This window comes from Thunnus maccoyii, chromosome 23, assembly GCF_910596095.1.
Source record: "Thunnus maccoyii chromosome 23, fThuMac1.1, whole genome shotgun sequence".
Lineage (NCBI taxonomy): Eukaryota > Metazoa > Chordata > Actinopteri > Scombriformes > Scombridae > Thunnus > Thunnus maccoyii.
Window position 1 is genome coordinate 1 of NC_056555.1, and position 452,500 is coordinate 452,500.

General features: G+C 39.6%; 9 protein-coding genes and 3 long non-coding RNA genes across 21 annotated transcripts in view; 7 read left to right on the forward strand and 5 right to left on the reverse strand.

The window, feature by feature from the left end:
* Window positions 1-15,877: 15,877 nt before the first annotated feature.
* On the reverse strand, window positions 15,878-68,425 carry rint1 (RAD50 interactor 1). The gene is made up of 15 exons (XM_042403662.1): window positions 67,991-68,425; window positions 55,867-55,992; window positions 54,845-54,960; window positions 53,910-54,083; window positions 53,636-53,776; window positions 52,322-52,511; window positions 48,783-48,893; window positions 48,201-48,426; window positions 40,817-40,954; window positions 30,978-31,072; window positions 29,943-30,047; window positions 28,307-28,527; window positions 24,464-24,644; window positions 18,662-18,780; window positions 15,878-16,434 (listed from the first exon to the last, which is right to left on the reverse strand). The coding sequence occupies exons 1-15, from the start codon at window positions 68,213-68,215 to the stop codon at window positions 16,221-16,223; spliced, it is 2,382 nt and encodes a 793-aa protein (XP_042259596.1). The 5' UTR covers window positions 68,216-68,425; the 3' UTR covers window positions 15,878-16,220.
* A 10,830-nt stretch (window positions 68,426-79,255) lies between these two features.
* On the reverse strand, window positions 79,256-81,313 carry LOC121891075. Its single transcript, XR_006094031.1, has 3 exons — window positions 80,794-81,313; window positions 80,463-80,607; window positions 79,256-80,009 (listed from the first exon to the last, which is right to left on the reverse strand). It is a non-coding gene; the product is annotated as an uncharacterized LOC121891075 (long non-coding RNA).
* A 7,563-nt stretch (window positions 81,314-88,876) lies between these two features.
* prl2 (prolactin 2) lies at window positions 88,877-93,641 on the forward strand. The gene is made up of 5 exons (XM_042404011.1): window positions 88,877-88,898; window positions 89,214-89,401; window positions 90,184-90,291; window positions 90,682-90,861; window positions 91,897-93,641. Exons 1-5 carry the CDS (start codon window positions 88,877-88,879, stop codon window positions 92,089-92,091), a joined length of 693 nt encoding a protein of 230 aa, XP_042259945.1. The 3' UTR covers window positions 92,092-93,641.
* A 1,426-nt stretch (window positions 93,642-95,067) lies between these two features.
* Window positions 95,068-113,528, reverse strand: hspa14 (heat shock protein 14). Its single transcript, XM_042403671.1, has 15 exons — window positions 113,510-113,528; window positions 113,211-113,398; window positions 109,251-109,331; window positions 108,277-108,359; window positions 107,745-107,793; window positions 107,371-107,476; window positions 107,199-107,289; window positions 106,989-107,093; window positions 105,781-105,942; window positions 102,020-102,175; window positions 97,134-97,236; window positions 96,753-96,968; window positions 96,454-96,618; window positions 95,341-95,408; window positions 95,068-95,253 (listed from the first exon to the last, which is right to left on the reverse strand). Exons 2-15 carry the CDS (start codon window positions 113,346-113,348, stop codon window positions 95,175-95,177), a joined length of 1,602 nt encoding a protein of 533 aa, XP_042259605.1. The 5' UTR covers window positions 113,349-113,398; window positions 113,510-113,528; the 3' UTR covers window positions 95,068-95,174.
* Window positions 113,529-128,436: 14,908 nt separating this feature from the next.
* Window positions 128,437-132,180, reverse strand: b2m (beta-2-microglobulin). The gene is made up of 4 exons (XM_042403728.1): window positions 132,030-132,180; window positions 129,921-130,193; window positions 128,965-128,998; window positions 128,437-128,825 (listed from the first exon to the last, which is right to left on the reverse strand). Exons 1-3 carry the CDS (start codon window positions 132,091-132,093, stop codon window positions 128,985-128,987), a joined length of 351 nt encoding a protein of 116 aa, XP_042259662.1. The 5' UTR covers window positions 132,094-132,180; the 3' UTR covers window positions 128,437-128,825; window positions 128,965-128,984.
* Window positions 132,181-147,338: 15,158 nt separating this feature from the next.
* On the forward strand, window positions 147,339-166,138 carry tmbim4 (transmembrane BAX inhibitor motif containing 4). Its single transcript, XM_042403644.1, has 7 exons — window positions 147,339-147,527; window positions 150,513-150,621; window positions 159,303-159,408; window positions 159,704-159,737; window positions 159,824-159,941; window positions 160,049-160,094; window positions 165,043-166,138. The coding sequence occupies exons 1-7, from the start codon at window positions 147,437-147,439 to the stop codon at window positions 165,247-165,249; spliced, it is 711 nt and encodes a 236-aa protein (XP_042259578.1). The 5' UTR covers window positions 147,339-147,436; the 3' UTR covers window positions 165,250-166,138.
* A 4,508-nt stretch (window positions 166,139-170,646) lies between these two features.
* LOC121890441 lies at window positions 170,647-179,635 on the forward strand. The gene is made up of 4 exons (XR_006093790.1): window positions 170,647-170,926; window positions 171,220-171,408; window positions 171,591-171,765; window positions 179,203-179,635. It is a non-coding gene; the product is annotated as an uncharacterized LOC121890441 (long non-coding RNA).
* Window positions 179,636-185,631: 5,996 nt separating this feature from the next.
* Window positions 185,632-212,251, forward strand: lemd3 (LEM domain containing 3). The gene is made up of 13 exons (XM_042403154.1): window positions 185,632-187,067; window positions 190,100-190,140; window positions 190,976-191,045; window positions 193,618-193,691; window positions 194,160-194,239; window positions 194,314-194,459; window positions 198,030-198,131; window positions 201,811-201,913; window positions 203,206-203,384; window positions 204,281-204,362; window positions 204,469-204,574; window positions 204,673-204,751; window positions 210,226-212,251. The coding sequence occupies exons 1-13, from the start codon at window positions 185,726-185,728 to the stop codon at window positions 210,402-210,404; spliced, it is 2,583 nt and encodes an 860-aa protein (XP_042259088.1). The 5' UTR covers window positions 185,632-185,725; the 3' UTR covers window positions 210,405-212,251.
* Window positions 212,252-219,583: 7,332 nt separating this feature from the next.
* Window positions 219,584-243,789, forward strand: msrb3 (methionine sulfoxide reductase B3). 2 transcript variants are annotated; one of them, XM_042403115.1, is made up of 7 exons: window positions 219,584-219,975; window positions 232,595-232,744; window positions 235,634-235,742; window positions 236,046-236,123; window positions 236,744-236,772; window positions 240,726-240,823; window positions 242,761-243,789. In XM_042403115.1, exons 2-7 carry the CDS (start codon window positions 232,669-232,671, stop codon window positions 242,935-242,937), a joined length of 567 nt encoding a protein of 188 aa, XP_042259049.1. In that variant the 5' UTR covers window positions 219,584-219,975; window positions 232,595-232,668; the 3' UTR covers window positions 242,938-243,789. The 2 variants fall into 2 exon arrangements, with proteins under 2 accessions (XP_042259049.1, XP_042259048.1); XM_042403114.1 differs by lacking the exon at window positions 232,595-232,744 and adding an exon at window positions 226,548-226,663 and having other exon boundaries at window positions 219,586-219,975.
* Window positions 243,790-261,057: 17,268 nt separating this feature from the next.
* Window positions 261,058-284,218, reverse strand: LOC121890939. Of its 3 annotated transcripts, none has more exons than XR_006093977.1 (3): window positions 284,138-284,218; window positions 268,379-268,489; window positions 261,058-261,498 (listed from the first exon to the last, which is right to left on the reverse strand). It is a non-coding gene; the product is annotated as an uncharacterized LOC121890939 (long non-coding RNA). The 3 variants fall into 3 exon arrangements; XR_006093978.1 differs by having other exon boundaries at window positions 261,058-261,505; XR_006093979.1 differs by lacking the exon at window positions 261,058-261,498 and adding an exon at window positions 264,275-264,420.
* Window positions 283,441-389,710, forward strand: hmga2 (high mobility group AT-hook 2). 7 transcript variants are annotated; one of them, XM_042403588.1, is made up of 5 exons: window positions 283,441-284,358; window positions 285,641-285,727; window positions 326,394-326,444; window positions 375,484-375,516; window positions 387,524-389,710. In XM_042403588.1, the coding sequence occupies exons 1-5, from the start codon at window positions 284,251-284,253 to the stop codon at window positions 387,572-387,574; spliced, it is 330 nt and encodes a 109-aa protein (XP_042259522.1). In that variant the 5' UTR covers window positions 283,441-284,250; the 3' UTR covers window positions 387,575-389,710. The 7 variants fall into 7 exon arrangements, with proteins under 7 accessions (XP_042259522.1, XP_042259525.1, XP_042259526.1 ...); XM_042403591.1 differs by lacking the exons at window positions 375,484-375,516; window positions 387,524-389,710 and adding exons at window positions 318,771-318,888; window positions 345,088-345,113; XM_042403592.1 differs by lacking the exons at window positions 375,484-375,516; window positions 387,524-389,710 and adding exons at window positions 318,771-318,888; window positions 337,644-337,661.
* Window positions 389,711-445,431: 55,721 nt separating this feature from the next.
* The window catches only part of dera (deoxyribose-phosphate aldolase (putative)), a 20,563-nt gene continuing 13,494 nt past the window's right edge, over window positions 445,432-452,500 (forward strand). The window contains exons 1-3 of the mRNA XM_042403490.1: window positions 445,432-445,624; window positions 446,908-447,005; window positions 448,469-448,616. Coding sequence (XP_042259424.1) covers window positions 445,594-445,624; window positions 446,908-447,005; window positions 448,469-448,616 — 277 coding nt within the window. The 5' untranslated portion in view covers window positions 445,432-445,593. The remainder of the gene's footprint in view (window positions 445,625-446,907; window positions 447,006-448,468; window positions 448,617-452,500) is intronic.

A 452,500-nucleotide genomic window follows, 5' to 3' on the forward strand; every position in this document is an offset into this window, starting at 1 on the left:
CATATATGAGCCAGATTATCCAAAATCACTCATTCTGTATCAAAAAGAGTGTTTTGCCAGGATAACAGCAGAAAACGTACTTCCCATGTCATTGAGCAGAAATTAGTGGTTTTTCATCAGATCTGAACCTGAATCATCCAAAATCACTCATTTCATGAGCGTTTTCATCTTATGCAGACTGGTCATTCATAATCTCTCTTTTGGCTGTTTTCTACTTACTGTGCATCAAAAAAGAGTGTTTTGCACTTTTCATGAGCAGTTTCATCATGCACAGAATGGTATCTGGATCTGTCATTTCTGGCCTTTTCGCACGTACAGAATAGTAGTTCATAATCTCTCTTTTGGCTTTTTCCTACTTACTCTGCGTCAAAAAAGAGTGTTTTGCGAGGATAACAACAGAATAGGCACTTCCCATGTCATGGTACAGAAATTAGTGGTTTTTCATCATATATGAGCCAGATCATCCAAAGTCACTCATTTCATGAGCAGTGTCATCATACACAGAATGGTATCTGGATCCATCATTTTTGGCTTTTCACACGTACTTGGGCTCCAAAAGGACTGTTTTGGTGGATAACAGCAGAAAAGGCACTTCCCAGCTCATCATGCAGAAATTAGTGGTTTTTCATCATATATGAGCGATATTATCCAAAATCACTCATTCTACATCAAAGTGAGTGGTTTTTCATCAGATCTGAACCTGAATCATCCAAAATCACTAATTTCATGAGCATTTTCATCTTATGCAGAACAGTCATTCATAATCGCTCTTTTGGCTGTTTTCTACTTACTCTGCATCAAAAAAGAGTGTTTTGCAGGGATAACAACAGAAAAGGCACCTCCTATGTCATGGTGCAGAAATTAGTGTTTTTTCATCATATATGAGCCAGATTATCCAAAATCACTCATTCTGTATCAAAAAGAGTGTTTTGCCAGTATAACAGCAGAAAAGGTACTTTCCATGTCATGCTGCAGAATTTAGTGGTTTTTCATCAGATCTGAACCTGAATCATCCAAAATCACTCATTTCATGAGCACTTTCACCTTACGCAGAATAGTAGTTCATAATCTCTCTTGTGGCCGTTTTCCACTTATTCTGCATCAAAAAAGAGTGTGTTGCGAGGATAACAACAGAAAAGGCACTTCCCATGTCATTGTGCAGAAATTAGTGGTTTTCTCATCAGATCTGAACCTGAATCATCCAAAATCACTCATTTCATGAGCAGTTTCATCATACACAGAATGATATTTGGATCTGTCATTTCTGGCCTTTTCCCACGTACTGGGAATATCATATATGAGCTAGATTATCCAAAATCACTCATTCTACATCAAAGTGTGTGGTTTTTCATCAGATCTGAACCTGAATCATCCAAAATCACTAATTTCATGAGCACTTTCATCTTACGCAGAATGGTCATTCATAATCTCTCTTTTGGCTGTTTTCTACTTACTCTGCATCAAAAAAAGACTGTTTTGCCAGAATGAGAGCAGAAAAGGTACTTCCCATGTCATGGTGCAGAAATTAGTGGTTTTTCAACATATATGAGCCAGATTATCCAAAATCACTCATTCTGCATCAAAAAGAGTGTTTTGCCAGGATAACAGCAGAAAACGTACTTCCCATGTCATTGAGCAGAAATTAGTGGTTTTTCATCAGATCTGAACCTGAATCATCCAAAATCACTCATTTCATGAGCGTTTTCATCTTATGCAGACTGGTCATTCATAATCTCTCTTTTGGCTTTTTCCTACTTACTCTGCGTCAAAAAAGAGTGTTTTGCGAGGATAACAACAGAATAGGCACTTCCCATGTCATGGTACAGAAATTAGTGGTTTTTCATCATATATGAGCCAGATCATCCAAAGTCACTCATTTCATGAGCAGTGTCATCATACACAGAATGGTATCTGGATCCATCATTTTTGGCTTTTCACACGTACTTGGGCTCCAAAAGGACTGTTTTGGTGGATAACAGCAGAAAAGGCACTTCCCAGCTCATCATGCAGAAATTAGTGGTTTTTCATCATATATGAGCGAGATTATCCAAAATCACTCATTCTACATCAAAGTGAGTGGTTTTTCATCAGATCTGAACCTGAATCATCCAAAATCACTAATTTCATGAGCATTTTCATCTTATGCAGAACAGTCATTCATAATCTCTCTTTTGGCTGTTTTCTACTTACTCTGCATCAAAAAAGAGTGTTTTGCAGGGATAACAACAGAAAAGGCACCTCCTATGTCATGGTGCAGAAATTAGTGTTTTTTCATCATATATGAGCCAGATTATCCAAAATCACTCATTCTGTATCAAAAAGAGTGTTTTGCCAGTATAACAGCAGAAAAGGTACTTCCCATGTCATTGAGCAGAAATTTGTGGTTTTTCATCAGATCTGAACCTGAATCATCCAAAATCACTCATTTCATGAGCACTTTCACCTGTCGCAGAATAGTAGTTCATAATCTCTCTTGTGGCCGTTTTCCACTTATTCTGCATCAAAAAAGAGTGTGTTGCGAGGATAACAACAGAAAAGGCACTTCCCATGTCATTGTGCAGAAATTAGTGGTTTTTCATCAGATCTGAACCTGAATCATCCAAAATCACTCATTTCATGAGCACTTTCACCTTACGCAGAATAGTAGTTCATAATCTCTCTTGTGGCCGTTTTCCACTTATTCTGCATCAAAAAAGAGTGTGTTGCGAGGATAACAACAGAAAAGGCACTTCCCATGTCATTGTGCAGAAATTAGTGGTTTTCTCATCAGATCTGAACCTGAATCATCCAAAATCACTCATTTCATGAGCACTTTCATCATATACAGAATGGTATTTGGATCTTTCATTTCTGGCCTTTTCCCACGTACTGGGACTTGAAAAGGAGTGTTTTGCCAGGATAACAACAGAAAAGGCACTTCCTATGTCATCGTGCAGAAATTAGTGGTTTTTCATCAGATCTGAACCTGAATCATCCAAAATCTTTAATTTCATGAGCGTTTTCATCTTATGCAGACTGGTCATTCATAATCTCTCTTTTGGCTGTTTTCTACTTACTCTGCATCAAAAAAGAGTGTTTTGCACGGATAAGAACAGAAAAGGCACTTCCTATGTCATCGTGCAGAAATTAGTGGTTTTTCATCAGATCTGAACCTGAATCATCCAAAATCACTCATTTCATGAGCAGTTTCATCATATACAGAATGTTATTTGGATCTGTCATTTCTGGCCTTTTCCCACGTACTGGGGCTCGAAAAGGAGTGTTTTGCCAGGATAACAACAGAAAAGGCAATTACATCTGATTGACAAGAGCCGTGACACTGTTTACATATGTCATCGTGCAGAAATTAGTGGTTTTTCATCAGATCTGAACCTGAATCATCCAAAATCACTAATTTCATGAGCACTTTCATCTTACGCAGAATGGTCATTCATAATCTCTCTTTTGGCTGTTTTCTACTTACTGTGCATCAAAAAAGACTGTTTTGCCAGAATGAGAGCAGAAAAGGTACTTCCCATGTCATGGTGCAGAAATTAGTGGTTTTTCAACATATATGAGCCAGATTATCCAAAATCACTCATTCTGCATCAAAAAGAGTGTTTTGCCAGGATAACAGCAGAAAACGTACTTCCCATGTCATTGAGCAGAAATTAGTGGTTTTTCATCAGATCTGAACCTGAATCATCCAAAATCACTCATTTCATGAGTAGTTTCATGAGGCACAGAATAGTAGTTCATAATCTCTCTTTTGGCTTTTTTCTACTTACTCTGCATCAAAAAAGTGCATGTTTTGCCAGAATGAGAGCAGAAAAGGTACTTCCCATGTCATGCTGCAGAATTTAGTGGCTTTTCATCAGATCTGAACCAGAATCATCCAAAATCACTCATTTCATGAGCAGTTTCATCATACACAGAATGGTATTTGGATCTGTCATTTCTGGCCTATTCCCACGTACTGGGAATATCATATATGAGCTAGATTATCCAAAATCACTCATTCTACATCAAAGTGAGTGGATTTTCATCAGATCTGAACCTGAATCATCCAAAATCACTAATTTCATGAGCATTTTCATCTTATGCAGAACAGTCATTCATAATCTCTCTTTTGGCTGTTTTCTACTTACTCTGCATCAAAAAAGAGTGTTTTGCAGGGATAACAACAGAAAAGGCACCTCCTATGTCATGGTGCAGAAATTATCATATATGAGCCAGATTATCCAAAATCACTCATTCTGTATCAAAAAGAGTGTTTTGCCAGTATAACAGCAGAAAAGGTACTTTCCATGTCATGCAGCAGAATTTAGTGGTTTTTTCATCAGATCTGAACCTGAATCATCCAAAATCACTCATTTCATGAGCAGTTTCATCATATACAGAATGGTATTTGGATCTGTCATTTCTGGCCTTTTCCCACGTACTGGGGCTCGAAAAGGAGTGTTTTGCTAGGATAACAACAGAAAAGGCACTTCCTATGTCATCCTGCAGAAATTAGTGGTTTTTCATCAGATCTGAACCTGAATCATCCAAAATCACTCATTTCATGAGCACTTTCATCTTACGCAGAATAGTCATTCATAATCTCTCTTTTGGCTGTTTTCTACTTACTGTGCATCAAAAAAGAGTGTTTTGCAGGGATAACAACAGAAAAGGCATTTCCTATGTCATGGTGCAGAAATTAGTGGTTTTCTCATCAGATCTGAACCTGAATCATCCAAAATCACTCATTTCATGAGCACTTTCATCATATACAGAATGGTATTTGGATCTTTCATTTCTGGCCTTTTCCCACGTACTGGGACTTGAAAAGGAGTGTTTTGCCAGGATAACAACAGAAAAGGCACTTCCTATGTCATCGTGCAGAAATTAGTGGTTTTTCATCAGATCTGAACCTGAATCATCCAAAATCTTTAATTTCATGAGCGTTTTCATCTTATGCAGACTGGTCATTCATAATCTCTCTTTTGGCTGTTTTCTACTTACTCTGCATCAAAAAAGAGTGTTTTGCAGGGATAAGAACAGAAAAGGCACTTCCTATGTCATCGTGCAGAAATTAGTGGTTTTTCATCAGATCTGAACCTGAATCATCCAAAATCACTCATTTCATGAGCAGTTTCATCATATACAGAATGTTATTTGGATCTGTCATTTCTGGCCTTTTCCCACGTACTGGGGCTCGAAAAGGAGTGTTTTGCCAGGATAACAACAGAAAAAGGCAATTACATCTGATTGACAAGAGCCGTGACACTGTTTACATATGTCATCGTGCAGAAATTAGTGGTTTTTCATCAGATCTGAACCTGAATCATCCAAAATCACTAATTTCATGAGCACTTTCATCTTACGCAGAATGGTCATTCATAATCTCTCTTTTGGCTGTTTTCTACTTACTCTGCATCAAAAAAAGACTGTTTTGCCAGAATGAGAGCAGAAAAGGTACTTCCCATGTCATGGTGCAGAAATTAGTGGTTTTTCATCATATATGAGCCAGATTATCCAAAATCACTCATTCTGCATCAAAAAGAGTGTTTTGCCAGGATAACAGCAGAAAAGGTACTTCCCATGTCATTGAGCAGAAATTAGTGGTTTTTCATCACATATGAGCCAGAATCATCCAAAATCACTCATTTCATGAGTAGTTTCATGAGGCACAGAATAGTAGTTCATAATCTCTCTTTTGGCTTTTTTCTACTTACTCTGCATCAAAAAAGTGCATGTTTTGCCAGGATAACAGCAGAAAAGGTACTTCCCATGTCATGCTGCAGAATTTAGTGGCTTTTCATCAGATCTGAACCTGAATCATCCAAAATCACTCATTTCATGAGCAGTTTCATCATACACAGAATGGTATTTGGATCTGTCATTTCTGGCCTATTCCCACGTACTGGGAATATCATATATGAGCTAGATTATCCAAAATCACTCATTCTACATCAAAGTGAGTGGATTTTCATCAGATCTGAACCTGAATCATCCAAAATCACTAATTTCATGAGCATTTTCATCTTATGCAGAACAGTCATTCATAATCTCTCTTTTGGCTGTTTTCTACTTACTCTGCATCAAAAAAGAGTGTTTTGCAGGGATAACAACAGAAAAGGCACCTCCTATGTCATGGTGCAGAAATTAGTGTTTTTTCATCATATATGAGCCAGATTATCCAAAATCACTCATTCTGTATCAAAAAGAGTGTTTTGCCAGTATAACAGCAGAAAAGGTACTTTCCATGTCATGCAGCAGAATTTAGTGGTTTTTCATCAGATCTGAACCTGAATCATCCAAAATCACTCATTTCATGAGCACTTTCATCATATACAGAATGGTATTTGGATCTGTCATTTCTGGCCTTTTCCCACGTACTGGGGCTCGAAAAGGAGTGTTTTGCTAGGATAACAACAGAAAAGGCACTTCCTATGTCATCCTGCAGAAATTAGTGGTTTTTCATCAGATCTGAACCTGAATCATCCAAAATCACTCATTTCATGAGCACTTTCATCTTACGCAGAATAGTCATTCATAATCTCTCTTTTGGCTGTTTTCTACTTACTGTGCATCAAAAAAGAGTGTTTTGCAGGGATAACAACAGAAAAGGCACTTCCTATGTCATGGTGCAGAAATTAGTGTTTTTTCATCAGATCTGAACCTGAATCATCCAAAATCACTAATTTCATGAGCACTTTCATCTTACGTAGAATGGTCATTCATAATCTCTCTTTTGGCTGTTTTCTACTTACTCTGCATCAAAAAAGACTGTTTTGCCAGAATGAGAGCAGAAAAGGTACTTCTCATGTCATGGTGCAGAAATTAGTGGTTTTTCAACATATATGAGCCAGATTATCCAAAATCACTCATTCTGCATCAAAAAAGAGTGTTTTGCATGGATAACAGCAGAAAAGGTACTTCTCATGTCATTGAGCAGAAATTAGTGGTTTTACATCAGATCTGAACCTGTATCATCCAAAATCACTCATTTCATGAGTAGTTTCATCAGGCACAGAATAGTAGTTCATAATCTCTCTTTTGACTTTTTTCTACTTACTCTGCATCAAAAAGAGTGTTTTGCCAGGATAACAGCAGAAAAGGTACTTCCCATGTCATGCTGCAGAATTTAGTGGCTTTTCATCAGATCTGAACCTGAATCATCCAAAATCACTCATTTCATGAGCACTTTCATCATACACAGAATGGTATTTGGATCTGTCATTTCTGGCCTTTTCCCACGTACTGGGACTCGAAAAGGAGTGTTTTGCCAGGATAACAACAGAAAAGGCACTTCCTATGTCATCGTGTAGAAATTAGTGGTTTTTCATCAGATCTGAACCAGAATCATCCAAAATCTTTAATTTCATGAGCGTTTTCATCTTATGCAGAATAGTCATTCATAATCTCTCTTTTGGCTGTTTTCATCTTGGAGCTCTGCATCAAAAAAGAGTGTTTTGCACTTTTCATGAGCAGTTTCATCATACACAGAATGGTATCTGGATCTGTCATTTCTGGCCTTTTCGCACGTACTGGGGCTCCAAAAGGAGTGTTTTTTGAGGATAACAGCAGAAACGGTACTTCCCATGTCACTGAGTAGAAATTAGTGGTTTTTCAACAGGTCTGAACCAGAATCATCCAAAATCACTCATTTCACGAGCAGTTTCATCATACACAGAATGGTATCTGGATCTGTCATTTCTGGCCTTTTCCCACGTACTGGGGCTCCAAAAGGAGTGTTTTGTGAGGATAACAGCAGAAACAGTACTTCCCATGTCACTGGGTAGAAATTAGTGGTTTTTCAACAGGTCTGAACCAGAATCATCCAAAATCACTAATTTCACGAGCAGTTTCATCATACACAGAATGGTATCTGGCTCTGTCATTTTTGGCCTTTTCCCACGTTCTGGGGCTCGAAAAGGGGTGTTTTGCGAGGATAAAAGCAGAAAAGGCACTTCCTATGTCATGGTGCAGAAATAAATGATTTCTCATCACATATGAGCCAGAATCATCCAAAATCAGTCATTTCATGAGCACTTTCATCATACACAAAATGGTTTCTGGCTCCGTCATTTCTGGCCTTTTCCCACGTACTGGGGCTCGAAAAGGAGTGTTTTGCGAGGATAATAGTAGAGAAGGCACTTCCCATGTCATCATGCAGAAATGAGTGTTTTTTTATCATACATGAGCCAGATCATCCAAAATCACTCATTCTGCATCAAAAAGAGTGTTTTGCCAGGATAACAGCAGAAAAGGTACTTCCCATGTCATGGTGCAGAAATTAATGATTTCTCATCACATATGAGCCAGAATCATCCAAAATCACTCATTTCATGAGCACTTTCACCTTACACCAAATAGTAGTTCATAATCTCTCTTTTGGCTGCTTTCTACTTACTCTGCATCAAAAAGAGTGTTTTGCGAGGATAACAGCAGCAAAGGCACTTCCCATGTCATCGTGCAGAAATCAGTGGTTTTTCATCATATATTAGCCAGAATAATCTAAAATCACTCAGTCTGCATCAAAAAAGGGTTTTTTTTCCAGGATAACAGCAGAAAGACACTTCCCATGTCATGATGCAGAAATCAATGGTTCTTCATCAGGTCTGAACCAGAATCATCCAAAATCACTAATTTCACGAGCAGTTTCATCATACACAGAATGGTATCTGGATCCATCATTTCTGGCCTTTTCCCATGCACTGGGGCTGCAAAAGCAGTGTTTTGCAAGGATAACAGTAGAAAAGGTACTTTGATGTCATTAGTGGTTTTTCATCAGATCTGAATCCGAATCATCCAAAATCACTCATTTCATGAGAACTTTCACCTTACACAGAATAGTAGTTCATAATCTCTCTTTTGGCTGTTGTCCACTTATTCTGCATGAAAAGAGAGTGTTTTGCCAGGATAACAGCTGAAAAGGTACTTCCCATGTCACGGAGCAGAAATTAGTGGTTTTTCATGATATGTGAACCAGAATAATCTAAAATCACTCAGTCTGCATCAAAAAGGGGGTTTTGCCAGGATAACAGCAGAAAGACACCTCCCATATCATGGAGCAGAAATTAGTGGTTTTCTGTCATATTTGAGCCAGATCATCCAAAATTACTCATTCTGCATCCAAAAGAATCCAAAATCACTAATTTCATGAGCAGTTTCACCTTACACAGTTCATAATCTCCCTTTTGGCTGTTGTCCACTTTTTCTGCATCAACTTTGTCCACTTTGGACAAACCACAATAGAGTTGAGTTTAACAGCTTGCTCGGTATCTACATCCACAACAATGAAAACTTTCGAATATTATCATTTTATGAGAGATTACATCTCCAACGGTGTATTTCACCCCAGTCTTTCCAGGATAGAACGAAGTGAAATGCGCTGTGCCGCTTCCAACTTTATAATTAAAGGTTAAGCTCATTCAGCCAGGTTAAGGTTAAGTTAACAATTTCCCAGGCAAATTCATATATGGTGACCAGTGGCGTTTTTACATGTAAAAAATTGGTGGGGCACTAACTACTAGGCTATATACCAGGAAAACTACAGTACTTGCTCTTGCTACTGATGTGTTTTAGGTCCACAAAACACATTTGACAACAAAGTAGCTTCTAGCAGGTCTTGGACACATATACAGAGGAAGAGAGAGAGAGTGTGTGTGTGAGAGAGTGAGTCAGACAGAGTAAGTGAGTCAGAGAGAGAGAGAGAATGAGTGAGAGTGTGTGTGAGTGAGTCAGAATGAGTGAGTGAGTGAGAACCCAGAGCAGAGTTTTGTCTTTCGTTTATGTTTGTGAAACTGGTGACACGGCGCAGCTAGCTTAAAAATGTTTGTGAGTTATTACTTATTTATTGAGTTTATTATATTACAGCAAAGGTATGACACCTGGGAGGTAAAGTCAACTAAAGCAGTGATGAGACTTACATGGATGAATGAGTAAAAAACATATATTTTTTCTATGTGCCCATAGTGATTTAACTAATTGAAATTATTTGAGTCATGATTCTTACCTCTGTTCAGCTGCAGTTCAACTGATGGAGCACAGACTCAGAGAGAGAAGCTATTATTATTATTTTTTCTCATATCTATAATTTATTTCATGTGAATACAAAAGATGGGAGTCTTCATAGATATCTGTCCATGTGTGAGGCAGAACTCATTGCTGCAGAGAGGATGGAGTTGAAACATATCTAAGAGTAAAGAAATACAATTAATACATTAAAGAGTGGATTCTTCCCACTGAGGGTATGTCATCTCACCTGCAAAATGCAATGAAGGCCATTGTCAATTAAAACCATTTGAACAGTACATAAGTCACATCATGGTCTTCTAAACACAACACTGAAGCCTCAAAGCTAAAGCTCAAACCACACAAATAGCCGCTCCAGAGGTACATATAACTGAGTAGCAATGTTACCATTTTATTAGCCAACATGGTTGTTTCATGGTGCTGTTTGACGTGCTACCAGCAGAGATTAGTTTATGTGCTATAAGAGCACCAATGTTAACTCTGTCATTGTAAATTTATTGAAGAGAATCCGTCCACTTTCACAGCTTCTATCTTCTCTTGGTTCTTCCAAAACCTAACAAAAAACAAAGATGTCAGGCAGCCAACTGTTCTTACAGCATATCTGTGGATGCTAATACACAGTTGAGACATTCATTTTACCAACTACTGTAACATGAGTGAGACACTGTGTGAAAGGCCAACATGTTACTACTTAGGTGATGCCTGCTGTTTAATATGTGGCTGTTACGGCTGGCTCAAACACCGAACATAATAATGGAGACCACACCAGTAGTAAAGTGCTACATGTGAATTTATTACAGAAACTTAATGAAACATGAATGAATAAAGGAAGGCCAGATAAAAAAAAGTGCTGCTGCAGCAGGATGGAGAGAGAGAAAGCTGAACAAAGAGGACCGGCTTATATAGACTCAGCCCCACTAATCAGCACAGGTGCCTGTCAAACAATGATCAACCTAGAGGGAACAGGAAACACCAAAATAAAACAGGATGTAACAGTGGTTGATGTAGTTTTGCTTCCAATTCAGACACTCCACTTCACACTTTCAGGTCCTTTATCATTGTGCGAAGTGGGTTCATTACATTAATAAAAGCTGCAAGCAGTGTTGAACTGGCCTTCGCGCCCTTGCGCACGTCAGGCCGCGGCGCAATTGAAGGGCTTCTGGGACGGGCATGTAGATGTCTTCAGATCTGGGCTGTTTTCAGACAGTGCAAGGAGATAAACATCACTTCCTTTGTCCACTACCTTTGTCCACGCTGTTGGGGCTGCTTTACTGAAATTTCGTAGGGGGGCGCTATTCAGCCAGTTTGCATCACTGATGGAATATTGTCATGTACATGTGTTCAGGCCTGGAGTCTTATCAAACATGTAAAGTTTGGTGCAGACTGGAGCATTTACAAAAAAGTTATAGCAAATTCCTCTGTCATGGCGAAACATCAAATCTCAACAGTGTGAGGAAGAGAATTTTCTGCAGGGTGAGACATGGCTGCCTGCTCACACCTGTCATAAAAATCATGCAAGTTTTGTGCCCATTCACTTGAATTTCAATTAGTAAATTGAAAACCCTTGATGAGTTTGTGTGTAAAACAAATTAATTTCCTAATTTTCATCAAGTCTATTTTTAGGAATGTAAAGACTTTTAACTAGGGATGCACGACATTGGATTTTTGCCAATATCCAATATGTTAATATTTCCAACTCATTGTGGCCGATTGCCAATGCCAATATATGCACATTTTTTTACCAGCTGGCTGAGGAGGCTATTATGCACGTAAGCATAGATTATACTATGATCAAGAAAGACAATATATGAAGGAAGAACTTAGGAAGACTGAAGTTCAGTAGCTCAGCATTAAAGTTCTTCCCTCATATAGGCTATAGTCTTTCTTGAGCATTAGTACAATATATGATTGCATGTGTAATAGTCTCCTCAGCCAAGTGGGAAAAAATATGTTCATATATGAACATCAGCAATTGGCAAAAATGACAGTCAAAAAGTAATCGTGTTAAATAATTGTGATCCAATATTGAACAAGATAATCGTGATTATGATTTTTGCCATAATCGAGCACCCCTAAAAACAACATAAATTGTGATTTACACACACACAGAGTTTAAATATGTATGTGATAAATTGTAAATATGTATGTAATTAATTGTTTTCTTTAAGAAACTGTTACTTGAACATTTTTCAGTGTGCCCCTAAATTTTTATGTGGGCTCCTAATTTTTTTCATTTAGGAGCACATGTACTCCTTGAAAAAAAAGTAAGGATTTAACACTGCTGTCGGATGTGTAGAAAATTTCCTAATTTTCATCAAGTCTATTTTTAGAAAAGTAAAGACCTTTAACCCACATGAACTGGTCAAAGTTTGATTGAAATATGTACCGTCAAGTGTGTCGAGACAATAAGTAACTGCAGCTTGACACAGAAAAATACTCATATATTTGAATGGAGAGTGTGAGCAAACCGCTAGCTGCTTGTGCCCTAATAAAGGAAAAACTGCAGTACAGAGCTACAAATTTTAGTTTTGATGGTATTTTTCTACAGCACTTTATCACCAAACTGTCACCCTCACTCCATTTTTTTCCCTTCCCCTCATAGGTCATCCCCACTACTGAATTATAAATATAAGACCAGTAATTATTGTAAAATAAATGACAATAACACCAAACTTCAAATAAAGTTTGTATATAATGTACTGTATGTATATAGGCCTTTCTGCTGTATCCTACAAAAATGAGCTGCATTCAACCCCCACACCAATGGCGGCTGGTGATTCAAAAAACTGGGAAGGACAGGAGGAAAACCAACATGGAATCTTACAACAAACCACATCAAACTATATCATTGTCCCCCACCTGATGAAATCGGAGGAGTGGGGGGCAATTTTATGTGCCAATAAAACAATTTGCTTTTAAAAACAAAAACCCCTGGGTGGTGTAAAGGCTGCTTCTTTAAAGACATTTAGCATATACATATTGTTTCTAAACAAAGAAGAGCTAATTTTAGCCATGGAGTGGTTCAGATGTGTGATTTTACCAACAAAGTGAAGTTCAAATTTATAGTATTGTTCTATTGTGACAACAGATTTATGTTCTCATCAAAAATTGACAATATATCACATGATTTACATGTGTTTCCTGTGTATTTTTGTGGTATAGAGAAATATATAAAGTACCACAAAGCTTATAATCTGATACAGGTTCAGATCAGTACTGAATACTAGAACGATTGAACACTAAAAACATTCACAGATCTAAAAGTGTAGGTTCACATAAAAGTATTAATGCATGTATCAAATACATGACTTACACACTCTTATCTATATGCATGACATACAAAATATAGTCATTCAAAATATAAGCTGACATGTTAACACTTGTTATTCTAGTTACTTTAAGCTTATTACTCAATATACGGTTCAGCTTAAACACGAGCAATGAAGAAATTCTCACAAGCAAGCAGCCAGACCTCCTGCACACTCATTCACTAATCACACAACATCAACAGGTGACTGAACAACCACTCAATTAAAAACTGGATCAATTCCAAATGAATGAGTGAGTCCAAACAGTTCACTGTAACTTCAACAAGCAAACTACCTACAGCACATTATATGATCTCTGCTGCATTCTTGTTAAGGAGATGAATTCGCACAACAGCCACAGAGACATTTAACAATCAGAGATGAGATAGAGAAGCTGTATCTGACTCACGTTATCTGTTGTCTTCTTTCTTTCATGGAGATGAAGTATCCATGTCATAACACCTATTTGTGGCTGTTGGTCATCTTGTTTGTTATTTAACAGAACTTCATGGCTGCTGGTTAACCAGTCTGATATCATTAGCAACAATGACAAACAAACTAACTCTCCTGGTTGTTTCTCTGGTTGCTTCTCTCTCCACCCTCCTTGGGGGCGTCCTGCCGCTGCTGCGCCACACAGTCCAAATCCATTCTCCTGTTAGTTTTACAACAGTCCTTAACAGTCCTTCCATGGATGTATAAAGAGTCCTTCAGGCTGCTACAACAAGCTAACTGTTGCGTTGGCTAACGCAAGCAACTATCTACTGCTCTTATCTACTGCTGCTACTCTGCTTTACAGTGGAGAGAATTGAAGATGAAATCTGGAAACTATCATTGGACCAACACGATGTCAATATTGCATTCTGGTTGTTGCTTGGTTAGGGAAGACGTCCTCACTTGGAGCGTCATTTTACGTCTTGGCCAATCATAGATTAGCATGAAAAAAAATGAAGTACATTAAATTGATCCATGAGGAGATCCCGCCCTGCGCAGGACAGCAGGAGCCTGTCCTTCTCTGTCCCCCACTCCCCCCCACTATCCCCCACTGCCCCCTACCACCACCTCACACACGCTGCCCATTCTCCTCCTGCCCTGCAGGTGTCGCTGTTGAAGCATTTTAACCAGAATTTCATATGGATTTTTTCCAAAGAAGAGAGAAAAAATATTTTATAAATACTACTGGGATTTGGTAATGGTTTATTTCAACCAAATATTCTTTTTTATATTTTGATCTTCCTCTTGCCTCTCAAAAAATAGAGGAGGAGCAACCTCCACTGCAATATACCATATCAAAATATCGATGGGGTGCTTCCTGACCAATGTCAACAGGCATGAGATATGTGTCCTGGAACATACAATGTTGCTGTCTATCACACAAAAGCTCATCTTCTGCAACCACCACTTTCTACATTAGTATCACTCATATTTCCTAAAACACCAGTATCTTGTTCCCTACAAAACTCATTTAGCCACGCTTCATTAAACTCTACATTTTTATAATGTACATTTGTGCACATCTGTTTTAAATATTGCAATGCTTGCTTTATGTGCATAGTGTCAACAAACTGATATTCATAATGCCCTTTATAAGTTAGTTTAGACTTCAATTTTAGATGCAACAAAGATCCTTCTATATTAAAACGGGGAAACAAATCGTTAATCAGCACAATATTTGCTGGAACACGTCACCATTCCATGCACTCAATTTTGAAAAACTTTAGGTAATGATAACATTTTCATAAATGGTATATGTAAAGCAATCAAATTTTGTTCTAAGCTATTCAAACATGCCAATTCTGGTGGTATGGGATGAACTCTCAAATTGTTCGTTGCACATTCAGGTGGCAATTCACCTTTATTATATTATATTATTATTATATCTTATAATGATAGTGTAACAAATCATTAACATTTGGAGGATATGACTTCTGGCCAATTGGCATATCCTAGGCCCTGCAGTAAGTTATGTGAAGTGGACAGACTTGGTCGCCAAGGAGATAAACATCATATCTCTACACAATGTGTTGGGCTGAAATTTACAGCGGATGTTCCTGGAGACGCAGGGACAAACGTGTTCAAATTTCAGCCCTCAAATCATTAGCATTTGGGAGATATGGCCTCTGTCCAATTGACAAAGAGCTGCTGCCTTCCTGTCCTAAGCCACACTGAGGAAAGCAAGGGTGGCAGCAGTTCTCCATAACTTATTCAACTGCTGTCAAAGCCACCATATATATACAGAAACCACACTGAGGGAAAAATGCAGGATCTAATATTATAGGTGTCTGAGTTACCTGAATTATACACTTCTTCAATGGCAGGGAACTAACATATCAATGATCTTGGATCAACATCAGCTTCAAAGTAACACCAGGAAACAGGAACATGCCAACACAGGCAGTAAAGAAGACTGATTGCAAGTTAACATGAATGTAAACAATGCAGGCATCAAATGTTTACACAAATGTCTTTGCAAATGTTTTATGTGGAAATGCATTCAACACATTTTTTAGTTAGGGATACACAGTGCACTTTGGTGAGTGGCACTGAATGACTGAATTTTAAGAAAAATGTACATTTTCAGGGAACCTTTAATCTTTAGATTATCATACAAAGAGACGCTAAGACACACAAAACATACAAACAAATAAAACTCCTGAAGGTGGAAAAATTGCAGCTAGATTTATTACACAATCCACAAGACAATATATGGTATACATTAATCAACTGAGGTGACAATACGTAGGTCCCAAAAATTTTGTAACTCAAAATTTATATAATGTTAATTCAATATTATCAACTTAAAATGAAAGATTGATGCTAATGACAAAACTTAAGAAGAAAAAAATTGTCAAGCACTGTTTGATCTAAATCCAGTGCACTCTCCACACCTACAAATATTACCTGGAGGAAATATTACTGTCCTGGCCAGGAGGCTCTGAGGTTGAGGAGAATCAACACATCGCAGGGAGCCAAGCAGTAAACCCCCAACTCATTCAATGCATATTCTGGTGGAGGATCCCCTCCTCCTGCCCAATCTCTCATTTCTTCCTCTGACTCTTTAAGGAAATTCCTTAGAAGAATAGCAGAGCCCACATTAAGACATAAGATGATACACGCCTCCTTAACACTGTGGACAGAAAGAGAGAGCAGATGGTGAAAAAATAATCATAATTCTTGTAGAAACATAGTTATCACTTTCACTTGGGCTATTAATCTTAAATTATCTGTCCTTTACTCCTCATAAAAAAATTTCAGTTGCTAAGTGTTTTGTTAGTATTTTTCCACTTCACTATTTTTCATTATTATGATCATTCCTATCTAATCCGTCATAGCAATAGCAAAAACTGTTACACACAAGCAAAAGATGGTTCTCCAACCACAAAATGTTGTGGAAAGCACATCCATTTGTAGCAGCGGTGCCACCAACCTAGTAATAGAGGTAAGATGCAACATAATATACACAGGAAAAGCAAAACACAGTAATATCTTTTATCTCCCCACCTTATTTCCTAATTACTCTAATTCTTATTCTAATTCTTATTCTAATCACACCCCCAAAACTCTTAAAATCACTCAAAAGTGTATTTTTCTTATTGATTCTTCACTGCGATGTTTGAGCTTCACTGTGCCGACTGATATATGTCTGGAGAGGTGGAGGTGTTGAAGGTGTGGGTATGTATAGCTGCATGTCATCATTCAACTGCTGGCTGTCAAGGTGGTGTCAAGCAAATGACGTGGGCTTCATAGAGAATTGAGCGACCTTCTGGGTAAGAGCTGGTCTGATTAGGAGAGATGGCATACATGCCACTTTGGATGGAACTGCTCTCATATCCAGAAATATTTATTGGTTTATTAGTAGACAACCCATGAAAACCCAGAGTTGAGACCAGGAGGCAGAGAAGCAGTCCTACACACTTTTCTGTGCTTCCATTTTAGTGCAGTTACCCACCCAAAGCCACATAGAAACTATGTCTGGCCCCGACCACTTAAATCAATTAAACTTAAAGTAAACAAAAGCAGAGTTATTCATAAAAATTTTATAAAAAACAACTCCACATCTGCAATAGTACAACAACACAGGAGAATTAAATGTGGACTCTTAAACATTAGATCTCTGTCATTTAAAGCCGTATTAATAAATGATCTAATCTCAGATTATCGCATTGATTTATTTTGTCTTACTAAAACCTGGCTGTGTCATGAAGAATATGTTAGCCTGAAAGAATCCACTCCCCCCAGTCGTATTAAAAAAATTCTCAAAGCTCACATTCCTCGAGACATCGGCTGAGGAGGTGGAGTTGCAGCCATTTTCGACTCAAGCCTAATAATCAACCCTAGACCTAAACTAAATTATAACTCATCAGCCAGCCAGTTGTACTGCTTTCCATCAACACTGAATTCAATGCCATGTCTCAATACAGCAGAGGACTCTCATGCCAGTCTTAGCCCCTCCCAAATTGATCATCTTGTTGATAGTGCTGCGGGCTCACTGTGAATGACACTCGACTCCATCGCCCCTTTAAAAAGCCCTAGGTTCCTTTTCAGCAATTTGGCCAGGCTAACAAAGAGTCATAACTTTATTGATCTGTGTATTCCTATAGCTGTCAGTAGCAACGACTTCATGAGCTTCTTTAATGATAACATTCTAACTATTAGAGACAAAATTCATCACCTCCTGCCCTCAACAGGCACTGACCCCAAACACAGGAACCTTAGAAACAGCTGTAAAACCTTATATATATTTAGACTTTTTCTCCAATCAATCTTCCTGAACTAACTTCAACGATTTCTTCATGTAAGCCATCAACCTGTCTCTTACACCCCATCCCAACTAGGCTGCTTAAGGAAGTCTTACCCTTAGTTAGCACTAAGCACTAAAACTTACTAGATATGATCAATCTGTCTTTAGTAATAGGCTATGTACCATAGTCCTTTAAAGCAGCTGTAATTTAAACTCTTCTTGATTCAGGCATTTTAGCTGACTATAGACCTAAATCTAACCTTCCCTTTCTCTCTAAGATCCTTGAGAAAGTAGTCGTCGATCAGTTGTGCGACTTTCTACATGACAATAGTTTGAGGATTTTCAGTCAGGATTTAGAGTACATCATAGCACAGAGGCAGCACTGCTGTAAGTTACAATGACCTAACTGCATCAATGACCTTCTAACTTCAACGCATGTGCATGGCATAAAAATATAAAGACAAGCCCACAGGCATGCGTGTGCTGCATGCCGCACATGCCGTTCAAGTAGCACTACAATATGCATGTGCACATGCACATGTACTAAAAGTACACCCACGTGATATTTCAATGACTCCTTTCATCCCCCACATAAGCACACATGTATACTTACTGCTTGAAGAAATTCTCAGGTCTTTTGCAGTAGTGACCAAATAGAGGAAATAGGTTTCTCGTCATGTCAAACTGAAGCTGAGTTGCCCCACCATCACTGAAATGATTAGACAGGATCACCTGACAGAGAAACACATGAATATATTGAGCCTATCTCATTGTAACTGCATTGCTGCAAACTGATGTCTAGCGAACATAGTGCATAGGTGAACAATGTTATTTAATAGCAGTTGCAAGATATAAATACATCTCTTGCATTCATTTTAAACCTCAATGTACAATAATGCACTAATAATAAGAACCTGATGGACAAACTACCAAATTTACAGTAAGAATCCTCTAATCACTTGTAAGACACTTTTGCAGGATTCTAATTTTAAACCACCTCATCCACAAACATTCAAAAGTCTGCTAGAGACAGAGCTTCTGACCAACTCACAGAGCTTATGCTAACTAGCTGGCTTACTACAGCTGACAAATTTTGCAGTTAACAATTATCATCACTGTTGCTGCAGTTGTCACCTGCTGAAATTGAGAAGCCTGCTTTTTTCTACTTCTGTGAGAAAGGAACCAAATGTTCCAAAAATGACTATGACTTTATAGTTGCCACTATTACCATTATACGTTGCATATGTGCAGTGCTAGATTGGACAGCTTGGCAGACATAGCAACCATTACTAGGGGGTGGGGCTTAGTAAATGGTCATTTGGCTCACTCATTCAATCAATATCTGTGAATAAAATATTATTTGAAATAATCCTCGTAACACTGCATGTCCCAGATATTACCCAATTGTCAAATTTTGTTATCCTTAATTATCACCGCATGTAAACAAAAATGGATTAGCTAAAACATACACATAATTTGCAGTTAATTAATAATTTGTATCAAAATTTGTTATCAGTCCAGTTGTGTCACCTGTCTTAGTTTTTGGATTGACTGTCAATGAGTAGCATACTGCAGACTTATGAGAAGTAAATTGTTTGATCCTTTATGCTACTATTTCGCCATTCATATAGCAAGGCTACTCCCCAACACATTGCCACTCAGCCAGCATGACATCTTTTTTACATTAGCTATCCCTCACCCATACATGCAGACCCAGCTGCAGTTTCTCCAAAATCAAAATTTAGAGTCAAAATCTAGATTGAACAGTGCTGCTTGAAAGTTTGTGAAACCTTTAAAATTTTCTGTATTTCTGCATAAATATGACCTAAAATGTGATCAGATATTTACATGTCCTAAAACTAGATAAAGTGAACCAAATTAAACAAATGAGACAAAAAAAAAAAAAAAACTTTTTCATTTATTTTCAGTGACTGGTGTGACCACCTTTTGCAGCAATAACTTCAACCAAACATTTACTGTAACTTTTTATCAGCCCTGCACATCAGCTTAGAGGAATTTTAGCCCATTCCTCTTTGTAGAACATTCTCAACTCAGGGATGTTGTTGGGCTTCTTTGCATGAACTGCCTGCTTCAGGTCCTTTCACAGCATTTTTATGGCATTAAGGTCAGGACTTTGACTTGGCGTTTCCAAAACATTAACTTTGACGCTCCTACAGTGAGGTGTCATCATAACTTATTGGGATATTTTGCAATCTATTCCTCTGTCCTGTGGTACGGACGAGCCCAGGTACTAGAGCAAATCACTGATCCAGTGGTACGTTTATCTGCCACCCTGTTTCGGACAATAGCAGGTCTCCTCTTCATGCTGCTCCTGCTCTCCAGAGATGTTCAGCTAAATCATGGACCAGTGACCCCTGAAGCGCTGCAGAACATCGGTGCTGATTTGTGCCTGAGAGTGTCTGGGACTCCTCTGGTGCCGGTGATGAATGAGCATCAACTTTCTGAGCCGGGCTTTCTCCTGGACTTTCTCTGTCTGACTGAAACATGGTTGAAACAAACAACTCCTGCGAGTGTGTTCATGGTGCCCGGATACCAATGTTTCAGAAGAGACAGGCCTGATGGAAGAGGAGGAGGGGTGCTTTTTTATGTGAGATAGAACATCAAACGTGAACATGTGGTTTACAATGCGGGTAACACGTTAGAATATGTTGGGATAAAAATAATGTTATCCCAACAAATGTCTTTTAACATCATAGATATCTATAGGCCCCCTTCTGCAGATGACACTATCTTCTATGATCAACTCACAGAAGTCTTGAAAGAGTGCAATTTTAACATAGGATTATTATTTATGGGTGATTTTAATGTGAACTGGGAGGATAAAACTAAGAGGAAAAAACTAAAAATGATCACAGAGAAATTCCAATTAGAACAACTAGTGAAAGGCTCAACTAGGATTGCAAAATGTTCCAATAAAAAAAACTGATCTGATATTTACTAATAAACCAGAAAGAATAACTAAAAGTTATAATTTAATCACTGGCTTATCAGATCATAACCTAACCCTATGTGTGAGAAGACTGACTAAAAATAGATTTAGGACCACGGCAACTAAGACAATGATCCCTCAATGCATACCCAGAGCTAAGCAAGAAGAATTTGTCAGTGAAATTAACAGCTTGAACTGGGATGATGTACTTTCCTCTGATGATCTGGACTATGGCTGTGATACTTTTAACTCACAGAATCAACTCTGTGAGGGAAAGATTTAATGTGAGGATACAGATAAAATCTAAAAATAAAAACAATTTGCCGTGGTTTAATGAAAATTTGTGGAAACTAATGAAATCTAGAGATGCTGCACTAAGAGAGGTAATTAAAACTAGAAGAGACACTGACATGCTGATTTATAAAGGTTTAAGTTACAAAGTTATCCAAGAGCTAAGAGAAACTAAATCTTGTTTTTATCTCAATATACTGAATGAGGCAAAAGGCAACAGTAAATTGATCTGGAAAAACATCAATAATCTCACAAGGAGGGACCCAAAATTTTTTAGGAGATTTTAAACTCAAAGTACATGGAAAGTTAATTGAAGATCATCTTACGATTGCTTCTGTCTTTAATATTTTTTTCTTGAGTCTGTATATGAATAAGAAAAAAATGTATGAAAAGGAAACTGGATGCTACAGGCCAGGTTTTCGTGCTGGTAGATACTAATGAGTTACAAATAAACAAAATCATCAGCTCCTTACAGAGCTCCAAAAATTTTGGTCCACATTGTATGCAATTTGGCTTTAGAGCAAATCATTCCACCGAAACTGCTACCTTGCACTTAGTAGAGCAAATTAAATCAAGACTTGATAAAAGATGAGTTAGTGCTGTATTTTTAGATCTGCTTAAAGCATTCGACACAGTCAATCATGATGTTTTAACATCTAGAGCACTGGCATGGATGTCTTCATATTTATCTAATAGGATACAACGTGTAAGGTTTGTGATGCACTGTCCAGTAACGTGAAGTGCACAATAGGTGTTCCACAAGGGTCAGTGTTAGTTCCCCTATTATTTAGCCTATACATTAATACTCTCCCTCAACAGTGTCATGATGTAGAAAAAAAACAGCTGAGTTAGCTGCTGCTAAGCTAACAATTGCATTGGAAGGGATCACACATTGGCTTGATCAATCATGTCTGAGTCTACCATGGTACAACCTCCTAACACTGATATTCTCATCAAAGATGAAAGGACTGACACAGTCACTGATTTTAAATATCTTGGTGTGACACTGGATCCAAATTTTGACTTTAAAACATGTTAAATAAAATGGTTAAAACTATTAATTGTACTTATTAAGTATGACTTAGCAAATTTTAGACATTAGAAACTGTCTCTCTTTGGAGGCAGCCAAGATATTTATCTATTTATGGGCAGGCTGGAGAAACAGCCATAAAACCTTTTGAGTCCTTGTACAAACAAGCTCTAAAAACTCTGGACAAAAAGCCAATGCATTTCCATCACTGTAGGGTACTAGGGAAATACAATTTACTGAGCTCTGAGAATTTCAGATTATTCTCAAATTTGTGCCTAGTTTATAAAATTTTAAATGGTTTAGCCCCTCATCCACTTTTTGTACTTTGTGTACACTTGCTCAGTGAGTTCTATTAGATCCTCCAGAATATCCTCTACACAAGATTGTACCATACCATTTTGTCGCACTGTATTTGGGCAGTCAGCTTTCTCTGTGAAAGCCACAACTCAGTGGAATGTCCTACCTGATGATGTGAAGAGCTGCAGTTCCATCAGTACGTTCAAAACCAAATTAAAAAATCTGCTAAAAACTACTCAGCTCTGTAACCACTGAATCTCATCTCATGGTCTCCTCATAAACACAAATAATTTTGCTTTTAATTTGAGAAGCTTACATTATTAATTTCTAGTTGACATTGTGGATTTATGTGATGTGCTATTGTGTGTAACTTTGTATTTTGTGTCCTGTGTTTTTTTTGGCTTTGTACTGTTTTTATATTGTGCTGTTACATGTTTTAATTGTAAGGGAAAGCAGATGAAAATTAGCTTTAAGCTAACTCTGGTGCAGTGCATCAAATGTTATCATGTATGTTATGTAAAACTGTACATTGTTCCAATAAATACAATACAACAAGTTTCTTCTGCTCTAACCATTCTTTGGAAGAATGACTTGTGTGTTTGGGGTTGTTGTTTTACTGCATGACCCACTTTCTGTTGAGCTTTAGTTCACAGACAGATACCTTGACATTTTCCTATAGAATATGCTGGTACAACTCAGAACTCATAGCTCCTTCAATGATTGCAAACCGTCCGTTCAGAGGCAGCAAAGCAGGCCCAAACCACGATGCTACCACCACCATGTTTCACAGATAGATGGGTTAAGGTTCTTATGCTGGAATGTAGCCTTTGCTCATCAAGCCAAAAAGTTTGATTTTGGTCTCATCCATCCACAGAACACTTTTTGAGTTATCTTCTGGTTTATCCACATGGTTTGAGCGAACTGTAGACAGCAGCAATGTTCTTTTTGGAGTGAAGTGGCTTTTTTCCTTGCAACTCTGCCATGCACACATTGATGTTCAATGTTCTCCTGATGGTGGACTCATGGAATATTGACTGTAGCCATTGCACGAGAGGCCTTTAGTGTCATAGACATTACCCTTGTGGCCTCCCAGAGTATCACATGCCTGCTCTTGATGTGATTTTTTGTTGTTTGACCATCCCTGGGGAGGGTAACAATAGTGTTGGATGTCCTCCATTTGTACACAATTTGCCTGACAGTCGACTGGTGGAGTCCAAACTCTTTAGAAATGATTTTGACACCCTTCCAAGCCTGGTGAGCATCAGCAACTCTTCTTTTAAGATCCTCAGAAATATCCTTTGTTTGAGCCATGACACACTTCCACAAACCTGTGTTAAGAAGCTCAGACTTTGATAGTGAAGACCCAGATTTCTCTTCTTTGCATAAGGCAGGGTCTCCGAGACTCACACTTGCTTGTCATCCCATTGATTGAAACACTCAACTCTAATTTCCTCTTCAAGTCAACTGATAATCCTAGAGGTTCACATATTTTTGCCATGCACAAATATTAACATTGGGTCATTTTCCTCAATAAATAAATGAACAAGTGTAAGGTTTTTGTCTCATTTGCTAAACTCTTTATCTAATTTTAGGACTTGAATGGAAATCTGATCATGTTTTAGGTCATATTTATGCAGAAATAGAGCAGATTCTAAAGAGTTCACATAAACTTTCAAGCAGCAGTGTATATATGTCACTATATAACATTTTAGTTATCTAAACTGTCTCTGAACAGCTTGACTATATGATCCCTGCTATGAAGTCTGTTTTTAGTACGGTCTACCTATATTTCATATTAATATGAAACACAAACAGTGTAGTTGATTAAGCAGGTACTAATCTCTTACATCCTGGTAGAGAAAGTTGTCAAGTCTCTCCGCAAGGCCCTGCCAAGCCTGCTGGAACAGGGAAAGACTCAGGATCTGCTGAAGGTTCAACAATCTGTCCCTGACACAAAGCATCATGGGACATGCTGAACTAGACAAGGACATGGTGGACTGGTCCTGCTGGGATGGTAGAGAAAACCACCTAAAGAAAAGACAGAGATGAGAACAAGCATGAAAGAGAAGAAATCCATATAATAATAAGATTAAATAAGATAAAATAAGATAATCTTTATATTCTTTGGTTGCTCTACTCAGTGAAATTAGTAAAACAAACACTATGTAAAGAGAAAATAATCAATCTTCAAAGCAATGTAGGAGACACAGACTGTTTTATATTTTCTTAACCTGCTATTTTAGATCTCCTCTACCTCTTACTGCTCCATTATACTGATCTTTCTGCATATTAAAAGAGCAACATGTCCTCTACAAGCTTTGCTGTGGTTTTAGGCAGTCAGCATCTGAGACTATATGTAGTTTCTTAAAGAGTTATGTTTTGTGCTTCAATCAGGGTTTGTACACAATTTGAAATGAATTACTATGACTTTTCAGGGATTCATTGTATGGAATTTGCCTTAGTTTTCATTCCGTGAATACCTGAAATATATGTATGTGTTATAACCACTGTATATATACAGGGTTAAGGTTACAAAACTTTCACTGTAATATTACATACATAAACCCATAGTTAATACCAAGCTATTACTTTACTTCATCATTACCTCTTCATTATTAAAATATCACCTCACTATTACCTTGTTATACCAAAGTGTGATGTAAAGCTATTATATTACATCCTGAGTGATCCTGTTAGCATGTTAATGAAGTTACCATTTATGTGCAGTGTGCTTAGAGGTGTAGTGAGAAGCGTAATGTGCATAGAGGCATAGAGTGAGGTGTAATGTGCATAGAGGTGTAGTGTGAGGTGTACTGTGCATAGAAGCATAGTGTGAGTGAAATGTGCACAGAGGTGTAGTGTGAAGTGTAATGTGCATAGAAGCATACTGTGAGTGACATGTGCACAGAGGCCTAGTGTGAGGCATAATGTGCATTGAAGTGTGTGAGCTGCCGGTGCTCTGTCTGTACAGCTACACGGGACGTGTTCTGACCCAATGTTGAGTGTAGGTCACCCAAGTAGCAGTGTGGAAATCATCACATTCCATTGTATGTCGACTCTCTGAGCTAATCAGCTATTCCGGGGCTCCTGCTAACTAGCCACATGCTGCTAGCTCTCTCCACCTACAGCAGCCCCACATTACACTGCATAGAAACACAAATGAAGTACTAGCTGCTGTCTTGCTAGCATGCTGCTCACCCCACCACTCCTTTTTAGTCACTATGTTAAACTAATCTATACAACACAGAATGGAAAGGATGTACAATGAATACAGAAATATCAATCACTAATTTCCTTCAAGTAATAAGGTGGTTGCCATAAGTTAACAAGACACTACTATGATGGTTAGGGTCAAAATGCCAAACTCGACACTTCAAAACAGGAATCCACAAACCAATGGGTGACATCACGGTGACTATGTCATTTTTTTACAGTCTATGGTTGGACCCACCTAGAGACTAAGACCCGCACCAGCTGACGAGCCTAGAAAATGGAACTGAAAATTTCATCAACCGCTGGATCAGCTCCACACTATTTGCCACACAAGGACACACACATCTGGGGCATGTACTACGAAGCAAGTTCAACATACCCGGGATATCTTTTCGTTAGCTGGCTTCACTGAATCTAACATTGGCCCTCCAGATAACCAGTGCTATGAAGCTGGCTATCAACTAGCTCAGTCAACTCTGGGTTTCCCTATCCAGCTACAAGCGCATTCATGTGAAAGAGACGGGGTTGTTAATTACAAGTGACATCATCAGAAGAAGTACTTCGTATTTTATGAGATGAAACAGTGATACCAAGTACCTGTGGAAAACTTCTGTCTTAGGGACAGCAAAGTCATATTGAATGAAATGAAATGTACACGATAGCCTGTAATCATACACCAGAATAACAGGATGTAGAAACACTAGGAATAATTTCCATATACTAGAGCTAGACTAAGCCCTAAAATACATGTAGGAATTATTATATATGACTTAAGTATAGAGTGAATATTTTTTGCTATTTAGTTGGATGATGAAGAAACCATTCTGAATATGTAGAAAAAAACAAAAGACACAAAAAACAAACAAACCAAAAAGTAATGCCAGACTGTTTCTGCTACCAAAGCAGTGTTGAGGTCTATCTTACCGAAATGTTTCATTTATAATCATGGGAGTCAATAATCAGTGTGTGGATTATTTTTTCTGATAAAAGATAATCTTTTGTTTTTAGTTCCAATTATCATCACACAGTTGTTTCATGTTATTCTGAGCTAGTGATGGAATCAGAGTGTAAAATCATCCACACTGTTAGCTATCACTCTGGAGATAAAATAAACTTTGCACAATTAAAATGCAGCTAAAATCATCATTATGTGTTTAGTGCCGTAAACTATCTCACCGTTTGCTGGAAACTCTGCTTTAAAACCAGAGTGGAAACAGAAAGCCTGGAATAATATAATGTTTGTACTGACCTATAAAAATATGTATTGCTCTTTTTTACTTGTCACTTTATTGTAAACTCATGTTGGAATCCTGTAGCAATGATGACATCTTTTTTCCATTGGTCTCATTGATCAGTGGTCAGGGTGTTGACATGTTGTGATCCGATCCTCTGAAGTTAACAGTTCTGGAGCAGGTTAGCTGTTCAGCGTAAGTTACCGTTGCGATGTACCCCAGTATAAAGTGAACCACCGTCGTAATCCTGAAAACTCAGAGCAACACCTGAAGTAACCTTGCTAACCCCAAAACCTGCTTCATAGTACAGGCCTCTGGTAACTTGCAAGTGCAATCATAAAGTACAGCTGACATCTAGGCAGAGTTAGCTAATGGATTGTGTGTAAATTGATGCTGAATAATTATTTTAATGCTGGATGCTTGGTAGGACTTTGTTGTAAATTTATTTAGTTTTTAATCTAGTCTTTGACGAACTAGAGTTTGCTGCTCAATTTTTAAAGTTATGCTTTCTCTCACTTCCTCTACTAACATGCTGCATACATCCCCATTCCAATATTGGAATCTCAGTGTAAGTAGGGAGTTAGTATTGTAGTAACCACCAGTGGTTCAGACCAATCAGTGTTGCGAATCCAGCTGCCTTGCAAGGTAAGACAGTGATAGATAGATGGTTCATCCAATCACCTGCCAAGTATTTTTTGAAAGTGCCTGTCCTTTTCCAAACAGTTTCTATGGATGACTTCTCAAATGGTTCCGTGTAACAAACCATCTGGTGTGTCCTTGATGGAAACTTAAACTTCCCACCTGGTGCTCATAATCCTTTGAGTTGTTATCTCTCAACCAACTCCAATTACCTTCATTACATTATTATTCTGTTATATATATACACATTGCAGATCTGGTTGTTGTATAATTATAACTTAAATTCAAACACTAGTAATTTTAGTAGATTTTCCATTTATTTTGATAATTTTAATTACTGATTTAAATTCCAGCTTCTGCTGTTATTTAAGCAACAACTACTTAATATTTTAATCTGAGCAGCTCAAAGTTACCATTGGTTCACAGGCTTGTGTTGACAGTTTTTATGGTATTGATCAATGCTTTCATGTCAATTATACCACAATATACATTTTAGGCTACACTGTTCTTATCATACCCACTCCAGCTGCATATGAAAGGGCTTTCTTTGTTAAAATCACTCGGAGACCATTTAATATGGTACTCATCAATAGGCTGTTGTCTCACCTGTCTTGGTGGTATGGTTTGGCTTTTTCTGTGATTTCTCTCATAATCCCATCCAGCAGTCTTCCCATCATGTCTCCTTTCAGTCGCTCCAGTAACGCCAACAGACCTTCAAATAGAGAACCCTCCAGAGAAGCCAGACGACCCACCTCCATCACCCCCAGGCCTCCTAGTACCACTTCCTCACCGAGTGAAACTGCTGCCTGCTGCAGTTGTAGGAAAAACTGAGGAATAGAGAGAATAAAGGATGAACAGGATAAAGGGTAAAGATAGGTATGAATGAAGGGACTGGTAAACACAGGTTTTAGGTTTTAGGTGAAGCTTGTTCTCACATGAATGTTATGAGGTTATTAGTAACTCTGGCACAAAGTGTGTGGCACCAAAGCGTCAATAAAGTGCTCTGTGCACCTATTGCCCCTGGCAGCATGGCCATGTGTTCAATGAAACTTTGCACAAGGAACCTATTTGAAAACTAATTTCAATTGTGCTGAGAAATAGCACAGTTTAAAAAGCTAACTTTATAAGAATTTGTAACAATATACTCATGTGCTTTTCTCCATTTGTATAAAATTAGATGTAGTCTCAGATTTCTATAGACCTAACTGATAATTAAGTTAATAGTTTATCAATTAGTAAACGTGGTTGCTGGTAAAGTTAATCAGGATATTCAGGGTGAATATTGTGCACAGGTGAGCCAGTCTTTCCAGAACCCACAAGCCACCTGACACATCCTGGCATCATCCATGGCCTTTTAGCAGTGCTCCAAACTGAAGTAGACTGAGAGTGGACATGTATGGTACCTCTTCTCTGTACAAGGGTTTAGGAATGTTGTGATGAGCTGGGAGCTGATGGAGTCGCCAATTTCAGTTGTAGACTTCATAGTTCAATAATAAATCATAGATGTAAAGTAAGATTTAGTGTTGGAGCTATTCGTTTTTGTAATATTTAATAATTAAATATTTATTTATTTATTTTGTTGCAGTTTTGTTTTGAAGAATATGGTTGAATTAGTTTGATTATAACATTAGTATTATTATTTTAGTTAATTTGAGTACTTGTTAATGCTTTTGTTTTGAAAGCCCTGGGCAACTTGGGCACACCAGGTACATCTACATACATGGGAGGGCAAGTATAATACCAGCAGGCAGCAGGAAGGATTTATGGTTTTTTACCAGTGCAAGATAAGTGGCAGGCTCCATTGTTCTTTGTCTGTTTGCTTGCTGAAATGGTAAAATAAACCGCACAAAACATCATGCTTGCCTGGACAATGGACTTATTTTCCCTGTGTAAGACTCGCTCCTTAGGTGCCTCCGTGGCTGTTTTTGAGTATTTTGAGTTTGTTTTATTATCATTATTGTTATTATTTATTTATTTATTATTTAATTGAGGACAAATCACCACTACATTTGGGTTGTCTTGTATATCTAAAATAAAGGTACTTAAAGAATAATTGGGGCAGCATCATCTATTTCCCTTTCCCTACTTTTTTTCAAATGACATTTTAAATTTCATTTGAAAACAAGGGGCTGGTGACTTGTGCCTGAGTGACCCAAATGACAACTGTCCAGCCATGGCCACATCCAGCTGGTGCGGTGGTAAAAATGCCAAAAATATCAGATAAATAAATTTATCCACACACCACATTGTCTCCCCAGTCTCCCAGGATGGTGGAAATGTAGTTAACAGCATTAAGGATGGCACAATAACGGAGACCGAGTGGACAACGAGACTCCTCCTTCATCACCTGTAAAGAAAAAAATAACAACACCTCTGTCTCATTCATTTATGTCTTGTGCTTTTTGCCCATTGAAATTGATTTCAGTCTGTAAATAATTACGTGAATTTTGCAATTGAGACCATAAAGACTCATTGAAAAAACTGATTGACTTTGTATTTCTAGTTGTGGTTGTTGCCACTTGGCTATAATGTCTGTGTTTTACTCAAAGAGTGGAAGCTAGTTAGCCTATTTTTAATTCCTGCCTATGATCAAATTACAGTATTGTCAGTTGGAAGCAAAATTTCACAACCCCTTGATAACACTAATGTGGGGGGCACTATCACTGCATGGTTGGTGACATGACAGGGAGAAATGAGCAAAAATGCGGCATAGACTGCAGGGTATGTTTCAGATGCGGCAGTCACACACAAGAACTTGTTCTTGCCATTGTATACCCTAAAACATTACACAGATCAAATACCAGAAGCCATAAATCTGTTATTCAAATCTATTAATAAAATATTAATATAATATGTGAAACAGAGTCTATTTTTACTTTGATTTTCTATTTAAAAGAACCGAAATGCCTAAAAAGGCTCTTAATTACTGAATGATGCATACTTCTGACCCAGAAGTCAGACTTCAAACTTTCAACCAGAGAGTGCAGTGTAGTAATGCTTTTCCTCCTGTGGTTTAAATAACTGTTATTTGAATATTATTGTTCAATAAAAAGCATGAATGAAATGTCCACTGTGAAGATAATCAATTGCGACATGAATTCCACCCTATCTCTTGTGTCTCTCCTTTACTTTCATTACCTCTGTTTTCCTCATGATCACTGGCCTCTCTCTCCTTTAGAGATGCTTTGCGTCTTTAGTGACCTAAAAAAGCTCAATGTCTTCATTCATTATCTGTGTGTTTTCTTCATTAATACCAGAGCATTTTTGTCATCATTACCTGTGTGAGTCGTATACGGAAATCATCCACCAGTTCTCTCTGTAGCTCCAGAAACTTCAGTTGTGCAGAAGGACAAGGCAAGGCCCGGTAGCGCTCTGACAAAAACAGGATGATAAAACATACAGAACTTTTTCAAAATGTTTTATATTCTCTAACAGCATACAATACTACCAAGTACAGTGTTTTTTGAAAGTTTGTGAACCCTTTAGAATTTGCTCTATTTCTGCATAAATATTACCTAAAATGTGATCCAATTTTCATGCAAGTCTTAAAACTAGATAAAGATACATCAACGAAACAAAAACCTTGCACTTTTTCATTTATTTATTGAGGAAAATTTTTACATATTATCAATTCATTTGAAGGGAAAAATAGAGTCAGGTGTTTCATTCAATGGGGGGGGGGGCAATCAGTTGTGAGTCTGGGAGGCTCTGTCTTATTTAAAGAAGAGAAATCTCGGTCTTCACTATCAAAGTCTGAGCTTCACAACACAGGTTTGTGGAAATGTGTGATGGCTTGAACAAAAGAGACTTCTGAGGACCTTAGAAGAAGAGTTGTTGATGCTCACCAGGCTGGAAAGGGTTACAAAGCCATGTCTAAAGAATTTGGACTCCACCAGTCGACTGTTAGGCAGATTGTGCACAAATGGAGGACATACAACACCATTGTTACCCTCCCAGGAGTTGTCAACCAACAAAGATCACACCAAGAGCAAGTCAAGGGGGTCACAAGAGACCCTAGGGTAACGTCTAGGAAACTAAAGGCCTCTCTTGCAGTGGCTAATGTAAATGTTCATGAGTCCACCATCAGGAGAATGTTGAACATTAATAATGTGCAAGGAGAAGGCCACTACTCTCCAAAAAGAACATTTGCCTCACACAAATATGTAAGATTGGATCATTTTCCTCAATAAATAAATGAATAAGTTTAATGTTTTTGTCTCATTTAATTAATTGGGTTCCCTTTGTCTAGTTTTGACCTAGTTTAGTCTAGATGAAAATCTGATCACTTTTTAGGTTATATTTATGCAGAAATAAAGAAAATTCTAAGGGGTTCACAAACTTTCAAGCACCAGTGTATGGCTTAAAGGTACCCTGTGACGTTTTTGATTGCAAGCATGACTATGAAGCAATTTTTGAATCTCATGCATGCACACAACATACACAAGCTTGCGGGTCACATGATTCACTGCCAACAGTTTCACACTATTCCACAAGTGGTGGTGACACAACCAGAAACACAGCAATGGCAGCCTCTGCCATCAGTGTATGAATGTGTGTGTAAATGTTGGCATGTATTGTAAAGCACTTTGAGTGGTTGATAAGACTATGTAAATAAAGTCAATTTACCATTTACCATATATACTGCTGGGCCCATGATTACAAACAGCCTTTTGATAACCAGCTTTGAAGATAGGTGTCACTATAGCTGCTTTCCATACAGTTGGAAATAGCCCCTGGGAAAATAATTACCTGGCAGATAGGGGGTGCTAGTAACTCTTTAACAGTTTTAAGCATTGAAGTGTCCATACCACATACACACCTGGGACACACAGCCTGTGTGAGCAAAGTATGTGTGTGTGCATTGCTGAACTGCTGCTTCTCGCATGTGTTGGGCCTCAAACCACAAGGTCACACAGAGAGGGCCTACATGTACCAGCTGAGGCCTGATCACAAGGTGCTTTTTCCCCTGAGACAAAGGAACAGCGCCAAAATGCTGCTTACAGACAATATGAGTCCATTACAAACTCCATATCCAGTGATGCTTTGCAGATTTCACACCTTGACAGGAAACAGTCAACATACAGTCTCTCATTGGCAGAGACGCTCCTGCACAGCGGAGCGTCATGATGACACAGCCACGACATCAGTGCCCCTTTAAAATCAGAGAACACCCTGAAAAATATGCACTCCATGTTGAACTGAACTCCTGTCCCCCTGTGAGTCAGCTTGACTAATGGAGGCAACACCGTGCACGTGTTTTTCCCTCACTGAAGTCTTTCCCCTCGCTGGACGAGATGTGACTTCGCCCATGTTCACCCGAACACCATCCCTGGATCTGAGAGACACCGCTGCTGCAACCAGTGCTCTGAATTTCCCTTGCAGAAGGAAGAAACAGAGTTTCTTCAGGAAGACATGGAACTTCTCTGCCCTGCTCTTTCTACACTGGGTCAACTGCTGTTTTCATCCGCTGCGCAACCGAGGACCAGCTTGCCGTGAGATTCGCCAACAGCGTGAGGACAGCCACCGTCTGCATTTGAGCCGAGGACAGAGTTGGATATAGCCGGACAGAAAGACGGACTTCACACACACCCTGCTCACTTTCTGAAGCAACCAAGTAAGAGGTTTAAGTCTGGGCAGAGGCAGTGTTAGTTGTGTGTTCTTTTCAGCATCAGTGCTGTTGTTTAGCTTTCAGCTTTTAAGCTTTATTAGGGACCCAGCCCAAAAGGCAGGGTGAGGGCGAGGACCCTATTGTTTTTCATGTGTTTGTTTGTTTGTTTGTTTGTTTGTTTCTTTATTATTACGCCACTTAAACCCTAAATTTGACCCCCTAAACATGCTCAAAAACTCACCTCTGGTGAAAAATTTGATGAAATGTAAAAATTAACCCCCAAAGTGCCAAAATGTGCTCTCTAGTGCCCCCTATGTAACTAAACTGGCCGCCACGGCCGTAGGAATGTCATAGAGAGATCAAACCAAAACTCAATTATTCGTCTCATCAAGACCTACAAATCATACACTGACACTCCTGACCTACATCCAACAGGAAGTCCGCAATTAGCCTTTCAAAATAAGACTTTGCTCCAATTTGGGCCCCCGAACAAACGCTATCTCCTCCGAGGGCGTTAATGGTATCGGCTTCAAACTTTAATAGGTAACTTATGACACTGTTCTGAAAAAAAGTTGTTAAAAACTTTGTAATAACTCAGTTTGGATAACAGTTTGGATTTTATAAGCCCTCAAAGTTGCAGTGCCACATCACACCTTACAATGTAAAACAATGGGGAGGCAATCTATGGGCATGAACTTTGTGTCAAACAGAGGCTTCTGACATCTAAACTAAAAGTCTGACCACTTTCAAACCTGTGTCAATGGATTCACCATGAAATTTCCTACTAAAAAATATGAGTTTTAATGTAAGATTTGGCCAAAAAGTGTACTCTAAAATCCTCCTCTCCAACTCCTGGTGATATCACTCCCTCGGTGCTGTGAAACATTCTGCAATACACACTCATTATAAAATCACAGGAGGAGCAAGAAAAGACTTTAAAACTCACACTCTAATATCTCAAAAACAATAAAGGATAGAAAAAACATGTAAATTCAAGATTTGTAGGTCAAAGTCTCGTGACTCATTTAAAGTTCAAATTAAGTCTGTATCTAAAACTATGTGGAAGCAGTAAATGTTCAAAAAGGGGTGGGTTCACTCACACTCTCTATTCAAGTGTATGAGTATTTTTCTGTGTCCAGCTGCAGTTACTTATTGTCTCTACACACCTGACAGTACACATTTCTATCAAACTTTGACTGGGTCATGTGGATTAAAATTCTTTACTTTTCTAAAAATAGACTTGATGAAAATTAGGAAATTAATTTGTTTTACACACAAACTCATCAGGAGTTTTCAATTTACTAATTGAAATTCAAGCGAATGGGCCCAAAACTTGCATGATTTTGATGACACAGGTGTGAGCAAGACAGACATGTCTCACCCTGCAGAAAATTCTCATCCTGTCAATCAAACTTCAAAATAAAATCACACCACACTTGTAAGAAATATTCCTCATTTTTAAAAAGCAAAATGATCTGCCAAGGATCCCGACGGGCCAGAGTGCGAGGTCCCGACCAACGCTGCTTGCAGCTTTAATTGCTATTGTTTTTTGTGGTGTGAATTGACGGACCGCTGTGTCCATTTGCTCTGCTTTACTCTGAGGAGAATTTAAAGTCTGCTGCCTGTTTAGTTGTGTTCACCATGCTAGACTGTTTTGTGTTTGTCCCGCTCAGGACTACTGCTGTTTGTGCCACCGTGAGTGAGTAAGTAAGTTGCTTTGTTGATCAGAAACCAGACAATGTGCGTTACAGACTGCCATCCATACAGACAAAGGAACTGCCTCTCTCCCTCTCACGATCACTTTCTCTCCTTCTTCCCTCTCTTGCGACTAACATGCACACACACACACATACACACACTGACACCCTTTCACACATCTGATGGTCAGATAACGTCAGATAAAGTGCTGCTCTATTCGCTACTATCTGCCATCAGACACGATTGTTACACGGAATTTGGTGAGTGCAAGATGCCGACCACCTGGCGACGCCATCTTGCTATTGTCTAACCCAGACATCGCCATACTTCCGCCATTCAGTTCTTGTGTGACATGACTCCCTCCCATAGCCAGGTCTGCGTCGCTGACTGACGACGTCATCACATCAGGCCACGTCTTCATCTTGTCTCTCTCTCTCACACACACACACACACACACGCACGCACGCACGCACGCACGCACGCACGCACGCACATTCCCCTGCATGTGTTCAACCCTGTACATAGCTGTTTGTGTTTTGCTTTGGTAGATTAGATTTTAGAACAGTAGTTTATTGATCAATAACATATTGTTAAAAGTGGCTGATTGAAGGAGTCAGAGCTCGAATTCAACCCTTCTTTGTTCACCCTTGAATGTTGATATGTCTCAGATATTAACATTCTAGCTGAACTCCTTTTATGAGACTACCTTGTTCGGTTATTGGTCCCGGTTTCCGGGTGGTGCCCCGTATTTGTTAATTCATATTAATAATTCTATTAATTGTTATAATTAATTAATTATCATTGATAATTAATCATTATTGCAAATAATCAACTGTGCTCCCCACAGATCCAACAGTTGGTGCCCGAATTATTGATTGTTATTAATAATCTCTTGATTTAATAATTCATAATTATCTATGATAAATATGAATTATTACTAATAACCAAACGCACTCCTACCCGTCCCGACACATGCTTGCTGCGTCCACACAGACAGCATTGCTGATGCAGCACCTCTGCTGTGCTGCTACTGCCAGCCCTATCTTTCTACGTAGAGTTTGGCTTTGATAATGGCCATCAACAATAGCATGTTTCATATCATTTCATTATAAATTTCATTTATATTTAGTTCCGTCAGAAAAAGATTAAGAAGCATGTGCTCAATTGTTAAAAATAAATAAATAATACGTGAGGTGAAAGCGGCTTTCTTTCTGATGGGTATGGTGGGGTCTGGTTGGGGATACTTCTGCGTCAGCCACATACACTCCTCACAAAGGACAGGGTTTTTTTTTACTGATTATATTAATCATTCCACCAGTTAAACCCCTGCTGTCACCACTCCAAGTAAAGAAAATCACTCCAGACGACACCAAGTTCCCAAAATGAGTCAGACACACTCCGATAAACAAACCTCCAAACTGTCAGGAAGGAAACTTGACAACAAATAAGGGAAGTAACAACACCAAACCTCCAAGTGCTTTCCTTGTGGTCTTTCCCTGTTATGTTTTCAATGTTTCCTGATTAGTTTTGCATTGCCTCTTGCCTCACCAATAATATTTATGAAGAAGTTAGCCTTGGCCTTTCTCAATTCCTTAATTACCTTGTTTCTTAATTAAATGCATTTTCATTTATTATGTTCTATTTTAGATTTAAGAGCCTGTTTTAATGTATGGTCACGTTTTGTCATTAATCTCCATACATCTGAGTTCAACCAGGGCAGGCTACTCTCTTGTCTTTTCTTGATCTTGGCTTTTCTAGTAAATTCATCTATTGTGTTCTTAATTGTCGTTAGTAACATATCACTGTCTGAAGCTGCACTAAAGGAAACAGACTGGGGTAGATGCAGAGGCGAAGTTCTCCAGTTCACTGTTCAGTTCAATTCTTAACTAAAAATTAAACCATTTCTTTTGTTGCTACGTTGCCATAACTGTCAAGTTGTGATCAGATAGAACAGTTATCATATTAAAGTTCTTGATGATTCTTTGAGGTTTATTTCTGAAAATCAAATCAATCTGAGTTTTGAGGAATTACTTATTCTACTTGGACCTTTAACTAGCTGGGTTAAATCTAGGCTAGACAAGATCTGCTTTAAAATTTTCCTACTTGATTTATCATCCCAGTTGATGTTAAGATCTCCCATCAAAAGAATCTCTTTCCTTGAATCACATTCCTTGAGTATACTCTGCAATTGTTCATAACACATATTGGTAGAAAGAGGGTGGTATATTACAAAAAGGAGAAAGCACATTTGATGTTACAAGATTACATCTAGTCCAATACATTCCAGATTGTTACAAGATGACCACTGTATTCACTCTCACTGGAAAGTATTTCTAACATATATCATCACTCCACCGCCCTTTCCCTCAGGCCTATTGCTCCTAAAGATGTTAGCCAGGTATAGTTAATGCAGCAGATGGAGAGTTTTCATGCAGCTGTCAAGATTTGAATCTCTGATCAGGTAAGCTAAAACTGCAAGTAGAGATTAATATATTATCTATATTTTTGGCTGCACCAGCCACAGACCAGCCCTACAACTGTGGTTGACTGACTGACTAAGTCACTGAGTGATGAAGTTCCCCCATTGGCCATTGCTTTTTCAAAATGAATTGGGGCGAGATGATGGAAGTGGAGGACAGTGGCAAAATGCAGAGTGACAGTGTTTCCGGCTTAGAGCTCTGACACCCTCAGCTCTGGTTTTAAATGCAGTGAAGTAAACTAAACTCCTGTTTAAACAGATGCATACCAGCATCTCTGCCGTCTCCTCCTCTACTGTCTAGTGTGATTAACTCTTCAGCTAACAGCACTGTCAGCAGCTAGCAGGAGAGACGCTCTGTGCTGCACTTGCATTTTATAACTGAACTAATACCAGGACGCATTTTTTTTTATTTCTGAGACATTTTCACATCTCAAACAATGAACAAAAGCATTAAAACACGAGTCTTGCAGGTAAAACATGCAACTCATGTTGCTGTTATATCAGTTTAGTGTGGGGTGGCTGCTTTGCAGGTGTGCTTGATTTTACTGTAACTGCAGTAACTGGGTGGAGATGAACCTCCTGAATTTGCACCCAAAATGCTGTCAAAACTTTTACTGACAAATTCCACTGCACCCTCCATAATTCTGAACTGGGAAAGAAGCAGAAAAAAGGCACATAGAGGCATGAGAGAGAGCGGACAGTTAAAGCACCCCAAATAACAACAAATCTGACAAAACACTCAGTAGAGAGTGAAAAACGAGAGATATCCGCAGAGTGACATAGATGAAAGAGCCGGGGGCATTAACAGATAATTAGAATAGTTACAATTAAAATTAAAATAAGTTCTCTTTCAAATCAAACATCTTTAGATATGAGTGGTGGATATACACTCTTTGCAAAAAACCAAACAAACAAACAACACACCAGCTAGGCCCAGAGATGAAACTACCAGTGCAGAGACTGAGTCAAGTGGTCCTGGGGCCTGGGCATATTTGTCAGGATGTGAAAATGCACCTGCTGGTACCTTGATTATTAATTTTAATGTAAACGAAGACTCTCTTATACACATTACATTTCCTCTAGATTTTTTTTTTGCGAACTCCAACCTTCAAGTTCAAACTGCACCTATGTGCACATGCCCCTGGCACCGGCAGGTAAGCAGTCCACCAAAGCTGCCTTGGATCCCTACCGGCACTGCACCGCACGACCCACCTCTCTGGCCAGGGGCAAACCAGAACAGTACCCGGGAAGAAAGGGAGACTGTCTGCAGACAAGATTGAGATCAGCTGCTGGGAGTCTACATTTGGAGACAATGCTGTCTGCACTGGAGAAGCATGTGGGGCATTTGAATTGCTTGTGGTCAATTGTGGAGTGGGGCTGGGGTTTAGATGAACATCTCCTGACAGCAGCAGTAGGATACAATACAATCTTAGCAGTTTTCCAACCTGCCTGTTGCTGCTGTGTTCCCCGCCCAGATCCAGTGGCAAAAGCTTGGCCATCTTCAGCTGGAAGGAGAAAATAGCAATGTCGCTTTGTCCACAAAAGTTGATCCTTGATTTTTCAGATAGAAGGCCCATTGATCCTCAATGTAACACCAGGCATTGCAGCTGGGTTTTGTGCTCAGGCCCTCCAACGCATTGCAGATGGATTGCAGGGCGGCTGTGGCTCAGGAGGTAGAGCGGGTCATCCACTAATCGGAAGACTGGCGGTTCGATTCCCGGCTCCTCAGTCCGCATGTGTCCTTGGGCAAGATACTTAACCCCAAATTGCTCCAGATGGCTGTGCCATCAGTGTGTGAATGTGTATGAGTGATTAGATTTCCTCTGACAGGCAGGTTGGGACCTTGCATGGTAGACCCTGTACCCATTCAGTGTATAAATGTGTGTGAATGGGTGAATGCGATTTGTAGTGTAATAGCGCTTTGAGTGGTCAGAAGACTAGAAAGGCGCTATACGAGTACAGTCCATTTACCAAGGGAATCAACAATAATGGGCCACAGAGGAGGTATGTACAAACTCTGCTGTGTTTGTTTCACTGTATTGTTTTGGATCAAACAAGTTCTTGTTCATTTGATAAACATACAGATGGGTGACAAATAAAAATGAAAAACCAACATAAAGTGTTTTAGTAAGGTGTTGGGCCACCATGTGCCACCAGAATAGCTTCAGTGCACCTTGGCATTGATTCTACAGGTCTCTGAATTCTTTTGGAGGGATGAACACCATTCTTCCGAAACATATTCTCTCATTTGGTATTTTGATGACGGTGGTGGAGAGTGCTGTCTCAACACGTTGGTCCAAAATCTCCCATAGGTGTTCAACTGGGTTGAGATCTGGTGACTGTGAAGGCCATAGCCTATGATTTACATAATTTTCATACTCATCAAACCATTCAGTGTCCCCTCATGCCCTATGGATGGGGACATTGTCATCCTGAAAGAGATAACTGCTATCAGGATAGAAATGCTTGATCATAGGTTGAAGTTGATCACTCAGAACAACTTTGTATTGATTTGCAGTTCCCTTCCCTCTAAGCGGACAAGTGGACCCAAACCATGCCCAAATCATGTGGACCAAAATCACGCCCCCCAAGCATAACAGAGACACCAGATCCCCTCCCTGTAGGGGTCAGGCATTCAGGCTTGTACTAGTTTTTCCATTAATTTGTAGTTGTTGTAGATGGGAATTAAATGGTTAAAAAGGCTAAAGGTTGGAGTTGAGTGAAGCCTGCCAAACCACTCACTCAGGTAAAAAAACTTGCTAAATCATCTTTCTTGTAGTTTTTAGGTGTGAAGGAAATACAATGCTAAACTACCTTGAAAATACAACCTGGTTGACATTAAATTGACATTACAGTGCAGGTAATGTTAGTCTGTTGGACACGCTAACAAGTACAAGATGTTATATCAGTGTCTTAAACAGTCTTTATATATGAAGATAAGTTTATATTTCCTCACAAATACTTGGACATTTAATTCCTTGTGTGGCTCTCTTAGATTTTTATTTGACTCATGGTATAATTTGTCCACAGAAGTTGCAGTGCTGTTATCCTCTCAATCTGAGTGAAAATTAGTTAAATTACCGATAAAAGTAGGCCTATTTGCTTTATACTTTTGTGGCAGAAAAATTAGTGACATGCCACAGAGACACACCTCATACCAGGGGACCCTACTTTCTTTGCAATGGCTCAAAGATCTTGGAACACATGAGACTTTGGCAGTCGCCCTTCCTCAGTGTGCAAACTGGCAACAGTGTTGAAGACTGCATGAAATGTCTGTTCAATGCATGCATAAACAATTCAAACAATCAAATCTGGAAATTAGTAGTCTTACCAGTGATGACCTGCAGCAGAGTCATGAAAGTCTCGGCACAATCTGGAGCCTTCAACTCATCCATATCACTGATATCTTTGTACTGAGAGCTCCATGCTCCCTCAGCCGACAGCATGGTATCCACCTTCTCCACTGCCACTGTATATACAGAGGAATACATGATGAGCAAGCTTACTGAGAGTATGACTACTGCATGTTTAAACGTGTAACTTGTATTACACTTATAAGAGATCATATGTTGTGTGATCTCAATACAAATAAATTATTGTGCAAATGTTGACATGCCGATCTTTTATTTTTGTTACATTTTGAGTGTTGTGGATATCAACTTGCAAGCTGTTGCTATAGAAGGATTAGCTCTCACTAGCTATCAAAATTCATAATTAATGCTGTGAGTAGGTATACTTAGGTATACACTAAAAAACGTTAATGAATATGTCATACATATGTTGCACATAGTAGGCCTGTACAATAATGCCCTTCTACCTGTGGTAAATAGGACACTGGTGCTATATATATATATATATATATATATATATATATATATATATATATATATATAACTCCATTGCTATTAAAAGCTAGGCATAGTGACAGTGGAGTGTATAGCAAAAGTCATGCACAATGCGTATGTGATTTTAGCAACAATTTAGGTGTTGCTTTCACAAATGTGCATAGAGCGTCAGCCTTTTCAACACATAGTATGTCAGCATGTGCAACCATATGATGGCAAAGGTCTAAACAACTTTACAATTAAAGAAAAAAATACTAATAAAAATGTAGGAAGTTATAAATTATGCTAATTTATGATAAAAGATCATTTTGTTGTAAATTGTGGTCTGTAAGCAGTTCTTATTACAAAAAAAGAAAAAAAAGTTTCTGTGAACCTAGTGTGGTTTTATTTATATAAAATTTGCGGAAAAGTTGGGGCGATTTAAAGCAGAGATTTCATGCAACTACATAGTGTCCCAACCAGTTTATATCACATATTTTGTTCTATTACTTGAGGCTCAATTCATGTAAAAAATGCCCCAATCAGCATGCAATTGTACTGTCTCATTCTGTTTTTTTCTGATTATCACTACAGTTCAACTGTATACATGCAGCATAAACAGAAATCTAGGTAGTATAACCTGCAATCCTATAACTTTACCAAATATTGCAGTGCCCGTTCGAAACGTGCATGTGTGAAACAGACCGACTGCTTATTATTTCTCGAGAACTGCATATGTATGTATCTATTGACAAAATTAAAACAATAAGGAATTTATCAATTAAGTGGTTTTAATCCAACCTAAAATGATGAGGTCGGTCTCCCTGTTACCTCAAGTAACCTTAAGTTCATTAATATTAAACTTATCATGTGTCCTATTTGCACTAAATTCGACACTGCACATCCTTGGGTCCTCAGCAATACACCAAATCGATCGTATGAACAGTTCTCAAGATATGAGAAAGACACACATACATACAGACAGACAGAGATTCCTTGCTTTTTAGTTAGATGAACCCCAGTGTCAGACATCCTGCAGTAGTCTTGAACGTACATGCCAAGTTTCATTCACAGTACACAGTTCAATAGTGGAGCTTAAGTTTCTTAAACTTTTTCAAGTCATTATGATCACAGATGTAATCCCACCTCTGACCACAATGTGGGTTGAAATGGCAGGGTGGCGCTGTCCATATTTCTGCTTGTGGATGCCACAGACAGAAGAAGAAACAGAATCAACGTTGTTTATGGGGTATTTTTATATATTTCTCAAGAACTGCTGTCCAAACAGCTTCACACACGACTACACTTCCTTGGGTCATCAGCAGTACACCTGCCAAGTGTGAGATGGACTGCATGACCTGTTGTCGAGATATGCGAAGGACACACATACATACAGACAGACAGAGATTTCTTCCATAATAGTTAAGACTAGTGCAGTGCCCGTTCAAAACACGCCTGTTCAGAACAGGCGGATTGCTTATTATTTCTTGAGAACCGCATATGTATGTATCAATTAACAAACATATCAATTAAAATGATAAGGAATTAATAAATTAAATGGTTTAAATCCAGACAGAAACTTCACCAATGAGACTAAACTGAAGTTGAACCATAGGAGCAGTTTATGCCTTCCACTGGTTGATTCTGCTGCCAATCAAACATGTCTGTGCTCCTATTGGCAAGTCATAGCCCAGAAGCCCCACCCCGCTGTGATTTGACGGTGTTGATCAGCCCCTGCTGCACCCAAACACAGAGCTGAGCAGCTCGCTGTTTGCTTGTTTATTCAAAGTTAATTAAATGTGTCACAAGTCCAAACAACTTGACACTGCATTTCCTTGGGTCCTCAGCAGTACACTTGCTAACTGTGAAGTCAAATGAGAGCCCAGAAGCCCAGTGATGTCCAGCTCAGTGATGTGACAGTGTTTATATCAAACAGCCCCCACTGCACTCAGACATGGATCTGAGTGTCTCACTGTTCGCTTGTTTACTCAAAGTTTATTAATATATAATGTGTCACATGTCAAAACTGCTCCAAATTCAACACAGCATGTCCTTGAGTCCCCAGTAATACACCCACTGAGTGTGAACTAGATCGAATGCACAGTTCTCGAGATATGCAAAGGACACACAGACAGACAGAGATTCCTTCCTTTAAAGAGACATCTTGCAGTATGTCTTGAACATACATGCCAAGTTTCTTTCGCAGTACATAATTCAATAGTAGAGCTTAAGTCTCTTAAACTTTTTCAAGTCATTAACACCACAAAGTGGGATGCAATGGGAGAGTGGCACTGTCCGTATTAACCCTCTTTGCGCAGGAAAAGGAAGAAAATTAACACTGTTCATGAGTTTTTTTTTTTTTTCTATTTATCTTTCAAGAGCCGCTCATCCAAACAACTTCACACTCAACACTGCACTTCCTTGGGTCCTCAGCAATACACCCATCAGGTATGAAGGAGACTGGATGAACGGTTTTCAAGATATGCGAAGGAAAAAAACACATACATACATACAGACCAAGTGGGTGGCTCCCAGTCTGAGAAGTGGCGCCAATGCAAAAGTGCCTTAAACCTGCATTCTTTCTAATGGCCATCAGGGGGCGACTCCACTGGCTCCAAGAAGTCTATGAGAAAATGACCCTACTTCTCACTTGATTTATTACCTCAGTAAACACTTTCCTAATCAATTTATGGTCTCAATCGCTAGTTTCAAGTCTTCTTCTATACATGATAATGTTCATTTTGTAAATTATGGCCCCATATTAGAGTTAAAATAGACGATAGTGTATAGCACGGTATGCTTTAGGGCATGGCTACATTGTGATTGACAAGTCGCTACCACGGTGACAATGTCAATTACATAACATAACCATGGCATATAGGCGTAGCTGCTGCCATTTCACAGTGTGTTTTCAGTTCATGAAAGTTAAAGCCTCTGGAAATGTGGCTTGAAATCATAAAAATACATATGTGATGTCAAAGTTGAGTGAAAATCTGAGTGAAAATTAACATCCATAACTATTAGAGAACCTAGCTCAGAAACAGCTCATTTGGCAGCTAAAACCATTTCTCAGGACTGTGTGGGTGTGTCCAGATCACGTTTGATTGACAGCTCACTTTCAGCTCAAGTACCATTTTATTTTCTATTCATTTACTAAAAGGTTTTGCTAATATAGAATAAACTACCAAATCTATCAAATGGACCCTACTTGGTTAGAGGGCTTGATTAATCGACAAACTAGCAAAACAGGTTAAACCACCCAAATCTTTGTTTTTATTAAACTATACCTCCAAGAGTATGATTGTCTTAGCATCTTCACATACATGAAACAGTTAGCATAGCTTAAATGTTTTGCTATTAACTTCCAAATCTATCAAATGGACCCTACTTGGTTGAAAGCTTGAATAATCCACTAACTAACAAACTAGGTTAGACCACCTGAAATGTGTTTTTATTTAACTATACCCCCCGGAGTATGGCTTGAATCATTTTAGCATCTTCCATTCACTTAGATGAAATGGTTAGCATTAGCTTTTCTATTCATAACTTTTGAGCTTATTATCAACTACCCCTGAGGGGTGTACTACGAAGAAAGTTCAACATACCCAGGCTTTCGTTGTGTGAGCTGGCTCGACAAACCCTAAACTCGAGATCAGAGATAAGTGGTATCACGACGGTGGATATGAACTTTCTATGTTAATTCAGGCTTTCTGCGCGTCCCCATGAAAGGGGGCATTAGGTGTGTCATTTCACTCTTTTTCCGCACAAAATGGACCTATCGCGTGCCCCCTGCTTCAGTCAGGAGGAAGAGATCATTATAACGGAGAGCTATGAATAATATAAATACATTATCACAGCAAAAAGCAACGTTGTTGCTGCAAATAAGGTGAGAGAGGAATGCTAGCAAAAAATTGCTAATCGTGTAAATTTGTTAATTAAGAAAATAATTTATTTATTAATTACATAATTAGTTTATATACTTATTTTACCACTCATTGTGCTCTACGTGCCTCCCACATCCAGAGCTCTTACTTTAAACTTGATGCAGCAGTTGTAAACATTATACTAGGTAAAAGGATAAGTGGAAATCACTTAAGATTCTGGCCAAATCAAAGTGAAATTGATATTATAGATTGAATATTTTCTGTGATAAATACCAATAGATTAATCTTTTTTTTGTATTCCTTCATTTTAGTATTTACTCATTAGTTTTTTTATTTATTTATTTGAAATACAATTTGATAATGATAAAAGACAAATCAATTTTCTAATCGGTGCTCTAATAGCTGCAGTACCAGCAGTGTTAAACAGACTTGGCAGCAAATCAGGTGGTTAGTGAAAGGGCAGCACTTTTTATTGCCGATTTAAGCCGAAACTCGGAACATAACCTGCTCAAGGCCAGGTTAAGTTTGAAGTATAAGTTACCATGGTGATCTAGCCAGGTTAAAAGAAAGCCACCTTCGTGACATTGAAAACCCTGGCTTTATGCTCAACATACCTCGCTAACCCACTAATCTCGCTTGGTAGTACACCCCTCAGTGGTCTTGACTACTCAGCTAACTAGCAGACTAGAATAGACCACACATATCTGTTTTTATTGAACCATACCTCCCAGACTACGAAGCTAAGTGTTTTAGCATCCTTCATTCGCTTGCATGAAATCCACTCTGTGATTAATACAGATTTAGATGGTGTGCCCAAGTCTGCTAGTTAGCTTAACACAGTAACTTTCAAACCATGTCAGGCTAATTTGAATTCTCAATCTAGCTAAAAGCAAAGAAAAGTGCAATGCATTGTTTTCTCACGGGGGAGACGTAAGTGTTGTGAAGTCAGCTTGGCCGGATGGCCACGTCAATCATCTTTCTCCTAAATATGATTGGGCATGTAATTATTATGTAATAAATTCCCTTGCTTAGCCCCACCTAACTGTAACCCAGTAACAAGGGAAGGGATAGATACTTTCTAAAGAATTACATAGGCTATGTCAAAGGCTATGTTCTCATACTTTTTAGGTGTTTACTATATGCACATTAGATCCCAAATTACATAATTAATAGCCAATCATGGATTTGCCTTTACAGGGGCTTTAATGGTAACATTTTGGTCACCTAAAAAAAGTATTGTTCAGTGTTTGGTTGTAATTAAAGACTCACCAATGAGTCAGATGTTCAGTTTTTCTGAGACTATCAAATCCAAGATGGTGATGGTCAAATCGCTACACTCGAGGCTTCAAAACAGCAGTTCACAAACCAATGGGTGACGTCACAGTGACTACGTCCATATTTTTTTACAGTCAGAGATACAGACTGATAGAGATTCTTTGCTTTATACTGAGATTTTTCTTACTTTTCTATAATTAATAATTGGGTGTAACATGTTGTAGATCTCAATGGTAAGCCAGTTTCACAGTGAAAAGAATCAAAACATCCAAGGAAAACTCACACTAGTCCCACAGCATTTTGTACGTTTGATCAGTCTTTTCACTGAGACTTTAGGACACTGTTAAGATCCACTTTAACCGTGACACAAACTAAATCAGTCACTGTGCTCCATGGAGAGTGATACATTTTTGTCTGCTTGGTAAGTGCAATAATGTAATACAATTACAATTAAAGCTGCAACCAGCGATGATTGGGCCCTCGCACCTTCACATATGTTGGGGTGCGCCGCAGTTGAAGGGCTTTTATTGTGGGCATGAGGACATGTTCAGGACCGAGCTCTTATTGGACGTTGCACCAACAAGTTAAATGTCACTTCCTGTGTGCACTATGTGGTGCTAGACAACACCCACTAATTATCATTAATATGCACACATTGCTAATTTGACTGTGTGTGCCCTATGATGTGTGTGTGTGTGTGATGTGTGTGATGTATACGCTTATTAGATTTTGTTGGTTTTGTGTGGTAGGAGGAGTGCTGTCATGCACCCATATTCTGCTGAAGTGCACACAATTTGTCTGATGATCTGATTCTTTGTAAGGATTTGCATTTTGCTTAAGAAATTAGCCGTTTGTGTTGGTGATAACTCTCAGTCCCTCCGTGCTGTTACCTCGTTGCATTGGCCAGACTAAGTAAGCGTCTTGTTTTTGTTTCAGAGCTGGAATTGTCATAGGTAACTTTTACAGTACTATCGGACAGGACACAGTAAGTTAGGCTGGTAGTTTGTTTTTTTCTGACAAGGGAAGAGGGGTAAGAGGGCTTGAGAAGTTTAAGAGAAACGGTTCACTATTAAACATAATGGTTGGAAAAGGTCAGCCTTTGCTTTTTATTTTCTCCATTACTATCTACCTTTGGTGTGAATATAATAAAACATGGTTATTTATGGGATGAGGGAGGGTCATGCATTTTTCCCCAGTCACTCAGGGAGGCTCAAGGAAAAATATTTGTGGCTCTACGGAGGGTCAAGTTAAAAAAAAAAAAAAATTGAAGTCACACCCCAGCCACCCACCTCCCTCTAATAAATAATGAACACTCCCTAAATCAAATCCAATAATATGCATTTCCATGTGTTGTTTTCCAGTGGACCCAGAAGGAAAGCTAGCCACTGAAAAGAGCAAACTCTTATCTATTTGTCATCTTAAACACAGATTATCATATCTGCATTGTCATGTTTGCCACGCCACTGCCTTTCAGCTACCAGATGATAAAACTAGCCTATATGCTTATGTTCCAAAAGGTTTCATGACTGTAGGAGTAGAGAACACCTCCATTGTCAATGAGTTGGGAGAGGTGTATTAAAATTGTCAAGGGTTCATTTTAATACAAACATAAGTTGTAGTTGACCAAACAAAAATAACTAAAATACATGCCTTTGACTCAACAATACTGATGCAAAAAAGGGAAGACTGGTTAGGATATTGCAGCTAAGTACTGTTGTATGTCCTAACTTACTCTTCTTTTCCACAGTGAGCCACTTCTGAAGGGTTGTGTCCTCAAGCAAGAGGTGAAGCAGTCCAGGCAGCATTGCTGGGTATGACTGGTTACTTCGCAACTCCTTTTCAAACTGCAGTACTTCCTCCACCAAGTGACAGAAGAGTGCATCATCATACAGCAGCTTAGAAGCATCGTTGGCCACCTTTTCCTGGACAAGAGACAACAGGCCTCGACACAGCTCCACCTACAAGCACATACAAATACAATAATTAGTGTACCAAGCTGGCAAAAAACCAAAAAACCTTTGTATTGTTCATGTATTTACCAGTTTTATTTGTTGATTCTTGACATCACAAGATGTCATAAAAATATTCTAATTAAAACAGTGTCAGCACAATGTCAAGAGTGCAGGGATTTTGAGTTATTCCATGTTCTTTTCAGTATGAAAAACTTGAGCACTGTATCCTGGGTCTGAATTAAATCAGATTGAGTCAGATTGAATAAAATACCTGTTTGGACTATACTTAACCACAGGAAATCAAATCACTCAAGTAGAGCCTTTGTAGAAGAGTAGCAGTAGAGCATTATGTAACAGCATACCCTGGCACTAATGGTGACCCCAGCTCGGTCCAGGATAGGTTGGATCTTCTCCTCCATGAAGGTCGAGCTGTTCCCCATCCACATCAGAACCTGTGTGAGGTACCACTCTGGCTGAAAATGCACATATAGAGGATGAGTCTGAGGTTCTAAAGACTCAGAGTTCTTTGACAATGACTTGAATCATTGATTACAGATGGTTTGTATCTGACCAAGGTCCACAAATGGAAAGTTCTTGTTCTTGAAGACTAATTGGTAAATTTAGATTAAATTTAGCTGGGTTACAAATACAAAACATGACCAAGTCCAAGAGGGGAGTGGGGGTTGCAAGAGCAGTTGCAAAAGCATCTAAAAAGGTATGTAATTGTTCTGTGAGACAGGAAAATAATTTTATCCAGTTACAAGATCACAATAATGAAGCAATGGGACAAATAGGCTATTTTTTACATAAACTTGATTATTATTAATAATACACATTCTCTGCTTTACCACTGAGGTGCTAAGTAATGGTGCCATAGTAAGGGGAATAGTGGAACCAGACATGGGGAGGGCCCTCAAAAGATTTTATCTGCAATTTGGAAATTTCACATTGTTGGCATTATATTTAAGATATTGGCAATGGCTAATAAATAGTTTGACAGACTATTTCTTTTATCTGAAACATTATTAGAGTATCTGAGGGGCCCTCAACCCTCTGAAAGATGCACATGATTTAGTCCACCCTGCAGTAGGGTGGACTAAAAAAGTTCCAAACAGGTCTTCAGACACTGTAATAGTGCTAATGCTGAGGAGTTCAGGTGAAGCTGGAGTGGATCATGTCACTTTAACAAAGTAAAATCTGGCTATCAGAAGAGAAAAGAAAGAAAACAAATCAACAAAAACAACAAATCAGGTGCAAATTAGGTTCATTTTCTCTACTTCTATACAAACAGACTTTGGAGCCAGTGAAGTCACCCCCTGCTGGCCATTAGAGAGAATGCAGATTCCCGGCACTTCCACATTGGCCTAACTTTTCAGACCCGGAGCCACCTGCTTGGTCAGGACAGTAATTTAGTCAGCAAACAGCGCGAAAAATGGGTAACAAAATAGGTGAGACGCCAGCAAAAAAACAAAACAAAAACAAAACGAAAACAAAAACAAAAACAAAAACAAAAACAAAAACAAAAACAAAAACAAAAACAAAACAACAAAATATCTGTGTAAATATTTAAATACTTGGAAGACTATTTGCCCATTCCTGACAAAAAGTATGTTAGGAAACAACCATGTGTTTTGCAAGGTGTGTAGGGTGGACTCCATTTACAGTAAAATTGTCATGGAGGGAAAATTATGTTAACCAGCAAGCTAAGTTGGTTAAACATAAGTGCACCCAAGAAACCATAAAGAACACATCAACCATCTGTTTACTCTTCATTTTGTTGATAAACTTTCATGCAAGTTCTGAATTGATGTCCTCTTTTTCTTTTCATCTTCATAATGCAGGGGTGCTCTATCCACCAGGCCATGTTACTTTCAGTCAGGGTTTTAACCAACTGATCATCTTTACCTTCCTTTGTTGAACTAGTTAATTTAATCCTTTTTTGCTCTGAGATTACAGCAGGGCAGGTAGTAAAGGCACCTGGTGATTAGATCTCTGGAGCCGAGAGAGGAACGTTGACCAACGTTGACAGGTATGCACATAGTAAGTATATTGAGAGGGCTAGCATATGCTGAGATTTCACATTGTGCATTTTTTTATGCCGGCCTTACACCAAACGACTTTTCAAACAATTTCACTTTTGCAGACAAATTCTGAATGTCGGAATATAATCATGAGAGTTTTGCTAGAGTTGTGGCGCACTCCCATCATCACCAACCAGCATGTATTTTAATGAGAAATTTAATTCTTAAAACAGTTCGCCTCTCATTCCCACCGTCTTCTCCCACTAAAACAGTGCAGCTAACCAACGGAGGCTGGGAGGAAGTTGAGGTGAAAAAAAGTGAAAATGTAAAGTTTGTATGGAAATACAGTTCATCTTTATGGATTGTATTGATGCTGAATTGACAAGAAGGCTGTCAACATATGACACCTTTTATCTTGTGTCTCTAGAGTTATGTGCTTTTGCGGACATGTAAGGAATTTTTAATGTTATATTTCTTAAAGGTAGTTTGGTGTAATATTTTCCCCGGAGAGTGCAGGAGCTTTGGTTTAATTCAAACTGGTAATATGTATATTTTTAGTCTTACACTACAGAAACACTAGGTAACTGCTAAAGTATGATAAGTATGTCTGACGTTGACTACTGTAAGTTATCGGTTTGACAGCCTAATAATGTTTGTTTGCCATTTCTAACGGTAGTATGCAGTAAATGGTTGCCCTTTGTACGTGGTTTTTTAAACTACTTTCCTAACATGATGTGCTTGATGGTGTTATTAATGACTCCTGATGACTCCTCATTGCCCTTCAACTATGAGGCTATAGCTAACATAACATTTATTCATCCAGAAAAAACTAATATTTCTCTGTATCATTTGACCTCCTCTTTCTGTCAGCTGCTGTGTTTGCAGTGTACTTACTGGTATTTCAAACATGATTTCAGGCCAGTTGGAGGAGTTAAGCCTGTGACTTTCTGCCTTTGTATAATTATCCAGGCTGCTGCTGTTTCTACTGTATTTCATGCAATTTGCAGGGTTTCCAAACAGAAATACTTCAACATCCAGCAGCTTAAACTTGTAAAAATACAGTACAGTACAGGATGACACCTTTTAAAATGTGATTGCTGATATAAGAAACATTAACCCAAATATATTTTCATTTGTAAAAATATAACAAAAAAAGTTGTTAAATGAAAAATAGTTAATAGCAGGAACAGCATGTAGTGTTTCTCTTCACAGTTGTTCAGTTATAACTGAATTAATTAATTAATTAATTTCCATTTTCTTTTGGCTGGTTTTTCAGAACAAACTGCTGCACACACAAGGGCAGCTGTGGCCAAAAGCAGCTTCTGTTTCTACTTCATTGTTCAACAGTTTCTCTTCTCGTAAATTTTCACCAGGAGCAGGATGGGAAATAATCCCGAATGGAATGTAGTTGTAGTCTTACAAATAGTGACCTCGCAAGATCTCCAGTTTTTGCAAAATCTTAGTCTGTGACTAAAAACTCAGTGACTTATGACACATTGTCTTTCGATGTGAGAGGGTATCAAACTTTAGTCTTTTGAATGTCTTTTTAAAGTCTTCTAGTGTATGGTAGGCATTAAATGTGTTATAAACACTCACTGACTATCCTACGGGGACTACGGGGTCCAGATTTTTGCACTAAGGGCTACTGGAGTTCCCTAGCAAACAAATGACTTACTGCTATCATATGTTTGCTATGGAACTCCAGTAGTAATTATATTTTGATTATCATTACAATGTATGTATGAATTATACTGCATGTGTTTATGTATCTAACCTTGCTAGGATTACACACATACAGTAACCTGCGGTTGCTTCATTTGTTTCCAATGATGTGTGTTTGCACAAGTGCATATGTGATGTATGTTTTGTGTGTGAGAGACCTTGCTGAGGGAGTTGGTCTGTCGATTCCCATAGAAGTGGTATCTGAACCTCCTGCTGAGCGGCAGCAGCATGATCTGGATGGGCAGACAGAGTGGAGGAGCTTGGGTTGAGGGTGTGACTGAAGAAACAGGCTGGGTAGACGGTCCACCTTGACTGGAGGCCAACGCCCTCTGAGATATGAGGTCATCACTAGCAAGAGACGTTAAAGAAACCAAACGCTAGCATATCTGGGGTGTTAGGAACCCACAACGTCCTCAGTTTGAATCCTGCTGAGGACCTGTTTCATGTCATTGTCTTGTCATTCTACTGTCATCAGTCTTGATGACATACACTTGTATGTCATCAATATGTGTAAGATGATAAGATCTTAAAAGTCGTAAGATGTTACTATGTCAAATCCTCATTCAAAAACATGAGGGCAAAGTCTTTTCATTCCATCTTATTTTATTACATCTATTATCAGACAAATTGTCAAAACTGTTCTTGGAACCAGGAGAAAGCTGCAGTGTTGATTTGATTTGTGTATTTGAAGGTCTTCATGTTCTTCTGTGAGGGGAGAATGTTGTTAAACCAACAGCCGAATGAAATCCTATGAAACTACTAAATCCACACAATACAGAAGGCACTATTGTCATGAAGGCATAACTCCACCAGTTTGGCATTTTCCTGACCTTGAAATTCTCTTTACCTGCCTGTGTGGTATTTTGATGCTAGTGCACAGTGCACAGGTGGGAGCAGATACACAAACACTTGTGAGGCTCATTTAAATGTGTCAGTGCACAGCAAGTTGTTGTTTTTTTGGTGGAAAGAGTAGAAGTCTCAGAACTAGGGTTGCAAATTTCATGCATCTTCCTTTACCAATCACAGAACACATCGTCAATACTCAATTAATTATTAACATTTCAAAAAAAGCATGTTTTTTTTTTTTTTTTTTTATAGATAAACAGTTTTTGCAGCACCATACATGTTGGATCTGGACCTTTTTTCTTCTTCGCCTCGTGTACATGTGTCGTCTGTTCTCTTTCTAGGTTTTCATCTCAGGTCCTATCTGTTTTGCTCTTCCTGCAGCTTCTTCCTTAATTTCCCTGTTAAAGTTGTTTTTGGGTGAGATTGCTTACCTGAATTTGAGGACTAAGGATAAGACCTTGTAAAACCCCTTCATGCAAATTTGTGATTTTGGGCTATATAAATAAAACTGACTTGACTTGAGACAGAGTCATTGTTGTATGTTTGGAGACAATGAAGGTGATCATTGAAACAAATGATTCACGTGTACAGAACACAGATGGGAATAAGCCCAAACTGAAGGATACGAGGTCTGCAGGGCCAGCAGCTGTATGACAAGCAGTTCCAGCTGGCTGGTGATCTCATGAGAATTGACAGTGGGTGTCAGTGACTGGGTAGGAGGCGAGATGATCGGCCAATGAAGTTGAGACAACACTTTCTCAAAATCACTATGAAAGAATTGAAGAGGATTAAGCTCATTCAGTGAACATAGGAGAACAACACAGTAATAGAGTATGCACAGTATCTTTGCATTGCTGAACATAAACAAACATTGTGTACAGGGATTAGGTGGAAGTATACCTGGCCAGTCTGTCTTTGATGATCTTGTGCCAAAAATTAAGGGTTTCTCGGAGGAAGTCCTGGAGGTGAGAACATCCAGACTGGTTTAGTCCGGTGTCTAGCACAGCCATGCGCTCCACTGCCTTTATGGCATCCCAGACACTGCTGGTCATTAGACACTGCTGGACTTCAGCGCTGTAGGCACACAACACTTATATCAATGCTTCGATTACTGCTTTGTCATGTTAAATCTCAGCATATCCAAAGGAGTTGGGGTGACGTGGGTAAAATTTTCACATGTAGGTAAATGGTAACAAGAATATTGAGACCAATAATGAATCTCCATTGTTTAGATACTTAACTTTGTGAGTAAGTGTATCTAATTTGTACATGTATTCCTTATTCTTTATTTTGCTCAGCTTTAATCAAGAAACAAGCTTATTTGTAGACCAACTTCAAGAACTAACTTGGCACCAGTCCAAGTAAAAGCTCACTAGAAAGCAATTCAGAGAGTATCTTCAATTCCTTTTGATTGCTGCAGTGCTGTACACATTGAGTGCATAATGCACATTCACATTTTCTCTCAATGCCAGGATTCTACTAAAAGAACCACCTACTATGTACTGTACCATAACTTGCCTCAGGATGCCTTCTTAAATACCTTCTGTTTTTTCTAAAAATAAGTAGTAGTAATAGTCAGCACATATCTATTCTGATTTCAACATTTATTGTAATTCTAGATTGGACACCTCAGCCCAGCCAAATTTGGAACCAATGGTTTTATCATTGGTACAGTTAATGCCTCGGATCATTAATATTTCAGCTTGTGCTAGTATGTTATCTGTTTACATCTATGTTACCTCTTTCTCTGGTCACATATTTCTGAAATGTCACTCTCCATCTGTCTTTGATTACTAATCAGTGACTTCATCCATCCTTAACCTTGTTTACAGTACCTGAGTTCCTCTATGTGTTGAAGGCACTGCAGGTATTTCATATGTCTCTCTATAGTGTTGACTTGGTTAAGCGTCTGGCCAAGATTATCCATCCAAGGCTGGGCCCCCTGTAGGTGCTAGAAGAAGGAATAATTAAAGAATAATTACATCTCCTAGAATGGCATTAGTCAGGGGACTGCCTTTGTCAGACATGTAACCTGTAATTATGCTTGCTTATCTCCTCCTTAAAGTAACAGTATGGGAAAATTCCTTTGTGACTTTTGTTATACATAGAGGAACTGTTACAGAGTTGCAATGCTTACAACTCAGGAGAGGGAGCTCTTAAGGCCTTTTTTAGTCACAGTGGTAGTAATGCTGGGGAACAGCAGTATATTGCAAAAAATAATATTAAGCATTTTGAGTTGTGTACAATACAGTATAATCGTGAATATTAAAACTAATTTTGCAGTTGAATGTGGCTTTATTGACAACTGACGCCGGTGGATGGAGGCTCACCCAGATGTCCCAATAGATGTTCACATAAACTTCATCAATTATCAGAAATTACACAGAATTCTGTAGTGTGGTTAAAAAATATTAGAAATTAAGTTGACATTTAATTCCTGTGTTTGTGAATATGCATGTATGTAACATATTAAAATCATGCTGAAAGAAGCTGTTGGGTGTAATGTGATTTTTTGTTTTCTTTTGCCCTGTACTGCAAGGGGAGAAAAACAGAAATAACACTTAAAATAAGCTAATACAACATCTCCATTTCAATGAAAAATTAATTAAAGAAATTAATCTTAATTCCCAGCATTTTATTGTTCATTAAACAGCTTTATTTGTTTTGTATTAGAAATCATAGGGGTGGGGAGGGGGGTTGGTGGGAGGGGTGAGACACGCGAGTGACAGACGTCCAAAATGCTTCTACAAACACTTTCTATGTGGATTGGTCATAACAACTATAATATTAGTGAGTAACCACACACCGCTAGATATTCAAAACAATATCTACTCTGCTGTCCTGGTGGTCTCTCTACCTGGTGCAGCACGTTGGAGATAAGTTGCTCTCTCTGCAGCAGGTCCTCCAAAGAACATCTAGACTCCTCAGCAGCAGACAGAGCTGCAGACACTTTAGGAGGCACAGAACTGGATTCAGTCAGAACCTGAATGACACAAATGAAAGAGTCACTGCTCATGTTTAATACAGTAATGGAAATAAACTGCATATGTCTTGTGGTCAGTTGATAGCTAGAACAGTAAATATTCTTCACTTTCCTAGTATCAGACAACAAAACCTGCAGAGGCTGGTAAATCTAATGAACTTCTCTGCAGCAGATGTAACTCTTGGTCTTCCTTTCCCAGGGTGGTCCTCATGAGAACCAGTTTCATCATAGTGTTTGATGGTTTTTGCAACTGTGCTTGAACAAACTTTCAAAGTTCTTGAAATTTTCAAGATTGATTCACCTTCATGTCTTAAAGTAATGATGGACTGTCATTTCTCTTTACTTAGTTGAGTGGTTCTTGCCATAATATAGATTATTACAGTAGTCGAATGTGGCTATACACTTCATATAACACTTCCTTGGCACAACACAACTGATAGTCTCATACGCATTAAGAAGGCAAGAAATTCCATCAATTAACTTTTGACAAAGCACACCTGTTCATTGAAAACCACTCCAGGTGACTACCTCATGAAGCAGGTTAAGATATTGCCAATAGTGTGCAAAGCTGTCATCGAGGCAAACAGTAGCTACTTTGAGGAATCTAAAATATAAAACATATTTGCGCAAAATGTATCTATTTCCAGTTGTTGGGTAATTAGTATGTATTATTATTATTATTATCATTATTATTATAATTATTATTTATTCTTGTCTTTGAACTAGCCAAAAGAGAAAAGCTTCAGACTGAAGGCAATGACTGAAGAGCATCTACTGAAACTTCCTGGGAGGCTAAACTTAAATGAACAGTCTCTGCACCTGGTTGTGACTAGTTCTTTCGAGAGCGCTGTTTGTATTGATGTATCAATGCATATTCATCACCTCACCACTTCATCTTTGCAAGCTCCCACTTCTCCTCTAGTGCTGCTGATACATTGTGTATGTGTATTACAGGAATTAATGGGACTCTAATGGGATATTACATTGCTACAAATGAGGTACAGTGTGTGTGAAATGTAAGACCAAATAGTGTCCCCCAATCAGATTTGTAAAGATGCATTTTCTTGCTAAGTGTGAATGGCGTCTGTGTATGGACTATTACTGTACTGATTTGCTTGCTTGAATGTAAGCCAGATGTATTTGCAATATTTGTTTTGACTTGTATGTTGTATATAGTGTATGTGTTGTGTAAATTTGTATGTGTGAAATTAATGTTTCTTTTCAACTGAAGTAAAGTTACAAGAAATGATGTGCCTGTGCTGCTCTTATAAATTAAAGTCATGTAACCAGTCTATAAAATTCTAACTTTTTATAATTAAACCATTAACAGTAATTCTGAAGATTCTGAGTAGCATACCTGGGTAATAAGCTTTGCTATAGACCATATCTAGTGTTAATTTTGTCAGCTATTTTTTATTTAGTCTTAGTCTTAGTCCTCTGTCAAATGTCCTTGTTAGTATTATTCATATTTAGTCGACCTCATCCTGATTTTGGGCATTTTAGTCTTATCTTAGTCAAATAAATCTGTAACTATTTTAGTATAGTTTTAGTCAATTAAAACATTTTTGTCTTTTTTAACCATCAGATTATATTGAACATTTCAGTCAATCTAGTCTAGCCAAAACCAATATTTTTTGTCATTTTAGTCAAACTTATTTCAAATAAGACTTTAACCTTATCATTATCTCATCGAAAAACACATGATAAAGAATGCAGCTTTTCAGAAAATGTCTGGTCTGATGGTATCAATTTAAAGAATACATCCAGACATGGAACATGTTCTGATTTGCATATGTATTTTGAACCAACATGATTAAACAACCCAATATTCTCTTTAATACATTTATAAAAAAATGAAAACTGTACAGACAATAAAACAAACCTACCTTTCTGTTATGAACAACGGAAATAAAAGTAGTTAGCCTAATAAAATTGAAAAGAATACTGTACACACACCAACTGCAATCTGCTTGCATTAAAAAATAAAATAAATAGATCTAAGATCAGTGTTAACAAGAAACTTAATAAGGTTAGTTAAGGTTAATAAGCCTAGCAAGCTAGTTCATGGCATCAATATTAAAGGTTTACCAAGGCAAGATTTGGTAGAAAAACAACAACAGCAATAAGGAAAGGTAACGTTATACACTGCTATTATAATCAATACAGCTGTCTGGGCCGTGTAATGGCTTGTGTTTCACTTGCACTATATACACTCATTGTGTATTGGGCCCTGAATGCTTCCAAAATGTGGGTGACCTACACCCAACACTAGGGATGCATGATATTGGATTTTTTGCCGATATCCAATAAGCTGATATTTCCAACTCATTGTGGCCAATTGCCGATGCCAATACTGATATATAGGCTACACATATTTTTTTCCAGTTGGCTGAGGCGAATATTATGCATACAAGCATAGATTGTACTAAGTATGATCAAGAAAGACAATATATGAAGTGTGGCAGGTGGAATCGAGTGGAAAAAGGGAAGGTGCACCAATTAGTATGTTCAAGATATAAGGCTACCTGAAGGAGGAATGGAGGTTTTTGCTACTGTTGGTCAGTTAATAAATGCTGCAGCTTGTCAAGACCATGAAAAGTCACGTCTGTTGTTTCCCCAACTGCTGGAAAAGTGAAGGGTTTAGCTCCAAAGTTAGCAACAATGGGTTAGTCTAGCCTGACGACACTAAACAGATAAATAGAAAAGATAAATAGGAAATGGAGAAATGTGTAGCTGCCAGCTAACCCCCCCCCCCCCCCCCGAACCGATCAACAACGTGCTCGCCTGGCAAAACTACTCAACCTAGGGGAAACACTGTACCACCACCACGTTTCAGAGATGGGATGGGGTTCTCATGCTGGAATGTAGTGTTTGCTCATCGCCAAATATAATGCTTGTCATTCAAGCCAAAAAGTTCGATTTTGGTCTCATCCATCCCCAGAACATTTTTCCAATAACCTTCTGGCTTATCCAAGTGGTCTTGAGCGAACTGTAGACGGCAGCAAGGTTCTTTTTGGAGAAAAGTGGCTTTTTTCCTTGTAACTCTGCCATGCACACCATTGATGTTCAATGTTCTCCTGATGGTGGACTCATGAACATTGACTGTAGCCAATGCACAAGAGTCCTTTAGTGTCCTAGATGTTACCCTGGGGTCCCTTGTGGTCACCCGGGGTATTACATGCCTGCTCTTGGTGTGATTTTTGTTGTTTGACCATTTCTGGGGAGGGTAATAATGGTGTTGAATGTCTTCAATTTGGACATGATCTGCCTGAAAATCGACTGGTGAAATCCAAACTCTTCAGAAATGTTTTTTTTTGCCCTTTCCAGCTTGGTAAGCATCAACAACTCTTCTTCTAAGGTCCTCAGAAATATCCTTTGTTTGAGCCATAAAACACTTCAACAAACATGTGTTGTGAAGACAGACTTTGATAGTGAAGACCAAGATTTCTCTTAATTAAATTACACTTGATTTTCATCCCATTGTTTGAAACACCTGACTCTAATTTCCCCTTCAAATGAACTGATAATCCTAGAGGTTAACATACTTTTGCTACACACAAATATGTAACACTGGATCATTTTCCTCAATAAATAAACAAACAAGTAAAGTTTTTGTCTCATTTATTTAACCAATGTCTCTTTATCTAGTTTTAGGACTTGAATGGAAATCTGATTACATTTTAGGTCATATTTATGCAGAAATAGAGCAAATTCTGAAAGTTTCACAAACTTTCAAGCAGCACCGTATATTCCCTCTTTGTGGAGCCCATAATGACCTACTAGAGACATCAATGAGTAACTATTATTGATCAATTGCCATTAATAATTTAATCGATTAAAAATATATTATCCGATAATGCAGAGGACTTGGGACGAGCAGTGTAACTGTGATTTGCTGTAGTACTCAGTTGTTTCCTCTTAGTGTTTAATGAGGTGGAGTTACAGGTGTGTTTGCTGACCATCCATAAGGGCCGCACAAATTGTAAAACAAACGCACCTCCCTGCCACCCAAGGAAGAAATAAGTGGCAGCATGCCTTGCTTTGCTCACTGTGGCGATCGTGTTAATGGACACTGCAGCATAAAGTTATGAAAATTCCACAGAGTAGTTGTCTGGTGGCTGTCCGGTTTAGCTAGCTATCTGAGACTTATGTTAATGCTTTACTAGCATATTTAACAGAAGCACCTGCTTGGTTAATGCAGAGAGCAGAGAGTATTGTTGTGTCTGCAGTGCTAATCAGGACAAGCAGGATTTAGATGGGCTTGCAACAAAGGTAACACCTCCTGCTTTGAGTATAATGCACTGTATTTTAGCAATGGTAGTACATGTTGAAAGATTTCCTGACAGTAATTGTGTATACCCGGGTCATCTGTTCCGGCTGAGTAGCTGTTTCCAGCAGCTGGACTAACTTTAGCTACAGTGAACAACACACATCACTCCAACCATGTAGATCAGGTATGCATAATATTTTATATAAAACTAGTAAGACTGAAGTCCAGTGTAGGGAGATTGGGGTAACCTGTTTTACATTTATTTGATAACATTATGGGTTATTTACTGTTGAAAGCTACAGCACTTATGGAAAAATGGGTCACATATGTTTTAATTCTTACATATGTCCAACACATCTAGTCTTTTGTCTAATTTATGCCCTCCAATGCAGCCTGGAAGTTGTGCAACACTTTGTCTTCTGTCTGGCCAATCGTTGAGTAGCGACAGACAGGAGCTTGGGAGCTTTGCAGTTTTAAATTAAGTCATTATTTTGTGTTATTTCATTTGTGTTTATTTCATTTTATTTATTTAACTTTTCATGACAAAGGTCTTAAGATGGCACCAACCAAATTTTAAGTTTGACAGGTTAAATCTCTAGGAGGAGTTCATTAAAATACAACGCCTGCAAATGGCAAAATCTGTGTAAAAATTGAAAATTAAATTCAAAATTGCTGACTTCTTGTTGGATTTAGGGTATGGCTCCAAGAGGTTTTTTTGTGCATCTGGACATGATAAGTGCCTACCAAATTTCATTCATCTACGTCAACTTTAAGGGTGGGTACGTTTAATTTGAAATTTTGTAAGGGGCGCCCTCGAGCCATTTTGCCACGCTCATGCTCCAGATCAATAAAATATTAAATTTTTCACCACTTCTGACACATGTCACAAGTTTTCGAGCACATTTAAGCCCTCAAAAATGTGTTTCTTTTGGAAGAAGAAGAAGAAAAAGAAGGAGAATTAAAGCTGCAATGATTGTGCCCACGCACCTTCGCGCATGTTGGGGGTGTGCCACAGTCAGAGGGCTTTTATTGCAGGTACACAGATGTTTTCAGGACCGAGCTCTCATCAGACATTGCACAAACAAGTTCAATATCACTTCCTGTGTGCTCTGTGTGGTGCTAGACAACACCCACCAATTATACATCATGTTAGTGTATATCAAGTGTAGACCACACCTTGAAAATGTCATGTGAATCAGATGATGTTTGTCACATAAGGCTGAATTTCCTGTTGCCAGTAGGTGGTGCTACTCGAGAGGGTCATTAATGCAGCAGCATATTTGTTGGAGGTAGACTGAAATGCATATGCATTTTCATGAATATCGGACATTGCGCAAAAGAGTTAAAGACGTTGCTGTATATCATGTGTAGATCACACCATGTAAATTCTGTGTAAATTGGACAATGTTTGTCATATAAGGCTAACTTACTGTTGTCAGTAGGTGGTGCTATGACTATGAGTCAGTATTGACATGTAGATGTGTTCAGGCCAGGACTCTTATCAAGCATGAGAAATTATGGTGTAGGTTAGACAATGTACATTCAAGTTACAACAACTTGTTGCTTAACGGCGAAACAATGAAGTTTGCCACATCACAACAGCAACGGAGTTCAATGCAAAGTCAGGATTTTGATAACTTTTCATCACAAAGGTTTTTAGATGACACTGACCACATCTGTAGTCAGTCGGATCAAATCTCTTGGAGGAGTTTGTTAAAATATAAGGCCTGGGTGACAACGAAAACTCACAAGCTTCACAATATGGCATCATCAAGGTCTTAAGGCTTTTCTGACGAAATGTGAGGTGGATCAGCAATACATGCTAGATAAGGTCATAAAAGTGCAGCACCTGTAACTTCCTGTTGCCAGTAGGTGGCACTATGACTATAACTCAATAATGACATGAAGATGTCGACTCTCAACACAGAGGGGGTGAAGCATTCTCAAGGGGCCCCTCTAAAAAGTCATTTTAAAATTCACAGCTGTAAAATAGCTGATATATCCTATCTATAATCACAAATTGTTATTGAGCCATGCAACCCTATGTCCAAGGAAACATACAGTGAAGCCACGGTGAGACAAGCTTGTTCTGAAGAACAAAAAAGAAAAAAGGTTGCCAGCCGCATTTAAATGTTTCAGCACTGAGGACTGCATGTGGTGCCCTACATACCTGAAGCCCACAGTTCACCACCGACCAGTTCATGTTTCTAACAGGTTCTCCCCCCTCAGTAACACACCTGCTGAGAAACCAACTCTGATTATTCAGCTCCATAGTCAGAAACGTGAAGTTAGCGACACCAGCAGCCATAGTTAAATGTATTCCTGGAGCCAGAGCGGGTGACATAGAATCAAATTTAAAACTGCTGGCTAAGGAAAGCGTAAATATGTTATGACTGTCATCCATGTCGGCGGTAACGACTCCAGATTACGCCAATCGCAGGTCACGAAAATTAATGTTGAGTCAGTGTGTACATATGCAAAAACAATGTCGGACTCTGTAGTTTTCTCTGGGCCCCTGCCAAACCTGACCAGTGATGACATGTATAGCCACATGTCACAATTCAACCGCTGGCTGTCGAGGTGGTGTCCAGCAAACAATGTGGGCTTCATAGATAATTGGCAGACTTTCTGGGAAAGGCCTGGTCTGATTAGGAGAGACGGCATACATCCCACTTTGGATGGAACTGCTCTCATATCTAGAAATATGGCTGAGTTTATTAGTAGACCAAAACCATGAAAACCCAGAGTTGAGACCAGGAAGCAGAGCTGCAGTCCTACACACTTCTCTGCGCTTCCATTAGAGCAGTTACCCACCCAAAACCACATAGAGACTGTCTGTCCCCCGACCACTTAAATCAATGAAATCCAAAGTAAACAAAAGAAGAGTCATTCATAAAAATCTAATAAAAATTAAAACCACTACTGCAATAGTACAACAAAATAAGAGAATTAAATGTGGACTCTTGAACATTAGATCTCTGTCATCTAAAGCCATATTAGTAAACAATTTAATCTCAGATCATCATATTGAACACAGGCACCTTAGAAACAGCTGTAAATCCTGACATATATTTGGACTGTTTTTCTCCAGTCGACTTTTCCGAAATAACTTCAATGATTTGTTCAGCTAAACCATCAATCTGTCTCTTATTCCCCATCCCAACTAGGTTGCGTAAGGAAGCCTTACCCTAAGTTAGCGCTTCTTTACTAGACATGATCAATCTTTAGTCTTTAGTGTCTTTAGTAACAGGCTATGTACCACAGTCCTTTAAAGTAGCTGTAATTAAACCTCTTCTTAAGAAGCCTACTCTTGATTCAGGCATGTTAGCCAATTATAGACCTAAATCTAACCCTCCATTTCTCTCTAAGATCCTTGAGAAAGCAGTCTCTAGTCAGTTATGTGACTTTCTACATAACAATAGTTTATTTGAGGATTTTCAGTCAGGATTTAGAGCGCATCATAGCACAGAGACAGCACTGATGAAAGTCACAAATGACCTCCTAACTGCATCGGACAAAGGATTTGTCTCCATACTTGTCCTTTTAGATCTTAGTGCCACATTCAACACAATTGACCATCAAATCCTTTTGCAGAGACTGGAACATTTAATTGGCATTAAAGGAACTGCATTAAGCTGGTTTCAGTCCTATTTATCAGACCAGTTTCAGTTTGTACATGTTAATGATGAATCCTCCATGAAGGCAAAAGTTAGACACGAAATTCCACAAAGTTCTGTACTTGGACCAATTCTATTCACCTTGTATATGCTTCCTTTAGGTAATATTATTAGGAAACACTCCATAAATTTTCATTGTTATGCAGATGATACCAAATTATATTTATCAATGAAGCCTCAGGCTGCCCTAACAAGTCTCTAAAGACTCTCCAGCTGGTCCAGAATGCAGCTGCATGTGTACTGACTAAAACTAGGAAAAGAGATCACATTTCTCCCATTTTAGCTTCGCTACATTGGCTTCCTGTAAAATCTAGAATAGAATTTAAAATCCTTCTCTTAACTTACAAAGCCCTTAATGGTCAGGCACCATCATATCTTGAAGAGCTAATAGTACCGTATTATCCCACTAGAACACTGCACTCCCAGAATGCAGGCTTACTGGTGGTTCTTTCAGTCTTTAGAAGTAGAATGGGAGGCAGAGCCTTCAGCTATCAGGCTCCTCTCTTGTGGAACCATCTTCCAGATTCGGTCTGGGGTGCAGACACCCTCTCTATATTTAAGAGTAGGCTTAAAGGCCTTCGCAGTCCTGTTGGCATCCTTCCCTGGCTATTGCTACTGCTATTGCTGCTGCTATTGTTATTGTTATTATTGTTGTTATTCTGTCCCCCCCCTTTCCCTCTTTCTCTCTCAACCCAACCGGTCAAAGCAGATGGCTGCCCACCAAGAGCCGGGTTCTGCTTGAGGTTTCTACCCGTTAAAGGGGAGTTTTTCCTTACCGCTGTCGCCAAGTGCTTGCTCATGGGGGAATTGTTGTTGGGGAATTGTTGCACAGTCTCAGTACCATGTCTTTCTTACATGGGAACAACATAGACATAAAATAGACACAGCAGTCTACAACACTACGAGGCCTACTCAAATACAAAGTGGACAGTTTATGACACCACAGGCAGTGACAGGTGCTGAGATGCGGTAAGCATGGAGCTAAACAACAGATACATCTAATATTCTGACTGATTTCTTCATAACCAAAATTTAAACTATACTATAATAAAGACTAATTATGGATGTTTCACCCACCAGTTGTTGTCCCTGCTTAGACTGCTGTAGTTTCATGTAACGTTAGTCCATTTGTGTTTTTCTCCATCCTCCACAGAACAAAATAATCAAAACAGTTTGACAAACTTTGTACATTTCACGGTCCCTTTTAAAAACTACATCCTCCTCTCTTTCATGGTGGCAAATCTGCCAACCATTTTGTCCTTATTAGTGTTTATGTCCCGCAACACACAGCAAAGTGAGGTTGGATAGTTTGGTCTCAGCCACGCACGAATGCAAATAGCTCTTAATGGGCCTCAGATGGCTGAAACTTTGTCTGGCAAGTTTCACTCACTATAAACATAAAAAGATGCAAATATCTCATATTTTGGTTTAAGTTTTCAACGAAGTTAGTCATAAACTTTGAATTGCTGCTTCTGCAGCCTTCACTTCCCGCAGTCAACGAGCAGAAATTCGGATAGCGCCACTCTGCCATTGCAACCCACACTGTGGTCGGAGGGGGGATTACACCCATAGTGATAAGAACTACCATAGAGGACTACCATAGAGAATGAATAGAAGAAGCTGAGAGATTTAAGTTCTCCTATTCCTGCTGCACTCGTGGGGCTGTGTGCTACGTCCCCAGAGGGGCCTCTACTGAGCGTGGGCCCTGGGGCGGCGGCCGCCCCCTCTGCCCCTGCGGTCGCTCCACTTATACCCATAAAATATTAAATCTTTCACCACTTCTGACAAAATGTGCAACGTTTCATAAGTTTTCAAGCACGTTTAGTCCCTCAAAATGCGTTTCTTTTGGAGGAAGAAAAGGAATTCCTTCAGTTTCAATGGGGCATTTGCACCACTAGGTGCTCGGGCCTAATAATAATTCCTTCAGATACAATAGGGTCTTCGCACTGCTAGGTGCTCGAGCCCTAGCAGTGCCCTAGTAAATAGACAGGGAAAATGGCCTGTTGACAGTCATATTGACATCATACTAGCAACATCACACCTTTCACTTTGGTTTCAATGTCCATATCTGTAGTATTCAAACTGGGCTTCCTGCCTGTTGTTTCACCTGCTTCCAGACAGAGATTTGGTGATGTTTTTTTCTTAATTTGTTGTCAGTTTCCCTCCTAACAGTTAGTTTGGAGGTTTGTTTGTTGGGGTGTGTTTGGCTCGTTTGGGGAACTTGGTGTCTTCAGTTGGAACAGTGTCAGCCAGGCTTTAACTGGCAGAATAATCAATATAATCAATAAAAAACCCATCCTGTGTGAGGAGAGTATGTGGCTGACACAGAAGTAGCCTCAACCAGACCCCACCATGCTCGTCAGAAAGAAAGCTGCTTTCACCTCACATATTTAGAGATGCACAATATTATCGACATGTTATCAGTATTGGACGATAAAAGCTCTAAAATGAAATATCGGCATCGTCCATTTCTGCCAATTATGAGAGGCCGATTTGTTGCCATCTCCTCTGCTGCAACAAATCTGCTGCTCCACGGAGTGTTTCACCCTGACGGCTCTGGTGTTTCCTTCCCAGGCTCCACTTCACTTAAGCTGCCCGTCAGACCCGCTGCTTCTTCCCACTTTAACTTGAATAACAAACCGTTGCTCAGTGCTCTGGTTGGATACACATGCAGAACCGGGGCTAACATTAGCCAGAAGGCTAGCAGAGGCTAGCTGGCTGTGCTTCCCTCCAGCCATGCTGTGGCTAACGCTCCACTAGCCTCTCAGCTAACGTTAGCCCCGGCTCTCCATGTGGATCCAACCAGAGCACCGAGCCCTGGTTTGTTATTCAGGTTAAAGTGGGAAGAAGCAGCGGGTCTGATGGGCAGCTTGAGTGAAGCAAAGCCTGCGGAGAAAGCACCGGGACCGTCAGGGAGAAACAGTTCATCGAGGAGCTGCTAAGTTCAGATGCACACCAGGAAACACCTCGGCTGACAGGATGTACCACTCTGTTTGGAAAAAACATCTTTTTGGTTTATAACGGCAGCTGGCAACCAACGTATTAGGTGCATTACCGTCACCTTCTGCTCCGGAGTGCGGACCAGAGATTAAAGCCTGCACATTAATCCTGTCTGTTTAATGAACTCAATGAAAACTCTACTGCTCCACCCACTTGGCAGGTTCATTCAAGTTTTAAGGCTTCCTAAATTCTTCCTTCATATATTGTCTTTCTTGATCATGCTTAGTACAATCTATGCTTGCATGTCTCCTCAGCCATCTGGAAAAAAATATGTGCATATATTGATATCGGCGCATATATCAGTATCGGCATCGGCAATTGGCCACAGTGAGTTGGAAATATTGGCATATCAGATATCAGCAAAAAATCCAATATCGTGCATCCCTACACATTTTATTTATTTATTTTGGACTAATTGAGCACATGGTTCTTAATCCTATTCTGACAAAACTAAATTTAAATGAAATTTATGATGAAATGATATGAAACATTCCATTATTGATGGCCATTATCAAAATCAAACTCTATGTGGAAAGATAGAGCTGGCAGTGGCAGTGCCGCCGCAGCAACGCTGTCTGTGTGGACACTGGAGGTCTGCGAGACGCAGGCGCTCTGCGACGCACACGCGGTGCTCACGGTGAGGTAGGCTGTGTGACCCAGGCGTAATCTGTTAACATGGGCGCCGACATGAAAACCAAGAGGTTCCGCGTAGCACACGCAAGCTGTGTGTCCCAGGCGTTATAATACATCCATGACTCCAAGGCATCAATAAACGCTAAAGAGCTGTTAACACCTAACAGCTGTTCATCTGCATAGCCTCTTCAGAAACTGACGTCGCCTCAGATGACGGTTCAGAAGAATGGTAGTCTCATTTCTCTAAATGCGCGTTTCCTCAACTTCTCTTCCCTCACATCTTTTCCTTGCATCTCTCCCTCGTTCACTCAAATTCAAAAAGCATTATTGTGTAAGAAACACAGTAATAAACAGCTGTCAGGTGTTATACTATGCGTTTTAAGCTGCACATGAAAAAATGTCGACGTTTTTAATTCACCTGTTTCTCTAGTACGTTGTTTTCCTCTCTCAGTTTTCCAAGCAGATCGCCAACAGCCTTCAATGATTTCAGGTCGCTTCCAATCTCTTTCTCCAGGAAATCCACTACATACTCCTGTAGTTCCCCCGAATCTGCCAGAACAGATTCGCTATCTCTGGTGGTTGTATAACCGGGATTTAATTCATGATCTGTCAGTTTGTTCTCTACTGCTGTGGTCGCCGCCATCTTCTCTTTCCAATGATGTCAACAAACTTCCTTGGTATGGTGTGTGGATAGTGCCCTATAATACATCCATGGTAGTGCCACGGATGGTACTATAGGGGGGCGCTCGTTTATCGTCTGCGTGTGGCTCACGAGCAGCCACACTGCTTTGGTGAATGGTGACGTGGCACTGTATGTCCAAGTTTTTATTTACTCGTCGTCCATGTGTGATGTCACATACAGAGAAGCTGATGCTTGCGTCTTGCTAATGCTAGTCCAATATACAAACAAGGCAACAGTGCCATCAAGTGATGACACTGGAAAACAAAACAGCAACTTGAAGAATAATGACTAAGAGAAGACATAAATGGGGGGGAAAAGTATTAATATATCAATTAATTATTAATTAAAAGAAAAAAAATGAATTTAGATAAGGTTGTGCAAAGTAGTACATATTTCTTTTTTTTTAAAAATATAATTGTCATTATTTAAATTCATGCTTTCCACCACGAGATTTTGGTTACAATCTCTTACTAACCAACATATATAATAATACCTTGATATATAAGATAGCATATACTGTATATATCCTGGGATGGTGTCAGGCTAACATGAAACATCAATACATTCACATACACAAGACATAAGACACAAGATACATACATTCATATATCCAAGTATTTTCACAATCGTTTATCTTACACATAACACATACCCCTCTCATCCTGACCATTTACCCTCTGCAAACATAACACATGCATGCACACGCACACACACACACTTCACATTAGTTCTCAGTCCTGTTCCCCGCCAGAGTCCCCCCTTCTCTTTCCAGCATGTCACAAGTTCTTTTTAAGTCTTATAGGGCATCAAAACTTCCATATCTCCTTGAATTGTTCAGTTTTATTATGTCCAGACAAGGTCTTTTCTATAGTCAAATCATATCTCATCAATTCTTTCCATATCTGTAAAGTAGGAGCCATTGTTTTTTTCTCATTCATTCACAGTTATGTCTAGACAGCCTAAGGCAGTTATAGCAACCGGCTCGAAACTCGACTCCCCCCACCCTCCTCCTCCCCCCTCCTTCACTGGCTTCTTCTTTATGCTTCATTCAAAACAAGATAAACCAAACACATAACCATGCAGACACTCAACCTGGTAAGGTGGAATGTACGTGGCTTTCGTACACAGACTAAAAGAATCAAAATCATCAATCAACTCATAAAATTAAAGGCTGATATATGCTTTATACAAGAAACCCACCTTACAAACTCTGAATTACAATATATTAGACTCAAACAATTTGATAAAATATTCTCATCCACACTCAACACAAAACAAAGAGGAGTTTCGATCTTAGTCAATAAAAACATCCCATTCATCCATAACTCATCCATCACTGACCCACAAGGAAGATTCATCATTGTTAATGCATCTATTAATCAGACAACATACACATTTGCAAACATTTACGGCCCTAACAATGATGACCCATCCTTTTTCCATAATTTTTTCTCCTTACTATACAATTCAGCAAACATCATAATAGCCGGAGATTTCAACACTGTTATCAATCCTACAACCGACCGCTCTAGCACACCCGGTAACACAAGAACCTGGCACTCAACTGAAGTTATTAAAAAATACATGAAGGAACTTGGACTTGGCGATAGTTGGAGAATGAAAAATCCATCATCCAGACAATATTCATATTTTTCCTCTCTCCATCAGTCTTCCTCCAGAATTGACTTCTTTCTTGTAAGTAATTCACTCTCCCAGCACATCCAAGGAAACACAATCCATCCAATCATAATCAGTGATCACGCTCCAGTTTCCTTATCAATAAAAACTCAAACACATATCAAGTCTCCCACAAGATGGCGTTTCAATACATCACTCTTGGAGGATCCAGATTTCATCACATTAATTCAGAAAGAGTGGGCATCCTTTCTGGAGATGAATGACTCTCCAGAGATCTCACCATCACTCTTATGGGAAACAGGAAAAACAGTCATCAGAGGAATAATCATTTCATATTCATCACATAAGAAACGACAGCAACAGGAACAAGAAACTAGCTTAGAGACAAAAATCAAACACCTAACACACCAACTAACCAGCAATCCCTGTGAACAAAAACAAAATGAATTAGCTCAACTTAAAACCCAATTGGAAAGCATCATATACAAGAAAACACAATTCATTATCCAACAGCTCAAATATGAAAACTTTCAGTACAGTAATAAATCAAGTAAATATTTGGCTAATCTATTACAACTCAAAAAAGAAAAAGCAATAATCCCATCCATACTCAATTCCGCAGGTACAGTCACACATAATCCACAAGAAATCAATGACATATTTCATAAATTTTATAGCAACCTTTACTCCTCAAATTACAAACCCAGTCAATCAGAAATAGACACTTTTTTAAGTAATCTGGACCTACCAACCGTACCATCAGATTTAGCCCACCTTTTAGATTCACCACTCAGCCTCGAAGAATTACATAAAGCTCTACTCAAAATGCCAAACAATAAATCACCTGGACCAGACAGTTTTCCTGCAGAATTCTACAAACATTTCTGGAATATATTATCACCACTATTCTTCAGAGTAACTACAGAAATTAAAACTACCTCCATTATACCCACCCACATGAACACCGCCGTAATGAGATTACTCTTAAAACCCAATAAGGACCCAACCCACCCCTCCAGTTATCGCCCCCTATCACTAATTAACACAGACCTCAAAATCATTACAAAAACATTGGCAACCAGAATAGAAACGGTCATTCCACTTATAATCCATCCCGACCAGACAGGCTTCATCAAGAATAGACACGCTTCAGACAATATCAATACATCACAGCAAAAACACAACAAAACCATAATTGTATCACTGGACGCAGAAAAAGCATTCGACAGAGTAAACTGGACTTTTCTATTTTCCACCCTCCACAGGTTTGGCTTCCGAGAGTCATTCATCCACTGGATTAAAACGCTATACACTTCACCTAGGGCCACAGTTACCACAAACGGGATCACTTCACCAAGCTTCACACTCCACCAGGGAACCAGACAAGGATGTCCACCCTCACCATCTCTATTTGCAGTTTTCATTGAACCACTTGCCACAGCCATACGACAAAACAATAAAATCAAAGGAATACAATATACTATTTCAGAACATAAGCTTAGCTTATATGCAGATGATTAATTACTACACCTACAAGATCCTTTCACATCATTACAAGAAACATTCAAAATAATCAACAACTTCTCCTCAATCTCACACTATAAAATAAACTGGAACAAATCCACTATTCTACCTTTGACCGCAAATGCCCGGGATTCTGCAGCCCAAGATCCCTCTCTCCCACTCCACACTGGTAATATCAAATACTTAGGCATTAATATTTCCTCCAGGCTGTCAGAGTTGTTTAACCTCAACTACACCCCTCTGCTGAAAAACATAGAAGATGATTTTAAACGCTGGACCAAGTTACCACTTACTCTTATTGGACGCATTGCAACAGTTAAAATGAAAACCCTTCCACAAATCAACTACCTATTTTCATTACTTCCCATTACCCGCACTGACAACTGGTTTCAAACTTTAAATTCTTTAACAACTCAATTCTACTGGAAAAATAAAAAACCAAGAATCTCACTTTCAACCTTACAGAGCACAAAATCACAGGGTGGCCTAGAAGCACCAAACTTCCTTTATTACTTCTTATCAAATCGACTACAATATTTATTCAAATGGATCCATAAAGATAATCACAGTACACCATGGTTACAGATAGAACAAAATCAATGTAAAACCACCTCACTTACAGACCTCCCATTCCTACCACAATCAATCAAGAAACAAGATTACTACAAGAACATCACAATCTCCTCAACTCTGACAGCCTGGTGGAAAGCCCACAAAATCACCAAATCATCACTGGCACCATGTAGGTTCACCCCGATTTGGTACAATCCGGATTTCCAACTGTACAACACTTCTGTTCACTTTCCATCATGGCACCAAAAAGGAATCACTCACCTCCACCACTTATTTGAAAATAACCAGTTCATATCATTCAATACACTTATCCAGAGGTATGGGGTTGGGAGAGACCAATTCCTGCAATATCAACAACTAAACTCCATTATTAAATCCAAAATCAACATATCCAATAACACATTACAACCTTCCAAATTAAGCGAAGAAATCCTTAAAATTACAAACCCTAAAAGAATAATTTCAAAAATTTACAAACTTCTTTCATTGACAGACACCTCCATAACACTCCCAACCTCAAAATGGGAAAAGGACCTGGCTCTATCTCCCAACCCCGATTTCTGGATACAAATCAATAAAAACATCTTCTCCATGACTACCAATACAAATTTACAACTAATACAATATAAAACCATCCACAGAATACACATCACTCAAGGAAAAATGTTTAAAATGGGATTGATCGATACAGATATCTGTTCACAATGCACCTTGGGTCACATAGATGATTATTTTCATGCCACTTGGTCTTGCCAGCCAGTTTTTTCATTTTGGATAACAGTCACAGAAAAACTCTCGAGTATCTTGGGCTGCAGAATCCCAGCATCCCCATCGCTCTGCTTGCTGGGAGACTTGACACATATCACAATCCCAACTAAACACAAAAACCCGTTATTGATTTCTCTAACTATCGCCAAGAAAATAATATTTCAAAACTGGAAATCCAAACATTCCTGCCATATCACTCACTGGACCAATCTAGTCACAGAACACATCTCAATAGAAAAAATAACAGCGTGCAAAACAAACAATAAATCAGCATTTGAGGAAACATGGACCACATTCATTAATCATCTAAAACTCCACCCAGAATCCAATCAAAATCAATTACCAAAACCAGAGCCACGTACATGACCACATATCAGACCACATACCCAACCAATAATAGACAAATTTTTTAATTATTATTATTATTATTACTATAATAATTTTTTTAAAACTTATTTTATTATTATTATTTTTAAATTTAATTCACTTTTCCTTTCCATCCTTGTTTTGTTGTTGTTGTTGTTGTTGTTTTGTTTGTTCGTTTTTGTTTTTATTTCTTTGTTTGACTTTTTCCCTCCCTCATCCCAGTTATACATATATATCACCAACATGTATAGGTATGTAATATGTATAATATTACTATTATCATTATTATTATTATTATTATTATTATTATTATTATTATTATTATTATTATTATTATGATTGCTATCACTACTATAGTCATTTATGCCACATACTATGAATTATACAATTATTATTATTATCACTACTATTGTCATTCCAGATATGATCAACTACACTATTATTATTATGGTTGTTGCTGTTGATGTTATCATTATTATCATATTCATTATTATTTTATAATCATTATTATTATTATTATTATTATTACTGCTGTTGTTCTAGCCCTTGAGTGTGGTGGCGGTGGAGGTAGAGGCAGTCGTAAGTCGGGGTAAAGTCTTATCTGCAGGGCGGTGGGGGGTGGAGCCATGCGGGGCGTGGGGCGGGGGGCGCCTGCCTCTCCCGACTCCTTCCCCTCCGGTGGTATGGCCGCGGTCCTTGGCGAGAACGGCGGGAGGTAACTGGCTGTGGTACCTCTACCCCTACCTCTCTTATAGAAAAAAAAAAAAAAAAAAAAAAAAAATCTATGGTCACCTCCCAATGGACAAACTCTCTCCCAAAGGGTCTGAGAGTGGTCCAGCTGGACTAGGTTTGGACCACCTCCAAAACAGGACGGCAAACAAACAAACAACAAAAGACAGAGAAGGGGAAAAGGGGAAAGGAGGAATACCCCTTGGCTGGTCTCAGCTGGTCTGGTCCCTGGGCTGTGGCTGTGTTGCTGGGGGGGCTGGCTGTCGTGTGGGAGGGTGATGGTGGCCTCCCCTCCTTGGGCGCTGTGTGTTTGGCTCCACCCCCCATAGCCATATTAAATTAATTTAATTGATATACGCTCAAATAGAAATAAATTGATATAAATAAATATAAATAGCTAATTATTTAACCCATTTCACTGTTATGGTGGCTGCCTCTGCCGCTACCGCCGCCACAGTACACTATCAAACAAGACTATTATCATTATTACATTATATTGCTGTATTGTTATTATTATCATTATTATTATAATAATTATTGACGCTCTCACTTTTTCTTTCTCCCCCTCCTCTCTCTCTCTTCTTTTCTCACTTTCATTCACTCACCCCCCCTTCCCCTTTCCCACAATCAACCCATATTCCTTAGTTGCTTTCTACATTTTACTATCTTTTTCATTGTAATATGATGTTGTCATTGCTGTTGTTTGTCATTATTTTTGTTTGTTTGTCTGTTTGCTTGATTTGTCTTTTATTTATTTATTTTTTCCTTCCCACTATGTCTTGTCAACAATATCACCAATAAAAAAAAAAATTTAAAAAAAAGTTGACAAGTGTGGGGACCATGTGTTCCTGCCAGTGACACTTCTGGCATGATTGAAACTGTATACTATAACCATAGTATACAACCTGTACATGTTTGCAACTTTCTGTCTGAGCTTGCTTCCTGTAGACAGGAAGCTGGCGGTTGTTGCTGGGTCACTGCTCGTTCCTCTGCATCAACCCTCTTGTTAACCATTCCTGCTGATGGAAGCCATGTACCACATTCACAAACATTAAACTGCATTAAATACTAAATTATGAATACTTCAACCGTGAAAACACGTTACATCAGTACATCTTGAACTATAAACATTACCCGAATACAAATGAATAGTGGTGCATATGCATATTAGCTTGTTGTCAAAGAGAAATAGACCATTTAGACACAACTTGTCAAACCAATAGCACTAGTGAGGCTTGAGATGCCCCGTAGCATTAGATCACCTACCCAAGAGAAATGCTTGGGGAAGGATGTAAAGCCTTTGCTCGAGATGAAAATAATTATAGGTGGTGCCAGGGCATCATGCTTGGTGAGGCTATGTCAAGCCATTTCAACAATTAATGGCTAGACTGGATATATATTTCAGATATCCACAATGACATTCTTCCTATCCACAATTGTCATTTCAGATATCCACACACAACATCATTCTTTCTAGGACAAATGTCACTTTTGCCATTCATGTGTATTGGGCTTTCAATTTCAGATATCCACAGTTGCATTTTTGACATCTAGAATGAGCATTCTGGATATCTGCAATAAAATTATTAGGAAAAACTCTCATTTCAGATATCTACAATCTAATTTCTAACTAGCTGTCAAATGTTATTGTCAAATGTTAAACTTATACCTTTTAAGAATTAGATGTTACATTTATTTTTAACTAGTACAATCAAAGTTGTAGATATTTTGAAATATATTGTCTACTAATGAGAATGTTATTGTGGATATCTTTAAGTACCATTCTGACTAGTGAGAATACAATTTTGATTGGAGAAATGCTGTTATGGATATATTAAATATAATTAATGAGTGTGGTTCGATTAAATATTAAAGCAGTTTGCCATAGGAGGCTATGTAATTCAGTAATCGAACATAATGGGCTGGTGTGCAATATGATCTCTGGCTGACGTGCTGCGGTCTCATTTCCAGTTGCGGGCTGTGTTATTGATAGCGTTGAGAGGAAGGGTGGGGCAGAGAGGGAAAGAGAGAAAAAAAGTAAATAAACGTGCTAGCTAGCTAACATAGCTAATGTTACCGCTGCATCATCATCGTCCCCTGTCAATGTTAAAGCAGCCAAGAAACTGGACAATCATTAATAAAAGTTCCCTTTCTAATTTCCCCAATAACATTGATGGCATAATTGGCAGTTAATGTTGGTCAATATTATTTGAAATATCTTCTGTCACGCTATTCAGGCTACTGTAATTTCTTGAAACTTAAAGGCAACTGTTAGTGTATATCAGTAAACTGAGTAGGGTATCGTGCTCTTGCTCTGTTCATTGAATAGGTGGAGAGAGTTGTTAACTGTATTATTTGGTACATTAAAAGATATGGTGTGCTGCGCTATTGTTTTTGTCTTTTTGAAGGTGGAGAGAGTAGCATTGGTGCCACACAGAAGCCCACTACTTCAGAGCCACCTGTCAGCCCATTCTCACTCCCGACTTGTCACATACCAAGGCTTGGTCAGGACCCCGTGGCGTCACTTTTTAATGCACTGGGTACCCCTTTAGCACCATTTTTCAACGTGCAGGGTAGTCCGATAGACTTCTGTTGAACTACCACAACGTCTGAAATAGACACCATGAGACCGATTATGTCTATAAAAAAATAGTCTCTAACACCACCTCTCGTCCATAAATGTATTCATGGAACTTTTCACACCCAAATACAGCTCCTAATGTCTCCTTCTCAAGCACCTTCTGTGCATAGTTGCGCTCTGCTGCGTTCATCGCCCTTGATGCATAAGCTACTGGGGACCATGTTCCGTCATGTTCTAATCCGTCCTTAGAAGCATCGGTGGACACTTTCACTGGAAGTGCTGGGTCGTAGAACTTTAACACTGGATCTTGAATGAGACATATCTTAAGGTATTCCCATTCCATCTCATGCTTGTGCTCCCACTGCCACATATTTTTATGTTCAGTTAGACTGTGCAGTGCCCTTGTGTTTGCTGTTAGGTTGGTTATAAATTTCCCCATAATTAATTAACCCTAGGGCACGTTTTAGTTCTTTAGTTTTGTCTTTTGGTGTTGGCATTTCTTTTATTGCTCTTATCTTTTATGGGTCTGCGTGTATCCCTGCTGCAAATAGCTTGTCTCCCAAGTAAGTTATTTCATGCACCCCAAACAGACACTTTTGTTGATTCAGCTTTAGCCCCGACTCTTTTGCCTTTCCCAACACTTTTCTTAGCCTCTCATCATGCTGAGATTTTGAATTTCCCCACACAAGAATGTCATCCAAAAACACACCTACTCCCTCCATGCCATCAAACAGCTGCTGGATTGTCCTGTGGAATCTCTCTGGAGCAGAGGTTATACCAAAGTGCATGCGGAGGACACAGTGCCTACCAAAAGGCATGTTAAATGTGCACAACTTTGCGCTTTCCTCATCTAGCTTAATCTGGTAGAAGCCTGAGGATGTATCAAGTTTAGAGAAATACTGTGCACCTGCCATTGTGCTTGTGATATCTGACTATGTTGGTACTTTAAAGTGCTCTCTCTCGATCCATTTGTTTAGATCTTCTCTGGTATTATGCTATGGGGTCTGGATACAGGACTGTCTCTTATCTCTTCGGGATAAGCACAGCAACTGTAAGCCAGGGAGTCTACCATGTCACTAGAGCACTATGGTCTGTATTTGGCCACTGTATTGAACTGCCCAAGGGACAAAGGCTTCAAGAGGTTATGACTGGTTTTGAGGAGTGTTGGAGGTTCCCTTGGTGTGTTGACGAGACACACATACCTATCATAGCCCCAGAGCACAACATGACTGCCTATTTCAACAGAAAAGGTTGCCACTCAGTTGTGCTTTAAGCTGTTGTTGACCACCAGTATAAGTGAATATTATATGTCTCTTCTATAGATAAATAGCACCCAACATAGTATATAACACAGCTATTTTTATAACCTAAACAAATCCATATAGAATGCACACACGCAACTCCTGCCACTGCCTGATCAATGCACTAGAAACGATGATCCGTGAACCTACAGATTTCAGAGAATTAAGGGAAAGTTGGGAGTCAAAGGGGTAAATATCAATATCTGCTATCTTTTCAGCACCATGCTGGTGCTGGAAAGATATTGATATTGATCCTTTTGACCACTGACTTTCCCCCTTTTCTTTACTAGAGCCCCTGCCAACATGGTTCTTAGTTAGAAGAAACATGTGTTGTTGCAATGCTTCATTGAAATTACATCATGTTTATATTATGTGAAATATTCAAAGCGAAAATGCATGGATGCAACATTACATTACATAGAAAATATTTCGGCAAGATCTTGTGCAGCATTTCCATGTAATTCAACAGGACATATTCAGTACCTTTGGAATCTCCACTAGTTTTAAGTTCTATGGGTTTGAAAAAAGCAGCATATATGTATATATGTATGTATGTATGTGGCAGGTTCACCAGCACATATGTTGGCTGGCCGGGAAGTGTGCATGATGCAAGAGTGCTGAGAAATTCCACACTTTACGATCTGGCTGAGAACAACAAGCTATTTCAACGGGTAAACCCAGTCCACAGTAATCCTGTGCTTTTAATGAAGAGTAAAACCTTCACAAAAGCAAGAGTTTAGTTGGTAACTCAAAGATATGAGATAGGTGTGTGTGTGTTTGTTGTACATCAGTCCCCGTCATGCTTCTGGGAGATGCAGCATACCCCCTTCTAAGTTGGCTCATGAAGCCTTATCCTGACAATGGCCACCTAACACACAATCAGGATTACTTGAACTACTGCCACAGCCAAGCTCGTATGGCTGTGGAGTGTGCTTTCAGTTGGCTCAAAGGACAGTGGAGATGCCTTCTGAAAAGAATGGATGTTCAGATCCACAGAGCTCCACATGTTGTAACAGCTGGCTGCATTATGCACAATCTCTGTGAAATTCATGCATAATGTTTTGATGAAACCTGGATGGAACCAGCCTGTGAACATACACCAAAAGCTTCTGATCTCCCTCAACCAAGAGAGGCTGGGCCACATACTGTAAGAGATGCACTGACAACGCTGTTTTCTCGAGGAAATAAATAAGTACAGCCTTAAAATGCAGAAGATGTGGGGCTAGATGGACTCCATGAAAAGATATGACTGCAAGTCATTTGTGCATATAATCTAATGCTTTAAATGTTAACACAGATCTAGTCACTATCAATTCGTTATTATTACTAACTTAACATTGAAACTTTGTTGGATAATTTTCAATTTTGCTATTTTGTTAAATTATATTTAAGTTTTGTACAGTCCATTTTCAGTCCAATTTTCCATTTGAAAATTGAATATAGTTACATTATTGAACGGATTAATTTTGTAATAAACTTTATTATCCATTGAAAGTGCAAATGATCAATAGTACACTTGGAAATAAACTACTGGTATACTCTTACACTCGATAGAAAAATGCTGGATAACAAACCTTTATAAATGGGAGAAAAACATTTTAACATACATGCTGAATTTTCATCTAAAGTGCAAAACTGTTTTGAACATACCATAAAAGAATATTAATATCAAAATATTGCAAATATTGAACAATCAAAATTTTATTAAAAGAGCAAGACATTTAAACCAATTTGTCCCTCTTCAAAAAGAACACCATCAAAACTCCTTGTGTTAACTTTGATCACTTGTCAACCAGACCTTGTACATTCCTTTCCTTTTCTCTTCTTTTTCCTCCTGTGGCTTTGGGTTGTGCTGAGAAGGTGGAGGCATAGGTGCTGGCACGGGGGGTTCAAACTGCCCCAGAAGCTGGAGGAAGGACCGTTCGGTGATCCATGATCTTGGGAGGGAGGTTGCTGGGAAAATGGCATCCTATTATCATATGGTGAACAAGGTTGTTGGTATGGTTGTCCATGGTGCATGTACGGATGCAGAAAAGGAAGTTGGCTTCTGATGTGTGGAGATGTCTTGCTGTGAATGCTGTGGATTTTGTAATTGTGTAGTTATACACTGCATTAACATTCCAAACAAAGCTATCTCATGTTCATGTTGTGCTGCCTGTAGTTTACGCTGATGGTCATTGTCAGTTTTTGAAATGGATGTGAAAGCCTTTGCAAATGTTTCAAGTGATGAGTCAAAATTTGGATTTTTTTCTCCGGTTGCATCCAGCACTGCCACCTATTAATTGGAGACACACACACACACACATACACACACACACAGTGATTTACATTAATGATTGGAATCCCTTTGAAAGTAGTATTTGCTGCTGATATTATTGGCATAAGGTATGATGATGATTAGTTACAAAAACTGTTTAAGTAAAAGTAAAAATAAAAAGAACACAGAATTCAAGATCATGGCTTTACTGATCTAGAGCATTTACCTGATTAGACCTTCACCGCAGCCATTATTTACTGTAACAAAATGCCTATATGGTATATTACTTAGTTCACAAGCTAACCATATAGGCTATTAAGATAAAAGACAATAACAATAAACAGCACAAACTAGTCTGAGTGAGAGGAGTGTATGAGAAGGGCTGGATAGGAGAGGGGAATAAGGAGGGATAGAGATGAAGAGGTGGCATATCCTGCCTAGAGTCCAACAGGTAAATAGATGACTATTTACCTGTTTCCTTTGCAGGGGGTCTCTTGCCTTTGCTACAGCATGGCATATCATCTGGACTGAATGTGGGCTGAGTGGAAGGGTGGTTGACAGGAGTTGTGGATGGACCATTGTCCTCTTCCTCCTGATGTTGTGTTCAGAGAATCCTCTAAGTAATGATAATAAGTGTCACATAACGTTAATCTCAAAACCTTCTTTCAAGTTCAAAGCATTTGTTAACCAGCTATTCATTTATCTTGTTAGCTAAAGCTAGATATGATGTTGTTAGCAATATGATCTTGTTATGACTATAGCACCATTACAGTTTAATGTTAGCATTAGCAGGATTACTCACCTTTATTGTTTGAAATTGAGTTTGTGTCACTGTCGGTGGCTGGCTCTGCACTGTGTAGTGTTAAAGTAGGCTGCAACGTTGGGCGGTTGTAGAGTATCTCGTCCAACTCCTCAAAAAATAGGCAAGTTGTGCTTGACTGCCCATTTTTGTTATTATTGTCTTTAGCTTTATGATAAGCCACTTTTAGATGTTTTAATTTCCGTTGGCATTGCAGCCAGGTCTGCATCCAACCTTATTCTTCCATTTGTTTTGAGATGTCTTCATAAATTGATCTATTTCTTTAGGAACTGTCCAGTTTTGCTTGGACAGTGCTGTCACCCCAAAACGCCAATAAACATCTCGTTTCCTGATGGCTCCAGGGATGTGAATCTTCCATTTCTACTTTAAATTCAATAAGTTTTCTTCTGATGTTAGGAGGGGAGTGCTCAGTTAAGTGCTAAGTGTTTTGTTAAGATTATTTTTGTTGACACTGTGGCCCCATTTTCACCTGTTATTAACATGTCAATCAATTTTTGAATAATCAAAAAACATGTTAAAGCAGTGTTTTGACAGGCAACAGCACTGCATGAAAAAGATAGCCCTTATTTATATGAATAAGGGGGTAGCACAGTGCCAACACAGAGGGCTCTGGCAAAACAAAACACACGGTCGTCCAGTAAAAGATGTGTACCTGTCTCCACTTTTACCACAACACAATGCAACGTCACCTGGAAAGGTGCTGCTTTTGGTCAGTCAAACACGTACTATGTAATATAAATGGTGTAATATTACTGTGTAAATTTAAGTTGCAATCAAAATGCTATCAGATTGGCCAGACCACATTTTGAGGTGGTCTGACTGGCATTGTGAGCAGATTTCATCCAGATGAAAATGAAATTTCTACCGTTCTCTAGAAAAAAAAAAACATTTAAAGTTGATCTAACTCTGCCTCTTTCCGCTATCTCAGCTCAAAAAGCTATGGCCAGGTCCTTTCACCTGAAAAGCAAGTACAGGGGGTACAGCCCTTACAACAGCATCACTTCCCTTCCCTTTATATGCCAGCTCTGCCTACTTAATTGCGTGAGAGCTGAAACATAGCTCTCCCACTGGAGTGCCCTTCACTCAGCAGAATGAGGTCAGCCAAACAACCTCATACGAAACAATGAAAAATATTCTGCCACCATTTCCCCTGGTGCTGGCAGGAGCACAGCAACTAAAAAGACAGGGGGGCACTTTTTTGTCTCCAACATACTGATGACAAAGCTTCTCCATTCAGCTGCCACATAGATTGATAACAGTCTTTTGCTGACTTCAGAGTGGAAGACAGTTTTAGCAACACAACAGCAGATATATTATTCCTCTACATCAAACTCAGATATGTGCTCATGTAGGAGGCCAACTGCTTGTTCTTTAATTCTGTTGACTAATCTTTAAGGAAAATAAGAGACAGACTCCCTGGATTCCTAAGTTGGTAAGAGCAGACCCTCGGCCTGCAGAACTGACTTTTGTAACCTTAAGTGGGGGTTTGATCAGTGATGCTAAACAGACTCAGAAAGACCTCCTAAGAAACCATTTCGATAAGTTGAATTATGACACAAACTAAAAGCATGAACTGACCCTAAAGGCCACTTGGACTGGAGGAAGACAACTCCCACTTTAGATGGAGCACCGACTCTTATCACAAAAGCCATAAACTAACCCACATTCCTGAGGACTATGGGAAGCCTCCCTGCAAATCTGAGGCAAACCTGAAATTCATGTAAATTAAATGTCTAATCATTATACAACTTATATCATGTTATTTGTCATGTAAGTACAAGAAGAATGGTATAACTTTCATATACGTGTGACTATCTACTAAAGAGATACAGGACTTAAATTTGATTAACCTTTTATACTACAGGTAACAATACTGCCCGCTATTGACATAGGAACTGTCCAGTTTTGCTTGGAGAGTGCTGTCACCCCAAAACGCCAATAAACATCTCGTTTCCTGATGGCTCCAGGGATGTGAATCTTCCATTTCTACATTAAATTCAATAAGTTTTCTTCTGATGTGAGGAGGGGAGTGCTCAGTGGTATTCAGAGTGCAGTCAGAGTGGGTCAGAGGTCAGGGTGGGAATGATGACGTTGCCTAGGTATGGATGCCCACACATTGTATGTATTGCGTTTACACTTACCTAAGGTCCAAACACAATGCGAGCCAGACTATCTCCAGATGTGGTCAGACAGTTTTTGATATGGTGACTAGGCAGACAGCAGAGCAGCAGACAGATGGGATTACAGCCCAGGTATTGGTTTTTATCACCGCAGAGATTGCTGCTTTCATAATTACAGTAGATTATTTTCTGATCAAGTTTGTTGTTAAAAGTTTCTAAAAGTTTCTGATGCCATGAAATGTATGCGTTTGTTGTTTTATAGCTAAGGCTTAGTTTATAGCCTACCAATGCACAGGCAGCTGTGGCTCAGGCGGTAGAGCGGGTCGTCCGTCAATCGGAAGATCGGCATTTCGATTCCTGGCTCCTCCAGTCCGCATGTTGATGTGTCCTTGGGCAAGATACTTAACCCCAAATTGCTCCTGATCATCAGTGTGTGAATGTGTGTGGATGATTAGATTTCCTCTGATGGGCAGGTTGGGACCTTGCATGGTAGCCCCTGTACCCATTCAACGTATGAATGTGTGTGAATGTGATTCGTAGTGTAAAAGCGCTTTGAGTGGTTGGACGACTAGAAAGGTGCAGTCCATTTACCATTTAATAATCAGAGGAGGTGTGTAAACATTTCATTTGAATACCTGATATTCCCATAACATTAGCTATTACTATCCCCGTCAATCATCAAAAAGCAGCCTTGGATCGCAATAAAAGGAAGAGAGAAGGAATGAAGAATACAAATTTTGTTAATAATATTTATCTATCCTAAACTCAATATTTTCAAGGGACACTTTTTTATTTGCCACGGTGAGCATTTTAATTTGACTCGCCATGAGCCCTGTAAATTATGCCTATAATCATCTTTGGATACTATTTGGAGACCTAATGAATGACTGGGCACATTTGGAAAAATCAGTATTCTCTGAGGTGTGTTCTTTCATTTGGTAGGTACTGTGATGACGACACAATGGCTTCCTCAATCAGAATGTCTTAATCAATGCACACTCTGTGGCGAACAAGGCTCCTGTAATGACTTGTTAACAAGGGAAAATTTGGCTGTCTTATTCCTGACTGAAACCCAACAACTGAATATAGAATTTATCCATGTAAATAAATTGTGACCTACACCACTTGAACGGATGAGCTGTATCAGACAGCCAACAGCTATGGTGGACGGCTACTGGCTGGATGGGGTAGGCCATGCAGGATGGCTCCATTGCCTTGTGGATATCTTTGGGAGAAGGAAAGGCTACAGAAGTAAACCCAGACAGAAAGAGATAGAAGATAGAAAATCCAGAGTGGAGCCCCTAAAGCAGTTGGATGCGATCGCTGACTTCTTGCTGGCAGCTCCTGCAGCTGAGCTGATGCCAAATGTATCACCCTGCTTTCCTTTAGACTACATCAGTGAGGCTGAGAGGGATGACGACTGGGCATCCCAGAATCTCCTTATGCTTCCCCAGGCTTGTGCCCTGGAGAGGTCACTCTAGTGCCATTGTTCCACAGCATCAGAAACAACATGGGAGACCTATAGATTGTTCATATGTTTGGACTCCATGTCAAGAAGAAAACCTAAGTTCGACACTTTTTGATTTATTGAACAGGACAGTGTGCAGTATTAAGCATAAATGATGCACTGCACCAGAGTTAGCTTGAAGCTAATTTGCATCTGTAGTCCATTACAATCAAAACATACAACAGCACAACAACAAACAGTACAAAGCAAAAAAAAAAAACCCAAAAAACCAAACCCACACCATACTAAATACAGAGCTACACACAACAGCACATCACATACACCCACAATGTCAATTGAAAATTAATAATGTAAACTAGGCTCAGTGGTCACACCGCTGATTCGTCTTTAGTTGATTTTTTAATTTGGCCTTGAATGTATTGATCGAACTACAGTTCTTCATATAATCAGGTAGGGCATTCCACTGAGTGGTGGCTTTCACACAGAAAGCTGACTGCCCAAATGCAGTGTGACAAAATGGTATGGTACAATCTTGTATCTTTCTACCCTAATTACTTTTGTGCTAGGAGTGCTCAAAAACTCACAAAACTTTGCACATTCATCAGGAGTGGGTGGCTCAAGGGTGCCCTCTAGAAAATTTCAAATCAAAAGCTCCCACCTTTAAATTTGACGTAGATGAACCAAATCTGGTAGGCACATGTATCATGTCCAGACGTACAAAAAGCCTCTTGCAGCCATACCATTGTTGGCTATTTTGAATATACTGTGCAATTTTTGTGCAGTTTTTGCTGTTTGCAGGTGTTGTATTTCAATGAACTCCTAGAGTTTTAACTTGACTAACTCAACTAACAAATTTGGTCAGTGTCATATAAAGACCTTTGTGATGATTTCATGTTTTGCCATGAATCAGGATGTTGTTATAACTTAAATGTACATTGTCCAATCTGCCCAAGATTTCTCATACTTGATAAGGGTCCTGACCTGAACACATCTATTTGTTAATATTGAGTCATAGTCATAGCGCCACTTGATGACAACAGGAAGTCAGTGGCCATTTAGGGACAAAGTTGCTTTGATTTTCATGAAATTCAGTGGGATCATTTCTTTTATCATCCTACCCAGAAATATTTATTTTGGAATTTTTTTTTGCCAGACAGGAAGTCAGCCATTTTGGATTTTGTGCATAAATGTTCATTTTACGAACACGTTTGAGGCCTTTAGGATGCATAAAAACTCATAAAAATGTGCAAGTATGTTTGTACTAGTAAGTATTTTGATTTGATTTGATATCACAAATGGGCGTGACACGTTGGCTCTATAGCGCCCCCTAATTACTTTAAGCATTTTTGAGGTGCTAGGGGTGCTTGAAAACAAAAGTTTGCACATTCATCAGAACTGGTGTGACTTGACAAATGACATGGGTCTTGGGCTGAGAGGTGGCAACATAGCTATATAGTGCCCCCTACAAAATTTCAAAGTCAAAGCCCCCATTTTTAAATATGACGCAGATTAACAAAATTTGGTGGGGACATATGTCATGTCTGTCACTTTTAAAAGAAAAACCTCTTGGAGACATACCCTTAGTTCAAAAGGAAGTTAGCCATCTTGAATTTACTTTGCAATTTTTAAAGTTTTTGCCATTTGCAGGCGTTGTATTTTTAAAAAACTCCTCCCAGAGATTTGACCTGACCAACTTCAAATTTGGTCAGTGTTGACTTCATGGAATGCCGTCAGCATGGTGTATTGGTAAATTTGCATGTTTTGCCATAACAAAGGAAGTTGTTGTAACTCCACGGGACTTTGTCCATTCTGCTCTTAAATTTCACATGCTTGATTGGAGTCCAGGCCAGAACACAGTTACATGTCAATACTGAGTCATAATCATAATGCCACCTACTGGTAACAGGAAGTCAGCTTTATGTGACAAACATCATCCAATTTACATGAAATTTACATGGTTTGATCTACACGATATACAGCAATGTGACGTATAATTAGTGGGTGTTCTCTAGCGCCACATTGTGGACACAAGAAGTGGTATTTAACTTGTTCATGCAACGTCCATTAAGAGCTCAGGCCTGAAGACATTTACATTCCCACAATAAAGGCCCTTCGACTGCAATGTACCCCGACATGCAAGGCGGTGCGAGGGCCTGATCATCGCTGCTTGCAGCTTTAATTTGTATTAATTTTCTTTTGTTGTCCTGCTCTCTTTCATTCTCTGAAGGATGTAGTTTTTGTAAATGTGTTTGACTCCTTGGGATACCTAAGGGATTTTAAATATCTAATGAGTATAAAAAAACAAAAAATTACCAGCGCTTTACACCATTGTGAGTATACATTTGATGTCTAGGAAATAAACCAGCTGCTAATGAACAAAACTATATACATTTCTGTATGGTAGCTTCAGTTGCCAGTCAGTCCTCACAGGAGTTCTTGTGCTGTAAAAATGAAGTGAAAGGCCAAAGTCTGTGAAGGTGCTGGCTTAAGGGCATGTACGTCTGTAAGAATCACCCTGTTCCTCTGCAGGTCAGTCTGAATACGCCAACATGAGACCATCTGCCCAACAACACTATTCCTTGTGTATATGTGAGTGTTTGTAAACGTGCAGTAAAATCACATGGAGCATCAGCTTCCAGTCATCACTGTAACTTTCATTGAGTGAAACATGACTGTACAACTATGGCAATGTACTGCTGCCACAGCACCATATATATATATATATATATAAATATATATATACACACACACACACACACACACACACATATATACATACATACATATACATATATATGGGCTGGAGGCTCTGAGACACATCTCAAACCCTCATCGATAAATGCCACCAACAGTAATTGGGAAAATCATTTGTTTTGGTAATGCATTAAATTACAGCCTGCCAATTATGGTATAATTATAGAGTACATATGGTATCAATAAATTACTTATTACATAGCTATACCAAGTCAAATAAGAGCAAGGAGTTGAGGAGCAAAGAGGCTGCCTGAAGGAGGTTTCAGTGAGGATACAAGATTCCTTATCCCTCACAGAGGATAGACGAGAGGATAAGATGCAAGTTAGGGTAATGATAAGAAATTTAAGACTAATGAGGAGCTCCCCTATGTCTCCCCCTCTCATAAAATTCAGCATGCATTGCATTAAAGTTAAAATTCTCCATAAATCACTTCTTTTTACACATATTTCAATCTTGCCCCCAACTTGGTACGTACCATATTTAGAGGCCCCCCCCCCCCCCCAAAAAAATGTATGCATTCGGTTTTGCATATCACTTACCATTAATCTGTTATTGGTTATGGACATTTTGAAGGTATGGCCTAATGTACGTAATAAGCCGTAACTCTTGAATGCATCATGCAATTGTAACCAAATCTAGGAAGACTGAACATACAGGGGTATTGAACAGTTTGTACAATTTAATGTAATTCCATCAATAGGGGGCACAACTGTAAAAATATAAAATGATTTCTACAATTCCGCTGTCAGAAATAAAATCAAATTTGGTACACAGGTTCCCCCAGAGCAAGTGTACAAGATGGAGCAATTGGTGTCATGCTTCAATATGTTTATTGAAGCATGCATGCAAGCATACAATCTATAATGCATGCATAATAGTCTCCTCAGCCAGCTGGAAAAAAATATGTGCATATATCGGTATCGGCATCAGCAATCGGCCACAACGAGTTGGAAATATCGGCATATCGGATATCGGTAAAAAATCCAACATCATGCATCCCTACCTCAAAGGGATTGTTTTTCTTTGCAGATTTAATAGCTGGAGTATTTTTGCACTTGCGTCTGTGGATAATAAGACATGGAATACTCAATTTCTCCTAGTAATAATGAATTCAACCTCTATCCCATGTTGTGCCAAGCTGCACCCAGTTTGTGGCAATGCCTATGGCCACAAAAATTGCACAAATTTGCTGGCCACACCCATGTCATACCTTAACACATAAAGTTATTTTGCTAAAATTTGTTATTACAATTATTAAATACTGAAAACATTCTATATAATAAATATAGTAGTTTTAAATATAATACTTTTATCAACTGCTTTGAACATCTTGCCAAAGGACTGCAGCTGAAATTTTGCTAGCTAGCAAACAACTTTTTTTTTCTCGACTTATGAACTTTGGAACATTGTCTCTCTCAATGCATAAATGCATAAAACACTGTCTCTCTCAATGCATAAATCTCCATTTTCTGATAACCCCACAAGTTAATGTCAAATGATGTAGGTCTTACTTCTGACTCACAGGAAAGTAGCTAATAGTCATAGTAAATGTTTTACCCTTCTCTGCTCCCTCTCTCCCTCCCTGTCTCTCTCTCTCTCTTTGATATTTAAGTGTAAGAGGGAAGTGGTCAGTGAGCGACTCTCACATTAAGCTGCGGTCTTTGAATACAAAAGCTCCTGCACCCTCTCCTCTGAGACAGGAGCTCTTCCACACCCTGCAGGATGCCTGAGAACATCAGATCAGGTAGCTATTTCAGAACAGAACTTTGCATGAAGGGCCTGAGAGGAAGCAATGTCTGTCTTCTTTCTTTATTTTATCTCTTTATTCCATTCAGTTATTATTCTTTTAAATTAAAAAAAAAACAAAACAAAAAACACATACATACACTTACTTTTTTGAGGACATGACCTTACCGTAGTTTTACCAGTTTCTTTAGAACACAATGTAATTCAGGTTGAGACTTGTTCTGTGTTTTGGATATATATATATTTTTTTGTCTGTGCAGCAATGTTTTGTTTTAGTTTCTCTGTTCTTCCTGTCATCTTTGGTCTCTCCTAGTGTCTGTTGTGTGGGTGGTGTTGGTCTGTCTGTTGTTCTGCAGCAGACTGACCAGCGTGGGTGCAGCACCGATCTGTACCAATGCCCAAGCTGGGTGCCATGTCCTCTCCCTGGCCAACCTGTTTGACCGGGTCATCCAACACTCAGCCAGGATGCACGGCATTTCAAATGACCTTCACTCCGAGTTTGTAAGTCTCTTTACGCAATTTGTCTGAGGATGCTTTTCTAAACAAAGTTTCAAGAAAATAAGTTTGATTTCGTAATTGGTATATTTACTTTTGGTCAAACATATTGCTAAATGTGTTACGTGGACTATGAAGGAATTGTAGCTTAAACTAGAAAGATTTTGAGATATTTAAAATCACCCAACATGTTATGTGTGCAGGAAACATACTTTCTGTCGTAAATATATTTTGTCATACACAGTTTATATATGTATATATATATATACACATACATATACAGATGTATATGTGTATGCATGTATGTACACGCACACGCATACACACACACACACACACACATATATATATATATATATATATATATATATATATATATATATATATATATATATATATATATATATATTTATACTTCTCTAGATGTGTTCCATTTTTTCTTTTATTTTTTTTGCCAAAAATTGGATTGGTTGATTGGATTGATTAGAAAAATCTTAATTAGTTATAGCTGGGTAACAAATTGTCACTGAATAATGAGTAGCTTGGGCATTTGTTGGTGCTCATTCACTGAATTTGCAGAAAATGCAGCTTCTGGTTGAGCAGTTTGTATAAAAATGTTCCTTTTCTAATGAATTTAATGTAGAACAGACATATCATGCTTAGCCATTTGAGATTACTTGAAACAGCAGGCAATTCTAGTTCATTCATCACCTCTGTACTCTATCCTCCGTTGACATTTAGATGACACCTGACCTCTGACATTCTTGCATTCATGTTTGTCATATCAGGAGCAGTACTTCCTGCCCAGTAAGAATCAAATTGGCCGGGTCAGTCGCAACTGTCACACCTCCACCATCCTTACTCCAAATGGCAAGGAGAATGCTCAGAGAATGGCGGTGAATTAACCTTTATAAAAGCTATTTCCTGTCATTGGTGCACTGTCCACATCATGTTTACAATAAAAATACAGTGTTTTCTCATTCTTTTAAATTTCCCTTAACTTGTTTTTACGATGGTTCAACTAGTTCATATCGGTACATACTGTGTACTGACAAGTGTTTCAAATTCATAGTTATATTTTTAAATCTCCAAATGTTTATGTGCATTATTTACATTACTTCATGAGTATATATCTTTTGTGTGCCTTTTTATTTTTACATTCCAAATTTCCAAAACTATCAATGGTACAAAGTTCATCACACATTTTATGGATAGGTTTCGTATTGCTTAAGTTTGAACTGACTTTTAAATGTATTGTGGGTCGAACTGTCCTATACTCACTGTAGAGAGAGGAGCTGACTGAGGTGATTCTGAAGCTCCTGGTGGCTTGGAGGGATCCTCTTTGGCATTTCCACCAGAGCATGACTCACCACCATGACTTCAACAACTTCAGCTCCAATAAAGCTCTCGAGATGAGTGACATGGTGCATGAGCTACGCAAAGGCGTAGAGAAAGTGGCTGAGAAGGTATTTTATGTCTTATATGCCAAATGCCGAAATGAAATTCGGTGGGAAGTATTTTACTTGAGCCCTGTAGCTCCACAAGACTATTAAGACCCATAGATGCAACATAATTCTGTGACACTGCGTCCTATCTCAAACATAATGGTAATCAAAATTGGGCAACATGGGAGATAGATGCTCAGAGCTGCTGTGTAATTTAGCTTCCAGGGATGCAGTTTCTTGTCAGGTTGCATATTCATAGTAAATGAGAATGAAATACAGAGGACCAAGTTCTTATGTCACAGTACAAATCCTGCATCATTCTCCCTCAGATGACCTATTGCTCAGATGCAGTGCCAACATTCAGCCTCAGTCCAGAAAGAAAGGAAGAAACCACACTTGGCACACTGCCTGTAATTGATTTCTTTCTTTCATTTTTTTTTTAGTGCAGAGCAACAGACAACACACAGAAATACAAACATGAGACAATAAGTAACAACAACACAGAACATAACATAAAACTACCTTAGCTGAAGTTGAGAAGAGAATCATGCACTAATTACAGTAAATGTTCATAACCATTTTTAACATGTCTCACCATAGATGGTATGAAATATGATGTAAACTTGATGAGTAACGTACAGTCAACTGTCACTGAGAGTATGAATGGCCTTTTGCTGCAATCTCTCTTTTTTGTAGCAAGAGGATACTTATTATATTTTTACAAATAGTTAGAGTTATATTTTATTTTTAATTTGTGTTTAAGAAAAGGGTGGGGGTAAGAATAGGGTCATGAAGTGTGCATCAGTTAGTTAGGTTATAGTGTATATGTTGTGTGAATTCTGGTTTGGAATTGCACACTAACATGGATGAAATAATACAAAAGCAAAAATAATTTCTCAAAACATTTGAGATGAGATTGCAGGTTGTGTTTGTACGTACCCATTAATCTTCAGGATTTGCATGTACTCAAATACACTGTTATGGCTTCTTTACTGTAAATGGGTATATTGTTATCGTGCAAAGCTGATATGTGTATGTCTGCCCTCTCTGCCCCAGATGCAGATGTTGGGGATAATAAGTAACTCTGTCAGCAGCCTGGCTTCTCCTGAGGCTTTATTGCCATCTGACAGTGCTGAGTGGCGCCAGATGAAAGACTATGACCTCCTCTACTGCTTTCGCCGAGACTCAAACAAGGTCCAGAACTATCTGAAGATTCTTAAGTGTCGCATTGTTCCAGAGCATGGATGCTAAAGGGAGCCTGTCTTCGAGAAATATCAACACGTTGGAATGGAAATGGTTCAGATAGAAACTACATGGATAAAGCTGTAGTTTTTGTTGTTTTCTCTATCTGCAGGGTATGGGATTTTAACTGACACACACACACATGTTCACTCCTACCATGAATGAAGTGCTACTGAAACCCAAAGACTCAGTCCACTTTCATGCCTGATATTATATAGTGTGGACAATGTATTGCCTTGAAAAACAAACATGAGTTGAGTTTGAACAGGATGGAATGAGTGTACTACATGTTATAATAGACTCCTGTTTAATGTATATCATGTTTAAATATAGTAATACCATTAAAACATAAAACATTTCAAGAAACATGGATGCAATGTTTTTTGTCATTTCTACAGATAAGATATATGATATTGTGGGAAGAGTAAACTCCATGTAAACAGTGCTGCTGCAATACATGGCACTTTTCAACTGGTCATAATCAGAGCATCATGACTGATGAAACAATCACACATGATGCTCTGTTGATGCCCTGAGGCCCAGCTATTACAGGGTAGTATAACATTTTTTCAAGTCTGTCCTAATGCAGTACTCACTTGTTCATGTGTACATTGAGGGAGTTACACTGAGAGGTGTAGTTGTAGTTCAATGTAGTTGTATTACAAAGGATCACGTCACGGCCAGTATGGACAGCAGGAACAATCAAAACCACCAATTACTCTTTCAGTATACATATGGAGTAGGGTTGGGCCAGCCATGGCTGACAGTCGTCAACATCTACCATTGTAACATTGTGATTTACAAATGTATATGTGAAGATTTTTTATTTTTTTTATTGATCACTCTCCTTTTGCACCTGCCAAGAGTTATTTTGAATTCTAGACTTACAGACGAGATCCTTGAAGTGTGCTTTAGAAAAAAATCAAGTGCTTCATGAGCAGAAATCTATTTAAATGGTACATTTTACTTCAAATACTTGTGGTGTGTGTGTCCGTATGTGCATATTGCCACTACCTAAGCTGCAGCTACATGAACACCTCAGTTGAAAATTAGCTAACCCTTTAGTGTCAAAATTCTTACTAATCAGTTTTTACAACAATCAGTCATACTCCTCCAGGTCCAATTAATAAGATGACAAATCAATGTCTATTCATTGCCAAGTGGCAACCTCTGGGGCTAAAAAATGGAGCCAATAAGTCCAGAAAGTTCCTTGAATGGCCACTTGAGGCAGGCTCCAAAAGCCAGTCAATCCCCATAGACCCTCATGTTAAAATGCCCAACTTTACAGCAGAAATAAACATGTTTACAGCCTTGTACATAAAACACTTTTGGTCTCTAGCTAATTTCCCCTTTCATGACAACAGTACGGGGGGGGCTGAAATTTTATACAACTCACCCGTTTAAATTTGTAAAGCTGTAAAGTTATGCATAATTAAGAACATGGCCACTTTGAGTGACAGGTTGCTTGCCACTAGGTTTCAGCAAACAGGCTTCATTCGGCCTGCCTCAGCTCCACCTCTGCCCATTTTGGATTAGCAGGGAGTTTAGGCACTGCCAAGATGGTGACGGCTGGAGCTGGAGCCCTTCACTTTGAGCTTCAAAACCGCTCTTCAGAAACCAATGGGCATCGTCACGGTGGCTACATCCATATTTTTTACAGTCTATGTTCATTGCAAGGGTAACGTGAAAGCTTACCATGTGTTTCTACTAAACAGCAATTTTACTGAACTTTGGTGCAAATACTAAAAACCCAGATAGTTTAATGATCAACGTGATTCAGAGCAGCATTAAAAGTTTTTGGTTAAAAGGATTATAAATTGGTATCTAAAGTGGCAATCTTGAAGATCTCCATTTCATTTTCTTTGGTGGCACCATATAGTGATAAGCGGTAATTGCAGTGTGTTGTTTTGCATGGATAACATTAATAAAATTACTCTTATTGGCTTTTTACTTGCAAAGCTTTTATTGCACTTAGAGTGACATAAGGAGTGTGGTTGACAGCAACTCCAGTACTTCATCTGGTTCACTGTCCTCTGCTCCACTGTGTGTGCTGCACACACACACACACAAGAAGCCCTTGCTGAATCACAAGAGTGGAGAAGAGAGGATACAGCCCGACCATAAATGACAGCAAAATGCAAGAGATTTTTTAATTTTTTTAAAATGGTATTTACCTAACTTATATGTGATTGTTTCATTTCAGCTCAGTGTGAGTCTACAGCATTTTGCTGCCATAATCTTGCTTTTAATTTGACAAGCCTACATTAGTCATTTCTAGTTGACATTGTGAGTGTATGTGATGTGCTATTGTGTGTAGCTTTGTATTTTGTATTATGTGTCCTGTGTGTTTTTGCTTTGTACTGTTTGTTATTGTGCTGTTATGTTTTAATTGCGTCCTGCCTAAGGGACTGCAGATGAAAATTAGCTATAAGCTAACTCTGGTACAGTAACATTTATGTTGTACATGGTCCCAATAAATATGGCCGCACTACTTTGTCTCATCTCCTCTACTCTGAGGAGCACCGAGGGGCAGGACTCAGCCCTCTGTGTGTGTACAGAACACACAGTGCAGCACAGGAGAGACAGTTACTGTACGTGCAATAAGAGCTTTGCGAGTAAAAAGCCAATAGGAGTAAGCTTTTAAAAAAATAAGCCACTTTACACACAAGTGGATGAAGAGCGACTCTGTTGCATCAGCTCCGCTGATTTGAATGCATGGTGGGAAAGACGCCACTGACACCCGATTCATAATAATCATACACTTTGATAATACTGCAAATTCAAGGACTTTCATCAGTGGGCCATAAGCCCAATCACCATTGTGTTACCTCATTCAGCGATACATATTGACATTTCTTTAAATAAAAATCTTCAGTAATCTTCAAGATTGTCACTTTAAAAGGCAGCTTTTAAAGATTATGGATTCTCCTCTAAACCTGTTTTTTTTTTAGAAATCTTGGCAGTAATAAAACTGAGCACTTATAGTTTAGATTAGATTATGTTTATTGAGTGAAGAGTAGAAAAAAGCAACCTAAAAACCATTGCACTAACAGTGTGTGCTGGTTTGTGATTTGAACTGCAGATCAGTGGTTTCATGATGCAGCTACTATGGTGATGACCTCTGACCTTCCGGTACTCTGCTCTACACAGGAAACATGGACCGTGCCATCCCTGCAACATACAGAAATAATCAGAAATAATGGTAAACAAGCTGTCACATCAAGTCAAGCCATGCACTGATCACAGAAGGGCAGATACCTTTTCATGGTCACCACAGTGTCAATGTTATGGTTCTCCTCTCTGGGCTGCAGGTCTCGCAAGATAATCTGTACATTGTAAAAACACACACACACACACACACACACACATACATACACATACACACACATGCATATAAATGGTTACATTTTTTTTCTCTTGCATTATTTCCCCAGAGACTGAGCAGTTAAAGGGGCCATATCATGCAGATTTCCAGGTCTATATTTTTATTTTGGGGCTTGGTAAACATCCCCAAGGTCTAACTATCACAGCACAGATCATACTAGTAAAATGATCTGTTTTAGGTCTAAGGGATTCAGTCACCACTGAGCTTTATAGCTGTATCAGCTACTAACACGCCATTGCATACACTAATTGCCTTCAGTGGCCATAAGAAGAAAAAGATGAAGGAAGCAAAGCTCATGACCCCCAGTGACCTTTAGCTTCAGCTGCTTCACTTGCTTATATAACCCGCCTTCTCAAAGCTTGGTAACCAATCAAAAATGACAAAGTGTGACTGTGACATCTCTGCCCATGTTTCTCAACAGCATCCCCTCCAAAAAAGTAAACATAATGTGACTATTATGTGTCCACTGTTGAAGTCAAACTGTTTCAAGACGTTTCTTTAAAGTTTACAAAGAACAGTTCAGGCAGTGAAATACACAACAAAAGTAAAACACAGTTGTCATAGGTGAAAATATGCAAAACATCTGTCAAACTGAATCAATGATTCTGTTTTGAAATCCTTGTTTTGAGGACTAATACTACGTAGGATGAATGATGTGCATTCTCGATTGGTTTTATACAGGGGAGTTTTTAACATTTGAACACAGTTATCAGGTTGGTATAATGTGCGGATCATGTCAACCACCGAATACCATGGGTTGAAATCACCTGCATATTGTACCATTGTACCTTTACAGTAAAAAAATAACATCAACATGTCTTTTAAATATACTGATAATACTTTTGTATTTATCAAAATTAAGAAAAAAGGGTTTTGGGGAAATATCAGAAATACTACTTTAATTCTCGGCCAGCTAGAGGGGAGTGTCATGTACTGTATGTTGAAGGATGTTCAACAACTGATGTAATGTTAGTACTTTTCTGTACCTTAGCTAGCTTTTCTGGCTGCTCAGTGACAAATCTCTGGTAAATTTCCAGACAGAGGGAGGTTAGTTTCCCCAATCCACTCAGAATGTGATGTCTGCGGGCAGGGAGGGGCGTCCCTGATGGAAGCACAACAGTGAACACCTCAGCTCCGGATTCATCCACCTCCTGCAACACCCACACACCATCAAGCCAGACAGAACACATTAGGGGTTATTTAACTCTTAGATCTATTAATAGAATTAAAACATTAACAATCAAGTACATGCTGAAAATGGTATACTACATACAGACCAGTATACCTTCACTAGTATGTCAGAGGCAGAAACATCCACTGTGACTGACTCTTCCTCAGGGGCTAGTCTATCTCTGCCAACCAATAAGCCTGCCTCCAAGGCTGCTCCCACAGCAATGACCTCATCAGGAGGCGCTGAGCTGAGAAGTTCCACATCAGGAAACATTTCACGGATCATTTGCTGTAAACGAGGGATTCTGGCTGAGCCACCACAAAGAACCACCTGAAACGCATCAATCACATCAAATGCTGCTGGATTTCAAGGTTCATGCTGTGTTTCTTGCTCATCCCCATCATTACAACAACTATAATTACAGTTGGATTCATTTCAAACACTGGGCCATCAATGAAAGCACATGTGGCTGTAAAAAGATCTTACATGCCATACCTTGTTAATGTCGCTGGTGGAGAGTCCTGCCTCCTCCAGCAGTAGCCTGATTGGTTGGATGTTCTTGTTGAAGAGTGAGGAGCAGAGCAGCTCAAATCGAGCTCTGAGGGAACACCACACTGAGATTGTCATGTTGGTAATAACTATTTATCCATCCTGACTTTGTCCACAAATTAGCCCCAAACATATTAATAAAAGCAGATTTATGCATATCAATTTCATTCCATGTCTCTGAACGCTTGATAATCAGCAATCTCCCATCATTGGATTAATCACTATTACTTGTACACTTAATTTATGCCCCCCTTCCTATTATGTTACTGTAGAGTTTTGTGCCATATATACATGAACTAAAGCCAATGTAATAGGGTTGGGCAGTGTCTACAGAATTGGCATATGACAATGTTTCACTGTGGACACTGGGGGGGGGGGGTGGCGTAACTCCTTTTAAGAAATTGGGCAGTACGTAACTGAGTGAGTGGTCAAGCGAGAGAGCGAGCGTCAGAAAAGTGACGGTAAATGTGAGCAGAGCAGAGGAAAAGGTTAACAGTAAGGCCATATTCAGACCAAATCAGGCGCTGCAGCGTTCAGCTGGGTTGAGTGGAGGTGTGTGCCGGTATGGGTGTGTTTATTTGTCCTCCGGAACGTAACCGCTGTGAATAAATCAAAAAATAACATTTTTTGATCTGATTCACCAGCATTCTCGCTATCAGCGCTCCCTCTCTTGATTCACTCTCTAGCTTGCTTGACCACACTGCTCTCTCTCTCTCTCTATCCCTGGTGCTTTCTACAGACTACAGTGTGTCAGTCAATAAATGCTGCAGCTTGGAGGTTAGCTCCAAAGTTAGCAACAATAGGTTAGCCTAACCTGACGACGCTAAACAGAGACATAGAGAACGGAGAAATGTGTGGCTGCTAATCATGTTTGTCATGTGCACTGTATAAAATAACTTTAAAGATAGGTTGGGTTTTTTCAAATTTGTTTTAAAACAATGCTGATGTGCCCATATGTACGTGGAAATTGGTCTAGGCTGCTGCAACAATTTCTAGTCTCCATACTGACAATGAACGCAGCTACACTGTCAGAAATGGGGGGCAAAACTTGACAGCCCGTGTTCTGTGTAAAAATGCATGTCAAAGTTGAGCTGAAGCTAATATGATGCTTATGCAGCAGTCTGAGTTGGCTAAATGGAATCAGTATCTTCTAAAGTTAAAGTTTGTTTAGTACAAACTTCCTTCTTTTTGTTTCCATGGAATAAAGTTCCACTGTAGTGGAGGGTTTCATTGTGGTAGTCACATGTTTGTTGGTGTTACCTGTGCTCAGAGAAAAGTCTGAAGTTAATTTTAAAGTATTTTTGGAGTCTGTGTTATTAGACACAAATATTTCAGTAACTGAGTATTTGGAGTGTGTGTGATGTCTCAGAGCTAATCTCCAGCTGTTCTTGTTGTCGTCCAGACCCCCTGGATTTACTCCCGCCTCTGCCCCTAATAAGACATGGAATACGGTTCATGTACGTGTTTATCTGGTGTGTTCTGAAAGAAACAAGGGTTGGTCTAATGCACTCCAGAGATTTCTAGGGATACCCCCCGAAAGCACCTAGAAGTACCAGTATCTACTTGGATCCTAAATGAGGCTGCAGTGACTGGTGAATACATCTTACAGCTCTTTAAGACCCAAGCCAAGTTCCCATGTCTTGCTTGTTTCTGCCAAAAACAAGCACCGAGACCTGCGGAGACATGAGTGCAGCTGCTTGCTGACAGTTACATGTGTTTACAGTGAATAGCAGGAGGGAGAACAGATGTTTCATTCTGCTACTCTGTGCTGAGACTCTGTTGCGGCTGTGGCTGCAGATGGTCATGGAGCACACACTTTCAGTTTATAATTGTAGCATCCCTCATCCCACTAAGTATTGTAACACACACTTAGTATTTTACAAAGTGTAGTTTTTCATTTGATGAATGTGGGCGCTGATTAGCGAAATTGAACTAAATGGGTTTTATCTTTTCTGGCAGAAAACCTAAACCTGTGAAAACCAGTATTTATTACTATTCCTCTTTAAACTCTTTTTAATGCACAAATTGAAGGAACTGGCAGGATTATATTTCACTGTGATTGTACCTTATATGATTACCTGTGACAAATAAACTTGATTGATTGAAACCTGGTTCTGAATTGGAACCAGTTATATATTATTAAGGTTGGCTGTTTTATCAGTACTTTTTACGTTTTGGTGTAACTTATGGCCGTGCTGCAGCTTCTCCTCTCTGTCCTCTCCTCTGCTCTGTGTTTGACTAAGGGTGGGGCTTCCACACACACACACACACACACACACACACACACACACACACACACACACACACACACACACACAGACACACACACACACACACACACAGCTGACAGCAGAGCAGAAAGGTCGTGGTAGAGAAAGATAACATACTTGAGTTGACAGCAACTATGCTCTTTACTCTAAGTGCAATGAAACCTTACTGAGTAAAAAGCCAACGACAGTAATTTATTGAAACACCTGTTCAACAAGCATAAACATGTAGAAAAGCGATATTTTTATCTGCTTTGTTCGCAGATTAAACCATTCACCGCTAGTATGTTTTACACACCCAAAACGTGCTGGGTAGGCTAATAGTGAATTGTTGTGAACAAGCTAAAAATGAAAGCTGTTCATATATATCTGTTTAGCTTTGTTTTCCACGAATCTTAAAATTTGGCAAATTCTTGTAAACTTAACTACTGACTGAGATGGCAGCTCCCCCTCCCAAACCAGTTCCTCCTCCAATAACCAGCGGTACCTGCAGGCAGGTCTCAATATTCTCACTCAATATTTTGATATGGAATATTATTTATGTTGTTGACATTTCAGATTAGAGACCAGTGACATTATTTAGTTTATATAGTGTCTTTGCTGTTGTAAACATTACTTTTGCTGCTCTAGAAACAATGTTTAGTTATATTTAAAATATAAATCATTAATAATCCTGTTCGAAATTTAAATTGTATAAATTCTTTAGTAATGAAAAAGAACCGATAAGAGTATCGATAAAGAACTGAACCAATAAGGATAATCGATAAGAGTAGTAGTAATGATAAAATCAGGGATGCACAATATTATTGGCAGGTTATCGGTACTGGCCGATAAAAGCTCTAAAATGAAATATCGGTATCAGCCATCTCTGCCGATTATGAGAGGCCGATTTGTTGCATTCTCCTCCGCCGCCTGACTGTGCTTCCCTCCACGGACTGCTTCACCCTGACGGTCCCGGTGCTTCCTCCACAGGCTCCACTTCACTCAAGCTGCCAGTCAGAACCGCTACTTCTTCCCACTTTAACCTGAATAACAAACCGGGGCTCAGTACTCCACATGGAGAACTGGGGCTAACGTTAGCTGGGAGGCTAGCGAAGGCTAGCTGGCTGTGCTTCCCTCCAGTCATGCTGCGGCTAACGCTCCGCTAGTCTCCCAGCTAATGTTAGCCCCGGCTCTCTATGTGGATCCAACCGGAGCACCGAGCCCCGGTTTGTTATTCAGGTTAAAGTGGGAAGAAGCAGCGGGTCTGACGGGCAGCTTGAGTGAAGTGGGGCCTGCGGAGGAAACACTGGAACCGTCGAGGTGCTGCAGTGTTCGGCTGCACAGATAGGAAATTCCTCGGCTGACAGGATATACCACTCTGTTTGAAAAAAAAAAAAAAAAACTTCTTCTTTTTGGTTTATAACGGCAGTTGGCAACCAGCGTATTGGGTGCATTATCGCCACCCTCTGCTCAGAAGAAAACTCTACTGCTCCACCCACTTGGAAGGTTCATTAAAGTTTTAATGCTGAGCTCCTGAACTCCAGTCTTCCTATGTTCTTCCTTCACATATTGTCTTTCTTGATCATACTTCGCACAATCTATGCTTGCATGCATAATAGTCTCCTCAGCCAGCTGGAAAACAATATGTGCATATATCGGTATCGGCAATCAGCCACAATGAGTTGGAAATATCAGCATATCGGATATCGGCAAAAAATCCAATATCGTGCATCCCTAGATAAAATCCTAACAATACCCATCCCTAGATATTTCCTTGGAGAAATCCTGAAAGTACTGATGCTGTCAAAATGGACATAAAGCATTTTCAAGGCTCAATAGAAGAGGGGCCGTGAGAAGCACATGGTCATCACGACTATAAACAAAGATAAGCTGATAACAGCTGACGAGGAGATAAGGTAATAAATACATAGCATGTGAGTCACTCTGTGTGAAATATGTGATTAAAAAGCATGTACCAGCAACAAATCTACATGCAATTACTAGAATGTATCCCTCCACCACAGCTTGGCAAGTAACGTTCCATGCAAACAAAAGGAGGGAATTCCAGGTTCAGTATGGCGAGTAGGAATTGTTACAGCATGAGCAGCATATATGTGGCTCTTCTATTCACATCCTGTTATCTTTTTATCATATTTGAAATCAAAATTTTATTTACATTATATTCAGTGTGTAAATTCATACCTTGAAGGCCAATCTCTTCAGGTAACAGAATGGCTCTTCCTCCTCTCCCATCAGCATGTTATTTGCAACATCTTCCTCATTTTGGAGGCTGCATTTGTGTTATCAGCTAATAAGTTATTTTCTTACTTTTTAAAAACTTGTGATCTTCCCACTCTCATCCCTGTTATCTGTGGTTTCCGAATTGCCAGTTCTCTGAGAATTTTTAACACCAATTGTAACAAATATCAGAAGTATGCTTTAATTCCATGGAGCAGCCTCTTTCTGAACACATTTAGTATTTCTAATATTCAATTCAATTTCAATAATATCTCATCATATTCTTATTTCCTGTGTTTTGGATCTACTTGTCTCTTAGTTGCAACATACTTTGTGTGAGCTTACCTTGAGACACTGCATTCAAAGTCAATGCCATCGTGCAGGGAATCAACAAAGCAGTTGGCTGACCCCAGTGAGGACAGGGAGTGTTTGGCCATGTCTGCTCCGTTCATCAGCTTCAGCATCGCCCGAGCATTACTGCTTACATCATGTTTAAAGGTGCTGCACAACAAACACAAACAATAAACATGAGGATTGCTGGTAGGACCCAAATATAAACAGTGTATGTGTCATATAAGTGAAGGTGTGTGTGTTTGTGTGTGAGAGAGAAAGAGGATCAGTCATATACAGATAACGAGGGTAATCAGCCAAAACTGTTAGCCAAACAAATGTGTGTAAGCACACTTTCCTAGTAGATCACTGTGTAACACAAACAGCGTGTTGTAAAAAAACAAAACAAAACAAAACAAAAAACTACAATTCACTGTGCAACCTTGTGGCTTATGACTATATTCAAATTGATGGATGAATTTCTGAATCCCGCCTTCCTGAGTTGAAGTTCACTTGTAGCAAAAATTGAAGTGAAAAAGGAGCCCAGCAGCAGTGTTGCATCTTGTGCTCTGCAAAAAACACAGAAACTGGGGGACTCTGTCATGAAGCAGGAAAAGTAGGGGGGTAGCCAGCTAAATATAGACCTTAATAATTTATACATACAACATTTTGGTCATACAGCCTCATGAAGCCTTTGAAACTTTGAATATCATTTTCTACACATTTGCATGATGTGCTGTATTCCGCACCAACAGCAGAAAGAGTACTGTTAGCATGTTTGATGTTATATAATCAGCTATGTCCATTTGTTGCCTTATAAAGAGATGGACTTGTAGATCAACTGGATATAAACAATTTGTCATTAATACCACATAAATGTATAGCTACAGTACTATGCAAAAGCTTTAGGCACTTCAGATGCTGAGATTCTTATCCATAATGCAGTAACATCAGGGAGGTGTCTGATCAGTCCCAAATTCTGCAGCATGACGAGCCCAAACATCCAGCTAGAGTCATGTTGGCTTACGTGCAGCAATACATTTACCAGAGGGCAACTAACATGAATATACATTTTCATGAATATTGGACATTGCATGTCGGAAATATCACTTCCTGTGTCCACTGTGTAGTACTTGAAAACATGCACTAAATGTACAATTTGTTGTTGCATATCAAATGTAGACCACACACTTTTTGCATTTCATGTAAACACAGCACAAAAATAAAGGAAATTTGTGTTTGGTAGATTGTAACAATGCTTCTTGGCAATAAATCTTATACCGTTGGAAAGCCTGTTTATTTCGCTTTTAAATGGTGCCACATTTGTAAGTTACATGCATTTGTGGGATGAACAGCAGAGCTGTTGTGGGTTAATTTGCGCCCATGAAAAATATGCCAAATCTTCTCTGCCAATGGCAAACAGCTTATTCTGCCATTGACTCTTGTTTAGTGTTTGGTGGATTGGATGATTGAAGTTTGAAGAAACAAGACATATTGGCAATTTAACAATTTATTCATTTAACAAACAGGAATGTGATGAAGAACCATACACAGCCACAACAGCCTGGCACCTCCTTCTCATGCTGGTCACCAGCCTGGTCACAGACTGCTGTGGGATGGCATCCCATTCTTCAACCAGCATTTGTCGCAAGTCAGCCAACGTGGTTGTGTTGGTCACTCTAGCATGAACAGCACGCCCAAGCTGATCCCACAAGTGTTCAATGGGGTTGAGGTCATGGCTGCTGGCAGGCCATTCCATCCTCTCCACTCCCAAATTCTGGAGGTAGTCTCTGATAAACCCCTCAAACCGACAAATGCTGGTTGAAGAATGGAATGTCATCCCACAGCTATAACTTCCTGGTGCCAGTAGGTGGCGCTATTACTATGATTCAATATGGGCCTATACATGTCTTCAGACCGGGACTCTTGAAACATGTGATATTTGGGAAAGATCTGACCATGTGGAGTCAAGTTACAACAGTTTGTTATGCAATGGCGAAACATCGAAATTTGCTGCGACATTACGGCATTGGTGTTCAATGAAAACTCACAATCTTCACCATATAACATCATTAAGGCTCAAGGCTTTTCTGACCAAATCTGAAGGTCATGTGTTCAACCTGTTAGGTAAATGTCGTAAAAGTACAGCACCTATAACTTCCTGTTGCCAGTAGGTGGCACTGTGAGTATGACTCAATATTGACAGATAGATGTATTCAGATGAAGACCCTCATCAAGCTTAAGAAATTTGGTGCAGATTGGACAATATAATTTCGTGTTACAACAACTTCCTGTTTCATGGCAAAATATCGAAAATCGACGCATTACCACGTCAAGAGCATTCAGCAAAAACTCAAGATTTTGGTAACTTCTCATCGCAAAGGTCTTTAGCTGACACTCCCAAAATTTCAAGTCGGTCGGGTTACATCTCTTGGAAGAGTTTGTTAAATTACACTGCCTGACAATGGCAAAAAATGCACAAAATTCGCAAATTTAATTAAAAATGTCTCCAAGTGTATTTTTGGGTGTCTGGACATGATACATGTGCCCACCAAATTTTGTTAATCTACATCAAATTTAAAGGTGAGGGCTTTTAATTTGAAATTTTGTAGGGGGCGGCCTTGAGCCATTTTGGAACACCCAAGCCAAAGACCGATATCAGATATGAAGTTTGGCCACTTTTGGATTAATGTGCAATGTTTCATGAGTTTTTGAGCATTCCTAGCACCTGAAAATGCCAAAAGTAATTAGGTGCTCCGGCCCTAATAACAGAGAATAATAATAATTCCCTGAGTTACAGTACAGTGGCCTTTGCACCACTTGGTGTCCGGGCCCTAATAATTCCTTCAAATGCAATAGAGCCTTGGGACCTAACAAGGAGTTCTATAACAGATATTATTAGGGTTGGGCGATGTCTACTGTATTGGCATATGACGATGTCCACAATGAAACCTTTTTTTTGGGGGGGGGGGGAGTTACTTGCAAGCTTTTATAACACTTACAGTAACGTTAAAAGTGTAGTTGTCGTCAAGTATTTCACATGGTTCATTTTCTCTCCTCTGCTATGCTCAGAGAACACAGACACACACAGAACGCATAGCCCCACCCGTGGTGAAACAGAGGAGGGGAACTTAGGGTGGCCATAAATGACATCAAATGCAGTTGACACTCTTTATTTATGTTATTTACCTTATTTATGTGTACTTGTTTCATTTTAGCTGCATTTTGCTGTCATTTATGGTTACGCTAAATTTTTCTTTTCTCTTCTGTTTCACCGCAGGCAGGGCTTTTAAATCATAATGTTATGATGGTAGAGGCCGTCAACCATTGGCAATTGACAATGGCATCTCCCATCTGCCCAACCCTAGATGGTGTGGCCCCCACAGAGCCCTGATCTCAACATCATACAGTCAACATGAAGAGACAGAAGCAACTCAGACAGCCTAAATCAACAGAAGAACTGTGGCAGCTTCTCCAAGATGCTTGGGACAACATACCTGCAAGTACCTTGAAAAACCATGTGTAGGTGCACTGAGGAGAACTGGTGTTTTAAATGCAAAGCATGCTTGCACCAAATATTGATTGATGGTTTCTTGCTTTCTGAACTTTGTATCAGGTTAATTGATGAATAAAAACTATTCATCCTCACTGTTAGTGCCTTTTGAACAGTATTGTGTAAAAGTCAAAATGAACTCCTCCCTTAACTGAAACACTTGAACATGAAGTTACTAGATGTAAGGAGAGCTTTAAGAGGCAGCAGTGAACAGAGTAGCTACCGTTTGAACTCGGCGGCGAGGTGCTGGGCCAAGGCCTGTGTGAAGCTCTCTCCTCCGATGCTGTGGTCAGTGTGGGTGTTGAGAACCCGGAACATTCCTCCATTGACCTGCAGCACTGTCACACTCAGAGATGTCCCGCCCAGTTTATACACCAGGACATGGCTGTCAACACATTGCAGATCAGTATGATAAATTTGATGTCACTATGAATCCATTAAACAAAAAGGTGTACACCAAAAGTACACCAAAAACATGAGGCCACAGCTCACACTTGAATCATATAACTAATTGTATCATGTTGGGATGGATAAAAGGTGCAGACTATCAACAACCATAGAGATGATTACAGATGTTGATGGGGGAAGATCTATTTATGTATTGTATAAAACTTGGGTATTGTATGTTTTACTTTTAGAACCAAAACGTAATCTAATACAGTTCTGCTCCCTGCAGTGTAATCTGCAGTCTTGAGTTTTTTAGGGTGATCTTGAAAGAGTACTCCACAGATTTAGTATGTGTATTTAAAACTGATGGACTCACGAATGACAGTTAAAAAAAAAGACTAAAAAAAAAATGATGCAGAACCAGAGATATTGGGCCTCATGCAAGAACATTGTCGCATTCTTATCCTAGATCTCTGACTTTTTTCTGTGAGGTTTGCTCGTAAGCGTGTTCTAAGTCGGATTCAACAAACTCTCTCAATTACCTGAACCTGTAAATCACTCATTTCAGCCTGATTGTCTTTTTTATTCCACCTTGTCAAACCTGGCACCTACATTACCCACAATGCAATGCAACTGCTGACAGTTGCAGATGAGATTGGGGTGTGTTACTGTAGTAGCAGCTAAATTAACCTGGAGCTGCCAGCCTCAAGTAGAGATGAGGAGCGGATCCAGCAACCTCACTTTTTTTTTCTTACTCCACACCCTGCGATCTTTTTCATCCTCAAACAACACTGACTCAATTTATCACTCATTTCACACGGCTCCTTCTGGGGCCATAGCTTCATACAACTTCTTTCACATATATGCAGTCGTACTCCCCAACCCCTGAAAACACATCTTGATATGTTCCCCTGTAATACAACACTCATTAGCCAGTTGGGTAAAATCCCATCTATCCCACCATTATATCAGAGCACATTACTCTTCATTTTCTTCAGCATGCAGCATCAGTGTTAAAGCTTCTAATGAAGATTGGTGCTGTACCTCTTTCCAGAAGAACAGTCCTGTCCAATGTTATAGGCTAATAGAGCAGCAGCAGGCTCATGGATCAGCCTCAGGACATGGAACCCCGCAGCTTCAGCTGCTGCCCTGCACAAAAAGGCACAGAAGTAGACATAACTAAAAGGTGCAAGTGGAATGATTTCCCTGTCTCAAAATAAAATAGTACAGTTGTTGTGGTAGGAAATGGCCTACCTCAGCACACGCTTCTGAGCATTTGCAAACTCAAAGGGGACAGTAATGACAGCGTCAGTGACATCGGAGCCCAGAGCTGACTGAGCCGTTTCTGTGAAAACAGGAATGATCACTCAACTTACTGTTTATTTATGCAATGTGCATCAGTGTGTGTGTGTTTTCCACAGACTACCTTTCATTTTGTGGAAGATGAGTTTTGCAACATCCTCTGGAGCAACATACTCTGGTTGTTCTCCTGCCGTGATCTCATAATACATCTTCTCTCCTCTGTTAACCACCTGAACACACCAATCACTGCTCAGATGTAGGATTCACTGCTTTACCGGTAGAGACGGTCACTTTGGGTTCAGTATTTTTTAAAAAGAAACTAGGAGACAAAACTAACAAGTCATCATGTTTCTGAGTACAGATAAGTGACAAACCTCTACTATATCAACAGCATGAGAAAAATGAATATAAATGAAGGAAAACAAAGGAGACACATTTTAGATGTTTAAAGAACTACAGACAACAAAGTTTTAGATTTGTTAACAAAAACAAATTCACCTGACACTTGGTCTCTGTTTTGTGAGTTTGTGTCTCTGGATCACCAAAGCTGCCCATTGAGAAAAAGAAAGAGAAAACTTATAAGTCACTCTGAACAACTCATTTAGTAGTATACTGAATGTCTGTCTGACAGGGTTGGTTGATAGGATGATTACATTTTCAATTGACTTTGACGTCCTTTTGTTGTCAAGATTTGTATGACTGCCTCCTCAACATTCAAGTCAAGAGTCAGGCAAATTATTATTCTCTAACAGCACAAATTTGTGGTAAATACAGTGCAATTTCTAAACACAGAAGTGATTAATTAGTCGTTAACTAATTTAAAAAATAATTAACTTTAAATATAAAGCAAGAAGAACAAAAGTATATTAAACTTATTACATGGGGAATTTCAGTAGCAGACTTATTGCAAAGTAGTACCTCCCCCCCCCAAATCTCTATACTGACACATTACTTAGTGGGCCAAGATAATAAGATAAAGTGTCTCCTTTGGCTTTAAGATATGCAAGCAAGACAGTATAAAATATGTCACCTTCTTCCCAGCACTTGTTTCACTTTGACAACTGTGTTGGCAGCATTGCGGACCCGTCCTTGCTTTGCTGCAATACCTACAATCTGCAGAAGATAAAAATCAGTCAATAGCAGACTGCAAATAAACAGCTATAAGCCTATTGAAAAATGTTAGCCACAGTGTAAATGACCTACAGACAAATGTACAATTGCATCACACATCTGTCAATAACCTAAAAGGGTTCAACAGAACAAATCACATCTACAAGTGTCTACATATGAAAGGCTAGAGGGACACTCAGTACACAATTAATGTACAGTAGGTAGTGATAGTAATACTTAATGGCTACAACATTACATTACATTTAGATATGTTAACACCCATCCTAAGCAGAACAACCAGTAACCATCTTGAACTTGTAGATATGTTAAAGTGGCAATCTGGAAGATCTCCCAAGATTTTTGTTTGAAGGTTCTATATGGCGGAATCAGAAATTCCTTCTCATTGTGACATCTGTTACGTGAGCTGCAGCCAATATCCTGGTACTTGCAGCGTGAGACTATTGCAGGTGATGTCTTTTTCCTCGCTTACACTTCCCATAATTACATAAAAGAATTCTAACGTTGTGTTTTGCATCACATATGTCACTCCCAGTCAGCCAGTCCCCCAGATAAAGGAAATGGCCTTCCTGGTATGATTTTTCTGTACTATAGCTACAAGGAAAAATGTTAATGAAAAGATTTATAGGAAATGTTCAATGGCTGAGCAGACCTTTTCAAGTCAGCCATCTATTTAGTCTTCTTGGTGTAAGTGAATGCTACTCCTCATATAATCCTGAAAGATTGGCTGGTTTAGTAGTGCCTGTTTGAGGTTTCTGTTTATGATTGCTTCATCTTAAAGTTTCTTAGGGAAATGACCAGTAAATTAGTGAAGCAAGCAGACTACAGACAGTCTAAGTCCACCACCAGAAGAGAAGTGAAGTGAATATGTTGCACCTGTTCAGTGTCTCTGTACGCCACCACAGCTGGAGTCACTCTGTCTCCTGCATCGTTAGCCACCACATCAGCCCGGCCATCCTGCACAAAATACACATTTAAGTTTGAGAAGATTTATGTAAACCATTTTTTGCTTTTGCATGTAGAGCTGTGAATTATTCTTGTTAGAGCTGTAGTAGATAAAATGATTAGTTGATCTACAGAAAAAAACAAAAAACCTGCAACAATTTTGATAATTGATTCACTGTTTAAGTCATTTATCAAGCAAAAATTACAAACATTCATTTGTCTCAATTTTGTTTCCTTCTTTTTCCCCATCAAGTCAACATGGACTTAGAGAGCGGTTATGATCATGTCCTATGGGATGTCTGTGGGAGTATGGGGCATTGAGGTTGTTACTGCCAGCCATTTGGTCCTTCAGTGAATTATGTCGCCAATATGTAACTTACATTGTTATCAACATAACTAAGATACATACTAGCAACATCTTTCGGCTGTATGTGAAGATGATGTGGATTGTCAAAGAACATTGTATTTGAAAGACATCAGTTCTGGGCACATACCACGGCTGACTCAAGTACCATAGATAAATTTGTGGCCAGCCTGTAGTTAGAGGGCTTCACACATACTAATAGAACTGGAGTTACATCCAGGTAACTACTATTTCTATTTCGTAAATGCTACACCCTCTTGTGGGCTCCGCTATTGGTTATCACTGAAGGCAAAGGACGTTGGAGCCAAATGGGCTTGTGCTCAGTTTAGGAAATTTAAAAAATATCTGGGGGGCAACTTTTGCCCTCATTGTCTAAAAAATTGGGGCATTTACAAAATTTTGGGGCAACTTTTAAAAAATAGTAATTAGTGCATAAAGGTTCAGTTTTTAATGTGAAGTGAGGCCAGATTAAAATGCATACAGTAAACACCACCTTGTGTACCCACAACCACCTCAGTGAACACTGTCTCACTTGTAATAATTGTCTACATTTTCTAACTACAATAATAAGCACATGAAAAGTAAAACAATGCAGGCCTATTCCATTTCAACAACTAAGATTTTATTTAGGAGGAGCCTTCAGTATAAATCACTAGATAGCAGTATAGGATAACGAACATGAGATCATGACACTATTTATTGAATTTGATCTAATTAGATAAAGCTTGTAGTTAGGATTTGGCGCTCTACAAATAAAATTAAACTTCTCAATTTTTTCACTTCAATTTATTTATATAGTGCCAAATCACAACAAAAGTCATCTCAGGGCACTTTTCACATAGAGCAAGTCTACACCGTACTCTTTAATTTACAGATTTACAGAGACCCAACAATTCCCCTATGAGCAAGCACTTAGCGACAGTGGTTTCTTCCCTTAACAGAAAGAAACCTCAAGCAGGACCCGGCTCTAGGTGGGAGCCATCTGCCTTGACCGGTTGGGTTGATATAATAACAATTGCAACAATAATTAAAGCTGCAAGCAGTGACGATCGGGCCCTTGCACCCTTGTTCACATCGGGGTGTGGCGCAGTTGAAGGGTTTTTTGAACACTGCACGAAAGAGTTAAATATCATTTCCTGTGTCCACTATGTGGTGCTAGAGAACACCCATTAAGCATACATCATGTTGCTGTTTATCATCTGTAGACCACACCTTGAAAATTTCATGTGAGTCAGATGATGTTTGTCATGGCTGCCTGTTGTCAAAGGTGGCGCTATGACTATGCCTCAATATTGACATATAGATGTGTTCAGGACAGGATTCTTATCAAGCATGAGAAATTTGGTGCAGGTTGGAGCATTTACACTGAAGTTATAGCAATTTCCTCTGTCATGGCGAAATATCAAAACTCAACGTCACGCCATGGCCACACGCTTCAATGATAGTTAAATCTTTTAATAACTTTTGATCACAAGCTAGTCTAGATGACACACACTGATTCTGAAGTCGTTATGATGAATTGTGTGGGAGGAGTTCTTTAAAATACAAGACATGCAAAATCGCCAAAATTGACCACTGAATTCAAAATGGCCGACTTCCTGTTGGGTTTAAGCTATGGGTCCAGGTGACTTTTTTGTGTGCCCTGGCATGATACATGTGTGTACTGATTTTCGTACATGTAGGTTTAATGTGGTGCAGGGGCTGCTTCGTTGAAATATTGTAGGGGGCGCTGTTGAGCCATTCTGCCACACCCATGCCCGCCACCTACACAATATTTAAGACTTTAAGATCTGTCATGTGTGTGCAAAGTTTTGTGAGTTTTCAAGCATGTCTAGCACCCTAAAAACAGCTTCGTACTTTGTGGCAAAGAATGTTGCCATGGCAACGGCGTTTGATTATGGGTCATGAGCTGCAAAATGTATGTCAATTTCAGGTGCATCAGCCAAATTTACTAGGACTAATTACACAAAGTATGATGCATGTTACTTTATGTCGACAGTGGGTGGCGCTATGACCATCACTAAATGTGGGCCTGTACATGCTACCATACATGCTACACACCATGCTACCCACAGGGTGTCAAAGTGTAAAACATGTAACTTCTTGTTACCAATAGGTGGCGCTATGACTCAGATCCAGTATTGATGCATGGATCTGTTCAGGGCAGGATTCTTAACAAGCAAAAAAGGTTTGGGTCTCATAGGATCATGTCCACCGGACTAATGGCCATTTCAATTTTCATGGCGAAGGATCAAAATTCTGCCATCAGAGTCGCAGTTTCTCATTTCTCCAGTTTGTGTGCGTACGCATGGGTCAGAGTTTCCGTGGAGGACTGCAGCTTGTCCTGTCAGGTTTGTTTTTCATAAATCCCAAAGATTGCTTAGAAAGTGGCATACGCCTTCTTTTGTGCATACACAACGTTTATAAATTAAGCCCAAGGTGACCACCTTCTGTAGCTGGTTAAGACATTGCGAAGAGTGTGCAAAGCTGTCATCAAAGCTACTTTGAGGAATCTAAAATATGAAACATATTTAAGTTTAACATTTTTTGTTCACTACATGATTCCATATGTGTTATTTCATAGTTTTGATGTCTTCAGTATTGTTCTACAATGTAGAAAATAGTAAAAATAAAGAAAACCCTCCAATGGGTAGGTGTGTCCAAACCTTTCACTGGCCCACTTGGTCTAGAGTATATCAACGTACAGTGTCACCTAGTGAAATTATGGTGCAGTGTGGCCCTTCTAAAGTGTGTCAGTCATGTAAATGAGTTGCCAGTCATAAAGTTCGCTGAGACATTCAGATGACAGCCTCTTGTCAATAATGAAAAAAGCAGCAAATCCCCAGTTTGGAGAGGCTACAAAAAGCAAATGTTTAGCATTTTTTGACATTTAACTTAAATGATTAACCATTTATTAAAATTGTTGGTGATTATGTTCTGTTTATTAAGCACTAGTGAATAATAAATAAAATCTCAATACAGCCGTTTCAATTAATAGCAAGCATCAGAAGTGTCCATCTCTGCAGTATTTTGTGCTGTTGTCCAAAACTATATATCAGCTTGGGTAATTTACTGTATAATTCATCATGCTCGTTAATGGCAGGCTGCCCAACTCCTGTCCAAGGCACAATCCACAATGACCTGTTAAACACTATGGAACAGTATGCAAAATATTACAAGGAACCATCAAAGGAAAGCTTTGCTGCAGGTATTATTATATGTTGTTTTGAAACATTGAATGTATGCCTACATCTCTTTAAGTATGTACTGCGCAGTTGTAGGGCAAACTAAAAAATACATAATTAACGTCATCAGCTAGCGCGTTGTTTGTAGTTGTGGGTATCCAAAAAGAAATCTACAACTGTATTTCGACTATGGAGCGATCATATATCAACTGACTCGACCTCTTTTCATTGTAAGAAGGTTATTAGCAGCTAACAACCAGCACCATTTCTGTTGCATTTGGGAGTTAAGATCACATTCATCACTGTACTATTAATGAGACAACTGAAGTGGGCCAAACTCACCTTAAATATCGCCACACAGGCGCATGTATAGCCGAAGTGAACTCCAATCGCGGCCATGCTGAAAGAGCACTGGGCAGTTCCTCGCACCACGCGGTTCTTGTTCCGCTCAGGTTCCGCTGGTTCCGCTCTCAAGAACATCTTCCGGTACAGTATTTTCAGAACAAAAGCATGCTTGTGGCCATGCAGTTCTTCCACCATAATAGTACGTTGTTAAATACAATGACTTGAGTCAGAATATAGATGCGAATTTATGAGATGAATGTTCATCTAAAATGACAGACATACGGAATAAAGCTTACCTAGCTGTAGACACAGGGGATGTATTTGGTCAGCATGCCTGCCACTTGGTCACCGGTAATAGTGAGGGTGTCTGTGTGGAGGTGTGTGTGGGGGTGTGTCTGTGTGTCACCCGGGTGGGGCGGTAGTAATTAAGGTCATCCTCTGCACCTGCTTGTCATTCACTTTTGTTTGTAACAGAGTGGGTGAGTATAGGGGCCGATAATTTCCGATGGCCGCTATCGTTATATTGTTGTCCACCTTGCAATATCTATGGGGAGCATACAAGTCATCAAAGTGTTTTTTTCTTAATCATCGGGTCAAATAAACACCCTTAAACGCAGCAACAGACTCATGCCTCTTGCTTGGACACAGTGCATTGGACAGATCTCCCTACATTACCCTCTCAGCGGGCAATGGTTAAGTTTTTTGATACTCGGTGGTCGCAGCTACATTGTCAACAGAAAATTGGCCATGTATCTCACATGTGTAACCAACTATCTTCTGATGCTTCGCTCGACTTCTGCACTTTAAACCATGGACCACTCAGCCACTTTGGAAGCGGACTGAGTAAAACTTGTGAATGAATGAATGAATGAATGGATGGACCGCATCGCATAGCAGCTACGGTGTGTGTAACTCAGTTTGTTCATACAGTGAGTTTCATCTTGCTTGGATTTTGGACACAGTTTGAATATAATTATATATATTCAAATATATTCAAATATATATATATATATTATATTTATTGCCATCGCTCAAGTCTGAAATTGACCTGTGGAAAAAGAGTGGATCGCTCGTTTGTGCATATTAAGTGACGAAGTTGGATGTGGATGATTTATGTGGAATTGGATTGTGACGTCTGCTCTCTGATGTTTTACTGGATGTGCACCGCTGCTGGTTGATGTCATTATGAGCGGATCAAAGGCTGGTTCAATTGTAAATGATGGAAATGTCAAACAAATGTCATTCTCGCTGAAAAGGGCTTGGCGTGTAAAATTGAGAGACTTCAGAAAGAACGCCAGTCCAGAGTGAATAAAATCTAAGGTGTCATCACTGCATTGAAAAATCTGATGGAAAATGACACCAGTGTTTCACAAGTGCGTAATCAGCTGGTAGTTTTGATGCAACTACGGGAGGATGCAATGCCACTGGACGAGTCATTGATGCCTTTAACACCTCAGGGGGAGCAGCAGAAACAAACGAGTGGGTCACAGGTGTCAACAAGTATAATCAAGGGTTTATTGTGGATGCGAAACAATGGCTATCTGAAAATGACAGACTAGTCTCAAGACAGGAGAACTTGGAGGGACTGCCTAGCAAGGATTTTGAAACTCTTCCAAGCCTGCTGCTGGATGAGCCACAAATTCATAATGAAATTCCCTCAGATGAGGAACAGGATACCGTACCTGGAATGACAAAGAATGCTTTTCTGATGCTTTTAAGTTCAAGATAACAGTTCAAGATCGACCTTTGACTCATAGAGGGATCCTGTCTATGGTCAATTCAATCTATGACCCACTTGGAGTGCTGGTGTCAGTGGTCCTAAAAGCCAAACTCATCTTGCAAGATCTGTGCAGGAAAGGCCTTGGGTGGGATCACACCATACCTGCACCCATCGCAATGGAGTGGACAAAATGGATACAGGAGCTCCACCTATTGGAACATTTTGAGGTCAGCATATGTTTTAAGCCTGTGGACGTTGGAACTGTGGTTTCTGCCCAATTATACCATTTTGCAGATGCAAGCGAAGTTGGTTATGGGACAGTCACCTACTTGCTGTTATGCAACACAAATGCACAGCCATGCAGTGTCCTTATCATGGGAAAGGCAAGGGTGGCTAAAGCCTATTACCATTCCTAGACCAGAGCTAACAGCAACAGTGGTTGCATTACGCATTGGCCAGGTTGTGGAGGAAGGAATTGCAGATGCAGCCGCTTGACTCTGCACATCAAAAATGAAACCTCAAGATTCCAAGCATTTGTGGCCAACAGAGTCTCTGTAATCCTTGAAACACCTCACGCAGCTCAGTGGAGATTTGTAGATTTGATTTATTGATTGGGACAGTGTGCAGTTTTAAACATTAAAGATGCACTGTACCTTAGTTAGCTTGCAGCTAATTTGCATCCGTAGTCCCCCACAATCAAAACATACAACAGCACAACAACAAACAATACAAAGCAAAGAAAACCCCCAAAACACACAGAACACACCGTACAAAGTATAAAATACAAAGCTACACTCAACAGCACATCACATACACCCATAATGTCAATTAGAAATTAATAATGTAAACTTGTCAAATTAAAAGCAAGACTGCCTGCGCTAATGAAAAGAGTATAGATGGAGTTTAGACTCAGTGGTCACACAGCTGATTCGTCTTTAGTAGATTTTTTAATTTAGCCTTGAATGTATTGATTGAACTACAGTTCTTCATATCATCAGGTAGGGCATTCCACTAAGTTGTGGCTTTCACAGAGAAAGCTGACTGCCCAAATGCAGTGCGACAAATTTGAGAGTAATCTAAAATTCTCAAAGCTCAGTAAATTGTATTTCTCCAGTACCCTACAGTGATGGAAATGCATTGGCTTTTTGTCCTGAGTTTTTAGTTTGTTTGTATAAGGACTCAAGAGGTTTTATGTCTGTTTCTCCAGCCTGCCCCCAACATGACATAATAACATAAGACATATGGGAAAGAATCATAGCATGCATAAATATCTTGGCTGCATCCAAAGAGAGACAGTTTCTAATATGTCTAAAATTTGCTAAGTTGTACTTTATGGTTTTAACCATTTTTAAACATGTTTCTTAAAGTTCAACTTTGGATCCAGTGTCACACCAAGATATTTAATTTATCAGTACCTATGTCCATTTTTTCACATAAAATATCAGCGTTAGGAGGTTGTACCATAATTTCAGAGAAAAACATACCTTTTGTCTTGTTTACATTTAGACTCAGACATGATTGATCAAGCCAATGTGGGATTCTTTCCAATGCAATTGTTAGCTTAGCAGCAGCTAACTCAACTGTTTTTGCATGTATGTACACTACGATGTCATCTGCATACATTTGTAGTTCTACATCATGACACTGTTGAGGGAGATCATTAATATATAGACTAAATAATATGGGACCAAACACTGACCCTTGTGGAACACCCTTTGTGCATTTCATGATACTGGACAGTGTGTCACCAACTTAAAACTTTGATATTAAAACATCATGATTGACTGTATCAAATGACTGACTACTCCTCCTTTGTCAAGTCTTGATTTAATTTGCTCTATTAAGTGCAAGGTAGCAGTTTTGGTGGAATGATTTGCTCTAAAGCCGAATTGCATACAATGTAGACCAAAATTGCTGGTATTAAGAAATGTTGTCAGTTGTTTAATGACAACTTTCTCAGCAACCTTTGAGAGTGCTGGCAGTGTACTTATTGGTCTGTAGTTACTGGCTTCAAGGCGGAAAGGAGCTGTGTTTAAAAGACAAGTTAATTAAATGAGCAATAGGGGGAGTTAAAATATCTTTGTGTGATTTTGGAGCTTTTTAAAGAGCTGATGATTTTGTATACTTGTAACTCATTGGTCTCTACCAGCTCGAAAACCTGACCTGACCTGCGAAAAGCATCTATAGGAACAATATCCAGTTTCCTTTTTGTAATATACATATACAGACTCAAGAAAAAATATTAAAGACAGAAGCAATAGTAAGATGATCTTCAATTAACTTTCCATGTACTTTGAGTTTAAAATCTAAAAATTTTGGGTCCCTCCTTGTGAGATCATCAATGTTTTTCCAATTTACTGTTGCTTTTTGCCTCATTCAAAATATTGAGATAAAAACGAGATTTAGCTTCTCTTAGCTCTTGGATAACTTTGTTCCTTAAACCTTTATAAATCAGCATGTCAGTGTCTCTTCTAGGTTTATTTGCCTTCCTTTGTGCAGCATCTCTAGATTTCATTAGTTTCCACAAATTTTCATTAAACCACGGTAAATTGTTTTTATTTTTAGATTTTATCTGTATCCTCACATTATATATTTCCCTCACAGAGTTGATTCTGCGAGTAAAAGTATCACAGCCATAGTCCAGATCATCAGAGGACAGTATATCATCCCAGTTCAAGCTGTTAATTTCATTGATAAATTCTTCTTGCTTAGCTCTGGGTATGCATCAAAGGATTATTGTCTTAGTTGCCGTGGTCCTAAATCTACTCATAGTCAGTTTTCTCACACATAGGGTTAGGTTATGATCTGATAAGCCAGTGATTAAATTATAACTTTTTGTTATTCTTTCTGGTTTTTTAGTAAATATCAGATCCATCTGTGTACCGGAGCATTTTACAATTCTATTTGGGCCCTTTATTAGTTGTTCTAGTTGGAATTTCTCTGTGATAGTCTGTCATTTTTAGTTTTTTCCTCTTAGTTTTATCCTCCCAGTTCACCTTAAAATCACTCAAAAGTAATAATTCTTTGTGGAGATTAAGCTATTTCAAGAATTCTGTGAGTTGATCATAGAAAGTGTCATCTGCAGAAGGGGGCTTATAGACACCTATGATGTTAAAAGACATTTGTTGAGATAACATTATTTTTATCCCAACATATTCTAATGTGTTATAATAATGTTATATAATTATAAACCACGTTTTCACATTTAATGTTGTCTCTCACATAAAAGAGCACCCCTCCTCCTCTTCCATCAGGTCTGTCTCTTCTGAAACATTGGTATCCGGGCACTGTGTACACACTTGCAGGAGTTGTTTGTTTCAACCATGTTTCAGTCAGACAGAGAAAGTCTAGATTTGAGTGAGACACAAGATGAGTTAGCTGATTGCTCTTTGCAGCAATGCTTCTGATGTTAAAATTTCCACCGAATAGCTTCAGGTCCCATAAGACTTTTGCATGATTGACAGTTTGGAAGGTTTTGAATAACCTCTGCCTCCTCACTGCAGGGTTTCGATACACAGTGGTGTCAGCAGCAGGTTTTGTGAGAGAGACACTGGACTTATCAAGATTTCCACAGCCCAGTAGCGAAAAGTTATTCATTGAGACATCATGCCTCGTGTTAACAACGTTTAGTCTGTTAAGGGAGAAGCCAGGCTCAGAAAGTTGATGCTCAATCATCACGGGCACCAGAGGAGTCCCAGACACGCTCAGGCACAAATCAGCACCGATGTTCTGCAACACTCCAGGGGTCACTAGTCAAGACATCTCCAGAGAGCAGGATCAGCATGAAGAGGAGACCTACTATTCTCCAAAATGGAGTGGCAGATGACCAGTCCACTGGAATGGTACCTGGGCTCATCCGTGCCGCAGGACAGAGGAATAGATTGCAAAATATCCCAGTAAGTTATGATGAAAACTCACTGTAGGAGCGTCAACTGGCCATGAGCCAGCATGTGAGCACCTTATGCAACCCTGCAGATCTTGCTTCCAGGGGACTTGGAGTGAAGTCATTCCTCAAGGATGCAAAATGGATATCTGGCCCACAATTTCTGATGCTGCCAGAGGAGCAATGGCCTACAAATCCAGATGCTTTGAAATTACTACCAGAACAAGATGATCCTGAGGTCAAAACAAGCATCTTGGCTAATGCTGTTTGTGCCAAAGAAGAGCGTGACTCAGTGTCTCAGTTGATCAATCATACCTCATCCTAGAACCATCTAAAAAGGGTGATGTGTTGGATCTTATGATTCAAGAACAGACCCCTAAGTCTCTAAAAGAAGAAGAAAGAGGTCAATTAATTTCTGACTCACCCAAGTGCAGATGAGAGAAACCAGAAGTATATTCTGAGGAAAGAGCTGCGGGGTGTCAAGGATTTATTCCATGTTTCTCTCACTGTGGAGGAGCTAAAGGAGGCTGAGCTGGAAATCATCAGAACCTGTCAAAAGAAAAGATTCCCAGAGGAGTTTTCTAGCCTGCAAAAGGGACAGAATGTGAGACGGACAAGCCACATATACAAACTAAACCCAGTGCTTGATGATGGTGTTCTGAGAGTTGGCAGATGGCTCAGTTGGGCAGCCATGCCAGAGGAGTCAAAGCATCCGGTCATATTGACCAAAGAGCTACATATCTCTGACATCATCCTAAGACAAGTGCATGAGGAAGTTGGCAGTGGCAGAACCCACATGTTGGCGAGGCTACTCCAGAAGTATTGGATTACTGGCGCCAGTGTGGCAAGAAAGACTGGCAAAATATGTTGTGTGCTGACGGGTACAAGGAGTTCCTGACAGCCAACAGATGGCAGATTTGCCACACAACAGGATATCTCCAGATATCCCACCTTTCACCTCAGGAGTGAATTGTTTTGGTCCATTTGATGTAAAACATGGAAGATGTCATGGAGTTATATTCACCTGCTTAGCTTTAAGAGCTGTGCATATCGAAGTAGCAACATCAATGGATACCGATTCCTTCATCAATGCTTTACGTCGCTTTATAGCAAGACGAGGCCAAGTCAAAGAGCTCTGCTCAGACAACGGTACCAACTTTGTTGGCACTGATCGAGAGTTGAAAAGATCTATCGAACAATGGAATCTTTCTCAGATCCATGAGGAACTCCTACAGAGAGGTATTAAATGGATATTTAATCTTCCAACTGGCTCCCATCATGGAGGAGCATAGGAGAGACTACTTCACTCCAAGGAGGAAAGTCTCCACACAGTCCTCTGTGAAGTTGAAGCTATTCTTAATAGCAGACCAATAACAAAAGCATCCACAGATCCTAACGACCTAGAGGCTCTGACTCCCAACCACCTTCTGCTCCTCAAAGGTCAGCCATCTTAGCCACGTGGTGTCTTTGAAAGGCAGGACTTGTATGTGCTGCTCAGATGGAAACAAGTACAGTATATATCCAATTTGTTTTGGCAAAGATGGACAACGGAATATCTGCTGCAGCTTCAGGAATGTCAAGTGGAACTTTTGTTTGTGACAGACTGGATGAGGTCTTATTGTGTGTGTGTGTGTGACAAAATGGCGACATGACCTGACGTGATGACGTTGTGGGTCTGGGACGTGGATGTGACTATGGGAGGAAGTCATGTCACGCGAAAACCAAATGGTGGAAGTACAGCGGTGTCTTGGATAGACAACAGCAAGATGGCGCCGCCTGGTGGCGTCTGGCACTCACCCAATTCCGTGTAAAACATGTGTATGATGGTGGATAAGGAAAGACAGAGCAACGCTTTGTCCGACCATCAGATGTGTAAGAAGATGTCTGTGTGTATATGTGTGCGTGCACACGTGTGTGTGCATGTTAGTTGCAAGAGAGGGAAGAAAGAGGAGAGAAAGCAACCGTGAGGGGGAGAGAAGCGGTTCCTTTGTTCACAGAGAGCGCATGTACGGATGGCAGTCTGTAATGCTTGTTGTCTGGTTTCTGATGGACAAAGCAACTTACTTTCTTATTCACAGTGGCTCAAACACAGCAGTAGTCCCAAGCAGGACAAACACAAAACAGTCTAGCATGGTGAACACAGCTAAACAGTCAGTGAACTTTAAATACTCCTCAAAGTAAAGCAGAACAAATGGACTCGGCGGTCCGTCAACTCACACAACAAAGAAAATGATAGCAATAAAGCTTAAAAAGCTAAAAGCTAACAACAGCACTGAAGCTGAAACTAACACACTATATCATTGCCTCTGCCCAGACTTAAGCCTCTAACTTGGTCACTTCAGAAAGTGAGCAGGGTGTGTTAAGTCTGTCTTTCAGTCCGGCTTGGTTCCTTGGCTCGGATACAGCAAGTTGGTCAGCAGAGTTGACTCAGTTGAGGAAGAGCGGGGCAGAGAAGTTCTGCGTCTTCTTGAAGAAAATCCTTTTTTTCCTTCTGCAGGGAAAATGAGAGCGCTGGTTGCAGCAGCGGTCTCTCAGTAATGGTGTTCGGTTGAACACAGGTGAAGTCTTGTCTCGTTGGGTCACACAAAGAATGCACATGTATGTGCATCACACAAAGAATGCACATGTATGTGCATTCTTTGTGTGACCCCATGGTTGAGGACCAACATAAGTTAACCAATAAAGCTCAATTTGATTTGATGGCAATAAAAACGAGTTTAACTTATTTGATAAAGAATACAGATGGTTATCTATAGTTACCTTATTCAATTAAAATTCCACAGGTTTCTAATTGACAAACAGGTGCACAGCAAAGACAACTTCCTGCCAGTCTGCCCCTCTAGCACAGGCCACATATTAGCTGTCTAAAAGTTGAGCTCTCGGGCAGTCCATAGAGGAGTGGTTTGTGTGGCTGCGGTCGACTGATATTTCCAACCAAACCAAACCAAAACAAACCAAATTGCTGAAAGAAAAGTAACAGCTGTTCCTCACCCAGTCCCTGACATGTGAACCTGTCATCTCCGCTGTCCATGATTTTACAGAATTTTTGATGACAAACAGAGAGACATCGAAGAGAAAGGTTTAGGAGTCAATCTGAACATCCACTCTCCCTCACACACACTGCTGCAACTACCACAGAGCTGTAGTTCTGTTTTGCTTAAGTACAGAACGTCCTTATACCCCTATCCCTAAATATACAATGCATTATTTTGTTTTTCCCACAAAGCACGACAGGCCCAGTACAGGGCAGAGGGAAATAACTGCCTGTAAAAAGTTCATAAAATGCTGAGGTGGACATTTTTTTCCGAATGTTTCTAAAAGACAAGGCCTTAACGCTACCAAAACAACACTCCAAGTGTATTTAGTCCAAACAATGTTTGTTTGGCAATAATTTCAATACTCTAGTTATGAAATAAAAGCCCTATGAAGGGACAGTTGAAATGAAATGTGACAGTACACATTAGGGATGTCCAGCGGGCCCAGTATTTGTATTTGTAGCTGTATTTGTTGAGGCAGCAAAATTATTTGTATTTGTATTCGAATAAAAGTGGAAAGAGGTTTAAAAATCCTGTTTTTGTTTTTGTTTTTATTACGCTTTTAATTTTAGAAAATTAAAGTGTCACAATAAGTGTTCATGAAGTGTTCCCTTAGAAACTTGTGTCAGTAGTTCAGCTTTATCTCTGGGGAACACCCCCAACTCCGGTAGTGATGTCCAAATTAGGAAATGTGCATCATATAGCGGGTGGATGTGACTCCCCTCATTGAGACCTGCTGATAGACGTAACAGTGGAGCAGAGGAGAGAGACTGAGATAGTGATGTAACCAACTTGTGCGCTGGTATTTAACATGTTTTTTTTCTTCCCGAAAACAAACAATTTTTTAGATATTTGTATGCAACAAATACTCGTAAAAAGACCCCATTATTTGTGCTTTGCCGAATAACGTATTTGTATTCAGGCTCACTCCACCTTGTCATGTTGATTTTGTGTGAAGGTAAAGAAAGTAAGTTACTCTTTCCAGTGATAACAAGCATGACATAGCCTGAGTTAACCAGCTCATGTCAGCCCCACAGCAAACACACAGCCAAACTTCACATTTTACAGTCAACGTGTCAAATTTTGTGTGTCAAGTTTCAAGATTCAAGATTTTTTTTTTGTTATTTTACAACACAATGTTGTACAAAGAAATGTAGTCTGTAGTCCCCCAATCCAATGCCACTCACAAAAACAGAAACCACACAAAAGGACCAACAAACAACAAGTCACAAAAACAAAACTATTTTTTATGCTGTAGTGCAGAAGATGGATTGAGGAGTCTCACAGCCTGAGGAAAGACGCTGTTCTGTTGTCTGGTGGTACGACAGCTGATACTTCTGTATCTCTTGCCAGATGGCAGCATGGTGAACAGGCTGTGGCTGTGGGTACTGTCTTTTAGTATCCTTTGGACTCTATGCAGGCTCCTTGCCTCACCGATATCACTGATGCTCGGTAGATGGGTACCGATGATGTTCTGGGCAGTTTTAATCACCCGTTGCAGAGCCTTCCTGTCTTGGGCCGAGCATTTCCCATGCCAATTTGTGATGTTTCCAGTCAGGATGCTTTCTATTGCTCCTCTGTAAAAGTTAACAAGAACTTGAGATGGGAATCTTGCCTTCTTAAGTTTCCTCAAGAAGTACAGTTGTTTCTGAGCTTTTTTTTACTAGAGTGGAGTTGTGTGATGTCCATGACAGGCTCACTGTGATGCTGATACCCAGGAACTTAAAACTGTTCACCTGCTCCACCTCAGCTCCATTGATGTAGACAGGGGTGTGTGTCTTTGCCTCCTTTTTTCTAAAATCAACAATCAGCTCCCTGGTTTTGTTGACATTGAGCAGTGGGTCTTTCTCTGTGCACCATTCTGCAAGATTGTTGATTTCCTCCCTCTTTGAACTCTCATTGTTTGAAATCCATCCGATGATTGTGGTGTCGTCTGCAAACTTCACAACAGATTCCTCTCCATGTCTGTGGTTGCAGTCATGAGTGTACAGCGTAGATAGGAGGGGTCTGAGCACACAACCCTTGGGGGCTCCGGTGTTGAGCACTAGAGTGGAGGAGATGTGACCACCAATCTGAACTGTCTGGGGTCTGTTTGTGAGGAAGTCCAATATCCAGTTGTAGAGTGTGGTACTTAAGCCCAGAGTGCTAAGTTTTACAATCAGTTGCATGGAGGAGATTGTATTAAAATGCTGAGCTGAAATCAACAAACAGCATTCTGATGTAGGTGTTGTTATTTTTAAGGTGTGAAAAAACTGAGTGGAGGACAGTGAAGATGGCATCCTCTGTGGATCTGTGGGTTCTGTAAGCAAACTGATGAGGGTCCAGGCTGTCTGGGATGTTGTCTTTGATGTGCTTGAGAACCAGTTTTTCAAAATACTTCATCAGAATACAAGTTGCCACAGGGCGGTAGTTATTTAGACTAGACATAGACACAGACTTTTTCGGTACAGGGATGATGGTGGCTGTCTTGAAGCAGGTGGGAACACTCTCCTGTGACAGTGATATGTAAAAAATGTCAGTTATAACATCAACTAGATGGTTGGCACATGTTTTTAGTACACAGCCAGGGATGTTATCAGGCCCAGCAGCTTTATCCATATTCACTCTCAGCCGGAGTCTTCTCACATCTGCTGTGGATACTGACAGTGGCAGGTCTTCTGGAGGCAGGGTGGACCTTACAGCTGACTTTGTTGAGGATATCAAAGTGAGCGTAGAATGTGTTAAGCTCATCTGGCAATGTGGCCTCCCACATTATGGGACTGTAGCCTGTGATGTTCTGGATTGCCTGCCACATATCTTTGGTGTTGGTGTGCTGTGGTAAGTGTATTGTGTCATTTCCAGTTGCCGGCTGTGTTTACTGATAGCGTTTTTGCTGCTCTTAACTCAGTTAATTCTGCTATATTCCTCATTACTTTGGATAAATACCTGCTGTACATTTAACCTTATGCTAGTTCTACTCAAGCACTCTTAGCTCTCCTTATAAAAGAAGGAGAGAGCTAAGAGTGTAAGGTCGGCCCTAACTATAAGCTTTATCAAAAAGGAAAGTTTTAAGCCTATGCTTAAACATAGAGAGGGTGTCTGCACCCTGGACCAAATCTGGAGGATGGTTCCACAGGAGAGGAGCCTGATAGCTGAAGGCTCTGCCTCCCATTCTACTTTTAAAGACTGTAGGAACCACCAGTAAGCCTGGGAGTGCAGTGTTCTAGTGGGATAATACGGTACTATGAGCTCTTCAAGATATGATGGTGCCTGACCATTAAGGGCTTTGTAAGTTAGGAGAAGGATTTTAAATTCTATTCTAGATTTTACAGGAAGCCAATGTAGCGAAGCTAGTATGAGAGAAATGTGATCTCTTTTTCTAGTTCTAGTCAGTACATGTGCAGCTGCATTCTGGAACAGCTGGAGAGTCTTTAGAGACTTGTTAGGGCAGCCTGATAAAAAGGAATTGCAATAATCCAGCCTAGAAGTAACAAATGCATGGACTAGTTTTTCTGCATCTTTTTGGGACAGGATGTGCCTGATTTTTGCAATATTACGTAAGTGAAAAAAGGCAGTCTTTGAAATTTGATTTATGTGGGAGTTAAAGAACATATCTTGATCAAAGAGAACTCCCAGATTCCTTATGGTGGTGCTGAAGGTTAGGGTAATGCCATCCAGTGTAGCTATATCATTAGATAATGTGTTTCTAAGGTATTTAGGACCAAGCACAATAACTTCAGTTTTATTTGAGGTTAGTGGTAGAAAATTGCAGGTCATCCAGATCTTTATGTCCTTAAGGCATGCTTGGAGTTTGTTTAACTGATTGATTTCATCAGGGTTCATTGATAAATATCCAGTCTCTGCAAAAGGATTTGATGGTCAATTGTGTCGAATGCGGCACTAAGATCTAACAGGACAAGTATGGAGACAAATCCTTTGTCCGATGCAGTTAGGAGGTCATTTGTGACTTTCACCAGTGCTGTCTCTGTGCTATGATGCGCTCTAAATCCTGACTGAAAATCCTCAAATAAACATTTGTTATGTAGAAAGTCACAAAACTGATTAGAGACTGTTTTCTAAAGGATCTTAGAGAGAAATGGAAGGTTACGCTAAAATGTCAGAATCAAGAGTAGGCTTCTTAAGAAGAGGTTTAATGACAGCGACTTTAAAGTACAATAAAAACACATTTTAAGTTTAAGATAAATAAGATAAATGTAAACTTTAAGTATAAAGTAAAAAAGTATACAAATATATAAAAAATATAAATAGCATATGCAAATTAATTAAAAACTAACTCTTTAAAAAGGTCTTTCTCTTTGGGAACAAACCCCACATCATGAGATCCGTGCTCATCAACATCTAGCCTAAACATTTTTCATACTAATGTTAGATGGTGGAAGTTGATGGACCTGCTAAGAAAAAATAGTGTGGAACATATTGTCATGATGATTTTAGAGGACATGGCATATCTCATCAATACCATTAGGATGCAATGAATTCACATTCATCAGTATCAGGACCTGATACTTCCTGTGGAGAGATAAGAAATAGTTACTCTATGATACTAAGCAGCAATAGCTGCTTACAAATTACATTCAGAGTATATTCAGTCCTTATTAATTTATATTATTATATCATCTTTTTAAAAAATGTATTCCATTTGATTTACTTAACTTTAATCAGTTTCACAGGCTGGGTGGGGGGTTTCCTAGTACTGGTTGTTGCTGCAATGGTACCGCAGTTAAGGGGGATTCACACATTTTGAGACAGTAATAGTGTGAGTCCCCTCGTGCCTCTGTCTCTCTCATGGATGTATAATAAGAGCTGGATAGGGCGCCACCGCTCAGCCTTGCAGCCAATGTTCCCCAGTGGCCACTCGTGGTGTTGCAGCGAAAAATCCCCCTGCGGCCCAAAAAGGATTTTCCCCATAGACCATCATTGTAAAACAGACGTCTGTAAAACTGTTGACAGGACACCTCGAACTGCAAACAACGTCAATTATGACTCTTTCTATTATGAACTTTTGATTCATGAAGGTTTTATATCTATAAAACTTTCCTCAAGCCGAGAAAAGCGATTTAAAAATCAGTGACGTCATCACAATGTAAAGTCTATGGGCCGAGCGGGAGCTCGCGGGCGGGGCCAGCGGGGGAAACACTACTACACAAATTCAGTGGGCCTTACAACGCGGAAGCAAACCCGGAAGCTAGAAACTTTTTTTGGCGTATGCACCAGGCGCATCGATGTCTAAAGTGAATTGGATACAGCGTCGGAGACGGGGCCCCGTTCATTCCGATGAAAGTTGCTCAGTGACGCATGAAGCAATAAAAAATCGACATGAAATTACCCGGATCCTCCGCAAGTACCCGGATCTTCCGCATTGTTCGGCCCATACAGCATGCGCACTAGTAACTTTCGCTGGCCGAGTCGGCTACTTCCGGTTTAGCCCTCCGGCTAACTTGAATGGGGGTAAAACAATTCAATCATGCGGCTCTTCTAGGCTTTTGAAGTGTGATCGGACCGAACGGATTTAATTCTGATAGTGAGAGCCAGTCATTTGACGCGGGTTCTGACGCTCAGAAAAATTTATCTGCTGATTTACAGACGTCTCTTTCACAATGTAGGTCTATGGGAAAAAGTCTTTTTGGGCCAGTGTGCGTCACATGACGTTGTAATTACACGGTTTGGCCACTATGTCAAATTTGCTTCAAAGCCTGGCGCTCTTCCTGTATCCGGTTCTCTTTATACATCCATGGCATACGCCAAAAAGTTTCTATTGGATACAGGATATTATCTATTTTTATACAGTCTATGGTATCAAGTTCCCTTAATACATCCATGGCCAGGCGAGCAATTACTCTAGGACTGAATGGGCGCTATTTTTAGTCCGATATCCAGCCCTTATAATACATTCATGGTATCTCTAGTGTCTTGGTAGAAATAAACATATCTTTTTTTAAAAAAGCCTTTAATTCATGTTAGCCCAAGTTTTATGTTTCCAGTTACACTATTTTGAATGTAATTTTATATTTTGTTTATTTTACTCTATTGCATTCTCAGTACCTGTAATTGTGGTGCTGATTTGTTGTCATTTTGTTTTTCCTATATGTAAAGCACTTTGTAACAGTTTAAAAAAGTGCTAAATACTATAAATGAAGTTAATTACTTATTAACACACCACCAATGTCAGTCACATCACCTCAATGTTCCCACGCTGATCCTCAACTCTGTAGATTATTTAGTGTTTTATTTCTAGTGCCATTTAAAATAGTGTGACATGTAGTATATATACATTTGGGACAGCTTTCATGAAGTGGAATAGTAGTTTTCATGTTCCATGTTCACTTTCATACAATCTGTGTGAAATGAACATTTCATAAGGCAGCTACGGAATCAGCATTAGACTGCCCAGTGAAGCACACCATATACTATAGTCTATATGTACAGCATATGTATAAAAAATATATCATGTCTGGGGGTTCTTTGTCTACCAATAATGGGTCCAGGGAGTGTTACCAATTTCTATTACATGAAACCATATCAATATCCCTATGATACATATTTGAAATGAAGAGAGTTGTGTTTTTAAAAAATGAAACATGTAGCAATTATTAAGAAGCCTTTATTTAGTAGAAGGCATTAAAAATACAGTCAAAATTGTAGAGTACACTTCTATCTAGTCCTGAAAGAACAACCCATTCATATATTATTTACCTGACCAGATATCAATTAGTTAGAAAATACAATTTAAGTCATTATAAGAAATTGGTGGCAAGCAATCTAGGCAACACACAGCTAAATTACAAGTGACTAAACAACCTGAAGCCCATGCATACTTTCATGAAAACAGTCAATTAAAATTTACAATCCCCTTAATATGATATTACTATTTGGTTCTGTGAAAAGAAAAGTGAGAATGTCCGGGAGAAACTGTGATCCTTTTGATTGAAGATGTGAGGAGTAAATGCTGCTGTAGCTGAGCTCATCTGACATTGCTGTGGACGGAGAAAATGACATCACAGTATCATACAGCAGACAACAACAAATCAACATCTGCTGTGACAATCAAATGTGACATTCCTGGTGGAGAGTGATGGAGTAGCTTCAGTGAAAGCAATGAAGAGGTGAACTCACCAAGCTTGGGCTCCACTGAGTTACATGTTTGGCTCTGTTAAAGAAAGAAAATAGCATACAGTAGTTTTTAGACACAAGCTGATAAAGAAACATTTGCATTTACCACTGAATCTTATCTCTCTGTGCATTAATATGCTTCATGATGCATTTGATTACGTTATCTCATGCATTTTTAGTTTATACAGGACAAACAACCTGATGCATTATGTATAATTGTCTCCCATTATATGCATTTTTGCTTCAGATGTGCATCAACATGCATATTTTAAAACATGTACATTTCTGTATGAATAAAATAATACAATTTTAAATTCTCTCAAAGTAACAGTATAGATAACTTTCCAGACTTGGCAAAGGTATGTGTTCTGATTTTGTAGTTTATCCTTATTATGTTAAATCATTTCTCTCTTAATGTCTCTTTTTATTGCCTACTTTGTTGACTGTATCACAAGTTGTTATATTATTTTTCCTGTTTTGAATCTTTCTACTGCTGTTGTTGTTGCATGGAGCTTATTCATGACAGAGGGAGTGTGATAATACATACATTACAAGACAAGGTTAAGGCAAACTGCATCAATGAAAGTAGTAAGTAACTGCAAACCACACATTTATTTAATAATTTTCCGATCCTAGTCGGATATCCTTCAACATAAAGTGGTTTCACTTCCGACCAGCCATTCCTTCTTTACCCACATTGCTTTCAGTTTATTCCTGCCTTTTGCCTGTCACCTGACTCTGTACTTGCGTCCCAGCCTTCCACTTCTGTTTGCCTGCCTCATCCTGTTCATTATCTATTGTTTAAATATATTTGCCTGCCTGTTTCAGGTCATTTGTCTTAACTGACTGCCTACTGTTGCTGAAAGGTATCCTGCCTATTAACTAGATAAACCTCCTTAATTCTTCTAAATCGTAGTTACGAGAACTTAACACACACATTTTGGCTGATCATAACTCACCCCAGGCATAGTCTTTAGTGCTTGTTCCATGAGTGACCTTGCAGCTGTACTTGTCTTCTCTCAGGGGGCTGAAGGCCACGCTCTTGGTCAGATGGAAGTGCCAGTCCTGTTTGAAGGCCAGGTCAGTCTGCTTGGCATCAGCGAGTTCCACTCCATTCTTCATCAGCTGGATGCTGATGTCAGGGGGGTGGAAGCCACTCACATGGCAGATCAGGGTGTTTTCCATCCCGAACTCTCCTGGTTTACTGCTGTACACCTGAACCTTGGGTGGAGCTAGAGGTAACATGGAGAAGGAAATTATGTAAATCTATCATGAACCACAGATTGCCATGTCACCTGATGCAAGACACATGAAAACACTGATCAGTATTTCTATGGGCAACAATCGGAGATGGGTGCTGTACATTGGAAGAATTTATTTTACTGATAAATTATCTACTTATTATTATTATTGTTGCTGTTGTTATTGTTATCATCATTATCATTATTATTGTCATAATCATTATTATTATCATAATCATTATTATTATTATTATCATTACTATTGTCATTATTATTATTATTGCCGTTGTTGTGGTTCTTGAGGGTGGTGGCCGTAGCGGTGGAGGTAATAATAAGTCCGGGTAATATTATATTTGCAAGGCGTCGGGGGTGGGGGATGGAGCAGGGCGTGGGGTTGGGGGGCGCCGGCCTCTCCCGACTCTTTGCCCTCTGGTGGTGTGGCCGTGGTGTTTGGCGAGGGCAGTGGGAAGTAGCTGGCTTAGGTACCTCCACTCCTACCTCTCATATAGTAAAAATTAATTAATTAATTAATAATTAATTAATTAATTAACAAAAATTGTCTCTTCCCACTGGACAGACTCTCTCCAAAATGGCCTGAAAGTGGTCAAACTATGGAGTAGACTAAATTTGGGCCATCTCCAAAACAAACAAACAAACAAAAACAAAAACAACAACAACAACAAAATACAGAGAGGGAGAAGGGGGAAAGAAGGAAAACAACAAACAATATAGGACGAATACCCCTTAGCTGGTCTTAGCTGGTCTGGTCTCTGGGCTGTAGCTGTGTTACTGGGGGGGCTGGCTGTCATATGAGAAAGTAATGGTGTCCACCCCTCCTTGGGCTCTGTGTGTTTGGCTCCACCCCCCATAGCCATATTAATTTATATTAATTAATATAAATTCAAATTGATATTAATTGATATAAATTCATATAAATATCTAATTATTTAACCCATTTTACTGTTATTGTGGCTGCCTCTGCCGCCGCCACAGTAATACTAACAAACAAGACTATTAACATTATTACTATATATTGTTGTATTGTTGTTATTATCATTATTATAATAATTATTAGCTCTCTCACGTATTCTTTCTCACCCCCCCTCCCTTTCTCACTTTCATTAACCCCCCCCCCCCCTCCTTCCCTTTTCCCTATCGCCGGTGATCACTCCATATTGCTTAGTTACTCTTTACATTTATTATCTTTTTCATTGTAATATGATGTTGTTGTTTGTCATTATTTTTGTTTGTTTGTTTGTTTGTTTGCTTGATTTGTCTTGTTTATTTGTTTTTTTTTCTTTTCACTATGTCTCGTTAACTGTATCACTAATAAAAAAAAAAAGAGAATTTAGAAATTCACACTCTGGAGTTTGGGCTGATTGAGTAAACCTGAAGACAGTATATGTGTACCTTACAGAGGCCACTGGAGGGAGTTATCACAGCACAGTTGATATTACAGGAAATCGAAACCAAGTCTAGATTGTTGAGGGGAATTCCACTGAGATTAAAATATGACGGACATGACTTATAATGTTCCTCTTTCATTCTTAAATTACCTCTTACGTTTGCATCTTGGGCTTTCTAACAGGTCATAAACAGTTTATTACAGATGAATTATCTTATTGCCGGCCTTGGTTTCTATATGTTATATATATTATCTATATGTTAGCTATTAAAAACAAACAACAAACGTACAATTAATCTGTGATGTGGTTTACTGGTAATCATCATTAATAAAGGACATTTTACCCGAGATGCTGCTTCTGGTTTTCTTCAGTGAAATGGCATAGTTTATATTGCAGCAGGTAGATCAAAAACATGACTTACTGTGTTTGGAATCCACTGCGCAGTAGACTGCCGCCAGAGCTGCGAGACACAAAAAAACCTTCATGTTTGATCAGTTCTTCTTTTGTAGTTTACAGGAGGTCTGAGCGTGCGTCTGTCCGCCTTGTTCAGAAAGCTAAAATGAAGTGAAAGTGTAGAGCAGGGCAGCATAATCCAGTGCTCTAAGACTGCCCACTACATTACACCAGCCAATCATTAATTTCCATCACACTGTTACTGGGTAAAATATGACCGAACAGGTTTGGTTTATTATGAACGGGAATGTTTCTGGAAACTCCCTGAAAACCCATGTTCAACACCCTCATAAGACTACTTAAATGCTTGGTCATAAGATATAACTTGGCCCCAATTCTGATCATTTACTTAAATATAAGAATGTTACAAGTTACAAGTATAAAATCTGTAATCTACTTGTATGGTAGTGCCTCACATTTATATAATGCATCATTTTTTTTCTACACAATTGTTATGTATTTTGTTGCATGTTGATTATTGCCTGTTTTGTCTGTCTGTATTCGTTATATCTATTAGAGTATGGCTTGCTGTTTTCACTTTCCTTTTTGTGTAAACTGTGAAAGTTCCATCATATTGTCACAAAATGGACTAAAACATTTGATAACAATAATCTAATAGCAATCCTAAATGCAGCATGAGTAACCTACTCTGTGGCACAAATCAACAGTGCTCCCTAAGTCACACTCATGGAACCCTCACTAACTTTAAATGGTGTGCATGATTAAGAGAAGGAGGGTGTGAGGGATCCAGAGTCTGTATGAGGAGTGGGACAACACTTTGCTCTGAGCATGTAAACTTGTTACACTTGTGTGTCTTAGTCAGAATACTTTGATGGCAGTCAGGTACAGTCACATCTTTAACTGTGTGCACACTTAAGGCTGGACACCCATTTGATGATGATATGAAGGAAACCATTGCCAATGTGGTAAGTGAAATTGTTCACTTAACAGTACATTAACTGGTGAGACAGTCTATGTGTAGACAGTGTACGTATGTGTTGGTCCAGACATGATGAATAAGTCTTATTACCTGGTTAGAAAACAGGCGAGATACAGAGAGAGAGAGAGAGTGTGTACACAATAGAGAGAGTGGGGGAGCATTAAAACAAAACTGAAACCAAAACATAGCTCAGCTCTGTATTTTATTGAGATTACTTACTAAATTAAAGAAGACAAATATAATTCTCGGCAACAGATTTCATACAACTATAAAGCAAGGACTCTCTGTCTGTCTGTTACAATCCAAAATATGTACTCTTCACTCCTAGGTCTCCACAGAGAAACTGGTTGGCTGCAGTATGACGCAGAGGTGGTTTTGCCTTTCATCTGAGAAAGGAGGGGATGCAGCTCTTGGCAGGTAATAAGAAACACCTCTGCTGAATAATGCATCCACACCGTAACTTTATTTCTGGTGAAATGAATCAACTGGTTTTACCAACACATATTTTGGGCTGATTTGGCTTGGCAGTTTGAATTTCATAAATGTGAGTCTTCCTGGCTGAAAAAACATGAGGATGCAATTCTTGGCAGGCAGGGGTGCCACTCGAGATTTATGGATAGAAGGGCTAAGCCCTTACCAAGGCGGTCTCCGGGGGGGAATTTTTTTGTTTAAATGGCCCCAAAATGTGTTTGTCATGAATTTTTAGAGTAGCAATAGGTGTAAAATCAACACAATAGATCTGTCTCTTCATAGTTTATATTAGGCACGGATCTAATATGACTTAAATGCTATCCATCCACTTACAACAGGCACAGATCAAGCAAAGGTATTGAAGTCAAGAAATGATATCTCCTCTCTCTTAGATAAGTTGCAGGTCCTGGGTATGTTATTCATACACAGATTGATGTTTGATGTGTGAACCTCTAAAACTAAAAATGCCATAAAATCATTTAGACTAGTTTATGCCTAGTAACATAAGTAATAGGCCTATGTCATATAATTCAGTATTAATTTTAACTGAAAGCTTAAACAACTCCCACTCGCTTTCTTCTTGATCACTAACCTCCATCAGACCTGCTCCTTCAGTCCTGTCAGTCTCCTCCATCTTCCTCCTCTCCCTCTCTTTGCCCGTTTTTAGTAACACGTTATTTTATTAAACTCAGATTTACAAGAACTCAAGGCTTATTGAGTCAACCAGTTTAAATTTGTTTTTGTCTGAACTGGCAAAATCTTCTCACCTGACCGGCCCTCAGTGGAGCCGCCACCTTTTTTGAAGAAATTTCCTATATCCATCTACAGGTTGAGGAATTTAGGGATATAAAATTGTGTTACGATCAACACAATGTGACCTTTTCACTGACATTAACTGATTATAAACAATAATCTATGCCTACTGATATGATTGTTTCAAAATAATTAAGGGGCATATAAAAGCAAAGTATGTAAAGAGATGTCAATAACATTATTTCTATCTCTGTTGCTGGTTCATACTTTGTCTAGCTGGCTCGTCAGCTATTTAGTACAGTGGAAAATGCTTATAGCGATCACGTGTGTCTGCGTCAAATTAATCACTATAAGAGGATGATTATTATAACCGATTTTCTTTCGTTTTCTTTATTTCTCAGGCAGATTACCATCTTATTGGCGTTTGTATATTTATTACATGAATAAAAAAGTAATGAAATGGCCAACTTTGCTATTTGCTGTAGCTATTTCAAAATACAGTACAGCTGTTTCAAACGCTTGTTTTGCTGCTGACGACTTCCTGACTCATTTTTAGATGAGAGAAAGAGAGTGTGAGCTGAGAGAGAGAGTGAGAGAAAGAAGCAGTGGTCAAGTGAGCTAGAGAGCAGATGAGGACAATGAGCAGTAGTAGCGTGAAAGCCGGTCAATGAGAGGAAGAAAACATTATTTTCTGATTGTTTCACAGCGGTTACACATAAACACACGAACACCCCGCACCTCTGCACGCTGATAATGGTGCCACAGCCGCTAATAACAATAACATGTGTATCATGGGAGTAAGGTAAAAAATAAAAAAAATAGAATTACCGTAACTTTAATTTTTCCCCCCATGTTTTCATGTATGAAAAGACCCAAAATGAACACTGTAAGCAGACTTCTTGATTACCATAAGCGAATTATTTAAACAGCATTTGTATAGAAATGATTCTGTCCTGAGCTTTTTGATCCACATAAGTGGATGATAAGCTGTTTCCACTGTATAATGTTAGTGTTATATAGCCTATCCTCTTGTCTTTTCCTGATTTAAACCTTAAGTTTGCTAAAGTTAAGCAAGTAACATACGAGTAACAACTTCATGGCTAGCTACATTGACTATCATTTGCCACAAATTCATATTGGAGCTAGATATCTTCACTCTGTAACTACTTACTATTTCACTGTATATTATGTTTATCTTGGTAAAGCTTTAGCCAACATCATGTCACAACGTCAGTGGTTTCCGAATGCCATTCATGGATGTATCATAAGAGCTGGATACCGGACTAAAAATGGCGCCCATTCAGTCCTATAGGCATTGCTCGCCTGGCGCATACGCCAAAAAGAGTTTCTAGCTTCCAGGTTCACAGGTAATAAGACACACCTCTGCCGAATAATGCATCCACACCAACTTAATTTCATAGTAATCTATGAATCAGATGGTTCGACCAACATATATTTTGAGCTGTTTTGGCTTGGCAGTTTGCATTTCATACGTTTAATAATGACCTAAGGTTAAATAATAGGGGATGCATTACTCAGCAGCAACAATCAGTTCTGCTGAATGATGGATGCACCCCTTAACACTCAGTAATGACACTTCAAATCAAAGTCTGATAGGACTCAAATGGTTTTATCAGCGCATACTTTTTTGATAGACATTGACAGAGTGAATATGATACCCCACATTTCCAATTTCAAATTTAAAAAATACATTTTAGTATAACCATCTGAATTCCTGTGCTTAAAAAGACAAGAAAAGTTCACCCTAAGAAATATTGAAAGATTAATCAAGGAAACCTTGTAAATTTCAGACCAATTGTGTCAAAGAAATGCTACTACTGAGTCCAATGAAACATTGATTACTCTAAATGTTCAAAAACTATAGACTTCATATCATTTGTCATCACTGATGAACCTGATAAAGAACATTAAATCGTTTTTAAACAGTACTTTGCCTTAAAAATCATTACACTGTCTGGTAGACTAGTTTTCCCTTTAGCTCCAGCAAGGTGCATGCAATTCTTGGCGGGCAGGCAGAACTCGGCATAACACTGGAAATAAATGCTGTACAGCAAGTCAGAGAAAAGTATTTTCACATGGTTTGCTCTAAAATGTGACAAGGAGACAGTAAAAACATGTTTGGACATGTAACACGTTTAATTTTAATAAAGTTTGAACAAACAAGCGATCTGCTCAGCTCTATGTCTGAGCGTGGAGTATGATGTCCAGCGGCCTTTTCCAAAGTAGCCCCTACTCCCTCTCCCTACTCACTTCCACTCTGTTTGCGTGTTCATGTGGAATGCTACAGTGACATTTCTAATATGATAGGAACTAAGAAGGCCTCCTACTGGGTCTGGAGCAGCAGACCAAGGGGAGGAAACCCCTTTCACATGACCATTTTATCTTGACATGCATGAGGCAATGAGGTGTAAGCCATCTGTTACTCCTCCCTGTACTCACTGCCTCATGCATGTCAAGCCCCACCATACTCCAAGGTCCCTCAGGAATTTCTCATTCCAGCCCCAGTGACACCCAAACTCCATCAGATCCTGTTTCCCTCCCAAGCGCATCCATTACAGCCTCAACATCCTCTCCTAAACATGCCCTGTCAACACCTGTTGAAGTCTACCTATATGTTTGAAAGTAGAGTCATTTTTTATATATACATAACTGGTTTGGACAGGAACTTCTGTAAGTTGTTTAATTTATTTGCAATGGAAAATGAATACATTTTAAAAATGTTTGACAGTCCCTTTGTATATCCTTCATATCTCCAGAGACGAGGATGTTCACAACCTCTGGTTGTTATATCCCAATTAGTGGCATGAGCTAACTATACTTCTGACAACAAACTTATAAAGGAAAAATTAAGCACATGAATTGTGTCAGGGGGAAAACATTCATTAATGTTTTTACACACATGTAATTACCACAGATAATTCTATAAATTCACAACAGGCTTTCAGTAGTACTTACAGTGTTACAATGCCATGGTATTGCCATTTACTGTTATAACAGTTCAATTTAGGACCCAAATGCACACACAGACAAGGAGACATAAGAATGGTTAAGGGCAGTTTATTGTAGCTTGAGTTGAAGATGGATCTGATGGCTTAGCTGATTATTCTTTGGTTTTGGACGTGGCAAAGGGGCTGGGAATGGCAGAGCGGAGCAAGCAGTGATGCAGGGCGAAGGACTAAAGCAGGCAGGCAGAGAGGCAGAGTGAGAGAAACAAACAAGTAGCTTACAAGAAGCTTGGCCGTAGTGTCTGTACCTCATTGGTGACTGAACAAGCTGGCAGAGTCTGGAGAGATGAACTGTGGCTTTATACTGCTGTGCTCAGGTTGAATGAGAGAGGGAAACCTGGAGGCCACACCCAGCATATGATCACATACAAACAAAGAGAGAGACAGACTGGAGACAAACATGAAACACTAGGAAAGGAAAACCATGAGAAAACACAGGGAAGGGGGAAGTATAGCTGACCTAATAACATTTACATGTGAAATTTAGCAAGTGACAATATAACCCATGATATTTGATGTGAAGTGAAGCTAGAAGGAAAACTCTTTTGAATTGCAGCATAACAAGTGGTCTTTAAAAATGGATCTTTTCAATGGCATGTCTGAAAAATGGCTCATCTCTACTTGTTCAAAAGGATCACTATGCAAGGAGTGTACTGTGGTCTATACCCAAAAATGTATTTTTTGATAATAAAAAGATTTAAAAAACAAAACAAAACATCTACTCCTGCCAGAAGATCTCCTTCTCTCATCTTGTAACAGCTGGTGGATGATGGCAACCATTGCCGCCCCCAACCCTTGACTGTATATAAAGATTTATTATAAGTATATAAATATTTATGTACAATCAGTGCACTCGACAGGTGCTGATTGGAAACCATGATGACGAAAAGTTATGACACTTCCTGTTTCCGCTGGAGAGAGTGGAGTTCGTCCCAAAGCTTGTTGCAGTATTTATACCCTACACCTTAATGAAGGGAACTTCATTCAGCTGTGAGTGTGACTACAAACAGAGTGCACTCTGTGAAGAAGTGGGAGTGGGGAGGGTCAGCTTTGGAAAGGCGGATTACAAACAACAGAGTGTTGTAATGGTGACCATCCTCTGCTGCTGGAGTGGAGCATTTCTCTGAATCTGGAAATGAATTTGGATTAGTGTGAGAAGATATTCTTACTTAGGATAAAATTTGATGATTTCGAAATTGCATAGGGCCTAACTGAAAATGGGTAAATGATGTGCGTGATAGTCAAATAACGAAAAAACTAGTGAAAATATTGAGTGTGAGCATTTATTAAACCCATAAGTCCCTGCATGAGTTGTTTTCACCAAAAAATATTTGTTTCTGATTTTTTGTACTCCATAATAATAAAACCACAGGCACAGCCAGCAATCAGAGCTGTACAGCGTTTCTTAGAAAAGTTTTTTCACCTGGTGTGCTCTAAAAAGAGAAAAGTAGACAGCAAAAACACAGCTTTTAATCAAGAATAGATAGACTCTTAGGCTACTTCCCACAGGCAGCTCAAAACCAGTATGTCTCATATAAGCACAAATCTTTTGAGCAAATATACCCACTGTTGGGCATTGGTTACAGGTTTAGCTATCAGCAATAATTAATGGTTATCAAAGATAATTATTAATATATATATATATATATATATATATATATATATATATATATATATATATATATATATATATGTATAATAAGAGGAATTAATAATAACGGGACACCACCCTGGGGTCAGGGAAAAAGATCCTAAGATCAATTCGGAACTCTGATTAATAATTAACTTTATAACTATAACCAAAATTACCATATCAATAGATAGTTAGGGTTGAAGGATTTTGGAGTTCTTTGCAGAGCAGATGTTGGCAAAATTCACTCTTGTGCAACATTAAACTGACAGCCTGTATATCCACAAGCATTTATTTAAAAAAAGGTAAAAGAGCAAAACACACAATATTAATCTAGCTAAATGCATCACAACAATAAAACTTAGTGGACAATGTTAAACCAAAATCAGTACATGTACATTGACAAAGTTAACAGTCTATGCTTAGGCATGCTATGCTATATTCTGCTAGGCTATGCCCAGTTGTTACCAAGTCCATGGAGAAAGAGATGCTTTGTGGTGCTCTGCTTCTTAGCTGGCCTATCCGTGGATGAGTCAGGCTGAGAAGAGTTTGGCTCCAAGGCTGAAGGATGCAGGCTTTGCTGGGTAGTCGGTGTTCCAGTGGTGCAGGTCAGAGGGCCCGGGTAACTCCTTTGTGCAGTCCTTACAGAGTTAGCGGCAAGCTAACTCTGCTTTGTGGCTCCTGTCCTTGTTAGATCAGCCAGCAGACTTGTGTAGTAGCTAGATAACTTAGTTACTGAGTCTTAGGCAGGTTCTCATGTCTTCTGTGTTCTGTGTGTGTCTGCTGTGAGCAGGGCACACGAGAGAGCATAATTAATTATTATCAGAGATAATTCAGTGAGTGGATGCATGTGTGTGTGTGTGTGTCATGGATGTATAAAGAGAACTGGATACAGTGTCGGAGGCGGGGCCCCGTTCATTCCCATGAAAGTTGCTCAGTGGCGCGTGAAGCCAAAAAAGTTTGGCGTATCTGTTGTGTGTATCTGTGTGTGAGGGCAAGAAGGTGACTGTGATCTCGTGAGTTGACATCACGCGAGATTTAAGATGGCTGATGTAATCTCGTGAGAAGACATCATCATCATCATCTTAAGAATAGCAGACGTGAAGTCATGCAAGAACCAAATAGCGGAAGAGACCGCTGTGTCTTGAGCTGTGTCTCAAATCACATACTTCTGTTAGTACACTGTGTACACTATGTACTTACTGGCATAGTGTGCAAATTTCGACAGGGTAGGCGACAGGCTGTCTGTTTGTGTGTGTGGTGGACGTGGCTTCCCCTCCCCTGACCAAGGTTCAATTCCACTCCTGTCTACAATCAGCTCATCAAGCCATAACTCAAATACTCCGGCTCTCCTTCCACTCATCGCCAGATTGTTCAGTCAACCCCGGTGGTAGCTACTCTCTCAGTCACTCAGTATTGTCAACACTAGAGTTATTTTTGTGTGCTCTCTTTTTGTGCTTCCACTAATCCAACTTCTCCTGTGCCCAGGTCTCCAGTGTCAGCCCGTCCACCTGATCATCTGTTGTTTTTCAGCTGCAAGCCCATTCTCCAGCCATGCCACACCAAGTGCACCCAGCCACCTGCCTCTCTCTGCCACACAACCCCTCTACAGCCTGCCTGCCCCTTGCCAGCACCAGCCCTCTTCCCTCCTACCCTCCATAACCAAAGGTCACTCATTAAACCATCTTTTTTCATCCATCCCTCTGTTATCTGTGTCTGCTTTTGGGTCCAAAAAAACCCTCAGTTGTAACAGAACAATCTGGCCAATATGGACCCAGCAGACACGGATTCACTTCACCATGCCCTAGCCTCCCAGGGCATTTTACTCGGTCAACAAGATAAAGTTCTTCAGGAAGTAGTGGATAGTCTGCGGACTTTAACAGCCAGCATTTCACAGCTCTCTGGCCTGTGGGAACAGATCTCCGCCCTCTCCTCTGCTGCTTCAGCTGCAGGTGTGACAGCTTTTCCCCCTGACATGCCACCGGTGTCTCCCCCAGCTCAGACCACTCCAGTCGCCCTCCCCCGGGAGCCTCATATCCCAACCCCTGAATGCTACTCTGGGGATCTGGGGGCTTGTGGGCGATTTCTTTTGCAGTGCTCCCTCGTGTTTCAGCAGCAGCTAGCCACATATATTACAGATAAGTCACGTATAGCTTTCATTGTAGGGTTTGTAATTCTTATTCTCTGTTTACTGCTGAATTAAGAAAAATGTTTGACCATCCCATTCGGGGTAAGGAAGCAGCTAACAGACTCCTCTCCCTCCATCAGGGCTCTAAATCAGTTGCAGATTATTCTATTGAGTTTAGGATTCTGGCAGCAGAGAGTGGGTGGGATGAAACTGCATTACAGAGTGTGTTTATTCATTGCTTAGTGGATAATATTATGGATGAGTTAGCAGCTAGGGATGAAACTAATAGTTTAGACTGCCTCATTTTCCTGGCTACTCGCCTAGATAACCGCCTTCGTGAACGCCGGAGGGAGAAGGCAGGTTGCCCGCATGCTCCTACCTCTCATTTTCAGCCTAGTGCAGTCCCCCAAGTCAGCTCTAATAGCCAGTCATCTTCCATGCAGTTGGGAAGAGCCCGTCTCACTCCAGCTGAGCGTCAACGCTGAATCAAAGGGCGACTCTGCCTGTATTGTGGTCAGGTTGGCCATTACCTCACCACCTGCCCCCTCCAGCCAAAAGATTAGGCTCATCAGGTAGTGGAGGGGCCCTGATGAGCCGGACCTCCATCTCTTATTCAACTTCTCCCTCTCGTATGGCGTTTAATGCTACGCTGTTCTGGCACTGTGACTCCATTCCCCTTTTGGCTCTGGTGGATTCAGGGGCTGATGATAATTTCATTGACTCTACTTTCATTACTCAAGCAGGCATCTCCCTGGAAGCCCTTCCTGCTCCGAAAAATGTCAATGCCCTGGATCGAAAGCTTCTGGCCCAGATCGTACAGTCGCCCTCGCCCTTGTCTTGTCAGGTGACCACAGAGAATCCATTCACTTGCTTGCTGAACCTCCTGACCTTTCGTCTGTTTCATCAGTCTATCACGACATGGGAGAAGTATTTAGCAAACAGTGAGCCCTTTCTCTACCCTCGCATAGACCTTATGATTGTGCTATTGACCTACTCCCTGGTGCCCCCTTACTTTCCAGTCGTTTGTACAATCTCACGCCCCGAGAGGGAAGCCATGGAGAAATACCTCCATGACTCCCTCTCTGCTGGATTAACCAGACCTTTTTCTTCCCCTGTAGGAGTGGGTTTCTTTTTTGTTGAAAAGAAGGATCTCACTTTATGTCTCAGTATAGATTTTTGTGGCCTCAATGACATCACCGTTAAAAACAAGTATCCTCTCCATCTCATTGACTCTGCTTTTGACCCTCTCCCAACTGTGTTTTCCAAACTAGACCTTTGCAATGCCTACCATCTCATCCGCATCAGAGAAGGGCATGAGCGGAAAACATTGTTTAACACTCCCCTTGGCCATTTTGAATACCTTGTTATGCCTTTTGGCCTAACCAACTCTCCGGCTGTTTTCCAGGCCCTGGTCAATGACATCCTACGAGACATGCTCAACCACTTCATCTTTGTGTATTTTGACGACATACTAATCTTCTCCTGGAACATGGACCACATTCAACACGTCAGGTTAGTGCTACGCTGGCTTCTTGAGAACAAGCTATTTGTAAAAGCTGAGAAATGTGAGTTCCGCATGACCTCTGTGAGTTTTCTTGGTTTCATCATTGAGCAGGGGCAGGTGAGGATGGATCCAGCCAAGATCCAGGGAGTGGCAGAGTGGCCCAAACCTACATCACGTAAGCACAGGGGTGAAGCAGTAATTTTAAAAGTGTGGGGGTTCTAGAGGTGGGACATGCGCACGGCAACCCCTCGCCTTCGAGCCCTGTTCCAGTCTCAACATGCCAAATCAAAATGAATGCCATGCATTTAAACAATTTTTTCTACTACTATAGTTGTAACCACTGCTTCAGCTTATCATAAAATAATTACTGAGACCATATGAGTGTAACAGCTCAGCAGAATTTATTTAGGGTCTGGTAGCAGTTTACTACTTACATCCAGTTATTTGTATGAATTGCTGCACTGGAGCATAGCTATCCTTTTTATACTTAAGATAATCAATTCCATTCAATTTTATTCATATAGCGCCAAATCAACAAAAAGTCATCTCAGGGCACTTTTCACACAGAGCAGGTCTAGACCATACTCTTTAATTTACAGAGAGAGACCCAACAATTCCCCCATGAGCAAGCACTTGGCGACAGTGGTAATGAAAAACTCCCCTTTAACAGGAAGAAACCTCAAGCAGAACCCAGCTCTCGGTGGGCAGCCATCTGCTTTGACCGGTTGGGTTGAGAGAGAGAGAAGAGGGTGGGGGGTGGGTACACAGAGAAGCAGAACAACAACAGCAACAACAACAACAACAACAATAGATACATGACTAGCAACAACAAACAGCAATAACAGCAGGAACAGCTGGAGAAGGACAGAAGAATCACAGAGTATCTTTATCCTACTTCCTTACATATCTTATAGACATGAAATTAAAGGAAACTTACACTTCTATTAAAATGAAATTGATAGTTATAGATGCATAACAAATTGAACCCTGTTAACAAATCAGTATCTTCAAATAATTGGCTTAATAACATTAACAATTACAGGTTTAACCTGAAAATGTATTATGTTGCTCTTAAAACATAAAGAGCCATTTCTGAGTCCATGGACTAGTACAATCTAAACTGTCTTCAATTAAAAAAAAGTGTATCTTTTAGTAGGAATCCAAAGGGGACCTTTAATTGTCTTTAATTGGGAAATCAAATACTTAAAGTTGTCCAGGAGGTTTTGTATCAACAGGCGTCAGTTCCTCTCCAATGGCCACAGAGAAGAAGCAGTCCCTCTTCATCCGAAGTCCACCTCAAAGCTAACAGGAGAATATCACATAAGCAGGTGATTTGAGGCTAGTGAGTGCAGAGAGTGAGCAACTAGCTCCCACAGGCTAACTGCCACACCTACAACCATCTGAACCCTTTTTAAGCTCAATAATAAATAGTAATATTACTGTGGTCTAGCTTTAATACACAATACAAACTATAGTTCATTCTAACTTATATTAAATGCAAAACAGACATGACTCCCTAACATAAGAAGTAAAACTATGACGTCTTAAGCAACATATTCCTTTGACATTTAGCTTTAAATAGCATGAACTATGTGAGTTTACATTCTGGACACAGAGGTAACTTGTACATATTCTTGCCAAAGTCTGCCCAGCATGGTGGCTAATTAGCGATGAGCTTAACTCACGATTAGTGATTAGCATGCTATTAAACATGAATTTGGTCGTTAAGATTTTACCATAAGGCAGGCAACACATTGCCATAAGACAGACAGATGTTACACATCTTAAATATGAATGCTCAACTTTGTCTATGACATTTAAAAACGACAAATGAAAATTCTACATTACAAACTGGTTAAATAGCTGTTTCATACCTCTGATCTGTTATTCTCTAATCTGTTATCACAGCTAGCAGCGAGTAACAGAAGCACCGTTGCTGAATGCACAAACATAACTTTACTGGACTTCAACTGTTTACTCTTCTGTGGCCTGGTGGGTTGGTCAAATGGCTGTGATTGGCTAAATGGCTGTTCAATTAATCTAATTTGATCAATAGGTTTTTCATGTATGGGAAACTCAGTTTCGTTTCATCAATGACTACCTCAGGAAAAAGTGGGGGGGATGGAATTATGTTTTTGTGAAAGTGCGGGTGTCACAACACCCGTAACATCCACGGCTGTGACGCGCCTGTGAAAGCAGTTACAGTGGTTCCTTGGGTTTGCTGACTTCTACTACTAGTCTACTCCGAGACTACAGCAGAGTGGCAGCCTGCCTCACACAACTAACCTCCACTGCCACTCCTTTCTCTTGGACTTCTGAGGCAGACACTGCTTTTGCCACATTAAAGCAGCTATTCACCACAGCCCCAGTTCTGACTCACCCTGACCCTTCGCTGCAGTTAATTGTGGAGGTCGATGCCTAAGACATCTCAGTGGGGCCCATTCTCTCGCAGCGGTCCCCAAAAGATTCCAAGTTGCACCCATGCGCCTTTTTCTCCCGGTGACTCTCTGCTGCTGAGCGCAACTATGATGTGGTTATTTGTGAGCTGCTGGCAGTGGTCCTCGCATCGGAGGAGTGGAGGCACTGGCTGGAGGGGGTGGAGCAACCATTTGTAGTGTGGACAGATCATAAAAAACCTTTCCTACCTTTGCTCTGCCAGAAGGCTCAACTCCCGCTAAGCCTGGTGGGCATTATTCCTGGGTAGATTCAGCTTCACCCTCACCTATCGACCTGAATCTCGTAATACTAAGCCAAATGCCCTCTCCCATCAGGTTGATCCGGAAAGACCCGACTCCAAGACCATACTTCCTCCCTCATGTGTGGTCGCAGCAGCAACAGGGGAGATTGAGATCCTTGTCTGAGAGGCACAGCATTCCCATCCAGATCCAGGTAACGGACCTCCTAACCATTTGTTTGTGCCTGATCCCATTAGGTCCCAAGTGCTATAGTGGGGGCACTCGTCCAAACTCATTGCACCCTCACCTTCATTAAGCAACACTTTTGGTGGCCCTCCATGTCCCCAAACACCAGAGCCTTCGTGTCTGCCTGCTCTACCTGTGCCCACAACAAAACATTCCACCAGTCCCCTGCTGGTCTGCCGCACCCATTGCGGGTTCCAAGCCACCCCTGGTCCCACATTGCCCTGGATTTCGTCACTGGCCTGCCCCCATCAGAAGGTAACACTACAATATTGACTATTGTTGACCGTTTTTCCAAGGCTGTCCATTTCGTCCCTCTCCCTAAATTGCCTTCAGCCACAGAGACTGCTGACCTGCTTGTCCTCCATGTGTTCAAGCTCCATGGCATACCCAAGGACATTGTATCTAACCGGGGCCCATAGTTCTCCTCCCAGGCCTGGAAAGCCTTCTGTCAGGCTTCGGTTGCCACTCCCAGCCTTTCCTCCGGGTACCGCCCTTAGTCAAATGGGCAGATGGAGCGGGCAAATCAAGATCTTGAGGCAGCTCTGCATTGCATCACTGCTTGCCACCCGTCCTCCTGGAGCAAACAGTTGCCCTAGGTAGAATATGCCCACAACACCCTCACCAGCTCTGTTACAGGTATGTCCCTTTTCATGGCTTCTCTGGACTATCAACCTCCCCTTTTTCAGTGTTCAGGAGGAAGAGGTTGCTGTCCCCTCTGTCCAAGCCAACCTCTGTCAATGCTGCCAAATTTGGAGGGTGGTACGGGCAGCTCTCTGTACTGCAGACCGTAACCGGCGTCTCGCTGACCGTCACCATACCCCTGCTACTACTTACCAACCTGGCCAGAAAGTGTGGCTTTCCTCCTGTGACTTGCACCTGCAAGTGGAGTCCTATAAGTTGGCATCCCGTTACATTGGTCCATTTGAAGTTGAATCATTAATCCCACTGCTGTCACATACTATATGCAAAACAGCTTGCAAGCTAATTAAATCTGTATCTATGGAGCTGTGTAAAAGTTAATCATGGAACTTTTCTAAGAAATGGAACAAAATCAGCTGATGAATCATGGTAGACAGCCTGGAAATAAAGCTGCTAATGTTATTTCATGGATAGGATCCCCTGATTAACTTTCACACAGCTCCATGAATACATATTTAATTAGATTTCAAGCTGTTTAAGTATTTTTCTCAGTAACATTGGCAGTAGCAGGTGCTAACAGGCTATGCTAACAGTGTGTCAGTTGTGTTGCATTAGCAGCAATCTGGACTGAGGAGCTGCCAACCAGCCTGTGAAAACTGTGGTCCCAAAAAGAACACTTACCAGTTCAATTTTACATATAAAAAATGAAGTGCAAGCCACTATCTTGCTTTACTTGACAGCATCCCATGATGAGCATGAGCATGAGCATGACATCAGCCTGGGCAGGAAGGCCCGCCCAGAGCCAGTTGATTGACAGCTTGGCCCTTGGCAAAATCAAAAGGGAAATGCTAAAGCAATAGGGAAAAGCAAAAGCAGTAGGGAAAAGAATAAGGAAAAATAAAGGGATAAAAATAAATAAATGACATTATATTAAAATAAATACATATACAATTACAAATATAAAGAAAAAATATTTATATGCAATAAATATATATATATATATTTAAAATATGTAAAGAAATATACACAGAAATAAATGAACAAATAAATGTGAAAATATATATGAAAATGCTTATAATTATTATTTTATATTTTGTTGTCTTCATATTTCCACATTTGTTCATTATTTTATATATTTCTCTTTACATTCCCACATTTTCTATTTACTTATTTATTCTTTTATTTATTCCTCTTTATATTTCCATATTTATTTTCTTATTATTTCACAGATGTATTGTTTTTTTATGGCACTCCTGTGACTCCATACAACTACAACACAGCCTTTCCCTGACCCTCCCGTATTCTTATCAATCTCCAGTGACTACATTTCTTCATCTAGCTGAGAAAACGTTGTAGTAAGACGATGAGTAGTGAAAAATACCCCAGGTCTTCAATTGAAGACGATTTTAACTATGGCACAAATGTTGCTACAGCCAGTGTCCAGATACGTATGGGTAAGTAAAGTTATTAATTTGACGTCTGGGTCGTAACGTAATGTTGACAGCTCCTAGCCACGTCAGCTAGTTAGCTTAAACGTTACGTTAATTATTCTACTCTAGAAATGTAAATGACCGCCATTGTTCTGTCTTTATTATAGCTATCGCTACGGTTTCCCAAAAGGCGAGCATAATGTTAGCTGAATATTAGCTCTGGCTCTATAGCTAAGTTACAGTTAAACCGTAACTACACAATGCTAATGGGTTAGAAGCACCACATCCTGTAGCCCTCACTGGTAGCGTTAAGTTAAGTTTAGGTTATATTGGTTCAAACTCAGCATGGCCATGACTGTAAACACATCCAGATGTTAGTATTCACACACAGTAACGTATAACGTTGACTAATGGTCCAGATTGAACTAACGTTAATGCAAGCCGATGGTATTTTCTCACACATGAACAGGTTGCATCTGGTTTAGAAATAAGCAGGGGCGGAGCTGGACTCTCAGCACAGAGGGGGCAGAGCATTCTTGAGGGGCCCTTCTGATTAAGTCATTTTAAAATTCACAACTGTAAAATAGCTGATATATCCTGTCCATAAACACAAATTATGACTAATTGAGTCAAGCAAGCCTATGTCGAAGAAAACACAGTGAAGCCACCTTGTCGGATAAGCTTGTTCTGAAAAACAAAAAAAGAAGACAGGTTGTCAGCCGCATTCAAATGTTTCAGCACTGAGGACAGCATGTGGTGCTCCTTGTGAATAGATTAACGAATGGTTCAGCACTGATAGACAGCAACAGGCCAGGTGCACTGTCTCAGTACCTTGTCTCTCGTACTGAGAAATAACATAAACATGAAATAGACACAGTAGTCTACAACACTGTAAGGCCTATTCAAACATAAATAGACACAGTGGTCTACAGCACCACAGGCAGTGACACAGACAGGTGTGTCAAGATGTAGTAAGCATGGAGTTAAACAACAGATTAACATTCTGACTGATTTCTTCATAACTAAAATTTAAGTTAATAAAGACTAATTATGGATGTTTGTATCTTTGTTGAGCCCTGAAAAGATGAGAAATATTTCCCAAGAAAAGAGCAGTGCAATCAGAGAAAAATCAATTGCCTTTTTACCTGTTTTATACATTTTATCATTTTGTGACCCCACACATTTATCAAGGTTAGCTAAATTAAGTTAAGCACTCACAATTAGGGCTGTAGTCAACCATAGAACATTTTGGTCGACTGAAATTTAACCCCCTTTACCTTTCAGCACTTGGGGAAATTACAGATGTGATTTTTCTTGGTATTGAGAAGCTGCAGCATTAGTGACACACTGTAGCCTGTTCTGTACATTTATTGCCAGACTGACATCTTACTGCTAATCTTTTCCTCCGCTCCACTCGCATTCACTGTCACTTTTTTGCCGCTCACTCTTTCCCACCCGCTACGTGCACATATTACACAATGCCCTTCTCCTTAATGGAGCTATGCTACCAATAGTTTCCCAGGCAGTGACACAGAGGTTGACTCACATATCGGAACAGCGCTGCACAGAGGCTCCCAAACACTATTGATTTCTGAATGAATGGATATTTGGTGATATTTTTGGCATTAAAAAATATTTTTTTGGACTGGCATGGGTTCTTGTTTTTATAATTACAGGAGAAACACTGATTCAGTAAACGCTCAGTATGTTCTGTAAACGCTCAGTAAACGTTGAGTACAGGTAGACCTAGCCATCCTCATTAGCTTGGGCGAGTTCAAAATTGTGAAAACAACAGGGGTGTTTTGGATACAAACCCGTTTTCAGCGGGAATTGTTAGTCTGTCCCTCCCGCCGCAGGAAATAATGGATTAATCCTGGAAGGCTACTGATGTAGCACTTTTCTCCTTATGAAAGTAACACAGCAATTATTTGACCAATGAGAATTTGGTTGGATGAGAGCATATCAACCAACTAATCAACCAGTCGATCAGGAGACTACAGCCCTACTTATAATAGCAGTGTGATCAGACAGGTCATTGTAAAGAAATAAGGTTACACAACATTATATTCAATTAGAAAAACTCTTTATGTTCTCATGAAAAAGAAACAATGCACATATCATACTGTAGATACATGACTTACACGCATTTCTTTATTCTTTAAGAGTTTTTGTTCATGTCACAAAGTATACTGCATGTATCAAATACACAACTTACTCTTGTTTTCTATATCCACGAATGAATTCTCACAAGCAACAGGTAGACAGAACTGCACAGGCTCATTCTCAAATCACACACAGTCAACAGATGACTTAACCAATTATAAATGCAAAATTGGGGAAAATCCACCTTATTCAAGGCTTCGGCTGGCAGTCCCAGTACAAGATCCAGTACATAATGTAATTTCCATGAGTTATGGAAATTATATGTTTCACTCACCAATTGTTGTCCCTGCTCAGCCTTTAGTTTAGTGTGGTCCATTATAGTGAGGTTGGATACTCTGGCCTCATCCATGCACAAACGCAAATAGCTCTTAATGAGCCTCAGATGGCTGAAACTTTGTTTTGTGAGTTTCATTCACCACAAACACAAAAACAGGAATAGCTCATATTTTGGCTAAAATTTTCAGCCAAGTTAGTCATAAACTTTGAATTGCTGCTTCTGCAGTCTCTACTTCCCACGGAGTCAATGAGCGGAAATACAGACAGCGTCACTCTGCCATTGTAACCCACATCGTGGTCAGAGGTGGGATTACACCCATAGTGATAAGAACAACTATAGAGAATGAATTGAAAAAGTTAAGAGAGTTAAACTCTACTATTCCTGCTGCACTCGAGAATTGGGTCACAAGCTGTGTCCCCAGCAGGGCCCCTACTGAGCATGGGCCCTAGGGCGGTCGTCCGCTCTTCCATCGCAGTCGCTCTGCTTATGGAAACAAGTGTAACTTGTACATTCAGCTGAGGGTTCAGCTACTGTAACACTGTGTCTCCACTGTTGTTTTTGTTGATCAGACTTCCTGAGGAAGGTATACACCCTCCTGAGCTTGCAGATCATTCTGACAACAGCAACCTCTGCCCTCTTTATGTTCTCTCAAACCATCAAGGAGTTTGTCCATGCCAGGTGAGCACCATCTTACTGTCATCTAACCAAAATGTGAATGACTAGTTGAGATATGACAGCCTTATGATCCACTTAAAGATCCCCCCCACTCATGTATTAAGACATACAAAAATACTCTGCTCTGACCAACAATGTGTGTTTTTCCAGAAAAAAAATATAATTACCACATTAATATCCCTAAAATGGCTCCTACTCTTCTCCCTCATTAAAATTCCAGAATCTATGAATATGCAAATATTTTTCATTTAACTTCTGGTTGACAGTCTGACACCCTCTCACATCTAAAGACAATGTGTCATAAGTCATTGAGTTTAGTCACAGACTATAAGATTTTGCAAAGACTGGGGATCTTGCAGGGTCACTATTTGCAAGGACTACAACTACATTCTTTTGAAATTATTTCCCATTCTACTCTTGGTGAAAATTTACAAGAAGAAAAACTGTTAAACAATGGAGCAGAAACAGACGCCACTTATGGCCACAGCTGCCCTTGTGTGTGCAGTGGTTTGTTCTGAAAAAACAGCCGAAAGAAAAAGTTAATTAAAATTATTTCAGTTATAACTGAACAACAATAACTGTGAAGAGAAACAACAAGCACATGCTGATCGTTCCTGTTGTTAACTTATTTTCATTCAACAACTTTTTTTTTTTTTTTTTTACAAATATATTTTTGGGGTCAACATTTTTTTGATTATATCATCAGCTAAGACAATCACATTTCAAAAGGTGTCATCCTTTGTATTTTTACAACTTTAAAACAGCTACACAGTTTATACAGTTGCCCACAGAAACCACCTTCAACCATAAACTATCCTAGACACGGCATTTTGATTTTGTTTGGAAACCCTGCAAACTGCATGGAATACAGTAAAAACAGCAGCAGACTGGATAATTACACAAAGGCAGAAAGTCACAGGTTTAACTCCTCCAACTGGCCCAAAATCATGTTTGAAAAACCAGTAAATACACAGCAGACACAGCAGCTGACAGAAAGAAGAAGTCATATTACACAGAGAAATATTAGATTTTTCTGGGTGAATAAATATTAATGTGACTTATAAAAAGGGAAGCTAAAGGGCAATGAGAATGCAGAGCTTTCAGGTTTCATCAGGAGTCATTAATAACACCATCAAGCACATCATGTTTAATTAGGAAAGTAATTTAAAAAAAACATGCACACAAAGGGCAGTCATTTACTGCATGTTGTCGTTAGAAACTGACACTACACTCAGCTGATAATTAGCCTGATCAGGCACCGTCAGTAATCGATGCAAACGCACAGTATTAGACTGTAAACCATTAATCACACATACTAACAGCAGTCAACATCAGACAACCTTATCATACTTTAGCAGTAACCTAATGTTTCTGTAGTGGCGACAAAGTATTTAAAACCATAGATATTAGTAGTTTGAATTAAACTGAAGATCCTTGTGTTCTCTGGGGAAAATATTAATGTTTTGCAAAACTCCCTTTAAGAAATATGACATTAACAATTCCTGATGTGTCCGCAAAATCACACAACTCTAGAATACACAAGATAAAAGGCATCATATGTCAATAGCCTTCTTGTCAATTTGGCATCATTGTAATCCATAAAGATAAATTGTATTTGCATACAAACTTACATTTGGGATTTTTTTTGCCTCAACTCATGACCAGCCTCTGCTGGTTAGCTGTGCTGTTTCAGTGGGAGAAGGCTGTGGGAATGAGAGGCGACCATTTCAAAAATTAGGATTTCTCACTAAAATATGTGCTGGTTGGCGGATCAGATGCATACCGAATTAAACACTGACTCATAACACTGTTTATTCACCATCTATCCACTGTTAATCACCAGTATGTGACTGTATATGAGAAATTTTTTCAGCCGTTACCTTTGTAACTACCTGGTTTGCTGCTTTCCGTTTGCTGGAGAGAGCCAGAAACTTCCAATAACATTAAATATGTGTGATTTGATCAGAAGGTTGAGAGGAAAAAAAGATGGACTTAAGACAGCATGGACAGAGTTTTGTGACCACCTTTCAAATGATTGATTGTGGAATGTTTTGTTTTCTTTTTGTGATTTTTTTTTTTTCCCATGGTGGCAAACATTTTGGCCCACCATGGCAAAATGTTACAACAGAAACACTGTAGAACAATACTCAAACTAGGAGTGTCGCTGATACTGATGATCACCATGATTTTTAAAAAATTAAATATTGATCTCATGTTAATGATACACATATGATAATATCATGTAAATAATCCCCTTAACCCCTTAACATTGCGACGGGCCATCACACTGTTAAGTACCCAACTATGCTATGTACACAACTCCTGTCTTTAAGTCAGTATTCATGCGACACATCTTTTAAAAGCTAAGATTTTTGTGATTCAATTGATGCAAACCATCAAGATACTCTTCAGACCACCAACAAACAATTACAAAATTCACACTACTGTGCACACCTATGAAACCTCATATTACTCCACATTGGCAAAGGTCCAGTTGATCCAATCCAGTAAAATATTTAGTCCAAAGCTCATTATTACATCAACAAATATCCACGAACAGCTGTTGCATCATTTCAAATTAGACAGCAGATGTCCTAATCTTTCAACGTACTCGCCGTCATAACTTGTGTCAGCATGTATAGATTAGCCATGTCTTGGTATCAAAATGGTGGCTGCACTCTGGCCTTTTGATTGACACCCCGCTTGACACCCAATAGGAGCTTCTATGTCCTGTCCACAGCCTACAATAGCCAATGAGAGTCCGTGTTGAAAGGTGGTGCCTGCCCCTCTTCTTTCGCATAAAGACCGAGCCAATAGGAACAGATTCTGCTGATGACTGGTCCTACAAATAGCCAATGTAAATATGAAAATGACCATATACTGCTTTATTGCTTTTTATAGAGCCACAACATGGAAATTATGTACTGTATTGGTCTGAATATAAGACAGTTTTTTTATTGGAAATTCGTCTGAAAAAGTGGGGTCGTCTTATATTTTGGGTCTAGACTTTAACACGTGAATATAAATTCACAACAACAGATGGTGCCAAAAATCTGTAAAACAAGCACTCCCCTCCTGACTGAAGCGAGCTACTGTGTGTTACTTCACAACTAGCCTACAGTGCCATGTGCCTTAAAGATGGAGAGACAGTGATTGTCTCAAAGTGGCTAAAAAGTAGGTCAAGTTACCCAACAACTGAGTAACAGTAACGTAATGAGTTTTGTTGTCAACTCAATTACTTCACTGTCTCTCCTCTGCTGTGCTGGGTTCCGTGTGTGTATGGAGGGGCAGCCCTGCCCATGGTGAAACAGAGGAGAGGAGAGAAACTCAGCATGACCATAACTGACAGCAAAATGCAGTAGAGCCTCACTGCGCTGAAATGAAATGAGTGCACATAAATTAGGTAAATATCATAAATAAACATAGTCCTATTGAGTTTTGCTGTCATTTATGGTCACGCTGAGTCTCTCTCCTCTCCTATGGGGCTGAGCACTCTGTGTGTATGTGCTCCACAGAGTGGAGCAGAGACAGTGAACCAGGTGAAGTACTCAGGTTGACAACTAACTACACTCATTACGTTACTGTAAGTGCAATAAAAGTTTTACAAGTAAAAAGCAAAGAGTAATTGAATGCAAGTTGTAAGTCTTTTTGTTGGCTCTATAGCACCCCGTAATTACTTTTGGCATTTTTTAGGTGCTAGGGGTGCTCGAAAACTCATGAAAATTTACACATGCATCAAAGGTGGTGGAACTTGATATCTGATATGGGCATCAGGTTTGGTTGTGGCAAAGTGGCTCGAGGGTGCCCCCTAGAAAATTTTTAAAATCAGAGCCCCAGTATTGATACCATGGCTGCCACTTCCTCCGACGTGCACGTGGTGTGAGGGCCCGTTCATCACTGTTTGCAGCCTTAATTATTATTTTTATTATTATTGTTATTATTATTATTATTACTATTATTATTATTATTATTATTATACACCATTGCATTTTTGAGGGACTTAGGATGCTCGAAAAACTGGCACAACTGCTGAAAATTGCGAAGTTCTGTAGTGATTGGGCTCGGGCGTGGCCAACAGGCATCCCCAAACACAGGACCATTTTGGAACAAAGTTTCTTTCATGTTCATGAAATTTGGTGGGTTCATTGCTCTCATCATTCTTGACAGAAAATGTATTTTTTTCAGATTTTTTCATCCAACAGAAAGTCAGCCATTTTGGATTTTGTGCCTCAATTTTCATTTTACGAACACATTTGAGGCCTTTAGGATGCACGAAAACTCACAAAACTTTGCACCTATGTTCAGACTAGCAAATATTTCAGTTAGTATCACAATTGGGCTAGGGCATGGTTTTTTGGCTCTATAGCGCCTCCTAATTACTTTTAGCATTTCTGAGGTACGAGGGGTGCTATATCCATTTCAGTTGTCTTCTGTTAAATGTATTGCTGCAACAATAGTTCACTTATGTAGTATTGCATTAGCCATTGTCACTAACATTGGGGCTAATTCCCTTCACTTTAATCAGCTGGCAGCAAGCAAGACATGGGAACTTGGCTTGGGTCTTGAGGAGTTGTAGCATTTATTCACTGACAAATAGCCTAAACTGTACACACATTGCACTGTTATATTCACACCTATAGTATTAACTTCATACTCTTTGCTCTAGTCACCAGCCTTACCGTCACACACATGCTCTCTCTCTCTCTCTCTCTCTCTCTCTCTCTCTATCTCTCTCTCTCTCAACCGCACACTTGTACGCATACAACAAATACGACCATGTTGAAATTGAAGTTTAACAGAGTTACACTGAGCGGAATGGGTGGAGACTACTTAGCTGGATGGGTGGTGACGGTGTACTGGTGACAGCATCCTTCAAAAAATGGCCGACTTGCTGTTGATCACATCACATTCCCATTCCCTGTATGTCACTTAATTTAGGTTTAATTTTTTCAGGCGAGAATGTAACCATGTAGATTCCCAATATGTGGTCACTTCATCCAGATAACATCTGTTTGGAAATTTGCTCCTTGACAGGACAGAGGAACTCTGTCCTGTCAAGTTCATAACTACAATTGTTAGTTTTGCTGCTTAAATGCCCCACAATATTTGCTGCGGTGACATCACTGCGTGCATGGAAACATTTACAATTAGGAAAGCAGCCTCTCTAATCTTTAAAGTAAATTGTTAAAGACAACATTCATACATCAATACAACACACAATAAAGAAATCACTTGGACAGCTTGTGCTGCTCGACATACTTTAAAAAGCAATATAGCCTACAGGGACTGGTAGAGGTGGAGTGTAATGTTAACAGAAAGCGACTGCATCACTTTCTGGCTCTTTCGGGCTCCACTATCTTTAAGCACAGGGTCTATTTTTGCCAGACCGGTTCGGACACAACAGAAAAAAATAAATTATTGCAACAACACAAATGGGTGTTGGGTGGGGGTGCTGCACCTTGAGGTGGGGGCACCCCTACTTCTGTGGCTATGGTCAGGTGGGTGTGATGAGGTCTTGGCAAGTTCAACTCAGGAATACAAACTGATGAGGACGAGAGGACGCTTAATAAAATAAAACAAAATTTAATATAGACTGATCTATTCATTTTATTACATTTATTTTTATTGAAATGCCGTGATATCTGTAGAGCCCTACAGACAGTGCTGTTGTTCTGCCCAGTAAAAACATGAAGCTTCACATTCAGACAAACTAATGTGGCAGCTACAATTATTAGATTTCTGTGAGACCAACATGTATCTTCCAAAAGGAATTATATCATAAATCAAAATACTGTGGAGACATTAGAGCCAGTGGTAAATCTCCAAAGAGCTGCAGATCAGTTGAGCGGATCATTTTCTCCCCGGGATGACAATGGACATTGACTGTTTGATCATCTCAGGAGTCGGGCTGCTGGCAGCTGAGATGACTGCATGGTCCCGGCCAGTGGCTCCTATAGGCAGCTCCTCACATCTCCAAAAACGTTGCAGCAGGTTTACAAACAGGCATTATTTGGATAAACTTACCACAAATTGGGAATCTAAATGGTTACTTTCTCACCTGAAAAAATATTAAAACTTAATAAAGTGACATATTAACAGGCCCACAGTGAAAATTACAACAACTTGTGGCCTTGCTCATCTCCTCCCTTGCGCAGTCTGAATAAACGCAATGCATTGTGGGGCAGTTGAGTATGTCCAGTTAACTCATGCCGCATATGCAGAAATTCTTGTTAATCTAGAATACATCTGGGCATTTCTCGCATACACAGAATCCACATACTATGCAGTTGGAACGCACTACATACTAAATTTGACATCATACTTTGTATGAATAGTACGTCAGTACAGTGGAAACCACTGATAGTGATCACGTTACAGTGATCAACTGCTTATATGGTTCTTGCGAACACTGCTCGCTCTCTTCATCCACCCGCTAGTTTGGTTGACCACAGCTTCTCTCTCTCTCTGCTCGTCTTTTTAAAAATTAGTTGTGAAGCTTCCAGCAAAGCCTAACTTTACTTTTAACATTATCAAACAAAGAGAAATATCCTCCCCTCTTCCTTGTAATGTTTTTGTCTTCCCTCATGGCGGGGTTGTACAGCATTATAGGTTGTGTTTCTCCAAAAGTTGATTCTGTTTCAACTCTCTCGATGTGGTGGCCCTGCGGCCCCCACCTCTGCAACCTAAATGCACAATGCACAACCTGTCTACTGTGAGCTGGGAGACTGGTGCACATTGAAATCATGACAAGAAAAAGAAAAGGAAAAAGTCATTTTCTCTCAATGAAAAACGTAGTTTCCTTGAAACTTATATCAAACTGCCAAAAACGAGCCAGCAAGATGCAGCAGTGAAACAACAAGCGTTTGAAACAGCTGCACTGCATAGTGAAACAGTCAGTAAATAGTGAAGCTGGCTGTTTCATTACTTTATATTCATGTAAGAAATATACAAAGGTCAATTAGATGATAATCTGCATGAGAAATTAACAAAAAGAAAAAAAAAAACGGTTATAATAATCATCTGCTCGCAGTCATCAATCTGATCCGGACAGACATGATCACTATAAGCGGTTTCCACTGTATGTGATTTTGAACACAGCTGTAGTCTGGGTCACATTCTTTTAGCCACATTCTTTTAGCAGTGTGCACATGAATGTGTCCTTGGCCACACTGAAGGACCGCCTGCTCAACTGACGTCCTCTGTGTAAACTGAAGTATGTACTCATTTGTGCACCAACTGCATCATATTAAAGTGCGAAACAAGAAGAAGAAGCCACAACAACAGGCAAAATGGATTCTCGTGGATGGAGTACACATGAAACGTGCTGTCTGATTTCCATTTGGGCTGAAGAGTTTTGATTTTGCCCATGCGTCAAGGTCTTTACAACTTCTTTTAATTTCCAGCGGAATAGGCATGGGAAGTGCATTGATGCCTCCTGCCGATTTAAAAACAACAATGCATTTGGTCTTGGTCTCATATGTACATGTTTATTTGCTTATAGAGCGGAGAAGTGAGATCCGATCACAAGTGGTCACTCAAGACACATGTAAAGACGCATTCTAATGCCAGGTGTGAACTGATGTACTTAGAACTGTCCACTTTTGATTGGGTCACCTAAGACGCATGTTAATGCCAGATGAGAACATGGAAATGGGAATTTCCCTGAGAGCTTTGCCAAACTGAGAAATCCCTGTTTTCATCAGAGATAGTTTTAACATAAAATTAAGCGTTCTTCAATGACCATGTAGAACAGAAAGTTTTTACTCTCCCCAATGTTTCACACTGTGTTTTGTTTTGTATTTATCACGTCAGTTTCCTTATTCACTCTGATCTCTTGCACATTCATAAAATCTGGTCAGAAATAGATTGTCTGCTGTGTGGGAATTCTATATAGTAGAAAAAAATGGCCTACGTTTTGTAACCTTCTGTACATTTTCATTTGAAATAGTAGAAAAAATGTCATAAGGTTGTTTAACCTGCTATACTTTATTTTTATTTGAAAAAATAGAAAAAAACCCATAAGGTTCTACAACCTGCTGCACTTTATTTTTGGTTTGAAAAAGTAGAAGAAATGTCATAAGGTTAAGTAAACTGGTTCACTTTATTTTGTTTTCATTTGGAGAAGTTGTTAATCTGTTTAGTATTTTATACTTTGAGTTGTTTTTTAACCTCTTAACATCCACTCCTTTTTTGGAATTTTGCCAAAATGGCATACCCAAATGGAAAATCTTATAACAGATAACTGTGTGGCCAAAATGCATGTATTGGGCTTCATTTGAAAAGTAAAATCGTCTAGTTTCTGGAGAAGCGCTTGTTTAGCATGTGGCTAGAACAGATACATTTTTTTAATTAATTAATTGATTTGTTTTTTGTAGGCTGTTAATTATATCAGACATCAAAAAGAAAAGAAAATCAATATCGCCTGGGATTGGCAGGTCAGGCTTTTAAAACAATTGGCAATTGGAATCAGCCAAGGAAAATGTAATCAGTCCATCCCTAGTAGATTTGTATAGTCCCCTGTTGAATGTTTTCAAGTACATGATACACATCCTGTGTGTTTAAGCATCTATTCTAACTTAAAAACTGATGTTGGTTGTGTACATCTTTTATGATTAATCTGAGTATTGGATACATGAAGCTTATGTTGGTCATGATGTCTGACTGTGGTCTGGTTTCCTCCTCAGTCCTGCTGTGGTTTTGGTCTCTGCCCTGGGCTCTCTGGTTCTGCTGTTGGCCCTGGCCATGTACAGACACCAACATCCAGTCAACCTCTACCTGCTGCTTGTATTTGTAAGTCTTCCTTGTTTCCAGTCTGTTAAATAGTTAATCTCACTAGCCCAACATGCATAGAGCTCAACTAAGAGTATGTCAAAGAACATAAAATTTACATAAGCTGGTTGGTGAATCTGTTAAGACGGAGCTACACTACAATAAACTGTCATGCATTTGTTTCCATATTCACCAGTTTAATTTTGTGATTCTAGATCAACTGCTCAGTGACTGTAAGCTTTACAGTAGCTGGTTATTTGATTATAGCTCTTAGCTGGATAGTGTGTAAGTGCTACTAACTGTGTGTTGTTTGCAGACTCTGCTGGAGGCAGTGTCTGTGGCCACAGCTTGTAAGTAATTTGAAAGTAGTCTGTCAGTTCCCAGTGTTTGAGCCTGTTGGTAGACTGTTCTAACTGCAGAGTTTTTCTCTCAACAGTGACCTTCTATGAGTACTCCACTGTGCTGCAAGCCTTGTTCCTGACCTGTGCTGTGTTTGCTGGACTGACAGCCTATACCTTCCAGTCAAAGAGAGACTTCAGCAAAATGGGAGCAGGGTGAGTGCGTCATGGCTGCCACTCACTGCTGATAACCTGCAAGCTGCTGTATCACTCCTCTAGAGGGAGCCACTATCAGACTTACAGTACCTGATGTGTCCTTACAGACTGTTCTCCTGGCTGTGGATCCTCATCATTGCAGGCTTCATGAAGGTGAGTGGAACTGCCTGACACTGATGTGCCTGTTTCAATTGAAAGAGAGAAACACACTGTCAGAGGGACTGAAAGAAAGAGGGAGATAAAAATAGAGAAAATTATTGTGTTCAGACCAAAAACAGCTCTCCAGGGGCTGTGTAGGTGTGGACATGTTGCTACAGGTGAAATATGAACCGGTAGGTTTGGTGTGAGTAACAGATCCATGAGTGTGAAGGCTTATCAGATACCAGAACACTGCATAGTGGTCTATGATACTATGAGATACTATGATATTATGAGACAAAATTTTACAGTTCTGGAAAGACTCTGGTCAATATGTATCCAATATGCCTCTCTTTATAAAAGTTTCCTCAACACCTCCCCTCAACAGTGGCCTAACACTCGCGGTACCCATGAAGTGTAGGCTACAAACCCCATGGCCACAAGGACATTTCAATAGGTAGACTACATGTGTGGTCCTTAATGTGATTCTGCCCCTGACTTTCATTTTTCTATCTGTGTGGGTATGTAAAAAATGGTCCCCTCTTATCATGGCATTATAGTTCACACAGTTGCAACAATGAAAAATTCCCAGGGGAAGAGAACTTTAAAAAACATTTAGAAAATGTTTAGGCCTAACATAAAGATCTGTCTTAAAAGTCTGTCCCTCAAATTATTTGATCGCTCGGTAGCGAATATGGGAATGCTGACAAACTTGGTCCACAAGGTGAGAAGGACAATTTTACAGCAGAAATAAACATGTTTACAGCCTGGAACAAAAAACGGTTTTGGTCTCTATAACTAATTTCCCCATTCATGACAACTGTATGGGGGGTGAATTTTTGTATAACTCACCCATTTAAATTTAAATAAGGCTTAAATCTATGCAAAATTAAGGGCGTTGCTGCTTTGAGTGACGGGTGGGTGCTGTCACAGGCAAGTCACTACCACGTCGATAATGCTGGTTTAGTAACTTAACCATGGTGTAACCCCAGAATCACAGAGTATAGGCGTAGCCATAGCTGTCCCTATTTCAGTGTGTTTTCAGTTCATGAAAGTTATTTGTAACATTTTGGTTGCATAAAAAAGTGCTGTTCAGCATTTGGTTGTACTAAAAGACCCTCTAAGGAGTCAGATGTTCAGTTTTTTCTGGTAAGTATGGTTTGTTTTAATGGTTTTATGCCTGTTTTTCAATTGCACAAATTAGCTTTAGCATTATCACATTTAACCATAGACTGTAAATGCACTATGCTAAACAAGCTAGCAGCTGGCATTAGGGTCAGCTCCACCCTCTCGTCCAAATATGTTTTTTTCCTTCTCGTCCATTATTTTTTACAGTCTATGCTTCATACTCATCATTCTGTCCAACATTCTCTTTACCTCCAACACACTCTTGACATACTCTTCCTTCAGGATTACCCTTTCCCAATTTCTCCCCCCATCCACACTATGGTAGAACAGTTTGAACCCACCTCCAATGCTCCTGGCCTTACTCCCCTTCCACCTGGTTTCTTGCACAGACAGTATACTTACCTTCCCTCTCTCCATCATATCAGCCAGCTCTCTCCCTTAACCAGTCATAGTGCTGACTTTCAGAGTTCCGACTCTCACCTCCACACTCCTACTCCTCCTCTCCCGCTGTCTCTGGACATGCCTTCCGCCCAACAGTAGCATAGTTTCCACCAGCACCAGTGGTGGCCGTTGGTAACCTGGGCCTCAACTGATCCTATAATATTATGACTCTCTGACCCAAGTCATATGTTCGATAAATTAATTCCATCATACAGGCTATCCACATGCAGTTCAAAGCAATGTAATTAACCAAACCTGTCCAGTGAAGACAAAACGTGAAAATGTGAACACGCTGGTACAGTAAAAAACAATGTTTTGTCAGTCATATGGGCACTTTCACTTCATTCAACATGATACAGGACAAAACAAGGCCAAACGCAAATGAAGTGGGAAATATAGTGCAGTAGCACATCTTCTTTGGGAGCGTTCAGTGTGGAGTGTGTGAGGTGAGTGTGCAGTAGAGAAAGAGACGTGGTGAGGCTGTGCTCAAGAAAGGCAGGAACGTATGCTGGACGTCAAAGCAGAGACAGGTTAGCAGTAAATGTTCAGTATGAGCTACAGTTTGTCAGAAAATATATGCTACCAGTCTTCAACAACCATGTGAAGTTAGATAGTTTTGTTTACTAGCAGCAGAGTATGTTGATGGAGTTAACATACTCTGGGCTATAACTTAGCCAGGGACTTAAAGCAGGGGAAACTGTAAAGCAGTTTGGTAAAAGAATGTCACTCCAAAAGATTCAACTATAAGATAATGACATAACAGAAGAAAAGTGTTACTCAAATCTGTTTATATTACTTATTTTGACTTTTGCAAGAGTTTAACAGAGCCATACTTTACTTTGAATTTCCTATTTTAGCAAACAAATAGGCTACCTAAAATCGTTCTTAACCACTTAATATGGTAAACAAATATAAACTAAGTATAAAATAAAAACAAAGTCATAATGCAAGGTTTTCTGTTTGTTTTTCAGTACAAATAATTAGTAAGAGCTCCACTGTGAAGACAGAGAAACTTTTGCAGAGGGGTTTTAATAAGATATTGTATGATAAATTGTTACCAAGGTAAATGTGACAGTTCACTGTGATATTGATTTTCAGTCAGTTCTCTCTATCCTGTGCTGTTATTACAGACATGTCTGAACTAAATGTGAACAATCAACTCACCCCTGATCTTGGCACATACTGCCAAGCTGCAATATTTAACCTGCATCTAGGGCTTATGGGAAATGCTGTCGTCAAAGGCCACAAAAACACATAAATACTGAATAAACAACCATGTTAGATTGATTTTAAATTGTTGACCACTTCTGCAGGAGTTTCCTCCAAGTTTGTGATGTTTTAAAATGGATGAAAGATTAGTGCAAATGGGTCCAGAACTGGTAGGGTTCAAGTTAATAACTAAACACGTGTTACTGAGCAAAAAAGAAATGAGGAGAACTCCTTTTCAGCATTGCCTGTGTAGTTAGATGTGTGTATGAGAGTGGTGTGTGTCACAAAATCAGCTCATCTGTCATGGTCATAAACTTAATATTTTGTCATGATGCAACCTAATTTTTTCACTGAGATTAAAGTTGGCAGTTCAAAAGCAGATAGTCTGTGAAAGTTCTCCTTATGTGTGAAATGCAGTTGGGCTTTTTGGAATTAATTTTTGTGAAATCTCAGCCTAAACTACGCTTTTATTTGTATTGAGTGTTTAGGTTAGGCTTTAAGTTAGTCATCAGAAGTGGTGATGTGGTAAGTGATTTAGTGTGATAGATAAATTAATGTGAATCATAAGCATTTTAGGTAGTTATACACTCTAGGAAAGGTGACATAAATGAAAGTGAAATGAGTTATTTATGTGAGAAGTTGCTGTTATGTCCAGTGGTGTAGTCAGCTGATAGCAGCATCTATCACATGGTGACCTGGATTTGGAGGAAGATTACCAGACTTGGTTTGCAAGCAAAGCTACATTATCAAATAACATTGTACAGCCCACTATAGTACTTCAGAAAAGACACTAATGATGATTTCCTAATCCTGAGTACTAGTGTCCACTGTTTTTTTTCAAGGTTATTTCATATTTAACTCATTATAACAGGAATAAAAAGTAATGCTTTGGTTAAAGCTCAGTCTTGGAATGATTTTGTTGGCCCTCAGGCTTATTTGGACTCTTAACTTTGATTGCCTGTGTTCAGTCTTAGACCGGAGTGGTTTTGACAATACCATATGTATTTATGTGCACTATGGCTGGTGAATGTTGTATCACTTATTGCTTTATGCAATACAACAAATTTCTGTCATCAAAATTAAGGATTTCAAACAAACTAATAATTCTGAACTTCAAAAAAGAGTTGGTTTTGTTGAGAGGTTTGAGGGGGTTTGTTTCATGTAATGTAAACATTGGAACACAATTCATTGCATGAAACAGTTAGATTATTATATTTTGATAATATTCAGATTAATATCATGAATTATTTAAAACATATTGTCCAGCCATAATGTGCATTCGTTGTGCTGTGGGAAGGGAATCACATTTTCTTTGTTGAGGTTTTAAAAAGCATTCAGTTTGATCTCAAAAAGTGTGCAGACAGCCTTCATATTTGCTCAAGTTGAAACATGTTTCACATTTGTCCTAATCCTAAAATGTATGACGCCTCTTCATAAACTAAAAGACAGACAGGAGAAGGCCTTAGACACATGCAGTCACACCGCACACAATCAGTATGTGTTATAGAAATTGTTCATATTGTCAGTCAGCAAACTCATCAATTGGCTGTTTGTGCCTAAAACAGAAGATATTGCAACAACAAACGCAGGACTGTGAGCAAAGTGAGTTTAAAGCTCACCTCATGTTTCTGACACAGCTGTGCTCATGGGATGAGTTATATTGGATGGGTTATATTGGAATGAGATACACTACATGGTCAAAAGTATGTGGACACCAAACATTAATCCCATATGTGATAGTTGAACATTCATTCCAAAACCACGAGCATTCATCTGCTGCAGATGTTGGAACCTGGCTGCAGCCACCAGAGCATTAATGAGGTCCAGCCTGATGATGTCTGGCTCACAGTCAGTGTTCCAGTTCATCCTAAAGGTGTTGGATGGGGTTGAGGTCAGGGCTTTGTGCAGGTCAGTCAAGTTCTTACACATTAAACTGGGAAAAGCATTTCTTTATGGAGCTGGATGGGGAGTCTTAATGGAAACACACTGCAGTCTAAAATGTCCTTGTTTGCTGTAGCATTAAGACTTCCCTTCATAGGAGCTACAGGGCCATGCCATCCATGCTCCAGGCAAAGTCCCTTCCCCTTTGGTCCCACCACACATCGTCCATATCACACATACACTAGTAAACCTGTAAAGCCTTCAGCCTGGTCCCTGCTTCCTGCTTACTCTGTTCTCTCTGCAGTTCTTTTTCAACAGTGACAGCACAGAACTGGTCTTGGCTGGAGCCGGAGCTCTAGTTTTCTGTGGCTTCATCATCTATGACACCAGCCTGCTGATGAAGCAGCTCTCCCCTGAGGAGCACATCTTGGCTTCCATAAACCTCTACTTGGACATCGTCAATCTCTTCCTGCACATCCTGCGTCTCCTCGATTCAATGAAGAAGCACTGAAAGCTGCAGCACCACTGCAAATTGCTTGGTTGTAAAAGAATCATCAATGTAAAAATACCTGTTTGTCCTTGGTGAACTATCTTCATGGACAGCTGCGCTACTTGCTTTCTTTTTCACAGCAGATATTTCACTTGTCATAGAAGGAAAGCACAGGTGTTACTAATATTGGCTCTGTTCTATTTAAATGTCCCAGTAGACACTGAATTGAGTCAACATGCACAATATGAGGACCCCAAAACCCAAGAAGCCAGATGGAGTTCGGCCATTAGTAATTTAATTTAATTATACCTGTGCTTTCCCTACTGTGACATTACAAAATGTCTTCCATGACAAAGGCCTATTTCTGTTTTTCACCTAACTAGCTTTTTAGATGATTGTGCTTTTGTAATATGTTAAGTAGATTTATATCAGTGCAGTTTTGTTCTAAAAACCAAAATGTACAGATCATATTGTGTGCCAGCTTAGTAACTTATAGATGCACTACCTAATTTTATATAGAGCGTTCAAGGGATACTGTGTATACATGTAGACGCTATCACTAGTGTGATGCAGCTAAATATCCCTGTTGTCTAGATGCAGGTGACCATGATGAAGAAATGAGTCTTTTCCAAAAACACTGTCCAGGGCTTTAATGCAGGTTCAGCAGAACATGGGCTACGAACATGGGAACATGGGATTTGGTATCTGGAAAGACACAAAAATGATTAATCAATATTATGTGATGAAGGAATATTAGAACAGTAAGGTTCTGGTGTTTCTGCATCACAATACTGTAGAATGGGTAGAGTGGTGAAATGTAGCATTAGCTGGCTTATGCTGCCAACTATTGGCTTACATTGATGCAAGATAAATGGGAGAAAACGGTAAATACTGATAGAATAATCACAAATTAGTCCAAAGACAGCATTGAACAAATAATCCCTTAGGTATGAACAATAAATACGGCATATTTACCACACCAAACGGTCCAGTACTTAGAGAAAATATTAGCAACTTATCATTACTACTTAAACTAGCACCTCAACTAATTGTAGCTCACTTTTTTGTTGTCATGGTGTGAGAAAGACTGTCCTCTACACAGCTGCCATATTTGTAAACACATTTTTTTCTCTGTTTCAGTCCTCCGTTCAGTAACAAAGATATTTCAGAATGGCCTTCAGTGTGTGTAAATCTCAGAACACTAGCTTGGTATTTCAGTGTACATGGGGGGGAACTGAGTTTTTGCAAAATGATGACATAAGCTGCCCAGTCGACTGTGTGGCAGTGAAGTAAAGAAGGATGATTTGTTGCCTCTATCTAACTTTTTTCTGCAATTGATCATTTTAAATGTTACTATAGTTGAACACTCAGCAAAGCTGTTGTCATTAATCTGTTTTTATGTTGATTTTATTAGATGACATCACTATCATAGAATTTTATCACAGCTGTACAGCAGCTTGAATGATGGTTAACAGATAGTATTCATGAGGCACAATTATATCACTATTTTATATGTGTTTCATTGTCTGACAACAGAAACAGGAAGAACAACTTAATGGTGAATTAAGCAGCATGAAACACTGACAGTGATCACAGAGAGCAGGAGGATAGGTTTAACAGGCTGACAGAGTAACCGCCTGTGTCCGTAGCTGCTCAGTCAGTTGTGTGGCACCAAAGTGAAGATGACATCTCAACTTTCACTGTGATCATGCGTTTTAAATGTTGATATAGCCGATTACACGTGATCTGTATTTGTTCATTTTGTCAGACCACGTTGTGACCATAAAATTGTGATTTGCTCTGCTAGGCTGTCTCACGCCTTACAAGGTGTTAGCTGTGATGCAGTTTTGTCATTTGCCAAATTAAAATAGAGCGAAGAAGAAGAGATTCTAGCCGATGCAATTGATTTTCATACAAAAACAATGTTTGAAAATTGTTTGGCGTAGTGTTCATGTAGTCTCAGCCAGTCAGAGAGAGTTGCATGAGAGTGCTACATCACAGTGCTAATCCTGTTAGTTTTCTCAATGGAGAGAGGTGTTTTCCCTGCCAGGCCCACTTTACATACACACAGAGTGTGCTTTTCAAAATACAGTTGAGATTTACATTACCAGAGAGCTGCGAGGACGCTGTATGATATTGGGGACTATTGGATGCTATAATAAATTTAGAGAATGTATTTTTTAAAGTATATTTTCCCATCAGTATCTCTCAGTAGTGTTTTAGACCCTTCTGTCTATCATTCCACTTATTTACTCTCAAGCTAAATTTGTCATTGAATGTTTTCAGTGTTGTCACAAATAACTTTACAAGTTAATATCAAGTGCAAGATTCAAGTGCATGCCTGGCTTTCTTAATATCTGTGATTGTACATATTTTTATTGTGTAAATGTAACAGTGAACCATTTTTGGTATTGAGAGCTGAAAGTCTGAAATATGTGAAAATGAAAGAATCAGAATGCTTTATAGAAATACTGTGTCATTATCTACTGAGGAATCTCAAGCATCTGTTTGGGGACGTGTGTACATTATATTAAACCTGCAGTGTGGAACTTTTGCATATAAATGAATGTTACATTCAAGCCCTTGCCAAACGAGTTCACACAATGCTGATTAAGCCTATCATCGCCAGATAAATCTCTCTGTATTTCACAGTATACCAGAGTTTCTAATCTGGTGTCAGGTTTGACATTCACATGCTGGCCGGATGAATGCAGACCTCTGTTGGCCAAGCTGGCTAACTTCCAATAAGCTCTCTGCTAACTTGCATGGGGATAAAATGATTTAATTGTGCGACTCTTCTTCTAGACTTTCCAAATATTATCAGACTGAATGAATGAAATTCATTGCCTCAATTTTTCTTTATGAATGATTTAATTAAAAAAACAGTTTGCAATGTATATTTTGTTTTAAAAACTATAGTTATGCATTTCTAAAATGAGATGAAATTGACAAGAGTTTAAATTCTTCATAAGGTTGTCACAGTCATGTGGAAATAAAGATTGCCATATTTTCCTAATGGAAAAAGTATGGGGGGAAAAGTATCAGTATTTTTGGATCTATCAGTTTGTCCCTCATTTTGACCTGTTTTTGTGTTTGTTTGTTGGTGTTCTGCTGGAATTTTTCTTGCTATTAGGTATACATAACAAGTTAAAAGAACAAACAAAACTAGTTTGTCTCACAATCCTGAGAAGGATTACTTCATTTGGACAGGAAGTTTATCTATACTGCCATCTGGGTATCACACACAAATTCTAAAGCTATTATTTGTTGTTGCATTTAGATCCATTGTATGAAAGACAGAGTACCTTTTATGCTAAGTTAAAAAGAACAAGGGTAATATTCTGTCTTTTGTAAGTACCTGAGAACATGTACAGACTTTTTTCCACAGATGTTGATGTACTTTAGCTTCATCATTTTTTATATTCATACAGTTGTTTGGCAACAGGAGGTGTGAAGAGGTGTCAATAACCATACCTTGTTGAGATATAAATTACAGAAAGAATTGGAGGTGACAGACAGGCTTTTTAATATTATGGGCAATGCTAAGAACCTTATTAGGCGTGTCATCAATGCCTTTTCACCCATTGATATAATGGCAAATTTGAAAAGAAAATACTCTGGCTGGAGAGCAACAAAAACTCGGACAATATCCTAACAATAGCAAAATATTTTTGTTTTGACATTTTGACCACTTACATCTTTAGAAAATCCAAAGAAGGACCACAAATTACTTTATTTTCCCTTTCCTCAAAACTGACCAAGGCTTTATTGTCATTTTAATACACTGATGCCTAAAAAATTTCTCTTTATAGTAAAGTGCCAATCGATATCTAATCTATCAATATTTTATGACATGCCTAATATGTATCTTTATCTATAAAAGTAAAAAGCACTTTTTTCTGGAATTTTCAGATATTGTCTTGAGAGAGTAATGTTTGTGTTTGAACACTCTCTTAACCCAACCGGCCAAGGTAGATGGCCGTCCACCTGCTTGAGGTTTCTTCCTGTTAAAGGCTCTGCTCTGAACGCTCAGTTTCCAACGTTTTTTTTTTACTTTCGGCCTGAGCTGACGTCAGTTTGTGACAGATTTCTTTATATGGACATCTGCTACATGCACTGCACGTGAGTTTGCTGCTCCGCTTCGGGAGTAGTTACGCCAAGCCACGACGCCATTACACAGCACAGCAAAGTAAAATAAGTCGTTAACCTGTTGGAGGTGTGCTGGTTGTCAGCAGCTCTTCATAAAACATCTCACTGTGGCTGTTTCTGCTTGTACTATTCCTCCCTGCATTATTTCTAATTGATCCACTGAACAAATAGCTCCGTATGTTGTTGTTTCGACTGGTTTTCTAGCCACTAACCGCTAATGAAGTTCCGCTAATTCAGTGAGGAACACGTTTTTACTTCCTGTAAATTCTTCACAATAAAAGTCTCCTGTTAGTTAGTCATTGAAAAGCTTTTAATTTGAAGCAGTAAAGCAGGAAATGTTTGGTTTGCATTGATGGCAAAGTTACACAACTCTGATACGTAAAGCTGACCAATCAGAATTAGAGAGACAGGAGCTAAAACGGAGTGTAAGAGAAACTGTGTGTACTGAGGGGCTGCATAAGCTAAATAAAGAGTTTTTTGAATTGTGAATCATGCCGAGCTACTCCAGTGGAGTCCCAGAATAAAAATATAGAGCTGAAATGAGCATAATAGGTCCTCTTTAAAGGTTCTATATGTAGGAATCAGAAATTCCTTCTCATTAGTGACATCTGTGGCCATTAAATGAGCTGCAGTCAACAACCTGGTGCTCGTGCTTGCATGCTCGCTCTATTGCAGGTGATGTGTTTTTCCTCGCTTACACTTCTCATTATTACATAAAAGATCTCTGATGTTGTGTTTTGCACTGTTTCAGGAAAGCATCTCTCACTCAAGCTCACACAAGCTGTGGTCAGGGAGCAACACACTGTGGTCAGGGAGCAACACGGTGCGGTTTTGTTGTGAAATGTGTGCCTATTATGACCTTTTGACTACCAAGAAAAAAAGGGGTAAGCTATGTTCTCCTGTCGCTCTGGAGCTTGTTTTCTGCTCCTTTGTTGAGGAAACAATGTTGTTTTAGCTGTGTGTGCGCTTGGGAGTGGGCAACTTGTCATTATGGGGTTGTTTAGTTGTGAAATGTGTAGTGGTTGACAGAGGCAGCTAGCTGTTTCATGAGCTGGAGAGCTAATATCTGCAGGGTGTTTCTAGGTGGATAACACCGTTTTTGTTGTGTTGTTATCCCAGTCATTTGTTGACGTTGGCGGGAGAGAGGCAAGACACACGGGAGCGCACAAAAACATCACCTCTGTTGGATTTTCATGGAAAATCCGGTCCGGGTCTTTCACACAGCAATCAGTCCACAGGCTGTTACAGACAACCAAGAAAGTCAGGGAAGGTCTAATTTTTTACATTACATTACTACCCATTCACTCATTGGCAATAAAAAACAATTAATACATTGCATATAGAACTTTTAAGGCATATGTCACAAAAATTACAACCAATGTTTTGTTTCTAAACATGATTAAAACCTAATTTGACTATGACTAATTTGACTATGTACAATGTATTTTCCCCCTTCTTTTTTCCTACTTGTAGACCCATCGGGGGGACATTTCCTACATTCACTCACATATGGCAAGAATGAATTCCTGCCAATTGGTGCCTGCTACAGGTGTTAATTAATTACTTTTTAAAAAAATTAAAAGTCAGAGAATTGAATCTCCTGAATCAAGGCAGATAATAAAAGACAAGTAATTAAGGAATTTACAAAATATACTGTATCATTTCATCTGAATGTTAATACAATCAGCTATTTTGTAAAGGGAAGTCAACTGAACTCATTTTGAAATCAGGCTGCAACAGTAAAAAGTAGAATGCATTAAGGGTTATGAAAACTTTTAAGTCAGTGAATCATACCAGTTGTTGACATAGTATTCCTTTTTTCCAACTGCTTTCACTCTCAAGACATTGCTTTTTCCAAACTGAGATTGGCTGAACTAGTGTCCAAAGTGGAAGAACTCCCTCTAGATGTCCCCAGTTTCCTAAGATGGCAGTTATCAATCGCTCCCCCATTACCTCTCCTACCTCCTCTAAAACACTTGACCTAGTTGGAAGAAGTTGAGCAGATTCTTCAGAGTGAAGATATGTGTGATGGTGATTTAAATTTTAAGTTTTTTAAGAAAAGCAAGTTTTTCATTCACCACACATATCTACAAGACATATATTGTTTTAAATACTGGAAAAGTATGCAGGAAAAATATGTTCCCATGTACATGCATCGCATTTTTTGTAACCTATTCATGCTCTATGGAAATATGTCCCTGACCCCCTTCTAGGTGGGCCATTTGCCACTGTGGGAGGAGCATCAGTTGAGGCGCGGCTTAGAGGATGCTGGCCTGTACTCCAGCTAACAAGCTGGCCTCTCAGATGAACTTGGCAGGGAAGAAACTAAAAGATGCACGTAAAGGAAAATTGCATTCAGAGACACCAGGCTCAAGATGTGCATGTTTGGTAAGTTACTGTTGGTAGAGAATGAAGAAAACTTTTAAAATGACAATTACAGTGCAATTTCAGTTTTGGCTATTTCTTAAAATATTTCCTATCCCATAAATTAGAGCAATAGAACAATTTTTGGTCTGCTGGAAAGTGGACCCTATACATCACTGTGTCAGTCTGTCAGCAGTTAGGTCCAGAGTGATATATCTAAAAATCTATTTGGTGGATTGCAATGCAATTTTGTGTAAACATTAATGTTGCCCACAGGGTGAATCCTGTCAATTTTGGTGACCCTATGACCTTCCCTCTAGTGCCCATGGAACACTGTTTGGGCCCCATATCAAGTGCCATATCTAAAGAAATGTACTAGCCAGAGACATGGAACCAAGTCCTATGGGGGATTGGGTTTTTTTAATCTGCTCACTTTGCTTTTCCTTTCAATCCTCCAGTGTGTCTGTAGGTCCTTAAAAGGAAAATACCTCTTTTAAGCTAAGTAATTAAATTGTCTTGACATAAGGGGGGGTTAACGTCAACATAAACATTTTATCAAATTTCAAGTTGCGCTTAATTTTGCGGTAAATTAATAACACATAATTGGTCACATTTCCAAATTTTTAGGACCCACCCTCTGTCAATCACAACTTGGTCATGCCAACAGACAAACCAAAACAAGACCCTTTGCCAGATTTAGACCATACTTAAATTGAAAATAAGCTACATATTACATACAGTGTATTCAGAAAGTATTCAGACCCCTTCACTTTTTTCATATTTTGTTATATTGCAGCCTTATGCTAAAATCGTTAAAAATCATTTTTCCTTCATCAATCTATATCAATCTATACTCAATACCTGATAATGACAAATCGAAAACAAAATTTTAGATTTTTTTTGCAAATAAATTAAAAGGGAAAAACTCAAGTATTCAGACCCTTTGCTATGACACTTGAAATTTACCTTAGGTGTCTTCCGTTTTTCTTGATCATCTTTGAGATGTTTCTACACCTTGATTGGAGTCCACCTGTGGTAAATTCAATTGATTGGACATGATTTGGAAAGGCAAACGCCTGTCTATATAAAGTCTCACAGATGAAAGTGTATATCAGAGCAAAAACCAAGCCATGAGGTCAAAGGAACTGCCTGCAGAGCTCAGACGGGATTGTGTCAAGGCACAGATTTGGGAAAGGCTATAAAAAAATTCTGCTTCATTGAAGGTTCCCAAGAGCACAGTGGCCTCCATAATTCTTAAATGGAAGAAGTTTGGAATAACCAGGACTCTTCCTAGAGCTGGCCGTCCGGCCAAACTGAGCAATCGGGGGAGAAGGGCCTTGGAAAGAGAGGTGACCAAGAATCCGATGGTCACTCTGGCTGAGCTCCAGAGATCCTGTGTGGAGAAGCCTCTCCTCGGTGAAAGGCACAGGAAAGCCTGCTTGGAATTTGCAAAAAAGCACCTAAAGGACTCTCAGATTGTGAGAAACAAGATTCTCTGGTCTGCCGAAACCAAGATCGAACTGTTTGGCCTCAATTCTAAGCGTCATGTCTGGAGAAAACCAGGCACCGCTCATCACCTGCCCTATACCATCCCAACAGTGAAGTATGGTGGTGGTAGCATCATGCTGTGGCAGTGTTTTTCAGCGGCAGGGACTGGGGGACTGGTCAGGGTTGAGGGAAAGCTGAACGGAGCAAAGTACATAGATATCCTTAATGAAAACCTGGTCCAGAGCGCTCAGGAATTCAGACTGGGCTGAAGGTTCACCTTCAAACAGGACAATAACCCTAAGCACACAGCCAAGACAAAACAGGAGTGGCTTAGGGACAACACTGTGAATGTCCTTGAGTGGACAGAGCCCCCAATCAAATATCTCTGGAGAGACCTGAAAATGGCTGTCCACCAACAGTCCCCAACCAACCTGACAGTGCTTGAGAGGATCTTCAGAGAAGAATGACAGAAAATCCCCAAATCCAGGTGTGCAAAGCTTGTCGCATCATACCCAAGAAGACTTGGGCTGTAACCGCTGCCAAAGATGCTTCAACTAAGTACTGAGTAAAGGATCTGAATACTTATGTCAATGTCATATTTCAATTTTTCCTTTTTAATAAATTTGCAAAAAATTCTAAAATTCTGTCTCCAAAAATTCTGGCGCTTTGAGAGATTGCAGAGATGATGGCTACAGTTTCATGGGCCTTACACTTCTTAATAATATTGGCAAAAGTGGTCACAGGAACATCAAGCTCTTTGAAGATGGTCTTGTAACCTTTACGTTGACCATGCTTGGCTATTACCATTTTTTCTAATGTCTTCAGACCACTCTCTAGTTTTACTGTAGTTTTCCATGTTCAATGTGATGCAAAACAGCAGAGTGAGTAGTTTTCTCCTTTTAAACTGGCTGCATGAGTGATTATAAGATTGAAATTGAAATACACTACCCCTGAAATCTTAAATAAAGATAATATAATATTTCAACTTGCTCCCCATATCTTTACAGTATACATGGGATGAGTAGTGGTGTAATATAAAATGATTCTGTAGTGGGAGCATTATTTAATAGAGGATATTGGTCTATCGAAATAAAAATTTTAACTAAAGATATGATAATAAAGTATCAAAAGATGCTCCCCATATTCTTACAGTATACTTACCCCTGTTTGTAATCAAAAAACATAAATAAAGATGTCATAATGGTGTGAGTTATACCTTTATGGAATATACACAATTGGAAACAGAAACACATAAGGTAGCATTTGTCGATAGGGTAGCATACATCATCAGAACACTGGTTCCACCAATTCCCCACAAGTGTGATGGCGAAGAACCATTGGATCAGATATAAAAGGTAATAATGTTACTTGTTTTTAAAAAATGTGAGTTTGTGATCCAGTTACATTCACATTGCTAACATTATGCTAATATTACATGGGTTAGTCACAGCTGCATAGGATAAGCAACTAGCTAGGTATGTTAGTAACTTGGCTTAACCATGTACCTGTGGGAAAAAAGTTGTGTTTATCTCCCAATGTGGGAGGACAGAAGTAGAAGTAAAAGTACTGCATTCAAAGTAGGTCCGTGCATGAAGTATAAGTCATTTGCAGTTGTTCACGTTGTATAATGAAAACCCCAATTTTTCAGGGTATATCCAGATTTCATTGTCTTAAGAAGTACAATACAATTCAGCACACTAATGTCTCCGCTTATTCCATTATCCAACTTATACAAAGAAAATTGAAACAGGAAGTCGGGAGCCGGAAGCAGAGACAGCTTGCCTTCATAGTAAAAGTCGCGCGTTTTGAACATGGATGTATAATAAGAGCTGGATAGGATGCTGCCGCTGAGCCTTGCAGCCAATTTTTCCCATTGGCCACTAGCAGTATTGCAGCGAAAAATCCCCCTGTGGCCCAAAAAGTATTTTCCTTATAGACCACCATTTTAAAAAAGATGTTTGTAAAACTGTTGACAGGACACCTCAAACTTATGAACTTTTGATCCATGGAGGTTTTATATTTGTAAAATTTTCCTCGAGCCAAGAAAAGCAATTTAAAAATCTGTGACATCATCACAATGTAAAGTCTATGGGCCGAGCAGGAACTTGCGGGCGGGGCTAGCGGGGGAAACATTACTGCACATATTCAGCAGGCCGCACAACGCAGCCTGCAGAAGCAAACCCGGAAGCTAGAAACTTTTTGTGGCGTGTGTGCCAGCCGAGTAATTCCTATAGGACTGAATGGGCGCCATTTTTAGTCCAGTATCCAAATTGGGGAGGACAGGAGGAAAACCAACATGGAATCTTACAACAAACCGCATCAAACTATATCATTGTCCCACCTGATGAAATCGGAGGGGTGGGGGGCAATTTTATATGCCAATAAAACAATTTGCTTGAGTGGTGAAAAGGCTGCTTCTTTAAAGACATTTAGCATATACATATTGTCTCTAAACAAAGTGCTCATTTTTGAAGCACGGAAAGGGTAAAGCAAGTCTGAACTTGGGCTCTTTTGCCACATTTCACTTCCAGTAAGTTAAATTCTGCCAGCCTTAGCCTTCTACCAGAACAACTTACTGTAATGAATCTTGAAAAATCAGGGTGAGACTGCCAGTATTAGTAGATCACTTCATAACATACCTGACATTATCAATAAACACATCATTCACCTGAATGACTAATCCTTTAAGTGCGTAGTATGCACACTTAGTGATGTTGCATTCAGGATTATGCGAAATAAAGCAGAGTTTTGGAAACATTAAGTCTTACATCCAAACAAAGGTTGCAAATTATAGTCACTGTTAAGTTCCTCAAATTTCATGAAACTATATCAGCACATTCCCTTTGTCACTATCTATAGGATGGTGAAATAACAAAATACTAAAGTAGTGACTGTAATGAGCCACTGGAGTGCTTAGCCTGTAAGCAGGAAAAAGTGGATGAAAATTTCAACAACAAAAAGATAGTATAAATTTTATTTATTTGGAAAAAGACAAAGGTCATATGACAAAAAAAGATGATGAAGAATCAATACATCTGTACATCAACTGTGCAAAGATTAACCATCTCTTATAATAATCCACTACATTAAAAGACGGGGTTTAAATTCAATTTAATTCATTTTCAGTATTTGTTGACATTGTCAGAAAGGTGATAATTCTACTTTTTACACAAGGTTGTAGTGGGTGGTGGGGGTGTGCTGGAGTGCATTATATTGAAAAGAGTTCTTAATATTTTGTCTACCGCCTAAAGGTGGACAGAATATGTATAGACTTTGTAGAATTATTATGAACTATTACTATTGCATTAGATTGCACAGGTGTTCCTAATAAAGTACTTGGTGAGTGTATGTTTCCCTGTGAAAGACAGTCTTGGTAGGTACAGTTAGGGACTCAGACCCCAGACATGAAACCCCAGCAAAAGCATTCGAGGTGAGCGACACTCCATCCACAGCTGCCTTCCCTGGTGTCTCACAAGCTCTCTACTCTGGTCCTCTGGAAACTCTGTAATAAAAGAAAATGTTTTGTTAAGTTTAAAACAGATGTCTTAAATTCAGTGTGAATCTGTTAACTTAAACTTTTACTACACATACCTCCATGCCCCTGAGTGCTGGTACGTCTTGCCAGCCTGTGACAGGTGATCAAAGTAAAGGAAGCCAGTGTGGTGGTGCGAGTGAGTAGACCTGAAAAACATTGAGGCAAAATTCCCTGAAAAACTCCCAACATATTGTTTGTCTATTCTAGTAGAGCCACATATGTAATGCTAAGTTGTGCACCAGCAAATGTTTAATAAGGGAACTGTAATACGACTGCTAAAACTGTTCAAGAAAGACTATTTTCACCATTACACATATTTATTAGTTCTGTTGTAATTTATCTGTACTTTCAGCACATTGGCTTTGAAATGAAACCATGACTATGAGGTTAATCTTTCCTCTTTATCTTGATGAGATGAATAGATAAACAGTGTAGGAATTGTAGCTTTAGTTTTTAGTTGTAACTTAAGTCCTCCAATTCTAGCAGACCAAAGATCATTTGGCCAATTAAAACAAACCATATCATGATATCTAACATTTGGTGTCAAACTGTTTTCAGTCATTGACTGTCTGAAGTCTGTGATCCCAGAGGACACTTCTATCTCCCTTGGTGATTCTATGTCCGACCTGAATTATATACTGGACTTTTGCCTTTGGTCTGATTTTCGGCGAGTGACACACCTGCTCAGCTGGACTGAGGTCAAGTGATGACAATGCCAGTGTGTTACACATCTTAAATATGAATGCTCACCTTTATGACTATTTAAAAATGACAATAGAAGTGACAAAGTGACAAATTTGCCACCGGGCTTACATTTAGGATAGCCTATTTAATTTATGTTCAGTGATGTTAGCTGAGCTGACACATCACATGACAAGACAAAGTTACAAAAGAAAATTCTACATTTCTAACTAGTTAAATAGCTCTTTCATACCTCTGATCTGTTATTCTCTAATCTCTTATCACAGCCAGCAGCGGGTAACAGAAGCACCGTTGTTGAATGCACAAACATAATTTTACTGGACTTCAACGAGACTGAAGTTGGCATCCGATTCACAGCCTCCTATTGGAATTTCCCGGTCCACCTTAAAAGTGGCATAGCTCCTGTAGATGGCGTTGTCATTTTCAAGCTAGGACATGAAGTGAATAATGTAACAAATAGTGGGGAAATTAAATGAGGATGATTAGTAGACTGAAATTGTCCTAAATTTTGATCATTTTAACTGTAGCATATTTTTCTCATTGTCCTTACTCATGGTAAACTGATTTTCAGTCTTATTGCTATTTCTGCCTATTTGCTGTGGGCTTACCTGCTCAGTATTAAAAAGCCTAAACAAACTAATACTCCAGTATGACAGGTATATCACAGGGTATCGTGATCTTGAGTTTTATTAATTTTTGCTGTGGTATTTTTGTTTCTTATTGATCTCAATCCCTTTATTATATTTGTGAAAACTAAAAAAGGGTGATTTCACTGTTTTTTTCCCATCCAGATCACATTAGACAAGGTCCATATCAAAAACCTATACTTTGATTTGTCAAATCTGGACTAGATTAACATGGAGACTCCAGGGACAGGGAAATTAAAACACAATGTCAGATTTGTGAAACCTTTATTCTATTTGTGAAAATGCAAAAAAGGGCGATTTCACTGCTTTTCTCCCATCCAGACCACGTTAACCTAGGTCCAGATCAGAAACCACTATACTTAGAACTGTCAAATCTGGACTAGATTAACATGGAGAGGCTAAAGTGTCTTAAAAACACAATTTCTGATTTGTGAAACCTTTCCTCTATTTGTGAAAATGCAAAAAAGGACGATTTCACTGCTTTTCTCCCATTCAGACCACATTAGACTAGGTCCAGATCAGAAACCACTATACTTAGACCTGTCAAATCTGGACTAGATTAACATGGAGATTCCATCTCTCCATTTCATTTCTGACTGCCTGACTCCTTATCACTTCAAAACAAAAGTAGAAAAGTTATTTTTACCTTTTTCAAAACAATAAAAACATCTTAATAGATTGGTCAATTGGTTAATTTCCTCTTCAAATTTTTACTTCAACAAAATTACCGTTGTTCTCTCACCTTTCCTCTAATTGGCCATGGTCAGCCTCACTCACTGCTTCTGCCAATGTTAGTCTCCTCACTTTTGCCAAAGCCTTTACCGTGGCCTGTGTTACAAGTACCATAATTCAGCCATTCGTGTGCTTGTTCTTCATTGATCTATATCTATCTATCTATCTATCTATCTATCTATCTATCTATCTATCTATCTATCTCTCTCTCTCTGTCTCTCTCTCTCTCTCTCTCTCTCTATATATATATATATATATATAATATGAAGACATTTTTATAAAGAGCTTTCTTTCAATACTTTGTTACAGTTATTCAACATTTGATTGACTGTCCACTAACATTTTCCATCATTTCAGACCCTGCTATTCTCCTCCTGCCCACCAGTTGTCCTTATTGTGTTCCTACTTTTTCCATTCACCTGACCTTGCACCTGCCTGCAGACTCGATCCTCATTACCCCATTATCCAAAATGTTTATACTGTAGACCTGCACAGTACCCTAGTCATTAGCCACAGTGTGTATCATGTCTTCCAATCATAACGTTGCAGCCCTTTTTTTGCATGAGTCTACGCTAGTTATTTTTTGCTTTTTCCTGCCTGCCTTATCTTGACTGCCTTAACTTTTTATTGCTTTGTGAAGCACTTTGTAACATTTGTTTTTAAAAGATCTATATAAACAAATAAATACATTATCATTATTATTATTATTATTATTATTAACGCTTTACCTGTTTAACCTGTTGGTGTCCTGTGTTGTGCCTGCTGACAAAGTAAATTCTTTTCATAATGATCCTGCTTTTTGAGTCTGTGAGTGTGCTTTTGTGTCAAAAGTATTTCTCAGTTTCCTATCCTTTTACCGTCACTATTGCTTGAAAGTACTTCTACAACTTTTGGTTGCATTCCTAATATAACTAATACTATTACTAATGTTTCAAGTACCTATGGAGCCCTTTAACTACTACTAAAACCTCCATATGTAACTCAGTCTTTATTTCTTACTGTCTGGCCCACTTACATTCTGTACATTTCTGTCTATCTTACTTACTTTTTTCCTTTTTTTCCATCCTTTTTTCTATCTCCTCTCTTCCCTATTCCTGCGTTTCTCATAGTCATATGCATAGCTTCCACCCTGTCCCTATTGTTCTTTATCTGTCATTCTACTTTTCCTTTTATATTTCCCTTTCCCTTCTAATTTCTTTTATTTTTCCCACCAATTCTCTGTGCTTTTCCTGTTTACTTGTCTTTAACTATTATTTCTCACTGCATTTCATTCACTCTTTGTCCTTCCTTCTTCTCTCTCTTTTTTCTTCTGCCCCTCCTTTCCATCTACCCCTCACAATTTTGTGATATTATATCCTTTCTGCCCCCTATAGAAAACACATGCAAGATTTAGTGGATCAGATTTGTTTACAATGTATGCCACGTACCAGGCACAACCAACCTGACCTGAAACTAAGTTTTTCTCAAATTAAATTTCCACAATTTATTCCAACTCTTGCAATTACACAACAAAAAACACTTCATACATATGGACACCATCAACTATTTCTATAGGCCAAGTCTATCTATACTGTATCTATATTTCTGTTATTCCTTGCAGGAAGATAGAATTCTATCATGCAGAGTTTATAGATCATCATAATCTCAACCTCACACCCAACCCTGACACACCTTACTCCAGTGACTGAAGTTTTGCATATTTGCACCTTGCAGCCAATCTCATGTCCTGCTACTTATGCTGCATTCAGGCAATGTCGACAGAATGGATAGAACAGGAGAAAAACTATTCCAAGGTGATTAGCCCTACTGCTAACCTCTTAGTCACACCAGATTAACAGCCTAAATTAGCTGTTTTTGTTGTGTTACGTATTTGTTGTAGTTTGTTACCAACTGAAACCAGATAAAACCAGTGTACGGCTGCTAGAAAATAATCTGAATCCATTGAATTAGTGTTATACTGAGTTTTATTTGGATGTAACTGCCAAGTGGAGGTGCATTTGCAACAATTCTGCCAATAGACTGCTGACATTGTATAGATAGTATAGGTTTTTGATATGCAGTGAAATCACTCTTTTTTAGTTTTCACAAATTTAATAAAGGGATTGAGATCAATAAGAAACAAAAATGCTACAGCAAAAATTAATAAAACTAAGGATTACGATACCCTGTGATATACCTGTCACACTGGAGTATTAGTTTGTTTAGACTTTTTAATACTGAGCAGGTAAGCTGTGCAAATAGGCAGAAATAGCAATAAGACTGAAAATCAGTTTACGAGTATCCAATCCAATCCAATCCACTTTATTTATATAGCACGATTTTAACAAACACAAGGTTTCCAAAGTGCTGCACAGCAAGATAAAAAACACAATAAATAGCACAACAGTACACAATAAAACGATGAAGGACACAATAGGATAAAAGTAATAAAATAAGATAAAATCAAATAAAAAAAGATAAAAACAAATGAGATCAAATCAAATAAGATAAAATCAAATAAAATAGGATAAAAACAAATTTTATTTTTATATTTAATTTGTTAAATAAATAAAATAAAATAAATAAAGTTCACTGCTTACTGAGTAAGGGCAATAAGAAAAATATGCTACAGTTAAAATGATCAAAATTTAGGACAATTTCAGTCTACTAATCACACACTGCTTGCGTGTCCAGATGGTAAAGTAGCAGGTGGTCTAGAGATATGAAGCTGCCCCTATACTTGGTGCCAGTAGTGGTGATCCTTCTTCAGGTGATAGGTGCCACCTTCCCCCTGATGAAGGTAGGACTTCTACTGCACTGCTTCCTCAACAGTATGGTCCCTCCACTGGAATGGGCACTTCACCTCAATGATGTCTGTCTCTCCAACCAGACCATCGGGGGAGGCACCCACAAAGTCAGCCAGCCACAAACCAGACCCTCTGACCATCATGCGCATGGCTTATTCAAATGCCTTGATCCATTCCTGCTCATTAAATATACCCCACTCTACAGCCAGTACTCCATGCAGGTCCTGATTTCCACAGAGCTTGGAAATTAGGGAAGGGGTGACACTTCGCCATCAGCACACTTCCAAAGTTGCTTGCTGTTAGCCAACCTTTCTCAGAGCATGCCAGAGGTGATTGTCTTTCTGCCCCAGTGTTACTGTCTGGATGGCCATTATCTGCTCCACTGACATCTTCATAGCCTCAAGGATGCCATCACTGCCCAGGTGTTTGTGGTTGGCTATTATGCAGTCAGTGGAGAGGTGAAGCAGAGGTTCCTGCAGGGTTCCAGGCTCAGGAGTAAGCAGCCAGGAAATCCCAGTAAACCAGCTGAAACCTGATTGAGCAGCAACTTACGGTCAGGAAGTTGAGTGGATGACTCCAGAGTCACCAGTGCATATCATTAAAGAGGAAAAGAAATACTTTTAAAAAAATCTCACTCACAGCCTGTTCAACACAATGAATAGCATTTGATGTGATTGGACTTACAAAAGAATACAATAATCAATACATTATCAATAAACAACAACACAACCAAAGTGATCTTATTTATGTATGTAGTGTGTGAACATGAATATTGGGAAGGGGCATACTGCTCTTCCTAATTACTTTTCTTATTGTTTATATTATACCATTATGATAGTATACTATAATAGTTTTCATATTTATACTTTTCTTATTGTTCTTCTTCACTCACTTTTTAAACACCTAAATTAGCTAGTGTTAGCTATCTTCTCTTACACCATTTCATCTTTTTCACCATTTACAGTTCATTTCATCTACAGCTCACTAAACATACTTACAGATCTCTAACTTTCCATAAGTCTTTGTTGTTATCAGCATTAAACTGGGAGCTAGACATGTTTTATATTGTATTTTTTTATATTCACTGCGGCATCATAATGACATGATTAGTGTGACCCATGTAGTTTCATGTAGACCAATGGTTCTCAACCTTTTTTAGGCCAGTGCCCCCCTATCCATTATCCAGGTCCCTTACCGCCCCCCCCCCCCCATCAATTAAAATGTAGGCTAAATGTTGATTATTATTTTGTGTTATATCATTAAAAAAGTATGTCATTAGATGCCAAATTACAGATTTCTTTAATTGGGACAGTTAGAATATCACTATCATTAGTTTCCCAGGGAGCAAAAAAGCCATGTGAATAGAAATTATATTTGAGTGTTAAACAAATGCAACAGTTTGAAATTTGACATTCAAATTTTAATTAGGTCTTGTTATTGATCACAAATAGCAGCCAATCAGAAAGCAGTAATTTGGTGCTGGTGCCAAACAAGAAACATTCATATGAATTGTTCCAACAGAAAGAGAGAAAAGAGCAGCCTACCAAGAACAAAGTCTATGGCTTCTGGAAAAAAACAGAAGGATATGTATCCATAGCTAAGATGTTCAATAGAATACTGGCAGCATTTTTTCTTGTTCTGTGCCATTTTGCTGATATGATCGTTGTTTTGTGATGCTATCCAGCTGATTAAATAGACATACCTGCAGAGGTCTGGCAGATATCATCAAAGAAAATAACCAGGTCAAAGGCTAGGCCCACAAGGGTTCTGATCAGGGGGTTTGGATTTTGGTTTGAAAATGTGATGTTATTCGTCTAAAAACTATGTATTTTCACATTGGACTGTTATCATTTCAGTATTTATTTAAAAAACACACTGTGCCATAAAAAATAATAATCACAAAACATTTGTAAAACAGGCTTATAGTGCATGGATTTGAACAGCGATTTCCTCATCCTTCCATAGTCAGGCTGTAGCCACTAACTAGCTGTAGGGACAGCTATGGTTAAATTTTTATCTTTATCTTATCCGTAGGCCCACACTTATTGGTCCAGTTCTTTATCAATACTCTTATTGGTTCTTTTTAATTACTAAAGAATTGTTGTTTTTTTTAAATTATCTTTTAAAAAAAGAATACATTTAGAACAGTATTAGATTAGATTTCTATTTTTAAAAAAATGTTTCTACAGCAGCAACAGTAATGTTTCCATCAGCAAAGTCACTATAAAAATCCAATGATATCTAACTGGAAAGAAATAAAAAATGTCAGTAAAATAAATAGTATTCCTGATATTAAAATATTGAGTGAAGTTTATAAAGAATGAAGAACACAGTCACTATCAGGCATTCCTCCTGTCTCCTCACCCTGCTGCTGGTTGAGAGGAGGGGCTGGTTTGAGCCAGTAGCTAAGTCTAGGCAGTAGCTAAGTTTACAAGAATTGCCATATTTTAATATACGTTACAAACTAAGCTAAACACAAACATCGACAAATAGAGTAGAGGAGAGGACAAAGAAACTAGCGCAACCAAAGATGACAGCAAAACGCTGTGGAGACTCAGCATAGTTTCCCCGTTTCTATACAGAAAGCAGAGCACATTAAGCAGAGAAGCATCAGCGAGAGCTCCGTGTCTACGCAGGTGGTGTTCAGGTACAATACGAAAAGGGACTTGACATCGCCGTGAAAAACATATGAAAATCCTTAAGTCTAATAATGAATTGTGAAAACGTGCATTCGAATGTAGGACTAAACTGGCATGAACAACAGACGCCTCCCAAGAACACCTAAACGCCCACCTTTCAAAAATATTGCTTCCAGCGCCCCCTGAACGCCCCCTTGGGGGAGGTACCGCAAAACGCTAGACTCACGTAGACTCATGTTAGCCAATGTTAGCTACCAAATTAGCCAGCCTGCAAAGCTCACCACAACCCTGTATGTCTTTCATACTGGCCCTGACAGAACCCACAAGCTGCAACCTCACAAACACTACACTCCAATACATGGCCTGAGTTGAAGTGACCCCCCCCCCCCTCTTTGGACACTTTCGCTATCATCTATAAAAAAAAAACACAGCATGTCAGAGAGGGAAATCATACTTGTTCTGTGGTAAACGTGAGGTAAACGATCGTAAAGTAACGTGGTAGCAGTCGATATGACGTTTACGGATCTTAAACATTTCCATGGCAACAGCGAGCTCCACCAATCAGAGACGTCACTATTACACTTTAGGATTGTGGGTAGTGTAGTACTTCTCCATGACGTCGGGAATAAAACGTGTTTCTTAAAACAAGCTTGATATCGTACGGATTTGTGGCTTCTACAGGAACACATACCATTGTTTCACAATCTCATAGCTCGTGGTAAATCTACCTGGGATGGTTACAACATTATGCCTAATAATCCAAATGCCGATTCAGAATTTATTTTCCCACTTTATCCTCGATTCAGAATATGAATGGGATGTTCACTTCCGGAATCGAGCTCTATATCCCATCCTTCCAGAGCTGATGACAAGACATTGAGGACAAGGAAGGACAAAATACTTTTTTTTTTTTTTTTTTTTTACCATACATTAATAGAGCTGACCAGTAAAAGGCCCAGTATGCGTATTTTTTGATGATTGTTGAAAGACCAACATGATATCTTTGTTTTGCCTTCATTGATATAATTACTTGGCCAGTTCGTCATTTGCAACTTCTTAACTCTGATTTTCATTCATTCATTTACCCATTCCTCATTTTTTGTTGGCCAGTTTGTTTTGTTCAACTTCTTTAGAGTTAAAAAGAAAAATGTAAATGTTTAGAGTAGATAAAAAAATGTAATGTTTAGAATTAAAAAGAAAAATTTATGGTTGCTTATGAAATATATGACATATAAAAATTCATATATATATATATATATATATACACACACACACACACACACACACACACACACACACACACACACACACACACACACACGCCTGTTCTGGGCTTTTTCTTTCTTTATTTCTGGACAGCCAAGTCGCTTCTTTTGGGGTTGCTTCCATAGACCTGGTTGCTTGTTTCTCTCGCGAGATCTGACAATACTGCCTTCTCCTGGAGTTTTGTCCAAGATGGCGTCAACGCAGTTAACGGATGAGGAGCTTTTCTCCGAATTAAAGCGCTTTGGTTTCACTCCAGGCCCAGTTACCGAAAACACTCGACCGGTATATTTGAAGAAACTGAAGAAACTTCGCGAGGAGCAACAGCAGCGGGGCTTTAGACCTGGTAAAACTCGTAGCAGCGGGGCCATCAACAGCACCACTGGCGGCGGCAACACGGCGGGATCAAGGCCAGCCAGCCATGACGTCACGCACCTGAGCTCTAGCAGGAGACCGGGCCGGAAGTCCTCCGTCCTCGGCTTCAGCTCCGACGAGTCTGACGCTGAAACTCCACAGAGAAGAAAAGGCCTCAATCACAGCGGCAGGGCAGACCAAAGCCCCGGTTTTCAACAACAACCGAAGATAAGGCCCGTTACAACACCCGGTGTGGCTGTAAAGAGTCAGCGTGGCGCAGGGAGTACGCTGAATAGCAATAATTCTCCCCCGGGTCCGGACGGACAGAGAAGTGTCTCGCTGGGCTGGGGAATTCGTGCCAGATCCAGACCTGAGGCGGAAGGAAGGAATTACGACGAATCAGGGGACGAGGACGATTGTGAGGGGGAAAAAGAGACGACATCTCGGTCTTTAAATGGTAGCAGAGCGGCTCAGTTGAATACTAGCAAGCTAGCCGGGGATTACTCGGACGAGGAGGAGATTGGGGGCCTTGGTGTTGGAGACCGACAGCGGGATAGGTTGGAGCCTAGACGGAGCCATCCGAAAACGGTGTTCTCATCCCACAGAGTCGTCCGAGGGTCGCAAACGGGGGGTGCAACCGGAGTGGTTAACCCACCCGGGAGTCTAAACATGGTGGGTAGCCGGAGGGAGGAGAAGGAGGAGGACGACGAGGTACAGAGAATGGATTCGGACCGGTCGGGAGGCATGTTGAGACACAACTTTGCCAGGAAGTCCATCTACGTGTCCCTCGCCGAGAACCATGGAGGAGAGTCCGACAAAAACAACCACGTCGACGGCGAGGACGGAGCATCCAAAAGCAGCAACACTAGTAGGTTCAGCATTGGGTTGAGGCCGCGCTTCTCCAACTACAGCAGCCTGTCCCAGACCTACAGGGGCAAACACTCCAACCACACCGCTCCCAACCACTCATACAGCCAGGCAGTGCTGAAGCAGAAGCTGTCTGTCCCGGAGGATGAGCTGCTCCAGCAGTTCAAAAGGGAAGAGGTGGCCTCCTCTGGCAGCTTTAGTGCTCATTACCTGTCCATGTTCCTGCTCACTGCAGCCTGCCTCTTCTTTCTGCTGCTGGGCCTCATGTACATTAGGATGAGGGGCTCTGGATCCTCGGAGGTGGATGGAGTCAGTAAGTATTTGACAAGATATCATATATAAGTTTATCAAAGAGTGTAAAATATGTCTGCTATGAATTTAAAGCAAATGTTTAAGGTAGAATTTCCATGTCAGTGTGGCATGGCGGTGGGGTTTGTGTTTGTATGTTTACTTTTTAAAACAAATTGGCATCCCTCCTCAGTGCTTATTTGATAATAGTTGCAAGAGTGATGTGTTTCATGTAAACAGAGCCTCTGAACACACCATAACTGCTGTGCAGCTTCAACTACAACTACCCATTGTGGCAAGAAAGATTTTCTTTTCTTTTTCAGGCTCAGGGAGATAATTGTGATATTTTCACAATGCAAAAAGAAAATAACTGAATTAAAATGTCAAAAGAATGATTTGGCTGTTATCATTATACATATGTAATGCATAGTAAAAGAACAAACTATGCTATACAACTATGAGCAGTCTCTACTAGATGCTTCAACTAAGCAGAGCTTAAACATACACTTTATCAGTTTCACCACAGGCAGGACAGAAAAGAGAAATCTGTGCACCAAGGCTGCATTCTTACTGTATTGGCCCTGTGTGAATAAACACAGCCTGCATATTCATTTGAATAAGCAGGCTCACTTGTGGAGAGCTGTGGGTGGGGCAACACAGAGTCATCCAGCAAACAAGTTGAATCAGCTCAACTTTTGCGGCAATGTGACATCATCCAACAAGGCGATGCGGATGCCACTGAAATAAGTGCATGTAGATTGCTTTTTAATGTAAACACAGTATTTATACTGAAGACCTCGTGATCAGTGACAAAAATAAAGATGCTGCTGAAATTTCCCAGAGTTTCAAAATCCTGTCTGTATAATAAACTGCTGTGCAGTGTTATGATGCCTGATAAACCTTCACATTCACAGATCTGTTACTCAAACTGGACTTCTTCATGTCTTGCTGGTACCTGCAAGCAACACGCCCCCACCAACGCAGCCCCCTGCATTGTTTTAACACAGGACTGTTGTCTAAGTCATCTGCTCTCACTGTTTGTGTTTTTTGACAAGACATCAGCCTGATATTCCAGACAGATGGCTAACTAGTGCTAGCTACCCAACAGACTGAACAAAGTAGAATCCACACACTTCACAAACCAAGAACAATGCAAAGTCCTGTTTTCAGTCTATCCCTCCTGTAGGTGCAATTGCTAACTTTGCTATGTAAGAGCCAGAGCTAGTTAGCCATCTGAGAGGTACATAATCCATCCTTCTCTAAGAAATATTGGCCCGATTTAGGCTCCAAACATACTCTAGATGATGTTGTTTCTGATGTGTTTGTGATCAAGTAGATTTTTTTCAGCAGTCTCCTTCAGCACTCAGTGCTATTTGCTGGCCTAAACTTTCATCGTTCCACTTCATCCCATAAGGATGAATATAAATGTCAGGACTTCCCTGTACTTTAAGACATGTCCTCAAGTCTTAAGAATCGGCAACTATTTTAGTAATCATACAATTGTCTTAGTCAGTCTTTGAGCAAAATTGCTGAAAATTTGCTGATTTCAGCTTCTTAATTTTTATTCTTTGTCATACATGCTGATTTGGACTGCCAGTCAGACAAAACAAGACATTTGAAGATGTTACCTTTGACTGGGAAATAATTTTTCACTATTTTCTAACATTTTATAGGCAAACAATTAATCGAAAAATAATCAGCAGATTAATTGTTAATGAAAATTAAAGTGAGTTTCAGCCCTACTCAAAAAATTACCCATTATGCAAACAAATATCAACATTACAATGAAAAAATAAAGTAATAATTTTAACTAGTAATAATAGTGCTCCCATAAATGAAATAAAGGCTAAAAAATCAATTCACATAATCATAATCGCGATTCTTATCTTTTACAGTTCTGAACCAGTTCACAAATACCAAAAAAGGACGCACCTGTACATGCACACGGGTGACATGAAACACATTCCTGCCAATGGTTTCTGACTATTCCACTCTGCAGGTGGCGGTAACACACCAAGAAATGCAACAATTCACCAACAAAGGCAAGGAAGCAGACTGCTAGAAAGTAAACATGAATGTAAACAATTCAAGTTTCAAACTATTTAGAAAAAGTGGCTTTGCAAGTGTTTTATGAGGATGGGAATCCATTCAACAGATTTGTTAGACCTCAAAGGTACACACATTGTGTTTTGGTGGGTAACTAAGAATGTAAACAGAAACATTGTTTACAAGCACACGAAAAAGAAGGCAGCTTTAATTGATCAATCATTTGGTATATAGAGCCGCTGTTGAAAGAGAATAAAAATGAGAATGATGTCAAAAAATGTGTGGGAAGTGAAAATATGGGGGGTAATGAAATCATTTCAATGCCCTAAAACCTGATAAGAAGATGCTAATGTGCCAAATGAAATCTATTATTAGTGAAACTTATAAAATAACCTATTCAGCTATACTTTGTTTTGCTCAAGTTGCAAAAAGACAGATTTTCTGGCTAACTCTGAGTGGTGTCAAGCTGTGGTTTGTCCGTCTTTTAAATATAGAGGTGCAAATTATATATTATATTAAAAACACCACAATCTACAACCTCAAACATCACCATGGAAACAACACTTCAAAGACGCGGTGTCAACAATTTGAAATTGTACATTTCACAAAGGTATCTACACAACTGTTGGGTTGCCTTACATTGTACAGGGGTTTCTATTTTGCATTCATTCATTCCTTGTAAATTTTGTGTGTAAACAGTAATCATTCTTCATTTCAGTCAATAATTAATTTTATATGTTGTCTGATGGTAGTGCTCAAAGTGCTTGGCTGATGTGGTGAGGTTTGAAGTGTTGAGCTTCATGTACAGACACTGACTAATGTGTTGAGTGATGTCTGAACTACACTCACATTCCACAGTCTCCAAACATGCAGTCTTATTGCAAAAGACCATTTTTTTCTTTTTCTTTTTGCTTGTGCTTTCACATTTGTGGTGTGTTAAGTTTACTGTGTGTTTTGAATGAGCATGTTGTTGCTATTGTTTCCTGACTATCTCTTTCTCCTTTGTTGTAGTTAAGAGCCACCCTTTTGGCACCGAATTTGACTCCTCTTATGTAAGTAGATATTTTCCTCTGACCCCCTCTTTTGGTTTTGACCGCAGTTAAGATTGTAACAAGATTTTTAGGGCTGTAGTCAACCAAAGAAAATCTTGGTCGACTGAAATCGTACATAATCTTCAACTAATCAATTAGTCGCGGGGAGGTTGGATGTAATGGGACAGAGTGCACAGTGAACTCAGCAGCCACACATTTCTCCGTTCTCTATTTCTCTGTTTTGAATACTCCCCCATTTTCACAGGTGATTTGTTAGTCTGTTCCTCCCGCTGCAGGAAATAATGGATTAATCCTGGAGGGCTACTGATGTAGCACTTTTCTTCTTATGAAAGGAACACGGAGATTATTTCACCAATGAGAATTTGGTCGGATGAGAGCATATCGACCAACTAATCGACCAGTCGACTGGGAGACTACAGCCGTAAAGATTTTGGTTCAATCAATGGAGCTCATGTAGTGCAATGTGTACACTTAACCTGGGACTACATTAGAAGCATGATGGGTGGGCAGTGAGTACCAATTGTATTGCTTGATTGCGAGAGGGTGTTTGAAATATTTTGTCCACTACATTTATATCAATAAGGGTAGACTAAAGACCTGGGTTGGAAAAGCAGTTTACCTAAACTGATACTGAATACCATTAGTGACGCACATTAGCTCACGTCATTCACTAAATCTTGGGGCATATATTGTAATATTTTGCCTCTATAAAGGTTTTCAGTTGGAACTTTTTTCAACTGTCAAACTGCCATAAGAAAGGACTGCAAATAACCTGGTAAATACACAGTTATGTTGTGTATGGAGTGTGTTTATTAACTATTTATTTTTACTGCAGAACAAGACTGAGAAGGACCTAATCCTGAAGCTGCTGCTCAGTCTGCACGACCACCTGGCCCACGTCGCTGGTAGCTATCTACTCTGCACTGCACACAGCTCATTTCTGAAAGTCAAACATGAGTCTGATAGATATACACAATAAACATAATGCTGTTATCAGTGCTTTTAATGAATAATAAGCAAACAATGCACATTTGCTTATAAATTTACTGTATGCACAGATTAAAGTAAGCAGAATCCAGTAATGTGTATCATGCACAGCGGCGTCTGCCAAAAATATCTTGGTGTTAAAACAGTGCAAGGGGCTGCGTTGGTGGGGGTGTATTGTTTAAGGGTACGGGTGAGACAATGAAACACAAACCAGGAGGTCAAGTTGGAGCTTCAGGCCAATGCATTTAAACACTTATCAGATGCCAAAACACTGCACAGCAGTTTGTAATACTCACAGACAGGATTTTACAACTCTGGGAAGTTCTCACCACAGCAACTTTTTCATCATTTGTGCCAACAATCTTGAGGTAAACAGCAGACACACAGTGTTCACATTACAAAGCGATCCACCAGGAGTGTGTGCTTGCACGTATGTGATTGGCCAACACAGCGCCTTGCTAAATGATGTCACGTTGAACCAGATTCAACTTTTTTGTGTTGTCTTGACACCCCTGCTGTGCCAACACACTGGCTCCAATCAAATGAATGAGAGGGCTGCTTTTTTGATGTGGAGCTAATGTCAGTCTGAATGCTGCCTTACATAGAACCACTCTCTGCAGATTGAAAACGTGATCGTTGTTATTAGTCTTTAGAGCCGTTACTAAACTAACTAACGTACCCAAAACTCTTCGTTGCTAAGTAACATGTGACCCAGTGCAGCGGTGTAACTCATTGACATGTTTTTGGACAAGAATGGAAGTCTACGGCACAGAAGAATAAATTATATTAAGCTCTGGATACACACATAATACTTGTAAGAAGTTTCATCAATCAATTCATTGTTGGTTTGGCTCTGCATGAGACAATAAGAAAAATATAGAAAACTGCCAGCCTTGTCCTTTATAGGAGACACATCATGCACATTTCCAGGTCTCTATTTGGGCTTGAACATGAACAAGGGCATAAACAGGCCGTCTGTTTGGTTGCTAACATTTTGCCATGTGTTGTTTGTGTTGTCCACTCTCATATTTCAGATTGGATTTTGGCTTGAACATGTCTGGATGTATTTGAGAAGTTGACATTTCGAGTAAAGAACATGAAAAGTAGTGAAATCTTACAACTATAGTTTGTTGACACAGCCTCCTGAGCAGCCTGAAGTTTGCCAGGATGCTGCTCCTGGAAGCTAACCAATCAGAACAGAGTGGGCTCATTGGGAGGGGGCCCAGACAGGAGCTAAAATGGTTGAAGTGAGGGGCTGCGTAAAGACCCAGTATAAGATAATTAATGATTTTTAAACTGTAAAACATGCAAAGATATTGCAGTAGAGCTCCAGAATATAAATACAGACCTGGAAATGTGCATATGACCCCTTTTAAGGGAGCATTTCTACATACTTTCACCTCATGTTTTAGAACATTGGCCATGTGTAATATGGATATCTGACATTATAACTGTATAAATTACAAATTCTTAAATAACATGATAGGTCTCCTTTAAGGAAAGATGATACATTGTCAAATGGAGCAGTCATCAGTTAGACAGGATGATATTTGTTTTTTTTTTACATAACAAAATGATGGTCCTAAAGCACAAACAAATGTTTACAACAGCAAAGTCACTATACAAACTCAATAAAATCACTCCAGAAACAAATCTAAGATCTCAATAAATTAAATAATATTCCGGACATCAAAACACTGAGTGAAGTCTGAAAAGAGCAAAGAACGATGAAATCAGTCACTACCACTTATTCATCCTGTCCTCTTGTCACCCTCCCTCTTGCTGCTTATGTGGACTGACTGCTGGACTGTTGAAAAATTAGCTGTTCGCCGAACACCATACTGGTGGTGGAGGAGAGATTGTGGGCAAAGCAGTGGGATATTTTCCACTGCTTTGCCCACAGTCTCTCTGCAAATGTGCTTGTTAAGTAGATGTTTTGATAAATTACTCTTACTGGCTTTTTAGTCTTGAAGGTATTGTTGCACTTACAGTCCAAAGCATAATTGTTGAGTTAAATGTTGTCTTTCACTGTGTGTGTGTGTGTGTGTGTGTGTCGGAGGAGCTCAGCCCTGCCCTTGGTCAAACATAGAGCAGCAGAGAGAAGATGGAGAGGAGACTGCAGTGTGACCATAATTTCCATCAAAAACATAATTCCTGCTCTGCTAATCTTACTCTGATTTCTTAGTACAGATAAAAAAACAACTTTAACGAATCTCCTGGTTCTTTCAAATTTAGAACAGGTTCCAGTTCAGAAACGGGATTTGGCGGACATCTTACTGTCCAATATGTAAAACATACTTTAATATAAACTAGGTACTACCCAGTTCCTTTGTGCCTCTCATGCAAACATGAAAAAATGTGAGAAATTTCTGTTAATGATAACATTCTAATCAGTGGATAAACAGGATGTGAAGACACATTGTATTGATACAAGCAGTTAGCAGAAGTGTGCCCTTTCTCATCTGTGTTGGATTGATGTTGTGATTGCAGGCCAATATGATTGTGGAGACCAGCAGCATCCAAACAGGAGTCTGTCCATGGACGAGGCCTCTGTGTATTTACTGGTATGTCCACTCATTAACATCCTACCTGTTCAGTAAAGCTTGGAACAAGCTGTCAGTCACTACTGTAACTTTTCTACAAGCAGAGTTTTTACACTACATGGAAAGGTGTGTGGTTCCCAATGGACATGAAATTCTAGGAATTTGCATATTAGACAGGGTGACTTGGGATCTTGATATTTTTATGTGAAGTCTGTGAATTCTGCATAAAGGTCATTTTGAAAGAATATTTGATTTAAATGTTTTGCCTCTGAAAGCAGGATATGAGAGTGATGCTCAGTGCGAGTGGAGAGCATGAGAGGAGCTGCCAAAAGGGAAACCCAGAGTGTGTAGGATTACTGAAAAGCAATATTCATATATTCATATTCAACAGGACCCTTTGGAGTGGGAACTCCTGGAAGCTAACATAAGGGCCCCAATGGAAACTCATTTGTGCTATCCTCTGAACAGTACGATGTGTCTTTTGTTCAGGCTCAGAATCAGGAGTTTGAAGAATTCATTCATACTTCTCTGGAGTGGATCATCCGGACAGGCCAGGATGTTGGGATAAGGTAATTCACGATATATACATATATCATTGTATGTGCATGTGCCATCTGTACTAACTATGTGTGTGTGTGTGAAGGCTGACTGGGCAGGTAGCTGATGATCCTGCAACCGATGTGTCTGAGATCTCTCGGCTGGAGTCCACACATCCCAAGATGCCCTTCACATGCCGCTTCCGCCGTGCCTTCCTCACTGTCATCAGCAGAGTCTTCCTCATTGCAGCTGGTGAGATGAACCACACCACATAAAGAAGACAGGGCCTGAAACGTGTAAAGTGTAGATCACAGCTAATCAGTTTGTTTCCAAAGTGCAGTAATTGATTAGTACACCTACACCTGCTACAGTAGTATTGCCAGTGATGTAATGATGACTGACACACAGGCCCTGGGTACACCTGGCATTAACATGTGTCTTGGGTGATCTGATCACAAGTGGACAGGTCTAAGTACGTCTGTTCACACCTGGCATGAAAATGAGTCTCCAGTGATCACTTGTGATCAGATCTCACTTCCCCACTCTACATGCAAATAAACATGTACATCATTTCCATTTGCAAAGACCAAATGCGTTGTTGTTTTTAACCAGTGGGAGGAGTCCATGTATCGTCAGTCCAAAGCTGTGTTCAACTTGTTGGATAACAGGATAAACAAGTATACAATGCATTGTTTGCCCCCTCTCAAAAATCAAATGCCCGTCCTATTGAGTTGTTCTAGCACAGAGTCTGAACATGTATATACAGTATAGAGTTATATGCAGTGATCTCCCCGCAGCTGCGTCTTCCCATCGAGAGATGCTGTGTGCATTTACGTACGAGGCATAGCAGCATAACTTCAGTGATTATTTCAGTCTTCAGAAACACTGACTGGATCAGTCATGATCTAATGTTAATTAATGTTCTGTGTTGTTCAGCTGTTACACATACACACAGTCCAGGTTCATACATTTAAATTGTAGTGAAGCAGCTGTCCTCCTGATAAATCTTGAGCTCCATTATGTCAAGCAGCACAAGAAAAATAAAAACTGTAGTTATCAACTTGACAGGACAGAGGCAACTATCAAGGGGAAACAGAATTAAACGTTTTGCTTCTAAATATTGTTTATAGACAGACAAGGGAAAAACAAGTTGTTTTCTGGTTTTGGTTTAATTTCTATTCCAATTGGCAATTTCATGATGAAAACGGGTTAGGGGAATGGAAAAAACGGGAAATGGACTTAGTTTTTGTTAATTCACACAAAAAACAGAAAAACAAAATAATGCATTTGTTTATCCTGTTATCAAACACGTTGCGCACGGCTTTGGACGGAGGGTACATGGACCATGAGGCAGCACTTCCTGTGCCTAGTCTGCCAGAAAATAGAGGATGTCAGTTGAGCAGGTGGTCCTTCAATGTGGCCTAGGACACATTTGTGTTCACACTGCCAAGAGAATGTGGCCACATGCGGCCCAGACCACCTCCAAATATGGTCTGAGCGATCAGATCTCAATTCGTCCTCAATGCGTCTTGGGTGCATTCACATCTGTGCTTAGAGCTGCCCACTTGTGATCGGATCTCCCAAGACGTATGTTAATGCCAGGTGTAAACAGGGCCAAAGATATGGTTAAAAGAACACAACACAGATGAGAACAATGTCTTAACAATGTCAACCAACATTACATGTTTGTTGTGGTTTAAGTTTATTTTTTAAATTTTCGACATTAAGGGAAAAAACACCAAAGAAAATCAGGATGGAAGTAAGGGTGAAGATAAGACAAAGATTTGTCAATAAGCAGTGGGATTTTATAGGTGAAATCTGCTGCTGGTGGTACCCAATGAAAAGTCAGGGAATAAGTAGGATTCATCCTCTGTAGACCTTTTTAATATCTGTATAAAATGTCATGGCAATCCATCCAGTATTTGTCACAATATTTCAATATTAACCTGACATTGCCACCCTTTAAATCTGGTGGTAGCGTGGCTGACCATAAGTCAAACAGTAATATAAACAGAACAATAGAAGGTGCTGTGCACGTTATATTAATATAGAGACTATAAATAAAGTGTACTATAACATCAACAAAAAAATCAAAGTAAATGAACGGACCAAGAGAGTGACCACCTGTCTGTTATCTGAAGCCTGATAGATTCATCCATCTATTTTCTTTGCCATGTGTCCTGATCAGGCTCTCTGGGTAGAGTCCATGGGGGAGGAATCAGATGTAATAGCACACAGGACAGTAGGAACAGTAGAAGCAGTATTGGTAAATGGTCATAGGGGCTTAAAGGAAAAATGCACACCTGTTTAAAATCAGTTTAATATACACTGCTCAAAAAATGAAGGGAACATTGTCACAGTATAACACCAAGTCAGTTAAACTTTAGGAATATCAATCTGTCCATTTAAGAAGGACAAGTGATTGTGAATCAGTTTCACCTGCTTTTGTGCAAATGAAAGTGACATCAGGAGAGGCAAAAGCAACACATGCTACACATGCTATACAACACCCAAAAAGGGAATGGTTTTGCATGTGGTGGCTTTCTCCTTATCCTTCCCAACTGATTCTTCTCTAGTTTTGTGTTCTGCTAGTGTCCTTGTCACTACTGGTAACATGAGGCGGTACCTGCAGCCCAGTCAGGTTGCACAGGTAGTCAAGCTCCTTCAGGATGGCACATTGGTACGGTTGCAAGAAAGTTTGCTGTGTCTCTCAGCACAATCTCAAGAGCATGGAGGAGATACCAGGAGACCGTCCATTACACGAGGAGAGCTGGACAGGGCTGTAGAAGGGCATCAACCCAGCAGCAGGACTGGTATCTGCTCCTTTGTGCAAGGAGGAACAGGAGGAGCACTGCCAGAGCCCTACAAAATGACCTTCAGCAGGCTACTGGTGTGCATGTTTCCGACCAAACTGTCAGAAACAGACTCCATGAGGGTGACATGAGAACCCGATGTCCTTTAGTGGGACCTGTGCTCACAGCCCAGCACCATGCAGCTTGATTGGCATTCACCAGAGAACAACAGAATTGGCAGGTCCACCATTGGCGCCCTATTCTCTTCACAGATGAGAGCAGATTCACACTGAGCATATGTGACAGGTGTGAAATAGTCTGGAGACATCGTGGTGAACGTTATGCTGCCTGTAACACCATCCAGCTTGGTCGGTTTGGTGGTGGGTCAGTGATGTTCTGGTGAGGCATATCCTTGGAGGGTTGCACAGACCTTGTTGTCATAGCAAATGGTACCCTGACTGCTGTTAGGTACCAGGATGAAATCCTCAGAGCGATTGTCTGACTTTACACTGGTGGAGTAGGCCCTGGGTTCCTCCTAGTGCAGGACAGTGCCCGGCTTCATGTGGCCAGAGTGTGTAGGCAGTTGGGGGACATACACACTACTGAGTCACATTATGAGTTGCCGTGACAAAATTCACTCAAGTTGGATCAGCCTGTCATTTAAATCTCTAACTTTGATTTTCAGTGATTTTGAATCCAGCCCTCAATGGGCTGATGATTTTGGTTTCCATTGACCCTTGTTACATCATTTTGTTCTCAGCAAATTATACAGTGTACATTAGTAAAGATTTTCAACTTGAATAATTCGTTCATGAAGATCTGATGTGTGATTTAAGTGTTCCCTTCATTTTTTTGAGCAGTGTATATAGATAACTCAATCATTAACACATTTGTTGATTAAGGACTTGCTTAGAATTAACAGTAGTGCTAATTGTTATTATTTCAACAGAGTTTTTCTCCAAGCAGCAGTGGGAACAGATTTTCAGTAGCTGTGTTTGAACCTGTGAATTTTGTGTGTCTATGTGTGCAGTGGTTGGCTGTGTGTGGGGTGTGGTCTGCTACGTGAAGTGTCGCTGGAGGAGAGAGGAGGAGGAGACGAGGCAGATGTATGACATGGTGGAAAGGATCATTGGTAAGGAACACCACACGTTCACCCACATTCTACAGGAACTGTCAAGCAAGTGAATGTGGTTGCTTACAGGAGCAGCCCGACCTCTTGTTTATTGTTTTGCCCATAGATAAAGAAATGGTTATCACTGTCATCTGTGTGTGTCCTGTATAAGATGTTTCCCAACATGTTCCATGTTGTCTGGAAGCAGTGGCAAAATGAAGAAACAAACATTTACTTCAGTCTTCATGATAGATTAATAACATGCATTACTAATACAGAGAGACATTAAATCACGTACCCAATATACACTCAGGTGCCACTTTCTAAGGTACTCATGTCTGCTCAGGTAGGCTGTGACATTTAAAGCATGCTCAGTCGTTATTAAGAAGCCTAATGTGTGCCAAGAAAATATTCACTACACAATAACGCCACTAGCAGCAGCCCGAACTGTTGACACAAGACGGCATGGATTCATGTTGTTTATGCCAAATTCTGACCCTACCATCTGCATGTGGCAGCAGAAATGGAGATTCATCAGACCAGTTAAAGTTTTTCCATCTTCTACTGTCCAGTTTTGGTGAGCCTGTGCGGTGGTCTTCTGCTGCTGGAGCTCATCCACTTCAAGGTTGGACGTGTTGTGCAATCAGAGGTTCTCTTCTGCATAGCACTGTAATGCCTAGTTAGATTTAATTATTTAATTTATTTGATTACTAGCCCCTTTTTGACCAAAAGTTCCTGGTACTTTGGAGCCAGAGGAACTAATCTCAGGAATTAAACTTGGAATGTGAAGTCCCTGTTGTGCATTTCTGTTTTCATTTCCTGAGGAACCAGGTAGATCATGCGTGACCCATGAGAAGTTAAAAAATGAAAGTAGTGCTTGAAACGAAATACTCACACGAGTAAAAAAAAAAAAACCAACAACACAGATTTGTGCTGTTGTTCTTTGTATTTACTGCTGCATGAGTTAGATATAATGAATTAATGGAAAGGAGAAATGCAGTGGAGGAAACTGAAACTAAGAGCATCTGGCTCCTCAATCATCTGAGTGATGATTATTTATTTCTGCTTTAGAACGTAACCGCATTGAAACAATCAGAAAATAGAATTGTATTTTTCTCATTCACTGGATTTGTTCTTGTCGCCCTCTCTTCCCCTCTCTCTCACTTGACCACCGCCACTCACTATCTTGCTCGTGCTCTCAGCACACTTGTGCTCTCTCTCTCTCTTTTTCTCTCACTCTTTTTTAAAACGAGTTGGGAAGCCGATAACAAACTTGTTTTTGTTAACTTTACTAACCTTAACAAACAAAGAGAAATGTCCTCTCCTCATCCTAGTATCAAAACTGGAGTACTTCCTTATTTTATGAATGAAGCAGCCTCAGTGTAGGGCTGCCTGATCAATCAAATTTTAGTTTCAATTACGATTTTGGCTTCCAGTGATTATGAAAACAAGATAATCAAGATAAAACAATTATTGTACCACATTTTGTTTTGTAATGATGCTCTTGTTTTGTCTTGTGTTATAAATCCAGCGCATCGTGTGTCATAGCAGCCGGACAGGGCAGTAAGAGACAGACAGACAGAGTGGAGTCTTCCTCACAGAGTGAATGTGTCTGAATTTAACAGTCAAATGTTCAGTTATGGAAACCGACTTATTGAGACATCTACAGGCTACTTTGTTTTAGTTTCAGTCAGACTTTGGATGCTATTATTTTAGATAAGAGGATGTTTCGCTCCATGTAATGATCTCTCCTTTCATCCAGCTGCTCGGAGCTGCGCTTTCTCTGCCTGCAGCGGGGTTTACGTTAGCTGGCACATGCTGGCATCACATGTAGTTGTCTGGCAGATGAAAATATCAGCAGCCAAAATGTCCGATGGGAAATGTGCCGATTGCCAGATAAATAAATAAATAAATTCATTAATAGCATATTAAATAGCCTAATATTGTGTGACCTCTAAGATATGTTGCCAAGACAATTTAAATATAAACTTACATATATGCATATATGCATATAAACTTACTTAAGTGTGGCACGAGATTCAAAAGCCAGCGCATACTTCAGCAACAGTCCAGTGCATTGGCTTGACAGCAGTTCACACTACTCTGAAAAAGTCTTACCGTTTTCTCTCAGGTAACGTTACATCCAGCATTGGCACAGTGAAACAAATGAATCAGCCTTGAGCTTTACGGTTAAATAATGAGTAATTGATTAGTAGGGGGTTTAACTTTTCCCCAGCCTTGGTGAGAGGTGGGCTTAGAGAGACTGCGGCAGATGGAGGTGGTTGCAGCAGCAAGGCTCTTTATTATATTTTATTGTTGTAGCCTATATGCTCAATTCACAAAGTTTGTGAAGAGTTTATTCTGCCGACTAAAATACATTTGTTGGATCATAGCGTTTGTGTTTTTGTGCTTTATTGCTGTTTAAATGTAGGGCATTATATGGCTATTTAAACATATGTCCAGTAGTTGTTCTATACGTACATATTGGCCGTCAAAAAACGTCTAGCGTAAACTCTGGTCTGCAGTCTGTTATTGTGCACTAATCAGCTTTTTACTTACTTGTAAAAAGCTGATTAGGAATCTGGTTACGTGTATGGCAGAGAAATTGGTGTTCTCCAGGAAGCAAAATCTACCTGCGGAAGCCAGGTTTTTCTAATCCCATACTCTGATTACAGAAAGCAGGTTTCTCATTCACATGACAGTGAGGAAATCAGCTTTCTGGAGAAAACCAACTGTAACCTGGTTACTTAAGTGCATATAAACATACTGCATGATAATACAAGTCAATGATTTCTGTCAAACATCTTGCTTCTCAAAGTACCATGATTAATGATCATTTTAGTATTGATCACTCGCCACACAACTTGCATCTCAACAATCACTACAATAATATGATCTCAATTATTTTGGTCTAATTTATTTTTATTTATTATTTTTATATTATCTCTCTCTCTCTCTCTCTCTCTCTCTCTCTCTCTCTCTCTCTCTCTCTCTCTCTCTCTCTCTCTCTCTCTCTATATATATATATATATATATATATATATACATATATATATATATATAAGTTTTTTATTTATCTCTTTTTTAACATTTATTTGTTTTCACTTGATATTTATATTTAAAGTTCACAGATGTTCACATGATTTTTGCCATAAATGAGCAGCCCTACTGCAGTGTCTGTGTTTGACCAATCATTGCTTGTGCACATTACAAACCCCACCCCCAAAGTTCCAGCAGGGACGTTTTGGGGGGTAAAACAATCTCCCTGGAACTTAATTTAGACCCTTGTTCCTCCGGTGGAAATACAGGTAGAGGAACTGAATTCTTCAAGAAGGTTACAAGATTAACAAGGCACTTTCACCCACAGAATTGCCACCTACTGGATGTTTTTGATTTAAAGACCAGTCTCTGTAAACACTGCAAACTGATTTGTGTTTGTGAGTTGCTGCCCCATGATTGGCTGATTAGATTATTTGCATTAACAAGCAGGTGTACAGGTGTATCTGATAAAGTGGCCACTGAAAGTATAAATTTATGTACATGTATCCTAGTAGCCTAGTGTATCATTGATTGTACATGATGTCCAGGTGATTTGTTCCAGTCAGTCACGGGAACAAACACATGGAGGTTCTTTTGGGTGCTGTATTTTCTCCTTATGCTGTAACCCTTCTTTCTTCCTAACTGTGTTGCTGTTGTTCAGATGTGCTGAGGAGCCACAGTGAGGCTTGCCAAGAGAACCAGGACCTGCAGCCCTACCTGCCTATCCCACACGTCAGGGACTCCCTGGTTCAGCCTCAGGACCGGTCAGTGCACAGCTGATCTTTAATATTTGCCCCAGATAGAAAACCTAGCAAGTGTTAAAAACAGTATATCAGGGCATGGAATTAACAGCTGCCATGCAGCATATGCAGTTTAACATCACCAATACCACTGGCACTGATTTCTTTTCTCAAACCAACTGTTTATCTAATTAGAAAATATCTGACAAACATCCAAAGCTTACTTCTATAATGACTATACTGTACAAATGTGTATTAATTATTTTGAACAGCTAAATAGGTTTAGCTTATGAAATGAAGGTGGTGGCTTTTGAGTGAATTTTTAACCATACATCTCATACCACCATAACCATACATGTAAACTTTCCACAGCGGCTCTTTTCAAATTTAATAGGACTGTTACAGAAAGATGCAGTTCTTATGCCATGTTTGGTACCTGGTACACAAAGGGATAATGCAAAAGCCCCATTTCCTTCTTCTGTAGTAGCAGCACTGCTGGAGAACAGCAGTGATCAGGAAACTCATTATATGAAGGAAGAAGAGTGTTGTCGGTTCTCTCACAAGGCTGCATCATTGATGTATTTTTAAACTTTTTTAGCAGGTGGATGACTTGGTTTATCCACTAATCTGTTTAACCCTGCAGCTCCCCAAATAAATTCTAATTCATCTCATCAAATGAAATATGGCACATAGAATTGTGCCGCCCATTTTTTCCAGCCCAGCATAAATCTTGTACTTCAAAAGAGTTCACATCATTACTTCGCTCCAGTGGTGTATGTAAAGCATTTTACTGGATATTTAGACTGAACGCTGTTGGAATGAAAGACAGATGAAAATGTATGTGTTTTGGCTGTTTTTATGTTTTATTTCTTCTCTTGCTCTGCACCAAGAGGAGAACAATCCTCAATGAAAACACATTTAATAGGCTCATCTGACATGAGAAGAACATCTCCCCATTAACTTAAAACTGGCTCATTCACAGTATTTCATGGTTTAGTACACTGAATTAAGCTCCTTGTGCTTAAAGGGATAGTTCAGATTTTTCAAAATGGGGTTTTATGAGGTCATTATCCATAGTCATATTGCAGTGTTCGTTGAAGGAGATGGAATAAAAGATGCCTTGATGTTTGTGCTGTAGCCTTTGTGTCAATCTGGCTGCATTAATGTGATACAGAAATGTCACTTGGTCAGATTGCTGCTGTTGTGACTTCTATGGAGAAGTAAATTTAGATACATCACCAGTCTATAGGACCTTTCTGTCTATTGATCCATCTGGTGAGGAAGATGTGTCAGTAGTTCGTTCTGATGTTTTACAGGAAGAAAATGAAGAATATTTGGGAGAGGGCTGTGAGCTTCTTGTCAGCCAACGAGTCTAGAATTCGAACAGAGTCTCAGAGGATTGGTGGAGCGGACTTCCTGGTCTGGAGGTGGATCCAGCCTTCTCTCAGTTGTGACAAGACCTCCTTGATCCCCTCCAAAGTCTGGCAGGGAAAAGGTACCACAAACTAAACAATTGTCCCATGGCTCCAGAGAGCCTTTCAGTCAAACTGTATTAGGCCATATTCAGACCAAACCAGGCGGTGCGGCGTTCAGCCGCAGGGTTGAGTGGAGGTGTGTGGGGTTGGGGGCATGTTAATTTGTGCTCTACAAGGTAACCACTGTGAAACAATCAGAAAATAACGTTTTACTGATCTGATTCTTTCTCGCTACCAGCACTCCCTCTCTTCATTCACTCTTTAGCTCGCTCAACCACTGCTACTCACTCTCTCTCTCTCTCTCTCTCTCTCTCTCTCTCTCTCTCTCTCTCTCTCTCTCTCTCTCTCTCTCTCTCTCTCTCTCTCTCTCTCTCTCTCTCTCTCCCCTCCTCCTAGTAACGTCTTTGTGCTCCCTCATGGCAGAGTTTACAGCTCTGATCAGTCTGATCTTGGGCTGTGATTGGCCACCACCTAGTCTGGTGCAGCGCCGCAGCGGCCAAAACATCTGCAGCCAAAACGCACTACCCCCATTAAAATGAATGAGAGGACTGACGTTTTTGCCGCACCGCCTGATTTGGTATGAATACGGCCTTAGTCTTTAGAAACCTGAAAATGCATGGTATCATGGGTAAACAGACATTTACAGCTGATGGGCAACAGCTCACCATCACCACCACTGATTTCCTGGCAGTAAATGTTTACTAAAAAAGCTACTTTACTTCCACAGTCAACATACCTCTTTGTTTACAAGCTCTGGTTAATTAAAATGAACTTGTTCAGTGTTGTTCCGATCCAAAAAAGCAAAGTGCCACTGTGGGTGCACCTTGACCTGACAGTTCACTGGACTGCACTGACCCAGCTGTATGTTCTGACATGATGATGAGCTCATTGAGATTTTGTCTTTTGTCCTCCTCAGCTTTCCCTCTGGACCGTAGGAATTCACCTCCCAACAGCCTGACGCCATGTCTGAAGATCAGGAACATGTTTGACCCAGTCATGTGAGTACCTGTCTCTGCTGCTTGTGTGATGAGCTGCCAGGAGCTACCAAACATAATTTCTTCCCTGATTTGACTCTGCTCATAACCTGTGCATTTGTGTTCTCAGGGAGGTTGGGGAGAACTGGGACCTAGCCATCCATGAGGCCATTCTGGAGAAGTGCAGTGACAACGACGGCATTGTCCATATTGCTGTTGACAAGAACTCGCGAGAGGTATACACTGTCCTATGAGTGATGAGCACACTTTGATGTCACACCCCCATGCTGTTAGCTGTAGTAATTTCACACTGGTTCCTGCTCTCTCTCCACAGGGCTGTGTCTATGTCAAGTGTCTCTCTGCAGAGCACTCAGGGAAAGCCTTCAAGGCACTTCATGGGTCCTGGTTTGATGGTAAATGACACACCTAATAACTCTTACATTTTGAGCACATCAACAGTAACAAAAGAATACAAAAACAAGGGACTGTATTGGTACAGGTAAGAAGATGATCTAAGATCCCGGGAGTCCCCTTGAGATAATTCATCACTCTTTTTTAAGAAACCAGGTTACAGTCTGCTTTCTCCAGTAATGATGATTGATTGATGGTGATTTCTTAACTGTCATTTAAACAAAAAACTGGAGAATGCACATTTCTCTGCCATGTACACTGATTTACAGTAACCACACTACTGTGCGTCTTAATGCATTCTCTGATTAACCTGTTTACTTAAGTTCATGTAAAACTGAAGGAATTTTGAAGGCTGATCAAACAAAACACTAGACAGCTCTTTATAACACTATGAGACAGAATTTTACAAATGATGCTGTCATTTTCTTCTCCATGTTGAATTGCAAGATGCAAAGGTGTACTTGCAATGTATTTGATTGGCCAGTGAAGTGTGTTGCCAGATGTTGGCGCATTACATGGTTGAAAAATTGAGCCAGATTAAACTTTTTTGCTGTACAACCCTTTTATGTATCTTAGCTCTGTTAATGATGCAAATTATGTTGGTAAGATAGCGAGCGATTGTAATTCTGATAAATAAATGGCAACAGTTAGGATGTGTCTGGCAATAAATGCAGATACTATTAGTGGTAATTGTGACAAAAATTATCCTGGTAATGAGAGGTAGTTTGTGTAACTTTGTTTTATTTAGTGGAGGTAAAGATAACATGGTTGCTACCTGTGTTACCTAGCTTACCATTCCTTACCATACTTACCTTACTTTGCAGCAGTTACCCTGCTAACGTTAGCATTAATGTCATTGTGTCTTGAGTCGGACACTTTTTTGCTACCACTTTATTAAAAATAATAATAATGATAATAATATACTTAATTCATGTATCACTTTTCTTAACAATGTTACAAAGTGCTTTACAAAAGAAAATAAAACCAAACAAGGCAGATGAAATAGGCAGAGGAGCAGAGAGGTAACGACAGAAGCACAGAAGTAACAATAAAGCAGATATGTAACTAGGAGCAAGGCTGTTTAATGCCTTAATGATGAGTAATAAAAATTTAAAATCAATGACAAAGCTAACTCAGAGCCAGTGTAGGGAAGCACAGGTGTAATGTGCTCATACCTTTTTGTCCCAGTAATGAGACGAGCAGCAGCATTTTGGACCAACTGGAGACGGTGGAGCCCTGGCTGATGCCCGAATAAAGTGTGTTGCTGTAATCAAGCCGAGAGTAGATAAAAGCATGTATAATTTTTTGAAGATCGGCAAAAGGTAAAAATGACCTAATTTAGAGATGATCTTCAACTGGAAGAAACACAACTTGACAATATTTTTGACTTTGTTATCAAAACAGAGGTTGGCATCAAATATTACCCCCAGATTCCTAGTAGTCTGTGTAATGTTGTTTGACAAATCGCCAAGGTTTGCACCAAAAGAGCTGATAGAATTTGGGGTACAGAACAGCATGACCTCAGATTTGTCGTCATTAAATTTAAGAACATTTTGGGACATCCAGGATTTAATGTCAGTTGGCCATGGGGCAGCATGTATAAGGAGAACAGAAGGGGGCCAAGAACTGAGCCTTGAGGGACCCCATAATTCAAGTGAGCTGTCGTGGAGTAGGAGTTACTCAGAGTGACAGATAAAGTTCGATTGAGGAGGTATGTTCGTAATAAACTAAGAGCCAGGCCCTTGATGCGAACTCCAGGCAATTTAGGAGGATACTGTGGTCAACAGTGTCAAATGCGGCACTTGAATCTAAAAGGGCTAAAATCGAGCAGTCACCTCTGTCTGCAACCAGAAATATGTCATTAGTTACCTTAACAAGAGCTGTCTCAGTACTTTGGAGTGTTCTAAAACCAGACTGGAAGCAGTTAAAAACACTATTTCTATTCATAAAAGAAATCAATTGAGATGAAATTACTTTCTCCAGAACTGTGGATAAAAAAGACAGTTTGGAGATAGGTCTGTAGTTGTTTATGGACAGAAGGTCCAAATTGGGTTTTTAAGTAGAGGGTGGACAGTGGCATGCTTAAAACTATCAGGAAAAAAACAGAGCTCAGGGAATCATTGTGGCAACAGTGGGAAATATCTCCGTGAGCAGCTTGGTGGGGATGGTATCTAAGGTGCAGGAGGAAGAATTCATGTGGGAAACTGTACTTTCTAACTATGACAATGTAAACTGGGTAAAAGTGACAGGATTATCATGTTGAATGGAGAGAATGCAGGGGGCAAGCTGGATTTGGGACCTTATAATCTCCACCTTGCTAATAAAATGAGCAAGAAATTTGTCAGAGAGCTCAACATCTAGTTCAGGATAAGAGGTGGAGGTATCACCAATTTAAGAGTTTATTACTCTAAAGAGAACTTTAGGATTATGGTTGTTTCTGGAGATTATGTCTGAAAAATAAACTGATCTGGCAGCCTTTACTGCATTCTGGTAGGTTAACATTAGGTTTTTGAGGGTCTTTTTAGTGCTCAAGTGTGGTCATTGAGCCAGGGGAGGTATATAAAAATGTACTTGAACTACTGTTATAAATGATCATGTAATGTTTCCCACTGATTTAAGAGTGGAAAAGTTAAGTATAACCTCTTACCTTTTGTAACCATATTTAGTTCTAACCATTTACTTAAGATTTGTCCTTTTAACCAGAGTCAGAAAAAGGAAGCTATCGCCAGTCAGTTAGCAGTGCATTAGGCTTGTCCTCAGCCAGCCACCCTTATCTTTTTGCTGTAAACACCACGCACTGCTGATTTTTTGAGCAGGGTTGTAAGGCAATGGCTTCAAATTGATGAAAATGTTCTAACATTTCTGTCCATGTGGCCTCGCAAACAAAGTCACCAGTCACCAAAGAGCCTTAAGAACTCCACAATTCCCTATCTGTTTAACGGCAAGATACTGAACGCAACTTCAACTCCCACTCCTGGTCCTGTGTTATGATATATAAATCACTGCAGATCTGCACATCAGACAAAGTTGAGACATGGTTGTGTGGCTAGTGTAGTCAACCGTTATCTGAGAGATTGGGGTTTGAGACCCAGTGTGGGAACCTTCTGTTGCTGCAGTAGTTTACTGAAGAACATTTAACATTTTATTATCCTATAATTAAAAGTGTAATGAAGACAACAGACCGCAGAGCAAATGACTAACTCTACATAATCATAACTGAATTACTGTCATAGTAATTAATAAAAACCTGTGGCTGTGAGTTAGCAGCCAAATAAGCTGTCATATCTTTCTAATTTCAGCAGCGGATCTGAAGTAGAAGCAAATAATGTAAAGCACAACAAATGTGTACTGTCACTGTACAGTCATGTAAAGTCTGTTCATCTTAACTGGTAAAGATAAGATTGCACTTATTGATCCCTCAGGGGAAAGTAGAGAATAGCAAAATATTACAAACAAAATACAATAAGCAAAATAAAACAAGGTAATGATAGATCATATAAAAATATTTAAAAAAAACTGTACAAGAAAAAATAGAATACAAGACTTTCATAAAGTGTGAATCTGTCTGAGTGAGAGGAAAAAGCCCTGAGTTTAGTGGTGTCCCTTGATCCAGTGGTTACAGAATCAGCTGTATATCTAATGTCCAGCTTGTGCTGTTGACCCAATGAGGACTAATAGAAACACTGCAGCAGACCACTGATCCAAAGCTGTGACACCAAGTGGACCTTCACTGTGATGTTCAGGTGAAAAATCTATCTGCAGGGAGGACAAGTCAGTGCAACAGAAAAACAGTGGAGCTTGTGTTAATCTCATACACTGCACTGCTTCAACAGTCTAACCCTGTATTTAATGAGGTTTATTACATTTTTAGACTAGAGTGTATCGGGTTATGTCTGTGTCTTATACAGATACGCTGTTATGGAACAAGCACCCAAGACTTTCACTTGCCTTCATACTCATGTATGCAGTGGAGTGACCAGTAAACGTGATTTGATTTGATACATGACCATGTTTCCCTGTTTCTGTGTACTCTGGTCTAATTCAACACTTTGAGGTTATCATGATGCCGAGATTAAGTCAGTTAACTTATGTTAGTCCAATCAGCTGGTCTTTACTGTTAGCCAGCATCTCCTGGCAATACCATATGACAGTAGTAGGGCTGTAGTCTCCTGGTTGACTGGTCGATAAGTTGGTCGATATGCTTTCATTGGTCAAATAATCTCTGTGTTCTTTTCATGAGAAGAAAAGTGCTACATCAGTAGCCTTCCAGGATTAATCCATTATTTCCCGCAGTGGGAGGAACAGACTAACAAATTACCTGTGAAAACGGGGGTGTATTCAAAACACCCCTGTTGTTTTCACAACTTTGAACTCGCCCAACTTAATGGAGACTGCTAGGTCTAACTGTACTTAACATTTACTGAGCATTTACTGAATCAGTGTTTCTCCTATAATTATAACACGAGAACCCCTGCCAGGCCAAAAAAATATTTTTTAATGCCAAAAATAACGCCAAATGTCCATTCATTCGGAAATCAATAGCATTTGGTCTCTGTGCAGCGCTGCTCCAGTACCTGAGTCAACTTCTGTGTCGTTGTCTGGGACACTATTGGTAGCATAACTCCATTTAGGAATTGCGTAGTATGTTTGCATAGCGAGTAGGAAAGGGCAAGCAGCAGGAAAATGACAGTTGATGTGAGTGGAGCAGAGGAAAAGGTTAGCAGTAAAAGTTGTTGGTCTGGCAGTAAATGCACAGTACAGACTACAGTGTGTCAGTTAATAAATGCTAAAAAGTCACATCTGTCGTTTCCCCAAGTGCTGGAAAAGTGAAGGGGGTTAGCTCCAAAGTTAGCAACAATGAGTTAGCCTAAACTGAAGATGCAAAGCAGAGAAATAGAGAATGGAGAAATGTGTGGCTGCTGAGTTCACTGTGCACACGTTACATCCACAACTGCTATTTCAGTTTCCTTTTTCTTTTTAAGTTTAATTATGGCCTGATTATTCCTAGTAGTGAAGTAAAATAATAATCTTTTTTAATTTTATTTCTTTTTATTTTCTATTTGGACTTTTCATTTTTTGACTATGACGAAAAATGTCCTACATATGTAACTGACCAAAGTGACAGTCTTATTTTTATAGTATTATTAAGAGCAGAGGTGCAACAGTAACATTTAGTGAGGAGAATCGATTGTCCATCAACTGCTCTTCTTCCATCACTGTCTCCATCATTGAGCACATAACAAGAGCAATGTCTAAGAGGATTTGGAGACTGTTGAAGCTGCAGTAGAAGAGGATGCTTTGTTCGTCAGCATCCTGTGTACAGGTTGTCACTGGTTGGGATGATGGATGTTAGATGAGTATCCCTGTAGCACACCCCTCAGAGGAAACTGTAAGAGCTGATGTTATGGTTAGTTGCATGTATTGAACAGCACTATAGTGATTGATCAGTGACAGGCTCTTGCTCTTGCTTTGACAGGCAAGCTGGTGACGGTGAAGTATCTGCGTTTGGACCGGTATCACCAGCGCTTCCCACTGGCCCAGGGCTGCAGCACACCCCTGAAGGCCTCCAGTCTCCACCTCAACACCACTAGCACCACGAACACTACGCCCCGCCTGCAGCATCGTGTCTCAGCCAACTCCTCTGGCTTCTCATGAGATCAGCATTATCATTAGATTTAGCATTCTCCTCTGTGCCCTCCCAGCATGACAGTACCAGTCTGCTGCTGCTCCTTCAATGCATTTTAACGGGGAAGACTTGAGTCTTGTCATGGGAGAGCTTTTTTTGTTTTGTCTTTTTTCAAAACAGGATCTTTTCCAGAGAAGCTGTCAGTGGTGCAGTGTTTGTTTTCTACAATCTTTGTATTAAAAATGTCATAGATTTATAACAAGGAAGCAAAGTTCTTCTGGAATATTTAAGATGTGTGCAGAGACTCCAACCCTCCCTCCTTCTCTTCCACAGTCTAACTGATGCCATGATGGAGTTCATTTGAGCACTGTATGGAAATGGCTGCATGTATCAGAGTATGCCTCTATGTAAGCTTTCAATACAACACAATGTGGATGATGATTTCGTAGAGATGTTCAATGTACTCCCTGTTGTTATTATTATTCTGATTATTTTTATTTAGCCAAACGAGGAAGGCATGAACAGACTTGAAGAGGGCGTGCTGTAAATACATGTGAATGGTAGCACAAGCTTTATCAAATAATCTGTATTAAAAGCAAACCATAAACTCAAATTTTTCTTGCTCACTTATACAGCAGAGTGCATCTGTATCCAGAGGCAAACACTCCCCGAAAAGCTGCAACAGCACCGATACACACAGACGTACAATAGTTCAGCTGGTAAAACCAGGCAACAGTGAGGGTATTGACTCAGCCACTGTGTAGGTTGTTTGTTCCATGTATGGCCTTCTTTCCCTCTGTCCTTGATTTTGTTAAAGTGTCCAGCAGTGTTCCCCATTTCTCAGCTTTTGGGTGATATGACATAATCAGGGAGTGTAGTTTTTACAGTCACCTGAAGCTTTCTTCTTCAGTTATAATCCAATATATTCCCAAGCTATGTTATTACTTATGTTTATTATTTACCTCTTTCAAAGTCGGGTCATTTTCACTGTGGGTATGTCCCCTCATTGAATTGCATTTCCAAACCTGTTCTGAACAAGTGGTGTATATTGTCATCTGTCAGTGTACATGGCAGACCAGAGGAGCACACAGACATCAGGAAGTTTAATTTCCAGTTCACAATCTCTGCTCATCTCACTTTGTGAGACAGATGTTTTCTAGCATGATGAAACCTGACTCAGTTGCTAGTGCTCTTTTGATTTCCCCTCTTGTAATTCTCTTCACGCTTTGTCATAAGGAGTACTGTGAATCAGTTGACTGTTTGTAATACAAAACTCCATATATTCCAAGCTCTGCAAGGAGACTGTACTGAACTTAGGGATTCCTGATTGCTTGTGTGTTTTTTATAGCACGTGTATTCAGAAAACGCTAAAAATCCACAAGTTGCCACACATAATTCATTTTTAATGCAGTGAATTGAAAGTTGGATTCAGTATTTGCAGTGTGAAGTTGTACAAATGATGCACATTTCAAATGTTCATAACCTGGTGCAACACTTTGCAGCGGACAACCCAACTGTGCCTTAAATTTGTGCTTTTTAAAGACTGGCACTGCATTGCTGGGGAATGTACTTGGTGTAATAAATGTTGAAAAAGTGGTTTAATGGGCAAGTAAGGCCTGCCATACATGTAGTTTTGTTAGAATTTGGCATCCTCAGATTTGGTATTTTGTAGCAGTTTCCTTTGATATTAAACCAAATGCTCCTCTCTATTTATTATTTTTTTAATCAGCCATGGTGATGTACTATTTAATATCACTAGACCTGTTACATATGTGTCATAACTTTTCTTTTCATCAAGGATCAACCTTACATCCGCTTCCAGACATTTGTCAGGATGTGTAAAACAACAAAATAAAGTGAACACTTTCAGAAATCAGCCAGTTGTTTTTGCTGTATTTGAGTGCATCACTGTAATCTATTTTTGTATGTCTCCAGCAGAATGGTGCACCTGCAGCTTCTCAGCTCACACTGACTGTAATGAGGCTGAATGTAAATGTTGGTTTGATGTTACGGCACTTCTGCAGACTGCTTCACTTTTAAATGCTCCCCCATGGATGCATTCTTTTCCTCTGATGTATTTTATGTACACACTGTACATTGATATAACTGTAATATTATATGCAGCTTTATTTCCATTGCATTTTATGTTTGAATTTACCAGTATCCCTTACCTGCTAGCCAGAGGAGGGAAGTGTACAATATGGCAGACATTTAAAAAGATTCAGATGTTTTAATGTTATTAGTCAGTTGTACAAACAGCTCAAATTAAAGGTTTATTAGGGGTTTTTAAATTGTGTCTGTTGTGCTTTTTTCATCTTTTGCATACTTGTTGCAGAAACATTCTAGAAACTGCCTTCCAGGGTCTTTTCTGTGTTTTTAGCTTGTATTTGTCTATGTTGTGGCTGTTTTAGTTTTTCAATTGCAATCCATAATTTATTTTTGAATTTTTGAAGTAAAAATGAGCACGTTATGTGAACACACCCTGAAAAAAAAGAAAAAGATCTCTAACTTTTTCAGTTAAAACTGTCAAAGATAATTAAAGTTGAAATCTGCAATTAACAAAGTATACACAGTAATGCTTGGTATTCATTGTCATTAGCATTTAATTTATTAAGTGGTGTGGTTGTAGTTGATGTTATCATGAAATTGTAATTCATCCTGCTTTTCACAATAAGTGAGTTTCTTTGCAGGTCATTTTTTATGTCATTCTAGCAGATTTTATTTCAAAATGTAATATTTCCAAACTTTTGGAAATAACATTTGAGCTGAGTTTTGAAAAACTATTGGATAATTTCACATTTGTTTACATTAAAAAAAAAGTTTAAATGCATGTTGAAGTAAATGAAATGAGCACGAGTTGACCGTTTTCTTTGTAGTCCGGTTGTCATGCTGTGATGAGGTCTCTATCTAATTGCAAAATGTAAAGATATTGGTATAAGAGAAGCAAAGTGTTAAGGCCCTAAAAGTCCAGCTCATTGAACAATATTTTCCTTTGTGTAAGAGCAGCATTTCTGCTGAAGAGGAACTGGTACTGAATGATATACAACTAAACATAAATCACGTTTTCTGGATTTGGTCAACGGTGCATTTATAAGATCTAGAGCTAAATGTCTAGAGGATGGGGAAACAAAGTCTGACTGATTTTTTGCTCTTGAAAAATGAAATGGCAAGAGAAAATCACTTGCTGCTTTTAACATTAATGGAATTCAGTGTACACCCCAGATTAATGTACAACTTTGTCTCTGTCTGTTATGTTTATTTGTATATATGTCTGACTTTAATGATTGTTCCTGTGAAAGACCAGTAATCATAATCAGTAAGATAAGAAAATATATTAACTAATTAACTTACTAACTATGTTCTATGAGAGAGTGGCTGCACCAGAGATGGGCTCCTGAATACATCTTGAATTTGGACCTAAAAAGTGAGACATTTTGCAAAATAACCTTCAAATAATCTTAAGAAAAGACTCTAAAGAAGAGGTAGCAACATTAATCAGCAAGAACAGAAGTATATACACATAATTTTTGGATATATTTTTAAAATCAAAACAACTAGCTAGCTGTCACTGCTAACTGTCACTATTACCAACATTCTAAAGGAGAAACTGCACTGAGGAAGCTAACAGAAGAGTAATTTGTGAAGACAAGAAGAGAAATTAAGGGGTCCTTGTTGGTAGTATTCTCTCTCTCTCTCCATGAACTGGTGTGATGGCAGTGCGACCGATGTTTGTGGTGGCCTCACCTGGTTCCAACTTTGCAGTGCCTTTGTCCACGTCTACATCTACGTCTGTGTCATCATGTGGAGTGCAAGGGAAATATTTCTCTGATTGTCAGTTTCTGGATTGTCAGTGGTCATTCGTAGAATTTGAATTCGTAGAATGAATTTGAGAAATACTGGCTGGGAGAGCTAAATCAGCTGAGCGTGCCTTTTCTGCTACACCCAGTGGACCCAAAAGAGACCATGGCTTTGCCTGGAGCTGTGCCAGAGAGGAAACATCGAATGCGATGCAACAGGACGTGGAAGCAGGGCAAACACAGAGGTGTGTAAGCAAGGCTAACTGTTAACTCATACAAAAGGGCAGTTCCAACAATCATGTTGCCAAATGTTCTTTGGACAGCAGAATGGATTATATAACTTGTTGACATGCAAGAGACATGCATCAAACTGAGACGTGGTCATTTCTCTCTAAATACACTGTGCTGCTAACTGCTTGTTCTTTTTTTTCTAGTTTTTTCCCATTGGGATTTATATGTTTTTACCATTTTTTTTTTAAAAAAAGGGAATACAATATATCTTTATCCTTTCTGTTGTTGTTGCACTGCTGTGGGCTGGGAGGAACAGCATTTGTTTTTTTGTGTATGCAAATACACAAGATGAGAGAAATGATATTAAACTAAATCTTGAAACTTGAATATTATGTTATTGATGAGGACCTTGAAACATTGTGGTTCTGATCTGACAATTAATGAAATCAAAACCACTCTTTCTCTTTATATCCATTTTTGGAATCTTATTCAAATTCTCTTATTTTGTATGCACAGGGAATGTTGCAAACAGCATTGAATTATTATCCTTTAAAAAGTATACATGACCCATATTTGAAAGGCATCTCTGTATTTAACAGGGAAATCATTTTTCTTAAAAATAAAAATCTGTACCCGAAAGGAACATAAAACTGTCTTATACAATGATGATGATATCACTATTAGGAACAAATCCCTTTCTTATCCCAAGTGTTGGCCCTATACTCCTCTATGAGCTTTCTGTAACAAGACACGACTTTTTGATTCCCTTTAAATGCTACAATTCTTTAGTCAAAGCTATTCCTTCAGGATTAATCTTAAATTTGATAAGCTTATGCTTTTGTAGAGGAAATATCCCAGATGCACCATCTGCATTGCTTTTGAGTGGTGTTAACATATATGACAAGAAATGTAATAATAAATACATTTGTCAAATTTTTCATAGCAAAATCAAAATTACTCTGAGAGGTGAATTCTATTGGAACTTACATTTGGAAGAAATAAACTGGAAAAGATCCAGGCTTTTACCTAAAAGCTTTTGTATTCCTTATAAGGTCAAAGAAGGTCATCTCAAAATTTGACATCCAGTGAATTCTTTAATCTCCAGATATGTATATGTATATCATTCTTGTTCTTTTTGTGGACATGCTGATGATTTTTTCGATGTAAAATAACAATGAAATTTTGGTCTGATTTAAATTCTCATGTTTTCACTAATGTGACGTAAAAAGTTATAATTTGTTACTCTGCCAGTATGAGTAATAAATCTCTAGACCATGTAGTTAATTTTCTCATTCGATTGGGAAGTTGAACACACTGCTTAATTCTCTTGCTCTCACAAACAATAAATAAATTCACGGGTTCTTTAAACATTATAGAAATATATTTTATGAAATCCCTGAGGTCAAAAGAATTGCTTTTGCCTTACTATTTATTTATTTTATTCTTAACTTCAAAAAAATACTTTTTGTTTTTTATTTTATTATTTTCATATACATTATTTTATCAATATTTATACATTAGCCTATAATTTTGAATATGTTGTCAGCACTCCTGCTCCTGCATTGTATTGTATAGATATATAGATATATAAAAATTAAAGAAAAAACCAACATAAAGTGTCTTAGTAAGGTGTTGGGCCATCACGTGCTGCCAGAACAGCTTCAATGCGCCTTGATTATACAAGACTCTGGAACTCTACTGGAGGGATGACTACCATTCTTCCAAAAGATATTCCCTCATTTGGTGTTTTGATGATGGTGAGAGTGCTGTCCAACACGTCAGTCCTAAATCTCCCATAGGTGTTCAACTGGGTTGAGATCTGTTGACTGCGAAGGCCATAGCATATGATTCACATCATTTTCATACTCATCAAAGCATTCAGCATTCATCAGGATAGAAATGTTTCATCATAGGATAAAAGTGATCACTCAGAACAACTTTGTATTGATTTGTAGTGACCCTTCCCTCTGAGGGGACAAACCATGCCAGCAAAATGCCCCCCACAGCATAACAGAACCACCTGATCCCCTCAACTGTAGAGGTCAAGTATTCAGACCTGTTCCAGTTTTTCCTTTAATTTGTCAACTGTCTGTAGCTATTATGTAATATCATTTTTTGATAAAGTTTTAAAAAACCCAGAAATTACAGGGTCCTGGCGGCGTTATTTCTCCCCACCCACATTCTGCGAAGCCCTACTCTGCCTTTGACTGGCCCTGACCCTGATATTTTTTCTCTACCCCTAACCATGGGCTCTTCTCATTTCTCTATGGATGCATCCCAAGTCACTTCAGTTGCATCCACGTTTCCCTAACTTGCGTCTTTTCCTTGCGTCTAACAGCTGTAGTGACTTCTGATGGAGTTTGTGTCTGCACACATGTGCACTGTGATAATACTAATAAAGGTGCACGTTACTAGTTCTCTCTGTAGCCTGTTACCTGTTCAACTAACACCTGCACATGAATAAAAACCTACATTCTGTGTTTATACTGTGCACTGTCTCCTGCTTAAAGGCAGATGAACCATTTCTACTGGCGGAATGCGTTTATATTATTCATTAATTATTTGCATTTGTATTTATTGATATTCTGATTGTGAATTCATTGTTTAATAATCCAGAATATGATCAGAGTGTCTTTTGAACATTGGAAATTATTTATGAGGCTAAATGTTTCAGGGAAAATTGAAATTATGTAACTCATATCAAACGCTCAGGAATTTTCAGCCTCACATGTGACTGAATTGATATGACGACAAATAATGTAAAATATAGCCTAAATGTGTTTAAACTGCGTTTCTTGCTGACAGACAGGCTCTCCCTGACTATATCCATAATAACAGTTCATGGGGAAAATAACAAGATCATGAAAAGAAAAATCTCTAATTAAAGCTGCAAGCGGCGTTGAACGGGCCTTCACGCCCTTGCGCATGTCGGGCCGCGGCGCAATCGAAGGGCTCCTGTGACGGGCATGTAGATGTCTTCAGACCCGGGCTGTTTCCAGACAGTGCAAGAAGGAGATAAACATCACTTCCTTTGTCCACTATTTTGCCCACTGTTGGGGCTGCTTTACTGAAATTTCGTAGGGGGAGCTGTTCAGCCAGTTTGCATCACTGATGGAATATTGTCATGTACACGTGTTCAGGCCGGGAGTCTTATCAACCATGTAAAGTTTGGTGCAGATTGGAGCATTAACAATAAGTTATAGCAACATCTCTGTCATGGCGAAACATCAAATCTCAATTGTTTGAGGATGAGAATTTTCTGCAGGGTGAGACATGGCTGTCTTGCTCACACCTGTGTCATAAAAATCATGCCAGTTTTGCGCCCATTCACTTGAAATTCAATTAGTAAATTGAAAACCCATGATGAGTTTGTGTGTAAAACAAATTAATTTCCTAATTTTCATCAAGTCTATTTTTAGGAATGTAGACTTAAGAATTAAGAGTTTTAACTAGGGATGCACGACATTAGATTTTTGCCGATATCCGATATGCTGATATTTCCAACTCATTGTGGCCGATTGCCGATGCCGATATATGCACATATTTTTACCAGCTGGCTGAGGAGGTTATTATGCATGCAAGCATAGATTATACTATGATCAAGAAAGACAATATATGAAGGAAGAACTTAGGAAGACTGAAGTTCAGTAGCTCAGCATTTAAGTTCTTCCCTCATATAGACTATAGTCTTTCTTGATCATTAGTACAATATATGATTGCATGTGTAATAGTCTCCTCAGCCAGGTGGAAAAAATATGTGCATATATCAACATCAGCAACTGGCAAAAATGACAATCAAAAAGTGATCATGTTAAATAATCATGATCTCAATATTGAACAAAAATAATTGTGATTGTGATTTTTGCCATAACTGAGCACCCCTAAAAACAACATAAATTTTGATTTACATACACACACACACACACACACACACACACACACACACACACACACACAAAGAGTTTAAATATGTATGTGATAAATTGTAAATATGTATGTAATGAATTGTTTTCTTTAAGAAACTTTTACTTGAACATTTTTCAGTGTGCTCCTAAAGTTATATGTGTGCTCCTAATTTTTTTTCATTTAGGAGCACATGTACTCCTTGAAAAAAAAGTAAGGATTGAACACTGCTGTCGGATGTGTAGAAACACTAAGTAACTGGAGTGTGGCGCAGTCCAAGGGCTTCTGCCACAGGCATGTAGATGTTTTCAGACCTGGGCTGACAGGTCCATCCTCCCTCCCATTCTCTCTCTCCCTCTCAGCTGAAGAGAAGGATTTCAGAGTACTCTTCTTGTGAAATATCCTCATAAATCCCATGACTTTGGCCAAATCCTACATAAAAAATCACATTTTTCGTAAGAATTTTCGTCGCGAATCCATTGATACAGGTTTGAAAGTGGTCGGACTTATAGTTTAGACGTCAGACGCCCCAGTTTGGCACAAAGTCCATGCCCAGAGATTGCCTCTCCATTGGTTTACATTGTAAGGTGTGATGTCGCACTCCAACTTTCAGGGCTTACTAGATCTAAGCCGTTCGAGTTATTACAAAGTTTTTAATAACTTTTGTTCAGCACAGTGTGATAAGTCATGTATTAAAGTTTGAAGCTGATACCATTAACGCCCTAGGAGGAGAAAGCGTTTATTCAAGGTCCAAAATTGGCACAAAGTCGTACTTTGAAATTGAGATTGTAGGGCTTGATGAGACGAATAATTGAGTTTTGGTTCAATCTCTCAACGACATTCCTACGGGCCGTGGCGGCCGTTTTAGATACATAGGTGGCGCTCTCGAGCACATTTTGGCACTTTGGGGGTTATTTTTTACATTTTATCAAATTTTTCACCAGACCTGATGTGCATGCCAAATTTGGTGAGTTTTTGAGCATGTTTAGAGGGTCAAATTTAGAGTTGAAGTGGCGGATTAATAAAGAAAGAATAATAATAAGAAAGAAACAAACACACGAAAAACAATAGGGTCTTCGCCCTTCGGGCTCAGGCCCTAATAAATGAAGAAAGTTGTTTAAGTTTAACTGCAGTGACGTTGTGATGTATCAGATCAGTCCCGATCAGCTGCACCGTCCAATCAATAACTGATATCCAATAAGGGGGCGTGTCGGACGGTAAAAGACTTCCGTGATGGCACCTCTGGCTGCTCGATCCCCGCTGCTCCTATGAGCAGAGATAAGAGACTTGGGACCATGCGCTTGGGACGCCCGTCAAAATGGCGGACCAGAACAACTTCCGGTTCAGGGGAAGACCGAAGAGCGAGGAAAGATCAAATAAGAGACTAGGGAAGTACCCTCATGTATCCTCATTCCTTATGACTAAACCCTGGGTGTATAATAAGAGCTCTCATAATACATCCATGGCCTAAACCTAATCAACCTAACCAAGGAAGGCAATGAGTATTAGCCAATCAGAGGCGGAGTAGGGCGGGTCTTCGCGGAATGAGGGTGGAAAAAAGGCGTCCTGGCCATAGTTGGAAATAAGCATTCAACTGTGTGCTGTACCGCTGACGTGACGACTTGACACCGCCCGACTATCCGTCGCGTTCCTCGACTACTTTTCTCCGGTATGTCAATGTCTTTTGTATTTTGTTGACACATTTACGGTCATGAAGCGAACGACAGTTACAGTTAGCATAAACCGTGACAGGGCGAAATAGTGGGGAACTGTTTTCTCTGTGTTGAGGAACAACGACACAACACTTAGTTAACTTACATTAGTTTGGAATTAATTGGCATTCCAGAAAGGATTGGCAACCTGTCAGAAAAGGAGACAGAAGTACATCAAAATAATAATGTCATAGACCCAACGTTAAGTGATTGTCATTTATAGGCTGTCGTGTAGGGAAACACATTAGATACAGATAGGCAGCAGTGTACAACAACACAACAGCACTTGACCTATGCAAAGATGGAGCTCTCTGTGTGGAATAACTCTAGATATCCAACTCTTGCTGTGTTTTAATACAGCGTCCCAGTTTGTGCCGCCTATGTAGTAGCATACATTCAAGTCACCGTGACAGCAGAGTGGAAACCATCAGTCCTTATCTGCACATACTGTTTCTTATTGACATATGCCACTGCGTATTATGGTATGGTGATACTGTGTGTGTTTTGTAATCGGTATATCACTCCATGTCACTGGCACTCACCACTTTTCTGTGCCACTATTTTAGAGTCAAATAAACATTTAAACATTGAAAACACATTTACATGAAATGGTTTTTAGTGTAATGTGGGTGCTTTAGAACAGACGCTTCGCTTCTGAAACATTTCCAGTGGATATTGAAACAGAGCTGGACCACGATGCAGCCACATCCTATGGACAGGACTGTAATGTAAAATCTTTTTCTAACTTAGGTAACAAGTCATAGTCTTCTTATAGCTCCTGCAATGAATGTTTGAGTAGTTGGCGAAGGTTTCCTGGCCCCGAACGCTGCATCAATTTTACTTACTTGCTTACAAAGTAACTCTTTTGACTGCCATCAAACATAACTTTTCTTTGTTTACAAGAATACTCCCCAGAGCACCTTTAATTTGAGATAATGGATCACATATGTTATTAATTATCTCAAAGTAAGTAATTCATAAGTAAAACATGTCACACCAGATAGCCCTGCTCAACCCTTTTATAAAGCAATTAAAACTATTAGCAGTTTTTCTTTCTAGCTTTGGCATCAGAAATAGCCTCAGCCATAATGGAGCTTTTGTAATAATTGCTGGAATTCTCTAAACTCTCTAAATGAAACATTCAAGTGATACACCCACCTTAAAATTCAACCAACCACAGGTCTGCTGATGTACACAGCGCTGTTTTCAGTCTGAATGCAGCTGAGGAGCTCCTGTACTGAGCTGTATAACATGAAAAAGTCGAAAAAGAAAAGCGACAGCTTAATGACAACAGGAAACAGTAACTGGCTTGGTATTTCCTAACGATTCCTTTGGAATTGGAATTTTGGAACTGGTTCTAATTTTGAACTGGTTCTTGATGCCCAACCCTATTAGCAGGACAGATGTTCCGCCTATGAGTAGTTCTGACTAGACGTGGACAGAGTCTGTTGGACAATTTGGAACCGGTTGTTGACACAACCGTTCCAAATTGTCCGATTCATTGGAATTGTGTGTGTCACAACTTCCTTTTATTGATGCCGGCATGTTTTTGTGACAGTTGCGCATTGCAAAACAATGACATCAAACTCATGCATCTATGCTTGCAACGAGGAGTCATGGCAGTAGGACCGAGACAGCAAATAAAACACACCAGGAAAAACCGAGAAGACCCGGTACTGTGACCAGGCCGGGCTACAGGGAGAGCCACTGTTCTCTCAGTCTGCTGCTGGAGCTAACGGAGCTAAATAATGGACAGCGGACAGTCAGCTGTCACCAACCACGGCTAATGGGCTAGCTGACAGGCTACTGACTCACCACTGCTGCAGTGCAGTACAGTGATTGAGTGTTCATTCACTTCACTGCCTTGCTACAACTCCTCAAACAGTGGTTCTAAGGTGTTCCCTTCATAGCAGCGAAACATTCTGTTGTGGGTTGCATGGTTTAACAGTGTTACAACTCTACCATCAGCTGCAATCAGTCCATTCTAAAATCTGGTGTTCTGCTTGATCTGATGATGTAGTGGCAGTGTCCCCTCTTCTTGCCCTTTCCTGGTCTCCCTCTGCTCGCCTCAGCACCATATCATCCTTGTTCTACTCTGGCTCAAACTGATTCAGTACAACCGTCGCTCTGTAGAAAGTATAATCGCTATATTTGCCACCTGACATTTTCTTGTGAAAGCGTCACTTCTTGCCAAGTTACTTCTTTTCTAATTCCTTTTATTTACTAAATAGTATGCAGGCTTTCCAGCCCTGATCATCAAATGAAAGTGTAGGAGTATTAATACTTTATCATTGAATTACCTCGTTATTGGGGGCACCACCTCCTTTTTGGTTAGGATTTGTTAGTGCCAGGAGGGAGCACTAACCCTTATTCAGTTTAATCAATGAATCAGTCTCATAATTGTAAGTTCTTGTCCCAAACAGTGACCTCTGTTTTCTGCACTCACTTTTAGGATAAATGAAGACCTTTATTAATAGCGAAACGTCTTGCGGATACATGATGACTCAAGGCTTAACATATTGCATCAGGGAATGCTAAGGGGAAAGCTAATTCAACTTCTCTAAATAAATTCTTTAATTTTAACGTTATTCGACATCAACCCTTGATCACAAAGCCATGTTATGCCTTACTGTTGAGGTGTCTTGTCGTGGTAGAGGCGTCATCTTGGCAGGTCCAGCGTTGTTTGACGCAGCATCGCCAGCAGTGTTGCTGTGAAACAGCCCGGGTCAGCTGTGGCACATCTCCGTAGATGCAAAGGCGTTGAATGACGGTAGAGAATCAAGCCATTTCAGGCTGCTCTGGAAGAGTCTTTAGGCCGGCTTCACTTCTGGGTTGCAGTCTTGCTCTCAGAGAGCAGTTTCAAGCGTTCTTCTTTCTTCGTCTTCTTCTTCAAGAGTTTAAGTTGAAGATTCAGGCTTTTGGTTGGCTTGTAGTAACTTGAGTGGAGTGTCAAATAAAGTTTAGTCTGACTACGCTCAAGTCATCAGCGGCGTCTACTTCAAAATAAAATACTGTACATGTTTACTTCGAATTAAATTACTATACGTGGAAATATGAGACTTAATGTTACTAATAAAACAAAACAAATTAACTTTTTGCAATCAAAGATTAAATACAGATATATTTGGTTGAAAAACAAATAAAATAGAGAAATCTCTCTGAGGCTGTTTTTATAAGTTATATAAAACAGGAGGAGTTTGGGTGTGTTTCGTGTCGAATTATCGATGAACATTCAATTTCTTTGTTCTAGGGGATTTAGGTGTGGCTGGTGCTTTGCAGCCTGTGTCTCCTGAAGTAAAGGAATTTAGGGAAATCTAATTCTGAGTTTTTACATGTAAAAACTCACACTTCAAGTCACTGTTGCCTATTATTTCACATTAAAGCTGTAAACACATTTTTTTCATAATGTCCAAGCATTCATGATATATAACGGTCCTGTCAGCTTGTATCATATTTGTAAAACCATTCAAGAAACAGTTAAGCAGTTTACATGATTCATAATAAGTCAGTTCTTCTAATAACAAACATTAACCTTCATATTAACACTTCATGATGTCTAAGCATGTAACCCTCACTGATTCAACTTTCTCAAACTATTTGCACATCTTAAACCATCTATACTGAAATGAAGTTTAATACTATAGTGAAAGGAAATAAAGTTAGGCAACACTTATGTGATTAGATTACTTTCAGAAACATATTTAAATATAAGTTGAACATAACTTTTACTTCATAATGTAAAAGCATTCAATGTGACTATTATTTAACAATAAAAGAAAACTTTAAACTGAAATCCTTCAAACATTATATCTTTACATTCCTATTATTTTAGAAACTTCATTCTTTCAACACAACTGCTTGTCTAATTTAACTACTAAAATGTGATTGTCTCTGAGGTTAATAGATAAACAAATAAAAATACATGGTTATCAAACATTCATTGACTCTTTACATAAGGGAATTTCATTCTTGTCAATAGAGGGCAGTACTGTTACCTGTAGTATAAAAGGTTAATAAAATTTAAGTCCTGTATCTCTTTAGTAGATAGTCATACATATATGAAAGTTATACCATTCTTCTTGCACTTGCACAACAAATAACATGATATAAGTTGTATAATGATTAGACATTTAATTTACATGAATTTCAGGTTTGCCTCAGATTTGCAGGGAGGCTTCCCATAGTCCTCAGGAATGTGGGTTAGTTTATGGCTTTGGTGATAAGAGTCGGTGCTCCATCTAAGGTGGGAGTTGTCTTCCTCCGGTCCAAGTGGCCTTTAGGGTCAGTTCACGCGTTTAGTTTGTGTCATAATTCAACTTATCGAAATGGTTTCTTAGGAGGTCTTTCTGAGTCTGTTTAGCATCACTGATCAAACCCCCACTTAGGGTTACAAAGGTCAGTTCTGCAGGCCGAGGGTCTGCTCTTACCAACTTAGGAATCCAGGGAGTCTGTCTCTTATTTTCCTTAAAGATTAGTCAACAGAATTAAAGAACAAGCAGTTGGCCTCCTACAAGAGGGCACATCTGAGTTTGATGTAGAGGAATAATATATCTGCTGTTGTGTTGCTAAAACTGTTTTCCACTCTGAAGTCAGCAAAATCATTTTCATAGACTGTTATCAATCTATGTGGCAGCTGAATGGAGAAGCTTTGTCATCAGTATGTTGGAGACATGAAAGTTGGAGAAAAAAGTGCCCCCCTGTCTCTTTAGTTGCTGTGCTCCTGCCAGCACCAGAGGAAATGGTGGCAGGATATTTTTCATTGTTTGGTATGAGGTTGTTTGGCTGACCTCATTCTGCTGAGTGAAGGGCACTCCAGTGGGTGAGAGCTGTGTTTCAGCTCTCACGCAATTAAGTAGGCAGAGCTGGCATATAAAGGGAAGGGAAGTGATGCTGTTGTAAGGGCTGTACCCCCTGTACTTGCCTTTCAGGTGAAGAGACCTGGCTGTAGCTTTCTGAGCTAGCGGAAAGAGGCAGAGTTAGATCAACTTTAAATTAGTGGGATGTTTTTTTTTCTAGAGAACTGTAGAGATTTCATTTTCATCTGGATGAAATCTGCTCACAATGCCAGTCAGACCACCCCAAGATGTGGTCTGGCCAATCTGATAGCATTATGATTGCAACGTAAATTTACACAGTAATATTACATCATTTATATTACATAGTATGTGTTTCACTGGCCAAAAGCAGCACCTTTCCAGGTGACGTTGCATTGTGTTGTGGTAAAAGTGGAGACAGGTACACATCTTTTACTGGATGACCGTGTGTTTTATTTTGCCAGAGCCCTCTGTGTTGGCACTGTGCTACCCCCTTATTCATATAAATAAGGGCTATCTTTTTCATGCAGTGCTGTTGCCTTTAAAACACTGCTTTAACATGTTTTTTGATTATTCAAAAATTGATTGACATGTTAATACCAGGTGAAAATGGGGCCACAGTGTCGACAAAAATAATCTTAACAAAGGTAGATTCATAGCATAGATTGTTATCCCTACACTGCTGGAAACACGGCTATATAAGGCCATCTTTTCAGAGCTGTTTATCACAAAGAGCCTAACTCAAACAGAGTGAACTGTTCCTCTTGGATTTCGACTGACTTTTTCCCATAGACAACATTATGACTCACATTTGGAGCACTTCTACGGCTTGGATCAGCATGAAACTCTCTTAAATAACTCTTTCTATGGTTCTGATAAAAAGTCAAATGTGCACATTAAAATGTCAGGGGAGAAGTTAATTGTGACTCTCAAAGTGCAGTTGGGCAAGAATTTAACTGCGACTCTTAAAGTGCATTTGAGCAAGAAACATCAAATCACCAAGCTTAAAATTCTGTCATGGCGCATGGTTGAGAAAAGTGATTTTACATTCTTCAGTGTGGCTCAGTTCACTTTTAATGTCTGGGGGACTTTTGAGTGAATTCAGCAGCTAGTTTTGAATTCTCTACCACTCTGATTTACATCTCTAACTGGCTTTTCCATGGCAATGGTGGCTGAGACTCATGGGTATTGTAGTATTTTTTTAGATTTCTCAGAAACAAAGTTGAAATAATTGAAACTGGTTGACATAGCATAAACCTATAGGATTGTCACATTATCCAGGAGAGTCCTGGGTTTGTATGTTGAGTAATAATGAAGAAACTGTTTAAAGGACAACACTGAAATGAGAATACAAGATGGGGGGCGGGACATTTCTGGAATCAGCGCAGCCTCCCACTTTGCATCTCTATATTTTTTTTCTGGTGATTTGTACTGCCTCCATGCTGCCATATAGCATTGATCCAGACAGATTAAATATAGTCCAACCTTCATCTGGCTGGGGCAATGATCAGAATATCCACAGGGACTGAAAACATTCATTCATCTGGACAAATATGATATGAATATATGTAATTGGAGAGTAAGAAATATTCATTTGCAGAAACGGGCAGGTGTACCTCAGCTTGTTATAGAACCAAATAAACATCAATGTATCACACCAGTGGATATTTACAGAATAATCCAACTGCTGTGCTCTTCTTTCTCTCTCTCTTCAGTGTGACTGTCTATCTCATGGCTGTCCTCAGACGTGGGCTCTTCATGGCCCTGCATCATGCCCTTCGGCAAGGCAGCAGCTCAGTCAGCCACCCTGCACTGTCTGCTGTGCTGCTAGGTAGAGTAACTTGCTAGCTTTAGCTTTAATACATCCAACTGTGAGAAGACTATGTAGACTGCAGTCCTTGTTGCGGAACATCAGTATTTTGCATGTTTTTTGTCCATCTAATCATAATTTACCCATATCATATACTTACTGTACACCATGTGACCAAAATTATGTGGACACCCCCAATTAGTGATTACATTTACATAAATCCAAGCATACAGCCCTGACTGATTGTACATTTTCAATAGAATGAGTTGCACTGAAGAGCTCAGTGACTTTAAATTTGTCACTGTCTTTTGTCCTTTGTTGAAACATTTACTACCAAGTTCCAAACTGCCTCAGAAAGCAATTAGCAAGAACTGTTTGTCAGGAGCCTCTCGGCATATGTTTCTATGTACAAGCACTCTGATATCAGACTCTGGGGTGTTGGAAACGTGTTGTTTGGAGTGATAAATCATGCTTCACTATCTAGCAGTGTAATGGATGAGTCTGTGCTCACCAGATACCCGGAGAATGCTACTTCCCTGACACCTGTAGATTTTAGGGGAGGAGGAATACTGGACTAGGTCTATTTTTCCTGGTTTTAGTTAGGCCCAAACCCTGCCACAGCATTAAGATGTCTAGGGAAATGTTAATCCTACACAATTATATTGCTATACAATTAAATGTTAGACAATAATGTGCTTCCAAATTTGTACCGACAGTTTGGGGAAGTTCCTTTTACTGTTGGAATGTGACCATACCCTCTAGCACAAAGCCAGCTCCATAAAGAAATGCTTTTCCCAGTTTGCTGTGGAAGAGCTTGATTGGCCTGCACTGAGCTCTGACCTCAACACCTTTTGGATGAATTGGAACACCGACTTTTAGCCAGACCTTATCACCCAACATCAGTGTTGGACGTCACTAATGCTCTTGAGGTTGAATGGGATCAAATTTTGCAGCCAAGTGCCATCATCCACTGGAAAACTAGAAACCAGAAGAATGAGGCTGCTCTAGCAGCAGATTAATGACCATGGTTTTGGAATCACAGATGCAATGTTCAGGTGTCCATGTGCTTTTGGTAATGTAGTTTATATCTTATCATATACGTAAGATTAGAGCTGAGTGTTCTATGGATTTCATTTGATTAATTCTAATTTTTATTTTTGGACAATGTGTAAAATGTCTGAAACATGGAAATTGTGGCTTTGTAACAAGTGCAAATATGTCATTTTAACTGAGAGCACAGATCTTTCCCTCTCATGTGTCATCGCTGTCAGCCATCTTAATTCATGACATGACATTCAGGACAAAAAGCCTGAGCTTATACTGTGACCTTCACACTGCAGTGGAGCAGGACAAACATTTTATAAAATAAAATAGTGAGTGACATGTCCATACACTGGAGGAAAATCTAGATTATATGTTTCTGTTATATCTTATATCACCCAGCACTAATTGATATATTAGCACAAATAGTGGTTTTTTTCCGAACATTTATTTTGTACAAATATTTTAAATATTATTTGTTTTTAGAAAGAAAAAAAAACATGTCAAATACCAGCGCACAGGTGTGTTACATCGCTATCTCAGTCTCTCTCCTATGCTCTGCAGTTACATCTATCAACAGGTCTCAATGACGGGAGTCACATCCACCTGCTATATGATGCACATTTCCTTATTTGGACATCACTCCCAGAGTTGGGGGTGTTCCGCAGAGATAAAGCTGAGCTACTGACACGCACAAAGTGCTCCCAAGGGACTTTCTATAACCTGTTGTTCCCCTTCTCCTTTTCACAGTTAGGTTGTAAAAAATAGGCAGTAAATGAAAAGTTAATTCATAAACACTTATTTTAACACTTTAATATCCTAAAATTAAAAGCATAATAAAAACAAAAGCTGGATTTTTATGCCTATTTCCGCTATTATTCAAATACAAATACAAATACTGGGCTCTCTGCTGATTACATGACTTGCCCACTGCCCTCACTGTTTTTTTTAAAAAATAGAAATAAAACCCATTTAGTTCATTTTAGCATATCAGTGCCCTAAAATTCATCATCAAATAAAAAAACTACACTACAAATATAAACTGAAAGTGTCTGCTGGGTGCTTTCTGCTGCAAACACACATAGCTGTAACAGGATTTTCCCTGGATTTTTTTGAGACAAAGGTGGTAAAGGCTGGAGAATGTGCGTGGTGCGGTGTACACAGTTTGTGCTTGCAGTCATGCACTTTTAGTGGAAAAAAATCATGATTTGACCGACGAAAGTGTCCAAGATGGAACAAAAAGATGAAAGATAAAGGTGACACTTGACAGTGTCTATTTTGTAAGCCTGGGATGATGCTAACCTCCCAATTCAATACTATCACGATACCTAGGTGCCGATTTGATTAAGAATTGATTCTCAATTTAATGAATAGAAAAGGGGACACCATTTTCAGTGTCTTGCTCTAGTATACTGTGTGCCAAACCATTCACTGGTGTCCATAGTCCACTGAAATACAATATGAAACATAAATGGCAGATAAGATAAATGGTCCACAGTCTTTTTATTTTAAAAAGTTAACTGTATTAATTAATGCATTAATTAATTTGAAAGCATCATCTATGAGAATAACAAACTGAGGAGGAGGCGGAGTGCCTCACCTTCTTTTTATTAACGTCATGTCTCCAGTAGTGGAAGGCAGCCTCTCTGCTGTATGTTAGCTTGGGAAAGACATTGTTGTCCAAGACACTGAGTGGGGGCAGGGATTTGAGGTGAAACAGACTGAGCACCAAGTTATTTTCTTCACCTCAGAGTTGGTTAAAGTTGTTTAATGCTGCAGTGTGTATTAGTCATTTGGTCTCGTTTGTTACTGCACTGCTCTGCTAACATAAGTCTCTGTGTGACAGTGTAGAAAGTTCACAATATACTTCATGTTGTTCTCGTAAAACTAATTATTTTGTCAGTAAATCAAAACATGTTTTCTACCATTGCCTTTTGGGAAAATGAAATACAAGATAACTTTAGCATGTACGCTCTGTAGACTGTCCAGGTGCTGCACTGCATACAGTTGAGTTCTGCCTTTTTCATTCCGTCAACATCACATGCCTGAATTTTCAACAGAGGCGGCGGCCAGTTATAGAAAAGGCAGCCCACCTTTGAGTTAGATAGGCAGGGAAAACCCTGCTGTTAGTGAGCAGCTGCTCTTATGTGTCCCCAGGTCATGGTGCTTGTTTTCAGCAGAAATAAGATAGACAGATGAAGCTATAGCAGCTCTACAGGACTGTTTTGAGTGCACAAACTGGCACATGTTCAGAGATGCTGCCACCCAGGCGAGCCACATCAACCTTGAGGAATATACATCAACAGTAAATGTGTTGATGATGTGGTGATCAGAAAGACAATAAAATCATCTCCGCACCAGAGAGCCAGGATTAATGGAGGGGTGAGGGCTCTATCCAGAGCCAAAAAAGCTGCCTTTCAGTCAAGTGATAAGGAAACATACAACACCGCCAGAGCAAGACTGAAAGCTGACAACAAGGAGGCAAAGCGACACCAACACCACCAAAGATATGTGGCAGGTGATCCAGAACATCATAGGCTACAAAAGCAGGAGCGTCCCCATAATGTGTTAGGCCACGATGCCAGATGAGCTTAACTCATTCTATGCTCGCTTTGAGATCCTTAACAAAGAGTCAGCTGTAAAGCCCACTCCGCCTCCATAGGACCCGCAACTGTCAGTATCCACAACAGATGTGAGAAGAATCCTGCTGAGAGTGATTATGAATAAAACTGCTGGGCCTGATAACATCCCTAGCCGTGTACTGAAAACATGTGCCAACCAGCTAATTGACGTTATTACTGACATTTTTAACATCACTGTAACAGGAGAGTGTTCCCACCTGCTGCAAGACAGCTATCATCATTCCTGTACCGAAAAAGTCTGCGTCTGTGTCTAGTCTAAATGACTACTGCCCTGTGGCATTCACTGGTATTCTGATGAGGTGCTTTGAAAAACTGGTTCTCAAGCACATGAAAGACAACATCCCACACAGCCTGGACCCCCCAGTTTGCATACAGAACCAACAGATCCACATAGGATGCCATCTCCACTGTCCTCCACTCAGTTTTTGCACACCTTGAAAATAATAACATCAGAATGCTGTTTGTTGATTTCAGCTCAGCATTTAATACAATCTCCCCCATGAAACTGATTGGAAAATGTAGCACTCTGGGGACTGTTTGTGAGGAATATCGATATCCAGTTGCAGAGTGGGGTACTCAAGCCCAGACAGTTTGTATTGGTGGTCACACCTCCTCTACTCTAGTGCTCAACACCGGAGCCCCCCAGGGTTGTGTGCTCAACCCCCTCCTATTCACACTGCACACCCATGACTGCAACCCCTGACAGAGAGAGAGAGAGAACTCTATTGTGAAGTTTGTGGACGACACCGCCATCATTGGCCGGATTTCAAACAACGATGAGAGTTCATATTGGGAGGAAATCAACAGTCTTGCAGAATGGTGCACAGAGAACAACCTACTACTCAACGTCAACAAAACCATGGAGCCAAGGAACAGTTTTAAGTTCCTGGGTATCAGCATAACAGAGAACCTGTCATGGACATCACGCATCTCCACCCTAGTAAAAAAAAGATCAGAAATGACTGTACTTATTAAGACAACTTAAGAAGGCAAAATTCCTGTCCCAAGTTCTTGTTAACTTCTACAGAGGAGCAATAGAAAGCATCCTGACTGGAAACATCACAAGTTGGCATGGGATGTGCACGGCCCAAGACAGGAAGGCGCTGCAGCAGTTTATTAAAACTGCCCAGAATATCATTGGTACCCATCTACCGAGCATCAGTGATATCGGTGAGGTGAGGAGTCTGCATGGAGCCCAAAGGATACTAAAAGACAATACCCACTCCAACCACAGCCTGTTCACCCTGCTGCCATCTGGCAAGAGATACAGAAGTATCCGCTGTTGTACCACTAGACTACAGAGCAGCTTCTTTCCCTCAGGCTGTGAGACTCCTTAATTCATCTTCTGCACTCCAATATAAAAAATAATTTTATTTTTATGACTTATTATTTATTAATACATTCATATAATTTCTGTTTTTGTGAGTAGCATTAAGGGACTACAAACTACATTTCGTTATACAATCTTGTAATCTTGTAAAATGATAATAAATAAATCTTGAAACTCTCCCGCTCTCTGCCTGCTCACCCTGTTTTCGGATGGTAGGCAAGGTGGGTAATGTCAATGAAATCATATCCATCCTCAAATAACAGGAGGACTGGTGCCACCTATGAGTCAAACCTAAATCTCAACACTGTATAGAATCTGTAGAGTTGTGTGCGTGTTTCTTGGTGCTGAAGTCATTGCAATGGAATGACCAATATGAAGTTCTTATAAGGGACTCTGGTCAGAGTCCAATCTCTTACACTTTTCTTTCATAATATATTAAAGAATAGACTAATGATGTTCAAAGACACAATGGCAATGCACTTTTAGAGTGGCTTATTTGGTGACTAGAGAGAAGACGCACGTTTTGAAGATGCACGTTTTTAGTACTCAGAAAGCTGTGATGTTATTGGTTGGTTGCGTTTTTCTGTATGTTTTCTATTTAGGATTTTACTTTCTGAGCACAGATTTTCTTTCATTTATGATTCAAGAAATTAAAATGGCTAGGAATAGGTCAAAAAGTATTTTTAAAATTTGTGAAAATTTTAGTCACCACCAGCTGAATATGTGGATTAGTCACCCATGTACTAATGCTTTTTGTTTTTCTAGGTGTGTGTTCATGTTCCTCATGCCTGTTAACCAGTGTCCTTCAAACTCTGCATGAATCAGGGGGATCCCAAACAGATCCTGATGACCAGCACTTTTATTCCACATCGTGTGTCTAATGCTGTTCAGTATCTTGACCTGTGTTGTCTCTCCTTCTGTCTGCTCCTCTTCATCCAGCCCAGTCCTTGGTTGTAGCCTTGCTGAGAGGTGTTTGGTTCTAGTGGTGGGTGGAGTACCTTCCTCCAGCAGCCATGTCGGGCTTCAATCTTCTGCATCTAGTAACCAAGAGTCAGCCTGTAACTCTGAGGTCCTGCAGTCTTCCCACAGGTCCACTGACTGGGTGCTGTATGCCTGCTGTGCTCTGCCTCTCTAAAGCCTTAATACCTGGCTGGTGTGCAGCATGTCTTTACTGTCCCAATCTGCGTGTGTCAGAGTGATGAGCTGCTTTCACTTATTTTCTTATATTTGATCAGTCCTCTCAGGGAAAGCCGACCAAATTTTTGCAGTGAACAATGCTTGAGAGTTCCAAAGTTAGACCAAATCAATTGGACCACTATATCTTTTAAGCAGTGGCTTGTGTTTGTGCCAGTGACTTCAGTAAGTTCCAGGTACTGAAATTATAGTTATAGCTATAGCTTCTTTACTCATTCTTCAAATATTACTTAATTTGAATGTCTATTATATTTTAATCTTATACTTATCATATACTGTATATACAGTACTGGTCAAAAGTTTATACTCTTTGCATCATTCAAGGCCCTTGAATGAGAAAGTGTGTCCAACTTTCGACTGGTTCTTAAAGTGGTTCTAAATAGAAGGGTTATTCTAAAAGGACCTTATTAGTGATTTTGCATGTTTTCGAACATTACTATAAATGACTTACTTTACAGATACAGATTTGCAAAGAAAACCATGCTGTTGTGTTTTACTTGGATATTGATTTTACTTGGAAACTTAGATGTTTTTTCTACTGTTCCAGGAGTCCACTGAATTATATTAATATCTATATGGTATGAACAATCAATTAGTAGACTCCTAAAACCTCTTGGGGTGTATAATCCATCCCAGTGAACATCAAGTTTGCATTTTTTTTCGTCAAAGTTTGTTATTGTTGATGATGAGGTAATACAGTTTGACTTTTCTGACCCTATTTTCATGGCAGCACAACAACCAGCACAAGCAGTGCTCTTACAGTTTGTTGTTTTTCTGACCTTGAGATTTACTTTGCCTGTCTGTATGGTATTTAGGTGCCCAGTGCAGTGTGTAAGGTGCACAGGTGGGAGGTTCATTCAAATGAAGCAGCGCAAAGGAAGCTGTTGGTATTTTGGTCAAAATCGGGTCTTAGAAGTTTCACTGAGAATAGATTTTTTCAGAACCCCGTGGCTGCAGCAAAGTCACTCAGCTGACACAGCAAACTAAATACTCTCAACAAAAGCACATTAACAGAATGATGCATAAAATGCAAATACACAATTTTAATCAAACTCTCCCCAACCAGTAGATGCATTTAAACTCAAAAAATAACTTTAAATGTAGTTAAACCAGGAATGTCTGTATGTTCAATGTCTGCTGCAGCATCTGAAGGTAGCAGGACAGATATGTTGATAAATCTGGAGCCTCTGATAGAAAAGTGTTGCAGAGCACACTGTACACTATTTACCTTCATTAAATCACATCAGGCTCCTATAAAATAAGCACATACACCTGTACTCACATCAGACTGGTTTGTTATAACCTACTGTTCTGCCTGTTTATGTAGGAGAGACGGATGCATCACTGCCTCTTTCCAATCTTTTTTGTAAGCAAAAGTGTCATTTCATTTTTGATTCCTTAAATGCATTACAGTGCAAGTGCTGTTGTGTCACATTAGTTACAATATAATGTGAACATTAACGACAGCAGCAATAGCATCAGATCGATGAGATCATATAGCCCTAAATTGTTTCACTAACTTCACCCACACAGTCTGTGCACTGAAAACATACTGCTGTGAACTGGTGATTGCACTTGTGCCATTTAAAATGGGGCCCTTCAAGTCAAACTGCGTTTTCTACTGCATTATAAGATAAGATAAGCCTTTATTGATCCACAACGGGGATATTCAGGGTGTTGAAACAGCACAAGGCAGAGAAAAAGTTAAGAAATAAGAATTAAAATAAAACAATGATTTAACAATGATTCATTTCTCAAATGTGTCCTTACAGCAAGGAACAGCTGTGGCTAGATGCACTGCTGTGCTCCTGCTTGGTAACTGACCTGTGATGCTCAAACAAGCTGTGTGTTTTGCGACTGAACACGTGGCTGTGCTGGAGACCAGAGGGAAAGCCGTATTTTTCAAAGTCTCTCTGTGTTCAGCTCTTTTGTAGCCTCTAATTGAGTTTGTGTGGTTTGGAGTTTAGTTTCTCTCCTTTGTTGCTGTTTGTACTGTCTGCTGTCACACAGCTGAAATTTCAGGTGCTAACAGAATAATCAAATGATTCACTGCTTGGCTTCCTTACAGCTTGCACGCACTGAGTGCTTTTGTTTTTGCTAAACTAATTTCCTTTTAGGTCCTTTTTGTGTTGTGTTTTTTGGATGAAAACAAGATGGGGTTTTCTGTTATGCTTACCCTTGTGTGATGTTTTTTTATTTCCTAACAAAATCATCAGTGAGGGTTCTCTCATATGTGAGAAGTGTCAGAGCAGGGAGTTCAGAAGTTGATGCAGGAGCCCCGATCTGCTTCAAGATCTACTTGACTAGGAACCACATGTAAAAAAAAAAAAAAAAAAAAAAAAAAAAAAAAAAAAAGAACTAGAACCACTTACCACTATCCACTTTATTCTGAACAGCTGGCAGTAACACACACACACACACACACACAAACTTTGGGGAAACCTCTATAATAAAAAGGTTCACATCTCTCCTACAGTTCATCCATAAATACCTAGCTCTGTTCTTATAAGGCTTTTGGAGAAAATACTGAATCTGACATCTGTGTTCCAAAACCATTTTCAGAGTTGGTGTGTAAACATAGTGGAATATACATGGGATTATGCCCAATATCCTCAGAAAAAGATAACAGAGCTGGTGTGCTACTGTCTTAATTTTTTTATCACTCTTTTGAAGATTGGATCTTAATAAGAGCTAGTGTAATAGTAACACGCAGCTTTATTTTCTTGGTGCCATCAGAAGACCTGCATAGTTAGTTTTTTTTGTCCTTCCTGCCTTCCCCTTCAGGAGCACGTCGAACTAAGAAGACATGGCCAGTGAGCTTCTCTCAGGAAGAGATAAAGAAACGCCTCACACCAATGCAGTATCATGTTACCCAGGAGAGAGGAACTGAGAGGTAGAATGAAGTGCTTTGACAATTATTTTTCCTAGTTTTTGAAGTGATTACTACATTTATGTTAATGTCACACTGTCACCATGTTTTTTGTCAACAAAATGAACACTGCATTAAATCTATTTATATTTGCACATAGTGTCAAATTTACAGCACTCTGTGCAGTCCCTGATTTTTTTCCCCTTCATCAGGTTGGAGGTCAAATTTTTGTGCATGTGTTTTGCACATTTGCAAGTCAAATTACAACCTCATGCACAATATAATACAGAAATGTCTGGTCATTACTAATACAGTTTTTTTCCACAGTGCCTTCGCAGGGGAGTTCACAGATCATAAAGATGAGGGGACCTATGCTTGTGTTGTCTGTGGGGCTCCACTGTTCAGGTAAGAGCTGCACATATGCAGGCCTGACATTACAGAGAGAAATGTTGCCTGGCAGAGCCTCTTACCCATGTAAAGAATCTGCAGATGGAAGGATCAGTTAGAATGTAAACACTGTAAATTATGACTACATGACCTTTTCTTGAATGAAAAACTGTTTTTTGCCAGATGTTGGGAACAATAAAACTCCACTACAATATAAAAGAATAATATAAGGAAGATAAGATAGTATTTTTACAAACTGTATTAACATGAAATTAACATGTTACTACTCTAGATTTTGGATTCAAGAAAAGGTCAGGAAATCACACACGCTTAATTTTTTATTTCGTTAGGTTTTCTTCTTTAAAAACTTCACAGTCAAATTCACTTTACATCATTGCTATGAACTATTGTGCCCTTGCGCTTATGATAAACATTAAACTATCAAAAACATCTAAACTGTTTTACAGACTGTTTATCATCTTAACAAAACCTGCACAATTACTTGAAAACCACTGTTGTAACATTTTCTGAATCCTCTGTCACTGTGCTTTCACAAACAAGAATTCTTGTTTTATGCCATGAGTCGAGTGAAAGAGCAAAATCACTTTTCTAACTGACACTCTCTTCTTTTTTTATAGCTCTAATGCTAAATTTGACTCAGGATCAGGTGAGTTGAACCACATTATTCTGTAACCCCAACATCCAGTGGATACAGCTGGGTAGCATTCTGGCTCAGTCGCTGCTGCTGGAGATCTGCCATCCTAGCGAGCAGTGGTGGAAGAAGTATTAAGATCCTTTACTTAAGTAAAAGCTGTTAAAGAGGAATTTCACTCCTGTAAATATGATGATTTCTTAAAACAAGGTCACCTATGTAGTAGAAATGTGCAGTTATTTTCTAAGCTGCTGGCCCATGACCAGAGAAAACTGAGAAAACAGCTGTAGATTCACCTATTGCTCTAAAGGGGGAAATCCTACAACAACCAGAATGCATTGCATGTGTTCCCATTCAATGCTACTGAAAGTGTGTTTATGCAACGCAGGTGGTAAATAGTTTCCTAGTGGAGCAGCCGGTTAGCAGAGACAAAGTTAGTAGTGATCAGTATTATATCTCTTTAAAGAAGCTTATTTTCATTTACAAAATGTTTTTCCTCATCTAGTCCTGATAAATCATATCTGTGTTTTTAACTATCATAAAACAAGGACCTGAGACCTTATTGTGCTCAAGCTGGATGTAGCCGCATAGGTTGCAGGTAACACACAGTCGCTGTTGTGCTGTTCTGTATTGAGAGCTGGCTAAGTCCAATATGACATTCTGTGAGAAAACAATGTCAGGTTTACCAAAGCGTTGTAAAGTTTGTTACCGTGCAGAGTTTTCAGTTCTGTCTCCATTCTTTCTGACAATCCTCACCAGGTACCAATCAATGCTGCAAGACTCCGGCCACAGCGCCTCTTTCAGCTGCGGCTGTAATATAGCAACAGTGGTTGCTTTTCCTCCATACTCTGCTGTGTCTGATTCCCCAGCACAATATTCAGCCTCATAAGTTATAACAGCAGTGCCACATCTCTGATATGACATTATATTGTAAAGCTAGTTTTTTGTGTTAGATTCAGCTCAAAATTCTCTGGGTCGCTGTCAGTGGAATCACAGAGTTTATCCAAAAGAAAGTTTGCACCATGAAGTTTGTTGCAGTTTTCAGTTCTGTCCTATCGTGGTGCATCTGCTACAGACATCACACCAGCCATCACTGGACACTGGTCGATGCTGCTAAACCTGCACATTCTGTCTTTCGTCTGTGACTGTAACATAGCTCCGGTGCTTGCTATCTCCTCCTCCTCTGTTGTGTCTGTATCCACAGCACAATATTTGACCTCCTAACAATAGTGCCGTAGCCTATATATGACTCCCAACATTATATTGTAAAAGCAAAATACATTTTAGATCCAACTTTTCTGACCACCTGAGGCTAAAAGTTCTCTGGGTCGTTGTCAGGAGAATCACAGAGTTTATCCAAAAGAAATCTTCAGCAGCTGAAGTTTGTGTGTCAGGCCTCAGCTGTAACATAGGTCCAGTGGTGGCTTCCTCCTCCAGACTTGCTACATCTCTGATTCATGAAACTAGTTTTCTTCCAAATATACTGATATTTTAAAGTATTTAGTAGTATGATATTTTAGTGTCTGCTTTTCCCTCTCACTGGCAAGAAAACAATATGGCGGATGGAGTGTTTAAGAGACCCCCTGTTGACATTCTTTGAAGGCACCACTACAAGAAATGAGGAAACGTAGTTTGTAGTCAAAGGCAGATCACCAAAGTTCTTGCACAGCTGGTATTGTTATCAAGTAACAATAAACTTACAGAAACATTATGACAATAGTCCGACTTAGTGTTATTATTGACTTAGTATTTCCAGAGAGAAGTTGATGCTTTTTAAATGGGAATGTATTGGAGCCAGCATTTAGTGACAGTCAGTGATACTGCACTTCAAGGTGCTTCTGCATTGGCTTCAATTACTGCACATAATTACCTGCTCTACATTTAAACTTACACTAGTTCTGCTCAAGCACTCTTAGCTCTGTCCCTCTTTTAGCGACTTTCACGCTAATCCCGCAGTTGGTTACATGCTATTCAGATCTGCTAGCTGCTTTAGCTTAGCAGCTTAGCTTAGCAGTTAGCGATGACTTTTCACATAGAGCAGGTCTAGACAGTACTCTTTATTTTACAGAGACCCAACATTCCCCCATGAGCAAGCACTTGGCAACAGTGGCAAGGAAAAACTCTCCTTTAATGGAAAGAAACCTCAAGCAGAACTGGGCTCTACATGGGTGGCCAACTGCCTTGACTGGTTTGGTTGAGAGAAAGAGGAGGGAGAGGGGGGAGAGAGAGACACAGAGAAGCATAACAATAATAATAATAATAATAACAATAACAACAATAATAACAATAGAAATATGACTAAAAATAGTAATAGCAGGTTTGGTCATTAAGCTGGTACTTGGAAGCCCACTATCCGTTACTAGGGGGTCCTTGACCATGATCCATATGAACCTGTGTGTCGAAAAAGTAGAAAAGCTGCAGGAAAGAAGCCAAGTTAGTAACATGCAATTATGGTACATGAATACATACGTATGGGCAAGGGAGGAGGAGAGAGGAGCTCAGTGCATCATGAGAAGTCCCCCAGCAGTCTATGCCCATAGCAGCATAACTAGAGGCTGGTCCAAGGCAATTCTGGGGCCAACTTTAACTATAAGCTTTATCAAAAAGGAAAGAGAGGGTGTTTCCCCCCTGAACCAAATCTGGAAGACAGTTCCACAGGAGAGGAGCCTGATAGCTGAAGGCTCTGCCTCCCATTCTACTTTTGTAGACTCCAGGAACAACAAGTAAACCTGCATTGTGGGAGCGCAGTGTTCTAGTGGGGTAATGGGGTACTATGAGCTCTTTAATATGATGGTGCCTGACCAGTAAGGGCTTTGTTTATGAGGAGAAGGATTTTAAATTCTAAAGAATATGTTAGCTTAAATGAATCCACCCCCCCACAGTATATTAATACTCACACTTTGAGACACTAGCTGAAGAGGTGGAGTTGCAGCGATTTTCAACTCAAGCCTATTAATCAATCGTAGACCTAAACTTCTTTATAACTCATTCGAAAGTATTGTTCTTAGTCTTTAACACCCAACCTGGAAAAATTTACAGCCAATTCTATTTGTTATAGTATAAAACATATAAGAAGGCCCCGTGGAGTGCCAGAGCTGCCTATTACTTATCATTAATAGAGGAGAATAAAAACAGCCCTAGTTTCCTTTTAGCACTCTGTCCAGGCTGACAAAGAGTCATAACTCCATTTATGGTAAATGGACTGTACTTGTATAGCGCCTTTCTAGTCTTCTGACCACTCAAAGCGCTTTTTACACTAAGAGTCACATTCACCCATTCAGAGGCTACCATACAAGGTCCCAACCTGCCCATCAGAGGAAACCTAATCATTCACACACATTCATACATCGATGGCACAGCCGTTTGAGGCTCAGTATGTGTGTGTATGTATGTATGTATGTATGTATATGTATATATATATATATATATATATATATATATATATACCTTCCTGGCTCCTCCAGTATATTTACATATTGGTCTTGTGATTTTGGATATATTTCTAAATAAATATTAATTATATATATTATATATTTAAAATGTAGTGTACAGCCTAATATACAGTAAGACTCCAGCACTTTGTCATCTATTAAGAAAATCAGGTCTGGTAAATAATCATTAGACTATGCTGAATTAAATGGCCTTTTATTAACCTGTGGCCATGGTGAATCATAGTATCGGAGCTCCATTGATGATGGCTTTTTTCATTCACCACGCACAAGCTTAACTCAAAGTGAACATACTCAGAGCTGATTGAACTGAATCTGATCAGCTGTTCTGGAACCAAAAATTCAAGAGTTTACCATCTCAGGGTTCATCAACTCAGAGTTCAGGGTTAGGCTCAGAGTTTGTTAAACCTGCTGTCTGGATTAGACCCCAGCACTGTCTGATGAGTTATCACTGTCCTCTGCATGTCACTTCATCTGTCTGCGAACATGTTCCTAACATGATCCTCTCATGTGTTCCAGGTTGGCCATCCTTCTTTGACCTTATGAAGGAGGAGTCCATCACTCTGTCAGATGATTTCTCCTATGGGATGCACAGAGTGGAGACTACCTGCAGCCAGGTACACTATAAACCCTTGAACCGCATCTTTCTGCTGATTAGTTGTTCACTGCTTTATGTTGAGAGAATCCAATCTAATGCTCTCCTACACTATTACAAACTGTTTTACAGACAAATAAAAAATAACAAAAGACTAGAAAAAGAAAAATGACATAAAATCATATTTGAAACATAAATAGAAACAGCAATAATTAATTGTGAATAATGAGGCAAAAATGAATAAAAGTATACTCTGTACAAAGCTGTTAGATGCAATCAGATGATCAAACAGTTTAACCCTGTTACTGTATCTAAATGATACATTTTTTGGTTTTGTTTCTCCTGTCTGTCTTAGAGGCAATTTTGAGAATCATTATTCAATTAGAACGCTTACAGGGAATCATATTTTACAGCATGTTTGCTTGACTGACAGCTTATTATACTGAGCCATGGCAGGCTGCTGCTTGATGTTTTACCTAAGCTCCCCCAAGCTCTCCTACTCTTTCACCAAATGTGGATTTTCTTGATCCAGAAAAAAGTCTGCTCATTATGCCAAATACTCTATTCTACTTAAAAATAAAATGGCTTGGCTTTCTGTCAGATGACTATTATTGCCTATCACAACATTATCACAGCACATATTTGGCAAGCGACAGGGTTCACTCTGGATGGGTCACCAGTCTATCATGGGGCAGACCAACATTAGCCCTGTGGGAAAAAGCCCATTCATTTCAGTGAGACCACTGCATTGACAGAGTGGTGGTGCCACTGCAGACGGCTCAGGCAAAAACCTTAAACTGGCTCAACTTTTGCAACAACACAACATCATCCTGCAAAGACAAAACCTCATATTGATTTTACAATCTATATTTCACTGATTGATATTGTTGCATTTACTTAAAGCCAATATGTATGTGTAGTGTTGAAAATACCTCACCAGACAGACAGCAGTACCCACTTGAAAGAAACTAGTTTATACTGTGTGTTATTCGACCACATCTGAAGGCAGACGTGTTTATAGCTGTTCCAAACCACCACAATGGGAGGTGGTGTCAAAATCTCTCTGCCAAATGGGGGGTGGAGGCGCTATAATAGTTTAAATATGGGAATAACTGTGCAGTTGAAGGCACTGTGACAAAATTAAGGATATGCGCTTCAAATCCAAAAATGCTACAAATTGGAAAACACAAAAGTTAAAACATTAACTTTAAGGGAAATAAGCTTCAAAACAAAAAACAGCCGCAAATCTCAGAACACATACAAAAAGGAACAAAACACATACAGTAACAGAAGCAAATCAAAAAGACTTGGTAACAGGAAGTGTTCCCAGTCTCTAGGGGGAGTGATGAGCTCTTTGACCTTGTCTTGGAAAAGACACAGTGCGCTTAATCAAGATTAATTTCACCTCACCTGGAAAGGAAAAAAGAATAACGGTGGACATTTCATAGGAACTTCTCTTATTCAGTTTTTATTTTTTAATTTTATTAGTTGGATTTTTTACTGTGTGGTGACTTTAATTAATAAGAGAGGCAAAATAACTTCAATAGCCTATATTATAGATAGTTTTGTTAACAGAATAAATCTTTATAGTGTAAAATCCAACTAATAAAATAAAAATCTGTCTCTCTAAACAGAATATGAAGAGTTTTTATAAAACATCATATTGCTCTTATGTATGTTTATTTTTATTTATTTGCTTTTTTATTACAAGTTTTGTATGTGTTTTGTCCTTGGGGGCCACTGCATAAAGAGGCACAAACAGCTCACCAGTTGCCACACCTACATGTCCACAGGATGTCACAGCATATGATCCAAAATAAACCCTGTCACTGAAAGACTAGAGAGAGAGCCCAAAGAGAATAATTTTTGCAACAACTAGAGGATCACATGGACATGCGGATTATGTAGAACATGTTCAAGTCGTTACTAAAATGCCAAACCTTTCTCATTGTGTTTCAGTGTGGAGCTCATCTGGGACACTTGTTTGATGACGGACCAAGACCCACAGGAAAACGCTACTGCATCAACTCGGCCTCGCTGGCTTTCCAGCCCAAAGATACAGCCTCCTCCATCTCCAGCTCCACGGCTGAGGGTGAAGCTGTCAGCTCAGTGAGCGACAGGAAGACAGAGCTTTGAAAGAATGACCAAGCAAGACTGACGGCTGTGTATGTGTAGGAAGTCCAACAATTTACACACATCAAATAGTTAGATGTTCTGTGTGTTTTATTCACAAGGTACAGATACAGTATGTGGTTATATTGAGAGGAAGGAAGGTGCTCAGGTCTCAGACACAGACCAGATACTCTGGTGTGAGAAGGAGAACACTTCCAAAACAGCCATTTTGTTGGCACAGTCAAAGCTGTAAGACACACTATATCAGTGGATTGCCTTAAAGGGATCTTTCAGGATTTGTCAACCTTAGTGTTTTTCTCCATTATGATTATTTGTTAGAGGGGAGCAGGAAGAGTATCTGGTATGCTCTGTGTTCTTCCTTTCCCAATTAACGTTTTGTTGCTGGAATCTGTGTTTCTCAACTGTCTCAAACAGAGGACGTGACTAAAATTTGATCATGACTGACCATGGACATGACCCTGAACAGAAGTATAACACCCATGTTGACAAATACCATTTTCCCTGGTTTTCCTTTTACTTTCATAGGTGGATGAAGTGCTTTGTAGTACACACACACACATATATAATGTAGAGATTTTGATATTATAACTTAAAATATTTTATTAGAGTATATTTTTGAAGTGATGTTTGATACTGAGAGGTTGATTTATGCAAGTGCTCCTGTCAGCAGTGACACAGGCAACAATGGAGCATATTGTGACAGATGGTAGTGTGAGCAAATAATGTATATTTAATCCCTTTTGGTCACTTTCTGTATTTGTTCTTTCTTTAGTTCTTTGCATTATGAAATATTTTCAGTTTTTCTTCACAGCTTGCATTAACACACTTAATAGATAAATAAATATCTAGAAGGAGTATGATTGTCTTGTTCAATTATGTTGAAAAATGTTAAAAGGCATATGTGACAAAATAATCTCAACTCAAGGTCCACTTTCTAGTTTCCTTGGGGCTTTTAACTTCATAATTGAACTGGCTCAGGTTGCATCATGTGACCAAAGAGTTGGCCTTAGTGTCACTGATAGTTTTCTAATATGCTGTTGTGCAAATCAGATATTTAGTTTTAGGTTTTGCATCATAACATTATCTGTGGTCAACTAAAGCTGTAGTGTAGACTCACCCAAAACCATTTTACACAACTGCTTCAGTCTAAAAAAGTCCAACTGAAATCACATGTAATCATCAGTTTCTGCATCAAAAATATGTAACATGTTGACATATAATATTTATGTGGAAGAATTAGAATAAAGAATAAGGGGGAAATATCAGAAATGCTCCTTTTTTGTCTCTGCCTACTAGAGGGGTGTGTCAGTGCCCAACTTAACCAACAAAATGGATATCATGACATTTCTGAAGAAAATTAATGCAGAATGTGGACCCTGTCAGAAAGACCTTGTGTAAAATTTCACCTGCTCGTGTGGATGTCCCGGTGCTGACACCAGTGGAAGCACCAGCGCTGCTCTACCAGCTCTCGAACATTGGGGTGAACAGCAAAGAGGTAACCAGATGAGTCCACCGGTGGGCCCCATCTGTACTAACTTGGGTAACAAAGAATGTGCTGATCTCAGCCCACCTTGCCTGGATATCTAAAGCCAAGTTTTGATAAACAGAGACGGTCATTTTCATTGGAGTATTTCAAAATGTAAAGCTTAATGAAGCTTTGGCAAAAGTTTAAGAAGTATTCTGCCTTTATTCCTCTACAGGTGAATGTCTACTATTTCCTCCTGTTCTATTCTTCTGCTTTCCCACACTGCAAAAATACCTTCATTCACAATTCTGACATCACCATACCTGACAAATGATCTTTTTGCCTGTTTCAATCAAGCCAATAGGACCCCAAATGCTCTTCTAGGGACTGATTGGTATCGCTGCAATCCTGCCATTTTTTACTTTCAGACCTACTATCTCTGATGGCCCTCTAGCCTTTATCACAGGATAAACTCCATCCTCTTGCCTCTGGCCTCCAACCCTCTGCCCCCTTTTGCATCAGAAATCCCAATAAGTCGTTTTTCAAGCGGACAATTTGCTCTGTAGAGCTCACTATGCTTACAGTGTGTTATGTTTCATGATACACAATTTCTTATCTCCTCTCAGAGCTGAATCATCCCTGCCATGGTAAGACTGCTTTCATTTATTTTGGGAGCTCCTGTCCGGTCTCCCATCCTCATATAGGCCTACTCTATGAAAATGTTTCACATTGATGGAATCCAATTATTAAAAAATCTTTCTGTTGCTAATGACAATAAATATTGTTATACACTTACAATTGATCTCTCCTTATTGAAATAGAAGAGAGCAAAGACGCAGATGTGTTCTGTTTTCCTTGCAGACACTTAAATTGCAGTAGTGGTCATAGAGATAACACTTTTGTGAACGGTGTAGACTGGGAACAGAAACATGATGAGTGTGCATCACGTTGACAGTGCATGGAACAGCAGCGTTGTTTGAAAACCAACTCCACTGGATCAGTCGCTTCCCAGCTGAGTGACACACACAAGGCCACCGTATAATGCAACAGGGAAGATGCAATTTCAGTTGCCAAAATGCTGCTTTTCCTGGGCAAACAAGGACTCTCCCTGCGAGGGCACTATGAAAGTGAGAGTTCAAGAAATAGGGAAGCTTTCTGAAATTGTGTAAATAGTATTCCACACATGATGACGCTTTCAAATCGAATTGGAATTTCTCCTTCAATCTTATAAGCCATAAAAAGTCAGAACGAGCTGTTGGACATTGCTGCCAAAATTGTAAAACTAAACATCATTCAGACCATTGAGTATAATGGATTCTATATTCTTCTTGTGGACAAAGTGTGCAGTTTTAGGCAGGAGCAGTTGATACTATTCATGAGATACACAAACAAACTGGAATAAAAGAGAGGTTTCTTGGATTCGTGGATTTGTTCAGATATGATGGATGCTGAGGCCTGCCACATCTGGCCACATGAATGGCGTTCAGCAAAAAGTGCACCAGGATCACCCCTCCACTGTCTACATCCATTGCATGGCACACAAACTTGATTAAGTAACAGTAATATTAATATATAATACCCTTGAGGGTCATTCTTTCACAGCCAGTGTTGTTTCCGATTTTCAAAATAAAAGCCCAAGATGGTGACTTTATTGTAACAGGAAAGTAAGGATGAGCCAGGCTTTTCCAAATAAAAGCCTCCAATGGTCACTGAATGTTACCAGGAAACTAGGGATGGACCTAGTCCTTGCTCTAAAACTCCCATTTAAACTTCTTTCATTGCTTACTCAATATTTTGCATCCTTCATCCCTTTCCAACTTTTCCAACTATTTATACTGTTTCAGCTGCTTTTTCATGCATTTTCAACTCTTATCTACTGATTCATACCCCGTTCAAACTTTAAAATGTTCCACATCTTTTATACATTAGGAGTTTTATGTGTGCATCTTACATTTACAAGTGAATTTAAATCACTGTTTTCTTGGTAAAGATATTTGTTGTGATTTAATGTTCTCTTCAGATGTCAGATGTCAGGTTACCATAAATTGGGTCTTTAAAAATTACAGCTTGCATAAAAGGTGATCAAGAGAATAAAAAGGTGCCTAATAACATTGATGGGTTGTTGGTTATCATTGCTTACCAGTATGACATTCATTAATATTACTATTATTTGTCAAAGTATAAATGCTGTCAAAGCCTTTTAACAATGAGTTTTAACCAGTGCTGTATGTCAGGTGAGTGTGTTTGTTCTTGTTAAATAAATGATGGTCTGCAGGCTGGAGGAAACACAAAAAGAATCCCTGATGTGGAATGCACTCTAAGGTGATAATTGATTGACTAATATGTAAAATGTGGCCTTTATAAGTGTACAGTTAAGTGCAGCACCACAGCAATTTTTATCTGTTAACCTACATCCTGTTAAAGAGAGAGATTTTCATTCATGAGTGGAAAGTCAGTGTTTGCCTGGCAAATGTTGTCTAACTCCTGGAGAAGATAAGTGGTAGACCCCCTGTCCACTTTACTTTACACTACAGCCCCTTCTTTTATCTTCCAGACAGCATGGAGGGATGGTCATGTAATAACATCATAGTCACATTTGAAATTGCACTGTTTCAAAATGTAACGATTCCACTCATGGGCAGGTTAGTAAGAACATGAGCCCTTAACTATACACACATACACACATATGCAATATGCATCTTCTCTCAGCACATAGCACATTAGCATGTACCATGTATTGTACAGCATAATACATGCTGTATTATTCTTATATAGTGTATGTTTTGTTTTATGCATCCATTTTTTAAAATCTTTTTAGCACTGAGAACATTTATGTTCTGGATGCAGTTAGGAATATTTACAAGTGAAGTGTGTTTAGACTGCAGAGTGGTAGTATGAAACTGGGGTGGGATTGGGCTGCGGTAGTGGTGGTATAGGGTGGGCGGCAGCTGGAGCATATCAAGCTCCAACATTTTACAATGTGTCATCTCCCTTCTGAGGTCACATAAACATGGAGGGGGCATCAGTTGGAGTAAATGATCTATTTACAGATGAGATGAGTGAGGGAGGCATCCATTTGTTTATTCTGTGTCAAACTGCAGCATTGGTGTCATGGGAAATCGTCAGATGGACCACTAAATCTTTTGGTCACCCACAACTTAGCATTAAACTCAAAACTTATGAGAGAAAGACTCGAAGAATACACTTGAAGTTGGTAGCGTTCAATGTAAATAGGTTTACTGTGCATAAAGAATAATAGAAAGCAAACTGAGGCCTTTATCCTGGGATAAAGAACCCAATGTAAAATCATAAACATAATATTAAATCAATAGCTGTATACCACATTGTGCCTGGAGGAATGTTTGTTAACAAAGTTTGTGGGTCAGCACAACAGGTGTTTCTGAATCAACCACAGCATTGACAATTCTCAGATCATGCACTAGCCTGTAATCTTGAGAATGTAGTTTCTTGATTGGGAAGATTGGAGAGTTACATGGACTCCTGGTTTTGACCAGAACTCCTGCTTTAACCAAACCTTCACCTGTGGGTTTGATATCTGCCCATTGTCTGTGCTGTGAGGGGATACTGTCTTTGATTAGGTAATTTAGCACTTGGTTTTATTGAGATTTTTACTGGTTGTGCTGATTTCACTAACCTTATATCTGTTTTATGTTTTGACCAAAGACAATCTGGTCCCTGTTGCAACAGTTGCTGTTGTTCCCCATCGAGTGAAACTGATATCTGCATTATGGGTCTGTCATCTAGTATTAGACAGTTCCTTAGAATCTCCAACAAAACAGGGGAGCAAGGCATAGCTGGAAGTGTGTCAGCTTATATGTGAATGTTTGGGTTGCCAAGTGGGAACCATTGTTGCACTTGTAGTGCTCTCTTGACCATGGGACCCAAGTCATGTGACTCATATGCTTGTTCAATCAACAAAGTCACATGTGGAGTTGAGTTTCTGACTTGAAACCATTCAGTGAGGTATTGTGGAAGTGTCACTGCTGCTGAAGCTCCTTCTGGTCCAAGATAAATGTCTTCTGTAGTGTCCCCACCTCCCCCACCCTCCACCCCCTTCTCTCTCTCTCAACCCAACCAGTCAAAGCAGATGGCCGCCCACCTAGAGCTGGGTTCTGCTTGAGGTTTCTTCCCATTAAAGGGGAGTTTTTCCTTAACGCTGTTGCCAAGTGCTTGCTCATGGGGGAATTATTGGGTCTCTCTCTCTGTATATGAAATAGTATGGTCTAGACCTGCTGTATGTGAAAAGTGCCCTGAGATGACTTTTGTTGTGATTTGGCGCTATATAAATAATATTGAATTGAATTGAATTGAACAACACTTGTCTTCTATCAATCCGTTCATTCCAACATTCCTCATAGTCTTCATCCAATCCATGGGTGTCAAATTTCATGGTGCAGCGTAGATGATGCAATGATGATGTCGATGGTTGTTTGAATTGTGCTTGAGTCCATGGTTTCCACTGCTCCCACTGTTGCTTCAGCATTGAGTGCTAAGTGTTTAATGTCACCCAATAAACCACTGGCTGCAGATATCCTGACATGTCTGCACACCCACAAGCACAACGCACGTCGAACAGTGACATCATCAGTCCTTGCTCTGAGGATGTCACCCCAGCTTGGTCACCAGAGCGACCAGGACAAAATGCCCCCTACATCTATAACACCTCTGCTGATCTGGTGGTACCCAAGGTGGTCCTCTGCTAACACGTCTGCTGATCTGGTGGTACCCAAGGTGGTCCTTGGGTACCATCAGATCAGCAGAGGTGTTATGGATGTGATCAGGTGGGGCACAGGCGTAGGGATTGCCCAGTCAATCCCTGGACCGGACCTGCTGCTGATTTTCAACAATAGGGGTGCCCAAAGGAGCCAAGGGGGAGTGGGTGTAGTGCAGTGCCTCTCAGACTCTCTCAATCATGCCTCTCTGTTTCATCCAACATCCTTTGTGTTTCAGTCAGTTCTCTTCTATTTCTTTCTCTATTTTCTTGTTGTCTTTTTCTGGCTTTTTTCTTGGTTTCTATCCTCATCATACCAGATACCAATCTTTTATCAAATTCTGTGCTTGCTTCATCTGTGTCATCAATGTCATCAGTGTCATTACTGCTGCTTGTTCCACTGTTCTCACTTCCACTATTATCAAACTCCATAAGATCTTTGCTTTTCTTATTTCTCTTTTTTTCTTTCATCCCTTTTGCTCCGGGTGTGGGTGTGTGTGCAGGGTCAGGTGCATGCATTGATCCTTTACTGTATGCTCTTTCTTCTTTTTCTCTTTCCACCTGCTCCCTTAAGTCACACCACCTTTTTTCAGCTGTCAGTCCTCCCACTCTTCTGGCTTCCACCAACAATGCTGCATAAGGTTCTGAAGAACACTTTGGCCCTCCTGGTGCAGTCTGAGTATTTGCATACACTGGTTGTGGTGCTTGTTGTCTAGAGAATAATGGTTCATTCAGTGGTGGTGTTGGTGACACCTAGTGCTCACTTAATGAATATTCCTCTCTGTTGGTCACTTGTACTTTTATCTGCCCTGTCAACTCCCCTTGGATATCCAACACTCCCTCCACACTGTCTGCTCTCTCTCTCACTACATACTGACCTGCTTGATCTGGATTGAGAGTGTATATATCACCTGGATATGGCAGAGGATCAATTATCGGTACATCATCCCCTCCTGCTTTCATTACTCCCATCATCTCACCCTCCTTTGCTTTCTCCACGGTCTCAGATTTCACTGAGACCGTGAAACTCTTTTATCGACTGTTTATATGTGTTTCCCTCTTGAGCAAACCGAACAAACCATCCCAATACCTCTCTCTCTTTCTGTCGCTTTCCCACCATTGCACCACTATTATTGGCAGCTTTGTGGTGTTTAATATTAGCTTCTATCTCATCACAGCAGGCAATGTCAAATATACCCTCTACTGGCCTGTGGTTGTCCTTTTATTCTATTTTCTCATGCATCTTAAAATGAGCTTTTTCTGCTCTGGATGTCTTTTGATTATCAATTTAGCTGGTATGGTTGGCCCTTCTTCAGCATTTTTCCTTCCCATTTTGCCCACACTCACTCCCGTACGTCCTTGCCTTGCACTCCTTGGTTCTGATCTCCTAATTTGTGACTGGTCGTCTGATGCTCCTATCTTAATTAAAACAATTATTTTGCCAACAGTTATAGCAGCTTTATACTTTCTTGGTGAATCAACCTCCAGCTGCGATCGCTCTGAGCCTCCTTTAAAGCCCTGATATATAATAATAATAAATCTCTGCACTTACCTAGCTCCCATCTGACTTTCCTGGGATCTACAGAAATTGCAAATTTGGGATTAACTAGTAGTTTATTTCACCCTGTTTTGCAAAATCATCTGGCACCCTGAAAAATGGATTAAGTGGTAGAGTTGCTATTTTCTCTAGGTCACGGCAGAGTTGCCCCAATATCAGCTCTAGTGTGTCAGCTGTCCACAATCTTCGCAAAAATTGTTCCCATAAAATGTTAGAAAAATCAGTCTTAACCTGTCTCAACTTAGTCCACTTAGTAATTTATCACAATTTTAAGTGTATTTAATTTTAAATAAAGCACCTTGGTGACACTCCACTCCTCTATTGTCTATTTATATTCTTTCTTGCAAAAAGAAAAATGTGTTCTAATACTCTGTGTCTCTAAGCACTGTTATCACCCCACCTTTACACTCACACAGAGGCTGCAGCAAGTTGATGAAAAAAAATCTAGGTTCCTCCTTCTGTGTAGCTCTCCCTGCTGTTGTATTAGACCTGCATTACTCCTCTGCATCAGTTTCACAGTCACAGCATTCATTTACACAGTTACAGATTAAGCAAGTCTCACTAGACTTCTTCTCAGCTTTTTTCTCTTCTTTTCACTATCTTTCTCCCACGTCAAAGAAGACTAATGCAACCTTGCCGAACTAACTGTGCAGTGTGTTCAATCACCTCAATTATGGTAAAGGCACTTTGATCTGGAATATTTTCACCAAGCCGTTGATAATGTATACGATCAATATCACCATGAATAGGCATTTGATCACTTTTATTCTACACACAGTTGAAACAACAAACATTATTTACACTGAGCTCAACATGTTATTTACAAATCTATACAATAGTGCACTTTACTACTAACATCACAAGACACTGACAACAGATATGCTTTTGTCTAAATTCAGACAGTATTGCAGACTCTCTCTGGTCCGAATTTGGCCCTGAAAACAGCAGCATCTTAGACTATAAACTCTGGACTGCAGCCCCATAATGGTGGTATCGCAGCTGTCCCAGATTTGGCCCTATAATAGCGGTATCTCAGATTGTTCACTTATATTGCCGTCCCCTTGGGCTCCATAGCAATGGTCTCCTCTTACTTTTAGCTGTATCCAAACGGTCTGCAACTATTTCCCAAATGTTGTTGCAGTTACATACTCATAACATAATTTGGTTACTTTTTCAAACAACACAATTCAACATAAACAACACAATCTCACATTTAAGTTAGCTAACTGTGGTATTTTATATATAAATAAAAAGCGTTATGCCTTTCAAATATTGACTTAATTCACCTTTAAAAGTTGTTGCCATTACACTGTCAGTCTTGTGTAATCTCAAGAGATTAACTCACCACTTAGGTCTGTCTGTTCTGAATGAAACAGAAAAATAAAAATGGGCTTGATAATGTTATTTTTTATGTGAGATATCTATATTATATCTAAAAAATATAAGTACATAACTTTATGTATGATTATCGTCAATTATAATATATATACATTAATATAGATGATAGTAATAACTGTATTTATATAGCAGTTTTTGTGTTTCACATATAGGATAAAATACACATATACACACATACAAATATAAGTATACATAAATACATATCTACACACATACAAACATACATACATACCTACATATTGTAGGACATCATGGCTGTTTTCTTTAATTACATGGGATGAACAACCTTTCTTGATTGAGAGACATGGCGGTGAGTGCAGACACCCAAGGAAGTGCACTGACCCTCTCTGAACTGACCTCCTTGCCAAGTGGCAGTCTGACAACATGACCAAAGTTAAACACTGTTACAAAATGGAAAGTGAACAGACCTCCTGAGAGGCCATTTCTGACCAATAACTAAATTATGGCCTGAACTAAAAGTATAAATGACCTTTGGGGTCATTTGAACCAGGAGAAAGGACCTACAACTAAACACACATGGACAGCCTTTTCTTATCTCCCCAGATCAGAGTCATGAAACTCTCACATTCCTGGAGGATAGTCACTGAGTATCTCTGCAAATCTGAGCCAAATCTGAATTTGTGTGAATTAAATGTCTAATCATTATGTAAATCACAGCATGTTGTTTGTCATAAAATTTATAAAGAATGGTATACCTGTGATAGTTGTGTGATAGCATTATAGTATTAAAAAGATATTAATCTTTAATTTTATTACATTTTATTACATGTGACAATACTGTCCTCCATTGATACAGTTAGAACTTAATATTGAATTTTTAAATGTCATAAGAGTTAATGAATGTTTATATGGTCACTATGCAATAGTATTTTAAAATCACTTAAGTGTTTAACTTTTGCTCTAATAACCTTATAGACAATCATATTTTAATAGTTAAACTAGATAAGTAGTTGTATTGAAAGAATGAAGTTATTGAAGTAATAGGAATGTAAAAATATAATGTTTGAAACAATTCAGGTTGAATGTTTTTATAGTGTGAAGTAAGAGTTATGTTGAATTTACATTTAAAATTATGTTTCTGAAAGTTTAATCTAGTCCCATAATTGTTGCTTTTGACTTTAATTTCACTACTAGACATGTAGATGGTTTCAGAAGGTTGAATCAATGAAGGTTGAATGTCTAAACATCATGAGAAGTGTCAATATGAATGTTAATGTTTGGAATGTTGATAGGAAGGATTGATTTATTATGAAAAGAATGTATAAAACTGAACTGTTTTTCTGAGTGGTTTTGCAATATATTGTTTACAATGTGACATGAAGTATTCAGACATAGTGACTCTGAAGTGTGAATTTTGCATTTAAAACTCAAAACTTAGTTCCCCAGTGTAGAAACGTAATTTACCATCTCAAGTCAAAGTAACCCACACCGTAGAAGTCCCAAAATAAAGAAAATGAATATTCAACACTTTGTCGTGAAAATGTTTAACACATACCTAAAACTCTGCCTGTCTTTTACTTAAAACTTAGAAAATCAAACTTCAGAGGGATGTCCCTTTGAGCTTGTGACACAATTCTTCTAACAAGATGTCTCTTTTCTTTGTTCTTCAATCAAATATGTGCATATGTTACTTTTATTAAAATTAGTTCAGTTTGTTTTTGTTTTATTTATAACATTAAGTCTTGTGTTTCCACGAATATTATTTGCTTTTGAAGTCAAGCCAACCCTTAAACTTTATCCGCTCCTGAATAAAGATTTGAGCGTAGTTAGATTAAACTTTATTCAGCATTAAACTAAGATTACAAGAAGCCATAACTCAAACTGGCATATTGCTCTGAGGAAGACAATAACCCTTGAATCAGACACTGGCTTGCTTGCTGAGAGCAGTATGGCCAAACTAGGAGTTAAGCCAACAGGAAGACTCTTTTACGTTGCAGTCCAAAACAAAAAAAAAGTAAAGTAAGTAAGTGAAAAAAGTAGATTAATTCCTACAATACATACATACATACATACATACTTAAGCCTAATACATAGACAAGAAATAAGCACACGACCAAGATAATCAAAACTAAAGGTGAACTGAGAGTAATTATAAAAAGGCTAACCTATAGAAATGAGTTTTCAGCAGCCATTTAAAACAAACCACAGATTCAGCAGATCTGATGGAATAGGGAAGGCTGTACCAAAGATAAGATCAACAACTGTAAAAGCATGGTCACCTCTGGATTTAAAATAGGAATGGGGACAGACACAAGGCCTTGATCAGATGATTGGAGCGGCTGACAGATGGAATAGGGGCTCAACAACTCTGCTATATATACAGGGGCCAGGCCATGCAAGACCTTGTACATTATTAGTAAAATTTTAAAGTAAATTCTATGTTTTACTGAAAGCTAGTGAAGGGAAGAAGAATTGGGGTGATGTGGAACCAACGATTAGTTTTTGTTTACAGCCTTGCAGCTGCGTTTTGCACTAATTGAAGATGAGCTACAGAGGACTGAGTTATGCAAGTAAAGAGGGAGTTACTGTAGTCTAAGCAGGAAAAGATTAAGCTATGCACTAGAAGTTCCATATTTTATAATGAGCCTAGTGATATGAGGTTCAAATCATGTTCAAATATTGGCCAAAAAGGATACCAAGATTCTTAGAGGTGGTCTTGATGTTGCTAGTGAGGGGGCCAATATAGTTCCTTAGCAAAACAACTGGGGCCCATCACAAAGACCTCAAGGTTATTGAGTTCATTAGGTTTAACCAAGAAATAAAGCTGCACGTCATCAGCATAGCAATGATAAGAGATACCACTGGTAGGTCCCACCCTTGTGGGACCGCACATAAGTGAGGAGTGGAGGAAGACATGTAATTCTTAATGTGAACATTGTGTCGGTCAGACAACTATGAGGAAAACCATTTGAGTGCAGTACCAGAGATACCAACCCAGTTCAGTACTCTATCAATTAAAAAAAAAAAATAATAATAACAATAATAAAAAATATATATATATATTGTTGTTTTATATTTTTAACATAACATATTGGTCTTATGATTAAAAATATAATAACATTCTAATAAAATAATAATGGTCATAATAATAATTTAAATATTTATTTTTTGTATGTTGTTGAAGACATTATGTTGATTTAATGTACAAATTATTAATTATTTGAATTGTTAAAATTTCAACATTGATTTATAATTATTTTGTTAACCTTTTTACAACCATTTAGCATTAAATGTTCAACATTTTTTCAATGCTGAAACAACAACTGACATTATTTCAACCACATTTCAATGTTCAAGGTAGGTCGTGTGCTGGCTACATGGTTTTAGTATGTAAAGCAAGGCAGAGCAGTTTTATTAATATATATTTCATTAGAAGTAAACTCTTTACATTATTTTTTACATGAAAATGCACTTGATACATGTTTAGAGAAATGCAACAATAACACAAGAATATAAAGGACTAGTACATGTATTTATATATAGCATGTATAATATGCAAAGTTGCAGCAACTAATGATTTCATCCTTTGTATGCACATACATGGTGCGGAGAAACTTTGATATGCTATGGAAACCAGCAGATGGAGCCTTCTCCCTGCCAGCAGTGACACAGCAGAGCACTGAGGAGAAATAACTGGAGTATAACTATAAGAAATGAAGGAACACCAAGAACAAGTCCCACTCAGCACCTGTTTGAGAAGTTGTTTATAACTGATCATAAAATGAGAGGTTAAATGTCTGTACATCCCATTAGCAATTCTATATCATGGCAATACAGTTAGTAAATGAATCTCACAGCAAAAATATGAGAAAGTAAACTCTTGTTATAATCTAAATCATGTCAGAAGTCACTTTTAAATCTAGTGAGATCCCTGCAAAATGTACCTTTAAGCAGTAATCTCTTCAGTGTGCTGACAAAGAGCCCTTGGGAAAGACTTCTATGTTGCAATGTGACCTCTGACCTCGATGGGTGTGGTGGCTGGATTCCACTGCAAATCCATTGGAGTTCAACTGCACTGCTTCAGAGGTCACTCAGTTTCCTCTGTACCTCAGGAAGTGAACACACCACTTTGTGACAGAAAACACACTTTGTGTCTGCACTGCTGGGTGGAGGAGAATCACTACTGTAAGGTTCTAAACATAATCATGTCTTGCAGTTGGTATACAGTTGGTGTGTAGAAGTTTTCTGTGTGAATTCTTCTCATCTTCACCTGGGCTTGCCGTTTCAGTGGCGAGAGATTATATTGTATATAGCTTCAGTCAAAGCAATGACTTCATACACCACCCAGCATAGGTCACAATGTGAACAGCTCTGGTCAAAGGTCACAGTGAAATTAAGTAGGGTCAGCTCTGTGCCACCGGACAGCAGCCTGGTTATATGCCAAATTAGAATAACAAGGAAGCAATGAATAGATTTGAGTGCAATACAGGGCAAGTAATGAATTCTGTTTGGAGACGACATATAACAAAAATGCATGTTCAGTTTGAAGAAGGATCATTGGGTCCATGAGATTGGGATCACACAGGGTGGGTCTCCTTGAAGGCTATCAGAAGATAGACAGTCTATCAAGAAGGTCTGTTCTGATAGACCTCCATAAGAAAAATCAGAAAAAAGAAATAATCAGACGAAAAATAAATAATACTATTTAGAATAAAATACCTCATGATAATGACGAGTTCCTCAACATTTGACCTCTTGGATTGCAACTTGGACAGCTGTAGCAATGAGATGCCATGCCTCTGTTTTGCTTAAGATGAGGGCTGTAGTCAAGGCCACTTAAATTGAGCCCAAGATGGCACAGTTCTGAGACCAATTCAAAAACCAAAACAGTATCTGCTCAACATTCTTCATACTGTTCTTACTGTTGATCATAGTGAGTCAACTATTATATAACTTCAATCACAGAACTTTGAATTTACAAAAGTGACACTGTAGGAACAAGAAACAATGTAAATCTGCCCAAATGCTGTATTATTTGCTAAAATCACTAATTTATAAATGGCATTATATTAGAAACAAAATATTCTTGTACAGTGTTAGAAGGTTATTATGAAAGTATATCTTTCCACACATATGTTCATAATACACATTTGTTCATACTACATGTCTATATTAGGATGCTTGGATGTTACATCGCAAAGACACACTATAGAAAATAAGCATTATCTATGCTTGTAAAAGAGAATGTAGATCAGTTCAGGTAATATATTAATATAAAATAATAAATATAATATGTAATATATTAAAGAAGTGTTTTTTTTGTGAACGTCATCATGCAATGAGAGCAGCCACCAAAAAAAGCCTATTGGACTTGGTCAAGATCAAAGAACACTTAACCAGGACAAGTTTGAGTCACAACACCCATGAGGAGACTGTCCTCCCAGGAAAAACAACACAAGAGGTCATAACGTCAGTCGCCCAAAAATTACATATAGTTACATTTGAGTGACAGATGCCATCTAGCAGCTGGTAGTAATTATGACCTGGAGCAATGATGCTGCACCCTGGACGCAAGACGCAATGGCATATGACTGGGGGTCACTCATCAGGATAGGGAGGTCAGCTCACCCCCCTGCCGACTCTGCTACCAGGCCAGTCCACGTTTTCAAACATAAACATCAAGTAAGACCATCTGTACATCCATCTCAACATCGAAGGAAACGGTCCTGGCCACATTGATATTCTGGGGTTCCTAACCACCCGTATGGCGGCCTTTTCCCGCTGAGGTCGAGAGGAGGTTCCAGGTGCATCGGGCTGGTGCTAAGGGGCTTAAGAGGAGCTTCTGGCCACTGGGATCCTAGATGGGATTGCTACATAGGACTGTCCTGCGAGGCCATTTATCGTACTACAGAGCATGCCTGTCAAAACCTGCGTCAAGTTCAAAGCAGTGTTTCATCAGCAAAAACACCTGGGCTGTGTTTTATGGAGTGCTTTTTGGACTACTGTTGGTACTCATTGCTGTATTGCCTGTACATGTCTGTCTGGCCAGAGCAGTCAACATTGATGGAAAACAACTGGGACACCGAGTGATTGGGCTTGGGACAAATGCTGGCTCATGGCCAGTGGACGCTCCTACAGTGAGTTTTCATCATAACTTACTGGGATATTTTGCATTCTATTCCTCTGTCCTGCGGCACGGATGAGCCCAGGTACCCGAGCGAATCACTGATCCAGTGGACCGGTCATCTGCCACCCCATTTCGGAGAATAGCAGGTCTCCTCATCATGCTGATCCTGCTTTCCAGAGATGTTCAGCTAAATCCTGGACCAGTGACACCTGGAGTGCTGCAGAACTTCGATGCTGATTTGTGCCCGAGAGTGTCTGGGACTCCTCTGGTGCCAGTGACGAATGAGCAGCAACTTTCTGAGCCGGGCTTCTCCATTCACAGACTAAACTTTGTTAACACTAGGCATGATGGCTCCATGAATAACTTTTCACTACTGGGCTGTGGAAACCTTGATAGATCCAGTGTCTCTCTCACAAAACCTGCTGCTGACGCCACTGTGTGTTGAAACCCTGCAGTGAGGAGTCAGAGGTTATTCAAAACCTTCCAAACTGTCAGTCATGCTTATGGGACCTGAAGCCGAAACCAAAGGGGCTATTTGGTGGACATTTTAACATCAGAAGCATTACTGCAAAGAGCAATCAGCTAACTCATCTTGTGTCTGACTCAAATCTGGACTTTCTCTGTCTACTGAAACATGGTTGAAACAAACAACTCCTGCGAGTGTGTTCACAGTACCCAGATGCCAATGTTTCAGAAGAGACAGACCTGATGGAGGAGGAGGAGGGGTGCTTTTTTATGTGAGAGACAACATCAAGTGTGAGTGTGTGGTTTATAATGCGGGTAACATCTAGAATATGTTGGGATAAAAATAATGTTATCCCAGCAAATGTCTTTTAACATCATAGGTGTCTATAGGCCCCCTTCTGCAGATGATACTTTCTATGATCAACTCACAGAAATCTTGAAAGAGTGCAATCTCAACAAAGAATTATTACTTATGGGTGATTTTAATGTGAACTGGGAGGTTAAAACTCAGAGGAAAAAACTAAAAATGATCACAGAGAAATTCCATGGTTTAATGAAAATTTGTGGAAACTAATGAAATCTAGAGATGCTGCACTAAGGAAGGCGATTAAAACTAGAAGGGACACTGACATGCTGATTTATAAAGGTTTAAGGAACAAAGTTATCCAAGAGCTAAGAGAAGCTAAATCTTGTTTTTATCTCAATATTTGGAATGAGGCAAAAGGCAACAGTAAATTGATCTGAAAAAACATCGATAATCTCACAAGGAGGGAGATTTTAGGAGATTTTAAACTCAAAGTACAGGGAAAGTTAAATGAAGTTCATCTTACTGTTGCTTCTGTCTTTAATAATGTTTTTCTTGAGTCTGTATATGAGTTAGGAAAAAAATTCTAAAATCTATAGATGCTACAGGCCAGGTTTTCGCGCTGGTAGAAACTAATGAGTAAACAAAATCATCAGCTCCTTGAAAAGCTCCAAAAGCAGAGATGCTTTCCAATGTGACACCATGTTTGTCAAATCACACAAAGATATTTTAACTTCCCCTATTGCTCATTTAGTTAACTTGTCTTTTAAACAAAGCTCCTTTCCTGATGACTGGAAATGTGCCATTGTCACGCCTATTTTTAAATCTGGAGACCGCCTTGAAGCCAGTAACTACAGACCAATAAGTATACTGCCAGCACTCTCACAGGTTGCTGAGAAAGTTGTCATTAAACAACTGACAACATTTCTTAATACAAGCAATTTTGGTCTACATTGTATGCAATTTGGCTTTAGAGCAAATCATTCCACCGAAACGGCTACCTTGCGCTTAATAGAGCAAATTAAATCAAGACTTGACAAAGGAGGAGTATTTGGTGCTGTATTTTTAGATCTGCGTAAAGCATTCAACACAGTCAATCATGATGTTTTAATATTGAAACTCTCTAAATTTAACTTCTCATCTGGAGCACTGGCATGGTTGTCTTCATATTTATCTAATAGGAGATGTGTTTAAGTTGATGACACACTGTCCAGTAACATGAAGTGCACAATGGGTGTTCCACAAGGGTCGGTGTTAGGTCCCCTATTATTGAGCTTATATATCAATGATCTCCCTCAACAGTGTCATGATGCATATTGCAGATGGAGATATTTATGCATGCTATGATTCTTTCCCATATGTCTTATTGCCTCACATGTTGGGGGCAGGCTGGAGAAACAGCCATAAAACCTCTTGAGTCCTTATACAAACAAACTCTAAAAAATCTGGACAAAAAGCCAATGCATTTCCATCACTGTGGGGTACTGGAGAAATACAATTTACTGAGCTGAACCATTTCGTCACAATGCATTTGGGCAGTCAGCTTTCTCTGTGAAAGCCACAACTCAGCTGAATGTCCCACCTGATGATATGAAGAACTGTAGTTCTATCAATGCATTCAAGACCAGACTAAAACATGTACTAAAGACCAATCAACTGTGTGACCATTGAGTCACATAGCTGAGTTTAGTTTACATTATTTCTTTTTGACATTGTGGGTGTACGTGATGTGCTGTGTGTAGCTTTGTATTTTGTACTGTGTGCTGTTGTATGTTTTTTGTTGGGGACTGCAAATCAGATTAGTTTCAAGCTAACTCTGGTGCAGTGCATCTTTAATGTTTCGAACTGCACACTGTCCCATTCAATAAATAGATAAATCATAATTTCCAACCATGAGTCAGGACAGTTTTAAAAAAATGTGACTACGATCAACTCCTAACCTTAACACCGTGGTCATTATTGGCTTTCAACACCATCATACCAAAAGTCCTCCATACCAAACTCACCCAGCTCACTGTGCCTGTTGTAAGGGACCGAGCTGGCAGACAAAGGAGACTCAGGTGGTTTCAAAAAAGAGGGTTTTTATTTTACCCAAAAAACGCAAAAAAAAGGTACAAATAACAAAATATGTAAATAAAGTTCAGGGCCCATAAAAGAGGTCAAATAAACAGAACTCAACTAAAGTGAACTTAACCCTACTAACAGACCTTCCAAAATGAACACAAAGGGGAACATATACACTGGCTGATCAGACCATAACATAAGAGGGGTAACTAACAAATGACAACCACTACCAACTAAGCAATAAACAACAGAATTCCCCCCCAACACAGGTTAACTCAACTAAATCAACTAAACCAAAAATACCCAACTAAACATTCAATAAAGAGAAACAAACAATATGATTAAACTTGAAATAAACAGTTCCCCCCTATGAGGTGGCAGGACTTGGTATGACCCAATTGGCCATTTCCTGTATTTAACCATTCCACGTCCTGGTGCACATCCTTTGCCCAGGCCTGGCCAGATGTCCTCCAGGAGCAGCACCCCAACACTGGTAACTCAAAAAAATGAAAATTAGAACAACTTAAACTAATGACTGTACAAAAGTTAACCAAATGTGCGTGCTACAAATAGAAACTAATGTACTGCCAAACTGTAAAATAAAATGGGTATGCTGTATGAAACAAAATCCAGTGGGTTGTTATTTATTTGTATGTAATGTGAAATGTAATTAAATTAGCTAACTGAGGAAAAAATTAACTACAAATGTAAAAGAGACCAAAGTGTGAGTGCCAGCTGGGATACAAACTTCAAAACAGCTGTGTGGCTGCAAGTGCGGCCATCACACTGTGGATCACAAACTTCCTGACAGACAGGAAGCAGCAGGTGAATCTGGAGAAAATCACATCCAGCATCTGGACAGTCAGCACCGGCGACCCCCAGGGATGTGTGTTCTCCCCACTGCTCTTCTCCCTCTACACCAATGACTGTACCCCCCAAGATGCCTGTCTGTTCAACTCGACACAACAATCATCGGCCTCAACAGGGGTTGAACAGCTGGACCTGTGGTATGGTAACAACAACCTGGAGCTGAACACGCTCAAAACTGTGGAGATGTCAGTGTGAGATGAACCAGGCTTTCAGTTAACTCCAATGTAAACCCATCTGTAGCAATATTAGGTGCCCAGAGCGACTGCTTCAGCTGTCCATTAGCTCCAACCCTCCTGCGGCGCTATAAGACAGAGGACCCACTGCCTCATTTTGCTCACTGTCAATTCCCATGTTAAGATTTTCTTTTAATGATATCTTTAACATTTCTCAACACAAAAACACAAAAATGTCCTTGATAACTCAACAATATGAAAGGTGAATGTTGAATGGAGTCCCCCACCCCCTTCTCTCACACACACACACACACACACACCCACACACTTGGATGACATATTTCATTTATAAATTGAGGAAGACTCTGTTTTAAGAAACATGATTTAATATTAAATATCCTCAGCTACACATTCTTGGAAATATAAAATTAAATGAGAAACTTCCCATTTTACAATCACAGGCTATAAAATGCCTTTTGTTAACAGAGATAGTGGTGTTTGGATTCAGGTAGTTGTGATTGCGGCTGACTGGCAGTGATTTGAAATGGAATGAAGCCCACTGAATAGCAACAATCACAACAATAACATTAACAGCAGCAATAGCTGGGGAAGGACACCAACAGGGCCCAGGCATCCCAGGGTTTCCTGCGAGATGAAAAAGCACAAAAAACTCTGGGGAAGAAGCCAAGTTAGTAACATGCATTAATGGTACATGTAACTTCAACCTCCACTGTTACATAATTTATTTATGCACATCATTTAATTTTTGCTCTTGTCACCTTCATACACTTCATTTCTTTGTCAGTAGCACAGTACATATTTCCTTTGTTCAGTCAATATTTCATTTCAAGTTTTATATCCCATTTCAAAACTATAACTATTCCATTCTGTAAATAGATTTTAACATTTCAACTTAACTTAACTTTAACATTTTAACTTACTTTTGTCTATTTTTATACTTCTGTATTGTGTTTTTTGGAGTCAAACGCCAAGACACATTCTTTGTAAGCTTGCACTGGCTAATAAAACAGATTCTGATTGAACGGGCTATGTCATGCTGACATGCTGTCATAAAATCCCAAAACCAAGAATCATAAAGATAAAAAAAATCTCCAGGGTTGTGTAAATTGTAGCATATGCACTCTGTCAGGAGCCTACTGGATATGCTTATATACCCAGGCATCTTTGCAGCCCGGTTTCTTCCCTTTACGATAATTAATTTGATAACATTTTGTTGACAAGTGGCCATGGTATAGGTAAAGCGGGACAATAAAGTTCATAATGATAAATAATAAAAGTAAAGTTCATGCACAAATCATTCAGTCATATTGCTTTCTTTTGTTTATTTGCACACAATTATCACTTACACAAAGAGACAAATCATATATAAATATAATGCCCATGGATCCTCATGTTGCAGGATTACAGGTATTTTGCTTATGAAACATGATGTAAGAAGTACATTTATATCTTAATTGCAGAAGGGTAGCCCCATAACTGAAAGTCCACAGTTAAGTTGTTTGTAATTTGTAATTTGTTGTTTAAAGCCTGTGAGCTCTGTGAGGTCACCTGAGCCAGAGTGTCAAAAGGGCTTCCAAGCATGCACTATCCTGACATAACCAGAAAAGGTTTGTCTGTACATTACATACTAAACATTATTATTATCATTATTTTAATTGACTATTATTTCCATATGAAAGTGATTAATATACAATTATTTGATTAAGAATTTTGTTTAAGTCACGATTTAAGAATCAACAACAACAAAAAATCTCAAAATGAAGCCCCTTGGATGTATTACAAACAGATCTTAAAACATAGTCTTCCTCAATTAATACTGAGCCACCTCATCCAATAAAGCACTCCAAAGTTTGCGTGTGTGTGTGTGTGTGTGTGTGTGTGTGTGTGTGTGTGTGTGAAGGGGCGGACTCCATGAACCAGCTACACACCAAATCTTAATCAGTTTGGAATAAATTCAGTAATTACAGTTTTGTAACGGGTAACAAAGTGGACTGTCTTTGTCTCCATAGCAACGGTGGCTAAGAATCATGGGTAATGTAGCCTTCCACTATCCAAAACTGCCAAAAAAATTTATTTCTCTGAACTGAAGGAGAAATAATTAAAACTTATGGTTATAACATTAACATATTGTACTGTTGAGTTATCAAGGACACTTTCGTGTTTTTGTGTTGAGAAATATTACAGATATCATTAAAAGAAAATCTTAACATAAGAATTGACCGTGAAGAAGATATCTCCAGGCAGCGGGTCCTCTGGTCTGTGTGCCCACTTCCACATGATGAAAGCCTTGATGGAACGACAGAAGCCTCAACAGCAGCATTCCAATAGAAACCGTGCTCTTGTGGGTCCTGCGAAATATGACAACTATAGTAGCTTGGAAAACAGTGATATGGGACACTGAATTTCATGAATTTACTGTTTATCAAATCACAAATGAGACAAGAATTACCTAGCTAGCACACTATTTCAAAACTGTGGAATGCAGTCATTTCAAAGGCCTTTAGTAACGTTAACTTATTGGCATGATGACAACTGAAGGGAGGTAAATAAGTATCTGTCAATCACTCATGGAATATAGCTTTTCCAATGCTGTCAAAGTCATTGTTTTTGATATTTACTGGTAAGCTATGCACCCATCTTGTACCTTTTATAGGAATAGATGACTATCTCTACCACATCTGCTGTTTCCATAAAGGGTGTGCCCCTACTAAATATCTTAAATCTTGCATTGATTAACATTTAATATGATACATGCAATACATTGATTTTCACTTGTTTCCTTGTCCAAGTCCATCAAGTCCATGATTACTATTTAAGGATATGTTGCCACAAAATCCTAATGCATGATGTGGGGTTGTTATCTACTTTCAAGTCATTCCAAGTTAGTGTTATGGTCATTGACATCACCATCACAATTTTGCTATAGTTTCTCAGAGCACTTTGCATGTGTTGTATTTGTATTTTCAGGGTTCTGATTCTGCTGCACAAGAAAAGGTCTACCAAACCCTCAACATTTAAGAAATCTAGAATTCTACTAAACATCATGCTGCATGTGCTATCCCCCAGGGCTGTACTGGGTTTCTGCAACCTGACTCACTGAAAACAAGCTGGACAGAGAAGCCTGAAGAAAGATTTGCATTAAAAACTGCCATCTGTATGGCATCAGGGATGTGCAGAGAGCCCAGTATGTGTATTTGTATCTGTATTTGTTGCAAAATTATTTGTATTTGTATTTGAATAAAAGTGGAAAGAGGCTTATAAATCCTGTTATTCTTTTTACTACACTTTTAATTTTAGAAAATTAGTGTTACAATAAGTGCTCATGAATAAACTACCTTACGAAGGAAGTCCCCACACTGGGTCTCAAACTGGAGTCTCCCAGATCATAGACGACTGCGCTAACTACTGAATTAGAACTTTACTCATTGCCTCATTGCAGACAGACCCCTACTTATTTATAAAAAATAGGAAATGTGCATCATGTAGCAGGTGGATGTGACTCCGCTCATTGAGACCTGCTGATAGACGTAACAGCAGACCAGAGAACAGAGACTGAGATGGTGATGTAACCAACCTGTGCGCTGGTATGTCACATGATTTTTTTTCTTCTCAAAAACAAATAATTTTTAAAGTATTTGTATGAAACAAATATTCATAAAAAAACAAACAAACAAACCCACTATTAGTGCTTTGCTGAATAATGCATTTGTATTCTGATATATCCAGGGCACAATAGAATTTTTCTACTCTATTGTATCCTGATGTGATGGCAATAACTTGAGTTTGTTTTTGTACGTTCTTCCCTGTAAGAAACGTGAATGTAATACTATGCATTTGTGTACACAGATTTGAGGGGGAAAGAACTGTATTTTGGTTTCAACATTTGAGACAAGACACACACCTTGAGGCCTGATCTAGTATAAAGCCCACTCATCATGGCAAGGTACAGGCCACAAGTGGGATGTTAGTAAGATCGGACAAAGACTGCTATGAACAGTATCCAGCTATTAATCTTAACGTAATAGCTACCTGCTTGTACTGAGGACGTCCAGAGGGCTGTAAAAAATGTGTATGAGAAGCAAGAATTAACATTAGACTAACTTATTACATGTTGTTTGCTAGTATATTCTTCTAACTTAAAACAGTGACAAATTAACATTAACAGATCAATTACCTCAACTCTGTGTTACTGTGACCATCAGTCATCCTCAAAAAATGCTATTTTCCAAGTTACTGTAGCTGTTGTATTTTGCGCAGTTTCCTTGGGAATGCAGCCATCAAGGCTTGAAGTACAGAGATGGGCGTGGTTTCATCTAAACTGGCTTGGAAAAATGCTAGACTCCTCTGGTCTGACTGATGCTCAAAGCATCTTATAGTGCTGCAGGAGGGTTAATATTAGTGCAAATGGATGGCCGAAGCAGTTGCTCTGGGCATCTAACATTGCCATGGATGGGTTTACATTGGAGTTAGTTGAAAGCCCAGTGTGTCATATACAGATGCTAAAGGGCACCTTGTACATCAGTGTCAGACGCCGAGGAGCGTGACAAAGTGGAGGTATTTGACGACCTGGGAATGAGAATGGGTTGGTGGAGACCTACAGGTTTCTGGGATCTACAGTCTCCCAGGACCTGAAGTGGAAGTCCAACTTCAACACAATCATCAAAAAGGCCCAGCAGAGGATGTATTTCCTGCGCCAGCTCAGGAAGTTCAACCTGCCTCAGGAGCTGCTGATCCAGTTTCCACCACAGTCATTGAGGCTGTTCTCTGCACATCCATCACTGTCTGGTTTAGATTGGCCACCAAACAGGACAGGCACAGACTACAAGGGACAGTCAAGTCTGCAGAAAAGATTATTGGTGCTGACCTGCCCACCATCCAAGATCTGTACATCTCCATAGTCAGGAAACAGGCAGGGAAAATCACTGCAGATCCCTCACACCCTGGACATAACCTGTTCCAACTTCCTCCCTCTGGTAGGCGCTATATAGAACACTGTATACCAAAACTACCAGACACAGGAACAACCTCTTGCCACATGCCGTCACTCTGATGAACAGTTAATTCAGTTGCTGTGCAATAACCCTGTAACACTAAAACATCCACTGTACCTAAAAATTGTAAATATTTATATTAGTTTAAAATACAAAATGTGCAATAACACAAATACATATCATCCAACTCTGTTAAATATATATTTGAGCAGGCTGTATAATATGTAAATAACTATCTACTGTATGTACATAAAGTAACTTAACACATCCCTTTTTCACCCATACAATATTTATTTCAGCACTCCATTTAATATCCTGTTTACAATTTACAAAAAGTTTTACCTGTATATAGACATTGTATGTTATTGTCCATTTGTTGTTTCTATATGTACTGTATGTAGCTATTTTTATCTATTTGCTTGTACATAATAGTCGTATGTTTATATTTATTATCTTTGTTTGGTTTTGTTGTCCCTGTTTTGGCTGCATGTCCATATGTATCTTTCTGTGTGGAAGTATATTGAGAGCCACTAGAAACTTGAGTCTGACTCCTTGTACTTGCATGTATTAACATGCTTGGCTAATAAATTTGATTCTGATTCTGATTCTGAATCTGATTACTAAGGGGTGATAGGGGCACCAGAGTAGAAAATGATCCTATGTGTTGTTCTGAAGTACACATAGTCAAACCACCTATTTGGTCATTTAATTTGGAGGACTTGTTGCCCATGAGATAGAGATAAGTTCAATGACATAGAAAAAGACTACAAGTTTACAACCATATTTCAGATTCCGTATGTAAATTGGCATTAAAATACAATTTACATTACAACAGGGCGGTGTTCAGCAGTTACAAGGCCACTATTTATGCCAGAAACAACTTTTGAGAGCTATGGATGGACAAAATGACACATTTCCAAAAAAAGAAGCACATACTCTTTTTTTGTTTTCACCTCTGTATAAACATATCATTGTCAACTTTTAAGGCTTGTTGGGGCATATCGTCTGACCAACAGAACAGTTTCTAAATCCTTCCTCCTCAGGTGTTTTTTTAATGGTTTAACTTTCTAATGTAACACACTCAAAGCCTGGGCAGGAAGGCCTGGGCTGCACTGGCTCCTGTGCACAGTCTACATTTTATTAACCGTTATAAACTGAAACTGAAAATAAATGTTATTAACTGTTAGGAGAAAATGAATAAAACAAAGAAAATATAAACTACAACACAATCTAACATTTAATCCTACACATACTATCAAGTTATGTTCTAAGACTCTGTGCGGCTTTACCACTTGAAAGGGACTGATGCATTTACCTGGAGGTCTTAACTGGGTTCCACTCAATGACCAAACAGCTGTTCCTTTTTCCTCCTTTTATTTTTGCAGGCTCAGCAATTTAGTTTGTCATTAGGCATTAGGTGAAAAACCTGAATTTAGAAAAACAAACAGAAAAGAAAATATATAACAATATACATGCACTTGTAAACATTGCAGGAAACAATTAAGCATCAGTGCCTTATCTCACTTAACTCATAAATCTTCTCACATTAAATGTGAATCAAATTAAAGCCCAATGCTGATACAACTCTTGGCTTAACATCAGAACCTGTATGCATCTTACTGCGTTTTAACGTAAGTGTTTAACATAAAGGACCTTATACTCATATTTATTTAGAGTAATAATAAATTATGCAGTCCTTAAACCAATAGTTTTTTAAGCCAACATAAACCCATAACAAGCTGTACCTAAAATCCAAGCAACTAACTGCTATTCAAAATTTTATTCATGTCAGTGGCGGCTGGTGACTCAAAAAGTTGGGAAGGACAGGAGGAAAACCAACATGGAATCTCACAACAAACCACATCATACTATATCATCGTCCCCCACTCGATGAAATCTGAGGGGTGGGGGGCAATTTTATATGCCAATAAATAATTTGCTTTCAAAAACATATACATAGGAAGAAGAAGTGCTCATTTTAGCCGTGGAGTGGTTCAGAATGTGTCATTTTACCAACAAAGTTAAATTCAAATTTATAGTATTGTTCTATTGTGACAACAGATTTATGTTCTCATCAAAAACAGACAACATATCACATGATTTACACGTGTTTCCTATGTATTTTCTTAGTATACAGAAATATATAACATACCACAAAGTTTATAATCTGACACAGGTACAGATCAGTGCTGAACACTAGAAAGACTGAACACTAAAAACATTCACAGATCTAAAAGTGTAGGTTCACATCAGAAAGTATTAATGCATGTATCAAATACATGACTTACACACTCTTATCTATGTGCACGACATATAAAATATAGTCTACAAGGTTGACATGTTAACACTTGTTATTCTAGTTACTTCAAGCTTATTACTCAATATATGACTCAGCATAAAAACGAACTGAAGAAATTATCACAAGCAAGCAGCCAGACCTCCTGCCCATTCATTCACTAATCACATAACATCAACAGGTGACTGAACAATCACTCAATTAAAAACTGGATCAATTCCAAATAAAGGAGTGAGTGCAGACAGCTCACTGTAACTTCAACAAGCAAACTACCCACAGCACATTATATGATCTCTGCTGCATTCTTGTTAAGGAGATAAATTCACACAACAGCCACACAGAGAGACATTTAACTATCTGAGATGAAATTAGTGCCCAAAGAGACAGAGAGAGAGAAGCTGTATCTGACTCATGTTATCTGACGTCTTCTTCTTTCCTTCATGGAGATGAAGTATCCATGTCATAATGTCCATTTGTGGCTGTTGGTCATCTTGTTTGTTAGTTAACAGAACTTTATGGCTGCTGGTTAACCAGTCTGATATCATTAGCAACAATGACAAACAAGCTAATTCTCCTGGTTGTTTCTCCGGTTAGTTCTCTCTCCAGCCTCCCCGGTGGCCTCCTGCCGCTGCTGCGCTGCACAGTCTAGATCCATCCTCCCGTTAGCTTAACAACAGTCCTTAACAGTCCTTCAATGGATGTATACAGAGTCCTTCAGTCTGCTACAACAAGCTAAGCGTTGGCGAATGCAAGCAGCTATCTACTGCTCAATAAAGGAAGTGAAACGTAATTTATATTTATTATGTATATATATATATATATATATATATATATATATATATATATATATATATATATATATATATATATATATATATATATATTAGAAAATCATGTGTTGACTTGACACATACATATATATCAGTGGAGTCAGGCAAACATCTCACTCCAACGTTTTGACAGGTGTAATTTGATGATAACCATTCATCATAAACGGCAAGCTAGCGCCAACTCATCCCAGTTTAGGACACCAAGCTAGCACAAATACTGCTAACAAACTACAAACTACACACTACAGTACATAACAGTACACTAAATAGAAATCCTACATTACTGACAAACTGATATAAATGCTTATGTGACGTTTACCCACCTGAAAGAATAAATGGGAAACACAATGTGTGTTGGCTGATTCTCAGTGGTTTTTCTGGTTCATATAACTGCAAACTGAAGAATGCAGCACACAGCTTATATACCCACAGGTGATTCGGTGCTTTTTACACTCAAAATAGAAATGTATGAAATTGAATGGGGGTGTCTGTAAACATGAAAAATAAAGTGCATACATGTAAAAATAATACATTTGAGTAAGTGGGCAATTACATATTAATATCCTATGTGCCACAATAGCCGTCTGAAACAGAAATGACACACACTTTTGTGTAGTTGTTTGTCTCTCCTTTTCTGCAACTTCCACACTGGTGACCCTGACGTTTGTCTGCTGGATGTCTCCTGAGACATCTCTTCACGAACATAGCAACTAATGCTGTCTCAATCAAGCTTCCTGAGTTCTGGGAATTGTTTGCCTCGGCCTGGTTCGCCCAGATGGAAGTGCAATTCGTACTTCGGGAGATCACCACAGTTGACACAAAATATTATTACGTAGTGTCGGCCCTCAGGAGTTCAACAGCAACCAGAGTGGCGAGCTTCCTCAAACACCCTCCGGCAGAGGACAAATAATGAATCACTCAAGGCCTGTTCCTTTGAACTGTCTGATGCTGAGTGGGCTGGCCAGCTCTTCTATCTGCAAGGGCTCGGCAAAAGCAAGCCGTCTGAATTTAAGGATGCTGGAACATGGCACATCACAAACTGAACTTCCTCTTCCTCCAACTGTTTCTGTGATAGCTGCCATCTCAGGCATGACAACAACATGGCACGGCTGCACTGTTTCCAGCCCAGGCTTTCTCATCACTGGCTGGAGACATTGCCACTGCAGCAGCAGCTCCCCCATGGCAGCAAAGCATCGTTGGCCTACATTTTTACCATGCAAAGTTCGTTCCCAAAGCCAAGCAGTGCTGTGCCCCGTGCAAGTTTGTTTCGATGGGAAACACCAGGGCTGGCACTCAGCAGAGCCATGAGCATTGGCTGAGCCAGGAGGCTGCTGTTCATCCAAGACACCATCTCAAGGAGGACCAAGGAGGACCACCAGTCCTAATCCGCTGAACTGATTTATAGTCAATTGCTGCAAGTCCTGGGGGATTTCAATCCCAACACCACGGCTCCCTGGTGTGTGACCCACCAAGGGACCACACTCCTGGATAACGCCAGGGTTTTTGCACAACATGAGGGTTTTCCACTTCACAACATAGCCTCCCTCAGTCTCAAATCCCCACAAGCCTGCATCCACCATGATGCCCATCGTGGGCCCCTGCAACCTCCCAATGACAGCCTATTCCGCATCTTGGAGACCGGGGACAAGCTCTTTGTGATGGACGTCGGTGGTAAGCCGGAGTACGTTTTGGTGGACTGCCTCAAACCGGCTCACCTGGACATGGATTGCCCTCTTGGACTGGCCCAGCCCCCATGGCGGAGGTGCCCTTCAGCCCCTACACTACTCCCACACCACAGCAGGGCCCCCAAGGCTCTTCCTGCGGGAGCCCCAGCCCCTGCTCCTGTGCTGTGGAGCCATAGCGGCTGGGCCATCCACCCCCCTTCACGTTGACTTCTTTTTCTGTTATGGTGAATTCTGAGGGGACGTATGTAACGGACAGAAAACATCAATCAATCAATCAATCAATTTTTATTTATATAGCGCCATATCACAACAGAAGTCATCTCAAGGCACTTTTCACATAGAGCAGGTCAAGACCGTACTCTTTAATTTACATAGACCCAACAATTCCCCCGTGAGCAAGCACTTGGCGACCGCGGTAAGGAAAAACTCCCCTTTAACGGGTAGAAACCTCAAGCAGACCCCGGCTCTTGGTGGGTGGCCGTCTGCTTTGATCGGTTGGGTTGAGAGAGAGAAAGAGAGAGGGAAAGGGGGAGGGGGGACAGGAGAGCAACAATCACAACAACAACAACAAGCATAAGCATCAATAGACAGGGAAGGATGCCATCAAGACTGTGCAGGACCGCGAAGGCTCGGCCCGGGACCCAGGTTTTCCTGTGAGATGACATAACATAATTCACCATAATTGGTGGTGCAAAACAAACAGTTTTGCTATGTGCTGTTTCTGTGCTGTTTTCCCCTCACAGTGACATAGTGACAGTTGGACATGTCCCTCATAAGCAGTGAGTAACTATGGTAATGGGGGCTGTTGAGTTTGACTTTTTTCTGTGGTTTATGTTCAGCGTTTTTTTCGGCTAGCAGTGTTAGCTGTGTGAAAAATAAATGACCCACACCTTTGTGAAGTCAAAAAAGAAGTTGTTTGTCTCTCCTTTCCTGCAACTTCCACAATGTCATGTAACAGTAACATGTAGCCTTGCTAGTGTTTTGGGAGTTGGCATTTGTAAATTTTGTTGTGAAATTAAACATCTTTAAAAATGCAAGAACTTGACTAATGCTATCTAGCAAGCTGAAATTTAACTTGCTGGCGAATTACCTTGACATTATATGAGACTTATTAAAATCTAATGTAAGCAAAATAAATAGTTGGTTTAGTAAAGTTTGACCCTCCAGGTCCTGATACTGATGAATGTGACTTCAGTACATCCTAATGGTACTGATGGCATATGTCATGTCCTCTAAAATTCATCATGATAATATGTTGTTCCCTTTTATTTTTCCTTATCAGGTCCATCAACTTCCACCATCCCCAGCACTTTAGCAACAGCAACTCCACCACCTGCCCATGAAGAAGACACAACACTACCTACCTGTACCACCAGCAGCTCCACCACAACACAAAAAGAACCAGTCCCCCCTGCAGGCCTGATCCTTGATGTGAGTTAATTGCATCCTAATGATATTGATGAGATGTGCCATGCCTTCTAAAAATCATAATGACAATATGTTCCCTTTTATTTTTTCTAATCAGGTCCATCAACTCTGGCACTTATGCAACAGCAACAGCACCATCCATAACTTAGGAGTTTATTTATTACTGTTAAGTAGTCTTTCAGTACCCTTTCAATTCTGGATCTGAGGTGAAGGAAAGTTCCTCAGAGGAGGTCAGAAGTATAGTCTCAACTACATCATGCACAGCTCAACAGGTCTGTTGAGTATAGTAGTAGTAGGAGTCACTGTAATATAAAACCTTAGACACACACACACACACACACATACACATACATACACACACACACACACAGTCATGTTTCCATCACTTAAGAGAACATTACATTGACTTACATTCATTTCCTGGAGACTTATCCTAACCTTAACCATAACCGCCACATGCCTAACCCCAACCCCCTTCCCCCCCACACACTGCTTATTTTTATCTCCCAGCTTCTATATTTGATTTGTTCATTTCTTCTGTGGCAGTGGGGATGAGCAAAGAGACAGCTCTGCTCACTACAGTAACCTCACACAAGAACTGAGTTGTGAGCCAGCTGCAGGAGCTAAATATCCTGGAAAGAGTTATAGCACGAGGAGAAAGAAACTGTGTCTCCTCTATTTAATTGGCTTAAGGACACCACTGTAGTACAATGGCCTGCAAATCTGTTGGAAAATAATGTAATCTGAGAGTAGATAGAAAAAGAAATCCTTAAACAGTCTGAAGTGTTTGGCAGATGGCCTCTCAGCACTGTGCACCATAAATGCATCACATATGTGCTGCTGCTTTGACAGAGCCTAGGAGGAACATGTCTGGAGGGGAAATAGTTAAAACTGTTCATCTTAGCAAAGCTGCATTGGAACCTATTATTCTAAAATGAAAGGGTAAGTCTGACATTATTTTCTTATAGTCAACAACTCCATTTAACAGACCCAAACCAATTTTCATCAAAACTCAACAAATACATGACCAAACAAATAAACAAATAAGGTGCACATAGGAACTTTCACTTTCACCAAAGCACCATCCAACTACACTCCATTGTGACAGGGATAGATAAAATAGAGTGAAAGAGATACATAGCAATGAAAAGAAAATATAAAAATATAAGAAAATCATTAGAAAAATGTGCATAAATCATGACATTTGCAGATATTAAAATGCTTCTACAGATTTTCCCCCCTTTAAAAACTAAATAAAAGATCTCCACATCTTCTTAAATGGATTTGCCCTTAATCATGAACATACATTTTTTCAAGCGCAAGACAGTGCAAAAGACCATCAAGCCAGAGTTGTATGCCAGTGTTTTTTTTAGTACTTTTTAGCAAAAGTTACTTAAACAGGAGTATATAGTGCATTTTTGGGGACTATTTTTGACAATGGATTAACCCACGTTTGGTGTTCTAGTGAGTATTTCTGGCAGCAGGACACATGTCACCCAGTGCAACAGCGTGTCTCACTGATATTAACAACAATGGAGCTCTATGGAGAGAAGATAGGACATATTAGGCTTTGGATATACAAATGATACTTTTCAGCACACAGTCATCAATTAATCGTTGGTTTGGATCTGCTGCTGGATATTAGATTTGTTGACAGTAGAAAAAATGCAGCATGTTATCAGACTCAGTCTTCAGTATTCAGTCTGCCCATTTTGAAGAAACATCCACCATTAAACCATTAACACAAACAGCAAGCCTAAAAGTCATATAAGACTAAATGATGTGTGTGTGTATTTTAATCAAGTTGGATATGTACCCCTTTAACTCTGGCATCTACGATATAAATTCATGCTGTGCTGCCAAGCACTGTTCAAACACAGAAATGTATTTTGAGTGGTCTTGGAGGCCTAAAATTTGCAATATCAATCTGAATTTTGGGGAAATGTGTATAAAATGATGCTCAACACATCCAGTATATTATCATTTGATGGAATGGTGCTGCCATAAAAAACTTGGTGTCTTTGGATTGAAAGTTTTACTTTGCAAGGACATAACTAAGCATCGATGAAAAATTCGAACCTGTAACAAGCTGATATACTGCAGAACACATGTGATACGGTCATAGAGTGTGGGAAAAAAATTCATTCAAAACACATAGTATGAAATGTAGAATATTTCACTTGTGGCCACGTAGAACACCACTGTCCATTTAGGTTGTTATATGACTCTTGATACAATGTGCTACAACATGCTGTAGTAAGCATATTGTCTCAGTTCCGGTTGCTGACTGTGTTTACTGATAGCATTTTTGCTGCTCTCAACTCAGTTAATTTTGCTATATCCTTCATTACCTGGTGTACATTTAAACTTACACTAGTTCTACTAAAGGACTCTTAGCTCTCCCTTCTTTTAGTGACTTTCCTCACTAATTCCACAATTGTTAGTTACTTTAGCTTAGCAGTAAGCAATGGCTTCTCTCGTCTCACTTCTCCCTCTCGTTCTCCTGCTCTCTCTTGCTCGATGTGTCATATGTTTAGCTATTCCTCTGCCTCTTTTAGTGATAATGGTACATGTAATAAATGTAGTTTATTTGCAGTGTTGGAGGTGAGCCTCAGTCAATTGGAAGCATGGCACTGCACCATGGAAAACCAATCATTAGCTACTGTAGCCAATGTGGGCTGATCTAGTTTAGCTCCTACTCCCCTAGTAGTTCCCGAGCAGCCAGGAAGCCAGGGTGGCTGGGTGACTGTCTGAAGGAGGCATAGCCCTAAGCAGAAGCCCACGATTCACCACCAACCAGTTCAACATTTCTAACGGGTTCCAACTCAGTAACACACCCACTGAGAAACCAACTCCGATTATTGGCAGCTCCATAGGGAGAAACGTGAAGTTAGTGAGACTAGCGGCCATCGTCAGATGTATTCCTGGGGCCAGAGTGGGTGACATAGAATCAAATTTAAAACTGCTGGCCATGGATAAACGTAAATATGGTACAACTGCTATTCATGTCGACAGGAATGACTCCCGATTACACCATTTGGAGGTCACTAAAATGAATGTTGAGTTGGTGTGTACATATGCAAAGACAATGTCAGACCCTGTAGTTTTCTCTGGGCCCCTGCCTAATCTGACCAGTGATGACATGTATAGCTGCTGAGAATGCTGTGCTCTCACTCTGATGGAAACCTGGCTCTCAGACAGCACACGAGACTCTGCCATCCAAGTTCAAATACATTCTGTGTACTGCAGTGACCGCAAATTAGCCTCGGGGAAGATCAGAGGCGGCAGTGTCTGTGTCAATGTGAACAACAGGTGGTGCGCAGACGTACAAGTTGTTGGAAAACACTGTTCAGCTGACATAGAACTATTGATGATGAAGTGCAGACCCTTTTACCTACCAAGGGAGTTCAGTGCAGCGTTTATACCGACTGTTTACATCCCGCCACGAGCGGACTCTGCGACCGCGCTGAGGCTGCTGCACAACAAGATCAGCAAACAGGAGACTGCACATCTGGATGCTGTGGTCATCGTAGCCAGTGATTTCAACCACTGCAACCTTTGGAGTGTGCTCCAAAAGTACCATCAGCACGTGAGCTTTCCGCCCCGGCCGCACTTCGGACAGTCCGACCACATCTCAGTGTTCCTCTATCCAGCCTACTCTTCAAGCAAGCTCCCTCAGTAAGTAAAACTGTTAAAGTGTGGAATGAAGACACTGAACTGGTGCTTCAGGACTGCTCTGGGAGTACAGACTGGGAGGTGTTTAAAACTACTGCTATGAGGGAAGATTCTACTGTTGATTTAGAGGAATATGCTTCTGGGGTAACTGACATTAGCACATACATTGAGACCATTGTTCCCACAAAATGCTACAAGACATATCCAAACCAAAAACCCTGGATTAACTGTGTTCGGACCATGTTATGTGCTCGCTCCACTGCATTTGTCTCAGGCAACGCTGAAGACCACAAAAGGGCCAGATATGACCTGCATAGATCTATCAGAGAGGCCAAGAGACAGTATAGATTGAAGCTGGAGGGATATTACACCACCGCAGATTCCTGATACATGTGGCAAGGCCTGCAACACATCACAGATTACCAGCAGAGGAGCAGGGGGGCTGCAACCAGCCAAGCCACACTACCAGATGAGCTGAACGAGTACTACGCTCGCTTCAAGACCCTCAACACCACTGACTATTGTCCTGTTGCACTCACCCCAATTGTGATGAAGTGTTTTGAGAGGATAGTCATGACCCACATCAAGAAGACCATCCCGGACACCTTGGACCCTCTGCAGTTTGTGTATCATCAGAACTGGTCCACTGACAACACAGTCAACACTGCCATCCACACAGTCCTAACACACTTAGAGGGCAAGGACGCATATGTTAGAATGCTATTTATCGACTACAGCTCAGCATTCAACACCGTCATCCCACACAAACTCTCTGAAAAGCTCCTCACCCTCGGATTGACACCCTCTCTTTGCAACTGGGTGCTGAACTTTCTAACAGACAGACGCCAGTCAGTCAGAGTAGGCAATCACACATCAGGCACAAAAACTGTAAGCACAGGGAACCCCCAGGGCTGTATGCTAAGGCCACTGCTGTATACACTCTTCACGTATGACTGAGTGGCATAAAGAACAAAAAGACTGGCAACCAGCTTCTATCCACAGGCCATCAGGCTTGTGAATAACTCCCTTACACACTGCTCTCCTCGTATCACTCTGACTGAACATTGAACATTGAATGCTGCTGTCACTTCACTGTCATCTGCATTTTCAACACACTGTTATTTGCAATAATGTACAGTGCATCTTATGACCAGTACCCACACTATTATTTGCAATATTTGCAACAATGCATAGTGCACTTTATGACAATTTCTGCCATTTGCAATATTTGCAATAATGTAGTATGCTTTATGACCTTGGTCAAATCAGGATCACTGCTTTTTTTGCACAACACTATGCTGTGCAATACTGTGCTTTACACATTGTGTACTGTTTATTGTGCTGTGCAATACTTGAACTTATATGTAACTTATAAACTTGTGATTTTAATTTTTAAAATTTAAAATTTTAGTTTAATTTAACTCTCTTTTTCTTTCGTGAAGGGTGGACTGGCAAAGTAAGAATTTCATTGTATGGTGTAACAGCCCGTGTTTACTGTGCACATGATAATAAACTTCTTGAATCTTGAAGAATATGTTAGCTTAAATGAATCCACTCCCCCCATTCATATGAATACTCACATTCCTAGAGACACCGGCTGAGGAGGTGGAGTTGAAGCCATTGTCAACTCAAGCCTAATATTCAACCCTAGACCTAAACTTGATTATAATTCATTCAAAAGCCTGTTCTTAGTCTCTCACACCCAACCTGGAAAACTTCACAGCCAGTTCTATTTGTTATAGTATACTGTCCTCCTGGCCTGTACTCTGATTTTGTATCTGAATTCTCAGAGTTTTCATCAAACCTAGTCCTTAGCACACATAAAAGTAATTATAATAAGTGACTTTAATATTCATGTGGACCTCAGTAATGATAGCTTTAGCACTGCGTTTTGCTGAGTATAAATAAACCCACTCACTGTCTTAACCACACCCTCGACCTTGTTCTGGCATCAAAATTGAACATTTCATAGTTTTTCCACAAAATACTATTTTATCAAATCATTACTTGATAAGTTTTGAATTCCTATTGCTGGACTACATGCTATTAGATAAAATTGTCTTCACTATATGTTTATCTGATAGTGCTGCAGCTAAATTTAAGGAAGCAATTCCATCAGTGCTGATTTCAATGCCATGTCTCAATACTACAGAGGACTATTATGCTAACTTTAGTCATTCCCAAATTGATCATCTTGTTGATAGTGCTGCAAGCTCATTAATCTGAGTGACACTCGACTACATCTTCCCTTTAAAAAAAGATGAGGTTAGCTCCATGGTATAATTCCCAAACCCACAAATTAAAGCAAACATCGTGAAAATTTGAAAGGATATGGTGTTCCACCAAACTGGAAGAACTCTATCGATCCATGTATTCCTATATTTCTCAGTAGTGATGAGTTCATGAGCTTCTTTAATGATAAAATTCTAACTATTAGAGACAAATGAAATCACCTCCTGCCCTCAAACAACTTTAGAAACAGCTGGAAAAGCTGATATATTTAGACTGTTTTTCTCTTATTGACCTTCTTGAACTAATGATCTCCTCATCTAAACCATCAACCTGTCTCTTAGGCCGTATTCAGACCAAATCAGGCAGTGCAGCGAAAACATCATTCCTCCCATTCATTTGAATGGGGGTAGTGCATTTTGGCTGCAGCCATTTTGGCCAACTGTGGCCGGAAAGTTGAGCCAGAGTCAACTTTTGGAGAAACAACCCGACGTCACTGTGGCTGAAGGCTGCGGTGGCCAATCACAGCTAGAGATCAGACTGATCAGAGTTGTAAAACTCTGCCGTGAGGGAGTACAAAGACATTACTAAGTGAGGGGAGGACATTGCTCTTCATTTGATAAGTAAAGTTAGACTTTGTAGTCTGCTTCCTGACTCATATTTAAAAAGACGAGAGAAAAAGAGAGAGTTTAGAGCACCAGCGAGAGAGAGAGAGTGTGAGAGAGAGAGAGCAGCAGTGGTCGAGCGAGCTAGAGAGTGAATGAAGAGTGGGAGCGCTGGTAGCGAGAATGCTGGTGAACCAGATCAATAAAACGTTAGATTCTGATTGTTTCACAGCGGTTACGTTCTGGAGCACAAATAAACACACCCACAACCCCACACACCTCCGCTCAACCCTGTGGCTGAATGCCGCACCGCCTGATTTAGTCTGTATACAGCCTTAGACCCCATCCCAACTAGGCTGCTTAAGGAAATCTTACCCTTAGTTGGCACTTCTTTACTAGATATGATCAATCTGTCTTTAGTAACAGACTATGTACCACAGTCCTTTAAAGCAGCTGTAATTAAACCTATACTTGAGAAAGCAGTCACGAATCAGTTGTGTGACTTTCAGTCAGGATTTTCAGTCAGGATTTAGAGCGCATAACACAGAGACAGCACTGGTCAAAGTTACTATTGACCTCTTAAAGATTCTATCAGAATCAGAAATTCCTTCTCATTAGTGACATCTATGGCCGTTGCAAAAAAACTAGCCCATGCATTTGTTCCTGTTGGCTGGATTATTGCAATTCCTTATTATCAGGCTGTCCTAACAAGTCTCTAAAGACTCTCCAGCTGGTCCAGAATACAGCTGCATGCGTACTGACAAGACTAGGAAAAGAGATCATATTTCTCCCATTTTAGCCTCACTGCATTGGCTTCCTGTACAATCCAGAATGGAATTTAAAATCCTTCTCCTCACCTACAAAGCCCTTAATGGTCAGGCACCATCATATCTTAGAGAACTCATAGTACCCTATCATTCCACTGGAACACTGTGCTCCCAGAATGCAGCCTTACTTGTGGTTCCTAGAGTCTCCAAAAGTACAGTGGGAGCTCCTCTCTCCTCTCTCCCTCTCCATCTGTATGCATTCATGTACCGTTAATACATGTTACTAACTTGAAGTTTTTGTGCTTTCCCGTCTCACAGGTTCCTATGGATCATGGTTGTAGACCCCATAGTTATGGATTGCGAGCTTCTGTGGGTTGTGGTTGCGGACCCCATGCTGCCATGGTCCTGCATGATGCCCATGCCTACTATTATTATTATTATTAATCATATTTTATTATTGTTAGTATTATTGTTGTCATTGTTATTATTGTTGTTGTGCTTCTGTGTGTCTCTCCTCCTCTCCCCCTCCCTCTTTATCTCTCAACCCAACTGGTCAAGGCAGATGGCCACCAGCCACCTAGAGCCCGGTTCAGCTTGAGGTTTCTTCTTGTTAAAGTATATAAACTCTATTCAGTATATTGCTAATAAATACTAATATGGGATACTTTATATGATGATAATTGTACATATAATTAGGGATACACAATATTATTGGCACGTCATCAGTATTGGCCGATAAAAGCTCTAAAATGAAATATCAGTATCGGCAAATTCTGCCGATTATGAAAGGCCGATATGTTGCCTTCCCCTCCGCCACCTGGCTGTGCTTCCCCCAATGGACTGTGTCACCCCGACGGTCCCGGTGCTTCCTACGCAGGCCCCACTTCACTCAGCTGCCTGTCAGACCCACTGCTTCTTCCTACCTTAACCTGAATAACAAACCGGGGCTCGGTGCTCCTGTTGGATCCACATGGAGAGCCGGGGCTAACGTTAGCTGAGAGGCTAGCAGAGCATTAGCCGCAGCATGACCAGGGATTAAATCCTACACATTAATCCTGTCTGTCTAATAAACTCAAAGAAAACTCTACTGCTCCACCCACTTGGCAAGTTCATTAAAGTTTTAATACTGAGCTCCTGAACTCCATTCTTCCTAGGTTCTTCCTTCATATATTGTATTTCTTTACCATACTTAGTACAATCTATGCTTACATGCATAATAGTCTCCTCAGCCAGCTGGAAAAAAATATGTGCATATATTGGTATTGGCATAGGCAATCGGCCACAATGAGTTGGAAATATCGGCATATCGGATACCGGCGAAAAATCCAATATCGTGCATCCCTACATATAATTATAACAATATTGGTAACAACAGCTGGAGCAACGACAATAAAAGTGTTATTAATTGTAATACTAATTGTGATATATGTATTTGGCCCAGAACAACACTTCAGCCAATGAAGGTGAAAGGTCACTGGTTTAAGTTTAAGCAGTACAACCACTGTCGTCTGTGATTCCATGCTGAAAATAATATTCACTCTGCCAGACACACACACAAAGCTTTCCATTGCAGTGCAATAACACATTTATTTACTCTTTTAATTATGCTTCAGCTGTCTCAAACAGAGCTGTGTGCCCAGCAGATGCGCATGAAACCACCCTGTAGGTAATGCATCTGTGCAGCCATTGATTGTATTGGTTTGATGCTGACGCCACTCTGTCTGTAGGGGAGGGATTAGGACAGAAACCCCTTCTTTGGGGGTCTGAAGGCTGTTGTTTTTTATGAATGAATACCAGCTACGAATTACACACACACTCTCTCAGTAAATAGGTTGTCTCTGTAGAAGGAAATGATGCAGTTATGAAACTGATGTTTTGTACAACAATGTGCATTTTGACGATACTGCAGTAAGAGCGTAGAGAGCAGGCTGCAGGATCGTGGGAAAGGTCCTCCACATAGGGCACTTGTTCTTTGTGTCTGTTGTTCTTGTGTAATTGATCTCACTCCACCTCCACAGCAGAGTGCTTCACAGCCACATACTTTTTAAGGCTGCACCATTTCATCAAGTTGAAATATTCTACATATACTGTGCATAATTTTATACACATTTCTTAAAATCCAGCCTGACATATTTGGTATCTTTCGAAACTTTAGAATCTCCACTAGATTTAGTTGGTTTGAAGAATGCAAGATGAAGACTTCCGTATGGAAAATAACTCTTCTCATAGCTTACTTTATGCACAGTATGATGAGGACGTGCATACTCAGCAAAAAATTTTGTGAGCGTTACAAAAATATTAACAGACAGGAACCTGAGGGGAATATTACAGGAATGTTACATGTTTGCTGGGTAGCTACATTCATGTGGCTGAAACAATTAATGGCTCAGGTTTTACTTTCAAATCCTCATGTTTCCATTTAACCGTTGTTCTAAACAGAGAGACACCTTTCTTACTATATCCACAGATTACTAACTGTACATTTTTCATCTAGTCGTCTATGTGTTCTGAATGATTGTAAGGTTTGTGGATAAAGTGTGAAAAAAACAGGCACAACTGTATAAAAGGGCAATGACACATATGAAAAATTCAGCGTCACGTGGAACTTTTTATCTGGGGAGTGAAAATTTTCACAGGTGTAAAAGTCGTTTCAAATTTTAAGATGAAAGTCACTACTTGTGACTTTTAGTTTCATATGCAAATCATATATATATTTCATATCAAAAGGAATTTATTTTCATGTGCAATATCACTACATATGTTATTATTTTATCCAAATTTGAACTTTTCTTTATGTCCAACTTTGTATCAAGTTATAATCCAAAAAAAAAAAAACAAAGTTATTTGTCGTTACACCTACAAGCAGGCTGCGTAAAATGTATAAGGCCTTCATTTTATTAAACTATGCAAGTCAAAAGGCTGAAAAATGACTAAAAAATCAGTGACGATTAGTAGCTGCAGCTACAAGCAACTGCTTGTCTCATTCCAGTGTTGAGCCAATATCTACCCCAGCATTAAGCAAGGCTACATTGTATTTAATAGAGGTAAACTATGAATGGCTGTTCAACCGATAGCAGCAGATTCCATTTAAAACGCGTTAAAATGTGAATTTTGTTCATAAACGCAGTCTGCCATGTCTGGCCCGCAGCCAGGATTCGTCTCCTCTGTTTTTTCTGGCCCCAGTCCAGACCCACCTCCCCCGCCCGTGTTATCCACCCACGCCACGGGAGAGGTGATTTCTTTCTTTTTTTTCTCCTTTTTGTAAAACCTCATCCTCATTGAGCGGAGCCTGGTTTTTGGAGTGGGCTGCGGATGCAGTTATTATGCCCACACTTCTCCGACTATCCGTGCCGTGCTGTCACGCCTCGCTGCTGCATGGTCCTGCCCGGTACCGCGGTGTGTTGTAGCCGAGTTTGAGTCTGAGCAGCTCGGCGTCTCGGACTCCGCCGCTCCCGGTGTTCTGTCTTTCAATGCTAATTGAGCCAAACTGTCCAGCTGCTCACTGGTTAAATCTGATCAGTCCCCCTGCCTGTGTGAGACCTATAAGTGGACAACATACCTGTGAACGTGCTATTCAAGCTATCCTGATCGGCTCCATCTGTTTCTTTTTTCTTCCTTTTTGAACTGTTTTCTTTTCACCGGGAGAACGGAGGAGCTGCAGCACCGGGAACCATGAGCGGACGCGGTGAAGAGGCCGGGGAGAGCTCTGGCTCCCAGGAGCCCGCGGGAGCCACGGAGCCCCAGAAGAGGAGGCCGGGGAGACCGAGGAAGCCCCAGAAAGTCAGTCTGAGTTTGTGTTCGCTGCTGTTCACCGAGGGCGCTCTGCGGACAGGCAGACATAGCCTACCGTAGCTGCTAGTAGGAATCAGATCAGGACTGTAGCTGCACATTATGTGAAAGCTGAAATGTGTGCTTTTGTTGAATATACACAATTCGGTCTGAGGATTGAGGTAAAACTTTTGCAATGAGTACAGATCTTAAGCCAGCTGCTCTGATTCTGCCTACTTTATAAAACTGCACAGAAAGCCTATTCTTGGTCTTAAAATGCGTTGGATTCGGTTTTTGTCAGTCATTGGTCCTTGTTTAACCTGAGGCATGGTGTGTAATCCACTTTAACTTCTTCCCTTATGCATCTGTGGAGCTTAAAATCGTGTAAAGTCTACAAGTTTCTCTTTGTAACGGAGCGCAATTTACTACTGTTTATAGGCTACTTCCGTATGCAAAATGATGAGGAATGCGCCTGTTTCCAGTCTCGACTCTGGTGGATTTTATTGACAACATGAGTAAAAAGTGTGGCGATGAATGTAATTCTGAAGATCTGCCGTGAGTTGAGTCGGAGACGCCATGAAAAGAGTCTTGAAGGTGTTTATGTGATTAATTGGTGAGTCACATTCCCACCAAAATTTCACACCATTATCACATTCACTGACACCACAGGTTGTCATGTTACTGTAAGCTACAGAAACCGGACTCTGGCTGAAATGAAGAAGTTTTCTATCAGAAATAGTCTACAGTTGTTTTTTATTTAGAGGTAACATTAATAAAATATGATTTCTTGAAACATTATGTTGCGACCAGGCTGCATTTAGATTACTGTATATCAGAGATAGGTTGGACAGCAATTTCTGGGAAGAGCAGTATGAAATTTAAAAGTGCAGAATGAGATTAAATAGTAAATCATTGAGTCTCTCTCATTCATTCTTTTTATGGTGTGTGCTCATACATGGGTACAAGATCGCCATACACACACACACACACACACACACACACACACACACAAACCTTGGTCCCTCTTTTGGTCTTGACCCATGAAGCAATGACCAAATTGGAGACCACCAGAAAATGAGCATGGAGTTGAAAGGGACCCAGTCTGTTCATAGAGCGGTGGCACTGTGTTTGTGTGTGGTAAGAGGGTGGGTGTAGTGTGATGAGGTGTGTGTGTGTGTGTGTGTGTGTGTGTGTGTGTGTGTGTGTGTGTGTGTGTGTGTGTGTGTGTGTGGGGGGGGGGGTTCAAAGCTTTGTTTCCTGTCCTCAACACCCTTGTCATGCCCCCCCCCTTCAGGAGCCCAGTGGAGAGCCTGTCCCCAAGCGACCGAGGGGCCGCCCCAAAGGAAGTAAGAACAAGGGCCCCTCCAAGGCAGCGCAGAAGGTGAGTGTCAGCACCTGAATGACACACTCACATTTGCTAATGTAATTTTTGGAGACATCAATTGACTTACATGACATAAATATGTGGCTGAAGGAGTGGACATGTATGCAGTAGGAGTTCTAATCATTTTGATCAAGTTGCTGCCCATTGTTCTCACTAAGATTATTTTCAATATGTTTGATTTTTCATCTTTAATTTGGACCATCCACATCAAATGTGTAAGAGGAAGAAATGAATAAAAAGATTTAAAAAATGCTCAAAATGGTGAGCAAAAATGTCACAGTGTACCACGAGGAATAAAATATTGTGCAGTCCAGATCAGCAGGTTTCAGTGCAGACCGTTTTATCCAAAACATTGGACTTTAACATGGAGATAACTGTTCATTTTCCATCTCCAGCCCAGAATCAACATTGCTGGAACCATGGACTTGTTGATCAGTAAGAATAGTTTAAATTAAAGCTTCAAGCAGCATTGGTCGGGACTTTGTACTCTGGCCCGTCAGGATCAGATCATTTTGCTTTTTAAAAATGAGGGATATTTCTTACAAGTGTGGTGCGCTTTTATTTTGAAAGTTTGATTGACAGGATGAGAATTTTCTGCAGGGTGAGGCATGTCTGTCTTGCTCACACCTGTGTCATCAAAATTTTGCAAGTTTTGGGCCCATTCACTTGAATTTCAATTAGTAAATTGAAAACTCTTGATGAGTTTGTGTGTAAAACAAATTAATTTCCTAATTTTCATCAAGTCTATTTTTAGAAAAGTAAAGACTTTTCACCCACATGAACTGGTCAAAGTTTGATTGAAATGTGTACTGTCAGGTGTGTAGAGACAATAAGTAACTGCAACTTGACAGAAAAATACTCATATATTTGAATGGAAAGTTGAGCGAACCCACACCTGTTTGAACTTTTACTGCTCCCACATAGTTTTAGATACAGACTTCATTTGAACTTTAAATGAGTCACAAGACTTTGACCTACAAATCTTGAATTTACATGTTTTTTCTATCTTTTATTGTTCTTGAGATATTAGAATGTGAGTTTTATAGTCTTTTCTTGCTCCTCCTGCGATTTTATAATGTGTGTACTGCGGAATGTTTCACAGCACTGAGGGAGTGAGGCGAGGACTACTATTTTACAGTAGTCCTCTGCCTTTTGGGCTCGGTCCCTAATTAGAAAAATGACAGTTTTTGCATTTCACTGCATCATTTTATGTTATTTGAATGAAGCCAATAACTTTTAATGCTTTCACTTTTTGTTTGCATTATGATTGGGCTGCAGTGCAAACCTTATCTCAACTTTAAAGGAGAGCTATTATACTTTTCCTTATTTTCAGTCATATATATATAATGACACAATGTCAGATGTTCATATTAAAAGAGGCCAAAATGTCAAATAATGAGATGAATGTATCTAGAAATAATCCCTATGAGCAAAAAGCACCAGCTTCAGACTGCTCTAAACACTCAGTTTCCAATGTTTTTTTTCTACTTTCAGCCTGAGCTGATGTCAGCTCGTGATGGATTTCTTAATATGGTCATCTGCTCCATGCATAGTGTGCGAGTTCACTGCTCTGCTCTGCTAACATTATGGCATTTTTCCATTGTTTTGGGGGTAGTCACACTGAGCCATGACTTGAGTTGAGCCGGCATGCTGTGAGTGTTTTTCCATTACACAGCAGGGCAAAGTAAAATTGTAAAAAAGGTAGTTTGCCTGTTGGAGGTGTGCTGGTTGTCTGCAGCTCTTCATTGAACATCATCATCACTGTGGCTATTTCTGCTTGCACTATTCCTCCCTGCATTATTTTTAACTGATCTGCTGAACAAAGAGCTCCAAATGTCTCCATATATTGTTGTATCGACTGGTTTTTAGCACCTCTTAGGAAGCTCTGTTAATTTGGTGAGGAACATGTTTCATTTCCTGTAAATTCTTCACAATAAACATCTCCCATTATTTAGTCATTTTAAAGCTTTTAACATGAAGCAGGAAAGCAGGAAATGTTGGGTCTACATAAGTTGTAACTTAACACAACTCTGAAACAGCTGCCCCTCAGTAGGCTTCCAGTTCTGGAGTTTTGTGGCCACTGTAGGTTCTCCCTACATGTTTGGAAGGGGAGGGTGAGGGGAGGTGTATTCATTTGGTTGCAGTTTGCAACCTCACTGCTAGATGCCACTGAATCTTACACGCTGGTCCTTTAAATGTTTTGAGGTCATCGTGGTGAACTTTTCTTAGATCACACTACACTGGCAGGTGTTTCTTCTGCTCCCCTTATATTTAAATGGGGATGGAATATGTAAATACACTAGAAACTAGAGTTATGCAGTTCAACATACCCTCAAAATAACCACTATGAGTTTTACTGCAAGACTTTTGTGTCAGATTGCATTTGATTCTGTAGGTGGTCATCATTAATTGGTCGCTCAGAGTATTTCTAATATGACAGCTGTCATAGAGCGCATGACTATATAGACCCTATTTTATAGGGATGTGCAGAGGGCCCAGTATTTGTATTTGTATCTGTATTTGTTGAGGCATCAAAATTTATATTTACATTTCTATATGAATAAAGTGGAAAGAGGCTTAAAAATCCTGTTTTTGTTTTTATTATGCTTTTAATTTTAGAAAATTAAAGTGTTACATTAAGTGTTCATGAATAAACTATCTTACAAAGGAGGTCCCCATACTGGATCTCGAACTGGAGTTTCTCAGATCATAGACGACTGCGCTGACTACTGAAATAAAACTTTACTCATTGCCTCATTGCAGACAGACGTCTACCTATTTATACACCCATAACACAGACACAGCACACTGTGTAACATGTAGGGAACTTCAAAGGCGTTTGCTTTGTACTTTTCATTTATTGCCTACAACCTAACTTTGTGGAGAGGAGAAGGGGGACAACAGGTTATGGAGAGTCCCTTGTAAGCACTTTGTGTGTGTCAATAGCTCAGCTCTGGGGAACACCCCCAACTCAGGGAGTTAGGAAATGTGCGTCATGTAGTAGATGGATGTGACTCCCTTCGTTGAGACCTGCTGATAGACGTAACAGCAGAGCAGAGGAGAGAGACTGAGATAATGATGCAACTGACCTGCGTGCTGGTATTTGACGGTTTTTTCTTTCTTTCTGAAAACAAGTAATTTTCAAAATATTTGTATGAAACAAATATTCATAAAAACCCACTATTTGTGCTTTGCTGAATAACGTATTTGTATTTGGGCACACCCCTACTATTTTACCAAACCAAAATATTGAAAATGTGGAAAATGTCCAAAAAAATAGCAAAGCAAAGACTTTTCCTAAATGTTTGTGAAAGGCTTGTAGAATTCCAAAGAAAAGACAAAATATGTGAGCTGAAAATAATGGATGGCCTCAATAGTTTGTGAGTTTCTGATTATTCAACTGAATATAAAAAACTATCAGGTGCTGAAATCTGGCATTAAATGTTTGGTTAGATTTGCAGTCATGTCTACTTCTTTGATCAAACAATTTCTGATTTCAATCAAAATGTTGCCAATTTTAGTTCTTGTACTGCTGCTTGTGTTTAAACAACATGAAAGATTTGGAAAGTTGGAAAACAGGTTTATATGCCTCAAAAAAGGTATCTCAAAAGTATTGCTTTTTGTATCAGGTATAGTATTGGCACTGGTAATGAAAGAAAAATCAAACAATACTGAGTCCTACTCTTCACATACAGACTTAATGCTGGGTCACTGACTGATCAGATGGGGTATAATTCTAGAACGATAAAAATGTGTCTGGATGTTTGCAGAGAAGTGTCTTATGGGTAACAGTAAGTTGCAGAGGCTTGCAGAGAAGCCAACATGCACTCCCAAATCACTTATGTGCAGCCCACAGAAACATACCTCAAGACCTTCCAATAATTAGGCAGTAAGACACAACTGCAAACATGAACACAAATGAAAGGACAGAAATGGACAAAATTGCATTTGTGCAATCATGTTGATAGAAACATGCAGTCATAACTCAACAGCACTCTCACACTCTTGTGTACACATTTCCCCAGAATGGGGACAGTGTGTATGAGAGACAGAGTTGATGAATGAGAAAACATTAAAGTGGCAAAGAAAAACTGATTCAGAGAAAAGCTTTGGAATTTGACAGTGATATCCCCACTAACATTTGGGTTGTGATACTGTACATCAGAGTGAGGCTCGGGCAAGTCCCTGTGTCTTCATTCATTAGTTAGCTGAAGCTGTGTTAGGCTTGCGATGACAGCAGCCTTAGTGCTTTCTTGCCACCATGAACCACTGTAAACATTCCCAGCACTTCTTTGAAAAGTGAACCACTCTGCTCTCACCATAATCCAGTCTCATCTCATCTGGCATTGTTATGATAAACACCAAAGATATCAATCTTTCCAGATGAAAGGAGCACACCTTTAACATATATTCTTTAAAGTCTGCTTCCCCTCCCCATATCAATCACCTCTACAATCTCTGACAAATATCTGGCAGTTTGTAAGAAGAACCAATGGTACTGCACACCTTTGACCAGACTATTATGTACTATAGTACAAAACGGAGACAAATTGTTTTTACACCATTGTGAAAAAAGGCATTAATTATAGAAAATGTCAGTTTTAGAGTTGAGTTTAGTTTGTACACTTTTTGACAAAGAGAATATGTGAAATGGAAAGGTACTATGAAGTGTCATTTGACCTTTTCTAAAGGCCAAAGAGTCCTGAATGGCCAAACTTGAAGGCAGAAAGAAAAGCCTGCAGAGATGATTCATACAAATTGGAATGACGGGGCACACTTTTAGACAATCTCTCCTCAAAGACACTGATGGTGTTGTACTCAGTTATGTGCACAAAAAGTGACAGACGTAGTTCAATAGAAGTTCATACCCTGCCCACTTTCACCCCTCCACACACCACCACACTCTATTAAGTAGGCCTGACTTTCAGTGTTTCAGAGAGTTATATGTTGTACCCCTGAGGTTTTGCCATTGGAAAGCCTTAACCACAAAGGATGCAGATCAGAAAACTCTCATATGAATAGTTTTTGTAAATGTCATATGTGCTGTGGAAAGTACTGACAATGTTGTCCTGATGCAGGGGTGGTTCAAGGATGAGTGGAAATCAGGGGCTTAGCCCTGAAATCATTGAATGAGTCAGAGCTCATGCTTCAATCGATAAATATTCCAATATCAATATAAGTGCTATATACATATATACAGTATATATATGATAAATGTTGTTGTTGTTATTATTATTACTTCAAATACACAATTAACTGTAAAAATCAGCCTTTACCTCCCTTAACATACAGTGTATGAAACTAATTTAAAAAATTGATAATTTAAAGAATGAAACTCAGAAAGAAACTCATCCTAGCCAATAATCTGACTGATTTTATTTCACTTCATTGATTTAAGATGGCATACATAATGAAAGAATAAATTCAATAGAGTGAGTTCAGGTAAAGTTGGACAGTTTTTGGAAAACCATTCTTTAGAATGGCTGTGTCCAAAATCACTTTCTATTTACTAAATAGTGAAATTCAAGTCAACTCAAATTTATTTATAAAGCACATTTAAAAACAATCCACATTGTCCAAAGTGCTGTACAGACCAGAGCAGGTAGTTTAAAATCATAAATACAAGAAACACAGACATAAACAACAAGGCACACAGCTCATATGCACAAATAGACAACACATGGGCATAGGCACAAGCCAAAAAACAGCCACATCAGGAGGATTCAAATGCCAGTGAATAATTTTGAACCTGGACTTAAAATAGTGCACTACATTTATCCTATGCCGTTTTATTTGTCCAAATGCCCAGTGTGTATATAAAAAAGTAGTGTCCATAGCATGTACACTACTTACTGCTAACAATCCCACAATGCAATGCTCCACATTTTCTAGATGTGTAAATTACCGTCACATGACTCAACAGCAGATGGTGATGACACAAAATGACAATGATTAGTGAATGTCTGAAATCTTGATTTGCTGCTCACTATTGTGTTAACTTTTTAGTGTCACAAGGGAGTAGTGAATGGGTGAATAAGGGAGTGATTATGGACACAGCCAATATTAATGTGTTGAGTCCAACTGAAGTGATGTTTATTTCATTTAAATAGGTTCTTGACTGCATGCCTGCAGTATAGCTACATAAACTCCAAATGACACCCTCTTTTGTTGAAGTATAACTTTCAGGTTGAGTGGGACACTTCTGACACTTCTGTTGGTAAAGTGGAACAGTGTTTTATTGATAAAACTCAACATGCATGAGGACAAAAAAAAAAAATCAAAATACGTATTAATATCATCCAGTTTAATTGAAATTGCATCCAGACATCCATTCAGTTCATTTATCCTTTTAAGTAGTTGCAATGTAATAAGACATTTAAACAGTGAATACAATTAATTAAACATGAACAATAAGGATGAATTAAAACATATGACCACAAATTGATGTAAAACTAAATTCATCTCTATATAAAGCAAGGAATATGTCTGCCTGTATGTATGTTTGTCCTTCGCATATCTTGAAAACTGCTCATCCGATCTACTTCATACCTGGCGGATGTATTGCTAGTGACCTGCGGTGTTGAGTGTTAAGTTCTTTGGATGAGTGGTTCTCAAGAAATATATAAAAATACCTCATAAACAACATAGATTTGCTTCTTCTTCTGCCCGTGGACTCAACGACTGGAAATACAGACAGCACCACTCTGCCATTGCAATCCACATTGTGGTCAGAGGTGGGATTACAGCCACAGTGTAAAGGACTTGAAAAAGTTTAAGAGACTGAAGTTTTAGTGTTGAACTGTGAACAAAACTTGGCGGGATGTCTCAGACACATTTTGAGCAGGCACTGCAGTTCATCTAACTAAAAAGCAAGGAATCTCTGTCTATCTGTCTGTCTGTATGTGTGTGTCTCTCATATTTTGAGAACTGTTCATCGCTGAGGACCCAAAGACGTGCAGTGTTGAATTTGGTGCAATTTGGACATGCGGCACATTTAATATTAATGAGATTTGAATAAATAACATGTACTTTCTCTCCAAATGCACTTTAATGCACCATGCTTTTGTTTTTTATTTTTCTCTTTGGGATTTACATGTTTTCATTTAATAAACTTTGAATAAACAAGCAAACAGCGAGCTGCTCTGTTCTGTGTCTGAGTGCAGCGGGGGCTGTTTGATATAAACACAGTCACACTCCAGCGGGGTGGGGCTTCTGGGCTCTGGCCTGCTGAGCAGGACAAAGGCATGCACCTCACCCAGTTAAACTGCCCAAGAGAGAAGAACGAACATACATAGGACAACAAAAAAAACAGAGGCAGAAGCAGTAAAACTAGCCAATAGGAGTGCAGACCTGTTTGATTGGTAGCAGAATCAACCAGTGAAAGGTGGACAGACACTTCTCCCTGATGAAGTTTCTGTCTGGATTCAAACCATTCAATTTATTAATTTATTATCATTTTAATTGATATGTTTGTTGATACATACATATGCGGTTCTCAAGAAATAATAAGCAAACAGCCCGTTTCGTACAGGCACATTTTGAATGGGCACTGCACTAGTATGTCTTAATGCAAAGTCTTCATAACTAGAATTACAGAGGAGTTTTGGGGACATTCCAAGCCAAAAATCTTACAGACTCTTATTTTGTCTTTTCACCATTGGTTCAGTGTTTTTTCTTTTCTGCTGCTTCTCTGCTCCCCTTTATTTGTTATTTTTATTGTTATTTATTTAGGATAAATAATAGGGAACCTAACGCTGACCCTTGTGGAACACCCATTGTGCACTAGGGCTGGGAGATATGACCAAAATATCATATCCCGATATAGGTCATTTCATATACTGATAATGATACCTATCCCGATATAGCACATTTTAATACAATGACTAAATAGATGGTCTGTCTCCTCAGTCTTCCCCTGCCAGCATAAAGCAGCCTCCGTGTGTGCTTTTACATAGCATGCAAGTGTTCTGGATTCAGGGGCATGACGGAGATCAGACTGATCAGAGCTGTAAACTCTGCCATGAGGGAGGACAAAGACGTTACTAGGATGAGAGGAGGACGTTTCTCCTCATTTGATAACGCTAAAAGTTAAGTTAGACTTTTCTGTCGGCTTCCCGACTCACTTTAAAAAGACAAGAGAAAAAGACAGAGAGAGAGCGGCTGTGGCCAAGAGCCAAATTGCATACAATGTAGACCAAAATTGCTTGTATTAAGAAATGTTGTCAGTTGTTCAATGACAACTTTGTCAGTAAACTTTGAGAGTACTTGCAGTATACTTATTGGTCTGTAGTTACTGTCTTTCCAGTCATCAGGAAAGGAGTTGTGTTTAAAAGACAAGTTACTTGAATGAGTAATGAGGGGAGTTAAAATAAATTTATGTGATTTAACAAACATGGTGTCAAATTGGAAAGCCTTTCTACTTTTGGAGCTTTTTAAGGAGCTGATGATTTCGTTTACTTGTTAATCATTAGTCTCTACTGGCTTGGCCTGTAGCATCTATAGGAACAATATCCAGTTTCCTTTTTGTATTTTTCTTTTTCCTAACTCATATACAGACTCAAGAAAAAAATATTAAAGACAGAAGCAACGGTAAGATGATCTTCAATTAACTTTCCCTGTACTTTGAGTTTAAAATCTCCTAAAAAGTATGGGTCCCTCCATGTGAGATTATCAATGTTTTTCCAGATCAGTTTACGGTTGCCTTTTGTCTCATTCAGTATATTGACATAAAAACGAGATTTAGCTTCTCTTAGCTCTTGGATAACTTGTTCCTTAACCCTTTATAAATCAGTATGTCAGTGTCTCTTCTTGTAATTGCCTTCATTGTTTTTATTTTTAGATTTTATCAGTATCTTCACATTTAATCTCTCCCTCACAGAGTTGATTCTGTGAGCATCACAGCCATAGTCCAGATCCTCAGAGGACAGTATATCATCCCAGTTCAAGCTGTTAATTTCACTGACAAATTCTTCTTGCTTAGCTCTGGGTATGCATTGAAGGATTATTGTCTTAGCTGCTGTAGTCCTAAATCTATTTTTAGTCAGATTTCTCGCACATAAGGTTAGGTTATGATTTGATAAGCCAGTGATTAAATTATAATTTTTAGTTATTCTTTCTGGTTTGTCAGTAAATATCAGATCAATTTGTGTACTGGAGCATTTTGCAATCCTATTTGGGCCTTTTACTAGTTCTAGTGGGAATTTCTCTGTGATCGTTTTTAGTTTTTTCCTCTTAGATTTATCCTGTCAGTTCACATTAAAATCACCCAGAAGTAATAATTCTTTGTCGAGACTGCACTCTTTCAAGACTTCTGTGAGTTGATCATAGAAAGTGTCATCTGCAGAGGGAGGCCTATAGACACCTATGATGTTAAAACTTTGACATTTGTTATTTTTATCCCAACATATTCTAAAGTGTAACCCACATTGTAAACCACATGCTCACATTTGATGTTTTCTCTCACATAAATAAGCACCCCTCCTCCTCTTCCATCAGGTCTGTCTCTTCTAAAACATTGGTATCCGGGCACCATGAACACACTCGCTGGAGTTGTTTGTTTCAACCATGTTTCAGTCAGACAGAGAAAGTCCAGATTTGAGTCAGACAGAAGATGACTTAGCTGATTGCTCTTTGCAGTAATGCTTCTGATGTAAAAAATTTGCACCAAATAGCCCCCTCAGTTTCAGCTTCGGGTCCCATAAGACTTCTGCATGATTGACAGTTTGGAAAGTTTTGAATAATCTCTGCCTCCTCACTGCAGGGTTTCGACTAGGGCTGTAGTCTCTTGGTCGACTGGTCGATTAGTTGGTCGATATGCTCTCGTCCGACCAAATTCTCATTGGTTGAATAATTGCCGTGTTACATAAGGAGAAAAGTGCCGCATCAGTAGCCTTCCAGGATTAATCTGTTATTTCCTGTGGCGGGAGGGACAGACTAACAAATTACCTATGAAAACGGGAGTGTATTCAAAACACCCTCATAGTTTGCAGAACTATGAACTCGCCCAACCTAACAGAGACTGCTAGGTCTAACTGCACTCAACGTTTACTAAACATACTGAACGTTTACTGAATCAGTGTTTCTCCTATAATTATAACAACAAGAACCCTGCCAGGCCAAAAAAACTTTTTTTTAATGCCAAAAATAACGCCAAATATCCATTAATTCGGAAATCAATAGCATTTGGGAGTCTGTCTCTGTCTCTGTGCAGCGCTGTTCAGGTACGTGAGTCAACCTCTGTGTCGTTGCCTGGGAAACTATTGGTAGCGTAACTCTGTTAAGGAGGGCATTGCGCAATATGTTTGCGTAGTGAATGGGAAAGAGCGAGCAGCAGGAAAGTGATGGTGGATGCAAGCGGAGCCAAGAAAAAGGTTAGCAATAAGTTGTCAGTCTGGCAGTAAATGTACAATACAGACTCCAGTGTAACAGTTAATAAATGCTAAAAAGTCACGTCTCTTGTTTCCCCAAGTGCTGGAAGAGTGAAGGGGGTTAGCTCCAAAGTTAGCAACAATGGGTTAGCCTAACCTGAAGACGCAAAACAGAGAAATAGAGAATGGAGAAATGTGTGGCTGCTGAGTTTACTGTGCACTCTGTCCTGTTGTAGATTGCAAAATATCCCAGTAAGTTATCATGAAAACTCACTTAAGGAGCGTCAATTGGTCATGAGCCAGCATTTGTCCCAAGCCCAATCACTCGGTGTCCCAGTTGTTTTCCATCAATGTTGATTGCTCTGGCCAGACAGACACGTACAGGCAATACAACAGTGAGTACCAACAGTAGTCCAAAAAGCACTCCATGAAACACAGCCCAGGCCTTTTTGCTGATGAAAAACTACTTTGAACTTGACGCAGTTTTTGAAAGGCATGCTCTGTGGTACGATAAATGGCCACAGAGGACAGTCCTAGGCAGCAATCCATCCAGGATCCCAGTGGCCCAAGGGTAGAAGCTCCTCTTAAGCCCCTCAGCACTGGCCCAGTGCACCCGGAACCTCCTCTTGACCTCAGCGGGGAGAAAAGGCCCCCATTCGGACGATTAGGATCTACATAACATCCATATGGTCAGGATTGTTTCCTTTGATGTTGAGATGAATGGACAGATGGTCTTGCTTGTTCCTGTGGTTGGGATCGCAGCTGGTGTTTATCCTCATGTTTACATTTGAAAACCTGGACCGGCAGGGCGGTGAGCTTACCATTTCCTTATCCTGATGAGTGACTCATAGTCATATGTTATCATTGTCCAATAACGTCCAATATTATTCACAAAAAGTACACAAATTTAGTGAAGCTGACAGAGAGGTGACTGGATAGGTCCGTGCCCTCTAGAGTCCACGGTGCGTAGAGAGACTCCAGCATGCAAGGGTTACATTACCAGCAAGGATCCTTTAATTTTTCCTCTTGTTTTCATAAAATAACTCTTCTGTCAGCTTCTTTAGTGCTGTATCTCCTGTGGAATATTGGTAACAGCAGGTAGCAGTTAGCAATTGACAGCTGGCTAGTTGTATTGTATATATATATACATTGTATGTATATGTGTATATATATACAATGTAACCCCGATGAGAGGGGCTACATGCAGAGGTTGTGGGATATATGGATGCTTAGAAACCCAACATCTAAGCTTACAAAGAAACAACTATTAGCGCAGTGTTCCAACATCCGCACACAGCAACTGCTATCACAACTAGAGATTGATGAGGTACAATGAACATACTATGGCAAGGGGGAGCCAGGATGACAGGTCAGAGGGGAGATATCATCACCCCCCCACACTCCGAGATTGGGCACCAAGCCCTTACGACCTTAACACAAGGGCAACTGACCTAAGAATGACTATCATAACTAAGCTGGACACGTGGCATCCCCGAAGGCTAAGTGACAAAGTACCCCCTGAAAGTCTGCCAGAGGATGTGAATGCAGCGCTACGTACTATCCTTACTAGGACTGTAACTGAGACCAATCAGCTGATATACACCACAGCAACAGTGATCCTAGAGATGCTTGGCTACAAGATGAACACCATGAGCCACAAAGAACATTACCCTCCATGGAGAAGGAGGCTGGAGGCCAAGATCAAGGCAACATGGAGAGAAGTTAGTCAAAACTTCAGAAAGGTGTGGGGACGAAAGGGATACCCAGGAAGTACCTGAGGCACTGGAGACTGCCAAGCAAAGACTCACAGCTCTGGCTACCCACCTGAAGAGATACACAGGAGAGGCAGAAGCCAGGAGAATAAATAGGATGTTCTCCACTGAACCATCCAAAGTGTACTCTCGGTGGCAAGAACAGATCCTCCCAGGGCTGAGACTGAACAATGCTAGAAGAGCATAACACCAATGCTCAGTGGCTAGTGGATCTAAGAGCAGACCACAGCAATCTCCCAGAACAAGATCCAGTAACCATTACAATGGCAGACATCCAAGAACGAGTGTCAGGTATGAAGAGCTGGACAGCACCGGGCCCGGACATGATCCACACCTACTGGCTAAAGAAACTGACTGCACTCCATGAACGCCTGGCAGCACAAATGAACCAGCTGCTGATAGATGTGATGCACCCAGAGTGGTTAACCCAAGGGCAGACAGTTCTGACCACGAAGGACCCCCAGAAGGGCACAATTCCATCCAACTACCAGCCAATAACCTGCCTCCGTACAACATGGAAGCTCCTGTCAGGCATCATAGCGGCTAAGATGAATAGGCACATGGCCCAATGCATGAGTGGGGCTCAGAAAGGAATTGGTAGTAATACCAGCAGCTAAGCACCAGCTACTGGTTGATAGAGCAGTCACCCAAGACCGCAAGACCAGGCAGACCAACCTGTGCACCGCCTGGATTGACTACAAGGAGGCCTATGACTCAATGCCACACACATGGATACTGGAATGCTTGGAAATGTACAACATCAACAGGACACTAAGAGCCTTCATCAAGAACTCAATGGGGCGGTGGAAAACAACTCTGGAGACCAACTCAAAGCCAATTGCACAAGTGCGGCATATTCCAAGGTGATGCCCTATCCCCGCTGCTGTTCTGCATAGGCCTGAACCCCCTCAGCCAGATCATCTCAAAGAGTGGCCACGGGTACCAGTTCCGAAGTGGAGCAACCATCAGTCACCTCCTCTACATGGATGACATCAAGCTGTATGCCAGGAATGAGCGAGACATCGACTCACTGATCCTCCTCACCAGGATCTACAGCAACAACATCGGAATGTCATTCAGACTAGATAAGTGTGGTCGGATGGTATCGAAGAGAGGGAAGGTAATCAGGACCGAGGGGGTTGAGCTACCAGAAGGCAGCATTACAGATGTTCAGGACAGCTACAAATACCTCAGGATCCCGCAGGCAAATGGGAACCTTGAGGAGGCCGCAAGGAAGTCAGCCACAGCCAAATACCTACACAGAGTAAGGCAGGTCCTGAACAGTTGGCTGAATGGGAAGAACAAGATACGGGCCATCAACACGTACGCCTTGCCAGTATAATAAGCTGGCCAAAGGAGGAGATAGAGGCCACTCATATCAAGACAAGAAAGCTCCTCACAATGTATAGAGGGTTTCATCCCAAGTCCAGCACCCTGAGACTGTACACTAAGTGGAACGAGGGAGGCCGAGGACTGGTGAGCATCAGAGCCACTGTCGAGGACAAAACAACCAACACCCAGGAATACATCTGGAAGATGGCCCCCAAAGATGAACTGCTAAGTGAATACCTCAGGCAGCAGAAACCCGATGATGCGGAGGAGGAGGAACCATCATGGAGGGACAAGCCCCTACACGGCATGTACCACCGACAGATAGAAGAAGTGGCTGATATCAAGAAATCCTACCAGTGGCTGGAAAAGGCTGGACTGAAGGACAGCACATAAGCACTAATCATGGCAGCACAAGAACAGGCACTCAGTACAAGATCAATAGAGGCGGGGATCTACCACACCAGACAGGACCCCAGGTGCAGGCTGTGCAAAGATGCTCCTGAGACAGTTCAGCACATAATAGCAGGGTGTAAGATGAGGACAGGAACAGTGTACATGGAACGCCATAACCAAGTGGCTGGCGTAGTGTACAGGAACATCTGCACTGATTATGGGTTGGAGGTCCCAAGGTCACAATGGAAGACACCTCCTAAGGTGGTTGAGAATGACTACGCCAAGATCCTGTGGGACTTCCAGATCCAGACTGACAAGCTGGTGATGGCTAACCAACTGGACATCGCGTTGATCGACAAACAACATAAGAAGGCAGAGGTGATAGACGTAGCAATCCCAAGCAACAGCAACATCAAGAAGAAGGAACACGAGAAGATCAAAAAATACCAAGGGCTGAAAGAGGAGCTAGAAAGGATGTGGGGAGTAAAGGCAACAGTGGTGCCAGTGGTAACTGGAGCACTGGGGGCTGAATAATTTTATTATTCAACAAGCTTTACATGAGGTCACCTTGGTAAGGCAGATTGTAAACTAACACTCTATGCCCACAATAGTGACATTGAACCAGTCAAAACCACAATTTGTTTTTGAGCCGACATTCAGCAATAACACAATAGAAGTTGCAGTGATTGTCTAAAACTCAAAAGGGGCGGCTGTGGCTCAGGAGGTAGAGCCACTAATTGGAAGATCGGCGGTTCGATTCCCGGCTCGTCCAGTCCACATGTCGATGTGTCCTTGGGCAAGACACTTAACCCTGAATTGCTCCCAATGGCTGTGCCATCAGTGTGTGGATGTGTATGAATGATTAGATTTCCACTGATGGGCAGGTTGGGACCTTGCATGGTAGCCACTGTACCATTAAGCGTATGAATGTGTGTGAATGGGTGAATATGATTCGTAGTGTAAAAGCACTTTGAGTGGTTGGAAGACTAGAAAGGCGCTATACAAGTACAGTCCATTTACCATTTACTTACACAGTAAATGATCCAAAAGCTTAAGTGTCTCACTCAACCAGAAGTCAACATTATCAAAAAAGATACCAATGCACACCTTAGAATAAGTAATATTAGCAACTGCAAAAAGCGAATGAATGAATGAATGGTTATTATCAAGTGCCACTGAATGAACACACTTGGTAATGTTGTATTAAGGCACACCTGTGGGGTTCTGCTGTCGATTGGAATCCAGGGGAGGGCTGAGTCAGGCAATCTGCGGGTCGGGTTTAGACTGTGACTTCAACAATTCATCATCATTATCATCTTTACCAGGGACAAGGCATCAACTGTTGTGTTGCTCGGCTTTCTGAGACATTTTAATGTCCATGACTTGATTTCTAACATAGTGTTTATGTTTTATAATCTGTCTGCATGTACACACGCACAGACACAAAGTGTGCTGTGAGCTATAATTACTACAGGCGTGGCTGAAAATATTGGTACCCTTCCACCTTTAAAAAAAAAAAAAAATTCTCTGTATTAAGACGATACTGACAGAAGTATATGGTCATTCTTTATTTAACATTGAATATAACTGAAACTGTGCTTTTGAATTACAACTTAACATATTTAATACAATAAAACAGATGAAAATGGCATGGCCAAAAATATTGGTACCCTTAACTTAATATTTTGTAGCACAGCCTTTGGAGGCAATAACTGCAGTCAAACGCTTTCTGTAACTCTGAATAAGGTTTCTACACTTCTTCACAGGTAGTTCGGCCCACTCTTCTTGAGCAAACTGCTCCAGTTCTCTCAGGTTTGATGGTTGCTGTCTCCCAACTTGAAGTTTCAGCTCTTTCCACAGATGTTCAGTGGGATTCAGATCAGGACTCATAGCAGGCCACTTCAGAACAGTCCAACGTTTTCTTCTCCACTACTCTTGGGTGTTTTTGATGTATGTCTGGGGTCATTATCCTGCTGGCAGACCCTTGACCTGCGATTACGACACAGCTTTCTGACACTGGGCTTTACTTTTTGCTCCAAAATGCCTTGATAGTTTTCTGATTTCATTGTGCCCTGCACAGATTCAAGGTACCCAGTGCCTGAGGCAGCAAAGCAACCCCAAAACTTCATTGAGCCTCCTCCATGTTTCACGGTAGGCATGGTGTTCTTTTCTTTGAAGGCTTAATTTTTTCTTCTGTAAACAATGGGTTGGTGTGACTTACCAAAAAAACTCTTATTTTGTTTCATCTGTCCAAAGCACATTCTTCCAGAAGGACTGTGGCTTGTCAACATGCATTTTGGCAAAATCCAATCTGGCTTTTTTGTGTCTCCCTCTTAGAAGTGGGGTCCTCCTGGGTCTTTTACCATCCATCACTGTCATTCAGACAGTGACGGATAGTACAACTTGAAACTATTGTACCTTGAACTTGAATATCAGCTTGGATCTGTATTGACGCTTTCCTTGGTTCTTTCTCTAACATTTGAGCAATCCTTCTGTTCAATATTGGGCCAATTTTCCTCTTTCGACCATGTCCAGAGATGTTGGCTACAGTTCCATGGGCCTTAAACTTCTTCATAATATTGGCAACAGTGGGCACAGGAAAATCAAGCTCTTTGGAAATGGTCTTGTAACCTTTACATTGACCATGCTTGGCTATCACCTTTTTTCTAATGGCTTCAGACCACTCTCTAGTTTTCCTTCTGTTTTCCATGTTCAATGTGATGCACACAGTGGCACAAAACAGCAGAGCGAGTGTTGGGCCTCAAACCACGAGGTCACACAGAGAAGGCCTACATGTAACCTGTGAGGCCTGACCACGAGGTGCTTTTTCCTTTGTTTCCCCCGAGACAAAGGAATAGCGCCAAAATGCTGCTTACAGACAATGGGAGTCCATTGCAAACTTCATTTCCAGTGATGATTTGCGATTTTCACACCTCAGCAGGGAACAGTCAACATACAGTCTCTCATTGGTGGAGACGCTCCTGCACAGCGGAGCATCCTGATGACGCAGCCATGACATCACCGCCCCTTTAAAAACTGAACGTGCCCTGAAGCACATGCCTTTCCCATGTCGCTGAGCTAGGGGTAACCTTTGTTCCTCTGTGAGTCAGCTTGACTAAAGGGGGTACCCCACGTGTTTTTCCTGTCATCGAAGACTCCCCTCACCGGACGAGACGAGACTTCGCCCATGTTCATCCGAACACATTCCTGGATCCGAGAGAGACCGCTGCTGCAACCAGCATCCTCAAATCCCCTCGAGAAGGAAGAAACAAAGTTTCTTCAGGAAGACGTGGAACTTCTCTGCCCCGCTCGTCTTCACCGAGTCGACTCTGCTGTTCTCTCCGCCATGCCACTGAGAGCCAGCTGCCGTGATTTTCGCCGACCATGCGAGAACGGCCACCGTCTGCATCTGAGCCAAGGACAAAGTTGGACAGAAAGATGGACTACACACACACCCTGCTCGCTTTCTGAAGCGACCAAGTAAGAGGCATAAGTCTGGGCAGAGGCAGTGTCAGTTGTGTGTTCTTTTCAGCATCAGTTGCTGTTGTTTAGCATTTAGCTTTTTAGTTTGGGGTTTTACCCGCTTGGGACTACTGCTGTGTTTGTGCCACCGTGAGTGAGGAAGTAAGTTGCTTTGTCGATCAGAAACCAGACAACGTGTGTCACAGACTGCCATCCGTATGTGCGCTCTCTGTTGACAAAGGAATCGCTTCTCTCCCTCTCACAATCGCTTTCTCTCCTTCTCCCTCTCTTGCGACTAACACACACACGCACGTGCACAGATATACGCACCGACATCTTTTTGCACATCTGATGGTCAGATAACGTTGGACAAAGCCATGCTTTGTCTTTCCTTATCCGCCATCAGACACGTGTGTTTTTCACGGAATTGGGTGAGTGCAAGACGCCAACCACCAGGTGGCGCAATCTTGTTTTTGTCAAGCCAAGACACCGCCATACTTCTGCCATTCGGGTCTCGCGTGACTTCCTCCCACAGCCACATCCGTGTTGCAGACCGACGACGTCATCACGTCAGGTCAAGTCGCCATCTTGGCACACATACCCACTCACACACACACACACACACACACACACACACACACACACACACACACATCCATTCCCCTGCATGTGTCCAACCCTGTACATAGCTGTTGTGTTTTGTTTGGTAGAATTAGATTTTAGAATAGTTGTTTATTGAATGAAGCATTTGTTAACTGTTAATTTTGCTAAGTTTGATAAACACTGTTATATCTTTAAAGAGAAGTTCTTTTGTCATTATTGTGTGTAACATATTGTGAAAAGTGGCTGATTGAAGGACTTCTTTGTTCACCCTTGAATGTTGATATCTCTCAGATATTAACATTCTAGGTGAACTCCCATTTATGAGACTACCTTGTTTGGTTATTGGTCCCGGTTTCCGGGTGGTGCCCCGTATTTGTTAATTCATATTAAGAATTCTATTAATTGTTACAATTAGTTAATTATCTTTGATAATTGATAATTATTGCAAATAATCAACTGTGTTCCTCACAGATCCAACAGTTGGTGCCAGAATTATTGATTAGGGTTAACAATATCTTGAATTCATAATTATCTATGATAATTATGAATTATTGCTAATAACCAAATGCACTACTGCCCGTCCCAACATGAGTAATTTTCTTCTTTTAAACTGTCTGCATGAGTGATTGTATGACTGAAAACACATGTGATACTAATTAAAACACAATAGTCTGCTTAAAGTATCACTACAAATCAATTATTTCTTACAACTTCTAAAGGGTGCCAATAATTTTGTCCAGGCTATTTTAGAATGTCTTAGTAGAATAAGCATGATTTTAGTTATTTTCACAACTTTTTTGTTTTGTTCCACTGCAAACCAAATATAGACGTAAATTGATAATTATTTTATTTTATTTTAATAAAATGCAAGGGTAACCAATAATTTTGGCCATGTCTGCATGGTAAAGTTAACAATTGTGTTTGTGTTGTGTTTACTTTACTTGCTTTGTTTTAGAGGCCTGACTGTCAGAGAATGAAAGCCAGCCACAGGAAACTCTGCAGCAAAAAGCAAAAAGACTGCACTAGGGAGGGATTTTCTGGTAGCTTACGTCAACACTTTGCTCCACCCGTTGTGTTCAAAACACATTGGTTTCTATGCAGCTATGATTTGGGTTTCGTACCAAAAATGCCTTGTGTGATGGACAATAAAATATTCAGGACTTTAATGAAAACATTTTGGGGTTAAGCCCCATAAGCCCACCCCTGGCGCTGCCTATGTTGTTATGATAGGGGTGCTAGTTGAGAAAATGCTAATGAGTTATTTTGGAAGGCAATGAGGAAAACATCTTTGGTTGGGGAGCTTGGATTTTTAACATGCGTATGCCTGTATACTGAGAAACTTAACTGTAACAAAGACTGCCATAGCTAAATACTAAAGTCTTACCTTGAAACTGTCCTACCAAGACAAATGACAGCATCAATCATTTGTTCACATGCCTTGATATATGTTTTACTGACAAAGACCTCTAGTGGTGGTGTGAATTATAACCCTGATGTTGTTATACAGTACATCCTAAAAACGTTGTAGGGTGAAGGTCAGGGTGGATAGATTGGTCAACAGTCAACATGTGGTTTCTTTAACCATGGCCATGATCTTTCTCTATTCTTTACCAAATAATTCTTCTTTTAACCATCACAACACGAGCAAGTCATTTTCATGCTTAAACCTGACCAAATCTTAGCAGCAAGTGGTCATGAATCATTTTGTAATGGTTTTGGAAGGTGTCATCCTGCTGAAAGGGCCATCAGGTCAGACAGACTCATATGGGTCACTTAGGGAAGCTTACAAGCAACATTTTTTGATGTTTTCTCTTGAGGACTTCTAAGATTGTTACACAACCTTAAATTGCATGGAAAAGGAGAATGACTTGCCTGGTACAGTTTAATATCCTTTTGGCTCTTGGATTAGGGGTAGGGTTGTATCTTAAGATAAGTAATTTGTGGCAGGAACTCTCTTCAGATGCCTGGGTCTTCAGTGCTGCTGCTGACATGCTGCGGGTCTCTGCTCAGACATATAAAACACTCCGATGATTAATTGAACAGGGTGTTGTCTTTCAGACCATTAAATCTACACATTAAAAATGCAGTATCCTAAATAGAGAACTGGGATTACAATACACAGATTTGCTAGCAAGTAGTGCAATATGTCATGATAGAGATCTGCTGATGAACATCACATGAGAAAACATCATCATTGTATTGTGGCTTAATACACTTTTGCTTCCTTGAAATGTTTTTTCCCCTAACATCCTCGCAATGCATGTCCCTTACAACCTGGTCAAGACAACTGTATGCCGTGAGTGCAGAGGCAGAAAATCAGAGATGCATGGACCTTTTCAAACCGTCAGCTGAATATCTTTTTCTGTGGAATAATCTCTCACATAAAATAGTTGCTGCCCTTGTCCTGTGCTTTAATATAATGTCATATCAGTCAGCTACTGTAAATTCTGTCATCACCCATACTGTCTGGTTGGTTTCTAACAGTTGACCATCCACACTGAAAAGTCAGAAAAATGGTAACTGGAGAACAATAGAGAACACCAGTATGGAGCACGAGTGGGGTTGGATGGATAGAAAGTTCTTGCAGCAAGTCCTCATACCTAAATGAAAAAGTAGGTTGTTTGTGAGAGTGTGTTTTGATCTGATGCTTCTATTTGAAGGACAACATTGTCAGTGTCTTCTAAAACGACCCATACGGATGTTACAAAAATAAATCATGTTTTTTCTGATCTGCCACCTCAATAGTTAAAGTTTGATTAGATTTAGGCAACTAAAACTATTCATCCCAGCTTAAGAAAAGATTGTGGTCATGGTTAAAAGAGACTAACATTGAATGTTTGTTAGGAGTCAGTATTTAAACAGTGGTTTATGTAATATTCCTCTGAAATGTAGAGGAGTAAAATTACAAGTAGTTCAAATTGTACTTGAGCACCAATAAAGCTATGATCCACCTCTGATATTGTGTGATTGGCTATATATGGGCAAGTTACCTAGAAAATGTTAAGTGCTCAAATACCCATTGTAAAAGTAATTATACAACTTTACTAATTACCTTAGCAAGTATTGATCCTACAGTTTGGAGGTGTTAATGACACATCAATAAATAAGTGATAACAACTGCATGCAGAGCCCAGGAAGTCCCATCCTTACAATGGCCCTGTTTACACCTGGCATTAACATGCATCTTGGGTGATATGATCACAAATAGCTCTAAGTACATCAGTTCACGCCTGGCATTAGAATGCATCTGCACGTGTGTCCTTGTGATCAGATCTCACTTCCCTGCTATATATGCAGATAAACACATACATCATTTCTGTTTTCAAAGACCAAATGTGTAGTTCTTAACTGTCAGGAGGACCGTGTCTATGGACCCTGCACCCAAAACTGTGTTCAACTTGTTTGATAACAGGATAAACAAATATACAATGCATTGTGTGCTCCCTCATGAAAATCAAATGCCCGTCCTATTGATTTGCTCTAGTACCAGGTCTGAATATATATATATGTATATATATATATATATATATATATATATATATATATATGCCTCGAACCCATTGAGAGAGGCTGTGCGCATTTACACACGAGGTACAGCTGTGTAACTTCATTGATTATTTAAAAATCTCCTGACATGTCGACAGAATAGGTCAGGCTCTAATGGTAATTAGTCCTGAGCTCTATTATGTCAAGCAGCACAGCAAAACCAAAAACTCACAGAAGTCTTGAAAGAGTGCAGTCTCAACAAAGAATTATTACTCATGGGTGATTTTGATGTGAACTGGGAGGATAAAACTGAGAGGAAAAAAACTAAAAATGATCACAGAGAATAACAACAATCATAACAATAACACTAAGTATAGGTACCAATAGCCAGGGAAGGATGCCAACAGGACTGCGAAGGACCACGAAGGCTCAGCCTGCATCCCAGGATTTCCTGCGAGATGAGAAAGGACAAAAAACTCTGGGGAAGAAGCAAAGATAGTGACATGCATTGATGTTACATGAATGCATACAGATGGAGAGGAGGAGGAGAGGAGCTCAGTGCATCATGGGATGTCCCCCAGCAGTCTAGGCCTATAGCAGCATAACTACGGCCCTAACTATAAGCTTTATCAACAAGGAAAGTTTTAAGCCTGCTCTTGAGCATAGAGAGGGTGTCTGCCCCCCGAACCGAATCTGGAAGATGGTTCCACAAGAGAGGAGCCTGATAGCTGAAGGCTCTGCCTCTCATTCTACTTTTGGAGACTGTAGGAACCACCAGTAAGCCTGCATTCTGGGAGCGCAGTGTTCTAGTGGGATAATACGGTACTATGAGTTCTTCAAGATATGATGGTGCCTGACCATTCAGGGCCTTATAAATTAGTAGAAGGATTTTAAATTCTATTCTAGATTTTACAGGAAGCCAATGTGGCAAAGCTAAAATGGGAGAAATGTGATCTCTTTCCCTAGTTCTAGTCAGTACATGTGCAGCTGCATTCTGGACAAGCTGGAGAGTCTTTAGAGACTTGTTAGAGCAGCCTGATAATAAGGAATTGCAAGAATCCAGCCTAGAAGTAACAAATGCATGGACTAGTTTTTCTGCATCTTTTTGGGACAGGATGTGCCTGATTTTTGCGATATTACATAAGTGAAAAAAGGCAGTCTTTGAAAATTGATTTATGTGGGAGTTAAAGGACATATCCTGATCAAAGATAACTCCCAGATTCCTTACGGTGGTGCTGGAGGCCAGGGTAATGCCATCCAGAGCAGCTATATCATTAGATAATGTGTTTCTAAGGTGTTTAGGGCCAAGCACAATAACCTCAGTTTTATCTGAGTTTAGTAGTAGAAAATTGCAGGTCATTCAGGTCTTTATGTCTTAAGGCATGCTTGGAGTTTGTTTAACTGATTGGTTTCATCAGGCTTCACTGATAAATATAACTCGGTATCATCTGCATAGCAATGAAAATTTATGGAGTGTTTCCTAATAATATTACCTAAAGGAAGCATATACAAGGTGAATAGAATTGGTCCAAGTACAGAACTTTGTGGAACTCCATGTCTGACTGTTGCCTTCATGGAGGATTCATCATTAACATGTACAAACTGAAATCAGTCTGATAAGTAGGACTGAAACCAGCTTAATGCAGTTCCTTTAATGCCAATTAAATGTTCCAGTCTCTGCAAAAGGATTTGATGGTCAATTGTGTCGAATGCGGCACTAAGATCTAACAGGACAAGTATGGAGACAAATCCTTTGTCTGATGCAGTTAGGAGGTCATTTGTGACTTTCACCAGTGCTGTCTCTGTGCTATGATGCACTCTAAATCCTGACTGAAAATCCTCAAATAAACTATTGTCATGTAGAAAGTCACATAACTGATTAGAGACTGCTTTCTCAAGGATCTTAGAGAGAAATGGAAGGTTAGATATAAGTCTATAATTGGCTAAAATGCCTGAATCAAGAGTAGGCTTCTTAAGAAGAGGTTTAATTACAGCTACTTTAAAGGACTGTGGTACATAGCCTGTTACGAAAGACAGATTGATCATATCTAGTAAGGAAGCCTCTAACTAAGGGTAAGGCTTCCTTAAGCAACCTAGTTGGGATGGGGTCAAAGAGACGGGTTCATTGTTTAGCTGAACAAATCATTGAAGTTAGTTCAGAAAAGTCGAATGGAGAAAAACAGTCCAAATATGTGTCAGGATTTACAGCTGTTTCTAAGTTGCCTGTGTTTGCGGAGAAATCGGTGCCTGTTGAAGGCAGGAGATGGTTAATTTTGTCTCTAATTGTTAGAATTTTATCATTAAAGAAGCTCATAAAGTCATTACTACTGAGAGCTATAGGAATACATGGATCAATAGAGTTATGACTTTTTGTCAGCCTGGTCAAAGTGCTGAAAAGGAACCTAGGGCTGTTTTTATCCTCTTCTATTAATGCTGAGTAATAGGCAGCTCTGGCATTACAGAGGGCCTTCCTATATGTTTTAAGACTAACATTTTTATTTACTAACAAACCAGAAAGAATAAAAGTTACAATTTAATCACTGGCTTATCAGATCATAACCTAACCCTATGTACGAGAAAACTGACTAAAAGTAGATTTAAGACCACGGCAACTAAGACAATGATCCTTCAATGCATACCCAGAGCTAAGCAAGAAGAATTTATCAATGGAATTAACAGCTTGTACTGGGATGATGTACTGTCCTCTGATGATCCGGACTATGTCTGAGATACTTTTACTCACAGAATCCACTCTGTGAGGGAAAGATTTAATGTGAGGATACAGATAAAATCTAAAATTAAAAACAATTTACCGTGGTTTAATGAAAAATTGTGGAAACTAATGAAATCTAGAGATGCTGCACTAAGGAAGGCAATTAAAACTAGAAGAGACACTGACATGTTGATTTATAAAGGTTTAAGGAACAAAGTTATCGAAGAGCTAAGAGAAGCTAAATCTCGTTTTTATCTCAATATTTTGAATGAGGCAAAAAGCAACAGTAAATTGATCAGGAAAAACATTGATAATCTCACAAGGAGGGACCCAAAATTTTTAGATTTTAAACTCAAAGTACAGGGAAAGTTAATTGAAAATCATCTTACTGTTGCTTCTGTCTTTAATAATTTTTTTCTTGAGTCTGTATATGAGTTAGGAAAAAAAATATGAAAAGGAAACTGGATATTGTTCCTATAGATGCTATAGGCCAGGTTTTCTAGCTGGTAGACACTACTGAGTTACAAGTAAACAAAATCATCAGCTCCTTAAAAAGCTCCAAAAGTAGAGATGCTTTCCAATTTGACACCATTTTTGTCAAATCACACAAAGATATTTTAACTCCCCCTATTTCCCATTTAATTAACTTGTATTTTAGAGCACAGAGCTCTTTGATGACTGGAAATGTGCCATTGTCACTCCTATTTTTAAATCTAGAGATGGCCTTGAAGCCAGTAACTACAGACCAATAAGTATTCTGCCAGTACTCTCAAAGGTTGCTGAGAAAGCTGTCATTAAACAACTGACAACATTTCTTAATACAAGCAATTTTGGTCTACATTGTATGCAATTTGGCTTTAGAACAAGAGTAGTTGGTGCTGTATTTTTAGATCTGCGTAAAGCATTCGACACAGTCAATCATGATGTTTTAATATCGAAACTCTCTAAATTTAACTTCTCATCTAGAGCACTGGCATGGATGTCTCCATATTTATCTAATAGGATACAATGTGTTAAAGTTGGTGACACACTGTCCAGTAACATGAAGTGCACAATGGGTGTTCCACAAGGGTCAGTGTTAGGCTCCCTATTATTTATACAGATATTAATGATCTCCCTCAACAGTGGCATGATGTAGAACTACAAATGTATGCAGCTGGCACCATTGTGTACACACATGCAAAAACAGCTGAGTTAGCTGCTGCTAAACTAACAATGGCATTGGAAAGGATCACACATTGGCTTGATCAATCATGTCTGAGTCTAAATGTAAACAAGACAAAAGACATATTTTTCTCTACAACCTCCTAACGCTGATATTTTCATCAAAGGTGAAAAAATTGACATAGTTACTGATTGTAAATATCTTGATGTGACACTGGATCCAAATTTGAACTTTAAGAAACATGTTAAAAAAATGGTTAAAACCACCTTAGCAAAATTTAGACATATTAGAATCTGTCTCTCTTTGGATACAGCCAAGATATTTATGTATGCTATGATTCTTTCCCATATGTCTTATTGCATCACATTTTGGGGGCAGGCTGGAGAAACAGCTATAAAACCTCTTGAGTCCTTATACAAACAAACTTAAAAACTCTGGACAAAAAGCCAATGCATTTCCATCACTGTAAGGTACTGGAGAAATACAATTTACTGAGCTTTGAGAATTTTAGATTATTCTCAAATTTGTGCCTAGTTTATAAAATTTTAAATGGTTTGGCCCTTCCTCCACTATGTGACTTTGTGTACACTCGCTCAGTAAGTTTTATTAGATCCTCCAGAATATTTTCTATACAAGATTGTACCATACCATTTCGTTGCACTGCGTTTGGGCAGTCACCTTTCTCTGTGAAAGCCACATCTCAGTGGAATGCCCTACCTGATGATATGAAGAACTGTAGTTCAATCAATACACAAGGCCAAATTAAAAAAATCTACTAAAGACCAATCAGCTGTGTGACCACTGAGTCTTAACTCCATCTATGGTCTTCTTATTAGCGCAGGTAGTCTTTAATTTGACAAGTTTACATTATTAATTTCTAATTGACATTGTGGGTGTATGTGATGTGCTGTTGTGAGTAGCATTGTATTTTGTATTTGTATTTGCATTTTATATGATGTGTTCTGTGTGTTTTTTGCTTTGTACTGTTTGTTGATGTGCAGTTGTATGTTTTGATTGTGGGGGACTGAGGATGTAAATTAGTGTTGAGCTAACTCCGGTGCAGTGCATCTTTAATGTTAAAAACTGTGCGCTGTCCCAATCAATAAATAAATGCAACCTGTAAAAACTATAGTCATCAACTTGACAGGACAGGGGGAGCTATCCAGGAGAAATAGAATTAGATGTGTAGCTTCTGAAATATTTTTTTAGACAGACAAGCGAAAAACAAATTGTTTTCTGGTTTTGGTTTAATTTTTTTTGCTGATTTGAAGACGAAAACAGGTTAGGGGAATGGGAAAAATGGCAAGTGGATTTTTTTTTATTTTTTAAATTCACATGAAAAATGGAAAAACAAAATAAATCAGCTTTGGACGGAGGGTACACAGACTGGGAGGTAGCAAGGCACTTTCCATGCTTAGTCTGCAGGAAAATGGTAAATGGACTGCACTTATATAGCGACTTTCTGGTCTTCCAACCACTCAAAGCGCTTTTACACTACACGCCACATTCTTCCATTCACACACACATTCATATGGTGATGGCAGGGGCTGCCATGCAAGGTGCCAACCTGCCCATCAGTAGGAACCATTCATTCACACACACGTTCACACATTTGGGGTTCATTATCTTGCCCAAGGACACTTTGACATGCAGACTGGAGGAGCCGCGAATTGAACCGCTAATCTTCCTATTAGTGGACTAATACCTCCTGAGCTCTACTTCCTGAGCTACAGCCGCCCCCTAGAGGATGTCAGTTGAGTGGGCGGTCCTTTAATGTGGCCCAGGACACATTGTGTTCACACTGCTAAAAGAATGTGGCCACATGTGGCCCAGACCACCTCTGAATGTGTTCTGCACGATCGTCTCTCAGTGCATCCTCAATTCGTCTTGGGTGCGTTCACACCTGTACTTATAATCGGATCACCCAAGACGCATATTAATGGAAGGTATAAAAAGGGCCAATGAAACCCACACACCCTCCAACTCTGTACAAACCAAAGTGATTCTTAAAGCAGCAACAATCTATTTTTTTTATGATAAAAATGTATCAAATAACGGTGTCTAATGTGTTGTGCATGGCTCTTAGTGATGAACAGTGAATTTAGTGATCTACAGAGAATTATCAGTGACTCTGCAGCTTTAAAATGAGATTCAGCTCATTGTTTAGCTGTCCGGCTGCAACCTTACTGTTTTGGTTCATTCTCAGTGCTCTCATAGCATAATTTTCGGCCACAGCAGGCAGATGTTTCCAGAGAAAAAGCTCTAAATATCCATTGCACACTAGCTGCTCAGCACCAAATGTAATTGACAACATGTAAATATAAAAAGTTCAAACTTACCAGAAGGCATATTCTGCCTAGTTTGGTGGTAGCTTTCTGCCCCTACCATCAAGCTAACACACCCTCTACCAGTCTGTCCACTAAACACACGCACAAAATTCACACACATACATGCCATCCATGCTCACCTCCCTGTTTTGAACAGAGTATTAATGGGAATCCTAACTGTAATATGATTACTGAGTTTGAAATTGTTATTCACTACTTTACTCATTACTGATCCCTATTACAGTCATGCCTTACTGAACACATTCTATCTGATACTGGTGATCCCTCAGAGCTGGAGGCAAAGGAAAGTTGGCTTCTAAATGTTACAACTATGTGGAAGTACTCTACCCTGCCTGAGAAAGGTTAACAATTTGCATTTTTTAAAGCCCAGTTATCCTGTCCATACCACAGTGTTAGCCTGTTTTTTTCAAGATACCCACTATTGTGAGTGGATAGCCAAAACAAAGAGGAATGCTTTTGCAATCATGTGGACATGGTCTAAGTGTTTCTTGTTTCTTTTTTTGTAAGTTTTTTGACTCTGGGATCCTCACAGTGTCCAGGTGGTGTGGCTTGCACTCAGTGTCAGGCTGACAAAGGAGCTGGTGTTGTGTACAGAGCCAAATAGTTACAGAAAGCCACACACACGCCCCAACGCCACTATATCATTGATACAGGCTTTTTGCTGGTGATCGCCTGCAAAATTCAATGCAGCCCAGTGATTTGACTAAGATTTCACCTGACTCCCTGCCAGCCAGAGCCATGGAGCCTGGATACAACTTAATATCCAATCAATTATTGACACTGGTCTTGTGTCACTGGTCATTGTAGATGACCGCAGGGCTGGATCTGGTGGCTCTGTTGGACAATCTGCAGGGTCCAGTCTCTTCCACTTCCCACAAACATCAAATCATTTTGTTGTCTCAGTAATTCCCTTCCCTTGAGCCAAACAGACAGGGACATTCTAGCTGGAGGTATCCTTTTCATTAGGGGTGCAACGGATCACAAAACTCACGGTTCGGATTGTATCACGGATTTGAGTCACAGATCGGATCATTTTTCGGATCAGCAAAAAAAAAAAAAAAAAAAAAGGCAGAGACAAAACTTTGTTTTCCATATATTCTGTAAAACACTTAGAGCATGGAGCTTTTGCCCATGGTCTTAAATGAAAACAACATTCAAGATGTCCAATGTTTAAATAAAATCTTAAAATATATAAAATATTCAAAGCTCAATTGTTAAATTAAATTGCAATATGAAGCATGATACCTTCTTCATTTAAACATGGTGCTGAATGAAACAACAGCCTGTGTCCACATCTTCAAAACTTCATAACTGACAAACATGAACACACGTCTTGTCCTGCAGCTTAGTTTGTTGAACGAGCCACCAAACAAACATTAACTGGAGAAAAGTGCACCGTTAACTTCAGTTAGCAGCTACGTAGCTAATTAGCTTAAATTTTGCAATTAATCTGCGGTTCACATGCGTGCCTAACCGTGGGGGGCGATGCGTACGGATCACGGATCAACTATGATCCATTGCACCCCTACTTTTCACTGTAAGGGAATGCTCTGTAAACATACACTCTTGGCACTTTGCTAACTCAGTCCATGTCTATGCTAATGTGGACACATTTGAAAATCCTTTTTCTCTTTGATTTGGCTCTCCATTCTGTCAACAATAAGCTGTCATTTACCAGAGCAAAGACTGCTTTCAAAAACACTGAGTACATTTGAAAATGCCTTGATAATATTGACACAGAGCTTTTCCTAAACACTGATACATCAGTGTCAAACTTGATGGTCACAATGCGGAAAAATGTCATTGTTTGCATAGACCAGAAGAAAAGTAAGAGGAAGTAGAAGAAAAAAGAAACCATCCTTGTAGGTAATTTTAGCAGCATGTTTTTCTGCATGCCAGGGACCACTGTTTGCATCCTGGCTCCTATCAACAGCCAGTTGGTTTCCTTTCCACCATGTTTCACTTATCTTAACCAAGTAGTTTTATTTGCTCAAACTTAACAAAAAAAAAAAAATGGACATATGGATTGTTTTGAAAGGCAATGACAAACAAGCTATTTTGTTAGGCTATGAGGTAAAGTCCGCTCTTTAATTGTGAAATGAAAGTAAATGGGGGCAAATGACACACATAGACATACACATGCATAGTGACCCTTGTACTGTACATACAAACATACATACTTACATACATACATATACATGTGTGGCTCCCTGTACATACACATACAATAACACATATTGACACAGAAACACGCACACACAAACTGTTTTTTAGGTCTTTATGGGGACTTTTACGGATACACACAAACACACACACACACACACACACACACACACACACACACACACACACACACACACTCATTTCTGATTTTCAAATTAAAAACCCCAGACAATAACAGCATCTTAACAGGAAACTTTGGATGAGGCTGTTTTTTTCAAAATAAAAGCCCCATAGAGTAACTGTATCTAAGCTCACAATCAGGCTTATTTTTCAAAAAAAGACCCCAACAATCACTGCATGTTAACAGGAAACTATGGATGTTTTTTTAAAATAAAAGCCCTAGACAGTAACTGTATCTTAACAGGGAACTCAAAATGAGGCTGTTTTTTTACTTCCAGCTTTGAGAGTATATCATTTGATTTCAGCTGTTTCAGCAACATGTTTTAGCTCTCAGCTTCTTCAGCTAATGCACTTCAGCTTCCAGCTCCAGTGGTACCTTTCAGCTTCCAAGTTTTCAAAGCAATGCATTTCAATTGATATCAGCTGTTTTTTCAGTGGTTTTCAGGATTGCTTCAGCAATTTCTTTCAGCTTTCAACTTCCAATGTATTTCAGCTTTCATTATTCACGCAGGTTACAGCGGCAGCAGCTGGGAGATGCACAGCAACTAACAGCTTCAAGCTCTCATAAGCAGTTTCTTGTACAGATAGGGATGCTGAACAAATCTGTAGTATTTCCAGCAATGCTTTATGTATTTCAGCTTTCAGCAATCACATGCATTTTCCACAGGAAAAAAATCTAGTTTTTGTTATTATTCCACGTTCCATACATTTTTTGGACCTTTTCAACTGCTGCTGCTGCGAGAATGTGTGCTCGTATTTTTCTTTATTGTAACATGTTTCACTGATTTAAAAAAAAAATAATTATAATGAGTCTATGGGAGGAGTTGTCCAACTGTTGGAACTGTTATCACTTTGAGACTCAACTGCTCAGACATCCTTTATCCTACAGACCCCATTCCAACCTTAAAATGTTTGCAAAACTTAGAATTTTCAAAGTGTTGTGATATCTTTTGTACTTTTGGAATAATTTATGTTCAAAGTATAAGGCTATTACAGCGTTTTACAGATCTCACCATTGTGTCATGTGATCAGGTTGAGGAGCAGAGCTATTTTTAGATCAGAAAAAAAATCTAAATAGACCTCACCCCTCAAACACATATCTTACCTCAGTATGTTGCCACATGCCTCCTCCATCTTACAATGTAAAAACATTTCCCATAGGACTTATAGTATTTGAGATCTGAACCTTCATAGGTAGGGAGTCCTTGTCATGCTCTCATTGACTGCAGTACAGTCTGCAGACTGTGTGTCTCCTCTAACTCCAGTTTCTTAAACTTACAGATTCTCTTTTCCTTCAGACACTTTGTACACATATCATATATTCTCATGGTAATCTAATCCTGCTGCCACTAATGATGTACAGATCTCTGGGTTACAAGCTCTAGTTTTAGGCAAATACATTTCTTCTCAACAAAAGTGGAACTTTTTTCTCCCATTTCAGGGATTGTCTGCCAGCTCAGTGGTTTAGAACGCGGTTCTTATGGTCTGCTGTCCCCGTTAGATGAAAAGCTTTGTGCAAGTTCATTACCCGCTCTTTGGAATGCTCCTCATAATATTGCTCTTATGAGCAAAGTTGCTTTTGATATTTACCTTGTACCACCATTCAATGCAACTTGAGTGCTCTTTAATATTATTACCTAAAATGTGGATTGATATGCATGTTTAAGTCATCTCTTCCTGTGACATGAAGTATGTCTGAGTAGTCAACTCGTTTAAGATCATGCCACTTCTGTGCCCCTTTTAGATCTAAAGGTTTTGAGTTCGAACTCTGCTAAGAGCAGCACTCATTTGAGCTGATGGTGAAATAAATGCAGAAGCACACTTTTACTGACACATGCACACATGAACTGGTTTTTCTATTTTTATGGGGACTTTTACTGATACACAAATATAAACACACACACACAAACTGGTTTTTCTGTCTTAATGGGGACTTACCGACACATACGCACACAAACTGGTTTTTCTGTCTTTATGGGGACTTTTATTGACACACACACACACACATGCACAAACTGCTTTTTCTATATTTTTGGGGACTCTGGCTGACAAACACACACACTCAAACTGTTTTTTCTATTTTTAGGGGCACAATTACTGACGAACAGACACACACATGCACACGATGTGTTTCAGTTGTTATCAGGTGTTTTTGCAGCCATTTTCAGAATTGCTTCAGCAATTTCTTTAAGCTTTCAGCTTCCAATACATTTCAGCTTGCATCATTCACAGCAGCTTGCAGAGGCAGCAGTGGTAGCATCAGCTGGCAGCAGCAGTAGCTAGCAGCATCAGCAGCAGCTGACAGCTTCCACATGCATTTTCTTCAGAAAATGCAGACCTAGTTTTCCTAGATCTAGTTTACCTAGATCTAGTTTATTTATTGTTCTTCTGTATGTTTTTTGATGGCTAACTACTCCTACATACTTTCAGCTACAAAACCCCTCAATATATCTAAGCATTCAGCTTGTTCAGGACACTACCACTATCATTCAGTTTTTTCATAACTTTTATACTTTTTAAGATTTTGATAATTTTTGATAACAAACTTTTTTACAATGTTAGTGAATGGAAGCAAATGATACATACAGAAACAGACACATGCTTACTGTTGTGACTAATTGACCCAATACTGATAGCCATGGTGATTAAATTAAATTAAAATTAAATGCTACAATGTGTTCTTGAATAGCTTTAGTTAATCCTTCATTACTTGATTCTTCTTTCTTGCTGTAGGTTATTTTGTGGTAAGAACCATTCCCCTGTGGTCCAACCACAATGAGGTTACACACCTCACTGTGTCTATTTATTACCTGATTGTGTGACATGACCTATCACCATCATGTTAACTGCCCCCTTGTGGTGTGGCATACAAATACCCAAATTATAACTAGTCAAAGACAAAAGAAACAAACAAAAAAAAAAATCCCCACCCATATTGGCTCCAACACACCGGCCCCTGAATTGTTATAAACAGTTACCAACAAAACAAAAAAAAACAAAATTCTAAGGAGCCAATACTAAAGTGATTTCTTTTGTTTATTTCATTTGTGAAGCAGAGGTGCCATCTGAACCCTCTGCAGTTTCTTGCAGTAGACAGATCTCGGAAATTGGTCTGTCCAACCGTCCAGTCTTGGTCTTTAGCCTCACTGACTGCACCCAACCTCTTTTATCAGGGTAAGTATTAATTAAACTTAGCACAGAAAGAAAGGAAATTTGTGTTTGGTAGATTATTTCTTTGTTGTAACAATCCTTTTTGGCAATAAATCTTATACCCTTGGAAAGCCTGTTTATTTCCCTTTTAAATAGTGCCACATTTGTAAGGAACATGCATTTGTGGGATGAGCAGCAGAGCTGAGTATGTGGGTTGCATCCATGAAAAATATGCCAAATCTTCTCTACCAAACAGCTTATTCTGCCATTGAGCAGAATAATCTGAACTCATCGCTGAACATAACGTTCCTCCACAGCAGTGTGTGACCAGGCTGGTGACCAGCATGAGGAGGAGGTGCCACACGCTACGGAGGCTCCTGTTTGTTAAGTGAATAAATTGTTAAATTGCCAATATGTTTTGTTTCTTCAAACTTCAATCATCCAATCCACCAAACATCAAACAAGAGTGCAACCCACATACTCAGCTCTGCTGCTCATCCCACAAATGCATGTTCCTTACAAATGTGGCACCATTTAAAATGGAAATAAACAGGCTTTCCAATGGTATAAGATTTATTGCCAAGAAGCATTGTTACAACAAAGACATAATCTACCAAACACAAATTTCCTTACTTTTTGTGCTAAGTTTATCTTCCTCATCAGCCATGATCCTCTTGGTGCAGTAGGATACATAATGATCACCTAGTCTCCAATAGTGAAGCTTCTTTTTGGTTTGATCCACTTTTGTTTCTCATAATAGTGGGAGGTATTCCTTCAACCACCTTTTCCAAAATAGGTCTGCCATATATTGATCTTATCTCCATCTCTTTCTGGTGTATAGATCATCATCTTTAAAAAGTCCAGGTGGCAGTAATGGTTTCTTCTTCAAAAGCAGCAGATGATTAGGCATGAGTGCCTCCAAGTCATTTGGATCATCTGAGACCTTTGTGATAGGTTGATCATTCAAAATAGCTTCAATTTCACACATGATAGTATGAAAAACCTTACCATCCACATGTTGTTGGAGAACAGAGTAGAGCACTTTCTTAACAAGGCGAATAAGATGCTCCCATGCTCCTCCATGATGAGAACCTGCAGGTGGGTTGAAGCTCCATTTTAGTCCATCTGATAGCAAAGCTTTCTGTATCTTGCTGAAGTCCAGGCAGGCCAACACTTCTCTGAGCTCTCTTTCTGCACCAACAAAGTTTGTGCCATTGTCAGATTGTATGTGGACTACTTTGCCTTGGCGACACATGAATCTTCTCACAGCATTAACACACATGTCTGTATCGAATGAATATGCGACTTCCAGGTGTATGGCTCTACTTGCCATGCAAGTAAATATGACACCATAGTGCTTGACCAGGTTGTGACCTTTCTTAACCTCAGTGGGTCCAAAATAGTCTACTCTTGTATTCATGAAAAGTTCAATTCAATTCAGTTTAAATCAATTTTTTTTATATAGCGCCAAATCACAACAAAAGCCATCTCAGGGCGCTTTTCACATAGAGCAGGTCTAGACCATACTCTTCAATTTAGAGAGACCCAACAAATTCCCCCATGAGCAAGCACTTGGCGACAGCGGTAAGGAAAAACTCCCCTTTAATGGGAAGAAACCTCAAGCAGAACCCGGCTCTATCCCAGCCATCTGCTTTGACAGGTGGTGGTGGTGGGGGGGGGGCGGGGGGGGGGGGGGCACAGAGAAGCAGAACGACAACAACAACAACAATAACATAAGACAAGCATGACATGACAAGCAACAACAAACATCAGCAACTGCAGGAGAAGGACATCCCGGTCAGCGCAGTCCATGGGGTTTCCTGCGGATGAAAAAGCACAAAGAACTCTTGGGAAGGAGTCAGGTTAGTAACATGCAGTAACAGTAAATGAATACATACAGATGGAGAGGAGGAGAGCAGTCTAGGCCTATAGCAGCATAACTGAGGGCTTGTCCGAGGTGAGCTTGGACGGCCCTAACTATAAGCTTTATCAAAAAGGAAAGTTTTAAGCCTACTCTTGAGCATAGAGAGGGTGTCTGCCCCCTGGACCGAATCTGGAAGATGGTTCCACAAGAGAGGAGCCTGATAGCTGAAGGCTCTGCCTCCCATTCTACTTTTGGAGACTGTAGGAACCACCAGTAAGCCTACATTCTGAGAGTGCAGTGTTCTAGTGGGGTAATAGGGTACTATGAGCTCTTCAAGATATGATGGTGCCTGACCATTCAGGGCTTTGTAGGTGAAGAGAAGTATTTTAAATTCAATTCTGGATTTTACTAGAAGCCAATGCAGCGAAGCTAAAATAGGAGAAATATGATCTCTTTTTCTAGTTTTTGTCAGTACATGTGCAGCAGCATTCTCGACCAGCTGGAGATATTTAGAGACTTTTTAGGGCAGCCTGATAATAAGGAATTGCAATAATCCAGCCTAGAAGTAACAAATGCATGGACTATTTTTTCTGCATCATTTTGAGAAAGGATGTGCCTGATTTTTTGCAATATTATGTAAGTGAAAAAGGCAGTCCTTGAAATTTGATTTATGTGGTGTGACTTGAAGGACATATCCTGATCATAAACAACTCCCAGATTCCTTAAGGTGGTGCTGGAGGCCAGGGTAATGCCATCTAGAGCAGCTATATCATTAGATAATGTGTTTCTAAGGTGTGTAGGACCAAGCACAATGACTTCAGTTTTGTCTGAGTTTAGTAGCAGAAAATTGCAGGTCATCCTGGTCTTCATGTTTTTAAGGCATGCTTAGAGTTTAGTTGACTGATTGGTTTCATCTGGCTTCATTGATAAATATATTTGGGTGTCATCTGCATAGCAATGAAACTTTATGGTGTGTTTCAGAATAACATCACCTAAAGGAAGCATATACAAGGTGAATAGTATTGGTCCAGGTACAGAGCCTTGTGGAACTCCATGTCTGACTGTTGCCTTCATGGAGGATTCATCATTAACATGTACAAACTGAAATCGGTCTGATAAATAGGGCTGAAACCAGCTTAATACAGTTCCTTTAATGCCAATTAAATGTTCCAGTCTCTGTAATAGGATGTGATGACCAATTGTGTCAAATGCGGCACTAAGATCTAACAAGACAAGTACAGATACAAGTCCTTTGTCCGATGCAGTCAGGAGGTCATTTGTGACCTTCACCAGTGCTGTGTCTGTGCTATGGTGTGCTCTAAATCAAAGAAAAGTCTGCCAATTTTTTGTTCTCCAAACTTTCTTTGGTCACTTCGGCATACAAAGCAATCATATCGTTTTTCTGCATGCTGCGTTGGCATTTGTGATCCAATATATTAATTTTGGGGGTTGACAACATATGGTTTCTCCCAGCATGTCCCATGAGTTTATGAATATGTTGCACAATGAGTTTGGAAACAAGTTGATCTTTTGATAGAATCATAGTGTTTAACCTCCTCAGGCATGGTTGCTTTACTGAGTCTGCCTCCTACTTTCAACATGCCATCTAACACTAGGTCCAATTTGGAAATATCACTGTTACCTTTCACAGGTTTCCCCTTTTCCAGGTTTGAAACTTCCACTGTTGTGTTTTGCAAGCTTTAGAAGAGTATCTTTGAGCCTGAGAAACCAAGCTACTGAGATTCTTAGTCTATTCCAATCTGAAAAGTAACTCAGTAATTGTTGTGTTGCATTGTTTGAATCATTTACAGTAATGGCATTCACAGCAACATCCTTTTTGACATCTGGGTCATTGCTGGAAAGTGGGTTGTGATCCAAGATGAACTTTGGCCATTCCTCTTCTGCTTTTAAAAGAAAGTCTGGACCCTTGATCCATCCCTTGCAAGTCAGAAAGCGGTCTGAAGATAATCCTTGGGAAGCATCATCAGCAGGGTTGTTCTTTGAATTGAGATATCTCCACTGTGAGAGGTCTATCATTTCTCTCATGATAGCCACTCGATTTGCCACAAAGGTGTGAAACCTTGTGGTTTCACTCATGATGTACTTAAGTGCTGTCATGCTGTCCATCCAGAAAACGGATTTCTTCAACTGAAATTAAAGTTCCTTCCTCAGCATTTTATCAACACAAACTGCCAGCACAGCGGCAGTGAGTTCAAGTCTTGGAATGGCAGTCTGTTTCATTGGAGCAACTCTTGACTTCCCCAGCATAAATGAGACTTGTACTCCTGTTTCGAAAGTCAGTCTAAGGTAAGCTACAGTACTGTAACCATATTGACTGGCATCTGAAAAATGATGCAATTCTGCATTTTTTGGCTGTCAGCAGTCAGGTCTTGTATCATTTACACTGCCTCTTCCTCTGATGGCAGTGATTTCAAACAGTCATCCACATAAAAATTATGTTGGATGGTATTATGCATTATTGGTGGGATGAAATCCTTTTTTATCCTCAACTGTTTTCCTTAGTGCATAATTAGCACAACTGGGTGATGAGATGGACCAAAAAGATGTACTAGCATCTGATATTCTACTGGATCTTTAGTCCAGTCTCCTTTAGACCACCACAAATACCTGAGAAAATCTATCTTCTTCTCTGACACTCTGACCTGGTGGAACAGCACTATATCCGCCATTAAGGCCACATGTTCTTCTCTGAATCGTAAAAGAACTCCAAGCAGAGTGTTGGTGAGATCTGGACCTTGCAGAAGTTGGCTGTTAAGCAACACACCTTGAAAATCTGCTCCACAGTCAAAAATTACTCAAAGATTTCTTTTGGGGATGGTATACACCATGATGAAGGAGGAACCACAACTTGCTGTCATTATGCTATAACTGATGTGGTGGCACAATCTCAGTGTATCCTTTGTTGATAACTTCACTTAAAAAGGATGTATAGTCCTTTTGATATTTCAGGATTCAAAACGATTTGCGATTCAAAATCGATTCGATTTGCGATTCAAAATCAGTTCTCAATTCAATACATTCATAGATTTGATTCTAGATTGATGTTTTGAGTTACTCTTTCCATTTGCCTGCAGTAGACACTTTTATAGGTCTCAAATATAAACATTTTCTACTCAATGTCAACCTGAGTAAGATTTATGTTCCTTTAGTCCAACAATGAAATTTATGCATAATTATTTTTTGGGCAGTATAAGATTAAGGTATAGAATCTGACCTGTTAACTTATAGCATATGTAAAGTGCCCTATAACCCTTCAAAGTTTTTGTTTTCTAATAGCATATTACCTTATTTTGCTCTAGAAATATAGCATAAATACAACATCACTTCGATCAAAATTTAACAAATTCAACATTTAACATTCAAAAAGTCAGAACAGAAATGAATGAGTATGTGAGTGAGTGTGTGTCTGTCTACATGTGTGCATACGTGTGTGTGTGTCACAGGTAAGAAATGCATAGCTCGAGAGCTGGCTGTATTTGTCAGTTTAGCTACGACTGCAGCTACATAAACAAACTAATGGTTTAGGGTGCCTTGTTTGGTTTTTGCCCCACTGCACCTTTGCAGTGCTGCAGGTTTCTATGTCTGGAAGGAGTGCATGTATAAGTGTATCTGTGGGCATCTATGTAATTGGGGAGCTTTGAACTTACTTTTATCTCTGTATTTCAAAAACATATGAATCAGTATTGAAAAGACACATGAATCAGAGCAAATGAAAAACATGCCATGGGAATCACTTGCCCTCTTGTTTCACACACACACACACACACACACACACACACACACACACACACACACATATACCTTCAAAGCTCGATTGCATATACGGTACTGTAACTCATGTAGGCATCTGTATCAGGTATAATATCCTATATCTTAGAGTCAGAGGGCCTGCACGTTCATGTGCATGTGTGTGCGTGCGCGTGCATGTGTGTATGTGTGTGTTTGCGAGAGAGAGAGGGAGAAAGGAGTGATGTGACCTGCAGCCCATATAAATTTTAGCTACACACACACACACACACACAAACACACACAAGATTTCCATACACAAACATACACCACCCTTTGACATCCATATCAATACAAACAAACCATTTTTAGATGGATAAGTTTGCTACAGTGTCCTTCAGAACTTGATAATGCATGAAATGCCACCGGCATAGCCCCTATTGGAGAGAAATTCTAATGTATTTATTCTTCAGGGCAAACAGGAGATAATTGCTCAATCAGCTGGAAAATAGTAAAAACTACAGTTTTGAAGCCAGGGCTTCAGTTTGAAAGCCTAATAAAATAGAATGCATGCTTATACAATATTGTGGCCATGGGATCAAAAAATACAGTTTGTATGGGTTTAAATTGGGGACATTTTTTTTCCACAAGGATTTGAGCGAAAACCAGGAAAATAGCATGCATTTGCCCATGCACAAAGGGTTAAAAAAGAGAAAATGGCTCAACCAGTTGGAGAATAGTAAAAACTAAAATTTTGAAGCCAGGACTTTAGTTTGAAAGTCTTATAAAACAGAATGCATGAATTTATGCAGCAGCAACCACAGGATCAAAAATGTGGTGTTAATGGGTTTCAGAGGGACTTAAAAGGGCCCTAACATGCTGAAAGTTAGTATTGTTTCTAAACAGTATATTATAGATGATTAATATAGTGGTATATATATGTGGTTGGATTTCAGCATAATCACAGCCAAAATGATTGAAAAAATAAAATGTTAAAGGCTGTTTTAGGCCACTAGTGAGGCACAAGGGTTAACTAAAACATAAAACTTGAAAATTATTTTTAAAAAATTATATTTGGCCATTTTGGCCAAAACAAGACAGCCTGAAAGACAGCCTAAAAAACTTTTTGACCTGTGTGCCCACTAATCAGCTTTCATTGGAATGAATAGGGCACCATCTTGGAACACGGTATCTAGTTTTCTTAATATGTCTCCAGATGATTCAAACAGATCTAAATATGTCTGCAGATCACAGATGTCTACACATCTTAAACACCTAACATCTTGTTATTTTTGTCATTTTGCCTCATCAGGTGTTTTACATAAAACTTTCATATCATATATATCATGAGGTGTTAGTCAGGATCATTGACTGTATTTAAAGATGGACAGCGTGTCTCCACTTCCTGCTGCTATGCAAAAGTGAAGCCAAAATATCTCTTTTCCGGGAGCTGCCATCTTGCTTTTATGATGTAATTTGGAGCAAGAGTCTGTGCAGCAGAGTTGGGTGGTGGGATGATGGCCTGTGGGACAAGCTCCCTTTGCCATCCTGCTGCCTGACGGAGGTTTGTGAGCAGCTGTCAATCATGATGTCACATCCCCTTTATATATCGTCAAATAGCTTATTTAAAAAAAAAACTTATTAGAAAAATGAGCATTTGGACAAACATCAGTGTGATGACAGAAATCATCTTTTGGAAAAATTTATTTGATGTGTACTTTGATTTTTTAGTTTGGTTCATGTTCCACCCACTCACATGGAGGGAGTGGGATTTATGACCCATACAGCAGCCAGACACCAGGGGGTGATCGAGATGTTTTCGTTTCACTTTTGGGGAGCTGTCATGCGTCCATATTTATATACAGTCAATGGTCAGGATAAAGACTGATTATATTGCTCCTATTTTCTGTGTTCACAGAAAGCTGAGGCAACTGGGGAGAAAAGACCCAGGGGGCGACCAAGGAAATGGGTGAGTCAGTGGTTCTCTTAGCCTGTGTCTTCTGCTGACATGGTGGATACTGGAACGCACTTTGCACACACACAACACTAGAGGGACATGGAGGGGATTAAGAAGTTGTGCAAGTTGATGAAATCTGTGGCAGGACATAGATGGGAAAGCCTGTCAGAGAAAAAGAAACACTTCAGCAAGTGATTTTATGACTACACACTTTCCCTCAGTAGGTTTGTTGTCTGGTTTTAATTCTTACCAGGCACCTCTATTTTTGTGCACGAGCCTGAAAATAATATACCAAAAATAAAAAAGTTACTGTTCATAATCATGGTTTCTTTTGAAAGGCAACTCTTTAAATTTTACTACCAAAAAGTTAGAATGAGTATAGATGATCCTGAACAAAAGTTACAGAGGCTAAAGTGTCCCATGGGTGTGCCAGTGTCGTTTAACAGGTTAGTGCATGTTGAGATTGACTGTCTAAACATTTTGTGGTCTTCTTTCATTATTAACTTTTATTATGTGGCCTGAATACGTTCAGATTTTCCTCTATGGTTGTTTCTGGCATGTGTGTGTTCAAACATTTGAACACACATTTGAACACACAACATTTGTGTGTTCAAATGTTTGTGTTATCAATCAAAGAAAATATTTACTCTTCACTTGGACCATAGGAATACTTAAATAATTGCCAGTTGAAAGCCTCAGTGGTTATCAGCCCCAAAGTAACAGGTCTGATTGATAGTGCAGGGAAAAGCAGCTGGTGGTTAGAAATGCCACCAGAAAGGGTGAGGAGAGATGCAGGGAACATGAACTCCCTTCAGCATATATCAAGTCTGCATTTTTATGTGTCAAAGAGGGAAAAAAGAAGTGAAAGTCTTAGAGAGTTGTAACGTGTGTGTTTTATATTTACTTTCATTTTCTGGAAGAAATGGTGTGTTCCAGGAATCATATTTACTATATTCTCCACTGTCAACACTCTGCTGGTTTACTGGTGTGAGCCACATGCTGTGGCTTTAAAATCTGTGACGAATACCTACAGCAAGTAAACTAACTGTTCTGTTCACATGCGTGTACATTGCATCCTCTGCCTTTTTGGCCTCTTTCAACAACAACATGCCACAGCTACAAGAATGACACTGCAGGTTTTGTCAGTCTTACGTCCCTGGAGTAACTCACAGATATCAACGTTGCATTCAGTGGGTATGTTTGGGACTTAAAAGACCAGGCAAATCAACTAGTTTGCATTATAAATTTCTGTCCAGTTCATAAGAAGACAAACAAAAAACAAACAAAGGAACAAATCTTATTCATGTGCCACATCACAGAGAACTATGTTGGGACGGGCAGGAGTGTGTTTGGTTATTAGTAATACTTCATAATTATCATAGACAATTATGAATTATGAAATCAAGAGATTATTAATATCAATCAATAATTCGGGCACCAACTGTTGGATCTGTGAGGAGCACAGTTGATTATATGTGAATGAATGATGAATATGCAATAATGATCAATTATCAATGATAATTAACTAATTATAACAATTAATAGAATTATCAATATGAATTAACAAATACGGGGCACCACCCAGAAACTGGGACCAATAATCAAACAAGGTAGTCTCATAAAAGAGTTCACCTAGAATGTTAATATCTGAGAGATATCAACATTCAAGGGTGAACGAAGAAAGGTTGAATTTAAGCTCCGAATGGCGGAAGTATGGCGGTGTCTTGGTTAGACAATAGCAAGATGGCGCACCTGGTAGTCGGCGTCTTGCACTCACCCAATTCCGTGAAAAACAGACGTGTCTGATGGCGAATAAGGAAAGGTAGAGCAGCGCTGTATCTAACGCTATCTGACCATCAGATGTGTAAAAAGATGATGTGTGTATGTGTGTGTGCATGCGTGCGTGTATGTGTTAGTCGAAAGAGAGAGAGAGGAAGGAGAGAAAGCGATCGTGAGAGCAAAAGTAGCGGTTCCTTTGTCCACAGAGAATGCGCATATGGGCGGCAGTCTGTTATGCACGACGTCTGGTTTCTGATCGACAAAGCAACTTACTTTCTCACTCACAGTGGCATAAACACAGCAGTAGTCCTGAGCGGGACAAACACAAAACAGTCTAGCACGGTGAACACAACTAAACAGGCAGCAAACTTTAAATACTCCTCAGAGTAAAGCAGGAAAAGTGGACTCGGCGGTCCGTTAATGCACACAACAAAACAGTAGCAATGAAAATTAAAACACAATAACACTGCCTCTGCCCAGACTTATGCCTCTTACTTGGTTGCTTCAGAAAGCGAGCAGGGTGTGTGAAGTCCGTTTTTCAGTCCGGCTCGGTTCCTTGGCTCGGATGCTGACAGTGGTCGTCCTCGTGCTGTCGGCGAGTCTCATGGCGAGCTGGCTCTCGGCGGTGTGGCAGAGAAAACAGCAGAGTCGACTCAGTTGAAGGAGAGGGGGGCAGAGAAGTTCTGCATCTTCTTGAAGAAAAATCCTTTTCTTATGTCTGCAGGGGAATTGACAGTGCTGGTTGCAGCAGTGGTCTCTCTTGGATCCAGGATTGGTGTTCGGGTGAACACAGGCGAAGTCTTGTCTCGTCTGGCGAGGGGAGTCTTCAGTGAGGGGAAAAACACGTCCGTGGGGTACCCCCTTTAGTCAAGCTGACCCACAGAGGGACAGAAGTTCCCCTTAGTCCAGCAGCATGGGAACGGCGTATTTTTCAGGGCGTGCTCTGATTTAAAAGGGGCAGTGATGTCATGGCTGTGTCATCAGGACGCTCCGCTGTGCAGGAGCGTCTCCACCAATGAGAGACTGTATGTTGACTGTTTCCTGCTGAGGTGTGAAAATTGCAAAGCATCACTGGAAATAGAGTTTGCAATGGACTCCCATTGTCTGTGAGCAGCGTTTTTGGCGCTGTTCCTTTGTCTCAGAGGTAACAAAGGAAAACGCACCTTGTGGTCAGGCCTCAGCGGGTACATATAGGCCTTCTCTGTGTGACCTTGTGGTTTGAGGCCCAACAACTATATACAGATCACATGAAGAAAATATCCTGAGTCCACAAAAGCAAGCACTGGAAAGACAATTAAGTGATAGAGATGTATACATCCTTCTTCATACAGATCCCACTTCAAAGTTTGGTGCTGAAATTAAGAGTGTCTTGAAACAAGCTCTACGGGAGGGGCAAATCTGTGAGGAGGAGTACAAATATATGGTTCAAGATAATCCAATACGACAATTTATATACACTTCCTAAAATTCATAAAGACTTGTTACATCCTCCTGGTCGACAAATTGTATCTGGTATAGGATCTCTTACAAAGCCACTTTCTCAGTATGTCGATGCTCACATTAAAGACTTGGTATATGCATTGCCCTCGTATCTTAAAGATACTACAGACTTTTTGAATAAGGTGATGGACTGTAATGTGGACTCTAATGATTTTTTATGCACTATGGATGTCTCTATAGTTTGCATCCCAGTATACCTCACAAAGACGGTCTGGAGGCTCTGAGGTACTTTTTGAATCTCAGAACTAAATTGAACCCCTCTACAGAGTTTTTGTTATCTTTAACTAAGGAAGTTTTGACAAAAAAATATTTTAAGTTTCAGGACCAATATTATCTTCAAAATTGGGGCTCAGCCATGGGCTAACTGGTGGCTCCGAATTATGCAAATCTGTTTATGGGGAAATTTGAGTTAGATTTCATTTATAAGTATAATCCTTATTCTAAGTTTAGTAAATATTATCGGAGGTATATAGATGATTTATTTTTCATTTGGAGTGGTAGTGCCAATGACTTGAAAGAATTCCATGCATATATGAATTCAAGGGAGGAATCCATTAATTTTACATTGTGTTTTGATCTTGAATGTATATCTTTTTTGGATGTTTTGGTGAAAAAAGTGGGAACCTCCATACACACTGAAGTATATAAAAAGAAAACAGATAGAAACACTTTTTTACATTTCAGGAGTTTTCTCTCACCATCATTAAAAAGAAGTTTACCTTATAGTCAATTATTGAGGATCAGACACATCTGTAATTTGGAGGATTCTTTCGAGTCACATGCCAAAGTTTTGTGTAATAATTTTAAGTGTAGGGGCTATAGGAATACATTATTGGATGAGCATCTTAAGAGGGTACGCCTTATTCAGCGATCTGAGTGACTTAAACCAAGCCCTCGAGGGACCCCTTCTTGGGGCTTGGCACTAGTTTCTATGTTCAGTTCCATTTGCAAGTCACTCCAAAAAGTAGTGAGCAATCACTGGCATATTTTGGAGAGCGACCCCCATGTTGCGGGTGCATTCCAAGTTCCAAGTTCTAGGTATTTTTACAAGAGGTCTTCTAAGTTATGTGATCTCTTGGTGAAGACTGATTTATCTAGGAGTCACATGCATTTTTTGTCTCATGTTCCCAGAAGGAACTTTCCATGTTATAATTGTGTACATTGTTATGCCATGATTAAGGGTAATCATTTCACCCACCCGAAGTCTGGTGTGGAGATCAAGGTTAAAGGCAGGATTCCATGCAACACCAAATATGTTGTTTATTTGTTAAAGGGGAAGTTTTATGCTTTTCCTAATTTTCAGACATATTTATAATGTCACAATGTCGGATGTTCATGTTTAAAGTGGCCGACGTGTCAAATAACAAGGTAAATGTATGTAGCAGTAATCCCTGTGATCAAAAAGCAGCAGCTTCAGACTGCTCTGAATGCTCGGTTTACAACTGTTTTTTCTACTTTCAGCCTGAGCTGACAACAGTTTGTGACAGATTTTTTTATATCGACATCTGCTATGTGCTCAGCACGTGAGTTCGCTGCTCCGCTCAGGGAGTAGCCACAATGCCATTACACAGCTCAGCAAAGTAAAATAAATAGTTTACCTGTTGGAGGTGTCGAGGTTGTCTGCAGCTCTTCATAAAACATCTCACTGTGGCTGTTTCTGCTTGTACTATTCCTCCCTGCATTATTTCTAACTGATCCACTGAACAAATAGCTCCAAATAGCTCCATATGTTGTTGTTTCGACCGGTTTTTAGTGCCGCTAATGGAGCTCCGCTAATTCAGTGAGGAACACGTTTTTACTTCCTGTAATTTCTTCACAATAAAAGTCTCCTGTTAGCTATTCATTCAAAAGCTTTTTATTTGAAGCACTAAAGCAGGAAATGTTTGGTTTGCAATAACAGTAAAGTTACACAACTCTGATATGTAAAGCTGAACAATCAGAACAGAGTGGGCTCATCGGGAGGGGGGCCTTAAAGAGACAGGAGCTAAAACGCAGTGTAAGAGAAACTGTGTATATTGAGGGGCTGCATAAAGGGCCAGTATAAGATAAATAAGGAACTGAATGCATTGCACTATATAATTTTTAATGTACAGTATTTGTAATTTATACATTTGTTGTTCTTTTATTTTGACTTGCTGCTAAGTATGCTGCTAAGTTTTGCCACTGCCAAGTATCATGTTTCTTAAGAAATTAATGATAGATCTTTTGTGATTTGATTCTTTTGACTATTATTTTTCATCCAATGTAATAACAGAAATGTTAGTTCATTTGTTCTGTTTAACACTGATGATGACCAAAAAAAGACATGATGTTTACTGTGAGGGTTTAACTTTCTCGAGCACCCTTTAAGTCGGCTGTCATAGTGGATTTCATAGTGGACTAAAAATGAATGGAGATCAGTGGCTACCTGAAAGAATGGAATTTAATTTTATTGAATGTGAACTGGTAGAAAAAAGTATAACCATGCAAAAATACTGGTGCGTTTAGCTTTGTGAATTTCAGTACGATTGGTGGCAAAGAGAGGAAGTTTAGTGATGCAGCCTGACAGCTGTTCTGTCAGAGTCACACCAGCTGCAGGCAGCCACGGAACCCTTGGACTGAACTGATAAAACAGTTTAGGTTTACTGCTGTGCTTTCTTTGTAGTGCTGCCTACTGGTGCCTGCATGTCCCAGGTACACACTCTATGTCAACCATCGGCAGAACTACAGACATGACGCACTGCAAACGTGTCTGTTGTAAACTGTAGATAGTGTACCTTTCTGTGTGCTCCAGGGCATACACTGGCACGCACATGACAATTAAAGGTGCTGCCTTACAGCTGCTTTCTGCTATATCTGCAGTCAGTAGACAAGAAAATGTTTAACTTGCACAACGACCAGTCAACAGGATAATTAGTCTATTTAGCTGCTTTTCTTATTCTTTAGCTGAACCACATCTCACCACTAAATGATTCAGGAACAATGCAGCAGTAACATTCACTTGCATGCCTCATGCTTGTCCGTTTTCTACACAAATTAGAAATTCAATGTAAGTTTCAAAGAGCAATGCTGCTTTTAGTCACTCTTATTTCAGTTTTACATCACAAAATTACTGACATTTTTAAAAAAAATGACCATACTAGTTTTTAGCTATTATTTAGCTCATTTACTATGTCTTACAGCAGGACGTAGTTTTCAGATTTCTGAAAGGCTTTTTCTAACAGCAATAATAACCAGTAAATTAAAAAGACAGCAAAAAAGAAAACACTGCCATGGTCCTCCTTTGACACTTATGTGTCAAACTCTGTAGCCCTTATTTTAGAGTCAAAACTCCAATTTTCCCTTAAACTGTAGTTCTTGCCTCATGAACATCATATTTTACTATCACAAGTAACATCCATGGTACAGTGCAATCAGGAATTACATATAAGGGGTTGCAGAACTTCAGATTTTTTAAAGTCGACAGTTATGTGATGAAAGTCGAGCTGATCTTGACTAATCACTGATGACGTCATGAATAAAACCACAGGAGAAGGGACTGCTTTGCAACAAGTGACAATCTGTATTATCAAAACTTAATGCATATGCTAACAGACAGCTCATACACGTTATTTACACGAAACAAACAAGTAGAAGCAACAACAGATTGCAATTCAGCTGCAACAATGTATGCAACAATAACTTAAATGCGCTACAACTCCCATTTAAGTGCAAAAAAAGAAAAATTCAAATGTCGGGAAAAACACTTGAGGAAAACAAAACTCAGGCAAGATCTAGCCTATAAGCCTACTCACTGTCATAGCCCTGCTCAGTCAGTTTTTGCTTTTTGATCCAGATTTGCGTGCAAGAAGAGAAGAGCATCAACGTGGGCTGGATGAAGGCTCACCCGCTGTCGCATGATGGTATTTCCAGCCATAGAAAAAATTCTCTCGCTTGGGGTGCTGGTGGCTGGAACAGCCAAGTATCTTTTGAATAGCTTGGCCAAACAGGGAAATCTGTTCTGGTTGTGGGCCCACCACTACAGCGGGTTCTCCATGGTGCGAATGAGCAGTGTTATGAAATAATCACGGATTTCTTTGGCTGCGGGAGTAATTTCCCGCTTTCCTCTCGCTTTGATAGTGTGGCTCAAAAAGTTGCTCAAAATCGTGCTCCTGCCTGGTTTTTTTTCCCAGTAACTGGCTCACCTTCGTTATCAGCCACATCCTTGCTTTGGACACCCTCACCTAGGATGAAAATTAATGGTTTACCATATAGCCACGCATGTTATAACTAAGTTGTTTGCTTGTGTGAAGCACTTTATAAGGTGTGTGTGGAAAAGTGCTCTAGCCTATAAATAAAGTTCATTATTATTATTATTATTATTATTATTATTATTAAAGCAAAAGAATATCATTTTATATCAATTAAGCTGGCTGACTAGCAGACCCACCTGTTGCTGCGAGCGGCTCTCCCTCATCTTGTAGCAGGCTGCTAAGGTGGCTCTGGGCGGCCTCTCTTTTACTCTCTGGGATGAACTGAAGATGCTTGAACCAGGGATCTAGCATACAGACTATGATGGGGATGGATTCTGTCAGATCATCGGACACCAATTTGAACCATTTTTCCAACTGCTGTCGAACAGTGTTCTTGAAGTTGTGTACAGCTGCCAGGTCAGATGCTTCAACACAAAGAGTGGTGCTGATCATGTTGAAAATCACTGGATAGATGAAAGACAACCCCACGTGTAACTCACCACACATTCCTTCGGTAGCCTTAGCCAAAGGTTGCAGCACTGGAATCAGCTGTTCCACCAGCTCCCACTGTGATGCTCTCATAGCGAGTGACTTCTAGACACTTGGTTTGGTGACTGTTTCATCCGTGAGCATGGATTACACTGTGATCCTTTGCTCGAACAGCTGCTGGAGCATGACGACTGTGGAATTCCATCGGACCCAGGTTAAAAAAAATAGTAGGTGTCTGAAGCCTTCTCCATGTACTGCAGCTAAAGGTCGAATATCTTTGACAATGAAATTCACTGGCAAATTGGTGATTTGGGTCTTTTTTCTGATACGGCAGGGCGTTTGGTGAAGTCGCTAATTGACTGCTGTTGAGAGGATTTGAATTGTTCCTCACCAGCTAGCATTAGTGGATGCCTTTGCAAGTGACAGTAGTACAGATTTCATCTTTAGTGATGTATTGATTGATGTACCGCTACTGGTTTGCTGTGATGACCTGCCACCAGGTTCCTCACCTGTTGTCTTCTCTGAGGCGTCCATGTTGTTAATGTCATAATCATCTGATCAGCAACTAGTCGACGTCTAGCTTAAAGCGTCATCTCAGAGGAGTAAAGTCAACAACTTGACTAGTTGTCTAGTCTGTGCAACCCCTACTACATATACGCTTAAAATAGATATGTATTTACAAAACTGTTTCAAGTGTAGCCTACTGTCTCCATGGCAACTTCCTGTTTGTATCACCCAAAACATCATAGGAACCCAACTAACAAAATCTTGAAAGTTAACCCTAACCCAGAGAAAGAGAAGTAAAAAAAAGATGTCAGTATCTAGCAGACATACCTGTGCTCGTGTGTGAAAGCAGGTGTTCCTGGCCAAATTCAGACCAAGCTGATATTGAGACAGACAGCAGACATCCCATATCTGTCGGGTTGTGACTGTTAATAAGTGGAGCTTGTTGGTAATTGTCACTACTATTTGCCATGCAGTATCTATTCAATTCAATTCAATTCAATTTAACTTTAATTTACAGAGACCCAACAATTCCCCAATGAGCAAGCACTTGGCGAGAGCGGTAAGGCAAAACTCTCCTTTAACGGGAAGAAACCTCAAGCAGAACCCGGCTCTAGGTGGGTGGCCATCTGCTTTGACCAGTTGGGTTGAGAGAGAAGGGGGGGGGGGAGACACAGAGAAGCAGAACAACAACAGCAATAATAACAAAAGATACATGACTAGCAACAAACAGCAGCAACAGCAGGAGAAGGACATCCCCACGGCAGTGCGGTCCATGGGGTTTCCTGCGGATGAGGAAGCACAAAGTAGTAGTCAAGTTAGTAGCATGCAGTAATGGTAAATGAATACATACAGATGGAGAGGAAGAGAGAGGAGCTCAGTGCATCAATGGAAGTCCCCCAGCAGTCTAGGCCTATAGCAGCATAACTAAGGGCTTGTCCAAGGCGAGCTGGGTCGGCATTAACTAAAAGCTTTATCAAAAAGGAAAGTTTTAAGCCTACTCTTAAACATAGAGAGGGTGTCTGCCCCCTGGACCGCATCTGGAAGATGGTTTCACAAGAGAGGAGCCTGATAGCTGAAGGCTCTGCCTCCCATTCTACTTTTGGAGACTACTTCTACTTTTGGTTGTAGGAACCACCAGCAAGCCTACATTCTGGGAGCGCAGTGTTCTATTGGGGTAATAGGGTACTATGAGCTCTTTAAGATATGATGGTGCCTGATCATTATCTAGCAGCTGACCTAACTTGTTTACTCCATTTTTGATTTTCTCTGTTCTAGCAGCTGCAAGTTTTGGTCTTTGCTTTCTCTACTGAACCTTTTTTTAATGTTTGCTTAACATTGTGGCAAATTATATTTATTCAACACGTCTACATAGGTAACCCAAAAAATGAATTTGAAGAGAGAGTATTTCTTGTGCTAAGGCTTTTCTGTATGAATGGTGAGCATTAAGAAGACAATGTGACAAGCTTGACACAACCCAGCATCTCTGCATTAGTGTGGATGTGGATTTAGCCTTAGTTGATGGACATTTTCCTAGTTTAACCATCCTAAGTGACTTTGCCAGCTGTGTTTGATTTCTTGTCTCTCTGGTTTCTATGAACCCACAGTAACAGCTAGATAAATGTATGTGAATTATTATCAGATGGATGCGGTGGCTTGACTGGTCTTGTCTGTGGCTCATGTGAGTGCCATGCCACTATAGTCATTCTAAGAAGAAGATTCTAAAATTAGCTAAAGGTTTGGGTGGTGTGGTGGTGTAGTATAAGCTTAAGCTTTAGCTTTAGCTTTAAGAGCTAAAAATATGAATCAGTCTTTCATGTGTCCGTTAACCTTGTCAGCCAATGAATGACATTCTGATTGGTGGAGGTTTTAGACTATGATACACCTCAGAGTAGGTGCATTTTTGTGTTTGCGTGGAAACGTGGAAATGAAAAATGGCTTGCAGAAGTTTGATGCAGAAGTTAAAATATTCATCCATCCCTCTATTACCTATACACTCTTATTCTGTGCACCGCTGAGTTGATGAATTTTATTATCAAAAAGAGAAACTGATTTGCATTGTGGGCTCAGATAAAAGAACATATGCAAAAAAATCAGAAGCATAGTCCATACATAGCAGTCATCCATACTGCTGACAGCATATATGATATCATACAGGGGTGGACAGTATCCCAGAACACACTGAGTGAGAGGCATGGTAGACACTGGGCAGGTCACCCAGTATAACTACTTCTACTTTTACTGGTATAACTTCATTCATCACAAGTTTCTCCTTAAATCCACAACTTAAATGCATGTGAATAGAAGTGAATACTTAAAAATAATACACTTCATAATACTATTGGCTGTGCCACAATAAAAAAAAAATCCAGAGCCCATCAGGAAGTATGCTACAGGTGACTGAATCAAATAAAATCACAGTATATGTATACAGAATAAGCTAGTATATAAGCTAGTATATGTATGTCATTGATGGGTCGTCAGTGTGTATTGCAATATATAGTACTTTTATCGGGGAAATGTAAGGATTTGGGTCCACTATAGAAACATTTCAAATCCACAATTCTGATGAGCAACAAGTGAGTCAGCTGGTGTAGTGTGCCACCACCACACAGCTGGCAGGAACAGTGAGAGTTAGTCAGACCAAGATGATGCGGGGTCAGTCCCTCATCGGTATGTCTTCCTGCTCTTCCACTGTTTGGCTGCAACTCCTGTCTTCTGTGTGCAGGTACTGAGATGGATAGACAGGCCTCTGCCAAGAAAGGCCTTCTTGTTGCGATGGCAACGACAGGGACAATGGTAAAGTCAACAGTTGCATTTATATTGCTATATCCAATTGAAGTTATTGGTAAAGAAAAACCACAGTAATGGCTTATTGGCATATCTGAATTGAAACTGAATTGCCCTTCTGGGATAAATAAAGTTTCTGAATCTGAATATCTGGAAACCTGTGTTTTGTAATAATTGCAGAGGTCAGTTGTTTTTTAATCCCTTTACAGTAGTTAAAGGTGAAAGGTTGAAATGCACAAAGTTAACCTCTCCTCTTTCCTCTCCCAAACTTCTGCGTTCTGTCAGTGCTAGAATGAAAAAGGAAGTTTGTGTCATTGAGGTCAGTGTATATGTTCAGGTTAATTGAACTTTGGCAGCTAATCAGGAGAGCTCTCTCTATTGAAAATAATGGAGAAACTTATGTTTTGCACAATCTAGCAGTTGCATGTTTGTGTGAATGTGGTATATGAATTTCCTCCAATTATATGAATCCAGTTCAGAGTTCTTATGATTCCCCTTCTAGCTCAAACACGTTGAACAATCTTATATTAAATCTGAGCACCAGATCCATCCATCACAGATTTTTGCTGCCAACCCACCAGCAGGCTGGACAGTTTTTCTTATTGAAAAGATCCAAAAAATCATCCCAACATGTTGATGTGAGCCCTGAGTAGGGATGCAACGATGAGGAAATTTTCCCACCAACTAATAAACTTGTGACAACATCAGTGTTACCAGTAACACTGGACATTTTACAAAATAAGACATTTGTTAATGACGCTCATCCGCAGAGCGCTTACTTTGAGCTTTGACATTAGATTTTTAGTTTAGATCTTCCACTTATTTAAGAGTCAGTGATAGTGGGGTTCAGGCTGCTGCCAGGTGGTTGTCCTCCGTGTACAGCTGGGCTGCGTTGGACACAGACGGGGAAGACCCAGAGGACGACCGCCGCTTAGAACCAGAGCAGGAGCAACTTGCCTGCCGTCCGGAGAGAGACACACTGACAGCAGGCTGAGCAAACAGAGAGCAGGAGAGTTGCTGCTGAAAACAGGCACCGAGACCCGGGGAGGCATGAGAACAGGTGCTCGCTAACAGCTAACGTTACATTTGTTTACAGCAGCAACAGACGTCTCACTCTGTTTGTTTTTGCTGCGACTCTGCTGCTGCTATTGCTGCAGTCGCTCCTGGAGCAGACAGTGTCAGTTTATAATTGTAGCGTCCGTCATCCGACTAAGTATAGATAACACGCATGGTACTTTACAAATTGGAGTTTTTTTTTTTATGTGATGAAGGTGGGTGCTGAGACACGAAAATGCTTGCTTGCTTTGTTTCATCCAACTATTGTAACTCTCTTGCAGAGATAATATGTCTCCTCTGCAGGTCATGCATAATTCTGCAGCCAGACTATTAACACACTGAAGGAAATATATATCATACATATCCTTATGTATCGCTGCTGTGCTTCACTGGACTGCCTGTGAATTTCAGAATAGATTTGAAGATTTGAGCAATGGTTTTAAGCAGACTCCTGCTTACATCTCTGACTTGGAAACCCTCAATGAGCTGGAGGGCTGATTATCATCCTCTGACACAACCCTTCTAGCAGTTCCTTTTATAGCCCAACAATAATGTTAGAAAGCTTTCAAAAATGGACATATTGGCCAATATTTTTTTTATTATACATCATTCAAGGCTATATTCAATTTTTAATGAATTGTAACAAATGCACTAAGCAGAATATTTTACAATTTAGAAATAAACTTGTCAGTGTCCTCTGATGGATAACCCAAAGGTTATATAGGTATAAGGAAAGAAAAACTCCTTATTCTTAAGATCTTGGTTCAATAGGAACAGGAATTCTCCAGTTAAAGTACCCCAGTCGATCTTTTTACAGCTACATCCATGCGTGTGTGTAAACCGGAAGTGTTGAGAGGCAAACACGGCATGTAACTCCATGGAATAGATGTAAACAAACAAAAAATTCACAGAACACATAATACAAAATACAAAGCTACACACAATAGCACATCACATACACCCACAATGTCAACCAGAACTCAACAATGCAAGCATAAAAACCAAAAGCAAGATCATTTGAAAAGACCATGAGATCAAATCCAGACTCAATTGCCACAGAGCTGAGCAGCCTTCAGCAGATTTTTCAACCTTCATCTGGCAGGACATTCCACTGAGATGTGGCTTTCACAGAGAAAGCTGACTGTCCAAATGCAGTGCAACGAAATGGTATGGTACAATCATGTATAGAGGATATTCTGGAGGATATAATAGAACTTACTGAGCAAGTGTACATAAAGTCACATAGTGGAGGAAGGGCCAAACCATTAAAAATTTTATAAACTAGGCACAAATTTGAGAATAATCTAAAATTCTCAAAGCTCAGTAAACTGTATTTCTCCAGTACCCTACAGTGATGGAAATGCATTGGCTTTTTGTCCAGAGTTTTTAGAGTTTGTTTGTATAAGGACTCAAGAGGTTTTATAGCTATTTCTCCAGCCTGCCCCCAAAATGTGATGCAATAAGACATATGGGAAAGAATCATAGCATGCATAAATATCTTGGCTGCATCCAAAGAGAGACAGTTTCTAATATCTAAAATCACAAAAAAAGTCTAAAATTTCCTAAGTTGTTTTTTTAACATGTTTCTTAAAGTTCAAATTTGGATCAAGTGTCACACCAAGATATTTAAAATCAGTAACTGTCAATTTTTTCAGCTTTGATGAAAATATCAGCGTTAGGAGGTTGTACCATAGTTTTAGAGAAAAACATACCTTTTGTCTTGATAACATTTAGACTCAGACATGATTGATAAAGCCAATGTGTGATCCTTTCCAATGCAATTAGCTTAGCAGCAGCCAACTCAGCTGTTTTCACATGTGTGCACACAATGGTGTCACCTGCATACATTTGTAGTCCTACATCATGACTCTGTTGAGGGAGATCATTAATATATAGGCTAAATAATAGGGGACCTAAAACTGACCCTTGTGGAACACCCATTGTGCACTTCATGTTACTGGACAGTGTGTCACCAACTTTAACACATTTTATCCTATTAGATAAATATGACATCCATGCCAGTGCTCTAGATGAGAAGTTAAATTTGGAGAGTTTCGATAGTAAAACATTATGACTGACAGTGTGGAATGCTTTATGCAGATCTAAAAATACAGCACCAACTACTCTTCCTTTGTCAAGTCTTAATTTAATTTTCTCTATTAAGTGCAAGGTAGCAGTTTTGGTGGAATGATTTGCTCTAAAGCCAAATTGCATACAATGTAGACCAAAATTGCTTGTATTAAGAAATGGTCTGTAGTTACTGGCTTCAAGGCAGTCTCCAGATTTAAAAATAGGTGTGACAATGGCACATTTCCAGTCATCAGGAAATGAGACAAGTTAATTAAATGAGCAATAGCGGGAGTTAAAATGTCTTTGTGTGATTTAACAAATGGTGTCAAATTGGAAAGCATCTCTACTTTTGGAGCTTTTTAAGGAGCTGATGATTTTGTTTAACTCATTAGACTCTACCAGCTTGAAAAACTGGCCTGTAGCATTTATAGGAACAATATCCAGTTTCCTTTTCGTAATTTTTTTCCTAACTTATATACAGACTCAAGAAAAACAATATTAAAGACAGAAGCAACAGTAAGATGATTTTCAATTAACTTTCCCTGTACTTTGAGTTTAAAATCTTATAAAAATTTTGAGTCCCTCCTTGTGAGATGTTTTTCCAGATCAATTTACTGTTGCCTTTTGCCTCATTCAAAATATTGAGATAAAAACGAGATTTAGCTTCTCTTAGCTCTTGGATAACTTTGTTCTTTAAACCTTTATAAATCAGCATGTCAGTGTCTCTTCTAGTTTTAATTACCTTCCTTAGTGCAGATTTCATTAGTTTCCACAAATTTTCATTACGTTCCACTGCAAATTACCTACCATATTTTGCCACATTTTAGTCTTGAGTGAAGTGGCATCTCAGTATTTTGGGGTCTTTTATTTAGCAGATTGCACTGAATAAGTAGTTCAATGGAATTTTCTACTTCCTAAGCAATGGTGTTCTTATAAATAGTGCTGAGGGAATGAAGTGGAAGTCTATTTCGAAATAATCCTTGGGATTTATTTAAGAAATTTAATGAGGACCCCAAGTAATACAATACAGCACAAAGATTATTAATCTATGTACCAACATATACCAAGGAATTGTATCATAAGTATCTGTACAGAAAGGACAAGAAAGAGGAGAAAATATGATTGTTTATTTGTGCTTTGCTTCTCTCTCCACTGGTTGGCCAGTTCCTCTCTGACAGGGTTTGGAAAATAATGGACGTAGCCACTGTGATGTCACCTGTTGGTTTCTGGACTTTGAAGCTTTGAGTTTGGCATTTTGCCCGTCACCATCTTGGATTTTTGGAGCCAGAAGTGACCATATTTGGACAAGAGGGTGGAGCCAACCCAAATGCTAGCTGCTAGCTTGGTCAGCATGGCGTAGCATGGTACAGTCTATGGTTAACTGTGATAACGCTAATGCTAGCGAAAAACAGGCTTTTGAACCATTAAAGCAAAATGTACTTACTAGAAAAACTGAACATCTGACTCCTTAGAGGGTCTTTTAGTACAAGCAAACACCGGACAATCTGGGGTTACGCCATGGTTACATTACCTAACCAACATTGTCACTGTGGTAATGACCATAATTTACAAAATGAACATCATGCTGTATTGAAGAAGACTTGAAACTAGTGATTGAGACCATAACTCACTAGGAAATTGTTTACTGAGATAATAAATCAAGTGAGAAATAGGGTCATTTTCTCATAGACCTCCATACAGTTTGACTTCTTTTTGGAGCCATTGGAATCATCCCCTGTGGGCTATTAGAGAGAATGCAGGGTTTTTTAAAAAAAATTAGAGAGTAGGTCTGAGGTTCAACTGTGCCCAGTTTTTTAGTTTATATTGCAGCTAATTTTATGCTGATAAAGGTTATCTTTAGGGGAGAGGGAGAGATTATTTTGGTTTAATTCTTACCTCCATAACCATTGTCAGTGTGTTTCTTTTCATCACAATCAATTAGATTATTTAACTGTTGAAAAGGGTGTACCACAAGGATCTATTTAGGCCTTTAGACCTTTACTTTTCTCTATATTTATTAATGATCTTCCAAAAATGTGTTCTAATTGTTTTGTTCAGTTATATGCAGATGACACAGTTATATACACATCTGACTCCAATATTACTAAAATTTAAAGCTCTTTGCAATCAGAGTTTTCTTTTATTCAAAGTTGTTAAAATAACAATGCCATCCACTTATTTAAGTTGATAAATTTTAATACTTATGACTTTGGATTGATTCTGAATTGTCTTTTAGGCCTCATATTGATTTTATTAGAAATAAAATAAATGCTAGTTAGAATACTATATTGGTCAATTAATTGTTTTACTCTCCAAGTAAGAAACTGAATTATGCAACAGCTTTTATTTCCCATTATTGATTAGGTTGATATTATATACCAGAACACCTGTGAATCACATCTTCAGCCTCTAAATGTAATCTACAATAATACTTGTAGATTTGTCCTGAGGTGTCCTTACCACATGCATCATTGTTTGTTGTACGACACATTGAACTGGCTACCACTTTGATGTATGAGACATTTTCATTGGTTGCTCTTGGTAAGTGCATTTACTTAAACTTTCCTTTATACTTAAAACATCCAGATCATCATATTCACTCAGACTACTTTGTCCCATGACTTCAGGACTTCTTTGCTTGTTAACTTTAAACCTAGTTCTTGTTCTTGATTGTATGTACCCTCATTTTAGTTTATAAGTAGACTCAATACTTTGACATAATGTTATTTGATCTATTTATTTTCTTTTCTTGTTCATTCTTTGTATAGATGACTCGTGTAACAGATGTAGCAGGTGGGGTTTGGTGGGAGAGCCCTTATATTTATGTCCGTGTTCATGTTACTATGTTGATTGTTTTGTGTCATTGTATTGTTTAATTTATTATCGTTATTATTACCAATGTATTTTGTTTGTTTAAATGTTGTAACTTTTATGTTTTGTGCCTGAGGACCCTCTCAAAAATGAGATGGTGCATCTCAAATGGTTTGTCCTCTAATTCAATTTTGAAATACAGTCACTTCCGCATTGGCTTCATTTTTCAGACTAGGAGCTACCCACTTGTTTTGGAAGCTAAACTGCTCTGAGGCTCTCCGGCTTCCACACAGCTGCCTCTTTGCATTTGATTCTCTGCAGTGACATCCAAAGTAGCTCACATCCAGGACATACTCACACCCTTCTCCCCTTTCTGTCCCCATGCAAGCCCTCACTGGTGTTAAATGGAGGCTACTGTGAGAATAATCCCCTCCGCGCTTAAATGTACGGAAATAACAGTGAATGACAAAGGAAGCATAAGTGCTGTAACATGAGTATATGTTAGGGGAACTGATGTAGTGTGAGGAGGAGAGGTTGTACTCCCATTGAACACATGCTTTGTTGCTCTTGGCTTTGGGTCAGACACTGCAGGAAGGTGCCAAGCAATGGAATCAGAGTGTAGGGGAGAAGGAAGTAGGTAAGTCTGGCTGGCAGAAGTGATGAGCAGCATGATTAGCTGTTTTGAAAAAGTGGTGAGGAGGCCTGGAAAGCTCTCAGAAACTAGCAGCATGTGAAAAGGTCTTTCTTTTAAATGTGTGCATGTGTAAGGCAGGGGTAATTTTGCTATTGTGATCAGTGTTAGACATTAAAAAGCTTTTTATAGCCTTGGAATGCCTTGAAGAGAAAATATTGAACTTGGCCTCCAAGGTTTCTGGGCAACAGTTCGTTTCCAGAGTGAGTCAGTGGCTGAAACAGGGCTGTGGTTCACTGATCTCTGCTCATGTGCATGTCATTGGAACTAACCGAAAACCTTAGTCACAAACACAAGGACAAATACAAACTCAATATGTAGCAATTATAAATGTAAATTATGCAGTAATGCATGAAGCATGAAGGCTCATTCTTAATGTTTTGAAATATGAGTTTGACAAAACTATATTCACTCAAGGTTCACTTACTTATTTTCAACTGCATCTCACAAGCTTCTTTAGCAACTGGAGTTTGTTCAGTTGTTCCATATTTACATCATATGATAATGGATCCCTTGCCCAGTGTTTCTCCTGTAATTGTAAGGAGAACTCCTGCCAGGCCCTGTCAATCAAATCAATAATCATTTGCATGTGGGAGCTTCTGTGTGGCATACCCCTCCACCCACCCCTCTCTAGAAAGACACAAAATATTTTATTTATTTAAATTACCTAATTTATGTGCACTCATTTCGTTTTAGCTCATATCATTTAGGGTTGTGCTACTTTCTCTTCTCTTTTCTGCCCCTCCACACACAGAGAATGAAGCAGAGGAGAGACAAGTGAAGTCAAGATAATGTTACTCAATTTGATGACAACTACACTTGTTATGTTACTGTAAGTGCAACAAAAACTTTGCAAGTAAAAAGTCACCAATTTACTGATGCCTTATGTCTCCTTTCATTTCCTGAGATCCCTAGATGCTTCTTTTATTGTTCCAAGATCTAGACTCAAACACAAAGGTGGCAGAGCCTTTGCTGTTAGGGCTCCTAGACTCTGAATGACTTGCCTGAGGAGATCAGGGCCCACATTTAGCACATTTTTAATGGTGTATACAGACAGAATGCGAGTAACACATGAGTTTGACCGCTGGATCATTTGTATTTTTGTGCCCCAAACAGCTGAAATACATTACTGTACATTAGCTGTAAGCTAGCTATCAATGGTTGACACCAACTCTGTCTGTGGGGCTGTGTCTGTGTGCTTGTGTTCAGTTCAGCCTCTGGCTGAACTCAGAACTCACCAGGAATTCTGCTTCTCTCTGTTATTTTCCTCCAGTCTCTCTCCCTTTCCCCTCTCCTCTGTGTACATTTATGAAGTCCATTCATAAAGCCCTACAATATCTTTTGCTCAAGTTGAAACATTTTCAACTCCTGTGGATGCGTATTTGTGTCATTTCACATCCCCCAGTGCAACTTTGTATCTTCGCATTGACTTTGTATGTAATTGCGGTACGCAAAAAATTAGCTTCATGTTTGGTCTGAACACACCATAAGAATGATGCTAAAGAATGCTGTAACGAACCAAGAGTAAAAAAGTTCTTGGCTGAGTGTGAGCAATAAGGCACTTTGATCAAAAGTTAAGTTTATTCAGTGCTATGTTATTCTGTAAGAACACATGTAATTTGTTCATTACTATTTGTGTAAAATCTTTAAATCTTTAGGAATAATTAACATGTGAAACGAACAACAATTTAGTCTATAAATGTATAAATAGAGATGAAATAATAGGAAATTGTCTGAAATGGAAATTACATTGTGCTGCAAGTTCTGCTGTTGGTAGATAAGGTATGTCAGAGAAGTCATAACATAAGGAGACTTTAGCTCCACACTGACAAGTGCAGGCAATGAGGATTAAAGATGATTAAAAAGTGACTATACAAATGAATGAATGAATAAATAAATAAATAAATAAAATCATTGTCGGCTTTATTCTTTTTGTTTGTTTGCATCCCTGATTAATATAAATTAAAAAAGAAAAAGTGGTGAAACACATTATCAGATGTTTAAATCCAAATAATATGAGGATGAAACAACTCTTCTAAATAATGCTGCTTGAGTAACATATTATTGATCATGACCAATGATATTTAGTCCAATCTGACAGAGAACAGAGGCAGGTTTGGCTCTGTTTCTGTCTGGAGTAAAAGTGAAGGATATTTACTTTTATTTTTCACTTAAATCCAAAAATTTACTTATAGCAGTTTGATAAATATGAGCCCATGCAGGGCAGCAAACTCTGCGTCTTCACTTAAAAAACACACCTTTTTCAAATACATGTGAATTGATTTATTTCAAATTTGTATTGTTTTGACTTAGTTTAATCGGTTGCGTTTTTATACTATTTTGATTTATTTTTATTGTGAATCACTTTGTAAATATGTTGTAGAAAAGTGCTAAATAAATTAAGTTTTTTTATTATACTAGTATAAATGTTTTACAGGGCTGTTGACAAGATGCACAGATCTGCATTAAATCTCGCTGAGTGTGTATTTCACCTTGTGCTGCAGTGGCTTTTAGGTGTGCAGTGGCACTTAGTTCAGACTGATTGCATTCAGCCATGTTGAAAGTGTTAAAAGAAATGTTATGAGGTCCTAACTTTTAAGATTGCCATCATGACTTTTACATAAAAGTGACTCAAATGCTTTTGCAGACAAGAAGGTGATATGAAAATTGCTAATACATTTACATAATGAGGTGTGTGTCTGGCTGCATGACTTTGCGGCTTTGGCTGTTTGACGATAACTATCCAGCTCTTCTTCTGTTAATTCCAAACAAAATTGTAATGTAAAATTGTCTTTTGTGCAAGAACAGCATATATAAAAGTTTCAATAAATACCCTTATTTGTTTATTTGCTATTATGTTGTATCAATTAGCAACGAATAAAAATGAAAATGTTGCTGAGTATCATTTTGGTTGTATTATCACATGAGAAACGAGCAGCAGTCCTGCTGAACTCTGTGTAGCATTTAGTTCATGTAAACGTCTCATTCTTCCTCCTGACATTGAAAAATCCTTACACACATGACTCACATTCATTTGCACTAGTGCAGTGCCCGTCCAAAACGTGCCTGTTCGGAATGGGCTGATTTCTCAATACCTAGAGAGAACAGTGCCCATTCGCTCAAATGTAGGCTATTGGTAAACACTACAATTTTCCGATGCTCCCTAAATGCCTCACAGAATATCTGGAGACTACAGTTTTGAGTTGAGCTGAAGTTGATCGGTCGAACTGTAGTGCCAGTTCAAAATGTGCCCAAGACATCCTGCACTATGTCTTGAACATACATACAAAGTTCCCATGTGTGAGGAATGGGAATAGAGCCTAAATCTCTAAACTTTTCAATTCATTCTCTTTGGTAGTTCTTATCATTACATATGTAATCCCATCTCTGACCACAATGTGGGTTGTAATGGCAGAGTGGTGCTGTCTGTATTTCTGCTTGTTGAATCCATGTGCAGAAGAAGAAGCAGAAACAACATTGTTTATGAGGTATTTTTATATATTTCTGAACGTGCCTGAGACATCGAGCACTAAGTCTTGAACATGCATGCTAAGTTTCGTTCACAGTAACGTTACAGAGTTAGGTCTCGTAAACTTTTTCAAGTCATCAACACTACGGCTATAATCCCACCTCCAACTACAATGTGGGTTGCAATGGCAGAGTGGCTCTGTCTGTATTTCCACTCATAAACTTCACAGTCAGAAGAAGAAGCAAATCAACGTTGTAGAAACAACGTTATTTGTGAGGTATTTTTATATATATTATATATATATTTCTTGAGAACTGCTCATCCAAACAACTTCACACATTGACATTGCACTTCTGCGTTTCCCAGCAATCCACCTGCTAGGTATGAAGTAGATGGGATTAACGGTTCTTGAGATATGCAAAGGACAAACCCACATACATACATACATACATACAGACAGACAAGAGATTCCTTGCTTTATATAGAGAGATTAAGAAGCAGACAGAAGTTTCTATATTAGGGTTAATTACATTTGCAGTGACATGGTTGTGTTGTCTATGCTCTACTGGATGGGGTGCATTTTGTTATTTTTAGGTTGGTGCTGCTGTATCGCAATTGTTCCCCAGGCCATTTGTAAGAGTGAGAGAAAGAGAGACCCCAGGGATCACAGAGAGACAGTAAACAGAGTTGGGGGAAGGCAGCAACTTTGCCTCATTCCCTACATTCTCAACCCCCCACCTTCCTCCAGCCTCAGCTGCTGCTGGCCTGTAGGATGAATTCCATCCACTAGAGACCTATGTTCAGACAGGGACTCCTAACTTCTCTGGGACCTTTGTGGATTTCCACAGGTCACCTTTGCCCCTCTCCCCCACCTCCCACCCCCTTTTCCTGCTGCAGCCTCTGGAAGGGTTTAATCATTTCACTCTGAGTCCTCAGCTACAACAATATGGCAGTGAGGATGTAAGAAGCAGTGGAGGCTGCTACAAAGGTAACATTCTGTTTAACATGGGATTCAGAAGGTATTAAACTTTCAGTTTTCAAATACAATACCATACTGCAACAATTTCACATTTTAGAACATTGCTTCTACTGGCTCATTGCTTCAATAAAACAGTGATTTAACCTTTATATGAAAGCTTTCTTGAAAAAAATCATCTGGCACACAGCGATGCATCATGTTTTCACTTCATGTGGTGTAAACAGAGGAAACTCTGGGTAGTTAGCATGAGCAATGATAACCACAATGGCAAACCTGGAAAATAGTTTGAATTGCTTGGGAGGGGATCTACACAACCTCAACTCTGCAGGTTTCTTTAAAGGGAAACAATGGTGATGTTGCTACCTTCTACACAAATTGCCTCTCTTGAAAGAAAAAAATGGCTTGTTGGCTCCCTCAGGAATTCCTCTGAGAGAATTTTAGGTCATCACTATTGTCAATTTGACACTCCTTAACAATCATATAGTACACAATCACATCTGCACTGCCAATAATATTAGGAGGAACGTCAAGTTCATTCATTTTAGTCCAAAACAGGAGAATGCTAGGTTATAAGTAAGAAAACAAATTACACCCTGAACGTCTACATGCACATTGTAATGAAATGAACAATCTTGCTTTACAAAATCTAAAAATAAACATTTGTAGTGCAGTTAGAGAAAGAGAGTACTTACATAGAGCACCCCTCACTCACTGTTTGTTTTACACAGGAAGCTATACAGCTGTCCCGTGGTGTCCTGGGTGTTTGTGCAGCGATGGCTTGGATTTTTTCCTCTTCCTTTCACAATGCACTTCTTTCAAATTCCCTAGATAGATATGGACATTTATGTCATTAGGGTATTTCTGCTATCACTATCATGAGGCAGGAAGTGAGCTGTTCTAGGCATGGTTAATTCATAACATCAGCAACACTTGTTAAACACTGTTAAAACAAGGCAGAGCTGAGTGCCATGCATAGAGTCCTTCCTGTTTCAAAGTAGCCATGCATGAACACTGGGAAAGATGCATTTTCATCATATGGAGCAAAGACAGATTTGGAAAGTCTAAGCAGATACTGTATATTGCATTGCCTTTCTCTGCTTTTCTTCCTTTGAGATACTCTGGGAACAGATTTCACTTCAAACAGCAGAGGCTCCTGAATGGAGTCGGTCCAATTTGTCTGCATCTTTCTTTCCTTCCAGAGCAACCCCTTTCCCCTCCAAAAAAAAAAACAACCTCCCAACAAAAGGCTGCTTGTCAGCTAGGAACTTTCCACGTTCCTTACAACGACAGACATTTTTCTCCTCTACAAAGGGCCCTTCGGCAAATTCCCCCTAATCACAGGGTTTAGTTGGTCTCTGATAGGTGCAATTCATAACTCTGGAGGGGCATTGGCTGGGGTAGAGAAGGGTGGGAGTGTTGCACAGTGGACAGGGAAGGAGAGAGGCAACTTCCATCAAGGATCTTTAAAAGATCAACTGAAATTTTGAAAGCATTCCAGGTACATCATGCTACTCGAGCCTGCTGTAAGATCCCTGGATTATTTCTAGCAGTTCTTCCCTCCAGTTAACAGAACATATGGCCTTTATTCTCATGATCGCTGTTTAGGAGGGAGAGCTAGTGGGTGGCCCAATTCTTCTTCACAGTAGTGGTGTCCAGGTTTAATTTATGCTGGTCAGTTGAATGTTGTTTGACTTGCATTGTTTTCTTCTGTGTGCTTTTGGGGGTTATGTGGTGATTACATCAACAAATTCCCTGGAATTTCAGTGAAACCTCTACATAACCTCAAACACAATTCTATAATCTTTAGAGGAAGACCTGCATGTTTGAACGTGTTGGAGTGCCTGATCTGGAGACACCAAGACAACAACAAGCTGTAATCAGACTCTCCCACAGAAGGCATGTGAGTGTCCAAGGTGTTGCCCGATTCCGGATCTGATTTACTAGTCATTGCTCTTCTCTAGAGCCCCAAGCCATAAATCTGGTAGACTAATGTTAAAGCTGTAGTATGTAACTATTCCTCATTAAAATGTCTAAAAATGACTTGATCTATGTTATATATTTTTTTGAGTTATATACTTACATTATCCCAAAAGTTTCCTACAGAGTTTCCAATTTTCAAACGCAAAGAAATCCATAATTTAATTGCTGTAACATGCATGTCAATGGTGCCATACCCCTTCTACCAAAGAGTATACATTATACATTAGTGTTGTGGTTGCCTGCCACAATGGTGACTACCAAAGAGTATACACCTACAAGATACTATGTCGGCGTTGTGGCTGTTTGCCACAATTGCGTCTACCAAAGAGTATACATATACAAGATAATACATCAGCGTTGTGGTTGTCTACCAGAAATTGGCATAAATTGACTTCTATTCAGTTTTAAGCTACATATAGTTGATAAACTTTTTAGATCTTTGTCACTTTTAACTATACCTTTTAACCAGATGAAGGATTGTTTTGATTGTTTTGATTGTTATTCCAAGAATGGTGAGGCCACAATTGTGTACAGTTACCATGGTTACAGGTTACAGACTGACTCTCTTCAGTAAACTGTCTGTTTGGACAAAACACTCCTGCTCATGTAGCATTAGCAATAGCATTAACACAGCTACCTGTACTCTCTGCTGCAGAGCAGCTGATCATCCACTCATCTGTTAACTAAAATACTATTCACTGTCTGGGTTCAGTATGAGAGAAGCTAAGATATTGGATAACATTGTGATATTTCTTATATGAACATCTAGATTTAGATGGTTAACCACTGACTTTAATCCTGGAACTGACTCCTTTTTATGAATGTGGCTGCCTACATGTTTTCCTAGTTTGTCCTGCTGTTTTATTGCTGCTTCTTGTCAAATTCTCAGTAGATTGTAGATTAATTTAATCTGTAAATCTATTTCTTCTGAGAAATGTTGGTTCCTAAAGGTGAGCATGGCAGTGTTGACAGATTTGCATGGCAGTGAAAGCACATCTCATTATAGTAAGCCACTCATAAGATTTTGGGATAGCTTGTGTAATTGGAAATGATGGCCTGAGTGTGATACTAAATCAAAAGATTTTTCCTTTTGAAAGGATGAATTTTCTCAATGAATGCCATGGCTACCTGCCCTTTAGAATTGAGATATTATGTGGAAAAAGCTCAGTTTGTCTTTAGGTTGATGCTAGATGAGGGTTCATTAGGTCATTAGAATTGAAAGGATGCATGCTTTGAGGAGCATGAATGTGTTGGGACTTAGTAGGAGCAGTTTTGGTTATTAGAAATAATTAATAATTATCAAAGATAATTAATACCAGGGACCGATAACCAAAACCATGAAAACAGTCTCAAAAAGGGGTGTTAACTTTAAAAATGTCAATATCTGAGAGACATTAATATTTATAAGGTGAAGTGAAGGGTTGAGTCTGAGCACTGACTCTCACAACCAGCCTTTACCACAATATGTATACAAATAATACCAAAACAACTTCTCTATAAGGTGTAACAGAGTTTATTATATCAATATCAATTAACAATCAATAACATTTCAGTCAACAAACAGCTATCTGCTCACCGTGTGTGTGTGTGTGTTTGTGTGTGTGTGTATGTGTGTGTGTGCGTGTAGGAGCATGCGCAGTGCTGCTTGAAAGTTTGTGAACCCTTTAGAATTTTCTCTATTTCTGCATAAATGACCTAAAATGTGATCAGTTTTTTACACAAGTACTACAACTAGACAAAGGGAACCCAGTTAAACAAAGGATACAGAAACATTAAACTTATTCATTAATTTATTGAGGAAAATTATCCAATGTTACATATTTGTTTGAGGCAAAAGTATATGAACCCTTGCTTTCAGTAACTGGTTTGACCCCCTTCAGCAGCAGTAACTTCAACCAAATGTTTCTGGTAATTGTTTATCAGCCGTGCACATTGGTTTGGAGGACTTTTAGCCCAGTAACAGGCCAGAACAGTCTCAACTCAGGGATGTTGGTGGGCTTCTTTGCATGAACTGCCTGCTTCAGGTCCTTCCACAGCATTTCTACAGGATTCAAGTAAGGACTTTGACTTGGCCATTGCAGAACATTATCTTTCTCCTGCTCTAACCATTCTTTGGTAGAGTGACTTGTGTGTTTAGGGTCGTTGTCTTACTGCATGACCTACTTTCTGTTGAGCTTCAGTTCACAGATGGACACCTTGACATTTTCCTATAGAATATTCTGGTACAACTCAGAACTCATAGTTCCATCAACGATTGCAAGCTGTCCTGGTCCAGAGGCAGCAAAGCAGCCCAAACCATGATACTACCACCATGTTTCACAGATGGGTTAAGGTTCTTATACTGGAATGCAGTGTTTGCTCATCACCAAACACAATCCTTCTCATTCAAGCCAAAAAGTTTGATTTTGGTCTCATCCATGTAGGAATTTGTGCACTCAAATGTCTTTATGATTTTATGGGGGGAATTATGAATTATTATTGTGCACAACTCCAACATGAAATTATTTTTCCAATGACATAACTCATATTAGAGTAGGTATAATAATAGGGAAATAGTCCTCCTTGTTGGAAACACAAGAGAGGTCAATTAGAATTATGATTGTTATTATTTAATTATGATTTTGCAAGGGTATAGGTCTTTTAAGGTTAAGTGACTGAGATGCAAGCACAAGAAAACACAAACAAATTCACTTTAGTGAACACATTTATTACTAATACTACAGATACAAGTACTAAACACTACAACATTTTACAAACACAAGAGGAAACTGGTACACAAGGCTGTGGTTAGTGAAAGTTAGAAATGCATGATGCAGAGTTATGTATTGTGTAGTTGGTATGAGAAACCTGATAAACAGATGAGATGACTGTTACCTTAGAAGCAGCAAGTCAAATCAACGGTACTACAGCTTAGTTCAGAATTGCCAATTGAAATTACAAATCATGAAAGCACCAGCAAGTTGATGGAGGTTTTGTACGAATACTTACTTGCTCCCTGGGGTAGCTTCTTGTTGAGAATGGAGTCCGTTGTGCTGGGGCGAGGAGCTGGAGTCTGGATCTGGTAGTGATGAGTGAGTTGGCTGGTCCGGACTTGAAAAGTTCCCCTTCAGAGAGAGCTCCTGGTTTATGCTCACATGCTGTCCTAGGCTTGACCCTCAACTCATGACTCCAGATTCAGAAGATGCTCTGAGTCACATCTTCAGACTAGCAAACTGCAAGCCATCCACCAGCATGGCAGAAAGCAAGAAGAACCAGCAAGCAGCCTCAAGCAGCCTTAAAGAGCTGCCTAAAAACAGCTTAAAAATAGAAAAACAGCAGACAGCCCAAAAACAGCACAGAGTCTCAGATAAGACACTGTTTTAAAGTTTCAGTCTGCTCGCCCAGAAGGTGCCTCCTGGCCAATCCCAGGGTTGCAGAGGTCTGGGGGAGCAAAGTCAGTCCCCCCCTGTCCACAGACAGGCAGGTATAGGTCCTGAATACGGTTACTCCATTAATCAAAGTATTTACAATTTAACAATTGCATGAGTCCTAATTTTGCAATTTGGATAGTAGCTTTAGCGTTCTGATAGTGAAACAAGCAGAATGGTACTAAACATGAAAGGGTTATCATGGATGATGGGATTATGTTAGTGGTACGTGTATTGGCTAAGGTAGTGGAATAAAAGTCTAACCAAAGTACATAATAACACACATATGAGATACACACATCAACATACAACAATAATTGCCCTTAGACAAAATCTAAAACTAATCCATGGGTTTTACAGTCCTCTGGTCTTTGGTCTGACTGCAAATGGCAGGGGTCCATGCCATTTGAGGGTGTGTATGTGTGTTTGTGTGTGTGTCTAAAGTGTGTGTGTGAATGGGGCATGGCATATAGTGCAGCATGTCTTGTGCCTTATGCTGGTTTGCCTAGTGATCAGTTCTTGGGTCGGTCACTCAAATCCTGAAAATCAAAATCCACAGTGGGACTCCTATCTTGCTGGCTCTTGTAGCTTGAAGGATCAAAGATGGTTTGGATCAGTGGTCTGGTTTGGTGACCATGCAGGAGATGGGGGATCCTTATTTTATGGGCCAGCATTCCTTGGGTGTTGAAGAAAGAGCTGGTCTGTTGTTTGAGACTTGTGCTGTCTGCCTTCGAAACATGCAGGGACTTTATCCTACAAGAGTATCCTTTATCCTATCCTATCCTCTTGATTGTCATCCCATTGATTGATACACCTGACTCTAATTTCCCCTTCAAATGAACTCCTAAACCTAGAGGTTCACATACTTTTGCCACACACAATTATGTATCATTGGATCATTTTCCTCAATAAATAAACGAACAAGTGTAAACTTTTTGTCTCATTTGTTTAACTGATGTCTCTTTATCTAGTTTTAGGACTTGAAAGAAAATCTGATCATGTTTTAGGTCATATTTATAAAGAAATAGAGCAAATTCTAAAGGGTTCACAAACTTTCAAGCAGCACTGTATGTGCGTGGTCAGTAAGAGGAGAAAGGAGGTGGAAGCATCAAAGAACAAAAGATCTCAGCAAGTGTGAGAAGTGGCACTTGCTTTTATTTTCATAGAGACGTGATGTGTGAATGTCCTTATTTGCTGGCCGCAGTCTGATTTCAATAAATAAAATGCAATCCACGGTCTAACTCATGATGGCAGGCTAACACAGAGCAGTCTACAGAACAGTCTAGTGTGATAAACACAACCAAACAAGCAGCAACAGCAATAATACTTTTACAGTATTATCAGCAGCAACAACCGGACTCTCAGTCCGTTAACTTCACAACAAAAACAGCTGAAAGCTGAAAATAACACAATTTAATAACCTATATCTGCCCCGACTTAAACTTTGACTTAAGCCGACTTGTATTGCTTAAGGAAGCGAGTAGGGTGTGATTCAGTTGTCTTTTGGGTCTGGCTTGGTTCCTCCGGCTTGGATGCTGACAGGGCTGTCCTCTCGCTCTGTCGGTGGGTTTATGGCAGCTAATCCTTGGTGGTGGTGCGGAGAAAACAGCGGAGTCGACTAGTCAGACTCACTTAAAGGCGAGTGGAGCATAGAAATTATCCTTCGCCTTCCTCTGCAGGAGAGAGTGAGAGCACTGGGTTGCACAGCGGTCTTCTTCGGATCCGGTAATGTGCTCAGTTGAACACAAAGAAAATCTCTACTTTTCCAGCGAGGTTGAGATGGTGCAGCTTGGTTACAGTTTAACATATGTATTTGAGTTACTTCCTTTCATTAACTGGCGAGCAGCTGGGAAGCGGAGTTCAAGAAGCAGCTCTGGTGTTTATACCCTTGATGGGAATTGACATCTGTTTGGTGTCCTTTTGTTTGACTTGGCGCCTTTCTTTGTTATCAGGCTTTGTGACTGCATGCAAGCCTGCCTTTGTCTCATGCACATGGTGTATGAGGCACAATAAATGTATTCAGTAAGGCTACGTTCACGTTACATGCTGAAGTGCCCCAAATCAGATTTTTTTGCCTCCAAGTGACTCAGTTCTGACTTTTTCACAGAAGTGTGAATAAACCAAATCAGATTTTTCATCATGATCTGGACCACTTGCATATGTGGTCCTAGATCTGATTCATATCCGATCTCTGGCAATGCGACCGCTGCCAGAAAGGTCAGATCAGAATTCATGTGTTATTTTTAATGTCTTTTACTTCTCTGTGCATATCCCCTGTTGTCATAATTTAGTGTTGGCACCTCAAAGCCCAGCATGTATAAACATGAAGGAGAGCAACAACAGCGATGGGGGTCAATGGAGAGACGAGGAAGTTTCAAAGTTTTGTTCGACATTTATGGAGAAGCTTCTATTCAGCCAAACTGGAAGGAGCTTATAATAACTGAACAGTTTTTTAAAAACAATGTTGTTATTTTTGTATGCATGCAGCTCACTTTTCAGTTAAATCTGCACATGCTTGCCGGTGTAGGACCTCAACAGTGTTCACACCAGAGCAGGATACATTTCACTCACAAACATGAATGTGAACCATTAACACAAAAAGATCAGATCTGACTGAAAAATAAGTACTGAGTATTAAGGCCTGTAATGTGAACATAGCCCAAGTGCCATCTGCTTTTCAGACAGCAAGGTATGCACAATTAGAAATGTTTGCCTAAACATGGTGGAAAGGTCAGCCGGTGACTTATCCACATCCATGAATATCCACAGTTCACAAATTCATGAGAATTTGGTAATTTGCTTTTGATGTTTACTTTCAGTTCAATTCATTTCAATGGCGATGCAACTAAGCTGGTGGAATTTGATTCTGGTACAGGGTGCAACAGTACAGGTAATCCTTTCACAGACAAGGAACATATAGCCTCAATCACAACCCCCCCAAAAACAAACAAAACATGGACATTTTGAACTGTGGTGGCGCTACATCAAAACTCAGGGGAATCATCAAGATCACTGGGATTCATCCTCTGGGGATAGTGGACGTCTGTATAGGATGTGATGGCAACCAATCCAATAATTATTGAGTTATGTCATACCAAAATATTGCATTATCAAACTGAGGGTTGACAGATGGATGGCTGGTTATGTGAAGCCCCCTTCATTAACAACAGGAAAAATAATCAATACATTTAATAGTTTGTGCATTTGATTACATTTACCAATAACTAGTTCTATATAGCATTAATTTAAATGTAATTTCAATTTATCACTTTACATATGTTTCAATTAAGTAATGGATTATACTTAGCCACCCCAAAGTCTATAATTATTATAATTATATTCACACTGTAGCCTCCACACTAAATGGACTCCTATATCCCTACAGTTTCCCAGACAGACAGTTCACTTCATCAGACAGTGAATTCAACTGTGAGGTGTTGTACAAACCTGCCAGATAAGTCAAATTTTCACCTACTTAAAGTGCTCTATTAGGAAAAGTTGTTAAATTTTAACTATTTAAATGGTAAATATTCCAGAGTTCCAGCCATTCCAAGCCTCGTACTCCATGACGGACTTTTCATTTATGCAGACTTGTGTTTGCGGAGGGAAGGTTTAACTTAGTTCAAAGGAGGTCCAAAGGTTACGAGGCCCAGTAACAGTTAACCAGAGCAAACAGCAGCGGCACCTGTCTTATGGGGTAATTATCACTCAGACTGAGCAAGAACACCTGTACACACACAACACACACACACACACACACACACACACACACACACACACACACACACACACACACATTTATTAATGCTATACATGCAATTACATGTTAAAACATGGGAGAAGCACAATAACATGTATATTTGGAAAATATAATGCAAAGATGTAGTAAATTTTAAGATGTCATTTGTGGTGTTTTTATTTTGTAATGTATAGTACTGAATACATAGAAAACAGTTTTGAAGATTTGAGGCTGGCATTACTCATGTAACTTTGTCTACATCTTTTTTGTAAGCAGCTGCATTTCATCTTAGTTACATTGTCTCATCCACTGCAATTAAGTGGTCACAATACCTTCATGTAGCAGCCATCCAAAATGCATGCTGATATCATACCACATGTCTTGAAGCTGGGCACTACTATGGCCAGACAAGAACAAGAGCGGACCATAAACAGTTTTTTACATTGACTTTTTTGTTGTTGTTACTTTTTGTCTTTATTCAACAGTAAAAGGTGCAGAGAGACAGGAAACAGGGGTAGAGAGAGGGGTTTGACCAAGCTGCAACTACCACAGCTTGAGGTAGGGCTGTGATGGTATGAGTCTTTTCTTACCGCTATGACAAAGCAACATATCCCCGCGGTCGCGCAGTTTACCAAGCCCCTCTACACAATAAAACTGCATTTGTACTCTTGCAAGCCATGTGTCTGAGTCCTGCTTTTTGGGTCCAAAATCAGCTTAACCATACACAAACAACATGAGATGAACTCTGAACAAAGCTGTTAATTGCTTTATAAACTAAACTAAAGGTCATGAATGCATGCAGCTTGTAAATGAACATGGACAAGTAATAAAATAGTCTCAAATAAATAATTATTCTTCGAAGAGCAAATGATATGCTTTAGGCAAAATTACAGCTATAATAATAATTAGGCAATAGCCTAATTTGGCTTTTTTAAAGTGCAACATAAAAAAGGGAACATATACGGACTGGTGACAAATTAAAGGAAAAGCCAGTACAGACCTGAATGCTTGATCCCTACAGTGAGGGGATCTGATGGCTCTGTCATGCTTTGGGGGGCATTTTGCTGGCATGGTTTGGGTCCACTTGTCCCCTTAGAGGGAAGGGTCACTGCTAATCAATACAAAGTTGTTCTGAGTGATCACCTTTATCCTATGATGTAACATTTCTATCTTGATGGGAATGGTCAGGATGACAATACCCCAATTCATAGGGCATGAGGGGTCAGTGAATGGTTTGATGAGTATGAAAATGATGTGAATGATACGCAATAGCCTTCACAGTCACCAGATCTCAGCCCAATTGAACACCTATGGGAGATTGTAGACTGACGTGTTAGACAGTGCTCTCCACCACCATCATCAAAACACCACATGAGGGAATATGTTTTTGAAGAATGGTGGCTATAGCCTGGTTTGGCTTTTTCAAAGTGCAACATAAAAAAGGAATATACATTAAGACACTGTCGGCAAGTAGGCTAGCCTATGAGTCAGTAACAACAAGAAGTGCTTGTTGTACAACTACTCACTGGGCCGCTATAGGGAACTGCCATGTTTCGGTCTTCATTTTCTTGGTCTTTTTTTTCTTGCCAGGAAAACCAACATGTTCACTTTGTCCGGTTTAAGGGAGGATCTCAATGGACTGACAGTATTGCCAGCCAGACTGAATACACGCTCTGAGGGAGTGCTTATAGCCCATATGGTAATATATTTTCTAGCAACCTTCAACAGAAGTGGGAATCAATTCTGATTGTCCCACCAGCAGGCAAGCAGATCCAAATGTGAATCAAGGGCTTCCTCCTGCAAATACCTCACGAGTTCAGTCTCCGCACGGATTCTCTTGGGGACTGGAGTGGAGGTCAGTTCATTTCTTTTTCCAAGCAGATCTGTGAGATAAATTTTTTTGGGAGGAGGAGGAGGTGGTGGTGCACTTGCTCCTTCTCCATCTCCAGCTGTTGAGATACTGGGCTGCACAGCATCATCTCCATCCCTGTCATCATGCTGCTCTTCGGGCACTGCCAGCATCTCCTCCATCTTTGACTTTGTCTCTGGGGTTGCCATCCCTGTATCTTGGGTCAATGAATTGTGTTGCAGGTGCACTGTATTTGTCTTCCAAGACTCTGGTCATCTTTATTTTCAGGTTGCGCATCAACTCTGTGTCTTTCTCAGTTGGGGGCAGAAGATCCTCAATTAGTATTAATAATAATAAATGATATGCTATCTCCAAATAGGCTAAGTTAACAGCAGGCTGTTTGATCATTAAAATTTCGCCCAGTTATTTATGGGATGAAGCAATAGGCTATTTCATTTCATATTTGCTTTGAAATAATTATTAACATAATATTAATAATGATAGCATGAAATTTTAAATAATATTTAATTTAAACACACTTGTTGAGCATCATCTGTCTGTTAGTCATTTAAATTGGCCTAATGTATTGTTTAATTAGCCAAATAATAATAAATGATATGCTGGGTTTCACTTTTCTCTTTGCCCTGTGCCTGTCCACTCCTTTCCTTCTGCTGTCACATTGGAATACAACACAGTCCTTTTCTGTCTTCATTGCATTGGTGACAGTTAAATGCAGATTATGGCCAAAGCAACTTTGGCCAGCCAAGTTTTCGCAATGCCGCCACAATATTGGCCCCATTGTCTGTGGTAATGCAGGCCAGTTTCCTCTTGTCCAGGGTCTTGGATGGAGGACTTCTGCTTCCGCCAGGTTGTCACCTGTGTGGCTATATGGAATGAACACATTCGCCAGGCACTTTGATTTGAGTTCCCAGTTTGTGGTGGGATGATGTATGGTCAGGCTCATGTCATGGCATCATGTTCACTCTTGACCACATATCTGGTGTCAGTGAGAAATGGTCAATGTCTTTCAAGTCCTGTATTATGCCATCCTTCATTGTCAGATACTTATCACGGACCGCTGTTTGAGAAAAGTACTTTCAGTTGGGAAGTACATATTGCTTATCAAAAGCCTGTAGCATGGCTTTGAATGCTGGCTTCTCAGCGGTACGGAATTGCAACATTTCTTCAACCAAATAGCTAGTCACACTGTCAGTAAGCACTTTCCACTGATTGCTGTCATGTTTGTACTTCGCTCCTCTCACAAAGGCCTTGGATCTGTTGCTGCTGGCCTGAAGCTGTACCTCCTCCGGGGGCAGGTGTGCTACTGCCAAGTCTGGCAAACGCTGCAGGATGGTTAACTCCAAGCTGTGATCTTAGATTAGACGTATTTCCACATAAGATACTTTTTTCCTACAAATGCGACAAATTCACCAGCCGCCCCTTGCCGTCTGGCTCAAAGCCAAAATGTTCCCAAAAAGGCAACATAACATTTGGCTTAGGAAATAGATTTTCAGCCATTGTTGAATCGAATAATGTCAACTGGCTATTGGCAGCTGTTTGGGCATTACCACATAAGTGTGTTCACTATAAGCACTTTCAATTAAATTCAAACTCCTGTTTACTTTATGCTTCTGACTTTTATGTCCATGTGTAAATATTCAATTGAACATTATTTATAGATATTATAAGTACTTAAGCCTAGAAATAATTAATAATAATGGGAAACACACACAAAAGAAATCTACCATATGTTTAATAGACTTTCCCTCCCATCGTGCGTGAAGCTGAAGTGATAAGCATCTGAAAAGTTTTGTTCCTTCAGGAGCTCTTGAACATAGGATGGAAGACAGTCAGTGGTGATAACTAACTTCACCATGCATTGAACTTCTCCATGCAGTGCACTTTTTTTATTCTTCATTCAGTATATCCTAGCTTTTAGTCAAATCTTGAATTCATCCCAAAAAAACCTAACCTGACGTGTCAGATGGTTTGTTACACAGAACCATCTGAGAAGTCGTCCATGGAAACTGTTTGGAAAAGGGAAGGCACTTTCAAAAATTACTTTGCAGGTGATGGATGAATCATCTGTCTATCACCTTGCAAGGCAGCTTGATTTGCAATGCTGAACCACCACTGGTGGTTTGGACACAAGCGCATAAAGCCTGACAAGATGGCTTCTTGTGTGATCTCGCGGTGTCCTGATCTTGCAAATCCAGCTGCCTCACAAGTAGGGTTGGATATTGTTTGAATTTTATCAATTCAGATTCTGACTCTGATTCTGCTAATCAATTCTGGTTCTTATCGATTCCCAGTTTCGATTCTAACATGGTAAACATGGTGTTTCATTAAAATAAGTAAATTCAGAGTCTTTTTAACTGAAAATTCTGCTTTTGTTTTGAGTACTTTCTGTCTCATCTTTCCCTCAACAACATGGTATGCTGTCACTGTAAAGGCCAGTTCATGGACTAGTGCATGCAGTTCGTGCTTTTTTCGGAGGTCTGTGGACTGAGTCATGTCACATGTGCACACTAGTAAACAGGGTTGCAGCATCATAACTTTCCAGAGTTGTAAAATCAGTTTGTGAATATTACTAACCACTGTGCAGTGTTTTTCTGATCAGACTTTAAACGCAGTAATCTGTTACTCCCAAACGGCAACCTCCGGGGCTGAAAAATGAAGCAAATGCGGAAGTGCCAAAAAATTGCATTCTCTCTAATGGCCATCAGGGGGCGACTCCACTGGCTGCAAAAAAAAAGTGTGATTGTATGGAAGTATGAGAAATATGAGAAAATGACCCTACTTCTCTCTTGATTTATTACCTCAGTAAACACTCTATGAGTTTATGGTCTCAAAGCACATACAGCTTTTCTTTGCTCAGACTCAGATCAGTCCAAGAGTTGTAGTGGAGAATTACTTGATCACTCAATAAACACACAAAGAGAGCATTGTCACGTTATGAAATAATGTAATCAAATATTGCAATCAGAAGTACAATGCATCATATTTCAGACAGATTATACACATACCACCTAGTTACCTTTTCTCTCTCTGACAAGTTGGCACTCAGCCAGTTCTTAAGTACCCTTATATAGGATCTGAAAATATCTATAGTTAACTTTACAGTTTAGTGAACAACCCTCATATAGAAACAAAGGTCAGGAGTTCAACTAGTCTAGGAGTAGTATTTCTTTACGACCATATATGCCAGGATGACAGCACACAGGTGTGGACCAAAACAGCATCACAAAGTGACATTGCTATCATATTGAATTAAAGAACAAACAACACTATCCTCTAAAGGCTTGTCAGATCAACACATTAAAGAGACATAGAAATCTACATAACAATGATTTGTCCTACCACTGTCTCAGACAACATAAACTAACTGTCAAACAATCAACTGTCTCATTTTACACAGCAAGGAGCTAAGTTTAAAATAGACACAGCATGAAGGTATTTGGAAAAGGTGTAATAACATACTAACACTGAGCACTTAGTTTAAGAACACTGTTTTCTAACATGTATAATATATACAAGAAATACATCAAATGATAACTAGTATTTAAATCCCTCTCCCAGAGTCTTGTTATATTTTTTTGTTATTGGCTGCACATTGTAGAAGTTTATATTATAACAAATATACAACAGTCTTGACACTATCAACAAGTTTACCAACTGCCTGTTGACCACAAGCTATACAAGCTCTGATATATTCCGAAGTCCAAATAAAAAAAAACAAACAAATATGCAATTTCATGTTTGAAAGTTAATTTCAACAATTTTTAAAGTATCTGTATATACTGATGCTAAAGACTAGAGTAGCTTTACATGATTCACAGTTCAGAAAACTCCTTATTTACTTTATACGGGCCCTTTATGCAGCCCCTCAGTTCAGCCTCTGTCTCTTAACAGGCAGTCTTAGCTCCTGTCTCTTTTAAGTCCTATTTGGCATACCCAAATGGAAAACCTTATAAGAGAAGAACTGTAAAGCCACAATGCATTGTTAGGCTTCATTTGACAAGTGACATCTTCTAGTTTCTGGAAATGTGTTTGTTTAGCATGTGGCTAAAACACAACCAAAACTACATCAGTTCAGATATGGCTCAAAAAAGTGTTTTTGGTCGTTGTCTATAATATTTGAATAACAAAACACTATATATCTTCTGCATCTCGTCAACCTGTATAAAATTCCAGACTTTCAGGCCTAACCTTATGGGAGCTAGGGAGTTTCAATCATCTTCAATTGGCCAAATTGTGCCAATTGCTTTCACTCATTTTGTGATGCTGCCACTTACAACTGGCTTAAGCGGGTCGCCGGTGACCCAGGGGATGTTAAGAGGTTAAACAAATGAGACAAAAACACTTGTTTGTTTATTTATTGAGGAAAATGATCCAATGTTACATATTTGGGCGTGGCATAAGTATGTGAACCTATGTATGTGAAAGGGGAAATTAGAGTTGGGTGTTTCAGTCAGACAATCAGGTGTGAGTCTGGAAGAAGAGAAATCTGAGTTTTCGCTATCAAAGTCTGAGCTTCACAACACAGGTTTGTGGTCAACACAAACAAATAAAGGCGACCCCAAATACAGGCCGGGGAGGGAAAAAACAAGGATGGATTTAGGCCGTTTTCAGACCATATCAGGTGTTGCTGCGCACCGCTGCAGGAGTGTACGGTGGTGTGCTGGGGTGTGGGTGTGTTTATTTGTGCTCTAGAAAGCCACTGCTGTGATGGTGCCTGTTATAATGTGACTGTGGTTTGTAGTAATGTACAAGTGCCACAAGATGGCGGTAGCTATAAATGAGGTACCATATAAGACCTGTGCAAGTGTCAGTGACTAGATTTTCCATAACACTGATGCCACAACACTGTAGAGAGCGAACATGGCACCCACCAGACGGAAGTTTGACGTCAAATTCAAAGAGAGAGTTTTGCAATATGTGGAGGAAAATTAAGGAGTGAAAGCTGCAAGACATTTTGACACTGACCCGAAAAGAATCAGATACTGGAAAAAACAGAAACGTGAGCTGCTGTTAGCTGACAAGAGGAGAGCACGACTAGCTGGAGGTGGGAGGAGGAAAGTTAGCTTGGAGCTAGAGAGACAGCTGATTGATATTTGATATTTGACTGTGCTGTTAACTGGCTATTAATGTTTATATACAGCATAATGTTACCTCAGATTTGTTTAGTTTTTAACTGACACTGGCCCGTGCTTGACTGGTCATACTTCACACAAGTTATATTGAAATGTTTGTGTAATGTTTCACAATAAAAGTCAGGAAATGAAGGCTTTTATTTCATTAATAGCATAATGCAGTAACAAAAATTTAACAGAGTAAACGGAAGTAGATCAGAAAATAGGGAGACTGCGTACTAAAATTTGAGCAAATATACTTATCAAACAGAGGGAATTAGGAATAAAGGCCTCTCTCTAATATAAGCCTGCTTCCAATAAAGGCCTGGTACCCTCCGCAGTTGAGGTAAATAAAGGCCCCGGCCACTATTAGAGAAAATACGGTAATAACTGTATTTGTATAGCACCTTTCATACAAAAAAGCAGCTCAATGTGCTTTACAGCAAAAGAAATTACATGCACCAAGTGCTTCACATAAAAAAAAGACATAAACACAAAAACATGTAAATGTACATAAGATGGAAAATAAAACCCACTTGATAATATTACTAAACATAGGATAAAATAAAATTAAAATACAATACACATAATGCGTACCTCACTGGCAGTAATTTGAGAATTAATTATAATAATAATTAATTTGCCTTGTGTACACAATCTGTAAATCGGTGCTTAGGTCTCTGAAGCTATTAGCATAGCAACAGTTCTTCCCTTTTCCCAACAGACACAGACTTAACACTGGTCTTGATTAACTGAAATAAACCTCTTTCAGCCAGAACATCTTCCCACGGGTTTAACCTCACTGTGGGTCTAATCTGGGTCTTAGCTGCCCCGCAAAAAAAACACCTTTAGTGGTACTGTGGGGGTTCAAAAACACACACCACAGTTTTTTTTTCTCAAACCTACCAACCACTGACCTCAACACCTATGTAACATAAGATGGAAAATAGAACCCACTTGATAATAGTAAAAACAAGGTAAAATAAAAATGAATCTAGAATACCTAGAATGCATAACATAACATGGAAGATAAAACCTACTGACATACAAAATGGAATACATACGGAATAATAAAAGCAATAAAATAAAAATTAAGTTAAAACAAATTGTCCACCCTCTCCACCGCTGTGCTATTGATGGTGACTGAGGGGTGAGGCCCCCCTATCCTGCCCATCCCTCCTCCTGTAATCCACAATGGCCTCCTTGGTCTTAGAGACATTCAGGGAGAGGTAGTTGTCCTGACACCACTGTTCCAGGGCAGTCACTTCCTCCCTGCAGGCTCTGTCATTGCTGTGGGAGATCAACCCCACAACTGCTGTGTTGTCCACAAACTTCACAATGGTGTTTGAAGCCTGTGTCACTGTGCAGTCGTAGGTGGAGAAGGAATACAGGAGGGGGCTGAGGATACAGCCCTATGGCTCTCCTGTGTTAAGGGTCAGTGGTGAAGAGGTGCGGTTGTCCACTCTCACCACCTGGAGAGACATCTGCACATAACATCACTTAACTGTGATGAAAACAGAGAGGGGTAATGGAAATGTAAGACAGTGTGACAGCAGTACAATCAGTTTCTATTTGCTGCATCAATGCCTTCTGCACTGGTGCTTAATGTTAGCGAAGTTGGCTTAACTACTTTTGAACCAGACACTGGTACAACCTCCATTACTGTCCAGTGTGGATGACTCCTGGGCTGACAGCGCGGGGGGGAACTAATACCCCTGAACTAATACCAGGACACACACATTTTACATGATTCTTTGACTGTGTGGAAAAGTGATGTTTGTGATCACAGATAATGAACGTCATTCAAATGTGAGTCTTACAGGTAAAACATGAGACTCAATAGGCTATTATAGGAGTTTAGTTTAGTGTGTGGTAGCTGATCTGCTATTCTGATTCAGTTGTAGATTTTATTACTTTCAGACAGTTACTGAACAGTTATTGAAAGTACTTGCTTGGAAGTATCTTGCTTATTTATTTTGTAGCCTGCATTCTCTAGGCTGCAGTCTGCAGCTATCTCAATAGACATTTTTGTTTTAGTATATCACATAATGCTTCAGACAGGGATTATTCAATTTTACAAACTAGTGATGCTTTGGTGAGCATGATATTAATGATAAATGATAAAATGAGGTTTTTAGTTATGTTTATTTCAAATTAGAGGGAAGACCTCAAATTACTACAAAATTATTATTATTCATCATCATTCATCATCATTATTATTAAATAACATTAGAATTTTTAAGAATACACAGACACATTTAAATAGGGGGAAAAACAAATTAATATTTGATTTTAATTAAGCTTTTATTTTTAATCAATAGCATTCAAAAAACTCAGTTTAGAAACATGGAGGTTTCTTTACATTTCATCGTTTAAAAATATCTAACGTTTTCACAGAGAATATAAAAAACAGACATATTGTTTTTATATAGGTAAAGTAATATAAAACACTATATCTAATTAAGTAGTAAACACAACAGAATATTTGAACAGTGAGATGAGCAGAACCTCAGAGTAGAACAGAGAGCAGGACTGATGTGTGAGCTGTTGTTAGGGAGCGGTTCCACCTATGCAATCCCCCTATTGCAAAAGAGAGGAGAGTGCTTGTGGTGTTTTTCAGAAGCAGAAGAAGGGAGCAGGCAGTGTTGAGGGTCTGTATCCTTCTCTCTGCCTGCACGAGTTTACAATGTTTCCTTCACTGCTGCTTGCATTCCTCATGCAGGACCCATCCGGTGTTGACATGGACTCCATTAGTATGTTTGAGCCTGGTGGCATTCCAGCCAGAGCTGGCACAGAAAACACCAGCTGTTTGAACTGATCGTGAGTTGGTGTGGGGGGTTAGGGGCATGGTGCTCTCTTCTTTGGGCCAGCAGCTGGCCAGGCTTACAAGCACCAAGGACTCTACATTTTCTTTTTACATTCTCAGACCTATTAGAGTGCTCAGCTGTTCAGCTATGGTCCAGTGCGACTTCCTGTGCAGTTGTAAGCTCATTCAGGACCCTCTTCACCCCACAGTGTGTGTGCAGTCGAAAACAGACATAAAAAAAGATCTCAAAGTCAAATGCAAACCCAGGTTGTATCAGTGTTGTTCTGCATTGTCAGGTGACCTACAAAGTCTATAATGTAAATACATTTATCATCATATTGACATACTTTTATATCAAAAATAATAAATCACCCCACACATACTTTACATTTGAGAATTTTTAGTTAACACACTCACAAACACACAAATGTATTTTTGTCATGGCTGTAGATTCTTATTTCATGTTGTTGGGTTGAGGATTATTTTTCACCTTTCCATTTGTAATTTGATGTCTCACCACTACACCAAAGTGGGAGAAGAGGTGTAGCAGTGGGTATGTCTCGTATATTACTCTGCCTACTTGCTTAGATCAAGTCAGGAGTGCATGCCATAGCAATGTTCTGTACTATGTTTATATCAAGAGATACAAGCAAAAACTTGTCCACTTCAACAGGCCCTGTTTACACCTGGCATTAACATGCGTCTCAGGTGATCCGACAGTTCTAAGTATATCTGTTCACACCTGTTAACATGTGTCTCCACATGCATCTTGAGTGACCACTTGTGATCGGATCTAACTTCCCTACTCTATATGCAAATAAACACATACATCATTTCTGTTTACAAATATATGTACTTACATGCAGTCATGTGAAAAAGATAGGACACACCATGAAAACATTATAAATAGATATAGAGTATAGAGTTATATGCAGTGATCTCCTGGCAACTTCCAGCACCCATTGAGAGACGCTGTGCGCATTTATGCATGAGGTACAGCAGCCTAACTTCATTGATTATTTATTTATTTATTTATTTGCAATAGGTGACATATACATGTATTTACAACACCCACATTTCTCACAAAAAAACAAAAACAGTGCAATACACATAGCATGTAACATATACAGAGACTATTGACTATTAGACATACATAGATGTTATAGGAAATACACAGACTTTACAAAGACAGGAACATTTTTGACAAAGACATGGTTTCCTGTTAAAGAAACATGGAACATGTAGATGGACAGAGAAGAGGCAACCTGAGGAGAGGAGGAGGGGGCGCCAGGGCGTGTGAACCTGGACCCACAAGTCCCCCCACTGCCAACCCGGCCTGGGTTGTCAGATCCGCACACACCCTGCTAGCCCTTTGATATATGTGCCTTCTATTGTCTAAGTGCGTTAAAAGAGGTTCAGTGCAGATGGGAGACCTTATTCAGGACTCCCCTCGTGCACCCCACTCGTCCTGTGTAAGGATTGATTATGTACCTCTTCTAATGTGTGATGCAATAAAACAAGTGAGGTGCGACCACGCAGGGCCTCTTCAGGCCTTCCTCAGGCCCTCCACAGTGCACCCCACTTGACCCTATTCTAATTGATTTAGTTGTTGTTTTTTTGGATGGAAGTTGGAATGTTGGGCATCTAGCGTGTGGAGCATTAAAAAGTGAGGTGTGGCGTGCAGCGCGGACCCAGGCAGTCAAAGGGGCGGAGGAGGGCTGGAAAGGGGATGGGGGAGGACATGAGGGCCCATGACGGCACCCAGGTTGAACACCCTCCCCCCACCTGCCGGGCCACCCCCCCAGGGACCTCTGAAGGGTAGAGCAGGGCAGAGGAAAGCTGCAGAGTGTTGATAGTGAGAGGATCGACTGTTGTAGAGAGGGTCAGGACAAGGGGAGAGAGAACGGGGGTGGAGGAGGGGATTGAGCCCCACCATGAACCTTATATAGAGTGTATGTTACAGTTTTAGGCAGAGGTTTGGCATGAATGGTGATGTGTCACATGGGCAACAGTGAAGCATGAATGATAAGGTGTGTGGGGGGAAACCTTCATGGGTTGGGTCTCAGACAAAGAGGGCCAGTGAAGTCACAACTGTAGAAATTTGGAAAATGATGACCAGAGGGAGACGGAGTCTTGTGGGTAGAGACCAATCTACCTTTAACAAAGCCGGTTTGATCTGGATGGATTATGGATGGTATAACCTTTTCTAGTCTGAGTGCTAAAGCTTTGGCGATGATTTTTGTACATACATTGATTAATGAGATTGGTCGGTAACTTGATGATAAATTTGGGTCCTTATTGGGTTGTTGCTGTGTTGGAGGTTGCCGGAAGTCCGGAAACCTGTTTTGATTAATTTATCTTTCGAATGAAGAGTGGAGCTATAATTGACCGGAAGTGTTTATAGAACTCAGCAGGTAAGTCATCTGGGCCAGGTGCTTTGTTGTTTGGCATTGATTTAAGAGCAGTGTGAAATTCACATGAGGTATTGGCATTTCTAATTTATTTTTTTGTTTATTGTCAATTTTTGGTAGGTTGATGTTGTTGAGAAAAGAGTTTATCTCTTCATTGTTAGGTTCTTTTTCTGATGAATAAGGCCAGTTGTAGAAATGAAAGAACATTTGATTTATTGCAGTAGGTGAGTGAGTGAGTGAGTGATTGAGCTTCCCTGCTGAGTCCTGTAACGCTGCAATTGTTGATTTTTCCTTGTTTCTTCTGATTTGATTTGCCAAATATTTACCATATTTATTGCCATGTTGAAAATGTTCCTGTCTTAGTCTGTGTATTAAAAATTGGGTGTGTCTGTTGGTTATATCATTGAGTTCTGCTTTATATTTATTTAATTTATTCTGAGTTTCATCTGTTGGGTTGGCCATGTTAATATTTTCAAGGTGTTTGATTTTTTGTTCCAATTGAATTTCTTTTTCTTTTTCTTTCTTATTTTGTGGACTGAAAATGAAATGATAATTCCTCTGAGTACTGTTTTTCCTGTTTCCCACAGAAGAGAAGCGCCATCTGGGGATTGTTTTATGTGAGCAACTTCTAGTCCATTTAATTGTAACAGGGGCATGATCACTAATGATAATTGGGTGGATTGTTGACTGGGTGATATTAGAAATCAAGGAGTTGCTTGTGAGAAAGAAATTGAGGCGGGAGTAAGAGCGATGAAGTGGTGAAAAAAAGGAGTATTCTCTGCTACTTGGGTGCTGTAAGTGCCAGCTGTCGGCAAGACCATAATCACTCATGAACTGTTTTATAGTTAAAGTGGATTACCAGATTACTTTGTTTCTTGAGTTATCAAAACAGTCTATTGATGGGTCTAAAACTGTGTTGAAATCTCCTAGCTATTATTGTGTTGAAGCTATTATTACTGGGCAATCGATCAGATTTGTGATGGTGGAGAAGAAAGACTGAAAAAAAGTTGGTTCATCTGAGTTTGGACCATACAGATTTCCTATTGTAATTGGGTTATTTTCAATTGAGATATTAATGATAATATAGCACCCCTCAGGGTCGGCTATGGTGGTGTTATGAACAAATGAGATTTTTTATGGATCAAAATGCAGACTCCTTGTTGCTTTGTGTTAGAATTTACTGAGAATACTTGATTGTACTGAGTTGATTTGATTCTGCTGCAGTCGGATCCTGAGAGATGAGTTTCTTGGAGGAGGCAAATGTCAACCTGTAAATGATTTAAATGGTCAAACGCTTTGGCCCTCTTTGCCTGAGATCCAACACCACGGATGTTCCATGTTAGTAGAGATCAACTGGACATACTTTTGTAGAATAGATTTCTGTTTTAGGTAATTGAATGGAATGTTGTGTAGAGGAAAGCATGTGTGAATGAGAGTGTGTGAGTGAGGTGTGATTATTATATGAGCAGGGGATCATGGATTATATGTATGATGAGAGCAGTAGTCAGTATGAGGGGAAATGCAGGACGAGGGAGAGAGATGGGTAGGGGGCGAGGGGGCAGAATAGACATGATGACTAACAATAGCAACACTAATGATGACAGCATCAATAAAAACAACAAAAGCAACAACAGTGACAACATAGTGGCCTAGGGCTGTATACTAAATTACTAGTAGTTATGAGACAGAGAGAGAGGGATAGGGTGAGGGATATATTGCATATTACCAGGGATGGAATTAGAAAAGCCAGGGGGTTATGTCCTTGTTGCGGTATGACTGTTCGTTAATGTAAAGTTTATCAACAACTAGGACTGATCAACACTTCAGTAGTAATGAAAGCCTGGCGTCAAATCCAGTGAGTTGGGTGTGTATGGAGAGTAGAATTTCTTTGTTTTTGGTACAGCATTTGGGTGGTGGTGATTCAGAACTGGATCGATCGTTGTGTGCTCTTTTGGGTGTCTTGGAAACGGATCCTTGCGGCATGTTTTGTTGGTGGTAGCGTTCATTGATAAAGTCCTCAAGTTCTTCCAGTTTGCGTGAGTCCAGTATTGGGATACAGAAAAGTAGTTCCAAATGAGCATCTAGTGGGCAGCCATCTTTCGCACTTGTACAACTGCGCGTGCGCTACTTTGACATCACCTCCAACTTCATTGATTATTTAAATCTCCCGACATGCTGACAAGATCAGTCAGGATCTAATGTTAATTAATGTTCTGTGTTCTTCTACACATCCAAAAGGTCAGCTGTTACACACACAGTCCAGGTTCATACTGTTTGGAGTAAGGCAGCCATCCTCCTGATAAATCTTGAGCTCCATTATGTCGAGCAGTGCAGCAAAACTAAAAACTGTAGTTATCAACTTAACAGGACAGAGGAAACAATCCAGCAACGTTCAGCTACTGAAATATTTTTTTAGACAGACAAGCGAAAAATTATTTTCCGGTTTTGGTTAATTTTTATTCCAATTGTCAATTTGATGAGGAAAACAGGTTAGGGGAACGGGGCAAACCAAAAAAAATGGGAATGTTTTTTAAAAATTCACATTAAAAACAGAAAAACAAAATAATGCATTTCTTTATCCTGTTATCAAACAAGTTGAACACAGCTTTGGACCACGAGGCAGCAGTTCAATTCCTGTGCCTAGTCTGCTGGAAAATAGAGGATGTCAGTTGAGAAGGCAGTCCTTCAATGTAGCCCAGACCACCTCCGAATGTTGTCTGAGTGATTGGTTCTCAATGCGTCCTCAATGTGTCTTGGGTGTGTTCACACCTGTACTAGAGCTGTCCACTTGTGATCGGATCACCGAAGACGAATGTTAATGTCAGGTTGTTGTGTTGTATTTATTGGAACCGCGTACAGTGTTAAATGTAAATGTTAACATTTGATGTACTGCACCAGAGTTAGTTTATAGCTAATTTTCATCTGCAGTCCCTTACAATCAAAACATATAACAGCACAATAACAAACAGTACAAAGCAAAAAACACAAAGGACACATTACACAGAATACAAAGCTACACACAACAGCACATCACAGTGTAAACAGGGCCACAATGTGCCATGATTTTGAAGTTTTAGGGGCAGCTGCATCCTTTATATACATTATTCACCATGACTGTCTTGTAGCCAAAATTCCCATGTGGTGTGCTGCTGCTTCTGTTTCGCTGTTTGCCTTCTATCATTAAACAGTTTCATGACTCTTTTACTGACCAGGCTGAGGGCAGGATCAAATCAGCATGGGTATGGGATAGGGCTGGGCGATATGACCAAAATCTCATATCCCGATATAGGTGATTTCATATCCTGATAACAATACCTATTCTGATAAAGCACATTTTAATTCAATGAATAAATAATTGGTCCGTCTCCTCAGTCTTCCCCCGCCAGCATAAAGCTGCCTCCATGTGTGCTTTTACATAGCATGGAGATATTCTGGATTCAGAGGCGTGATGGAGATCAGACTGATCAGAGCTGTAAACTCTGCCATGAGGGAGGACTAAGACGTTACAAGGACAAGGGGAGGATATTTCTCCTCTTTTGATAGTATTAAAAGTTAAGTTAGACTCTTCTGTTGGCTTCCCGACTCACTTTAAAAAGACGAGAGAAAAAGAGAGAGAAAGAGCAGCTGTGGTCAAGTGAGCTAGAGAGTGAATGAAGAGAGGGAGCACTGGTCGAGAGAAAGCCGGTGGATCAGATCATTAAAACATTATTTTCTGATTGTTTCACAGTGGTTACGTTCTAAAGCACAAACACGCCCACACCTCCACTCAATCCTGTGGCTGTAGCAGAGACACACCGAGCTGAAATCAAAAGAGCGCACATAAATTTGGTATTTAACTCAAATGAAGGCAGTCTCTACTGCGTTTTGCTGTCATTTATAGTTGCCATCTCGCTGCTTCTCTGCTCTCTCTCACCGCTGTGGGGCTGAGCCCTCCGCGTGTGTGCAGCGCAGCACAGGAGACAGACAGTGGTGGAGAGTTGACAGCAACTAAACTCGCTATGTTACTGTAAATGCCGTAAAAGCTTTGCGAGTAAAAAGCCAAGAAGGGTAATTTATCAATGTAATCTGCACAAAAGATGGACAGTTCCAAATGACGAAAAATATTGCTGTAAAGAGTGTGATTTGCATCACAACGATGTAAACGATAGAGCATTATATGAAATTATAGACATTTTTCTCTCGTCACATGATATATATCATCATTTCGCACAGCCCTAGTATGGGATCCTAGGTATCCTTCAGTACGAATTGAACTGTGTCCATAGCACATGTAATTAATATTGAAAAATGACAAATACCAAAGGTTGGCACTTCATGCATGGTCAGGTTTGGTTGTGTATTTATTTTTTGATAATCTATTTCCTGATTAAAATTGTAATTCTATCAGTTTTACACAGCACTGTATCTCAGCAAAGTCCACGTACAGTGGTATAAGAAAACTACAAGCACAAATCTCATCTCATTGGCGTAGCCATAGAAAATATTTAGGACAATACTCAAATTCTTAGGGCACCCATGACACAGTGGTGCAGTGGTTAGAACTGTCACCTCACTGTAATTTCAAATCCAATGACCGGCTGGCTCCTTTCTGTGTTGATTTTGAATGCTCTCCCTGTATCTGCAGGGGTTTATTTCTGTGCTCTCGTTTCCTCCCACACTCCATACCCATGCAGGTTGGATGGATTGGAGACTTCACAGTCTATATGCTTGGATTGTCTAACAGAAACAGAAGTCCCCTTTCCAATGACAGAACTGGTGTGCTACTTGTGACAATTTCGATGACTTCCTGAAACAGAAAATCTGACAATCTTTCTCACTTTACACTGACACTGATACCACTTTCATACAGCAGACATGTATGACAGTATGACACAGGGGTACTGAAAGTATATGCACAAATCAAAGTGTAGCCAATGTGTTACATTAGTTTGTATATAAAATAACCTATCACTTTTTTACCCATACAATATTTATCCCAGTACACCTTGCACTCTTCACCTATGTACTATTTGTATCCTGTTTACAGTTAACAGAAACAGTTTCACCTGTATATAGACATTGTATGTTGTCCACTTGTTGTTTCTATATTCATGTATCTATTTTTTCACTCATTTGCTTGTACGTAATAGTGATATGTTTATGTTTCATTATCTTTGTTTGGCTTGTTGTCCATGTGTATCTTTCTAAAGATTATTGCTTGTAAGCACATGGTGAGTAATGAGAGAACCAATAGGCGTAAAATCCTTGTGAATCATACTGAGTTCTGTCTAGCCATCATGTGACATTTTGGTAAACAGCAGCTAAGATACTGGAACTTCTTCTTGTTAATGATATGAACTGTGGAGGAGTACACTAAACTCTCCCCTCTGCTCTTGCAGCCACAGCAAGTCATCCAGAAAAAGCCTGCTCAGGTAAGAAACTCAAAGGATCATGCATGTACACACACACACACAAATGCAACAAACACTCAAACACTTGCAGGATAACATCCTCATCACACTATACCTTATTCTGTAGATAGATAGATAGATAGATGTAATAAAGTTATGAAAAGAGAAAACTAAATCCAAGAAGAATTAAATTTAATGGATTGGAGTTAACAGATTAAAGGTATGAGCAAGCGGTGTTCAATGAGCATTACAAAAAGGAATGGGTTTAGAAAGGACCTTCATTCTAAAGTCCACCACAGTCTCCTTGGTCTTGGCCATGTTCAGCTGCGGGTGGTTTTCCCAATACCACTTCACAAAGTGGTCCACCAGGCCCCTATACTCCCCCTCCTGTCCATCCTCCACACATCCCACAATGGCAGTGTCATCTGAGAATTTCTGCAGATGACATGATTCAGAGATGCACCTGAAATCTGATATGTAGAGGGTGTACAGGAGGGGAGACAGCACACTCCCTGGTGAGCCCCGATATTGCACACCAGGCATGCAGACACACACCTCTATAGCCTCACAGACTGCAGTCTGCCTTTCAGATAGTCCTCGATCCATAAGATCATGAGGGCGTCCACCTGCATAACCTCCAGTTTTTCCTTTGGCAGCCTGGGCTCGATTGTATTAAAGTCACTTGAGAAGTCAAAGAATGTGATCCTCACCAAGCTGTTGGGTCTGTTTAGGTGGCCCTCTGCAGCAGGAATATAATTGCGTCATCAACACCCATCTGCGGCTGATACGCAAACTCCATGGGGTCTAATGAAGGACTGTTAGGACCAGTCTGACCATGACCTTCATTATGTGGGAGGTTAAGCTGTTAAACCTGTTAAAATATTGGATGGGTTTGTTTGCCTGCTCTAGATTCCCCTCAGCTCCACCACCCTTTTTCTGGAAGCCGGTGATCTCTCTCATTCCACTCCAAACATCCCTCACCCTGTTTCTCTGCTGTCCCAAAGGCCCTCTTCTTTTCATTAAGCAGGACCTTCAGGTCATTTGTCACCCAGGGCTTACTATTGGGGAAGCAGCAAACTACTTTTGTGGGGATGATATCATCAATGCAAAAACTGATATAACCAAAAACACAGTCAGTCATACCATCAATGTCCTCACCATGTGGTCTATATAGAGCATCCCAGTCAGTGACTTCTAGGGCACCCCACAGTGTCTCCATGGCATCATGAGACCATTTTCTCACTGTCCTCACAGTAACTGGTTGCTGCTGAACAATGGGCTTGTATGCTGGTGTAAGCAGAATCAGACTGTGGTCTGATCTGCCAAGAGGAGGCAGGGCTGTGGAGCTGTTTGCATCATACAACATTTGCATAGAAACAATAACAACAAACAAAAACAACACAAATCAAAAAGACACCCTGTACCAAATCATATTATTTCAGTCCACCTCTTTGTTCATTCATTCTGTATCTGTTCAATGTTATTTTTAAAGATTTGTTTAAACTTACTTAATGTTCTACATGTCTTCATTTCTTCACTACAGTTGTTCCATAGATTAACTTCCTTTGTTGCGATACAATGAAGTTTTGCATTCGTCCTCACTAATTGTTTTTTGAACATACATATTCCTCTGAAATCATATTTACTTTCCCTCATTTGAAACAACCTTTGGATACTGTTTGGTAACTGCTGATTTTTTACTCTGTACATGATTTGAATAGTTTTGAAGTCAACCGGATCCTTGAATTATAGTGCATTTAGTTTGATGAAGAGTGGGTTTGTTGGTTCTCTGTAAGTGGTTTTATTTACGATTCTTATGGCTCTTTTTGGGGGGATGAAGATTGGATCTATGTTTGTCTTGTATGTGTTCCCCCACACTTCCACTCAATAGATAATTTATGGGAGTATGAAGGAACAGTACAAAGTGTATAGTTATGGTTGATTTAAGAGATCTTTGACTTGATATAATATTGCAGTTGACTTTGATATTTCTGCTTTAATATAATTCATGTGTGGCTTCCAACATAATCTATTGTCTATTATTACTCCAAGAAATTTGATTTCAGACACTCTTTCGATGTGTACATCATTAATCATAACTTTCTTGCATGAGGTAGTTGAACGATTCCCAAATATTATAAATTTTGTTTTGTGTAAATTTATTGTTAGTTTACTTGAATAAAACCAACTCTTCAGTTTCTTCAATTCAATTCCTACTGTATCTAAAAGTTGTTCCAAGTTGATGGAGAGTAGTAGTGCATACCCAAGCCACTGTGTAAGCATCGTAGTGTTGTTTGATGTTCCCAGGCATCAACAACATATTTAGACACAGAAAGAAACGAAAAGGTACACACAGGCACACAGAGCTGCTACAACAGGCTGCCATGGCCCCATGACAGGAACAGTTTTTACAAACACTCCAAATTTGTACATTCACTGCGATATTAAATTGCTAATGCAGTAAGAGATATTGGGTTGAATAGGGGATTTATTTAGTATAAAACTCATCTGGATGTCTGGCCACTTGTGATGTTTTCCCTTTTGGAGGTTAATGGCTATCAGTGGTGCACCCTCAGATTTCACCAAACAAATTGGCGATAAAATGGTAAATAAGTCAATAAACTGCATTTTTATTGTGCTTTTATCCAAAGCACTTTACATTTTGCCTTAAATTCAACTATGCACACACTATGGTAGTGAGCTACCATGCAAGGTGCTGGCCTCACCATCTGGAGTACTTGGGTTTGAGAGTCTTGCCTTTGCCCTTGCTTCAACATGTGGACCCAGGGATCCAACTGTCAACCCTGCGATTAGTGGACAACCAGCACTACCTCCTGAGCCACAGCCACACCCAAAAGCACAAATGCCTCAAACTACTACAAATGATAGCTGAAACTATGAAAAGATACCTATGTTGTAAAACAAACATTTTATTTCCCTCATAAGGAAGATGTTATAAGGAAAGGTGTTTTGGGTTAAGGTCTGTTCTACAAATTGTGCTGAAGGAAGAACATGATTTTGTTCAGTCTGATCATGTTATCTGTATTATGAAACAAGTCCTGCAAACTGAACAGCAAAATGCATTGTTTGCTACTGCCCTTCAAAACAACACATACAAGCATTTTCTGATCTGACACTGCTATCGGGAGAATGACACTTTGTCAGTGCCTTTTAAGAACCATTATAAATGATCGATACAAAAAAAACATATGGGCAAAGCTATGGTTAAGGTTACTTAAGTTTAGACACAAAAACGACTTGTAGGGAAAGATCATTGTTGGGATTAAATTACTTGGTTGAAGTTAGAATGTTAAAGAACAACTAACAGTAGGAAACAAAACAAACAAAAAACAGTGGTCTCCTGTGTCAAAGTTGCAAAGTTGCTTTTTGACCCATCCATCCACCCCAACCTCCTCCTTGAGAGGTTGCTACATCTGACTTTGCTCCTGACAGACAAGTTATAATTCACTAGAGGTCAGTGTCAGGTAAACATAGGATCTTGCACTTCTTTTTTATTTTCAGGTCTCATACTTTTGGTCTCATACTGGTGTGTTCACATATTGGTTTTGTCATCAGTTTATGTGATGGAATGATGGTTTTCGTCAAACATCTCAGAGGCTTGGAACATCTGTATAGCTTCTGCAACAGGAAGTCTGCCTGTAGCTAAAGCTCAAACAAGTGCTTGGGCCAGATGCATAAACGATATGTACACACAAAAACCATGCATATGCCATTTCCCACACATAGACTGGTATTTATAAACACAGGGTGAGTGGTGGGAATGTGCGCACCTCACGCATTCTTTAGACCAGGTGTACACGTTTTTCCTATGCAATCTGAGGGTAATGTGATGAGGTGGAGATGAAATATGAGGTGAGAGACAGAATCTTTTCGTAAAATGTTGTTTAGGTTGATAACCACCTGCACTGATTTTATGATTTTTTTTTTTTTTTTTTTTTGGCGTTTCCACAGGTATTTGTAAAATGCCAATCAAAGGCACATTTATGAACACTGATTAACAGTTATTAATTACTTTTGTGTTTAATTTTATCATTCTTTTAATTTACATAGGAGTCGACATTTTATTTTGCTCTTATCATTCTTTTTATTTTATCCTTAGTTGTGGCACACCTTGTAAAGTTGGTATAGATATGAGAGCTACAAACTAATCATTGATTACATTTCTGAGCTATCACTGCTGACAATGGTTTACAGGTCCATGTGATGAATTAATGATATGGACGTGTAAAGAGCTGCACAACCGCGCATAATGACCGCTATACTGGCTGTTGGAGAACCTCACTGGTGTGACACAATCTGTGAAATTGCACTTCTTCTCTCTCTACAGCTGTCATTTGTTTCAATGACAGCTATAGAGATTGGTGGGGTAGGTGGCAAATTGATATGAAAACGGCTGATTCAGGGTGTGTCTTCATCCGTTTATGGTTAATTATGGGAGTGGAAATGAGGCTTGTGCACGTGAGCTCAGTTCCCCAATGACTAAGATTCATAAAACAGAACCATGCGTAAGCAAGGCTTTATAAATCTGGCGAAAAGAATGTTTATGCATATTTCTGGCTTTGTGCGTACACACAGTTTTAGTCATGAGTTTTTTGCATCTGGCGCCTGGTGTTTTTACTTATGACATGAGTAAAGACTTTGTCCTGTATTTACGGACAAAGTCTTGTCCGTAAATACAGGAGTGTTTTTTTTTTTTTTTACTAATAAAGAGGTGAGAGAGGTGAGTTATTTCCAAAGTAAAAAATAAAGGAAAACAAAAAAAAGTTCTTCCATGTCTTTTCACATGTAGCAGACAATTAGGTGTTCTGTGTGTTGTGCTGGCAAGAGCCTCTACATCAGAGGGAGAATGAAAACAGAATGGTAATAAGTGAGTGAAACATGACACAGGACCCCCACCCCCAGCATTCCCTCACACTCCAGGAATCCACCAGCCTCCCTCTGTTCGCTGGTGCGGGCCACTTTTCGGTGTGAATGCATAACTGGGCTCTGATTTGTGGCTGTGTGGGAACAGGGCTGAGGTGGTTGGGAGGTGCTGTGAGATCCTGGGAGATGCAAGCCATAAAAATGTCATTTAGCTCTCCCACTTTGATAGCCTGCTTTATCTCAGCCACACCACTACCAGCTTGTGCAAAACCTCAAACCCTGTCATTCCAGTGGGATTCCAGTTGATGCATGACCCAACCAGAAGCTACAACACATGCATATAGCACAAGATCCCAATAAAGTTTCAGCTACTGCCAGCTACCAGATCTCCAAGCCAAATTATTTCTTGTAAAAAAAAAAAGACAAAACACTTTTTAAATTTAATAGTCTGAATATCTCTCCTCATTAACACTCAGCTAAACTAAGGCTAACCAACAGTGTTGGTTGGAATAATCAGTTGAGAAGCCCAATTTGAACCTAATGTTGTCAGTCTAATCATCAGTTTTTCTTCGTAGCATTATTGTACACATAGCAACGCAGACAAACTGTGTTGCAGGCTAAACATTTTCTTTCACAGACTGGGTTATGAGATCGAATGATGGAAAAGAAGGGCAGAGCAGCACAATTCACACCCTTTTTCTTCACCCTCACTATTCTCTACTCCATTTCTTATACCACTTTCTCTAATGGCATCCAGAATGATGGACACTTTGGCTCAAATACGTGAACACTTGGGTTTTCAGGTATTTGAATGGACGACATGAATAATAGAGAATTTGTCGTAATTCTGGGTAAGGTGTTAAAGAAAAACCATCAGTAATGAGTGCAAAAATGCATATAGAAATGCATATAGTTCTTGTTTTTGATTGTATGCCTTCTTTTTTAGTTTATAAGTTGACTTCAACATAATGTTATTTGGTCTGTTTATTTATTTTATTTCTTGCTTATTTTTTGTACAGATGACACTTGTAACAGATGTAGTGGGTGTGGTTTAGGATGGTGGGAGTGCCCTTATGTGTATGTCCTTGTTGATGTTACTCTGTTGATTGTTTTGTGTTGTTGGATTGTTGAATCTATTATCATTACTATTATGTATTTATTTTTTGTTTTTTGTTTAAATGTTTAACTTTCATGTTTTGTGCCTGAGGACCCCCTTGAAAATGAGATGGCGCATCTCAAGGGATTTATCCTCTTATTAAATTTGAAATAAATAAATATTGTATGTCATCTTGACACAGCTATGGCCTTGGTTTTCAAGAAGCTCAATGATCACTCTGTCTATTACAACAGTTATTTACTGTTTCAGTGTCTTTCTGTTTTCAGATGAATGGCTAAGTATACAGTTAAGATTGTGTCAAGGGTCAATAATTCTTCCTGCTAACCAAGACTGGCCCTGTTTCTGTTCAAAGATTGTGTTTGGCCTCCTTGATCTTTTTATGACCCCTAGTTAATGACTTTGAACCATTTCCAAGGGAAGGTGGGATCTGGCCAACAGTCACAAGGAATAGCGGAATAGAATAATTTCCTGACTTAGACTAGGACAGACTCAGTCAATCATTAACAGTCAAATCAACAGAGACCACCAGAAGTACCCCAGTGGGTCTCTCTTACATCGCTATACTGTCAGAACATCTGAACAGAAAAGTCACAGAGTCAGCTGTTGGTGCTGGTAGTAGTGTGTCTGGTTATTAGCAATAATCCATAATTATTAAGTATAAAAATTAATAGAATTATTAATATGAATTAATAATTACAGGGCACCACTTGGAAATGGGGACCAATAACCAAACAAGGTAGTCTGATAAGGGAGTTCACCTTCACCTAGAATGTTAATATCTGAGGGATATCAACATTCACAGGTGAACACAGAAGGTATGAATTCGAGCTCTGACTCCCTCAATCAGCCACTATTCACAATATATAAAAACACAATAATGACAAAAGACTCCTCTTTAAAGATATAACAGTGTTTATTAAACTTAGCAGAATTAACAAAGTTAACAAGTGCTTCATTCAACTTAGAGCATAGAGCAGTGCTTTGTCCGACGTTATCTGACCATCAGATGATTAAAAGCGATGTGTATGTATATGTGCGTGTGTGCGCGCATGTGTGTGTGGGTTAGTCACAAGAGAGGGAAGAAAGAGGAGGGAAAGCAAGAGAGAAGTGGTTCCTTTGTCCACAGAGAGTGCGCGTACGGATGGCAGTCTGTAATGCACATTGTTTGGTTTCTGATCGACAAAGCAACTTACTTTTTCACTCACGGTGGCACAAACACAGCAGTAGTCCCGAACGGGACAAACACAGAACAGTCTAGTGTGGTGAACACAACTAAACAGGCAGCAAACTTTAAATACTCCTCAGAGTATAGCAGAACAAAGGGACTCGGCGGTCCATCAATTCACACAACAAACAAAGCTTAAAAGCTGAAAAGAACAACAGCACTGAGGCTCGCTTCAGAAAGCGAGCAGGGTGTGTGTGTTAAGTCCGTCTTTTGGTCCGGCTTGGTTCCTCAGCTCGGATACTGACGGGGCTGTCTTTGTATTGTCGGTGGGTCTCACGGCAGCTGATCCTCGGCAGCATGGCAGAGAAAACAGCAGAGTCGACCCAGTTGAAGAAGAGTGGGGCTGAGAAGTTTTCCATGTCTTCATGAAGAAAATCTGTTTCTTCCTTCTTCAGGCGGTGAGAGCGCTGGTTGCAGCAGCAGTCTCTCTTGTATCCAGGGGTGGAGTTTGGGTGAACACGGGCAAAGTCTTGTCTCATCCGGGGAGAGTCTTCCAGTCAGTGAGGGAAAAACACGTGCATGGGGTTACCTCCTTTAGTGAAGCTGGCTCGTGGAGGGACAGAACTTACCCCCAGCTCAGTTCAACTGGGAAAGGTGTGTTTTTCTGTGTGCGTTCATTTTTTAAAGGGGCAATTATGTCACTACTGTGTTACCATGACTTCCTCTGTGCTGGAGCATCTCTGCCACTGAGAGACTGTTGTTGAGACCGTTCGTTTCCGGTTTAGCACCTAGGTGCGAACTGAACAGTGCATGTTGGGATATGGAGTCCGAAATGGACTCTCTTTGTCTGTCCTTCCTGGTGCCCTTTCCTGTTGTCAGGCTTTGTGACTTGCATGCAGGCCTGCCTTGGTCTCATGCACTGGAGTATGAGGCCCAACACAGCCCATACCACCAACCCTAACTTTAACCATTCAACACCTTAAGATCTCTGTGCGTACATCCTACAGACGGGACAACTGCTGAGAAGAAGATTTGAAAGGTGTATGACACATGTGACAGTAATATCAGTGGAGTCATCAGGAAGGGGTCAAAGTCATCAACCAGGAATCAGTGGACAGCCAGAGAATGATTGAGGAGACTATTTACATCAAATGCCAAAGTAAAAATGTGATGAATGGGATCATCACATCTGGCCTCTCTCTATGATGGTAGGCTTTCACTCTTGTCACCTTCCATTATGGCTGTTTGGAATAGCTATAAACACATTTATCTTAAGACACATTGTACAAAGAATTATTATTGAGCATAACATGACCGTAAACATAACCAAACCTTAACAATAGAGATCTTAACAATAGATCAGAAAACACTGATATGAATCTTTTTGTAACAATGATCGGTAATTGTTTTGGAAGGAACAGACAAACAATGCAGTCCTGCTGATAGGGGTGTCAGATCAGAAAGTGATTTTACTGTATGGGTTTTTTTCTGTATAGGTGTGAAGAACAGTTTAAAAGATGGATTAAAAGTCTAAAGGAGCCTGATGACGCCATGACGGATCAGTTTTGTAGTAAATACCTTCACTAGATTGAATAGGCTTCTTCCTTTTCAAATGATGGTGTGAGCTTGGTGGTGGGGGTGGGGGGCAATATGATAAAGCTTCTTTTGTTATCCTTTTTGTTATTGTGGGAACACAAAAGAAGCTTTAATCATATTGCCCCCCCCCCCACCTTTTTTCTCTCCTGTTCTCATTTGCTCTTGTCACACATGGTAACATTTAGCTGGCCCTTCAAGGCTGAAGTCTGTGAGCACTAATGAATGGAGCTGGAGTTGCAGAATGTAGACAGGCTTCGACTGCTGAATGGGTGCACCGCCACAGCCTGGGAAAGGAAGAAGGTTATAAATTGTGTCAGTTAGCCTCCCTGTATAAAATGAAGCCATGTGGAAAATGAAATCCATTTCATCTGAGGAGGGAGGAGGACCATGTTTTTTCTTTCCCTTTGCCAGTTTTTCACAGTGATCATCAATCAAGAGTAGGTCAAAACCTAGTATATGATCAGTTGACCCACTCGACCTCTCTCTGGTTTTTTTTTGCTAATTTGTGTTTAACTGGGTAGCATTTTTGATACACTCCAGATATTACAAATATTTTCCTTCAAAACATAGAATAAGATGGTGCTCCTCACCATGGGCATTTGGTTATGTTTTAAAATGGGGGAGCAAACTTGGAAAGACATATCCTACAATTGGGTGGATCAGGACGGGAATCAGAAGAAGAATGACTATTTCATAAAAATTTTAAATTATATTTATAAAAAATTATGCAGCCTAAAATGGTAGTAGGTTTCAGGCTACTAGGTAATCTTCAAGGTCAATCTTCAAGGACAAACAATTTATATAAATTAAATGGCCTTACAATGTGTCACAATATGATTTTGGATAATTATACCTGGTTAAACAATGTTAAACCTGAGGGTTGCTATTCTCAATACTCACAAGGCCATCTTCAAAGTCTAACAATTGCAACAAATTTGGATGAATGAAATTGCTTCACAACTTACCTAAAAACCCATTATTGGGAATCGTGAGAAAGTTTCAGAGTGACAGAGACACAGAGCACCCCTGTAACCATAGTAACTTACTCTCCTGCCTGAGTGCGACCGGCACGAGGGGAAAGGGAGAGACGCTGACTGAGATTACTCTAAGCAGTATGCATGGGAATACATATAATAGATTTGAGTATATTCTTGCTTTCCCCCTGTTGGTCTGAATAACTGTCCTCTTTTTGTGCTGTGATGTTATCAGTTATGAATTTGTTTTTCACTGCGTGAGAAAATGGACGTGTGGCGTGAGATCGTGTGAAAAATGTCAATTGCATGAGTCTCAGTCAGTGTGTGAGACTTGGCAGCCGTGCTCATGCCTCCATGCACCTTTTTTTCTGCCTCTTTCCTGGTTGATGATTATGGAGGCTGCTGTGGAAATTGTACATGAAAGTTTTGACAGCATTTTGGGTGCAAATTCAGGAGGGTCATCTCCACCCGGTTACCTCAGTTACAGTCAAATCAAGTGCACCTACACTAAACTGATAGAGCAGCTATGAGTTGCATTTTTTACCTGCAAGACTAGTGTTTTAATGCTGTTGTTCATCATTAGTGATGTTAAGACATCAGAGAAATAAAAAGTTTGCGTCCTGGTATTAGTTCAGGTAAAAAATCCAAATGCACTGTGGAGCGTCTCTCCTGTCAGCTGCTGAAATTGCTGTCAGCCGGAAAGTCAATCATACTGGACAGTAGAGGAGGAGATGGTTGAGACACTGGTCAGGTCCAGTCGATACAATGTGTCGTTGAGACTTGGGACATGTAGACATCAGACATCAGCTTCATCAGCTGCATAGTCTACGGCCAAGCTACTTGGAGTGTAAAAGAATACAAATACATTAGTATTCAGTTCAGTTTTTGCATTGATATTCGCCCTCCTTCCCTCCCCCAACCTGTCACCCAATTGACACAATTTACCACAAACATTACACCCCTTCTTCTCAGAGTCACCGCTCAGAAGAAGTAGGTAGAATTAGTGGAATTTACTTCAGTTATAGAGAATCTCTGCTGTCATTCAAGGATAGATAGTCAAATCATAATAAAAAAGCATGCCTTTAAAAAATGAATAAATATAATAAAAAGGCTACTTCATATCTTGCATCTTCATAGTAGTTAGATTCACAGGACTTAATATGATGCAGATGAGAGCATTTAAACAAATAGGCTATAGGCCAATAACACGGTGGTGTGGGTGATTGCTGGTCAATATTCAGACATCTGGCAAGATTCATTCCTCAGTGCAGTGGCCTCAGAAATATTCTTAGGAGACTGAAAATGGGATCAGTGTCATTAGTTTTTGGAGCTGTTTCTAAGCAAACTACAGTGCCCTCTTTGTAATGAAGGAATAATTCACCCAGTGCAACGGTGTGGGTCATGGACATGTTTTTGCTAGTTTTTGGACATCAACAGAAGTCTACAGCACAGAGGAATAAGATATGTCAGGCTTTGAATACACACACAATACTTGTTAGTAGGATGAGTTAATTGTCGGTTTGGCTATGCACATGAGATTTGACAATAAGAAAAATATACACCAACCATATGACCAATCATCACCAACCAATGACTTTTCATCAGTTTTCACTATTTGATGCAGTACAAAGCTTGACTGATGTTCCACAGGTGTTCTAATAGCCTCATGGCACTTTGCACATCTTGACAGTGGCCTGGAAACTGATGAGCTGAAGTTAGGGACTGTCCTAGAAGCTCGTGCAATCGTCCAATCTTTTCAGATTTTTGTCAACAGCTTTCTCATTTTTTCACACTCCAAACAAACTGGACCTCCTACCATTGCATGTGCAATCTCCTTTAAAAACAAACAAACTGTTTCTGTTTAGACTTAACCTTTTTGTCAAAAACAAATCTTTTCATTTCAGAAAATGAAGCATACATGAAGCATGTGATTGTGCCATAAACCTGTAAATAAAGGGAATAGAAATCTATGCATCCTAATAAGAACCTTTTTAGGATTACATTACTGAAATGTGGGCTTGACTGACCTTGTGAATCAGGACTAAGGTAATAGGATGCTTCTGCATTAGACATGGCCCTGTCCCATCATGCACATAACCATTTCCTGTCAGCAATTAACCATTCTCTCTGGGACCATGTTGAATTTATCTGCTCAGACAGCTGCCTCATTAATCCTTTGAACAGCTCTGCTCTCTATCACTGAGACTGTGAGTCACTGTGGTATGAAATAGGGATTCTTTAACAGAGCTGAAAGAGTTTAAATGACATAGACCATCTTGTTTTTCTTTACAGGAAGAAGAAGAGGAAGAAGAAGATGCTGGAGAGTCCCCAGAGGAGGATTAAGCTTCTGCACCGTGAAACCTCTACCTCATTCAGCTGTCAGGTCTTTCAAAGGGAAAAGACTGCCTTGACCACTTATTTTTGACTTTTTCCACATCGTTTTACTTGGTTTTATTTCAGCTAGAGAATTTCCATGCTCAGTTTTTGCTTTCAGTTTGTCTTTGGGTGCGGCCACACATATCTGTCACTGAACAGTCAGAAATATTGAGTATTTGTCTGTATGCTTGATTTCCTTTGATCCATTTTTGCATAGACCATTCAGAATGCAGCAACATGGGAAAGAAATGTGTGCTGCTGTGATTTCCTACTGGAGCAGATGAAAAAAGAGTTCAGTTGAAAGTTCAGCTCCAGACATTTTGCCTGTCCTCAACAGACAGAAATCTGGCCAAGACAGACATGTCAGCCCTGTGCAACAAACTGACACTCCTCAATGAGAATCAGCTAAACACAAACAGAGACAGACAGACAGACAGACAGATTATCTAAGTGTGGCCACACCCCAAATGTAGGGATTTATGGCTCAGGATCTAGAGTGCATCATCTTCAAATGAGAGAGAGCATTAGCAGGGGGTGCATCATTCTGAGGACTACACTGAGGTGAAGTTACTCTATCTCTCTCTCGCAAATACAAACAGATACACACTCACTCTGTCACACACACTGCCATTGTTGACTGATCCTCCTGAAAAAGTCTGTTTTGTCATACAGAAATGCAGAACACATGTCTGCTGTTCCAATATATCAGTGCTGGCTATAAAACAAATCTACCCTCCCACCCCTCACCCAAGCTGGTGTGAGACCACCAAAGACAGGGAGACATACATATCTTTCTTTAGAGCAGTGGTTTATCCATCATGTTGGCTTAAAGCCATTTAGGAAAAAAAGATTGCTGAAGTTGTTAACATTGGCTCAGAATTAGCTTTAGCGTCAGACATCAGACTCCCAATACATCACCTTTTATACTTTCACAAAGGCCATCTTCCTGTATCTTCTCTCTCTGATAATAATCACCCAATGCAATGTGGTTTAGTCTCATGACATTATGTGAAATAAGTGCAAGTTTTAAATTTCTGGTGCAAATGTATGTCATGTAACCATGACCAATATCCAGCTATGCCCTTAATTAAACATTAGTTGAGGATTAGTTGCTTAAGGGGCACATTTTACATAATTCTCTTAATAGATTAATGTTAATTATAAAGGTTAAAATATTCTAAACCGGTCGGGTAAATTCTACTGATGTGCAGGGATGAAGATATGATTAATGTAAGAGCCAATGCTGGCTGAAAAATTTGATTAGCACAATACCAAAATCCCTACCACAATGTCAAATCATAGGGTAATCTTTCGAGGATTAAGAGGATTGTTCAGTTTAAATGAAAAAAGTTTAACAGAGCTCTATGTTTACATTTATTTTTTGTGGGAAAGTTATCTTTTTTAAAGAAATACCAATGCATCTTTTTTTTAACATCACACATATAGTGTGCAAAGGATGCAGGAGCAAGGACAGGAATGCATTGTGCTTCATTTATGCATCTCTTTTGCATTAAACCTGCAGTGTGGAACTTTTACATGCAAATGAATGTGCATTACATTCAATCTCTTGCTAAACAAGTTTACACAGTGCTGATTAAGCCTATCAACACCAACACTCTCTCTGTTTTTCACAGTATACAGAGTTTTTAAATCTCATGTGGGGGGTGACATTCCCGCGCTGGCTATTTGGCCGTTAATCATGCGGCTCTTCTAGGCTTTCCAAATGTTATCGGACCAAATGTATCAAATTCTGATAGTGAACCATCAAAAAATACATTTTTGGGCCGGTGACCATCAAATCATATCCATTTTTACCAGTCCCCTCTGTGTGCCTGTCATTGGGGGTGTGCATGACAGCATGCTGCATGCCTGTGTCAGACTGTATTCATATCCAATCAGATGTTGTGGAGGTGTGGGCGATTTGTGCTCTAAAACGTAACTGCTGTCAGAAAATAACGTTTTATTGATCTGATTCACCAGCTGTCTCATTACCACCACTCCATCTCTTCATTCACTCTACCTTGCTCAACCACAGCCGCTCTCTTTCTCACTCACTGGTGCTCTCAGCTCTCTCTTTTTCTCTCATCTTTTTTAAAATGAGTTGGCAAGCCAACAGAAAAGTCTAACTTTAATTCTAACGTTGTCAACCAAAGAGAAATGTCCTCCCCTCATCCTAGTAACATCTGTGTACTCAGGCAATCACAGCCAAGCACCCCCCTTTACTCTCACTGCCAGAAGGGGGAGACAAAAGTCCCGCACTCCAGCTTTAATGAATGTAGAAATTGCTATTTTTTTGAGACTTCGCTATTAGTTTGGGGTTTGATAGCATTTTATCCAGTTTCAGATCTGGTTTCAGTATTGAAATATTTCAAATTTGAATCCATTCAAATTTAGGTTTAGCATTCAACTTTTGGAGAAAATAATTCCAACTCAAAAAATTCAGCTGAAATGTGTAAGCCATGAGGACAGAAACAGTTTTAAGTGGCAGCCTAATTAATTTTCACAACGTGTAACTACAACTTGAAAATAAGATGAGATCTCAAAAGATATTTTTATGCCAAAGATGCTCAGTATGCACAGTAAAATAAATGTTCATACTAGCAGAAGTGATGAAATGTTGATGAAATGTGATCTGACACATTGAAATAACAGTAACCTGTTGACCTTGTCTCACCTTTCTCCAAATACTGGAGGTCCTGATTCAGAACTGTTAAGTGGATATCCCTAAAATATTGATATAATTTCAATCTTCTGCACATCCTTCATCAGAGAAGAATATCATTTGAAAGACAAGCATTGCTTTGAAAATTAGACCCAAATATGTTTGTCCAAGTTAAGCAAACTTTTAGAAGATGTTATGTTTACAATTCTTTTATTTTGTTCATCTTCAGAGCATAAACTAAAATTAGTAAATAGTCTTGTCCCGCAGTGCCTTATGTATGTATTTAAAGCTTTAATATTGATACACCTAAGGTCTTATGGACCCAAGAGGGTTTCAGTTATGCTATAACATCAGGATGCCACATGTGCTCTGCTTTGTCTCCCTGTTATTGGTGGAATAACATACCCCTTTTATTGGTCTAGAAAATGACACAACCTCTATACATCATATCATTACTCCACAACCAACCTGTTAAACATTGCATTAGACTACTGTATACCATCTTCTCAGATTCTCATTAACAAGCTTGTGTACATAGCTTCATTCATTTTGTTGTCTGCGCGACAAAACTTTAAAACCTTGAGTCCATTATTGATGTCACAATGCAAAGAAATCCACAGACTTGGTCTGCCTTGCAAAAAACCTCAAGAACAAAAACCACAAGAACAAACCACACACATTACCTCAAAATACACTTGATACCTGTATTTAGTAGCAGTGTGACATTGTACGACTCATCTCGCACTGTAACTCCAGGGAACCTTGCATTTAAGGAAAACTGATGGTATGCCAGCACTTTCTGGTCACTGATATGCAATATCTTCTCATGATTTCAAACTACCTCTGACTCAGCACAACCAGCTCATGAAGTGCACACTGTTGCTCAGTACACACAAACCAATGCACAGGAAGGCAGTGTGCATTCAGATATTTGATAATGTGTAACTTAATACTGTACATTAAAGCGAGGTCATGCCAGTTGTTGTTTTGTCATGGGGGAATGGCATTTTGTCTGTTTTGTTTGATTTGTTTCAGTCAGGTAAAGCCTAAGCAATCCATAAAGAAGCAGAAGTCAGATATGACAGAGCCATGTAAATCAATATTAAAGGAAAATTCAGCTTTTTTACTACAGTGGCCTTATTATTTTCAGTTGTGGCCATCTTTCCTGTGGATTATGACCAGCCAAACAAGCTGTTTTACTCTGATTAAAGCTGAATTTGTAGCATTCCAAATATTTTTTTTCTCTGTGGGAATGAGGAGTAAATGAAACAATTTTCAAATTGTAACAATGATGGCAGAGCATTTAGACATGTGCATCTGATGTTCTCACACATTGTTAATTATATGTGTGTTATATCCTCAACCAACAACTTACTTTAGCCCTCCACATAATGTTCAAGGCCTAAATACAATATGACTTTGTTACTTCTGTTTAGTAATCTCACATGATATTATGGATTGTCAGATAAAGTGTGATTAGCTGTGGTTAGCACATTGTTACTAGAAAATAAGGGCTATTATTTGAATGGATAGCTGCATATTCTACATTGCATGCTTTCTGTCCAAAACAAATATAATAGATGCACAGATATGAAGTTTGAACATCAAACAAAACTTGTTGTGGATTTCAGGTTAACCACATTATCTGAACAACATTTAATAAGAATTCCACATTGTGCTATTATAGTGATATTGAAGAATGGACATTAGTTCACCCCATAGATATAAAATTTGTTTGTGTTTTCTACATCCAATGGTTAAACTGAGGAGTTGTTTACAACTTGATCACTTGTCTCATGACCCCAGACTCTGTTGTAAAGGTGAAAACTATGAAAAGACACAGGTTGTTAAAAAGACCCCCTGAATTTTCCTTAAATTGGAGACAAACTCTGAAGCATGTTCAATGGCTGCAATTTCCATCCATATGTCCATATTTTGTAAGACCATGCTTCAAATGTTATGATGACATCAACAGCCAGTTTCAGCGTGTTGTTCCCATACAAAAAATGTGTAAACTACTTTTCTGATGTGAATGCTCTAACTTCAATAGAACACTTGCAAATAACTTTGATGCTACTCTTGTTGAGCAGGGGTGTATCCTGAAATATGTTTTTTATATATATTAAAAATATAATATTTGAATATAAGTAAAATCAAAACTTTCTCAAATGAAATTATTGTTATGATGCAGTCTTTACTGTTTGTCTCCATTTACATTTGTGCACTTGGTACTGACATACCTGAAAATTGCTTCTTTAGAGATTCCTGGAAAAGCCTAGATTCAGTGGTCTGTTTTTTTATACTTAAAACACAAAAGCAGCTGATGTATTAAGTACTGTTTTTCTAATTTACCTTAATGTTAGTTTGTATCTAAACTTTGTAATGAAACATATTTTTCATTATTTACAAACTCAGACTTCTATTTGACAAACTGTTGAATTTATTTTGTACTGATTTACACGATGATTTAATAAGTATCAAGTCTTTGTATGACACTACATGATATAACTACAAAAATGTTTTTTTGGCTTTGAATATTTAGAGTTGATTTTCCTGAGTTATGTACTACCTATACATGTACAGTACCTCAAACAGACTGATAAAAATGGACTAATCATTTGACAAATACCTACCTCCAGTCTTGAAAAGGAATGATTTTGCCAGTGGACTTTAAGTATGAGTTACATTGACATATGATGTAATCTACATCAGGACTGCAGAAGCTCCTTGCTTTTTTTTTTTTTTTAACTCCTTACTTAAAGTATTGTGTCTGATCATTCAAGCTTCTAATCTCAGTACATTTGGATTTACACCTTCAAAGTGACTTTCAGGTTTTGAAACAGATATGTTTGGATTTTGTATATTATAATCATGAATATGTTTTCTTGTTTTTGATTAGTAGATAATGATATACTTGATTTGTTGTTTTGTGTACTTACACAAATGTGATTTTCTTTTCTTGTTATATGGTTAAACCAGATATATATGGAATAGCTTTTTACTTAGTGATAGATTATACTATTTTTCACCTGTCACCATGGCAGCCTTTGAAAAGTTTACATGGTATTTTGAACTGGGCCAGAGGTAGAGCCTCAGAGGAGCTACATTGATTCTGTCAACCTGCTTTCATCAGAAGCACCAGTTTAACAGAGGTGCTGGTAAACTCTTATTAAGTAGCCATCTGCACAGTGATTTGGGCCATAACAGTACTTTCACAGTGACATTTGAATGCAAAGCAAATTTTACCTTGCTTTATTCAAATGTGACCCCTGTACTGTTTGTTTATTCATCCCAAACAGACGTTAAAACTGTACAGATGTAAGCTTTAGATGCTAACTAGCTAGCAGCATACACAGGAACTGTTTTTCCAGCCTCTGACCAAACTCTGAACTTCTTGTAAGTTATCTCTGTAATTTCATGAGCAATTGTTAGAGATAATGTTTTTTCTGGGCACAGGTACTGAGGCCGAGCGGCTCATGACCAGTATCTGGAATTTGAAAACACACTGCATGTGATAATAGCCTAAGATGCCACCTGCATGCTGGAGTATACAGGAAACAATGGATGCATGTGTTTTGATGCAAATAAACACTGCTGTTGTGTGTTGACCTTAATCCTGCAGTTTTTGCAGGATTAAGTTAAACCAATTTCAACTTGTGCAGGGGTCTTTTTGCTTCAAATCACACAGCCCAGGGCAAATTTGGGTTTGTTCATGCAGTTGCCAGCTTTTAATATTTGCTGCAAATTCAAACTGAAAACACCTTTGTAGTACAATTGTCTTACTGCTCCTACAACAATAGGCCTTTACTATGGAAGACATTTTCACATGTCATGGTAGGAAAAGCTCAGGTGTAAATAATAGCGTTGCAAAGTGGGAGGGTCTACTGGTTCTGGAAGTGTTTTTCTCCATTCTGTATTCCTACTTCAATTTTTTCTTTAAACGATGTTCTCAATGTTACTGAAGATAGAAACTCAGAACTTTCCTGGATAATGCAATGATCCTACAGGTTTATATTATGACCACCAGTTTAAATCACTCAACTTTGTTTCTGGGAATTCATGTTTTGTCCATGTTTTTGGCAGACTGCTAAGAATACTACAATACCCATGTGTGTGGGTCGCCGTTGCTATGGAGAAGAAAGCCATGGGCGCGAAAGAGAGTGTAATGAATTGAAAATCCTCATCGCTGAAGTTGTATACAATGTTGCACATGTCGCCATTTTGGCTCATGTACTATATGTACTATATACTATGTATATGCTATATACTGTATATGTAACATATACTTATGAGTCACATAATGTTGTCTATGGGAAAAATGAAAGGGATTTTTACTTCCAGATCCATGGCAGCTGAAATAGCTCCTTCCACTTCGCAATTTATCCACTCACAAAGTAAGACTCACCTCTGCTTCTAGTCCAGTGCTAGGCTAAAGCTAAGCTAAACACACCTCAGACCTATCTCTTTACTGGACAGAGATGAAACATATCTTGTCTTGCAAACATCAGATATATCTCTAAATTTCTAATGTTAGAGAAGCTGGTAGCCCACTTTCAACAATTACAGCTTGCAATGGCATTTTTTGTTGTCATCAAGGTCTAAAATATGGTTTGAAAAACAGAGAAAATAATCTGGAAGTGCTACATCTCCACCAGTAATGACAAATTAATAAAAGATATCCAGACACTGGATATCTTTATATAATAATCCAACCAATCCAAACAGAGAGAGTCACAGGCTGCTGTACTATGTAAACTGTGTGCATTTGATGAGACAGTCTGACCAGTAGCTTTGAACAAATGGCTTTGAAACAGACAGGCTTCATCATTTGAAGAATCATTGAACACCACACCATTCACCAGCCAGTCAAACCTCATGTAGACGTGATATCAACATGTGATCTGTATCTAGAGATCTTCTCTGGATAAGGAAGAATGCTTATTAATGCACACAGAATGCACTGAAAACAGAATGCAACTGGATTCAGATAATGTATCCCGATACAGACCAGATGATAATAAATAGGGTCTATAGGTTTGTCTACAAAGGAAATGTTTCAGCTGCATTTTACAGTCGTCCATCTCATGCTCATGCTTTCACAACACTTCTTGTGTAGACACTGTGTAACTCACACAGCTGAGCTCAACAAGCTCAACAAGACTTGAGTTCAGTAGAGTATAAATACCAGCTCATGTTCTCTGGAGGTGACGTACCTCACTGTCTGAATAATTGTAGAAGCTGCTGTTGATGAGCTTTCAGCTCTGGGAGTCTTAATGAAGTTGATCTTTTCTCTTCATGATATCATGTTATAGTACAATCTAATACACATTACTACCTCCACAAAGGCCTACTTTTACCTCGTTTTCAAACTTATATACTGTTTAAAATTCAGGTGTCTGAGAGCATTGGGAGAACGTCTTAAAATTTTATATATATACAGTTTATTTTTGTGAGGGATACATTTTATAAAACTTTTTCTCTGCCTCAGTATTAGGTAAGACTGGACATGTAACCTTTGAAAAGAAATTTTCTTACCTTATGCAATGTCATGTGTTACCACCTGGCTAGAAGGCCTGTCACATATGTAGTTAGCTGTGAGGGAGGTGAGGGATTTCCCAGCTCTCCCTCTGCCTTGCTCCTTCCGTATCATTTCAAAGGTCTTCTATAGTATCTAACTTTTGTTGCTTTGTCTATCCGCATAGTATTACTGTTTTGGATTACACTATAAAAATTTGCTTGCTTGCTAAACAAAGTCTTTATAGATATTCACTGTGTTTTATTCAGCACAATAAAAAGTATGGCATACATAACATCCGTGTGTGGGATTTTTATTTCTGTGCTTTTTACAGTTTAGATGAATACTGGCAACTGTCAACTGTCAACAAAACACAGTAATCATCTAAACCGATGAATGCTGTGTTTTGCGGAAAACACAGAATTGACTATAACTTTTTGGGGCTGTTGCTCGGTCATTAGTTTAGCTGCCGTTTAAGGTTTAAGATGGCTGTAAATGTTTGTTGTCTGGAACAAAATCACATGCTCTCTTAAATCCCACTGCTGAGTCCTCAGAAGCTGCAGTTTAGACTGCACTTGTGGTTTAGTCTAATGGTGAATTCACACAGTAGTAGGAAGTCTCTGGCCTCTCATGAATCTATAGTTCTTTGTGTGTTGCATTGAGCACATAATTTACATACTCTGCTCCAACCGGACAATTGCTCTGATGTAGCTTGCCGTACAAAAAAAACAATAATGTAAATTATTTGCTTCCACACCTTCTTTGTTAAATCTCTGTCTCTCATTAAAGACAAGAACCCAGTTGGCTTTGTTTAAAGTTCTGTCATGTAATGTAGAGTAGTGCATTAGTAAACAACTCTATGTTTCCATTTCCATAGGAATCAAAATGAGCAAGATTGGCTCTTGCCTGGTTGTTGCTCGCATTGCATCAGAGGACATTTGCATAATGTTGAGGATTTCTTAATTTTCCACCCGGTGTAGCTGGCTTTTTGAATCTCTGTAGCTCTGCGAGGGCTGCAAAGCCAGATCTTATTCACAATGAACAGCAGCCTATCACTGTCCTAGCTGCTGTGTTCTGCTGTGTAGAAATCACCTCAGTTTAGGGACAGATTGCTACAGCTTTCATTATTTTTGTTAATTTATGAAAGCTTAAATCTTTCACCATGTATGAACTTATGAAGACAGCATCATAAGTGTCAACAAATGTAATATAATAAAATGCATAGAGGTCAACTCCAGTTCTGCCAATCAATGAAGTTTTTATAACTAAGTTCGGGAACAAAGACCACACCTCATACCCAGCCCATTTCCGTACTTCCCTTGCCTCAGTTTTCACATGAACTGGGAGACTACGCTTTATCAGTCAGCTTATACATGCTTTATCAATCAGCTGAAACATACCTTAAACATGGGTCAGGAGATCCTTCTCAATGCCACGGATGACAATCTGTTCGACGTTGACCAGCAAGCTCCTGAAGTCTTCCGACATCCAAACTTTTCAGTAACCACGGTTGCACTCAGCCATTCACATTCCCCAGAGCTCTCAGCCCTTATCCTCTGACAAAGCCAGCGTTGTCAGCCCTTCGCCTTCTAGCAGCTCCAAGGGAAGACCCAGTTCTCATCCCTGACACCTGTCTCCGACACGCTCAAGATCCAGGAGCCCAAATGGCAGATGAAGCCGCCGCAACCCGCTTCCACTCCACCACCAACTCACCGACCGTCCCTCAGTGTCAAACATATCCGACTGGACAGTCGTCCGCCTGAAGCAAGCGCTTACACAGCTGAACATCCCTTTTCACTGCTCCGACAATAAAGCAAGACTTTTCCAACTTTACATGGACTCACAGCAAAACACCACTCTCTCCCTCTGACCTTCACATGCATTTCCGGGTTCCAGGCATTGCGTCCATGATGACACTGATGATGTCACGGCATGTTGTAGGGCCGAACACAGCCATCCACATCAGCCCTCTCAGAGGGCCAGGTTGTATCACACTCGGTGTCAGAGCTGCCTCTTTCCTGTAACTTTGCTCTAGCTTCACAAACCACCCGAAAACATACATCCCTCCATCCCAGCATCCTTTTCTCTTCTCTTGTTCCTGCCATCACTGTGCCATCTTTTTTGGCCACCTCTGCTGCTCTCTCCCCTATGCTAGCTGTCACAGCTGCTCAGATCGCACCTACGACAGCGACCCACGGCGGTGCCATTGGCCAATATCCTTCATTTCCTCCTCTTTCTTCTTTTCCCCCTCCCTAGCCCCACCCCTATCCCCCCTTTCCCCATAACCCACATGTTGCCAGCATTTCTCACCCTGCCATTGATGCATCTCTTTCCTCCACAGCTCTGCCCGCAGCTGGTCACAGCACTTTTCCCATTCATGTTCCTCCACCTAACAGCTTCACCCTAGCCACTGCTTTGCCTCCAATGCACCCTGTTGCATCTGCCCGACCTTTCCCTGTGTCCCCTTCACTCAGGCAACAGATTCTCGCCGGTAAATATGTCGACCTCACCCAACTTATCCATCCGTCCACAAGTAATCCACATATCTCCAGGGAACTGCAAACATCACTCAGCCCTGTCCAACTTAAACAACCACTTTCTACCCACTCGAAGGAACTCACGGCAGCAGAATTCACCTTCTCATTCTCCCTATACCATGACATTATCTGTCCCGCTTTCCCCAACCGAATATCTGAATTGGATGACTACTTGTCATTGATCTTTGATCTGGCCTTGCGGTTTGGTGGCACATTAGATCCTGAGCTGTACTGCCATGTTTCTGCAGCTCGCTCCTCCCTGACTTGTGAACTGTGCAGTGTGTGATGGGCCTTCTTACTCTGCCTGGTTGTTTGCCTTACTCTACTCCCTTTTTGCAGATACTGGGAGTCAGCTAGCAGGTGGAGCTGGGAGGTTTTCCTTCTTGTACCTGCCCATCTGGGTCTGAGTCTCTCTCTCTCAGCCGGGCCCACTACAGGGGCCTCAGCCATCTTCCTTTGTTTGGTTTGTTGCACCATCCAACACTCTTTCCACCACATTTTCACTCATCCATACATTACTGACACAACTGATGTTTCTCCTACTTACACTCCCCACCGGTTAGTTGATATATTATTTCTTTGAGTTCAATAAATTACTTTTTGACTGATATGTCTGTGTGTGGCCTCCCAGCCTTGAGCCAGGTGGTAACAGGTGCACCGTCCCATCCCGCCACAGAATGCACCCTCAATTCTTCTCTGCCTCATACCCCATCCGTGACCAGACGAAGCCCGTTTTCCACAGCCTGCCCACTGCAGCCCCTGCTCCAGCCCTTGCTCCATTCAATCTGTTCCATCCCTCCCCAACCGCGTCACATTTGATGATGCATGCAAGATAGAACTTAAACTGTGGCACTAGTTCCTCTCCTCATGGAACGGTATCTCCTTCTTTTACAATGACTTTGTCTCCAAGCCAGAAGACATTAAACTGTTCACCGATGCAGCCCCTTCTGTCAGCTTTGACAGATACTACAGGGGCAGGTGGTTCTCAGCTGAATGGCCACCCAAATTCTCATCCCTCACCCCTTCCTTTACCATCTGCGAAATGTACCTGATATGTACCTGGCTCAAGAAGAACATTGCGATCTGCTCTGACAACAGTGCCGTTGTAGATATTATCAATAGAGGTTGGTCGCACTGCTTGGACATTATGCAGTTTTTGCAAAGGCTCACCCTAGTTTCAGCTCAGCAACAATTTACGATCTGAGCATACCACATCCCAGGCTACAAAAACATGTTGTTGACTCTCTGTCTCATTTCTCGTTCCAGAAATTCAGACAATTGGCACCAGCTGCCGACCCTATTCTGATCCCAGTCCCACCAATTTTAGCCACCATCTTCAACTGACCCCACAGCTAGAACACTTAGTTATTGCTTCAGGAGATGCAATCCTCAACAGCCTTGCTCCCTGAATGCGCTCATCATATTTGACTAGATGGAACTGCTTCAAAGCTTTCCATGCCTCCCACAGCCTCCCGTTCCCATCACTTAACATCCTCACCCTCTGCAGCTTCATCACATTCGCCCATTCTATCCTCAAGATTAAATCTTCCACTATACAGGTCTACCTCAGTGGAATCAACCTCTTCATAAAACTGTCCTCAGGAGCATCTTGTCCAGCCTTGTCCCACTCACACATCAGCATGTTGATCAAAGGTCTCAGTAAGGCTAAACCACATCCCTCGCCAAAACGTTCGCCCCTCACTTCACTCCTCCTTGCCCTCTGCATCAGAACTCTCTGCACAGGTTTTCTATCCACTTACATTGATAAAGTCCTGGAAACCATGTTCCTACTGGTGTTCTTCGGCTTCCTGCACTGCTCTGAGTTCACTGCTTCTTCCCTCAACCATGATTCATCTCGACACACTACAATGTCTGACATCTCCATTCATTCATCTGACACTCTTATCTACTACTTCAAACAAAGCAAGACAAACCAATCTGGTCTACCCCAACCCATCTACTCATTTCGATTAGATTCATACATGAGTCCTTCCGAACCCATACTCGAATACATAAACTTAAGACAAGCCAGCCAAACTTCCCCCCAAGATCCTCTGTTCATCACAGAGACAGGCAACATGGCCACACTCTTCTGGTTCCACCGCCACATGTGCCAAATACTGTCCAGATCAGGAATACCTCCTGAGCTGTACTCCGGACATTCATTTTGTATTGGAGCCGCCTCCACAGCTTCAAGGCAAGGAATCCCCAACCACACCATTAATATCCTCGGCTGCTGGGGTCCTCTCCTGCATATCTCACCTATATCTGACATGATACAAACAACATCAGAAATGCCCACATCCACCTTTCCACTTGAAGATTTTTTGGGGGCTCCATCCAAGCAGACGGCTTGAAGAGATGGCTCCCCTACTCTGAGTCTCCACTCCTCTTGGTTCCCTCCTGTCTTCCCACCACCAGCACTGGTGCATTGCCCTACTACTCCATTTACCTAACCTCTAACCTCCCTTCCCCCGGACCCTTAATCCATCACTCTTACATCATTCCAGCTCCCTTCTAATTCTATACAGTAAATCATTTCAGACTCATATCTTTGTTGGTGTGGTCTTTGTTAGTGAAAGGCTCTTTGAAGGACAGTCAGTAGTAGTAACAATCAAACTTACAGTAACTTCAAATTTCAGTTTTGTAAAGCTGTGGATCTGATCACACTTCTTGTTCTGTTTGCAAGAATGTATTCTTGTAATATATTTTTTAAATACGTTTGTAAGACAAATAAGATTTATTGCAGCTTTTTGAGTAATTACCACAAAAAGTATTCATATATTTTCATGAATTGTTATTCTATATATTTCTTATTATCAACAAATGTCATCAAAAGACCAAAACCAACAATGCGTTCCTATTTGAGAGGCTTGGTAATTTCCTAAAACAGCTGAACTGGCAGATTAATCCAATTATGGTGCTCTAGTGAGTATTTTTGGCAGCAGGATGGTGTGTGTGTGGGATTGAGTCAAAATAAACTAGTGTGTGTGTTCATGGTAATGAAGGAACATTAGTGTGTAAAATGAGCAGATGATTCTTAAGTTCTTTTCAGAGTTCGATACATACCGGGTCTGTACTGGTATGTACTGCATCCAGGAAGTAGCCACATACTTGCACTCTAAAGTCAGACACTAACAAAAACCCTTGCCCTCTCCCACTTACTCAGCTTCATATGTTAGCAGACTAGCTGCCAGTGATAAAAATGCAAGAATTACAACCTCAAACTGTATTAAAAACTTACTTGAGTACTGTCTGACAATGTTTGGCTGCTTTTAGCAGTGCAGATAGTGACTGACATGTTTTCCCCTTAGTGCTTACTGTAGCTGTATGTGCTCGCTGCTGAGATTGTTCACTACTACAAACCTGTATACTAGACTCAATCTGACTCGACTCAACTGCTGCACACTTACATATATCACAGACTGCTGCAAGTCCTTTCAGTTCTGATCTCAGAGGTGCAAGTGTGTTGCTCCACTCCTCAATCAAAACTGCGCTCCTGAGTTTTTTGGGGGGGAAACACGGGTGGACTCAAGGGGAGAGTGCCCTCTAAAGTTGCCCACACAAAGGAGAAAACATACAGAAGTTGTAATGACTGTCTACTTATGGGTAAATCAGGTTGAAATGTCCTAAAGAGTGCCTCTATATGTGACAATCTCAAATGAATTGTCCTCACGGTGCCTTTTCAGTAGAAGAAAATGTGATAGTGCCCTATGAAGAACCTGCAAAAACAAGAAAATATGATGTGACCTTTAAATGAAAAGGATGTAATGTGGTGTCCTATGATGCTGTTGTAATGGAGTAAGCTGGAGGTTCTGTATGGGTGCCCTTCTAGTGAAAAAAAAGGTAAAAGTGCAATTTAAGGTTCCCTTAAGAGCATTGGGTGCCCTTTCAATGAAAAAAGTGCCCTATAGGGTGCACTGTATGGCAGAAACATTGTGAAGTGGGGGAAGATGTTGCTTGAACTGCAGGTGTATTCAAATATACAGTACATACCAGTGGTGGCTGGTGACTCAAAAAATCAATCAATTTATTAATCAATTTTTATTTATGTAGCGCCAAACCACAACAAAAGTCATCTCGGGTACTTTTCACATAGACCAGGTCTAGACCGTACTCTTTAATTTACAGAGACCCAACAATTCCCCCATGAGCAAGCACTTAACGACAGCGGTAAAGAAAAACTCTCCTTTAATGGATAGAAATCTCAAGCAGAACTTGGCTCTTGGTAGGCGGTCATCTGCTTTGACCGGTTGGGTTGACATTAACCCAACCGGTTGGGTTGAAATTAATCCAACTGTATTTTAGATCTACGTGAAGCATTCAATGATGTTTTAATATCAAAACTCTCTAAATTTAACTTCTCATCTAGAGCACTGGCATGGATGTCATATTTATCTAATAGGATACAATGTGTTAAAGTTGGTGACACACTGTCAATAGTGTTCAGCTTCCAGTTATGCAGTCTAAATCCACTTTCAGCAATCACATGCAATTTCTACAGAAATTGCATTTTCTAGTTTAGCCTATATGTTAATGATCTCCCTCAACAGTGTCATGATGTAGAACTACAAATGTATGCAGATGACACTGTTGTGTACACACATGCAAAAACAGCTGAGTTAGTTGCTGCTAAGCTAACAATTACATTGGAAAGGATCACACATTAGTTTGGTCAATCATGTCTGGGTCTAAATGTAAACAAGACAAAAGGTATGTTTTTCTCTAAAACTATGGTACAACCTCCTAATGCTGATATTTTCATCAAAGGTGAAAAAACTGACAGTTACTGATTTAAAATATCTTGGTGTGACACTGGATCCAAATTTGAACTTTAACATGTTTAAAAAATGGGTTAAAAACATAAAGTACAACTTAGCAAATTTTAGACATATTAGAAACTGTCTCTCTTTGGATGCAGCCAAGATATTTATGCATGCTATGATTCTTTCCCATATGTCTTATTGCATCACATGTTGGTGGGCAGGCTGGAGAAACAGCCATAAAACCTCTTGAGTCCTTATACAAACAAACTTTAAAAACTCTGGTCAAAAAGCCAATGCATTTCATCACTGTAGGGTACTGGAGAAATACAATTTACTGAGCTTTGAGAATTTTAGATTATTCTCAAATTTGTGCCTAGTTTATAACTGACAAGGTTGTCTGGTACACCAGGGCTAGACCCTAATGCACGACTCAAACAGTAGTTCCAAAAAACAAGTCTTTAATAGCAGGTTCGGTACACGGGCAGGCAGTCAGAGAAGGCAACAGGACCAAAAAGGCAGATCCGGGGTCAAAAACACTAGAGACTATAACAAAGAGGATAGTGCTGGAACGCTTGCGACTAAGGGCTAAGACGAACTGGCACAGAAAGCAGGGGTCACACAGACTAAATACACAAGGGGAGTCAGGGTAATGAGACACAGGTGGAGGACATTAGGGGATGATGACGAGGACAGGAGCAGGAAACACACAAGGGCAGGAAGTGGATCTGAAATGAGAGGAGAGTTAGAAACCAAAATAAAACAGGAAATGCAGGACTAAATGAGAGAAAAAACAAAACATAACCTAAAGGCAGGATGATTCATGACAATAACATTTTAAATGGTTTGGCCCCTCCTCCACTATGTGACTTTGCGTACACTCACTCAGTTAGTTCTATTAGATCCTCCAGAATATCCTCTATACAAGATTGTGCCATACCATTTTGTTGTACTGCATTTGGGCAGTCAGCTTTCTCTGTGAAAGCCACAACTCAGTGGAATGCCCTACCTGATGATATGAATAACTGTAGTTCAATCAATACATTCAAGGCCAAATTAATCAATCAGCTGTGTGACCACTGAGTCTAAACTCCATCTATGGTCTTCTCATTGGCGCAGGTAAGTCTTGCTTTTAATTTGACAAGTTTACATTATTAATTTCTAATTGACATTTGATGTGCTGTCGTGTGTAGCTTTGTATTTTGTATGGTGTGTTCTGTGTGTTTTTTTTTTTGCTTTGTACTGTTTGTTGTTGTGCAGTACATTAGTACATTAAATTGATGTAAGAGATCCCACGCCCCCACTCCCCGCCTCCCCATTTTTTTCATTATTTGCTGCTATTTTACAACACAGTAATCCAGTAAAGACCTAATTTACTGATGTGATGTTTCAATATCTATCTAACGTTAGTTTACTACAATGTGCTACGATGCCAAGTGGCTCATGCCAGCTTTCCCATAGCTGATGCAACCCAGTGAAGAAATCTGTGTTTTTATGGATATAGTCTTAGCCATTATCACTGATATTGGTCAGTGAAATTTCAGCACAATGCCTTACGTTGTAGGAAGGAGCAGTTATCCAGATAGTTAGCTATTGGCTTGTCATTCAGTCTCATATCCTTCAATCTGTAAGGTTATCTGAGTCTAGCAGCTATATAGCATCATTATCTAGCATTAGCTTTATTGATACTTAGCTAACTAGCTGGTACAAAAGAAACATCTACACACTAAACGGCATTTTATTACTAATATAAGATGACATACCTCTATATTGGGCTTTCTTTTCCTCTTATTTTATCTAGCCCTTGGCAACCACCTATATGGCCTATGCCTTTAGCTGGCCCTGTGTTGTTGGCAGTAGGTGGTGTTATACAAGAGGGTCATTAATGCAGCAACATACTTAGTGGAGGTCAACTGAAATGCATATGCATTTCGGACGTTGCACGAAGGACTTAAATATCACTTCCTGTGTCCACTAAGTGGTAATAGAGAACACCCCCACCTACCCCATATGTCATCTTGCTGTATATCATGTGTAGACCGAACTATGTCAATTCCATGTAAACCAGATGATGTTTGTCATTTAAGGCTGACTTCCTGTTGTCAGTAGGTGGCGCTATGACTATGACTCGATACTGATATGTAGATGTGTTCAGGCTGAGACTCTTATCAAACATGAGAAATTTGGTGCAGGCTGGACAATATGCATTCAAGTTACAACAACTTCCTGTTTCATGGTGAAACATTGAAGTTCACCACATTGCCACAGCAACAACATTCAATGAATACTCAAGATTTTGATTGACTTTTCATCATAAAGGTCTTTAGATGACACTGACCAAATTTGAAGTCAGTTGAGTGAAATTTCTAGGAGGAGTTCATTAAAATACAATGCATGTAAATTGCAAAAAATGCGCTAAAATTGCAAAGTAAATTCAAAATGGCTGACTTCCTGTTGGACTTAGGGTATGGCTCTGAGAGATTTTTTTGTGCATCTGGACATGATACATGTGCCTACCAAATTTCATTCATCTAAATCAAAATTAAAAGTAGGGGCTTTGACTTCTTCTAGGGGGGCGCCCTTGAGCCATTTTGCCACACTAATGCCTAACACCCATATGCATTTCTGATGCATGTGCAAAGTTTCGTGAGTTTTCAAGGACCCCTACCACTTCAAAAATGCTAAAAGTAATTAGGGGGTGCTTTCTCTCCCTCCCTCTCGCTCTCCTGCTCTCTCTTGCTCGTTGTGTCATATATTTAGCTATTCCTCTGCCTCCTTTAGTGATAATGATATGTATAATAAAGGTAGTTTATTTGCAGTGTTGGAGGAGAGGCTCACTGAATTGGAAGTGTGGCTCTGCACCATGGAAAGCCAACCATCAGCTAATACAGTAACGACTCCCTATTACGCCAATCGGAGGTAACTAAAATTAATGTTGAGTCGATGTGTACATTTGCAAAGACAATGTCGGACTCCGTAGTTTTCTCTGGGCCTCTGCCTAATCTGACAAGTGATGACATGTATAGCCGCATGTCATCATTCAACCGCTGGCTGTTGAGGTGGTGTCCAAAAAACGATGTGGGCTTCATAGACAGACTTTCTGGGGAAGACCTGGTCTGATTAGGAGAGACGGCATACATCCCACTTTGGGTGGAGCTGCTCTCATATCTAGAAATATGGCTGAGTTTATTAGGAGATCAAAACCATGACAACCCAGAGTTGAGACCAAGAGGCAGAGTTGCAGTCTTACACGCTTCTCTGTGCTTCCATTAGAGCAGTTACCAACCCAAAACCACGTAGAGACTATGTCTGTCCCCCGACCACTTAAATCAATGAAATCTAGAATAAATAAAGGCTAAGTCATTCATAAAAATCTAAAACAAATTAATACCACATCTGCAATTATACAACAAAATAGGAGAATTAAATGTGGACTCTTAAACATTAGATCACTATCATCTAAAGCCGTCCTAGTAAACGATCTAATTTCAGATATTCATATTGATTTATTTTGCCTTAGTGAAACCTGGCTGTGTCATGAAGAATATGTCAGCCTAAATGAGTCCACTACCCCCAGTCATATCAATAACTCACATTCCTCGAGACACAGGCTGAGGAGGTGGAGTCACAGCCATCGTCAACTCAAGCCTAATTATCAACCCTAGACCTAAATTTAATTATAACTCATTTGAAAGCCTTGTTCTTAATGTCTCTCACCCAACCTGGAACACCTTACAGTCAATTCTATTTGTTATAGTGTGCCGTCCTCCTGGTCCGTACTCTGAATTTTTATCTGAATTCTCAGAGTTTTTATAAACTTAGTCCTCAGTACAGATAAAGTAATTATAGTAGGTGATTTCAATATTCATGTGGACGTCAATAATGATAGTCTTAGCACTGCGTTTATCTCATTATTAGACTCAATTGGCTTCTTTCAGTGTGTAAATAAACCCACTCACTGTCATAACCATACCCTTGATCTTGTACTGATTTACAGCATTGAAATTGAACATTTGATAGTTTGTCCACAAGATCCTATTTTATCACACCACTACTTGATAACTTTTGAATTCCTATTACTGGATTACATGCCATTAGACAAAAATGTCTTCAATAGATGTCTATCTGATGGTGCTGTAGCCAAATCAAATTTAAGGAAGCTATTCCATCAGTATTGAACTCAGTGCCATGTCTCAATACTACAGAGGACTCCTATGTTAATTTTAGTCCCTCCAAAATTGATAATCTTGTTGATAGTGCCGCAGGCTCATTACAAACAACACTTGACTTCATCGCCCCTTTAAAAAGAAAAATAATAAAACAGAAGAGGTTAGCTCCATGGTTTAACTCCCAAACCTGCAAATTAAAACAAATATCGCAAAAATTAGAAAGGATTTGGTAGTCCACCAAAGTAGAAGAATCTCGCTTAGTCTGGCAGGATAGTCTTAAATCATATAGGAAGGCCCTCTGTAATGCCAGAGCTGCCTATTACTCATCATTAATAGAGGAGAATAGAATAGTTTGGCTAGGCTGACAGTTTGGCTAGGCCCAGTGGCTCTCAGTAGTAATGCCTTCATGAGCTTCTTTGATGATAAAATTCTAACTATTAGAGACAAAATTCATCACCCTCTGCCCTCAACAGGCTCCGATTTTATCCACAAACACAGGAACCTTAGAAGCAGCTGTGAAACCTGACATATATTTGGACTGTTTTTCTCCAATTGACCTTTCTGAATTAACTTCAATGATTTCTTCATCAAAATCATCAACCTGTCTCTTAGACCCCACCCCAAATAGGCTGCTTAAGGAAGTCTTACCCTTAATTAGCACTTCTTTATTAGATATGATCAATCTGTCTTTAGTAACAGGCTATGTAACATAGTCCTTTAAAGTAGCTGTAATTAAACATTTTCTTAAGAAGCATACTCTTGATCCAGGTGTCTTAGCCAACTATAGACTTATATCTAACCTTCCATTTCTTTCTAAGATCCTCGAGAAAGCAGTCACCAATCAGTTATGTGGCTTTCTACATAACAATAGTTTGAGGATTTTCAGTCAGGATTTAGAGCACATCATAGCACAGAGACAGCACTGGTGAAAGTTACAAATGATCTCCTAACTGCATCGGACAGGGGACTTCTCTCTGTGCTGGTCTTATTAGATCTTAGTGCATTCAACACAATTGACCATCAAATCCTATTATAGAGACTGGTAAATTTAATTGGCATCAAAGGAACTGCATTAAGCTGATTTAAGTCCTATTTATCAGATCGATTTCAGTTTGTACATGTTAACGATGAATCCTCCATGACGGCAAAAATTAGACATGGAGTTCCACAAGGTTCTATACTTGGACCAATACTATTCGGATTGTATATGCTTCCTTTAGGTAATATTATTCAGAAACACGCCATCAATTTTCATTGTTATGCAGATGATACCCAAATATATTTATCAATGGAGCCAGATGAGACCTATCAGTTAACTAAACTCCAAGCATGCCTTAAGGACACAGAGACCTGAATGACCTGCAATTTTCTGCAACTAAACTCAGACAAAACTGAAATAATTGTGCTTGGTCCTAAACACCTTAGAAACACATTATCTAATGATATAGCTACTCTAGATGGCATTACCCTGGCCTCCAGCACCACTGTAAGGAATCTGGGAGTTATTTTCGATCAGGATATGTCCTTTAATTCCCACATAAAACAAATTTCAAGGACTGCCTTTTTTCACTTACGTAATATTGCAAAAATCAGGCACATGCTTTCTCAAAAAGATGCAGAAAAAATAGTCCACGCATTTATTACTTCTAGGCTGGATTATTGCAATTCATTATTATCAGGCTGCCCTAAAAAGTCTTGAAAGACTCTCCAGCTGGTCCAGAATGCAGCTGCATATTGTACTGACAAAAACTAGAACAAGAGATCATATGGGGATGGGACTGGGGATGTCCTTCTCCAGCCGTCACTGCTGTTTGTTGTTGCTTTTGCTTGTCATGTGTCTATTGTTGTTGTTCTGCTTCTCTGTCCCCCCCCTTTCTTTCTCTCTCAACCCAACCAGTTAAAGCAGATGGCCGCCCACCCAGTGCTGGGTTTTGCTTGAGGTTTCTTCCCATTAAAAGTGAGTTTTTCTGTACCGCTGTCGCCAAGTGCTTGCTCACGGGGGAATTGTTGGGTCTCTGTAAATTAAAGAGTACGGTCTAGACCTGCTCTATGTGGAAAGTGCCCTAAGATGACTTTTGTTGTGCTATATAAATAAACTTGAATTGAATTGAACTGAAATTGAATTACAGAGCCGATGTGCCACACCCAAACCCAATTGTGATATCAAATCAAAATATTTACTAGTTTGAACATGGGTGTGAAGTTTTGTGAGTTTTTGCTTATCCTAAAGGCCTGTGTTCATATACCAAAAATTGACACACAAAATCCAAAATGGCTGACTTCCTGTTGGGCAAAAAAAAAAAAAAAGATGAAAAAATATGTTTTTTTTTACCCTAACCTAGAGCAGGAGATGAGCAGCTGGAGATCTGACTTGGCGTCGGTGAACATGGCTGACTGATGATCTGGGAGGTCTGACTATGGGTTCGCAGAGATGGCCAACTGGAGGTCCAGAAAGTCTGGAAGGTCTGGAAGGTCTGGCTGTGGGTTGGTGGAGACTGCTGACTGGGGATGCTGCAGACTCAGGAGGCGGAACCACTGAGGATGCTGCAGACTCTGGAGGTGGAGCCACAAGGGATGCTGCAGACTCAGGAGGCCTCTGGGGATCCAGGAAGTGGAGAATTGGCCGCCTTGGGAAAGCTGGAATCAGGCAAACTTGGCAGTTAAACATGAACCCAAGGATCAGGGACTCCATGACTGTGGGCAGACAGGGACAGGACAGTTGCAGCTCAGGAACAGGAGACAGTTGCAGCTCAGGAACAGGCGATTGCCCATCAGGATTTGCTGCAGCAGCAAAGCAAGAAGAGGGGATTGCTGTGATGGCCCAGCAGCAACAGGAGGTTGCTGCATGCCAGCAGGGACAGGAGGTTGCTGTGCACCAGCAGGAACAGGGAGTTGCTGCACATCAGCCGAGACAGTGAGTTGCTGCACGTCAGCCGGGACAGGGAGTTGCTGCAGCTCTGCAGGGACAAGGGGTTGCTTCAGCTCAGCAGGGACAACAGATTGCTTGGGCTTGTGCATGAGCTGAAAGCTGGGAACCAGGGGCTGAGTCTTTATGATGCTGGGGAGCGGAGATTCTTTGATTCTGGGGAGCAAAGGAGTAGCCCTGGATCTAACAGGCAAGGTGGCAAGGCAATCCGAGGAGCAGTTATGTGATCTGCCACGAAGACCAGAATTCTGGTTGACATTACAAGGTCCTTCCAGAGCCAGGCAGGTGCCCAGGTAGGGGTTTTGAGCTGAAGCTGGCTCAGGACTGGCAGGCTGCAGGCTCACAACCCCAAGCCTTAGACACTGCAGAGCAGGCTGGTGGTGAGCAGTTCAGGGTAGAGGCTGAAGACTGGCAGGCTGAGAGGCAGGCTGGTGGCTAGCTAGCATGCAGCTAGCTGAGTTCTTGCTAGCAGTCTTAGATGCTTGATAGCAGAAAAACTCAAACAGAGTCATCTGAGCTGGAACAACAGGCATGGAAGAAACAGAATGGTGGTGCTGGTGGCTGGAAAGCTTGAGGCCCAGTAATGGACCCAGCAGAGACAAATCCTGTCCAAGGAACCCATCTGGCACTGAGGGGACCTCGATCAGCCAGATGGATTCCTTGGAAAGGATTTGTCTCTGCTGGGTCCATTACTGATCGAGTCATACTGTCACGAATTGTGGAGCAAGTGGACCCCAGTGCAGAGATCAGAGAAGCAGGGCTGAAGAAAATCATCTTTATTGCTGAGATGAACAGAACAGACTCCCGGAACGGAGCAAACACGACAGAACAGAGCAGAGCTAACTGAGCGGAACAAACGACTCAACAAAGACTGAACTGATAACTGAATTTAAATAGGGCTCGGGCCCTAACAATAATAATAATGATGATAATAATAATAATAATAATAATAATAATAATAATAATAATAATAATAATAATAATAATTCCTTCAATTACAAGAGGGCCTGTGCATCTAGAGGTGCTTGGGCCCTAATAATGATCCCGTCAGATACAATAGGGCCTTCACACCGTTCAGTGCTCGGGTCCTAATAAGGCCCTCATACCTTCAGACACGTCGGGGTACACCGCAGTTGAAGTTCTGTTTTTGTGAAGCAATATGATGCAGCAATACATTTACCAGAGGGCTACAGACAGGGATATACATTTCCATGTTTTTTTTTTTCCAAAACATGAGGTTGTTGCCTTACTCTCAAAAAATGTGAGTTACTTCCTTTAAAAATTGTATGGTAGCATCCTTTGCAGACATACCTGCTAAACATAAAATCACGTATTTAGGAATCATATTATCCAAATATCAACAGGACAGGAGTTCCTCTTCTAAATTTCAACCCAATGATTGAAAAATCTAAAACCAAATTCAATTTTTGGCTTAAAAGAGATCTATCACTGAAGGGTCGTGCACTACTGTCCAAAGCTGAACTGCCTTGCCCACAGTATTTCGCTTCTTCAGTTCATTTAGAAAAAAAAACTGCTGAAACTGCTAGCTGTTATTTAAATTTCTGTGGAAAAATTGGACACATCAAATTAGAAAATCTGTAGTGTTAAATTCATGCAAAAATGGCATGCTGGATTTCTGAGATTTTTATGCACTTAACACTAATTGGATAAAACCATTTTTGATAAACGATTCATCAGTATGGAATTTCAAGTCTAAGTTTGTTTTTGATTAACTTGGTGTCTTCCCCTTTTTACTTATGTGTAATTATAAGATGGACAAAATTTCAATTAAACTATTGGAATATCACAAAAAAGCTTTATTGTCATGTTTTTATTATTTGTAACATGATCTACAAACACATGGTGACATTTTAAACAAAAACATATACCTTTTTAAAGAAAGGAACATTGTTTTGTTTGGTCAGCTGCTCAACTTGCAGAGTCTTCGAATGATTTACAGTGAATCTATTCTCCATTTTAACTTTCCAATATTGACTGAAGAATATGTGCTTAATGATTCTGTGGCTCTATACAAAAGTGTTCATTGTCTTATTGATATCTCATTACAGCACCCTAGTGACAATTCTTGCAGTGAAATCTGTTTTGTACCATCTAAAAATAATAAAAGAGCTGTATGTTCCTCATTTCAGCAAAAAGGTATTTCTATTCTTTATGTTAACACCTACTGGAATAATTTTGTAAGTGAAATTCCATGGCAGAAGGTTTGGCTGTTTACTCATAACTATCTCCTCACCAATAAGATAAAGAAGGTGTCATTTAAGCTTATATGCAAATTCTACCCTGTAAAACATTAAACATTAAAATATTTAAGAATTTTATTAATGTTTCATGTTAATTTTGCTCTGCACATCCTGAAACTGTGCTCATTTATTTTGTAATTGTTACTACACTAAAAAACTGTGGCAAGAGATTTCTAAGTTTATTAATAAACAATTGATGGCTTACTTTACTTTATTGAATAAACATGTTCTGTTTGTTTTTTAAGTTACAACAGAAAAAATGAGAAACAAGCGTACATCATTATTTTTATTATTTTAGCTAAGTTTCATATTCATAAATCTAAGTTTGCCAACAAAAAACTCTCTTCTCAATGTGTGTTAAAGAATGTGAAATTAATTATAGACTATTAAAGTCACCATTAATAAGAAGGATGAAAAACTGTTGTTGAGTGTATTTTTTTAATGTTTTTATATAACTAGTCTGTTGTGTTATTGATTTGTGTACTTGTTTTTGTATTCATTCTTTAATTTTTTTTTCTTAATTATTATTTCTTTAATTTGCTGTGTGGTATGTGAATCCCCCTGGCATTTGTTTTCAATAATATACCCTTGGGTGTATCATAAGTATAAATTGAACATACATGTATGTATTTTAACATGTTCAGGTACATGACTGCAGTTTACTCATTGAAATGACAAAACTGTATTGGCTGGCTATTTTGCCTACCCTCTACAGGTGTGTTAATGGAATGTTTCGTATGGTGATGGATGATAAGGAAGGAATGCAGAAAACAATGTCAGGTCATTTTGTCGTGTAGAGTAGCAGGAATAGACCCAAATGCAGAGACCGACATGGAGAGATTGCAGGGTTGACGAAAATCTTCTTTAATGTTGAAATGTTCAAGGACAGAACAGGGCTAAACAGAACAAACTGAACACAACAGAACAAATGATCCAACAAAGACTGAACAGAAAACCAGGACTTAAAAAGTAACTGAACTAACAAGGAGATGAGGTGCAGGTGGGGAGATGGGTGGAGAACTCAGGAGAGGGGAGTGAACAGACAGGGAGCTGACAGGCTGGGGAAACAGGGAGCAGGGCAGGGCTGACGAGGCTGACACAGGGCAGGTGTGGGGAAAACAGGGCAGGGCAGGGCTAATGAGTCCAAATGCAGGGCAGGTGTGGAGGAGTACATGAACACATAAAACACAGAGCAACAGAAAATCAAAACCCAGAAAATACAAACTCTCAACGCAACCTACGCGTCCCATCCGAGAATACCCACAAACACAAACACAAACACAAACCCAAACCCAAGTACACAACACAGCAAGCAAAACATATGACCAGAGGGGTGTACTACGAAGAGAGATTAGTGGGTTAGCGAGGTATGTTGAGCATAAAGCCAGGGTTTTCAATGTCATGAAGGTGGCTCTCTTTTAACCTGGCTACATCGTTTCGAGTTTCGGCTTAAATCAGCAATAAAGAGCGCTGCCCTTTCATTAACTATCTGATTTGCTGCAAAGTCCATTTAACACTGCTGGTACTGCAGCTGTTAGTACACCAATTAGAAAACTGATTTGTCTTTTATCATATTAACCATTGATTTGATATGTCATATTGTAAATTTGTAATGGTGCAAGAGGTTAGGGTTACTTGTGGGATGGGATTTTGTTACAATATATCAAATTGTATTTCAAATAAAAAAAAAACTAATGAAGAAATACTTTGAACAAAACAAAAAAAAAAGATTTGGTAGATTGGTATTCATCACAGATAATATTCAAACTATAATATTAATTTCACTTTGATTTGGCCAGAATCTAAAGTGATTTCCACTTATCCTTCATTATGGGACAGAGTCAGACCTGAATGAGTATAATGTTTAAATCATAGACTGTATAAAAATATGGATGTAGTTACCGTGACGTCACCCGTTGGTTTCTGGAGAGCGGTTTTGAAGCTCAAAGGGAGCCGCTCCAGCCATCGCCATCTTGGCAGTGCGTGATGCTGCCTAACTCCCAGCCAATCAAAAATGGGCAAAGAGGCGGGCCGAAGGGCTGAAACAAGCCACCTAGCAGCTGGCGGACCTGTCACTCAAAGCAGCCATGTTCTTCATTATGCATAACTTTATGGCTTAATAAAACTTAAACGGGTGAGTTATAAAAAAAATTCACCCCCCCGTACAGTTGTCATGAAAGGGGAAATTAGCTATAGAGACCAAAAGCGTTTTTTGTACCAGGCTGTAAACATATTTATTTCTGCAGTAAAGTTGGGCATTTTAACATGGAGGTCTATGGGGATTGACTTGCTTTTGGAGCCAGCCTCAAGTGGCCATTCAAGAAACTGCAGTTTTTGGCACTTCCGCATTGGCTTCATTTTACAGCCCCAGAGGTTGCCGCTTGGTTTAAATCTGCTGCATCATGTTTAAAGTTTAAGAGATAAGAGGTTAAGAGATTATCAAAGATAATTATGAAAACAAAAAAAATTAGTCATAAAATTCATAATAACAGGGCACCACCCTGGAGTCAGGGAAAAAGATAGCCAATTCAGTCTCAAAGTGTACTAATCTATCAATTTGGAACTTTGATTAATAATTAACTTAATAACTATAAGCAAAATTACCATATCAATAGCTAGTTAAGGTTGAAGGATTTTGGAATTCTTTGCAGAGCAGAAGTTGGCAAAACTCATTCTTATGCAACATTAAAACAGACAACAGGTATATCCAAAAGCATTTACTTAACAAAAGGTAAAAGAACAAAACACACAATTTTAATCTAGCTAGGTGTACTTATATACAAGTGTATGTGTGTGTGAGTGTGTGTGGGAAAGACAATGGCAAGATAGCTGCAGTCACCTGGTGACTGAGCACATGGCATGCAGACAATAGGGCTGACAAAGAGAACCAGAGGGACAAAAGGCCAGACCATATGGTGTCTTGAACTACATGTGCTGCCTGAACCAAAGTTTGCAAAACTAGGTTTTAAACCTCTTAACTGTGTGGTTCTCTGTTTAAGGCCAATTGATGTAGGATCAAGGTGCCAGGTTAGGAAGAGGTTAGCTGCATGCAAGGCCTAGTTACTGGGTGTAACATGTGTTAGCATGCTAACATTAACCTAGCGGTATGGCTATGCAGTAACTTGACTGTGAACAACAAGGACATCACAACAATAGTTCAATGAATAACCTTAGCCAAATCAATACATGTACAGTACACTGATTAAGTTAAACATTCTTGCTTAGCCGTGTTATGCTTCACTATATATTGCTAGGCTATGCCCAGTTATTACTAGTCCATGAAGAAAGAGATGCTTTGTGGTGTTCTGCTTCTTAGCTGGTGAATCCATGGAAGAGACAAGCTGAGAAGGGTTTGGCTCCAAAGCTGAAAGGATGCAGGATTTGCTGTGTAGGTCTGGTGCTCCAGTCGTGCAGGTCATAGGGCCCAGGTCCAGTCCTTTGTGTAGAGTTAGTGGCAAGCTAACTCTGTTTCGTGGCTTTTTAAACCAGCCAGCAGACTTGTGTAGTAGCTGCTGGCACTAGAAACTTAGTTTCTGAGTCTTAGGCAGGCTCTCGCATCTTCTGCTGTAAAGAAAAATAGTTCTGTGTGTGTCTGCTGTGAGCAGGCCACACAAGAGAGCAGAGAGCTGCTCCGGCAAAGAGCTGTGAGGAGAAAGAGGAGCTGAGAGCTGCTCCTTCAGCAGCTGCAGGTGAAAAAGAGCAAGGAGCTGCTCCAGCCACAGCCGTAGGAGAAAGAGAGAGAGGAGGGGGCTCTCTGGTTTTGTTAACCTGGATCCATGGGTGGAGCTTCACACCTTCGGCATGAACAACCAAGGTCTCTTGAAGTCTTGAAACATGTGGTCCCCTAGTGAGTCCCAACACTAATTACGCAATTAATAAATTAATGAATTAATTTTTTAATTAATGAATTTACATCAGCAATTTTCTGCCAGCATTCCTCTCTCGCCTTATTTGCAGCAACAGCGTTGCTTTTTGCTTTCATAATGTATTTATATTATTCTTTTATGGGGACATGCACAGAACTTGAAGCAGAAAGCCTGGGTTAACAAAGAAAGTTAACATCCACCATGATACCACTTATCTCTGATCGCGAGTTTAGGGTTTGTCGAGCCAGCTCATACAAAGAAAGCCTGGGTATATTGAACTTACTTCGTAGTACACCCCTTAGAAGGACTCAACGGAAGTGCAACACAGGAAATCCCAAAGAACACAATAACACAATGAGTCCAAAAAACACACAAGGGCCAGGCAGGATGTGACACTTTTTAGGATGATGGTCTATAGAGGTGTGTTGATGGACACTTATGATGATGGCTAATTAGGCAAGCTGTTGCTCTTGAGAAACATGTTTGAAATATGTGTCACCTCTTCAGTTCACTGTAGACCAGCTGTTATTTAACTTTCTATGGAAAAATCGGACACAATATATTAGAAAGTCTGTAGTGTCAAATTCATGCAAGAGAGGTGGTTTGTGTTTCTACACTGAATTACACATTCAAAATTAATTGGATAAAACAATTTTTGATAAACAATTGGTATGGAATTTAATTTCTAAAATTTATTTTTAATAAGTTGGTGGCCTCCTCTTCCTAGAAAGGTGTAATTATAAGATAGACAAAATTCCAATTAAATTATCAAAATATCTAGAAGCTTTATTGTCATGGAAACAAAAAACTCAATTTTTGTTAAAGTATGTGAACATTACTTACAGACTAATAAAGTCACCACAGAAGGCTGTAAAAACTATTATTGAGTGTATTTTTCTTTTTTATTTATTTAACTAGTCTGTTGTTTTATTTACTTGTGTACTTGTTTTTGCCTTCATTCTTTAAATTCTTATTTTAATTCTTATTTTTTAAATTTTGTCTATTTCTTATTTCTTATTATGTTATTTGTGAATCCCCTAGCATTTTGTTCACAAAAATGTAACCATGGGTGTATTATAAGTGTCCATGGCTGAATGTCAGGATAATAACCAATCCCCACCATCCCTATCGTGGAGAAGGCGCACTCTGTTTGTCCAGCCCGCCATGAACAGCTCTCCACTCTCCTCTCTTTGCTCTCCTCTGTCTGGCTTCCTGCTACAGCATATGTCATTTTGCCTGTGCAGGGATGCGTTTCACAACCAGCCCATCATGCATCTCTATCCCAACCTTGCAAACTGTTGACTAGTTGTTTTTTTTTTACAATGCACAGAGCTGACCGTAAAAAGACAAGAGACTGTTTTTCACAAACTGCGGTTAAAAACCCCAATTGAGATGCATATTCTGAATGCCCTATACATGTCCAAAGAATGCACCTAAAACCCGAATAATATCGACATATCCCACATCTCTTCATTGGAAAATGCAACATTTGGAATAAGGTCTAATTCGGAATATTGACACAGAATATGCTGTTTACATGACTAAATGATCAAAGTTGGAATATTGTCATATTCAGAATAATAGTGGAATATTAGTGTGCATGTTAATGTAGTCACTGTAAGAGGACATAACTGCTTCCTCCTTCATTTCCTGTCATCAGTCACAGACTACCCTTCTATGGACTCTAACTTCCTGGAGGAAGTTCGAATGGTGGAAAAAAGGATGTCTGAAAGGAAAATGGGATATAGTGTTTCCAGTGAGTTACCAAAGGCCTGGAGGATGGGTGTGTGTTTTTTTTAAAATTGGGTGTCCCTCAAAACTGTGAAAAAAAGTAACAAGGAACATTACATTTGTGCAAATCAAATCGTATACATCTACATTATTGAAAGATGTGTAACATATTTCAAAACTTAATTTTTTAATTAATTGAGAGTGCTTGTTTAATGATGGTAGAATGCCACATTTCTGTTTTATGAAAAGATTTGATTTGCTGTATTGAAATAAGGACTCCAGCTACATAAGTTGATGATGGAGTGGTATTTATCGAAATACTGCAAAAGTAGAGGGCACAATCATGAAATCAGAGAATTTAAAATATTAATTTCTCCCTTTTGGTTTCTGCTTTTTCCTCAAAGGAAAACACAGGACGCCATTTACAGAGCAGATATGTATGCTGCAGAAGATTAGTTTCAGTTTGACTTTAAAGATTACAATGAATTCATGCATATCTGAGAATTATTCAATCATTCTCTCTTTGTATTTTTTTAAAAATGCACAACATTTTTCAGATATTTATCGAGTTAAAGAAAGAGACAGGCATAGGTTTTCCTCAAAACTACCCAAAGACAATGGAGGTAAATGAAATTGAGTTTGTGCTACACAAAGAGAATGATATTTGAACATTTGTCATCCATGTTGTTCAAAAAACAGTCCCAGTTCCTCACAGGTTATCAGAGCTTTCACCTGCCTCACTGTCAGCTGTTTATTTGAACTACTTTATACTGAAGAAACTGTTTGGAGAAAACTGTAGTGAAGTCTGAGCATTAATTCAGAAAACAGAGAGTTCAAAGTGATATGGACTTTAACAACAATATAACAAATGTTTACTTGGTAGAGCATAAAAGTATTTGCAAATGAATAAGATATGGTGTCTTCTTCCAGCATACCATTGTCCACTGTGGTAACTGGATTCAGTGCGATTGCTTGAAGTAGTTGTCTGGTATGAGTCAGACAGGTGACATGCAAGATTCTTCTGCCTGTTTCCCTCCTTCATATCGTAAAATTGAGGATGTTTTTGTTTCTGGTTTCCACAGTCAGAGCTAACCATAGCAACCTGTCCCTGCTCATTGTCGGCAGCTGCAAGGTGAGTGTGTGTTTGTGAGTGTGTGAAAGCACTGAGGCTACACTGGTGGGAGGATTTGTGGTGTCTGAAGTATGTGCTGGTTTGAGTTCAAAATGTCTTTCCAAGAGGTCTTAGTGTGAGAGTGAGTAGATAACCAGAGAGAAATGTAGCAGTGAAAAAACTTATGAGGCAGCCTTGTGTTTTAGTTTGGTCCAGTTTTTTCAGGCTCAAAAAATCAGCAGCATTCTAGAAATACTGTTGCTGTTACATCCACAGATCCCTTCTTACAGGGACTTGATCATAAAGGTTTGTTCTTCAGAAATTTAACAAAAAAATATATACATATCACAACGTTCATTTATTTGTTTTTTTTGTCAGAGTTCTCAGCCAACACCACCTTTCAGTGGTGCAGGGCTGGCCCTGACTATGTTGGTGCCCAGGCAAGATTTTAGATTGAAGCCCCCCAAAAAATGCAACAATAGCACCTCCAGTACACAAACTTCAAATATGAATTCACACTAAAATGAAATGCAACAATGGTACCTCTAGCCCAGACAAAGTCCTCTCAGTCCTCCAGACAAAAAGGCAAGAGGGGGATCAAGGCGCCATTCACTGAGTGTTTGGTGGCATGATCTGAGGTAGCACATGAAGTTTAGTGGCTGTTGGGCAAAAATTGACCAGTAAGGCTTTGAAAAACAAACCAGATCAAAACCCATGCAAATCAATGGGAAAAAAGAGAGGGAAATGCTAAGAAGGGAGAACATATTTCCACAAGTTGTTAACAAGCACACAAAAAAAGTCCCACTCATTTGGTGCCTGCCTATGTGGCCTTTGCCCCTGCATTGGTAGATGAAGTTTGCTCAGTTGGGGAATGGACAAAAGCAAAGGTGCACATGTCTGAGGGGCACTCAGGGCCAATGAATCCAAAGAGTGGATAATGAAAATCCCAATTCAATTTAAGAGCAGGTCAGACACTGCCAACTCAACAGGGACCAGCAGAAGCATTTCAGTGAGACTCCCTCACATGGACTATCAGAACATCTAACCAGAGTCAACATCAAGTCACAATGAGTCATCACTTACCACAAACCATTCACACCTTAATGTTGTATGACATCGTCATTACATCACATGTGACAGTGGTAAGGAGCGCTACATCAGTGAATCAGCAAGGACCCTGGACAAGAGATGGAATGAACAGCAGAAACAGACATCATACCAAAACCACTCACAGCATGCACTGGGAAGAGCTCAAAGATCAGTAGTTAGGAGGGGGGCAGGAGAAAAATCATCAGACAGGTTACAATTTCTCCCCATATACGACCATCTATTATAACATGAAATTGTTAAAGCTCAGTCAATTGATCTTGACATTCCTTTGAAGTTTATGATTCCATTTCAGATAGGTGTTTAAAAATCCAATTTGTAAACTCACAAAAGATGGACAGTGCAGGAATCAAACCTGTGCCCTGTGTGGGTGTGAGTCCTCAGTGGCCACCATCAAGATAGTGTGGTACCTTTAGCTCTGTTGAAGTTGACACATGGAGTGACAAGGTCCTGGCTGAATAACTGTTTATTACAGTAGTAGGATGGCTGTCTTCAGTCTTGGAGAAGTGAGTGGACTCTGGGCATGACACATGGATGGCAAGCAACTCAGTTACAGGAGCCCACTGACTCACGCACAATCAGTTCCTTTCCTCAGTGACTCAATGCCCCATAACCTCCACCAGAGCCAGTCATCGAGGAACTATTCCCCATTATCTTCCTCTCCTCTTTCTCCATCTGTGATTCATTTGGGCTCCAGTTTGCCCCCTGCTTCACTTTTTACAGTGGCCTCTCCGCTCCTCCTCCTTCTACTTGGCTTTGAACATGACCTCAGTTTAATGAAGCAAGGAGCCTCCCTTTCCACTTGCCACTCAAAACCACTCCTAAGTGGCGTAACTGTGAACCATTCACATTTCTGCGAGAATCAAAGACATACATGCCTATACAGAGATGCATCTGCAAATTTATTGGCAGCTGAACAGTAAGATGAGTCAACAGGACTTGAAAAGAGAGAATACACATTCTCTGTGGATTCATGAAAAATGAGACTGTTATGCACCTAGAAGACCAAGATGTTTATAGATGGCAGAGAAAGATATTCGTTGGTAAAAAGCTACACAGTTTGGGGGGAATTCCACCTCATGTGTCCCATGACAAAATACATGGAACACCAGAGTTTGAGAATGCAGCTCACTCAGGAGCTAGGCATACTGAGAAGAGTATGCCTAGCTCCTGCACAGGGTGATCACTCTATCTGCGCTGCAAAACAAAAGTCATAAGTACCTTTGAAACTTATTTTTGATAAAATAACAAGGAATTCTGATCATTGTATAATTTTTCAATACCCTGAAACTCATCAGAATAAACCATGTGTACCAAGAGTAGGACAGTTTGAAATTGTTGAACAAGGTGATTTGTATTCAAAACACACAAAGTCACTTATTTTAACTGCTTACACTCTGCATCACAATTTACAGTGACAATATGAGACAGTATCACAAACAACTGAAGCACACACTGAGTGAAATTTTGAAACCCATGGTTTTTATGGCTGGAAATATTCTCATGCAAACACATTTCCCCAAAATTCAGCTTGGCATAGTTGATATCTTTGGAAATGTTTAGATTTCCATACACATTTTAAACATGGTTTTGAGGATGTGAACAAAGATTGGCTGCATGACATGTATGTGTAAAGACAAAAATGTGATTTTTCTGTCTCCTTTCCAGCACTGGACTGACATCTAGTGGAACCTCAGTAACATCATTCATTCATCCACAGCCTCTTGTTTATGTCATTGCAAAAGAAGGAGAGCCATTGTTAAGACACCATCATTGGGTACAACAATAACCAATGCAAATAGAGCAACTACATCAACATCTATCACCTTGTGTCAAGGCCGCTTTATAAAAGAGATGTCTACTTCTTAAGTTGGCTCACTTGTAAGAAAAAAAGATATTGTAATTTTATCTGTTACTGAGTCCTGAAATGTGTTTTCAATATAGTGGGGTGATATTTTACCTGTTCAAAAGATTATTATCTAGGATGAAGAGACTTTTTTGATACCAGTCATACATAAATAGTTACATTTTATTTAATATTTTTGCAGTGTCCTGGCTTGTTAAAGTTCTGGGGTTGGACCACACACCAACATGCTGCGTCTGAGTGTCACACCTCTTCTATGCAGCACACAGTCACCAGGCAAAGCTGAAAATGAATATTGTGGCCTTACTACTGCATATTCTTTTTCCCAGAGACTACATACAAGGCCTCACTAGTACACGTCTCCATAATATTATGCAGCAGCTCCATGGTAACTGGGCAGGGTTTGGCTCAGGCCTAGGCTCTCCCAGCCACAGATCCTATATGTGCCTCTGCATAAGTCTGGTATGCAACAGTTACTCAAGCATGTGAAACTGTGTTGGGGTCAGGTCTTGCAGACTTGCTAATTGCCTGCAGAGGGAGAGCCTGTCTGCACATAGTGGCTCTTTAACTTGAATGTGAGGCCACTCCTCTCCCTATTGGTCCTTGGAAATAATAAGACTGATGATCAAGCAACAAATTAATAGAATTCTTGATGAAACTAAAAAAGCTTCCTTGACATTGATGACAGGGGCTACTGCTGTCACTTAGAAAAAGAGCATAGCATTTTATATAATATAATAAAGTCAAAGCAGGGCCAATGACAATTTTGAAGGTTACAACCCGTAACCCTGGCTCCTAGAAATTACTTTTACATACTCCTAATATGCAAAAGCAAATAAGTTTTGACAGAAAACATATTAAATAAATGCATCTGCCAAGACGAAAACTGTTCATTTGAAAAACAGTCAATGTATTTCATTTGTTTTCCAGAAAATATTCTCTCTTGCAATACAATCTCCGCGCATAGCAATTAGAGCATGATTCATGTTTTTATGTATGTTTTATATTTTCATATAATTAACACTGACTTAAAGATGGTATGTGTTTACTTTATTAACATTTAACGAAAATCACAGTCTTTCTCTAAACGTACTCAAAGTGCCTTTTGTTACCGCACAGGGGATTTAAGATACAAAACATTGTCTCTTGTGTCAAAGTCCTGTACATTGTACCTACACTCCACCCTGAACACCTCCCTAGAACTACCATGCAGTACATAACATGATGATACATGATCATTACTTACCACTTTCACATATTTTCTGGATTTCTACTACATTCTGGGCCATAAGGTATACCCCCATAGCCCCCATGAGGCAGGAGAGGCCCCGCAGTCCCACAGGACCCCGCCTTTGAAGAATGCATAGTAATACAAGTAACCTTGGGTAACTTACATTAAAATTAAATAGGGCACATTTATGAGTGTGTACGGCACATTTATGAAGAGGCTATAGCAACTCGAAAGGAAAATACGTATTGTTTAAAATCTCTGCTAAATTAATTAAATTTAATTATTTAACTTCATTTAATTTATGTAGGGGCTGTGTGTGACTGTCCTGTTTTCCAATACAGGGGGCAGGACCTCTTCCAGTAGGGGCAGGGCCTGAGGCCTGTACAACTAAGCAAGTTCAACTTAGTGTGGCTTTCTTATCTGGCTTCACTGAGCCTAAAATTGGCCGTCCTGGATAACTGGTATCTTGAAGCTGGTTATCAACTAGATCATGTGAAAGAGGTGGAGTTGTTCGTTACAAGCAACATCATCATCAGAACCATGAATAAAGTACTTAATATGATATGAGATGAAATGGTGATAGCAGATACCTTTGGGAAAATTCAGTTATAGTGACAGAAAAAGTCATATTCAATGTAAACAATATACATATATATAAGTTGACTAAGCTAGTTGATAACTAGTTTCATGAAACTGTTAATCCAGGATCACCAATGTAAGGCTCAGTGAAGCCAGGTAACCCAAAGAGAGCCAGACTAAGTTGAACTTCCTTTGTGGTACAGGCCGCTGGTCTCTAGAATCTCAACCAAAAGTCTCAACCCCAATATACAGCTGGTTTTTAAAATACTAGACCAAGACCAGCAATTGCTAAAGCAGTAGGGATTTTAGTTTAATACCATGTGTTACAACTTTTGTTAAGATTTTGCGATATTTAGTTATATCTTTGGGGTGACATAGTTGGTTTTGGTAGAGGTAGGTATTTAATGTATAACATAGTCTATCATATCTATCATATTTTATATAGTCGGTATGGATTTTTTAAATCAAAATCTGCAAAGTATTTAAAATTAAAGACCAAGAAATGAAGGTAAAATGAAATCCAGTAAAAACCAAAAGATTGGGGTGGGGCAATCTTCGAACAGGAAATACTTGCAATGAAATCCAGTCAAAGGCCAGTGACAAAGGATTTAGAGTAATTTAATGTTAAGGATATTAACATTATATAAATGAAGCAGTGCTGCCAATTGTTATCAGATTGTGTTTATGATATATTCATGCATCAAAATCTGCTATAATATGGTGAAAAGATGCTTCAAATTTTTTTTATTTAAGTCAAATTTTCATTGTCCCACTTTAGAAAATGTGATTTGAAATGTGGGACAGCATGGTTTTACTAATGTGGGACGGTCATATACGTTCTTAAATTTGTGAAATATGCATTAAATGTACAAAACAAAACAAGTTATTCAGCAGTCTTACTCTTGTAATGCTAATGCTAACCCTAACCCACAATAGGAAAGGCACATAATCTGGGACAATTTGGCACAAACACTTTTTATATTCTCTTTTCTGATATGAGTAGAATGGGGGTTTCAGAATGTGCAGATGTTTTAGCTTAATATTGAAATATATTGCTGAAGTGCCAATTGCAAAAATTGTAAAAAAAAATAACAATGGAGTCACCAGCACTCACAGATAAGTTTACATCACCAAAAAATGGAATGGCATCTTCACCATAGCAACAATCGCTGAGGATCATGGGTAGGCTAATGTAGTCGCTTCCGCTATTGCACAAAACTGACAAAAATACTTGATTTCTAAACCAAAATTGCAAGGCCTTTTGAATTTGGTTTTCTGGATTTTCGTTTGGAAACAAAAAGGAATAGATCACGTGATTTCGTTTTTCGTTTTTGGTTTAAAATGAAAAAAGGAAAAACCCCTGTGACTTCCGTTTTTGTTTCCAACGCAAAAACGAATTGGCTTGATGTCCACAGACCTGCTCGATATTCAATCCAAAAAGCGAATAACGATAACATGAATCGGCAAAACCAAAAACGGGCCGGGTTTGATTGGTTTTTCGTTATTTGATTCTGACACCAAAAACGATTTTTTGTTTTTTGTTTTGAAACAAATAACAGATTAAATTAAACAGAGAGCCGGGGCTAGCTGAGAGCCGAGCGGAGGCTAACTGGTTATGCTTCCTTTCGGTCATGCTGCAGCTAACGCTCCGTTAGCCTTATTAGTGTCGCCACTTTCTGTATCCGCCGTTTCAACTTTAAATCCCTCTAGCATCTCATATAGTCTTATGGTTGTAATTTGCAGTCGCACAGTGTGCAAGTAAATTATTTTTCCACTTCGCACATATCTATTTTTAGGTACAAATGTGAGTGAAATACTCGCACTGTAGAGCCCTGTGACAGGTCATGTGGGTTAAAAGTGTTAAAAGTGCACAATTTTGATGACACAGCTGTGAGCAAGCCAGCCTTATATGACAAACATCATCTGATTCACATGAAATTTTCAAGGTGTGCTCTAAAGTTGATATACAGCAACATGATGTTTATTTAATGCGTGTTTTCTAGCACCATATAGTGGACACAGGAAATGATATTTAACTCCATGCAATGTTAGATAACAGACAACTAAAGTTACACGTCTCGTGGCACCGTACATTTAAACGTACAACAGACATGAAGTGCAATCAGGCAGATTCCCAGAGCCATGGAGACAAGCTTTGTGATTCATCAGCTTCCAGAGAGTCCCAGAAAATGCCATTTTATTGACGTGATACCGGTGGCTTGATTACTGGGCGTTGTGATGCAAGCTTACAAAAACAGCCTGCTTGAGCTTGGCTCTTCCTACTTGGTCACACCGACATCAAAGTAAGACGTATTTTCATCTCTGTTATCGTTGAGATTTGATGTTTCACCATGACAGAGGAAGTAGCTATAACTTTATTGTACATGCTCCAGTCTGCACCAAACTTTACATCTTTGATAAGAGTCCCGGCCTGAAAATGTCTACATGACAATATTCCATCAGTGATGCAAACTGGCTGAATAGCACCCTCTACAAAACTGTAGCAAAGTAGCCCCAGCAGGAGGCAAAATAGTGGACAAAGGAAGTGATCTTTATCTCCTTCTTGCACTGTCTGAGAACAGCCTGGGTCTGAAGACATCTACATGCCTGTGACAGAAGCCCTTCGATTGCGCTGCAGCCCAACGTGTGCGTAGGCGCGAGGGCCCGTTCAATGCTGCTTGCAGCTTTAATTAGGGCCTGAGCCCCAAAGGGGTGAAGACCCTCTTGTATCTGTTCTGTTTCTTTCTTTCTTTCTTTCTTTATTATCTCGCCACTTCAGACCTAAATTTGACCCCCTAAACATGCTCAAAAACTCACCAAATTTGGCACGCACATCAGGTCTGGTGAAATATTTGATAAAATGTAAAAATTAACCCCCAAAGTGCCAAAATGTGCTCGAGAGCACCACCTATGTATCTAATATGGCCACCATGGCCCGTAGGAATGTCGTAGAGAGATCGAACCAAAACTCAATTATTCATCTCATCAAGACCTACAAATCATAGGCTGACACCCTTGACCTAAATCCAACAGGAAGTCCGCAATATGCCCATCAAAGTACGACTTTGCGCCAATTTTGGACCCCCAAGAAACGCTATCTCCTCCTAGGGCGTTAATGGTATCAGTTTCAAACTTTTATACATGACTTCATGACTTCATGATCACACTGTGCTGAACAAAACTTCTTGAAAACTTTGTAATAACTCGAACGATTTAGATATTATAAGCCCTGAAAGTTGTAGTGCCACATCACACCTTACAATGTAAAGCAATGGGGAGGCAATCTCTAGGCATGGCCTTTGTGTCAAACACATGGTTCTGGTGTCTCAACTATACGTCTGACCACTTTGAAACCTGTATCAATGGATTCGTGACAAAATTTCTGAAGAAAAATGTGATATGTAATATAAGATTTGGCCAAAGTCATGGGATTTATAAGGATATTTCACAAGAAGAGTACTCCAAATCCTGCTCTCCAACTGAGAGGGAGAAGGAGGGAAGAAAGGGGGCGGGGGTAAAGTCAGACCTGTCAGTCCAGGTCTGACAACATCTACATGCTTGTGACAGAAGCCCTTGGACTGTGCCATGCCCCGAACAGTAAAGGATAGAAAACACATGTAAATTCAAGATTTGTAGGTCAAAGTCTCGTGACTCATTTAAAGTTCAAATGAAGTTTGTATCTAAAACTATGTGGGAGCAGTAAATGTTCAAAAAAGTGTAACTTTATTGGACATGCTCCGGTCACACCAAACTTTACATGTTTGTAAAGTCAGACCTGTCAACCCAGGTCTGGAGACATCTACATGCCTGTGACAGAAGTCCTTGGACTGCGCCGCACCCAACACGCACAAGGGTGCGAAGGCCCGTTCAACGCTGCTTGCAGCTTTAATTAGTTGTTGTGACTGATTTATGACTCACTGACTTTTCAACTTTATTGTCAAACACAAACACTAGATTGGTTGTTACTAGAAAGTTTCCAGTGAGTTCTCTTACATTTGTTTAATCACTCAGTCGGCTTGAGCTCATAAAGGTTCAGTGAACCACTCAGTCACTTGCAATTAGACTTCAAAATTTGTGAGTATATAGCCTACATTGGGAGACCCCAAAGAAAGGAGCTTTAATGTCAACATATCACATGATTTATACGTTTCCTATGCATTTTCTTGGTATACGGAAATATATAAAGCACCACAAAGCTTATAGTCTGATAGAGGTACAGATCAGTGCTGAATACTAGAAAGATTGAACACTAAAAACATTCACAGATCTAAAGTTGTAGGTTCACATCAGAAAGTATGAATGCATGTATCAAATACATGACTTACACATGCTTATCTATATGTACGACATACAAAATAAAGTCTACAAAGTTGACATGTTAACACTTATTATTCTAGTTACTTTAAGCTTATTACTCAATATCGACTCAGCTTAAAAATGAACTGAAGAAATTCTTACAAGCCAGCAGCCAGACCCCCTGCACACTCATTCACTAATCGCACAACACACATGAATGAGTGAGTCCAGACAGCTCACTGTAACTTCAACAAGCAAACTATCCACAGCACATTATATGATCTCTGCTGCATTCTTGTTAAGGAGATAAATTCACACAACAGCCACAGAGACATTTAACCATCAGAGATGAAATTAGCAACCAAAGAGACAGAGAGAGAGAAGCTGTATCTGACTCACGTTATCTGATGTTTTCTTCTTTCTATCATGGAGATGAAGTATCCATGTCATAGCGTCCATTTGTAGCTGTTGGTCATCTTGTTTGTTAGTTAACAGAACTTTGTGGCTGTTGCTTAACCAGTCTGATATCATTAGCAACAATGACAAACAAGCTAACTCTCCTGGTTGTTTCACTGGTTGCTTCCCTCTTCAGCCTCCCTGGTGGCGTCCTGCCACTGCTGCGCTGCACAGTCCAGGTCCATTCTCACCGTTAGCTTAACATCAGTCCTTCCATGGATGTATAAAGAGTCCTTCAGGCTTCTACAACAAGCCATCTGTTGTGTTAGCTATGCAAGGAGCTATCTACTGCTCATTATCTACTGCTGCTACTCTGCCTTACAGTGGAGAGAATTGAAGATGAAATCTGGAAACTATCATTGGACCAACGCAATGTCAATATTGTATTCTAGTTGTTGATTGGTTAGGGAGGACGTCCTCCCTTGGAGCGTCATTTTACATGTCTTGGCCAATCGTACATTAGCATGACAAAAAATACATTACATTAAATAAATTAAATTGATGTAAGAGATCCCGCCCTGTGGAGGATAGCCGGCACCTGTCCTCTGTCCCCCACTCACCCTCACTCTCCCCCACTGCCCCCCACCACCACTTCACACACACTGCTCTTTCTCCGTCTGCCCTGCAGGTGTCACTGTTGAAACATTTTAACCAGAATTTCAATACTGCATTTTTTCCAAAGAAGAGAGAAAAATATTTTATAAATAATACTGAGATTTGGTAATGGTTTATTTCAACCAAATATTATTTTTTATATTTTGCCTCTATGGACCAGCCTCCACTGGTGTGGGTACATACCAGGACCAAATGAAGTATGTTAGCAACAGTAGTATATGTATTAACTTTGTATTTTTATATCATGTCAGAACCACACACACTTATATGGAGGAATGAGCATGTTGATCGTGTGGCAAAAAATAATAAGCAACTGAGAGATAAAGAGCCATTTTGACATTTTGTTTGTTCTTATCGGACACCTTTCAGTGGACCTGGCTTTAGTAACCACCTAGTCATATTATCACCTGTGCTCCCCATTTCTACAATGTGTATACAGAGTCAGATTTTAAATTTAAGATAGGTGGAAACCTCACAGCTATGGCATACATTTGCTAACATGGTTGTTCCTCCCCATTCAAACACAGATGATTTTTATTTCTGTATTTTTAAAATCTGTTTGTGATGTTTATTTGTTTAGGATAAATGCAATGTTTATTACCTAGTTCTCCTCCTCTTCCTCCTCTGAAGATCATTGAAGGAGCTCTTGTTGAGAGCGATAATCTTCCTTGTGTTTTGTTTCCAAAACACAATGCCTACAGAAAAGATAATGGAAGAAAAATTGATTGAAATTTGTTTTCCAAGGGACAGCTTAAGCCCAGTGCTGGTGCCCATAGAGAATCTGTGCTTGTTTGCTTTACCGTATAACAACCTTATTACGTCTCTCCACATATCATATCCCAAAATATAATACTGTCCTTTTTTCTAATTAAAACATTTGCTTTAAGTTTTTAATTGTTATATGAATGTTTTGGGCTGTCAGTCCTTGTACTCAGAACTCAGCCTGTTAACTTGAGAGTTTTTACCTTAACCCCACCACACATCCACATCTATGGGGCTAGAACAGTGACATTTACATTTTGGCATTGAAAATAAACTTGGCATTCAAAACAAAACCTGAACTGAAAAAGAAAACATTGGCATTGAACCACTTGTATTGGAAAACGTTGTATTGGCACTGAAATAAGTATTGGCACTGAAAAAAGTTCCACTGAAAAATAAAACACGGACATTAAAATCTTACAATTTTATTATCTTATTTTATTTTTATTTTATTTCTATTTTTTTGCATGATGATGTGTTTTTCAATGTCAGTCTTCAGGTTTTTTCTTCATATCTGTCTTTATTCAGTGACAGATTTTTTTTATGCTATCAGTATTTTTTCAGTGTCACCGGTTTTCAGTTTCAACTTTCTGTCACCGTTTTGGCATAGGGAGGAGGGCCCTTGCTGGGCCTACATTACCCAGTGTGCCTTATGATATGACGCAGATTGGATATCCCAGAGTGAGGTGTCATGGCGGAGATTTTGAGCCAGACTGTTGTGATTTTCACACTATGACTGTTAATATCTCACTTTATTAAGATTAAATATTTTTCCAGGTGAGAGAGTAACCATGTAGATTCTAAATACGTGGTCAGTTTATCCAAATAACAGCTGTACGTAAATCTGCTGCGACGTTTTTGGACATGTGAGGAGCAGCTAGCTGGGTGAAAGCAGCCAGTCATCTCAGCTGCTAGTAGAGTCCTGCGTCCTGTGTCTCCGTAGCATTTTGATATACAATATAATCATCTTGGAAGATAAATGTTAGAGTAACATATTAATTGTAGCTGCCACATTAGTTTGTATGAATGTACAGTGAAGCTTCATGTTCTTTCTGGACAGAACACCACTGCCTATGGGGCTCCATATGTACACATATCACTACATTTACATAAATATAAATGTATTAAAACAAATAGATCAGTCTATATTAAATTTCGTTTTATTTTATTAAGCATCTTCTCGTCCTCACGCTCGTCCGTCGCAGACAATTTTTTTTTTGTTTTCTTGCATCAGCAGTTCATTTTTAACCTTCCCTGTCATGTTGGGCACTGTTGCCTCCTGTTGTGCAAATTCCACATAGAAGGTAGTTCCATCCAACAGCAAGCTCCCTCTCTCCACTCTGCCTATTATTATACTCCTTTCAAGACACAGAGAAAGATGGGGTGGACAGAGAGAGTTCCAAGTGTTGAGTTTGTACAAATCAAAAACAAATCCTTGCTTATTTATGTAAGCAAGAAAGCAAAAAATGAAAATACTTAGTGAATTAGGTTTCATTTATCAGTTGTGAAGTCCCTGTGTTGATGATAACACTTATGTTATGCACCTGGCTGCATAGCCACACAGATTAGGCAGCTATTAACATTTTTTCTCTGCATGATATCAGTCTTGAAAGGCTTTTATTCAATCTGTTTTTCTTTAATTCAAAAGGCTTGTATTGAAACCATTTTAAATAGGGGCAGTACCAATGGGCATTTAAAAAAAAAAACTTCTCTAAATACTAGTTGGTAAGTCGTTCCGGTGTAACTTAAGGTAAACTGGTAACGTAAGCAGTTTACAAGTTTATGAGTTTCACCTAACGCACCGTTAGTCCAACCTAAGGTCATGTAACCGTGGACCCCCAGCCATAGTTGTAGAAGGTCCATCTCCCATTTGCATGACAAGGGCATTTCTCACTAACTTTTGGGGGGTAATCGAAAAAAATTGTCATACAACTACATTCATACCCTTGTAATAAATCATAGTATTTTTTTTTTATATATTCTTTGGTTTCATAACTCATAAAGTATCTTCCTGCACATGGGATTGGAGGTCCAACAGCAGAAGCAGCTGAAGCAGCAGGCCTTGTGGCAAAATGAAACGGCACTGCCGTTACAGGCTTTCTTGCTGGTACAGCTGAAATGATAAATCAATTAATCCATTAGTTGTCATCTATTAAATCACTTGCCAACTATTTAGATAATTGCTTAATTGGTTTCAGTATTTAGACAAATAAAACAAAATTTTCTGATTCCAGCTTCTTAAATGTGAATATTTCCCGGTTTCTTTAGTCCTCTATGACAGTAAATTGAATATCTTTGGGTTGTGGACAAAACCACACATGTGAGGATGTCATCTCGGGCTTTGGGAAACAATGATCGAAATTTTTCGACATTTTCAGACATTTTATTGACCAAACAACATATTGATTAATCAAGAAAATAATCGACTGATTAATCTACAATGAAAATAATTGTTTGTTGCCGTCGTACTTGCAGGTAGGTGAGATGTGGGGCCATCTTCATCCCCACACACCTCACCTCGCTGGCCCACACTGATGTCATCTATATAGCCGGTGGGGCCAGACAAAACAACCTCACCACTGTCCATTATCAAATAATTCGTAGATGAGATGGAATCAGCTGGAAGTGATGACAAGATTTTTAAGTTTAATATTTTCCCCATATTTTTTCTCTCTCTATCTCACTCATTCACTCACTCACACACACACACACACACACACACACACCTCATACCTAGTCCTACTCCCCAAATAACTTTCCTCTCCTTCACTCCCGTACACATACATCCCTCACAGTCCCACTAGCTCTTAAAGTCCAGATGAAACAGCATTTCAAGTATAGAAATTCCGTATCATGACATATTTCCAAATTAAACAGGATAGACAGGAGGAACATAACATTGGGAGGTGTTTGATTTTAACGTTAAAAAGTGGGCGGCTAACTAATGAATCTCAGCTCTGTGCCGCTAAAAGTTGAAGACTGATTGATGGGTGTATGTCATATTGAAATTGATGGGTTCAAGCCTATGTAAGCACACGCCATATTTTGTTTTACAAGAAGAAAACATGATTAGATTTGGATATAATAATACCAAAAAAAGATTTTTCGTATTTTATTGGGCCTTTATTGTTAAATAAGTGCACAAAATGACCAGGGATGTGATCTAAAAGGGTTGAAAAGGCATTTTTCATTTCATCTCCACTTTACAAGTATGTTTACCAAAGTCAGGAGTCAAATTGTGTAGCATCAGTAATTCAGAGCAAGCTGAAGGGCTTTACAGTATAACATTACATAATGCAATATAAGGGTTTGGACTCAGTTGGCAGGTGAACTTGGGGGTATGATCAGAACATTGCTACTAAGTGGTACTAATCATTTGTTGTGACCTGCCTTAATTTGTCAGATGCATTGTTATATGATGGAGCATGTTGTATGGGGTGTTTACACTGCTTGAGATGTGACCAGTGTCATAAGTAGGGACAGGAAAAAATATAGCTTGTTACACTATTATAAAGAAATGAATTCTTATTACACATACAGTGCTGCTTGAAAGTTGAACTGCTTGAAAGATTTGCTCTATTTCTGCATAAATATGACCTAAAATGTGATCAGATTTCCAATCAAGTCCTAAAACTAGATAAGGAGACATCAGATAAACAAATGAGACAAAAACCTTACACTTTAATTTATTTATTGAGGAAAATGATCCAATGTTACATATTTGTCCGTGGCAAAAATATGTGAACCCCTAGGATTATCAATTCATTTGAAGGGGAAATTAGAGAGACCATTTCTAAAGAGTTTGGACTCCACCAGTCAGCTGTCAGGCAGATCATATACAAATTGAAGACATCCAACACCATTGTTGCCCTCCCCAGGAGCGGTCGAACAACAAAAATCACACCAAGAGCAGGCGTGTAATAGTCCAGGAGGCCACAATGGACCCCAGGGTAATGTCTAGGAAACTGAAGGTCTCTCTTGCAGTTGCGACAGTCGATGTTAACGAGTCCATCAACAGGAGAACATTGAACATCAGTGGTGTGCATGGCAGAGTAGCAAGGAAAAAAGCCACTTCTCTCCAAACGGAACATGACAGTGACAAGAGCAACAATTAAACATAAATAATTAATAAATAATTGCATTGTGTAACAGTAGAGGTTGAATGCTATGCAGAATCTTAAGTCAGGTTTGATGAAATATAAGACAGTGACAAGTGCAGGAATTAAATGAGGGATGTAAAATGTAAAGTCCAGTTTGTTAACCCCGTCTTCATCGCGTTTACACAACCACACACACACACACAAACACAATATTGGAGTGCTTTAGTGGATACCGTGGCTCAATATTAATTGAGGAAGACTGTTTTTTAAGAAAACTGATTTTACATTAAATATACTCAGCCACATATTCTTGGGAACATATAATTAGATGAGCAACTTCACATTTTACAATCACAGGCTATAAAACGCCTTTTCTTAACACAGATAGTGGCGTTTGGATTCAGGTTGTGGCGGACAGGTTGCAATTTGAAATGGAATGAGGCCCACTGATGGCAGACAGCCCAAACCCAGTAACGGAACGTGCTATATCCGCCCACAACACAATGCTCTTCCCTAGCCTACCGCTATAAAAACCTGACAAAAAAAACGTTATTTCTCAGAATCAAAGGAGAAATCATTATGACTGATGGCCTTAAGATAAACATCATATTGTTGAGTTACTAAGGATACGTTGGTGTTATTGTGTTGAGAAATTTTAAAGATATTAAGAGAAAACCTTAACATGGAAAATACTTCCAGCCGGTGGGTATTCCGGTCAGCCAATTGCAAAGCTTCAAGTTCTGTTTACTACACAGTTTATGGCTGATTGAGTTTATTATACAGACACACATTATTTTCTTTACAGTTCAATGTAAAGTACAGTACGTTGATCCTGATCGTTACCACCAACCTGCAGTATATAACGTTATACTGAATACAGGTTACGGCCTTAGCTGGTGTCTTCACCATAGTAACGGTTGCTGAGGATCATGGTAGGCTAACGTAGCTGCTTCCGCTATCGTACAAAACTGACAAAAATACTTGATTTCTTAGAATCGATGGTGAAATAATTAAAACGGATGGCCATAACCTTTTGTGTTGTTGAGTTATCAAGGAGACCTTTGTGTTTTGGGTTAGGGTTTGTTTTGTGTTGAGAAATGTTAAAGATATTAAAATCCACAGTGAGGAAAATACTCATATGCATCCTCTCCGGTCCACCCACCGGACTGGTAGAATTAAGATAAAAAATAAAAACAAGGATAATATCTTGTGATTAAATGTTGAGTGATGTGGCGGTTATAGTTAAAAATGAATAACAAATGATTACAATTAGTGGGTGGGTGGGGGATTTCCATGTTTCATAATAAGAGGTTTGGTGTGTCGGTTTAACTGGTGGTTGAATTAACTGGTGATAGAGGCAGATGTTTCTTTGGCGTGGCTTTTCAGGACCCCTTGTTGACTAACCAAGAAATAAACAGACTCATCACTTTGTTACTCGCACATAAAAACAGGTTGTTGGGTGTCGGAAAAAAAGTGAAAATAGTAGATCTCTCCATTATGAAAACATCTGTCGTCTGGTGACGTAAAAACAACCCATGCTGGAGTCGAACAGTATTTTATAAAAATGTTGTTCTATACGTACAAATTGCACTTGTATATTTTATGTTGTGGCACATACACTGCTAGAAGATTTTGTTTTCATTTTTAAAGGAGTCCTTTAAAAATACGAAGGCAGCGAGGAAGACGAGGACACAGTCAGATAAACACGTCACAATAATAAAACCCGAATGTAGCCAAAATATTATGCTATAAGGTGTAATATATAGCTTCACAATATATTCTAACAATCCTGGCATCAGTCAGACCCACTTAACAGCAAATGCAACACACCAGCCCTGCTGTTAATATATAATTTCATTAACACTATGGACAAAGTCAAGGTCAGTATGCAATTCAAGCGTCATGTCTTCTCATAGTAGCTACAGTGACCCAATACTGTGCCTAAAGGAAGGACAACAATAATGATTTGTAATTATGCACAGATAGTCCCCCTCTATGCAGGGGTGATGCACACAGTGTGATACCACAATTTGCAGGTGGTGCACTCAATCTGAAAGGAAAAAGAAAAAGCAGACCTTAGATAATTGTCAAACATTTTGTTTGGTTCAGGTCACTCATCCAGAGAAGGACATACAGTGAAAACATCAGACATTACTATATTATCAATTAAATTTGCGTGTCGGATGCTGGTTGAAAGTCTTAGCTGTGGTCCTGTGTGTGGAGTCAGTGTGTTCTTGTGATCCCTAAGCTGCACCAGTGTCCTCAAAAGGTTGAAAGACATGCAAGTCAGGTGAATTAAGCTACACACACACACACACACACACACACAGGCTGTGTAATGACATTTCACCCAGTGATATTGAGATAACCTATCCAAGGTGGATCCCAGTTGTCCATCCAAATGGCAGTCTGGAGTTCAATTACTCCTCTCACCCAGTTATCTATATCAGCCCCTGTGCTCTCCTCCCCACATGCCTGACACAGCTGGGAGAGGTCATCTGTGAAAATACAGACATAATGTAGTCAAATGCCACTACACACAACATTTAAGCATACCTGGTAGAGTACTGCATACCTGTGTTATTTAGCAGGGATATCGCCATGTCCAGCCTCAACCTGGCCACACCTTCCTCGTCCACAGGGTACTGGACAGTTTCCTGCTGCAAGATTTGCTCTGCAAGCTAAAAAGTTTGATAGGTATAACACTCATCCTAATAACGGATGTCCACAGAGATAATCACGTTGTTACCTTGCATACAAACATGCCACATGATGTTGCATCCTAATAGTGGAGCATGCCCACCTCCCAACTGCAGGATGGTGCCTGTGGACCAGTGCTCTACACAGAGAACAGAGTTAGCTTAACTTATTTTTATACAGTTAGCCTGTCTTAACTTCAGCTCATGTGAGATCCCTTGCAATTCAAGATGAGTTAAATAATGTTAAAAGGCTTTCACAGGGACAACCTCATATTAGCCTCGGTAAACAGTAATCACAAGGAATATGATCTAATGTGCTTTGTTGCTACCTCAATATTATCCAAAGTGCATGAAAACAGAAGCCAGTCTAATGCACACATTACAGCCCATACTTAACTCACCTTGTTACATCTTTGCAGTGGCTTCACTTCCCAGCTCCTGTCCTGGGGCCAGGTCCAACAGGTTTTCACTGTACACCTTGTATGGCCCGATCTTGGAGAATAGAGTCTTTTTCTCCCTGGCCATATATCCCTGATTACTGTAAAAATATCAATGTCAGTTATTTGTGAAATGCACAATTTAGGATGTAAATTGTGGAAGTGTACTCACCAATTTCTGTTGCAGTTTGAGGCCCCACATTGTGGCTTGTGGCTGGGCTGTGTGTTTCAGTGTATGTTGGGCCAGCCAGAGGAGAAGGATCCAATACTTTTAGTAAATTGGCAGGGATCCTCTCCTCTGGCTGGACATAATGCACAATATGGTCAGTGTTGACTCTGTGTGAACACTTGCCCTTGTCCGACACAAGGTCAGCACTTTTCCCCTCAAGTTTGGAAATAATGAAAGGTCTGAACATGTCAAGGTCCATTTTTCCTCCTTTTCTCTGCTCTCGTCTGATATTTCTTCGCATCACCACATCCCCCACTTTGAAGTGGTCCTCCTGGCCCTTCTCCTCTCTTGCGGACTTTGTCCTGGCTCTTCTTTATATTTTTGGTCACCTCCATATATGTTTCCTGCTGTCTTTTCAGTCCCTCGGGAATCTCCTCATTTTTAATGAGGGTTGTGACTCTGTCTTCCGTTACCTGCCACAAACCACAGATAGGATGTAGAGGATATAGGTGGAATGGCTGACTGTTCAAATTAAATTTCTAAAACAACACATAAGAGAATCTTACGTTATACTCCTCTGGTACCTCAGAGGGATACCTCGCCTCCCTCCCAAACATGAGGAAATACGGGCTGTATCTAGTTGTCAGCTGCTTTTTGGTACGAAGACCAAACATGGTGGACTGCAGGTAGAGGTCCCACCGTTGAGGGTTGTCCAGGACAACTTTGTTCAGGGACCTAAAAACAGAATTCAGGTACAGGCATGAATAGGAAGGAGAGAATTTGGGTACCCTGGTACAATATGACAACCTTTTTTCTGAAAATGTTACTCATTGCACGTTCAGATAATGACTGACTAATGATCATTCACATGTGAGTGACAAAATATACCTCTGTATTGTCCCATTTAATTTCTCCACAAGGCCATTTGTCTGTGGGTGGTACAGGGAGCACAAGCTCCTATCTATGCCTAGCCTCTCACAAAGGCCATAGTTGATCTAGAAACAATTAGTTGGACAAGAATGGAGGAAGTCAGCACAGCAACAATTAGATATTGGGGATCCATATTGACTCAATACTGTACCTTGTTGCAGAACTCAGTGCCCTGGTCATTAGCAGTCTCTTAGGTGCACCAAATTTGTAAAAGAAGTCCAGTATACAACTGGTCACCTCATCTGCTTTTTTGCTCTTAAGTGGGTAGGCCTCTGCTCATTTGGTGAAATAATCAACCATGACACATATGTACTGGTTGCCACCATGTGTCTGCGTGAGCTTACCCACCAGATCCATTCCACAAGTTCGAGAGGCTCAGTTACCTGTGAGGAATAGAAAAGAAAAAGTAAAAAAAATGAGATATGAGCATTATAGTAGGCTACCACTGTATCACTGTTGATGCCAACAATTCCATTACCTGTATGGGCTCATACTCCCTCTTCTCTTTAATACTGGCTCTCTTGGCCTGGCACTGTGGACACCGAGCAATCTGAACAGACAAACATTTCAAACTTATTACAAATGTGCAAATGAATCTCCCATATAGAGAACTAGTGGTAGGCTGTTGAGTGTGCAGTATCAGCAGGTATTAACACTTTTTGGAATTATCTGTAATGTGCTCTGTACAGCCACTACATTTGTATTCCACCTCAATATTTTGAAGATACCAACTCACCCACTTGCAAATGTCCTCCTCCATGGCAGGCCAATAGTACCTCTGAATGATGGCACTGTGGGTCTTCTCAACACCACAATGCCTGCCAACAGCACTGCAATGGAACTCCTCGAAGATGGAGTTTGCCTCCTCCGCACTTGTTTCTACCTTTACTAGGTTTTATTTCTTTTGTGCCTGCACAGATAGTACAGGTCTCCATCTGGTATTTCAGTGTCATGATATTAAATTATTGGGAGTTGTACCATAGCAGTTGATCATTGTATTGTTAGGAGTACATGGCATGCATCCTCACCTTTTATCCTGAAGTTCTCAGCCCTTCTCTTAATCACATACAGCTGTTTGCTGTTTAATGCTGCTGGATATAGGTTACTGGTTTTGGCATCCAGTATTTCTTTCACAATCTTTGGATCCATTTTATCTTACCTAATCCTACCTGCTTTCCCTTACCTTTTCACACAAACAATTATAATTCACACAATACACAAACGAAACGACAAATACACACACAGACACAAAACAGCCTCTCACAGAAACACACCTCACTTACTCAGCCACTTTCAGTCACAAAGACACTCAATCACGCACTATCACTCTCTATCACTCACTATAGCTCGCTATAGTGACCACATAGAGACTGTGTCTGTCCCCCGATTTATGTGGTTGGGGGACTGTGTCTGTCCCCCGACCACATAAATCAATTAAATCCAAAGTAAACAAAAGAAGAGTCATTCATGAAAATCTAGTAAAAATTAAAACCACTACTGCAATAGTACAACAAAATAAGATAATTAAATGTGGACTCTTGAACATTAGATCTCTTTCATCTAAAGCCGTTTTAGTAAACGATTTAATTTCAGATCATCATATTGATTTATTTTGTCTCACTGAAACCTGGCTGTGTCATGAAGAATATGTCAGCCTTAATGAATCCACTCCCCCCAGTCATATTAATACTCATATACCTCGAGACACTGGCCGAGGAGGAGGAGTTGCAGCCATTTTCAACTCAAGCCTAATCATCAACCCTAGACCTAAATTTAATTAGAACTCATTCAAAAGCCTTGCTCTTAGTCTCTCTCAGCCAACCTGGAAAACTTTACAGCCAGTTCTATTTGTTATAGTGTATCGTCCTCCAGGCCCGTACTCTGAATTCCTATCTGAATTCTCAGAGTTTTTGTCGTATTTAGTCCTTAGAACAGATAAAGTAATTATTGTAGGTGATTTTAATATTCATGTGGACGTTGATAATGACAGTCTCAGCACTGCATTTATCTCATTATTAGACTCAATTGGCTTCTCTCAGTGTGTAAATAATCCCACTCACCGTCTTAACCACACCCTAGACCTTGTTCTGGCTTATGGGATTGAAATTGAACATTTAATAATTTTTCCACAAAATCCTATTTTATCAGATCATTTTTTAATAACTTTTGAATTCCTATTACTGGATTATACACCATTAGACAAAAATGTCCTCACTAGATGTCTCTCTGATAGTGTTGTAGATAAATTTAAGGAAGCAATTCCATCAGTACTGAATTCACTGCCATGTCTCAATACTACAGAGGACTCTTATGTTAACTTTAGTCCCTCCCAAATTGATAATCTTGTTGATAGTTCTGCAGGCTCACTAAGACAAACACTCGACTCCATAGCCCCCTTAAAAAAGAAGATAATAAAACATAAGAGGTTAGCTCCATGGTATAACTCCCAAACCCGCAAATTAAAGCAAACATCGCGAAAATTGGAAAGGATTTGGCGTTCCACCAAATTAGAAGAATCTCGCTTAGTCTGGCAAGATAGTCTTAAAACATATAGGAAGGCCCTCTGTAATGACAGAGCCGCCTATTACTCAGCATTAATAGAAGAGAATAAAAACTGCCCTAGGTTCCTTTTCAGCACTTTGGCCAGGCTGACAAAGAGTCATAACTCTACTGATCCATGTATTCCTATTGCTCTCAGTAGTAACGACTTTATGAGCTTCTTTAATGATAAAATTCTAACTATTAGAGACAAAATTAACCACCTCCTGCCCTCAACAGGCACCGTTCTCTCCCCAAACACAGGAACCTTGGTAACGGCAGTAAATCCTGACATATATTTGGACTGTTTGTCTCCAGTAGACTTGTCTGAACTAACTTCAATGATTTGTTCAGTTAAACCATCAACCTGTCTCTTAGATCTCATCCCAACTAGGCTGCTTAAGGAAGCCTTACCCTTAGTGAGCACTTCTTTACTAGATATGATCAATCTGTCTTTACTAACAGGCTATGTACCACAGTCTTTTAAAGTAGCTGTAATTAAACCTCTTCTTAAGAAGCCTACTCTTGATTCAGGTGTTTTAGCCAATTATAGACCTATATCTAACCTTCCATTTCTATCTAAGATCCTTGAGAAAGCAGTCTCTAATCAGTTATGTGACTTTCTACATAACAATAGTTTATTTGAGGATTTTCAGTCAGGATTTAGAGCGCATCATAGCACAGAGACAGCACTGGTGAAAGTCACAAATGACCTCCTAACTGCATCGGACAAAGGATTTGTCTCTATACTTGTCCTGTTAGATCTTAGTGCTGCATTCGACACAATTGACCATCAAATCCTTTTGCAGAGACTGGAACATTTAATTGGCATTAAAGGAACTGCATTAAGCTGGTTTAAGTCCTATTTATCAGACCGATTTCAGTTTGTACATGTTAATGATGAATCCTCTGTGAAGGCAAAAGTTAGACACGGAGTTCCACAAGGTTCTGTACTTGGACCAATTCTATTCACCTTATATATGCTTCCTTTAGGTAATATTATTAGGAAACACTCCATAAATTTTCATTGTTACGCAGATGACACCCAATTATATTTATCAGTGAAGCCAGATGAACCCAATCAGTTAAACAAACTCCAAACATGCCTTAACGACATAAAGACCTGGATGACCTGCAATTTTCTACTACTAAATTCAGATAAAACTGAAGTTATTGTGCTTGGCCCTAAACACCTTAGAAACACATTATCTAATGATAAAGCTACTCTGGATGGCATTACCCTGGCCTCCAGCACCACCGTAAGGAATCTGGGAGTTATCTTTGATCAGGATATGTCCTTTAACTCCCACATAAATCAAATCTCAAGGACTGCCTTTTTTCACTTACGTAATATCACAAAAATCAGGCACATCCTGTCCCTAAAAGATGCAGAAAAACTAGTTCACGCATTTGTTACTTCTAGGCTGGATTATTGCAATTCCTTATTATCAGGCTGCCCTAACAAGTCTCTAAAGACTCTCCAGCTGGTCCAGAATGCAGCTGCACGTGTTCTGACTAAAACTAGAAAAAGAGACCACATTTCTCCCATTTTAGCTTCACTACATTGGCTTCCTGTAAAATTTAGAATAGAATTTAAAATCCTTCTCCTAACTTACAAAGCCCTTAATGGTCAGGCACCATCATATCTTGAAGAGCTCATAATACCGTATTATCCCACTAGTACACTGCGCTCCCAGTATGCAGGCTTACTGGTGGTCCCTACAGTCTTTAAAAGTAGAATGGGAGGCAGAGCCTTCAGCTATCAGGCTCCTCTTCTATGGAACCATCTACCGGATTCAGTCCGGGGTGCAGACACCCTCTCTATGTTTAAGAGTAGGCTTAAAACTTTCCTTTTTGATAAAGCTTATAGTTAGGGCCGACCAGGCTCGCCTTGGATCAGCCCTTAGTTATGCTGCTATAGGCCTAGACTGCTGGGGGACTTCCCATGATGCACTGAGCTCCTCTCTCCTCCTCCTCCTCTCCATCTGTATGCATTCATGTAACATCAATGCATGTCACTAACTTTGCTTCTTCCCCGGAGTTTTTTGTGCTTTCTCATCTCACAGGAAAACCTGAGTCCCGGGCCGAACCTTCGCGGTCCTTCACAGTCCTGATGGCATCCTTCCCTGGCTGTTGCTGCTTGTGCTTGTTGTTGTTGTTGTTGTGAATTTTTTTTTTCTTCTGTCCCCCCTCCCCCTTTCCCTCTCTCTTTCTCTCTCTCAACCCAACCGGTCAAAGCAGATGGCCGCCCACCAAGAGCCGGGGTCTGCTTGAGGTTTCTACCCGTTAAAGGGGAGTTTTTCCTTACCGCTGTCGCCAAGTGCTTGCTCATGGGGGAATTGTTGGGTCTCTGTAAATTAAAGAGTACGGTCTTGACCTGCTCTATGTGAAAAGTGCCTTGAGATGACTTCTGTTGTGATATGGCGCTATATAAATAAAAATTGATTGATTGATTGATTGATTGATAATTGAATTGAGAAGTTGTCGCAAAAGCTCTGTCAAAACGCCTAATCATCAAACCCACAAAGTTGTGGCATTTTAATCGACTTTATATAGCTTCCACTCCCCCCTCATCATTTCATTTACTACACCTTTGTATAATCACAAATACACCTGGACGCATAACGCTTTTCCACAGCTGACTCCACTGTGTTAGAACTGTGTGTGAACATACTCTGTATGTTACAAGCTGTTTGAAAATATAAACAGTTCTCACATTGACTTGACATCAGATTAGTAACGATATTTGATACAAATATGACACTGACAACAAGAACATTTTGTTAATGATTTATTGATGTTTGCTGTTACTGCCCTTAATAGGCTAATATTTGATATTGGCTCCGTTGGACACTGAACAATCTACACAACACACACAAACGTCATTTCAAAATTATGAGGGATAGGTTAGTGCAAATGAATCTCTATATTGAGAACTAATAATGTTAACTGAATCTATATAGACTATTGTATCCCCGTAGTGATTTTGGTTTCTACACCTGTGGGTGAACATTATCCAATTTCTGTCACTATTTGCTGAATGAAAGCTAACAGTCATGTCTAATATGGATGAATGAGCGTGCTGAATTGTGTAAGTATATCGATGTGATGAGAGAGATGAATGCCTGTAGCCTTCGATATGAAACATGATCGATGGTACATAACATTACAGATGTTGTAACAAATTAAACTGGGCGTTACGTTATCACAACTTGACACAGCCAACCCAGCTGCAAGCTAACTCCATGCTATGTACGAGTTGAACACATACATACCTCAGACTGTATGTTTCATTTATAGGCTGTATAAAAGTGGAAATAGTTCTCAAATTGACTTGACGACAGATTCATGTCGGAATATCAGACTATCAGCAACAACGTTTTGTGAACGACTTAATGCTACTGGTGTTTGCAGTATTTTGAACAGGCATTGACACAGTCACCTACCACCACCTAATGCACTGGAATATCACCAGTTAATTCAACCACCAGTTAAACCGACACACCGGCAGAAAATGTAACAGTGCTGCTAATTCTCAGTTTCACAGGGTTTCTCTGTTCGCTCGTCGCGTCTGCTTGCTGAGTATGATGAGAGACAGACAGACGCTGCATCTGAACTGCTCACGTGTGCCACCTGCTGGTTGTTGTTGCACACTGCAGCTACTCCTGGATAAATTATTTCATCCCTATCACTGCAGATGCGGCACTGAACTGAGTTATTATTATAGTTAACATCAATTTGGTAACATGTGGGAACCTCTGCTTGTCACTTCAGATAACAATGTTTGGGAAGGACGACACAGGCTATTTCCACATATATAATTAATTAGGCTATTAATTCACGTTACGAACTAAATAATATATCACACATTTTTCGGATAAAATATATTTAATGTCTAAATGAAAAGAAAAAAAAAATTTATATATAAGCCTGTTTATTTATTTTATTAGATCCTGTGCTTGCATAATGTTGGGTTTTTCATTTTTAATAGAATGGCCATTCTAGCCTCTTGGCTTTTATTTTGACGTTTTTACACTTCACTTCTGCTTCCTGTCTGTCCACCGCCCCACTGTCTGTCCCAAATGAGAAATGAAAAAAAAAAGCACCGTCTTTTGAATTTGGTTCTCTGGTTTTTCGTTTGGAAACAATAAAGGAATAGATCACGTGCTTTCGTTTTTCGTTTATAATGACAAAAAGGAAGAAAAACACGTGCTTTCCGTTTTTGGTTTCAAACGCAAAAACCAATTGGCTGAATGACCGCAGATCTGTTTATTCTTCAATCCAAAAAGGAATAACGATAAAACGAATTAGCAAAAACCAAAAACAGGCCGTTTTTGATTGGTTTTTCGTTACTTGATTCTGACACCAAAAACGGTTATCAGTTTTTGTTTTGAAACAAATAACAGATTTACCATTTTTTTGGTTTTTAAATTACAAATGAAATACGAATTATCCGATGATACCTGGACCGGTTCCGGGTCCCATCCCGGAAGTAGTAGTCATTCAATTTTACTGCGGAGGGGTTCCTCCACTCAACACCAACGATCTTTGTTGTAGGCAGGAAGTGGTGCGTTGACAGGTTACATAAGGTCGGTGAGCGGTGGTTACTGCTATTAATTTTAATATCTGCACATTAGTAAAAAATATAATCTGTCCTTCAATATGTCCGCCAGAAACCCAGGGACGAAGCTCGGTAAGTCTTAACGCTAGCCGGAAGCTAATTCTGTAAGTTAACTTAGCTGTAATGATTGGTTCGTTAAAAAAACACGTGTGTTCATCTCCGTTTTACTGTTATTTACCACAACTTTGCCTTTCACTGGAATTAGCTAACCTTTAATTAACAACTGTATTTTACCTTGCACCCATTTTCACCTTTCAGCGTTAAATAGAAATGTGTTTTATTAAAAACAAATCGCTAAGTTCAGCCTGTTCGTTTAATAAGTCACTTATTAAAGGTAACTGACCTGCTTAACATGGAAATGTTACTGTTACCCACTGTAGCATACATAGGCTACTGTAACACAGACATAATGTCATTACATAACATTTATAATAACTTAGAAACACTTTTAAACAGGCCCTGCGGGGTAAAGGTCACACACAGTGTCAGCTATATATCAGTTGCTAACTGCACTTTTATTATAACATACATACAGGCAACATACAGTTAAATATGATGTGATATGAGTGCTGGGACTACAGTCAGGACCCCTCATGACTGTGTAATTTAGAACTCATGACTACTCTTCTCTTCCTGCTCAGCTGACAAGTTAAACCCTGCTTGAACCTCAGCTCAAAACATCTCTGACAAGCTGTGATGAATTTAGCACCATGTTAACACATGTCAGTAGCTAACTTGACTTCCACACACAGAACACATCAGTCTCTGACATGTTGTAATATGTAAGTGGAGGTTAAATACATTGATTCAGTTACATCAGTTTCTTTGCCAGTTTTTCATGTCTTTACTTTCCCTGTCAAACAGTGGCTTGTTTAAAGTCCAGTTTACACACTGGGGTAGATGTTGGATGTTAAACATTGAATATCAGTCCATCTATGCAATACACCAGACCGCAGGTGTGAAAACATTCTCCAAATCCTAGAGTGAGATTTGAATTTATATGCACATCATTTGTTCATTGCTGTTTTGTGAATATCACTATTTGTGCTTTGCCGAGAATAACATATTTGTATTCAGGCACACCCCTAGCAGAAACATTGATGATTATATTGAATGCATCAAGATTAACCTTATTGATTTTCTCATCTGACCACATATCCCAAAATGTTGGACTATTCCTTTAAATCACTGCCTCTGTAAAATAATTACATTACAACAAAGAGTGTCAGTGGAAAGTCAAATGCTGTTTCAGAACATTTTGCAAGAGCAAGTACTGAAAAATCCTGAAAAATCTTTGGAGGGCAAAAATACTTATACACATGTATTCGTCTGTGTTTTCTGTTCATGTGAGTCAGACCTGGAGAGGATATTCAAAGTGAGAGTGAACACACAGGCTGTCCTAAAGAGAGCTCAGCACATCCAAGGACAGAAGATCGCCAAAAAACAGTGGCAGGTAGAACTCTCCTTTCACCTGCATCCAGTGTGTGTTATTCTGTACATAATGGGAGATGATGAAGTACAGTATGGGACTTGAATGTGAAGCATGGAGGTCTGCAGAGGAACAGGACCTCTTCATAAAGACACAGAGAAGAAATGTCAAATTCTATTACAGATCCTTAAAAAATAATGTGCTGTCCTCTGCTTTATATACAAGAAGTACCCCTTTGCATTAAATATGATAATTGTGTCATATTGGAAATTGCTGTGAACATTTAAGATGCTAAAATAATAATTTGCATCTGCAGCAATTTCAATATAGGTCATCTGATGAATATTATACATGGAATTATTATTCTGCTGTGTCTTCTCATTCCTGAATATTTTCCATATAAATTCATTATGAATAATTATCTTTTGATAATACAATAAACCATTAGTCTGTAAAATGGCGAAAATAATAACAAATTCCCACAGGGGCTGCAACTAACAATTATTTCATTATTGATTAATGTAGTTACTCTTTGGTTAACATGTTTCCATGACTGAAAGTGATGTCTCCAAATGTCTTGAAAACTCAAAGATATTGAGTTTACAAAGTTTACACGTTTCACATTTGAGAGGCTGAAACCTCAGAATGGTTGGTCTTGGTAACTTAACACTCGACTCATTAACTTAATAATGAATTTAAAATGATTGTAAAAGTTAGGGCTGCAACTAACAAATATTTTCATTATCGATTAATCTGTTGGTTATTTTCTCAATTAATTGTTTGGTCCATAAAATATCAGAAAAATGTTGATCACTCTTTCCCAAAGCCCAAGGTGACATCCGCAAATGTCTTGTTTTGTTAACAACCCTAAGATATTCAGTTTACTTTTATGGAGGACTAAAGAAAGCAGAAAATACTCACATTTAGAAGCTGGAATCAGAGAATTTGGTTTTTTTTCTTAAAAATGATTCAAAATGATTAATCGGTTATCAAAATTGTTGGCAATTCATTTAAAAGTTGGCAACTATTCAATTAATTGATTAATCGTTGTAGCTCTAGTAAAAATTGTCATTACCTAATTTTCTGTTGGTTTAATTGATAAATCTATTGATTGTTTCAACATATATTCACAACTGTGCAGTTAGCATGAGCAACCATAGAAAAGAGCATCACATACAGAAGATTAAACAAATAATTACATAAATAAGCATTTATATGTCTGCACCTTTATGCATAATGTGTGTGTTGTTTAATTATTTTTCTTTATTCTGTGCAATTGTGGCACATGCACTGTGTCCATGTCTGTCAATAAGACGTGTGTGATATGTATAAAATAGCTAGATAGTCTAAGGAAAAAGATGTCACACTAATGTCCACACTATTTGTTTGACAAAGCATTTGACAGCACTGAGATTTAGCTCTGAATATGAAGACAAACTAAAGTATTTGCCCTGATGTTAGGTGCCATGTTTTTGTTTATCCTTCAGGCCGCCTGGCTGCTGAGGGCTGTCACATGTATTGACTTGACCACTCTGGCTGGAGATGATACACCGTCCAACGTCCATAGGCTGTGTCTGAAAGCCATCCAGCCTGTCCGATATGACCTGCTCAAGGAGATAGATATGCACGACAAAGGTCTGCTGCTGCTTTACACACCACAGACAGACCAGGGTTCAGTCACTGCAGCTGACAGTTAACAGACAACTTTGTCATCTAAGGGATAGCTGATTATGAGAGCAGTGTTCTAAATCACTGAGCCAACAGACATTCCCAGTAATGAGAGGAAAAAATCTAGTAGACTAGACTAGTTTAACATGAGAATGAATGATATGTGTAAAAAGTGTTTGAAGGAAGAGAGAGTCTGTAAGTTTAAGAAATTGCAGTCAATGAAAACATGACAGGGACTCTCTATCAATTAAGGTTCAGATCTCAAAAACTGTTAGTCCTATGTGAAATGTACTTACATTTTGAGAGAGAGGAGGCTTGTGGCAACATAATGAGGCAAGATATGTGCTTGAGGAGTTAAAATTGTGGGAGTGAGAGCAGTTTAGAAAAACATTTCTGGTCTAAAATTATCTGTGCTCTCCACTGTGCCTGATCACATGACACACTGGTGAGACCTGAAAAAATCTGAAACACCCCTGACTTTGGGCTTAAATTGCTGAAAAACTACAAAAGATATCACTAAACAATCTGATAACTTTGAAAATTCAAAGTTTTGTGAACTTTTTACAGTTTGAATGGCGTCTGTAGGATAAGGGATGTCTGAGCAGTTGAGTGTCAAAGTGACCAAGGTTCCAACTCAGTTGAACGGATCGTACCATTGACTGCCATTATAAATTTTAATGTTTTAAAAATTATATATAGAATCACTGTAAGATGTTACAATAAAGTAAAATACAAGCAAACATCTGTTGAATGAGCTGCACAGATTGACAATTGAACGGTTTTTATAGCACAAAGTATGCAGCAGTTGAAAGGAGCCAAAAAATGAATGGAAGACGGAATAAGAACTAGAAAATGCAATTTCTGTAGAAATTACATGTGATTGCTGAAAGCTGAAAGTTGTATTACTGGAAGCTGAACACTACTGAAAAATCTAGCAAGAGTAAAATCAGCCAGAGGTGGAATTGAACCTACACCCTCATGTTAATAAGTCAGACATGCTATGCACTGAGCTAACATGTCACCCAACAATGCCAGGCCAGACTGTGCAAGAAATGTATCATTTGCAGTCTCAATAAGCAGATTGACATCACCTGTGGACACCTGCATTTTTTCACCTTCAACTCTACTGAGTTCTGCCCTAAGCAGGGTACGAACTCACAATCTTTAGATCTAAAAGGAACTCTAATGTGACATGAGCTTGAACCACTGGACTCCTCAGACACACTTTATGTAACAGAAAAAGATGTGTTTAAGAAGCATTTCAATGTACATTTTAGGTAATAATATTAAAGAGAACTCAAGTCAAATTGAATAATGGTACATGATAGCAGCACAAGATTTTAAGCGGGACGTCTGAGCAATTGAGTCTCAAAGTGACAAAGGCTCCAACTCAGTTAGACAATTCCTCCCATAAACTGCCATTATAAATTTTAATGCTTTAGAAAAATATATAAAATCACTGTAAGATGTTATAATAAAGTACAATACAAGCAAACATCTGCTGAATGAACTGCACAGATTGATGTTTGAATGGTTTTTATAGCACAAAGTATGCAGCAGTTGAAAAGGGCCAAAAAACATATGGAATGTGGAATGCTTAAAGCATTCATACTAACTAGTGTGACATCTGCAATTAAAAATGCACACCTGTCTGACACTTCAACTATTTCCAGGGTTGAAATTCTAGCTACAGATGTTTTTGAAATGCTGTTAGAAGATCTAAAAAAAAAGCTGATGTTATGTCTATAGCAGTTGATGAGTCCACAGACTAAACTGACACCGCACAATTGTGCATATATGTTCGATTTTTTTCATGGCAAATGATTCCGAGAGGAATTACTCGGCTTACTATCATTAGATGGACACACAACTGGCGAGATCAAATTTCGTCATTTTTCACAGACATTGGTCTGGATACAGAGCATGTGTGCATGCTTGTAATGGATGGGGCTCCATCTATGGCAGGGAGAGTGAGTGGTTTGGTAGCACGCTGGTCTGCTGTTGTACCTCAGATGATGTCCTTACACTGCATTGTGCATCAGACAGTGTTGTGCGCCAAAAAACTAAGCATAGAGCTTAAAATGACAATGGACAGTGTGATGGCTATAATTAATTTCATTTGCTCCACATCAAGCCTCCAACATCACTTATTCAGACATGTCTGCTGAAAATCATGATCTGCTTTTTCACAATGATGTTAGGTGGCTAAATAAAGGCAAAGCACTGAATTGTTTCTATGATCTCATAGAGGAGATCATAACTTTCCTCCAAAGTAGTAAGCACAAAAGGGCGGAAACACACTGGAGTCAAATGCTGAACGACCACTTCATGGCCAATGTCTGCAGTCTGTCTGCATGAAGTCTGCATGACTGATCTAAATTTGAGACTACAGGGAAGAGACAAAACTGCCATTGATCTTCTGGAACAGACGTGTGCATTCCAAGTCAAACTGGGTCTTTTCACAACTGACTTGAGCACAGGCAGGATGCTGCATTTTCTGAACCTATGCAAATGCATTGCATCACCCACATAAATCACTGATGTGATGACAGATTTCATTGCAAGGTTGAAAGAGAACTTTGCTGATCAACTGGATGTATTTGCTCCTCCCGTAGAGGTGATGGGCTTTGCTAGAGACCCATTCCCACGGATTTTTCCTCCACAGCAAACAAAGTGGTCCCTTCCATTTATGAGGGGAAATTCTTACTCAAACTTGTTGATATGCAATCATCCGTAACCTTGGGACAGGAGCTTCGCACCAGTTCCCTAACGTTAAGAAGGTAGTGATCGTTGTGCTCAGTATATTTGGATCAACATACACATGTCAATCAAGCTTTTCACACATAAACTCAATAAAATGTAACTCTTGTTGCTCTCTGGCTGACACCAATGCCTTTGGATTGCATTGACATCTTACAAGCCAAAAGTCACTGCTGTCGCTCAGAACAAAAAATGTCACTTCTCCCACTAAGAAAGTCATGTCAGCAGTGTAACTGTAGCCTACTTCACAACATAATGTGGGAAATATGGGAAAACAAGTGTTGGGCTGTGGCTACAGGTTTGGCTATCAGCAATAATATTATCAAATTATCAAAGATAATTATTAATTATTAAAATCAATAGAAATTATCAATAAGTTAATAATAACGGAGCACCACCCTGGGTTCAGGGAAAAAGATAGCCAAATTCAGTCTTAGCTAAGCTATCAATTTGGAACTCTGATTAACAATTAACTCAATATCTGTAACCAAAATTACCATATCAATAGCTAGTTAGGGTTGAAGGATTTTGGAGTTCTTTGCAGAGCAGAGATTGGCAAAATTCACTCTTGTGCAACATTAAACAGACTTCAGCTTCCAAAAGCATTTATTTAAAAAGATAAAAGAGCAAAACACACAATATGTAATATAGCTAAATGTATCTATATACAGGGATGTGTGTGTGTGTGTGTGTGTGTGTGTGTGTGTGTGTGTGTGTGTGTGTGTGTGTGGAAAACAACAGCGAGATGGCTGTAGTCACCTGGTGACTGAGCACACGGCATGCAGACAATATGGTCAACAAAGAAAACTACACAGACAAAAGGCCAGGCCATGTGGTGTCTTGAAACTGCATGTCCTCCCAGAAGCAAAGTGTGTAAAGCTGGGTTTTAAATCCCTTAAGTGTGTGGGTCTCTCTTGTGGGCCAGTTGGTGTAGGATAAAGGTGCCAAGTTAGAAAGAGGTTAGTTGCATGCAAGGCTGAGTTACTGGATGTAACGTGTGAAGCATAAACTAACCTTAACTTAGCAGTATGGCTATTCTGTAGCTTAGCAGTGTAAATGCATCACAACAATAGAACTCAGTGGACAACATT

Bases quoted from the DNA above. Each gene is read 5' to 3' on its own strand.
- rint1 (XM_042403662.1), bottom strand. From the start codon at position 68,215: ATGGCGGCGACCACAGCAGTAGAGAACAAACTGACAGATCATGAATTA. The intron at 31,073-40,816 runs GTAAGACTACTA...TGTTTTTGTCAG, and splicing joins TCTGCTGCAGGTCATCACTG to AGCGCTACCGGGCCTTGCCT. The intron at 18,781-24,463 runs GTAAGAGATTAG...TTTCTCTGTCAG, and splicing joins ACAACTTTCTCTACCAGGAT to GTGATCCTGTCTAATCATTT.
- prl2 (XM_042404011.1), top strand. From the start codon at position 88,877: ATGCCTGAGAACATCAGATCAG. The intron at 88,899-89,213 runs GTAGCTATTTCA...GGTCTCTCCTAG, and splicing joins GCCTGAGAACATCAGATCAG to TGTCTGTTGTGTGGGTGGTG. The intron at 90,862-91,896 runs GTATTTTATGTC...TCTCTGCCCCAG, and splicing joins TAGAGAAAGTGGCTGAGAAG to ATGCAGATGTTGGGGATAAT.
- hspa14 (XM_042403671.1), bottom strand. From the start codon at position 113,348: ATGTTCTTGAGAGCGGAACCAGCGGAACCTGAGCGGAACAAGAACCGC. The intron at 107,477-107,744 runs GTGAATTTGTTT...TGGTGTGTTCAG, and splicing joins AAACAGAGACCAAGTGTCAG to GTGGTTAACAGAGGAGAGAA. The intron at 107,290-107,370 runs GTAGTCTGTGGA...CTGTTTTCACAG, and splicing joins CATCTTCCACAAAATGAAAG to AAACGGCTCAGTCAGCTCTG.
- b2m (XM_042403728.1), bottom strand. From the start codon at position 132,093: ATGAAGGTTTTTTTGTGTCTCGCAGCTCTGGCGGCAGTCTACTGCGCA. The intron at 130,194-132,029 runs GTAAGTCATGTT...TGTTACCTCTAG, and splicing joins CGCAGTGGATTCCAAACACA to CTCCACCCAAGGTTCAGGTG.
- tmbim4 (XM_042403644.1), top strand. From the start codon at position 147,437: ATGAGTAGTGAAAAATACCCCAGGTCTTCAATTGAAGACGATTTTAAC. The intron at 150,622-159,302 runs GTGAGCACCATC...TTTCCTCCTCAG, and splicing joins AAGGAGTTTGTCCATGCCAG to TCCTGCTGTGGTTTTGGTCT. The intron at 159,738-159,823 runs GTAAGTAATTTG...TTCTCTCAACAG, and splicing joins AGTGTCTGTGGCCACAGCTT to TGACCTTCTATGAGTACTCC.
- lemd3 (XM_042403154.1), top strand. From the start codon at position 185,726: ATGGCGTCAACGCAGTTAACGGATGAGGAGCTTTTCTCCGAATTAAAG. The intron at 194,240-194,313 runs GTAATTCACGAT...GTGTGTGTGAAG, and splicing joins GGCCAGGATGTTGGGATAAG to GCTGACTGGGCAGGTAGCTG. The intron at 204,752-210,225 runs GTAAATGACACA...TTGCTTTGACAG, and splicing joins TCATGGGTCCTGGTTTGATG to GCAAGCTGGTGACGGTGAAG.
- msrb3 (XM_042403114.1), top strand. From the start codon at position 226,564: ATGGCTGTCCTCAGACGTGGGCTCTTCATGGCCCTGCATCATGCCCTT. The intron at 236,124-236,743 runs GTAAGAGCTGCA...CTTTTTTTATAG, and splicing joins TGTGGGGCTCCACTGTTCAG to CTCTAATGCTAAATTTGACT. The intron at 236,773-240,725 runs GTGAGTTGAACC...CATGTGTTCCAG, and splicing joins TAAATTTGACTCAGGATCAG to GTTGGCCATCCTTCTTTGAC.
- hmga2 (XM_042403588.1), top strand. From the start codon at position 284,251: ATGAGCGGACGCGGTGAAGAGGCCGGGGAGAGCTCTGGCTCCCAGGAG. The intron at 285,728-326,393 runs GTGAGTGTCAGC...CTGTGTTCACAG, and splicing joins CCTCCAAGGCAGCGCAGAAG to AAAGCTGAGGCAACTGGGGA. The intron at 326,445-375,483 runs GTGAGTCAGTGG...CTGCTCTTGCAG, and splicing joins GGGGGCGACCAAGGAAATGG to CCACAGCAAGTCATCCAGAA.